The sequence below is a fragment of the Haemorhous mexicanus genome, chromosome 6 (assembly GCF_027477595.1).
Source record: "Haemorhous mexicanus isolate bHaeMex1 chromosome 6, bHaeMex1.pri, whole genome shotgun sequence".
Classification (NCBI taxonomy): domain Eukaryota; kingdom Metazoa; phylum Chordata; class Aves; order Passeriformes; family Fringillidae; genus Haemorhous; species Haemorhous mexicanus.
The window spans coordinates 18,757,930-19,330,798 of record NC_082346.1 but is presented as its reverse complement, the minus strand read 5'-3'; the positions used below and the strand labels follow the sequence as shown (position 1 = coordinate 19,330,798).

General features: G+C 41.3%; 4 protein-coding genes and 1 long non-coding RNA gene across 23 annotated transcripts; 3 read left to right on the top strand and 2 right to left on the bottom strand.

Annotated features, from left to right (window-relative positions):
* The first annotated feature begins 20,084 nt into the window (after positions 1 to 20,084).
* LOC132328849 (uncharacterized) lies at positions 20,085 to 24,079 on the top strand. The gene is made up of 3 exons (XR_009486880.1): positions 20,085 to 20,262; positions 23,068 to 23,130; positions 24,030 to 24,079. It is a non-coding gene; the product is annotated as an uncharacterized LOC132328849 (long non-coding RNA).
* A 103-nt stretch (positions 24,080 to 24,182) lies between these two features.
* LOC132328387 (mucin-5B-like) lies at positions 24,183 to 61,188 on the top strand. The gene is made up of 39 exons (XM_059848206.1): positions 24,183 to 24,207; positions 24,478 to 24,739; positions 25,150 to 25,264; positions 25,878 to 25,968; positions 26,786 to 26,892; positions 27,108 to 27,324; positions 28,227 to 28,352; positions 28,814 to 28,931; positions 29,770 to 29,908; positions 30,966 to 31,076; positions 32,270 to 32,339; positions 32,776 to 32,913; positions 32,997 to 33,161; positions 33,664 to 33,758; positions 34,525 to 34,651; positions 35,333 to 35,588; positions 37,133 to 37,185; positions 37,535 to 37,635; positions 38,383 to 38,534; positions 38,972 to 39,110; positions 39,195 to 39,308; positions 39,825 to 40,004; positions 41,268 to 41,507; positions 42,162 to 42,318; positions 42,480 to 42,608; positions 42,958 to 43,084; positions 43,758 to 43,801; positions 43,895 to 44,089; positions 45,325 to 53,613; positions 54,142 to 54,282; positions 54,488 to 54,708; positions 55,160 to 55,334; positions 56,504 to 56,547; positions 57,410 to 57,532; positions 57,632 to 57,730; positions 58,100 to 58,222; positions 58,555 to 58,600; positions 59,009 to 59,120; positions 60,787 to 61,188. The coding sequence occupies exons 1-39, from the start codon at positions 24,183 to 24,185 to the stop codon at positions 61,046 to 61,048; spliced, it is 13,428 nt and encodes a 4,475-aa protein (XP_059704189.1). The 3' UTR covers positions 61,049 to 61,188.
* A 3,160-nt stretch (positions 61,189 to 64,348) lies between these two features.
* Positions 64,349 to 89,472, bottom strand: TOLLIP (toll interacting protein). Its single transcript, XM_059849100.1, has 6 exons — positions 89,315 to 89,472; positions 82,536 to 82,685; positions 80,378 to 80,560; positions 79,168 to 79,320; positions 77,206 to 77,296; positions 64,349 to 67,823 (listed from the first exon to the last, which is right to left on the bottom strand). The coding sequence occupies exons 1-6, from the start codon at positions 89,345 to 89,347 to the stop codon at positions 67,609 to 67,611; spliced, it is 825 nt and encodes a 274-aa protein (XP_059705083.1). The 5' UTR covers positions 89,348 to 89,472; the 3' UTR covers positions 64,349 to 67,608.
* A 41,271-nt stretch (positions 89,473 to 130,743) lies between these two features.
* Positions 130,744 to 435,609, top strand: BRSK2 (BR serine/threonine kinase 2). 16 transcript variants are annotated; one of them, XM_059849084.1, is made up of 22 exons: positions 130,744 to 131,192; positions 282,137 to 282,231; positions 330,346 to 330,431; positions 342,037 to 342,177; positions 352,126 to 352,242; positions 362,568 to 362,601; positions 363,484 to 363,552; positions 366,505 to 366,651; positions 373,977 to 374,008; positions 379,395 to 379,559; positions 380,299 to 380,396; positions 385,442 to 385,592; positions 389,389 to 389,454; positions 399,174 to 399,234; positions 403,113 to 403,725; positions 404,857 to 404,905; positions 409,872 to 409,995; positions 411,911 to 412,091; positions 412,727 to 412,816; positions 421,123 to 421,170; positions 432,263 to 432,279; positions 432,976 to 435,609. In XM_059849084.1, exons 1-22 carry the CDS (start codon positions 131,099 to 131,101, stop codon positions 433,426 to 433,428), a joined length of 2,931 nt encoding a protein of 976 aa, XP_059705067.1. In that variant the 5' UTR covers positions 130,744 to 131,098; the 3' UTR covers positions 433,429 to 435,609. The 16 variants fall into 16 exon arrangements, with proteins under 16 accessions (XP_059705067.1, XP_059705065.1, XP_059705070.1 ...); XM_059849082.1 differs by having other exon boundaries at positions 432,215 to 432,279; XM_059849091.1 differs by having other exon boundaries at positions 130,745 to 131,192; positions 403,518 to 403,725; positions 432,215 to 432,279.
* Positions 435,610 to 448,378: 12,769 nt separating this feature from the next.
* Positions 448,379 to 557,257, bottom strand: MOB2 (MOB kinase activator 2). 4 transcript variants are annotated; one of them, XM_059849081.1, is made up of 5 exons: positions 557,060 to 557,257; positions 458,250 to 458,410; positions 456,947 to 457,040; positions 451,012 to 451,136; positions 448,379 to 449,715 (listed from the first exon to the last, which is right to left on the bottom strand). In XM_059849081.1, exons 1-5 carry the CDS (start codon positions 557,074 to 557,076, stop codon positions 449,405 to 449,407), a joined length of 708 nt encoding a protein of 235 aa, XP_059705064.1. In that variant the 5' UTR covers positions 557,077 to 557,257; the 3' UTR covers positions 448,379 to 449,404. The 4 variants fall into 4 exon arrangements, with proteins under 4 accessions (XP_059705064.1, XP_059705063.1, XP_059705062.1 ...); XM_059849080.1 differs by lacking the exon at positions 557,060 to 557,257 and adding an exon at positions 502,468 to 502,520; XM_059849079.1 differs by lacking the exon at positions 557,060 to 557,257 and adding an exon at positions 477,642 to 477,825.
* Positions 557,258 to 572,869: the final 15,612 nt, after the last annotated feature.

Here is a 572,869-nt window from a genome sequence, read left to right as displayed (position 1 = left end):
GGCAGGTTCAAGGTGGGATATGTGGGAGGGGTTCTGGAAGGCTGAACCTTCCTGGTGCCTCAGCCACTGGGGAAAGGGAGAGGGCAACACGCACCGGGAGTTCAGGATAAAGGTGGTGTCCCCTCGGAAACCTGGAGAGGAAATGTCACAGGTGCCTGCCCTGGTGGACTCTCTCCCTTTATTCAAATAAAATTGCAGGACTCCTCGGTCTCCTTTTTGGACATAAGCTTCTCGGATTTGTGGAGTTTTTCTTGCACTACTCAGCTTTAGTAACAGGGTACTTTGAACCGGCCGCCACAGCTCTGACTGTACATTGTATAATGCCAAGCAACATCCTGTCAATAACTGCTCTACGATTTGGAAGGGGAACAGTAAAAAGCTGACGTTTTTTACTAAACTTTTCTCCTACCTTACAGTTTGGATGGCTCAACAGAGGGAGTAACAGGGTGCCCTGCAGCATCTTAGGTTGCTCTCACACCTGATTTTCTTGTGCAGATCAGTAACCACCCTATACTTTCCCCTTCAGAGGCGAGCACTGAGCTTTCCGTGAGAAACACTAACACCACCGTACTTCCTGCTGGCAGAAATCCCGAGCTCCGTCCCAGCTTCCTGTAGACTCATTGCTCTTTTTTTCCATGCCTCGGGCTCTTTTGCTGCCCAGCGAGGCCCCCAGGTGGCACCCTGCTCTGTTCCTCCCTTCCCGGCTAACCCGCCGGGCTTCCCCGGGCAGCACTGCTACCGAATTCCTGACCAGTCCGGTGTGTAACAGAGCTTCTGGCCTTACCAGGCAGGCTGGGAAATGATTATTCTCCTGGTCATTCTGCAGAAGGGAAATAATATCTATAACAGAAAAGTAATTATTATGTGCTTTGTTGGTCCACAGCAGCTCCTTGCCCACCATTAACCTACTGAAATGGCAGATTTCCTGCAAGTTGCTTCAAGACCATTGGTTGTTTTCCCATACAAAGCCTGTATTTCAGCATCCTAGAAGATATCCTGTTTCCTGGAGAGCCCTGTGTGTAATGTCTGCACCACCAGCCATTTCATACACTGAAAGAGAAAAAAATAATACCGTGAGGAAGAAGAGAAGGGGAGACATGTGGCACGTGGAAAGACTGACAGGTGATAATGGCAGGGACAGCAGAGTTTGGTGGCATAAGAAGAAAAACCAGAAATAGAAGCGAGGGCACTGACAGGCTTCAGTCCTGGCATGGGGAGACAGGAAGCAAGGGGAACATAAGCCAAGGTAAATCATGGAGGCACACCAGGGCTGTGGCTGAGGAAGTACTGGAGACCCTGCCTTGGAGAAGGAAGGATTTCTATCACAGATGCAGTCCCAGTGCTGGGAAAGAGCAAATGGGAACCCTCAATTCAAAAGGAGGGCAGGGAGCAGCATGCTTTGGGCATTAAAGACAAAATGAAAGATCTTGAAAAAAGACATGGAGTAAATGTAAACCAGAGCACCACAATGGATGTAGTAAGCAGACTTAACATTCTTCCTAAATTTTCCTTTACACAGGACCTATCTTTGCTCTGAGTTGTTGCTGACACAGATTGGGTAGTAACTCCAAAGTAAACCTTCCTAAAAGCTGGGAAAAATTATACCAGTTATCTTTGTCAGAAACAAATTACCATTTTTTTTAACCATAGATAAAGAATGGAGTCAATAAATGATTGGGTGGGAGAAAGTGATTGGCTCGGCAGGTCTTTCCTGACAGGTCAGAATACCTGCAGGTCACCTGAGCCGTGCTGGTGTAGATGGCTGATGTTTGTTACACCTCTGGCGACACCAGAGGGCTCTGGGCTCACAGCTGACAGACCTGGATGAACAGGTTTGCTGTCAGAAGAGTTTCTTTCTAGGCACTTCATAGTGAGCCACACAACTTTTCCTTACTTTCAGGTCCTGAGGATGAGCTTTGCCCTTAACATACTCCTGAATCTACAAGCATCCATTCCACATAACATAACACGATTTGTTTATACATCACTTAATTTTTTTTTCTCTTATCTGATCGTTGTTGGAACACAAATACGTTGCAGCAGAGAAATCATTCACTTAGAGGTTATTCCAGCTGAAAAAACCCACCAGTATTCAAAGTTTTAGTGTCTAAATTCTGTATTGAATTAATGGGCATTCATACCCTCACTCTCAACTTAGGTCTCTTGTTATGTGGCTCAACTTTTTCATGATCAGCTTACTTTTATTCCTTCTTCACACAACATATTAAACTCTGCAGTGTAAATAGCAAATTAGTAATAATCACTTTTCAATTATTCTTTGTAATTATCAGCAACATATAAACTATAACCTGAAATTATATATCTATTCAGATTCCAGCTTTGAATCCACTTCCAGTAATTCATTTGCCTCTTAAAGCAAGGCAGTGTTTAAACCACATCATTTTCTGAAAACATCTGTTGAAAGACTTAAGGTTGTTTGTGGCACAGCTCAGGAGCTGGGCTGATAACAGAGAACTCAAGAATGGAAGCCTAATACTAAATGCTTCCATAATACTAAAAACCCAACTTAAAGAAGGAAGTTTTTCACCTCTTCAGTAGGTTTTGTTCTAACCATTGCAAAAAAAAAAAAAAAACAAACCACTAAAAAAACCAAAAAAAACCACTCTCTGGCAACAGGCCAGATTAAGACAGAATTTTGTAACAGAAAAGGAGACTAGTTCTGTTCAAACATTATTAATGGAATAATAAAACAATTATAAATGCACAGGAAGTACATTTTTGCAGAGGATGCAGTGGTCATGACTATCCAATTTTCCTTTGCTCCTTACAGCTTCAAAAATTATCTTCCTTCTTGATCCTCTCATTTCTTTTGGCATTCATTATAACCACTATTTATAACTACAATTTGATTATGAGTAACCAGCAAGGGTGTTTTAACCACTATTAAAACAATTGGGTTTGGGTTTTCTTAAATAGACAGAAACTTATTCTGCCTGCCTCTAACTACCCTCCTCTTGTTATGACCATGCATAGAAAAATAAAATCTTTTGCTTCCTTCTGTTTTAAGAAAGCAAAGGCTGTCCAGGCAGTCAAAAATGGAACTCTTAAATAGAGTAATTGTGGATATGTCACACACTTAGTCTCACAAAATGAAAATGTGTGAAGTCTTAGTGGCCAAGGATTCACTGGGATTCACGACTTTAAAAAAAAAAATTAAAAAAAAAAAGGGGGAGGAGATAAATACTTGAGAGGAGCATGATTCCAAGGCAAATTTGAAACTGGCTTTTGTTTCAGAGAATATCAGATGTGAACTCTGCAGCTTTCCCTCACTCAGTGAGAAGTCAGTCAAAAGCTCTCATTCCAGTTTCACTGACCTCTGGAGAGGTGTGAGGCCAAAACTGAGCTGGCTGTCATTCCTCAGTGTCACAGCTACTGAAGCACACGGCTGCCAACTGCAGCACAGCCATAACATGAAAATCTGCAGAAAGGACATGATAAACACCTTCATGAAATGACCTCCTGCCACAACAGAACTGAGTTTCTTATTCACATTAATTGCTGGTTGCTCTGTGTTCTGGAGAATAAGATTATTCTACCTGATGCAGTTTTATCATTTGCTCTGCTATTAATGCTTTTGTGTTTTATGACCTCATTCTAATGGTAATTAAGGTCCATTATTCAGATATCTGCTATTTTACAGGAAATTAGTATTGCAATTGCACTAAATTTGGTCAGCTGAAGATAATGCAAAACATTACCTCACACACTTCATGGTGAGTAGTTTTACAGCATTCATAATAAAGAAGTTGTCACAGTACACTTGATCTAATTTTTACATTTAGCAAGGAAGTTATGGGAACAATGTTATCCATCCCTCAGTAACACGGTGCAGGGTTTTATTGAGCAGTATTTCAATAAAAAGTATTTCAATCCCAGCTGAGGTTCCATCCTAAATAAATTTTCAATCTAAATTGTTTTTAGATTTCCAATATTTTTTGGGTTTTTGCAAAATAAAGTTTGTTAGTCACTGTGTGCTGGATTTGGCTGGGCTAGAATTGATTTTTTTCATAGTAACCAGTATGGGCTATATTCTCCTGTGACACAGCTGCACTATAAAATAGATTTAAATCATCAGTCGCTTATTTGGCATAAGGAAGGCTTCAGCTGATTAAAGGATTGTGTGATCTGCTCTCCTCTGCTACTTCTTGTCTCTCCAGGCTCAGAGTAAACTGCAGAGAAAGGGCAAAGAACAGTTCGAGTCCACTCAACTCCTGCAAGCTTCACAAAGCTCATGAGCTCTTCTGCCTCAGAACCAAAGAAGCACTTTCCAGAACCACAGAGCCACCCCTGAAGCAGAATGTCACGTGAAACAGCCACAAGGCCATCAAGGGCAACCTGCACTCCAAGACACATGGAAAAACTTGTCAGCATTACACTGAGGTAACTGCAGTGGACGTGATTCCAGCAGGATCTCTATTCACCTCACAGGAGAATGCAAATGTGCACAGTGACTCATCTCTGAGACTTTCAGGAAACCACAAAAATGGCTTAGAGACTCCTTTTTACAGTTCGTGCACCCAACTGAAAGGATCCCTGAGCCTCAGTAAGGACAGCTCACTTACCCAACTGAGGAAGCACACCAGAGGAACATACAGTGGCTAAAAATTACCAGAGACACAGAGAATTTACCCTAGCTTGGTTCATTCATTCTGGTAGGATCATGCTGGTGTTATTACATGATTTTTCCAGCACATGGGACAAGATCACCAGGGGTTCCTATGCTGGAAATTGCACACAAAGCATGAGAATTACAATCTTTCTTGCATTTATGATAGTGAAGATGAGGAGGGAGCCATTTTCCTAAAGTCAGGTTTATTTATTTCTCTTAGTTGTCAATTTACTTTAGGCTAATTGAGAATAATTTGACCTGTTGATGTGGCCAAGCTAAGGATTCAGAAATAATATGCTCATAATAAAGTTACCCAGTAGCAAATTGCTTCAATCCTGGCAACTATGATTTTTAAAAGCTTATATCAAAGATATAATTAATGTAATACATTACAAATCATCTCTCATGCATAATTCAGTCACAAATACCATTAAATAATAAAGAATCTAACTACATTGTGCCCCACACAGCTCTTTTAAAGCTTCTTTTACAAGGACTCCGAGTAATCAGTATGGGATGAAACAAATTTGTCTGAATGTGTCACAACCATCCATGTTCATCCATGCTCTAGGAGCTTTTTGGGAGGGAAGAAAGAGAACAACCACTCTTCTGAGAGCTTTTCCATGGCTATGACAAACTGTTGAAGATGTTGCAAAACATTGGCAGTACAGGAGCTGTGAGAGGCCAGGAAGAAGGAGGTTGTGTCCTTCCCAGGGCCAAATCCAAAACTACCCAAGCTCCAGAGGTGGCCTCCCAAGACATGTTGAGAAATAGGTAAGGAGGAGGACCCCTTTCACCAGGAGACCTTCAGGTACAGCCTGTTAACCCCTCAGGGCCCTGCTGGATGTGGGCACCAGTAGCAGGAGAAGCTTTGCTCCTGGCAGAGCCCCTAAGGATGGTGTCCACCCCGATGTGAGGTGTTGTCTGACTCCCAGAGAAAGGGGCTGCCAAGTGTGATTTCTGTCAGTATACCCCCGTGCAGAAGGGGACTGTCACCACCCTGTGTCACACATGCAGGGCACCTATTGCTCCAGGGATGGCGATTCACCAGCATCCCCACTCCTCCAGGGGAAGGACAGCAAGGTGTGCACCTCCAGCCTGGTGCTCCTGCCTCTTTGGGAAACCCATTCTGAGAGGGCTTGGCAGCTCTGCTGCATTTCTGCTACTGGGACAGCAACCAGGATTATGCCTGATTTGATTTTACCTTTCTTTTAATAGATCCTTCCTTCTTTTTTCCAGACAGGAATTTGGATTAGAAAAAGCCCATCCCCTACTGCAAACAGGCACTGCAAGTGAAATCACAAGTATTCCACCTCAAAATAATCTAGTGGAGCACAGGTTAATCCACCTCAGTGAGGTAACCTGTTGAGGTAACCTCCTGCCCAAGATTACATGTAAAGGGTTGAAAAGTGCTGCTGGCAAACTGGTCCCCAACACCCCTGAGGCCCCAGGAGGGCTGGCCTGGCCCTGCTGCAGCCCTGGGGTCAGCCCTTGCAGACCGGGCATGGCAATGCCCTTGTTCCATCCAATATCCCCTGTGGCAAAGCACACTCCAGGCAGTATTTATACAGCTGGCATACACATAGTATTTATACACAGTGAACAAAGCAAACTGCTCCACCATTCTCCATAAAGTCAAGTTTCCAACGTCACTGGGATTTGTACGGATCTATCTTCTTACAAGGTTAAAAGATAAGAAAGAGAAAAATGTATCCGGCTGTTTTTGAAAGTGTGTCCTTTTTCCAGCCCTTTTGTTTTTATCAGCAAGTTTTGCTGCTGTGCCCTGGTTGCCTGGCTGCATTGGTACTGTGTTTTACAGCCCCTTGTGTCCTAGCAGATGTTCTCCTGGTCTCTGCTGGGAGCACATCCCTGCTCTGCTCACAGGATCTTCAGGCAAACCTGAGGATTCTGTTCCTTTAGATGATGGGCTGATCAGGGCAATACAGGGAAGGCTCAAAGCTCTGCATATTCCTCCCCACAGTGCCAAACTGTTCTGGCACTGCTGAGAGTCTGATGTGTCATACCAATGAACTCAGGCATCCTGACTGCAGAAGTAATGATTGTCAGCAGCAAACGTTGCTTACAAGGAAATAACAAAACATACAAGGAGAGCCTGTTCTGCACCTTACTGAAAGAACAATTCTATCCCTGCTTGCTTTCCTTGAGGCTATGTCTGTCTGGTTATTTGTTCTTTGTTTCATTCTTAATGTCCATTGTATTATGTATCTTAATGTGTATTTGTACTTGTGATTATATTGCCTTGCTTCTGTTAAATGATACAGGCTACTAACTTTAATTATGATTATTGACATACAACTTTTTAAAGTTGTGAAATACATATTTTAGACTTTTTTTTTTTAATCAGAGTGTGTGTTTGTATTTTAAATTAAATTAATAGGCTTTCACTTTTCTCAAGACTTTTCATTATTAGTCTCCAGGAAATACAAAGAGCTGCTTTCAGAATTACATAGGAAATTTCATAGCTGTGCATTTGATTCATTGAGCAGTTACATAGAAGATCATCAGTCTATCTTGTCAGCCTAAGCTTCTATAAAACGCAATAGCAAACACAGTGTTTTGCTTGAGGCAAGAAGTTATTTTGTTCCTTTCTCCCAAAAGGTTCTGTGTCATCTAGGATGTGACTCAGATACTTCAGCTGTGTTTGGCAATCTGCATTGATATGTATATAAGCTCTCACACTGAGAGTACTTTCTGCAGTTTGCAGTTTGTGGCCAAGGGTCCCCAAAGGAAAAGGATCTACAGGGGAAGTGCAGATTTGTTGTCTACTGTTGTTTTTATTTCAAACAGGTTTTTTCCTCTTATTATCAGTGGAGCTACTTGTACCCTTACTGCTCTGAAATCTGTCCAGCCCTCCCTCTTCAAATCAAAGCCAGATGTAATACAAGGTTTATAGGCAGTGGCAATGTTTTATTGGCTCAGTGGGCATAATTAGAAAAATTGGTTGAGCTTTTTGGCACAGCAGGCTTCCAGTCATCTCAGAGTTATTTCTTAGGTATGTCTACCTACCTCAGGAAGTGGTGCAATCCAGCCAAATCCTACTCTCCCAGCCCCTTCAGCTAAAGCCAGAAGACTGGATTTGCACAGCCAGGACAAAATTTGGATCACAGTCAGCTCCAAAAAAACCGTTAGCATCGTTGACACTTGAAGAAAAATCCTGCATTATTTTAGAAATATGTTTGAAGTCTGGCTTTCTCCCAGGACTTCTGTTCTGCTATAAACACTCTAGACAATCAGTATTACTACTGTGAGATAGATATGTTGCTATTTTTTTGCTTCCCATAGTGTTACATGTGCATTTAACTACACTGCATATAAGGCTCATGTGCCAGCAGCCAGTTGTGTTAAACTAAACAAGGAGTCAGCAATTCACCTGGGTGAAAGCAGCAGGGGCCTGGGTCTCCAGGGATTGTTCCCAGCAGAAGAGATTAGTCCCTCTGCTGGTACCATGGGTGTGTTAGGGACTGTGATGGTTACTTGTTCTACTGAATCAGGTTTCATGGCAGGAATTTTCAGGGTCCTCCACTTTTATCCAAGCATGTAATGTCATTGGCTCCTGGTAGTGGACAAAGTTCTTCTAACTGGAAAAACTGCTTTGCCCTTGAGTTCTGCAAAGGTTGAGAGTAGTTGTCATTTTATCTCAGATAATAAATCTCCTATTCATTTTGACAAAGGCTTGGGTGTTTAACAACGTCACACAAACTGAATCTATACAGAGCAAACAGTCAGACAGAGACTGCCATTGTGGATGAGTTGTATTACCTTCAGCCTGGTGCCTAAAAATGTCCTTGAAGCATGGTCTTTGCCCCAACACAATGCACATGCTGACAGATCAGAGCCTTGTAAAATAATTGTTGGTAGATAAAGTAAATCCTCGTCAAAAATGTACTCTTAACTGTACTGTATTGATGAAAAGATCAATAGAAGTAATCAAGACAGTCTGTTTGGGAGCCATGTGAAGGCTGTAGAAACAGAACTAGAGTTGGGAGTTTTACCTGAAGTATTTCTGCAAAAATCATGCAGCAGCATAAGTAATGTTTCTTTAGAGGAAGGAATGAGTAAAAAGGAAATGGCAATCCTAGCCTGTTTACTCTCTCCCTCTTTGTTTTTCTTTTTTTCTCCCTCCCTTATCTGGTGGGTGGTTTTTTTGTTTTGTTTTGTTTTGGGTTTTTTTTTTGTTTTGTTTTGTTTTGGGTTTTTTTGCAGTTTTCTGATTGCATTTCATTAAGACCATTTCCATTTCATGGCTGTGGGGTACTGGTTCTTAGGTGTCAACTCAGCAACATTCTTGAGAATTTATAAAACTCTAAACTCATGAATAACTGTGTTGGAACAACTGGGATTACTGATGTCTGTAAAGTCAGATTCTATTTAAAACCCAATTCCATTCCACATACTTGTTCAGAAAGGTAGTTTAACAACATAGGCTTTTCAGAGCAAACTAACTGCATGCTTTGGCATTAGCTTTACCCTAACAGCTAAGACCTCCACTCACATGGACCAGGATTTTCCTGTGCTAGGCACTGTAATATCCTATGCACTGAATCAATTCTTTGAAATAAGCACCTGCATGCATTGCCAAACTAGATTAGAGTTTAATTTTGTTTACATCTCTCTTCATTGTCCTATTTTTTGTTTATTCAGATATTTATAAAGCCATGGTGGTGCTTGTAGAAGAAGAGCATAGAATTACTCTCTGCTGTACTGTACAAACAAGAAACGTGAGAATTCTTAAGAGATAAAAGGTAACATAAAGACACGGAAGAAAGGAGAGAGGGAACAGTAATAAGCATCTAATGTTACCTGTGCTGTTTATGAAGCTTAAAGGAAACAGACAACTGCTTGAAACCAGGATTTTGCTAGTTATTTCTGCAGTGTGTTCCCTGCTCTGCTAGTTTTCAGGAGGTAGTCACGGTTTTCATGGAGTGAGCAGTAGTCGTCAAACAGAGGGAGGGATCAAAGTTGACTAGTGACAGAAATTTTTCTTAACCTCCAGCAAGCAATGTGATCTAAAGGAGACTCTGAGACACAAGGATGTCCGTGCACCACCTGCAAGACAAATAAAATTCAGAAGCATGACGTCCTTTTCATGGCTTGCCCAGAACAGCACAGAAAAGAATTCTTTATATCAAGTTGTTTAACTCTTTTAGTCACAGAGGCCAGCCAGTATCTTTAATCATGTTTGATTTACTTTGTCTCCAGGATCTGGAGGTCCAAAGAGTGATACATCCCATTCGTTTTTTCATTTGCTACCTTTTCGTTTGCTATCTCCGCTTCCTCACTCATCCGCATGTACCCACTTCCCTCTGACACCTTTCACTCATTCATTCCAGCTATTTTCCCTCTATGATTCCAAGGCCCACATTCTTCTTCTCCCCTCTCTCCCAGGCAGTGTTGCACTTTCCACCTCCCCTTTGCTTCTCTAGGAAGAAGCTGGCACACTCATAATCCAGTAACAGCAACAGTAAAGGCCAAAACAAAAAGGTGCAGTGAAAACTCGTGTGCTAGCAACAGCTGAGCTGCCACAGAAAGTTATGAAGAGCATGAAATTGGTCAGTCTTAAGGAACTTCTAAAGCAAGTTAAAGGTCTTTCAAGTTCCATTTTGTTTGCTTCTTCTCTAGTGACTACAGCCATGATCCATGTGCCCTTTATAACAACAAACAAAGCAATAAGAACAACAAAACCAACAACACGAAATCCATAGAGATAGTGGTCTCAAAGGAGTCACATCGAGCTCCCCTGAGCACAGGTTTGTGCAGCACTCAAGGGTATTCATCAGAATTATCACTTTGTGCCTGCTCAGCTCTTTCCTTGATATTCTGTTGGCCATGGCCACAGATGGAGTATTTGGTTTGGATGGACATTTTCTCTCACGTACTTGTGGTCATGCTTATACTAAATAATCAGGGTGGAAGGAGTCCTCATCTGGTTAAAACCAACATCAGCTTACTTACTGTTCTTGTCTTACACTAGTGTTGGGGTAAAAAAACCTTCAAACTTATTAGCAAAGCAAACATGTTTATCAGAAGGGTTTGATTCTGTTTCCCACTGTCTAGTTTACTTTCCTGCTGAATTACAGAAAGGTTAAGAGTTTGATTTGGCATCCATTAAATGCTTTACGCACAATAGAAATACCAGGATCTCTCTGAGCTAAATGTAACACCCTAGGATGGCATCAGCAGTTGTATGAACAACTTGATTTCTGATCAGTTCTAATGGAAAAGTGTTTGGTTTTTCAAGTGCAGTTGACAAGGCATGATTGTCACACAAGCAAGTCCCCACCAAATTCCATGATGAGGCAATATGTTGATTTTTTAAATGATATATCAAGCAATTTATACTCTTTCTACATTCTCACTGAAGTGTTTCCACCTCCTCCCTCATAAAAGACTTGGCGGAAGTGGATCAAAAGTCTATAAAGTGTCAACTGAAGAAATTAAGTTTTTAGAAAAGAAATTTCAAGAAATTAAAATTTTGACAAAGTCATAGCAGTTGGAAAGAGGGCCTTTGCATGGAAAATGTTGTGTAATCTCGTCTGGCAGCGCTGTGAAGTAAAGATATAAGAAACACTCCAGAACAAATGAAAAATGGAGTCAGTTAAGTTCAAGCCAATGTATAACTGCTTGATCAAGATATTAACTCATAGGAGTAGATATGCAGTCATTCAGCTGCTGTGATTATACATTGCATTATGCATTGCCTTGGGATAGGAAGCTCTTTGCCCACTCTGTGAGGCAGCATGGGAAAGGATACAACCATTATCAAAGCATGCATTATTAAAGAATTAATAAAATTTATATGAGCTGCCATAGAAGTCTCATCATTGATTTCAGTGGGAGGTGAATAATGTTCTATGAAATTTAAATTCTTAGCCAGCTCTGAAAAATAGAGGATAGAAGAGAGCTAGGAGGTTAATCACTAAAATACAACTGCAAATTCTTATGTTTTAGCAAATTAGCATTATTTAAGAAAAACATAAATTTGCGTAGAACTTTGTCATGACTTTCATTGTCTGGATTTCTGGACCACTGAAAAAAAATACCCAAAGACAATTCTTCTCCCAAGGCATTCTTCATTAAATCAATTCAGATAATCTTCCTGCCTGTAAGCCCATAGGAGTAACTTTCCCACATTAACTTTCAATGGCCTTTGAATAAAAATAGTCTGAGGAAAATTATTTTTAAAATAAATTTTGATGTAGAACTGGCTAATTCACATGCATAAATATAGTTATGTTCCTTTCACTTTATGAGCAAATATTAGCTATAATAGTGACTAATTAGCGGGTACGCCCAAAAGAACAACATGAGAGTTTCTTGACATTCTATTCAATTCTCCTTGGTTTCAAAATATAACGTGCCAAAGGTTTTGCTCCATTCAGAACTTTCATATGGATTTGATCCACAAATACCCTAGTAAATAATTCTAGAGACAGATGTCTTTTTGGGTACGGCTAATGTCTCTTACGTACAGAATGAGCTCATTCAGTTCTTTCATGACTGGTCAAACTGGAAATTCTCTCCCAAAGTCTTACTTGTCTTTGATCTTGATATGTACAGGATTTTGTTAGGAAATAAGTAGCATTAAATGGAAAAACCCACTGGATTGTCCAGGTGTGTATTCAGCAAGGTCTGTGGTTGGCCACCACTCTCAATTAAGGTGGGTTTATTTTAATCCAACATTATGCTCCGTTACACACAAGAGTCCCAAGAGGTGAAATACTTCTCTTCCATGAGTGAAACAAAAGAGCATTAGTTACTTTGCTCACATTAGGACAACATCAAAGGTACTTTAATTTGCTCCTAGTGTCAAGGTATAATGAAGTCACTGTAGGCAGAAGAGCCCATTCCTACCCTCAGCACACTAGAATATGGGGGAAAGGATTTGCATTTAAAATTATCAGTTTTTAGTAATTAGGTTTTTTGACGCTAGGAGCAACTAGAATTGATTTCTCTCAGAACAGGATATAAATGTAGAATTTGTTAGTTTCTTCTTGAGATACTTAAAATGAAAATATTTAGCCAGGCACAGAGATGGAAATCAGACACAAGAGAAATTTTGCATTCTACATCATGAAGCTGATAGCAAATCCGAGGACTCCTGACTCTCAACAGACTGCCATATCCACTTCTGTGAGAGGCAAAATCCTACCAGATTCCTGCTAGAGATCACAGCATTACTTTGCTTCTGAATTAGAGCAAATTTATTTTGATACTTTTTCTGTTAACATTTCTTGCATTATACATCAAGATTCTTACTTGTAAATTGTATTCTATCCACATCCAGACTCAGACTTTAACAGAAATGCCCAGTTTTTGTTTCCTAAATATTTCAAATGGGTTGCAAGTGGTTTGGAAGAGTTCAACTGCTTTACCTACCCCATCAAGAGATGAGTTGTGGAGGACGACACGTTGCTTAAATCACTTAATCTTAGCACAAGGCACAGGGTATATGAATTAAAATATTATGCTTTACATAGACAATGAGCTACACAATCTCATTGCAGCTGTGGGTGGTATGCAGTATGGGTGTGGGATACCCTAAGAAAAATTAAGGGAAAAGATTTGTGTCCTCCTTTTTCCATTATGATAGAAATTTCAGCACTTCTGTATGCAATGCAGTTTAATAAACTACCTTGATATTACTCATGATTTAGATGCTCAAAAGAATATAATTAACAGTTTTAAATATTTATTTCAGCTACAATAAACTGACTGCCTGAGATCCAGCTCTGAAAAATTGAGGACAGAAGAGAGCTAGGAGGCTTTGACATTCTGCTCTGACTGGCCCCTAAATACCATATGTAGAATGGCAATTCATTTAAACCAAGTGCAAGTGGTTTTGCATGTTCTTTCTGTTTGTAAAGAACAAAACTTAAAATTTCCACTCACCTCAGCAGTAAAATAATACAGCAATCAGTACAGATGTATTGCTTGGGAAACCTCTTGTTGCAACTGAAATTAGTGCAGTGCAAAGAAACGCCAAGATTCTTACTTTGATTTGTGTCCTGTCCATGTTTAAACACAGACATCGGCAGAAATAACCTGATTTTGTTTACTAAGTACTTAAAATGAGTTGTAAGTGGTTTGAAAATCAGTTCAGCTGCTTTATTTACCCCAGCAGCAGCAGGCAGCAGTTTGCTGTCCTGTAATTCTTGCTTGGTCTTAAAATAAAGGGTGATGCCATGATCTATGGAAGCAGCAGCTTGCTTGCCCCTATTCCTGCTTTGCCCCTCTCATTCTGTTTGCTGGCTGCAGAACACCCTCAGAGAGCAGGTGATGTACTCAGCACCAGCTGGGCTCTCTTCCCAACGTCTGGTAGTTACCAGGGTTTGACAGATAAAATAAGGAGAACATTTTAACAGCCACAAGGGTCACAGTCCCTCTCCTTCATTTAAGTGGCAGCTCTTGTGATGTCCTATGTACATGGCAATGCCTAGGGATTTGGAAAATCCTACTTTTAAGAAGCATTTTAGGGAAGATGACTATATGTAAGAAAAGGAATTAAACTAGAACATTGATTCCCTGTTCCTGAGCAGGCGCATTTAACAATCTCATGGTGATTTTTTAACAACTAAAGAGGATCTCTGAAATTTAAATAGGAATGAGTTAGGAAAATAAAGATGAAAACAGAATTAGTAGTAAGAGGCTGGTACTGAAGCATTTAGATGTGTTACAAGATGAGTACTTGTGTGAAGACCTAAAAGCTCCCTCCAAGAAATTTCAAGCCACAAATATGTCATCTGTCAAACTTTTTATTTCAGTTCAGGTACCCAAAAATTTGGAGGAATAATAAATCATAAACCACATGTGATTTTTTTGCAAAACTATAGAAAAATAATTAAACTCACAATGGATAATCTTGCACAAAAGGGCGATGAAATTTTGGAGCCCAGACATCCACTGACAAGGAGAGACAGAACGGCAAGCTTGATGCTTCAGACGGAAAGTTCAGCTGAGCCTCTAAACTCAGTTTTCAGATAAGAATTAAACTTAGAGCCTGAACCTCCCAGATAAGAAGCTTGACATTCCAGATGTCAAACCAGTGGTATCCTAGGCTGTACCAAAAGCAGTGTGACCAGTAGCTCGAGGGAGGGGATTCATCTGGAGCACTGCATCCAGCTCTGGAGCATAAGAAGAGCACGGACCTGTTGAAATGAGTCAAAAGCAGGGCTACAAAGATGATCAGAGAGCTGGGGCACCTCTCCTGTCAGGAAAATCTGAGAGGGTTTTTCTCTGAAAAAGAGAAGGCTCTGGAGAGACATTAGAGAAGCCTTTCAGTCCCTTAAATGGGCCTGCAAGAAAGCTGGAGAGGGACTTTTACTAGGGCAAAAGAGACAGGAGAACGGGGAATGGCTTCAAACTGAAAGAGGGCAGGTTTAGGTTGGATGTTGGGAAGAAATTCTTTACCATGAGGGTGGTGAAACACTGGGCCTGCTTGCTGAGACAATCTGTGGATGTGCCATCCCTGTAAGTGTTCCGAGCAGGTTGGATGGGGCTTTGAGCAACCTGGCCTAGCGGAAGGTGTCCCACAGCAGGGGGGTGGAACTAGACAAGTTTAATATAACCACACACTTAAGATGTCACTCTGTAATTGAGGATCATGGGCTAATACTGCTGAAAAATGAGGCAAGTTACTTCATTATTTCTAACCTTCACTGCTCTTAGCTCTCATCTTTTTTTTTCCCACTTAGACAATCTAATCTCCATAGAAAGTTTTCTTCCACATTCCACAGTACCTTGCATAACCAGTTCTAAAATTACTGTAACAAAGTAAAAAGTGATAACAGTGTATAACACAGAGCTCATCTGCCATGCACTGCTAGAGTTTAACTCTCTCTCCACATGATTTTCAGCCTTGTTGTCTCTGGAGAAACCTCTATGAGATTTCTCAAGTGATGCGACATGTTATACTAAAAAAACCCAGACTGTATAATTTATTCTAAGAACCAGGGAAAGGAGCCCATGGCCAGAGAGCATCCAGCATTTTCTTCCACAGTGGCAGTGCACATATTTATTGTGGGGAAGTTAACAAGTCATTGAAACAAAGGGTGGAGAGGGAATCCCTGAGAAGGGCTGGAAAGTAAAACCTTGGGGAGTAACCTGTAGCCTGATGGAAGGAAAGAATGACTGAGGCTGTCAGAGACAGGTGAGAAAACTACAGCAGGACAAGCTGAGGACAGCAGCTAAACCTCCAGAGTGCTTGGGGAAAGGGTGTGCCGGATCCTCTGCTTAAGTTAATACCAACTTCGTTGACGTTAATTGCAGGCTGTCATTACGTTACGTTAATTTCCACGCCACAATGGGCTCTTCTCTGACCAGTCCAATTCTTTCATTTTGCCAGTTGACATGGCAAGCAATGGCTTCACAGATCTGAGGCACAATGCCTGGGCACAAACCCAAACTGGGCACAAAACCCAGGTCCCATCTGTCTCTGGTTTATCACAGCTGTGAGGAGGGACAAGTTCTTATCTCTACACCAGCTGTAATTTGAACACAGAAGGCTAATGATTTTGGTTTTCACTAAGAGCCTTGCTACTACTACTACCTAAATTCTGAATGCTTACCTTTGCCACCCTCATATTACATTATCTACTTTCAGGTTGTAATTATGGTATTTATAGTATATATGATACTGAAATTTTATCTGGCATTTGCAATTTTAGAGTAAACCAGTACAGTCAATGTCACAAGTTTTGCCCCTACTTCTGTGCAAGAAACCAAGAAAAAAAGGTAAAATTGGAGATAGTATATCCCTCCTCAGAATTATTTGATTGAATGTTACAAGAGGTATTTTTAGTGATCAATCCATTGGTACAGATTTTTGAAACAAGATCAGAATCAGAGAAGAATATTTGTCAGCCATATCCTTGGCTGTTGCAGTTAACTTCCAATGACTTCCAATAACTTTCCGCTAACTGGTGTCTTGTCATCTCTACAGATCTATCCTGATTTATTTGCCATGGGAATTAATACTTAGATGTCAAGACAAGCTTCTGGTTTTTACACACGTTTAAACTGAGAAAAAACAGACAAAAATGCATAAAATAAATAAATAATGCCTTCAACATTTCCCCAAAAATTTCCTCTTGGAAATGAAAGTGCTTTGTTTTAGTGCCAGCCAATCCCCAAAACTGTGGTCCCTTGGCATGTTCTTGATACAAATTAACAGTAAAAACAGCTGCTAAGCTTCTGTTATTACAGCACTTCAGAACTTGCTTCTGGAGTTTCTTTCCCCAGTACAACTGTAGGGGAGAGCTTGCTCCTATGTAAGCTCTTTTCATTGCATTATCTGGGAAACTGAGAAGTCCTTGAATAACTGTTTTTTAATCTACATGAACCACATGAAGCAATTGTGACCAATGAATGTGTTTGCTTAAACCCTTCTAATTTTTGGGATACTTTTATCTACAGATGTGATTCTCCTAACAATCAGTAAAAAACAAAAAAAAACCCTGATAGCTCTCAAACTTTCATAAGCCACCTAACAGAGTGACCTGAATTTGGGTTGGACTCAGTCATGTTGAAGGTCTCTTCCAACCTAGTCACTCTGTGAATTCTGTGAATTTCTTCTGCACCTGGAAATGTTATTAACAATTTCATCCATTCCTTGGGGTGGAGAGGGAGGAAGGAAGAGAGAGGCTGTAAGGTTGAATCAGCTGAATACTGGAACATTTCTGACCATCCCTAGAGATCAGAAATCTCGGTCTGAGCAGTAGGAATCAAAAAAACACCAGAACATGGAAAGGTTTGAGCAAAATTCCTGGAGAATATCTTTTGAAGAACACCTTTGAGTACAACTGGGACAGCCTTCTGAACAACTACTGTGCACTGCTAAATGCTTAGTGGAATAACATATTGAAGTCTGACATGCATTGCTTTGGTCACAAAGAGTTATTAGAGTGAAAATTAAAAACTATCTTAGAAAAAAGAGGAAGTGTTTGATATTAGCACTCTGCCTAGCAACAGAAAATCCCCACAAAAGAGACAGGGCAAAAAAGGAAGCAGCCTTGACCCCAGTGACACTCCTAATCATCCTAGGTATGGACCTCTTCATCACCTTTACCAGATGGGTATGAAAAGCATTGTCTGCACCCTCAGAAAGCTCATCCCTTTATCACTATTCCCTTGCTCTCGTACACCCAGTGGAAATCAAGAAACTCTCTCCGAATGTTTCAAAGCAGCACAAGAAGATCCCGACTTTCTGCTATGCCCCTCGTGCAGAGGTGGGTGTAACTGGGAAGGGAGGCAAGCTCTGCTCCTCCTAACCATCACAAACAGCCCATTGCTAAAGGCATATGCACATTGGTTGCTGAAAGCCAGGTTTGTTGGGTGGCTTGTCTAATTGTATAAGTGAGCTTAGAGTATATTTGTTTAATACAGCTAACTGGTCACGTAAACAAGAAACCATTTGCCTTCTCTATGTACAGATGAATTTATATTCATTATGAGTACTGGCACAGAATAAAACCATGTTCTATGGGCAGGAAATGCAGTATTTTCTTTTATCCTGGTTTGCTGAAGCATAAAGATACAGATTTAGAGTATGTAAATAGCTTACTACTTCTTAGGAAGATGTAACTTTATTAAACATCCTGGACATTTTGACAGAGAACGTTTCATACTATAGCAGGCCAAAATGTTGGTTTAAGTACCCCAACATTGCCATAGCAAGCTTTCACTGATTTCAATCCAGAGATCAAATCCAGATAAAACTCCATAAAGAAACTATTTTGAATTCATTTTATAGCACTAAATAGGTGAGGCTCTGATCTCTTTAGAGCTATACAGAAGTGGAAATAGGGGCTCAACTGGAAAAAAATGGAAAGAAAATTGCATCATTCAATTCAGTAACACCTGAATGGAATATTGTATTATAAGCCCCTATTCTTTTACGGAAATATTTTAAAATGTATGATTGCAGGGTAGGATTTTGGTTAGAACCCAAAGGAGTTAGGTTATGGCTGTGATCCCATTTTACAATTATAACACCTTCCTGAATTTGTGTCCTTCCCCTGCTTCACCAGAAATGATAAACACAAGCAGACACTGCTGAACTGAATCTTACAGACATGTAGAAGGTAAAACTCTTTTACCCAAAGAAATTCCTTTCTGCCTCTCCACACAACCTAGTTTTTGTGGTTTTTTTCTCCTTACCCCTGAGGCTCCCCCCACCCCAAATTATATCTCCCAGATCCCTCTGGCTAAATCCCCCACTGAGCAGGAGCCTTCGTTCCATTCTTTATGATGGAGATTTTTTTAATCCATCAGCTACCTGCACTCTGGAAAACTGTGAGGAGGCTAAAGCTGAGGGTGAATTGAGGGAAAATGGTGTATATACCAAGTGCCAGACTGGAAATTGTTTTTGCCAAACCTAGCAGTTTAAAAGAATTGTTTCAGTAACTTTGAATAGTTTTGTCCATCTTTTACTAATAAAGTAAGATCTATTGACCTAGGAAATAGACAGAAATCTGCCCAGAGCAACTCATCCTACCTCTAATATCAAGCTAAAAAAGATAAAGTGACAAGAAGTAGAAATACTGTCTGAGCTTATTGTAGTATGCATTTGTTCCTGCTTTTGAAATGATTGCCCAGTAAAACTGCAAAAAGCCAATGCTCAGGAAAAAAAGGTCTGTTAAACCTTTACTGGCAAGCCTTATACCCTTGATTCATTGCCTGTTTCACTAATTTCTCATAACTCTATGGATGTGAACCGAATTAAACAAGAATGATTCTGAAACAATGCAATCATGATCACAGACTATAATCAATCTTTTTAGTCCTGGAAAGCTGCTACGAGACTGGCTGGCTGTCTGGCTGGCTCCTGATGTTTTCTATGAGGAGGCAAAACCAGAGAACTGAAAAGTAGATTTTAAGGTTTAAGGCTCTCTCTAACAAATGCAGGATGGGTGTGGGTGAATCTTTCTCAGCTGGATGCCTAATGCCTGTCAGTGCCACACAGAGGGTTTCCATGGCATACACAGAGTGGCCATTTGAGACTGCAACACCCTTCTAGGTTATTATTCTGTCATTTTTACTAGAAGATTAACTGCCCCAATAAGCATGGAGGGACTTCTTGATGCTGGGTCCCCACATACTTCAGAAATCAGTAGGGTTTTTTGCCAAGGAGTTGCCTGGCATCAGTTATAGTACTAAAAAACTTGGAACAGTTACTTGCCATCCATCTGCATAACTGTAAAGCAACACCAAATTAAATTTGTTCCAGGACCTGGTATTTGTGAAGGAGGAGTTGCATTTTATTTGCAATCATTTCATTACTAGATAGAATCCTAAAATGTACATACGTAAATGTATTTACTCCTCCCAAAATGCAAATAACGGCCAGTTTCTAAGGAAGGAAGAGCATCTTCTGTTTACCTGTTCAATAGCTAAAATCCCCCAAACCTCACCTTTCTACACTCTCTGAATCAATCTGGGACTGAAGCCAAAGTCACCTACTATATAAGAGCGATGAAGCACAGATGAACTGCAGTCCTGATCAAGTTTAGACCCAACATCCTTGTGCCAAACTCCACTCGAGATGGGGTTTGGCAGGGGGATATTGCTACCAGAATGGGCTTTCCTGTTAGCAGTTTGCTGTATCCATCAAATAGGTAAGAAATTTTCTTTTTATTGGGAAAAGAAAAAATACTCTGTTTAGACCTAGTAATACATTTTAAACAACTATACTAATTGATTCATATAAGAGGTGGCTGATTTCTTTATATATTTTCATTTTAAATGTCTGTCAATTAACTGGAGCAATTTAATATTGACTAAACTTCTATATACTACTATAACTACATATGGAAAGTAGCCTTGAAGATCAAATCCAAAAAAACTCTTATTCATGTCTTAAAATGTCAGATTTTCACTGTCCCATATGCCTTAAAAAAGAATTTTATTCCTGTTGCATTTTGTATTAGAATTCATTATGATTGTTATGGTTCTTGTGAAATTAAGACCACTACATTTTCCACTTGCTATTTTTTCAATATTTTTCAATATTTTTCAATATTTTGTCATCTATCAGGAGCTAATACCAGATTTCTCAACATTTTTTGCAACTTCTTTTGCAAAAGAAACCAGGAGGGAATATTCGTATGGCAAGGATTTTCAGTAACTAATTGTGCAGTAACTAATTTATAATACCCCATGCAAAATGTTTATATAAATTACAGGTACTGAGTAGGTACATGACAGGGAGATTTATGTGAGACCACAATCCATTATTTTGGAAGGGTTTTTTAACCTGTCAATATTATATGAATCAGGTCTGGTCTTGGCAGTTTTTATTAATATGAATAACCCTGTTAAGCTGATGGAACCAATCAAATTGGAGCTACTTGCAGGAGTACAAGCTTGATAAATCAGTCCTGTTCATGTCCAGTAATTTCTGGCCTGTCAGCTGACATTTTAAAATCTGCAGATTGCCTAGGTAAATTTATCTTGCATATCATTTTCAAAACATTGGAAAGTGCAAATATAATTTAAGACTGCTTTATAGTTTGTGAAATAAACACTAAATCACTGGCCAGTTGGTCTGTATTGTGCTTGAAAACACAACGGTCTCATAGAGTATAAACTTCTGTTTGGAGTTATGCAGTGCTGGTCAGAAGTGTTTGCAGCCATTCATGGAACAAGAAAGTTATTTCTCCTGTGCAGTGCTAATCTGATAAACTGCTTTGACAAATGAGTGGTGATTAGACAGTGCCCAGCAAACACCTCTTCATTTGAAACACACCCTGTGGAAAATATTTTCCGATATCCAGGCTAAAGAATTGTGGTCCCATCCCATGCCATCTCAGCAAACACCGTGTGACTGGCTGTATATTTCGTGTCAAATATTAACTTTTATAAACTGGTGACAACAATAATTGCCAGCTGGATATAGACTTTGCAGGATGCATCCAAATATTCTTAATCATTAGGTTAGTTTCCTAATTATCAAATAGTAAATTTCTTACAATCGAGAGACGCTTATTTTTATAACAGTAAACAACATGGCATTGTGTAATTGCTAAACAAACCACTGCAGGTAGAATTTCCTTGGGAATGATGTATTTGCTTAGTAAATAAAAGCTCCTGCTGTTTCCTTGAGAAAAATTAACAGAACAAAATACATATATAGATCTATTTTGCTCTGTTACAAAGGTTCCCACACTAGAATAAACAAACCTTCTGTGATTCTATGCCTGCTGAGATTCCTATGGATGTGTAATGTGAAAGCAAACTTCAGCCTATTATGTAGACTTAAAGAGGTATTTCTCTTGCCTGATCTTTATCAATTTTTTCACCAATTATGGTTTCATCAAATACAACCAGTATAAATTATAATGATGTGAATACATTTACTTAATGTTATTATCTATGATATTCAAAGATGAGCAGGAAATGGAAAATGCTTAAACTCTGTCCCATGTTGCTTCTTTGCGCATCACTAGCGGTCAAGCACAAAGTTAAATGAGAAAAGAATTAAAAGCTTAGAGCTGAAAGAAACTGCATACACTGCAGCAACTTCTAGCTATGGTGGGATTGCCCAGAACCCTCTGCTCCATAGCAAGTAATCTGTTGGGGTTCTTTGTGAACCCTTCTCACCTATTGTATAAGGAAAAAGGGGGCCTAACTTAGGGCAAACTCCATAGGCAATTCTGGTTTGACTGAGAAATTCTCTAGGCACCTACAGTGCTCATTCACATAATCCAGGTAAGGATTCAGATATCAGTCATTTCATCACTTAAATCCTGTGAGGATTAAGACTTGGCAGATTAAAGGTACCTATTAGTCAATCTGTTACAAGCACAGTTATCACATCCTGACTTCATTCAGTCCTTCACAAAATAAAGTTGTAGCCCTTCAACTTTTACAGGAAATCCCTGATATATTTACTTATAAAATCCAAGACCTTAGAACGTCAAACCAGGAGGTCAGGGTCAGTCTTTTTCTAGGAATCAAAGCATTCCGAAGAATACTTGTCATCTCTCAAAAGTCTTTTCTTCAGGTGTTGTAGCAAGAACCCTTGGTCAAACAGCTTTATAGCATGATGCTTAAGGTTTTCTGCAGAGAAGATGTGAATTTGAACAAGCTTTGAGTAGATGGGTAGAACAGGAAACCAGGTTCATCGAGTTACTTCTGGGTTACTGCTCAGGCAGTAACAAATATATATTTTGTAATATATATATTACAAAATATATATGTTATTTGGATTAGAAAACTTTGAGTATTTGTAATAGAATGTCTCTTTCTATAATTACATTTTAGCTTTTTTGAGGAGCCTGTTTCATTTTCTCTGATAAGATAAAGGAGACCCTCCCCTTTGTTTTACGGAGTTGTATTTGGGTCCTTTGATCCTAGCTAAATGCTTTGCTTTAAAAGTTCAGGATATTATTCTTAATATGCTTTTCACAATTTTTTCACAGGAGGTCAGATTGGAAGCCAAATAGGAAATCAGTTCTCTGGGGACCTTCTACAGAAACGGAATGGTACATTTATTTATACTGTATATTTGTATTTATTTGCTACATCTATACTGAATAATAAAAATGCATTTAAAAAAAAACCTGCTTAGCATATTGCCAGTGGTTCCAGATGAAAAGAAATGTGTATTAACATCTCTCTCTCTCTAAGAAGTGTAACATATTTGCTAGACACCAGTTACTAAGTACACACACACATTACACAGTATGGTTATACTTGTATAATCATAGTTAACTAAGAAAATAGATGTGTTTGCAGAGGCTGTATGCATATCTGCATGAACATGTACATATAAAACCAAAGTGATGTTTGGCTCCTTTTAAAAAGAGGAAGGGAGACCACTTTGGCCTGCTGTGAAATCAGTGGCTGACATTGGGAAACCAAGAAGGCACCCCATCCTCGCTGACTTTTGCCATGTAATGATTTGTGTCTGTCCTGTACAACCAAGGTGTGGCCATTTTGAAGAGTTTTCAGCCCCTTAACATAAAAATATAAAACAGAGAAAAGGTGATAATTAAGATTTTTATTCCCTCCTTAAAAAGAGGAGGTGTAATGAGAAGGCAACTATGCTTTTGTAGCAGTAAGAAGCTAATTTAGTACTTCTTAGCCCTTTGTATTGTTCTATGTCTCTGAAGAATTCCAATATTCTAATGAAGCATAGTTTCATAAAAAGGTCAAAGTTAACATGTAAAAAATGCAGATCATCACAGGTGAAAGCAATTTCTCTTGACTTAAGTATCCTGACTTCAAATTTTTCTATCTACTTTTAACCTGTGTAAAATAAAATAGACTTAATATTGTTTCCTTGGGTCTGACATATTAACACTCTAGTCCTTCCTGGGTCTATCCTACATACAAATTGTTATGCTAGTTTTTGATTACTTTCTTATTTTTTTTTTTCTAGATTCTTTCAGAATTCCAACTAACTTGAACATCTTCCCATCACTGCTGACAAATCTAGCAATAACATGTAAGTAAAGGAAGTAAGTGTTTAGTTTTAGGGGGTATAGACAGAAGACTTTAATATAAATGGGGAAAGGCACTGATAAAGGCAGCCATGGATAATTCAGAAGAGAAACACGGTGATTAGAAATAAACTGTTGTTATAGCTGAAATTAGGTGACTAATTAAGCTGTAGCTGAACATAACTGTAACCATTTGTAGGATATATGAGTAATGGATATGAATGATGAATGAATACACAGCTGTATAGTGCTTAGATAGAAAACAACAAATGGAGCTAAGCAGGCAAAAAACATTCAGTTAGAAAATGAAGCTTTGGACAAGTAGATTTTCCCCATGTGGAGGCTGGGGATTTTAAGTCATTTTTAACAGCCAGTCTTAATTCACAGCTGCTAATCCTGCTCACAATGGCCGTGTGTGCAGCACATGGGGCAACTTCCACTTCAAGACCTTCGACGGGGACATATTCACCTTCCCTGGGCTCTGTAATTACGTTTTTGCCTCCCACTGCAACGCTGCCTATGAGGACTTCAACATCCAGATTAGGCGTGAAGTGGTGGCAAACACTCCAACAATCAGCCACATCACCATGAAACTCGAAGGTGTTGTTGCCGAACTAACAAAAGATGCTGTCATAGTCGATGGCAATGGGTAAGTTCACTCATAACACTTCTTAGGTACCCACAGGCTTTTGTTCCCCAATCTTGCCAAGTACTTTGGTGTCTTTGGGGGGGAAACAATTATGTGTTCTTTAATAGATCTGACAATTTTGCCGACATAAATAATGAATAAAATGCTATTAATTCCTGTCACAGAAAATAAATACTTCCCTTAAGTATTGCCTCAAAAATAAAATTTGGATGAAATGTTCTGAGGAGCTGGATCCAAATTTAGATCCATATTTGATAACATTGAACCATCCTATTTTATAATTGCTTTTCTTTCCCAAAAATACACTATTTTAGAGTTCCTACGGGTGGCAGATACCACTAAGACTTTCCCTTCTTCTTATCAAACATTTGGATCAGAAGCTAACTAGCATTCTTTCTGCCTTTTCCCAGAGTTCAACTGCCCTATAGTCAATCTGGTATTACGATAGAGAAGAGCAGCATTTATGTGAAAGTTGGCAGCAAAGTCGGTGTTGTGTTATTGTGGAATGAAAAGGACAGCATTCTGGTAAGAACTGCTCCTGCACCTGTTTGCCCCTTCAGAGAACAGAGCTAATCTTTGATTAGTCCTGGCTCTACCTGTTTAGGAGGTTGCTACTGCCTTCTTATCTCAACTGTTGAGCAATTCTTTCTTAGTAAAGATAGGTTTGTATCCAGGTAGCCCTAAAGAAAATTACATAGATTTATACCTAGTGGATGGCAAGCATCTGCTTAAAACAGAATGAAAAATCACCTTCATTGTATCATTACATATTGGTATTATTACAGGGCCCAATTACCCCTTCAAAATATTTTTTAGCTCAATTTCACTCTGCTATGCATTCGTTTTTTTCTGTGGATTTGATTTTCTTCCTGAAGAATCAATAGAAAGTGGCTAAGAATAGTATAGATAGTACAGTGAAATTTGAAGTCTGTGTCAATAGTATCAATAGCTTGGACTCTGCAATCAAATCTAACCTGTCTTCATTCTATCCTTCATGTTTGAATTAAATGGCTAAAAGAAATTCCACAGATCCGACAAGAAATACTAAGAGACAGCAGGTGCAACTGTTTTCTCTGGTCTTGAATATATTTTAGAATATTTATACTAACATCTATCAACTTACTGTTCATCATTTTAGCTGGAATTGAATGAGAAATATGCCAACCAGACTTGTGGACTTTGTGGTGACTTCAATGGCTTTCCCATATACAATGAGTTCATTTCAAACAGTAAGTGTTTTAAATAAAAAAAAAAGGTTTATGGGATCTCCAACAGGCTGACATCATCAGCATTCATCTTTCCCATCCTGTCAAATGGTGTACCCATAAGATGTGATTCAATCTCTATTTAAAAATATGCAGTAGAGAGATCAGATTATGTAAGTTAATGCTTTGAGTGTAAATATAGTACTGGTGCTAACAACTGATTGCATATCTCTTGCTTGCTGCTGTTGTAAACCATGCTGGTAAAAGTAACCTGGGAACTCCATAAAAATGAGCAGATTTGCACAAATAAGATAAATAAATATAGAAATATATTCAGTAAAACAAAAGGCAATTCTATTTTCTAGACAGTATATTTCTAGTTTAATTTTTGTCTCAAAATCAGTATATTCCCTGCTGATTTGCATAATCTTTGTAAGATCCTATTTTTTTAAACTGTTCCTAGCTTGAGCATTTTCTTAAACCTTATCTTACAACAATCTCCATTGTCCAAATTCCATTTAGATCTTTCTTTTCCTATGCCCTGAACAGGCTCAATATAATCTGAAAAGGGTTTGTTATTTTTCTGGGAAAAATCTTAGTGTGCATCTAGATGTAATAGGCTGAGAATTGTTTTCCAATGTTTGCCTTTCCAGGGTGCTGTACAAAGTAAATTGAGGTAGTGATGCAGTGCTTCCTTTGGAAGGGGTGATGATCACATTTAAAGGCTTAAGGGAGCTAACTGTCTTGGCCAGCCTTGATGGAAATTCTTGAGAGAAAAAAAAGAAGACAATTGCTTTGAACAAAAACATCTGATCTTCATTATTAAACTGCTTTTCTACAGATATTCAGATGACAGCCTTGCAGTTTGGGAATCTGCAGAAAATGGATGGGCCAACAGAACACTGTGAAGATGCCACTTCTCTCCCGACATATAACTGCTCTGATCTCGTAAGGATCTTTGGACTATCCTTTTATTTTTCTTTCAAATTTATCTGTTCCCTTCTATGACTTCATACAGGTCAATAGGAAAAGCCCTCAGGCAACAGCAACTTGAAGAGAGCTATAAGATTATGTTACATAATAATTACAAAAAATAACAATTCCACCCCCCCACACACACTTCTTTCTATTTACTGAGACTTGTCTATTTTTTTCCTCCAAAGGATGACATATGCGAGAAAACATTGACCAGCTCTGCATTTGCAGACTGTAATGACCTAGTTGATGTTAAAGACTACATTAAGGCTTGCCAAGATGACTTGTGCCGCTCTGAAGAATCTGAAAACAGCTCATGCATCTGTGACACCTTTGCTGAGTACTCCCGGCAGTGTGCTCATGCTGGTGGGCAGCCCCTGGACTGGAGGACTTCAAAACTGTGCCGTGAGTGTCACTGGAGTCAGCCTTACTTCATGCTTGGTACCTAACCAACAACAAGCTCTCAAATAACACTGAGGATGCAGGAGGAGTTACAGCCTGTTCAAGATTGAATCCTTTAGAAAATTCTGATGTATAAGTTCCAGCATGAAGACTTCAGCAAAAAGAGCTAAGGACTTTAATGCAAACTGGATTAAACACTACTAAAACACTAACATGGATACTCTAATGAGAGTCAAAGTGTAATTTAATGAACCAGTACAGTGTAGGAAGCAAATAAAGGAGAAGCAAGAAGGAAGAATGAGGCATACTTGCTTGCTTGCTTGTATTCCTGATTCTTTTCCTCATGATGGCTCTAGCATTCTTGTTCTCAGTTGACTGGTTGGATCTTCACAGGTGTATGGCTGGCTAATCACCTATTTATCTCCTCTTGCTTGATAGTGATGAGTTTGTATTGATTAAACATATACTTGATTATGGGGTAGCTATTGATGCTGTCAGCAGCATTTGCTCTAAAACAAAAGCCCATGAGGTGCTATTTGTCCTTCTGATGGTATCTCAAAATGCAAAAATACTAAAGCTTTAGGAATTTCAGTCTTACATTTCTCTAGCAATACAGGTGTTCACAGGGAAGGGAGCCTTCAGTCAAAACAGACCTTGCTGGCCTTCTGAGGTTATTACCTTGCTGTCCCCAGAAATCCACTCATTGAGCCAGTTCAGCACCAGAGTAATGGAAAGCACATCTCAACTGTAGAATAGGGATTTAGGTGGTTAAACTTGCAAATTTTGAGAGCTAGTGGTCAATTGCAGTTTGGTTAGCTTAAAAACTTAAATGGATACAAATGTACAGAGAACTAGAAATACTTTTGACGGAAAAGAAATTAAAACTCTCTTCCTTTATATTTCAGCCAAGACGTGTCCTTACAACATGCAGTACCAGGAGTGCAACTCCCCCTGTACTGATACCTGCACGAATCCTGAACGATCTCTGTTTTGTGAAGAACACTGTATTGATGGCTGTTTCTGCCCCCCAGGCAAGTCCTTAAGTACTCACATCTCTGAACTAAAAGAACAAGAGCTTACCATGGGGTTTAAGCCTCATATAGTTGTATTTTTCACAGCTGCCAGTGACAAGCATTTGTCATGTGTCAGCTGAGAAAAGATATCCGGATTAATTGCCAATACATGTGCAATATTCAGAAAGCAGGAAAAAAGAACAGCAAAGAGATCAAGACTAATCATTCAACCAGCCACCTATGCTACAACAAGTCCCTCTTTCAGAGCAGGTAGAATTTAAGAACACAAAGGTTGAATCCTTCCCTCAGCAAACTGACATAGTCCTGCTGTCCTCGGCATTGCTGTGTCCACTCACAACTGCAGGTCTCTTGCTAAGAAAATATTTAGGATTTGTAGCAAATAAAATGGTGTATAGGAAATGCCTCTTTAATTAATCAAGGTTTTTTTTCTTTTTTTCCTTTTCTTTTTTTTAATCTAGGGACTGTATTTGATGACATCAACAATTCTGGCTGCATTCCCCAGCAGGAGTGCTCCTGTATTTACAACAGCAGAACCTATGCTACAGGAGCTTCTTTTTCAGAACCATGCCAGACCTGGTAACCTTTGTTTCTTTTCTATCTCACTATTTCCTCTCATATATTTAATAGGTTTAATTGTTTATTATATGCAATTGCATAATTGGTAATTGATATGTGTATTTAACTGAACTCTACATTTCCAAAGCACCCTTAAAGAATATTATTTGTTTTATTTAGCAGCAGCCACAACTGGCTTTGCACTCTATCTATCTCATGGCGATCAAAGCAAGGATTTACAATGTTTAGATTTCCCCCAGTCAATTAAAATGCTTCCTCTTTGTCTATTTTGTTCAAACATTTGAAATTCTCTGAGGGGAATGAAGTTGTAGTCATTAATGAATTTGCAAATATTTATTTTCTCTGGAGAAAGCAAGGGATGACAAAATACAAGCTCAGTTTCTCAATTATTAATCCTGTACCTGTGCTCTACCACATCAGCTTTGAAAACAGACACAGTCTGTAAAAGGAGCAGATGTGGAGTTACTTTTTCTTATTTATTAGTTTATTATACATTTGTATTAAAAAAAAAAAAAAAAACCAAAACCACCCAGGAGATATTTTAACTTGCTTTATGTTACCTGAAAAAAATCTACACAATTATTTATCCAAAACCTGTTTTGGAGAGTTCACCCATCCAAAGAAGGAAAACAATGAGATAAGCAAGGAGAATGTTTACCAGAGAAATTGATTTTAATACATTGCATCACCAGTTCGCCGCATTTTTTAAACTCATAAACCTGTGTGTCAAACCACAGCTTGAAGGGAAAGCAATAGCAAAGCAGCTGCACCTAGCAGCACCGTGTGTCCTCTTGTTCTGGACCACTGTTACTGATTCCACCTAACTCTCTTCTTCCAGTACCTGTAATGGAGGCCAGTGGAGCTGCCAAGACAAGTCATGCCCAGGAACATGCTCTGTAGTGGGAGGTTCCCACATTTCCACCTATGATAAGAAACAGTATGATCACCATGGAGACTGCACCTACGTCCTCTCTAAGGTGGGACTCTGAGGATACTTCTAGATACTTCTAGCCTTATAGATTTATAGAAAGAAAACCTGGTCTCTATCAACACTTATGAAACTTAGCACTTCTGACATACAGACGTTAAATTCCCGGCCACTTAGCCAGATGTTTGCTACGCTGCTGCCATTTCACTGACCATCATCAGTTAATTATTAGGATGTCATCCAACCGTCTGTGGTGCTCACTGGAAAATTTCCAGTTCTGTGAGAGAGTAATTGAAGAGCACTGTCTTTTTAAGAATTAGCTGAGTGTGCAACCTTCAGTGCAACTCATCCAGCTCCCTTACTGGATTGCATAATTTTTGCCATGTTACTCTATCATATGGTATTTGGCCAAATGGTGCAACTCTAAAAATTACAGCAAGCGTTCTTAAAAATAAAGATTATAAAACAGCCTTTTTTTCCTTTTCATGGAGTTTAAATACAGAAAAACACTTCAGGTTAATTGATGCATTTTACTTAGCTTTTAAATGTTTTTAAACATTTAAAAATAACTCAAAAGAAATAGAAAATTTGGAAATTAATTGTAATTAAAATATTTAATTACAGACATGTGTAGGTGAAATGTTTTGATCTTTTAGGGGCTTTTTCTGTTTGTTGTTTACTTTCCTTTTTCCCCATCTGCACCATCCAGTAAATGGAAATAAAATGTTCTATGTTACTGTTCACCTAAAACATATTTTATCAGAAATTTTTTTGTCTAGCATTGATACCAGCTACAGAAAGATGAAAGTTACAATGGAATTGAATAAAACATTAGAATCTGTCACAAATAAAACTACCAAATATGAATATGGATCTCCATCTAGACATCCGTATGGATGCAATCAATGAAATCCAGATTCTACATTTCTTGTTCCTAATAATTCAAGCAGGGAAAAATTGAATCTTTAGCCAAAGAAGCTCTGGAATTTGCTACAGTCTGTATCTTCTCCAGAAAAAGAAATACCTTTTCAGAATCTAGAGAAAAATTTTATTGGGAAAACTTCTGTAATTAGCCCTGTGTGAAATAACTTGACCTTTTTTTTCAGGACTGTAAAGATGAAAAATTTACCATCCTGGCAGAACTACGCAAGTGTGGCCTGACCGACACTGAGACCTGCCTGAAGTCAGTGACACTCAACATGAATAAAGGACAAACTGTAAGAATGCAAAATAAGCACCATAAAGATACGGGAGAAAAGAAACTAGGGCTTAATCAGTCAGGGAGCTGCATTTCTTTGTCAGGTTTTCAGCAAATGTATGATGAGTAGAGGATATTTTTAATGAAGGGAAAAGAAGTGGATTTTGTTATGGAAATCAGATCAGCCATAAATTTGGCTTTGTGGAATTTCATTAAGAAACACATTGTACTCACAGAGCAGAAAAAAGCTATTTTCTCTGCCAATTAGATGGGAAAAGACCATGAGCTTCAAGGTTAATAGTTATGATTACTACAGTTAGTGATGTAATTAATCACTAAGATGTGTTCAAAGAAAACAAGGTGATGTTATCCCCTAAAAAAGCCAAGAAAGTCCCTTTAAAAGTAATTATTTTCTGTCAGGGAAAATTAGTAAAGTGTACAAAGTAGAAATAAGGGGGAGGTGAAATCACAAAGATCTATGTTTTAATTGAATACTAGTAAATTAATATCACTGGGGTCCTCCTCATTATTTCTCTTTGGACTATAGTTGTTTTTCACACGTGGTTGGCAGCCCAGAAGGCCAGCCTGGGCTACATCCAAAGCAGTGTGGCCAGCAGGGTGAGGGAGGAGATCCTTCCTCTCCACCTTTCCCTGGGAAGACCCCTCTGGAGTTCTGCATCCAGCTCTGGGCTCCCCAGCATAAGAAGAACATGGACCTGAGGGAACAGGTCCCGAGGAGGCCACAGATGAACATATAGGAGCACCTCTCCTATCAGGAAAGATTTGAGAGAGTTGGGGTTCTCCAGTCTGGACAAGGGAAAGCTCTGCAGAGACTTTAGTCCCTAAAATGAGAGCCTTTTTGTCCCTAAAATGGACCTACAAGAAAGCTGGAGAGGGACTTTTTCCTAGGGCACAAGATCATATGACAAGGGGGAATGGCTTCAAACTGAAAGAGGGCAGGTTTAGATTAGATATTGGGAAGAAATTCTTTACCACGAGGGTGGTGAAACGCTGGGACTGGTTGCTGAGAGAATCTGTGGATGTGCCATCCCTGTAAGTGTTCCGAGCAGGTTGGATGGGGCTTTGAGCAACCTGGCCTAGTGGAAGGTGTCCCACAGCAGGGGGTTGGAACTGGATGACCTCTAAAAGTCCCTCCCAAGCCAAAACATTCTAAGATTCACAGAATTGCCTTTTGTTCCTCTTCCTTATCAGATCGTGGAGGTCAAACCTGATGGCGGTGTGTTTGTGAACTCCATCTATACCCAGCTGCCCATGTCAGCAGGTAGTGTTTTTTCTCTAACAGTGAATGACACAAGTGCTTTTGAAGTAAAGTGGGATGTTTGGTGTCATAGAGAATTGCAGGACAAGCACAGGCAAGGGTTTAAACAGTAGCAAGCAGAATTTACAGTCTCCTGATTTGATTGCTCTCAGATTTACTTCCTTCTCACTGCACGAAAGTGAAGGCAGAAGACATCTCTTTACCTCTTTTACCTCTTTTTTTGTTACTACCCCTCTGCTCACACTTGCTTAGAAAGCAATTTTATTTTTGTTTCAGTAACGAAGGATTCCATGTGGTATCTCTGACCTCCAGATCTTTATTTCACTTCTGAATTTGCAAAAAAAAAAAAAAAAAAGCAATAGAAATTTAAAAAGAACAGTATTGTGTTTTCAGCATTTGGCCTTGCTCAGAAAGCGACTGTTTTGTTTCTCATGTGTAGCTAATGTCACCATGTTCAGACCTTCCTCATTCTTCATGATCATGGACACAAGCTTTGGCGTGCAGGTTGAAGTGCAGTTCACACCCGTGATGCAAGTGTTTGTGCGTCTGGATGCTTCTTTCAAAAACCAGACTTGTGGTGAGTGAATGAAATAAAGGACACCTTGACCAATGTCTTTTTCGTAGTCAGAGCAGTATAAACTTTTCACTGCTCTTCAACAGGTCTCTGTGGAAATTTCAATAACATCCAAACTGATGACTTCGAGGTCATAAGTGGAATAATTGAAGGAACAGCATCAGCATTTGCTAATACATGGAAAACTCAGGCTTCATGCCCTAATATCCAGCAGAGTTTTGAGAATCCTTGTGCACTCAGCATTGATAATGGTGAGTGCTGCTTAGAATTTCTTCTGGTTTGTTTTTTTCTTTTTGCTCATCTCTAAGGAAAACACATCTGTTGGAAAGCAAAGATAAAAAAATAAAGACTTAAATATTTGATAAAAAGTTACATCTGAAATCAGAAACAGATATTCAGAATGAATGCACTGAAGATAACTAACAATGTAAAAAAAGAGTGACAGAAGCATAAGTGAAGCAAACTGCAAGGTCACCGAAAATAGAGTAGATGTCCAAGCTGACAGCTTGGTGTCAGAGAAGTGGATTACAGGAGCATCTTTGGAAACCTTTAATTCATCTCCTTCAGCAAGTCCCCTTCTTTGGTTTTAGGAGCCATGACCCACAAGCTGAGTGAACAGAGAAAAAAAAAGACAGGAGAAGAAGAGATTTAATGGAATGTCAGAACTGTCTGCACAGGCCAGGGCAAGCATGGGTTTGTGACTAATGAAGTACAAAGAGTAATGTGCGTTTTTATTGTTTCTTCATTTCACAGAAAAATACGCCCAGCATTGGTGTGGACTGCTCACTAACAGCACAGGACCTTTTGCTGCTTGTCACTATGCAGTGAATCCCGCTGTTTACCACACGGTACTTTATCCCACTGCCTTTCCCTTTGGAAACAATAGAAATAGGAGCTGTTCCAGACATGTCTTAGGCAATGCCTGTCTCCCCATTGCTGTGCTGCAGTACTTCCTTCTTTCAACCTGTGTTTCTCTTTGTGTTGTAACATTACTTTATTTCGGTTGTCAGTCTTGGCTTCAAGATCCTGACTTGTTTGCCGATGAAAAGGCAGATATTTACTCCCGGATGGTTTTGCACATAAGCCAGATAGTGTATTTAAAGGCATGTCAAATGCTTGTTTGAGTATCAGTCAATTGTTACCTTATCAGCCTGGCATCTCATTAATAACTGCTTGGAACAGAAAGACCATTACCTAATTACCATCACTCTGCTATCAACGTGTTGCAAACCACTCTTCTCACCAGGTGTTGACCCTGGTGAAATGAGGTGTCTGGACTGCCCATTGTGAAGAGAGCTTTGGATGCTATTGTGCAGCATATCCACTAAAAAGGCTCAGAGGACCAAGAAGCTGCAAAATGTATAACAGAATTTAAGACCACTATTTCCTAATTATAATTGCAGTAATTGACTGAATTTTCATTACCTGCATTTTCCCCTGCCAGGAACCTTAGACAAAGACTAGAAAGTGATAAAGCTGTGTTACTGTTGTCTATAAGTGAGCATATCTGAAGAAGGATTAAGGAATAAGACTGGAAAGATAATGTTCAATAATTTTTTTTTAAGACTGACAATATTACCAGTGCTGAGACCTTATTTTTCACTCCATTCTTAGAACTGCATGTTTGACACGTGTAACTGTGAAAATAGTGAGGACTGTCTGTGTGCAGCTCTGTCTGCCTATGTGAGAGCTTGTGCTGCAAAAGGAATCCAGCTGCAGGGATGGAGGACTGATGTCTGCAGTAAGTACTCTCCACATTTCCTAAGAACACACATCAATAAAAATTGCTGATCAGAGATAATTTTCTATTCATTTCTAGACAAATCAGTAAGTGATGAGGAAGGGGTTTTGTTAAGTGCACTCCTGGAAGTAATTCTCTGCTGTCCCCTTAGAATCAATCCATTCCTGGCAAGAGTGAATATGAATAGAAGGGAGATGTGGTTTGATTTTGAAAGGGACTGTTTTTATGGGAGCGCCTCCATCTGTTTCTTGCAGAGATAATGTGTTGTATTAGGATAACAGTACTATGAATACTGACCAGAACACTTGCAAATTCATGTCTTTGAAGCTGCATGCTGGGTTCTGCTGACCCAGTTTGTCTGTTTTCAGCATGCCAGATGACATTCAGGAAGATATCTTGTCTCATTCCTCCAGAAGTTTAGGCATCTTGGCAATGAATGGCAGCACCAAATGGAGGTTTCCTTCTGAACTTCCATTTGAAAAAATCTTTTCTTCTTTGCACACATCATTTACTCCACATGTACAACAGCTTTTCAGATCAAACTCTCAAATTATTCAGAATATTGCAACATAAGCAAAGGTATATTGTTTACATGTTATTTCTACTGCCTATGATTTTTCTTTTTTCACATGAGAGTTTACTGTCTGGAATTAACAATCTATTTTATTTTCCTCTCTCAAGCAAAATACACCACCTCATGTCCCAAATCCCTGAGCTACAGCTATACCATCTCTTCCTGCCAACCCACCTGCCGCTCTCTGAGTGAGCCTGATGTCACATGCAACATTAAGTTCATCCCAGTTGACGGCTGCACCTGCGTAAATGGAACTTACATGGATGACAGTGGCAAATGTGTGCCTGCTAATGAATGCCCCTGCTACTACAAAGGATCTCCTATACAATTTGGAGAAGTGGTCCATGAAAATGGGCGTGTATGGTAAGTAATCTTTTTTAAAACATTCAAATGACGTGTATTTTCTCATTAAAGTCTGGAGTATGTAGGATGGTTTCACCCTGAATTTCAAAAGAATGCTCTCTCTACAATTTCTTCAACTTTAAGTTCTTTTGACTTTATTCCCCTGGTACATATTCCCCAGAGCTGCAGGGTGGGGAGAGAGAGAGCAGAATGGAGCCACCACAGTGAAAAGTGATGTGGTTAATGACTTGTTACACCATTTACACACATATGGGGCCAGATGGGGTCCACCCAAGGGCACTGAGGGAGCTGGTGGAAATGTTCACAGAGGCACTTTAAATCATTTGTCAGCAGTCTGGTTAACCTTGTAGGTCATGGTTGACTGGAGGTCAGCAAATGCCCATTTACAATGTGGGCCAGAAGAAGGATCTGGTGAGCTACAGCCCTGTCAGCCTGACCTTGGTGCCAGGGAAGGACACAGAGCAGATTGTCTTGAGTGGCACGTACAGGGCAAACAGGGGATCAGGCCCAGCCAGCATGGGTTTGGGAAAGGCAGCTTCTACTTGACCAACCTGATCTTCTTCTATGACAAGGTGACCTGCTTAGTGGATGAGGGAAAGGCTGTGGATGTTGTCTGCCTGGACTTTTGTAAGCCTTTGACATTAGGGAAGTGATTGTGCCCCTTTATTTGGTCCTGGTGAGGCTGCACCTCGACTCCTGTGTTCGGTTTTGAGTCTCTCACAACAAGGAAGGCATTTTGATGCTGGAGTGTGTTCAGAGAAGGGCAGCAGGGCTGGTCTGGAGCACAAGTATTATGAAGAACACCTGAGGGACCTGAGGTGGTTTAACCTGGAGAAAAGGAGTCTCAGTGAAGATACACACTCACACTCTCTAAAACTGCCTGAAAGGAGGTTGTGGTGAGGTGTGGGTCAGCGTCTTCTCCCAAGTACCAAATGACAGGATGGAAAGAAATGGCCTCAAGTTGCACCAGGGGATGTTTTGATTGGATGTTAATAAAAATTTCTGTACTGAAATGGTTGTCAAGCTCTGGAACAGGTTGCCCAGGGAAGTGGTTGAGTCACTATCCCGGCAATTATTTAAAAGCCATGGAGATATGGCACTTAGGGACATGGTTTAGTGGTGGACTTGGCAGTGGTGGGTTAATGGTTGGACTTGAGGATCTTAAGAGTCTTTTCCATCCTAAAGGTTTCTATGACTCTGTAATATTTCTAGATTGATAGGGCAATTGTACTTCTGTGCATTTTTTATTTAATCCCATAATCTTTCAAAATTACAACAATAGCAACAAGAGGAGATCTTATGAGAATGTAAGTAATGAGCAATGACATATATGCATCAAAACCTATGAATTTTCCTGCTAAGCAACAATGGATATCATATGAAAGCCGCACATGTAGTGATATTGAGAGAAATTCTTTCCTGAGACTGCAAAACAGGTTTTTGGAATTCCTTTGAAAATTCTGAAACTTGTCAAGGGATAAGTAGCTGTGAATATTTGGTTTGAGAGGAGATCATAAAATAGATTGTTTTTCCCTCTCTCACAGCACTTGTGTCGAGGGAAGACTGAATTGCATTGGAGCATCAAATCCAACTTCAGGTAAAAATAATCTTCAACTTACTTTTTTCTCTTTACCAGGTCTTGCACAAAATAGTTCATAGAATTGATTCTTCTCAATGGATTTTTTATAGAAGCATTTCTCACTTAGTTATAGTTCTACAGTTATAAAAGGCAAGAGTGAACTAGATTAATCATAAAACCTCTTTTTACAGAAAGACCTTCTATTCTGATATATTTTCTGGGATTTTTTTGGGAATCCAGTGAATCTAATCAGCAGGTTGAATAGGGACAACAATGTCTGTGAACTGAAAAAAGAAAACAACTTATAAATGGTTTAAATGGCTACAGCTGTGGAATAAACCCTGTGCCACTTCTTTCCTTCCTCTAGTCTGTGAATCTCCCATGGTCTACTTTGACTGTGAAAACAACACGGCAGGAACACCTGGAGCAGAATGCCAAAAAAGTTGCCAGACTCTGGATATGCAGTGTGTAAGTATGTCATGGCTCAGTGAAATGGTGCTTCCAGGTTTTGTCTGTGCTCTTGCTGCTAAAGTAATTATTTTTGGATCTGCTCCAAATCTACAACACAGATACATTATTCTTGTAGCAAAAGCCCTAAAATGATGTTATAAAGAATTAACAATGGAACCCTTGGATCAAAATATAATAAGTAATATCCAAATTAATTTTTAAGATTAGTGTCTACCTTTCTTCAGCTACTGCAGGTAACAGTAACTAGTAGTGAGAAATCTAGGGCTCTACTGCTTATTTGCCATCTGAAGGAAAGGCTAAAAATTGGCTAGGAGAAATGATTCTTTCTCATACCATGCTGCATCTAATCATGTTACTCCACTTAAGTTCTTGGTAGCCACATGCCATTTCATGAGTCAGTACCATATAAGACAAGTAGATTTCTATGTAACTCAGCCAAACTGAAAAAAATATTACTTGTATTTCTTTTAAAAGTCCATTCAGTCGCAAATCACCCACTACAAAGTGCAAAAGCTAGTGTGTTTTAAATTTCACAGGTTCCAGCAGAACAATCAGGATTGGTATACATAGAACATTTTTCTTTGACAGATTTATATTTTATTAAATCTATGGCTAATAACTTTTTTGTTCTATTACCCTTTAAGCAATAAGACCATATAAGGCACCTTTAATGAGAATTTAATCTTCCTTTTTCTAATTTGATCATTTCACTCTAAAATTATGTTTTTATTTTATCTTTTCCAGTATAGCTCACAATGTACTTCTGGCTGCATATGCCCAGATGGGCTTGTGTTAGATGGGAATGGTGGTTGTATTCCTGAAGAGGAATGTCCATGTATTCACAATGAAGCCATGTATCAGCCTGGGGAAAAGATCAGCTTCGACTGTAACACCTGGTAAGTATATCTGCAGAAGTAGCATTCCTGGTTCCATCATTTGCCTTTCTAAAGACCTTTTATAGTAAAAGAGCAAAGAAAGATTTGGATTGCAAATCTAATCAGTTGATGGATTTTAGATCTTTTCATTGTGGATTACACAGTATGAGAAGGTTGCCTTCTGATATCTGTCAGGTGGCCAAAGCACAGAATTGGAGGAAACCTTTAGGACTACAGGGTTCATTAAGTATCTAGTTTTGCAGCTAAGATATTCAGGTAGTAGAACAGAAATTTCTTTAATTCTTTACATGAAAAGTGTAAGAGAGTGTTTTATTTCCAGAAAAAATACAGCATTTGGCAGGGATGGGTTGCCTAACAAACACTGATCATTCAGATATATCTATACAAAAGAGTAAGTTGTTTTATTGTTAAAATATTTAATTCTTTTTTTATCCTAGTGTATGCAAGAATAGGAAGTGGGAATGTACCAAAGATCAATGTCTGGGCACTTGTGCTGTTTATGGAGATGGTCATTATAATACCTTTGATGACAAAAGTTTCAGCTTCAATGGAAACTGTGAATACACACTAGTCCAGGTACTGATAGCTGGCAGTAGCAAATGGTTAATCTTGATCGTATCTATAAAAATAATATACTTTTAAATGTTATTCTCTACCCAGGACCACTGTGGGAAAAGTGGCACAGTCAATGGGACCTTCAGTGTTGCCACTGAAAATGTTCCCTGTGGCAACACTGGGACAACTTGCTCAAAGTCCATCAAAGTTTTCTTAGAGGTAAGAAGGTTTTGCATATAGAGCAGATTTGGTTTGTACCTGCTAAGGCTTAGGAGAAGCTTAGATTTCTATTGCTTCAAAGAATTTGGAAAATATTTTAAAAAGCAATTCAACTATTAAATTAGGTTTACATCAGATTCAAGTGAACTATTTGGTAGATCTTTCTACCTTTCTAGGTTTTTCTACTTCCCACACTATCTTAAATCATCCTTGGGAAAAGTAAGGGTCTAAAGGCAGAAATTTAGCCTATTGTGTCAGTAGATTCTTTTATTGTATGCAATGTAGTTCCTCCATGACAGTCAGATGACACTTTTTTAACCTATGCTATTTAAAATATCTGTTACCACACTTCCAGGAACCTGAGATTTGAATTAGATTGCTTTGATTTATTGCATTTTGATTCTTTGTTTTCATGATATAAATATTCACAGTACCCTTAAAAGCAGAAAAAGCATGTTTGAGGGCACAGCTGCAGCTACTGAGCTCATTTCTCCTTACCTTTTCCTCCTGCTTCAGAGCTATGAACTGATCCTTAGTGAAGAGCGTGTCAGTGTCATAAAGAGAGGACAGGATGATGAGGTGCCATACACAGTCCGCTCTATGGGGATGTACCTGGTAATTGAGACCAAAAGTGGACTGATCCTCATGTGGGACAAGAAAACCAGCATCTTCATCAAACTCAGCCCTGGTTTCAAGGTGCGGAACTAGCAGTTCAATGGCAATTTACTGTCCGGGTTTGACTGGGTGTGAATCTTGTCGAGACCCTGCCAGGATCCCAAATAGTGATGGTCTCTAGCATTCCTGCCGTTCGTCCCACATTGCTTTCCATTCCTCTGGTACCTCAGGATGCCACGTCAGCATCCTGCTGCTGTTCCGAGCTTGGAAGGCAGCTTCTGCTGTCTATTTGGCCTGACAGAACTTGAGTTGGCAAAACACTATTTTGAACTTGACCTTGTTGAAATTACAAACTGAACCTTGACTTTGTTGAAATTACAAACTGAACCTTGTTACAGGTTATCAGACTTCTTAAAATTACATAACTACCTGTGTATAAATCAGCTGCATGGCCTTGATCTTGAAAATAATCCATTGTTTCCAGTTCTCAGTGACACACAAATTATCACACTTCAAGAACAAGGAAGTGTATAATGAGTGAAAGCCTCTTTTATGCCACCAAGTATTTGGCAAGCATATAGCTACACAGATGATAAGGAAAATTAATTCAAATTTTCATACTTCTCTTAGCTTATAATATATAAGCACTAAAAACTGTAGTAAATACAGAAATTTCTATCTTACTGCATACCACAATGACATTTAAGTTAGGTATTTAAACTAAGCATGACTTAGAACAAACTCCTTTCCGTACCATAGGTTCTTTCCCTGCATCACTCGCTGGCATTTTTTAAAAATAGTGGTAATATGGGAAGTGTGCTTAGATTAGAGAAAAAACATGTATTGTAGCCTCTCACAATTGTACAGATCCATACATTGGGAATGAGGGATATTTCTGGATGCACAAGGAAAATGTAATTTCTTTATATACCTGTGAGCAGACTTAATGGTGGAGACTCAATTATTAGATTAGGTGGCTGTACTGGTAATACTTAATAGTTAGAAGGTTGGTTTTATATGTATAGCTATTGTATAAAACAAGGCTTAAATGAAAAGCTTAAATCAGCTCTGAGTCCTCACTTCCTTGTTAAAAATATACCTCAAAGACAGAAGGTTATGGCGACAAAGATGATTTTATTGTTCATATTTAAAAGAAAAACGCTGAGAACAGTATCCTTCTAGCCCTAGTGCTCATATTCTGTTTCTCTATTCCAGAGTATGAAGATGGACTGATAGAATGGAATGCCACTATTCTATGAGATGGATTTCAAGTATTCTTTCAGTCTCAGATTTTGTTTCAAGTTTTCTCACATCCATTACTCTTTCATTTACATCCTTTTGCAGGGCCAGGTCTGTGGTCTCTGTGGAAATTATGATGGCAACAGCGTCAATGACTTTACTACGAGGAGTCAATCTGTAGTAGAGAATGTCCTAGAGTTTGGAAACAGCTGGAAGGTATCCTCTACATGCCCTGATGCTGCCAGTGTCAAGGACCCGTGTTCTACCAACCCTTATCGGAAGTCCTGGTCAGAGAAGCAGTGTAGCATCATCAACAGCAATGTCTTTGCTGCCTGTCACTCTCAGGTATTACCAGGGCAGACATTTACTGTGGGAAAACTAAGTCTGTGGGTTGTTGAAGGTGCTGTTCTCATAGGTTTTAACATGCATGCCTTGTTTATTAATATGTTTCACTTCAAATTGTGCCAGGAAAACTCCAGCCTGAATCGCCCTCAATGGGACAGATTTATAGTTCCTACTTGTAAGAAAAAGACATTTAAAAAAGAAAAATAACTACAAAATAATAATAATTTCATAATTATTATGAATTTCCTTGCAGCCTGACTTGAATAAAAATTCTCATATACCAGGTAGAGAAGGCAAGCTCAATGAAATAATAACACAGGAATGAAGTATCAGCATAGCCTTTACCTGACACCTGACACCAAGTACATAACCAATGTTGTCAGGTAACTGTGCAGTTGCCTAATATTTTTTTTTTAATTAATCTAATCTTACACCAGGATACAAGTCTAGGTTTCTAAAAATATGGCAATACATGATTTGGATGTATCATTTGGCATCACCTCAGGTGTCTTACAGTGTCTAACAAAAGAAGAAGAAATTACCAATGTAGGCCTTTCCTCTGGGATACTATAATTGTAAGAAAATTACTCTAGCAAAGGTAAGAAATCACTCAGAAGGCAGGATGCATAGTATTATATTTCTGTTTAATAACAGGTTGAACCAGCAAAATATTACCAAGCATGTGTGACAGATGCTTGTGCCTGTGACACTGGAGGAGACTGTGATTGCTTCTGTACAGCTGTAGCTGCCTATGCTCAAGCATGTAGTGAAGTTGGTGTCTGCATAGCCTGGAGAAGCCCAACAATTTGTCGTAAGTCTTATGTCATAAACACTTATGAAAGTGTAGCTAAGTGTACAGTATCTTACATATGTGCATTAATATCTCACTGTGTCAATTTTTCATGCTTAAGCTATTTGCTCTTTTTTTTTTTTCTTTCCCCTGAATATGTTCAACTTTCTGTTTCTCCTCAGCACTGTTCTGTGATTACTACAATCAGCAAGGAGAATGTGAATGGCACTATAAGCCTTGTGGTGCTTCCTGTATGAAGACCTGTAAGAACCCAAGTGGAAAATGCCTCAATGACCTGTCAGGTTTAGAAGGTAAAAATAGCTGCAAGTACCTCCTAGTGGGTACATACTGCTATATTTTAAATTGTCTTTGATGAAGTATATTTCCTCCATCAGCTGCATTTGTACAATTGAATTTGCTCTAGTATCATTACATCTGCATGAATGGAGGCAGAGTATGGAAACTGGAGTAAGGTCAGCTCTAGGACCAAGTTCTTATGGATGGGTGCTGCTGATGCTAGTAACTCTGCATTTCTTCCTAGAGCTATTCCAAAACATAAAGTAAAAACATGATGACTATTAAAAACAAGACCTGAAAATGCATTTGGTGCAAATAAAACCTTTGCTGACTGTATCTCATTCTTCCCTTTTCCACTTTCAGGCTGCTACCCTAACTGCCCACCAGACAAGCCATATTTTAATGAGGATCAGATGAAGTGTGTTAGTCTCTGTGACTGTTATGATGACGAAGATGGAAAGATATATAAGCGAGATGAATGTAATATATGGTAAGACTTAACATACCAACCTCATCATATACAAGGAAAAAAAAATCAAAACTCCAGGGGGAAGTTGTATGTTCCTGTTACGTGCAAGATCAGTTCATGCTACCTGTGATGAAATAATGCCTTACAATCTAATGCCAGTTTTCCTACTATATTAATAAGAAGGTTTTATGTTATTTTATGTTTTAATGAATTTATTTCTGATTATATCGTAAATCCTCAGCATTAAGATACATCAAGAACAAGAAGTCCTTTATGACTAGGCTATCTTTATTTCCCATTCCTGTGGCAGGAAAAATAGTGTGCCGTGTGTAAAGATATTTATTAGTGGCCTGCTTCCAAGGATTTTGTAACATACTTGCATCATTTGAGCATACAGACTCATCCTTTTAGCCTTCTATTTTAGTACAAAAATATTGCAAATGCAAGGAAAGTGATACGAAGGAAAAAAAGAAAGTCTTCCTCAAGACTTCTACCTACAACTTTGCATAATATTTAACTTCCCTTCTGTTTATATGTTTGGGTTTAATATAAAGAAAGATTTTGGAAAATAAGGCCAAAAAGGAGCCAAAACACAAAGTGCCTTGCCTTTTGATGCCAGTATCTGTCAGAAAGATGACTAATAAAATTACATCACAATCACAAAATATAGAGGTTTTTATCCTTTCTGTTTCAGTGAGTGCACATCAGAAGGTTTACACTGCAAGTTCGATGATAAAGGTAAGAAAGCTAAGAAAAATTATTTGGAAAAAGAACTATTGGATACCATCTTTTCATAGATGCCTGAACTGACAATAAACTTCTGAATTACAGCCTGCAACTGCATTTATGAAGGGAATAGCTATAAATATGGTGAACTCATCTACAACACCACAGATGGAACTGGATGGTGTATCAGTGCAACATGCGATGTCAATGGAACAATAAGCAGAAGCATCTTTAAATGCGGCATTTTTACAACAACCCCATTTACATTTTCCACAAGTCAGCCCACAACTACTGCTTCAGGTATGCATGAATAATCTTTAAAATAACTCAAAAATCTCTGTAAGTGACTAAAAATTACCTGAAAGGCAAATAATTCAGTTAACAGTATATAATTTTACTTGAAACTATTGACTTCCCTTGGAGCCACCAATTCACCTGGCAGCTTTAGTGGCAAAAGAATACTTAAGGATGTAGAAATAAGTACAGCATTTCTTACAAACTCAGTCTCCTCTGTTTTACCATGGCGATCCTGGGGAAAATTAATAGAGTTTATTAATCACTGCATCCTGGAGAATCTTCTAATTTCCTTGCAAAAAAACCCCTGCAGTTCAAGACCAACTTCTAAAAACATGAAAGACAGATGCTGCCATTTCTTAAATCAGTGAGCACATAAGAAATTTAGTTTGAGGGAGTGTTTAAACTATTTATAACCATTCTTTGGAACCTTTCCTAATTGTGTTTAATACCAAAATCAACAGTTTCCTTCTACTCCTGGATTACACTGCTATATTATTCTTGCTGTTAATTAATTACAATGACCAAATTTTGAGGTAGAAACATATCCACAAAATTATACTATAGCAAGAACTAAATGTTCAAATTGAAGTCTTCTATTAAGTAACATTGATATTGAGAAAGTAATATCTATTCCACATAGTTATCTTCATAATGCCAGGAAGTCTTATTAAAATACATAGAAAATACCAATTAGATTATATATTTCATATATAGTATATGTGAATTCTCTATTATAATGTACTACATGTAAAATACACATATGTATATATTTTATATTTATAAATATGTTACATGTGGTAATATTGAACTATGTAGAAAAGTCATTAACTGGTCAAAATATTTTAAAGTCTGCATGGATATGCAGTTAAGTGTAAATAAATACAGAGATAATACCAAGGAGAATAAAACCTCCTCTACTTATACCAAAGCAATTGTGAGATCTCTTATCAAAGCAGTGACATACTGTGCAAAGGATATCAGATTACCTATATTTAGCTACAAACCTTTAATAGATGTCCAAGAAACTACCTCTACAATAATTAGACAGGCAAAAAGTAAAAACCTACTTTAGAAATTAAATTTGAGACTGCCAAAGCATGTTCATTAAAATTAAAACACTACATAATAGTAAAAACTTATTTACAACAAAAAAAAAGGTATGGAAGATGAATAATTTCTTCCTGGAACTGTCTTCAATAAGAACAGACAAGACTTATGTTCCCTCCTTTAAATTACAGAAATGACAACGGCAACACCAGTGACAACTGTATGTGTGAAAAATGTCTGTGTGTGGTCAGAATGGTATGATTCCACTCAGCCTGAAAACAAAGAGGACAGTGGAGATTATGAAACATATCAAAATCTCAAGGATAAAGGATACAGTGTGTGTACAAACCCAAGCGATGTTCAATGCAGAGCCAAAGAATACCCATATACTGAAATTACCAACCTTAACCAAACAATAGAGTGTAGTCAAAGCAGAGGATTAATATGCAATAACAAGGACCAAGAATCCAAGCAGTGCTATAATTATGAAATCAGAATGTCATGCTGCAGATACATACCGTGTTCAGAAGCACAAACTACAACACCCACAACTACAACAGAATTCACAACTACTGCTCTAGAATCAACACCATTTACAGTACAGACAACAAAAATACCAACAACACAAAACCAAGAAAGAACAACTCAGAGCAAAACATCAGTAACAGCAACATCACAAGTTTCAACAACAGGTTACCAATTCATAACTAGTACAGCAGGAACCTCCACTGTGGTAACCCAAGCTCCATCATCACCCAATACCATCTCCACTCTCCCGGAATCAACACTACAAACAACATCTGGCACCACCATAATATCTAGTACTACTGCCCTGCCAACGCAAGGCACGACTGTCACTACACCCGGACCAAGAGTGACAACCCAAGGTACCACCAGCACTGCCAGCACCTCCACAACCACCAGGGAAATCAGCACTACATCTACAGAAGGAACTCTTCCAACTGCACTATCCACTGTTGCTATTCAAACAACATCAACAATTACGGCCTCCACAGCTGAAACAATAAAAACCACCAGTGGCACCACATCTGGCCCCAGCACCACGGGCTCAGCTGGACAGGAAACAACCACCATCGCTACCACCACCAGCACCTCTCCCACGCAGACTGAAGGCACAACCACCACCACCCCACCCACAACAACAGTGCCCACGACAGCCGCCACCACTATCCGCATCTCCAATAGCACAGACAACTGCGTGGTGGAGAGCTGTGCCTGGACAGTCTGGTTCAATGTGGACTCCCCTAGTGCAGGCAGCGAAAATGGAGATTTAGAGACATTTGAAAACATCAGAGCTGCTGGGTATGAATTCTGTGAGAAGCCACAAGACATCAAGTGCCGAGCTAAAGACTACCCTGACACGGTTGTGGAAACAATGGAACAGAAATTTGACTGCAGCCTTGACAGGGGGCTTGTGTGCAGAAATAAGGATCAGACTCTCAAGTACCCCATGTGCTTTGACTACGAGGTCTCAGTGCTGTGCTGTGACCGAAAACAGTGCCAGACAACAGTACCAACCCCAGCAACCACTGTAAGCACCTCCACAATACACTTCCCAGCAGAAACTACCACAGTAGCAAAACAACCTGCAGCAACACCAACTGCTGTCCCCACACTTCCACAGCGAGAAACAACCACCACCGTAGGAACAACAAGTACCCTCTCAACACAAGGCACCACCATCATCAGCCCAAGATACACAGAGCCTGTGAAAATAACAACCACCATAGGCACCACGGCTGTCCCCAGCACCACAGCTTCAGTCAGAGAAAGCACAACCATCATCTCTAGCACCACCAGTACCTCTCCCCCTCAGACTGAAGGTACAACCACCATCATCCCAACAACAACAACAAGAGTGCCTACTTCTGCCACCAGCACTGCCAGCACCTCCAGGACAACTGCAGCAAGCACCACAACAACCTCTGCTCCAGGAGAAACCTCCACTGTGGCAACCCAGGCTCCAACATCTCCCACAACACCCTCTGAAATTAAAATAACAACCACAACAGGCACCACAGCTCGCCCCAGCACGATGGGCTCAACCAGAGGGGAAACAACCATCATCACTACCACCACCAGCACCTCACCCCCTCAGACTGAAGGCACAACCACCATCATCCCAGCAACAACAACAAGAGTGCCTACTTCTGCCACCAGCACTGCCAGCACCTCACGCACTACCGAGAGAAGTACCACAAGAACCTCTGCCACCTCTGCTCCAGGAGAAACCTCCACTGTGGCAACCCAGGCTCCAACATCTCCCACAACACCCTCTGAAATTAAAATAACAACCACAACAGGTACCACATCTGGCCCCAGCACCACGGGCTCAGCTGGACAGGAAACAACCATCATCGCTACCACCACCAGCACCTCTCCCCCTCAGACTGAAGGCACAACCACCACCACCCCACCCACAACAACAGAGCCCACGACAGCCGCCACCACTATCCGCATCTCCAATAGCACAGACAACTGCGTGGTGGAGAGCTGTGCCTGGACAGTCTGGTTCAATGTGGACTCCCCTAGTGCAGGCAGCGAAAATGGAGATTTAGAGACATTTGAAAACATCAGAGCTGCTGGGTATGAATTCTGTGAGAAGCCACAAGACATCAAGTGCCGAGCTAAAGACTACCCTGACACGGTTGTGGAAACAATGGAACAGAAATTTGACTGCAGCCTTGACAGGGGGCTTGTGTGCAGAAATAAGGATCAGACTCTCAAGTACCCCATGTGCTTTGACTACGAGGTCTCAGTGCTGTGCTGTGACCGAAAACAGTGCCAGACAACAGTACCAACCCCAGCAACCACTGTAAGCACCTCCACAATACACTTCCCAGCAGAAACTAGAACAGTAGCAACACAACCTGCAGCAACACCAACTGCTGTCCCCACACTTCCACAGCGAGCAACAACCACCACCGTAGGAACAACAAGTACCCTCTCAACGCAAGGCACCACCATCGTCAGCCCAAGATACACAGAGCCTGTGAAAATAAAAACCACCATAGCCACCACGGCTGTCCCCAGCACCACAGCTTCAGTCAGAGAAAGCACAACCATCATCTCTAGCACCACCAGTACCTCTCCCCCTCAGACTGAAGGTACAACCACCATCATCCCAACAACAACAACAAGAGTGCCTACTTCTGCCACCAGCACCGCCAGCACCTCAAGCACTACCAAGAGAAGTACCACAAGAACCTCTGCCACCTCTGCTCCAGGAGAAACCTCCACTGTGGCAACCCAGGCTCCAACATCTCCCACAACACCCTCTGAAATTAAAATAACAACCACAACAGGCACCACAGCTCGCCCCAGCACGATGGGCTCAACCAGAGGGGAAACAACCATCATCGCAACCACCACCAGCACCTCTCCCCCTCAGACTGAAGGCACAACCACCATCATCCCAACAACAAGAGTGCCTACTTCTGCCACCAGCACTGCCAGCACCTCACGCACTACCGAGAGAAGTACCACAAGAACCTCTGCCACCTCTGCTCCAGGAGAAACCTCCACTGTGGCAACCCAGACTCCAACATCTCCCACAACACCCTCTGAAATTAAAATAACAACCACAACAGGTACCACATCTGGCCCCAGCACCACGGGCTCAGCTGGACAGGAAACAACCATCACCGCTACCACCACCAGCACCTCACCCCCTCAGACTGAAGGCACAACCACCACCACCCCACCCACAACAACAGTGCCCACGACAGCCGCCACCACTATCCGCATCTCCAATAGCACAGACAACTGCGTGGTGGAGAGCTGTGCCTGGACAGTCTGGTTCAATGTGGACTCCCCTAGTGCAGGCAGCGAAAATGGAGATTTAGAGACATTTGAAAACATCAGAGCTGCTGGGTATGAATTCTGTGAGAAGCCACAAGACATCAAGTGCCGAGCTAAAGACTACCCTGACACGGTTGTGGAAACAATGGAACAGAAATTTGACTGCAGCCTTGACAGGGGGCTTGTGTGCAGAAATAAGGATCAGACTCTCAAGTACCCCATGTGCTTTGACTACGAGGTCTCAGTGCTGTGCTGTGACCGAAAACAGTGCCAGACAACAGTACCAACCCCAGCAACCACTGTAAGCACCTCCACAATACACTTCCCAGCAGAAACTAGAACAGTAGCAACACAACCTGCAGCAACACCAACTGCTGAGCCCACACTTCCACAGCGAGCAACAACCACCACCGTAGGAACAACAAGTACCCTCTCAACACAAGGCACCACCATCGTCAGCCCAAGATACACAGAGCCTGTGAAAATAACAACCACCATAGGCACCACGGCTGTCCCCAGCACCACAGCTTCAGTCAGAGAAAGCACAACCATCATCTCTACCTCCACCAGCACCTCTCCCCCTAAGACTGAAGGTACAACCACCATCATCCCAACAACAACAACAAGAGTGCCTACTGCTGCCACCAGCACTGCCAGCACCTCCAGGACTACCGAGAGAAGTACCACAAGAACCTCTGCCACCTCTGCTCCAGGAGAAACCTCCACTGTGGCAACCCAGGCTCCAACATCTCCCACAACACCCTCTGAAATTAAAATAACAACCACAACAGGCACCACAGCTCGCCCCAGCACGATGGGCTCAACTAGAGGGGAAACAACCATCATTGCTACCACCACCAGCACCTCTCCCCCTCAGACTGAAGGCACAACCACCACAACCCCACCCACAACAACAGTGCCTACTTCTGCCACCAGCACTGCCAGCACCTCAAGGACAACTGCAGCAAGCACCACAACAACCTCTGCTCCAGGAGAAACCTCCACTGTGGCAACCCAGGCTCCAACATCTCCCACAACACCCTCTGAAATTAAAATAACAACCACAACAGGCACCACAGCTCGCCCCAGCACGATGGGCTCAACCAGAGGGGAAACAACCATCATCACTACCACCACCAGCACCTCACCCCCTCAGACTGAAGGCACAACCACCATCATCCCAACAACAAGAGTGCCTACTTCTGCCACCAGCACTGCCAGCACCTCACGCACTACCGAGAGAAGTACCACAAGAACCTCTGCCACCTCTGCTCCAGGAGAAACCTCCACTGTGGCAACCCAGGCTCCAACATCTCCCACAACACCCTCTGAAATTAAAATAACAACCACAACAGGCACCACAGCTCGCCCCAGCACGATGGGCTCAACCAGAGGGGAAACAACCATCATCACTACCACCACCAGCACCTCACCCCCTCAGACTGAAGGCACAACCACCATCATCCCAACAACAAGAGTGCCTACTTCTGCCACCAGCACTGCCAGCACCTCACGCACTACCGAGAGAAGTACCACAAGAACCTCTGCCACCTCTGCTCCAGGAGAAACCTCCACTGTGGCAACCCAGACTCCAACATCTCCCACAACACCCTCTGAAATTAAAATAACAACCACAACAGGTACCACATCTGGCCCCAGCACCACGGGCTCAGCTGGACAGGAAACAACCACCATCGCTACCACCACCAGCACCTCTCCCCCTCAGACTGAAGGCACAACCACCACCACCCCACCCACAACAACAGTGCCCACGACAGCCGCCACCACTATCCGCATCTCCAATAGCACAGACAACTGCGTGGTGGAGAGCTGTGCCTGGACAGTCTGGTTCAATGTGGACTCCCCTAGTGCAGGCAGCGAAAATGGAGATTTAGAGACATTTGAAAACATCAGAGCTGCTGGGTATGAATTCTGTGAGAAGCCACAAGACATCAAGTGCCGAGCTAAAGACTACCCTGACACGGTTGTGGAAACAATGGAACAGAAATTTGACTGCAGCCTTGACAGGGGGCTTGTGTGCAGAAATAAGGATCAGATTCTCAGGTACCCCATGTGCTTTGACTACGAGGTCTCAGTGCTGTGCTGTGACCGAAAACAGTGCCAGACAACAGTACCAACCCCAGCAACCACTGTAAGCACCTCCACAATACACTTCCCAGCAGAAACTAGAACAGTAGCAACACAACCTGCAGCAACACCAACTGCTGTCCCCACACTTCCACAGCGAGCAACAACCACCACCGTAGGAACAACAAGTACCCTCTCAACGCAAGGCACCACCATCGTCAGCCCAAGATACACAGAGCCTGTGAAAATAACAACCACCATAGGCACCACGGCTGTCCCCAGCACCACAGCTTCAGTCAGAGAAAGCACAACCATCATCTCTAGCACCACCAGTACCTCTCCCCCTCAGACTGAAGGTACAACCACCATCATCCCAACAACAACAAGAGTGCCTACCCCAACCACCAGCACTGCCAGCACCTCCAGGACTACCGAGAGAAGTACCACAAGAACCTCTGCCACCTCTGCTCCAGGAGAAATCTCCACTGTGGCAACCCAGGCTCCAACATCTCCCACAACACCCTCTGAAATTAAAATAACAACCACAACAGGTACCACAGCTCGCCCCAGCACAATGGGCTCAACCAGAGGGGAAACAACCATCATTGCTACCACCACCAGCACCTCTCCCCCTCAGACTGAAGGCACAACCACCACAACCCCACCCACAACAACAGTGCCTACTTCTGCCACCAGCACTGCCAGCACCTCAAGGACAACTGCAGCAAGCACCACAACAACCTCTGCTCCAGGAGAAACCTCCACTGTGGCAACCCAGGCTCCAACATCTCCCACAACACCCTCTGAAATTAAAATAACAACCACAACAGGCACCACAGCTCGCCCCAGCACGATGGGCTCAACCAGAGGGGAAACAACCATCATCACTACCACCACCAGCACCTCACCCCCTCAGACTGAAGGCACAACCACCATCATCCCAGCAACAACAACAAGAGTGCCTACTTCTGCCACCAGCACTGCCAGCACCTCACGCACTACCGAGAGAAGTACCACAAGAACCTCTGCCACCTCTGCTCCAGGAGAAACCTCCACTGTGGCAACCCAGGCTCCAACATCTCCCACAACACCCTCTGAAATTAAAATAACAACCACAACAGGTACCACATCTGGCCCCAGCACCACGGGCTCAGCTGGACAGGAAACAACCATCATCGCTACCACCACCAGCACCTCACCCCCTCAGACTGAAGGCACAACCACCACCACCCCACCCACAACAACAGTGCCCACGACAGCCGCCACCACTATCCGCATCTCCAATAGCACAGACAACTGCGTGGTGGAGAGCTGTGCCTGGACAGTCTGGTTCAATGTGGACTCCCCTAGTGCAGGCAGCGAAAATGGAGATTTAGAGACATTTGAAAACATCAGAGCTGCTGGGTATGAATTCTGTGAGAAGCCACAAGACATCAAGTGCCGAGCTAAAGACTACCCTGACACGGTTGTGGAAACAATGGAACAGAAATTTGACTGCAGCCTTGACAGGGGGCTTGTGTGCAGAAATAAGGATCAGATTCTCAAGTACCCCATGTGCTTTGACTACGAGGTCTCAGTGCTGTGCTGTGACCGAAAACAGTGCCAGACAACAGTACCAACCCCAGCAACCACTGTAAGCACCTCCACAATACACTTCCCAGCAGAAACTAGAACAGTAGCAACACAACCTGCAGCAACACCAACTGCTGTCCCCACACTTCCACAGCGAGCAACAACCACCACCGTAGGAACAACAAGTACCCTCTCAACACAAGGCACCACCATCATCAGCCCAAGATACACAGAGCCTGTGAAAATAACAACCACCATTGGCACCACGGCTGTCCCCAGCACCACAGCTTCAGTCAGAGAAAGCACAACCATCATCTCTAGCACCACCAGCACGTCTCCTTCTCAGACTGAAGGTACAACCACCATCATCCCAACAACAACAACAAGAGTGCCTACCCCAGCCACCGGCACTGCCAGCACCTCCACAACCACGAGGGAAATCAGCACTATATCTACAGAAAAAACTCTTCCAACTGTATTACCCAGTGTTGTTATTCAGACAACATCAACTATTACTGCCTCCACGGATAAAATAAAATTAGGAACCACTGCCGGCACCACCTTTGGCCCCAGCACGATGGGCTCAACCAGAGGGGAAACAACCATCATCACTACCACCGCCAGCACCTCTCCCCCTCAGACTGAAGGTACAACCACCATCATCCTACCCACAACAACAGTGCCTACTTCTGCCACCAGCACTGCCAGCACCTCCAGGACAACTGCAGCAAGCACCACAACAACCTCTGCTCCAGGAGAGACCTCCACTGTGGCAACCCAGGCTCCAACATCTCCCACAACACCCTCTGAAGTTAAAATAACAACCACAACAGGCACCACAGCTCACCCCAGCACCACAGGCTCAGCCGGACAGGAAACAACCATCATCACTACCACCATCAGCCCTGCCTCCACTTCACCTGAAATAACATTAATAACCACTTCTGGCCCCTCAGCTGTGCTCACTACCACTCTTCCTCAGTCTGGAAGTACCACAGGTAAATTCTTATAACATTATTTTCTCCTACTGTAGAAAATACTGCTATAACAGCTCTCAGCCCAGGTATGTCATTGTCTACTTTTTAAAATTCTACAGCCATTATTTTCTTTAGACCAACATTCATATCTTTGTGGTCTGTGGCTTCTTTCTCTAAACCAGTCTGTGATTATATGAACCTAAGACCATTTATATTCTTTAAAACACATAAACCAATTTTTAATCTATCTCCTCCTTTGTTACTAGTATTTATGTTTGCCAGCTTGGTTAACTTCATAGTATTAATTCTTATTTAAATGAAGAAAGTTGAAACTTTTAAAAACATTAGAGATAAATCTCATCGGATTTGCCAAAGGCTAGATGTTATTCAATGTGCAATGAAAAAATTTCCACAATCTCCACTTATGAATAGCTCAAATATCTGAATGCAAGAAACATGTTCACTTGGTTTGCCAGAATGTTGAAGATGTGAAAATGATTAGATCAAAATCCTGTACCCACAAACTAAATGATTACTTGTACTCAACAGTAGCTTCAACTGGTACATCACAATCAAGTCATGTTACAACAAGCACTCCTGCAACCTTCAGTTCTTCTACCAGCACATCTGTTACATCCAGCAAAATACCTCCATGCTTTTGTCATGTGTTTGAAACTTTATTTTCTCCTGGTAAGTATCTTATTTTATGATTATAAAAGATTTCATAAGTAATATAAACCCTTACGACTCTATTCAATTAAAGATAACCACTCAAAATCATCTAAACATAGAACGTTTTATACATGAATACACTTAATATTTTCACAATATTTTCTTGTTTTATCTCCCTATGTATTTTCATTCCTGTAATTTCTCTTCCAATTTTCATCTGCAGGGGAAGTGGTATACAACAGAACAGATAGAGCTGGCTGTAATTTTTATGCACTTTGCAGCAAGGAATGTGAGATTGAGCCCTTCCACGGGCCATGTCCTGTGACAACCCCTGCTCCTTCAGTCGCCTCCTCAACTACATCACAAGCTGCCTCACCAACCACAGCAACAACCACCACAACTTCAGTAGAAAGAAACTGCACTGATGTCAATCCTGCACGAAAGGTGGTTCCCCTCCCTACTTTTTAATACACCACTGTTGCAAAACCAGACCGATTTCTGTCCTTTAACAGCCAATTCAAATCAACCTCTATGCATCTCAATAACAAAGTTGGTCATGTAACAAATGACCTGACAGCACACAATTATTTAACCTGGCATTACCAACCAGACTTTTAAGTAATCTCTTGGTGGAAAAGCTCACCATGACAGAGACTTTTGGTTTTAATAAAATTCATTTAAATTTCATAGACGTAAGTAGACTAGCTGTGAAATGTAAAATACCATTCTTTTTATGCAGAACAAAATTTTGTGGTTATTCTTAGCATACCTGTTCTTAAATGATGTGCTAAAACAACTCCAACCTGAATTTCCTATAAATTTTTAGAGTATAAAGTTAAAACTGAACAACTAGGATGAAGGAGCATTTAAGAATAAATAATTTACATATTTTCAGCCTGGAGAAGAGTGGGTGGATGAATGCCAGAAATGTGTCTGTGACTCCCTCACTGCTACTGTGCAATGCCAGCCACTCCCATGCCAAACAGCTCAGCAAACAACTTGTGACCTGGGATTTGTTTCCATGGCTGTACTGCCACAAAAAGACCCATGTTGTCCTGCATTTAAATGTCGTAAGTATTAAAAGTACATGTATAAATACCGCTCCAGTAAATTACATTTGCACTTCCGTTAATACCTAAGGAAGTTCTTAATGGATCACAATAACCGCAAAATATTTCTTAAATTTTTCTGTCTCAGTGAACACACAACTATTTTTGGCTAAATATGCATTGAAGCCTTGTTTTAAAAAAATAATGTTATTTTCATTTAACTTTGATGAGAGAATGGGTGGGAGAGCAGAATAATATTTTGAACATTCACTGGTCTATGTAGCTTATGTATCTTTGTACCTGTAATTATAAATGTTATCCATGCATCTTTTTCATCTTATTAATGGAACATTGGAGCACATTAACACTAGCCTAAATGCAACTAAACTAAGATGTATAAACACAAGAATAAGCCACTATAAAGCTTAACAGTTAACTACAAGACCAAGTAATAGGAAGCAAAAGTACAAAGTGAATTGTAATCAGTAACTGAATTGACAGTGTATGAAAAGTAATAATTATACTTACTCTTGCCAGATGCTCATAAAACAATCCTACAGTAATATTAGTTTATTTATAAACATACACTTTTATATACATATATTTTATGTATGTATATTTGTGCAAAAGACTAAGAAGAAAAAAGTACTCATAAATTAAGCCTGAAAAAGGAAAGTCAGGACAAAGGAACAGGCAAATTTAAAGCCATTCTGTGAAAGACATAGATGGGCTCTGCCATGTTGTCAGATTTACATTATGTAGGAATACCTTTAGTAGGAACACCTTAGCAAGAATACCTTTTTCCACAGGGTCAATCTTCCATACAAGCCATGTTCTGGAAAGGTCATAAAGAATGAATAACTGAAGCATCTTTGTTTATCACTGGAGGCTGGGGGTTCCCAGAGGAAACAACTAATTTAATTTGAATTGAACCAGATATTGAAAGGGCAAAAAAGGGATTTTTCAGGCATAGCTCAAGTTTGAAGCCATTTCTCTCCCCCTCTTCCGGCTGATTTTAATAACGAAACTTTACTTAAACATTCAGGTACACTAACTATGAAGTCTAAGCACATAGAGGGATTGAATTCAAGTTTTCCATACTCTCTGCATTACTAACTAACATCCTGACTTCTCAGGAAGACTCACAATTTGAGTTACTCTGGAATTAATTTTTTTGTTTTGTGTTTTAGAACCAATACCTGATGTCTGTGTGATTAATGAAACGTTGTACACGGTAAGAATAATATAGCAGTATATTGCTGGAAATGAAAAGTACATCCTTTCTACCAAAATAAGTCTTTGAGAAAGTTCTTTTCCCAGTACATGTTTTGGGGGTTTTTCTCTCTAGCCCTTAATTGGAAGTTGTTTGGTTATTTAGAGTCAAAATCAAATTTGTCACAGAAGTCTTCCTCATCGAGTAGTATAAAAGAAGAGCGTTCCATTTTTAGTGATGTACTTTCTTTTTAAGCTTCCTTTTACTGTAACGAATGACTTTGCCAGACAATCTGATAGATAGACCAAACTCAATTGCTCTTTGAAATAAGCCCAGAAAACCTTAAAAACCAAAGCTAACATTTTTGATTTGATACCTAAACCCTTTTGCTAAAATTGGTACTTAAGTCATTAACTCGTAATTTAAATATTAGCACTGGAGTCTTTGGGGATGCATTTCAGAAAGACTAAAATCTGCATGTAAATTTAGATCTCTGCTTAGGTATCTGCATATATAAAGGCCCATTTTAGTTCCTGCTTTTAAATTATAATTGTTTTATAATCACTGAACATAACTTATAGAGGAAAAATATTCTTAAATGGAGCTTTGAAAATCTGGTAAAATTATTAAATTAAATTAAATCTTAATTTAATTAATTTACTGCTCCCTTTTACATTACTTCATTTAGTTTCCTCTTAATATGAGCTTTCCTGCAAGGCACAAAGCCAAAAAAAACTCTACATTCAAAGAGAATTTGAGAACTGTCATACTGTGTTTGAGCAACCTTGATGGTTCTCAGCAATGCTTTGAACTCTGTCTTTATATTATATAGAAACTGTTGGCATTTGAATGTTTTTTGGGCTTTTTTTTTTCTGTCTTGCAGGTTGGAAAGTCAGTAGTAATCAATTCATGTAAGAAGTGTACCTGCAGTTCTGAGAAGGATCCAGAGACTAATGCAAACATTATGCATTGTGAAACAGTTGAGTGTGAGACATCTTGCCCACTGGTGAGTTCAGGTTCTCTAGGCTGCCCAGTCAGCTACAGCAAGACTAGAATTCTCCATCACCAATTCAACATACCTTCTCCTTCATCTCTTTCCGAGTAGGGTTACCAATACATGACTGCGGAAGGAGAGTGCTGTGGGAAGTGTATTGAAGTAGCTTGCAAAGTCAAACTTAGTAACGGCACTATTCATGTCCTCTATGTAAGTATTCCTTTCATTTCAGATCTATCTGTTAGCCCATACAAGTTAGAGCAGCTAAGAGTCAACTCATGTCCCTTACTGGTAAAAATAAAATACTGAAATTACTCCGAAAAATAATGTATCAGCTTTCTGAGTTGAACATTATTTGGTATCAAATTCTTGATTTTTCTGCCTAATGGACCAATGGTTTCTAATTTATGGTCCAGGATTTAAACTTTCAAGCTAGCTACAGTTTGTAGAATTTAATTTCTGCCACTTGAAAGAAGTTCAGACGCATCTGAGAATCTTTGAGGATTGAGAACTTAATTAGCTCAGACATATTGATCACAATGAAAAGAAACAACTTTTGCTTTTCTCATAAAATCTTAGGTTAATGAGATCCTGCCACTCGATCAGTGCAGCCACTACAAATGTGAAAAAGTTGAAGATCAGTTTGTTGCAGTCCAAACTAAAAGAGTATGCCCAGAGCACGACCCTGAAGAGTGCGATCCTGTAAGTTTTTATCAGTTTTTCATTGACTCAATTCAGTTTAAATGAACAAGGAGGGACAAGGAAGAATACAACAAATCACTTCCACTGAAGTGGCAGGAATATCTTAAGGATGAAACAAGGCTTGCTCTATGATTAATAATAGGAAAAGCATAGTATTTTCTTATGAGACTACAAGTATTGAAGACTCCTATGGTGAGGACAGTAAGTCATCCATTATTTCATTTAGGGTTCATCCCAGAGAAGCCTTCTGCCCAGTATCAGTAGTGCTAACTAATATTCTTACTCATGATTGTCATCCTTGTACTAATACAAATCCTCCTTCTTTTACAAAGGACGAAACAGAGTTTACATCTGATGGCTGCTGCAAAATATGTAAACGTAAGTAATGCTGTGTTTAGGTGTTCTGCCTGAAGAGCACTCTATTTAACCTGTAACTATATTTGAGTGGATGGAAGGATTCTTCACTCACCCTGTTTTCACATGGTCTATTTAAGTCCTGTGTTCCACTGTTTATTCAAAAGAAAAATGCAATTTTTTTTCCTGATACTGAATACCACAAGTCAAACCAGCAATACTCAAGCCTCTGCATTATTTTCCAAAGGCACTTTACAGCCAAAATCAAAGAATAATCTGACAACTCCATATACATTACACAGTACCCATCCCATCACATACTGCAGATTCTCAGTAATCAGACGTCAAGCACTTTGAAACTGGTTTACAATTCCTTTAGTTCAGAACTAGAGAAATGAAGTATATTTTCTCTCCTCCCCTTTTTTTATGAAGCTAAAAGCTGCAAGGTTCACACGAAGGAAACTGTGATCCGCCATGCTGACTGTGAGTCTTCTGAATCTGTTGAGCTCTCGTATTGTGATGGAACTTGTCCTGGCTCCTCAATGTAAGTTCTAAAAATTCATTTAACATCTCTATGGCTTCCTTTATCTGGTCTATCAAGTTATCACCCAATGGTACTAAGGGAACTGGAGAAAGTGCTCACAAAGCCACTCTCAAAATTTGTCAGTCTGGTTAACCATGGAGGTCCCACTTGACTGCAGGTCAGCACATGAGATGCTCATCTACAATAAAGTTTGGAGAAAGGATCCAGGGAAGTACAGGCCTGTCAGCATGACCTTGGTGCCAAGGAAGGACATGGAGCAGATTATCTTGAGTGTGATCATGGGGTACATACAGGGTAAAAAGGGGATCAGGCCCAGCCAGGATGGGTTTGGGAAAAGCAGCTGCTGCTTGACCAACCTGATCTTCTTCTAGGACAGGGTGACCCACTTAGGGGGGGAGGAAAAGGCTGTGGATATTGTCTACCCAGACTTTATAAAGTTTTGGACAGCATTTCCCACAGCATTCCACCTGGAGAAACTGGGAGCTCATAGCTTGGACAGGCGAACTGTTCACTGCATAAAAAACTGTTCATGGCCTGGATGGCCAGGCCCAGAGGGTGGTGTTGAGTGGAGTTACCTCCAGCTGGGGGATGGTCATCAGTGGTGTTTCCTGGGGCTCAGTGTTGCAGCCAGCCCTGTTTCATATCTTTATCAATAATTGTGTGAGGTTCAATAAGGCTTAGTGCTGCGTCCTGCCTTTGGGTCACAACAAGCCCAGACAGTGCTACAGGTTGGGACAGAGGGGCTGGGAAGCTAACCAGTGGAAAAGGACCTGGGGATGTTGGTGACAGCAGCTGGTGACATGAGCCAGTGTGTGTGCCCAGGTGGCCAAGATGACCAAGAACATCCCAGCCTCGATCAGCAATAGCGTGGCCAGCAGGACCAGGACAATGTACTTGGCCATAGTGAGGCCACACCTTGAGTCCTGTGTCCAGTTTTGGGCCTCTCCCTGAAAGAAAGACATGGAGGTACTGAAGCATGTCCAGAGAAGGGCAAAAGAACAGGGTTAGGGTCTGGAGCACAAGTCTGGAAGAGAGCTGAGGGAGTTGGAAGTGTTTAACCTGGAGAAAAGGAGGCTCAGGGGAAATGTTCACACTCTCTACAACTGCCTGAAAGGAGGGTGTAGTGAGGTGGGGGTTGATCTCTTCTCCCAGGTAACAAGTGAAAGGATGAGAGGAAATGGCTTCAAGTTGCACCAGGAAGGGTTTAGATTGGATATTAGGAAATATTTCTTCACTGAAATGGTTGTCATGCACTTGAACAGGTTGCCCCGGGAAGCAGTTCTGTCACCCTCCCTTAAAGTATTTAAAAGACATGCAGGTGTGGCACTTAGAGACTCAGTTTAGTGGTGGACTGGGTAGTGCTGAGTTAATGCTTAGACTCGATGATCTGAGAGGTCTGTTCAAACCTACACGATTCTATGATTGCAGAACAATAACAAAGCTAATGTGTTTATATGATTCTGCTGAATTGAATTGGATTCAATGGAAGCAAGAACAGTTTCACTATTGAAGACAAGGAAAATCATAAGTGTATGTGACAAGGAGGAAAAGAGGATGTTAATAAAAAAAACCCAAAACCAAGCCAAACACTCTCAAAACAAAAATCACTGAGGGGGTTTTCTGTGTGTTTTTAACAAGATGCATTTTTTCCCCTGGTGGAACACAGGTACTCTTTTGAAGCAAACCAGATGGAACACAATTGTGGTTGCTGCCAGGAACTTGGCACCCAAACAAGAGAGGTGACCCTGACTTGTCAAAATGGAACCAGCATAAATTATACCTATCTCTACGTGGAAACCTGCCAGTGTGTGAATGCTTGCTCTTCAGAAACCACTGCAGCACCTGACTCCCAATTCCAACAATCTAGAAAATATGGCTCCCAAATGCAACAGGCTGTATCACTTGGTTCCCAATGGCAACTCAGCTGAGAATATGATCACTGGAAAAAGAAAGCAGAGACCCTAGAGAAGCTGGAATCATGTCTTCCCCAAAATAACTTGTGCTCCTTCTTTAACACTCTTTTTTCATGACTTACTTGTAAAAAAAATTAAAAAAGAGGTCAATTAAATTTCAGTGTTTGGGGTTTTTTTTTTAATGTTACAGTATTGAAGAGTAAAACCAGATGACTGCAAAATACCTCATGTAACTTACAGAAATATGCAAGCACATGCTTTATCATAAAACCTATATTTGAGGTCAAAAAGAATTAAGGAGTCTCTAAAAAATAAAGCAAGAAAACATAGCAGCTACATTGCATTTCTTGATCCTAGTGAGAGCACTATTGCATATCCTTTTTATAGACATAATAGTCCTAACACATTTCAAAAACAGGGACAAAGCTGTGTTACGTGATCAATAAAACTTTCAGTACTTTTCAGTCATGGTGACTGTTCAATACCCATCTTTACCTAAATGACAGTGAGTCCAATGAATAGCATCAGGAAGTTTTCTGACTCAGAGGGGTATATTCTCTAGCAGCCTTTGGGAATGCAGCCCTCTTCCTGAATTAGGTAAAATTCCTTCACCAATGTCCAAATAGCTCTTCCCATTGGCATAAAAGGTACAAAGATGAAAAAACTCTTATTTGCTCACTTCCACCTCCTTTAGTTTGTTCCTCGTGCTGCATGTACTGTGAATTTGCTCCAGCAAACTCACGCATCATGGAGCAGTGTGGAGGATCTTGCTACCACTCCATTGGTCCAACACTGCTGTGTGGCCACCAGGCTTATGTCCAGCAAGCCTGGGTTTAGTCCTTTTCCCCTTCAATCCACTTTAATGCTCTTTCAACGAGCACTGCACCCTCCTGCAAAGATGCTTCTGTCTGAGACAGGTGTACCCAGCTGTTGCCACCAAGTATCGATCTGCTGGTTCTTGTTTCTTCCCTCACTATTCCCTGCAACTGGAAGGATAAAGAAGAACACTACTCATGCTCCTGATCCCATAGTAACCAGGTGTCCCAAGGCCCCAAAACCTCTTCTGTTTGTCCTTGGTCTTCATATTGCAAACTTCATAATTGCCTACATGAGAAAGCAATAGTGGGTAATAATCCAAGAGCTGTACCAGAGCTAAAAGTTTCCTCATCTCATCTGTAACCCAGCCCCCAGGGAAGATGACTTCCCTATGAAGTGGGGCTTGTCAGGAAATTGGACCCTCTGTTCCCCTCACTGGAGGGTCTCCTGTGCCAATACCTCATCTTTCTTTCTGGAACCCGTTTCAGCACACTGCTTAGAGGAACTTCACCTTAGTCAGTCTTCCTACAGAGATGAACCACTGTCCTCATCATTCGGTTTCCACTTGCAGAACCTTGTACCTATTAAACAAGGGCAGCTGGGAAGGTGGGGTAGTCACAGAGGAGCATCCTGGCCATACCAGGCAGGAATTTGCAACCATTACCCCCATTACATAACTTTTATAACTACTAAAAGAACAATTTAAAAAAAAGCTTTAAGCATTTTAAATCAACTTAATACTCCACATTAAACTGATGACTATTGCAGAGGTAGCAAATTTAAACCAGAAAAACATTGTCTTGTGAGTGTTAAGTGCCTGGTAATCCACAGAGAAAACCATGGACCGCAGAGACATGGAAAGTATAATTCACTGGAGTTATTTCATAATTGGAGAAAATTTTAAAATAAATTTAATTATCCTTCATTCTTTTTCAATGGTAAATACATTAAACTTATAAGAATTGTCCATTTTTCATACACTGAAATGTTTTAAAAACCTGTTCTAAGTGAACTCTTTGAATACTTCAAACAGTAGTACTTTTATAATTCTCTCATCCATGGAAACACATATGTAGCTCAGATAATTTTCAATCTACTTGCTTTCCATAAATTCACTTTTCTCATCTATATGCAAATTTTCCTTCAAAAGTTATACCATAACCTAAGTATATCTTATAAAATTAATTATGCTTTTCGGCAAGATGGTAAAGAAAATGCTTCTAAAATACACTGCTGTATGAAAATAGATTAACTTGTGTTTCTGACTAAGCTTCCTGAGCTTTCTCTTCTAGATCCTCAAGTCTTCAGTAGGCCACAACTCAAAACTGCAGAGAAGATTGCTAATATGGGTTTTCATTTTTCCTTCTTATTCTAGGAAAACACATATTTGCATTTCTCCTAGAGGCCTTGCTCACACTGATGTTCTGAAATGTTTTAATAATTCAAAATATACTGATTTCTCTTTTTTTACCCACACACATCATCACTGATTAACACTGAAATGAAAAAGCTAATAAAAATACAAAATGCTAAATAGATGCTTCAGCAGCCACAAGAACACCAACATTTGTTTAAAGTAAACTAATTTTCACTCTTCCTATCTCTCACAGCAAAATGGAGAAATGTGAAAACAAACTGTAAACTTTGAAGATAAATTGGGATAGAAAGTGATACTCAAGGGCTAGAAAAAAAAAAGCACAATTTTAACATAGTTTTATTTCATAGCAGGTACTCAATACTTTAAGGAAATAAAGAAAAAACAGCTGTGAAAAATTCCTCTAAACTATCATTTGTTAAAAAACCAAAACTCTTGATTTGGTTTTTTAACAACTCTTGAAAAAGCACACTATGAATGGACAGTAAATCCCAAAATGTTAGCTTGATAATACAGTAATACTTCAGGCTAGCAGTTGGTTAGTAATCACCATTATCACTGTGCATGGTGATGCTGTTAAGTGAGAGAGGGCCCCAGCTACATTTGCCATCACAGTACTAGAAAGAGATGCTATGCAAACCAAATCTTTCAAATTAATTTATCATATACTAGCAGATAAAGCCAGCTGTTTTTGTAGCTGGAATAGCACACATGGTCCATTTCTTAACTCTTCATTTGGACACCACTACCATCCAGAGTCCTCAGTCCTTCACACTGCAGCATTCCCTCCATACCCAAGTGTTGTTCTTCCCTCCTCCCCTGCTCTCCAATGCTGTCCTTCAAACAATGCAGGATCACTACTACCTTCTTCTGTCCTCCAGACCTGCAACAGCATATTTCCTTGAGAAAGCAGCCCCTAGAAGAATCAGAAAGAGGCACCTACCTGTAGAGGAATTCTCAAAGTACTTTTGAGCTTTTACTGTTCCCACCAGATGGTCACATAAAGAAGCAGTATAGTTTGCCAACCAATGTTCAACACTGAATAGAAGACAGTAACCAATACCTGAATTTTAGACCAGTCAAAGACTCACACTATGGTGCTCTCCAACAGAGACATAATACACTTTCATTCAGATGGTACATTTATTAAATTAGAATGAAAAAGTTAATGTACTTTAGAGTGCAAGAAACATATTTGGACACTGGACCTCAATACAGAGAAACAATGTCTTCAGATTAATTACAGCAACACAACATCCTCTGTAGGGTATTACATATCAACCAAACAAGCAATAACGTTTATAAGGGGGGGAATAAACCCATTCAGTACCATCAGCAGATGCAAAGAGCAGTAGAGAAGTTGCGAGGATCTAGCTAGACAAAAAGTGTTCCTACCTTTAGCAAGTTGAAGCTCTTGGCAGGACTCAAACTATATTGAGAGCACTAACTTTTAGCAGATGCCTGTCTTACACAGCTGGCTTTAGCTCCAAGCTGCTGGAAGCTGTTGAGCAGAGGAACAGCATCAAACACAGTATTTTCCCACTAGCATTTTCTCAAAAGCTACAACCATGACTGACAACTTGTTTGTATTAAATAGAAAACCAGACTTTCAGTTCCAATACCTTAATTTCACAGGCCCTAAAATAAGTAAACACTTCCTGCATTTTTTCATCTCTCTCCAATTCAAACCTAACAACAAACAGCTTAACTGGAAGGATATGTATGCTGTAAAGCTGAGTAGGCTGATCACTTTGTTCTTTTTAACAAGAGAAAGTAGCACATATTGATGTAAGAGTTTCATCTCTAATGCTTAATTAAAAAAACAAAAAAGTCCACAAAGCAATATTTAAGTTTAGTGTAAGATAATGAAATCCATCTACTGGCCATACTGCTCCTACATGTCCTATTTTCAACTCATATTTGTACCCTGTTTTGCATAACATTTGCCTAGGAAAAAAAATACACACTAAAAATATACCTAAGAACAGGAGTCTCCCTCAGAGGGCCAGTCAGTTTATTAATAAACCTGGCTAGTTTAACTTTTGCACTTATCCCTCCTGGCAGTTAGGACTGAAAGGTGGTTTTGTTCGCATTTGAAATGGAGCTGTAATAGGATGCAGTACAATTTACCAGCCATTAAGTTGAACCATGACCACTTGCTTTTATGAAAAGCTGTATTATGAATCCCACCATTTTAATATAAAAATTTAAATATGTACATTTTCCCTGAATTGTTCCGTCCTTAGCAATTCATGCTATCTATGTAAAAGTTAAGAGCACAGGACTCTTCCTAGAGGTATCTAAGCATTAAATCCTTACCAACATTCATCCTTTTGGGTCATGATGTCACAAAACACTCTGCTTTTATAAGGACCAAATGCCTCTACACCTAATCAATCACAAAATTTACCATGATTGTAGGGAAGGGGCAAGAATAGTTTTTTGAAGAATACCCATTTAACTTTAGAAAACAAAAGCATGGCAATTCTAAAACTACAGCACACAGAACTATAGCCTTGAATTTCACTATTCAAAATCCAGTTGGAGGATGTTCAAAGACACTTATGCTTTCAATGGGAAATTTAAGATGTTAAGAGATTCATAACAAAACGTAAAACTGTACATTATGAAAAGACAGCTTTAAAAAGTCAGAAACTGGGATGATTTTTGGTGCTGTATTTTAAAAGTTTCAGTATGACTTTTAATGATTAAAAAAATAAATATTCATGCTCTACTGCCAGTGCTATCTAAAGGCTACTTGAATGTAGGTTGCAGGGGGATAAAATTAGCTTTCCATCAGATAATAAAGAAAATATTTTAAGCATAGGACATAAAATAAAGTATGGGGAAGAAGAGAATATGGGTCGTCATTCCCTATTCCAAACTGCGTTTTAATGTTCCCATGAATCACTCAAGAGCCTAGATTTCAAGTGTACATTCATTTCAACTCTTGAAAATATAAAGGTCTATGGCTATTGTAGAAAGTATTTGAAATCAAACATTAAAGAGACAAAACAGCAACATTGCACATCACTGGAAAAATAAATTGGTGCAGACTATTTAAAGTGCATTAATTTACAAAAACAGTCACCACAGAAATTCATTCGACAGGTGTAACTGGTGCATAACTGTATGATTCTGCAGCTCCAAAATCAACTCTTACTTGAAAAAATTACACTAACAATAAATACAAACACCTCCTCTGAGATTCAGACTGTAACTCAGATATGTAAATTGTCTCTATCAAAGAATTTTATTTCCATCTGCATCAAATAATAATAAACTGACTACAGCAGCTGCAGTCTAACAAGTCACTGAGCAATTCATAATGCCATTCTAAGACCCTGAAGCTACTTTTCATGCTTATTTCTTATTACAGGAAAAATACAATCATTTTCCCAGTAATGTAAAGCAATAACTTTGCTGAAACATAGGTATAAAGAAAGAAACTTTATAACCAGATCATAGATACCTGCTTTTTTAATGTAAGACAACATCTTAAATAATTCTTTACGGCTTCAATAATTTTCCAGGTATAAGTATCTTTACTTCTGCACTTAACCTTTGAAGTAGCCATGGGAATGCAGAAGTAGTAGTTAGAGTGCAATTAACTGTAGGAGTACATTAGGGCTTAGTCCTGTTCTTTGCTACAGCAATACATACTGTATGAGTTAAAAGTTACCTCCTAAGATTTTACAGATACATAACAATACTATGTGGGAGGACAAAGCCCCAAATGCACACCAGATAATATATTGCTTTGGTGCCCAATGACTAGATTGAATAGAAGATGCCCATTACAAATAACAACAGTACAACCTAAGAAATTTAGCTTATTAAATTAAAAATCTTCCATCTAAAAGGTGTGAATATATCACAGTTATAACTAAACACCACAGGATAAGAAAGGGTCTCTCCTTTAATTTCTGGCAAAAATAGGCTGCTTGTAGAAACCTAAATACTTTTAACAAATCAGTTGTATTTAAACAGCAAACCTTCAATGGAAAATTTTTTTTTCCCAATCTAACAAATACCAGTAAATCTTGTACTGCATAGAGTTACTTTTTAAGAGCAAGTTTATGAAAAGGGGGAGAGAAAGAAACAAAGCAGCATTATTCCCAATCCCATCAGAATATGGCCACACAGGGCACAGCTGATAGTAAAGATGCTTCACTGCTCTATGGTAGGACATAAGCTAAACTGAATATGTACAGACTGAGAAAGAAAAAGAAGATCCAACTGTCCAAGGAAAAGAGGGGTACAATCTGTCACACACGATGCACTAACAGAAAGCTGTTGGGAAATTCTTCCTCTAGCTAAATCCCTGGCTTGGCAAGTAAAAATAAGTGGCATCGAGGACAGGGACTATACAGGAAGTGGGCATCTATGATTCTTCAGCCATCTGAAGTAAGGAGTTGATAGCTGCATCCTTGTTCCCCCTCTGAGCTTCTAGCACTGAGCGGATTACTTCCCTGTCCATGTTGGGAAACATGTCCTGGATAGATTTCAGGTCCTCTTCATTACACAGGTGCTGAGGGTTGACTGCAGGAGGCGGTATTGCCACCGGGACCATGCCTGGATTACAGACTGCAGGCATCCCTACAGGTTAAAAACAGAAGAAAGAAAGCCACAAAACATACATGAGTAGGGAAAAAAAAATTAATTAACAGACCCACAACAAAAAACCCCAGTGATTTTGAAGACAAAAGCAGCTTATGACTTGTCCCAACCTACCAACTTCAGCATTTATTTATTTTAACATGCACTCCAGGGGAGGAAGAAGATTGCAGAGATTATACCTACACTGTTGCAACTGGAAAATATTTTTCTACAACAGATTCTCATGCAAAGGTTATATTCCAGAAGTTATAAACTACAGTATGGCAACAGGTACTGTTCAAAATTAGGTACAACTTGCATTAAACAGGTTTACACATAATTCACTAAACAAACACTAAGCTCATCACAGAAAGGTGTAGTTGGTTTTCCCCATCTCATATTTTCGTTTCCAGTATATTTATGTTGTGATGAAAACATGGTTTTACATCAGCAATATACACAGCTGATATTTAGAAAGAAAATGAATGCAATTTCCAGCACATTCAAAGGAAAGCAAAGTACTTTGGTCCACTAGAAGACTAGACCACACAAATAAGCAATTTTTAGCAATGTTTTTCCTGGCTAAAGTTCCACCCAGCCTTCAAAGTCACTATGTGGCAAAAGAGCAACACCTCTAGGGGCACACACTGCTTTGTTCGTCTCTCTTCCAAAGGACAAAATTCATCTGACCTGTCATTTTTCATTAACTTCTTGTACATCCATGAAAAATAAAGCACTGGCAGTTTACAAAAAGAAATACTCCTAATCCTGTTAAAAGAAATTACTAGACAAAATCCCTTTTTCATCACATAAGAACTTCTACCACTAAGCATAGAATCATTGCTGAAAACACTACCTTTTGTTTAGTATAAAACTGAAAACAGATAATAGTACATATCTACATTTTTTTCTTATCACTTCTGAACATTGAGTATTTCACTTCTTCTCTATGTAGTTTCAGATCCTTGATTATCTTAGTCCCACTCCTTCATGTGTTAGCTTCTGCAGTTCTCCTGTGGAATTTCTAAGGTAGGGCAAGGAAAAGTACCTGCAGCTAGATAGAACCAAGTTCTGGTATTGGTTCTCTATTTTCAAGCATTTTATGCACTATTTCAAAGACTATTCACCTGATATTTTTATAAAGTAGTCTTCAATAATTCAAAGACCTTCCTGTACAGTAATGACCAAACTGAGACATTGTCACCAAATAAGTATTAGTTAGGATTAGTTAAGATTATCCTTTACACATACTTCAACACCAGATTTAATAAATAATTTGATTTCCCTTTTATTACAATGAGATGCTTCTGCAACCTGTTGCAGTCAGAGAGGCTTAGAAAACTGCTAAGGGTTCTTGTTTTGACAGATTGTCTTAGTCCCCTCACATACATTTTTAAGAAATCTGATGCACCTCACCAAAGGAGGTGCATCAGATTCAACTCCTTTCATTAGAAAAATAATCAACTACTTTTATTTGTTCATCAGCTTTTTAAAATAGGTATTAAACCACAAGATTACCTTTGTTGTATCAGAATATTGTATGATAGAAAGAATACTTAGGAAATAGCATTTTACAAATGCAGCTGAGAAGGTAATATACACAGTCCACACCATTCTTTCCTATGTCTTCAAATGCCTATGAATTTTAACATACCGGCTTTTCCTACACAACCACGTCACTTCCTCCTGAAGTTTACCTAATTACATGTTTGCTTTAAAGCAGTTCATTCTAGTCTTCCTGGTGTTTAATCATGCTATACAATAGTGAAAATGGCTACTTCAAAAATTTTAATTTAATTTTTATTTGAAACTTCACTTTGCTATCCTCCAGTCCTCAGAAAGCAAAACTTCCTTCACCTCTTAGGGTCTCACATTCCAACTACGTGTTCAAGAACTACCTTATGAACTTATATCTTTATTATTATTTAATTACATAAATGATTCCAGATTTTCTACTTCTTTAAAAGAAATAATTTCTGCTACTTTTACACATTTGATCTTCAAAAGCCTTGTTACACAACCTTATAACCAGTTTAGATTTAACATATAATTTAACACTTTCACATCCGCGTATTTGGGAGATCTACCAATTTTTGTCAGAAACATACCTGACTGCTTTACTTCACACTTCTTTAGATTCTCTGAGTGTTGGTTTTGGATTTTTTTAATTTGGCACACATTTTCTTTGAACAATTAACTTCTTTTACACAGTTTTTAGTTCGCCTGTTTGCTTTCTACATATGACCTTAATTACTTCTCTGTAAGTTAAACAAAGGATGAACTATTCGCATCATCACCATTATACATCTTCAAAACAAGGTGTCTTTGAGAACCAGCTTTCATATATTACTCAGATCAGAAGCTGCTTCTCTTCTACTGAATTCCAACTAACTGCTCAAAAATTCTAACAACAAAGCATTTGCATAACCAAGATAATTTTCAAGAGTGCCTCTCTGCAGCCTCATCTCTCTGAACATGACTGAAGTACCTATGTGATTGAAAATATTGCAAATTGTACCATACTACTTCTACTCAGACCTAACATCTAAAAAAAGAGCAAAGAGCAGTTTCAATACTTACCTTGTCTCTTCAAGATTTTCTTCACTCTAGCTATTTAGTCAGAAATGTCTATACTCACTTTCATGTGTAAAAATGTCTTAGCATCCCAGTGACTTGCTTCTTCTGTCAGCACAAAAATACTATATTATAACTCACATTCAAGGTTGGATGAGCTAAGTATCAGCTCTGGCTGACCAGATACTCCAAATGAATATAATTTGACTGCAAGCACTACACACAGGATTTCACCTGATAGATCTTTTCTATTTCTTTCCTCAACTTGGACTCCTGTTCTATCTAAAGGGATTCATTACTGATTTGTACACACCTACCTATGTATCTATGTTCTCCAGTTTTGATTTTAAAATTCCCTTTTTAATCATCTCAAATTTTATTAGAAGAAAAAAAAATTGGAACGTAGAGGCTTTAAGTCTAACACACAGGCTGCATCTACTCAAAAAGGTTCATCCTGAGTCATAGTCTCATAAATTTGTTACCTGCACACTGGAACCATATTTCTGCCCAGCCATCTGCATCACACCTCTACCACAGGTATCTGTCACCTTTTTTGCACCACCCGAAACCCTGGGTCCACAGCTTTTCCTGGCCTTTGGACCATGGTCCCTGGAATTCTGTCTGGCACTATGTGTTTGAACACACAGCCCACCAGACACCCTGGAGGCAAACCACTGTTCAGTCCTCACCAGCACAGCAAATACACTTCATCCAATTATTCAGCAGCATTTTGCACTGCCTCTTCTAGAGCTTCAACAAATCTCAACTCATTCCTCACACTGCCTACAAACAATGTCGGCATTTAAAAGGGGCATAAGACGTGTGGTCTCAAAAAAAAAAAGTTGCGAAGCCCCTGAAAGAATTGAGCAATAGAAGTTATGTTTTACTTCTAACATAAACTTCTCGATATTTTTTACTAAGACATCAACACCCTAATAATATCCAACAATCAGCCTAAACAGTGTATGAACTATTAATACAGGAGGTCAGTTTGAAGTATTAATCCAAACTAAACATGAGGCTCTTTTCTCAAGTACCATAGCATCCTACAGCTTACCAATACTGTTTCAGTGCATTATCAGTGCCAAAATAAAATCAAGACTAGAACACAGTTCTCTTACTGCTTTCATCAAAAATAGATAATTATGAAGCCAGACATCTGGACAGGCAGTACTCAAGAAGCATTTTGAATACAAATAATCAATTTAAGACACAAGAAATTTCTTGTCCGTATTGTTTCTTACCAAGGATTTTCAAAATCCATTTTCTCAGCTCTTATAATTTTAGCTTATGCTGTCTACAACTAGACTGCACACAAATGGAGTTAGTATCACAGATTTTTAATAAATACCTCCATGATAAATGCTTACTTTTCATGAAACTCAACATTCAAGCTATACAACACCAATTCAAGAGTACTTTGGGTTTTTCCGCACTCAGGCTAAAAGCATCCATAATTTCTGATTTACAAAATAGAAAGTAAGACTTAAGCATAAACTTAAAGAACTGTGCACTGAAATTTAGCAAACAGACACATATAAGCAGTCATTACAGAAAGTTATAATAAGTTTCCAAATTATCAGTGTTCAGTAAAAAGCTGCTCTGAGGTAAAAAAACCTCATATCACGTACAGGTGACAACTGGAACTAAACAATGTAAGAATTCCACTATCAGTGGAATTCTGAACTCCTGTGTTACTCTCAGATATTAGGTACATGTTATAAATCAGAAGAATGGAGCATTGTTTTCCAATTCAGTGAAATGGCAATGGCAAACATGCTGGCACAAGCAGTGACATTCCAATACATGAAACAATAGCAAGTCAGTTGCTACAAGCAGCAATGAAAGCATCAAAGCAGAATTAACAGGGTAAACCTTTTCCAACTGCATACAAGGCATTACACACTTGTAATTTTATTTTCTTTTTCAGTCAAGTGCCCTATGTTTAATTTCTTAACTCATTATCATTCTGTCCCATCCACAGACTCTTTCAGAGTAAACTCAGGAACCTTCACAGCATGAATTCTTTCATTTAAATGAAAAAATTGGCAACTCTTTTCCAAAAAATAAAATAGGTCTTAATGGTATTTGCTCCAGGAAAAATCTCACTACTAAAATATGCATATCATCTCATTTTTTTAAAAGTTGCATCTTTGCAAGCTACTAGAAAAATTAAGTGCACGAAAGAAGAGAAAAATGCTAAAATTTCACTGCTCTGAATAAACCAAATATGTTGTGACAATCACAACAGTTTTATCTACAGCATCTTTCTGAAATTCAGGGCATCAAGAAATGATATCATATCTCACAAGAAGTCATTCTAAAATTTTCTGAATGTATTTGATTAAAGACCAATGCTTTTATCAGGGATAGCAGTATCATAGCAACTTTGCACAATTCAGAATCAAGTGTCACAGTAAAGGAAGTCTAAAATGAAGGAAAATTGATTTCCTGTAACATGATTTGCCTTTAGAGTTCTAGTCAGGTACTTAACTTGACATGGATTTAAAAGAGAAGTACATGAAAAATATGCATTGATGAATAAAGTGTCACTTTTTAAAAAGAAAGCTTATTTGAAGATTAATTAATGAAATTAAGACTAAGGCAATTAGCAGGTTGTCTTCTCAGTCTCATTGCAAAACTCAGTTTTTTCTTTTCAAGTTTACCGAAGTCGTGACATTACCTGCTTCTCCACTAATGTTGCAGTAGCCAAACAACAGCAAGAACAATGTTTCTCTTCTACAAAACCAATACCATCACCTCGTGAATGTCAGCTCACTGACATTCAGCAGCTTCAGAAGAATATTGTAATATCACACCACATCCATCAACATCGTCATCAGCAATCAGTTTAATCATTGTAGCTCAAAGCTGAGCAAATGCCTTTCCAACAGGTTAGAGAGGCTTTAATAATTTGCAGAAGATGCATTAAATTGTTCTACTGTGACAACCAAGTGGCAATACCTTGTTGTACAGTCTGCTGTAACAAATAAAGCTGTTTAGATGAGTTCATGCAAAGACTCTTGAGTCAATGAGGATGGGAGTGAGAAAAGAGCTTGGAAACTTACCCAGAGCAAAGTACTCAAGCCCTAAAGACAGGTGAAAATGAAGGGACAAGGGGAAAGGAATAAGACATGGGAAAGAAATATTAATCTATTTTTAAAAGGATATTAACTATTTACCTTCCAAAGGTGAAAGTTGGATAAAATGAGGCAGTTGGGTAAAACCTAAGCTACCTAACACTAAAAAACTAAATGCTGCTAGAATCCAGTGTCTCAGATAATTTGCTTCAGCACCCTGAACAAATTTCCTAATTGTGATGTTTATGCAGAAGTAACAATCAGGGGAAATGCTACTGAAATAAGTGAGCCACCAGGTGTTTGCAGCAAGGATTATATTTTACAGCCCACAAAGGACAACATACATCCATGGTTCTCTGAACAAATACCAGTAACATCACAAGCTAACCCGTGATACTCCCCAAGAACACCTAAAGGAACAATGTACATACACACACAACCTTGCTAAAAAGTGATATTCCTGACTCTGACAGGACTCAGAAACACAGAGGTTTTTAATATATTTTTAACATGGGAGTTTATAAAATAAGTAAAAAGCAAGTTTCCTATTTATCCCATTAATATTTAGCTAATAAGAAATACAGCTTGCTTACAGAACTAACGTTTTTTAGCTCACTGTCTCTGGTATTCTTCTCTACAAGAAGATTCTGCAAGCACCAGTATATCAAAATAATCTACAGTTTAAATTAAGTAATCTTTATAAAAAGAAACAGGAAGAAGTGGTAGATAAACTCAACTTCTCTAACAACAACAGGGTTCACAAGTTCAAATTTTTGCATACCCAATCCACAGATACATCACTGCCATAGATAAATCACATGGCAGCTACAGCTTCTAAGCAACAGCTTGTGTTGTTGTCAGAAGTTTTCAATTTTACAAATTTTGCAAATAATTACCATGGTGCAAGAATATACTATGGCCAGTTCTATTCTTACTGCAGCTCCATCTACCACCAGATGTGAGGAAATGGGCATTACTTGTGGTCATCTGCTTACCACAGTGACTACCTGCCTGTTTCTACTGTTTACCTCAGCTTGTATGACAGTGTGAGAGTAATTAGCTGCTTCAGCATTAATTAGTAGGCTAGTTAATTAGAAAGTTAGTTTTGAACAAATGTTTTCTGTTACAGAAAAACAGCTTGGCCTTTGTGACACATCTAAATTTGACTTAATCATCTCACTTAAAAGCAGTTATTCTGGACAGTTAACAAGTAACTGTTAAAACTGTCTGGAAAAGCATTTTAGTCCACCCACTCCATTCCCATCATAGATAATGCTTTGATTCTGACAGTATTCTACAGCAAAATCCCCTTCATTTCAATTATAATAAACTATTCAATTATGCTCTTCCACTCTTCAGAAGGAAAAGCAGAACTTGTTTGCTGACTACATTAATTTAGCTGCTCAGGTAAAAAACCTGAACTACAAATATGTAAAGCAGGAGCATAATGATGTCCATCACCCTTCCTGAAGGGGTCTCAAAAGGAAGAGCGCAAACACTGTACAGTGTTACAAAGGAAATGTACAAACAGAGTGGGCCCAGAAGACACAAACAGTTCAGTTGTGCAAGGAAGGCCAGCATCTTTCATGCACCTTTCTGAAAGAGTTTACAGAATTCAGAAGGAGCATCTAGTTCAATATACAGAAAGTATTTCAAAAAACTCCAAGATGTCTTCTAAGATGTACTATTGTTTCCTTTTATAATTTGAAATTACTTTTATTAAGCCATTAAATGTATGAAACAGCAAAAGTATTCTGCAGCCAAGTCACTTTCCAACTCCAAACCTAATCATCCATCTAATTATTATGAGTGGGTCATTGATTAGTGAGTAAGTCAAAGCTTTAGAACTCACAGTGCTTTGGGAAATTTTGACGGTGTCCACAGAAATTCTAGAACAGCAAACACAAAGCACAGTAGTCTTTAAAGAGAGTAAAAAATACCAAATGTACATCAGAGGTGGCTTGTAAAAAGTCTGGCATTTATGAAGTCAAGCTTTCCCAGAACAACAGAAGAGTTCAAATCCAGGGGTGGAAGTTGCCAATGCTTTAAAAATACATGTCACAGATGCAGGAAAAATATTGAACACAGAATAATTATTATAGCAGCAACTAAAACAAACCTACTGGATCTTGGTAGTAGGGCAACGCTCCACCATAGAGACCCCAAATTCTTAGCTGCTAAAAGACTTACTATCACTTGCAAATGTTTAGTTATTTCTTAACTTGTCCAAATAGAAAATATTCTCAAGATAATTTACAGAATATCATGATTTGAACATCCAGTACTTGAATAGGAAGTTTGAAGTTCTTCTTTAAGTTTTACCTGTTCAGTTCTGTGTCTAATTTCAATTATACAGGAAACTAGTCTCTGCTTCATGTCTTCAGTATATACTCTGGCACAGAAATTTTGTAATATGAATATTCTCATTTTGATCTATTCATGAAATTTGTTAGCACTTTCTATAAGATCTTTAAACAAGATGACTGTGTTTGAAGTTCATTACAGGTCTGGTTTACCACAACAGAATCACGCTTCAGAAGTGCACTACGGTTCAAAGCACTTCACTGGCAAGACTTAAAATCTGACAATCAAGCTACAGAGATTAAAAACCACCTAAAATGAAGCAAACTGCAAGTTTTCATCAAGGAAAAAAGCATGCAGCCCAACTTTTTTCCCTATTTTGCTCTAACTTAACTCTGTAAAAATTAAAGAAGAGGTACGATTCCTAACTTACACAGTCTTTGTTGATGAGGTTTTTACAGTTAATGGAATTTTAAATTCAATAATCTCCTAGTAATTTTAAATTCAATCATCTCCTAGTCTTATAGAAGAAAAATAAAATACTGTGTCATCCCTTAGCACTTTAACTATGTCCCACAGACACTATCATAAGTTAAAGTCAAAAATACACGAATTTCTCTCTTACCTTCCCTGAAAAGTACACATACTACTGAATAGATAGTCATAGAATAAACTGGGGGTTTTAAGAGCCGTAAGCGAAACACAAACTCAACTGAACTAATCAGCTCCCTAAGCAGGACAAATTCAAACTTATTTACACACTTTAAACTTTTCATCTTTGACAGAAAAATTACAAAACATAAGTTAACACATCTCCACAAATCCAGAACTCCCTTTGGATCAACCAAAAGCACTGACCATACCTGCTGCAGTTATGTAAATACATAAAAAAGGGCTATCTCAGACCTCCCTATAATTTTTCATTCACTGAGCAGTGAATACTTCACATGCTGCGTAGCAAGTTCCTTTCCAAGAAAGCATCTTCAAAGACCACAGAAAAATTAATCCTGTTGTGGGCTACAGAAGCTGCAGCTCTGACAGCACAATTTATTTGAGGCACTTTCTTAAAGGCAGCTTTAGACGTGGCTTGCTACCATTTAAGTAAGCACAACTTGAAGTGCAGCCTGCTAGAGACCTGATCGGAGTATAAAATAAATACTCAAAAAGAGAAGCCTTCACAACTTGATAGACATTTTAATCCATTTACTCAAACTCATGCAGCTCTATTAAACAGGGTAGAATACTGAAGGCAGACCTGTACTTAATTTGTTCCCTCTTCTCATAAATATTTATAATAGGAAAAGTGGTTAAGGAAAAATCGTTAATAGCTTCCTTTACATTCTGAAAAAAACAGGAGTAATTTGGTATTTATTTCTGCAACACCCTTCATCTGGAAGGTTCATAGTCTTCAAGTAGAGAAAACATACCTGCTATAGGCACATAGCCAACTCCTTGCTGATATACAGTGGGCATCAGGACCACTGGCTGGGGTTGCATCATCATGGCAGCTGGCAAAGACTTGACAAATAAGGCACAGATTAGAACAACTCAGGAAATAGCCAGAAAATGCAAGCAATTAAAATTGTTTGCAAACAAGTAATCCCATTGCAAATCCATATTCAACAGTACTGTGCTGAGTGCTAATCCATATTAAGCAAATCTCTGGCAAACTAACCGAACTACCATCTTTCAATTAATGACAATTAATTTGCCCATGAATCAATAAACACACATCATGTCAAACTTGCCTTTCGCAAGAGTAATGAAAAGTTGTCATCAAAATGGATTATTTTAAAATACAGGTGTAATCAGGTTTCATGCCTTAGTCTTGTGAAACAAATATACAACATATTAATCATAAATATTAGACAAAATCTGATTTTTATTCTTATTTTTTATTTTTAAAAGCAGTACACTGCCCCTTGAAGCAAATTTTAGTTTAAATCAATTATTTTTGAGGTAAAACAGTGCTTTAAAAAAATATCAAATTAACTCAATTCCCTCTTACTACCACAATAACCACAGTTATATTTCAGTTCAGCTTAATTCTTGAAAATATTGAATATTATGAACAGTACATTCACAGGTAGACAGTTTTCAAGGTTAATTATAAATTCTTTTCTTCCCAGGGTAATAAAACAACTGTTCAGATCTGGGGCATAATGTGAATTTCAAACAGCAGGGAATATCTGTTCCCAGCTGTGCAGAGAACAGCAGCTTGGAACTTCTGATGATATACAAGTGCAGTAGGAAGCATTCAGGGCTGCACATGCTACAGATTATCCAACAGGTACTTGAAACAAAGGTGACAGGTGAGAACACTCTGGGAGCTGCTAAACAAACCAGTGGAGGTCTGCAGTTCATGACCAGTAGCACCAAATGAACAAGAAAGGAAGTGAAAAACAATGTCATCTCAAAGAGCATTCAAACTACCCAAGAAACACCTAAGACAGAAAAGAGCTTCCCTTATTCTGCTTTTAAACTGACATGAATTTTTAAAGATTTAGGGGAGAAAGTTATTGTCAGATTCCACAAAGTTATTAAAAATTGTTATTAATTTAGAAATGACAATGGACCATTTAGCTGAGGATTTCTTTTTTATAAGTACAGTAGCACAGTGCTAGGGAAACTTTCCTGTCTGACCACCCAGGAGCCACTCTGGCACCCGCTCCAGGCTAACTCCTGAGACCAAGGCCTCTTTGCATTGGGTGTCTCCAGTGACCCCAGGGGTGCCCCTCTTGGCTCCCTGCACACCTCACACTCACAGTCAGACAGGGTTTCCTTACCAGCTCAGCCCTGGGTTTCCCACTGCAGTGTCTCAGACATCTGGATCCTTAAAATACTTTAATCATGGTGCAGTAATGCAGAAACAGCTGGAGCTGGTGCCTCTGGGGAGGGACCCCCAACAAAGGAATCCCTGGGTTTTACAACCTCACAGTCTGTGCACCCAGACAGTCTGGGTGACTCCCCAGCTCCTGCTGTGTCCCAGTGTCCAGTCCCCTGGCCGGTGCCACAGCTCCCTGTGCCCTTTGTGGTGCAAAGGGTCAGCACCAGGTCATGGTCCCTTTCCTGGGGCTCCCACCATGTCCCAGGGTACAACCTCTCACTGCAGCTGCACCCCCAGCTACCTGCTCTCAGTGTACTCCTCAACAACAGGAATAAGCTGGGTAATTGCAAAACAAGATAAATACCCATTTGCCACCTCACCACAAAGTATTTATTGTCTTTACAAATATTTTTGACTGCTATTCCCAGAGTTAGGTATAATTATTTTAAATGCCAACAGATACAAACACTCAATATGGTACAACAGAGCTACTTCAGTCTAAAATATCTCCCTCCCACTACCTAAGAAACTTTTCTCCCTTCCCACCCCAAACTCGGCTTACCGTGTATGACATAACCAGATTAATCATTCCTTCCTTGTCATCACCTTGCCTTCCACTCAAGCTATACCATTCATCCTCCACATTTCCTTGTTTCAGAGACTCAGGAATTGTAATGTGTGTCCAAGCAATGCGGTCATCCATTGAAAAGGCTCTCTGAAATATAATTAGAAAAATATTACCAAATTAATTGTCCTGAAAGAAACCCCAAACTTAAAATTATCCTTGATAACACTTCAGTTTTATGCTATTAACTTGGTTAATTTTATTTCCTTTGAAATTACTGAAGTGTCAATAAATATTTTGGCCATCTCCTTTCCAACAAGGATGAAGGACACTTTTAAGTGGGTTAACAGATTGATTGCAGATATTTAATAGCAAGAAACTGAAAACCTGAAGCAGAACACTCTAGAAATACAGCATCCTAGTATCATCATAGGCTGTGTAAATCTCATGACATCACCTCAGAGGCCATTACATTAACATCTTCAGTTTACTATGGTAGCCTGTGAACTCCAGCAGATAGAAGTACTGATCTGCCCCCCTGCTGCAGCAATGAGACACTTGAACCAATCAGCTAAGCCCTCAAAGCAGCATCCAAAATCCTCACTTGTGTAATGACCACACGGCTGCTACACTGTCATGCTTTACTACACACAGCGAGAGAGGCAGCAAAAAAACAGGAAAACCATTACTTTAGCCTTAGATGTAGCCTCTTAGTTTCTCCTAATAAATCCTAGTGACTACACACAGTCTGTAGTTGACAGTTTTAGTCTCAGGAATTACAAGCTTGGGAAAGCTTCCAAGCTCTTCCTAGGTTAGAACAACACCGAAGAATTTTCAACTAAAACAGCATTGTACAATAGGCTATTTTTAATAGGGACAGTGAAGGACATAAAGCTGCAGGGCATTTTGATAGCCAAAAGGAGCTTAAATAGCACTCTGACATCTTCTGCTTCTCTTCCTTTGCAGGCAAGCCTGCTAATGCCCCTTTATCAGCCACCAAAGAAAGGCAACAGTTCTGACATTCTTGGGGAAGAGCAAAGACTTGTAAATTGCTGCTTTTGGAATTCTGAAAAATTTTTATTATCTTTCAGAGAACATGGCTAAGGAACTGTCTGTGCTAACTCATTCCTTTTTTGCTAGGTTTCAACCAAACCTCAGTCCAAACCGGAGATGGGGAGGGGTAGAAAAAATATATAGCAGTTCTGACCTCATCAAATATCTCTAGATAAAAGGAGTCCACACCCGGGGGAACAGTGCACTGAATAACTTTGTTCCAGCGGGGGTTCTTGGCTCCATTATGTGCTGTTGGAGTTTCATACACAGCGTATCCCAGCCGTATTCGGCAATATGGATCCATGCGCGTCATTCCGTAGTTCTTTGCCAGTTTGGCCTGAAAAGAAAAGAAACCCAGGAAGTGTATAATACTGACATTAACTTGAGAAGTTAATTGCTATTAGTTCACAGTAAGAACCAAATATTGAACAAAGGACTAGATTAAAGTCTGTGACAGAGAGAAAAGAGTTTAAAAAAATAAAGAAAGACAAACAGCATTCAGATTAAAACATAAACCAGTAAAACCATTAAGTGTCTGGGAGACCTTGAAAAGGGAACATCTTTTTAGCCTGTTTATTGTAGAAAATACACATCTTCACTGCAGTTAAAATAAATAACTTCATACCAATCCACAAAACACATGATTCCAAGGACATTGTAACAAGTTCAACTTTTCTCTGGGTATCCATCTCCAATATACAATCACAAGTGTAACGTAGTAGGTAGCCTGTCCTCTTTCACTTAAGTTCTTTTAAGCAATGAATTACAGAAATCCAGTATCTTCAAGAATATTACACAATCCAAAAGCACAACCTACAAAAGCAGTTTAATTGAGGTAAACTAGTCATAGTAGATCATACATTTCAAAGTGATTACACACTTACTTCAGCATGTGCATTTAAGAGTAGTTAATTCAATGGACAACTTAAGGCCTAACTTCACTATAAAAACAGATGCTGTATAGAATCAGAAGAGATCCAACATTCTTTTGCTGTAACATCATAAGACCAGAACAAAACAAGATGATGACAGTCCTGAACACAACACTGAGTACTGCTGCACAGCTGTGCTCAAGCAGAAGTCGGGCTTTTTGTATGTGCTGTTTCTCTGACCTATACTAAGCAGCCCATGGCTCTTTTATAGTAAGACAAGTGACAAAACACGGTGCCCCAGGGCATCTCCAACCTAGAAGATGTTTACAGAACTCACAACAGTTGAGGCTGTGCACTGCATAACATTTATCACAAAGTCTGCACTTCAGGCTTGGAAAGCCCTTTTCTCCTTCAGGAAACATGCTGCTTCATCAATTCATACATCAGACCTGGTGAGAAAGATCTCAAACTGGTTTTTGTAAATGTGGACTTAAAAAATAAAAAAAGAAAGCTGGCATCCAAACTAAGCACTATCTATAATCTCAAATTGTGGGACTAGACAGTTTATCAAACCTTCATCAAAAAAAAGGCAATAATCAGCTCTGCTTAAGACAAATTCACCACCACCCCTAAATATCTGCAAGGAAAAAAAAGCAGCAAATCATCCCCCCAGAAACTTTTTCTGATCTTCCATCAGTTTATTAGAAACAGAATTACAGCTGCTGTTTGATATACTTTATCAACACACTTAAATACAGTACACTTCAACCAGATTTTCATCTTCTACAGATTAACTATATCACAGCAGGTCTTGTATCCAGAATGCAACGTCTCAATACGCAGCCAAGATTCCATAGCATTCCTGCATAAATTCCTAGACAAATAGAGAAGAGTATCTCTTGTCTGTTGTACTGCCATTCAGAAGGACCTTGACAAGCTAAGAGAAGTGTACAGACAGGAAGCTAAAAGCTCAAAAAAGGAAAAACAATATACATGACAATAAGACTTTGGACTAACAAGCTGGAGAACAGTTTTGAGAAGGATGTGGAACAATACATAAGGGAACTGCAATTGCCTATAATATCCTCAAAATTACTAATGTCTTCCAATATTAAGTACAGGAACTACATGAAGCCTATGAACAGAAGTTTTTAGAGAAATCTGTTCACTGCAAAAATCATCATGAGTTTTTTTGATTCTGTGCTATAATAGCAAGGCTTACAGGAAATCGCTGCATCAAAGGCAGCGATGAAACATGAAACTGGACAAAATGCTGATGTACAGAAAAATGAAGGTACAAAATCTTTAAGAATTACTACCTATTTACATGTAACTTAGTAACTCAAACTCCAACACAAAATCTTTTCAAGACCACCAACTTAAGAAATTGCATTAATAATTTAAAATTACTTAATTGTACAAAGATGGCATAATTTTTACCTGTACTACAGTAATACTGAGTCTTCCTACGGTACCCATTGCTCCTCCATACTGTAGCTGCTGAGCAGCCTGGGCATCCAGCTGGATTTGCTGTTGCTGCTGGGTTGGGGTAATGCGAAGAAAATCTTGAGGAAGCTCACCAACAAATACCTTAAAAAAGAAAGAGAGGGAAAAAAAGAAGACTTTAAACTTTTATAATAGGAAAGAGATGAATATAAGTCAAAGTGTAACAAATTCAGGAGAATTTAGTCTTGACAGCATGAACAAAGAACTAATTAAATGACAAAACTGCCAACTCATGTTGCAAATGTTCTCCTTTTCAGAAACAATAATTTCCAACATAAGCCTCTGAAAAAAAGTAGGAGAGTCAAAGCTGCCCTGCAACTAAACATTTAAGCAGTTCATACAAAAGTCAGAACCTCTAAGTTTTACAACACATTCATATATGATATCTGATGGCATCCAGTTCTTTTAATTATTTATCACCCACATTGTGTCCAATTGTTCCTGTTCCAAGACATAGCACAATGCTTTCATCTGAGAGGTCACTTTCACAGTCACCTTCAAGACAGACTGTAAAACAGGATTTCCTATGGACCAAATCCTGCAACGCAATAAAGATGTCCTAACACTTTTCCAGTGTTAAACACAGCCAGCCTGCAACTAACCTTAGTGACAAAATTCCACCACATTCAAAACAACAATGTGGGAATTAGAAATCTAGTCTATCATGAAAATGAGTCAGGGACAAAAAGTAGTAGTAGGGAACTTTTGTTACATGAGTCAGTATGAATCAGCACTCCCTACGGATTTTCTGTTAGCTTTACAGTATAAAGGGAAAGTTTCTACCCATCACTTGTCAATTCAACAACTCGAGTTGTTTCTAGGTTTTAAACACTCAGTGAACATTATCAATTCAAATTCATGTAGAAATATTATAATTTTAAAATAACAAATATCAATAATAAAAAATTTAAAAGGCAAGAAAGTGTCATAGAAAATTTATAATTATGCTATTCATTTCTGCTATCTATGGAGTGGATGACATATTTAATACAGAACAGTCTACCTGATAAAAGACAACACAATTTCTCATGTTGCAATCCCAAACAAGATTACTCAATCATGTATCTGGCAGATGCATGCCTACAGAACATAATTTAAGAAGCGAACAGGCCTTGAGGACATAGCTTTTCAAGATTACACAGCATTTGCATGTCAACATTGCATCTTGGAGACAGAAATCACCGCTCTTGCCAAATCACACGTATGACTATTTTGTATGATTATCTGAGAGCCTCGGGATCCTGGCAACAGTAGATGACACATGCCAGAAAGGAAGTTTATCTGAAAAGTTCAGGAGGAAGCACTGAATGCCTGCTGCTGGGCTATTGGGAAGCAGAGTAAAAAGGGAATCAGTTTTGCTTACAAGTACCGTAAAATTTTATAATTAAAAACCTAAGCAGGTGAAGTTTTAAGAAGTGGAAAGAAAAAATGAGCTAGAAGTTAATAATAAAAGAAAGTTTATTTAAGTTTGGCTGGCAATGAGACATGGTGTTATAACAGCCTTCTCACTGGAATACATATCACTTTAAAAGAAAACATAATTATTTAGGCAAGATCTGAAATGGCCCCAGAATTAGCGAGGAAATGGAATTTACAACACAGCAGGTCCCCCTCCAGCCCTGGTCCTTAGGAATTTTCCAAACTGGTACTATCAGCACCTCTAGGAAGAGACATCATAAACATTTCCCACAGTTAGAAGTGATGGCTGCATCCCTGAAATCCCATTTCCATATTATGCAAGCTCCCTCTGTCAAACTCCCAGAAAACAGGATAGCCTCTTTTGTCTCCATCTTCACCTGGATATTGGAAAGCTGAAGTCATTCACAACAGAAGCTTTCACTTTTGAAATTGTATTTCATAAAAGTTAACCAATATCTGTTCCAACATAAAATATACAAACTGGTCTCTGTACTGAAGTCCAAAGGGGAAAAAGTCCATGAAGGAGACCAAAGTTTTCTTACAGCAGCTAAACTGATTCTAGGTCATTCAGTTACCTCACACAAAGCCACGCTCTTATCCTAGAACTGCAGAGCTGACATACATAGAAACTAAAACCATCTAGTGATAACTAAGTTAGCAAAAGATCTGAGTGGTAAACCCCTTCAAAAGGGAAGAGTGGCGAACAGGAGATGCACACACTTATATATTCAATTCTGACTAAGATTTGGTTCACAGATGCTTACTGAGGGAAATATATTACTCAGTATACTAATCATCAGCTGATACCATATTGGCGGAGACAAATCAGTATCATGCAATCTTTTTATCTGTAAAGAAAACAGGTCAATTTACACCTTCCTCAAAGCATTTAAAAGCAGGCACATAATTGCCACCTCCCAACCTGAATTAAACATACAAAGTTATGTAACCAGAATTCAACCACAGTTTTTATTTTAAAAGCAAGGAAAACATATATGACAAATTTGTGCCACTGATCCTACTCCACAACCACTTTGAAACAAAAGCACTTCCCTCTAATGGCACTTCAGAAAGAATGTGAAATTCAAGCATGTTCTGTCACTAGCTGCAGAACAAAAAATAATTCCATTTAGCAACAGGACAGGGATGGGACTACAATTCAGAAGACAAATTAAAAATAAGTCTGCCTTATAATCACTTTCTAATAAACTTTACTGACAGCATTGCATCTTAAAAATATGGATTATCTAGAAATAGAATAACATTGCCCCTCCCACCTGCTACAATCACTTAAGAAGCAGTTTTGTAGATCTTCACAGTAGAATGCTGCAGGTATAAAAACTGCATCTCAACTTCTTCAAACTGAACATGGTGTGATATTCTACAGCTATTTGACGTAACTGAGCATGGGGCTGCCTTAGTTTCACCTTCCTACTTCTTATGCAACATGAAATGGTGCCAGAGAGTTGTAAATTGGGCCGGTGTAAAAGCCTGATCAGAAGAAACAAGGGTTGGAGGTAAAGGCAATGGGAACTAAGTTGTCAGAACCTTCAACTCACTGATTGTGCAAGTACTGGCACCTGCATAAGGGAGGGAAAGGGACACACGGCCAAACACTGTCACCAAAGTCCCGTGCTACAGAAACATTTCCCAGACACAATACACTCAGGGAACCATAATTAAGGTTTCCACACTAGCAAATACCAAGGAAGTATAACATGAAACTTCTTCAAAACATCAAAGAGTTTTAAACACCTAACTATTCAAAAATTTCTGACCATTCTCCTTTAAATGGTTTTACTGTTTTTAAGAAAGAAAAAGTGAATGACAGAATTTTGAACTATTATTCTATGCTTTGCACACTGAAGAAAAAATTGGAACGAGATAGGAAGCATCCAAACGTCCTGAAAGAGCTGATATTTGTTCAAGGCTGCTCTTTAACATCTTTGAAAGGCCATGGAGATTAGAGGAACTCCCCTATATCAGGAAAAAGACAAATCTCATACCCAGCATTCTAAAGGGCAAGAAGGATGAACTGAGGAAGCACAGGCAGATCAGCCTCACCTCAGTCACTGAGAAATTCATGGAGCAAGTGCTTCTGGAAGACATTCCTTGACACATGAAGAGAAAAAAGCCAAACATGGATGAGGAAAAGCCTTGGTAAAGGCTGGCTATAAAAGAATAAAAAGCTGATGAGCCATCTGTCTTCTCCAAAACAAGAATATATGACTAAGCAATGCGCAGAAGGTATCAAAGCAGGATCATTACAATCTGAATGGATGGATGAAAAGCTGACTGGAGCACTGAGCTCAGAAGCTGAAGTTCAGTGGTTAATGACACTGGAGGTTGGTTAGAAGTGAAGCAGTTCAGAGGTCTGTAAAGAAACAACTTATGTGTCTAATATTTTCCCTCAGCAACAAAATGTGAAGACAAAAGGCAGCCTTATCAGTTTTGAGGATGACACTGAATTTTGGGAGAAATGACTGGTATACTTGAGGACAGGACCAACAAGAGAGATGGAAGAATTCACTGGCAAAAAAATCCATGGCACCAGTACAGACTGGAGAACAACTGTCACGACTGCCTGTACCTCTACAGAGGTGGAGAGCAAGCAAAACATGGATGAGCAGAGGACACTTGCAGCAATGAATCCTAAAAGAAAACTACAGTGGATCAACAAGAACTCAGCCAGCCAGCTGAGGAAAGGAAACAATTGCTGGACCACACCTGGAACACCGTGACCATTTGGAGCCCAGCAGAACATGAAAAAGAATGAATTTCAGGGAGACCAGCAAAGATCCACCAAGAGGCAGATGAAAAGGGCTGGAGCACTTGTGAGGCCAGGCTGAGGATTTGTTTAGAATAGAAGAAAGTTAGAATGCACCTTGTAGCAGCTTTCTGGTATTTGCGAAGAGGTCATTGAGAGAACAGACCCAGGATGTCTTCTGAGATGCAATACAAAGAGAAAGGAGATCTCAATCATTAAACCAAAATAGGGCAGATTTCACATGGAAAAAAGGAGGTGGTAAAAAATACCTCTAAAGTAGGGCAGGAACTATGGTATACAAGCATGAGTTAAAAATAAACGACAGAATGAGTGTCCATATGACATCTGTGTCTATGCCTGGAGAAGTGAAGGCTCCACTGGGGAGACCACAGAGCACCTTCCAGTCCCTGCAGGAGCCTACAAGAAAGCTGGAAAGGGACTTTTGACAAGGGCCTGTAAAAGTTTTGAAGAGTCTCAAGAAAAAAACTCATCAGTGTCACCTGTCATCTGAGTAGTGACCATTAGGGAAATTAGGAGCAGAGATCTATGCAGTCCCAGGTTGGTACTGAATCTAAGTTGGAAGGACCTGACGTATTTGGCAGAATGGTGGATAATCATGTAGAGTAACCATGAAGAGTAATTTTGGATATGACTGGCTAGATAAGGAATCACAAATATAAAGTTTTGGTAGCTCAGTCTTAATCTAAAGCCTGGTCAAATTGTTTATTAATACTCCTACTTGTAAAAGGTATCACTTAGCAGTCCTTACATATTCAGCTAAAGTTTAGATTTAAAAAGCTGTTTTGTTCATACAAGATTACAGAAGTGAAAATACGCTAATTCCATAACATCCTGAAAAGGGTCAGAGATATCTATATTCTAGCAGAGTATTTGAAGTAACAGACAAGATGAATTCTGTTTCATCTAAAAAACTAAACAGCAATAAGAAATTTTAATTACGCACCAAGCAAGCACCATCACAAATTAGAAAGTGCAGGAATAAGATTGGCAACAGCCCACTTTAGTTTCTTACCCACATGAAACAACCTCAAATATTTTCTTGCTTGTTCAAATAGAAAGAGTGAACTGTTGTCTCCAGCACTAAAGAAAAAAGTGGTTCCCAATCCTTTAGCACCATTTAGTGGCTATTCATTTGTAATGCAGTTGCGTATATAGAAAACAGCAGAATTTTATCTTCCTCTCTAAAAAGAATTAAGAAAGGCTGGAATGTACCATATCAACACCCCCAGCTGTGAATGCCTGCTTAATATTGCATAATTTATTCATTCATTTAAAAACATTCAAATCTCTAAAGTGGGTAAGGAAGAAAAGCACATACAATATTGTCAGCAACACATTAAAAGAAAAAAACCAAAACCTGAAGTCCAGAAAGTCAAAGCTGCATGAGATAAATTATCATATGCCTTTTGTCAGGCTTCAGTCAAGTTTAGGAAACAAAAGATTCCCAATAGATCATACAGGAGTACCTGGGAAATTCTAGAACAAGACATCTAGAAGAGTAACATTCAAGGGAGACCCCGCAGCTATGATAAATAAAACAAATAATGCACTCTAAAGAATGAAATTGATGACCATATCATATTACTGTCATAGGAGAAGTGACAGCAGTGCAGTTTTTCAAGATTAGCAGTAATTCACCTCACTGTTCTTTCTACAAGGCTGCATAATTTTTTTTTTAAGTAGCTGTTTCTACATAATAAAATACAGCAGTGTAAAGTTACTGCTTTTTAAAAACCCCTCATTTCACCATAAGCAATATCATACTGTCAATGACTACCAGATCCTTTCAGACAGGAGGAACAGACAGAACCAGCACATCTGTCGAAAGCTCATGTTTTAACACCTTATATGTAGAACATCCCGGTGTGAGGTATGATTATCCCTGGGCAAAACCAGACAGTAACATATTCCCAATAAACTGTAGGCAGCACCTCCCAGAAGGCTGGTAAATTGCTTTTACGACGGCTCAGCTCCCGTCCAACACGCACGCCTACACGCTACACTGGATGCGCCGTTCCAGCTTTCAGGCGGCAGCTCCAGGGACAGCGGCGCGACCGTGCCCCGCCGAGCTGCGAGCACAGCGAGCTGCGCTCTGCTTCCAAGAGAAAGCCATTTAGCTGTGGTTCAGTGTAAGCATTTCCCTCCTCGGAAAGGCCTTTGGACAAAGAACGGGCAGGAGAGCCGCCTCAAGGACTCCGCGCAGTTAGGAGGGACTTCCCCTCCCCTTTCCCAAAGCCTCTTCGCAGGCGGGGAACCGGGAGACAAGGCAGACTTCCCTCCCCCGCATCCCAGCAGACTGGAGACGATAAGAGGGCTTTTCCTCTACCCGCTCTGGCGCGGCCGGAGCTGGGGCAGGGTGAGAGACACGGAGCCTCCCTCCCACAGCGGCGCTGGCAGAGGCCGGGCGGGCCCATCGGGGTCTCCAAGCCGGGCCTCGCCCGCCCAGCGCGGCGAGCGGGAACAGGAGATATCCCTGAGCGGGCCCCGCCGCGCCCGCAGCACTCACCGGGCCCCGCTGGGTGGTGACGGTGGTCGCCATGGCGCCTCGCCGGGGCCGCGGCCGAGACCCTTCTTCCTCCTCCTCCTCCCGCCCCGCCAGGCCGCCGATGCCTCTCGCAGCCCCGATCCCGGTCCCGCCGCCCGTCACTCAGCGCGAGCCCCGCGTCACCTGACACGCCCGGCTCCGCCTCCGGGGCAGCGCAGCGGCGCCTTCTTGCGCACGCGCCTCCGCACGCACCGGGAGGGGCGGGGAGCCGTCCTGCGCGTGCGCTGTCCCGCGCTGCGGCCGCCGCAGCGGAGCGCTGCGCTGCGGGGCCGCCGCGGCCGGTAGGGGGCGCCGCGGCGCTGCGGCGGAGGCGGGGCGGGCGCGGCGCCTCAGGCCGCCATCTTGTGCCAGAGGCGCCGCTGCCGCACGGCTGGGGCGCCCCCCGGGCAGCGCGGGGTGTGCGGGGCGCTCCACGGCCCTCTCTGCCAGCTGTGGCGGCCGTGTGGGACAGGGAACGACTCACTGCCTGGCCTGGCCCCAGTGGCTTCCCAGAGCTTGCTGATCAAGGGCAGCCCTTTCTGGGAGAACAAAAGCAGCTTTAATATTCATCCAAGTGCTGCTTCGGGAGATAAAATCTGATTATTTCAAAGCCAATTTAAATAACATAACTGTTTCCCGTTGTTAGGGCTGTTTCCTGTTGTCAGGATCTGCTGCACAATTTTAGCCCTTAATTAAAATTCTAGCGCGGATTTTGGCAGCTGGAAATAGAACAGTGCAATTAGGAGCGCTCCAAATATAGCACCAGCTCTTTTTTTTTTTTTTTTTTTTTTTGCCTCCACTCTCCACTAACATTTTCTTGCAGTGGGAACAGCCTCATCGTTTTTATTTCATAGAATCATAAAATGTTGTGGGGTAGAAATAAGACTAGATCATCCAGTTCCAACCCTCCTGGCATAGCAGGAACACCTCCCACTATCCCAGGCTGCTCAGAGCTCCATCCAACCTGGCCTTGAGCACTGCCAGGGATGGGACATCCACAGCTCTGGGCAACCTCTTCCAGTGCCTCACCATGCCTATGGTAAAGAATTTCTTACCGATATCTAGGGTAAATTTCTACTCTTCCAATTTGTACCCATTACTCCTTGTCCTGTCACTATAGCTCCTTACAAGGAGTCTCTCTCCAGCTTCCCTGTAGGCCCCCTTCAGATACCAGAATATTGCTATTAGGTCTCCTCACAACATCTTCTTCCCAGGCTGAACAGCCTCCACTTTCCCAACTTGTCTTTGTAGGGCAGGTGCTTCAGTCCCCTTATAATTTCATGACCCTTCTTTTGACTTGCTCCAATAATTCCATGTCCTGCTGGGGACACCAGAGATGTGTGCAGCACACCAGGTGGGGTCTCACAAGGGTGGAGTAAAGGGTGAGAATCAATTCCTCACCCTCCTGGACCACTCCTTTTGATGTGGCCCAGGACACGGTTGGCTTTGCACACACTGCTGGCTCACGTTCAGTTTGTCTTCAGCCATCACCCCAAGTCTTCCTCTGTGGGTACAAAATCTTGACATTATTATGACATTACAGTCTTTACATCATGAGGGCAGGATGGAAGGAAAAGAGTGTAAACAAGCTTCTTTGGTATTCTTACACCTATAACCACACAAGCTATGAAATTAGTTTCGGGTGAGTCATGAGCAGTTACAGTTTTACTCACCATGGATTTCATTCCAAGACCTCATCTAGTTGCAATAATTTCAGAGATCAGACAGAAGACATTATTGCCTCTATGAAATTTGTATCAACAGAAAAAAATAGTAATATTAACTCAGAAATTCTTGAGATTTGGTTTCCCCATACAGAGATGAGCAGTGACTAAAGCGCCATTGTCCCTTCCTGACGGTGCTGCCACTTTCTAACTTTCTTTTTTATTTTCCCGTTCTATTATTGTTCTCAGGAAACCCATACAATAACTAATACCATCTAATAACTAATACCATCAACCCGCATAGAATAACTAATACCATAACTTACCTTTTTGCACCATTTTAAGCCATTCTAAGCATTTTTGAAGGGCTTATTAAACAAGCTTCCCCCGGCCCTTGAACCGGTGCCGGCAGGTGGCCGGGACGCGGCGCGGCAGGGTCGGCACCGCCACCTGGCGCACGGCTCCGGTAGGACAGGCGGCCTCCGCAGCGCCCGGGGGCGAGCGGGGCGCCTTCCCCGGCCGCCACCGCCCGCAGGCAGGCAAACACAGGCGGCAGCGCGTCTGGTGTCAGCCTGGTCATTACAGCGGGAATGTAAGCCGTGGGAAAGGTGAGAGAACAAAAGTCATAAAAGGCTCTTATTTGCAACATATGGGCATCGTTAAGAAAAGGTTGAAAGGTAATCAAAGAAGCTGTAATGACAATAAATTGCGTTTATCTTGTAATAAACATTAAGACATCAGTTTCTCCTGTATCATTCTTTCATTCTCATTTCGAGTCTCTTCTCTGTTGTTCCCAGTTCTTCATCTACCCTTCAGATTTGTGATAGGCCCATTTGCCTCTTTTTATGAATTTTTAATAGCTTAGTATCTCTGAAGACATTAGGTAAAAATTGATTAAAACCAGACAGCTGGTTGTAGATGTATGGAAGCAAACAAATACGCATCCACATAGTGGGATTGCTTGATAGTTATCAAATAGACATTTCTCCCTAGGCTGGCTCCAGAATGTGAAAGTGTAGATAGCACCCAAGCTTTTCTTCATAAAATCAGAAACCACTGTCTCAAGGTGGCAGAGGAGAAGAACAATGCACATGATGCTGCCCTCACTGAGGAGCAGTTACAGCAGAATTCCTGCCACATTAATTCTGAGCTTGTTCAGAAACCCAGAAAGGACACTTCAAAGGCTGAGGAGAGTGATGCTGTGGTGAAAGTGAGGGAACACAAAGCTCAGGTGGATAATTTCCAACTTTCATTATGTGTTTATTTAGCACTCAGCGTTGGGGTCTGACTCTGAAACCTGTCAGATGGCACTTCAAACATGTAAATGGCAGCAATTACTGTGGTGAGAGAGCTACAGTTGTACCTCTGTGAAAATAGTGCGCTATTAGAAGGTCAGGCCTCCCAGTGTTTTGGGTAAGGTACCTATTGGAATCCTTCAGTTAGGAAGTAAACTTCAAACTCCTTGTTACTTCCTCTCTTCCCCAGGGAAAGCTCACGAGTGAGTTGAGTGGTTACATTTTATGCCATTTTGATGATCTTGCTTGATACTGGGGGAGTTACCACAGTCATTTAAGCCCATTGGCTTATTGTGGCTTACAAACACAGGGAAGTCACAAGAAGGTTTTAAAATATACTCTTAGCTGTGCAAAAGCTGGTGCATAAAAGCAGAGTAATAAATTAGAGTTGGGATTTGTCTGTTTCAGAGATATTCACCTGGCCTTGCATAGGATCTCACAGTGAACTGGTAAGGCAGGTTTTGGGTTAAGTTTTGTAGGTATTGTGAACATACAAGAGTACTGTGGGATGGTCTGCATCACTTCCACTACTGGCTTGGATCTCGGGCAGTATCAACCCTTTTTTGCCATGTGGGACTTCAGATGCCACACAAAGGGACACTTCTGTTGCATAGGAAAAAACATTTTTTGTGAAATGCAGAGCCCAATTCCACCATCATTTCATACACAGTCTTGCCAAGCTGACTTGAAGTTAATTGTGGGCAGGGATGACAGTGGAGAAGGTCAAAGGGATCCACTGCTTTGTGGATCCAACCCAGACCAGACTGCAAGTGCAGAAAAAGGAAAGGGATGTCTCAGGTTTACGGCTATAAAAAAAGTCCCTTGGAGTCGTGGTGTGCTGAACACAGCTTTTTGGGGTGTATGTAGACTTACATGGGGGCTGGACACAGCACCAAACACAGAACTAGAGATTGCAATGCTAATCTTTTGTTCGTGGTGCCAGATCAAGCTTGGTAATGCACAACTGAGCTGAAACAGGAACATGGAAATCCCAGATGGTGTTTGGACTGGCTGTAACAAACAATAATTTCCACTTCAATGGTATTCAAGGTACTCACAGTGCATTGCAAACTTTAATTAATCCTCACAGTCCAGTTGGGATGCAGAAGAATTACATCCCCCCATCATGGAGGAAAGATAGCTCCAGCATGAAACACGGCAACACTGGAGCAACACACAACAACATTAGCCAGGAATTTCAGTCAGGATAGTGCAGGACCTATCCTGCACTGAGACTAGAAGAGAATAAATTGAAGAGAGAAACAAATACAAACTGAAGATCAAAATCAGCAGTGCCTCCCTCCTGACAGCATGCCATGAAGCAGAGCTGTTAAACAGCAGGCAGCTTACCACCCTCACAAGCACTGCAGAATTTCATACTCCAGTGTTAGAGCTGCTGATTGAGCCAGACGAGTATTGGCAAAAGCCTTGTTGGAGCAATTGTGGGGGATTCTAGCAGCAAAGCTGAGAGCACTGCCGGGCAGCTAATAAGTGGCTATTCTTCAGTCACGCTGCACTCAAAATAGCTTTCCAGCCGAGGAAAAGCAAATTCTATTGGCTTCAACACCTGGTTGAGCAACTTAATAAGGACAAAATTGAAAGTTAGAGCTGAATCATTTTTTACTTTATAACTACATCTTCATCATACAGTTCATTCCAAAACAGGAGTTATTTCATTTCAAATCAGGTCCGTGCAAGGTTTTTCCGTAGGTTCATTCAGCACAGAGGTGAGGAGAAGGTTCTTTGAAAACAATTTCAGACACCAGCTGCTTCAGAGGAAGAGAGAAATATACAATTATAAGAAGACTTTCTCATTTTTTCTCCAGTTCTGCCATAATTTTCTCAAATTGTATTTTTTAAATATACTTTTAATGTACCAGGGAAATTGTAGCAGTGCAAAACTCTATTTAGTGTTATTTTGGTAACACGTCCATTTCCAGACAGCACTTCAAAAGATATGAGCAAACAGTTAAAAGAGCAAAATATTGCTGTCCTTTGCACAGCAGACACAAAAAAACCACTTGTTCCTGTTATTGAAATCACCTTTTATATATTTGAAAGTTGTTATTGTTTTACCTCTTAGATTTCTTCTCTCTGAAGTTCAGCTATTCAGAGGAATGTCAGAGGAATGTCAGATTAAACCTATCCTAATTCCTTCAGTCTTTTTAAACAAGTATGCTTGATAATTATTGTTGTATTCCTCTGTTTTTTTCCCAGTAGGACTATACCTTCCACTAAGTGTCCAAAATTGGCTGTGTCTCATCCCAGCTCAGATGTCCAGCTCTCTACAGACTGCTTCAAGGAGAGCTGAAGAATTGCTAAATGTTTTGTAGATGATAACATGGACTATAAATTGCAATAAGAGTTTGCCTTTTTTACAGCACAATAACATTGTAAACATCCAAATCTCTTTCTGACATGCAATTATTTAACTTGTTCCTCCTCATCTTAGGTTTCTTCAGTTCATAATTCTTGTCTAGGTGTGATGACCTGTTTGTTTTTATTGAGTTGCATCCTCTCAACTGCTCTTGTTGTTATACAAGGTATACCTGTTATGTTTGATTGGCAAAAATACCTACCCACAGTAACTGTGAATGAATCAATGTGTTTGTTGGTTTATTTAAAAACAAGCTGCTCTCTAATCCAGACATAAGTCTAACAAATGAAATTTTCACATCTTTTTTATTTAATCAAATTATCCTTTTTAAATCTAGATTATTTTTCAAACAGGAGGGTTCCCTGCTGCCTCATTTTAAAAAATACAGATGTTAGAAGTCATTATTGGAAAAAAATACTAAAGCAACATAGATTTTCTCATTCTAGTCTCACTGTAGGAGGACTTGCAGCATTCCCAGTTATGATATCCCTATTTGTACCCAGTACCATGCCAGGCTGTGAATAGATGTCATAGGTATCCTGTTCATGTGCGGTACACATTTCCATGTATTTATTTCACTTATTTTGTTCTCATCTGAGAAAATAAAATAAAATAAATGCATAGAAAAATGAAGGGATTGGTTTTGTCTGCTCACCAAATTTCTCCTGACCAAAATATAAATTAAGACACAGAAGGGAAGAAACAATGAAAAATAAAAGGAAATGACGGAAGGAGAAGTGACAACTTCCTTCAAATGTTAAGGATGTTGTTTTAGAGCAATTCTAACAAGCCAGATTTTTTTTTAGATACCTTTCAAATCATATTGAATTTGTTAATATATTTCCCATTTGATCTAATATTTTGTATAGGCACAAGTAGTACAAATTTCTTTATTCTTAAGTAGTGAATTTCTGGGCAGGAATTCTTTAATTCCCACTCCATGTCCAGGCAAGCAAACATTGTTTTTCTGCTGGAAATATGAGTAAAGATTTTCTTTAATATAGAAACTTGGAAATATTATTATAGAAATCTTTACTCATATTTCCAGCAAAGCATAGTTTTTCTCCTTTGTAATTTAGTTGCTTTGTTGATTCTCCGTGATCACATCATATACATGCAGATCAATGTGCTTTCTCCTCTTTCCAACTGATATTTTTTACAGAAGAGGCACCAATTTTCTGTGTGTAAAAGGATTATTGCATGTTAAATGGCATACTTTCTCCTAGTGGGTATTTCAGTTTTATAGATACTAGTTTTTATAATTACCAGTGAATATTATGAGGACTCTACAATAACAGTGGTTTTTAGTAGTGATATTTAGTAGGTTCTTTCCCTGCTTGACTCTTCCCCTATGTCTTTATATTTGGTGCCTAACTGCCTGCAAGGAAATAATTTTGTTAGATGTTTAATCACAAACCTTGCAAGGAAATCTGCTGTTTTCCAAACAATGCAGAACTAACTTCGTTACCACATTGACATGATAGAAACATTTCCCAGCCCTAAAGTCCCATCTTCTTAAAAGTCTGTAGCCTGTATTCCCTTTGGAAAAGACCAGTTTCAAATAATTCAATAGTCTAATTAACTATTTCCATCTTTCCTTCAGAGTATTTTTTGCTGAATGTGACAGGTTGTGGGGGACAGGGCAAGTTGCACAGAAATACTCTCAGTGCTTGCAGTGAGATTTTTATATGCACTGGCTCTGGTTTCTATGTGGTCAGATCCTCAGTCTCCTCTGAAGTCAGCACAGATGTACAAAGAGGGTCTGGAAAAACAGCAGTTTTTCTTCTCTGCAGAGCTGCCTTAGCCCAGGCTCAGGGAAGTCAATAGGAGCTGCAGGAGTGCAGCACCTCTGAAAATGCAGCACATTCAGCAGCTTTTTACCTTGTTTCTTTCCAACAACTTCAAAGTTGCTATGGTACTAGAGACAGTGCTGAGGTAAAACAATTAGATACTGAGTCAGCTTAAGCATTCTTAAACATCACCACTGGACAAGTCGACATCTGTAGCTAAATATTTCAAGCATTTCCTAACTCCTTCTTCTGTTCACTGATTATTAGATGTCACCATATAAAGTGTCACCTTAGTGTTCAGTCATATAAGTATGTGACTGAAGAGGAAATTAATTTTCCCCTGCAAGGGAGACTTCTAATGAGGTATTTGTCTTTTTGTTTAAAGCTAATTGCTTTAAACACAAGAGAAATAGGCATCTTCTTAGACTTACTGAAGAGCTTAGATCTTCAGCTCTTTCTATAGGCTCTATGATCTCAGTAAATGGTTTGATCTTTGCATGCTACCTTTCCCCTCCCAAACAAGGCAACACTAGTGCACCTGTTGAGTTCTACTATTCTGCATGCTCAAGGACAATGTTCTTTTGGTCAAGGTCTTCAGCACTTACTGCAACATGTAGTATGCATACTGTATATGCAATGAATTGCTGCTCTGTGTGGCTGTAACCAAAGTTCTAATAAACTGTAAAGAAGGCAAAAGTTTGTAAGACACACAGATATAACAGATCGGTGTTACACATATGGTCATGTACCTGTTTCAAGTCACTTTTTGCTTGGCTTCCCTTCTGCTGCTTATAGCATCATGTAGCACTTCCTGGCACATATTGGTTCCTTCAACACGAAGGTGGTGTCACCTGACTGTAATTATAGACATTTTCTCTGTAGGAATCCAGCCCTACAGCTATATTCAGAACACAAAAAATGTGTGAAATAAAAATACAACTTTACTTTTTTATGTGATAACCAAGCACATAATTTCCTTTCCTTTAGTTTTTTTCCTAAAATAAAGATAGGGAAGACAGAAACATCATAGGATTATCTGAGCCTTTATACATCATTCATAAAGACTGCTGATTGTAGAAAGAACGGCATATGTAGAAAGTGCTGCATATGTAATTTTTCTTCATCCTTGTTCTTTATTCATGGTTTATCAGAAAAAAAACCCCTTATTTTACTATAACTTATAAGTACTGCTATTGAAATAGTTTATCAAAATCAGAGAAAGATTTGTTTTCTCTCTCTGCAGAATTCACCAAACATTTACACATTATGTGAAGCCCTAATACTTCTCTTGGCTTCTACAGAAGCCTCTGAAGTTTTATGTAAGCCACCCTCAGGTTTCATGTCTATTATGGATACTGGACAGCAGATGAAGCTAGATGGAAAGATCTGTTGAAAAATGAGGGTGACAAAGCTATCTACCCCACTGCAGAGTAATCTTCTGTGACTCTTCTCAGGTCGTATTTCTGGAACCCCTTCTTTGTGACCATTTGTCCTTCTTAACTTTGACCCTACTGAACCTTTGTTTTTCTGGTAGCTTTCCCTGTGACACCAGGCAACAAGAATTAGGCACCATGAGTCTGGTGTTGCACAGGTGCAATTGTCATTGAGTACCTGGTAGTACAGTTCAGACCTTGGCACAAATGCCTCTGTACAGGTAATTCACATCTCAGTATTCCTATTATCTGATAACAATGGTACTTAAAGTCTCTATTTAGATTGGGTTCTAATTGTACCAGGCAATTTCTCTGATTGAACCATTTTTATGTGTACATAAACTGTTCTGACTGATGTTGTTGATCCGGAGTTAGAGATTCCTACCCTCAGCCTTGGTCACAACTCCTTTTTGCCCCCTCCACTTTGTTCTTTCAACATTTACCTTATCATTCCCTCCTTCAGTTCTGTAATATTTTACAATTTTAACACAAACAAACAAACAAATGCTCTCAACTATGAAAATAAACACACCATTTAATTTTGCTGCCTCATTATTCAGTTGGGGAACCAAGATATGGGGAGATAAGTGACTTGCCAGAGGAAAAGGAGGAAGGATGCAGAAAGAAAATTTAGCTCCTCTGAGTCACAGTTCAGCATCTTAAATTCTTTGTTCTGACTTGATCTTCCCTCTGAGTCTTGCCCAATCTCTTTATGCTCAAACTTCCCTCATCTAAACAGTGTCTCTTCTGATTTCAAAGGGTGGCTTGTCACACAGGACAGGCCCCTTAAGAGATTAAGGGGTTGTTCTAGGCTTTTTATCTCCAGAATTTTTCTGCACTGCCACTGCTACAAGCTACAGTGAAAATGATGCACTGGAATCACAAATTTCCCTTCACCACCATCTCAGATTTTTTTCCCTCTATCATATTTGTTCTGTGCACTGTTTGTTTGCCAGTTTCTGCCTGGCAAGCATTGTATACCTGCTATTTGCACAAATGTCAGGAATAACTCAAAGGTTCAGCATGATTATCAGTTGACCAGCTCCTACATTGGTCTTTAGGATTTAACTTTTCATCCACAGAAATGACATGTATTTTTTATTTGTATTTAAAAAGTTCTACTGGCTGTTGTCTCTAGATGCCCAAACAAAGAAAGCTTTTAGCCAAATGCACTGCCTGAATTAATGTCCAAGAATGAAAGCCCTTCTTGACCAGCCTAAACTAACATACCCTCATACATCTTTAAGTTCCTCCATGCTCTTTCTCAAAGTCTGGAAAAAATATATACTCTGCAATCTGCAGTGTGATCTGTAAGTGAAAAAATGTAGAAGCTGACAATCTAGTAGGGAAGTGGATTCCAGGATTTTGGATGAAGCATTGATGAACATTGCCCACTTTCAGTCAGATTAGCACAAACTGCATTTTTTTTTTCCTCCTTTGCCTGAAGCAGTGAGTTTTCTTTTGGATTTTTACTACATGCAGCTATCTACTATAAAATATATTCACACTTAACAATCTAATTGAAAAAAACTCCAAACCTATGCTCAGAACCTAAAGTTAACTTGATTTTCAAAACCAGCCTACAACTCATGTATTAATGCACAGAAGGGATGGTGTAGTTTCACCCTGGTAGGCAGCTGAGCAACACACAGCTGCTTGTTCTTTTCTGCCCTAGTAAGAGTAGAATCAGAAGGGTAGAAGTAGGAAAACTTGTGCCTTGAGATAAAGGGCATTTAATTTTTTTTAAGAGGATGGGGGGAAGAAGCACAGACAACAAAGAGAGGGGACAAAAAAACCCACAACAAACAAAATGGAGTAAGAAAAGTGATGCAGAAGAAAACACTTGCTCATTCCCAACTGATGCCCAGCCTGGAGAAATGGCAGCTCATGCCAGCCTCCATCCCTCACTCCCGGTTTTATTGCTGAGCATGGCCTCATGAGGTGTGAGATATCCCTTGTATCAGTTATGGTCAGCTATCCAGCTGTGCCCCTTCCCAGTTTCTTGTTCACCCCCAGCCTTGTTACTGGTGAGGAAGTGTGAGAGGCAGAAAAGGCCTTGACCCTGAGTAAGCACTGCTCAGTGATAATGAAAACACCCCTTTTTTAATTGAACATCTAAAATGTAACATCACACAAATTTAAAAAATTTAACTCTATCATAGTCAGAACCTGTGCAAGGGAAAATTACTAAATGAGGACAGCTCTGCAGAGACTTTATTGCTAAAACGGTAATAGCTGATTTTTAAAGCTGAAGTATGGGTAAGGATTTGCACCAGTATATCAAATATATTGCCACTAAACATAGTGGAATATTGTTACTGATAAAATAGTCACAGGAAAGTCCAAAGTAAACTGTTACTATCAGCAAAACCTTTGAGATATTCCAAATGAACAACGGGGGGGTAGGACGGTCGGGACGGACGGAGATGAGAGATCTCTGAAGCCAGGTTGTGGAACTTGCAGTTTATTGCAAAGGGCGTGGGTGCAGGGACCCTGCTTGGAGCTGCCAGCCACAGCTCGGAGCAGGCCTGAGAGATGTAAAGAGAGTGGTAAAGAGGGAGAAGGCAAGAGCATGGTAAAGAGGATGAGAGAGCGAGGAAGAGTAAAGAGGATAAGAGAGTAAAAGAGGACAAAGTTCCCGTTACCATACCATAAATCTTCTTCTGTGTTGAATATTCTTATTCTCACTAACCAATCTAATACAAGATACAAATCCTATAGCATTTACATACAGCCTATGAGAATCATTGCATTACCGTACTGTGTTACATTTTAAACCCTAAAAACTACTCTTTGGACCCCTTCTGCTAAGCTAGTAGGGTCTGCTCTGACCCTTGGACCTGTCTGCAAGAAGAGGGTATTGTTTCATCAAAAGGAGATTACCTTCAGCCAGCCATACCATTGTTTTCCAGTTGTTTAGTAACTAAGGTATCTCAAAGCTTGCTTTCATTTCAATCTTTCTTATAGTTTCCATATTCTCAAAATCTTTTCCCAGGGAATCATATTTATAAGGCTTTCCTGTTTCATCTTCCCCAACAGGGAAGACACTTTGTATTTTAACCAAAGAGAGAGTCTTCAGAAGCTTGGCTTCAGCATGCTTATGCAATAAGGGGACAAATGCCCAGGATCTGTTCTTATCACTACTGCCAAAACTGCATCTATCTCAGCTAATTCTTATAGTTGTCCTTTCACTTGCAGAATCCAATTCCTCTGAACTTCCCGAGCTTGTAAATTTCTTCTAATATGTGCCTTAACTGGTGGGCTCTGAGTTTTTCTTGCTCATACACTTTCTCTTTCAATCCCAGTGTGATTTGCAAGTATTCCAAATGTCTCAAATTTTCAAACCTATTTATTGCTTCTAATATATTGATCTTTTGCTACATTTTATTATCTCAGTATGGAAAAATATGGCAGGAGATTTCCATGATCTCTGCCTTCAGCTGTTCATTGATTTAATCCAAATTTTTACTCTGCAATTCTAATAGTTTAATTTGTTTTCCTTGTTTTTCAATGTGTCCCTGGCATCATCCACTTCTCTGTGTAGATCTTCTACTGATGTCCTCAAACAGTTTGCACTGGCCTGCAGTCACCAAAACTCATCCTTCAAATCTTCACTTTCTATTGAGTTCCAATATCCAGCTCTGCTACTATTTCTCCAAGGTGCCATCTTTTATTTTGTAAATTTTTGATTTTGAAAGACAATTCATTAACCAGAGAGATTTTTATGTTAGGGGAAGAAAGCATGGTCAAGGGGGCAGAACACTGTTGTGCTCTGATAGCCTCCACACTGTCCAAGTGTGACATAGTATGGATGCCACTATTCCATGGTTGCAAGCTGCCTGCTCCTACTGGGTGGCTGTTGCTTGCAAGATGTTGTGGAAAAAATTATCAGAAGGTGTTTTAAGAAAATTAAGAGTTATGGGGTAAAATTACTTCATTAGAAATCATTTGAGAGTTAAACAGTGCACAGAAGTATAGCATTTTTCAAAACAGGAAAGTGTTTAATGGAGCGGTGAAAGGCACCAGGTAGGACTGATGTTTTTTGTATGTTTATTGAATGAATATTTGGAAAGCTGTTACCAACAGTGAAGTGACCCCATTTTTAGATGCCATAGCATTCTGCATGTTAGAGCAATTCCAGCTGAATTGTACATGAGATTCTTAGATAACAGTAGCCATTTAGGAGACAAACGTGAAAATCGTGGTGCATAGATCGATAAAACAGCAATCCCCATAACATTAGCAGCAGCAAGGAGAATTCATATTGCATTTAAAAAAATGGGAGAGTGAACAAAGACCTAGTGGGGTGTCATTGCAGCAGAGCTCCTCTAGTGCTCTCTCCTTGGCTCTCCCATCCATCTCCTGCTGCTATCCATGGCAATTATTTTCTTTGGTTTTTCTCCAGCCTGAGCCTGTGGTTGAGTACCCTAGGTTGGCAGTGTATTTTTTCCAAGGCTCTACTGTGGGTATTTTCAAGGTAAGAAGCAGCCTAGAATCCTATCATGGTGCCTTTCATCACTCTGTGTTAAATACTTACCTCTTTTGAAAGTGATATATTTTTTGTGTGCTGTTTAACTCTCAGCTAATTTCCAATGAAGTAATGTAACACTCATGTATAATAGCTGTATACAGCACTGTCATTGCTATTCTCACACTAGTCCCATCATCACATACTACAATACCAAGACAAGCAGAGCGGGCTGTGTAGGGCTGCCTACCCTATTCTCCAGTAGAGCTCTGTGGCACCTTTAGAGCATCCATGTGTTGGAACAATTAATGAGGTTTCCAAGTCCAGCCCATAAATCTTCAAAGTTTCTTCAGTGTGTCTGTCAGCAATTCGTTTGCTTTGCTAATCAGTGTCCTTTCTGCAGCAGAGAATGGTCCATTAGACCGTCACACTGCCACACCAAATCCCCACTGTGGTGTGTCATGACTCTCCCAGCACTCAAATTCCTGCTTCAGTTTGGTGTGACTTGTAACAGGCTGAACACATCCTACACCAAATATCTCACTCCCCATTCTCAATATCTGGAGTACATACCTTGTCCATAGAAGCAAAGGCAGACATTCATTAAATGGAGCCTGGGTAGTAGAGTAGGATTTTATTCAGTTGCAATATGTACCTTTTTGTCTGAATGAATGTAGGTGAGCTGTATTAATACAAAACTTTTTCCCCCCCTCTCTTTTCTTCCAATTTTGGCAGTGTGTCTCCCCATCGGTTGAAACCAGTTAGCAGGGGGATGGCACTGCAGAACCAGCAACTTTCCAAAGGATCTTCCCTGACTCCACTGATTCTCCTTCACTACTGTTACATAATCCTCTCCTTCTGGATGAGTTATTCTTCCATTTTCTGCTGTTCTAGCATGAAATTACAAAGCCCCATACTGCAAATTAGATTTCAGTAGGGATATCAAGTGTATCAAGAATGGCAATTCCAAATGGCCTCAAAAAATACCTTTTTAAAACGTTTCTTGAATGGAAGCATCCACTAATATTGTAGGAAAAAAAGGGAGAAAAGGCAACAGGAGCAAGAAAGGTTGTGATATATTTTGCATTGTAAAGCTGGGCTTGTTAGCATCATTTTCAGTGTGCAAAGTCCTTATTGTTTCAATAAGACTGGGACATCCTGCAGCTCTGCACGTGGAGTGACTCACTTCTAGTGAAATATCTCTGAACAATATCTCTGAAATATCTCTTTAAACCGCACTTCTCTAAGAAGCAAAAATTATGGAGGAAGAAGGAAGGAGACTCGGAAATGTCCCATGAATTTCTAGAGAAGGGAAACCTTGTTAGGAGACATCAGATTATGTTCCAGCTTTTAACCCATCCAGGGTTCGTTTATCATAGCTGACCTTCACTGCAGCAGCACTCCACCAGCTACACAAAACCCAAGAGAGACTAAGGAGAGTGATAATCACTGGAAAACTCTGCTGATGGATTTCCACCCTCAGTGGCTTCAGGCTGCCACTTGAAGACTCCATGTGGCAGTTTCAGAAGTGCAGCCTCCCTCCCTGTGAGGCTGTATATTGATGCAGGAGAGAAAGACAAACTACTGCAGACAATAATGGAGAAATATTACAATGTGAGGAGGAAAAGTTCAGCCTTCAAAACTGGAAGAAGGTGCTCGTTGGACCACTGTGGTTTGTCATAAAACTGGAGAAGAAACATATATATTCAACATCATTTAATCTATTGGTATTTCTAGAAAATAAGTACACAATTCTAATTTTGTATTTGAAACGAATTTGGAAAGCCTGAGAGTTATATCACAGCTAAGCTGGACCTGCTGTAGTTAAGGAAGTATTCAGGAGGTTTGGAGAGGGGATAAGTAAAAGGCAGCAAAGAAAAATGCCATTTGAATAACATGGAAATACTCTATTACAGCAGAAATCAAAAAGTTATCATGTATTTTAAACTCATTTCTTACTCAACAGAATGATTGTTTATGTCAAAAGGAAGTTGTCAAAGGAAGGAAATGAAAATTTGGCCTCAACTTAATTTCATGCTCCCCTTGCTTTGGACTGATAAGCACCAAATTAACTTTGTGCTAATCAAGAGGTTACAAAACATTCTAGAGATGGATGATTTCTGCTGATTATGATAAAAAAAATATTTTGTCTGCACATTTAGACAATACAGTAATGCATTTCCCCTAAAATTACTTTTACGGTATTTAAAACTTTTCACGCACAAAAGTGGAGAGCCTTGAGAAGCCTTTTTTTTCTCTACTCTCTTCAGACCCCTGTCTTCTCTATCCCCCTTTTCAGTGCTTCTCCACTTCCATTCACAAAACAGCAGGAGAGAGAATCAAACCAAAAATCATGTTGTTCTGCTTTCCCTTTTATCATATTCCATACTTGACCCAAGAAATTGGGAAGCAGCTAAAAGCTTCTGTTTCAACTGCCCACTCTGCTCAAACTCTTCCTCTCATTTTGTTTGCCTGAAACTTTGCTTTTTAAACAGCTTGCCATTGTGATTGAATGTGTGTGTGTACTTACAGACATTTCTGTGCCCTTGTTCTTTCAGTCAAGTGATATTACAAAATGTCTTTTCATTTCTAATAGGGTTCAATCATTTCTATAATAAACATGTCCTTCAACAAAATTCTCAACCTTAATGCTTCTCAAATGTCTCTAACGATTTCTAATTTACTGACATTTTCCCCAAGCCCCTCATCAATTTAACTATTCAAATTGCTAACACTGTTAACAATTCCTCAGTCTCCAGCAGACCCACTGCAGACCTTGAAATCCCTCTGCTGCCTCTGCAGACAAGAACACATCTGGATGTGCATCCATACCATGCCGGATCAGAGTATTTATTAGCCTGGCAGCAGGGTCTCATCACCACAGTATAATGATTAACAGCTTCATTCTCACCAAAGCTATCCAGAGGAACCTCTCATGGGGTCATTTCCTGCCCTTGCTTCTGTCTTACAGTGGGGTAATTTCACTTACTTCAGCACACGTGGAGCAGCAGAAGCACAAGGGTCTGTACTGCTGATGGTTTGTGGGGAGGATTTTGAGAAACATTTGGAGCTGCATGCCAAATTGCCTTCCAATTTTCTTTGAAAAAGTCCAGATGTCTGTACTTTGGGAAATATTTGAAGGGGAAGCAGATGCAGACTGACCTGTCTTCAGACAAGAGCCCAAATTTTCAGAATGGCCCAATATATGCTGCACTGAGACATTTGGGCTGAAGATACTGAGATAAGCTACTGCATGACCTTACACCAGCTGAACTGCTCTTACCCTGTGCTATATAAAAGCATTTAGAAATGGCTCATCTGTAGGAGGCAGTTCAGGCCTTGGAGTGGTTTGACTTCCAACTTTCTAGACAAAGCTCCCATGCAGTGGCAGCCTGTTAAGTGGCTCACCTCAAAATTTCCTGGACAGAAAATCTGTGGTGGTACACATGCAGCTAGCAAAGTCACGTGTGACAGTTCCCTAAAAGAGACCTTCCTGCTTGCACATGCAGAACAAAGAGATGAACTACCTCTGTTGACACTGCCACAGTCAATGAAAATAACCAAATTTGGGCAGGAGACAAATAGTCTGCAGCAGATAGCCAGGAGAGCGGCTGTAAAGCAACAGTGCTTCAAGGGGGAATCCCTGCAGAAGCACAGCCCACTAATTAGAACATGGTAATTAGAGCATAAATCTTTACCTGGTAAAGATTTTTAGAGCCAATGTCTTTAACCACAAATTTCTCGGTAACCAAGCTACTTAAACCTTCTGGATCTTGGTTTTCTTGTTTGTGAATTTACAGTTGAGATAATCATCCTTGGGCAATGTAATTAGCTCGTGTTTACAAAATGTTTCGTGGTACTGTGAGGGATGTCACTGGCTGCATGCAGGGAGTGATTTTTCCATGGGATAGCATATGTGTGTTTTTCAGCCTGTCTTGACAACTGTGTGTTCCATGACACTGGGGTATTAAAAATTTCTGAGCAGCTTGAGTGATGGTCTCAATGACTTTGGAATTGTGGATAACTGTGAAAAGTTGTTCACTGAAAATTCAAGTCTGCCTCTCTGAATTGCATTTGCTTCTTGAAAAACAATTTTGCTTCCATGAAAAACAAGGTTAGAAATGAATCTAGGAAAATAATGGCAGAATGAAGTGTCAGTTCTCCACTCAAGTAGCATCTTGAGGAAAATAAAAAATATTATTTTGTAGCAATGATGACTTCCTATGAGGACTACAAAGTTCATAGAATCATAGAATATGCTGATTGGAAGGGATTCATCAGGATCATTGAGTTCAACTCCTGGCCCTGCTCAGGACACCCCAAGAGTCACACCACATGCCTGAGAGCATTGTCCAAACTGTTCCTTAGCTCAGTCAGGTGAGTGCTGTAACTGCTTCCCTGGGGAGCCTATTCTAGTGCCCAAACACCCTCTGGGTGAAAAACAGTGTAGGGAAACAGTCAATGTAAGAGATGACCTTGCATTAGAAAACATAAGGTCAGGGTTTAAAGCTCTTGATATTGCCATTGCATTAACATAAAATCTTTATTTGTAACCCTCACTCTGCCAATAGAAAGGGGAAAAGAAAGTCACATTCCCTCAACTCCATGTTGACCACAATCCGATTGTTTCTCAAAGACACGAAGGAACAAAATCATAGAATCATTCGGGTTGGAGAAGACACTTGAAATCATCAAGTTCACATGTAATCTAGGATTACATGAAATCCTAGATTACATCTAGGATTACACTGTCAATTCACCACTAAACTGTGTCCCTACACTCCACATATACACATCTTTTACATACCTCCAGGGATGGTGACTCCACCATTTCGCTGGGCAGCCTGTTCCAATGCCTGATTACCCTGTCAGTAAAGAAATTTCTCCTGACGTCCAATCTGAACCTTCCCTGGCACAACCTGAGGACAGTTTCTCTTGTCCTATCATTTGCTACTTGTTGCTTCCTATCACTTTGGGCCAACCTCACAACAATCCCCTTTCAGGCAGTTGTAGAGAGCAATAAGGTCCTCCCTGAGCTTCCTTTTCTCCAGGTTAAACAGCCTCAGCTCCCTCAGCCTGTCCTCATAGGACTTGTGCTCCAGACCCTGTTTCCTTGTGCTGTGTTGTCCTTCTCCAGACATGCTCCAGTGCCTCAATGATTTCTTGAAGTGAAGAGCCCAGCATTGGACACAGGTTCTGAGCTGCCGCTTCAGCAGTGCCCAGTACAGGGGGATAATCTCTGACCTTTCCTGGCTGACAGGCCTGTAGCTCTGTAGATCCTTCTTCTGGCCTCTTTTGTAGATGGGCATCACATTTGCTAAGCTTTAGTCAACTGGGACCTCCCCAGTTAGCCAGGACGGCTGACAAATGATTGAAAGTGGATTGGTGAGCACTTCTACCAGCTCCCTCAGTACAACAGATTTGTGTGTGTCTAAGTGGTGTAGCAAGTCAATGATCATTTCCACTTCGATTATTGGGTCTTCATTTTGTTCCCTGTCTTCCAGCTTAGGGTGCTAGATACTCCAAGAACAATGGGTCTTATTATTAAAAACTGAAGCAAAGGTGGCATTAAGTACTTAGGCCTTTTCTTTATCCTTTGTCAATGTGTTTCCCCCTGCATTCAATAAAGGATGGAGATTCTTCTTAGCCGCCCTTTTGTTGTTAATGTATTTATAGAAACATTTTTGTTGTCATTTACTGTGCTTGTCGAATTAAGCTCTAGTTGGGCTCTGAGCCTTCTAATTTTTTCCCTGTATAATCTCACAGTTTCCTTGTAGTCCTCCTGAGTTGCCCACCCCTTCTTACAAAGTTGATACACCTTTTTTTTCCTGTGTTCCAGCCCAACTCATCTTTGAGCACATGGGGACAGCCTGCTCCTGTGTCTTTAGAATTTTCTTCTTGAAGAACGTTCAGTCTTCCTCACTCCTTTGCCCTTCAGTCTCCAAAGGGACTCTCAAGTAGGCTCCTAAAGAGGCCAAAGTCTGCTCTTCAGAAGTCCAAAGTTGCAGTTCTGCTGGTGCCACCTCTTACTTCTCTGGCAATCACAAATTCCCTCATTTTGTGATCACTGTGCCCAACACAGGCCCAAACAATCACACCATGCGCCAGCCCTTTTCTGTTCATGAGCAGTATGGGGCACTATAGTATGTAAGCTACCCCATGAAAGGGGCAGAGCAGCTTACTTCTCTAAGAAACAAAGAGGAGAATGTCTGGTGCTCAGAAATTGGCCATGATGCATAAAGGCATTTAGATGATTGAGTTGAGTGGGTTGCCCAAATGAATCTAGTGCATGTATGTATGTATGTAGATAGATAGATGATAGATAGATAGATAGATAGATAGATAGATAGATAGATAGATAGATAGATACATACATACATACATACATACATACATACATACACATGCATAACTGGGGTAGGTGAGTTTTTTAGAATTAGGAAGAGAAGGAAAGAGGAGATCTTATGACTACATGCAACCCTATTCTGAAACCAAGGGACAAACTACCCTGTCAAATGGTAGTAAAAGGAAATGGGGACATTAGGTTACTGACTCCCAGCCACTCAAGGTGTATTGGAAAGATTGGACCTCTGCCTTCATTTTTCTGACAGCTATTCCTTGCAAATGCAGGGGAAGTATTCATTAATCTTCCTCTGTTTGATTTCTGTATTTCTGAAGAATTTTAAACAGACAAGTGGGGCCAGTTCACTTTCCCTTGCAAGTATTTTCTCAATTGCTTTTTACCTTTGAGACCTTGTGCACTCAAGGTCTTTGCAACTACTGCTTTAGAGCTCAAATCCTGACTCAGGAGCCCACATTTAAGCACAGTCCTCAATATTATGACTGGAAGCAGGAATTACCTATGACTTTTTAATTCTGTCTCTGGTCTATGCATGAAGCAGTTTCTTGTTCTCATTCTCTTCATATTCCTTAAAATAACCTTGTTTTTTCTGGCTGTAAAAGAAGAACTACTAAGAACAACTTTAAAAAGTAGACTCTGCTTTGACATTAATAATTAGAAGGGTCCTTGTAATGATTAAGCATCCTGAGCTATAAACATGCTATCTGCATGTGCCATAAAAATAACTATAAAATACAGTATAAGATTCTGTAGAATCCCTCTCCCTGAGAAACCACTTCAATGGTGTGAAACATTCTTGTGTAAACTGCAATGGAAAAAGAAAGAGAGCACCAGTTCTGTTGCATATGACAGAAGTGACAATGGCGACTTCAAGTTTAACAAGCCCAGTCTACACAGGAAACTGAAGTATTTCTAGATTAACATAACTAATTAGCAGCCTGAGATAACTTAATTGCTATGCAGAACTTCCCAGTTTTAGTTAGCATTCTATATTAACTACTATGTAATTATTAAGGCACCATACTCAGCACCAGCAACTTAATTATCATTAGTATTGCTCCAGTCTCAAGCATGAATGCCGATGATTAATAAAACACAATTATTTACATTGTAATTGTGGTATTTTAATTAAACTGAAAATGCACTCCATTTGCTTTTTGTCAGAGTGTTAATTTTTTAAATTAAGGTCAGATCTTTTTGTCAAGCTTTTTTTTTTAATCCCTAATTGCAAGTTAGATAGACTGATTTCTTGCCATCTTAAGAAAACATTGTGACTGTTGATAACAAATGAGTCTGAGTAATAAAACAGCCTCAGTGCTCTGGAGTTAGGTAATCCCAGTGCTAATAAACAATACCTTGATATGTGCTTTCCGTGGTTCTTAAGTAACTTCAGTGTATTTAAGTCCCACCTAATTTTCTTGTAGAATTAGTCTTTGTAAGGGTCATTTTGATACATTATGACAATATTTTGAAGGTCCTGTAAAGACCAAAGAATTTACAGCCGTACAAGACCAAGGGTGAGAGAGGAAGTGTTGGCTCACAAAAGTGAAATGATCTGCTCATTGTCACCTAATATGTTACTGTCAGAGCCCGGAATAGAGTCAAGGCTTCCCAACTCTTATTTCTGTGCTTTGATGCTAGATCACATTGTTCCTCCTTTTAGCAAGTTTTGGAATGTCAATTTTGAGGAGAGGAAGAGGCTTAGTCCGTACTTTCATAACAGTGAAATAATAATAATTATGGCCTTAATAATAATTAAAGATATTTTAGTGTATTTTTGTAACTCTTCTGATTTATTTCTGATTTACATTAGTGTTAGATGGGTCAGGCCCAGAATTAATAGCTTTCCTCAGTATATCTAAACACATAAGATTTGCTTTTACAGAGGAAGAGTGATTTCCCTGCCATTACCCAGAGAAATTTACTTTTTATTGCAGCAAGTTCTGCCCCAGTTTTTGCCCTCTGAGAGACTCTCAGCATTAGCCATTAGAAACTTTATAGGTAAGCTTCAGTTTCTTTTTATATAGCCAGAATTTAACTTAACTCAAAATGTCAATGTGTTTGCCTTGGGGGAGAATAGGAAGGAGAATTACCCAGTCTATTTCAGAGATTAGTCTTACTTGTGCTTGCTTTATTGCTATATCTTCCAAGTTACAGGACTGCAAGCCCAGAGGTGAAATGGCTGAACATTGGATCAAAAGCCAGGGTTTGGGAGCAGAGTGAGAGAGGATTTGTCAGGCAGACTGACTGAAAGCCATGATGGACAGAAAATGAAGACTGGAAAAGATCCAGAGGGGAAAAAAATACCTGTCCATTTAGAAAAGAAACAGGTTATGGAAAGGAGGGTGCTTTTAGCTGGGTTGCTTAAAACAGAAGCAAGAAAATAGCAGACTTTGGAAGCTGAAGACTGTATGGGAAGCAAACCTGGAAGGTGAGAAGGGGAAGAGAAGGAAAGTTATAATTGCAGTGCCACTTAAATGTGATCTAATCTCTGGCCTGGGCAAATCCTGGGCAAACCTGTTCAGCCCAGCACAGTAATGAAATGAGTGACTGCCAAGAAAGGGGAAACCAATTGTCTGTCTATAGTGATAATGCAGATATCTCTGGAGCTGTGCATTAAGCACTTGATGAAACTTACACAGGTAAAGATACTCTCAGTCTATAGGGAAGAAAAGTCCATGTCTGCCATGCAGATTTATAAATATGTGCCCACAATTTCTAGTTTTTAGAAACATCTAGTAAAAAGCCCCACCACAAAAATCTTTTCCCCTTATGGGATAAGAATAGGTAACTAAGGCGTAAAAAAGCAAAACCACACAAAAAGTGGTGTAGAAGCAGATCAACAGCTAACATGAAGAAGCCTTTTGTGAGAAAACTCATGCAAGCCTTCCCATCCACTTCAAATTTCCCTTTTACATTGGAAAATCCTCATTTTTAAAGATGTAATTAGCAATAATTGTAGGGCTTTGTGCTCTTGTCATTTGATTCTTCTGCTGCCGTAGCTTCTGTGAAGCTGCTGTGGTCTTGTATAAGCAAAAGAAGATACAAAGCCCCTACTCTAGGGATCACTTGCTTATTGTTTTTGCTGCAGATCTCTTAATATCTGGAGATTATTTTTCAGTTACTTAAGCAATTCTGTCTGAATTTCAAGACATTGTAATAATGAACAGGGTGAGGACAGGGGAATTCTAGGCATTAAGAGGAATATTTTCATTTTGTCCTGAAGCAGACATATAAAGTTAGGGATGGCAGCTTGATTGCTGGAGCTATTGGAGGCTTTGGGAATGACAGTACTTGCCAATTTAGTGAGGAGATAACTGAGCTGATTTACTACAGCTAAAGGCTGGGCTCCATTCTCTAGTGCTGTACAGCCATCCCAGAAGTGTCCACTATGATGGCCTCATTAGCTTGGAAAGATCTCAGCTGAATTCTGCTGCTTAGATAAAACAGAAGGGTGCTAAAGCTTTGCTCAGTCAGATTTATTATCAACATTCTCATCTGGATCTGGTGAGGAGAGTGACTTCTCTTCCAGAGGTAATCCTTGCCAGCGTAATCCCTACTCCTATCACTTCAAGATTACTTGGCTGCATTGCCCTTTATCTCAGTGCCCCTGGGAAACTCAAGCTGAGGAACAATTCTATGACCAATTTTCAAAGCAGCATCATGACAAAATTATTATTACACCAATATTTCTGAGTCTGTAGCAGGTGCTACTAGGTTTCTAAATAGAGTTTAAAATGCTAGGATCAACCTGTAAATCCCTAAATTTATGGGATATAGTTACCACAGGGACTGCCTCTTGACTCCTTTTTGAAACTGTCCTGGCTGAGATTTCTGGAAACATTTCAGTGGGAATTCTCTGACTACAAATCAAAAGGGTCACAGTCAAAATGCCTTTCACGGGGATGGGTTAAGGGCAGGAGGTGCTTGGGATGAAATATGTATTTGGTAAAAGTGAAAGAAATAGGTTTGTGCAATTTTACTATGAATTTCATGTATTTGCAGTTCAGAGAGTAGGAGTGAAAAGTAGGATATGAGTCCCCTTTGCACAGGGACTTTTATGAACTTATATCCATTTAATTACTCCTCTATACTTAGTGCTTTTGGGGCTAGAGACTGAGTAATGATCTGATGCAAAGCACTGTCACCTGAAAAATTTCTATTTAGATTCAGTGGCTCTAGAGACCTATTAAAAAGAACAGCCATAGCAAAAGCACTTGCAAGAAATCCAGGCTAGTTAAATGTTAACTTCTGTATAGAATAATAATATTTTCATAAAGCAAAGTCACAAAACTCTGATCTCTGTGCAACAAATTAGAAAAATCTTGAATGCTTTGCATGATTTTTAATATATTCTATTAAGTTCATTTAAAGAGCCCTTTGTTATGACTATTTGCACCTCCAAATGTTGTCTTTCATATTATGTTTGCCACGTAATATACTTCTGATTTTTAAAAATGAAAGCAAAAACATTACTGAAAGTCAGAAGTAGATTGTCCCATTATGTGATTGAACATATTCACCTGACACTTCAAGAAGCTTTGTCAGAAGACGGAGCACTGCAAAGATCTCAAGATCTGTATTTCATTAAACAAGTAAATACAAAAAAAGTCATATTAAAAATGCATGGAAAAGTAAGACACATCCCACTTGAACATAAACAACATTTGATTTTGATGTAAACCATGACCATTCAGAGAAGTATACACAGTTCCATGTTTTTTATGCCCGGTTGCTTTTGCCACAGTTCCTTTCTTCATTCGTTTTGTTTCTTCATGTCTTCAAATTTGTTTTTCTTGGTGACTTCACAGGGAAGGTAGAAAACAAGCACTGCCCACCCCTCCACTGTTACAGTATTTGCTTGTGGATTTTTTTTAAGTTAGGTTAAGTTTATGTTTATTTTAGTTGGATCTTTCCTAGATAGACCTAGATAGATTTTATTTTAGATAGTATATGAAGTGATTGGGGACTTAAGGAGTCTGTCTGTTTTTAAAATTTTAATAAGTAATCCCTCTGGGCCTTTTACAGCTAACCACCAATTTTCCCATTCTCTTTGTATATGCCAGTTTGAATTTCACGTCTGTTTCTTAGTTCCACATGATGTTCCCCCCCTCATTGCCAAGGCTGATAGGTGAGTAGCAAAGGGAGCTGTGGAAGTTCAGAGCAGGACAGGATGGGCTCATGCTAAGGTAATCATTGATACCCTGGGAAACTATATTTGTTCCTTGCCACTGTGGCAGTCTTCAGAAAACATGCTGCAAGAGAAGAAGCCACATATTTCACATGCATTCATTAATTGCTTCCTACGCCTTAAGTGTCTGATCAGACGAGCTAAGAATTCGCAGCTAAAATTATCATCAGTGAGAACTATTTCATTTATAATGCCCAACACAAAGTGAAGAAACAATTTTCACTCAATCACTCTGTCTCAATTTCCATCTGGAAAATGTGAACAAAAATAATTAAATTAACAAGACTGTTGTGGGGAAAAAAAGTGTGAAGTACTAGCATACAACAGTGATGACTGCCATGGGAAAACCCACAGGGAAATTAAAAATCATCTCTTTTTAAGGATTTGATCCATATTTAGCAAATAAGGAAGATCTGCTAAGTAAAGAGCAATGATACTGAAATTATTTTTATTCCTGGCTAATATTCATCCCTTTTTCACTGAAAGCAGTGTGGTCACCTGAGAAAAAAAATCCTGGCATGAGATTGTATTGCATTACAATAGCTTGAACTCAGAAACATCTCAACTTTAAAGCTGTCTGGCCTTTTAACTTTAGTGATGAAGCTAGTGCTATTCATATGATAAACAGCAAACCCATGGCTGAATACAATTCCAAAAAATTGATTCTGAAATAAACAAATTAAGGACGCAGCTTCCATGTAGTATGTAAACGCTCCATGGATCATCCCCAAACTCACAGCATATAAGCTGTGAGTGAATTTTCTGATAACTTACAAGTAAATCCATTAAGTAGATTAAGTTAAATTAATTAAAACCAGTGTCCTACCAGAGATCTGTCATCTGTGACACATTTGATTTTGACATGAATGACCTTCCTGACGACATAGATACAGCCAACTTTTCAGATAGTAAAAAACTACCATAAATCCCCTCTTTGAAGACATTCAAAAGGTTAGCAATTGTTATAATTATTTAGGTTAGCGACAAGCTTGAGTCAAGTTAGCATGTGTCAGCATTTGTGGAGATCAAGCAGAGAAAAATTAAATAGGGGTCTGAATGTCTTAGTCTGATCAGGGAAAAGCAACTCTAAAACTGTTAGCTGGCATGAAGACTCAGGAGAGTAATGAACTGGCAGTTTAAATGATGATTAAGCTGAATAGTGTCTGCCAGGAGGACACAAAAGCTCAGTCACTAGGGAAAAAAACCAAAACCACAGCCTAAGAGACTGACAGCTCCTCATCCCAATATCCTCATATTCCTTTTTCTATATCCCCAGAAGATTTGGGAGGAATGCAGGCTTCCTCAGAGCACAGCGAAGCGGGAAAAACCTAACTTACACACTGTGTCTGAATTGAATGTCCCAAGAGTGACATCTAAATAGTGTTCGTGTCTGGAAATTGCTCTAGGTAAGCACGCTGACTACTTAATCCTAAGCTTACACTTACATGTGTGACTGAACTTGTGCCTGTGATTCCCTGGATCCTGAGCTCTTTCTCATCAATGAAAAATTTTGTCTAATTTTCCCCTTCTTGGCGGTTGTTCCTTAAGGTGCCTTTAGACAAAAACACAGTGAAGATGACATTCTTTCTAGAAAGACCAAGGGGCTCTAGTTTGATTTATATATTCTCTTCTTTGTCTTCTCTCTGTCCATGGTGCTTCCTGTAAATCTTTGGAAAGCTTGTGCTCTTGTGCCTAAGCTGCTGTGTGGAGCAGATAGATGGACAGTGCCTCAGTGGCCACTGCAGGGAGACACCAGCCCATTGCCAAATCTCACATGCTGTAGAAAAAGTGTTTTGTTCACATGCTGGGGACCCAAAATAATGCTTTTCATTATTTGGGGTTTTGGAGAGGTTTTATGCATAGCGTCAACTCATGGATAACCATATATTGACATATATAGTTATGGTACATTTAATAATATAACACATTATTGACAGCTTGTTGTGGTTTAACCCCAGCCAGCAACCAAGCCTCAAGCAGTCATTTACTCACTCTCTCAGGGACTGGGGACCGAATTGGAAGGGTAAAAGCTGCAAAGTTTGTGGGTTGAGATAAAGGCAGTGTGATAGTGAAAGAAAAAGCAGCATGCACAAGCAAAGTAAAGCAAGGAATTAATTCACTGCTACCCACGCTCAGCAGGTGTTCAGCCATCTCCAGGAGAGCCGTCATGTGTAGCCATTACTTGGGAAGGCAAACACCTCAACTCCAAAAGTCCCCCCTTCTTCCTTTTCCACCCCTTCATATGCTGAGCATGATATCATATGGTGTGGAGTATTCCTTTTATCAGCTGGGGTGAGCTATCCTGGCTGCATCTCCTGCCAAACTTCCCATGCACCCCCAGCTCCCTTGCCAGTGTGGTAGTATAAGAAGCAGAAAAGGCCTTGGCTCTGTGCAGCTCTGCTCAGCAACAACAAAAACTTCTCTCTATTATCCACATGGTTTTCAGCACAAAGTCAAAACACAGCCCCGTATCAGCCACTCTGAAGAAAATTAACTTGACCCCAGCCAAAAGCAGTACAGCTGCAGGTTAGTGGGGCTATTCCTTCAGTCATCATTGATTTCTTGGCAACAGGTCTGTCCACAAGGAATGGTGGAATATGAGAGCTTTGCTACAGGAGCTACATTGAAGAGAATTACAACGTCCCTGCGTGTCCATCAGTTTGACTCTCCATAAGGAAGTCACTTTGGTACCAGTTTACAGACTGGAGCTGAAAGTATCATTTTTTTCATGCAGGAAAAACAGAGGCCTGGGGGAAATCAATAGGAAGACAGAGGTAGAACTCAGAACAAGTTACAAATGAAGTGAGACAGATGTTTTTACAGAAAAGTTCTAATCCACAATATAAGTTAAAATTCCTGTAAATGGGAACAGTGGATGCATTGGTTGATAGAGGTGTACAGATTATTTCCCTGATTTGTATACAAACACTAAATCAATGGGATTCCTGTGTATGCAAAACTTAATCAAGTGGATTATTTCTATTGGGTGTTAGAATCTGCCTGCAAGACAAATTGCACCAACGTTTACTGAAACCAAAACCAAGGCTGCTGTGAAATGCACTTTGAAATCTAATACAACACATACTTGAAGAATGAGTTTACATAAAAAAAAAAAAGGCAAAATGACAAAACCAGTTTTCAGTAACCACTGTATTGATAAAGATAACCTCTCCCATTATTTGTCTGTTCCTAAATTATGGCAAAATGTAAGTCTTCTGTGCTTATTCGTATTTCTAAAAAGTGTTGTGTGAGCAACTGAGGATGAAGGAAAGTTGACTAATATCAGGCAACTGAAGGCAACTGATTTGCTAGCTACCCCAATTAACCTCTACTCGTGTCCTTTCAAGTAGTCCATCCTCACTGAACTTAAACTCCCATAAAGCAACACCACCACCTACAGCTCAAACATCAAACTCTTCACCATATGCTAATTGCACCTCTCTCTGTCCTGAGCTAAAAGCTTTATCAGATCTAAGAGTAGCAGATTACTTCTTCTGTAATGCAGTATCACTTTAATTTTTATTATTCAAAATACAGTTTGGTTTGGAAAAAAGCAGCAAAAAAAACAAACACCTCAATGCAACTCCACAATGCATCTTGTTTAAGAAAAAAATCCTTCTCTATGTCTTCATCCTGCATTTTGACTTCTGCATTCCAGGAATCACCATAAAATGTCTTTCTGCCTTGTAAGCAGAACATTCTCATTCCAGAGCATCCCAAGTTCCTCAGAAAATGGTGCTTCTATATTTCTGTGAAAAAAAAGCCTTTGTCAACAATGGGAACTCATGAGGTGTATGCTACAGAGACTTCTTTTTCTACTACTAAAAATGGATACCTCAGTATAAAAATAATTTTCTTCCAATAATTTTTCAGTAATTATTTATTACTTTGGTTCTTTTTCTTGTGCTGCCAAACATGTCTTGGACAGGCTGAAAGGGACACTTCCCCCTCAGTTTCACAAAGGTGGGTGCAAGGCTGCATTGTACAGTTGAGAGAACCATGATCTCCGTGGTGACAGTGACAGAGAAAGCTAAAGTCTTGGTACTTGCAGATAATAGAAGTTGAAGGGAAGTAAGAGAGCCCACAGATAATATTCTGTCTCATGGTCTTTATCCATTCCTCCCCAAAGCAGTAAAGCCAATTTGTAAGTGGCTTTTGACTCCTCGTCTGCCCTAGAAAGCTGTGTTAGTGGTTTTGTACTAGCATAGTCTGGATCTTAGAGAGAACCACAAAGGCTTCAACACAGAAAAGGACAGTGATTACCTGAATTTATTTTGTGTAACCCTGCTTGTGCCTGTTTATGCACCATGTTTTCTACTGCCACCAGATGTACAATTATGCAGAAGAATGCATACAAATTGTTCTTAAGATGCAATCCTAAGCCACTCACGTAGCTGTTTATAGCTTTCAGCACCAAGATATTGGTTTATAGCTTTGGCATTAGTCCAGTCAAGAAAGCTCTATTCAAGTCTTTTGTACTATGTTTTCACATGATTAACCAATTCATGTTCAAAGGAGGCTTAAATGTGTTGTTTAAGTATTTCAGGGAACTGTGGGTATCAGTCATCAGAATTAAAAAGTTAATAAATGAGAGTGTGTCAATTTACTGGCAGCTTTATTTAAATAGAAAGCCAAAAGTTCATTGCAGAAGGGAATTTCTTTGAGGGAAAAGGCACAGAAAGCTTAATAAGATTTCACTTCAAATTTCCCAATCCATGAGGTCCACAGTACTGATAGTAATTTACACTAGTTGAAGTTCTCAGCTCCTCTTTTTCTATTTCCAGACCCTTACAGTATTCATGACATGCTATATATTATATTAGTACTTACAGGAGTTAGACCTGATAGTAGAAAATGACTGCTGCCTATGCTGAAAATGATTGACAGTGATTTATCGTTACCTACTTCCATAGGGATCTGCCGTGCAAACACCTAAGAGGCCAACAGAGAAGACCAAGAAGAATTTTGAAAATGCCATTCTCAGGTGCTCCATTCTCTGAATGGCCACAGATGTAAACAAAGTGCATCATCTGTGGCCTGGTTTAGCATTAGAGCTATTATTACCTGTAACTCCATCATTCCCAACCCACCCCTGCCTGTCAGGGGAACCCACATGAGTGTAATGGATCTGTTCCTATGCCTACAGGATTCCATTCTGTCAGGAAAATGCATTTTTGGATCGGATCTCGGCAGTACTAGCTGTGACACCTGTCTGCCGCCTGAGGTGAGGTTGCCCTGCCCCGGGGGTTTCTCAGCGCAGGGACTTTTACCTTCGCCGCGTTGCCCACGAGAGGGCACTGACGCACACCTGCACTCGGTGCCTTGGGCGTGGGAGGCTGGAAAAGGTTCGTGCCGCAGGAAGGGAATCTCCTGTCCGGGAAGGAGGTGACAGACCTCGCCAGTGGAAGTGCGTTGTGCCCTCCATACAGCTGTCACTGTACAGACAATCATTCACTCCTGTGGAGAGGTCACATCAAGGATTATTGGCCAGCTAGGAGAGCCACCTATGAAATCCCATGTTTGAAATCAGCCATGTGCATATTTGTTTTGCCTTGGACCACAGAGAACACAAAGGTAACATGCTACATTATCTGCCACAGTCGTCTGGCTTCTGGGAATAGCTTAAATGCATTGTAGTGTCACTAATGCTGGCAGAACTACCAGCATGACTTCTGACAGGGCAAGACAGTTTTGACTTGTAATTATCCAAATCATAACAGGTGAGCTTGAAATTTTTTAGAGTGATCTCGGTACTCAAACATCTGGCTCAGGCTGACACAGAGCTGACTTGCTGTGAAAAAAACTAGCCAGAAGTCTGCCACTCATAAATAAGTATATTTTGCAGAAGGACCTCCCAAACAGTAGGATTCAGTACAATTTGTCCATAAACCTAAATCTTCTCCTGTCTTTATATATCTTATTCTCATCTATCTTACTCTGCATGTCCCTGTTGCTGTTATTCCACCTTGAGCTCTACCCAGGGCACCCAGGAGTATCAAGCATCTTCAACTTGTGTCACTGATAGCACAATTTTTGCTATAGCAGGAAGTATCTTGACCCTTTTGGTTTTCTACACTTCATGATTCTGTTTTTCAAGCAAAACTCTTTCTGCTTGTCTCCTTTGAGATAGCTTGATTTCATGTCATCAATAATCACATGGATGTCATGACATATATTAAGCAGCTAAACTTTAGAATAAAGTATTTAGGCTGAGGGTTTGGAGTTTTTTTACTTTTGAGTGTCCAAAGATTCCATGGCTTTTGGCAAGAAATAGAGACAAAAAATGCTGTATAGTGGCTGCTGAATTGGGATTCCAAAATCTGTTTGTGTTAACTGTTTTTAATCCTGTTTAATTGTAGACCTCTCAAATAATGCCAAGTAAATTATTTTATCTCTCAGACCACATGTCTGTCTTGGTAAGCTGGGGAAGATTCATCACTGGCAGAGCAATTGTCATATTCTTATGTATGACAAGCACTTTGTAAGAGACAGGTTTTACCCAGGTTTGGACTGCTACATGAAATTGTAACATGAAATCTAATAATTTGTAAATGCTGCCATGAACAACATATGTGCAGCATCTTCCCCGTCTAAAAAATGTGTTCTCTCTTGTTAAATTGTTTACCAGAATTAGCATTACCAGAAACAGCATTAAGGCTAGGTTTTGATTTCACTACCACTCATGTTTGTTTACTTGGTACATTTTCTAAAATTCTACTTATACTTGCTCAGGGTCTGTTCTTTGGACTTTTGAGAGAAACATGTCACTGTTCCCATCTAAATTCATTGCATGTATTTTGCCTACTTCTGCTATTTCATGTCAGGCCTGTTCACAAGTATTTTTTCCATGTGAGTTGTGTGTTCTTCATTTTGGGTATATTTTGTTTTTCTTAATAGCAATCTCAATCAAATGAAAACAAAATGAAGTATCTCTTCTATGGCTTCTCTTATCCTGTGCCTCGCAAGTTGTGGGATTGCTAATGTCAGTTTCTGTGATTTATCTCTTGGGGTGAAGTTGTTCTGACCTGCAGTAACAAAGTACATCACTGTTGGCTTGCATGTTATAAAAATGATGCACAATACTCACATCTAAAAGTCAGAATAAACCTTTAACACAGCTCTTTGTCAGTTCTACAAACGGTTGTAGTTAATCGATGCCATAAAACTTTCCTTCAGGCACTGGTATTCAGCATTCACACTGGGAAATGCAGTTTGAGTCTGACATTTTAAATACTGGTGGTATTTTCTAATGAAATAACTCAAGGTTTGAAAATTCACATCAGTAAAAAAGCACAAAACTACTGCTGAGCATTCAAAAATATCTTTTGGAGCATTGGGGGAAAAGACATTGTACAGACACTATTGTTTTGCTACTCTTTTCCTGCAGACTTTTAACTTTTAACACTTTTTTAACACCTTTAATTTGGCCAGAGGTCTACTGGCCCATCAGTTCATCCATGTAATCATCATCAACATTAATGGGATCCATGTGCATAAGCCCACGAGGGCATACATTGAAGTCAGAATTCTTTTTTCCTTTATCAACACATGTCATGCAAGTCCTGTCATGAGAGAAGCCCTCTACCTTGCTATAACAAACATTGTAGATCCAGCAAGCAAGATTTCAGGATTTCTCCACAATGTAAGTTTGCATTTTGAATTTTACTGATTTGCCAGTTCAAGGAAAAAAAAATAAAAGTTGCCCAGATGATGACAAACTGTGGAAATTCCATTTGCTTTTATCTGATATTTTAATAATGAATCACTAGATCAACATTTTCTTACACTTGGGTGTATAAAGAGTAAAGATGGCATTTGAAATTTTTCTCTTGTACAGCCCTCAATGAAACAATGTGATATCTACTGAGGCAATTTTCTTAGGATTTCCTCAAACTCTGGGCACTCAAAAAAAGGATGACATAGAGGAAAGATGTAAAAATATCATGGTGTTAGAGGCAGAGGAAAAAAGAAAATCCTTCTGTGACTCTCCTCTTATAGAGGGTGCTGTACTGTACTCAGGCAACCACATGCCTAGAGGCCACAATCTCTCCTTAAGTGTGTGTGACCTACTAACCACAGCAAAAAACAAGAGCAGGTGATCTGATTCACTGCTTTTCTCTGGGAATAACTTTTGCCTTGGTAGGGGAAAATTCAAGGAGTTACTCATGCTAACCTGTGCTGCTCCCATGGGGTTCACAGACCATTCCTCAGAGCAGTTGTGTCCTAGCTTTTCAGTGTAACTGGTGAAAAGGTCAGTGCAAACATTCATTCACACATCCAAAAAAAAGACAATCCTTCAGTCCTGCTGTTGGAGTATTTGTTTTCCTCATTTCCAGGCAGGTGGAAAAAACAGTAATGTTCAAAGAATACATTTCTGATACAATATTTTAAAGAATCTCAGACGTTTCAAGAATCCTCCTCAAGGATCACCAAGTGTATCATAAAGAGCAGATGAGGTGGAAATATTTTCTAAAGAGAACTGAAAGAAAAGGAAGCTCAGGGCAATAATGGGATCTTAGACATGTCAACTTTGGACTGCCTGTTTTTAGCTAATCTTAATAAGACCTATGTTTAGGAGGGTGAGAATTTGCCCTTTTTTGTGACTGGAACTCTGCCAGTGGTGTGGCAAATACCTGTGACACATAAACTCTGGTATCAGCTGGTTTGGCAGCTCTCAGAGTGATTTCCCCAGTCCATGCCGTAAATCAAAAGCAAAACCCAAATAGCAGGACAGCACCCTATTTTCCAAAGTTTGTTTATTCAACCAGTTTGTAACACTTTCTCCCTGTTCCAGCTGAATAATTTCATCATTACAATGCTGGAATTTGTTTCAGCTTTTTCCATTGCCAGCAGGAGGGGATTTAAAAAGCACTTTGCAGCTCACCTTTCGGCCATCCTTGTAACTTTCATCTGCATATTGTTTTATTTTGCTAGAGGCTTCCCCAACAGACAGGCATTTTCTCTGAAAAACTGCATCACCTATGGAGCTAGGAACTGTGACCTTCTGGTGCTTGAATGGTTCTATGGAAACTTCAGAATAGCCTTTACTTTTTCTTTAAAAGGGAGAGTCATTAAAATAGAGGTTTCAGAGAGTCTGAAATACGCTCCTACAATTCTCTGCTCTTTGGGGAGGCAGGGAAAGTGCTTCCCTGCCTCTATATTCTGGACTGCCCTGTTAAATACCTCATGGACTATGGAGCTGGTTTATTCAGTTTTGATGACTAGGAATTGCTCTTTTATCTTAGCAGCATTAGGACAGCTCAATTGTCTAAATATTGTTCTAGTATCTAGGAACATTTTCCAATATCTAATAACTGTTGCATACAGTGCCCAGTCCTCCCAGTCTGAATGTGTTTTGGCCCATGTGAAAGGCTCTGAAGAAAATCAGGGATGTATTACTATTTCAGTGTATGGCTTTTGTTACTTTTGTTGGGGGTTCTTTTGTTGGTTTTGGTGTTGCTTTTTGGTGTGGGTTTGTTGTTTTTTTTTTTTTTTTTTGTTGGTTGGTTTGTTTCTTGGGCTTTTTTTTTTGTTTTGTTTTGGGGGGATTTTTTTTGAATGAACAAATTATTGGTGCAGTTAAGAAATACATTTTAAGGGAAATTATATTGATTTTTCTTTGTGACATAAAATCAGTATTTTGCCCAGAATAAGCAACCATTTTCAGCAGTTCTGAGAACTCAGCATGTAAATCTTCAGAATGGCCTCTGCCTTCTTGCCTGTGCAACTGGCAGAGGAAAAATCTTGTCGTTCCTTTTCTTTTGATGAACAATATCCTTTGACCTCTTAAATTGTTCTTCACTTCTTCACTTTCTTTCATCAGATAAAACCCTTCCTAGTGCTTTATCCTTGGTTCTGCTGTCAGGAATGTTGGCTGTTGCTAACCTGCACCTGCCTTGCAGCCTTCATTCCAGCTCCTGTCCTAAGTTAGCAACAACCTCATGTGATCTATCTTCCTTAAAAGCTTATCTTTTGCACTTGCCACTGTTATATGTAGCAATGTGATGAATGGATCAGTTCTGTTCACTGGTGCATAGTGGCCTCAGGTTCTTCTTTGTTCTATTTGCCTACTGCTTATCTTGGCACTCTTTTTGATTGTTTTCAAGCAATGCCTTTTGTTTTCTGTGAGACTGATGTGAATGCAAAGAACAAAGCTCTACTTTTTCACCTCATCAATCTCTTTGCTCATCTTTTACCAAATAAGCTGGGATAGAGTAATTTTATGGAGCAAGGGATCTTTTACCATTTTGCCATTGCCATCATTACTAGCCTATCTTTAACTTTTCCTTCCAGCATTTTGTGAGAACTTAGGGCAGGATGTCCTCTTCTTAAATTCCCAGTGGGGGCTAAATAACTACAAATCTGTGAACTTTAATATTTCCCACTGTGTGTCAAATGCCAGGTATGCCTTATCTTCCAAGGGACACAGCACAACTCCAGATGACCATTCCTCTCTGATGGTCATGTCTATAACTCTCCCTGCAGAAGGGATGGCAGGCTATTGCAACCAAGAAACCAAGTGTATCGTGTAGTTAGGAGCCAAGTTATCCAACAGCATAACAGATAAAATATCATGTGACAAAATCCCATGAAGGAGATCAGAGAGGCACTAAGAGGAGTGAGGTGCCTGAATAAGACCCTGCTGCCCAATCCCCATCAGCACATCTGGATGAGCACAAGGGCACAAGGGCTAGCAGGAACACACAAAAAAGCACTCTCCAGTCAGCTTTCAGACTTAGGGGCTCACTGCTGAGGAGTGGGACACATTATGGGATGTAAGGGAAAAGCAGTTCCAGATTGAACAGGGCTAATTATGGGATGCTTATGGGTGGAGCAAAATGTGGGGAAAGGGGGTAGGTTGGGTGACTTGAGGAAGGACACGAGTGAGAAAACAGAGGGGTAAGCAAATAATAAGGTGAGTTGCCACACTTGGCTAGTCAAAATACCTGTCTGGTTATGCTCGGTGCCTGATCAGTGCAGTCTGACCTGTGTTCTTATTAAACTGTTTTCTAATTCTTTGCTGGGTGAGGGGTGCCTGTGCAGCCATGTGCATGGGGGTGTGAACCCAGAGCTGGAGGCAGGCCACGGGCTGGGGGGCCTGTGTGTCTGCAGTGCAGTGGCTGATCAAGTGGGTGGGTGGGTGGGTGTGATCCCTTGCACAGATCAAGGCAAACCAGATGGTGAGCAGGGAAGTGATCTGGGAGCCAGTGGGGTGAGGGAGTCTCTGGGGGCCAGCCCCAGGTGGGAGAGCACCCCTGAATCTCTACCAACAAGAGCACAGGGGAGGTCAGACTCACTGGCTTGTGAGAGCAGGTGCCAGCAACTGTGAGATTTGGGACCTGGCTTCCAGCTACTGGGCAGACTGACTCTGTGGTCTAGACGATTAATATTTTTCCTTGTTCATCCTGATCAATACTTTTTAACCTACTTGAAACCACAGCAGAGAAATATAGGAATATTCTAGGATGTTGACTGAGTATTTCACTAAACCACCTGTGGTGAAATCTACAGAATTTGCTTTGTTCAGTGCATTTGACATCATACAACTTTAGTGCATGTTGTTGAAGTGCCCATAAAACATCCATGACAGCTGCTAATATGTACTTTACAGTCACTTCTGTATGAGATCATCATAAAGATCATCAGTCACTGATCAGGGTGCACATGCATTTTGTGGCAAAAACTGAATGGATGGAATTGTTCCAACACCAGAAGAAACACAGGCAGAAATAGTGTTTCTGTTTTCACATACCTGTTTTCTACATCTTAAACAGCAACTGCTCTGAACTCTCAGCTCTACTGTTTCTGGGCTTCCTGAGCAGCTGGAATTGCTCCATACAGCTGCAGGATTTCAAGAATTGTGCCTCACACATAATTTTCTTTCTTTCCTTTTTGGGGTTCTTGAGCATTGATCAATGGATGTTACTTGTCTCAAGGATTCACCCTCTTCTGAGAAGCATGCACATAATCTGAAGAGATATCTGGCCATCTGTCACGGTGTCAAGATTTTAAGGGAAGACAAAAACAAGCCCGGGGGGGAAAAAAATCTGTTGAGGCACACACAGAAAAAACATCTGGCTCAGAAAGTCCCTGAGCTGAAAACAATGGGATCCTGAGAGAGTACTGCAGGCAAGAATCACATACACTTGCCTTGGACTTTTTCTTCCTTACATCTATACTTACACCTCTGGAGATACAGTATTAGGGTAGGTGGAGACTTGCTCTGACAACTAACACAGACATTCTTTTGGTCTCTTGTACCTCAAAGACAGGTCAGTTACCACAGACCCTTCCTCATGCTAAAGCATCTGATTGCTTTCAAGTTTGATTTCTGTCAAGACCCTGTCACAGCTCCACTTAGTGAACCAAGTGAATGTGCCTGCATATTCATATTATTAGGAAACACAAAGCTCAGTGTAAGAACAAAAAATCTTCATACAGAGTTTTTCACATTGCTATATTAAGCTGGCAATAGCTTTTTGGTTCTTAATAGTTTAAAAATTCTGTGAGGCACAGGTAATGACAGCAGCAGGCTTGAGAAAATGACAGTAATATTTCCAAAGGAATAAAGAAAGTCCATGGTCCAGAGGAAATGATACTGTAAGAGCAGTTATCTATTTTGTTATTAAACATTTTACAAGCCTTTACCTTAATTCAGCTTGAAACACTGCTGATATGTAGAGAATAAGCTAACAGTTCATTTTTTCTGGGTAAGTATAAAAACGATGTACTAGAATATGCAGAACACCAAGAATCCAAATAATACTGGCTACATTCTTATTAACAATAGCAATAATGGCAACAACAGCAAGGTCTCCAGAGTCTGCCTAACTACTGTCATGGTACAGCTTTGCTGAGCAATATAGACCAGATTTGAGGAGCTGCCACAGTGGGAGTCTGTGTGGAAGCACTGCCTTCCATTAGTTAACTAATGTTAACTAAGTTCCTCAACACTTGCTAGTGTAAGAAAAGTGTCTGAACTCTGTGTTCTAAGAATTCGAAACACCAACCTCTTACTGAAATCCAATCCTTTCATTTCTTGCAGCCTTCCTTGGCTTCTTACAAAGACAGTCGATACCTAATGCAAAGGAGAAAAATTCTCAATTTTAGACTGTTAACATCTCTTTGGAAATGTTGCAAATTGATATAATTATCCTAAATAAACATATTATCAGTTTGTCAACAGTATTGATGACTAAATGTCCTCCAAACACCTGGGAGAGTTTCTCATGAAGTATCTATACGAGGTTAATTCTCAAAATATCTAAATCCCTTCAGCGCTTATCAAAGAGGTGCCATGTGTCCATACATATGTGGATGGAACACACAATTCAGGGTGTGGCAATGGATCCTGACCTTGCAAATGCTGAATATTTTTGTCCTCTTTATTATGTCCTTATCATAATCATTAGCTACTAGGTTATTCTAATTGGAGACAAAGTCTTAGCTTAAATTCTTCTTACTACAAGAAGGCTATTGATTTATCATTCTATGCTAATTACACAACTTTACTGGTGAGTTTTCTTGGAAGCATTACACTTCCTTTTTTTCAGTACTAACTTCAAACATATATTCAACTGAACAAGTGAAAAACATTAAAACAAACCTTCCTCACAGACTTTTTTCCTGTAGCTTTTTTCATCATCTCATGATCCATCTTGACCCTTAAGATTTTTATGGGAATAAGAGGAAAGGCAATGACAAGTATCTAAGAAAACAAATGATAATAAAGACTTTCATTAGACACAAGGTAGTGTCAATGGGAGTGGGTAAAAAATGCAAAAAAAAAAAAACAAAACAACCCAATCCTTTGCTCTTTGTTTTCAGAAGTATGATAAAACAGCAAAATTTTAAATAATTTCTTTTTTGTTCACTCCATACTCCAGCAAAATTTTTGCTGGGATCAGTGTTGAACCCTTCCTGAGAGAAATTTAGTCCTTAAATGAGTATAACAAAAGAAAAACAATGGAGAAAAGAGTAGAAGAACCTAAGATTATGCCAATATGCTAACTATACATTTAAGTTTACACTTCTTGTTCATTTAAGCACAAGATTATACAGAATAAGGTCAGGGGAAATCATCCCATATGCATCCCCAAAGATATCTGATATATCCAATGACAGCAGAGTCCTGTTTATTCAAAATACTTTTGGAACATCAAAACATTTGGATAAACAGGGCTTCAAATAATTGAGGGAGTTATTGTATAAGTAATTCACACCAGGGGGACATAACCTAGATTCAAAGGACTGAGTTTCAGATCAAAGGGGTACAGATAAATGGGATTTGGCTCCATATGAACAAATACATAAAATTAAAAAAAAAAAAACAAAAAAAAAAAACATTTGGTTATTCAGTAATCAAGAAATGTCCAAGCATTTTTTTCAAAAAGAGTTTAGGACAAAAGGTTGAAATTGTCGCAATGGGCTCTACAGAAGGACATTCCAAAGGAATCAAAATAACATAACTAAACAAGACCAAAAATATATGGGAGTTTTTTCTGGGGGGTGGGGGGGAGGAGGGAGAAGATGGGGGGGGGTTGTGCACACATGTTTGTTTGTGTTATCTTCCAGTCAGGATCATATGAACTTCACTAAGTTTCTTTATTCCAGCCATGAAACTGACACATGTTTTGTGTCAGAAGGTGGGTATTTGTAACATCCATGTCTCTTAACCCACTTTCCTCAATGCCCAATAGAAACAAATGTGAAATACACAAGTTTGGACTCAGATGGACAACATTGTCTGATTTCTCGTCTGTCTATTAATAACATGACCCACACATGGTTCATCTACACACAGACATCATCATCTAGTATTAAATACCTTTTAAGATACAAATCTTGGAATTAAAAAAGATTTTGATCTATGCTGATACCTCACCCCCTGCATTATTAATATAGTGGATACCTAATTTATACAAATAAACAATATTTTCCTTTTTCTGCAAGCTATGCACACATTGCCACAATTCAGCATTGTCACTTACTGTCTGATGGGACTTTTTGACAGTGTGGGAGGGCAGATATTTAGAGAGGAGTAAGACATCAGAAACCATGGCATATTTCAATTGCCCCCAGCATCTGATTTCTGCAGGCAAGAGCCCATCAGGGAGAGTGCTTCTCCCACCATGGTGCCTCACCTGGAACGGTCCCATCATGGCTTGTAAGCCAGAGGGAAAGGAGATCTGAGGGATGCTGGAGAGCAAGGAGAGGTCTGGGGAGCTTGGAGAAATGGCAATTTGGAGTTGAGTTGAGTATTAAGGGCAAAGTAAACACCTGGAGGGTTGGAGGGAGCAGAGGATGCCACTGGAAAGCCAGAGAAGCAGTGCTTGGCAGGGAGGGAGGCTTGGTGTGTGGTCACACAGGGTGCCTGTGGAGGGGGAAGCTGAGGAATGGGGATGGTGTTTTGGAGTTTGTTTACACTGCTGCACTGACACACTCTGGAAATGAGTAAAGGTGAACAATAAAGGGCAGGGTTGTTTTTTTTCCAAAGCAAGTGTTAGGGTTTTGTTTCCTGAAGAAATCTGGGAATTGTTTAAGCCCGCTTTCCTCCCTCCTCCTCCCATCTTACTAACTCTTCTGCAACCTGGTGGATAGTCATGTCTGTGGTACAGGTAGACAGCCAATTTCCAGTTTTATTCCAATTTACAAGAACATCTGTTGTTTCTGGATAGAGATATTTTTAAAAGGGAAAATTTCCCTCTTCAAAAAACCCAAACAAACAAACAAACAAACCTGAAGCAGTCTTCTTTCAATGAGCAACAGATAATGATAGGACTTGTAAAAGTTTTGCCCTCTCTTTACTCTCTTTATGGGCTTGTCGAGGCTGCCTTCCCTAGCTCGAGGATTCTTGCTCTGTCTGTGTCTCAGCTGGAATTTGAATAGCAATATCTTGACCAGTTTTCTGTCCAAAGTAGGGAAGAGAAGGTAAAAATGGAACCTGTGTGTGGGAACAGCTTCAGGTTGCTATCCCTGGAGACTGGCTGAAACTGTTCTATGGTCTTGCATCCAGAAAGTACACAGGCTTCTGCTGAACTTGAAGTATCTGCAGAATCCCTTCTTTTGTCCAGCTCCCTAATCTCTGAAGGTTAAACGCAGCCATACTTGGACAAAAACAGTGAAAGTTTTCTTACACTGCTAGTACAGTGCCTGTGGATCAGGCAGTCTGCTCCAATTAGCATCTAATCCCTGGATTTTCGGTTGCAATTTTAATTAAGGGAGTGGCCATTCAGTTTTTGATCCGTTCATCTAAGGACCCGAAGTTTTTTTGTTCCCATCTAATTCAAAAGCAGGTCTGTCACTGAGTTCAGTGGTTACAGGATTGTCCCTGTTATTTTTCTCTTTTCCTCCACAACCCCCCTCTTTCCCCAAGGTTTTCTTTAAATGGTAAAACCCCCAGGGGACAGAGGTCCACCAGAATCAATAGAATCAAATAGAATCAAATCATTTCCCAGGCTCATTTTCAGAAGTAGCTTTTCCCCCCTTTCCTATTTCCTACCACAATCTTGCCTTTTCTTTAATAATCTGGAACTGCAGCTGCCTAGTGGAATAGAATTCAGAGGTTAAAAAAAAGAAAAAAAAAACAAACAACAAGTGCATGTTTGGGTCTTAAATTAATATACACATTAAATTATATTTAATTGTGCCTTATCAATAGGCTGATGAACTCAGGTGTTTGCTGCTGCCATTGGTCATGATGCTCTGTAGCAGGCAGAGGCAGCAACTGCTGCTGATGGAAAAGAAAAGGTAGTGAAGGAGGAGGGGAGAAGAAGGTGGGGGGCGAGAGGATTGGCTGCTTTTGGTGTCATTCACAGCTGCGGCCCCGGCTCTTCCGCTGCTCCCGCTCTGGCTCTCCCTTGAACAGCTCCTAGAGAGAACAAGGCGTGCGGAGCTCGGATCACCAGCATCATGCTCCTCGGGCTTGGATCGTAGATCCCCCTCTTTGAACACTGAAACAACTCCTTCGTCTTTCAGCGTCCCGAGCAGACCCAGCGAGAAAATAAGCACGTGAGAGAGAGAGGAAAGAAAGAGGAGGAAGACGAAAATCTGCAACCAAGGGGACTGAAGCAAATAAAAAGAGTGCTTTGCTTGCACAGCTGCGAAGTGGGAATTTAAAGAGCTGCAGAGAGAGAAATTCCAGCTCATCAGCACATACACATTGCAGAATTACAGATCCAGGTAGAAATGACATCAACAGGGAAAGAAGGCAGCGGAGCTCAACATGCACAATATGTTGGACCCTATCGTTTGGAGAAAACCCTAGGAAAAGGACAGACAGGTTGGTTCTTTTGCAGCAACACCGGTGCTAGAGGGAAGGTGCTGTAGCAGCCGGTGAGGTGTTGGGGATGGGGTGTTCCAGGGTTCAGCTTTTCCCGTTTGCTGTTTCAGTGAAGATAATATCTGTAAGGGGTTTTGGCCTTTATTTATTTTTAGTTTTCATTTTAATTCCTTCTTTTCTTCGTTTTTTTTTCTTTTATCTTTTTTTCATAAAAAGAAAAGAAAAAGGAAAAAAAAAAAAGCCCAGGATGCTTTATGTTCATTACTCCTGCTAATGGGTGTTGTTCTGATGACAGCCAGAGTGCATGCAGAAGAAAAAAATAGATGATTTGCTGGTAGTGAATTTTCACATCCGTTTCTCCACTGCCCTACTTAGGAGCATTTTTCTTTTTAATCAAATTATATTGAAATTAAAGGTTCACAGCCTGTAGTACCGAGGAGGTGGTGGTGGTGGTAGTGGGGGAGTCACCAGCAGTATTTCATGACATCATGATTGAAAAGGGTGTAGTCCTTAAGGTGCAGTTGGGGGGGGGCTGGTGGAAATATGTACAGTATGTCTCTGGCACTGACTGCTGTGGGTATTTAGCAAATATGGATGGATGGGCTGGTGGTTTTTGTGGGTAGGGTCTGAAATGAAAGAAAAATAGAGGATCGGTAGCAGAATTCATTCTGGTTATGCTGTGTTTTTGTAGGAGGGGTTGGGAGGGGGGAAGGGAGGTTATTTAATTATTTTTCTTAAGGCTTGTTTATGAAACTTGCCCCCAGCAGATTTTCCTGAATGGAACAATGGTAAGAAATATTAAAAAGAGGAAAGCGAGTGGAGGGAATTAGCAGAGAGCAGGTGCTTCTGCCCTACATGACATAATTAGATCCCCTAAATGCGTTCAAGATCTGGACTTACTGTTGCTTGCTTGGATAGCATATTCACTTCAAGGGCAGGGGAGTGTTAATTGGAAGAAAAACCCTTAAAAAGAAGCCCAAACGTCTTCCTTCTTAAAATATTTTATTTTTAGTAACAGGTGCAATAAGCAATGGCATCTGGCAAATTCATTGGGTTGGGATCCCCCCCAAAAGTGGATTGAGACTTGAGGTTATAATTTAGGGAAGGGGTAAGATCAGCCATAGGGGGGCTTCTTTGGGCATGTGGGTGTTAAGTGTTGTTCATTATGGTGGGACAATAAAACATGATGCATTGTGGTGTATTTTTTTTTTATAACCCAGCCGAGCTTTGCCCATCTGTTGTCTAAAGGATTTAATAGGCGTTTCCATCCCCAGCTGCTGCCTCTGCTCTGCCTGCTTCCTCACTGCCCTGCGTGGCAGCAGCTCTGCAGTCCGCAATTTTCTTAGGGACACAGTCAAAATCCAGATCTTTCTCTGTAAGAAGCAATGCTCTTCTGAGATGATTGATTATAACCTCCCCCCCATCCTTCCCCTCCTCTTCACAACCCCATAGCAACCGCTCAGAGACATGGATGAAGATGACATTGTCTTCTAGTGGAAGTGACTTTTATTTATATTTCTTTTTTTTTTTTTTTTTCCCAAATCTCTTTAGTATATCAGCTGCTATAGGTAGTTCTCTGTCACTGTTTTGGTTACCACCTTTATCCTTTGCATAGCTCAGTGGGTCTTCTGCAGCTGTGTTCTTACTAAAATCTCTTCTGATGATGGTAATGAAAATATACTACAAGAAAAATTATGGTATAATGTTAATAAAACTGCCCTATTTCTGATGATAATCCTTTCCTGAATACTCCAGGTGATCAAAGAGCCAGCTGTAGATGACAAATTCATTTTTGTCTTCATCACCATTTCCTTTTTCCTCCCTCTCTCACCTTCTCAGTACCCCTCCCTCCCCTTTAAATGCAATTGTGCCTGAGATTCCTGAAAATACAGCTGCATTAACCTTTTGCTCCGTGTTCTTATAGCCTGACGTTGTGGTCCTAAAGGGTTATCTGCAGCTTTGGTTATGTTTTTTTCCTCTCTGCTAATCTTCCTATCTTCCTCCTAAGTGATTAGAGACGTGGGGGTGGAGAGAGAAGAACAGGATGTATTTAGAGGCTTGCTGCTGTTGGCCTCTGCAGTTATTGAACCAGCTGGACAAGGGTGAAAGTTTCCTTTTGCAGTTTTACTGTATAACTGATCTTTGTAGATAAGTCTCTGCTGTTTGCACACATGAATGCACATGAAATGCACAATACATGGTGTCATAGATGCTGGAGGTGGGGGAAGGAGGAAGAGAGATCTTGAAAGTAGCTGATGTCAGTCTGTGTCTCTTTTTTTATACCCGCCCTTGATTAATGGAATAATGCACTGAGGTGAAATCTAACTCAGTATTAAACATACATGGCTAAATATGGAAAGATGCCTTCTGGTCTTCTCGCATTTTCTGTGCTAATCGCATTTGGGAGCATGCAGAATGGTATAACCAGTGTGTGGCATGTAGCTCATCCTCATCCTGCTTGTTTTGGTGGGTAAGCAGGCAACCTGCAGCATTTTAGGGGGAGGACAAGCAGTGCAGTAAGAGGGCCTGATTCACCATAGTATATTGGGTATCTTGGCATTTGGGTTGCAGTGGCTTACAGATGAAGGAAGTTGTGATTGTAATAATTCATTTAGAGCTTGCCTTTGAAGCTTGGAAGATTAGGAGGTAATGTTTTGGAATTTTTTTTTTCCAAGGTGATGAGGAAGAGTGAGAAGAAAAATCTGGCAAAATGAAATGATGAATAGAAAGAAGTGTAGGTTTTGTTACAAAGTCCTGTCCATTTTGCAGTGATCTTCATATCCATCACTTTTGTTTTGAATAAAAAATTATTGACTCTATAAAGTTATTTTATATGGGCAGGTCAAGCTTTGCTCCCGGATACACAGGCTTTATACAAACGTATTAATCACTCTTACCTGCTTTTACTGACATCAGAAGAAGGGGTTTTGGGGAGGAGTGAGGGTTCATTCATAGTTCAGAGCAGACTTAGGATGCCATGGAGAGAGAACTTAATGGTAGGTAAAACTCTCTTTGGTTTTCACTCTGTGAAGTTCATGCTGATTGCTACCTTAAAAGCTGAAAAAAGTGTTTACCAGCAGCCAGCAACCTACTGGTCCCTGCAGAGACTTCTGGTTGTGGTATCTGGGACGTTAGTGGGACCTGCTGACATCTGGCTGTGGGTGGGCAAAACTGACAGGGAAAAGCCCTCTGTTCAGATTGGTGGGTAACAACTGGAAGTGTTGATTGATCAGATATGCAAACCTTGTCCTGAGCAGCCTTCTGGGCTGGTGCGTCACGCTTGCCGCGGGTGACCGATGCCACAAAGAGGGGATTAGGGCCTCTCAGGCAGAGAAGTTGGGAGGGGGCTACATGGGCCAGTGCTGAAAAATGGTTGGGCTTAGGTCTTTGCTGCTGGTGGGAATGATAGAGGGACAAAAATTATTTGTAATAATCAACATACAAATTTAACGTATCATTTGGGTACCGTAGCAAGATGGTTTGCTTTTGTAATAGGTTGAATTTAGAGCACCTCTTCCTGACGTCATCTGCCAGAATAGCTTATGGGATCTCTATGCAAATGATCTTGCAAGCATATGAGAGGCATCAGAATCTCGATTGTTGTACTCAAAAAATTATTTTACAGAACTGCTAGAGTAAAAAAAAAATCACTGCTGTGTGTATATATGGGTGTGTGGGGAAAGGTTGGTTTATCTCAGTTCTGTTGGTACGTTCTTTTACGGTTAATTATAGGAGGTTTTCATTGTAATTAACAGTGGTGAGCAAAGATTGCGTGTCCTCTTACAGTAACATACATGGAAACAGTGTGCCTTGAGAAGCCCCAGTCATACCTGATCATGAAGCAGTGTTTTAGCTTTAGGTACATGTTTCCTTCATTTGCCACTAATGTTACATGAAACCAGCTTCCTGTGTACTCCTTGCTCTAATTTTTTTTTTAATTCCAGAGTTATCTCTGTTCTTGTATTTCTTTGGCCTCATTAACACCTGTTTCACCCTTGAAACTCTCAACAGTAATTCAAACTGACTGCAGTGAATATTTATTGAGTGCAAAGATGAGGAACTGAAGTATTTCTTGTGAAGGTCTTTAGCATTTTGGAGTGTTTTCTTGTATTTTCATTTGACAGTCACTGTATAGGCTTCGGCACCATCGTTTGCTGTAGCACCAATTCAATGCCTAGTAGAAATTTCTAAAATGCTCATTTTTCTACCAGCAATAAGGCAATGGTTCTAAGTGGGAGTTACTCTGTTCACATTGAGATAAACTTCATGGGAAGTTTAATGTTTCTTGTTAATTTCGTTATGTTTCTTTTATTCTGTTTTAAGCCCAGTACAAAGAGTCGTGGTGGAAGCTCACGGGACTTTGACCTTCACAAAAAGTGTAGGGGTTCCCTTTTCTGCATTGCATCCCATATAGTTTACAGCTATTTTGGTGTATAACATGTTCATTATATATGAGCCATGAGCAAGGTGTTCAACAGTGTGCTGTTGGGTTACATAAGAACAGCAATAATTAAATTTGGGTCTTAGAGAATTTAATTCAGTGAGAGCTAACAGGTCATTTCTTTACAGCCTTACACATCTGTTTCCATGGCACACTGGCAGAAATTGAAATTTGTTCATTTTTTATTTGTCTCTGTCAAATTTGGTTGAAAACTTCAGCTCTGTTCAAGGAATGTTGGGTAGTCAATGTGGTCTCAGAAGCCTGGTTTTCTTAGGTAAGTAGGCTAAACAAAGTATGTCCTCTTCATTCATACTGCTTTATTTTTTTTTCTAACACAGCATATTTCATCTAGTGATAATCTAAGGAGTACAGCTTTCTTCCATTTAGCTGTCTAGATGAATATATCATTGTAAGAGGTGTAAATCATTGCAGTTTTCCTCATGGCCTTTTTAAACACACAAGCAAACAGAAAACCAGTGTATATCCTAATAATATTTTCATACATCTACTTTTCTTTCCTTATGAAAATTTCTTTCAAAGCAGTATGAACCCATACTCTTCCTTGTGATAGCCTGTGAAGACTTAAATGTTGAATTTGTAATCACAGAAATAAATACTCTAAGCAGTACTGCAGGTAGTAGGGGTCTCAATAATGAAATTTTCCCAAGAAAGGTTATGTCATAGTGACTCACGTGTAATGGATTATCAAGCAATGGTTATGAGTTTTGAGAGATTTGGTCTTTCTTAACTTTATATAGCTTTCACTTTTCAAAAGTACAGTTTGCCTGCTTTACTGACTGAAGTAAACTAGTATTACCCTGCTACTTGTCTGAACTGGAAAGTTCAGATATCCTGTTTATGACTTTCATTCTTTTTAGTTGTTTTGTTTTGTTTATTGTTTGAATTAGCAAATTCCTGTTTGCTAAATGCAGTGAAAATGAATTTTGACTTCTGTCCTTCTGAAAACTTTGTAGGGGCATGCCATTAGTCTTTTACTTCATTATCAGGAGCACAATTATTATGAACTTGTGGAAACAGCAGCAGGCTCTGAATTAATACTTTTCTTTGTAAAGCACAGTAAGCTTTCTCACCCAAGAGCTGTTAAAATTTGGATACTGTCAAGTGAGTAGGACTCTATGACTGCATGCTTACATTCCAGGTTCCAGCAGGAACTATGGAAGCACTGAGTTCACAAATAGGGTTCGTGCACTGTTCAAGCACTTTTCTACTTTTTGTCATTGTTCTAATATCTAATTTTGTTCTGCCACAGCAAGAAGGACTGCATTAGGGTGAGGAGAGAGGCTGAAGAAAGGAAAAAAAATCTTCTTGTTAAAATTTACCTCTTGAGAGGAATTCTTTTGATCTCTAGAAAATCTGTGAATCTGTGAGAAGAACCAGAGTAGTGTTTTAGGTAGGTTCTTACAATGCCTTTTGTAAACTGAGTGGAGCAGCCAGTGTATGCTTTGGACTCTCCAGCATTGCAATGTTTTTCAGTATATCATAAGTTTTCTCCATACATTACATTTTTGGAAGTCTTTAATATTGTGTGCTTTAAAGAGTTAAACCATAATTGCGATGGCAATAATAAATGTGATATACACCTAAAAATTAGCAGGTGGTTAATATGGAACAAATGCAGGTGGTGGACGATTCCAGCTTTCAGAAAAAAAATGAAAGGAAATGAGAAGTTTGGAAGTTATATCTTCTGAAGTAAAAGACATTGCATGAGGACTGTGCTATGCACATAGGAGAACAGTCACAATAAGACAAGGTGGAAGCCTGGGTGTAGATTTCCATGAAGGTGCAGTAAAGACAGAGACATAAATGAATACTCAAGTAGTGGTCCTCTTCGAATGCTAAGATACTGTAATTTGCCCTTGTGAAGTCAGTCCATATTTGAAGTTGAGCTGAATTCAGTAGAAGGGTCATCAAGTCTGGGATTAATAGATGAGGGTGGATTTTTTTGTTTGTTTGTTTGTTGTGGATGGTCCTATTAAGAAATATCCCAAAGAAATTTTCTGTTTTTTTTTTTTTTTTAAACAAGCCCAAGATGTTTAGCAATCCTAGTCAATAATCTGTTCATTCTGCTTATGGAATATGAGGAGATTGTTCCATTTCCAGTTCATGCATAAACATTATGTTTTTCTACAAAACAGCCATAATGATCTGTAGAATAACATGAATAATTTGTTGTAAATAGTCTTCTTAATGAACTTGAACCATCTTCATCTGCAGTGTCTGTAAATGCAGCATGATTTCCTTTAAATCCTTATTTGTTTCAGATTTTCTGGCAAACAGCTATTTTTAATCTCCTTTCCCCAAATGTCTTTACCTCACTCTGGATTCTTTGCACTTATGCAGTATTCAAAGATTTGAATTCTACTCTTGAATGTAGTCTGTTGTGTATATTGCATAAGAGAATTGCATTCTGCTTGGATCGTTGTGCAAGCACTTCCAATGCAGATGGTTGCAAGTTCAAACCAAAAATTCAATTTTTCTGGACAATTTGGACACGATTCCTGTGGGCATCCAGGCTTGGTAGATGTAAGTTTTCCAGAAAGTCTTTTTAAAAGGCACAGGAATGTGATCAGAATAAACTTGATATAAAATGACTACCTTTAGAGCATATTAATATTGTTCATCCAGTTTCATTTTACTTATTCTACATTTAATTTTGAATAGGAATATAAAATTTTTATGAATTAATTATATTTACAGACTAGGAACATTACTAATAAAAATATGTTAAAAACCACACTAAAAAAGTCACCCAGATTTTTTTCCAGTGCTTTCATAGCTTTTGAAAGTTGTGTTTGAGTGGAGTTTAGGTAGAACAGCAGAATTTGTTTTGGTTCCTTTCATAGAAGTGCATCACTGGCTATGGATGTAGCTGCATCCAAGCATTTTGTTCTTGGATGTGTCATTTGTGGCAGAGATGTGGCCTTTGAGGGTGCAGTTGTCCCGTGGACTGTATAAACAGGATTGCACTCTTCCTTTTGCAATGACCTTGGGATAAACTTTTTAAAGGCTGTTCAATGCAAGTGTGTCCTGAGACTTAAGGACAGAAAGCAATGTGGGCAAAGAAGGTAAATGATGGTGTGTGCTTAAGCAAATCCAGGTACATTCCCTTGCAAGTGGTACTGCTGCCTTCCTAGAGGGCAGAGTAACCTTCAGGCTGGTGCAGGTGGCTGATGGATGCTCAGTGCTGGAGGTGGTAGAGGAGGATGCTTTCCTTGAATTGTTAGTGCTCTTGGTTTTAGTTTGAGGAAATGATTTTATTATTTCCTCAAGGCCACAGAGACATATCAGGCCAGCTGATATAAAGTAGCCCTAAAGCTGCCCTAATTAACTCTTTCATGGAGTTCTAATGGCCAGGCTTGCTGTTCTGCACTCCATGGCTATGCTAAGCAGTTTCTGGCTTTTAGACTTCTGTTGTACCTACTTTGGGGAATACTTGTTAAATTTTTGGTTTTTTCACATAAAAATCTTTAATTTGGGATGGGGTAAGGTTAGACTGGAAGGGACTGTTCTTTGTGTAGCTCCCCACAGAAACAGGCTGCTTTTCAGTTTTTTATCTAATAATCCATCCATTGATAATCAGTGATTTTATAATTAAGGAGTTTGGAAGAAAGTGGATAACTTGCCAGCCACTGACAAAAGGGCATTATTGCTGGTGAAAACTTGGCAGTGAGATCTGTGAATCAGCTGACAGCAAATGGGTTAATGCAGGGTGCAGGGGGATACTGAGGAGAGAAATGGTCAGGTAGCTTAAGGTGGGGTGCAAGTACTATCTGTTTTTCCTTCTCATTTTTATGTTCCAACACTATGTGGAAATTATAGACATGATAATATTTTCAGTGAAGTAGTTACCTTTAATTTTTCTAAAAAGGAAAACTGTTTTCAGGCATCCATTTAGTAAGTGCTCTTCTGGCTCTCTGCTTCTACTTACAAAACAAACCTGCTGTCTTTATATCCTGAGGCTTTAGCAATTTTGATTTGCTGTCTTTTGCACTATATGCTTAATGTGGGATAAAATAAATCAGTGTGGTAATGTATATATTTTTAAATAATGTCTACAGTACCTGTGTATTAACACACTCTGTTTTTGCAGTGTCATTGCTCTGTGTGTTCAGCTTTAAATGCCATAAACTGACTCCCCTTGTATTTTACCTATTAAAAGCACTATTGACTGCAACAGCAGTAATGGAGGAGCTGGTTTCTGGAAGAAGCAAACTGGACTGGACAAAAAATATGTTAATTTTTTACTGTTTGTCTAAAGCCTACTCTTAGAACTATTAAGTGTCAGTCTATCAAAGTGGAACAGCAGCTGCAAATGAGAATGTGCCAGGTCTTCATGCTGATCCAGCAGGGAATGATGATGAAATTGCTTAGCTCTTTATCTTCTTTAATTCTTTTTCTTAATTATTTTTAGAATTTTTTAATTCATTTATTTTAAATAATATCTTAAATATTATTAAATTATTTTATGTGTGGCTAGCAGTGCAGACCCTAGATTTTTACACAGCTACTCCTATTGGAAAAGTGATTGTTTTGTTGCTTTGGTCCAGGATGAGGCACACCAAAGCCCAGGTTCATAGTGTTGGCTCGTCTGCCTTACAGGAATATAATTTATGAAGAAGAGGGACCTTCAAGAACATATTTGCAGTTAAACATGAGCTGGAGATGTACAATTTCATTTTTAAAAATTCTATTAAAAAAATAAAATAAATGTCCCGCTCTGATGAAGTCTGTGCTCATCTAGTGTAAGACTTTGAAAAACTAATGTTTTGTTGCATTTGCATTAAAGCAGAAGTTTAAGTGGGAAAATAAGACTTCATATCCCAAATCTTTGTGGTGTTAAATGTACTGTGTGGGATGCTAAAAGTTTTCTGATGTCTTTTGCTGATTGCTTGCCAGCGGAGGGTTGGGTTACTTATCATGCCAGCCATTTGTCCTGGGTGAGTTTCGTTTAGTGATTGTGTGAATGCCTTGTAATAAATGTGACCTGTCCCTAAGATTAAGGAATGGATTTGACTGTTTAAGATTTTTCCCACACTGGAATCCCTTAATCTCTCCCAATATTCTATTACAAAGCTCTCATCATATTTTCAGATTCTGAATGATGGGTAGCTTGGCTATCATGCTGAGAAAACCTGCTGGCAGCAGGTACAGGTTTGGTCTAGGACTTTCTTTCTGAAGTCCTCATCATCTATTTTTTTTTTTGGTGTGAATTTTTGTGGGGTTTTTTGGTTGGTTGGTTTTTCTTTTGGTTGCTTTTGGGGTCTTGTTTGTTTGTCTTTGTTTTAAAGTTTGGTGTTACCTTGCCTCTTCAAAATGGAAACTGATCCAAAGATTGTCATCCTCATCTAGAGGCTACTAGACAGATATTTGGTTCTTTCTACAGCTGTAATCTCTTAGAGAAAATTAATTAAGATGCTAGGAAGGTATCTTCAGAAAATTTCTGGGGATGTTACAGTTCCCAGGCTGAGACCCTCAATTGTTCCGGCCCTATTTAAATAGGTTCATGTTTACTGCTTGAAGAGCTGGTAGAAATACTCAAGGACATAGCCCATATCTAAATAACCATATGTTAGTGTCAGATTTTTTTTTAATTAACTCTATGGGCATGGTAGACTGAAAAATAAGGTACTTTTATGGTTGTCTCCTACTTATGCAAGATGCTTTGTCTTTGGGAAATAATTACTGATGCACTGTCTGTCCTTGGAGAATTATTTTCTCTTAGGTGTATTTTTTTTCTTCCACATTTCATGTGTCTTGCCCAGCTTGTGAACTGAGGGGAAGGATAATTTGTGTTACATTATCTGCATGTAATCCCTTTCAGGCTAAGGCACTAATCCTAGTCAGGCCTTTGTGCGTGGATAGGAAGTTCCATTTAAATATAGGAAGAAGCTCCTTCACTGTGAGAGTGGGTTGCACCTGGCACTGGTTGCCAGGAGATGATGGGAAGTCTCCTTCCTTGCATCTATTCAAATCCAGACTAGACAAAGCCTTGAGCTGCCACTCTGGTTGGCTGTGCTTTACCAAGGGTGTTGATCCAGGTGATCTCCAGAGATCACTTCCAGCCTCAACTCTTCTGCTGTTCTGTGTTATCCTGTGCAGCTAAACCACAATTTGCTCAGTGAACTGTAAAACTAAGGAACTCGGTATTCTGCGGTTTTGTACCCTGTATTTCCCTGCTGCTCCTGCTCTTTCTCTGTCCCTTGTCTCTTGGACTAGGTGAGGACAATGTTTGTGACTCATTTAGAGCTGTCTCTGCTGCTTGTCCATCTCTTTTCTTTCCCTTGGAATACGTTAAGGATAAATCACAAGTGAGCTTTCTGTAGTGGGAGTGATAGTTTCAATCTCTTAGTTTTTTTCCCACAGACCTTCAGCACTCTCCATAAAATTTGTAGGCTCTGAGAGACTTCTCTTGCTCTTTCAGACTTGGTTGGAACTTGATAATGGGTTCTGATGTTAGGGGGGAACTGCAGGTGGACAACCTGAACACTTAAATTTTATTTCCTTTAAAAAATGAGGTTAACAGAAAGCTGTCCTAAACAGCACAGCTTCTGTAATCTTCACTTGGCTTTGAGGGCCATGAGATGCTGCTGTGGCAGATGGAGATTGCTGCAGTACAGCTGCTCTTCAGATACTGCCCTCACCTTGGCTAAGATTCTTATACCAAAGTGAGAAGGACGAGGTGGTAATGACAGCCACTATGATTCCCGAATGCTGGGGAAATCCCCATACAGCTTGGCAGGCTGGATTGCTGCCTGCTCGCTGCTGCTGGAGCAGTGCAAGGCAAGGCCAGGGGAGACTTGAACTTGGTCATTTCTGTTTGCAGAAAGCTGAGCTCAGTGCTCGGGGAGTGTGGGAAGAAGGGAGCTCTCTCTGCATTTCCTCCATGTATCCATTTTGGTACAGTGGCAGTATTTGAAGTAGTCCTTTCCTGCAGAAAGCTGAGAGGAAGACTGAGAGCCGTTTGTGTGTTTGCAATGCCTGTCTGTACGGAATGGTCACCAAAGACAAAGCCAAGTATTCTTTGAGCACTTGGCAGTGGCGCAGGCACTATCGCCTCATTAAACGCCAGCATTTGGTTTTTTGTGAAGGCACGGCTATGAGTGGCACAGCTTTTAAGATTCCTTACACTTTGTGAGCTCCAGCCTTCAAGTTTGTCATTAGCCTTTGAAGCTAATTAAATCTACCCTTTTTCCCCCAAACTTCCCACTCCTGTAAATCAGTAAAGCTTGATTAAAATCAGTAGTCATCGTCAATAAAGAATGAGCTGTCCTAGAGTTTCTGGGTTTTGTCCCATGCTGCTTTTCTTCTGGGTTTGTGGTTTATTTCATTGCTCATATTTATGAAATTACATCTCTTTTACTTCTGGTTGTTTCCTGATTGCAGTGAAGACATTACTTAGGCACACTCCCCGCTCAGTTACATCTGTGCAGTCTCAGTGACTTGGAGGCCTTCCTCGCGTTTGTCTGAGAGGGGAGTTTGACTCATGAGCAAGCCTCTCATTGATGGCAGCAGAGGCAGACCTCTGGCAGTGTTCTAGTTAAGAGCAGCCTAGGAATACATCTCTGCAGTGAATATTCAAGCAAATTAGAGCACTAAGTGGAATGATACTGTAAGCAAATTCAATTCAAACTGAAAATACAGGCCCAGCATTTTACAAATTACTATATTTCATCATTAAAGCAGAAGCCTGTCTGCTCAGCTAGCACACAAATTAAGGCAAGCACATGTTTTAATACTTTTAGTAGTAATTCTTCTCTGGTATTCCATACATACCTGTACTGAAATTACCCACCCAGTGTGCATTAAGTCTCAGGATGGAGAAGATGTCCATACATTTATCATTACTTCATCTTTGCTAGGAAAAGGAGCAACCAGACTACTAGCATGATTGGCACAGTTGCCATCTTTCTTACCAGGTGCCTTGTCCTGCTCAGACAAAATGCTGCAAAAATAGGCAGTGTTTCTTTATCTGTGTCCTTAATGCTGTCATCCCCATTTCTCTTATAACCACTGAATTAGATGAGTTATGGCTGCAAAGCCTCCCTAGCTCCCCCAATTCTTATTTATCCTCAGTGCTTCTGTGCCTCTGGCTCTGTGGAACCAGGTGGGCTGCAGACTGCTTCACAAGAATTCATGGCAACCTTGATTAGAATAGCAAAATTAACATCATATTTGCTGTCCAAGTGTGTGCTCTACTGCAAATTTCTGAAGAGTTCATCAGAGGGGAGAAACTCATCTGCTCTCGGTCTTTTTCTTCTCAGTGAAATGGTGGGGATTGAACAAGGCCAAGGATCTGGATCAAAGGCTGTGTGTAACTTGCAGTCTCAGGTGGAATGCTAGCCCTGGAGGGCAGTGCTGTTCCCTTCTGGCACAGAGCAGTGAGCAGAGGGCAGTGAAGGCTGGAGAAGTGAACCAGAGTGCCAAAGAACGTTGCCCTGCCTAGAAGTCCTGTCTTCCCCATCCTTTACCTTATAACTTACTGGTAGCAGTGGTGCCTTTGTTTTGGTCTGTGATAAACTCTGCATCAGCTACAGATCAATTTGATGTGTCAGATGTGGATAAGCTGAGGGTTTTTATACATAATGCATTGTACACTCTGTGTATGGGAGACTTCATTTCAGGGTTGGTTTGGGTTGGTTTTTTTTTTGGTGTGTGTCTACACAAAATGCCAAACTTCTGCTTGGTCCTGTAGGGTTCTAATTCTCTGGTGCAAAATTATTCTGTACTCTCAAGGCTCCTTAGATTAAAGGTACTGAACTGCTCAAAGGGTTGGGTCACTATTTGTACTCTTGTGAGCTCTAAAATGCTACAGAGTCTTAGCAGGGACATTTCTTGGCTTCAAGAGTAGTAGAGATGTGTACAATACAGGGTCTGTTTGTGTCATTGTGCAGTTGTAAGGCAGATTATTCAGAGACAATAACTATGTAGTCTTCACTGGCCTTAACAGGCTTAGTCACTGGCTTGGGGTGGAGCCTTTGACTAGTAAAAAATTATATATTTTTTGTGATGCCCTGGTGTAAAACTAAGATAATCCTTGATTTTCCTTTTGGGACTGAGAGGGTTAGCCAGCTGGCATAGATAACTTTATCACAAATAAAAAGCATAATGAAAAGGCCTGTGATAACCCTACTATTTAGGTCTAGTGATTTTTTTTTTTTTTTTTTTTTAACCTCCTGAGGATGGACTGGACCATACAGCCTGGTCTGCCAGGTGATGATATCTGTTTATGCTGTATTTATCTTCCATAGCTTGTCCTTTTGATTATTGAAATACTGATACATAAAGGCTGAAATTTCTGTGGCTGCATTTAAAAAGTTGTTCTAACTATCTAATAAAATGGAGAAATTGCTTTGATATTCCCATTTTGACAATATATGGCTATGCTGACTTTTGTTGCTTCTTTCCTTAGGGGCATTTGTCCCTGATCTCTCAAACAAAATGTCACTGAGTAAAACTGTGTATGATGCTGTGTGTTCTAGTTACAAAAGATTTATAACTTGGTCACTTTTATTTATGCCTCCATGGAGCTGGTGGAATTCTACTGCAGTGTTAAAATGCAGCAGTTTCATTTTCCTGCAGGAGCAGCCCTCTGGTGGTGTGCGCTTTTTTTCTTTCTTTCTTTTTTTTTTTTTCTTCCCTTTTAAGTCAATTTTGGAGATTCAGATAGATTGATAGAGAAGCCTTTAAAAGTGCCTCAAATTAAGCTGCCACATAGTCCCATATCTCCTCTCTTTTCCTTTCTAGTCCTCACCTCATCACCACCCCCACCTAAATTTGCAAGTGGGATGTAGAAGACAAAGAAAGGTTGCAAAATTAACCCCGTGGATAATATCAGCAGTCTTATTTGGCAGGCTGATATTTACAAAACACTATCTCTGTAAGTTTCAGCTCCCAGAACTACTGCCTGGAAAGGGTAGAGGTCGGTGTGAAGTGGGTGGCTCATCTCCCGGGTTATTCTGAAGACTAGACTGTCAGGAATGCAGGCATTTCTGAGGAGGCTGCTGATGAACTTGGAAATTGAAATATCAAAGAATTTTTTTAAGGGATGACCTTAGGAGTCTGTTACATGGGTGTTAAAGACAGTCATATTGGAAGCTACTGTCTGGAAAAAATATTTTGGCTAATGGGTAGGGAGAGTCTTCTCATCAGTGCCCTAGGAGTGAAATTTACCCTTTTGCTAGTATGAGATTTAGCTAAAACTTGAGTCCTGCTTGAGACCTATTTTGAAGTACTAAGTTATGTTCTGGGAAGTAAAAATGGGAGTTCAGAAAACAGATAAAAAATAAAATATTGCTCCTTACGGTTTTTGAGATAATAAGCCAGAGTTTTGTGCAAATGGATTTTGAAATTTTTAAAGCTGTGCCAGGGATGCATTTGGCTTGTTTCCTTTCCAGGACTACAGTAAATGTCAAAACCATGCTGGATCTGTGACTGTGCTGCTGCATAAACACTCTGTAGGAAAACGTGCAGCTTCGTTAACAATTGAATGCTGAAGGGTTTAGGGCAAATAATTCCAGTTAAGAGTTGTTTTAAAATGTATTGATTTTTGACTGTGATGTTTGAAACCTACTGAGTGTCTGTAAAGCGAAACCAAAGTTACTGCTTAGGTTTCTGTGTTGTTTTGGGTTGGTTTTGGGGTTTTTTTGGCTCATTTTACAGAAGAATGGGTCGTTAAATAAAAAACATTAATATAGAGAATAACTTCTGCTATTTTTAGTGGTGGAGAGTGGTTGTGGCTTATGAGCCCTTGGCAGTATTTGGTTGAACTTGATACTGTGGACAGCAGATAATACAAATTTGAAGCCTTACTTGGTAATACTTTAGGTCACTTGTGGTATAACTGCTGAAAATTATTAAGAGACTTTTGTGCCTGCTAAGATATATGATGCAAAAGTGTTATTTCACCCATGATGCTCCTGGGTGTGTAAGTCTTGGCTCTTTTGGCTGGGTTTATTCCTCCTCAGTCAGGAAGCAAGGGTCCAGCCTAGTGCTCAGTTTGGGGATAGAGTCTGGCCTTGCAAAGAACTCTCAGGCACACAGCTTATATATTAGAGGGGCAGTGACCATTTAATGACCTTTAATGCCTGCAGTTAGCATGGGGGAAAGGCATCACTCCTTGCCTAACCCACAATCTCCAGAACATAATTTCATTTTTTGCTGATTTCGGTTCCTGTTTGTGATTTAAAATGCAGAGCTGTAACACATGCTGCAGTAGGTTATTGGTCATTTTTTGGAGGCAGAATAAAAATTGGTTATTGCCTAATCAGGCATGTTTAAAAAAAAGTAAAGAAAAAAGACCTTGAGCCCTTCATTTTTTTTCTTCAGCATGCTTGTCAATTTGCCAGTGAGAGGACTAAAGTGGACAGCTTTCTGCCATGCAGTGGAGAGGGATACAAGTTTTTAAACTAAATCCACCAAAGAGTAACAATGCAAAAGCTTCAGTAAGGAAATGAACTTTTTTAAAAACCTGAATTTTCCCTGTTATGCCACAGCTTTATGGTAGCTCAAAGGTTTAAAATAATTTAAAAAATCATAAATTGAATTACTAGGCTGTGGATGAGGCAAAAGTGCATCATATTTCAATTCAAAAAGCTAACTTGTCCTTCTCCACTGATGCCTGAAGAGGCTACGTAGAAAAAGGTAAAACTTAAGGCATCACCACTCCCATTGATTATTGTAAATCCTTTTTTTCTAATGAAAATCTCAAAATGTGTTTGCTTCCAGTCTAAAAATGAATTCAAGTGGTTTATGGCCGTTGCTGCAGGTAGGGTGATGACCTTGATAAGACTTGGGTGTTGGTCCTAACACAGGTGTACATGCATCCTAGGAGAAATTAAATCACCAAGACTTTATTCCCCAACCTTCACAGAAAAGCAGGTGTTGTTATAGTGTTGGTAGCCTGGCTCTAATGTGCACTTTCTTTGGTTGCCTGTTGTCTCTTAACTTGTAAAAATACTGAGATTTGAAAGGAAATGGTTTAGAACTCATTTGCCTTCTTGCTGGTTCTGGTTTTGTGACTGGGTACACCTGGTACTGTGACGTTTGCAATGCAGTTCTTGGCATTCAATGTTTTCTTGCTGTGATCTTGCATAGATTTGCTGTTTCTCCACATTTTGGAAATTATGTAAGGCAAGGCAATTCATATGCAAAATAATATTTAAATATCAACTTAAACCAGCACTGTCCTGTAGTTTTGTGATTCTGGTTATAATGGGCTGTTTTACATTAGAGTCTAAAATTCTCCCTGGTCATCAGATTTGTACCATTTGTGTTTTGTTCAGGGATTGTGTTTGACATGAAAACTCTCACATAATGATGGGTCAGATTTATGTTCTTGCTACACTTTTTTTTTTTTGTTTGTTTCTTGTTGCAACTCTGGTGCTTCATTGACATGTCTTTGGATTTACACCAACTTGACACAGCAGAGCAGTACAATATCCTACCATGGCCCTTGTTGTCTTCCATGTGTCCTTACAGGGGTTACCATACTGAAGTCAGCAAATGGGTGCTGCTGGAAAGCTGTTTCAAGTGAGAATATTTTGGAGTTGCTCTCCTGAAACAACTTCAGCAAAGACTTGGCCATAAGCAGTAAAAGGTATAGATAGAAATATTAGTCAAATATGATTTTATAAGCTATACCAGGGAAAAAAACACCCCATGATGCTTTCTCCTGTCAGCTGTGAAGCTTATTTAAAATTATATATACTGCTGAAGAGAAGCATTTAGTAATTGAAATGTAAGTGGGTGATAAAGAAACAATACATATGCAGCAGCTTTTTTTTTTCCCTCCAGTTTTGTGTTTCCATCTCTGTCATAGTGTTGGAACTATTGACAGTATTGGAAGTAACTTTTTTGGCTTTCTCATTTCTCTGTATGTTAAACCTTTATTCTTTGGCATTCAGCAAGTCAGTGGTATAGGATCATCTTAGTGCTCACCCTTTGATTTTTCACTCTTCCCCTGTGGCAACTTTCCCTGCTGGACACATGTGGATTTAGCTTGATTCCCAGCCTTGCCAGCAGCATTGTAAAATCGAACTGTAGCATTTGAAAATACTGCTCTATTGAAAAACAAGCTGGAGCAATCCAGACTTGGATTTCAAAGGGAGTGGAAAGATCTTGATCCATGCTGCTTTGCAAGCTCAGCACCACAGAGTGTGATTGACTGTAAGCTCACTCATATTATGAAACACAGAAGGGTATTAAGTGTAATAACAGGCTGGAAAAGTGGGATATGTGAGATCATGAAGAAGCCCAGAGTCTGTCTCTCTCCACAGGCAAATTGGTGCTTTGCTTATACTGTTGTTAAAATGGCTTGATAGCTCTGAGGCTATTGAGTCTTACTTTGGATTTCCAATATGTCACAGGAAACAGAGTTTAACCATGGCTTACTCCAGGAACAGCCTGGGTTTGTATCCCATAATCTTAGTTGGAGTTGATTTATTTTGTAAGCGTAACTGAAAGGTCAGATTTGGTGGCTGTGGGCTGGATCCTCAACTGGTGCTATTTGCTTAAGAGCCTTGGATTCCGTGCTGCTGGACTGGCTCTAGGATGGATTTGACCTTCTATGTAAGGACAGAGACTAAAATTTTTAAATTTGGGAAAGGGTCTAGATGTTGGATTTTCTTGTTTCAAACATTGTTACTTGAGAAAAGTATAAAACCACATGCAGTATGAAATGTTTTGGTGTCTGAAGTTTTGGACATTGCACCCTTTCTGCAAGGAGATGCGTATTTGTTTCAGTCTTTCAAAAGATCTTTCTGTAACCTTGACTGTTTTTTTTTTTTTAACTTTGTGTCAGTGATCTCTGAATTTATAGCAACTGTGTTTCTATGTTGATACAATAGCCACAGCTTGGATATTGCTCTGTTCTGAGCTATCCACAAGTGCCTACAATTCTCTTAGACAATTGACCTTTGAGCCTAGAATTCTTACACTTAGCCTCTGGTCCAGAAATTGCTTATTTTTGTCTCAAGAGATCTCAATAAAAATCTGTATGATGAGGTTTATTTTGTCTGATTGTTGGCAGCAGGAGGTGGTAAGGAAGGGCAAGTCAGTAGTTCAATTCCTTGATGGAATTAAATCCTTGAGAAAATAAGGACAGTTCTTTATTTGAGGTTTACTTGGTACCTTCCCATACTTACCTTGCTCCACATCAGACTTCATAATTTTTGTACTTCATTTTCGTTAGAAGGCCTATCAGAGTTATCAAAATTGTTAATTTTGCATTAATACCCATTGATAAGGGGTCATGTGGTGAAGCACACACAAAGGTACTTTTGGCTACAGGTAAGATTTTAAGTCTGGGGCTTAACTATTTTTGAATTTCAGGAGAGTGAATATAGGAAAAGTGGTTTTTTTGTTCCAGAACTGTACATAACCACATACTTATTACTTCTCTGAGCTGGGTGCAAAACTGTAAAAGGGCCTGTCTTTTAGATTTGTCTTGGACATTGTCCAAAATCTCATGCCATTTCACACCCTCAGCCTAGTTCTACTTGAGTTTGTCTGTGCTGCAGTTTCTAACCAGGCAAGAAAGCTCCAGACTGCTGTGGTGGGTCACGATGATACCTGGACTTACTAATTTAAAAGGGTCTTGGTTATCTGTGTTCTGCACTGCTGTCAGTTTTAGACAGTCTAGTTCTCAATGAGCACAACAAGGAAGTTGTAATAAAACAAGTTTTTTTGTGTCAGACCAGTGTTCTCTCCTGTTACAGGATGGTGTACTGGAGTTTTTCAGTGGTCAGTTTTAGAAACACTGCAGCAGCTGCGTTCTGAATCACCAGCAGTAGGATCTTTATTTCTTCTTTTTTTTTTTCCTCTGGCTTTTTTTTTTTTTTTTCCCTTGGTATCTTGGTTAGTAATTGCCTTCTATCTGAATGTGTCAAAGATTACCAGTTGGTTTTTATTCTAACATAGGGATAGGAGTCTATTCCCAATAACTGTCTGAACTTTGGATGGGTGTTATTTTATGTTGCCCTAAATGAATGAAAAGAAGCATCAGAATCCTTTGCTCCTTTTCCTTTTTTCTTTGTTTAAAACTTTATTCCCTTTGATTTAGTAGAGCTAACACATGTCCTGGTATTAAGGGGGTTTTATTATTGTATCATCTCTATCTCTCATCATCCTGTGTTTGTCTAACATTGTCTAGTATGTCCCTTTTTAGTCTGATCATCAAAATTGGCAATCTGGATCTTCTCATTATATCCTGGTATGATCCTCATGCACTCAGTGTTTTTGCTGCTGTTCTCTTAGTGTTACCTATTTCTACTGTGCATATTTGAGGTCAGTATTCCAGCTGGTGATGTAGCATTGATTTATACTTTGGCATTATCTCATTCTCAAGTACAATTTTAGATTTGATTGTTCAACATTTTGTTGTCAGTTTTGATTACCTCTGCATATTGAGTTGATATTTTTATTATGCTTTCTGAAGTAATGGTACCTCTTTTCTTGAGTGACTCCAGCTAACTTGGCAGTCAGAAATGTATATTACTACTTCACATTAGTCTTTCTATTATGCATTTATTGGCACTGAATTTCATCTACAGTTAGCTACTCTTTCCACCAGGTTTTGATATTTCATTATTTTAAGTGCTTAAGTGAGACTTAAGTGTTGGTCTAGTGCTATCCTACTGTGCAAGGGTAAATTTCACCCTTTATGAACTGATGCATCCTGTCACATTAATCAGGGATGTGCTGTGGATTTCCTAGGGCAAGATAAAGGATCAAATTTCCCAATTAACCCCTTCAGAACCGAATTAAATGTTGATGCCAGGCCTGGAATGTGTACCACAAACTTGCTGTATCATGATCTGTAGTACTGGTGATGTATTTTAGTGTGTCCATAGGGGAAAACATCAGCAGTAGCAATCTGCTGGGCACTTTAAATCTCCCAAGGTTGAAAGGTTACAACTGGTGCATCCAGGTGTTGAGAGATTTGTAGCATTTTCTTCTGTTGTTCCTCTATTTATAAAATAGGTTTTGGTCCAAGCAGGTCCATAAAGGTTCCCTCAAGCTAAAACATTAAGTTTGATGGGACTCACGCTCATCTATTTTTTTCCTTTTATTGAAAGGAAGATCCAGTTCTTCTTTGCTGTTTCATAGAAGGGTTTCTAAGTAGGTGAGAAAATGGCTGGACATGAGCAGGTTTGATTTCTTTAGTTATCTCTGATTTTGAGAGTAATTTCTTGACACTTCTGTTTTGTCATCTGTAATATTGATAATGGGCCTTACACAGACTACTTTGAAAGTTGAAGACTCAATGTACTACAGAAGCAAAGGATCTGTTTTTTAAGTATAGTGGTTCATAATGTATAACAAGATCTGCTGATGTCTGATTTGGTTTTCTGTTGTTCACTGAAAATACCAAGAAACTGATAGATAAAATAAAGCATTTCTCCTCCATATCCCTTAAATGAGGGAGGAAACACTCTGAAGATGAGTCTTCTTCCTGCTTCCCCAAAGAACCCAAACAAAGTAAAACTGCAGTATAAAGGCCATCAAAATCTGAATAAATGGAAGAATTTTTTTCATCCCTTCAAGCTTATTATTATCATTATTGTTTTGGTGCTTCTGGTTTGGGAAGAGAACTTGTTGTGTTCCGTGAGCACTCATTGCTGTGAAATTGGCAAACTGTCCAGCTGTTCAGTGGATGCTTGTCTGATCATGGAAATCCTGCTTATGAAGGAGAGCAGGGGGAAAAGGAGTGAAACATGCTGGTATCTTAGTGGATTCAGTTTTACACAGTAGCATCTGCTAAACATGCAGTGACTCTTTTACTTAGCAATTTAGACTAAACCTCATAATTATTTAATGAGCAATGTCCCTCTTTCTCTCCCATTTGTTTTGATCCCTAACCCCCAGAAGTGCTGGCTTCAGGGTCTGTGTGAGGCATGGCTTAGGCTGTGTGCCTGCTGCCCACCCTGGGTATAGTGTATGATGTTTTGACTTATTTATTAGCCTTTATTTTTTTAATCTGTGAATTTTTTGTAGGCAAGGAGGGAAGAAACAGGACCTTTAAATGACAGCCCACAGCTCCTCTTAAGTAGTGACAGATGCCTTCTGATGTGACATTTTAGGGACTTTGAGACTCCTGATAATAATATTTGTGGTTCAGGAATGACCTTGCATATCAGAAGGTCTTTGTCTATCCTGCATGTCATAATGAGTTAAACATTGTGGTGAAGCAGCACAAAACCAAAGTGCTGTGTCTGAGCCTCCTGCAGCCTCCTTATCCCCTTGTTACCTTCGGGAAGAAAATGAAAATGGATGCATCTTTCTAGAGAATAAGGAAAAAATGTTGCTGAAAAGAAATAGCTGTTTGTGTGTGCTGCTTGTAACAGCCCACAGGATATACTGGCTGTCCACAGGCAAGAAAGCTGATAGGAAGCTGTTCAAAACCTTGCAAAACAACTTCTGGATACAGTAAATCACTTGTGTCTTAAGCTATTCTAATCAAAATAAATTTCTCTTAGTTGTAATTAGCTTTTTTATTAACTTTTATTTACCGTACTAGATAGAAGGCCAAGTGGAAGTTGGATTTTGGTTTCTAGAAGCAAACTTACTTAAAACAGGTCATGCTTGTTTGTGTCAACATTGCAATCAGTTGCTCAGGGAGAATAGTTACATCCTCAGAACTGAGAATCAGGATTTATATTCAGCAGTAGAGAAGAGCAGCATCTGGATTACATGCTGCTGCTCAGGAATGCTGTTTTTAAACTAGAGATTTTAAGGTTGTAAAAATAAGATCTAACTGGCCTGGTGTTTGAATTGATGCATTGGCTTATAATGAGATTCCAGTACAACTTATAGGAGTTATTTCCCAGTGTTGCAGTGTGAAGCTTTGTCCTGATCATGCTTCAGCTTTGAAATGAGTTCCCACCAGTGGCAGCTCCTTATCAGAGGTGTGAGGCCAGTCTCTTGTAGTCCCCACATTGGCTGAAATTTCCAGGGAAACACAAGGCCAGTGGAAGGGTTACATACAGCAAATGAGCTCAGGAAAAGAAACAGGAAGGGAACACCCAAAGTTTATTTTATTAATATATTTTTATTTTCATCTTATCTGAAGTGTACCCATTATTAATGAAACCTTTTCTGCATATCATGTTGGACCTACAGGTCCTGCCCCTGGGACTTGCTGAAGCTGTAAATCAGGAAGACCCTCAGAGTTTTGCCACTTCCTTTTCTTCCTTAGTAAGGAAAAGTGAGGCATCTAGAGCATCCTTCTCTGCTGGTTTGGTGTGAAGGAATCTGTTTTCAGTTATTTTTGATCAACAGGAAAATTCCCTGTGGTAGTGAGAAGCCTCTGGTTCCAGGAGTGATGCCTCACCAGTGGAGGTGGCTCCTGAGCAGGCCTTGCTATTTGCCTTGGCCTGGTATTCCATGCTGTAGAATAAAAAGTGTGTTTGCAGCCGAGCTCTACCGTGCCCGTCATTCCCAGTGCAGGGCCCCCGAGAGACTCAGTGACACCCGAGAGAACAATTCCTTCTCTGGGCTGCATTATCCCAGACAAGGTGCTGTAGCTGACTCTTCCCCATGGCTCGTTTTCCTCTCTGAGCAGAGGTAGAGAAATTGACCTTCAAAACAGACACTTGTGTAGTTTCAGTGATGATGATGATGATCTGTTTTTCCAAGAAACCTTTGCCGACTCCTTGTCTAATATGGAAAGTTGGCTGAATCATTCATTTCATTCAAGAATTGTTTTCTCTTGAAAACAATTTTTTTATGATGATGCAAAATGGGAAATACTTTTTTTCTAGAACCTTCCCTTCTCTTCTGTACTGAGTCATGTGTTGGGAAATTGTTCTCTTCCACCCTCCTGAAGTCAGAAGCAAAGTAAGGATTTCGTTTCACAAAAAGGTCTAACTCGTAGGGAAGCCCTGAGCCATAGATTTATCTGATGTAAATGCAGTGTATCTCTGTCGAACTTAGGGTTGACTTCTGTCACTACAAGATTCACTTAGTGCTGTATTAACTCTGCTCCTTTCACAGAGCTGAGTTAATACAGAAAGAACTTCCTGAGAAAGATGGTTTTGCTCTCCAATTTCATTCCTCTAGTTTTTAAAGTTTTATAGCTTCTAAATAACTTTGGGGTCTTTAGTTGCATTTGAATATCTTTTTCTTGATGTTTTATAATACAGTAGGGACTTTATGTACTCTTTCTAGTAAATTCTCTTTTTATTGCATAAATACTACTCAGATTCCTGTAGTCTTCCTTCTTACTTAATGGAATTGTGAGTCTGATGGAGCCATCAGAATGCCCCTTCCAATCTGACACTTAAGTCTCTGTGAGAATTGGTTGGCCTTCTTTCTTTAGAAATAGTGCAGGACAAAGCATGAGGCTTGTTCCTCACGTTGGCTGCGGTTTCTGAACTGCATTGGGGCAACTGCTAAACTTGTAATTACATCTAGTTCTTGAGTTAAGGCCCTCATCACTTCCTTCAGTGGTAGCTTTTATTTGTTATCATGGCTTGACTATTGTGGTTGAGTTTCTTTTTTGCTTCAGTTTAAGTGATGAAGGAAGTCTGTGAAGACTCCTAAAAATTGAGTCATGCTCCCATCCAGTTTTGGGTAGTCATGGGAGAGATGCTGCTGTTCACCATACATCATGGAGCAGGAGCAATAGAGCAATTGAAAACAAAGAAAATAGGTGGAAGGAAATTATGAGGCCAGTAAGTCCTGCTTTATGTGGTGGGTGGGAACTTATATTTTTGCCATTCTGGAGAACTTCATCATTGCACCTCTTTAGACAGGAGCAAGTCATGTTGAAATGATAAGAGTGAAGTGTATTGCAGCCCTGGGGCCCATACTGTTCACTGAATTCATGCAGGCCTTTCTGAAGTGGGAGTTATTTGGTGTTCTGGAAATATCAGAAGTGAAACAATTGGACATCTGTTTTTAACATGGCTACAACACAGCAATGTAAGGTGATTATAATAAAATTCCTATCAACTTTAGGCAACCTGTAGAAAGATCATAGCAAGTCATACTGTAACATGGGTACTTGTTTTTGTGGTAAAGAATGGTCTCTGCCACAGGCTGATAGTTTAAGTCATTACTTCTTCATTCATCATTCTTGAACATTTCTTATTTTCTCAACTATTCAAGCAGCAGAGATCTAGAATCATTTCATTAAGCTGAGATAAACATCTGATGATTATTGTTACTGTTTTCATATTATATAAATACCTTGGGAGCCATCCTCTTAGGGAGCTTCATGCTGGCTGAGCAGTTGCTACCCAGAGAAATCCACATTCTGAATATTAAACTTCATGGATATTAAGTACTGCCAGAAGCAAAAGCAAAAGAAGAAAAAAAGTAATTTAGAAAGAAATGTATTTTTTTCCTTGAAAAACATGTATTTATTAAAAAACTAACACCCTTGCAAACTGATGCCCTCTTCTGCTAAGTATTTCCATAACACAACTGGGAAGTTTAAACAAACTTTCTTCACTGTCTCAACTCACATGTTTTGAAACAGGGGTGTCAGTACTCTGAGAAATGTCCAAAGTTCCATCTGTATGCTAAATCCTTTTTTGTGCCTTTGTCAATGTACAGATATCATCATAAGGCTTTTATTGCAAGGCATTATTCAGTAGTAATTGTTTTTGAATGGCACTGGCTATTCTGAGTGCCCAGCAGACCACAAAAGTTGTTCACCATTTGTCACAGGTGCATCCTTCTCTTTGTTGGTCCCTGTTGAATCCATGGAGGGCATTAATACCAGTTGTGTACTCATGTTTGTTTAAAACAGATCTAAAGGTGCACTGTACAATTGTATGGGTGACACTGTACATAAAATTTATGATTCTTAACGTGGTGATAGGTTGCACTGCATGTTCCCACTCCCAGTTTTCTGGTGATTTTCTTGATCTTGAGGAATTTACCCACCTATGTAATTTTTTGCTGCAAGAAACCTGTTTCACAAAGGCAAGCAATTGTTTCTGTCAAACAGAAGGAACTGTCCAGCATTTTCCAAGCTGAATGTTTTAAAACACTGGTAAACTTGAAGTGACTTTGGATGTTGTCTTTCCATGCTTCAAAAGCCTCTCATCTCTGCATTTAATTTTTTTTTTTTTTTTTTTTGGTGCATAGGATACGAGTGGTTATGCATCTGCATATCTCTCTGACTTGAGAGAGCTGTGGCTAATCACAAAGACAAGTACTGTTTGTAGCCTGATTGTAGCCCTTTCTGTTCAAAAGTGGTGCAAGTTTTAACTACTAAATTTCTTTACAAAACCTCCACAAACTTCTGAATTTGTGAAATAGAAATTGAACAAAATTGGTTTTAACAGCAGTGGTAAACTATGATGCATTTAAGTATTCAGACCAAATGATAAAGAACTGTGTCTAAATTATGACACAGCTGAGAATATCAATAGAGATGAAAACAAAGGAGAAGCAGGGCATAATACTCCGATTATTGATTTGCTTGGTATTAAAAACATCTTAAAAATTTCAAAATTAATGAGACATAAAATCTCCCTCCTTTGCAGCTGATTCTCATCAGTTAGTTATACAAGAGCTATCACAGGAGAATGGATCATACCATTAGCTGTTAGCTCAGAATGACTCTGCAAAATTGTCCTTAAAGCTCTACTGACTTCTTTCTGACAGTCTCCTAAAGGTCTCAGACCTGCCCCTGCTGCAGTGTATTGGGCTGTCCTCAAACCGGGGTCTGAGTTGTGGGGTAGAAATGTCTCACCCTGCAATTTGCTTTAAAGCAGCAGTGTCTGAATAATGTGTCTTGGGCAGATAGGCCTCCTCAGGGGTCAGCTGGCTTTGTGTTGACTTGTGTAGCAGTGAGGGTGATGAGTTTATCACAAAGTCATGGGTACTGCCAACAGCCTTTATGATTTCATCTCTACGTTTAATGTCATTTTGTTTGCTAAAAATGGATACAGATGTCCCCACTGTGGAACAATACTTTCTGGCAAATCTACTTTGTGGCTTTGGGTATGCAGGCAGTAATGTAGGATATTGCTCTTGGAAAACTTGTTATTACTTGAAAATATCTCTCAGCAGTATCTAACTTTTAGTGTCCCAAACTGCCCCACTGTCTTCCAGTATGCAGATATTAATCACTGTGATATCTAATTTTTCATTACTGTCATTTTTAAATGTCTGTAGTTGCTGTAGAGAATAAGGGATGAAAGAAAGAGGATTAAAAAGACTGGGAGTCGTATTGCAGTGAAGTTAGGTATTGTAATTATTTCGTGCACCATGCAAATTGTGTTCACTTGCATTAAGTTACAGCTGGGTGAGAATAAAGTCTTTTGAGTGCTCAACAGCATGTGATGAGTTGTCATCTTGAATGCTTTAAAACACTTTTGGAAACGAATCTTCTCCCCCTTCCCACTTACCTTGTCTGAGCCAGGTGTCATGCAGCCAGCTGGAAAAGCAGTTTCCATTAGTGCTTTGCCAAATGCACCACATTCTCTGCAGCACAACGAGCCCAATTTTTTTGTGTCTCATATTTTTAGGACTGACATGTAGCTTGGTTTACACATTTGGATTCTTGATGTGTTTTGAGAACAGCCTTCCAGTCATTCTGAGTTACATTTGCTGCTTTGGTAATAAGTTTCCATTATAAAAGTTCCATTGGAAAGAAATGTGTTTTCTACCCTCTGCAGTAAAATTACAGCACCATGGAATGGTTTGAGTTGGAGGGACCTTAAAGGTCATCTAGTTCCAACCCCCTGCCATGGGCAGTAGTGATACCTTTCACTGGTCCAGGTTGCTCAAAGCCCTATCCGACCTGGCCTTGAACACTGACAGGGATGGGGAATCCACAACTCCTCTGGGAAGACTCTTCCAGTACCTCATCACCTCACAGTACAGAATTACATATTTAATCTAAACCTGCCCTGTTTCAGCTTAAAGCTGTTCTTCCTTGTCCTGTCACCACATGTCCTTGTCAAAAGCCCCTCCCCAGCTTTCTTACAGGCCCCTTTCAGGTGCTGTAAGGCTCCAGCCAATCCACTCAAGTTCTCCATATGCTGGGGCCACCAATGGATGCAGTACTGCAGCTGGGATCTCACCAGACTGGAGCAGAATCACTTCCCTCACCCTGCTGGCCACACCTCGTGGTGCAGCCCAGAGTACCTCTGGCTTCTGGGGCAGCAGGGACACGTTGGTGGGTCATACTGAGTTTCTTGTCTGCCCCCAGGACTTTGTCTCCAGTGCTGCTCTCAATCCATTCCCTGCCCATCCTGTATTTGTGCCTGGGATTGCCCCAGCCCTTGTCCAGGACATTGTATTTGGCCTTGTTGAGCTTCAGGAGGTTCCTGTGGGCCTGTCTCCTGCCTCTCAAGGCCCCTCTGGATGGCACTGGCACCCTTCAGCACGTTTGATGGCAGCACACAGCTTGGTGTCATCCCCAGACACGCTGAGGGTGCCCTCGGTCCCACGGTCCGTGTCGCTGATGAGAGTGCTGAGGGGCACTGGGGTCAGCACAGACCCCCAGGGAACACCAGTCATCACTGGTCTCCTGGTGAGCACTGAGCCAAGTCTTTATTCACCGAATGGTCCACGTCTTTCTAAATTAGAGTTGAGGATGTTGTGTGGGACAGTGTGAAATACTTTGCACAAGTCCAGGTAGATAATGTCAATCACTCTTCCCATATCCACCGCAATGTAACTCGCTCATAGAAAGCCACCAGATTTGTAAGGCATGATTTCTCTTTAGTTCAGCCATGTTGGCTTTCTCCAATCACCTCCTTATTTTCCATGTGCCTTAGCATAGTATCTTGGAAGAACTGCTCCTTGATCTTTTTGGGCCCAGAGGCAAGACTGACCAGCATGTAGTTTCCCAAGTCTACCATTTGCTCCTGTTCCAAATGGGGTTTGTAACAAGAGATATTTATTTACACCAAAGCAGTCTGTGAGGCACATTGGCTGCTTATTATAGGAAAAATAAGACTCCTCAGTGAACTTAATGATAGTTGGGAACCTCAATACCATGAGTAGTGTGAATAAAGTCAGCGAGGAAAGCCAGCTGCATTACTGCTGCCACCCACAAATGAGCCCAGTAGCCAGAATGACTGAGGGGTTTTTATTCTGTGCTGCCCTTTGCTACTGCTGATAGAGTGGGGAATCACCGAAGGCAGAGGGCAGTGCTACCCACCTGTATAATTTTGGGTTGCAACAGTTTTTGATAGTTATCACAGAATGTTTCCTTAGTAAGTGACAAGAGGCAGGGGGAGGGAGAGAGAAAAAGGTGACTGGAACGGTGGTGACATTTGAAACGGGAAGAGCCTTGTCAGAGCCTTGACTTCGTACAGATAAGAAATATATTTTCTGATTTTATGGAAGGTTGGGAGAAGCTGCTGCAGTGGGCAGATAAGAAGTGGGGTTACATGCTGGTTTATCTGTAAGGAGTTGTAGTGTTCCTCTCAGACTTGTGGCGTTTTTAATTTAGATCAGAAAGTCCTGGGGGATTTACAGCTAATCATAAACCAGCATAGATTAAGAAAAACCCTCTGAAAAATATTAGCGAGATAAAATGTGTTGCTTATAAATGGATGCATGCAAGTATACATAAACATATATTTTATGTGAATTAAAGGTCATTCTGCTATACTAGTGAAGGGCATTGTAGGTGTTTATTGTAGGAAATCAAAAGTAGGTGTGCTAGAGAATTTGATGAATATGGAGCAGGGCATGCCCTGTGGCTGTAGAGCTGGCCCCTGCATGGACAGCATGTTTGATGGCAGGACTTCTTTCAGTGCCAGGCTGCTCTGTGCTAGGAACTCGCCAGAACTCTGGGTTGCTCTAAATTGCACCAGACCTCAGGCAGCCCTGGGCAGTATTTGGAGTTCAGAAGATAAATATTTTTGCTCTACATGTTGTTTGTTGTACTTGGTGAACGAAATGATAACGGTTGATAGGGTTTTTAAATGTTCATGTTTTAACTCACAGTGGTTGTGACAGTTGTTCAGTGAATTCACCTGTGTTCTAAAACAGGTACCAGATGGGCAGTAGCAGTGATTGCTTTGTCTGCTTTCCTTCTACTATATTGAAGCAATCTGAAAAAAAACCCAAACAAAAACCCTCCCAAAACCATCTTTAAACTTGTTTCCCTACCTGGAGTCTCCATGGCCTTTCCATCCTGCTAATTTTAGGGCTTTTTCTGCAAGGTACAGTACACCTGCCGTGCCATAGGAGCTGTGGCTGCAGTCTGGAGGCATCCTTACACTGACTTTCATCTGACTAGGTCAACAGCCTATGGATTGAAGCAATGTCCTGAGACACCTAGGCTGAATAAACTTGCCCAAAACTGCAAATACTGGGATCAGAAACCAAATACTTGGATCAAAAACCATCCAGCCAGTGCTGAGGCCTGTGCTGTTCTGGTGATTGTGCTCAGGTAGGCAGATATTGACCACAACAGGGATGCAAAGTGCAAGTTTCATGGTGTAACTTGCTAAAAGTAGAACTTTGACCACGTTTTGAGCCCTGAAAGATGACAAAGAGCTACTTGTGATGAAAGCTTTGCTTGGGTAGATATAGATGTGAGAGACAAAGGGCCCAAATGGTACTGCCTCTTTGGAGGGAGACCCCTTATGCCATCCAGCTGCTGTTCTGGCAAAGCTTCATGCTGTTTTTCTCTCTGTGTGCTACATGGGGAAAAGCTGTTTGTTTTATGTGAATATAATTTGAAATGATATTTTGTTTTATTTCACTATTTGCGTATGTTTTGTGATATAATACTTTTCACATACTCACACATAAAGGTTTTGCTATATAGCTGTTTCCAGCCTAATGAACCTGGTTGTGTGGAACTGTTGGAGCACAAGATGCACTCCTGATTGAATAAAACATCACAAGGTGAATAATTTTAGTAGTGTCGTGGGAGAATGGCAACTTTGTTTACATAAAATCTGAATTTTGAAAAGTATCTGGTTCAGAAACAGACTTTAGAAAGCTTTCATAGCATTGTTCCAAGTGAGTTATAGCAAAACAAAGCAGTTTTTCAAACTTACTACTAAGGCACTAAACCACCACAGCACTGATGTGAGTTTTTAGATGTGTAATACTAAGTTATGCCTTCTTCCCAGCCCAGGTATAAAGATACATTTTGTGCTTCCTTGCTGCAGTACTCGTGGGTTCTGAACCCTCTGAAGAACCATCAGGGAGAGATTCAGATGTTGAGGGTTTCACTTACTCCATTTTGGCAGGACAGGGTGTGCAAGCTGGTCATTTTGCTGAGGCTTTGGTGCAGCTATATTCCATAATGCTGCTGACTGGTTCAGAGTCTGCTGCCTCCACTGTGTTTCAGGCACACAGGGTGATGAACCAACTTTGGTTTTTTGTGCTTGTAAAAAAAGCAACATTTTAATTTTATCCTTGGCATACTTCATAGACTTGTAATGCTGTTCTAGCCTGGAAATAATATTAACCATTTGCCTTTTTAAGAAATTTTTAAGCTGTCACCACAATTCATATTTTTTTCTGGGGCTTTTTTTAATCTCTTCCCCACCTGTTCTACCAATTAGTACAAACTCTGAGCTATCTTTTAAAATACTCTATCTTTGTAAGATAAATTCTCCTGGATTAAGGGTTTAAATATTTGCCTTTGGCTTTTGTGGGAGCTTGATTTTTATATTTTGTTTTTAAAGAGGTAAAAGGTTGAGGAATAAGCAGGACAGGATGTTCTTATGATGGTGATGAAAGCAGAAAATGTGTCTTGGAAGTTAAGTCACTATGTAAATGTATTAATTTGCTGAGTTGCAGAATAGCTTGGGGTGGCTGGCAGGATCCCCATCCCATGAGCAAAGGTAGAAGGATTGTGCCTTCCCATTGCATTTCACAAACACCCTTTCACTTTCTAATGATGTGGGTTGCTTTTTGGTTTAAGGAGGAGAGAAAAGGGCATCCTGATTCCCTGCAATCTGCACTGTTGCTTGTTCCTTGGGACCCCACTAGTCAAAACAACGGGATTCATATGTTGACGGCAGCTGAGAGACCAGAGTATGACCAGATGGCAAGGGGGAGCTGAGCTGTCTGTTTCTGCAAGCGATAGGCACATTATGGTTATTCTCTTCTGGGGACAAGGGGGTGGGAAGGAGGGGGAGGGGGAGAGAGAAAGAGGGAGATATTAGATAAACAGACTGTAGCCTGAATACATATGACATGTGGGAGGAAGGCTTTGTTAAGCAAGGACTGAAAGCCTCTCGCAGAGCATTAAGCAGCACCGCCTGTGCGTTGAACTGAGCCAAATCGGAGGAAACAGGAGCACAAACCTGCAACTGCTGTAAGGCCAGTGAGGTTCACCAGGCTCCTGCACAGCTGCTTGAAACAGTGAAGGACTGGAAGGTTTTGATGCTCCCTTAGCTCAGCTCACCTTTTTTAGAGGGAAGGAGGGGTCATTTAGCAGCGTATTTGCCGGAGGTGTGTTTTCCTTTCATTCTGCTAAACTTTTTCATCAGCTTCATGTATCAGGGATGGCTTTACTGGGTTCTGCTTGTCTGCTCTGTGCACCAAAGTCACTGCAGGTTCAGTCTAGCCAGTGATTTGCTGGAGTAGTTAAGGAACACATCCTTGATTACATCACCCTGAGCCTTATCTGGAGGCTGCTGAATTCTGTAAAACATTTCCCACTGAACTATATTAGGGTGGGGATTTGTCTTAGCAATGGAACTGGAATATGCTTCTATCAGTTATTGATAACAGAGCTATCACATCTTTCCCTGCTGCCCTCTCTGGTTCAGCAGTGTAAGTTGCAATGTTTGCAATGTTTGTGCCATTTTCTTCTTCAGTTTTTCTTACTGTTGTTCTCGCGGCACATCAGTAAATGAGTAACTAGAACAATTGATACTTGTACTGCACAAAAAGGAAGAGGGAATTTTCATTATTTTGCTTGTAAGAGTTTTTTAGACCATGTCTGACTGTCTAAAAAACTGATAAGAGCCTTAGCAATTATTTGAGAAGGGTTTGATGCTCTTTCCCATATGCCAGTAACTTTAGGGTTGTTTTTTCCCCTCTCTGTTTTGTTTTGGCTTTTGCCTATGTGATTTGCTAACCTTCGCTGGGTAGTTCTTTTTGAATCAAGGTGATACAAAAGCAGCCTCATCCTGTGAGCCACTCTGAAGCACTCTGGTGTGTGTAGAGGGGAGCATAACAGATTTGTTGGACTGCAGCACCTAAGAGCACAGCTCAATAACCTATTGGAGTGTTTGAACACGGTCACCAGCTTGGCTTCCCTGCTGCTCCCTAGATAGCTGCTTGTGACATTGATCTGTGGGGGGTGGAGGCAGAAAGCTGATTTATAGATGTAGCCTATTGCCTGCAGGAGTGGGTTAGCTGAGACTGCATTCTGCCTGGCTTTGGTCACAACAATACAAAGACTTTAGGGGGGTCTTCGCTACGCAGAAAGTGCAGCTAGAAAATTCAGAATGTTGGTACTCGTACATATGTAATGAAAGCTTTAAAAGAATGTAAAAGCTAAGCAACCCAAACCCTCTGCAGAAACAAACAGAAACATGCTCCCCTCAAAAACCCCAACAAATAATTTAACAAAACCCTCACCAAAAACCCCACCAAGCAAACAATATAAAAACTAAAGAACGATCAAAACAAAGAAAACTACCAAAAACGTTTAAACTCTCTCTGGAAAGATGCTGAGTGTGGTAATGCCATTTTTCTATTCACTGCTTGGAAAACCTTTTGCAGTTCCATATGGGACACCATCTTTTAGAGCTGTTATTTTAATTAGTGAACCAAAAAAAGCATTTTGCTAATTACTGTTGCTTCTCTGGCTTTGCAGAAGGTGCTTCTACTGTTTGATAGTAGTAGAACACCCATAACTGCAATGTATTGAGGACTGACTTTTTGATTTTTATGGTGATTACAGTGGCTGAATCAGAAATGCAAGTAAGTTTTGTGGTCAGCTTCTCAGATCAGATAATTTGTGACTCTGTCTTTCTACAGAAATTCTATCCCATTGTCGGGGCTCATAAAAACTTGGGGAGAACTCCATTTTGATTAGATGAAGATTTTCAATTTGTGACCTTAAAAGTTACTTCCAAATAAAGGGAAAAAATAAAATATTAAATTGTTTCAAGTTTTCTTCTAACATTACTGCAGTGGCATTGGGAATTTTTAAAAGTTGTAAGTATGAAGACCATGTAAAAAACTACTGTTTCATTTCTAATTTAAATGCTCTAGTTATTACAAAACAGATTCAATGAGGTGTGAGGTTCAGTGGTAGCTGTATAATAAATGCCATTAGGATGGAGTTATAGCATGTTTACATAGTATAAAGGGACAGAGATACCAGGGAGAGGGCTGGAGATTTCCATGTATCTGTAATAACAGTAGCTATGTCTTCGACTTTGTGTAGCATCTTGGGCTCTCAAATCCATATTTAGCCATGAAAATTGAAACAGAAGCCTATTTATCAAAATATTCTAATTGTCAACGTGAACCTGTCACTTCTAGGATCTGGCATTGCCAGGTCATTTTGCAAGTCTGATGGGTTTGCTTGTTTTAAAACAAAGGATCTGTGTCTAAGAGGTATTAAAATATACAGTTTGGGAACTGGAAGAAGAGAAACTGGTTTTAAGCCAGGAAAGGTTAGCCAAAATTATCTAAACCAATATGGTGAACATAAATTGTGTCATTATTTGGTAATTTTCTGTTCTTCTGGAATTAACGGGCATCTTTTGTTGCTGGCTTTGATAAGAGCAGAACTGTGTCCATTCTTCCATTCTAATTTTTCTCTTTTGGGGGATCTGCTACTAGTTTGGTATTTCATTGTGATCTGCTCTGATTCAGCTGGTGGGGAGGAACCATAATACAAAGCTGCATTTTGCCACTTACATTTGTTGTCTGTTTAGCCATTCCAGTGTTCACAATCAGCTTGGTACTTCAGCCTCCAAGTCAAGGAAAACAACTGGAATAAAGATTCAGAAAGTTAAACTCAGGGTTTTCTTCTTCTCTCCGCTCTTAAGTTACTTTAATGTTCTAAAAACTTCAGGCACAGGAAGTTGTATCATATCCCATTAACATTCAATTTGATTGTCTTTGGAGTACTTGTACGCAGAATTAAATAAAAGAAAATAATAGACCTTGAAAACTGTGCCTGATGTGTTTCAGTATCAATTTTCCATATGTATGAGAAAATTGTACTCATCTACTTTACCCATATGTTGGATTGCTAAACTGGGAATTGGAAAATGCTCTGCAATCATCAGAGCAGAGGTGCCCAGTACTTATAAAAATGGCAGAATACACTTTGAATCTTGTCTTTGTTTTTCCTCTTTGCTTCTCTTGCTCTTTGAGTTTGCTGCCAAATACATTTGAATGTCACTGTATCCATGCTGTTATAATCTGAGACTTTTCATCCTGTGAATAAACTGGCAGCTATTAGTGGCAATGGAGAGATGTTTTTATTTTCAGCTCTTGAGCACAGCACAAGGAGTTCTGAGCACTGACAACTGCATCCTTGGGTTCATCCATGTACTGAGTAACCCTGTTTTACAGTGATCAATCTTCTGTAGAGAAATGTCAACCGTAATTGGAACTTAAAACAGTTCTTAGTGATGACCACTTTGATTAAAAAGCAAAGGAGTGAGATGTAGTCAGGAAGTATCTAGCAGGGCTTTTTTGAGCAAAAGGGAGGTTATTAGAACTTTATTGTTCTGCATGTAACCTAAGTACAGTAGTTTACTGGATTGAGTTTACTGCTTCAGACTCACAGTTTCATGTAGCACTTAATGGTAGATGGATCACGTATATCCTACATGAAGACAAATCTATGTGAGATTAATTTCTTTCTGTATTGTTCCTGAGTTCAGATAAGGATTTCCTGCTTTGTGCATGAATACTTAGTCATTACATTTTCAGTTTGTTAATCAAAATTAATAATACACCAGGTATGTTTCTGCAGCAGGGATCTTAAAGCACTTTAGGAATGTTACTTACATAATACCACTCAGATAAAGTGCATATGATTATTCATATTTTGCAAGTGAGAAAACTGAATTGGACATATTGAGTTCCTGAAAGACATACAGAAATTGTTGATGGAATTAAGGCCATTATTTGGAGATATGATGTAAAACCTATTGAAAGTGTTTGGATTGTGTCACTGATTACTGGTTCTTTTGCAGTGTTGTAGCCACAAAACTGAGCGTCCTTCAGTGATCAGGCCACCTTGAATAAAAATTCAGCTTTCCCATAAGGTTTCTGTTTTACCCAATCTTTCAACTACCTACAGGGTTTTTGAAACAGTTGTGTTTCATGGTTACAGCTTTTTATGTTTCAAAAGTCACTTGATGTGGAGAATATCCTCATGGGAAGGGAAAGAGGACAGGTAATCATCTGAACATTTCTTGTATTTGTTCCAGCTGTGCAGACAAACCAAGCCCATTCTCAGATTGCTTCTCAGAAAGCAGCTGCATTGCTTAAGGCTGGGGTGCCCTTTGTGCAATCTCATCGATTGAGATCTCACTTACACTCGTACAGGAAGTGGTAGGAAATGGAGGCATCTTGTTGCTTTTTTTTCTTCCCCTAATGCACTTATTTCTCTCCACCATTTTATTTGAACTTTATTTGCAATTAAAGCTATCTTGAACATTGCACTTAAGAAGATTATAGTTCTGTCTGAACTGCAGTCACTCAGCTTTGCAGAAGCAGAGATAGACTGGGACAGGAAAAAAGTTTTCAATCCCCATTCATGAAGGACTGAATTCTCCATTTTCTGAACTGATAGGGATTTAGGTTTTGTTCTCCTTACTTGTTCCCTGCATCTCCCAAGAACTGCCTGATAAGCTAAAAGTAACCATACGGAACAAAATAAGTCTTTTAACTTTTTAGCTGAATGCAGTATCAATGGCAACCAAAGAAATCATTTCTTTCGAGTGTGCAGGTGGTATCTGTGGCCTGTCTGACAAAAAGTTTCTTGCTTTTTCAAAATTCTTTCTCCTACCCACTGCAAAATGATGTGGGAAAGACAGCATTTCTTTTGATTCTCTCAGGAGATCTGCAGTCAGATTTCCACAGGCTGGGTTTGCCTGGGCTTGTCCATCATTCTGTGTGTCTTAGCTTCCACTCTAAAATGAAAGTAAATGAAGCTGCCTTTCTCTTCCTTTTCTGTTTTCTTAGTGACTAGAGGAAAGAAAATTTATCTTGACTGAAGGTTTTATAGTGTAAGAGAAATAATAATGGAATGGATGGAGGAAAATTAATCTTTTCTGGCTTTTAGTTTGCACCTTGCTCTAGTCATGATGCAAGTCACACCTTTGACTGAGCAGTGCCCTCCTGCCTTTGTCTGCTGGAAGAAAGCAGGTGGTTTTTTTTAATTTTGGGTCCTTCAGAAGATTTCTCTATGTGTAAAAAGCTTCTTTCCTTTATTACTGAAGATGTAAGGTTACTGAGATCCAGAGAAATAGAGGGCAGAATTCTGCAATTAATTTTATGGCAGTTATTGCAGATGTTAGTCCAGAGTTCCCAGAGCAGCACAACCATAGGTGTTTTTATTTTAGCTGCTACCAGAGTGTATGGAGATAAGTAAAAAAACCAAGAACACAGGACGCCAAACCCAACCCCCATCTATTTTTAGGTCTATAGGTATCTGGAGAAACAGAAGGCAACAGGATGATACTTGAATATTTGGCAGGGTGTGGAGAACTTGAGTTAACCCTTAGTAGCTGCCTATCCATTGAATGTCAAATGGGGCCAGGCTGTGTTTTACAGAGCCATTGCTTTCTTAGATATTTAAAAAATCAGGGCTGTTAGCCAGTTTCATGTATTTACAGAGCAGGAAGGTTTCTTTAAATTGTCATTAACAAATGGAACAAGTTGGTATTGGAAAGAAGCAATCCAGGAATACTTTCAGTGTTAGTGCACTTGAGCTTTGCTTAATTACACAGCCCACTTAGTACTGCTCTGTTGATAGCACAGTGTTCAATTTATGTTGTTTACTCCATGCACTGGCATTTGAGAGGCTCTATCTGTCAATGGAACATTTTGGCATGTCAGTGCTGAAGATTTGCCCCTCACTGTAAGGGCATGGCTGTTACTTGCTGTTGAATGCAGTGGCTGCATATTATTGCTGTCACCTTAGCATGGGCTGTGTTACAGTGTGGGATCAAATTAATCTCTTGGGCTGCTGAAACAAGGTGAGTGTGTCTCTAATAAAAATTTAGTTGTTGTCTCCTAGTGGCATGTAAGCAAAAACTTGTAGTGATAGTGACACCTGGGAAACGTGTATTGCTACCCAGTATAAGTCTCACTTCAGCTGCTTTTTCCTGGTAAAATTTTGTGGGGTGCTGAATTTCCCTTCCTGTCATCTTGCTCCTGTCATTTGCAATCTGTTTGTCACCTAGTGTAGTTGTAGCACTTGGTTCAGGATCAATACCTGGTCCAGAATGTCTATGACATCTGTGAAATACTTTCCTGTGGTTCAGTATAAGAAATACAGATTTCTGCTTGCCTCTGAGTTATAAACATGTTGGCTACTTGCACAAAGGACAGAAAGGTAGTAGTGTCAAAAATACTGAATTTCTACAAGCTTGTTGAAAACAGACTCTTGGTCAGAGGAAAGAAACCAGGTTAGTGCTCCATTTTCCACATCTAAGGAAAATACTGTAGTGGCAGCTCAGCTTTTTCTGGGTATCAGAGAATCAATACAAGAGAGATGCTTCATTTGAATGAACTACAGAAAAGTCTGAGGTGAGCTTTCCCCTTTCAGAGTCCAAAGAATCTGGTGTGAGCTGAGTACTTGTGGGAGAACAGGTTTATTTAGTTGTGCTGCCCATGTAACTGCAGGAAGACACTGCTGGTTTGATGTGATCCAGCATAACTTCTGATCCACCTCAGCAAACATTCAGGCAGGGTTTTCTAAGGTAGTAACTGAACAGCTTATCTGATTGCATCAGGTTGAATCTATGAAGAAAGAGGTCCTTAAAACAGATGTTGGGATTATTTGGCAATGTCCACTGTTTGTAGCACAGGAAGAAATGGCTCCATTCTGCTTATTGAAGTTTGGGAGTTATGCCTGTTGGACAGTATCCAAATATAATTCATGATTTTTGATGAAGGAAGGGCAGCAGTTGTTCTTGGCTATGACACTTACTGTGTTCAAACACGTCATTAACCTCTGGACACTCCCAAGGAACTACAGGGATAGCTTACCTTTTTGGAGATGAGTGTGGTGAGTTTGCAAAAATTGTCTCCCCGTGTATTTCTGACTTATCCTTTGAGGATCAGTGGTTCCATTTTCTGTTCTTGGCTGGCTGTAGGAAAAAAAATATTTAAAAAACCCCCACTCTAACTCCCTAATTAATTAAGAAAAAGGAATTATCCATTAAGATCTTCTAGATATCAATTTTTACTACTGTAACTGGGGGCTGTAGGGGTGTCACACTGATGATGGGTTTTGGTGGGCAGGTTTGCCAGTGTCTACAAGAACTGCAGGAAGGAGCTTGGCTTCCTATTGAGTTTTTATGTGGGAAGTAGCAATCAAACTTTGAAGGGCCAAAGAAAACAGATCTTTGCAGTTCCAAGTCAGCTGTGGAAGGCATAGTATGCAAATATACTTTGGCAGGAAATATATGGAATATGAAATCTATTTCCTGGCATCTTCACTGCAAATGCTCCCTGTGGTGATTTGGCTTGTTCATCTTAAAAAAACCCAACCCAACAAAACAACAAACCAAAGCTGAAGAAAAAAAAAGAAGAAAAAAAGCTGAACAAAATGAAAAAGCCCTCCCAAACCAGTCACCACTTCCCTTAGTACAGAATACTGACAACACAGAGCAGTATGGCCAAGGGATGTTTGTGATCACAAGGGTGGAAGTTTGCACTGGAGTCAGGCAAAGCAGTCAGCTTCTGTGACATTTGTGATGGTGGGGTGGGGATTTGCCTTCAAGCTGAAAGCTTGCTTTTCACCCAAGAAATGTCCTCATTTGTTAGAAGCTTCTTGTCTCTCAGTCTCAGGAGTTTCTGCTGTGTTTGAGGAGAGTAAATTTTATTTAAATTCTTGCTGACAAGAAGTAGTGTTGTCTCTCCCCCCCCACATAGGCTGCAGAGATGTGTTCCAGTGCTTCATTGGGGTTACAAGATCTTTACCTTGCCCCAGTAATGAACAGGTCTCTGTTGCTCTGTCACAGGGTAAGGTTTACAGAGCAGCCTGTATCTATTCTCTGGCAAATTGCAATGGCCAAAAGGCAGGATGAAATACTAAAGACATTTTTTCAACTGTGTATATGGCTGTGTACAGATTCATAGAGGAGATTACACAGATCTGATGTTACAATTCTTAGGAAGTTTTACAAAAGCTCTGTACTTTGATAAAACTACTGTCACAATGTTCACATTACCACTTAACACTCTGTCCTCCTTAGTGGAATACTCACATACCCCTTTCATATGTTGCATCCTTGGAATCTCCAAGAGGTTTATGTTGCTAGCATGTACAGAAGAGATGGAATGTGCTCAAATGCAGAAATGGTGGCTGACAGGACAAAGACAAATACAGGAGGGTTGAGAAGAGTACAGTGGATACTTGTTTCTAGCTCCTTGTTCTGGTTGGTAGGCTGACTGTTGTCAGACTGTACCACTGGTTCAATTTAGTGAGGCAATTATCATGTCTCCAAAGAAGTCACCTAGGTGCTGCATGCTTTCTGCAGCCATAAAGTTATTTTACTCTGTACTCCCTTCAGCTGCATCTTAAAACAACTGCAGGAAAAAATCAGCACTATTTGTATGAGTAGCCCACCAAACCTCTGTCCCTTTGCTCCTCATTTGCAGAATAAACCTGTGAAATTTCTTCAATTTGCCCATGACTGCTCTGTGAAATTGGGCATCACTTTCATCAGTTTGTTGAAAGCCCACAGTTATAAAATCAGCTCCTGGAATTTTAAACTTTACCTGGCATGGACATTTTGTTTGGGAGTGATTTGTTTGGATCTATGTGTATGCAGAGGATGCAAAAGCTTTTTCATACTGGAGCTTTCTCTGAAGTAGAAAGCCAACCAACCTTTTGATGTAATTCTTAGGTATAAATGGTCTGAACGCATGCATGTTGATTTTTCCTGAGGGTGTGCATGTTTTAAAAGTCATGATCTTACTGCAAATGTTCACATTTCTTCCTACCCACCACTTAACCACAACTAGAAAGTAGAACAATATCAAATGTAACCATGCAAGTGCAACTGCAGGACTGATTAGTGCTTTTCATTCGGTTACCTCAAGATTCTCAGGCATAAATGAGGCATTACTTAGGACCATTTTGCAACTCTTAATAGGGTCTTAGAGGTCTGAACCAGCCTCTGATCCTGTAGAGAGCTGCAAACCATTTCTGAATTGGTGAATCAGTTGGTTTTGAGTACTCACCAACCAATAATGAAATAAAATGCTTTAATCATCTGTATAGTGTGGACATCAGGGGCTTGACATTAACTACTTCAATCTGGTGATCTATTCCTGTTGCACCAGTTTACCTGCAAATGTAAGTCTAGCTCAACCTGACCCACATCACACAGAGTAACTGTAGGAATAAAACCTCCAGTGCCTGAATCTGTGTCCTGTTCTCATCTGTGCATTCCTTCAGGAAAATGTGAATATTTGGAGTCCTGACCGTGTCTTCATGTTCATATGCTAAGAAAAATTTCAGTCACACAGACTTCAGTGACTAAATTGAAAACTGATGCATTTATCCAGTACAACTCGATTCATGTGAGTTTCTGGTAATTGCATTTCACACAAATAAAACTGATTTTTCTGTGACCAGGTGCTGCTCTGGAGAATTTGGCTGTGGTTTCCTCTTTTGTCCAGGTTTTTATTTTTCTTCAGTGAAGCCTTGCCATCAAAATTGAATGTGCAGGAGTTAGATATTCTCAGTAACATACCTTCATTACTAGAATAATTCCCAGAAGGCTGGGATTGGAAAGTGTAATATAATCTGCAGTGTCATGTTTAGGAGATTGCAGGAGGATTATTTAGATGTCTTATTTATATAGAGATTTTTTTTTTTTAATTTCATGAAAATGGAAAAAAACTTTTGATTTTTCTAGAGAAGGATTTAGAAGTTGCAGCCCTAGGTGTAAAAGCTTGCCTACAGCAGTTACAGGTGGCTGTGGAAAGCCTTTGAGACTGATACCTGTAATGTATGCCATAGGGATTTTGATGTCTTACTAGGAGAAATGAGATTTACCAGTATTTATTAAATTATTCCCAATAATTTAAATACTGAGTTCTTTAAAAGCAATCTCTGAAACAATACTTGAGAATAACCACAGAAGTTGTATTTCCCTCTCTTTAAAATATCCCTATTTTTAAATTCTAAGTATTCAAAACAAATACAGACTATTAAAATCATTGTTTTGAAAAGTATCCCTAGAGCTGTTTATCCAAATAGCAGAGAAGTATTTATGGTATTTAAGCAAGAATAATCTGCTGTATTATTTCAGATAACTCTTGCTGTATGTAATTTTAGGAATATTTTAATCCTCCTAAAAATTCTTTATCCTGTTGTGGTATATGTCACCACCATAACTGTAATCTATCAAAGGTACATTATCTAAACTGTCTGTTAGATATCTCAGTGTCTACATGAAGCATCCATTTATTTCAGATGTGGCTTCTTTCCTCTCTCCTTCAGAAAGGAATGGTACTGCAGTGTTGCTGGAAAGCAGGTCAGCTGTTGGAACATGCTGGTTTTCTCTAAAATGAGTTAAGGTAGCATATCAGATTTGAATATTTCCCAATTTTCAAAGGTGGTATGTGATGGGTTGATTCTGTCTGGATGCCAGGTGCCCACCAAAGCTGCTCTCTCTGCCTTTCCTTGGCTGGTCAGTGGAGAGAAAATATAATGAAAGGCTTATGGGTCGAGATAATGACAGGGAGAGATCACTCACCCATTACTGTCACGGGCAAAACAGACTTGACTTGGGGAAAATTAATTTATTGCCAATCAAATCAGAGTAGGGTAACTATAAGATAAAAACAGATCTTAAGAACACCTTTCCCCCACCCCTCCTTTTTCCCTAGTCTTGACTTTAGAATTCTCCTCTTCCTCCCCTCCAGCAGCTCAGCAGGACAGGGAATGGGGGCTGTGATCAGTTCATCATCACAGGTTATTTCTGTCGCTCCTTCCTCCTCGCTGGGAGCTCTCCTCACTCTCCCCCCCTGCTCCAGCAGGGTCCCTCTCATGGCCAACAGTCCTGCACAAACTTGCACAACCTGAGCCCTTCCCGTGGGCTGCAGACCTTCACAGACTGCTCCAAGGTAGGTGGGAGTTAGCAGCGAGCAGCTCCCGGCGCCGCGCACGGGATCAGCCTTGGCCAGCACTGGATCCGCCCTGGAGCCACCTGGCACTGGGGACATGGGGACGTTGAGGGAGCTTCTGGAAGGTTCTCACAGAATCCACCCCTGCTGTCCCCTCACTACCCGAGCCTGGCTGCACAAGCCCAGTGCAGTGGAGTAAGAACACACCAGCCCTCCCAAAAGGAGAGGGGCCAAAGGCATAAGCTGCAGGTGACCTGCAGAAATACACACAAGGGCAGCCACAAGCTAGAAATTGTTCAGGAAATGCTATAAAGGTGAGAGGGTTGGCTCAATTAAAAATTATTCTGAATGGGTTTGTGGGTTGATGGTGGCTGGTGTGGAAGCTGTAGGAAGTAAATATCACGTAATTAAGGATGATACGAGGTTCTGTACCTTACTTGCCCCAAGATATTTTGAACTGAGGATCTTACTGGATAATGTGAGGAGCTGCAAACTGCAGTTGGGGCAATTTTTTGGGATTGTTCTAATGGGGTTTTTTTGCTGCATTCCTGGTTTTTGTCAGTAAGATCTCGGAGTAGTTGGGGGGGGTTTGTGCCTCAACATCCCTTCTCCTGCCCCCCCAATATCTCATCCCTCGATAAACACTGATAACTTTAATTTAGCCATGTATAGTAGCACTATGGGTTTTTTTCCTATTTTAATTTTTTTTTCCTAAGTAAAGAAGATAGTAGGTAATAAGGGAACATGCTTTGAATGAAAATACATTGTATCTAATCTTTCAATGCCTAGTGATGGAAAACAAAGGAATTTTTTATGTATGAAATTTCGGAATATGTAAAGACACAAAGGCTTTGAAATCTGATGTTGTCTTGTTGTCTTGCTATGTTAGTGAATCGATTTTAAATTTTCACACCTTTCACAGATGGCTTAACACCCTGCATTATTCAGTCTTTGAAAGGCCTGGTAAATACTTTCTATTATAGAGGGCTTTCAGCAAAGTTTTTTATATTATTAATGCTATATTTATAGTGTTTTGGGTTGCTTTTTACTGTATTTAAGAGGAAAACAAAGATTGAGAGATAAAATATTTGAAACATTTGCAAAAAAGGCAGAATTAAAGTGAACAGAAGTTAATAAGTTGGTGCAGATATTGGAATGTGATGAATTACAGGCCAAGAAGTGCAGAAGCAAAAATTTTGATCCCGGATCTGCCCTTTTTGGTAGCCTTGGAGGCTACATCAAGCAGGAGTAATCTTGCTTCAGGAATGAGATCATCCTTTGTAGTGCTGTTCTGCAGCACTGCATGAAGGCTGTTTGACAAGGGAGCAGTTTCCTGATGGATGCAAACCTGTAGGACATGATTTCTTTTTGTCCTGACCCATGTTGACCTGTTCATGGTTCTGGCAGAGCACCAAAAATACTCAGTCTGATTGTAGCTATCTTTTTTCCTGTACCATTGATCAAGTCCTTCTTCTCTTTGCTTTCCTATTATTGGTAATAATAACTGATAATCAATAGTGGTAGCAATTGGAGAGAGACTATTTACAAGTGCATTTAGTCCGAGGACAAAGGGGAATGGCTTTGAATTCAAAGGGACAGGTTTAGATTAGATATTAGAAGAAATTCTTCACTGTCAGGGTGGTGAGGCACTGGCACAGGTTGTCTGGAGAGGCTGTGGATGCCCCATCCCTGGCAGTGTTCAAGGCCAGGTTGGATGGGGCTCTGAGCAACCTGGTCTAGTGGAAGGTGTCCCTGCCTGTGGCAGGGGGTTGGAACTGGATGATCTTTAAGGTTCCTTCTAACCCGGGCCACTCTATGATTCTACTGGGATAATGCTGTGAAAGGAGTTGCTTCACTTTACCTTGTAGTGGAGAGAAAGGATAGAAGTGTAGGGATAAGTCTTTGTGTGCAGGTAATCTCTGTTCTGCTCCTACTGATCCAATCAATGGATGGCTTGGATCCATCCAAGCTATGGATGGTTGTATGTCTGTTGAATTTGTGGATTTTTTCTGAGAAGGCAAACATGGTAATTTGTGCTGGAATTATTACAGAAAATAGAAGAGCTTGTGATAGCCATCTTCAGGCTGAGTGGCAGTCTTATTGGCTCTTTTGGGAAGCCTTCTGTTTATAAGTTTGTATATTAACAGGATATTCAGATTGGTTCTTCAGGCTCAGAAGCTGTGCAGACTTGTTCAGTGAATTGCATTCAAGTCAGGGCAAACAATTTATTTCTCCCCCAGATCTGTCATCCTTAGAGGTAAAAAGATCCATGTGTCCATTGGGTTACTCTGTGCAGTTTCTATTTTCTGCAGTCCTGCTTGCTTCTGAAATGCTGGAGCAGTATGTTATTAAAACAATACTTGCTGTTGGTTCCATTAAGTGTTGGCAGGGGAGATGCCCAATCTGCATCTTTTTGCCTGTGATGTTTTTGTTTATTAAGTGCTTTGTGTCTGTCACAACAGGGAGATCTGAGGCTACTTGTACATTCTTCTGGCACAAACTGAGTTGCATTTTGGTTCTGCTGTTGCCAGCAGGTTCTGCTGTTGGCAGTTGTGCTCCATGTTGGAACTGTTGCTTCACCTCCCACCACCCAACTCAGTGCAGGGTCAGGATGTTTCCTCTCAGCTTGGAAATGCGGAATAATTTAGGGAAGCCTGAAGGGCATCTCTCTGGTCTTGCCAATTGATCATTCTTCTTTCCACCAGTCCTATATTTTGTTCACTTTGCTCTGAGAGGAATTACAAGTAGCTTTGTACAGCATTTTGGGCGGGGGGTAAAAAGCAGAGTTGTCCTCGGTTTGTAAATTGATGGAGCCACGTGCATGGAAGACTGTGACCTTCCTCTAGGCTTATTATTTGCAGGCCATTATCTCCAAGCACTCCTACTATGTAAAATAAAGCTCCAGGCTGCTTTATGGGTATGCACAAATGTTTTTTGGATTGGTGACAAAACCACTTAAAAACCAGAATCTTCTGTAAGGTGAAGATTTTGAAAGAAGGCACTGTGTGGAGGGTTGGAATGCTTTTGAACATTGTGTCCATAGGCAGTAGGTAAGTTGGGACCCAGATTCCAGGGATGAAGATTACAGTTAAGAGAAGTAAGTATCTGCACCTGGTTTTGAATGTTTTGGTTACCATTGCTTGGAATTCTAATTGCATCTCTATTTAAGATTTAATTTATTAACTATTTTAGACAATGACAAATTATAATCCCTTGGGGTTCACTTAACCTACTTCAAACTGTTGGTTTCCTTTCATCAGTAGAGATGTAGCTTTCCCAGAAGGGAGCCTTGCATTGATGCAAGAAAATGAAAATGGTCTTATCAATTGCTCTCTGTCTCTTTTGTTTAACTACTTCTGTTTAGGTTTTCTGACCCTGAAAATAAGACACTATGATATAGGGACACTCAAAATCATGGTACATGCAGCTTTAAGGCACTTTCTGGGCTTTTAAAAGACTTCTTTTTGTGAAATACAGCATTTCCTTATTCCAAAAGGATCATGCAGCAGTGTATGTCATTATTTGTGGCATTTTTCAAGGGTTTTCATTTGTTCTATGTATACCTTCTTAATCTTGGCTTATGGAGGTATCTGGTTTTTTATCTATGCTTCCTTCTTTCCCTGTGTTTGTGTTGGTGTTTATAATGGAGATGTCTGTAATTTGAAGCTGGAATCATCTTCTGAGAGTTTCTGTTGGTTTTGAGTGTTATTCTTGGCTGTGAGTCTGTATGTGAATTCAGTCTAGCTGCCTAAGGGACCCCAGAGCCACCACACCTCACACCAACGATGGAGAAACCAATGGAAGACTGATTTTATTTTGTTGGGGTTTTTGTTTGGTTTTGTTTTGTTTGGGGTTTTTCTGGGTTGTTTTTTTGGTTGGTTGGTTGTTTTTTTTTCATGAAGGAGCTACTAGTTCTGGATAATTTGCTTCCCCATGTGCTATACATTTTGTTGTCCTTTTGAATTCTTTTCCTAACAGATTATTTTAAAGTGGCAGGGGTTTGGAAGGTTCAGAGGTTACTGATGGATGTGTGTCTATTGTTGACAATACCTATATTTTTAATTAATTTTTTTTAATTATTGGAGTGCACTATGTTAATTGATTGCAATTGAAAACTTGAGCACAGAGATGAGGGGAGATATTGCTGACATAAAAAATTTCTTAAACTTGCCTGTACTTGACAACATTTATAAAAAGAACCATGGAGAGCTACTGCTGATTCAAGAGGCTTGTAAAGGAGGGCTGTTAATACCAGTAAAAACAAGTTCTAAGAAGAAGGTAATCCCATGTTTTGGACACTGCATGACATAATAGGGTCACATGCTCTTTGGAATGTGTGTCAGAGTGCCTGTGAAGGTCATAAACCAGGTACTAAAAGTTGAAATGCTGGCAGTTGGTGTTTAAGAAATACTGGGTTTGTAAGTTTTGTCATTGCTTTGAAATTTTCCTATGGAGTTCTGTGACCTGATGTTACTAAAAAAAGTGAAGTGAAAAGTGGGAGCATCTGTGTAGTGTGCTGCCTGCTGGTGAAGTTGTTCTGGTCAAGTGAAACAGATAAGACCTTTAGGGTTTAGTTCTTCACTTGTAGATTCCCTTCATCCCCATAAATTCTTTCAGTACTGAAGAGCTCTTTGAAATTTACAGACTGAAGTACTGGGAATTAGGGTGGAAATGCCTGTCTGGTGGAAGAGAGACCCACTCCAGAATCCTAATTTGCTAGGAAAACATCCCTTGAGTTATAACTCATGCACAAAGGCAGGTTCAGTCTTTAAATTTTAGTGATTCTTGTCTTAGCTAAGCCTGTGAGATTAGGTTAAATTCCAGAAGCCTTTTCCAGATATTATTAAATTCAGTGGAGGGAATGGAGAACCAAAATTGTTTGGATTAAACCTCTCCCATGACTAGAAAAGCTGAATAATATGTATTGTTCAAGAGAGGAGGTTTCTTTATTTATTCCTCAGCAAAGAACTTGAATTTGGAGTTGTGGATAGCTGACAGTAAAGAGAACTCTAACAGGATTATGGATTTGTTTAGTAGTAAAGTATCTTTGCTTCTATTTAAATATATTCTTTAAAATTTCCCACTTCTGTTCCCACTCAGTCCTGCGCCTTTACAATATTATTTAATAATGGCATCAACAATGTCATTCCTACTCTTAGCAAAACTTGAAAAGAGAGCCCAGAGTCTCAGTGAGGGCAAGTCTTTGAAAGTTATGGGTGTGGGGAATGTGAGTAAGGCTTTATCACACGGGCTTGCTAAAGCAGATGAATAACCTTGTTCCTCTGTGAGTCCCCCCTTCTTCCCCCTCATCCAGATAACAATGCTTAAACTTTACATAAATAGCTGGAATACTGTGCAGGACCTGATAAGCGGATTTCTTCATCCGTGCTGAGTCTCCCTTGTATCATATATCCCTTCCATTATCTTGTGGAAATGCTTATTGCAATTTCTTCCATTTAGCCCCCTGTATATATTATCTATAATGCATAATGGAGTGTGTGTATGAATGGAGGACAATATCCCATAAAGCAAGAAAATTACTTGTAAGTTGCAAGCAGTGGAGCCTTAATGGTATGATCTCATTATATTAGAAAACAAATTTCTTAGCATCACCCTTTATACTACAGAGATTGATTTAGTTTTCTTTCTTTTTTAATCTTACAGATATTTAATCAAGCTATGCTACAAAAGAAATAATGATGTTGGACTAAGTTATTGGGTATATACCATGAATTCTCTCTGTAAATTCCTATTTAAAGGAACATTATGAATTTCCAGTGTGTTTCTGATGTGAGAAGCATCAAATTAGGAACTTTAAAGTAGTATGATAATGGTAAGAATACATTTTCCCTCTTCAAGAGTTGTATTCTAAACTTTGAAACATGCAGCATATGTGTATTTGAATTTCTGAGCGCTCCAGTTTACTGTATGTAGGTATTTTAAGTTCTGAGGTTATTCAACAGCATTATTTTAAGAGGGATTAACCTAAGGTCTTAGCAAATACTAGTGATCAGTTGCATTTGTGTAGTCTGCAATGCGCTTATTTTCAATCAAATTGTAATCAGCAAATAGGTGTCAGACCAGCTGCCTTGGGTTATCCAGACAGCCCTCTGTCATTGGAGGGTTCTTACATTCTGCACAGAATGGAGACATTTCTTCTCATCATTTAAACATTTTATTTGCCTACACTTGCTTTGAAGAATTTTGAATATTGGAACTTCGTTCTTGTCCTCTGGAGACTGTTTTGCAGTTTCTGTTTCTTTCATAGATGTTATAGTTGTCTGCATTGCCACATTTTTCTCTTTTTCTCTTCTTCCTTTTCCTTTTCCTTTTCCTTTCTTCCTAAATTCCTTTCAGCAATTGGTGCATGTGTTTTTTTGTATTTCTAATTTCTTTGTTCTTCAGTCTTCATTTATTCTTCTTTCTTTCTTCGTTCGCTATTAGGCAAGCTGTGAATATCCAGTATTTTTGGTTTTGTTTAATTTTAAATATCCACAGAACAGTCCTTCCAGGCAGATAATATTTTCCATAATTAGAAACCTTTCAGTTGTACCAATATCTCTTTTAGGAATGGAACGAGTGGAATCAAATGGAAGACTCAAGGCAGAATCAAATGCAGGTCTAGCTGTGTTGTCAGTCTCCTTGTGGGACTCCCAGCCCCAGGATGTGGCTCTGTAGGCAGCAGCAGGACCATGGCTGTGCTCCCCCCATCACAGCCTGGCTCTGGCCTGCGGGAGCAGCTCGGGGAGTGACCAGGCAGGGACACCAGCTGGGCCAGCAGCTGCAGAGGCGGCACAGCCCAGGCTGGGGCTTCGCCGGGAGCAGCCTGTCCTGCTGCCCTGCCCTGCCCTGCCCTGGTTGCTGATGTGCTCAAAGCTCAGCTCAGTTTCTCCTCCTTGGTCCTCCTTCACGTCACCTTCATCCAGGCTCCTCCTTGCCCTCAGTTTTGTGCTTAGGTGTCCTCTTTGAAGTAAACACAGCACACCCACCCCTGCCCCGTGTCCAGATGATTGCCACGCTCCTTGTGCGCATCTTCAGCCTTTTCCTTGTCGTGCTTACTGTCTTCTGTCGACTTGGGAGTGATCCAGCTATGTTTCAGTACTTGCACATGCCTAGCACTATAAGCAGATACTGTATCTATTTTTTAGTTGGCCTTTAGGAACTGGAAGCATAAATAAAGTTGTTACTGCTCCTGTTAGTAACATTGGTGACCAGTGTCTTTGGCTGGCTCCTATAGATTCAGCAGTTTGGCACATAAATGTCTCCCTTAGGTGAGTATTGGAGTTTCCAATATCTCCTCAATACCTATCTGCTCTTCCTTTCTATATTCCTTCTTCTAAGTTTTTTTCTTATTTGGCAGGTTTTGATGTATTGTTTCATCTTGACAACCCTTTTTATGAGTGTCAGTGGACAAAAGGCTTCAATGGATTTTTTTACTTAAAACCCTTAGTTTTGTTTTTGTAGTTATGACCGAATATCTGTCAAATCTGTCCTTAAACTAACAAAGCAAAATACATTGTTGTATCGTGTCAAATGTTATTAAATAGCTGTCAGGTACTGCTTCATATGCAACAACATTTCTGTCCTGGGTGGCAATCAAAATGCTTATTGCATATGCAGCATTGAATTTTTAAAGAGCTTTTATATACTTGGTGAAGTGATAGCTATTTTTGATTTCTACTGGAATATAAGTGCCTTCTACTGTGCCAAGCAGCATTGAAGGGGTATTATATTTTGAATCATTGCAAGGTTCTATTCTATAGTCTTTCTTTCTAAGGTTTCTTTACTTCTTAAAATAGCTGTAGTAAATTTAATGTTTCCAAGGAGTTATTATTAGCTTATTGAACCTGGAACATAAGCTTCTGGAGACATGGGAATTATAAAATCTTTTTGTAAATCATTAATGGCACTGCAGTAAATGCCCTTGTGTAAAGGAAAGCTAAGTTTTGTGGTGTGTATTTTCAGTCATCTCCCCCCCACGCCTCCTACTTTGATGTATGCAACTTCTCCTAAAATTAGTCTGAATTACGTGGTCCTCTTTGATTGTGGGAGGACCCTGTTGCGTCCAGAGCCCCATTCAGGTTACTGGATTTCTGTGTTCTTATAAGACCACGGCAAGAAATTCACTGCAGGGCTTGCCTTCAGTGGAATTGTGATGCCTACATTGCTTTAAATGCTATGTTTGCTGGCTGAAATATTCAGAAATAATTCTGGAGATCTGCAGCAATGGCTGATTGGGATTGCATATTTTTACCTCTCTGTATACTATCTTTGCATACAAAAAAGATCTCTTTCCATGCTGTGGTTGCTTCTTTTGAAACACCTGAGACTGTAATTAGGTGAAAAAAGGAAGTTGCTACCTACATGTATCCTCCTGTGCCTCATTCTGGGATCCTTGGTGGGTATGGTGTCTGAGCATGAGTTCTTCAAGATTTTGTGTGTAAGGAATAGTGAACATGAATAAAATTTGTAGGAGTTGCTCCTCACAGGTGCTCTGGGAACTCTAAAATAAAATACAAAAATTAGAGGGATCTGTAATATTGTGCAGCAGTGACTCTCCTGTTTTTCTACATCAGTGTAACTGCAATACTGTGTACGTTGACATTGCCTGACATCTTAGTGCCTGCAGAAATGTTTGAGTGACTGCATGAGTTAAAATGAATATATTTGTAAGCATTGAAACAGAGAGATTCTGGGAAGTGGATGTGGCATAGTTTGGAAGGAGGTTAGGAGTTTTGAGGTTAAGCCAGCCAGCATCTATGGAACAGAATTAGTGCTGCATGCTTGGAGTGAGAAATACAACTCATTTTCCTCCATTCGCCTTCTTAGCCACTGTTTTCCTGCTGTTTGTGTCCCTTTGCATTTGTGGTATCATGATGCAGACCACTAGAAGGACAAGCCAACAGCATTGCATCTGCTTTTCTGGACATATTCCCTTATGCATCATCCCTCCTTCTTTTTGGTACAAAAATAGAAGGAGCAAGGTGGCAGCAAGGGAGCTAAAACCGTTCCTGGAAGTGAAATCTTTCCTGTTAACTAGAGTTTGCCATAAGATTTGTTCAAGTACTTAGGCTGCTAACAGTAATAAAAAGATTATAATGTGGCTGCCCATTTTGCTGAATAATTGCTTGGTTGAGAGAAAGGGGGAAGAAATGGATGTTCCTGTTCTTCCCTGTACCTGTGTCATTTCTGGCCAGGAATGTTTTCTTAATTTCTTTCCCTGCCTGCATGGGCTGTCAAACTCTCAGCTCCATTCTGTTCTCCTTCATCATCCCCACTTCCATTGCAGTTATCTTACCCTGTTTGGGTGTGCACTTCATGAGCACAGAGGAAGGAGAAAGCCACAGCCAGTGGCTGGTGTCAGTGTAAGCTGCTGTGGGAAGAAGAAAGTCTACTTTTGCTCCACAGTAGTCAATTGCCTCCCCACCCGAACTTAGAAAACAGCCTCGGGGTTTTAGGGAGTCACTTGACAAGCCAATGTGACAACTCTGTGTGGAGGGAATTGGGGGTTTTCCTGTGAGAATAAACCCACTTCAAGGGACTTAATCTACTGAGAGCCAAGTGAAGTGTGAAGCTTCCTAGAAGGTAATAATTACTTTTGTGTAAAACAAAGTATGAAAATAAACATCATTACAAAAACTTAGAGCAGATAAATTATAAAATGTCACCCCTCTGGCTGCGTACAGCCCGTGAGAAGTTTTTGAAGTGGGAAGCAGAGACTGATGGTGATACATGTTCTTATGGAAGCATGAAGGGTAGGAAGTAGTCATGGTTGTCCTCAGCCATGAAAGTGTAACAATGTACCCTCATATTTGGCTAGAAGGGGGCTTTTGTGCTTTGCTGTGTGATTAAAATGGGTCATTAGTTGAAAATGAATTCAAAGATGTGTTTTAAGACACATTACATAAAGCACCAGATTTTTGACTGCAAAGCTCACACAAATATGGGGGTTCTCTCTTGCTGTTTTGGTGCTGTGTTGTGATGGGGTCAAAAACCACCACAGCGTGACTCCAGCTGAGCCATTGAATGAGCAGAACCAGGGAAGGCCCCTTGGATTTTTATTCCAAAGCAGAATCCTTTAGTCAGACTGACCTGCCGTGGTCACCTTACAAAAAAAAATGAAGGATAAGAATCCCTCAGAGGTTACTGGGGATTTTTGTATCACCTCCAACAAGAAGTGAAAGCTTTTTTTGGCTTGGGAACTTGGGAGAAAATGGATTCCTTCTGGTCACAGCTGTTTATGCATGTGCTTTGTTATTCAGGCATCAACTTTACACTGATATACATCCCAGCCGTTTTTTAGAAGATCAGTTTTCATTGCATTTGGACCTGGTGCCAGAAATGTGCAAGAAGGAAATAGGAAGTCTTTATCCATGTGCCTCCTTCCCCATTTCTCTCTCTTTTGTGTAGATGAGAGCAGAAGTATATGTGTACATATTTGTACATCTAAATGCACACACATACACAAAATCCAGGTATGTAATTAAACACATTCACCTAACTTAAGAAGCTGAAAAATTTTTGTTTGTTTATTAATGGGGAGCAAATTTGAAGCTCCTGAAAAGGAAGAACTACTCTACTTAAACGAAACTGAACTGTGGAAAATAGCAATAGGCAAGTGCAATACCTTGTTTTTCTTATTTTCTAAAGTTGTCTTCTGTTCCTAAGTGGTTTTAATTAAACACTGTTTTGAGGCATATGACTTACAAACAGTATTCAAAATATGAGCAAAAACCAAAAGTAATTTGCTGTATTTACAGACTTTCAATTTATTTTGTAAATAGCATTAAAGTAATAAAAAAGTGTGCTGTTTTGTTCACAGAAAGTTATTAATGAGCAGCACATTTAAGAATACTAAATCTGTATAGAGAGCTCTTTCAAAGCCACTATGTAATTAAAGTTTCTCTTCATGGGTTTGGAGTACCTGCTTTCTTAATTGCATATAGGAATGACACTTTTGTGTTGTTAGTAAGCAGGGAAGTACTGCTGTGTCTTACAATTAGGTGCTGGAGGAAAAAGGCAAATGATCCATTTTCCTGTCCTTCGAGAGTATTAAAGTAAATATGGTTCTGTTGAGAAAAGTAGAGAATGAATAATGCCATATTCAGGAGCAAGCATTGGCAGAGCAGACACTCAGGAAGTGTTTTGAGGGCAAACTAAATCATCATAATGTGCTCTTCTTACTGGGGAGATGAGAATTGTGAGAATGGGACTAATGGCACCTGCTGGTTTCCTTCTTGGAGAGCAGAGTTCCTGAATGAGTTGTGAGTATGTGTGGCTCAGATCCTGGGAGATCTTCACAGGGATAACACTCTCTGTGAGTTTCTCTAAACTTCTTTTGTCAGTACACTGTATGTCATTTCCCCTCTTTAAGTGACAGAAACCAGGTCATCTTCCTGGGTGTACTAGTGAATCCTCTGGAATCTCGCCCTGAATCGAAAGAATCAGTGGGTTTTGTTCTTTATCTTTAAATATCCTTATCCAAGTTTCGAGCCATGTTTCTGTGACGTAAAACTAATTCAGAAGCTTGTGCTTTGTGAGGAGTTGTGCCCAAATGTCAGGATCTTGCTGAGAAATTGGAACTATTCCATTGTTGTTTTCACAGTAGAAGGGAACTATTGTGTCAAATGTGTGCTATAATACCTGTAATGCAAGTTTATACCCTGCTCTCTGTTTTTACAAGTACATGTTGTATCTACTGTCTGCACTTGGTTTAAACCCTGACACTGAATTACAGAAGAAATTTAATGCACTGTATTAGAAACTCATATGACTGCTCTAGTCTCAAAAAAGGTTGCTCCCTTGACATGGTGAGCTTCAGAAATTGATTCAGGTGCACTGAGAATTGATTTGAGGAGTCTCTCTGGCCTTATGGGACTAGAGTGTAAAGAAAGCTCAATAAAAGGATGTTGTAAAAGCAGTTGGAGTACGAGGCAGTTTCCAAGATCAAGGAAACTGGAATAGATGAACATTCAAGGGCCACTCTCACTTTGAATTTGTGTTTTACCTGATTAGGAAAACAACAGGAGAGTAAAGGACCATTTAACAGTACAACTTAAATTATTTATTTATTTGTTCTTGACTCTTCAAATTTTCTTCTCTTTTAAGCTAGGTCTTTTAGAAGAATACATAAGCCACAATACTGAGGCAATTCTCAGGCCTACTCTTTCTTCTTTATTTCTTGCTTAAAAGTCTTGTCTGTATGTTATGCAGTAGTATTTTTCACAAAATGATTTTTTGATTACTGGGAAAGGACACACTGCCAAATGGAAGGGTGTAGTTTGCTACACATAAAAGAAGTTGCTAACTGTGCCAAATGAACTGGAGAAGGCAGGAAAATGAATTTTAAAATCACAAACAAAAAGATAAATCTTTTCTACTCTTCTCCTAGTCAATAATCTTATAATTACAGGAATAGGGGTGCTGCTACTTAAAAATTGATGCTGTTGTTTTTAATATCTTGGATTGCATGCTGGAGGTCAGTAGAAGCTTATTCTGCAGTAGATTTTAGATAACATCTTGAGACAGATCTTGGGCTAGAATAGTAGACTTCAACACGGGGAAACACTGTAAAAAAACCTATATTTTCAAATGACAGAGAAATCCTTTTGATTAAATTAGTAAATTAGTAGATTTGGTAGCTGGAAATTCCTGTTGTACAGGACAATGAACAAATTAAATGCCTATGGCTCTTTGGAGGTAAGAAGTTATCTAAGGTTTCAGAATAATGGATAGAAACATTGGCCTGTCAGGTTCACTATATTGATGATGAGTTCTTATAGCTATCTCCTTGTCCTCTGGATATATCATTCAGTTTTGTCCCTCTCCTTAGACACCTTTTTTGGTTTTTAGTTCTCTCCTGGGATTGTTTTATGAAGTGATTTTCTCTACTGAGCATGCAAGCACACTTGTTAGGATTTGATATATGTAAGCCACATGTTTTATTATGGTGGATGTGTTCTTATAGGATTCTTATTGATTTTCTTGTGTTCTGGTCGATGCTGAAGTGAAGCGATAATAAAGCAGGGATGTGCTGGGTTTGTTTTCTTTACCTCGGCTGGGCCTTAGACAGCACCTGGTAATTTTTTAGAAATGCCAAGTGCAGCGGAGAATTAATCTTTCTCTGAAATCAAACAGTGTAGGACTACAGCAGTAACTGCTGATAGCTGCTGCATTTATCCTTTCCAACCAGCTCTGTTTTTGCTGAGAACCCTCTTCACTTCAGTTTTACCTTTTAGACCATACAAAGGTTGTTTTGGATCTTTGTTCACTTATTCCCATTTCCAGCAAAGCTGGTGCAAGAATCTGTGTTGGTCAAAGGGAAGGTCAGACACAACCACATAAAATAAATGCAGTTTGAGCATGAAATGATGTCAGAACACATTTGCTTTTACACGTGTGACAAAATGTTTACCTACTAACTGATATTTCTGAAAGAGTCTTGTCATTGTGCTGCTAAGATGATAGTGCCTTCACAATAATTTGCTTGGCTTTGGAAATTTGTATACCTGGGGTCATTGATCCTTCATTTCCTGCTCTTCTGATGACTGGGTGTTTCCAAATAAATTCCCTGCTTTGCTGGAACACATCACTTTAAAATATCCTTACAAATAGCAAATAATGTTGGAAATTTACGTGTTCTGTCAGTTAAAAGTAAATCTTAGAGGGACTGGTGAAGTTTCACAGGGTGAATGGGGATATAGACAGGCTGGAGGTGTAACAGCTACTGTCACCAAAGACCACAAAGAGAAGTGGAGAGGAGGGGAAAATCAGGTGATTAATTAGTATTTATTTGCAGACTCTGAGAGGATGCCTTACCTAGTATTAATTGAAACATTTCTGCTGATTACTTAAAAATATTTTTGGTCTATCAAATAAAACCAAAACTGCCTAAATCTGCAAAAAGAAAAGTTTAATTTAACCAATGGAAGCTCATATATTGCCAAGAACACATGAGGAAAAAGCAAGAAGGCTGGTTGTCTGTTATTGTTCTCTTGGGGTTTGGGTCAGTGTCCTGAAATACTGGCAGTGCAGCTGTGCATCACATGCATCAGAGCTAGGTCCATCAAGCAACTTTATAGAATGTTCTCCTCTAGTTGGTCAAAGCTGGACTTTTCACTTTCTGCCTTTCTTGAACCTATCTCCTTTTTCTTTTTTTTTTTTTTCCTTTTTCTTCTCTTTTACTTCTTTGTTTCGTCTCTGAAACTTGAAAAAAATAAAAAATGAACAAGACTTTATTTCCTAGTGAATAGAGATTGCATCTCTCCTCCCAGGGCTTGCTCAGGGTCAGTGACAACTTCTGCAAGAATGATTTATTGACTTTTCTGCTCTGACCAGAATTAAAACTGTCACCAAAGGGCCTGTAGTCCCCAGACACCAGCCTGGCCTTCTCAGTCAATCTGCCAGAAAGAGAGCTTTAGTTACATAGCAATTAAAAGACTTATTTCATGGTGAGTAACTAAAGGGAAGTGGAGGTCAGAGAGAGAAAGGTTAACATGCTGAGGCAGAAATAGTGCAAAGCACTAATTCTGTACTTCTATATTGAAGTCTTTCCCATCATCTCTCACTGTTCGTTTTCCACTTGTACTTTGAAAAATTTCTGTTTATTTCTTGAACCAGCTTGGAGAACTTTGGAAGCTTTTTGAGAAGCTTTAAGATTACTGGGCTTTAGGTGCTACTTCATGATGTCCTGTTAGATTCATGAGGAATTAAGGTTTATGTGAGCATGAACAATTTTACCAAGCTTGTCTGTCTTCCGTCTTTTTCCATTCCAGCTGTGGGTCTGTTGGCCAGTTTAATCCAAGTTTGACCAGAAAGGTAACAGCCTCCACAGTGCATGAGAGGGGGTTCATAAGCACTCTGCTGAGAAAAGAGCACCGCAGGTATAACTTTTACTAGGTACCAGAGCTACAAGTGAAAAGGCTCTGTTGTGACAGTTGTAGCCTAAAGAAGATTTTAAATTCAAGTTTGCACCTCACTGGAAACCAAGTGTCACACAAACCCATAGGAAAACTGACTTCATCATTTCCTTTTCTTCAGGTCCTGCTTGTTTTGCCATCAGTCTAGTGTTTAACATCCCTGGAAAAGAGTTGTCCCTGTAGAATTTAGTGCAATGTCCTTGTAATATCAAGGGCATTTGATTAATACAACTCTTGTCATTGGAACAAGCTCACACATGATCAAAGTAGGAGGATTCTCTTTGTTTTGCCTTTGTGGCAGTTTTGGAGACCTGGTGTCTTCTCAGGTACTGTGATATGCCAGGGAGGAAACAAAGCTTTTGGGATGGCTGGTTGAAACGATGTGCTTCTCTTACTGCTGTTGGTTTGTGGCTCTGTCACTTGGTGCCTGGTGTATCCCATGACAGACCTGGAGCCCTTGGATCTTACAGAGCTGCCATTCTAGCTGCACTTGGTGGTGACTTACACCAGGCCTGTGGAGTTGGCACTGGGAATTTTACCTTGTCAGTGGGATTTTATCAGGAAAATGTTCAGCAGGGCTGAGTATATCCCTTTCTTACTGATAGGGCAGGCAGTTTTTAACTGGTTTTGTAGAAGGACACTTGCAGGTGTATTGTTTAACCACAGCTCCCTTTGCCAGCTGGCTTCCCATGGTGAGGAATTGGTGTCAGAACTCAATACTGGCACTGTTGGGATTAAAATGTGATTTGAACCCTATTTTGCTAGATTCAGTAAATGCATAATGGATATTATAAAGAAAATAAACTTCATTGAATATGTTGATCACAAAGGAATTCAATATCATCTCAAACTTGCTGAGGAATTCTGTGAGAAAGCTGTGACATGAAATTCTTATTTTTGCATCTCAGTGCAGTGTTTTAATTACCAGATCCTGCAACTATTTCACCAGGAAAAAGTTCAATACTAGAACATCTGTATTGCAGACTGGCTTTAGTATTATGGATTAGAAAGTATATTTTGGTTTTTTTTTGTTTTGTTTTTTTGTTTTTTTTTTTACTAAACCCTCTTTATCAAATAAAATATAGCTGGAACTTAATTCCCAGAAGTATTTTTGAGATTTATAGCAAATAGTGAACTCAGTATGAGTTCCTCCTAACCTTAGTCTACCAATGCATCTTAGTGTGTTCATTGCTGAAGCAAATAGGTCTCATGTCAGTGTTGAAGACTATTTTACCTGTCTGAAAGAATTTCATGTGAGGTGAGCAAAGACCCTTAGAGCCAATTGAAGAGAACCTATTTAATTCAATGTGTGTACTAATAAATATGTGACATATCTCCCATAAGGTTTTTTTTGGTTAGTTGATATTTTTAAGTGCACAACTTGAGACAACCACAGAGTTCTTGGAGGAATGTCCATTTATTTCCCTTGATCAGATCACAGAAAGCAAAGTATAAAAAAAGTTAATGGCAAAGTAGAAAGTTAGTGGCATTGTAAATTAAAAGCCCTAGATAAAAATGTTTTAAAATTTTGACTTTCTATGTTGTCATTAAAACCAATTTGAAAAAAAATCTTTCAGTTCTTCATTTTCAGGACTAAATTCTTGGTAGCTAACCTTGCTGAGGATGAGGCAGAAGTGGTGTTGTCAGAGCAGGCTGTGGGATGATGCAGACAGTAGTTCTTATTCCAATTGACAAACAGCTGGATTTGCTGGGATAATACAGAAGACAGTAATGGGCCCCAAATTAAGCAGATTGTGGTTTTTGTTAATGCTTATTTATTCATTTTCACAAAAGGTGGGCATGGGCCCTCAAACGTGGATCTTCTCGAGGTCTTCATTTACAGACAGACAAGAAAAGAAAGGACTGGGGGGGAAGGATTAGGAGGGAATTAGAAAGATTGATTCAGATCAAACCAGACCTAAAACCAAAGCCAGAAGAGCTCTGCTCTGAACCTGTGAAAAGTACTGTTTCCCTTGTTAGCACGTTTCTAGTTTCTATAAACATAAATCTACCCAGCTTGTGCTTGCCTTGTAGCTGCTGTCATTGCAGCTTCATCCTCAGGTAAGATGCAAGGTAAAGTCTCTCAAAGGGACCATACAATTTACTGGTAAAGCTGGTCATACCATAAAGTTACTTTTAAAATAAAGACCTTTCAAATTAGTCTTTGAAGTGGGTTATGAGCTTCTTAAGTGATCTCTTAATGAAATATGTTTCCCATTATAGTTTTAGGGTTTCATCCATACTCATCAGATTTTAATTCATTGGAAATACAGTTTTGACTTCTTTGGACAGTGGATGTGACCTTTAGTGAATTTTATGCTTTTATGAAACTCATAGCTCTCTGAATTAATGATGACATAAGAAAGCCAGGTCTTTAATTTGTTATAAATTTTACTCTGAAATGATGTCTGTCAGTGATAATCCCACAATGCAAAGGAATGTTGGCAGCAAACGATAAGAAATGTCAAGGAAAGGGCAGAAATGAGGAAGGGATTTTTACATACTGGTATCATGCTATGTCCTCTTTTTGATAAGCTGTCATGACAGTGGCTGTCAAAGCTGTCAGGGTACTGAAGGGCCCTTCTTGAGACATATCTCTCCTTTATCAACAGGCAGGGGAAAATGTCTGCATGCACCTATACACATGTGTGTCTCATTCCTTTTATTCTGGATCAGAAGAAAAGATTAAATGCTAAGTGATATTCTGATTCTCATTTGTAATTAATGTATTTCCATCAAGTCTTTGGTGCTGTGTGCATAGTAATTTCTCCTGCAGCTGTGGTGTAATATTAGGGAGCTCATGTAATTATTGATAACTTAATGGATATCTGTTTTGTATATATTATGCAACTAGATATCTGGTTTAACCTATATACCTGGGATGTACAAGAATCATTCATTTAGGTTGGAAAACCTCTTAAGATCATCAAGTCCAACTCAGTACTGCCAAGTCCACCATTAAACCATGTCCCTAAGTGACACATCTAGACATCTTTTAAATGTCTCCAGGGATGGTGGTCAGCCTGCTCCAGGGCTTGACATTTTTCCTAGTATCCAACCTAGACTCCCCTGGCACGATTTGAGGCCATTTTCCCTGTCCAATTGCTTCTATTATTCCAAGGAATTTTAGTGAACTCTAAGGCTTTCTGAGAAAAGGATGAAAAGAACCTTGAAAAGACATTGCTTTCAATGTCTTTCCAGAGCTGCTGCTGTAGAGTGTTCCAAATGCAGATGCTCTGAGTTTTCTAATGACATCTAGGAGTGTTAGATGTTTTAGCACAGAAACATGCTCAAAGGACCCTGTCTTCATATTAGGTCCCAGCTTCATGAGGCACTCATTAATTATTCAAGATATTGAAATACAAGCAAATGCTCACAATGGGATTGTTTTTGGGAAGAGGCTTTTAGGCAAAATGAGATAAATGAGGAATAGAATTGTTGTCAAAATCTTGAATTCTTTGATAGGGTGGATTTGGCAGTTGCCTAGGATATCCATGCCCTGCCTTTTAGTGGGTCTGTGTCCTTTGCTCTTTTGTTTTGAGAATAATACTGAAATGTTCCCTGCTGACATAACTCCTTAAGTCCTTTATTTTTCAGTGATATCAGTGAAATGATGTTACTAATCTGGAACTTAAACTTGCAGTCACCATATAAGTTTAACTTCCAGAGCAAGCAGTAAAGTTAGGAGCACCTAAGCAGCACATGAGTAGAGATTTTGGAATGTGAGATGAAAGTGTCCAGCCTGTGGGGAGAAATACCCCTTAATTTTAAAAGCACCTTTAAGAAAAGAAGCAAATGGAACACAAAGCCATATTTTCCCATTCTGGTGACTTCAGTGGTGTTCAGTTTTTGGGGTTTTTCAATGTTTCATCAGAAACCATCATATCACCTGATATGATGGATTATCCACTCTTCCTGCAGGTTGGGAAATATATACAGATGGAAAAGAGCAGGTTGGCAGCATTAGCATTCAGGTTCACTGGTACAAACCCCTCTGAAGCATTCTGCTTTGATGGCTGATTAATCATTTAATTTCCAGCACCTTGTATGATTAGGTTCAGGGTTTTTTTTCAGTGACTGCTGTGGCCTTTCCATTGCATGCTGGAGCCCTAGCCAGAAAACTGCTGTGAAGGAAACATAGGAGTGAAAGTGTAACATCAATACTGCTGGTCTGGGTTGCAAAAGTAGCATCTCAAGCTCTTAAATTACCAAATAGTTCTTAGAGAAGCTGGGAATGTTGACTAATGTTTTGGAAATATATCCCCTAAATCAGCACTCTATTAATTTTGCTGTTTGATGGATAGTGTATTTTTAATGAGTGTATTTTTGAGTGTATTTATGAGTGTATTTTTAATGGGAATTTTTCTGTCTGCTTCCCTGCCCTCACTCCTATTTTTTTCCCCAATGCTGTAACATACCAGTTTTGATGAAGAGCCTTTGGGACTGGATGGCAAGACTTTCAGACTAGAATGTGGGAGAGAGTATGATGTAGCTAAAACTTGTGTGATCAAACATACTTCTTGTGTTTATGGTGGTGGTTTGCCATATCCTCTGAGATATACAGCTGCTATTTTAGCATCAAAGAATGCCTTCAACTCTTCTAATCCAGAGGAAATACGAATGCTGGGAATCATGATAAGGCCGTTAGTGTGACTTAAGAGTTAAAGTTACACTGGTTAATCTACCATTTATTTCATTATTAGAAACAGGATTTCATTCTGTGATGATTTCCCCAAACATTTCTTTCTCTTTTGAACTGTCAATTGGTCAGCTGCCCTCCAGGGTAGAATCACTCAGTGCTGAGTGCAATCTTCAGCTGCAGTAACCTCGAGGGCACAGGGAATGAAGAGAGTTCCTCCTCATCTGCTTTTCTGTAAGGTAAGGCTGTACTGGCAAAGCAAGGGCTCCTGCTGCTTGTTCTGTAGCCTAGCCAGCCATCTTCTGCCTGCTGAAACACAAACAGATGCTGTACATCCAGGGTTCTCATTCTCCTGCTGCTGCTTAACAATACAGCATGCTGTCCAAAAGCTTGGAGAAGCCTTCAGGGCCCCTTCACTGAGCCCTCCTTCCTGCCCTTACATGACCTGCATATGCAGAGGTGGAGATCCCTACATTAGATGAGCAAAGGTTTGGAGCCTTGCTAGCCATTAGGAGTGTGAGGTGTGTTTAGGGACATGGATGTTGCTTTGCTGCTTAGTTCAGTGTGTTGTTACATCCCAAATTTGCAGTCCAGGGACTTGGCTGGATTTCCATTTTATGCAGCAGTTCATATCTGATGAAACTGAATAGTACAAGTATTTCTTGGCACTGCAGAGACTGGTGCAGCTTTGTCTGTGGGTTCTGGCCTTGCTTCTGCCAGTGATGTAGTGCTGTAAAAAGGAACAGGTGCCTCGAGTCCTGAAAGCACTGAGGTCTAGAAGGAGCTGTTAGAAACAAAGCCCTAAAACAATGCTGACAGAAGTACCTAATTTCAGAGGGAGTAACTAAAGTGGGTTTAGCAAGAAACTGCTGTTAAAGCTGAAGGCATCAGATGAAAAAGGTGTTTGGTGAGCTAAGGACATGTACTGGAGAGGATGAGTCAAAAGGGATCCCCTGTCATTTGGAGTGCAATTTGTGAGTCCTAGAGATGATCTTTTTATTGAAATGTAACTTAATGAACAGTGAGTCCTGTCTCTCTTGAGACGTCATTCAAACATCTTTGATTTGGTTCTGGAATTTTGGCTTAGGTTTGAGGGGATGTTGGACATCTGACTGATTACAAATTTACTACCGTAACACAGCTTTGGAGAGGCAATATCAAAAGTGGAAGATTCAGAAGGCTAAGGGAACAGCTTTTAACTATGAACTTTTGTGTCCCTTGCTGCCAGAAGCCTTCAGTTGGTATTATTCCTGTGGTGTGTGGCAACTGTGCTGAGACCTAAAGATTTAATCCTTAGACCTGTGAAGTCACTGGCCCAGCTCTCAGGGGCATCAGTGATGTAGGATGAGAGCCTGAAATGGCAATTCCATGCCCTACTGGGGGTGTCATCATGGCAGCCTCTGCTAGAGGGCAAAACTGGGTATCTTCAACTTAGGTCATAGTTGCTGGATAAAAAAAAGCAGGGCACTCTTTCTGTCTTGCATTAGATTTGTATTTTTTGAAATTGCCATTTCACTCTTGTATTTTGGAAAAGTAACACATCAGTTCCTTTTAATAATGGAAAACATCTGTCTGAATCCATCGTTTAGATTTCATTTAACAAACAATTCCTTCTTCCTCCACCTTTTTTCCTTGTTTTGTTGTCACGCAGGATACCGGGCTAAGGATGAAGAAGAAATGGTGAGCTATTGCACAGTCAGCCTGGGGCAGGTTAATGAATTAAAATGAGTGTGGATAAAAAGAAGTTACACCAACACTTTCAACATTATTAAAATAACAGGTTTTATTAGGCTGAAAATGTCTCCACTGGTATTTGTATAAGTAACTGTGCTCGAGAGAGATCAGTGGCTGCTTCTGTGTTCCCATATTCTGTTCATTAACTCATTATAGCATAACGAGGCGTTTGTTACAATGCTGGGTGCAGTATTTTCATAAAGCCTAGGAGTGAAAATGGACAAGCCCAAACACTCAGAGAAAGTCTCCTTAACACTCAGCAAATGCAGCCATAGCAGGATGAGAAAGGAGGGTGTTTCCAGCCTCTTTTGTAGTTTATGACATAATTTGTTAAAGCAACAAGATTTTATTGCTCTCTGTCTGATGGATAGGCCAGATAAATGAGAGAGATAATAGCTCATTGTTTCCTGCTCTTTGAATGGCATTTCTCTATTGTCTTAAAGCCTCAGTGGAGTGAACTTCACATAGTGGGCTTTGTTGAAACAAAAGCACTTGTGCCCCATGTCACCGAGAGAGCTACAGTGGAAATGCTAATTTGATAGAACTGAAAAGTGTTCGAGGTGGAGCCAATAGGCTAAATATGAGATCCTCACCATCAGCTATTTACAGTCTTTGGTTTTCTGTCCTGGGTGCACAGCCTGTTTCACAGGAACATCAATTTTTGTGCCTTGTCATTTCACCAACTGCATCATGCAGTCAGATTTCAAATGCCTTAAGAGTAACCATAGTAACTGCAGGCCATTTAAATGAGCTGAAAGAAAAGGAATTCCCTCCCTCATGAAACCTTTCAGTCAAAGGTCCAGCAAGATTCAGATTCTCCTCTGCTGCACACTGGCACCGCTCCGCTGGATTTTGTGGTTCGGTGGATTTGCACAGGTTGATCTGGTTCTAAAAGTATCTGCAGAGCAAATCACCATGAGTGGGTGTAGCTTCTGGAGGAAGAGACAAGGACAGATTTGTGTCTTTGTGTGTGTGCCTGCCTGTCTGCTCAGGCGAGCGCGGGTGCGTCCGCTCATTCCCTTCCCCGCCCCTGAAAAATGTCACATCTGTGGCTGACACAGAGCCACTCTTGCTCTCGTGCTCTTCTTACTCATGGAGTGATGTCAGAGCCTCCGGTTTTAGCTTGACAGTGTTTCTGTAGTCAGTGTAGGATGGGCTATAAAGCTAATCTTTAATGTTCTGAATCAGAATGCTAATGCAGCTGGGTAGGGCCCAATTCCAAGTGCAACGTGCTGCACTTGGCAGTAGCACGGTGTCATCCATGCAAGAACACAAGGAGCACACCAGGTTTGAGTGTCTTTTTGTTGTGACAATGGGAAAAATCCAAATTTCCCTTTTACTCCTAGCCTGAATTTATGCTTAGCTATAGCTCTTACCTTTTGCCTGTTCCTTTTGTTTCCTAAACTGAAAACCAGGGTGCTCTATTGTTAGGGAGACCCTGAATGTGTTATTGAGAAGATTTATCCATCCGCTCACTGGGTCATGGAATAATTCCCCCAGATTCATGCTTATATTGATTTCAGTGATAGATGGTGCTGGTGATTCTAAATGTCACTGCTTCCTACATCTCAGGATCTCTTAATTTTTCCTCCAAGTTTATAATGCAAGAGGATAAATACATCTAATTTAGATTAATCTTTAACTGTTATGTTTTCTGAAAAAAAGAAGGACTAAGTTAGGTAAGTAATTCAAGTAAGCAATTGTTCCTAACTCCTAAGCTGAATGTGCTAATGAAGCAGTTATGAACTGACTGGAGATTTTGGTGTCTGAGCTGCTTATTAAGAAAACTGTTCTATCTGCAAAAACACTTTAATTGTCTTGTTGGGGATATCAGTGAGAATTAGAAACTAGGCTAAATTTTGAGTCTATTTATAGATTTAATAGCAAAGAATATCTTCCAACATCTTCCATTCAGGGCTAGTATTTAAAATCTTGGTGATTTTAAGTTATTAGACTTCCAAAAACCAATTTGCTATTAAGGAGTGATTAAGAAACTGATTTCAGTACTGGCTATTAGAAGCTTATCATTTGGCCTTAAAACATTAGCATTCTCTGTTCTTTGAAGACAGTCAGGCAATTTTTGAGGGCCTCATGCTTAATGCTTGTTACAGCAGCCATACTGAAATGCAGGCATTCTCATCCTTGTTGGGCTCACCTGGGAGACAAGTTGGATGTTGACTGAATTGTTTTTAGTCTCTTTCATTTGAATTTGGTCACTACCAAAACAACATATTTGATTTCATCATTCTTTCTCAAAATTCTCCTAGGGAATGATTCTTGAAACCCCTTACATAATCACAGTTACTTTCAGATATTTTTCGTGCCTAGATTCCTCTAGTTGGGCAGACTTCTCCAACTAAGTTTCCTAGGGGGCTGTCATTGACTGGGGTACAACTGCAGAGATCAATAGTCTCTGTGGCAGCGTGCTGAACAGGCAAGATTCACAGTCATCCCAGGAAGAAAGGTGTAAAGCTCCCTGACCTTGTGGGGACAGAGAGGGAAGTGAAGGTGACATTTATACCTCTTGGCAAGGAAGTGAGGATAAAAAGGAAATCTAATATATCATTGAGACATCACCAGTTATAGAAACTCTGAGTTTGTGTGTCATTTTTCTTGTGTTAAATAATGTTGTCATCTTTCTAGCTGAGCAGAAGTAGTGTTTTCCCTCCCCTTTCCACTTTAAAAGTTTGTTCAGTTTGTGATCAAGTTCTTTTTTTTTAGGTTTACTGTTGTTCCATACATTAGAATTTCATCAACTTCTGGTCCATAACCCACTTGGAAAGAAATTATTTCTTCAGTTTCAAACTTTCAGTTGTTAAATATTACCAGCAGCACCTATTGAAACCGATCATTTTCCGTTTTTTCTCTGTTTTATAACAACATAAAGATTAAATAATTCATCCTTTAATAGGGTACTTAAGCTTAATTATTGAGTGCTGCCACCTCTGCTCCCCCCCACTCCCAAATTAACATCAATATTATCTAAAATGCCTCAGATTCAATGGCTGGATTTAATCTAGAGAAAAAACCCAAAAATGTACCAGATGAGAGCTTGGGTAAACTTCCTGGAGGCTGCAGATCCTGATCCACAGCTGCTGCTCTCCACAGATAGCATTTTATTGACTTCAGTGATCTTTGGAGGGGGCAGAGATAAGGTAGCAGCAAAGTGCAGTGCAGTTTGGTGGTGGTGGGAGTCTGGAGTTAGTCATAGCCCAGACTCTTGTATAAGCAGTGCAGAGTTTAGGGGTTAAGAGGGGATTTAACTGTTTTGAGAAGTAGAGAGAAAGTAACATTTCCTCTGCTGTATTTCATATATATCTGGTAGGATCATGACAGTTTGAGAGCTGAGGTGATCTGAAGTATTTCATTCAACATTTAGAGAATCTGTATCCATCTCCAGTCTCTTCTTTCTGAAGTGTGGCTTTTATTTCTGGCTGATGTCTGCAAGTAGGTACTGCTTCCCTGGGCTACTGGAGGCTGGCCAGCTGTTAAGCCAGAACATAACATGTAGAGCTTCTCAAAGAAGAAAATATTTGTACAACGGGCAGCAATGTAGATACACCATGCACATTTTGACAGAGAAATAAACCCACACATTTACACTTCCAGTCTGATTTTTTTTTAAGGTGGTGATTTACAGCCCTATTACCACTTGGCAATCCAAGGTCTGGAGAATAATATCAAGCCATCTGCTTGTGCCCCTGTAGGGCAGCTTGTAGCCGTGATGCTGCGTTGCAAATACATCATTGCAACTCACATGCTGAAAATCTTGTTGCGTGTCTTGGATCCTTTTTTTTTTGTTTGCCTGCAGGATGGTGGCAGATGTGCCAGACACACATGTGGGTTTTGTGTGATTGACTGTGCTGTAAATAGTTGAAATTATGATCTGTGATAATTTTTGCTTTTTGCTTGTTACATAGCCAAGAAAAATGGGGAAGGGGTCTTTGAGGAAAGGCTGGCATGCAATAGAGACAAGATGAAATCATTTTTAGAGAAGAGAAATGCTATTTCTCACAAATAGTGTTTGAGCTAATTGCCTTGCTAATTCTTCTCTTGATATCATGTTCCTCTCTTACTGGCATTGTACTTGGATACGACACAAACTAATTGAGGACTTACCTTACTTTGGTTTGATTTCTTTACTATGGATACTCTACATACTACTCCACAGCAAATCTAAGTTCAGATATGCCCTACCACTGAAAGTCTCTCCCCTTTGGTTTTTTCCCTCCTCTCTTTCCTGGCAAATCTGTGACGACTGATGCTGTTCTTCAGAGAAGAAGACAGATTGCCTTGAATGTTGGTGGCGTGCAGGGTTGCTAATCAAGTTTCTGTTCCTACCACATTTCCACAAACTGGTGAGATCTGTTATCTCTGGGACTAGGTTTTGCCACGCTTGCTCTGTGCCAAGGAGCATGCTATTGTGAAGAATCTGAGAAACAGCCTTTTCAAAGCCTGTGTGGTGATTGAGGTAGGTGCAGTTACAAGTGGTATTGCTGCAGTTCCCACCTGGAGAGCACTGATGGAATTGCTGCTGACTTCTGTTTTAAGCCATGTGTCATTAGTCCTCTTGGCTCCAGGCTGTAGAGAGTAGGTTCAGTGGGAATAACACTCAGGAGGTGACTGGGGTCAGCAGTGCTCTAGGTAATAAAAGTGAGAAGTGGGCAGATTATATAGATGCCTGTTTTCTGGTCATTAATGTGATATACCATGTAATCTAGCTGCTTTTAATTATTCATTAAGTTGGAAGGGTTTACAGTAACAGACAAAAAGACAGCATCTTGGAGCATAGATTTAGAAGCCATTCTGAACTGCAGACTGTGCAGGAATTAGCTCTTCATTTTGCCTCCTTGTGTTTCTCCACGTAATGAAGATTTGGTTCATAGTGTCCCAAAAGTGTCTTGTGTTACTGTCATCACTCATTCATAACCAACTCTATAAATGAATACCTGGTGAGGAGAATATTCCTTGAAGGGCTGTGGACAAAAGCAGAGAATTTCTTTGGGGTGTTTCTTGTTATGCTTTATTTATGCCTAAAATCACTTCAAAAATATTCTGTTGAAAGTGGAGAGAGAGTTGCAGTAGCACTAACTACTACTAAATCTATTCAAGGTTGATGTGTGGATCACTTTTTGAAAAGTCATTTTAGTTGTAAGGGCAGTTTCCGATACATATATCTACTGTACTATTTAAACAGTATATGACTTACTGTTTATACTTCTAAAACTGGAATGTGCTTTTCCTGTTTGTCATCATATGTACAATCTTATGTACAAAGGGTAACTTGATTCCCATATTTGTGTTATTTTTTACTTGAGAGGTTTGAATTCAGATGACTTCAGTTTCAGATGTGGATGCTGTGCTTATGTCAGAGATGTGGTATATTTGGCAGGGTTATGGCAGCAGATTTTCATTTATATTTGGGTCATGAAGAAACTCTGGATGTTGATGAGGCTTACCCTGCTTTTGTGCAAAATTTGCCAGGCTAAACTGTTCTGTTTTGGATACTGATCTCAGTGGGTCTTGTTCTTAGTCAGAAAACTACTCTGATCTTGTTGTCTTTTTCTGTAAATGTGTCAGTAAAGATATGGACATAGTCTTGTTGAATAAATAAGGGAGGAATGGCTTCCGTGGAGTCCATGTGTTTTCAGGTATGCAGATGCTGGATAGGAAAATAGGGATAATGATGAAGTGAGGCCCAGCAGAGACTTGGAACAGACCCTCCCGAGGCCATGCAACAAGGACAGCCCAGCTTCCCAAACTTGCTTCTGTAAAGAGATTGAATGTAGAAACCATGCAGGATTTCAGCTGCCTGTGTGGAATCAATGCCAAAGGGATGGCTATTCCTGCAGAGAGGCAGTGTCTTCCTGCAGGCCTGCTCCACAGCCCTATGGGGCGTGTTGTTCCAGTGGTGAGTTGAACAGAGGCAAGCAGTTGGATGCAGCTCAGGATCGTTTCCCACATCTGTGTGCTTGCCTTGGCACACACAGCCACATGCTGACCATAATCCTGTATTAGTGGTATTGCCAGCCATTCCCCACAGCAGCAGACACTGATGTCACAACTGGGAGATTATGTCCTCTTAGCAGATCTGGCAGCAGAGGGAAGGCCAGATTAATGGAGCAGGTAGATGAGGAGAGGAGAAATTATTTATTAAAGCCTAATCCTTTATCTAAGTCACACTGGCTCTTTCACAGAAGAGTTCCAAAAATCTCAGACAAGATGCTCATAAAAAACGGTTTTTCATTTATTTTTGCAAGTTTGGTCATGGGATTTAGCTATATATGTCTACTGATTTTGCTTTCCCCTCCTCCCCAGAGAGACTTGTTCTTCTGGACTTTTCTTCCATGGATTAAAGGGCTTCCTTGTTTTGTTTATTCCAGGTAGATACAAATGCTCTGTTGGAGGGCCAGGTTAGGAGGAACGTGTAGGAATCGCAGCAGTCCACATTTGGGTGGGCTGGAGGAGCAAGCTGCAAGATTTCTTTCATATAAACTGTGCATTCCAAGTTGACATCAGAACAGCTGCATTGAGGTGCACTGCTATTTTTTGGAGAAATGCTGTCCATTGATATAGAATAGTATTGTAACTATAAAGATTATTATTTTTCAGATAGCTTTGTATTTATTTTTATATGTGTACTTGTGTATCCCCCTTCAAAATCCTGTCTTATTTCCAGTGCAGTAGTTTAGTCTGATCAATATGTCCTCAAATGTTGCAGGTCAGGAAAGATCCATTGTACATGTTACTCTCCAGAAGTTAAATCTGAGCTCATGGCCTTTCTGCCATATCTGCAAAACCCCTCTGGATAACTCTGCTTCTTCACCAGTGTAATTGAGAAAAGGATTTGACTACGTGCAGGATTTTTTAGGTACCTGAGGGAGTAAGGTATCTGTTCTTTTTGAAGGGCAATGGCCATAGAGTGCCTAATTTTCTTAAACTGATTTGAAAAATCCTGATCCAGTGTGAATACTAACATTTGAGCAGGAATAAGGGTGAATTTGTAATCCTCATAAAGATATTTGACTCAAAACTTACCAAAAGATAGGAAAAAAAAAAAAGAGACAACATGAGCCAATTACCAATTAGTAAATTTTGTGACCTTTGTTGAAGCTGTAAAGGTTTATACCATCAGTCATTTGGTGTAGTAAGTTTAGTTTTAAAATTAAAGGATATCCCCCATGGAGGCTCTTCAGAAATTAAGATCAAGGAGAGGGGAAGTATAAAGGGAGAAGGAGGCAAAAAAGGAAGGATATAATGGTATTTTTCAGACATTAGAATTAACTCCCATGGTCTGGGCTGGGAAAAAAAATAAAAAGGAAAACACAACAAAGCTTTGAAATTTTTTTCTGTATATTGATGTCCAAAAACTGATCTCCAGTCTGTGTGTCTTTTTAATTTTAGAAAAAGCACTGGTCTGGTCTTGTAGGTGTAATGCAGAAGTACAATTATTTTACTGCACACCCATATCCCACCTCTGATGTTTCTGGCTCTGATGTTTCTGCTCATCCCTCAGTGTGATGTTGTGCTGCTGATCTTCTGTTAAAAGGATTGGTGTTGCTTGGGCTTGCCACATGGTTTTGTTTCTGTTGCTGATTTTTATTTTTTGTTGCTATATATTGGCAGAGTGCAAGTTTGGGATTTTTATCTGGAACGTAAATTGTTCAGCTAGGCTTCTTGAATGTCATTGTGTTTTGAGATGGGTCAAAGCCTGCTCCTTAATCTCAGATAGTTATCCATCACCCCTGGGCCAGCTCTGCTTCCAGATCAGTTGCATGGGAGTAGCCAGCCAGCTATGGCTGTGTAGAGTGATCATTAGGAGAGATATGCTACTTAATTATACAAGTATTAACTTACATGCCTTAATCAGCAACTTGTTAGTCAGTTTGACTGTGTGATTTTAATACCTAGATTTCTTCTTTTTTTGCTGACATGTGTTTTAGTTCCTTCTTGACTAATTTCAAATTACTGATGTTTCCACAAATGTTTATTATAATTTCTTCTTGCTTTTTAATGTTTCTTTTTGCATGTGCTTTACAAATTCACTTCAATACACTTTGTGGACAGAGCAAAGACAAATTCATGTTCACCAACAGCTCTTAGTAGAATCACGTTCACAAAATTTATTCCCCTGCACATGGGAAGGAAAAAAAGATTCCTTGTGTCTGAGTCACTCGTGCCTGACAAAGCAAAATAGATCCCATCCTAGATTTAGAATGTCAAATCCCAGGAAACAAAAGTAATGAGAAAAACACTGAGTAGGCAATGAGCTTGTAGAAATGCAGACAAGAAGTGTGAACTTGGTGCAAGGTCTTAGCTGCTGCGCGTTGTTCCGTGGGGTCTGCTTGCGAGCGGCGAGTGTCGCGTGCCGGGTGGATTAGGGGGCTTAAGAGGCTCCAGTCTCTCTGGAGGTCTCTTATCTCACCAAGGCAGCTCTCAGTCTGCTTTGTGTACCTGCTGGAAACTCATCTGCTCTAATGGTGTGACCACGGTGAAAAGGGTGCCAGTGGAGCAGGAGGCTACACAGCTGAAAGGGGGAAATGGAAAACAAACCAGAAGATGGGAATTGAGACCGAGCACACTAGAAGTGTTAGGTGTGTCCTGTTTGTGGTTTGTCTGCATAGCCTTTGAAGCCATGGGGAGCTATATTGCTTTGCATATCCCCTTGTTACACTGCATCTGCAGAGCTGTAGGGGCAGCAGTGGGAAACCCTGCATCGCTCCTGACCTGTGAGGAAATCGTGCCTTTGAACCGTTAGCGTTTTTGACCTATTTTTTGGATATTTATTTCCTTGAAACCATTAAATGACTCTGAAATAAAACCATTTTGACTTCTGCAAGCTGTGAGCGCTGAACAGGTTAAAAAGGGAAACAAGCTAAAAGCTCTGTTTCCTTTGCCTGAAAATCCACTGATGCAGGATGAAATTAAAGGCTATAAATAGCTCCTGTCCCTTCAGCTTCATCATGCAAGCTTCGGCTGTGCGCAAGGATTAGAAGAAGACAGAATGGATTTCTGTGTGGCGTCAACAAGAGTCAAGGATTATGCCCACTGTGCACATTGTATTGTTCATTTCTCGTGGGCCCTTGCAGGGAAATTAAATCCCTTCTGATGCTCAAGGTGCAGGAAGCAGAGTTGGCTTTGAGCAGGAGGCGTGCATTGCAAAGCAGTTTTACACAGTAGCACTTCGCTTCGTGTGGGTCTGCTGCGTCAAGCCCTGCCTTCATTTCCTACTGTCAGACAGCCCAGCACAGACCATAGCAGCAGGGGCTGGGGCTTCCCAGGCTTTGGGCTGAAGCTGCTGTCAGTGAGGTTTATTGCCACTGAACACATTTTGAAAATACGGTTGTATGTTTGTTTGTCTCGTTGCCCCTTTTTCACTCTGTCGCCTTCTCTTGTGCAAATCCTGCGTTGCTGAGCATTGCTCTGTAGTGCCAGAAGGCTTTCACAGAGTTAGCTGCAAATAGACCCTTGTGATAGGTATAAGCTCTTGAATGCCAGATCTTTCCTTAGAGGAGCACTCAAGGTTGCCATGACCTTAGCAGTGTGAAGAGTTATTTTATCTCTTCTCTCCTCTCTGCTTGTCTTTCCCACCCATGCGTTGTGTGTGTCATTAGAAAGCATTGCTTCGAGGAGGAGTATTATAGTAAATTCCTGTTTATTATTTATGAAAAATAGAAGCATAAAACAACAGTATTTGTCCAAAAGGTAAAGAAGTAAGCAAACAAACAAACAGCTTCTTTTTGGAGCAGTTTATAAAACTTCTGCTTTTTCATATTCCTGTTCCACGACTTGCAGAAGCCTGCTTGCTTGCAACTCCTGTATGTTTAGATGAGGTTTGATAGAGCAAAGTAACTTTCAGAGTTCGATCCTCAGCTTTATACATATTTAGAGCTGTATAAGGACTAGTACTTTTAATATCTCTGCTCTATATATGGTAATTTCATTGGGAGAAGGGCAAGGGAGGAGTAACTTCAGACTGGTGTTTTTATTGCTTTATAGCTGATGCCTGAACATTTAAATAAGAAAATAGTGGTAGTATTTGTTATTAGCTGATAAAAGGATTTTATGTACGAGCTGGGTTTTTCACATCCTGAAGATATCTTGGGACTGCAAGGATTGTGGCTTTGTTGTGGCAGTGATGTAATTCTTTCACTAAAATCTCCATGAGTCAGCATTATGGCAGTGTGAGAGCTTGCTCCAGTACTCAAACCTCCCCCAACAACCTCCCTCAGGAGAAAAATGGTTGAGGATGTAGAACTTGCAGTAGTCATGGACAGTAGGCAGAACTTATTTTTAGATTGAATAAAGCAGTTTTGTTGTTAATTCTTAGGGGTACATCTAGTATTGGAGTGTGCATTTTAATTTCCTGCTTCTAACAAGAAGTAAGGTCCTTTTTCCTGACATTGGAGTCCTGTTGACTCCATCTACTGATTGATGGAAACTGTATTTCATTCTCCTCCTCTAGTATTGAGAAGAACATCCATCCTCTGGGAATTCAGTAGATATAAGGAAAATGCTCTCCTTCCCCATACTCTGAAGCCTAAGCTGATGTGTACTAACCAGTGGACTGTGAGCCTACCACTTCTGCAAAAATGTGATATTTGTTTTCCAGTGGAAAAAACTAGCTCACTGTGATGTTGGGACTTTCTTCAGGGAGACAGTGGATGTCTGATTAGGACAGGACTCACTGGCAGGTACATATCAAGGTTGTGCAGTCAAATCCCAAAGGCTGCTTCTTTTTTCTTTAGGCACATTCTTTGTAAATGTCCAGTTTTAAGTGTGTATCAATAATAGCTTTTAGAAGGTTAAGAACAAGAACAAATAGGGAAACAAAGAATGCAGAGTTACGTCCTAGAAAAGCTGAAAAAGCCACTCATATCTGCTTTGAATTAGGAATTACAAAACTTAGAAACTTCTTGCTACTTTGTTCATTTGTTTGCTTGTAATGTCACTGGAGTCCACTAAAACAAAAAAAAACTTGATTTGGGCTCCCTAGTTGCTGTGAAGGTGGAAAGGCTGCTGGATGCAGCTATTCCTTATAGTCAGGCTGTGTTCTCTCTCCCCCCTGGAAAACTGGGAGCTTACTAGGGTCCTGCTGACCTGTTCTCCCTCAGAAACCTTCTCATTGCGGTGCAGAGTAACCAAAATAGCATTTTGGCTTGATGGCTCCAGCACTTTGAGAAAGAGGCACTTCCCCACGGAGGCAGTGGCTCCAGTGGAGCAGATTCAAGTCTCATCTGGCTCTGTCCAGCATGGCCACTATTAAAGAGCTCTTTGCCAGCAATGTAAAAGCCTTTACTGGTGCAAACTTCCCTGCACTTTGTACTTCAGATGTTCTAGTGACTGGACACCTTTGTGAATATTTTTGTTGTAATCTATATATTGATTCCTCTTCCCCATGGGTGAACATTTTATCTCTGTGCTCCATGGCAAAGGGAAGTTTATTTCTCCTCTCCAAAAGTTACTGCAAATGTCCTAAGGGTGACATACAATGTACTGGCTGCAGCAGAAAAACAAGAGCTGTGTTTTCAGGTGTAGACAGGAGGAAAGGTAGGAGGATGATTTTATGAGGCAGAATGATTTATTCCATTACTTCCGAATTCTACCTGATTCATCTTTCCAAATAATGTAATGCTGTAAACTGTGAGTCCTAATGGAATAAAGCAGTAAGTGCTGTAGCCAGAGGCACATAAGAATATCAATTAAACATACACTTGAAAACATCCATTGGGAAAGTAAGATTTAGTAGCTGTCATTGCAGCATGTTAACCTCCTTTACCCCTCCTTGCCCGCACCTCTCTTCCAGGCTTCTCTTTCAAATTCCAGGTCCTCACTTCATGAACTATATTAGAATGGCAGTTCTCCAAAAATGCCCCTCAAGGATGTGCTGTTTGAGGCCTAATTCTGCATCAGTCTAGAAGTCAGCTAGCCCATACTGCAGCTGGTGCAGATGACTGCCACCACGTTGACTTCAGTGAACGGGAGCAGCCTGCAATCCTTTGAAAGGTTTTTCTCCCCGAAGATAAGGGGGTGGCTGCAGGCGTGACCGCTCCTCGTGGGCTGGGTGCGCTCTGGTGAGGGCACCGTGGGCCTCAGAGCTCATTGTGTGCCAGCCCATTCTGTGTGTCTCTGATGGCAGGATGTGTTCCTGAACAGACAGATGGTGTCACCCACCAGGGGATTATCAGGCCCTCCCCTGTCGAAGCAAAAATCTACACTCAGCACTTTCTGAGGAGAGGGAGAAAGCACTACAGCCAAACTCCTGAAGGGACCAGCCAGCTGCTGCCTTGCCATTTTTGACCCTAACCTTGACATAACTCTTGGTGAAACAAATGGTGAAAGATGGCATCACTTCTCCCCACTGAAGCCTTAGAATATGTAGGATGTGGGCAAGGGAGTCAGAGCCATTACTGTTCCTAGACACCCGTCCAGTCAGACGAGCAGATGGAGAAGCACAAACCGTTCTCGGAGAGAGTAAGAAATATGGACCGGTGCCTATAGTGCAATTTCTATGCCAAAACCAGTGTGAAATCAGCAAGAGTAGGGGTCCCAGAAGGCAAAACAACTAAATTATGCTCAGTAGAACATCTAATAGGGGAAAAGACCTAAAATACATTGACTTACAATATAGTTATATAAAGTTTGTCATCTGAAAAATCTCCCTTTCTTCTTGAAAAGTAAGAAAGTCTTAATCTGATGGCTGTAAAATACTGATCTGTGCCCAGTTTGTAGAGTCTGTAATCAGGACACTCTTGTGACCAGAACGAGTTGACAAATCCTGCAGTGCACCAGACTGTACATCTTGCGTGTTTGTGAATTGAAAATGAGTGTAAGAGACCAGTCCTGTTACTTGTGTGTGATGTTATTAGCTGAGTAAAGAGATGGGAGATTTAATGTGAGGAGATGACAGACTAAAGACGACTTGAGGCAGCAAACATGCACAAGCAACCTCAGTCCTTGCAGTTACTGGAGTTAGAAGTCTTTGCTGCTCTGCTTATGTTTTGAGATGCTTGTTAAGAGAACAGAGAAGGGGCAAGAACCAAGCGTGTGATAACAAGCTGTACTGTTAGCAAGCTGTGCTGCACAAGATGTAATGGAAGAAAAAGGAGTGAGGAAAGGAGATAAAGGATGTAGAATATAAGTGGAGGTTGAATGTGAGGCCATGGACTGACTATTGCAGACATCAGGCATTTGTGAAGCAGCATGGCTTGAATGAGTTGTAATTAAAAAGAATAATCAATCTAGGTGGCTGAAGATACAGCTGGAGGAAAAAAAGGAAAGCAAGTATTGATGATAACTCAAATTACTGCTTCCTTACAGTGCTGGTCACTGTCTTTGCAAGGCTCTCCAGTGAGTCTGCAGTGCCTGAGGAGATTGGAAGTTCTTGCTCCAGATGAACCATGCAAATACAAAAATTCATCTTTGAGCCACATTGTGCCAGGTGTATGGTGCTGCATGAGCATTGCCTCAGTGGAGTCAATTAGCAGGGCCAGGAGAACATACAGTGTGAGAAGGAAGTGGGAAGAGTTCACTGAGGGCTGTGAAATAACTTTTACCACAGCATTATTTTCTAGACACTGCATAATCCAAAACACTGTCCACTTCCTCATACCAGACTGGAGTATCTGAATCTGTATCTGGCAGGTAGTCCCATGGGAAGCAAAGAGAAAGGCAAGGCAGTGTCAGAGAGGAGCATGTTAGATCATGTAATGTGGCTCTTAGTGAGACCATTGACAGAAATGTGGAACTATTTCATGGAAAGGAGGGAAAAAAAAACCCATCACGTTCTCCTGAATGTGTCAAACTAATTAAAAAACCCCACAAACCCAAACTTGGGCAGATGATGTCAAAGGTGCCTATTAGAGCTGACATACAGAAAATTCTTCATAACTAAAGCTTGACTGTAGGGTTAAAAAAGAAATCAGTAGACTTGTTTACCAGCAAACAAGTAAGCAAAAGCAGTCAGAATATTTACATGTCAACCTGACACAAACTGATCATAACATGACATAATTTGATCATAACCTGTAAGTGCCTGAACTGAGCATTGCCAAAGCTACATCACAAACTATATTTTGGAGTAGGGAAAGGCTAGGATAATTCCTTCAGGCAATGGCATATGCTGGCTAGCACTGAGCATTGCAGCCTAGAAAGCTGACCTCTAAATGAGTAGCTTTCTTCTTTCAACTCAGTCATTCTTTCAAGAATCATTTAAAAATACTTGGCAAGAGTTAAAACTTGATAATTTCTCTTGCATAATATCAAATCAAAGCCTTTTCCAGGCTGTTTTAAAAAACGTATTAGTATGTTTACTCAATATTTATGATTGTTTTACAAGCTTTGAAGTGGGGAACAGGGGAAATGTTAATAGGTACTGAGGAAGGTTACCAAGTGATTATGTTGTAGAGGATGTCCTCTGCTGTGACTCCTTAAATCAGTCATTCATAATGTATACATGTACTTCTGAGAGCAGCAGTGCCCCACCATGAGACTGTGTTTTCCCTCTCTGTGACAGAAGGAAGATGTTAGGCAGGAATTCAAAGTCTCATAGCTCCCATTGGAGCTGTGCTCTATTTTTTAGGCTTATGTTTGAAGGAGCTACACCTTTTCATCTTGGAACAGAAGCTGGTCAGCACTCACAGGAGAGCAAGACCAAAGTTTTTTGCAAATCCAGAGAACCCCTGTGCACATCTCCTTTATTCATACAACAGATCTAGATTCTCTCATGGAATTGCCGTTAGGTTAAATTCTTCTAGACAATGTCCAAAGGGAATAATTTATACCTCTCTCTTCCTTCCTTTGTACATGACATGTGAGGTAAAGCCACCCTGAGGGTAGATTTCATGGGAATCCTTCTTTCATGACTTGTTCTTCGGAAAAAGATACATACAACACAAGATTCCAGAGAGGTCTTTGAACTTACTTTTCATTTCCTTAGTGGTCATACTTTTGCTCCTAGGATCTATGGCTGGAGAGAAGATGCAGTGTGTACTTAATTCTCAGGCTGCACTGAGTGCTAGAAAGCAGGTGAGACCTGTGCCCCAGTGGATGGGATGTGCACTCCCTGGTGTCCAGCAGATTAATTTTGTGATTTTTTTTTCCCCATTTTTTCTCGTATTCACAAAATCTGACACCTTGAAAGACATTTAAGTGTCTGTGGACCATGAGAAACAGTGAGATTCAGCTGGCCAAAATACCTAATTCCTCACCTGTGAAAGAGTGATTAAATACTATTTCAGGTTTATTATGAGCATAATTGCACTAAAGACAGTAAGGCAGTCTGTGTACCCTACAATTGCAGAGAGGAGTCCATATTTAGTAGAAGAACAGTATAAGATCAGTAGCCTCGTCTCTTGTACTGATTCAGCCAACTATTGCCTCAGTTCATAAGGGACTGGAACAAAGGACTGTCACAGGAGAGTTAATGGATCATTGACCTGCTATATGGTGACTTTTTACATTATTAAAAACATTATGTCTCCTGTATTTTGTGGGCTTTGCTATTTGGATGCAGCATTCAGGTGACCTTTTGGGAATAGAGCTTTTCTGTATGTGTATTAAGGACATTTTTAGAAGCAGCCTAATGTATTCTTATGTTTTCTTCTGCTTCTTCAGACAATGCCTGTCTACTCTATGTACAGTGCCCATTGTGTTCCCTCTGTTTCCTTTTGTTGTTTTGTTTTTTTTCAATAACACATTTACCACTGAGTTTTTGCGTACGTGGAAATGTACAGAACTCCCGCTTGGAGGTTTCAAAGAGCCCATCAGGTCATTTAATGAAAGAAGAGATTTTTAGACCCAGTTTTCTGGGCAGAATTCCAGATTGGGAAATCACATTTTTCTCTCTGTCTTAAGCAGTTTTGTGCTATTGCCTCACTTTAGTAAAAAGCTATCACATTTCACCGTGAAAGATCCTACATTTCAATACTCACCTTTTGAAAAGTGCTTTGGGATTTGCTCAGATACTTCCTGTATATGTTTTTTCTCTGTAGTGGTTTGCTTCACCACATCTCCTTCAAATTAGAAAACTTGTCTTGTTTCCAAAAAAAAGTGCCAGGTATGACTTCAGGCTTACACATCCTACTGGATTTGAGATCTTTGTTCACTGACTAAGAATATATGTATGTAGCTTTTAAGTATTGCTGTGGCTGTGCTCTGGGATTATAGATATTTCTGTTGAGGAGTTGCAGTGGGCAACCAGAGAGAATTCAATATGAATTTGCTTGTTGTGTTTCCATGTTTAGAATTATTGCTTTGTCTGTGGATTGTAAGCACTTTAGTGCAAGTATTCAGTATTCAAAATCTAATCAGGTTGTGGGATTTTACTTTGATTCTTAAATCACCTTATTCATTCTAGAGTGGGTTTTGTTGTGCCTAACTGAGCATTTTAGTGGAAGTCTGTTTTAAGCCACTTGTGTGGCTGCCATGAATAAAGAGAAACATGGGAAGAACACACACTAGCAGGAGGACTTACAGGACTCACTAACAGTGAAGGGAAACTTAAAAAAAATTGTTTTCTTTCACCCTCACATTTGTCTTGTGTGTTTTGGTTGTAGGAGGCTGGAGTATTACTTCAAGAAATACTGGGTAAGATATTTTTAAACAGCATTGAGATTTTTAATGGGATTATGTTCCTTTAAAAAGATTTCTTTCCCTTCGCTCACCTCCTTTAGATTTCTGCAAAAAAAAATCATTACTATACTCTTTCTGGTGACTGAACACAAAAGGATAAGGAACATGGAAGGGCAGAAATCAATTTCTTTCATTTGTGTGAATGTAAAGGCCATAGCTCCATTTAGGTGTACAGCTGAAGACGTGTTTTCTTTACAAATAAACTGTGCACCTTGATGTCATTTTATCTTCCCACTTTGCCTGTAATTGTTTTGATTAAAGGGTGGATGCAGCCATGGAGAGCTGGAGAAAGCAACCTCCAGGTAGGGATGTCCAGACAATGGATGGGTGTTGTTTCCCCTACCATGGTGGATGACCAGAGGATAACATACTGCTGTAGCAGGTCTGGTTTCTGTGCTGCACATCTGCAGATGTCTGAAATGCCTAAATCTTAATAGTTCAAGGCTTTCCTTTCAGCTTCCTGTCTTCCTAATCCATTCTGATTTTATAGCTGGGGCAGAGACAGCAGCGCTCCTGTGTTAAACTTACTTAGGAAGGAGCATTTAGCTGTGGCTGTCCCCTCTAGACTGATTAATTCAGGTGAATAGCAAGCAGAGGGAGAAGGTGGCTTTGCCTGGGTTGCCATGCTGCAATCTTTCTGTGCTGTGGAGCCTGAACGAGGGAACAAGGGAAAGAGGCAGCTGTGTTAGCCTGTTGTCACTGCCATCGCTAATAGAACACGATGATTTCCATCTTTTCCCATCTGCCCATGGGGGAGCGACGCCGATAAGGCCCTGGGATTGGTTACAATCTCCTGAAATCGCCTGGCAGATGGATATTGAGCAGATCAGCGCTAATCTGTCCTGGGAGAGGATTAATCGGGTGAAAGATGGCAATCTACGTGTGCGCGGGAGGGCGGGGGTGAGAGTGGTGGGCAGCTGGTGCTGCTGTCATCTCTTCTGGCCCTGCTTTTGTCCTGTGGCTGTGCCATGGTGGCAAATAAGTCTGTTTCCTACAGACTTATTTTCACCAAACTTTAGCTTCAAAAGCTGGGGAGAATGTCTTAAGATTTTTAAGCAAGCTTGGTCTTTCTTTGATTGTCCACTTTTACTCTGTACTTGTAGCCAGCCTACTGTTTCTTTGTAGCTTGTGGGCATGGTCTTTCCCCAAGACCATTCGATGGTTGCTTGACATTTGATTTAAATTATTTTTCTGGCATCTACGGGGTTTTATCTGAGAATCTCTAAACATTTTACAGGCATTAGTTAATTAATCCCCACAACATCTCAGAGAGGTTAGGTAAGAACTAAAGACTTGTGTTTTCTTAATTTGCTTGTTTGTTTTCCCCCAGAGCATTTGAATACCTGTAGCACGTGTTGCCTGAATTTAGAGTAACAGTGCTAAGCCTTTCTGAAATTCAGACCTTACATCCATTATTGGTGAATATGCTGTGACACAGGGCAGTGGGATCAAAACTGGAGAGAAAAGTGTAGCAATGACAAAGATGGGAATAAATGTATGAATCCAGCCTTTTCCTCTTCAATCTTTTTTTCTGACCACAAAAAACAGTGCTTTTCTGATGCAGCACGTTGATTGGTAGTCTCTGGCATCTCTCTGACTACAGCTGTTTCTTTTTTTCCCTCCCAGTTGTGGTTCCCATGGTCCCTTTTTCTTTTCTCTGTGTCTCCTAATTTGCTTTTCAGTGCAGAAGAATATGCAGTGATGCCAGTGTCCTCTCACAGCTATCTTCTGATGTGCCTGTTCTTTTCATTGGCTTTGTTGCCAGCATCTGTGAAAGATCTGGCAGCCTTGTATAAAGTTGGAAGGTTATAAAACTACCAGGGTTATGTGGAGTGCAGAAGGGCAAATTCAGTCCTGCTCTTCTGCCCTGGGGTTAGCTCTTAGTGTCTACTCTTACTTTACCAGTGAGTGGTTGAACAGTTACATAGGTTATGTGTGAGAGATCTAATTGCCTGCCATGGGCAGATTTTCTGAGGGGCCCTAACTCAGTGTCTTATTTTTATGTGCTCAGAACACTTATTTCCATGTGTAAATAAGCTTGATCAGAAAGGCATATAGAAAGAGCCTTTTGCAGATTTAAAACTCAACCAGTCTATTTCTATAGGAGTAGGATGGCAAATTAGCTTCAGTAAATTGGGTGGGTAATTAGGGGCTTCATCCATCTGTCACACCTGCTCAGTGAAGATTCCTGCTGGAACTGGGGGTCTCTATAAACAGTGAGCCTGGAGCAGACCAAAGAGTGGGCAGTGTCTTTGACACCTGGGTTGGGTCTTGGGTTTTCCTCCTTCCTCCCTTGAAGCTGAATATTCAAAGCTGAATATTTTTCAAAGCGCTGTGCAGAGATTTTACTGTCACAAGCTTGAGAAGAATGGCTGTTGTTTCTGTCTCTGTGGCTAGGTGAGTGCTGAGGTCTCATTTAGTATTAATCACCTATATTTAGAGGCATTAGTGTGAAAGTTTTCATTTTGCCACATTTTAGTAATAAACCTGTTGCTGTGGCTAGGACAGGCATGTTTGTTATTTTTGCTCCAGCTTACTGGGGAAATTGCCAAAGGCATGAGAACAGAGTCAGTCAGACAATCATGAACTAGGAATAACATGCAGTTTTTATTTCTTTTTACAGTTACATTATCAGTGGTACAAATTGATGGGAGTTTCCTTCTTGTAAATGAAAACTGGATGTATTTTAAATTATGTAACCTGTAGTCTTGACGACAGTTTGCAGGTCTGTATAGTGGGACAAGATAGTTGCAATGGTACTTTCTGGCCTCAGATCCCTTGCCTGAATAGCAGAAGATCAGGGGTCTACAGGAAATGCTGTTTTGAATCACCTGCTGATCTTTTTTCCACATGTTGGGGTGAGGAATGCATTCTTCTATCCATATTCTTCCTGTAATTTTTAATCCTTGACTGAGTTTCTAAAAGATGTTTTCTCCACCTTACGCTGTGCTTTGAATGTCCTGATGTTGTTTTACAAGTTTCCTGTGGTCAGACTGTTTGCCAGAGCTTCACACATGGGGTAGAAAAAGGAAAACCTTTCCAGACATCCAGTTATTAAAGACAAGGAGACACACTGGGAAGATAAATTGCCACCATCATGAACTGAAGTAGAAATATTTGTTAACTTGCTGTCAGACACAGATTTTTTTCTATCCTGAGAAAAATTACAGACTCTTTAATTTTTCTTCCATACCTGTTTTTTTCTTTATGTCTTTACTTCCCTTACTGTTTGGTTCTGCACCCTTTCAGACAACTTCAGAAAGAGCTTTCTCCATCTCTTTATTATAATTTCCTTGGTTTGGAGTGCTTAAATATTTGGGGGCTTTTTTTTTGTAAAAGCCTATGTTTCTGATAGGTAATAGGACAGAACAATATTGGATTCTATAAACAAATATTTGATATGTAATGTTCATCAAAGACACCTCATTAAGAGCTGGATCTATCAGTGCACTGGTCAAAGAAGAGAATTCTGTTTATTCCTCTGGCTTAGGTGTAAAAGCAAAAGTGTGCTCTACTAATATTCCTTTTAAATATTTCTCCACCCTTTTTTCAGGCCCAAAGTCAGGGCTTTTTTCTTTCATCAAGGCAAGACTTGGCATACTCTGGTTCACATACCAGAGGGGGAAAAAAATCAAATTTCAATGTATTTTCTTTTGTAATTTGTTCAACGAGCTTGACAGACACACAAAATTTTCGTTCTAGGTGAGAATGCAGGAGTATATTCAGTGGTCTCAAATAAAATTTAAAACTTCCTTCACGTTGTTCTAATGACAATCACAACAGAGTCAAAGCAAGAAAAAATAGACCCAAACCAGAAAATATGCATTTGCTTCCCCTGCTCTCCATCCTTTTTTCTAGCAAAATCCAACTGTGAATGCTTCTGTTCATCACTTCCTTCCACTGCAGAGCAGCTGACTGGTGGTAATAGAGGTACCAGCCATATCACCTCTCATGGTGTTTGCAATTCCCTTCCCACAGTGGAATTTACTCTTAAATACCAGGCAGGTAAAAATGAAGTAGATGGAGGGAAGGGGTTGTATATTATTGTGTTAATGTAGATTAAATCAGGGCTCTTGGATTTGATAATCTGCAATGTACCAGACTAGAGGTAGAAGGCTTCTTACACAGATGTTTCCATGACTTTATAAAAGCAGACAAACTTATGAAATAAGTTAGTACTTCCCACTGTGTTTTGAGAGGTATATGTTGTATACATATATGAGTACACTATGAGTAGTTAGGCACCATGGGTATGGCATTAAAGTTTTCTATGTAAAAATAGATGTTTCAATTCATCTCATTTGAGAAAATTGAAGCCTTTTTGGCTGTGCTGGGATCAGTCAAGAAACTGAAATATAGATTCTCTCCCTACTTGCATGAAATGTTTGAATTACTTAACTCAGAGAGATGATCACGCTGGGAAATACTTAATATGATGTGCCAAATCCTTAGCAAATATAAATTGACATAGCTCCATTGAATTCTCCAGCCAAGGATTAGAGCTGATTGAAAAACAGGAAATGGCAATGAAAAAAATCAATCAGCTGAAAATACTTACTTTAGTTTAATTCCATTCCTTGCCAAAGTTTTTGTTTCATTTTTGTTTTACTTTTGCCATTTTTTCTTTTGCTCTGTGGCAGACCTGTCAGGTTTTTTTTCTCTCTTGAGGTTTGCGTTTGTATTTTTGATGATATAAAAGAGAATATGAAGGAACAGAGAATATCTGTGACCAAAAAGATGAGAAGAACTCAACTTGGAATTTTCCTTTCTGTGAAAGTGTCACATTCTTTTTGTTCCAGTTGTTGGGGTTTTTTTCAGTATGAATTCATTTTTTCTTGCGAACTTGCGAGTAAATCTGTTGACTGAGAATGTTGCTGAAGTATCTTAAACAAGTGCCTTTATCCCTTGCACTGCTTTACACTCATTTTTCTGGCCCTTCAGGTGGTGAGGCACTGGTTGGTTCACTCTTCAGTCCTGTTCTGTGTTAGCAGAATGGTTTCAATAAGAGTGCAGCAGAAGCTACAGCTGAGGAGTACACTGAGAGCAGGTAGCTGGGGGTGCAGCTGCAGTGAGAGGTTGTACCCTGGGACATGGTGGGAGCCCCAGGAAAGGGACCATGACTTGGTGCTGACCCTTTGCACCACAAAGGGCACAGGGAGCTGTGGCACCGGCCAGGGGACTGGACACTGGGACACAGCAGGAGCTGGGGAGTCACCCAGACTGTCTGGGTGCACAGACTGTGAGGGTGTAAAACCCAGGGATTCCTTTGTTGGGGGTCCCTCCCCAGAGGCACCAGCTCCAGCTGTTTCTGCATTACTGCACCATGATGGAATTGCTTTAAGGATCCAGACATTTGGGACTCTGTTGTGGGAAACCCAGGGCTGAGCCAGTGAGAAAATCTTATCTGACTGTGTGAGTGTGGGGTGTGCAGGGAGCCAAGAGGGACACCCCTGGGGTCACTGGAGCCACCCACCCTGAAGGGACCTCAGCCCCAGCTGTTACAGCCTGGAGTGGTGGGAGTGTGACTGCCAGAGTGGATGGACAGATAGGAAACTTTCCATAACATTTGAAACACGGCCACTCTTAGGCCTAGGAGTCCTCTTTTTCCCTGAGAAGGATGCAAAACTCTAACTTAATGAGGTTTTACTTGCAGCCAGATAGTTTCAGGCTGCTTTTCTTCTTCCCCCTTAATTTCCTAACGTAATTGTTTCTGGTTTTCTGCCTTCTCACTGTTAGAAATGTCATGTTGTTCAGTTATCAGCATGCTCATTTGGAGAAGTTTATTAAAGGTGACATAGACTTTCTGACATCCCAGTGGCAGAAAAGTAAAATGAATTTCATGGCTCGTTTGGTAAAATGCTCCTTTTTGAATTGCTAGATTTAATGTGACTATTATCTGTTGAAGAAATTTTTTGTCCAAGAAACAGTGTTTTCTGTGGAAGTAGTAATTAATGACGGAGCAGGAGAGATGATTCAACTGAGTAATGTTGCGTGAAGTGATTTAAAGCAAATGAAAGGTTTAGTGTGTTAATGGAACCACGTTGCACTTTGATTTGTATTTTGCATAGCTGAACAGCATTCAGGTGTGGGGTCCATCTTTTGTTTTAGTTTAGTCATACCTTAAACAGTGGGAAGGGACAAACTTCCTACATAAATGACTTCTGCTCTGTCCCTGTTCTGTATTTCCCACGTGCAGTGAGAGATGCAAGTACACCCTGAAATGCATTACTTAAGTCTGCTCTCTGTCAGTGCTCTCTGGGATGTTCATCTCAGACAAGCAGGAAATCAGCCAGCTTTTCTTTCAAACTAGAAATTCTCAGTTCAAAAGTTAGTCCTTTATTGCTTTATGCAAGTGAAAAATTGAGGTTGAGACTAAATTTATTTGCTTGAGAGCATCTATTAAAACATATTGTGGCGAGGAGGATGGGGGATGAGGACTAAATACATAATGGATTAAAAAAAATTAAGAATTGGAGAGATCTTTTCAAAAAATGTTCTTCTGGAGACCTACCTGTTTTCTAGTATTTGCTATAAACCATGTTTTAATGAAAGAAGTTCAGACTTGAAGGTGCAGGAGAGAGTTTTGGTGTTGCCTGGTAAAATTTCACAGAGCATGATGTTTCTCAAGCAAAAGTTTCTCATCTTTATCAGAAGCTCTTTACCAAGTAATGTAAAACAGTAGTTATTAAATTCCCTTAGCTTTATCCAGGGTTTTAGGAGAAAGTAAATACCATGAGAGACATTTGAAAGATGCTTTGAATTTCCCATGCTGATGTTAGCCCATTGTGTTTAAGAGAAGCACAGGAGCTGCTGTGGCTGACTCTGTAGCTGCTGCTGGGGGCTGCCCTGTACACAAGGGCTCACACTTGGCTAAGGAGCAGCTTGTAACACCTTTGCATTTTTCCCCTCCTGAAATAAATGACAAAAATATAGCAAAATGCTTTGATATTTTTCTGGCACTCTTTTATTGTTCAGTGTGAAGTTTTCTTTTCTTAGACTTGATGCAGTCCCAAATGTCTTGGCCCTTGTTAGGATTGGGAGAACAGTCCATGATGGTTTGAGAGGTGCCTTTCAGTTCATACCTCATATTTTTGAACTTGTTCAGGGTTTGTAAAAGTAGAAATAATAATCAAGGGGGGAAGAGTTTGAAACAACATTATATGAGTATTTTAGAAATGTGTTTCTTTTAAATAAATGCTGAAGGATAAATTAAAGTGAATACTTTCCTTCAATATTTTGTGTTTTGAAGACAGTTGCTATTTTTTTGTATCCAAACTTGGAAAGTGATAAATAATCATGGTTTTCTGTAAGTAATATCCACAATACCCCTGGTTTTAGAATTTTCTTTTAAGCTGAGACTGAAAGGAGATGTAGTGGCAGAGCAGACAAGTACAGATGGAAACAAAAAAACTTGCAAATTTCTGATCTCTATTGGTTTGCATGAGGAGTGGTGAGAACACAGTTTTATGTACAGAATGTGAATCATCATTTAACACCCATTCTACTGTACAAGAAGTCTTTTGCATTTATAATTGACTGGTTTGGCTTAAAAGTTACTTTTTATCTTAAAAGAAATAATAATTTCTAATGCGCATAGTTCCAAGGAAATAAATGCTGCACATCTATACTGCTTTATCAGCTCTTTCTTTCCTCAAGTTACACAACTTTTTCTGCGACTGTTCACTGTTTTTTTAAGAGACAGGGCCAGCAAAACTAATTTTCTTGGAAGTGAAGTCAGCTCCAGTGGAATCAAGCTGAAGGGGAACACTCATCTGTGTCACAGTCACCTGGTATTACAGCTGTAGAAAATGCTGAGTATCAGGGTTTGTTGTGGAGTTCAGATAATTGTGCTTTGTTTATTCTTGTCTGTGGGACAACGTACTTTAAATATTGTTTTGCTTTTGGGTGGAAAAGTTGGGAAGTGATCTGAGGAAAGTACAGGTGCAAAAGATGAGTGTCTTCCTGAAGTCACCTAGAAATGTAATGGCAGAATCACAAGAAGATTACAGATCCCTTTAGACCCAGTCTGTGATTAGTATAAATCATTTTCTTTGCTCAGAGTACACTCAAAGAGTGACTAGAGGAGGAAATTCACTCTCTCATTTAGTCGTAGTTTCATAGCATGCCACATATAGCAGTGGCTGCCAGTATTTAATGTTTGATCCATTTCTTGTATGTATGTGGCCTTTCAAATATTTCAGGATGGAAATAGATTTGGACTTGGTCTGCATTTCATCTTCACCAAAACAAGTCTGAAGAATTTCAGCCTGCATCTTGCCTTTCCCACAAGACTCTTTCTGGGATTTGGAGAGATGTTTGCAGAAGAAACTGTGAGAAATGCAAAGTATGTTGGTGGAAGTTGTGACAGACATTGCATACCCAGGGCAGAGTTTCTGAAAAAGTCATTCAGCAATTTCTATGCTCTTAAACATAACAAAAATGACAATAGTTGGTGGTGTCAATGGCATCTGATGGAGTTTGAATCATTAGATCATACCCTGGCCACCCTGTAACATGGGAAGCAGTTAATCTGCATTACACAAAGAAGAAGCTCAAAGGTGTAATAAATTAAGCAAGTTGTTCACTGTGTGACTTTGAATTATTAACTGAAGAGGGCTTGAACTCAGGTGTCCTGAATCCTAAACCCCATGTCTCATTTAGTAAGCCATCCTTCATAGCAGTTCATTGGCTCCTGTCATAGAGGGGTTTGCCCTGAGGGGGCAGCCAGCCTTTTTGTAACAAAGCTATTCAAGTAAAAAGATTGGGGGTTTTGGGTGAATCTGCTCTTTCTGTAATTAACTTCTCCTTCTGGACATATGAAAGATTTTTAAGTTAGATTGATGCCTATATGCAGGAGGAGTGTGAGGGGAATGCATGAACACATGGAAACATCAGCCCAGAGGAAATGCAGAAGTGCTCCATACCTTGCTGCTGTAATTTAAAACAACATTGTCCTCACTATAATTCATCTCATTGTTCCCGTGAAGCAGACTAGCAAGGGGTCAGATTAATGATTTAGACAATCCTACCCCTCAGCTTTCTTCCTCTTCAACAGAAGGGTTAGGATTTAGCAGAACACCTTTGTTGCAGCTATTGAAGACTTTAATTGGTGTTTCAAAGGGTGTAACTGTGGGCACACAGTTTGTGGGAATTGGGGTGGGGCTGCAACTGAGCCTCATCCCTAATGGGCTACAGCTGTGAGAAGCAGGTGAGCAGCATTGGAAGCAATGAGACCTGGAGTGCCCAGGTGCACTGACCAATCACCAAAGGGAACAGAGGGCACACAGGTGCAATGCATCAACATGAGGGGTATAAAAGGCTGGGCTAAAGAACAAGAAGGGCAGATGCTTGCAGCCTTCTGAAGTGATGTGGTGCTCCTCTGTATGGACAGATGCCTGGAGCCTCCTGATGTGGTAAGGTGTTACTGCTCTGATTGGGTAAGTAACATCTTACTTGATCTTGTGTGATGATGCTCTGTCTGTTGTGGCCATCTCAACTATGACATATAACCTTATTCACTCACAGAGCATTTTTCATTTTTTTTTTCTTTTCCTCATAAGTTGATACAGTCTAAGTTTGCTTGTTTTTCAGGATTTTTCCTCCCCCCCAAAATATTTGTAAGTAGTTTAATGTACAAAGGAACTAGAACAAACCTGTGCTGTCGTCTCCTCTATTGTTCATTCAGGTCCAAAGCTAGGTGAAGTAACTTAGAGCATTCCTTTAGTTTTATGTAGAACTGAATTTCCCAACACTTAAAGAAGCAGTGGTTGAAGACACATAACCTAGTCTTTGATTCAGTCTTTTCTAGCACCTCTGTTTCACTCCTGCTTGTCACATTTCTGTGGTTTTATTGCAATATCTGAATGGAACCTTTGCTATTTGTCCTATTCCAAGCATTTCTTGGGCAGAGAAAAAGAAGAGTGTACAATATTGTGATAAAAGTATTTTGAAATCACTTTGTGGTAATGGACAAAATATAGACGAACAAAGATCAAGACTGACTTGAAAACAGAACACCAGATTCAGTTGTGTGAGTTAATATGTTTTCATGGATTTCAGACTTTTAATCAGTGGTTTTACATCATTAACAATCTTTCACTTTAATATAAAATTACTTTTGCAAGGTAGACTATCCTTACAGCACCCAGGAATTTATTATCCTATTAAAACTCAGTATGCTACTGGATGTCTGTTTTGTGATGTTTGCCATGTAAAGCAACAGGTTACATACTCTGACCACCATAGTCCTGCTCCACAAATCTAACCCTAGTCTTGAGTTTATTGAAAAAACTTTTGATGTCTAAAAACCGAGGCTTAAAAGTGTTAATTAATTTACACTAGTCCTCACTTTATTGGGGAAACATAACAACAACATATATGAGTTTGGGGAAATTTTCATCCCTTTCCTTCTTGGTATCATAACCTATTCCTAGTTTTAACAATCAGTATAATCTAGGTACCAAGTAGTGCTCCAGTATTCAAAATGTGATGTATCTTCTAAATTGAAAGAACAATTCCAGCTCTTGTACTCTGCTGTACTGAACCTTAATGGTATAAGCTAGGTAATAGCTGACTATCCAAAATTAATGATCAAATGTAAAAAATACCTTAAGACACCTGTCTTCATCTTTTTTCTGAAAATCTTAGTTCTCAGAGTTCAATAAAAACTTGCATGTTACAGTACCCAGTTTCAAACCTTAATTGTAAATTTTTTAGCATAAACCCAAATTGCTATAACTGACCCAAATTTATTATTGAAATCTGCTGATAGCAGCTCTCCATGTATGATTTTACTTCATGTAAAGGGAAAGGATCACTTCAGCTTTGTAGTTCTTTCTTTCCAAAATCCTAGTGCTAACCCTAGGATTTATTATAACATCAGTAGTTGTTGCTCCTTGAAAATCAGTAACAAAGCATTCAGAATCAAAATACCCACTTCTGTTTTCTCTCTGCTTTCTCTTGGGTAGTTGAGCAGTAATGCCACGTGAGCATCCCCTGTGGTCTGGAGTCCCAACCCAGAGCAGCTGCTGCAATCTCCCTATGCTGGTATTTGGTTTTCTGTCACAACCTGGAACAGTGTGTCAGTTTTCTCTACCATCCTAAGCACTAAGAGTTTGCAGTCCTGCCAGTTTTCAGCTGTCAAAACTGATGGATTTGTACCATACCTTTCTGGATTAGGAAACAGTTTGCTGTGGTTGTACATGAGGCTGAATTTTTTTTATATTCTTTCTATAGAATATTTATGCAAATTACTGGATCAGGACGCAGCGGTCAGTATAACCCAATAAGCACTAATCTTGGGTTTGTTCTAAAAGAAATCATTTAAATTATAGAAATGTGATTAGTGCTTGTAGATTGCTTACCCAGGTAGGGTTAGTAATGAACCCCTGGGAAGCAGCCTTGGATGTTCAGTAGTTGGATGTGAAAGGTGAGGAAATCTGGAGCAGTAACGTTAGCTCTGTTCTTCCTCTGCTTGCTGGCTCAGTTCTTGCCATGCTCTCTCTGCCTTATTCATTGATGTCTCATTGTCTGACAATTTCTTTCTCCCCCACACACCAGTTTAGCGTTTTTCTCCTTGGCTTTCATCAGATTCCACTGTTGTCTCTATTCTACTCACTTTCTGTCCTTACTTTTAACCTTTTCTCTGCTTAACCACCCCACCAACTCCCTCCCTGTCCTTCCAAGGAGCTGGACAGGAAGGGAGTGAGTTCTTCCAATAGCTGCTGCTGCCAGAGATTTGAACTTTGAGGAAGTGAATGCCTTCTGATGGGGCTTAGGAGCAGGGGTGCAAGGACAGGGGAACGAGTTGAAGAGAGCTCTCTGCCTAGTGTGGAAAGGTAGGAGAGGTCAAAGTTTATGGTAGAGGTGAAACCAAGCTTACAGTCTGTCCTGTGCACCATGGTAGTGTTGGTTATGTATAAGAAAAGGGACCCTGCTTTCACTATTAGCCATGGTTCACTTGTATGAAGCTTTTTGAACAGTACAGGAGTCCTCCCTTTGCTGGCAGTGGTCCTTGAATGATGTCTGTGGCAGGATGGCTTTGGATTCTGGTGGTGTCACAATGTTTAAAATTTTGGGGTCATTTTTAAGAGAGCAGACAGCCTCAGATTTTAAAATTTGTGTATTAAATGAGGTTGGTTGAGGGTAGCAGTGGCTTAGAATATCCATCATCGAAGTAAACTCTACTTTGGGACTGAGGCCACTGCTTCAGAAGGCAGCACTTCACACAGATTCAGTGTGACAATCTGATACAGGAGGCACAGAACTTTAAATGACAGGTTGAGCTGAGGCTCTGTCTATTCATGGGCATCAAAAGGTAGTGTAACTTTACTGTTGAGTTGCTAACTTCAGTGTCCAGAGAGAGCCCTCAGTGTCCTGGTGTCGGAGCCTTTGTTGCCAGTTTTTAAGTGACTGTGTTGTGGCACAGTAAAAGAGCTGCCATGCTTCATCCCAGTGATGGGAATGCTTGTTGTCTGGGGAATTGTATGTGTAGTGGTTGATAAACTAGTATGTTAATCCTGTTAATGCTGGTGTGAATCCACTAATTCTGACAGTGTTGCACTGGGACACAGTAACAGGATTGTATGGGTGATGCAGGTCCATAGATTGAACTGTCATATCTTCAAAACGTTGTTGCTATGATTAACAGTTCCTTAACCATTTCCCTAGGAATTGTAGAATAATTGTGATTCTCCTTAGGTTGCAGATACTGTGTCACATGTTTTCTGCAAAAATAGCTAGAGTTGAAAGCCCAAGCACAGAGTCTAAAATGGAGTCAAGAACAGGATCAGTTTTGGTAGCAGCTCAACAGAGAAGCTTACAGCATCCTCAATAATAGCAGCAATAATAATTCTTCATAGTTACATTAGCATTTTTATCTGTAGTTTTTGAAGAGTTTTATCAAGATAATACATTCTCCGTTTTACAAATGCAAGACTAGAAAGCTAAATTCCTGAAGGTAAGAGTGACTCAACTAGAGAGATTTGAGTGGAAAAAGTATTATTCAAAAAATTGCCTTCTGTCACTTTGTGTTTTCTCTCATTCTATAAAAGATGCTTTTAGTCTTCTTCACTCTAATTATGCAGTCTCTCCACACCCAGGTGTGTCACAGGTGGTCTAATTTTTCTGAAGTTGGTTGTTTTGCCTCTAGCACTTATCTCTTGTCTATGTTTTTCAGTAAACTTTCCTCAAGGTAATTTCCATTCCATTTTTGTGTTTCTTTTGGCACCATTTTTGTGCTTCCTCTCTGCTAGTACTGTTTGAACAGCTTGGAAGGATGGATTTTGTTTAGGTTCAAGAATCCCCTCAATATTTGTTGTAGAGGAAGGGAACCTGTGGGCGTGCTGCCTTTGAATTGGTCCTTGCAGCCATCTCACCAGGAGCACGTGCCCTGTATCCCTTTTCTTCCCTCTGCAAGCTCCAAGAGAAAGGATCCCATTTGTTTTCCCCTCTCATGTCTGTGTGCTGTGTTCCTGGTGCAAATGCAGAGGGTTGATTAGTTAGTACTGCCAGACTTTGCAAAGACTTCTTGGGATTTCACATGGCTTTAAATGCTAATAAAAGATTTGTTGTTTCATTTCTGAGTCTTGTAAGTAAACATTTCCACTGTGGATGCACTCAGAGGAGGAAGCTGCTAATTATGTCTTGTGCCCCTCTCTCCCTGCTGGTACCTGTTTCTCCCTCATGGGTAGAGGCTGTTGACACAGCCTCACCAGTCCTTTATCCTGCTTGGGGATGGATTCATACAGCTCTGGTTAGGTGGTGGAGACAGAAGCACAGAAACAGGAAAGATTATTTTCTCTCAGTAATGAAAATAGAACATTGTCACAGAAGTGTTCTCTTTTTATGCCAGGCCTTGCTAGCTTATTGCCATTTTAAACAGTTGCTTTAGCGTAGTCCAGAATTCAGAATATTTTAGTAGCATTCTTAGCTATTCTTACTGCTTAATCTTTTCATCAAGCTATGACAACCAGTAGTGAAGAATGAAATAAGAACCTGTGCCTTCTGTGTCTCCCTGTAGTCTTTGATCTGGAAAGAGGTTACACAACAAAACCTTAATTCTTTAATTGCCAGTTCTCAGATAGATGGAATTTAATTTGCCTCCTATTGTCTCTCTGCCACCTTATCTTGACACGTCTTGTAGTAAGTTGTTAGGCTGGCCAGAGTTTCATGCTGGCATGTTGCCAATCACATGAATAGCCTTGGTATCTTTAAAACCAAGAGGGTTCAGAGAAAAAAAGGTAAATAGTCCGAGGCTGTTTGATATATGGACAAGCTATGAAACACTGTAGCAACAGAAACATCTACTGAGTTCATTAAAGCTGTTCCAGTGAGAGAAGGGGTCTTCTGATATCCTGCTGACATTAGAAATGTGCTTCAGCACTTCACACAGAGAGTTCCTAAATATAGTTGGAACAATGACTTTAATCGTAGTGCTTTTATGTAGCAGCTGTAAAAGGCAGATCTCAAAGCATTCAATATGTAAAGTAAATAGTGTTAATTCCATTCTTAGGCAGGAGAACTGATTTGGGCTGGGAAGGTGAAGTGAATTGCAAACATGATGCAGCAGGCCATGGACACAAGCATGAAAAAAGCTTAGTCTCAAGTCTAGAGTCCTGTGCCTAGTGACATTACCACGTTGCTGTTATAAAGTACATTTTACTGTAGCTTGGATGTTTGTTTTTAATCCATCCCAATCACAGCAAGCCAGGTCAGTTGTCCAGCCCCTTCTGCTGCTTTCAGTTTGGAATTGGGCTGGGTATCTCACAGCATTGCTCATGAAGCTCTTGTGTACCAAGGCTCTGTCCCAGATTTCAGGATGCAGGCACATGACTCCACAGAGATCAGCAGCCAGTGTACCTCAGCCTAAAAATTCTCTGCATTTGGCCCATCCTCTTTAGTAGCAGAGCAGTGCTGCTGCTTGCTGTGTCAGCTGAGAGTATCTGTGCAGCATGTGAGGAATGGCAGTCTTGCAGTGCTTCAGCAAGGCTGGGCAATGTGCTGTTAAGCTGAGTGTATCAAACAGGAGGAGGAGCACAGTCCGTAAAGGGTGGAGTGCAGACAAGTTATAAAGTGATCTGTTTATATCAGAGAGCCACACCTGGAACAATACAGTGATTCTGCAGGCTACCAGTCATGGCTGCTCTGCAATTAAAGGCATGTGACAGAAATGGTTTCTGCTGTAATAATTTCCTCTAGTCACTTAATGAAAATTCTGTCCCATGCATCTTTCTTTTGGTATGTTTTAAAGGGTCGTGGTTGAGTACTGCCTCCTGGACCTGCAGAATACCTCCTGGTTATCCCATCTGCCACAGAGCCTTTCAGCTCTGTGGCAATAATGAGTACTCACACTGAGGTAAACAGTGCTTCTATGGGAAAGAAATGCCTATATTTCTATGATATCCATATCTGTGTTTACATCTATATCCCCAAGGGGGAATTGGAGTAGATGACCTTTAAAAGTCTCTTCCAAGCTAAATCATCTATGATTTGACCACACCTTCCAGTCTTTAAGGTCAGATGAAACTGAATTGTTTTCCATGGCAAATTTGAAACCAAGGTTTCTGTAACAAAAGATGGAAAACATTTAGTTTTCAGATATTTCAGGGGTTCTGCTTTTGTTATCACCAAGTTGTATTGATGTAGGCAGTGCGTGGTGTGTTTGCAGTGCTGGTACACTCAGCGTACCTGCTGGGGCTTTGGGGTAGCTTGGTGTGTGATGACCTGTTCTGTTTTCTCCTCTAAGCAGTTAGAGCCTTATACAAATGTGCCTGTTGTAGCCAAATAGATCTTGATGGCCCTACAGAAGAGAATCAGATGAAACAGGTTGCTCATGGCAAAGGAGTCCAGAAGGCTTCAATTCTTTCAGAAGATTACATGAGACTGGCTAATGAAGGACAGCCGAGCAGAGTTAGCCTTGTTGGGTCCTTTCATGCAGTAGTGTGTTTATAATGATGTTCTTTGCAATGCAAGAAGCCTGATAGTGTTGGAATAAATCTCTCTGCTTGACCAGTCCTCAAAGATTGCTTGTTTCTTGTAATGAATAGGGTGGACTAAAGTAACTAATCATCTAACTCCAAGCTCAGTCTGATACCAGTGCTTTAAATTAAATACAGTTTTGGTGGCGTCGTTGGACCTCTTTCCATGCTTTTGTGTGTAAGGTGCTGCCTGCTCAAATAAAGTGGCAATTTCAGAAAAAGAAACCAGTACTCAGGTGCTTGCCCAGGGAGTAGTATGGAGCCCTGAAAGAGCCAAAGCAAGAGGCTTCACTGTGAAAGAACATTTCAGACTCTGTCACAATGTGTGTAGTGGCTGCAGAGATGCCTGGTGGGAGAATCTGGTCTACTTAAAGGCAGGGGTGGTTGGAACTAAATGATCTTTGAGGTCCCTTCCAAGCCAAACCATTCAGGGATTCTATGACTCTCTTCTATGCTGTGTGTTATGGTAGGGTAGAAAGGAGTTTATGCAATTCCCTTCGGGAAGGGGGAATAGGTCAGCACTAGAAAGATCTTCTGGTGAATTAATGAGAGGATGGGGCAGAGTGGGAGAGAGGCAAATGGCTTGGAATGAAAAATGCAAATCAGATTGGAAAACAAAATTAAAAAAGAAGGAATAAAAACAAGGCGAAGGCCATTGGGGAATTGTGTGCTGCATTTTGTGTATGTGTTGGAGTATGAAACATCTTCAGGCCGCACTAATGATGTTGATAACAAGCCCAGTCTTTTGATGTTTCTGAAAACATCAAAGTGAAGGTCCTAGAAGGCTTCAGTTCATCAAAATACCAGACAAAAAGAACTTTTTTTTTTTGCTTCTGTTTAATAGGTATTGATATTTTATTACTCTTAATTTTATGTTTCCAGGGGCTTTGGGAAAAGAAAGGAAGAGATAGAAGAAAAATAAGCAAGAGTTTTGAAGTAGACATGAATGGAGCTGAAATGCAATTCAGAATAACACTTCAGAGAACAGTAAAATCCTTCAAACCACTTTTTGTCTGTTCTGATTTGTGTAGAGAGGGCAGAAACCATCTTCCATGGCTCTGTGTTTTAGTGAGGAGAGCTTTGTCAATTAGGAACATCAGTAGATCCCTGCGGCCTCTAAAAAAGGAATTCTTTTTGCAGTTGCTTTGTGACATCTGCCACCCTTTTCCATTACTAAGAACAAGGAAGACCCTCAAGCAGTTTTAGACTCTGGCTCCTGTAGTCCTCCTGGAAGGACTACTTCCAAAGTAAATGCAGGTGTCCAGCACTCATACTGTAACCTGCTCCTGTGTCAGGGCTGCAAAGCAGTTATATAGATTGCTAAAAATATATAAAGGGTAGTTGGGATATTTTTTAAGGGTTCCCTTAATTTTGGAAGCCATTGCTTCTAATGATGTGAAACACAGGCAAGACATCCCCAAAACTTGTATTTCAAATACTTTTAGAACACTGGGGAATTATATTAAACTCAGATTTAGAAGGCCTCTGCTGTAAGTGAAATTGCTGACATGTATTAAAAGGAAGAGCTTTTCAGAGAACTTCAAGTAGAACAGATTCACTTTTGGATGCATGAGGGACAGTAAGAGATAAGTATTTTTAACTGCTCTGTCAGAAGGTTAAGCCCAAGTTTTGTACCTCTTGACATTGATGGTTCTTGTGTGACACCTCTCAGTTTTGAGTCAGGTATACATCTGTTTGATCACAAGCACTCACTTGGGCTGCAGTTTTCTGGCAGTAGGCATGAGAAAAGAGTTAAATTCTTCATGTGATTAGAGTTTGCTGCATAGCAAAACGGTGCTGAATAACCTCTTCAGATGTCATTGCTCCTATGCTCTGCAAAAATGGCTCTTGGTATTTTGGATTTGGGAGTTGTCGTGCAAATCAGGCATTGTTTCAGGGAAAATAGAATTTAGCTAGGCCAAGTCCTGCTCATGGAAGGCTGCAGTGGGTTTTTGGGGCTGCTGTAGTAGCTCAGGGTGAAATGCCAGCAGTCTGTCCCAATAATGTGCTGGTTTAGAGGACTTCCTGTCAGGTTCAGTCTTTTCATGATGGCCTGCATTGCCATGAGAATCCACCAGCTCTGTTAAGGACAACATGGTGGAGGGAAAAAATGATAATCACTGCTGATACTGCAAGGGAAGCTGACAGTTCAGTAAAATGTTCATTTCCTTGCATTTGGAAGCTGAGGGGCACTTTTTACTTTTAGTGCTACAATAATGGATGGTATTTTCTTTTCCTGTTTAATTTCACAGATTTAGATGGACTTGTGATGGACTGCCCTGCTCCAACAGCCCTTTCTGCAAAGGGATTTCTTCTGGTGCTGTGGAGTCCTTACATTGTAGACTGTAGACACAGGGTGCAAGTCACCAAAAGCAGACCAAGAACAGTGTCTGTTCACTCCCAAGAACCACAAGGGCAGTGGATTTAGGGCCCCATTCTTGAATGGTGCAGTGTACATCTTTATAACCCTGTGTGGAGAGCATGAGACCCAGCTTCTTCTCACTCTTTGAGCAGAATAGGAGGGAACTGTGGTTCTCACCCATACTCTGTCTGTGAATGTTACAGCAGAAGAACTGTACAGCCAAGTTAACAGAATTTAGTTGTTAATCTTTAGGGTAGGAAGTAGATGGGAGTCTAGGATTGCTGTACAGGATAGGAAGATACAAATCAGACATTTTGCCATTGACTCTCCTTTCTGCCCTTCTTATTGCAAACTTTCTACCCCTCTATATGTGTGGTTGGTGGCAGTAAGCTCTCCTACATGGAGATGTAAATAATCACATTGCAAAGTTCTGCTCTTAACTCTCTCTTTTTTTTTTTTTTAAGTATGAATATCAAAGACTAGTCTCCTCTATTCCTCTGTCAAAATTAGTAACTTTTTTTTTCTTCACCAGTTAAGAGCTGGTGCATTGCTCCAGGTTTATTCTTGACTTTGCTGTGTTGCCACATCTATTCTGTTGCTGTTAAACAAGAATGTTTATTACAATCCAATTTATTCAGTCATGTCCTCTAGCCTCTTTCCTTCTGCCACTGCCCTCTTCTCAAAATGCAGGCAGGCTTAACTAAGCTCATTTAATCCATCTAGTTTGACTGTTGGGAGCAGTGAAGTCACACTGACCACACTGCTGTGCTATAGCTGTGTTCTCCTGTCTGACAGCAATGTGGACTGGGCTGTCTGAGTCTGGTCATCATCCCCCAGTTGCTTTGAGCAGCCTGCTGCTTCCCACAGCATGAGGAACCAACTTCTTTTCTCCATCAGATAATGCTTAAAACTCAGGACTGTGAAAAACCTCCTGTTGTGGCTCTGCAGCCTGAAGCTGATAATTTCATGCTGAGTCTCTAATTTTCTTTTCTGTAGAAGAGGGTATGGACTTTGTCTTCCTGTGAATGTGTCTGTACAAAGCCAGGTGAGAACAGTGATAATGAAAAGTTCTCATGATGGGAATGGAAGCACTGTTGGCTGATCACTGTCCAGTAATTTGCATTTGCAAATTGAGAAGTGCAAGAATATGTTCACAGGCTCTAAATCCCTGTGGCTGTACAGGTGAGCTGGCTGCTTCATTGCTGGAATCCCTCTCCATATGTGTTGATATTTTTTTGCTATTTTGTTTAAATGCCATCCCATCAGCAGTGTTAAAGGAGACTGAACAAGCACTCAGCACTGAAGATCCATGGTCATGGTTGGATACATAGATGATTGTGAGCATGGCATTCAGAGATGAGTTTCAGAAAGAAGAAAAAGAAGGTTTTAAAAACAAATAAGAGATGCTATCCAGCAGTTCCAGACAAGACACTTAAAATCACTGAGCTGTTAACAGCAGGTTTGCCTCACTTCATCAAATGCATCAAGCACAGTGCTTCTGAGAGAGAAAAGATCAAAATTCATACTGATCACCCTCTCGGAGTTTCTTTCTCTTTCTGAGTGTTTTGCTGCTTTGCTTTCAGGAGTTGGAGGGGGAGAAGGGGTGGTGTCTCTGTTGAAGGAGGTTTTAATTTAGTGATTGACAAACTCTCTCAAGTGAGAATCATTTAGCCAAATTAACAGATTAAGGAGTAACAAAGTCAGGAGGCAGAGGTTTGCATTCCAGAAATCTTAGCATAAGGGAAATTCTTCCAGTGGGTACAACCAAATGACTCAAAAGCTGTTCCATGCCTTTAGAAATACTGGAGTTTTTTCCCCTCAGAAATCTTAACAACATCTGATGAGGTAGATGTTGTGTGTTTTAAAATAAAGAAGCAATAAAGGTGCCATAAGAACAGGAGAGGCAGTCAGAAATAGACCACTCTGGATATCCTCTTGTAATAATCTCTCTTGAGATTATTGAGAGATTATCCCTCTTAGGTCTGTCTGAGGTGTCTGTGGCACCTGCCTATTCTTGTAAAATTCAGCATTACAGTTCCTGTGATTTTTGCACACTTACTGGGTCAGGCACTAATAGAACTGTTTTCTTGGCAAATTCATATACCAGGAGAGAAACCAATGTTTGTCTGCTGGTTCTAGCTGTTGTTCATGTTCTGTCACATAAAACCAAGAAGGGATTTATGTAGTTGAAAGATCACAGGCTTGAGTAAAAGTCATTTAGTTTCTCTCATCACCTTTTTGTATGACTATTTGAAACAGTTCCTCACATATAACTTTGTTGATTGAGTTTTGCAGATTTTTGTATGAAGAAAGTAGGCAAATGCCATGTCCCTGAAGTAGATAACTCTCTCATAATCTGCCTACCAGCAATTTTAGCTTTAAAGTTTTGCCTTTCTTAAGGCTTCCTAAGATGGTGAGGAAATCCTGACACAGAGAACTTCTTTAAAATGCCCAGTGTTTGTCATTGAAGACCATAATTAGGCAGATCCAGATAGCTAAACTCTGAGGAATAGCTTCTTTCAGCCCCAAACTTAACTCTGAGTATCTGCCTGCACTGGCAAAATCATAGGTCTGTTATCTTCCTTACCTCTTCATAGTCACAGAAGTCTTTTCCTCGCTGGTCTCTCTAAACACCTCTGTCACCTCAAATTTGGTCAATTTGCTCTAAAATATTCTTCATTGCTTGTAACTCTGATCATGTCAGTCTCTTTGATTCTTCCAGTTACTGTTTTACCATACCAAATTCAAGCTTCTGGTTATCCCCATCAAAGCCCATTGTCTTGTCTTGTTTTGTGTTCTCACTCCCTCTCCCCCTTCTCTCCAGCCATCACTGTATTTATCTCTGTCTTCCCTGCCTGTGGCACTGTGTCCTTTATGCACCTGACATCATCTCCCCTCCTCTAAGACATCCTTAGGAGTGACTCCTGTTCGGTGTCTGGAAGCAATCAGATTGCTAATGATGGCCAGGTTTAGCAGCAGACTAGGGATTGCTAATGGTGTTTATTTATTCATGCTCCTTGTGGAAGATAAAGCATCCAGTTGATTGTGATTAGCTGATTCAGATAACCTCATCCTTATTTTCATCTTTCCCCCCAGTCTCTATCCAAGTCTTTTAATTTGTTCTGTGATTCAGTTCTGAAGTTTTAAAGTCAGTGGTTTGTCCTTTACAGCTGCACCTTGCATTGGCAGGGCCTCTTCCCTGTTAGGAAGCTTGAACTTAATGATATAAATGACAGCTACTGCTACTACTGCACAGTTTTTCCCTGGCATTTTCAAGAATCCTCAGGAATGTAGATATGAATATGATCTTTTGGAATCCTGAATAAACTGTAGCCGTAGTTGTTACATATAGTGGGAATTTTCTTTGGAATTTTTCCAGTCTGTCAAGAGGTTACTTGTGGGGTGTGAAAACAGTGTCATTTGGGGTGCTTGGTGGAGAATAAAGTCAGTCCTTGCAGTAGAGGTGAGGCTGTAAGGCAGCAGTGGCAGTGCATGCTCTGCTCCAAGAAGTTCCATGGCTCAGCACTTCCCGTAGGTCATGGAAACCAAAGCTTGATTCCCTGGTCTGTGTGCTGTGGTCATTGCTCATCAGCTACTTTGGATTCCATTGGTGACAATTTTACTGCTCCATTTGAATCAGAATGAAATCAGTTACATTGTAAACATCTTAAACTTCAGAGCATGAGAAAGAGGTCTTGAAAGTGCAAATTGAGGTCAAGGATGTCGTATTTGGTCACTGCTCAGAAATTCCAACCCACACCATTTTACTGCTTTCCATCATAGACCTTGCACAGGCCAGCTGCTAGAGGGTTCTTGAGAGGAGCCTCAAGAGAGACCTGTTGCATCCTTTATCCACACCACCCCTGGCGTGTTCTGAAAGACCTCCCAAATGTGGAGATTCTGTCACCTTTGCAGTACTTACCTGATCTCACCATTTGAAAAGGTTTCCTGGACTGTGATTTTCCTGTTACAATTTAGAATCATAGAAGCAGCTTAAAAGTTGGGGTTTTTTAATATTCCTGTGAATTCACTCAAATGAATTAACCTACAACCTTTTTGAAGTCTGGTCTGTGATGGTGTTGAGCCCTTGGCAATGGAGAATATATGGGCAAGAGTGTTGCTTCAAGGGTGTGGGTACAGGTGATTCTGGAATGCTGTCTGCTGGGATCCAGTGATCAATGACTGCTGGGCTGGACACAGCAGAGTCCTCAGCAGCCACATCTGCTTCTGGAATAGAATTTAGGCTTTCCTGAAAGAGTGAAAATCATCCCATGATGTGAAATATTTTTATGATACAGCTAAAGTTGCTGTTAGCTGCTGTGGACCCTCTAAAGGTGTATATGCCATGAAGCAAATGTGAGCTCATTTTCCATGCTGACTGTGTGGAAATCCCACTGGAATTCAGCGATCGACTCTCAGCTGTGACTCACAGGTGCTGTATGAGCAATGCTGATGTCATAAATCAGCACCAGTTCAGCTGAAATAGTTTCTTTGAGAATGAAATAGGTGGGCACTTCATTCTTCCCTCTGTCTGTGTCTGTTTTAAATATAACTCCACTGGTCCTGGGGCTCAGGGTGCTGTTGCTCTGTAGTCTCATTGTGAAAAACATGTGGAGAAGTAAAGGATGCTTTGGATTACTCACCTGCTGATGTTTTGTTTTGTTTATGGATATGTGTGCATGAGCTGCAGGTAACTGGCAGAAGCAAAAAATCTTTTTCCCAGTATGCATTTGGTTATGAAGCATCTCTTTATCCTTCAGGTGTCTTAAGTGTTTGGGGTAGTCCAAGTGGCAGAGCAGAAGATTGCTACAGATTTTAGCAACTCAAGCAAGGGAAAAAAATACAGTAGGAAGCATTCAAAGATTTAGCCTTAAGGCATGAAAAACAACTTCTTGAAACATTTATATATATTTTTTGGAAATATAAAAGCACCAATTGTGACTGTATTTTATCTTAGTCAAGACATCAAAAGTGCCATCTGTGGAATTTTCTGCAGAAGGTTAATGGACCAGTTCTTTCCTTAAGAGTAGTTTCAAGAGTGGGAGAGAAAAAGCTCTTCATTTTGCATGATGGGAGATTTAAGCTGTAGGTTCAGAAATTTTTTGAGCACTTCTCTTAATATTTTGTTTATAAAGCCCTTTATGTTCAGGATAGGACAAAAAGGCAAAAAATTGTTTAACACTTGCATGCTTACTGGTTTTTAACCTTTAAATGCTAATAAGATTTAATTTTGAACTTACTTCAGTTGACCCTCTCTGGTTTTGCTCTGCTTGAATTATACATTGAAAACAAAACCATCCCTCTTCTTTTTTAACCACTTTCAAGAAATTTGCTGCTTTTCTATGTTCTTATCTATACCAGAAATTGCAATGTGTAAATGCTTGTGTATTCTTACCAGTCCTTCCATTATTCTGCCATTTAAGAAATTAATGTTGTACAACTTCACACCCTTTTTTCTGAATGAAGATGATCTGTATTATATATCAAAATACTTCTTTGTCATGGCAGGGTTTAAAACGTATCTTCTCAGCAAACTTGCCTTTTTTGGTTTTTTTTTAATAATTTGTGCTTTTATTGCATGATGATCATGCACAACTGATGTGTCATAGAAATACCTTAAAAGCTGAATTCTCAAGAGAAAATCCTGAGGTGGGGTCCCAAGGACCCTGTTACAGGCAAGCTGCTTCTTATTGTACATGAGTGCAAATGTGCATGAACTTGTGCAGTACATGAAGAAAGGCATTCTCTCCTAAAGTGGTCACAGCTGGACTCTAGCAAGTAATGCAGTAAAGAGAAGAGTGATGTTCAGCCTAGGTGAAAATAAGACTGGAGAAGACATGCTTAAGAAAATTTTTCATGTGAAACCAGGCTTTCAGATTGCTAAGAAACAACAAAAGGTTTCATCAACAGTAAAAATAATGAGAAAGTACCTTTGTCACCAAGAAAGGCCAAAGAAGGGAGATACACATGTTCTGGACCAAATTTCCTATGCCATTTAAATATGTTTGTTTGTATTTGGACAAGACATTTTGTTCTGTGACGCTGACCTTTCTGCAATGTCATTTGCACCTGTGGTCCCAGGAGGGCACTGAGCTCACATGCTGGAGTTAGTCTTGCAGGATTAGGCCCTTGGTAGTGGGAGAAAGATGGAGTGCAGGGAGGGGAGCTGGTAGAGCAGGGCAGGTGCTGACAATTAATTCACAAATTGGAAGGGGAGACTCATAAGGTCATTGTGTCCCCCACTGAGTTGTTCATATGCTTATAGAAAATCTTGCCCATCTCCCCCTGCTGATGCGAGGTGAAGGGAGGTAGAGAGCTGACAGGATGAATGATGAAGGCTTCCCCCATCCCATTGCCTCACTGTGATGGAGTGACATATTTAACCTCCCCTGATGCTGCTGCTGCAGGTGAAATGAATTATGCGACCCCCTGAATCCCTTATCGGTGCCGGGCTGTCTCAAGGGCTGGATGCAGCTGCTATAATTTTGGAGTTCTTCCCTGCTTTAATGCCACGTACAAATCATGCACATTTCTCTGCTTGAAGACCCCAGGCTGCTTTGAATATGGAACTGGTCTCCCTAGGGGATGTGCAGGGGGAGGGGAGAGCAGTGATAGGAGACAGAAAACCTGCACAGAATCTCTAATCAGGCTCTGTCCTGTGTCTTTGCTGGCTGCAGATGGCTCCTTGCTGTGTTGTGAGCCTTGCAAACCCAAACACCTTCATTGTCAGACTTGCAGAAAGTGCTTTAAGTGTCTGCTGCAAAGGGTAGGTGGAGAATGGATGGCTCCATTTTTTGAGATTGCTGGGGAAACCTAATTAAGCTGGTGATTTTCTTGTTTGGGAAGTAGTCACAGGTAGCCTTGAAGGAAATGAAATATGTTAGTCTGAACCACTTTCCAACCCTCTGGAGCCATGGATTTTTCTTGTCAAATGGGCCATTGCCAGTTTTACTCTGGAGAGTCAGAACTGCAAATCTCTCTTAGCTTGATTCCCTGTTCCACAGAGGCATTGTTTGCTCATGTCTCTTATTTCCTTTCACAAGGAACTGTGAGCTCTCCTCTAACCTGCATGTCTGGCTGGAGAGGGAGATTATCCTTAAAAAAAAAAAAAGCAAACAAAAAAACACTATACCCAAAACCTTACCACAAAATGAACTTCACCACACTGAAGAAATAAGTACTGTAGCACTGCAGGACATTTTATGCTTTAAAGCACTGAGAACAAATACCTCAAAATCCAAGTTCTGTGATATTGGATGATTGAAGGACCTGTGGGTGGGGATGCAGTGAAGGTGCTAATAGCATTCTCAGCATTTAATTATTAATACAGCCTATAAATTGCAATAGTCCATTTATTCTCCTACTCCTTTGGCTTCTCTTCCTGTTGAGATGAAGCCCTTGAGCAGTAGGGAGCTTTCTTGTATGGTGCCAGGGGCTGTGGGCTCAGTCTCCTCTGCTACACATACTCTGTGGGATGGAACTTAGTGGAAATTACAGAATAAAAACAAAAAACAGGAGTAAAATGGAGAGCAGGGAGGTGCTCACAAATACTCTTGTGCACAAGCAGCAATTTGTTAGTATGTGTAGGACCTTTTGTCAGTTATGAGTAAATTGTGTCAGATATTCTACTGATTATTGAATCATTTTCACTGTCTTCTGATAATACATAGTGTAAAATCTGTATTCTGAATAAATTCAAGCATTGTTTTTTATAGAAAACATGTTGTTTTACTTTATGATTAGAGATAATTCAGAAAAAAGAACCAGAAACATACCTTAGTTGATTTTCAAGGAGTTGTATAGGTCTAGGCCTTTCTTAATTTCTTTCAGGCTGTTTGTAAACAGTTTTATAAGCTTGCTGGTTGTCACACTGCCTGAAAACTTCTGCAAGCCCTGACATAGACAGATCTTTCCTGCATTCAGCAATGGGTACTGGCTTCATTGGAGAAACAGTCAGCAATAAACAATTAATAACTATAGAAATCCTAACCAAAGCAAGTAATGGAGGAATTTGTTTCCCAAAGTTTTAATTATGAGCACAGGTTTTCTCTGAAATGTAAGATAGCTCTTTGCTCAACAGCATCAGAAAATGCCATCAGAGATCATGCAACACTTCTGAAGTATGTTACTTTATTTTTCATGATTCAGGAGGCTTCTTTGTTCTTGTTTATCTCCCTGCATACTGTTGCATCCAATTTCAGGTACAGTGAATTTACACAAAACACCTTTTAAAAAAATTAGCTTATTTTCGTTGTTTGGTTTCAGTTTGTGATGGAAGTTTATTTTAGCATTCTATTGGGTTATGTGTATACACTGCTCATGGTTACTTCCCTCAGCTGCTTGGCACAGAGTTTTAAGTGTTGAAATGTTTTCTTGCATGTCATGGAAAATAGAAGGGGAGAATACATCCTTTTGTGAGGGAAGCTGGATTGTTGCTTTTGTTCCCTTACATTTCTGGTATTTCATCTTGCTTCATAACATTTGTTATGGGCTGCATGTTGTTGCTTGTGCTAGATGATGGTTGGAGAGAAGACACAAAGGTGTCAGTTCTGGTTTTTCTTCCCAGAGAAGCCAGAGGCTCATGTTTGTGTTAAATAGGAATAAAGTACTTCGAAGGATTGCTGCCAAATACATCAGTTTTTTGTGTTTTAGTTCTCATGCCTTTCATCACAGGAGGAATTGTGCAAATGTAGAGAATCCAGTGGGTAAGAAAGAATAAATAGGTGCCAGTTTCAGCTTTGCAAGTCTATCTCCCTCCTATGAACTGTGTATAGGAAGGGCATTTTTCTCTTGTCATATTTGGGGTATTTGCTAGCTTAGTCTAGTCGGCATTTCCTTATGTTCCTTGATGAACACTGAAGTTACTAGATTACTCTTAGACATCCTTACTTGTGCAGTCTGTTTCCTGGGTCTGGCTGAGTGATACAAGTAGGTCTGGATGTATCTCCTCTTCTCCTCCATGTTTGGTCCTAGCTTTCAATAGTCCTAGGTTTTGAGACTGCGTTAAGAGCACGTCTTGTTCCAAAGCTGGCTGGAGGGTGAGCAAGCAAAAGTGAGGCAGACAGCAGCAGTTTTGAAGGCATCCATATACAAACTTCTCAAAGAGCTGCTCTCAGTATCAAGTGCTGGAACCTGAATTTTAGTTTCCAAGTATATCAGCAATTGCAAACTGCTGTTCTGCCTTGTCTGTGCTGCATGCCTTGCTTTGGCTGCAAAGCAGACTGGCAAACCTGGACCAAGGCCTTGCTTGGAAGCTGGGGCTGTTTAGCAGAAGGGACCAAGAGAAGATGAATGGCTTCACACAAAGTGTTTGGGATCAGTGGCTGTTTGTCAGTCCCCAGCTGTGTGTCTGTGCACAGTGCTGGTGCCTGCCAGGTGGCCCTGCCAAGCTCGGATTCCCCGTGCTCTGTGTGCTGGGTGATGAAGGCAGCTGCTGCCCTGTCAGGGCTGGGCAGCACTTCCCTTTTCCCTGGAGCTGGAGCCTTCCCTGCTGCTCCTGCTGGTATGTTCTGTGATGCTAACACAGTGCACTCCTTAGCTGCACAGCCCTTAACTCCCATAACTCCTTAAATGCAGCAGCAGCACAGCTGGGAGATGTCAGAGCTGAGTCATCTCTCTTTGCTGTGCCTTCCCTCCATGGCTTTTTAAAATCTTGTCACCCATCAGGAGCTCTGCATTTTCTTTGTTTCCCAACGTGCTGCATATCCTGAATAGCACATGTTGGAGGACCACTGCAGAATTGTAACCCCCAAGTAAGTATATAAAAAGTAGTGAGTCAAGATATAGTATAGCAGCATCCTTTCATCATCTCCAAAAACTGAGTTGAGTTTTGGGGCCCGCACTTTGAAAGGGACATTGAGGTGCTGGAGCATGTTCAGTGAAAGGCAGCAAGGCTTGTGAAATGTTTAGAGAACATGTTTTATGAGGAAGTGCTGAGGGAGCTGGGTTTTAGTCTGGAGAAGAGGAGGCTCAGGGGGAACCCATCATTCTACAGCTACCTGGAAATGAGGTGTAGTGGGGTGGGGACTGGTCTCTTCTGCTGTGCCTGCAGTGAGAGGACCAGAGGAAATGGCCTTAAGCTGAGACAAGGGAGGTTCAGATTAGCTGTTAGAAAAAAAATAATTCATGGTTAGGATGGTCAGGCAGTGGAATAGGTAGGTCAGGAAGGTGGTGGTCATCATCCCTGGAGGTGTTGAAGAGGCACCTTGGTCTCACACTGGGTGATGGTTCAGTGGTTTAGGAATTCCAGTGGTAGTGTTGGGTTGATGGTTGGACTTGATGATCTTCAAGTTCTCTTCCAACCTCAATGATTCTGTGATTTTATGAGTGCTTGGTTTTGTTTATTCCTATTTAGATTTCCTTCAGATCTCTCTCTCCTTGCTTTTAATGTTGCATTTGAAGTTGCACTGTGATCCGTGCCCTGTACAGCTTTCTAATTTTCATTACCAGTTTTTAATTGTCTGGGGTTTTTTCCCTCACATTGTTAGAAAAAAGAGAATCTTTGAGTAGGGTGTATCATGCTTTTATTTCACTGTGCAGAGTGGAGGGATGTGTTGAGATTATGTATCGTAAATGATGGACCAGAAGCAACTTCCAGCATTCTGGGGCACAGGTCAAATAAATTATCCAGATCCTTTTGAATATGTATGGATGCCTCAAGCTTCCCATGAAAGCCTTCTCCTGGGTAGTGTCTAAGGCTTTTTCTGTTTCATTAAGTGGTGATTCCTTGTCTGTGCTGCTGCACTGAAGCACTGTGTCTTTCCTGGCAACCAGATGGATTTGTCACTTTGAGCAGACACCAATGACTTTCAGGATTTATTGTTGCACTGAGTGTGTGGAAAGTCTCTCATTGGAGTCTCTGGACATTGTAGGATCAGATCTTTACTGACACATTCTTCATTTAGCCTTCTCCATTACATGATTTTCAACAACTGTATATAAAGAGCAACTTTGTGCATATTCTTTAACATTTTGCAGTTTTAAGCTGAGCAAAAAATCGATGAACATTTTTGGGAGATCAGAGCTGCATTCCCAGTATGGCAGTCTGGGACTGGAGACAGGCTAAATGATTATGACTGGTTCTGCTGTAGCACCTGTTCCTATGTCAGGTTTGTTTTGGGTCAGACAGCTGTGGGGTGACTTGGCATCTCAGTACCTTATATTGTCAAAGAACATGGTAATAGGAGATACCAAACTAATAAGGTAAAGTGGGACTAGAAACATCAGAGAGAGTAAGTTCTGGTTAAGAGTTGCTAATATCATTGTTTCCCCTAGAATTTCTCTGTATGCAAGAAGAGGGCAGCAGGATTCCATGATCTGTGCAAACCTTCTGCTGAGGTCAAGACTGTGATCATCTGTATCAGCTGGACATAGCTCAGCTGATGCAGTGAACTGTGGCCACCACTACTTTTACTCACACCTCTGTTGCCCCTGGAGTCTAGTATCGTGATTAAATCTGCCAAACACTGCCTTTGTAGTATTAGTCAAGATGTCAGCTCCTGCAGCCACAACCAGCCTATGTGTCTAGGTTTTGTGCCTATTCATATATCTTAGCAAGTTTACTTTAATTAAACTATAAGGGAAAACAAGATGGCTTTCTGTCCATGGGGTGTTGCAGTTGGAGACAGGGGTTTTGTTGCACTGGTGTTACAAGCCTCAGGGCTTCTAACAAAGAAAATTAAATTAAAAAAAAAAAAAAAAGCCCTAAACTCTAACTTTAGAACAACAGTTCATTTGAAAGATAATAAGTATAAAAGAGCTGCATCAGGAACCTCACTGACTATAAAGAGCAGGAGGAGTCTTTTCTGCCTTAATTTTATACTTTCCCATTCCACACACTTGAATGAGCACAGTTTGATTTCATTTTCTTTTAATGGAAAACAAAGAAGTAATGGTCTGTACCTTTCCAGCAACTGACTTCCTTGGGTTCAATGCAGTAGACAATTGCAGGTTTACAAAGTGATGCTGGTAAGTCAGTGAAAATAAAAGAAAGCCTTTGATTGAGTAAATAATTTCTGTAACTGCAAGAGCAACTTCTTGATTGCAAACAACAGTTGCTATTACTTCATTAGCTGAGCTGAGGTCCTTGCTGCAGTGAAGGTCCCTCAATACCTTGCAGAGGGGGGGAAAGGTAAGAGTTGGTAATGTTCAGACTGAAGATTTTGTGATACCTTTGTATCTTCATGTAAGAAAGCAAGTTCACTCATACTAGCGATTGCCACTTGATTAATTACATTTCCTTAGATTTGGCAAGCAGCAGGATAAAATATTACTTACTACCATTAATTTTCTGTTTGAATTTTTCTTCTCTTTGAAGGGTATAGTGGTAATACTCTGCTGAAAAACATAAAATTTGCTAGTCAAGACAGTCTTTTCAGTTACTAGAAACCACTTGGCTAACTTTTGTTTTATGCAACTGAAAACAAAATTTAAACAATCCAGCCAACCAAACTCCATAATCCTGTTCTTGATAAGTTATTTGGGTCCAGATAAAATACACTGCATGAAGTGGATGTGAGTATTTCAAACAGGTTGTTTGGATGCCTTATTAATTAAGGGTCAGCTGTTATTACATTTAGTATCATCCACATCGTAGGTTTAGTTAATCTGTGAAGTATATGTACTGAAATTGGGGGGAAAAGGAACGTTCAGTTTGCTCAGACAGGGGAGTTCATTCCATCAAAGGGATGAGTCCTGTTCTCCTTTTTCTTTTACAAGTACTTTCAGCAGAGCATCTTGCAGAGCAATGTGTTTTTCAGGTTGCCTGGATGGATAAATGAGGGATGGAGGGAAGCTGCTCAGGATCAAAGCCTAAGAGAATGTATCCTCCTTCTTTCTGCCCCATGTTGCTTAAAACATTTCAGCTTTTAACCTTATTTCTTCCACCACGGAAGGGCCTCCTTTCCTATTATATCCTGTCTGTCTGCAGAAGAATGATTAACAGTGGTTTTAATAGTCCTCAGAGCATCACATCTTAGTACAAGCTCGGGTGGATTTTTCACAATCCCTCTTGCTCTCATCTCCTGTTAATGAGGATTTGAGTTTGAATCTTTTACCTCAGTCAGTTATTGTGAAGTTGTGATGTCCAAAATTAAGGTTCCAGTTTTGACCTTTTACTTCCCAGTTTTGGAAGCTGGACTTTACAGTCACTAGCTAAGAGGACTGATAGACTGGCAATTTTCTTTCTCTGTAGCTTCCAGTTCTCTTTCTTTTCCAGTGGGAAACACAAGAAAAAATTATTTTTCCATAGTCAAGCAAAATACATGTTAAAACAACAGTGCTTGCTGTCTTGGCCCTTGTTGCCCATGGAAGACAGATGTATGTTTTAAAAAAGTTCAAGAAAAAAGTCATAAAGTAGTACTGAACCCCAGCTTTGCCTTTTATTTCTAAGGGCCCAGTGACTTGGATTTTGTTAATTATTTTGGCATCAAACAATTGCATTTGCAAATGAGTTTGTAACCAGCAGCCTTCATATAAAGTTTCTCTTCACACTGGTTCGAAGCCCGGGGATGACTGGTGATCAATCCCTGAGCCAGCACTGTGCTCTCACATGGTGCTGACCACTGTCTTTCCTCTGTGCTTGGAGCTGAGAGGATCAGCAATCTCTTACCTCTTTTGGTTGGGTTTTCTTTGTGTCTGTCTCTCTTAAAACCTTTATTCTGATATTAGTTATGGATGCTCTAGAATTTTTCTGGCAGGCATCTTTTTTTCACTGACTGAAATTAATGTGTGTCTTGTCCTTCACACTAAAGAATGCAGACCCAACCTGTTTAAAGCTCTAAGCAGCTGAGCAGGTAGGTGGATAATACACAAAGATGTCTGTCTTGGTGGCTTTCAGCAGAAATCTGGAAAATTCCTGTCTTGGATGAATGTCAGCATCTGGAGAGAATTAAACCTGGGTTCTGGTTGTGCCAAAAATTCCTCTGGAATTCTTGCAGTAGAGCCCTTGCAGAGCGAGGACAGAATTATGTTTTCAACTTTATTCTCTTTACAGGACTCTGTAGTCATTACAGTGTCATAGCTTAAAACAAGACATTGGAAGGACTTTTCTTCAAGCAGCAATGCCAGCTAATCTTTTTCCAAAAACTTCTCAAGCTTGAGCTAGACAGTTGTTTGCCTATTTGTTTTGTTGACCACAACAGTGTTATTGGAAAACTAATCTAAAATCTTAGAAACTCTTTCCTTACATGATTTTGAACATCATCTTTACTATTCACTCTTATTTCTTTATTGCTCATTTTTAATACTAATCTATTAAAATTTGAACATATGCTAAATCATTTCAAGGGAAACTTGTACCTTAAGTATCCTAAAAATAGAGAGATCATGATGTCCTTAATTAAATATTCTGCAGTATCTTCACAGGAAATTTTTTTTCTGCTGCTTTGCTTGAGCTGAAGTGTCTTGGTTTCTTCTTTTCAATAGTGATGCAATCTAGAAGTTGTATGTTTGTTTCAGGTCCTTTTCCTCTGATGTGAAGGCTAGAGGGGCACTAAAATGTTACCTGTAGTGAAGGGACTCTCTCCCTGTTTTTAAAGCATCCTGTTCTGGTCAGGAAAGCCACTGGGAAAAGCCTCTGGAAAACAATTAGTACACAGAAGAAGGTTATTCAGATCCAGGAAAAAGCAGGGAAGACACCATGGCTCCTCTCACCAAGAGCTCAAAAGAAAACCAGCATTACCACGGGGTACAGCTGTGTCAGTGGGCACCCACATGGAAACAGCATCCAGAAAATGCCATTGGTAACCTCCCCTTACCCCAGCACCCACATGGAAACAGCATCCAGAAAATGCCATTGGTAACCTCCCCTTACCCCAGCACCCACATGGAAACAGCATCCAGAAAATGCCATTGGTAACCTCACCCCAGTTCTCTGGGGCCTCTGGACTGGTGACAGGACAGCAAGCATGCTTGAAATAGTCCTATGTGACTGTGAAATAATTAAAAACCTTCTGTTAAGCCCTTCTTCAGTTGAGTACAAAGCAGTTTCAAGTTCCTCTGAGTCAGAAGAAAAAAGCAATAAAAGCATTTGCAGTTCAGTAGGACTGTGCTGCTGTTGATGTGAGCCTGCACTTTGCTTCGTGCCACAGTCCCTGGGTTCCTCTGCAATTCCCTTCTCCTCCCAACATCTCAGAGCAGGTTGACCCACCACAGTCCATTTGACTTTTCCCTGCTCCCCGTGGTCTGCAAGCACACTATTGTTTCAATTGGAGTTTTTTTTTGTAAATAATCAGGAGTGTTTATACAGCAAAAGGCTTGCAGTGATGGGGGTTCCTGAGGGCTCAGCTGCAATGCAAGTCAGGAGTCCTGGCTGCAGGAGGGCAGATTGGAGGAGTGAGAGTGTTTGCTAAAGCAGAATTGCAGGAGGGCTCTGACACTGCACACTCTCTTCTTTCACTTACAGAACTGTACAAATACTGTCAAGAAGTGTATTTTGGGTCCTTTTTCAAGTGAGGAAAATCTTTTTAAAGCTGTCTGGAAGTGACATCTTTGACAACAGAAACCTGTATTAGCAGCAAGCACTACTTCGTTATTATGTTGTTTCTTATTTCCATTAAATTCTCTTTGCTACTTTCCAGCATCAACTGTTATTCTTAATTTCATAGGAACAAACAAACCTAACATAAATCCCAAAAAAAATTATGAAGAAAAAAATTCCAAATGAATAAAAGTGCAATAAGACACAGATCCAAAGCACTAGGAATTGAAATCTTTTCATATGAGCAAGGAAGACTTAAAAAACCCAAACTTAGAATTGTGTCACACAGCTCTATGGTGAGCAAAGGCAGCTTTACTTTGGAGAAAGGAACAATTCTTTATTAGTGCATGTAGCATGTCTAATAGTGCTAATGACAGTGTCTATATCCTGCTGGGTTTTACCATATTAATATTGGCATGCCAACAGTTCTGGATCCAAAATAGTGAGTGTTGTTAATGTGCTACATCCAGCCTGTGAGTAAATAGTGAATCTCCATGGTGCCTGCTCTCTCAAACATGCCATATGAGCACTTGATCTCATTCTCTTTAAATATAATCTGGAGGTCACTTTAGATACTTGCAGTATTGACATTTCCCTTTTGGAATTTATGTGGGGATAAAGTTCTCTCATGTGGGGAAATAATGCTTGTGGTGTTTTTTCAAATCATTGAATAGCAAAGAAATGACAGGTTATGTATGTCAGTTCTACCTGACTCAATCTGCTTTCTCTCCCCAGTCTGCAGCCACATTATCATTTCATTACAGTCATGCTGTACCAATGTGTTTAAGGTGAAAATGGCATTTTCATTGGCAAATTTGTGTTCTCTTTTGTTTAAAACTTTCTCAGAATGATACCTTTCATGCTAAAATCTCCATATTTGCTTTCTGCTGAGAAGTCTGAATGGGTAACAAACTATTTTTTCTTTATGACAGCAATGGTGTTTTTCTTTGCTGTGAAAGGGTTTGACTGACACAGAAAATGTCATAATTGTCATTCTAACAGGAACGTGATTGTAATTCTGAAAGAAGATGGGCATCGTTCCTTTCTGCAAATATGTGTAAAAATTGTTCACAATTGGATCTTCCCTGGTGCTGCCCAGCCTTAAACACATAGAGCAATGAGTAAGGAGTTCCACTGCACTGCCTCTGGTCCAGCATTTTGTGTTGAGGTTTTTCATGTGTGTGGAAGTTGCTTCAACTGCTGAGCCCCAAGAGAATAGGGGTAAGAGTGCATAGGAAGCCCTGTCCCCCTGTGTGCTTGCCACCTTCACCTTTGGGATGGAGCAATTTCTCAGACTGGGGGATAGATGTGAAAGATCTGTTCTAGTTCTCTGTTGGTTATTTTCTGTAGCATTTGAGGCCTTCAGTGAAAAGGACAACTCAGTACAGGCTATAGGTCTGTGTCTGTATCAAAGTGTTTTGCTGAATGAGGTCTTAGTACCCACTAAAGCCTGGCAAAATATTTCCTTTTGCAGTAAGTTTCTTACTGAGTGAATCAAAAGAGGCAAGGAGCTGATGGAGAAGGGTAGAATAGTTTGACCTAACAGAATTTCAGATCAAAGAACTTTGTGCAGCCTGATTACAGACTTACAGATCTGCTTTGTCTTACTACTTAAAAGCGCTGTGGCTGCTCTTTAGAGGTTGGGCTCTACCTCTCATTTGTTGTCTGATGGATGTCAGTGCTTGAGAGGTGTGGGCTGCATCAAGTGAAAGGGAAGAGCAAAGGAGTGTGACAGAATGAGATTGTGGTTTGAGCATCTCTGGCTTCTGGTAGTTACAAAAAAAAGCACTGTTTGGTCCAGACAGTACTTGAGTAAGAAATCTGTAAGGTTTAAAAGGAGTCTGTTTGTATATGTAGCTTTTGTTCCTGATCTCTTGTTTGCAGATCTCAGAGAGATCTCTTGCCAGGAAAAAAAAAAGCCCATTTTTCTTAGTTCAATAGGTCCCTTTGCTGCTTTTCGATTCATGAGTCATGGTTCAATTTCTTGCTGGAATAGATTCTTTACAAAGGAGAATAATCCTTCATTTGATTTTATTTTCTTGGTTACCTTTCAGGATTTTTCGCTGTCCAAATCACCCTTTACCATTTTTATCTTTTCTGGATTGAACAAATCTAATTATTACAGGTTTTCATTGCGGTTACGCTTGAGTTGGCATTGTAATTCAGAATGTATCATTTCTGTGGCTTCAGCCAGTCCTGCACAAACACTTTGATGTCCTAGAATTGTATTACTCTTCTCAACAAAAAGGTGAGATAGTATTTCCTATTTCTATTTATTTTTCAGAAGCTGTAAAACTGTTTTCTCTTCAGTGAAATTAAAATTCCTAATTTTAGCTTATAAATGCTAATCTACCATAGGATAGCTGTTTTATTCTGCAATGACAATAATTTTAAAAAATCAGCAATCTCATAGATGTCACAAGTACAGCTTTATTCTCCCTCAATTTTATACATCAGCTTTCAAGCTTGGAAGGTACAGAAAATTAAGGCAGAATAAAAAAGTATAGAAAAGTCTTCTTTTAATTAAAATCCTGATATTTGCAGTATTAGTTTGACATTGGGACCTTGACAGGACAGCTACAGAGTCTGGTAATGTGAGAGAAAGACAAGTGGTGTTTAAGTTGACACCTGTTTGCTTTAGGATTTTGTGAGAGTTTGTTTCCCCTATAGATTTTAGGGAAATAAAGTTACAGAATACATTTTATGAAGAATTGTTCTGCAAGAATTTTTGGAGCACTGTCAGACTTATACTAGAAAAGGTGTTCAGACATTTACAATACACAGACTCCGGAGGCAGCCAGTCAGGACTATTTAATGTAAAATGAGAGGGAAGGTGAGAAAATAAACACGACTCTCCTTTGTAAATGGCACTGCAAAATCATCACCTACTTGGCTGTATTGTCATAGAAAGTAAACAAAGATCTTCGAAGCCCTATTCCATCAGGCTTTCTATTGTGCAATTAAATGTAAGATTGGATTTGCCTTTCGTAGTCAATATTTAAATAAATCTGCAGAGTAGCCTTGAATGTATTTTTTCATGCATGTAGAAATGGGTGCTGATTATTCACAGTTGGAAAGATTTGAAAGATTTTAGTCTGTCTCTGTAAAACTGGGAACACAAAATAATGCTAAAATTTAGTGTGATATAAACATGACTGTGTCTGCATGCTTTCTTTGTCTAAATTGAGGGGAAAATGATAAATAATCAACTAGCAGCAAGTAAATGCTAAAGCATAGTTTAATCTTGATAGTTTTTCCATTTTGGTAATGTAATGTGATGGCTGTAGCAGAAAGCAATTTTAAAAATACAGGCTTCATATCATGACAGTTTTATGGCTAAATTGTTTTGTGGCTTGGAAATGTGCAATAAAAATATTGCATTACATACAAAACCCTAATGTCGCCAGTGAGTCTCAGCCCATCAGGTGTCATAGCAGCAAAAGAGTTTGGTATCTTACTCTCATCTGTAGTACACATTTAGAGCTGGTACTAACCTCCAAAAGAGACTTGTAGCATTGGAGCAGCTTAGCTACCAATCAAAGAAGTCATTTTGAAAAAAAAAAAAAAAAAAAAAAAAAAAATATATATGAAATTAATCTGTTTATGCCAGTGTTTAAAAGAAATTGGTTCATTTTTGGCCAAATGATAATAGATTATGGGGGGGGGGGGGGGGGGGGAAGGAAAGAAAATGGATAGCTAAATCTTCTAGTTCAAAAGAGGATGTTAAACCAGTACAAAATGTTGATGTTAGGCTTTGTTGTTTGTTTTGGGTTTTTTTCTTAATCAGGGAAACTGAAACGCTGCAAGTTCACCATGTGCAGGTTCTGAAAGTAAGGTGCAATTAGTATTTTTATGCTAAGATTTGAACTGCTAGTACAGTCTACCAAATCTTTTACATTATGACTGAGGCATCTCCAAATTCTCATCCCTACTCAAACTGGCCATTGTACCAGCATGAAAAAACCCAACCCACGTGTGTTTAAAATACTGATTTATAAATAAGTTTTCTGAAGTCCATTTCTATTGCAGGTGCTGTTGCTTCATCTGTCCTTCCTCATGCAAAACTTAGCAGTGAATTTTGCCTGCTGGTGATGTTAAATACTGATTTGGGAGTGTTCTACCAGCTGATAACTGGTGCTAGACTGTGGCTGCACAACGGGCAGTGGTTTAAATCAGGAATGGGGGTGTGGATAGATGAGCTGTTGTGAATGCTGGCTGTTGAGTGACCTGTTGTACAATTAACTGTGAGAATTGGGAGGGACCAGATCACAGGCCAGGCTGTGACTTGGAAGCATGCCTTGAGATTTCAGGGGCCACTTCACTGTGGCCTCATTGTTGCCTAGAGCTTTGTGAAATGCTTGTGGTGGTATGAGGTTTAAAAAGGCAGCAAAGCAGCAGCACTTTCTTGCCTGTCCCCAAGCCAAGAAGGTGATTCAGAGGAGCAGAAGGGATTGTGTTCAGAGAGTGGGGTGAGAGAGAGGGTGGTTTATTCCTGCAGTGCCAGCTGTGTATGGTGTAACCTGACTACAAATGCTTCTGAGAATGTGATGTATGGCCCTCCCTGCAGGCATTTCCAGAAGCTGGCTGCAGGCCTGCCTTTTTTCCCTTCACCAGCAGTTAGGAAAACACCTAACTGCACCTCTGGACAAATCTTAATGCTATTTCTGTGCCATCATTACAGCATGAAGTTACTTAAGGTTCATTACTGGGCTGAGTGAAGCTGTGGCTGCTTCCCTAGACCCAGCTCATGCCATAGGATAAATCTAGCAACATTAAAACATCAAACAGTTTGGTGTTCTGTGAGCTATTTGCTGAAGTAAAAGGCTTAGGAAAAAAAAAAAAAGTTTCAATACTGTGTAGTAATTTTCATGCTCCTTACTTTAGTTCCCAGAGGATGTGAAGTGATGTCTGAGGCACTGCAGCAGTGAGCAGAGATCTCCCCAAGTCTGTGGTGTCAGTTTTCTGTGCTTACCCTAAAGACAAATAAAGAGAAAGTGTAGGAATGTGAATCAACTAGATTAAGGGATTTGTTGTAATGCTTTGTGAGGCACCAATCATGCAAAACTTGGTAGCCCACGTTTTATTTCCACTAGAACTGTAGAAAGTGGCCGTGAGGAATGACAAACTTAAATAAACTGCTTGTAAACACATCTTGAATTGACACTTACCTGTCCCTCTTGCTGCAAAGCAATTCAGTAAGTAAAAGGCATGGCTGTTAACAACACAAAATAATCTGGCATGTTACAGAGATAAGAGGAAAAACTTCAGCATAAATTAGCTTCTTCTGCTGATGTCCTGTGGACCTGTATTTCAGCTGTATTTCAGCAGCATCTCTCCCCCTTTTCTGGAGGTGTTAATTCTTGAATCAAGACCAGCTTCACAATTTTATCAGCTAAGTTGGCTTCATTCCTGTACATATTGATGCCTTTTTCGTGAAAAGTACTGTTAGAGCATCTCCAAGAAAATCTCATTGACTTCTAGACTGACCATTTAAGACAGAAGAAGACAGAAGGCAGTCTCATAGGAAAGGAGGACTCTGAAGGTAAGAGCTGGGACTCCAGGGGTCCAGATTCTGTTCTTGCCTTGAGCATTGACTCCCCTGGGCGAGCTGCTTTGGCCAAGTCAGCATATTTCTGTGTGTCTTCATTTCTCAGCTTCTGTAATGGTGAAAGTCACAAATCCCTTCTGACGGGAAGAATGCGAGGATTTATTGATTGTGAGTACTGTAAGGAAGTGAAATAGCAGGCTCCTGAGTGCAATAAAAACACAGATAGAAATAAATTAGATGTGCCCCTAACTACACATGAATCTTTGTTGCTAGCTTTAGAGTATGGGCTTGGGCAAATCATCTAATCTCTGTGAGCCTGAGTCTTCTCAGCTGTGAAATGAAGGAGAAAATTCATGTGGCTATTCTGGAATTAGTTAAAATCTGTTGAAGAATTTAAATAGTTTTGCATGCAAAGTGAAATATTATTTTGCTCTGATAGACTACTGCAATGTATTCTTCATTTTAGATGTGGTTTTACTTGTAATGACATTCTTGGAGTTTGAAAAGATGTTTTTAGTATACTCTTTCCTTCATTGAATTGGAAAACAAAAATGGCATCTACAGCAAATAACTGCTAAATCATTTGATAATGATAGCAACTTGAGAAATCACTTTTTTTTTTTTTTTTTTTTTTTTTTTTTTTTAATGTATATGCACAGTAAGTTTTTCATGCTATAAGCTGCTTATACACAAGAGCCCCAGTTCAGGAGAGCTCAACAGAAAGTTTGTCTCTATTTGGTGCAGAAGTTAGAAACAAGCTTGAGATGAATATGTAAGTAAACATCTGCAATTTCAGTAAATTTGGTTCAGATCCTTACATCCATTCTTGGCCTGGGCAGTTTCTCAGGTTGATTCCTAAAATGCAGGAAGAGCAAAATAAAAATGCAGTTTCTTCCTAGGGTTCAAGGAGTGTTGGTTTGCTGATGCTTGGGCTGTGACTGTTTGGTTTTCATTTGACTGAGGTGGTGTAGAATGTGTTCCCACAAGAGTTTTAGCTTCAGGTTGTGAATTGCTCTGAAGGGACAGGAACGGTAGCTGTTCTAGGTCATTTTCTCAGGTGATTCCCTGTGTTATATGCTCCACTGCCATCATCTGTCCTGTTTCAAAAGGAAGTGAGAAAGATGCCACCTTTTCTGCAGAGAGGTTGTTTTTTTGGTCGATAGATTCTGCTGTTAGGAAATGGTTCCTGCTACTTAACCTACATTTTCTTTTGGCAATTCTGTTACATTAAGCTGAGTTATTACTCCAGGCCAGACCAAATAATTATATTTCTTTGCCCCCACTTTGAGCTGTTATATTTGAATTTGATTTACAGATTATTTTGAATACAAATAACTGTAAAATGATAAAGTTATTAAACAACTAGGCATCCAGGAGGAGAAAATAATGAAAGCAGAAACATTTCTAAAGCCTTCTGTGTTATTAGGTGCAATGGCACAGGGAGATTGTAATAGGAAACCAAGCTGGAGCCTTCTAATACACCTCAACAGTTTAAAATAAAGATCTTTGAAGCAGAAGGGGGTTAATATAACTGGAAATTATTGGCCTTCCTCATTTTCCTTTCTTTCCTTGAGTAATGCCTATCATACATCTCCATTCCTTGTGATTTTTTCCTCCTTCTCACACCTGTTCAAAAGCTAAGCTGTTGAGCTAGGAAGAATTTACTGCCAAGTGCAAAATATTTTCTTGTCTGCCCTAGTATTTTATGCATTTGTGGTTTGTCCTCTCATCTCTGCAGTATAAATAATAAGACTGCTGCTGCCAGTGATGTTTTGTGGACAGCTTTTTTCTCTATAAACAGGATATTGGACAGTTTATCTGCACTAATAGATAGGAGTCAAGGCAGGCTTTCACTGTTCCTACTTCAGGTGGCTCCCTCATGTCCCACTAGGACAACTGTAGCAGGAAACCTCAGATGGCATGAAAACCTTTCCTTGTTGTGTTTGCTAAAGACTATATTTTAATCCTCTCTGCACTATACTTTGGGTGCTTATAATAAGCCCAGGATGGAAAAACCCCACTAATTCAAACTTCATTATAGTTAGTTCTAGAAGGTAAACAAAAGATAAATATAATGATGAGAAATAATATTTCCTTTGGAAACTTTCTTGTCTGTCTCTGGCTTTCTTGTATTTCTGTCTGACAGCTGAGGGTGTTGACATTTTTGCTGCAAGCAGCATGTTGCCATTTCAAGTGGAAAGCCATAGCATCAGGTTTTTCCCCCATTTTGAATGAAATGGAGTTAAGTATCCATCACTAATAGACACAGGGAGGGAGCCTGCTTTATTTCTGGCTGTCACAGGTTATCTGCCCTCTATGACTGAGTGAAATGGTGACAGTGGATTTCAGCCTCACCTCTAAAGGGCAGAGATCTCAAAGCATCCATTTGAGTCTCCGTGCTGGCCTTCCAAAAGTAGCATGTGCTTCCACTGTTGGAAACATGGTGTGTGGAGTGTGTGAGGCTCCTGTCAGAAGTACAGCTGCTGTTTCCATGTCCAAACACTCTGGCCAGGGCCTGGAGAAGTGCAAGAGAGCTCAGGGTATGAACCTTTTCCCACTCCACCCAAAGAAAAAAACCTTTAGTAGAAACTGGAGTTTCTGAGACATGGTCTCTACTCTCTGTACATGATTTTTTAATCACTGTAACCCTTGTTTCTGTTTTGGTTTTTTGTTCACAATGATGATCTGCCCTGTGAGGAAGTGTCACCCGAATGACCTATTTCATTCTCCATCTAACAGCTATATGATTTCAGCATTGGCTGGAACAGCACTGAAATGTGAGGTCCTCTGGAAAATGTTCATTAATCAGGATTTTATTTAAACTGTACATGGCTAATTATAGCATGACAACTGATGTACTTATTGCAGGATTCCTATTACTGTTTCTAGCTGACTGCTAGAATAGTTTTTTATAGCATGGCAACGTCTCAGTGTTCATGAGGGGAAAGTGGGGCTGTGCTATGTCAGGTGCTCTGTGTGTATTTAATCTCCCCAGTCCTGCCTACCCTGAAGTTCTGCAGCACTTTACCTGCCCTTTTCTTCAGCCAGGGTAGGACTCTCCCAGAGAAAGGTAGATGAAAGCTGTGCTGGACTGATGATGGCTCCAGGGGTCCTTGGTGAATGAGCAGATAGCTTTGGGATTCACACTTCAGTGCCTATCTGGATTTGCTTGTAAATGTTTTGCTTCTCTAAACAGTGTTTATTTTGCTAAAGTGTTGGGATTTTGGTGTTGATTCTGTTTGGTTTAAAGCATGATTGAAATGAGTTCAGCTTGACTCTGGGTATGAAAGTTGTCACAATGCGTCAGTCCCTGTGACACTGGCAGAGGGGAGCAGCACAGAGATACTTGCTCAATGACTGGCACATCATATTTGCATGGCTAACCTGTCAAAACTAGTTTCTGCTACCCTCAGCCCTGAAGCACCAATCTGGCTCCTGGGAGCTGGGCTTCTGTCTTTCTGCCTTGTATTCCATTGCCAAATAGCCTAAGGACAAGCAAAAAATAATTTGGGATTGCAAATCATAATTGCTGATCAGGAGATAGGAACCCAAGATTTCAGATACCATTTTGAGACATTGTTGTGTCCTATAGGAATTCCAGGAACTGGACAGAGAGCTCCCATTTTCTGAGGTGTCCTTATGTGTGAAATGTCCTTATGTCCTAATGTGGGAAAATTTAAGTTAGGATACTGGCTTAATATGGGAAGGTCTGCCCTTAGGTCCAGTGCAATCCAGATGGGGTTGATCCAGCAATGCCTTTTAGAAAGTTGCTCTCATGAAAGTAGAGCTCACCTTTTTGCAAGGTAGGAGGCCCGTAGAAAAAAGAGCTTTTCTGACAGTAGGGGGTTCTCTTAGGGTGGTGTAGAAAATGTTTTGTAGCAGAAATAATGTAGATTAACTAAGCTGCTGCTACTTTTCTCTCTTCCCCTTCCCCCCCTAGGAAAACTAGTCCCTTTGCCTTTCTGAGATTTATCTGAACCTCCTCTTCCTCCAAGAATCCCTCTGACTTTGAAGAAGTGAGCCCTGATGATCTGTAGAGAATTCCTTTCATTGAAACCAAAGCCATCCCAGAGTGCACATACAAATGCCATTCCTTTGTCTATTCAGCATAAGAAATGCAAGAGAGTTTGTTAAATCACATGCAAGATAGTCAGTTAAATCAAATCAGAAATTGTATCTTGCACTCATACGCTCACCCCTGATCATCCCAGCTGATGTGACACTGTTGCATTCTACTGACTTCAGAAGGATTTGAGGGGTCAGAGCCAATTGCTCACTTGAATTGTTTGTGGCCACAGACCTGCACATGTTCCTGCATAAACATGTCTAAATGTTTTGCTGGATCAGGATCTGAATGCTTTCTGCCTTTGCTGGGTCCAGGATCACAGATTTTCAAGTGCCTCTCACTCATGAACTTTAAAATTTGCATTAGAGATGCTTAGCAAAGGGACTCCCCAGCCCTTTTTATCCCTATGTCCAGCTGTGTATCCTGGCATCATTTATTTGGCACAGTTTTAGTGACTTATGTGACTTTATATATAAACTTACATATAAGTCTGAAATAAATTATTTACTGTGAAAGTAAATTTTTCAAAGTATAATATAATAAAATGAAATGTAATATAATAATAAAATTATTTTTATAGTAATTCAAGTCCTGCAGCAGGAAAACTGTGCCATGCTCGGGCTGTGTTGGAAGAGTTGTGTGTAAGGAGCGGGCAGAAGAAGTCCCACTGCATTCTTCAAAGAGTTCTTCCTCTGGTTTGTGAATATCTTTTAGAAGAGGAAAAAAGAACAACGCTGCTACCATAAATGTAAATTCTCACAGTGATAACAGAGGTCATTAAGCCTCCAGTGTATTCATTACTGTAAAGAAAAAGCAAAAGGTGCATTTATTTTATTTTTTAATTAAATTTAGGAAAGGAAACAAAAATTGTATTTTTAAGGGTTCCTTTGAATGTTCTGGACAGATGTGTGTTCATGACCTCATCATATATTTATAAAAGCTTTTTGGGGTTAATCTAGGAAGCCTGAATCTGTCCTGTGATGCACAAGACAAATAGAGCAATTATGTACATTGTTGTTTATTTTATATGTATGCAATTTATTCATGTGTAAGAAAGCAAGGAACAGTGATGAGAAACACACAGTTTGAAACTATGTTTAATTTTGCACCTGGCAGATTCTCCTTGTTTTAAGTGCCTGGAGGTCTTAGGCTCTGTCCATACAGACATGGACATTATGGTCTGTGAGCCACCCAGGAGCTTACAGGGAAACAGTCCCTGTCCCCAGAGACACCCATCCTCAGAGCAGTGTCCCTGGCTAGGACTGGGAATCCTGCAGGAGAGATGGCTTCCATCAGGTGGCCCAGGCCTGTTCTGTCCATCCTTATGGACAGAAAATGCTGGCCACGTTGGATTTGACACGTGTACTGCTCCTAAGGGAATCGAGGGGGCAAACTGGGGGATTTATTGGCCTTGCTGGCTGAAGCAGAATTCAAAAGCAGATGGGAATGCATCCTGTGATAGCTCAGGCTGATTGCAACAGCGGATGAGCGGCGCCTAACGTTGGCAGGGTAGGATTCCCTGTGCTCCTTGAGCATATGGCAGAGAAGTGGAGTGTGTTTGGATAACAAAGTTGGGCTGAATAAAAGTCAGTATTCAGAGGTTTCAGGAATTTTCTATGGGAAATATTAGAAAGTGCTGCATCTACTCAGGAAACACATCTGTTTATCTTCAGTTAAATGATTTCTTGGCCTTTAAATTACTATGGGCAAATTTAGGAGCTTTGATTTCACTCGTTCCTCTTTCTTTTTTGTTATCATGAATGAAATGTGTGTGGAACTGCAGAATATTGACTTAACGTGCTCCTGTGTTTGCTCAGAATTATTTACTGAGTGATATGCTTGCTGTGGGACAGGGAATAGTGAGATGATCAGCTTTTCCAAACCTGGCACAGGTAATTAATTGTGCTAGAGAGCAGCATGAGCAAGAGTGCTGTGTCTGCCCAATTAATTACTTGGTGTCTCTGGTTGTAATGATGACAGAAAATAACAAACCAATAAATTCTAATAGTAATCTACGTGGCAAAGCTGTGCACAGTGTAGTGCTTGGATTGAAGCTTCCTGGGAGACTGGCACAGAGGGAATTTAATGGGCACATCAGTGATACAAAAATACATTTGCAATTGCCCAGGTATGCCAAGTGACTTTGACTGCAAGTTGCAAGAGGGAAACCAGATCTGTATTCTTTTTTGGTTGGCAGTATCTTACAGCTTGGTAATTTTTAAGTTCGTGTCTTGGGAGAGGCATGTGTGACTGAAACAAAAAAAACAACAAACAAAAAACCACCAAAAAAGGTAGTAGTTTTAAATGCCTAACATGACATTTTTTCCTACTTCACAACGTTGTAGATTTCTGTGAGAGGTCCAAAGGCCCTGACTTTTCCTTCAGACCTTCTAAATTTGAAACCTGTGCTCAGCTGATAGGGAAAGTGAGGTATTCTTTTATAGGGGATCAACTGAGGTGGTCTAACTCTTAAGATAAACACAGCTAACCAAGATCTGTGGTTTGTGTATTCAGTATGATTTTTATTAATTGTGGACTGATTAAATCTCTCAGAAATAATCCATAATAATCTGATGCTGATGTCTTTGGTACTGTTTGCTTACCATCATCCATTAAGAGATGTCACCAGGAATCCACTGGGGCTCTCAGTGAGGTGAAAAATTCATTCACTGTAAGACTGGCAGCTTAGCTTTTTAGGAATAACTAAATAAACAACAAATTGGAGGGAACCACAATCTCCTCTGAAATGCTGTGACATTCTGTGACGTGGTAGGGAGGCTGAATTTCTGAAGTTATTCATATAGGTGAATGACTCTGACCCAGTGACTACATGGTGATACCTTTAGTTTCTGGGTCAAGTAGTCATATAGATGCAGGGTGAGAAGGCAGGATCTGTCTGCATATTTTTTTCTTGTGTGTGAATATATTTGTTTACAATCTGTCTCTCTAATGAATTTATATCCTTGGAAGAACTGCATCCAAATTGGATGAGACAGGATTATGTGACCTAGATGTTTTCCAGTACTATGCTGTGAGGTGGTCAAGGATTGGAGGGCTTGTTTTGGAGTCAAATTTCAGTTAGCTGGCCCTGTAACCTAGAATAAAGGTACATCTTCCTAGGGAGAATGTTAATCCTATTGTATGTTGTAGGGTAAAAAAAAGAAAAAGCCTTCTATCTGAATTGGTTTTATTTTATCAGACACTGTACTAGCAACCTAGGTTATTTTTTTTCCCTTTGCATCTATTATTCTTTAGGCTTGTCAAGCAGAGGAGAGAGCCAAAATAATGGAAAAGTAGTAAAATTAGACACTTTAAATCATGCTTGTGAAATGTCAGTGGTACTGATAAGCATGTTCTGGGCAAAAATAAATGTAAAAATAGATTTCAGAAAGGACAAGTTTTTCAATTTGTTGTTTTAAATAATGTTCTAAACTGTTGGCAGAAAGATGTGAATTTGAAAGTATCTTATTGTTACCAAATCTGCAGACTGGATTGTGAAAAATAATCTCGACTGAAATGTGTTGTCCATCATTAGCTAGAGAGCTCCTTCTTTGTTCTGATTTTAGAAAAGCAAAGCTATCAATTTACAGCACTGCTTATCTCCAAGTGCCATAGGTTGAAATTTGGTTAAATGTATTGCTGAGTTAAGCTCACATTTATTCATTGGTGGGTAGGAGTCCTCCAGCCATTTTTCTTAACATCAGGTCAGAACAGGGAATAGACAGAATGCTGATCTGCCATTATCCATCACCTCTGCTTCACACAAGGGTTTCCAGGCACCAAGTCCAGAAAGGGAATTTTTAATCTAACGTTAGATTCAAGTATATGATGTGGTGATTTGACCCCCTAGTTCCTCGATTTTGCATCTCCACCTGCGAAACTCAAGTCCTTGTAGGCACTTTCTGGTACTGCAGTTTCCATTCATCTCTCTTTGTCAGCATATTTGGAAGGAGGCTGGGAGGCAATAGAAGAAGAACATCCTCTTTTTAGACAAAAATAACTTTTATTCATAAGAGATTTTAAGATATCTCTTTGAACAGCTACTGCTGAGTTCTTGGGTTTTTTTCCTTTTTTTTTTTTCTTTCTTTTTTTCCTTTTTTACCTTCAGCCCTTGGAACTGCTTTTTTTTAGTTTAGAAAGTAAAATCCTGGAAAGTGGCTCAGTTGGCCATTCACCTGTCTGGAAAACTGAACTGTTTCTTTCTGGTTCTTATCCTGCTTATTAGTTGGGTTTCAGGCTGGATTTGCACTGTTATATGGCAGGCAGTAGATAACCTGCCCACTTGCCAGACACAGATCCTTATTTTTCTACCTTGACTTGTAGAAATCTGAGTTTGAGGCGATGGATTCTGATTTCCTCGTTTCATCAGAGTGTGTAGCACCACTTCTGTTCATTGGTGGGACTTAGAATTTTAAATTATATCACTTTTCTTTTGAGGGGACCTTTAATCAGCTATGAAAGCATCCAGAGTATAACTTGGGCAAGGCAGTTGTGTCAGAGCATAGTAGGGAAGCCTGGAACTGTTAGAGGTTTGCATTTGCAGAGGCTGGAAGGAAGATGTTTAGGGATGGGAGATAGGAAAATCCAGTCTCTTCAAAGGAAGCACAGATGTGCAGCCCCCAGGTAAGAACAAGGGAAAAGGAAGTTTGTGACTCCTGGACCATTTTTGATGCTTTTCACTGTGAAAACTGTTTTCATAGCTGCTTCTGCTGCCTATTCACTGGCTTTATTATTCAGGCACTTTTATACAGAAAACATTGAGCTTGGTAGACTGGCCAAAAGATGTTGAGTGCTACTGAAGCCTTTTAGCTGGGTTTGCCTGAAGGGGAGATTTCCTGCCAGTGTGATTTCCATGGACTGGACATAGATTTAGTGATGCTTCTATGTGCAGATCAAATGGAGCACTCTTAAGTTACTTTAATATCTGGCAGTCTTTCCTGGTGCTTGGCAAGTAGGAGGACATTGCCAGAAATGTAGGTATTTTTTTTTCTTTCAGGGTTTTGCTGCTGTTGTTGACAGGTTTTGTTGTTTGTTTTTTTTTTAGTGTAGACATTTTGTTAAACTCTGCTGAAATTAGAGAATTAGTGGAGAATTAGATGGTATCTATAGTAGTGAAATGCTAGAAGCTTAATGTTGGTTTTGATGGTAACCTCCACCAGCAGATTTTCTTAGAAATGGAAAATTCAGCTCAAGATTATTGGTTTGGTTTTGTTTTAAAGATGCTCTCATGTAATGCTTCCTGACAAATGCTGTTCATTGAGTAGGACTCGATGTTTATTTATTTTTTTCAGCAAATGCACATGGATCTGAACTGAATTCTGAATTTGAGACAGAGAACCTCCTCTACCTTCTGTAGCAATTCGTAATGTCTGGTACTTTGCTCAGTGGTGTTATCTTACCTTATGGGCCTTAGGTTCATCTAACTTGCATTCAATGTGTTGTTTGTGCCCAGCTCTAATAAAATTCTCAGGAGTCCTGTCCAATTTTGACAGATTTGAGACAGAGCTACTGGGCTGAAACACTTCACAGCAGGGACCTGATTCCTTCCATGAAGCCAGATGCTGTTGAAGTCAGTGGAGAAGGCTTCTAATACATAAAGGACTTTGAATATGACAGCTCATTGCTAAAGAAGTGGTTTAATAAAGGGAATCCCTGCATAAAACTGGTACAAAACTATGAGCTTAGTCATATGCCTTGGGGCCCATTAAGAAACCACTTTATGAACAGCTGCAGCTACTTTCATTAGGACCATGTCATTAAAACTTCGTGGTACCTCTGTCTTGAGACAGGTGGCCTGGACAGTTCAGAGTTTTGCACTCTCAGCCACACATGAAACAGGTCTGTCTACTTTAAAGAGACCTAGGGTTGGAGGGACAGGTGACTTGAAGGCTCAAAAGCCAGAGAATCTTCCCCAACCCTTTCCCTGAAAGGAGAATCACTGATAATGATACGAGGAGACCACAAGCACGCTGTATAATTTTGATACAAAAATCAATGTGAGGAAATAGGGAAACCCATGGCACTGTAGGCAGTCCTTGAGAAGGTTCAGTGCTGTTCTTCTCCAAACCTGGAGTTACTCTTGCTTTGGACTGGTGTAATGGATAGCATACCATGGTCCTTACTGCCTCATGTTTGGTTGCAGCTCTGGTGAAAATCATGCTGTGGTAAACAGCCTTTAGAGCTGTGTTTGTGAGTTGGTTGAGATGGGATGTGTGTGTAGCTGTAGGATCTCCTTCAACAGCTCAAAAATCGTGAATATTTTTTTTTTTTTCAGATTTGGTGAAAATTGGGCTTCCTGTGGTGTGTGACTGTTATAAAGACTAACATGAACTTGTGTGTAGTAGAGTAATTTTTGTTTGCATAATGTGATGGGGTTTTGATTTGCATAATCTTTTGTCTGTGTGTATGCACTCCATATCCTTCAGAGGAGGCTTAGAGCTTGACTGTCTCCAGTAAAGGGATCCTAGTCATTAACTGGGGATGCTTTTCTGTGCTGTAGACTGAAATGTATTTCCTTAGGATTTTTTAAAATTCAAAATAAGCTTTAAATTAATCTGTAGACTGAGCAATAGTGAAGCAGAGGTCTAAAAGTGGATTTCCCATTCTGTAAGTGAATGAAAAATATGCACTCTTTAGGCCCTTGGCTTTCTCAGCTGGTTGAAATCTTTGACATAGTTACCTTCCACTCAGAAGATGAGCTATCAGCTTGTCAGGTGGGAGATTGTGTTCTCAATTGCTTGCAAAGGGTGATTGTAGTCATCCCTTGTTAGTACTGATATAACCCATAAGTAGTTCCACTAATTTCAATTAGTCTTCTCCTTGTTCACATGCTTTTAACTGAGATCAAATTATCTATTTTTTCACTTGCATCTATTTTGTTTATTGACTTGAACTCACTTGTTTTACTGCTGTTGGTATCTCCAACATAAATGCATAGGTTGCAAAGGCTGATACATCCTTCAGTACATAGCTATAAATTCTGCTGTGCTGTTTGGAAAGGAAATTGCTGATTTCCTGGTATGATGGAGAAGGACTTCTGGTACAGACAATAGGAATAAATGGTAAAGGGCAAATGACAAGAACATTTGCTGTCATAATAACTTGCACAACGTGGTTGTGGTTTATGTAACTGGGCATCTCAGAGCTGGGTCTGAAGGACAAAGGAATGTTTCTGTCTGTCTCACTGTGGCATGTACTCAGAGACACTGACCACCACAGACTAACTGCTGTTTTGTGAAATACACATTTATTTTCAAGAGGCAGCTTTGAAAGGAAACCACTGAACTATGTAATCCATCAATTTAAGCAATTAAAAATGGCACACATAGGATTAGACTGGACTCAGCCGTGTGCAGTCTGCCTGTTACCTGAGCTGGAAAGGAGAGGAACTTGCTGAAGTGAAGGTACACCTTTTTCCAAAAAGGGTCACGTCTGCTTACTCCACTTGCTGACCCATTCTAGTATTAAAGGGCATAATACTTTCTGAGGGATGTGTTATGTAAAGATTGAATTATGAACTTGGGGTGGAGGTGTTACAAGTGTGGAGCTGTCCCTGGGAATTGATGGGCTCTCCTCATCTTTGGCTGAACGAGACGTAGAAATAGCAAGGTCAGCAAATTATCTCTGCTGCACAGTTCTAAGGAGAAGGAAAAGGAGCTTTTATAGAAACACCTTCGAAGTACTTCTGACATCTCACCAACCCCAGTACATTAATCCTTAGTATTTCTGTGTGGCAGATTTATATTACCAGTGGAAAAAACAAAGATGTAGGAAGATTGAGGCCCAAATTCAGAAAGACTTTGGGGTAATTAGGTCCATGTTGACTGATGCACTTGAATGAGTGTTCCCACAGGACATTTTCTGTGAGTTTAAATTGTATGTAGAACTACAACACATGACCCTGTCCAGAGATTAAAGCTGCTGAGTTATTTTTCTCTGCTTTATTAACTGTCTTACATACTGAACTACCCATCCTTCACATACACAGGCACTTGATATCAGTAATATTCACTGACATTTTCACTGGTGCTGAGGATCACCCAGCTAATCAGGCTGTGAGACAGCAAGGATGCATGGAGAAATTTTAGTTTTCTGCCTATACCCATCACCATTTGGCATGTTCTGAAGGTACACACTACCTCCTTCCAGTCCCTAAGTGATAATTTACAGAGAACTCAGTGGTGGAAAAATCTCTTTAAATTTGAAGAACTAACCATTTTAAAATGATTCCCTGAAACTTAGTAGTTTCACAAACAAACAAATTAACCTCTTATAAACACCTACAGGAGAAACACTCAAACTCCTTAATTACAAAAGATGCCTCTATGCATTCAAAATCTGTTCTTTGTTTTCCTGTCAGGCCTCATTTCCACAAGGGACCCCTTTTCTAAGGCCAGCAGGACTGCTGTGATACAGGAGATAAATATATATGACAATGGATGTGAAGTGGCAGAGCCCTGTCTTGGCATTGACACAGATAATTGCATTATTGGGGAGTTAGTGTTCAGGTTGACTGTTTCTTGGGAGAGATGTCATATGGCATTTTTGTGGTGGGAATAATAAGTATCCCCTAGCAACATTTACATTTGCCATTTTAACCCTTTCAATTAATGTTTCTAATTCCTTTTGGCACTATTTTCAGAAGCTCCAGGATAGATGTTTAAGGACAGAGATTCTATGTATGTTGCAGTGTCTGTCTCCTGGTCACCTTGGTAGAGATCATTGGCAGGTGGGGTCCTTCAATTCATTGCTGTTTGTAGCAAGAAAACCAGTTCTGTTCACAGATGTTTGTGAAGAGTGCCAAAATTTAACCTTCTCTCTAGACTCTCTTCAGAATACTTAGACAGTTAAACCAGTGGTGTAAATGGAAATCTGGTATTCCTATATGAGAGAAAAAAAAAAAATTTTTTTAGCTATGAGACTTGCATTCTTTGCATCTAATATGCACAAAAGTGTAGATATAAATGTTTGATGTTGTGAGTAGTGGCATTAGTTAAGGCACAGTGTTGTACACCAGTAATTACAGATGTTAATTATAAAGGAGAACTGGATTATGACTTTGGCTGCCCTCATTAGGAGGGGACAGTGTGTAAGTAGTCCTGGGAGGCTTTGTTAATTGGAGAAAACTTGTTTCATAGCATCTTCCTTGCCTTTTCCATCAGGAGGTAGTAATTTACTACTGCTAATACAAATACCTAATGAAACACTGCTGCTGTAGGTCAGCATTGCTATTCGGTGAGAGGAGAAGAGCATGTGACTCAGCTTTGTTGGTTTTCTCCAGCCTTTCCCTACCTTTTGCTTTATTCTGCTTCACTTCTGCTTTCCTGGATTTGGTTTGGGAAGTCCATGTGGAGGTGAGGGTGTGCATCCCGGGATGCTTCATCAGAGACTCCCTTGCAGGACCTAATGCTCACAGGGGGCTGCTCCTCAAGGATGAAGTATACCTCTGGCCACTTTCCATGTTCCTTGGGAACACAGCCAGAGATGCACCCACAGGCACCTGTGATTCTGGACAGATACACTGGCTGCAGTTACCTTGCAACCCAGGAGGCCTTTGCACTTCAGAAAACTTACAATGCTCTTCTGTTTCTGAAAGGAAAGTAACCACAGGCTCTCTGGAACTCTCTACGTTGCCTCTGCATGCAGCTAATTATTTTGAGAGTGAAACAGCACCTTTGAGGCATGTCCATGAAATAATAATTAAAGTGTCTTGTGTTTGATCGTACCACTGGACAGCTAATTGAAAATCACGTTCTGTCTCCATAATGAGTCAAATAATAAATGCATTTGTGTGCTGATGGGATGACCCATCCCAAAGTCTTTTCCCCCCTTTAATTGCTATGATGCCAACTGGCAGGAGAGGACCACGTGCTGGGCTGTCCTTGATCAGCAAACCCAGCAGACACAGACCTACTGTCGGGGAATCCCGTGAGCTCAGATGAATGAGGCTCTGAAGGATGGGACTGCTGCTTCCAGCAATTAATGTACAGATGTGTAAGTCAGGCAGAATATGTTGGGTTTCCTGCTGTCTAGGAAGTCAGTGGTTAGCACAGCACTTGCCTGGGTTTAAGAAATGGGCAGAGCATATATGTATTTATGGTGAGGAATGAGATGGATGTTGTGGGCTGAGTCTGCCCATAGGATCATGCCATTCAAGACCCTCTGTGATGCCCAGTTGGCTCTGATACAGCAGAGGCTCCCTGCAGAGCAGCTGCTCTTTCAGGAGGGGAAGATCTGGGGCTTACCCAAGTCCAGGTAGCATCTCGAACTCTTGCAAGCAGTGAATTGTCCTCAGCTGGTCTCCTGGGAATCTCAACAAGTATTAATGGCAAGGAGTACATCCCTCTTAGTCACATCCCTTGTGTGTTTTTCTAATCTTTGAGTATCTATCCTGCTCTCTGTGGTAGGGGAAGTGCTGTGCTATGTTTTATAACATATTTCTTAAAAGGTAGGAACACAGGAAGAATTCCTTTGCCCTCCTCTCCACCATATGTTGTACATTTGTGAAAGATGGACATACCCTGATTGTTAAAATAACAGGTTTGCTTTTCTTTCTTCCTATGGTTTATAGATACAGGGAAAGACAAGATTTAGTGTATTATGGCATACAATTATTTGTGGGATCTAAGGTTGCTAGAGAAGAAAATCAATTTAATAAACATAAATGAGGAGAATTCCAGGCTGGTCCTACGCTGTGAAATGCACTGATGGCAATAGCCACAGAAGGGATGACTCTGGGATGTCACTTCTAAGAAGATTCAGGGCTGGACCAGTGCTCAGCTACCGTGCTTCTTATGGTCTTATTTTTACAATGATGACTTGCATAATCTCCTCATCACAGCAAGAACAGCCTTTCAGCTTACAGGGTCATTCATTTGGCAGTAGAACTGCCTGGGAAGAACTAGTTATTTCAGGTTAGCATTTACACATATGTATGTTCATGATTATGCCCTTTCTGTGAAATAAATTAAATAATTTTTCCCAGCCTACAGTCATGTAACCAATCATAGCTTTCCTCTGTAGCTCTTGTACTTTCTGACATCTCAAAAAATGTCACGGTGCATTAGTGCTAGGGAGACAAAGACAAGTAAGGAAGTCTGCTGATGCTGCTTTTTACATTTAAAATCATGCAACATATCCAGGGGTTTAGGATGCATTTTCTCAGGAGGTTCATATGACCCGAGTTCCCTGCTGTTTGTATTTTGCAGTCACGGTCCTCCAATTACATTGCCACAGTTTTGGGAAAGGTTATAGTTGCTTCAAACCTTGCACTGCAAAATTATATTCTGCTGCTGCTAGTGCTTGAGAAAGGCCTGGCTTCCAAACAAAGGCAAGAGAAAAGAATAAAGCAGCAGACCCTGCAAGAGATAGAATATTGTCTTTGTGATTAAAGCTCTTTTAGGGTATGGTCTGTAATGGGAAAGAAAACGCATGGTCTCCACTGATCTGCATTTTAAACAATGTTGAGGATTAGCAGAGGGGCAGCAGATGCACCTATTGAGCTGCAGAGGAAGGGATTCAGAGCTGTATCATGCAGATGGAGATTATTGTCCTGTCGCTCCCCAGCCCGGCAGCGCTCCTTGTCCCGGCAGCGGGAGCCTGCTCCGTGCCGGGGGACACAAACTGAGCCCTGGCAGCCCTGCTCCTGCTGCTGGGGACATCATGGGTGTTTGTGACACCCCAACACAGCCAGCTTAACCCTTCCCACTTGAACAGCTTGGTCTGTCAGTGCTGCCTATGGTTCTGCGACAGATCTGTCCTTTTCCTACAGCAGGGCCAGTAAAATGCTTGCACAGAGGAAATAGATTTCCCTTCATGGTTTTTTTCTGTTCTTTCCTTTCTTCCAGGAATCAGCATCCTTTCTCCCATCTAAAACACAGCGTTGTGAGTTTGTTATTGCTGTTTTCATTAAATGGATCATAAATTTGAAAGCTTTCTCACCAAATTTACATATCCACATGTAACATAGAAAACACCCCGTTTTTGCTTTCAGATTTTTTTTCTCTAAGTCAGGAACAGACCTCATGGCACAAATGGAATTATTATCCTTTTATACTCTTGCAGCAGGAGGTAGGGATGAGGTTTGTCTGGAATTTTATTAAAATGACAGTTTACTGGCCAATTTTTTATGTTCTAGCACGTAGTTTGCATGTGAAAATGCATTCATGATGGATTCGTAGCTTTTTTGCAGCCTTCTCCCACCAACTTAAGATGTGACTGTGGCCTGTGCTTGGTTTCCAACACTGCCACAGGGTTTCTGTGTGACCTTCAGCAAATTTCCCTGTTCCTTAATGCCTGAAGTCTTTATCATCAAACAGAGAAAGAGCAGGTAATTAGGTGTACTCTGTGACTGCCTTATCTGTTTGGATCATAACCATCCACCCCAAGGCAGGGCTGAGCACCTGTTCCATGGTGTATGCATTATGTTTATTACAGTAGAGTCCTGCTCTTGAGTGGAGTCTTCCAATATAAACAGCAGTAACAATTCCATCAGGCTCTTGTTCACCTATTCCTGTGTTATTTTGCATATTTTCTCTTTAAAAATAATTTTCTCTATAGTCCTGAAATGTTCATGAGGCCTGAGAAAAAATACTGGAGAAAACTGTTTTCTGCTACATCCTATACTTATTTGTGTCATAAAGATGGACTTTTCCAAAAGCAGCCAGGATATTTCCTCATGCTTTGTCTCTTCTATGTGGGCAGGAGAGAGGGGCAAATTTCTCTATATATGCAAACATGACTATCTTTTTGCTTCTTGTTTAGTATGGATTCTACCTTGTTTGCTTCAGTAGCTCCAGCACTTCATGCAGTTCCTCTGGCTTTGTCCTTAAGCTGGAGCCCATCTCAAGTACTGATGTAAATCCTCATGTTCCCACACTCAACAGCAGATTAGGAAGAGTGAATCTCAACCACAGAGCAAGGCTCTAGACACCAGTTAAGGGCAGAAGTGGTGAGGACCGTGCTGAGGGGGCAGGGCTCGTGTTAAGCTCTGACGTGGGGCTTAGCTCACAGCTGTGAGGAGAAATATTACCTGACAAACAGATTTGATTAATTTATGTAATTTATATTTAAATCAAGGCAATTTAAATTGTGGATTTTTATTATGGTTTGAATCAGCAAGGGCAAAATCTTGATTTCATTTCTTGATTCCGTCCTTATTTTTTCATTTTTACATTTTAGATATTTTCCAAAGAAAGGTTCATTTTCAAGTTGGTGGCCATCCAGTTATGATGATTTGCAAAATAAATGTAGCATTTCTCTTCTGTGGTTAGGAAGACATTCTTTTCTGCTGCCCATTCATTGAAGTAATAATGTAGTTAATGTACATTTACTTACATCCTTTCTTGAATTTTTTTTCCTACATTATAGATTGATGACTGGCCTTTTTTTTAGTCACTGTAGATGGACATATATTCTTTACAGGCCATTTGCATCAACCTCTGTTTGAAAATTGAAATTTAATTTATTAAAAAATGAAAAAATCATTATTTATTATCCAGATGTGCTGATTCCATTTAAAAATAAACATGAAATGTTTTAAAAGATTTTGTTTTGACCAGGTAGGACAGCATGTGAGGGGCCCCTAGGTAGACATTTTGCAGAGCTCTTTCTTCTTCCCAGACTGCTTACCTGACAATTTCTGGGCTCTGGAAAACAGACTCTGTTGTGCTGGGATCCTCACTTGGAACGAGAATGAGAGGAACCAGACCTGAAAGGCAGGTCTGTGGAGGAGAAAGTCTCAGCTTTGGTTGTGTGGATTGTTGCTCTTCTTCCACAGTGTCTCTTCCCTGCTGTGTGGGAAGAATTAGAGAGCAGTTTGTATGGATGGCCTTCTTTAGGGGGTATGTAAGCTGAAGGAAGCAGCAGTAAGGTTGGGGTGAGAAGTCTTCTTTCACACATCCAGACAAGAAAAGCAAGAACTCACCATGAGTGGCCCATCCACAGCATTGTCTGTAGTCAGAGAAGAAGCATGTGAAGTTGCCCTTCAGTTATAACTTACCCAATGCTTAAAGGTGTGGTGTTGTGAGATCCCCAGGACGAGGTAAGAGATGAGAATTTGACTCCGTGTTCTCAGAAGGCTGATTTATTATTTTATGATATGATATTATATTAAAAGAAATTATATACTAAAACTATACTAAACTATAGAGAAAGGATACATCAGAAGGCTAGAAAGGAATGAATAATAAAAACCAGTGACTGACTCAGTCTGACACAGCTGGCTGTGATTGGCCCTTAATTAAAAACAATTCACATGTTTGGATAAACAATCTCCAGACCACATTCCAGAGCAGCAAAACATGGAGAAGCTGAGGCTTCTCATCTTCCTAGGAGGAGAAATCCTGGTGAAAGGGTTTTTCAGAAAATATCACAGTGACATATAGGACTCCTGAGAACGAGCTGTGGTATGGCTGAAGAAAAACAACCAGCTCGTTCACATCTTCCCTTACGTTTTCTCACTCTGCTTTTGTTGTACAGGTTCTGGTTTCGTTTTCTTTGGGTTGTCTTGCACTAACTAGAAAATGTTAGGGGACAGTTTCTCTTTTAGAATAAAACATGTAGAAAACACAAAGAATTACTTGAAGTAATTTAGATAATATTTTTAAAAATTGCTGCAAAGAAGCATTGCTTTTTCATTAAATATCCTTAAAACGCTCTGAAAGTGTTCTTTGCTCACTAATATCTACAGAGACTCAATGGAAGAAAGCCACTGAATGAACCCAGTTCGATACACTGTATTTTTGAGACCAAAACCAGTAGGAATAAAGAGGGATCTGACTCTTCTCCGTAGTGGCCACTGATAGGACGAGAGACAATGGGCACAAATTAGAACAGGATTTATCTAACACAATAAACACTTTATTTACTGTGAGGGTGGTTAAACAACGGAACAGGAACCCACAGAGGTTATGGAGTCTTTATCTGTGGAGATACCCTAAATCCAACTTTGTCTTGGACAACATGCTCTAGCTGTCCCTGCTTGGAAAGGGCTTTGACTTGATCATCTCTAGAGCTCCCTCACAGCATAATTCTGTGATACTGTAACTAACAGCAAATTCTAGATTTTTTTTTTTTTTTTCCCCTCCTCAGCAGTGAATTATGGACTGCTAGCACAAATCAGAGCAGCATGCTTAGAGAAGGCCTCTTTTGTTTCTTTAACTCTGTTGCTAAATACCTGGACATCTGGTGCCCTGATTTTCTTTATGCTGTTTCCAGTGAGCTGCCCCCAGTGCAGTCTGGATGTTCCTGCTCTGGTATTCACTCACCTGGTTGCCTCTGTAGTTTCAGAAGGCACCTTCTCTGCCATTTCAGCATTATCTACTGTTCACAGCAACACTCTCATGCACCTGAAGAGGAGGAATTTCAGAAGAGTACACTGCAAAGAGAGACAAAGATTTTTAAAATAACTTTTGTTTAGGATTCTTCATGTAGTTATTAGCAGGATTTACAGTTGATGCTCTGGGATGAGGGATTCTCCATTGTATTTAACAACTTGTAATCACACAAAAGCCACAGATTTTCCTTAATTCCCTTTAATGTGATCTGAGGGGAGCACCTCTGCTCTTTCTCAGAAGAGAGGTTAGCTTCTCTCTCTAGGAAGTAAGCTTTTCTTTCTGTGTTTCTCTATCTCCTGGAGCTGGCAGAGGCTTGTATCCCTGTAAAATGGAAGGGAAGAGTTAAAGTCTTGTATGTGCAAGTAAAAATGGTCCTTCAGGTGGTTCTGCAGCTGAAACCTGTGGGGCTGTATCTGCTGCACCCTCTGCTGTTGGTCGAGCTCACAGTACCCACATGCCTTCCTGCACTCCTCTTTCTAGTGGGTGTAGCCAGGCTGCTTGTGCAGGAAGCCTCCCTGGCCTGGCTGGAGCTCAGGAAGCAGATTCTGTGCATATGGCAGGGCTGTTCCACCATTTTGTGACATTTCACAGGTCACTGCAGCTCACAGCATTTCCCAAACTGGGTTTGTTTGTCCATCTGACCAAACCAGGCTCACTGGTTTGTGTACTGAGGTACCAGAATTAGGCTATCCAAGTCTGAAAACTGAGGCTTTTGTATATTCAGCCTTTGGGAGTTCCTGATTCTCTTCTAAAAGTGTTTTTCCATTCTGGCTGAGAGGTTTTTTTTTTTATTATCAACCCTAGTAAAATCTGGAGTGCAACCTCTAACTCTTGGTTTTAAGCATAAAGGGTCGCAGTCAGATAGTGTTGCTGTGGATACCTGTCCTGCCAGGTCTGTAGGCTATTTCAGCTGCTGATTTTTGTGTTCAGGGAGAAACCCTTCATACCCAGCTCTGTGCAGCTTGGCCATGGCCTGAGCATGCAGGTGGCCTGACCCTGCAGAGCAAGTAAAGAATATCATAGCAGTTTCCAGTTGCTTAGGAGCTCATAATACAAAACCAAAGAACTAAAGTGCATGTAATGCTCATAAGGACAAAAGAATACTTTCTGTGCTCTGTACAGGCAGTATCCCTTAAGGCCAGAGGCTTTTCAGGAGTGATACATGATTTGTCTAATGCCATTATTGCTGGGTAGTATTGTATTATTTTAGCCCATTTATCCCCTGTGTATGTTGGGACACTGAACAGGCACAGCAGTCTCAATTATTTCTGAGCTGCCTTCTCTTCTGAGCGTGAGTGACTGTGAGTCAACACTGAGCTCCTCTGTGGCCACTGTTTGTAGCCTGTGCTGTGTTGTGTCACCTCCTTGGAGGGGCTGGCGGGGCTGCCGTGGCTGTTCTCGGTCACAGGGAACTGGGAATAATTCCAAGGAAGCCAGTGGGGTCACAGTAAGGTACAGGTGGGGAAAACTGGGTCCTCACGTGGGAGTGTTGCTTTTGAGGGATGATATTTTAAGTTTTGCTCAGGTTTGTAGCCTGTAGGGACAAGCTGCTTATTGGTTGTTTGCTTATTTCTACATACTTGTCCAGGCTTAAAACTCGTTCTTTTTCTTAAAGTGAATCTTTTGACTGAGCCTCCTTAAGTCTTCTGATGCTTCTTGGTAAATGTGTGGGGCCAGGAAATAAAATCATTAATAGAATAGAAAGCAATCAGAGAAAAAAAGCACAGGGTGTGAGACTCTAGACTTCTAGAAAGTTCATCTACGCTTTTCTTTATTATGGCTCTGGCCTTGAAGTAGTGTTTGTGGGAAGCCTAATTTAAATATTTTATTCTGATACTGAGAAAATACCAGTCTGATTAAAAGCAGAACCCTTTCCTGTGTAGGGAAGTGGTGCAGTAAAAGATTATGAAGATTAAAGAATAACTGCACCAGCAGATTTGTCCTACCTGAGTGATAGTTAACACATACAGGGAGTTGTACAGGTTGGTAACCCTTGAGAGCAGCTGGTTCTGGAATAAGGTCTTCTACAGCCAAATCTGTAGCACTTCAGTGTCATTGTCTGCAGCAACATCTATTAGAACAAGCCAGGTTTTTACAGCTCTAAGCTGCTGCTGGAGAAACTGATCTGCAATTTCCTGAAACAGATGAGCCTTTGCATTGACTTCAAAGGCTTTAGATCAGACCCATGGAATCATTCCAGAAGAGAAAAATTCACTGTGAGATCTTCCAGAAGCCAAGGCTGGAGTTGTTGCATAGAAATCCTGGAGCAGAAGTATGACACAAAGAGGTGTTTTGACAGCACAGGTCTCATCCTTTTATAATCACTGGTTCCTGCCTGAGTTTGAAATTGATGTCATATTTCAGGACATACTTAGCCTCAGACACTGTGGTATGAATTCCATGTGATGAAACTGGGTATCAAAAGGTGGGCTGTAATGTTCCAGTTTATCTAACCACCTTCCTTTTGCAAGGCAATTAAATTCATTTTATTTTCTTTCTTTTTATTGTGGAGGCACAGCTGACCGTGCTCTGTAGGTGCTGCATTGTTTCTCGTACCTAAAATTAATGAGGTGCTTGGGCCTCTTTATGTTTGGAATTTGATGCCCTGCTTTTCTCTCTTTGTAGGGAACATAGTGAACCAGCTGTAGTGTACTTAGTACTACTTGAGCAGACAGCTCCTGTTCTTCTTGGTGTAGGAGTCAATAAATCCTTTCAGCTCCATGCTGTGACCTCTAGCCATTATTCTCAAATTAAAGGAAATACTTTTTAAAGTTTGATCAGTTTGGGTTTTTTTAACATGCCTGTTTCTGTTCATTAAAATTATAGTAGTCTCATTTTTCTTACCTTTTATTCTGTTACTCATTTGCTGTGATTTTTCTTGTTTGTAAATCAGAATTCAGTTTGCAGATGGTCTTTCTTCCCATTGTCCCAAACCAGAGACTTGGAGTTTCTCACACTCAGTATAATTAAGAAAATGTGCTATTTCCTACACTTTTTAAAATGACCATGTGCTCACAGATCTGGACTGGCCATGGCACATGTTGGCTTTTACACAGGAGAAAGGAGATAATAATGTACACAGAAGGGAACTGTGCAGCTGGCAGGTGAGCTGCAGGACAAACAGGTAAAACTATGGAGGGCATGACTGCAGGAGGCATTGGAACTAGAGTCAGTGGGAAGGAATTGCAGGTGGAAGGACACTGGAGGAGAGTGGAAGTAGTATGTCCTTAGATCTGGTGAGTTGGGACTGGAGGAGGATCCAGAGTTTTGTGGTGGACAATGAAATTAAATTCAGGGTGTGGATCTGCAAGTGGTCAGCCTCTGTTAGCTCTACTGGATACAGAGCAATTTGTCCTTGGAACAATACCAGTATCTGTCCAGTGCATTTCTCCTCTGCCTGTGTATGGGCCATAGCCCTTGCCATCAGGAAGCCCTCTGGAATTCCTGGGAGCTGCCTGAGCTAGTGGATTGCTGTTTGGCCCCTTGTCCAAGGCATGGGTGCAAGTGGGGTTAATCCAATCACTTCTTGAGCCCTTACTGAAGGGCAGCATATCAGCACTCAGTGAAAATCCTGTTAGGAATCTGTCAGGGGGTGATGAAGAGATGTCAGGGGCCACAGTAAACTGTATCAGCACGGAGCTGGGTGGATGAAGTGTTCTGTGGTGAGCCTAATCTTGTGAAGAGCATGACCTCTCTCTGCTCTGTAAAGGTTTTCCATGGTAACTCCCCTTTTAAATTAGGTTTTAATATACATATAACCTAGCTGAAACAATCTTGGCTGATGGGAGGGTCAAAAGGGTGTGAGGACTTCTTGATGGAGTGTGGAAAGGTGTGGTAAAGAAGGGGAGATGTAAGAAATTAGCATAAAAAATGGGATTAAAAGTACATGTGAAGAGCAGTTTATCTGCTGTTTCCCCTCCTCCTTCCTCACCCTCTTTCTCTGCTGCTCACTGTTCCCTCCTTATTAGTACATCAGTGCTTCTCAATAGATCACTGGACCAAGTGGGGATGTTGTGGCTCATTACCCAGATGTTACCTAATTACAGCAGCATGTTTTCCAGAAGATACCATAGGCAGGATAGACAGACTTCTGCTGGCTTCCTGCTATACCTGAAAATGGCTCTCTTTGGTCATCTCCTGACAAAGGATTAATGAAGTCTGAAGGGGAACATGGCTCTCATGATTCCTCAAGAGGAGCTTTACAAGGATATGTGCAGCTCTTGGAAAGAGGGGGGGAAAAAAGGCTTCTTACTAGGAAAGTTGTGAGTGAAAGCAGAGTTTTCCCAATACCCATCCAGAGATGTAAAAAGAGTTGGGCTTTTTCTCCAGGTGCATCAGTAGAAAGATCTGTTGTATTTGAATTTCTTTCGAATTTGAAACCAGTGAAACCACTCTTCTCTTTCCCTGTGTGCAGGGGTGGGGGTGCTGCCCTGACACTTTCAGATGGCCACACTGGAAGCTGAAGTCTGCACTTGTAGCAAAGCTTAGTCTCCCAAGTGTTCTTATCCAGGAACAAAGACTTGAACTGAAATAGGAACTCAGCCCATAGACATCACAAGCTGCTGATAGATCCCAGAGGACTTCAAGAGTTTGTTAGAGTTTGGCTGATGAAATAGTGGTATTTTGCAAAAGAAGCATCAATGTGCCAATGAAGGTTCATGTCCTGGTTCCCTGAGGGGGCCTCTTTAGATATGTGGGTGTGTCTGGTGAGATGGGAAAGAGAGCACATCAAAAGGGCTCAACACTCACATTCTTTGCTGTATTCAGGGGCCATAAAGGTTTTCTGAGAAGTATTGATTTATGAAATATTGCAAGAAAGAGACCAAGATAGAAATCAATAGAGGTGATGTTGGTTCTGTGTGTTTTGATCCTGCTGAGCTTGGAGGATGATCCTACCATAATCTCCAAGGCATACAGTGTAAAACCTGCTTCTGCTGAGCTGCTGTGTGTATCTATATATATATATATAAATCTGTATGTGTTTGTGCCTCTTGTTCCCTAATATCAGGCATGTGGATCCAGTCACATCTGAGCTGATGCATTGTTCTCCCCAATCTCTGAGCTTAGGAGTGTGTCCCTCTGGCTGGCCGGGCCAGCAGACGTTTGACAGTGCTCGTAGCTCAGGACAATAAATCTGGGCTGTGGCAATTTAGTGTGCAGCTCTCCTATGCTCTGAGCTGAGGCATGTGGATCTCAGCACTGAGGAACCTCTCCTTCCATGCTCCTGCTGAGCATTTGAACTCTGGCTTTAGTCCTACCACAATTAGAGTTTATGCAGTTTAAAAACAATTAATGCGTGAGCTCTCAGAACAGCCTTTTAGCACTAGGCTATCTCTGTAGAAGAGTCCACAGTCAAAATATTTCATTACCAACCTGGGTAGCTCCATCCTCATCCTTTTAGATTTCTGGATTTCTCCTATATCTCCTTTTCCCATTGTGCAATTATAAATTGATACCATGTAATTTGCGTGACGCTTGATATAAGTCCCTGTTTATTTTAAATGCAATAATTAGAGATAACCATTGCTATAGAAAAATAAACATCTCTTCAATGAGAAGACTGAGTAATTAAGGGCAATTATTGGTTTCTGTAAGTAGGATGCTCAGTAACGAAGTTCTTTCCAGTGCAGCTAAGAGTAGTATGAGATGTGCCTCATTGGAGACCAGAAATCTGTGCTCTAAAAGAACTGGGATGTGAAATGGAAGCTAATAATAAGAAATTATCTAGAGGTTTTTTTCCAGATTGTATTTAGAATGCAGTTTTCCTGGTTGTAATATGTAAAACTTGGGTAGGATTTATATCCCTTTCCAACATTCTTTGTAAGGATTAATCAGTTAATCCTTCTACAGCCCTTGCAAGGTGAGTGAGTGTTATTATCCTTATTTTACGCTATGGAAATCATGTTGCTGTGGGCCAAATTTTAATCCATTTTCCACTGTTGCAGATCTAAGGCAACTTCACTGCAGTCAGCAGAGTTAGACACTGTAACTGAACTGATTTAACCCTAATTGAAACTGCAGTGTTTGTGAAGATAACTGTGGAGAATAGAGAGGAGGGATATTACATTTTAAGATTGTCCTCCACCCCGCTTGAGATGTATTAATGCTTTTGTTTGCTCTAAGGGTTGATTTTCTGGACTGGCACCCTTGAGGTTTTGCAGGTCTTGCAAATGTTAGTGCATGTAGTTTTCAGGAATGAACATCCATAAATTCTTCTAAGATTTACAACAGCAACCTCCAATTTCTGGGGATAAATTGAATTATTTATATATAAAGAGCCTATGTGTAAAGTTCATGTGCAGCAATACTATATATACATCAAGCTTTTTCAAAAACAGTGTACTGGAGTTTGTCAGCCTAGAACTTTTGTTCCTTTTCTAATCCAGATAGTTTGTTGCCAGTACTTGAGCCCTGAAGTAAACCACAAATGTTTGTGTTTTGCAGTGCCTAGATTAACATTTGCAGAGTGTTCATTGACTTGAATTAATTGGCAATTAGCTAACTCAAGTTAAAAGAGGAGTGATATTTCTCTCTAGACATCCCTTTAATTGCTCATCCAGCCAAAACAGACACTTCTGGCCAGACCAGGGCTTTCTGCTTGGATTTTTTAAGGTTTTTGACAATGTGCTCTGAAGTGTAGAGCAAGCAACATGTGTGTGCAGTGTTCTTCTGAAATCAGTGTCTAGTTTTCCTACTACAGAAATGTATTTTAGGTTGGTTTTGTTTTAAAAGAAAGCAACAGACTTCCATCTACCAATGGGAAAAATCATATGTGTTAAATATAGCAAATGTACCTTTATTTCTTTGAGTAGTTATTTGCCTTGTGGTTAAAAATCAGAGTAACAAGTTACTTGTGTTTAGCCTTTCGGAAAGACTGGGAACATCCCTGACAATGAATATGCCCTAAGTGCTGTATTTAAACAACTGTGGTGTTTCATTATTTATTACTCTCTCTTTCTGGCTCAAAATGATGATTTGTTTCAGATTGGTGTCTTTGGCAGACTTCAGGTTTGGAGAGTACTGAAGACATTCTTTCTTGTTCCTAGAATGTTTATTTCTCTAACGAAGAGTTGTAATAACAGGATCATTAGAAAGATGCTACTATTTACTCAGCTGTAAAGTGCATATCAAATAGCACTAGGTCCAAACTCTTAATGCTTTATTCTCTGCTAGAGAAAATTGCTACATAAAATGCAAGGCAAAAGTAAATGAGTCTCTTCTGAAATCCTGTCCTTGGCTGAAAAGTCCTGAAGGTGATTGCCAGTTACAAGGTTGGCCACTCACTGTGGCCATGGATTCACAGTGAATAATTGTCTCAGCTCAAGGGAAGTTTTTGTTTCTCCATCCCCACAGAACATTCTTAGGTAAAAGAAGAATCTTCTCTCTGTACTGCTTCAGGATGGGCTGTCCACCTTCCCAGCTGATCTAAATCTGTCCCTTGCTCATCACATAAGCTCCTGTCCTTTACAAAAACTATTTGTATATCTGTAAGCATCCACACAGTGGGAGTTTGCCAGCAAAAAAAATGCTCAGGCATGATTATTAGCAGGTCACTGCTGCACTGGGCTGTGTCAGACCTACACGCTTCCCTTTGTTCTTCTTCCTTCAGTGGCATCTTTGTGTCATCTGGAGTTTCTCATGCTCACTGGTTTCCAGATTGTGGCTTTTAATTATGATGAGAAGACAGTGTTAACTTACACATCCCCTTGCTTTCCAGTGTGTTCATGTTTTCTCCTTTACTCCCCAGCCTGCAGTTACAGGGTTGGTTCTGATGCAGTTCAGTGGCTAAGATCAAAAGCAGCCAGATGTTTGCAGTTCATTGGATGCAACAACTGATTTTAAAGCCCCAGGATGTCAGTGTCCAGAGTCCCCAGGAATGACCCATAGATGGAGATCTGAGGTGTGCCTGAAGCAGTGAGTGTGTGACAGCTGTGTGGGTGGTTGAGGGAAACTTCAAGCAGGTGATTCCCACAGCATCTTAGATTTTCTGTCAGGACAGAGCAGATTTAACTTTAGCAGTCACAAAGGTTGCTTGCCTGCATTTGAGGGGTTAATTACTGATGAAGCAGACAAGTTCAAGATCTATTTGTTGCCTGGCAGACTTGCTGTAAGCCAAGCCAGTGCAAAATATCCTCGCAGCAGCAGCCGTGTTTGTTTCCCTTTGCAGAAGGCACATGTACCTGTGCTGGCCTGACTGTCTAGATAAGCTTTACAAATAAGTACCTAACTTACTGACACATCTGTACTGGAGGAGGATTTATATCTTTTTGAAGTGCTCATTAATAGCTGCATATACAGAAGAGGAAAAAATGGAAGATGCACCACCCCTTCCACAGCTCTGTGAGCACACCTTGGGCACTTGATTCCAAGCAGGCATTTCTGCCACTTCCATTATTTCAGTTGCTGCCTAGCAATTTATTCACATAGTTGCTTTTCTCTAAGCTCTGTTATTATGTAGATAAATAATACATCTTGAATGGTTTGTGTTCTCTGTGTCAGTGAAAGGGCTCCTTAAGAATCAGAAGCCCACAGGATCTCAATTCCACTTTTAAGTCATCTCAATTGTGTAGTTCCACAATTGACTGAAATTACAGGACAGAAACAGAAGTCCTGAGGACAAACCCTTCCTGCCTCAGCTCAATTAGGCTTTCTTCGTCGTAGCAGGAAAGAAGAGTGTTATCCTATGGATGGACTTACCAAGTGGGATTTTTTTTTTTTTAATTTTTTTTTCCCTGCTTAGGCTGGCATGCAAATGTCAAAAGGAAGTGGCCAGGAGAGAAGGGAGGAAGCGAGGCATAGCAACATGTTTTGGTTTTTATCCTAAAATTCCATTCAGTGAATTTAGTGCAGTGAAAAGTGCTGTCTCGGGCTCTTCAGAGGGCTGTCTAAAATTTCTATCTCCACAAAACAGACAGCAATGACAGTGCATTTCTTCTCTTGATTTTTAAAATGCAAATCAGGAGAAGAGGAAAGATGCATTAAATCTCACATATGTTTTCTCGTTTTGTCCTTTGTTACCATAGCATAAATCAAGAATGACTTCTTGAGGTCAATGAAATTAATTCAATATAAAGTCAGTGTAATTCAGAGCCAGTTTTATTTTTGCTAAGTGTTTGGTGTCTTCTAACAGTTGGTTAACTTTTAATTGGAGTAAACAGAATAGTTTAATCTTAGTTTTTGAGTTTCTGTGGTAGGTTAATAGTTACAAGGACAGAGGACACTGTGAAGATACCCTGTGCAGCATGCCACTGTCCCAGAAGTTTGTGGTTAAACCCTTCTCAGGCTCAATGACAGGGTGCTTCAGGGAGGACAAAAGAAAAATAGTTTACAAATCAGCCACATTCAGTCAGACAGATGTCTTGATTTGGGAGCAATAAGATTTGAAATCAACCCCTGAAGCATGAGACATAAGAAGTCTGGTATATTATTAGTGAAGAACCAGTTAGAGAGCAGTTGTTTCTCACCCTAATTGACCTCTGAAAATAACTGGTCCATGCCACGTTACAGTACAACACGGTGCCACAGATCCTGGGAGTCTAGATATAAAGGACTGATTTAGAAGTTCTGCTGAGATTTGAAAGTGTAACTAAGAGCAATGTAAAAAGTGGTGTCATTGTGCTGCAAGAGTGATGTAAGGCTGTGGTTTGTCCTAGAAGCAGGAAGGAAGCAATTGGCACAGGTTGAAACAGTGCACATTTTGAACAGGGAGGTGCTAAATAGCCTCTACCCAAACACACAACAAAGCCAAAGGGAAGAAGCATAAGTAAGGCTGCAGGTGCTCTGAACAGTGAGCATAGTGCCAGAAGTGCTTTGGTTAATATTAAAAATTGAATAGAAAAAAATGAGACAGAAGAGTGAGTGTGGTTGGACATCACATCTTGCCCCAGCTCTGGTTCCCGGTTGCTTCAGGCAGAGGACACGCTATTGCTGTACACAGTTTCAAATGGATTTGTCAGTGCACTGCATTCTTAACTTCTGTGACTTGTTTATGTCCTGGCTGAAAGTGAGGATGTCAGCTTTTAACCAGATGAGACTGAGAAATTATGTGACCAGAAATATCCAGAACACTCGAGCATGCCATGAAAGAGATGGGACTGGAAGCAAGTTGGGAGTTTATTTCTCCACATCCAGTGATTAATAATTCCAAATTTTTGGTTAACTGCATAGCAAAAGGATGGACAGGTACATGCAGAAGATTGCTGAAGTCCCTGATGAAACTCTAGTTCACTTAACTGGGCCCAGTTTGTGGTGAGGCAAGAATCTATTTGTCCCTCAGTAAGGCGTGTGAAGTCCTGTGTTCAGTGTTTCACTAGACTGAAAATCTGTTGTGATCAAATTTGATATAAAGCAACATGTTTGGCTTCGTGCTTTGCATTAGGGGATGGGGTTGGCTTCCTAAACTGCAATCTAGCCTAGGAGCTGGGAACTAGTTAGTCTTTTTTCTACTGTTTGATGTCATTGTTCATAAATGCCCTGCAAAACGCAGCAGGTCTTAGTGACACCAGAGAGGTGCCATTTCTTTTTTAGTTCAGTTATGACTGAATTAACCTAAATGGCAATTTGGCATGTAGTGTGTGGAGTGGGATGGTGTCCAGCCCATCAGGTGGTGTGCTGTATGTGCGTGTTAGACAAGAGTAAAACCTGAAGCAAACAAGATGTCACTTGAATAACCTATGAAGTACAGCTTTTCCAGCTACAAATTTTCTTAATGGCAGTAGAGTTGAGAGCTTGAGGGACCATCTTAAACTCACTTGAGGAAGGTACCTCAGTGTACCTTCATGTAAGTCACCAGATTTAGATGAAAATTTTGTGGAAGATAATGGCTTGTGTATGTTACTTAACTCTTTCTTTTAAGTCTTGGTGTTCCATATTTTGATGATAGTTCAGACATCCCAATACCGTCAGGGATAGCAACATCCTTTTGCCAATTTAATCAGTTAACAGCATTCTGTCTTTTTTGAGGACAAGAGTATAGTAAGTAATGACAAACAAGAATTGTAGCAGCATGTGCTGATGTTCCTCCACGCCACAATGGCATTCATCACAGTATTAACTTTATCCAGCAGGGTAAATTAAAACAGTAAGAGAAGCCATAATTAGGCATCATTTTATTGTGATTATGAAAACTTTGGAGGGAGCTAGGGAAATGTAGAAGCAAACATTTGACCATCTAGTTTTTCTGATTTCCAAGCTTTTGTTGATATCAGGTGTCAGGAAAAGGCCTTAGTCAAGTGTGGTTCAATTGCCAGAACTTCTTACTGGGAGATCATACTTTGAGTGGTGAGAGCTGGGCTACAATGCTTCAACAAAAGCACAGTTTTAGTGGCAGAAACTGCAGGAGCATCAATGATGTTGGTGATTTCACTGCCAAATGGTCACAATGTGGGCTGAAGGGTTTCCTTTACTCACAAGACCTTTTCTGGCTTGAGGAGGTACTAATGAGAATTTGTTTGCATATAAGCTGCCAATATCTGGATGGTGTTCTAAAGGGAAAACCCTTGACAACTAACCTCAACCTCTAACCAATTCTTCCTTTGTATTTTGCTTTGTTTCTCCTGCAGGGCTTGTGAAGTTGGGGGTTCACTGTGTCACGTGTCAGAAGGTCGCGATAAAAATTGTCAACAGAGAGAAGCTCAGTGAGTCGGTGCTAATGAAGGTAATTTTCTAATGGAAGATTTAAAAAAAAGATTAAGTTCCTGGCTCTGTGTCTTCTGTTCCATGCAAAATTAATATCTTTAATTATGTATAACAAACATCCCTGTCAGTACTAGGATTATGCGGAGCATAATAACAATAATTTAGTTATGGGGGAGGTGAGGGCAGCTGAAATGAAATGGGAGAATGCCTGTGCTTTGTGCAAAAAATAAACAGTCAGCTGCAGAGTTGGTGCTTCTCTGCTGGGGCCAGTGTATGTTGGGCACCTGACTTTCAGCACGACAGCAGTGTCATTGTGGTACATTGCAGGCTGAGGTGTACAAATGTCAGTGTGAAGAGACCTAACAGAGGCTGGTGGATCTGTTACTTGAATAGTCCTACTGATTGCTCTGCTGCATGGGTTCTCTGTGATGACTGATGTTCCAAAGTCCACAATTGCTTAAAGCTGTTGTAATTCAGTTTACAATCCACAGAGCTGTGCCGTTGGAAACCCTCAGAGTGTTTGTCCCGATGGTCCCAATGGCTGTTAGTGTTCAGAAGAGCTTAGTTTGTTTTTTACCTAGCCTTGTGATTCTCCTCACATGAATGTCATTGATTGATCTTGGAAAACTAAAAATAAAATAAATGTATGCATAGCAGTTTATTCATGTGATTTGGTGACTAGAGAGGCTAAATTCAGCTTGATGGGAAGGAACACAACTGCACCGCAATCAACAGAATTCCGTCACGCTGTCACCTGCAAATTACACTAACATGTTTGCATGTGGTGTTGAGCACTTTATTGAGGTGACTTCCCTATATAAGCTCATCTTTACACTCCTGTTTCCCATATGGACTTCTGTGTCAGCTGTTTCCCAGCACAAGTAAGCAGAGCAACCTTACTCAGAGCAGAAATAAAATGGAGTGTCAGCTAATTTTCCATCAGTGAACGTTACACAAAAAACTGTAAGTTTATGGGGTTTTTTGGACAAGGATTCTGAAAGTTTATACTCAATTGTAACATGTTCAGACTTCACCTTTTTGGAATTTCATTGATGCATTCACTCTCCTGCAGTACTGTGGATTCAAGCAGACTTATAATGTAGACCAAAAGTTAGAATGTGAAATAGATAAGAGAACTGTGTATAAATAGTAAAATCTGAATGGGACACTAAGCACTGAATATATTCCAGAGCAAAATGATAGAAATATTTTTGAAAAACTTGAGCATTTTGTTTGGTGAGAGAAACTGTCTGGTATTTATATAAAACACTTTATTTACCTCGCTGATTTTCAGAGTAGGAGGCAGATCACTTAGCATAGCAAAGCAATCTCTCTGCTTTAGCTGTGTTGCATTACCTCGGTTGTAGTATGAAATCTGAGTAGTGAAACGCTGTGTTAGGCCCTTGTTTACACAGCCACACGCTGGAGCGTGCCACGTTTTCTGTAAGATTGTACAGCATCTTTCTCAGGAGGAAATTACACGTTGCATCGTGGCTCTCATTTTCAGACCCCCTTCTATGTGAGATTTTCTCTTTCAAGGATTCTGTTCTCTGTGCTCAGGAGGTTGGAATAACAGATGGGATTGAAGTGGTTTGTCCAGTTCTTACATAAATTCAGTAACCAGATGTCTTTTCAGGAATGCCCTGTGCCTGGTGGTCACAGACAGGCCCTGAGACTTCCAAGTGAATTTAGAATACTGATAGCCAGTTTAATCCAGTCTGGCTGGAGGGGAAAAGTGCTGCAGCTTTTGGCAATCCCAGGGTGACCATTGCAAAGCATCCAACTTGCTGTGTGGAGCCAGCAGCCACAGGGAGACAGCCAAAAGTGTGGCCAAGTCATCGTGGTGTGGTGGCATTCCTACTTGCAAGTCTTCCCACCAGCTTATCAGTTCCAGTGGCTTTCTTTGCCAGTGGGCTGTGCAGAGCAGCCCCCGGAGCCAAATGATTCAAGACCACAGCTACTCTTCCAAGCCAGGCCCAGATTGATGTATTTTGCTTTAATGTCTCCTTGGACAGAAAAGCTGGATCTGACAAACATGCACACCTGCCACATGAAGCTGTAACAGTGCAGTGCTATGGCCATTTATCCTAGAGCATAAGGAAAAAGTCTGCTCACGGTGCTTTCAACATCTAAAGTGACAGGCAGAAGCATATACAGCAGGCTGCTTTCTTTGTCATCATTATTCTGTTTTGACTTGCTTCTTGTAGCCTTCATTTCTCCAGTGTTTTTGCAGTGTTTTATTCTGTAAATTCAGGGAACTGTCCCTTCTCTCTGCAGCTGCTCTTCATCTGAGCTGTGCAGAATTGAGAGGCATTTGGTAAAGTGCTTTCTAATCATAACGTTGTAGTATCGATATTTCTGGAGAGAAGAATTTGGAATTGTAGCAGCTGGTCTCAATTAGCAGAACTGCTGCTATGGAGATGATACACAGGCAGGCACAATGCAGCACAGGCTGCAGTAAATGTATCATCCAAGTGCTCACTGCCCTGTCAAGGGATGGGGCTGCTCAGTGCACACACAGCCTTTTGCTTTGTCATGTCCTGGCTGCTAAATGCAGGCTGGGGAGCAGTGTTCCTTTTCCAGCTCCAGCTTGGGCCTGTCTGGGATCCTGGCTTTGGGGCAAAGCCACATATGTAATTTCACAGTTGAGGGAAAAGTGTTGGTTCTTGTCTCGCTCCTGCCTTCCCTCAACTTGTAGAAGCTTCACAGGGTTTGTTCAGCAGAAGCCCTGCTGATGTGGGGACCTGTGTCCCACAGTACTTCTGGCTTGCTCTAGCACAAATTGGCAGGAAAGATTTCAGAAAGCAGTGTGCTACCCGGAGCATCCTGAGATTGAAATATGGTTCATTAATTTCCTTGAATTACATCTGGACCACTGATAGGGAAATTAGGCCCAGAATTCCAGAGTTGTCTATAAAGCAGTAAGGTTTCCTGAGCAGCCAGGTTCACTGCTGAAGGTTGCATTTTCATACCAGTACAAGCATTTGGAGTTTATGACTTCTGAATATAAAGGTTATATATATAATATAATGTATTTTCTATATATATAATATAAAGCAAATCTTTCCTCCGATATGGCAAAAGCTCATTTGGAAACACTGAGGTTTCTCCTGGGATATACTCAGAAGAGTCCTTTCTCCTCTTGACTGTCTCACCAGCTCTCTTCCACTCCCACCCTCCAAAGAATAAACAACAACAAAAAAACATACTCATTGGTGATCCATCAGACAAATCATTGGACAGACACTGATCCATAGACAATCATTGGACAGTGGTCGTAGAAGCAATGGGAACATAAAGGGTGAAGAATGAGAAGGGGACAGCTGGCCTTGGTCTAATTACTTGAACATGCAGGCATCCTCAGAAAGCCACAGATGTCCCAGGCCTGATGACTGGCGCCCAGAGCTCCATATGTGTGCTTTGTGTCAGCGTGCCTTTTGTTTCTTCTAGTCCTCCAGTGCTGGCCTTGAAGCAAGGCAGGTATTTCCAGGGTAGGGGATGGGGAAAAAAGCAGTCCCACTGCTGTGGAGCTCGGTTGTATCACAGGTGGTGGGTTTTGGGGAGGCTAATGAGCTCTGCTTCCAAAAAATTCTGGGTGCAATTCTCTATATTCTTAACCCCAGAAGGTCTTGCAGCAATCGCTGTTGGAGATCCCTGATTGCCTGAAATAAATGAGTGGAAGGATAGGTAGGAGAATCAAGTGTCACTTCCTCTTGGAACTGACAGGATAACTTTTGGAAGTGTACTTGTAAATAACTACTGCATGCATGGTCTATTCATCATCTCTTCCTTCTTCCTGAGCTTCTACTTCAGTGTTTATCTCTCTGCTACTTCATCCTACTTTAGAGTCTTTCCTTCCCTCTCCATTTTCTTTCAGTTGTCTCTTTTTAAGCCATTCATTCTTCATTCCCTTCCATTCTGTGACTTCTTCCTTTTTTTCTGCTTCCCCTCTTTTGCTACAGAAAGTCATGTAATAGTTGTCATTGTTTGTTGCAAAAACTGCTGAAATGCAGCATGTCTGGTTAAGATGCCTGTTCTTCAAGGAAAAAAGTTTAGGAATTGGGCACAATTTAGTATCTGAGAGAGTAAGAGAACAATCAGAGGTCGTGCTTTATAAGACTCAGAGGACTTAGTTTATTAAAGAGAAAGCTAAGACATAGCTTAACTGTAGTCTGTAAATACTGATAAAGAGGATAGGCATGTGATAACAGAGGATATTACAGTCTTGGGTATAAAAAGCTGATTGGAAATGAATAGCTGTAAGCTGTAGGTAGATTACATGTAGAAATACTAGGCCTGTTTGACCACTGTTACTATGTTAGGTTATGAAGTTACTAATTGGAACAAGCCACCCAAAGCTCTAGTGAGTTTTTCTCCTGAAAGACAATTAAACTTCACTTTGCACTGCAGTGGTTTTTTTCTAAAAACCAAGATCCTAGTTCTACTTCAGATGCTGGACTTGAGGCAGGAAGGAGTTGGTTTCCTGATCCATGCTATGCATTAGCTCTGATTAGATCAATGCAGCCTCTCTGGCCCGAAAATCCATAGAGCTGGGAATTTCAATCACACACTTGAAATCTGTGAGAAGTTCCACATCTCTGTCTGGAGCATCAAGAGAGGCACTTGTGCAAGTTGTCTGTAGAGGCAGAAATTTAGGATCCCCCAAGTGAATTAAAAGAAGGCAACACTTAGAACAGCAGCTTCTACTTGGAATACCTTATTTTCAGACTTTTAAAAGAACAGACACATTTTGGGTGACCTAGCTGTCCTCAGCTGCTGACTGTAGGGTGGTCTACAGAAATCATTACCAGAATATCAGAACAGCATCAGGGAGAAGTTAACTCTGAGGCAGAAGTGGACTGAAGTTGGTTCAAGTTCAGCTTTGATGACAACAAGGGCAGTTTCCTTGACACTAACAAAGCCAAACTCACCAACACCAAACCTCAATTCCACCAAATCAATACTTTTTCTGATGTATTCAATAGTGGCCTAATGGTTTCCCGGCTGCAGTATTTAGGAGTTTTGCTATTGATTGCAGTGGAAATGGTGTTAAGCTGTTGCTGAATCCCACTGAGGACCTCTGGCATTGTGCACAAATGAACAAAGAGACAAGGCCATGGGATATCCTCAGTGAAATACATTTAAAATACTCTAGGATATTGGCATACGAGATTTTGGACGTGGTTATATTAAAAATAGCAAATGGGAGGGAAATTATTTCCATTTATTAAAAGAAGTACCAAGAAAAAGATTTTAAAGAATTCATCAAACTTTCCAGGACCTCTTGATTAAGGAGCACTGTGCTAACTTGCTGACACTCATCTATTATTCCTCTAATTGGCTGGCATATTGCTGTGAGAAGAAAATAACCCAGAGGACCTTGTACTTGTGGCAAAAAAATAAAATAAAAAAAAAAAGATGAAAGGATAAAGGAAATTAAATCTCTCCAAAGCATGTACATGCTCATATTTTCATTTGCTGTTGAACATGTAGGTTTCAATGTATAAATGGGTATATTCATGCTTACACACTCTCATCCTCATTGTGGTTTATCTTTAACCTGGAGCATTACCACATGCTTGCCAGCTTTTAGCCCTGGAAGAGAGCAGATTAGAAGTGTGTGCCATGCACAGGCACTGAACAAACTGCAGGAATGACTGGCAGCCATCAAAGACCAGGAGCACACAAACACAGGCTTAGCCCGTGTCTGTGACCCTTGTTCATATTCTAGTAGCAGCCCAGTTAGCACAGCACAGCATCCTGTCTGCAAGTCTCTCTTCTGAGTTCAACAAGATAAAAAAAGCACCTTGCAATATGAAAAATACAGGCAAAATGAAAGGGACTTTTTTTTTCCCCCCTGGCTCCCTCCTGCTAGAGGGAGTTTGGGATTAGGAATCTGTTGCTGAATGTGTAATGCAGAGTGTTTTGTTTTAAACTGGAGCTGCTGGGGAGTATTGAAAGCCGTTTCCCTTGTCATCTGTTTGAGCATTTAAAGAAGTTGGGTAATTGTGTTTTCCTTCAGAGAATGACTCTCCGCCTCCACTTTCCACCACTCGTACAAGGAACACAGCTAGAGGCATTCTTAAAGAAGGAAATCAAACAGGAATCACGAGCACATGATGTACCTGTCAGAGGAACAAACCTGTCAAGCGTGCATAGTGCCTTTTGCTTTCTAAAGTTAGTATGATCAATTGAGGCATTTGGGCAAGCTATTAAAATAATTGGCCTCTTTCTTCCACCCCACTTTTGATTTGTATTACAGCAGTCTGGCTCAAACCTCTGTTGTACCCAACACGTTCTACCCACGGCCTTGTGTGTGCAAACAAGTACACACAGGCAGTCTACCACCCTGGTGCACTGGCTTGGTCGTGCAGCAGTAAGTGTCCCTCACGAGCCCAGACCAGAGCTAGCTGAACTCAAGGAGTGCTTTTTGCATTCATTTCACTTGCTCATAACCATAATGCCTCGATGGGAAGTAACTGCTCCTGGAGATGAGACACGTAAATGTGCACAGCATTCCAGTCCTCGTCCACCTGTGAAGCTTCTGTCAATAATTAGCCATAAAATCCCTTTCTGTTCAGCTTTGACTGTTTCCACTGTAATTGAACTGCCCTTGCACGTGGAGTGAGACTGACCATAGTTTAACTTCACATTGCTTTCCCTACTAAAGCTTCTGTGAATTCTCCTCTTCCACGGCCAAAGCTTTGTTTTACCAAAAGACATTGATTGGCTGAAGTGTTTTCTCTGAAATAAGTTTGTCTCAATAAACTCCTGATATATCAAAGTCTAGCTTTCTTTTGAACTGTCTCTGTATTTGTAGCAGGCTGTTGAGGAGTTCTCTGTGCTTTTTCCCCAGCAGAGACCCTGAAAGTCCTGCTTGTTCAGGACTCCCACTGCCTCTGAGCCCGATGTTATCATGCCAAGATAGTGGAAGCCTTGAGACAGGCTCCAAGAGTCCTAAGCTTTGGGCAGACCCACCAACCCCAGCTATAAAGATGTGTCCCTACACCACATGTGGGAGTGGTAAAGACTCTGGGATCTTCAGCTGTTGTCAGGCTTGAGGCTCATTTTTTTGGGGAAGGACAAGCTGTAGAGTTACCCTGAAAGGCAAGGGGAACCCCGGGTTAAAAGACTCCTCACTCCATTTTATACTGGTTTGCATTTCACATTCCAGAATCTTGTCTGGAAGGCTTTTAAATCTTTTTTTCTTTCATCTTTGAAAGAGAACAGTGGCATTAGAATAGCTCTAGCAGTAATGGGACATAATTCCTTGAGTAGATTGACTGACACTACAGTTGGTTCAGGTATTTAACCCTGCATCATGATGTAGAAAAAACACCATAAATATCAGTAGCCTGATCCATGCCAATTAAGGGCTGTAGTCCATTCCTGTATGTAGCAGGCAAACCATTTGAGTAAAGACTTTGTTCAAAGATCATCTTAAATTTTTTGCTGAAACAACTGGATGGTGCCCAGTAAACCAGCACTACCTTTCTGTAAGAAGCATTTCTTAGCACTGTTTAGTGTATGAGTTTCCCAGCTCAAAATAAATGTTAATGCATGTTTAAGTGGCACAGCTGAAAGCCAAGAAATGCCATAGCCCTGTCATTTATGGGATACAGGCTCTTCCTGTTTGTTTAGCATGCTTCTGTCCAACATGAGCATTTTGCTGATCATTTGTTAAGTATAAACCAGGCCTTACTCAGTCTATTCCCTGCAGTTTGTGCTATTAAGTAGTTGGCAGAAATTTAGGAAAAATCTGGGAAGGCCCAATCCCAGTGCAATTAACTGTTAGTTCCAGAGCTGTCAGATGGAGCTCGGTGCACTGTGCTGTGGATTTGCTCTGCTGCTGTTAGGGCATGTTGATCTCTGTAGTGGTGAGGGTTTAGGTATTTGAGCATTTTCTCTTTTACCAGGTGCTATTTTTGAACTTGCTGCCTTGCCTTCTGGCATCCTGAGATGCTTTATCCACAGCTGGCACGGACTTAACACGCTGGTCTGTTCATGAAGAGGTCTCCTGTAGCAATAAACCACTGCTTGCCTTCCCCTGCTGTGGATGCACACACCACACAGAGGAGACTCCCGAGTTTTAGTTCAAAATGGTGTTTCACATCCAGCTCCAGGAGCATTTTCCAGGTGTGCCAATCCTGAGAGAGCCCAAGCACAGCTACCACACAGTGACAAAAATTGCAGTCATAGCATGGTTGATCTTTCTCCAGTGTGGGAGCAGAACTCGCTGCTCTGTCAGAACACCTGGTATTCCTGAATCCTGTGCTGTAATGGAACATGTTGTGCTCAGCTGCATGGGGAGGCAGCAGCAAAGGCTCTGTGTTGTCTGAGGGATAGGGGAGATGTTACCTTAATTCTCTACAAACCATAGGGAAGGTGAGATTGAGTTAAATCTTGAACTTGTGCATCTCTGGCAGTCTCTCAGCAGGCAGCAATTGCTCAGTAATATCTCTTTTATAACATCATGCTTGTCCCTAATGGAAATAGCAACTTTTAAAAGGAGCAAGAAATTCTGGGGTGCAGGCAGGCTTTTTCAAGAACCCTTGGTGAAAACTCAATCAGGCAACCAAAATCGTTACTCTTTTGGGAAATTTGGCACTGGTGCTCCAGATTATGCTAAAATGAACACATTCAAAGTCTGGTTTTAGAACATTTTGGTAAGGCAGGGGTGAATAGCTGTCAACACTCAAGAAGGAGAATCTGGCCTACAAAACAGGATCGCTTGTTCCTGTTCCTGGCATATATACCACAGACACAAATATTTTTATATTGCAGCTCTCCCAAGTACCTCCTCTTCTGTACATTGAGTAGGAAAATTGTTAGGAAATGTCACTGGTGCAAGGTGTAACACAACAGAGCAGCTCTGTAGTTTTTTTCTGCTTTTGGGTTTCCTGTTGGTCCAGGAGACAAACATTCTTTATCATGTGTAAGTTTCAAATGCAGGCATAGCTACAGGAAATAAATAACAGCATTATGTAGAAACCATGTTTCATCTCAAGTCTTTTCAAAAGGAATTGGGCTGTGAATTTTAGCTTATTCCTTCACTTCCTAATAGCTTTTTGCACCCTTCTGCACAGCTCTATATATCAACTGTAATCAAGACTAGAAGATCTAAAATGAAGAGGCATCACCAGAATATGCAAAAACCATTATAACAAATGTATCAGGAGATGGGGATCGTGTTACTAGTTGTCTTCATTGTACCTGAAACAGATTTTCAACAGCCATTATACAAAAATATAGTTGTCTTATAAGAATTCCTGATAGATTACATTTTGCAGTGTTCTGGAAGTCTGGTTACACTGTCAGAAATGTCACCATGGATCCTTGTAATAGACTGGAATTTGCTGTTGCTCAGTGGTCAAAAATCTGGTGTGCATTTCTACATCTGTGTGTGTAGATGGTCCAGCAGAAAGAACTCGCTGTCAATAGAGGGAAATTTCCTCCATCTGTAAAATACTTTAGAATGAAGTTCTTTTTTAGTGATCTTTCTTCTTATATTTCCTTCCTAATACACTGAAATAAATCCCCTCAGTCTAATGTTATCTCTTTTCTTTGATGAATTTCCTCTCTTCACTCCTGCTCCCTCAGCTGCCCCTGAATTTCCTCCCTAAATCCCTTCTGTCCTTTGCTGACCTCCTGTTGTCCCTCACCATCCACTGCAGCACTTCCAAAGGAAAGACACACACAGAGAGTACATATTATCCTCTAGGTATTACGGGTTCATTCTATCCTCATTTCCACCTCTTAAATCAATCCCTGATTTATCAAATCCAGAATATAAAAACATTGACTTAAGAACAAATGGCTAAGGTTGTTGGACAGAGGGCAGTGTGGCACACAGCTGTTCTCACACTCATTTGGGGTTGTGTCTTCACTTCCTTTCCCTCTAGGAGTGTAAGCTGTGAGTTTAGCAGCCACGGAGGAACTTGGATTAGAAAGTAGTCCTATGGAGATACCTCAGAGTACCAGCCCCCTTCTGGGCAGCAGTGCAGTCAAACTGGAGATTTGGTTGCTCTGTAGTACCAGAATATCCCCAGTATAGCAGACAAGGTACCTGGGCCCTGCTCAGTAGACTAAATTTATCTAGTTATCAAAATAAAAAGATGTATTTCAGAGGGACTGACATGGGAATTCAGCAACTGGTAGAAAGAGATCTAAATACTGCCTATAACAGTAAAAAAACCCTCAGATATCTGTTAACATCAAATCCTTCATTTTTGAGGACAAATGGTGTCCTAGCCTTCCTGCATGGCTGTGCAAGGCAGATAGTGGTGAGAACACTTTTAGGAAAAAGCAGCAGTTAGCAGTGCCCAAGGACAAGGTACCTGCTTGGTGCTGGGCAACAGCCACTTGCTGCTGGTGCCCTGGAAGGGTGTGCATTTCATTTTGCCCTGCTGCTGACTGACCTGGGGTTTTGGCAGGCACCAGTGATTTAGTGTTTCTCTGCGTTTGTTTGGCTGTGGATGCAGCTCAATACAGATTGAGCCAGGGTTCAGGCTCTCAAATGTCAGGTCTGGGGCTGATGACATACTGTCTCAGGAAGAGAGGAGATATTAAGGATGGAGAAATCTGAGATTCTTAGAGTGTGCAGGAGTGAAATATTGGACAAATGTGCAGAATCATAGAAACAAGGGTTGAAGGGACCTCTGAGGGTTTGTGTAGTCCATCCTCCCACTCAAACAAGGACTGCTGTTGCCATGGGTCAGCTGCAGCTTTGTCTATCTTGGTTTTGAAAACCTCAAGGGACTGAAATTCATCAGCTTCCCTGGACAGCCTGTTTCAGTGCTGCATTGCACTCCTAGTGGTTTAATTAATCCCTAATATCTAACCTGAACCCCAGTGCAGATGTGAGAAGAGAGATTGACCAGGTATTGTGGCTGTTGCTTCCAGCAATAAATAAGCTTATGTCAGTCACCAAATAAAGATTTTGAGCAATTTTTAAAAAAATCTATAGGAGCTGAAAGAAGGAACACTTTGGAGCTGTGGAGACAGCCCTGTATGTTGCAGCCTCCTGGCAGAAACAACTGATCAGTGAAGTCAGGAGTCATGCCACAAAAATTTAGTATGATAAGAAGGGTCAGCAAAATCAAAATTGATGTATAAAACTGAGAATAAACAGGCCAGCCTACAAAGAATGGGCGTCCCAACAGCTGAAAGTAAACATAGCAAGAAGTGGGTTTAGGACTGGTTCAAAGGCTGCTTTACTGAGGGGATGCTGAGGCTGAAGCAGCCTAAAGAAACTCATGGTAAGGATCACATTTCATTTTTGGTTTGAGTACCAACAAGAGAGCAACCACATTAGCAGACAATGGAGGAATACTGTCTTAGAGACCTGGGAGGTGAGATCTGTGAGAGGTAACACTGGAAGTAAGATCACAAGTGCACTGCACTGGAATAAAGGACATGACAACTGAATTTCTGTGATTTAAGTGTTAGATACAAATCAAATTCTAGATATAGACAAGTTCTGTCTTAGTTTGAGGAACAGCTAGCAGACGATAGATGAAATAATTAACATATTGACATACCTTCACTGCACTTCTAAAGAGGTCTTAACTATTTCTGACTCTTTCATTTCTCACTCTCTCAAGTTGCTGGTTCTCACAGAGACTTGACCTCCATCATCTATCATCCCTCCAGCTGTCCCTTTCATTACAGTTTCTATTTATCTTCCACTTGTTTTCCAGGTGCAGATCATTAGAAATGCTTGGTTTCTCTCCCTTTATTTTTTTCACATTTTTTGTACAGCAGTACCATTCGTACAATTCCTAATTTCTTCCTTATTGCTGTAACTGTCTGCTACTCCTGGAAGTACGATTTTCTTCTCCTGTTTTGATTCTGAGTTCTCTATGTACCACTCCTTAGATTACCCCACAGCCATCCTTCTTTTCAGCTGTAATCCCCTCTGGTAGTTCTGTATCCTCAAACCTTTAACTATGAGATACTAATACTCTATATATGCCTTAGAAACTTTCATTCATCTTTTCTTCAAAAGCTTTTTAAACTTAAAGAAAGCTAGGGGTTGTGTGCAGCATCCTTAACCTGAAATAAGATGCCACAATCCTGTCATCATTGTCTAATAATCTGATACCTGCTCTCTGGCCTTCAGTGGGGCAGAATTTAACACAGCCTGATTTAAATAAAGTGCTGTAAATAGCCAGTCAGAATCACCAGGTCCTTTATTTGCATATGCAGATATGGTTTTTCAAAGTTACAGTGTCTCAGCCAGGGTATATCAGCATTTCAGGCATTATTTCTATGGCCAGGAGTACAAATGCCTAGACCTGCAGCACACAATGTAATGGGAGATTTGGGGCAGCCAAGCAGAATTAAAGAATTCAGGGCACAGCAAAAAGGTTGTCTTGATAGATTGAATGCATATATTGATGTTTAGATAACCTAAGCTTAGAGCCTCTACTTAATCTATATAGAAATTAAGAATGTGTTTCAGGGTTTTATAGGCCAGGCATGTTCCTGAGAATATTTTTCAATGAATTAGTTTTCATTATGAGATTCAGGAAGCTAATGATGTAGTAGTTGAAAGATGAGGATTGCTCCTGGATGCATCAGAATGTATTGGTGGGAATTTTGAAATGGATTTAGTAGACAATAGATGACAGGTATTTATCACCCAGTGAATAAATAGCATATGATGTAATTCTGCTACTCATCATGGAAATAACTTTCATTGATTTTCAATCAACACTTTTGTGGCTCAAAATGCATATAAAACATGCTAGTCTAATCTCAGAGTTATCATAAGAGGATTCTACTCCTGTTGGATTCAGCAGAACTGCAGCTCATTTCAGCAGGAGTTTTTTTTGTGCTGTGTCATCCCTGAGATGAAGCTCAGAGGCTCCCTGATCCTCTCGCTGTGATAAATAATTTTTACTCACCCACGGGCATTTTCACTCCACCCATTTTATGCATTTTCCAAGCCATAACCTCCTTCTTCTCAAACAGATGATTTGATTTTCGTTCATTCTATTTTTAAGTGATTTCCTGGGAATGGGACGGATTTCTATGCATGCAGAATGGCTGTTAAACTGAATCCTCATTATAGTAACATCAAATGGCTGGTTTAAACTGCTGACCACCCATCTGAGTCATTATGCTAAATGTTCTTTGCTCCTGGGCACCTCCCTCTCTGTGCATGCCACAGTGATGTGAGAAGGAACACAGAGGTTCCTGTGGGATCTTGACGTATCACCCAAAGCACCAAAGGGCATGGACTGCATGGCTTTGTAAATTAATCTCTTCCCACAGACTTGAATTCACCCCATGGGCCTGCTGCTGCAGTGCAGTCACAAAAATACATAGATGAGAAAACTGGAGTAGGTCTGGTACAAGATGCAATCAGTTGCCTTTAAATGTGTACGTATAGTTTAGAAATTGCACCTTTGAAACAGCAGTGTGCACGTAGCATGGACCATAAATGGCTTCCCAAAATATACTGCAGCCTAGAACACACCCAGTGTATTATACCTGCTGGTACCTATATGGCTTCAGTTCCCATGGAGGATGTGTGGCTGCTTCATGCAAAGCCAGCCTTGGAGGCAGCAAAGATCCCAATATTGTGTCAGAGGTGCTGTTGTCCTTCAGCCATTCACAGCTTCAAAAGCTAAGGTGGCACGTTTTTCCCCGTTTGTGGAGTAATTTGCCTTCCATTCCTCTTTGCTGTTGCACACACCCTGGTAAGTCTGGCACTTGCTCTGGGATGTGTGCTGGCCATCTGCTAGGAGGTGTGTGTAAATATGTGCATACCATGCTTTCAGCAGGGCTGCCTTCTTTCGGGTCTTGTCAAGTACAGACTCTGAAAGGACTCTGCACAGGTACAGAGCCACCAGGCAGCTCCTCACCATGTCAGGCTGCAGTCTTAGTGGATTCCCAGCACTTTCAGGGAATTAGCTCCACAGAATGGCTTAGCTGGAAAGTATATTTAGCCTAAAAGCTAAGTAGGAAACCCAAGGGAAAACAGACTTTGTGGCAGCTGTTTTCCTCTCCTGGACTGCTCTGTTTTCACTTTGTACTGTAACTCTCTCTTGCCCTCAATTAACCAGTTCTTGATACCTGCCCAACTTTGCAAAATCAGCCACTTAATCACAGACAAAGGCTGAACTTTTGTCTTCCTGGAACAGTTCAGCCTCTGAGTCTTTGATTCTGTGTGTCTTCACCTGCTTCTGCATTTCCCCAGCTCTGCAATCAAACTTGTTTAAAATATCAGCAAGCTTAGTGCATTTTTGTTCTAAATTATTCCCTATAATGATGAATTAGCAGGAGTGGAAAATGGGGCCAGTTTTCTGTTTTCATGGAAGGAGTCCTAGGCTGCAAGATTATAAATGGTTACTGTAGAAAACCTGGAGCTGCTGGTGAGGAGAGGCCATGCAGGTTTCAGCTTTGAAGTAGGCTGAGACTACTTTTTTGCCTTGCTTTGTTACAGTATTCATATATCCATAAGAAATAGGGAAAGTTCTGCTCCCTGTCTCACCTGTGCTCTAGTTCTAGTCTGATAACATATCTGCAGCTCATTTCCACTATTTTCCTTTTCATTCACCTTCCACTACAAGTTGAACAAATGATACACTTAACTGACAGACTGTTTCATCCTTTTCTGCTAGCCTCACTCTTTTTTTTGGTGCAAATCAGACTTTCCAAGTAGTTCTTCATGTCACAACAGTGTCAGAAATATGGTGAGTGACTAAGTGGACTACCAGAAGCCCTTTTTTCCTGTTTGGGCTTCATGTGGTAATCCCATCTCAGCTAAGACTTCCAGTGTTGTGAAAAACCATTCTCTTGCAAGGTTTCATAACCATTCATTTTCCTGTAGTGAATTATCTTTAATTTGTGCCTTTCCCTCCTCATTTACTAACCAGTGACCAGTTCTTTCTTCCATTCTCTTGTATCCCAGGGCTCTGTTTCAAGTGTTAAGCACCTTGGGAAGTCTCTGCTGGGGATGTTTTCTGTCAAAGCCAGTCGACAGCTGAGTAACTGCAGGTTGCATAACTCGCAGTCTGGCCCGATGTGTCTCTTCATGGGAAAACAAGACAAAGCAGCTGCCAGAAACAGGTCGTTGTTTTATGATCTGCAGAGCTTCCTGCTGTCTGCAGCCATGCTTTATGTTACTGTAGGACAGTGCTCTCTGTTTCAGAGAGTCCTGAGCGTGAGCTGGAGGAGAGGTGTGCTGGGAGCTCTGAACTTTGGGAGATCTCAAAGCAGTTACTTCCCAGGTACCTTCTGCCTTTTTATCTGTTCTGGTTCTGAGATGGGACTTCAGGGGTTTCAACCAGAATTGTGTGGATACATGGGCAGTATCCACAGTGTTGAGAACTCTTCTCCACATGTTCTTCTGTTATTCTGGTAAAGCTCTTGCAGTATGGAGCCAGCAAGAGTAGCTTGGTGGAAGCAAACTATAACTAGTGCTGCCTTTTCCTCCTTTTCTGTACTGATGTGGTCTTATAACCATGCTTTCCTATCACTTTGTTGTTTTGGGGTCTTCAAAGCTGGACTGAACATAGTTTACCAAATAAGAAGAGTAGGCTTGGTGCTGATGTGTAGCAATTCCTCAAAGCAGAGCAGTGACCAGCTTTCCCATTTCAACTCTCCTGTTGCATATGAATTTTAGAGACAGGGCTCAATAAAGCTCTTATTTATGTTCAATGTTTATAGTTTGCTACTTGATTTAGGGATCTCCCAGTCATCTCATCTGCAATACAAGGCTCTGCTTTGCAGAGTCTATCACTATAGTCAGAAGGCAGCTTCTCTCCAAAAAAAGCTTGCCTGTGACCTTGAGTGTTCTTGCGGTTGTTAGATGCTTGTGTAAGTTTCCTGAGGAGCTGGAAGAGCCAATTTTGCAGTATGATTCTGCTTCTAAATGTGTCTGTAAAAACCAATGGTATTTTAGGTTTGTTTGTTGTTGGGTTTTTTCCTCCATGCTTTGTAGCTCAAATTTGTCCAAGCTTGCAAGTGAGAAAAAGGATTTTCCATTTGCTTGTTTCAGAAACTCACGTACTCGGTAGAGGTACCTGGAGGTAAAGCTTCCATACCTGCAGGTTAGTTGTTTAGGAACCAAAGCAGGTGTTGCTCCTGTCATGGCCGTGCTTACTCTGCAAGGATGAAAGGAGTGTTTAAACCTCGTTTGTGTCATTTGGCTATGCAGAATTGTCTACGAATGCTCAACGGGGAGCAAGAGGAGGTTCTTTTAAAGCTGTGCCAGCCACACTGTGAAAATGCTTACGCAATACCAGCTCAGCACTGCTGTTGGGAATAGAGCCCTGCTCGTTCCTCTCACCCTGCGCCAGGCAGGCTGAACCAGTGAAAATTGTGTTTTCGTGCTGTCACTGCATCCACGGTGGGGACTTCTGTGGCTGCGGCTTTTTTTAGTTCCGTGTTGTCATGCCACTGTCTGAATATAGTCATGTTGGCAGTCCCCTGAAGTGCAGCCACTTTTCTGGCTGTAAGGATGCTTTTAAGCTAACCTATTATGGAAAGGCATTACCTACCCCCTCGGAGCAGGAGACAGATCTTTCCTGATTTTCCTCAGACTACCAGAATCATTTAATTTGAGAAAAGGATAATCAAAATAAGACACTGCATGATAATCAGAAAATGTGGTCCTGCAATGCAGCATTATGAAATGAAAAAAAAAAAAAAAAAAGGCAAGAGAGAAAGAGGAAACAGCAGTTTATCTCCCTGCACCATACTGGGGAATTCAGAGCAAGAGAACTGTGTATTTGGGTCAACTGAGTCCTAAAGGAGAATTGGAGAATTCTCATGCAGTATTTTCAACCCATTTTCATTTAGGGTTGTTGAAGATGCCAGACCTTAAAGGGGCAAATATTAATAAGAAATAATCCTATAGCTGTGAACTGCCTGTTCTGTTACTGCTGCTATAAAGCAACAAAGGAGCTAGGGTATGTCTGCATGATGCAATAGAGAGTCATGCAGAGACACCTGAGTTAGCTCTACATGTGCCCATGTGGGGACAGAAACATAAGAGTCATATCAGGGCAGCACTCAGCTTGGGCTCATTAGACAGCTTGTTTGGAGCTAGCTGAGACATCTCTCCCCAGCATGGAAATTCCTTAGTTCTCCTCTGAATGAGCTTAGGCTTTACGTAGGCCTGCCACAGCTCACTAAAATTCTGAGGAAGTCTTGCCACTGATCTTGGTGGATTTTGGAACAGACCTGGACATAATTTCAGAAGGGTGTTCCTCAGCAGGGTTATGCTTGTGTTTGTCATGCTGGGTACTTCTTCTGCATGGGGTTCTGCCAGGTCAGGAGAAGAACTCACAGGGGACAGTGGGAATGGTCAATACAGAAAAGCATCACACTGTAACACACTGTAAAACATAACTCTAGTGAGAGAGTGTTTAGCATGAACTAATCTTCTGGGAGATTCTGTGTGAAATAAGAGCAAAGTCAAATATTCCTTCCTCCAAACATCTTCATCCAGCTCCTTTTACTTTGGTTTCACTGCAGTAACTTCTGCTTTGATGCTTTTGCTTATCTTTGTCCCAGGCATTTTACACTTGTCCAGGATGCCCACCACTCTACCACTGCCAGGATCAGTTTAGCTTGGAAAAATCTTTTCCAGATCCAAGTTTTTACTCAAAACTAAGAGCTTCAGAGAGAACAAAGGCTTGCCCACATCTGCATTTGGTAATGACAACTTTTTATAGCAAGCCATACCCAGACCCCCTTGCCCCCCAGACCCTTCTTCAAGAATATGAGCATTTAAAAGAAACAAACAAATATTTTTACAGGAGTAATCAAAACTTTATTTTACTGTGTGAGGATACTGAAGAACAAATTGACAGCTGAATTTAGACTGAATTTTCTAAAACTTGTGTGTGGTACATCAATTAAGCACTCTAGCCTCTGTGTGTGTTTAAGGAAAGGTGACTTGGTTTCTTCCTTCTTTTAAGATTCAGGGATAGGAAAGGATGTTTGAGAAGATCTCTCTGATGTCCATATCACTAGGTTTTAAACCAGGCAGACTTTTTAAGAGATGTAAAAGGTCTTACAGTGTTTTAATGTGCCAGCTTCAGATTGGCCCAGAAAATTTTCATTTGTTTACAGAAAATCCATTGTAGTGGTACAACAAGAATATTTGTGCTTTTCTACTCAGAAATTACTGGAGTCAGTTTGAGCTTTTGATGTAGGCTGTAGTTCTCCCTCTTCCTGAGGGTCTCCCATGATTGCTATTGCAGATATGTTCAATCACCTGCGTTTAAAACAGGCTCTGTCATGTCCTTTGCCAGGTGATTTATTACCCATCTTTGTTTTCACAGTGTCTGAGGGCAACACTGTGCTTTGTCTGCTTTTCCAAGTGTCCTAACATGAAGTGAACATGAAGCAGCTGTGAACTGGTGCTGTACACTGTGGCAGTGGAGTTAGGAGTAACGAATGTGTGTGAACTGCTTGTGATTAATATCAAGTGTGTCTTTTTTTAGCACGAAGCTGTCATCTTCAAAGTTCCCCCCCCCAATTCATCTTCCTCATTAATTTTAATTTTTTTTCAATCTTCCTGTTAAAAATGAATACTTAATGAGTGCTTCTGCTATTTAAAATGCCTCAAATTCCCTCCATAATGATGGCTCTCCATCAAACTGAAAACACATTCTTTGTAAACAAAAAACAAGACCTTGTGGCATGCAATTTGCATACCTTCTGTGGCATCTTTTAATTTATAGTATTGAAATTTATTTTTAATTTCTTTCTATCTGTTTCATTCTGGCTGCGCTGCATGAACACATAATGTTGATGGTTAGTTGTCATTTATTTTTTTACTTGGCCTCTCTTAAAAAGCTGTTCCTATAAAAGCAGCATTTGTAGTCTGTCTGATTCAGGAGTTTGAATGAAGTTTGACTTCTTATCAGCAAATGATGCTTCCCTAGCACCTGTGTTTTGCTATCATGTTGAGCTATGGAAAGATATTTCAATAACTGCTTTTGGTATTTTTAAAATCTGTTCCTGTTCTTGGGCAGAAGTTCTAATCCCATTGACATGGGCAGGAATAAATTAATGAGCCAGTAAATTCAGGCCAGATTGATATCAGAACAGGTTTTGTAGTACTCAGCTTTTTATATGAGTTCATACAAAAGAAAATTAGTCTCTTTGTAGTAAATTTCCTGTGTCTTTGGATTAGCCATGATAGCCAGGAGCTGTGGCATGGAAGCAGAAGGCAAAGCTTGGGAGGAAAATCCAGCAGTGTATGGGTACTTTTCAATGCAAGTGGACTTTATAGTGAGTGCAAAGGTGCACTGTCAATTCTCTGTGCATGTGTTATGTGGCAGAGGCCCATGTGGTGGTGGCCAGCTCTGTGCAACAGTGTTGAGAGCAAAAAGAAATAAATACACTGAAGGCAGAGGCACCTTCTATAGAGCCCTGCACTCCCTCTCTTCCTATCTTGAGGTCAGCCTCGGAAGCCTGACACCTCTACAGAAGCTGTCAAGTGTGTTGGTTCAGTCACACAGCCTAAAAAATACCTTCTTGGTCTCAGATTGGGGGTCCAAATACAGCAGCTCTTTGTAAAAATGCTCTGCTCCAGCACTGAATCACAGCGTTGCCTCCTTAAATGGGTCATTTGTCCTCAAATCTTCAAGGGCAGCTAAAATCTTGTGAGACACCAACATATTGCATAGCAAAGACCTTTAAATAGGTGGTGTTAAAAATTACCTGTCAGTTGAATGAGTGTGCTCCAAACTTCTGAGCTGCTCTCCTCGCAGCCTTTGCCTCACAGCTTGCAGACTGTCCACAAAAATTTTACCTGTCCTAATTTCAAGGAGCCTTAGGAACTCAAACCAGTTTATCTGAAAATTGCTGCTTTGAGCTCTTCAGCTAGATGCTTTGCAGGGGAAGGAGCAAATTTTCAAATAGTTTTGTTTCTGTTGTAGCCGTGTCTTTTACTCCATTTTATTATTGTTAACTGTCTTTTCTTGACTTTATAACCAGCTGCTTCTTGATGCCGAGGGTGTAAACCAAGACCATTAGGGGAGAGAGGAACTGTCCATGTTATAAAAGAAGGGACATTGTTTGTGCATCAACAAAACTGTGACAGAAATTGCGAGGCTTCCTAATGGAAGCCAAACAATTATTCATGCAGCAGAGGATGTAATTTCCAATCTGAAGCACTTTAGGGGCCTCCATCTACCTTTTGCTGTGTGCTGGCTAGCATCTCATTTCCAGGAGTTATTCTGCCTCTATCAGCACAACTGTGATCTGCACCCACTGCTGTGCTGGCCTGTAAATCACTGCAGCCAGTTACATGCTCCAAGTTATTGTGCACAGTCTGAATGCACTCCCAAGGTCCCTTCCTGCCAGCACTCAGCTTCCAGGAAAGGCATTTCTGTTTTCCATTGCTAAGGCATTAATTTCTGGTTTCCATCTTAATTTCAGACATCTGCAGCCTGGTATAGAGAGCTCTGTACAACCCAATTTCCTCCTTGCTTGGCAATCAGTGAGATACAAACAATATACTGCTTTTGTTACAATAAAACCTCTGCAGTATTTAGTTAGATATACCCAAGTCTTTAAGTTATGCTGGTGATAAAAAAACTGTGAAATAGGAAATGCCTTTTGTCTTTCTTGCTGACCTAAATGCAAAGTTCCCTGGAGCCTATTCCTCAGAAAATTTGGTTATTATATTAATTTCAAAGGAATTTAGGAGTGGTTTCTGCTTCCAGGTTCACAATCAGGATGCTAGTTTGTGAACTTACTGAAGCTTCCATGAATCTGTTTGTCAGCATTACAGGGATGCATTTGGGACTCAGCAATTTTTCAGAAACATGTTATTAGCAAAGCCATTCATATTAGTTGCTGGTTTATATTCACTGTTTCTAGTTTGTGTTCCTTGTTACCTTGGTCATATGGGTTACCCCCTCCTTAGCTGACTAGGTTTTTTAAGCAGGAGAGAGAGAGAAGAGGTAAATAAGGAACAGTGTTTGTCCCTCTTTTCACATAAATAGTGGATATGCACAGAAAATAATGCAATCCCTCAGACAATGAGAAAATATCTTGCCTGGTGGTCCTTAGAAAGACCAGACAGAAAGGGGCACAGACTTAGTGAACAAAGTGATCAGTAGGTTCGGCACTGTCTTGCTTCTTTTTCATTGTTTCTCTTATTTTGAATTGTTAGCAGCCAACACTGAGTGAAAGAATAACCAAACATGCAGAAATAGCCTTTTAGTGTGAAGGACGAGGGTGGCAATCAGAAGGAGGGGCTGGAAGCTCTCCCTCACAGCTCATGGACTATGCAGCTCAGAAGGAATGAAGATCTCTTGCTTTTTGGTGCCATTTGGCTTTGGCATGCTGCTCCTCAGCTCTTCCCTTTTTCTCATGGATCCATAAGGTGGTAAATCAGTTTTTGGTTTTTTAGGGATATTCTGCCCAAAACAGGGCGGCTGAATGTTTTTTACCAATAATCCAGGTTACTAAAAGGAGTCAAAGCCTGCTCTTCATTGTCCCACCAAGTGGGACTGGGGGCTCTGGTCTCCTGCAGTGGTTTAGGATGTTAACATCCTCTTACTGCTCCTTACTGTTCCCATCTCAGAGCTGCCAGAAGAGAAGGTCCATCAGGCACATTAGCTTTTAAATTAGCACTTTAAATTGATATGGACAGTGAATGGGAGAGGCTGACGTGCAGGCACAGGGTTCAGTTGTATTGATTCTGCTGAAGGACTAAAAGAAGGAATAAAGAGGGTATGTGGATGCAAGAACAGCTGACAGACATGGGGAGGTGAGAGGGAGTTGTTAGTAGCCCAGCATTGTTAGGGCTCAATAGTGGCTGGTTTGGGGAAGTTTTGGGGGGGTTTCTCTGTCCTTTCTGAAGGTCAAAAAAGAAACTTATCCAGAGTCTTGGCTCTGAGGTCTATATTTTAATCACTGTTGTTCACAATGGCAAGCAAGAATAGTGTTTCTCTTGTATCTTGTTTGAAATTTTGTGAGGTTGCCTACAGGACTTGTGTAGATAAGGAAACTGTCTGGAATAGCTGTTCAAACAGAAGCTTCTTACAGCACCTCAGAACTGGACATCTCCTTCTGGACAAGATATTTTTTTTTTCCCTTTTGTCATAGAATGTAATACCCTTTCAATTTTGTGCTGAACAGGGAAAGTTTTTAGTACACTTCCTGTGCAGAGCAATTTGAGCATGCTTCTTTTTTCTAAAATTTGCTTTTTTGTGTAAAGAGGTAGCTAGACACATAGGTGTGAGGAGAATGTGCTTTATCCTGTAATTTCTAGAGAAGAAATAAAATTGCTTTACAAAACTAAATCCAGCCCCAATAAGAAATCATAGGCAAATTCAAAGGTACAGAAGTGTAAACTCTACCAATTACAAGTGAGTGGCCTTTTATGGTAAGTTTGAGAGCCTGATCTTGTCACGTTCCCAGCTCATAATAAATGCAGCCCTGTGATTGCAGTACATCATGTGCCTGGGAGCACAGAAGGCACACTGGGAGGTGCTGATCAGGTGAGGCTAAGTGTTGGGACTGCAGTTGCAATTACAATCCCTAGTAAATCTACTCCTGGTCTTGGGCCACAAGGTTATTTATCCTCAGGAGAGAATAGGCTGTTTTCTCTAATGTGTCGTGGGACTGGGGAATAAGGTGGGAGGGAGTGCTTCTTGGAGCAGAGTAGGTTTGGCTTTAGTTTGTGTGCCACCCTTCCTTCTATTTATTTGACAAATTTTGTTTGATGTATTTTAAATAAATGGAGGGCTGTATTTAGCTGAACTTCTCCCAAAAAGCACAAGTTTCTGAGTACAATCTGTGAAGTTTTCTCTTCCAATATCTCTGCTGCTAATAAAACCCATAACTGCAGCATGATGCAGTTTCCACCTCCCTCTCTTTTCTGTGGGAGCTACTTTTCGTGTGAACTGAGGTAACCCATTTGCAGAGTCCCCATCAGAGTCTAAACCTGTTTTCCCACTGAGGCTTTCTGGTTTTGGGGGGCTGTGGAAGGCACATCTTTAGCAAGCTCCATGCATCTGCCTGTCCAAAGCTTTGCCACACGCTTAAGTGTCGTTCTTACCAAAGCTGATCAGTTCCAGGCTCTGTTTGTCAGCAAGAGCAGCTGTTTGTTTCCTAAAGGAGAATCCCCACACCTGCATCAGCTCCATCCCCACCACACTGCCTCTTGCTCTTTTCCTTCCCTTCCAGCACCTCTTCTAGCTGGAGGCCAAAGCCAGAGGTTCCTGTGCCCTGTAGGTGTTGTGTGCTCGGAGGGAAGCCTCGTGGTCCGGTGGCTGATGGAAACGTCCCCAGGCCTGGCAGCACCCGGGTGCAGGGATGGCTGAGCAGCTGACTGCTGGCCTTGGGCAAGACACTTGACCTCAGCATGCCTCAGTTAACCCAGCTGGAAAATTGGGTAAAAAGCAGAAACCTTAATGCTGTCTCGGAGCAGAGTTCTCCTGGGGAAAGATATAAATGGCAGAAAGGTGGGTGTCTACTGCTTAAGGCTTATGAATTATGTGAAGTATTTGGATGACTGGAAGTGCCAACTGGTGTAAATAGCTAGTGCCCAGGTGCACGTAGAGAATGGTGACAGAAAATGGTGGCCCTGCTCCCTCGGGAGAAGCACACTTGGATTTCAGCTCAGGCCAGGAACATGCCATGTTTGCGTGGGAGGTAGTGACCAGCTGTGACTGGAGTTTACTGAATAGCTGCTGAGTTCAAAATGCTTTTTTTTCCTGGTGTATTCTTTAAAGATCTGGTATTCCCTATCTGTGGCATCCCAGATTTGGCTGGATTTGAATACGAAATATAATGGGCAGTACTCAGTAGAAAATTCTCTGTGATTTTCCTGTAACTGTGGAGTAAAAACAGGAAAAAAGGAAAGAAGGGGAAGGGATTAGATACTACAACTGTAGTTGAGCAAAAGCAAGTATCAGGAAGAAAAGCAAATTAAAAGGAATTTCCAGACCCAGTGGTTGCTATTTCCTTTGAAATATTCTGGCAGATGTGATTATCTTGTGATTTAGCAAAAGCTAAGGACATAGTAGTCTGGACATTCACAAATTAGCTTCAAAGAGCTTCTCCTATGGCCTTGAATCAGGCTCTGGGTCAGGAACCTCTCTCTAAGTTCAGTCTGTAACTCCAGGCTGTCATGTACCACCTAGCATGGTCCTTCCCACCACTCTCATTGAGGTCCTGAATGTCCCAACAACTCACACCACACAAATTTTTCTAGTAAACTAATATTAGGGCTCTTTGTGTCTCGAAAATAGCTTTGCAGATGTATCTTAACCTGTCAGGAAGAATAATAGGTAAGAAAAGATCTGTCATATTTGAGCAGTTACTCTCTCCTCCCACGTTTTCCTCTACTTTCTTTGAGCCTCATGACCGACTCGAATGTGCCATTTGTTTGTACAGTAGGGAGGTGTGATACCTGGTCCTGAGAGAAAGTTGCACAGCATGAAATTCAGGCCATAAACAAAATTATTTAAATGGCAGTAAAAATTCATCCCCCACCTCCCAGGCTCCCCAATGCAGCCCGAGTGGCATTTTTCCCAGTTACAGTCCAGAGGGATTCATATTAAGAGCAAATGTGAATATGCTCGAAAGTAACATTAATCATCAGCCAAGGTCAGCAGGACAGAGCCTGCAGTAGTGAAATGTGTTTAGTATGTGTCTTCCTTGTCATCTTTTTTCTGCCTGCCCAATTTGGTTCACCTGCATGTGTGCACCAGCTTGTGCCACCCCCACTGTCCTTCCCTCCTCGTGACATTGCTGAATTTGGAGGCAGGCACTTTGTCTTGGTGGCTGGCTGCCAGTTCATCTAACCCAGGGCTGATGCATTTGACTTCAGGCTGTGCTGTCACTTGCCCCTGAGCTGTGCACCTGTCTGAGGTGTTCTGCCCATCCTGTTTGGACTCACACTCACTCCTTTGCCAAGGCTTCTTGCAGTTTGTCTGCTATGGATAAAGCAAGAGCTGGCCAATGGTAGGAAGAGATTGCATAGAGGGAAAAGAAGGAAGAAGAGCAAGGAATGGTTATAAATTACTAACAGTCACCACTGTGTGCCATCTGCAGAAATCCCCATGATAATAAAGACACTGGGGATATTGCTTGTAAGCAGTGCTGTTAACACCTTCTGCAAAGGAAAAGCTTTGTGAACACCCACTGATCCTAGAGAAGGCACCCACTGGAAGCCAAGTTTGCAGCAGGCATTAATAATCCCATAGAACAATATGTGCCAGTTAGAAATAGCTGAGCTATTTATCTCCAGAGCTCTCCTTGGGCAGCTGCAGAGGGGCAGGCTTTCTGTATTTCTGACTGACATTTTACTAATCTAGTATTTTTTCTGCCTTAAACATATTAACAGAATTACACAGGGTAGAAATAGTCTTGGAAATTATTATTTATTATTTTGCATAGACTTGGCTGAAGCGTGAAAGGGGTATTGTACAAACAGATAAAAATAGGAAATCCTTACTCCAAAACTTAATCATCTCAATAGTCAGTGAAAGGATAGATCAAGTGAAGTGATGTACCTGGCATCACATGAAAGCTAGATGACAGAGGTGCAGAAAGGCACCAGGTCTTGCCCCTGGTGTAATACCTTTCCTCTGTACCACCCTGAGTGAGTGCTGTTTTCACTAAAGAGTTTCACAGTCTTTGCAAGAAATCATGAATGAATCTCCACCAGAAACCCATGAAGAATTTGTGAATGAAACTGTATCACAGTCCTGCAAATTAAGCATTAACATTTCTGGTTTGTAGGGGCCACAGGTGCCTAACCCAGAGGTGACAAGCAAGCAAAACCCCAAGGCTTGCATATCATATCTTTTTTAGGTATTGCTTAAAATATTATTAGGTGATGCTAGACATCATTCCTCTTTTTCATGTGAAAGAAATCAGTCATCAATAGGCTGCCATTATTCACATTTAATGCATTCTTCCTTGCATGGATAATTACCTTATCACAAGATAGTACATGGCCCAATGACTAGGCCACATAGGCTTGATGTGGCCAGTGTATGTCAAATAAAATTTTATCCATCCACTGAAATCTTCCCTAAGATTGAAACTGATATTGCTTTTGCTCACCCTCCCTCTTGTTTCTGCCTCAGAAACCCCAAACTCTTGTGGTTTGAAACTGCACACAAGGGCCCAAAAGCTTTTGGGGTATTTTGACTGATGAAATGTCACAGAGCCCTGAATCTGAGCTCGTCAGGTCAGCTTGGCCTCGGTGTCTGCTGTTAGTGGATGAAGGCAAACCACCAGCTGTCCCTGAGGAACATGCAGGGATGACTCCTGCTTGGGGAAATAAGGGATACATCCTCTCTCAGAGAGCATTCCTCATATATAAATGGTGGCCAAGCTTTCCCAAATAATGCAGCTAGCAGGTGGAAGAGAACAGGGCTGGTGTCTCCATTTGCATCAGTGAATGTTTATCCAAATGGACTGACTTTCCAGGGAAAATGCATGCTATATAAAACACCTGACATCTGCTGAGTTCCAGGTGCCTGCCAAATTCTGCTGTGTCCCAGGTGTGCTTATTCCCTATGAAGTTTGCTGCTGCCAGCACAGTGACAGTGTGTCAGAAGGGAAGATAGTGATGATCAGTCCCCACGATAGCCGTTTTGGCTGAGTCAAATTGTGTTGCCATGCACTCAATCCCCTGCTTATCACAGGATGCAGCTGTGTGCTACTGGAACCAGCTCTAATTGTGCTTGTGGCTGTCTCCTGGAGGATTTTAATAAGCTCTGCAGAGTATGTAGGAATTAGACAGTGTCTCTTTAAGCAATTTGTAAACCCCCGGGAGCACTGTTGGTTTTTCTTGCAGAAGCCAGCAGAACCAACCTGCATAGTGCTTCATGCAGGTAGTAAGGCTTTGCTTGTTTAGCAGAGACTTGAATTTTGAATGGAACAGTGGCCATGTGACTTCTTCATATTCCTGACATTGTATGAAGAACAAATACACCATCCCCTGGTGAGGAGTCTAGTCTGAAGAGATCTGTCTGTGGAGCAGGGATGTGCAGTTCCTCGAATGCACTGCTGCTGTTCAGCCGGTGGTCACCCTTGATGCTGGCACCGTGGGCACCCCCTGCTGCAGCCCTCTGGGGGCTCAGCAGAGAACTGACCTTTGTCCAGTGGAGCACCCATTAAGAACTGTTCTCATTTATCTCAATTAAAGTAAAAGAGCAAATTTTCATATCATAAAGAACAGGTTTATTCCTAAAAGCAAACATAAGCAGCAAGTAGTAAAAATAACTAATTCTTTATTGCCGAGCATCTGAAGTAATAAATATTTACCAGCTTAATTCACTGATATAAATATGAACTCATCTGAGACTTTTTTCCACCAGGCTTCTTCCTCCATCAAGACATGACATTTATCTGTTACCTATCTGTTCGGTCCTTTTGTAATCTGCCAGTGATTACAGATTTTTCTTTTTTTTTTTTCCAATGGTTACGTCTCTAGAAAAGCACTAGCGAAGAGAGCTAGCACATTATCATGTAGGAATTTCTTATTAATGAATAGGAAAAGAGTTCTTTGTCTTTACAGAGACAAAAAGAAAGACAAACATATACAAACATTTATTGTGTAGTTTTTCTGAACAGAACAGAAAACACTGCTGCTTTTAGTGAGTGGAATTCTTGAAGAGAGCTAGTTCCTGGGAGGGAAAATAGATTGAAAATGGTACTGGAAGGTAGCCTTCATTTCTTTTCCCAAATACTCTGAAATCTGAGTCCTTGTCCTGGCTACCATTGACCATAGGCCTATCATGAGAACATTTAAGAAGTGAGACATCTGCCAGAATGACTGGGAAGTAATTATGGGATTGTTTTAGTGGGGGGTAAAATTAACAAAAAGCACATAGTGAAACTACAGAATAATGGGAAGCCTAAAGCATGTGTAGGTTCAAGAGTTAGAGAGCTTTTGGACAGACATTCCAGGTCAAGTGATCCTCACTGATTGCCAGAAGGTGAGAGGGGTAGATGCACTAAGGAAGACTCACTCCCTCCTTAGTTGCTCTGTTTACTAGTGTGTTTCCATAAGCAATAGCTGCCAGCATCGTTTGGGAAACCTCTGGACTAGCCAGACCCCTGTTCTAAGCTCCATTCCTAACTGCCTTCCCAGTCTTAGTAAGGCTGGAACTGTCTGGTTTGTACTTACAGGTATCAGAGCAAAGGCATGATGTTAAGTGGGGTCTTAACAGAATATGAACAATGAAATAATAATTGATAAATGTAAAAAAAAAAAAAAAATTTACCAGCACAAAAAATTGAATTATAAGACCAAACTCATCTGAGTGAATAAATCCTACTTTCAGTATAACATTTGCAAATATGGGGCCAACTTCACACATCCAGGCTGCACATGGCATTTTTTGGCCATGACTTGAGTCCTGTTGTGCCTGTTTAGAGGCCTCAGAGAGATGGCCTGGGATATCCCCGTGAGCCAAGTAGTTCCAGTTGTGAGGGTGGAGAAGGAGCCATGCATCAAGGAAGATGAATTTCTCTGTTTTTCCCTGGCTTGGCAGAACAATACAGACCCTCACCTGGAGTGGACCAAGTATTGGTCACCATTAGGAAAATGCCCTTTGGAGCATTTAAAGAGCTCCTTAGTTTCATAAAATGTGTTTGGCATCTCGTTGAATGGAAAATGAATTAATTGCAGATTAGCTTCCATTTGTAGCTTTTTTTTTAAAGCTGTCAGTGTATGGGAGCTGGACTTTGTGTCCAAGCCCCATTCTCTGTGAGAGCTCATTGGAAAAACTAACGATGTAATTTCCCATATGTGTTGTCATTATGAGAGTTTGGGAATTGTATCATCTTCCTCCATTGCAGCTTTGTCTGGGCATTTTGGTTTTGCCGTGATTTCCCAAGCCAGAATACCTACAGGGAATCACAGATTTAGTTGATGTCATCCTTCCCATCACCTCTACTGATCTCCCTTTTCCCATTGCACTGTCTGATCACCTGATTCTTGCTTGGAATGCTGTATCTCTGGTGATGAGACTGAACTCTCTGTGTGCCTGGACACAGACTCACACAGCTAATGCTGCTTCAGGCTGGGGCTGCACAGAGACCTGTACCTGCAGGAGGCAGAATGCAAACACATGAGGAGATCACCAAAGCCCTTTCTCCTGTTTTCCATATTTTCCAGGTTTCTTCCTGTCATTTGCATTGGGCAAACCCCAGAACAAACAACTTGGCAATCAGTTACAGAGAGAATTATTTTGATTCCCACCCAATGATGATGTGCAGTGTTTGAAGAGCAGAGAAGGTGGCTCTGTGAAGGGAAAGGGAAGACCTCAGTTCCCATCTCACAGTGCTCAGCTGATGGATGCCCCAGCTGCACACGCACTCCCTGGCTCCCTCTCCGATAAACTGTTACGTTATTAGCCCTGTTCAGGAGAGCAGGAGCATTTAGGATTGGGCAAAGATGCCTTTAGGATGGGTGTTTATTTGCACACAGAACAGGAGGCATACACAGACTGAAAAGTGAGGGAATGGGAATTGGGTCAGACAGAAGCTTCCAAAAAGCTCAGCTTATTTGGAGAGTAGAAGAAGCAGCCAGAATAACAAACCATAGGACAGTGAAATTGATTCCCTGTTCCCTCTTCATCATACCCTCCTCCGGGTAAACCTGTTTTGGTTGATAGTGAATATTTCATGCAGTGCTGAGCGTTTTCCGAACTGTGGTGTCCTAGTTTTTCCACCTCCAGCCCCAAAGGAATGTTTTTACATCATGGAGCTTTATTTTTGGGAAGGGGAGGAGGGAGCGGAGGCTGCAGGCTTGCGAAGAGATGGCAACAAAGGGTGTTTCAGAGAACAGCTTGGCTCTGATGTCTCGGCTAAGAATCTCACCTCTGCTCCTTCACTCCCTCCAGAAAACTCCATGAAAAGGGTCATGTCCCAAGGGACTGGAGTACAGTTCCAATCACAATAAACGAACCCTAAAAGTGGCACCTTGGGTCTTCTCTCAGCAGATTGCCATGGTAGCTGACATGGTGTTAGCTGACAACAACGAGCTGTTGTCACTGTCAGCACCGCAGGTCCATGGAGCTACCAAGGAGAAGAGCTGTGTCTGCCTCATGCAGCAGCACCCAGAGGACTGTCTCTCTGCTGCTGTGCACGTACAGCCTCTTCAGGAAAGGGCAGGCACTGAGTCTCATCCCTCTTTACTACCCCTTCACCTCCTCTCCACATAGAAGACCGGGTAAGAGTTGCAGGTGTGGCAGTGCCAGTCCAAGAGCCTCACAGGCTCTGATCCAGTGCTCTCTGAAAACAACATGGAAGAATAAACTGCTCCATTGATGTGCCAAACAGTTCAAAGTCTTTCATTAGACACCATCCCAGAAAACTCCAAAGGAGGCTGGTATTCCAGATCCTGCTGTGCATTTGCGTTTCACAAGTGCATCTTCCTTTTAGGATGGACAGAGCAGCTCTGAAGCCTGGAAAAGTCCCAGAGCCTCAATATGCTTGCTCATATTAGTCTCCTAAAAGCACACTCTACCTGACCAGCTGAATTAGCATCTACTGTAACTAAGATAGCAGCACAGCAATTCAGAATCTGACTCACCCCTATGCCAGACTGCGAAGCCCAGCACTTGCACGATTCCCTGGATAGCCTGCACTCTCCTGCCTAGTCACACTTGCCCTCTATGCTCACTGCCCATTATTGAGGGGGACACAGTGGCAGAGCTTGTTCTTCAGACCACTGAGCTGCAGCTCTGGATCCTCTGGTGCCCCGACATTAGTCCCCAATGTGGAATGTTGCTGTGAGCCTTGTTAGTCTGCAGAGCAAGCTGTGTTCACACACCTTGAAGGACGTGGGGCAAGAGCAAAGCAGGAAACTGCTTAGTTAATGCTTTAGATTTGCAAGGTTTTAGTGGGTGGGGAAAAGGCCCCAGGAAGGTGACAGTACACCCTTCTTTCTTGGTTACTCTTGTCCCCTTATGGGAAAGGAAGGGTGAAGGGAGGAGAGAAGAAAAATGGTTCTTTTGTGTGTGGTGGAGGCAAGAGGAGAGCGGTGGAATATCCCCAAAGCGTGCTCTACCCCCACTGCATTACAAAACAGCAGTTCAGCGGGGGACACAGAAGCACTTAGGGAAACTGCAGCTGAAACGAAGTGAACCTTTCAGTCTACTTATCACAGCATTTTCAGTCTCTGCTTCAAGGAGAAACCATAATAAATAAAAAAAAAAATCTTGTAAAAGGATCTAGTATTCATCTAGAGAATTGGATGAAATAAAAAGTGACAAACAAAATCACCAGCTCCTGTTTTAGAAACTGTTGTTAAAAATAAACCATCATTCACTGCTGCAGTGCTGCCAGCATACTTCCTGTCTTTACATTCCCTGCGCATGTTGTGTAGTTTAACTGCTCTCTCTGTTGTCATGACAAAGATTCCCTGCTTTTCAGCATGAAGCTTGCTCTGTTATTTCTAGTGCACCTGTAATGCTGTCTGCCCTCCCTCCCTGCTTTCGAGGCACTGTATTTTCCTGTGCTTGGAGGGTGTGCAGTGCCTCTGCTTCCTCCTGACTTACGCGAGCACATCTGAATTACCTGCTGACTCCTGATGCCGTGCATGGAGCCAGGGCAGTAGAGAAGAGCCCCAGCACCAACCACAATCAGGTGCTCAGCCGTGGCAGCATGCTTTGAAGTTGTATTTTGCTCCATGTGACATATTGCAGACTTTACCCCCCACTGCTTTGTTCTCTGCAGGCTCTAAGTTGAGTTAGTGGTGGCATTTGAAATGTCATTTCTTCATTTGTCAGAGGGTGTGTCTTAGCACGTGTCCTGGCATACCAGACACCAGAGCTGTTTAAAGACAGAACAAGGGACCACCTCTGACCTGAAGCATTTATATCTAAACAGGCAGTGCATGTAAAAAGGCAGGAAAATGTGGGTAAAATCCAATATCTGAGTGTCTGCCTTCTCTGGATACTGAACTATGACACAGATAGATTAAGTAGCCCATGCAGGGCAGAAGAAGCTATTAAGAAAATCAGAAAGTGAAGCTGGAGTCTGAATCACAAATCAGCACCTCAGCCTCAGAGCCTCCCTTCTAAATCCTGTCAGAGCAAGCCAGTATTGATGATGGCATTTGCCAGAGTCTTAGCAACCCAGTGAATCCAGACTAAGTTAGGAGACCCTTAGACAGCTTTATGGCTTCCTTTGGATATCACTTCAGATAATCATTCCAACTTTAACCCCACCCCATGAAACTTCCAGGGCTTAGGTGGTTATGATTTTGTTTGGAGGTATGCCAAAGGTGGGTTTGGATGCACACATCATTTAAATTTAAGTTTGGAACCATGTGTATTTGTGCAATAGAAAGTATTGCACTTTTTTTTTTCATTTTCGTGTTCTCTCTGCTTTAGATGTATATTTATGCCAAAGAGTATTGATGTGTCCTGTATTTGGAGTTCTTTTCTTGAGGAATGTGTAGAAAATATTTGCTTTAATGAGACCAACTACTCCTACCTTTAGTGGAACCCTGCAGCAGCCTTTTATCACCTCCAAAATTTAGACATAGGCATAGACTTTTCAGAGAGGCTCAGCTTCCATTCTTAGACCAGATTTTCATTACAGTGTTTTCCACTACAAAGTCTAAAAAACTTGGAAATCTAATTTTTATATTGTCCCTCATTGGAAAGGGGATTCTTCTTAATAGCTTAACTGCAGGTAGTTCAACAGCTGAAAATCTGTCCCCAGGGAGAGACTGCAGAGAACCTCAACTCTCAGTGCAGAGAGCCCAACATTACTGAGCCTTTTGAAACTGTGGGCATTACTTGCTGCTGCCTCCTGCAGGAGAGCAGCCACAGGGGAAACATCCTTCCTCAGGGGCATTCTTGATGGGGGAAGTTGTCAGCATCCTGGTGAAGCTTCCACTGACAGCATGTGAATTCCCAGCAGGAAGCAAATACAACTGTAAGAAGTATTACAGAAAGCTTCTTAGTGTTTCTCAATGGTGATTAAAAAAAAAAAGATAATGGTTGCTTTTTGGGGGGAAAAACAAAAGTTCCTTTAAGAAGAGACTGAAGGTTCCTTAATTGTCATGTAAGGAAATCCCTGTGCTCCAGTTTGAAGACTATTTTTCTTGGGAATGAAAAGGGTGCTCCCATGTATCAGGGGCCTGATCCACGTTACCTTAGCACCGGGAGGTGGCTTTACAGTGACTGGCAGCAGTCCCTGGTGGGGAAGATGTGCCAGTGAGGTGTTCAGTGCTGATGCTTCCTAACACAGCCTGCTGCTCACATGTGTCCTGCAGGTCCTGGGGCTGCTGTCCATGTGATAGTGACAGTGCTCTGAAGTGACGGCTTGTTCCAGGGTCCCAAAGATCATTTGCTTGGAAAGGACAAAGGAACAAAATGCAAAAAGGATGGTGATCATTCCTGAATAGACTACCTGGCACCTGGCCACTCCCAGAGCTGTTGAGGGCTGGGAGGGGTGTTACTGAAGGGAAAGAAAAGTGGAAATCACCATCAAAGAAATATTAAATCCTCTCTCACTGGGTTTAAGTGGAACTGTTGTCCTAGCCAAGTCCTGTGTGAAGGTAGAAGTGCCCCGAGGGCATCAAAGCTGCCCTGGGGGTCTGTAGAAAGCAGTTCTTTTTATTAATTTCTCTCTGGACTCCAGCTCTTTGTCCTGCAGGACAAAATAACCACATTGTAAAGGGTTGTCTGTGACAGTGAAGGGCTTGTTGTTTGTGCTCAGCCAGTGCTGCAGAGGGAGCAGAAGCTCTGACATCGCTGCATCTGCTTTGCCCCAGCACATCAGGTCTTGTGCAGCTCCCTCGTTTTTCTGTTGGTAAATTGAAAAATGGGATTGTACCTTACATTTTGGAAATGCTTGGCAGTCCTGTTCTGGCTGGTGGCTGATCTCTGGTTTGGAAAAGCTATTACTGTAAGAGGACTTTCCCTTCAGAATTGCACGGTGTGTTTTGCCAAGCAGTTACATTTGTCAGTCACTTGAAGGGCACAGCCAGCTCTCTCAAGTCTCTCTGCTGCACTAAAGGCAGTAAAGTCACCTGTCTCTAAGGGAAAGATGGAGGAGCCTCACAAATGCTCTGACTTTTGTTTTGATTACCGTGATTTTACTCTCCAGGGACTGAAGGGGAATAGCAAAAAGTTGTGCTTCATCCAACAGCTGGTACTTGCATGTGTCCCTGACATACCTGGGTAGGAAACTGCTATGGAGTCTTTAGTCCACATCTGCAGGAATTTCAGTGGCCTTTGGTGTGGGAGGTTTCTTGCAGGCAGATGTTTCCATGCTGTGACTCTGCAGGAAGGTCAGTATACCCGAGAGCCAGCCACAGCCACTGTGTTTCTCCTTGAAAGCAGCTGGGGAAGGGAGAACAGCCCTGTGTGACAAGGAGGAGACACCATCCTCACTCTTTAGGTGTCTGCAGTGTGGCAGAAGCTGTCACGTCCCAGATGATTAATGAGCAGGCAGGCTGGATGTGAGGAGCAGAGCTCAGGGACCCTTGCAGAGCTGGCTGTGGGGATCCCCCAGGGAGAGGTGGGCTGCTCCAGTATGGCACAGAGAGGACTGGGGGTGGCTCACAGAGCTGACTGCACAGAAGGCAGCTGCTCCTCGTGGTGCTGATGTTTTAATCACTGGTGGCTTCGACAAGGACTTATCTCACACCCCCATACTGTTTAGGTGAACAAAGGACTTGAGACACATAGCTTGACCCCTTGACATTAGGTGGGTTTGGGGCTGGGGAAAGAAACTCTATTTCAAGAGGTGTCATAAGGTGAAGGGAAAAAGGAAAGAAGGAAATTCTCCAGCCAGAGTTAAAAATAAAATACAATTCCTATTTTGACCCCTTGAAAGATTAGTTTTTATGGTTCAGGATCATTCCTGTAAAATGCAGGTGGCATTTCAAGCAAAATGAAGGTATTTCTAGAAGGGCACCCTGTTTTGTTGTAGCAGAGCAGCAGTACATGCCCTCCTTAGCTGCACAAGAAACTGTTTGGCAGTGCTTGAGGCATAAAGTGATTGTTCAACTCTGTAGTTTGTGCATCTGCTGGATCCCTGGTGTGCTGGGGAAAGGGAAGTGCACACAGGATTTGGAGACTGCCAGAAGGCCAAGAAAAGCAGCACGTGGCAGGAGCAACAGAACCAAAATGCCTACAATAATAGCCATTCTGCCAAATAGGACTTCTGGTAAAATGCACACTCACCCATGAAGGCAATCCCCTCAGGTCATCTGAAAATCCTTTTGGTTGAATAAACAGTACGAGGGAGAAAAAATTAGGCTGGGCGGGCTGCTTCTGGCCTACATTTGAAATTCAAACTCTTTCATGTAAACCCTCTGCAGAGTCTTGCAGTCCTGTGTCACCTCTGAGGTCCTGGGTTCTCTTGTAACATCAAGAGAAGGAAGGAAAGTTTCCCAGAAGGAAACTTGCTGCAAACTGGGTGTCCAGGTGGATCCTCAGGTCTGAAGGAGATGACTCCTAAAGGAGTGATCCCATTAAAGAGCTGCCTTCCATTTGGAGTCCTGGAGAATATCCACACCTGTCATGGAAGAGCATGAGGAGGAAGGGCCATTACAGTTAAGACCAAAGAGAGGACACCGCTATGTACTGCACATTTTCTTTCTCTCTCCAATGAACATTGCATTATTTGAGAATATTCAGAACACTTTTAAGGGAGGGCTGTTTAATGTTTTTGATCTTTTGCTTATTTCAGATATAAAGAACTGCTTCATATTTCCCTAATAAGAGTGTATCCGAGCTTCCTGTATATTTTCTGTAAGTGAAGCTTTGCTCATTTGTTTGAAGGTAGAACTGACAAACTCAGGCCTTCAGTAGGTAGGCAGCAGCCTCCTCTCTTGTGGGCTTTATGTGACTGATCCTTTGCATATCACAAGCAAGATAAGGGATCAGAGAGACACAAGAGAGCTCCAGGGATCTTGGCAAGCCTGGAGAGTGCTAAATTATACCCTGTGGAGACATCTCAGGTTTCTCAAACAGGTCACTGTTCCCGTAGAAGGAAGAGGAATGACAGTAAATGAAGACATGTCCAAAGGAATCTCATCAAAAAAGTAGCCTTGCAAAATGCATGCTTAATGGGTCAGAAGTGAAGACTATCCCAACTTACTGGTTGGCCACCAAAAACATTTGCATTGGCCTCCATTTCCAACTAAATGTGTTACTCTCCAATAGGTTTGCTAGATCTTGCAAGGTGATTTTTTTTCTCACTTTCTTTCATCACTTCTCTGTCTTTTATTGCTATAGAGTCATGGTGTGGACCAAGCATGCACTTCAAACATTTCTTGAAATGGAAGTAAAATATTTTCTACAAGTTCCAAGTCCCCAGCCATCCTGAAGGGAACATGGAAAATGTGTGGAAAATTGCCAGGAAAATCACTCTTGCCTTAGGAAAAAAGTGGTTAACAATGTGGAAACAATTTGGAAACGTTAGCAAGAATAAGAATGCAAAACCAGAGGAGGAATAGTCAAAAAAAGGGTTCTCACAGTCTCTAGGATTTCACAGAATGTGGTTGTTTTTATGTGGCTTCTGTGGTAGCATAAGGAACACAATCTAAAATAAAGAACAGGCTCCCAGTTTGGATGTGTAACATTGTCCTACTCTAAATACAGGAATATGTGGGCAGCAGAATAATACCAAAGGATAGGAAAAAACTGTGGATAACCCTCAAGTTGTCCACTTGGCATGGAGTAAGACTCTTACCAAGGAAGGGAAAAACTGTTTAACAGTTATGTAGATCTCTGCAGGGAAGAGGGATGGCCTCCTAAAATCACCACAATTCCACTGCTGATGCTCTGAGTTCTGTATGGTGCAAGGAGAGCATCTCTGTGTGCTACTTTGCTCACAAATACGTTTGCATCAGCCAGGATTCAACACGTGAACCTCACAGAACAGGCACTGTTTCCTCATATCTGAGGTTACTGCTGGGTTTCCTCAGCATGGCATCCGCCTCAGCAAGATTTTGGTTGCTTTTTTGGCTGTCCTGTGTTTGTGTGGGAGGCAGTATAAGCTTGGGGAAAAGGCATTCTCCATTGGAAATAAGGGAGCTAATTATGTTCCCTATAAAGAGAGGTAATTGGCTTTCCTTTCTGTAGAGGGAGGATGACAGGAACAGCATCCTTTGCCTTTTCATTCCAAAACTCTGTTGTGACCCTAAGGGTGAGTACTGGAAAACTCCCCCATTCACAGGTTGTTTTTCATATATTCTAGACATCTGGGAACAAGGTTCAGCTGACTGATGAACATGATCTCTTGAAGAAAACACTGAAAAGTTGGGGTGGGAGGGGGTTACATCTAGCCCAGCTGTCCATTTCAAATATTGCTGGTTTCAAATTTAGCCTGCTGTCTTCTCAGCAAAATGTTTGTGAGCACTTTTCAATCTTCACATATATATATTTTTGTTTGGCAAGTGCAAGGGAGTTTGAATTAGATTGTGAAAGCAGGATTCCTGTATATGTGCCAAAGCATCCCAAGGTGTACAGGCCTAAGGTGGGATGGTTTCAAATTCTCATCTTTTTTTTAGAATGCATTCTTTGCCACTTTCAGGAATAAGTAGAATAAGCATGCCCATCCAAGTCCATTGTCCTCAGAGAATTAAGCTAATTTGCTAAACGTTGGAACTTTCCCGTTGCTTTAGCTATGTAATTTTTGAGTCATTAGCACTTTCTTTAGCAAGGTGTTGTCACCTGACTCACCAAAGTGTTGCATCCTATCTTTGCTCTTCATCAAAAGCCAAATAGCTGTGAATTCTGTGTAAGATGTGATACATAGGACAGATATAAAGGAATGGGAAGAGACTCAGATAATGGCACCTAAGTTGACTATTTTGAAGATACATAACCACAACTTCTTCAGAAATAATAAAAATACCACCGTAAATTCTCAAATTCAAAATGCCTTGATTTCATTGCTCTCCCTGATCTCTATGCAACAATGCTGTGTTGTTGGGTGCATCTGCACTGCAGTACAACACTTGTCATAACAATATAGCTTGTTTTGGAGTGACACAGGTAATTCAAGACCACACTGCAGAAGTGATTGTGACTATGTGGAAAAGAGGACCTGTTTTAGGGTAGGGAAAATATTTGACTGTGTCTTAGTATGGTGAAGCTGAAGAATTCACCATTAGAACTCAAAACAGCTCTGAAATACTGCAGGATCTGAGAAGTAATGTCTGAGGTGCAGATTCATAAATAGAAAGGCCTCATATTACAAGACCCATCTCTAGGGACCTAGAACTTAAAGATGGAATTTGCCAATCATTACTGGCTGGCTCTGGTCTCTATTAGTAGTAAGAGTCCCACAGACTTTGAGATAAGGAGATAGGCCAATGCCAAGTACTTCTGAAAGTCTGACCTGACTGAATAATGTATTGGAAAACATAATGAAGATGTGACAAATTATTATATTCACTCCAGAGCATATGCTGGATATGGCCAGAGGTGTCTTAAGTCCTTGTTTCCTAAGTAGGTTCAGACAATGAGGAGAAGGAATAACTGAACTTATCCCCATCACTTGTTTTGAGATGCTCGAGAAACTATCTTTACAATGTTGTTTGTAAACCTTGCCTGCCAAGAGGCTTCTTGATCCTGATATTGATGTTGATAGTCTGCAAGATGTCATCAGCACCTCCAGCAATAAGGGACTGGTGTGTGATGAGAAGGATATGAGAAGAGCAGAGATAAAAAAACTGAGAAACAAAATGTTCTTTCGTTGCTGTCTTTGATCTCTTAACTCCCAGCTGTGAGAGATCCTGGTTGCTGATGGCAGCAATGGACTAATTTTCTGCAGCTTCTGTTGCTTGTACAAAACAGAGGAAGATGTTGTCTTCACTGAGGGGAGTACAAGTCTTGCTGTAATGTCTTCTGTTGCAAGCTGAACCTGAGGAGAGGCAGGGAGTGAGCACAGGCAGCCTCAAGACTGAGGCAAAACAGGCAAATTTATTTCCTCTTCTCCTTTCTCTCTGCCTCTTGCTTTGTACTTCAATTCCTGCCTTATTAGTCATTCTCTTGAAGATTAAAGCCCAGTGGAAAACTCCCAGACAGCGCTGCTGTCTTTGCTGTATCCCTGATGTGATGGAAGAAGTGAGAGGCACCACGGACAAAGCTGTTGTGTCAGGGTTAGCATCATCATGAAAGCTTGTGCCTTTCCTCCAAACTGAGGTGCAGTAGGTGAGGGAGGGGAAAGTTTTATGACAGCCACTTCACTGTCCACCAGGAGTTTAGTCCTGACCTGGAGCTGAGGCCACTAATTTTGTTGTGAGTCATCAGAGCTGAGAGAACCGGCTTTGAGCTCTTCTGCTGCTGGCTACATCCAAATAGGTAGCCCAAAGATAAAGATATTAAGAGGTTACTGCTGATTTCCCATGCTGTTCAGCCTAGTTTTGCAAGATATGAAAACACATGCTTGTAGTTGAGGTGGGTCTCCATGAAAAAGTTAAAATCACACATCCAGATCAGTGGGCAGGGAGGGCTGGAACTGAAGCGCTGGTTTGTGTCATGACAGAGATACACCAGATATGGCCATGGCACTAGAGAGACACACTGGGGGCAGAATTATGGACAAAGCAGACTGATTTCTTATCACAGATAAAAATAAGTAGTTTTTGGGATCAGTGTCCCTAAGATGGAATGGACATGGAAGTACTAATGTAGAGCTGGTGCACGTGAGGTGGGAGCTGCTATTTATGCTGCAGGGTGGTAGAAACCATTGGCATTCTTCTGCTGGGGCAGAAGAACTGGGCTGGAGGATTGCTTGGCCTCCCTGAGTATCCAGCCACTGGCTCCACACTTTGGCAGGAAGTCAGCTGTTGGTGCCTCTGCCTGCAGCTGCCAGGCCTCCCCTCAAAGCTCCCTCTTAATTGCAAAGCAAAGTGCAAACATGAACTCTGTGAATATGTGTTGCCCTTGGCCTCTTCATGGATGAGGTCCATGCTGCTGTTTGGGATCGTGTCCCTCTGGGAGGTGCAACTGTGCTTCAATACCATATTTTGGAAACAAGGGGGTAAGCTGTGGGTTGGTTCAGACTCTGCTTCTGTCACTGCCAGCTGTGAGAGACTACTGGGCTGCAGGATCCCTTCTAGACATCAGCTGTTAGTATCTCACTAGGTTTATTAATTCAGCTAAAACAAGATCCTAATAGACAAATACGTACAAGTATCTGTCTGAAGAGTTAAGGGCCAACCAAAAGTGAATGACAGGAGAATATAGCAGAATAACAAAAATCATATTATCTGTTTTCCATTCCTTGAAATCAATGATGTTGTTAAGCTTGTTGTGGAGAAGGGCAAGGCAGGGATGGAGTCTGGCATTCTGCCTTCAATCTCTGCAGAGCTCCAGCTGTTCTGCCCTCTCCTGGAGCATTTGTTGCCTGCTTTATTTCTTCTGAGGGAACCAGAGATGGCCATTAAGGAAAGATGTAGAGAAGGAAATAGCAGCCATCCCATTGATTGCTTCTGGAAAAGTATTACAGAAAATGTAAAGGACATTAGTGTAAGACAATGCCAAAGAGCTACATAAGACCAGTGTGACTAATGGAGAAAAAGAGTAAGAGGGAGAAAGAGGCTGGTTGAGACACGTTGGAAATGGTAGAGAAATCATCCTTTGAAGCTTTTCCAAAACTGTGCTTTTAAATTTCTCTTCCTATTGATGGTGGACTCCCTCAAGGATCCAGTCCATGGTACAGTCAGCATCACTTCACTGTCTCAGTTCCCATTCCTGTGTGCTCCTGGGAACCCCTCTGCCTTATCATATCCTCAACCAATGCTCTCAGAAGCTCTGCACTATATTTTTGGCAGAACATTTTGCTGTGCTGTGCTATACTGACTCCTTTGTGCTTGCCCATATTTCCTTAATGGGATTCAGCATCTTCTATATTTTCCACACACTCTTTGGCTCCAGCATTCCAATGCTGTGTTTTGTATTGCCCATATTAAATCTGTGATGTCTCAAATAATGCAAGAAGTTCTGCACCTGTATTATTTGAAGATGAACTCTGTGCAGCCCTTAATTTTACAACTTACTTCTCTGTGGGGAGTGACTGTTTTTCTGTAGCTTAGCACAGCAGCCCACAAGGCATTAATGTTTAGGGCTCCACCTTCTCTCTTCAGAAGTAACTTCTGCTGGGGGAAAATTACTCATTAATTGCACTCCTTTCCTGCACAGGGCCATATACACCCCTGAAACGAGCCCAGCATACATTTGTATTCAGGCTGCTCAGGGAAGTGGTCTCAGCACCAAGCCTGACAGAGTTCAAGAAGCATTTGGACAGTAGTCTCAGGGACATGGTGTGACTCTTGGGATGTCCTGTGGAGTTGGACTTTTTGACCCTTGGGGGTGCATTCCAACTCAGGTTATTTTGTGATTCTTTGATTCTGTGCTCTGCTTGAGGAGACCAGACTTACAGCTGTACATTTGGAGTGAGCACTGTAGATGTGGCGTGGCAAGGAGGGCTGCACACACAACAGGGACTGACTGTGCTGCTTTGGAGCAGTCCCAGTGTCCACACAGACTTGGCTGTGCCTGCTGCATGGGGGTGGCAGGTTTCTCATAAATGCCAGGCTGGGTGCACATGAGTTATAGAAAGCACAGTGTACATTAACATTAAAAACCAGGATAAGGAGGGAAAAAGAAAGGCAAGTCAAAGATCCGGTTATTTCTCTTGTAGAGTGGCTGCAGGTTTGTGTCCTGTGTCCTGCACTACTCGGTGATGGCAGCCAGGATGTGGCACTCACTGAAGGTGACAGGAGGTACAGGGAGGCTCTTTGCCTTCCAGGGAAAGGGACCTATTCTGCTGACTGCTGGCAGAGAGTTGTGTGTCAGTCACTCGTTAGCTGTGTACCACCGGGCAGCGGATAATCTCAAGTGCTGAATGAATAAATCCACTCCTTGTCAGCTCCCATCAGTGTCTCTTGCATGAAGCCCTGATGCTCCTTAAAGCAGCATACGCTGCAGATAAGTCAAAGTGCCACATTTACTCGGGAGCTGATGGCAGAGCCCTGAGGAGCACGGCAGGTGTTAACTACAGAGTTAAACCGTGACGTTCCTGGGTAGGATTTTCCATGGCTGGATAACCTGTAGGATCTGTCCCTTCATGACCTTGGAATCTAATTGTCAGGCCAGGCCAGGAATCCTGTTGTGGAGGTGCACTGGCAACAGCAGAAAGGATTTCCAAGAAAATTAACACAGTATCTGTCCAGTGAACTTCATACTCTCAGACTTTATGCTGAATTTTGAAATTCAGTGGAGCTTTAAGAGCTGCAGTTTTGAAGGGACTATGGAAAAAGACAAGCAGAAACTGACATTTTGGTATAATACTAGTTTGTGGAAAGTAAATTTCCCTCCTAAAGCTTCAAAGTATGGAAGTCTGCACATGCAAATGTTAAAATCAAGTATGCATCTCACTTGCTTCTCACACATACCTATTTTCATTTATGAGGAAGCACTCATGCAAACAAAAATTGTGGTGGGATGAGCTCATAATAGAGCCCTCAGTAAAATGAGGAATTGCTCAGCTTTCCAGTAATTTTGTCTGTTTGTTGCACGTATTTTGTAAAGCATTGTCTAGCTGTCTGATTCCATGGAGGTCTAAGTCTAGTTTTCCCCCTCATTTATCTACTTTTTGTAAAATCTTCTTGTAATTACTAGTACTTAACAGAAAACCTAAATTCATGTTAAAGCATTTAATTAGTCAAAATTGTGTAATAGAAGATTTCTTCCAGATACCACTTAATGATCATTAGAAGGTCTGATTCAAATCCCACTCAAGTCAATTGATGTCTTTTGTTGACTTCAATACATTTTGAATCTGGCTCAGTATATTCAGAAATGTGAGGTTAATGGCTACTATAGCAGCAAGAAATACTCCCCACAGATGCACAACTTTCATGGTCCTCCATTTGCATTCATAATGGACTACTGAATAAGTTTTGGATAAAGGTAATGAAAGGCCATTTTAAACAAAAAATCAGCCAAATTCAGAGCTGCAGAAGATGATACTTTAATCATTTAAACCTTGATATTTTTTCCACTTCAACTCTATTTATGCTTCCATAGAAATTGTGGATGCAACTGATATAATGCATTAGATGTTTTGGTATTGCTTAGATCTGGTAATGGCTTCATCTGTTTGGAGGAATGATGTCCCATCACAGCAGCGATGACCCTACAGGGCATAATGGGCCTGCAGTTACTTGTTGTATAAAGCCATTTATGCTTTAATGCTGCTCTCTTCCGATTTCAGGAGTAGCCTATTTCTGTCATTACGGGCAAGAATGAACAGGTGACCTAGACAGTCTTCACCAAAACCAGGCATTTTCAACATTTTTAACTTTCAGTCCCACATAACATGAAAGCATAAGTACCAAATTAATAAAAACCCAGGTATTTTGCTGTGATATTTCTGCTGTGGCAGGAACACAGACTTTTCAGAGAACCTAATATTAGTTTCTTCCTATGAGATGCCTTTGGTTTTGCCACTTCAACTCAGTGAAATACCAGAGTGATTTACTCTGCTTTCTGCACCCTCATCATGGAAATGCAAATTATTGCACAGCAGGCCAGACATTAGAGAAAGTAGGTGCTCTGGTACAAGGCTTCCAACCTGAGTTCTAGCCTGAGGAGTTGGATAAGCAGCCAGATCTCTGCATCCTTTGAAGTTCATTCTGAGTGTAGAGAATTCTGAATTCAGAAAAGGTCATGTCCTGGATGAGTTTCTCATAACTGAGGGACAGCCATGAGTTCTGAAAAGTATTTCATTAGTTACCTCAAAGTAGGGTCAACATTAGAGAGCTTGATTTTCACAAGAAAACCTACCACACCTTCCCTCCCTGCACCATTTTGCTCTGTGAGTAGGAAAAACAGCATAACATGTTTGCATCCCGCAGGGCTTTGCTGCCCTTCACCATTTCTGCAGCTCTGGAATTCCTTCTCAAGCCAGGGTTTTGAGCCATATGGGAGCTACTGATGCTAGTGGAGAAAGAGAGGCCTTTCTGGTGTGCTGCTGGTGAGCTTCAAAGCTTCCAAGGAGAAATTTCATCTGCTGTCCTCCAGCTTTTTGCATGTAGGGGTACTTTGAGAAACTGCTAGTAACAGTTGTAGCATAGTGCTTGCACAGATTTGGTAGATGAAATACAGCCTGGTAAAATGAAACAGCTGTGAGCTTCATTTTCCAAGGAGCAGATGGGTCATGAGTGACCCAATAGTTACTGAGCTAATGAAAGCAAGAGAAAAGGAAACTTTCCTTCTTCACTGAGAAAAACTGTCAGGCTCCCTTGACCTGCCCTCCTTGCCTTCTTAGCGAATTAACACCCTGTGTGCCTGACTCAAAAGGCAAGACAGCAGAGCACTTGTTGCCAGTGCAAGTTTGCTGACAAGATGGGCTTAAACCAGAGAGATGTGATTTCCTCTGTGGGAGAATGACAGTGAAGTAGAGATGGAGGAGAGAGATGCAAAGTATTGCATGATTCCTCTAAGGGTCACGTTGCCCCCGTGTTGCACTTTGTCATTAGCTGAATCACTGGAGCATCCTGTCAAATCAACCTCCTGCACAGATTTCTAGAACCTCTAATTGGCACCTGCATGGCACCTGCCCAGCTACACATTACCAGTGCATCTCCTTTTGCCCTGCACAGCCTTTCACAGCTCTTTCTCCCAGTTTCAAGGCACAGTCAATAGCCCACCATGGCATGAGGCAACCCTGGCTTTAGTTGGGATCCTGTGATGTGACCCAGTGTTCATGTAAGAGAAAAGGTTTGCTTTATTCCTTTCTCTGTTAAGCATTAGGCAAATGTTTCTCCATGTTTCCTGTTTATCACAGGCTCTGAGCCTCCCTAGACAGGCTATTCTGAGCTTGCCCTGCTTTCTGATAATTGCATGTGCATTAAAGCAAACACCCCTGCAGGGTTTCTCCTCTCCCCTGTCCTTGCCAGCTCAGAGCTGGACAGCATTCCATGGCTTGCAAACACAGGGCTGCGCAAAAAAGGCATGCCAGGGGCTGGCAAAGCTCTGGGGAAGAGGACAAAGCTGCATGCTATTTCAGGCCTCCCTTATTTTGCCAATGAGTTCAGATACCTCTCCGCTCCTAGTGACATGATGGCTCCTAGGTCCTCCTGAGCTGTGACATTGCTATTGAGATCTACAGTCTGTGTCCAGCCCATATCAATTACTGCCTTCTTTGCAGGCATATAAAAAATTAACAGGATCCAGGGGAGTCACCCATCAGTACTGACTGCAGCAGTAATTCTGAGAAGGTGGTCTGTTGCATATTTCTCTGAACTCTCGTTTTGCTTTAAAAGGAAGAAGAGGCAGGACACTGCTGTAGGATTTTCTGAGGATGAGCTTTATCAGACTGCTGTTTAGAGAACCTGGAATCTCTAGATCCTAAAGTAAAACAACCATTAGTGTCTCGTGCCTCTACATGGGGCAAAGTCCTGGATTACAAGAAGTACAGTGATGACATTTTTCCTTCATAAAATGTCTCACTTGAGATAAGTGGATCAGGTTTGTCCTTGGTTTACAGATAGAAGAGGTAGCAGACTGTGGAAAGCTGACTGGTGCAGACAAAACACCACCGAACTGAACACACTGCAGTCAAATGCTGCCAGGCACATCAAGACAGATGCTCTCGACATACCTGGCTTGAAATTGAGACCTCCAAAACTGTATTTCCTCTTAGGATTTAGTTCCCAGGAATTAATATGCATCGAGCCTTTTACACTCACACACTTGTGATTGAATTAACTTGGGTTAATTCTTTTCAGTTGGTTCCTAGAGTAAATCTGTAGGTCATAAGTAGATACTGCCTTTCTATTCTGATTGTCTGTTACCAAACGTAGGCCACACGGTGCTGTAGCTGAATTCCCTCCTCCAAGTGGTAGCCATAAGTCACTGCCTCTTCTCATGCTTTAGGACAGTAACCAAGCAGGACCCTGGCTGGTTGCTGCCATCCATCACTCACTTGATCTGAGCTTACATTGCCACTGAACCAACCAAGAGGTTTCTCTGAAGTGAATCACCAATGCAGTTACACAGCCCATCTGCAGGGAGTTTTATTTTTCATAGGAATACTGGGGCTGGATTATCCTTGTCATAGCTAGTGCACTGGTCACATTCCCCATGAAATAAATACCTTACTGCCTCTTCCAAAAGGAACTTCTCTGGAGTTCCAGTTTCTGAGCAGCTGAAGTGCATGCTGCTGATGGTGAATCTCAGTACTGTTGGGAGAGTGTTGTGAGAGTGGGCGCTTCTTCTGTTTTGTTTTTCCTCATTTTTGAAGCAAATCCAACTTTTATCATTTATAGGGTTGAACAAGCCCTCTGCAAGTATCAGTGCATATCTTGTAAGAAAGAAGAGTAACAGGTCTTTTTGAAGAGGAGGCAAAAATGGAATAAGCTAGCTACCCCCTGGGTCTGGGGTGAAATAGCTGAACAGTTGAAATCTACCCAGCTTTTGTTTCCTGTTTGTTTAAGTAGCTTTCATCACAGTGCTGGTCATGAGTAAGTTAACACCCACAGACCTGTCACCATCAAGCACTGTGTATCACTGAATTCCTAGCAGTTCTGGCAGTGCTGAACTGTGTACATACATGTTTAACTGCATTCCCCACTTCTCTGAAGGAGCTATTTTCAGAGATCCCAAGTGTGGAAGTGGAATCTCTGAGATGACTTTTGACTCTGCAGAGAGAAATAAGTGTCTTTGAAAGACTGAGATTGGCACATGTACAAATATACTTTTTTCTATCCTGGTATGTGAGGAAGGCTAAGGATGATGCAGTGCAAAAGTTGCTTTTGCTGTTTTTATGTAGTGCTGTAGAGGAAGAGAGATCTGGGGTGATAACCAACATGCTGGGAAATCCTCCTCTGCACGGTGCTGCAAACTACCACTTTCTAATTTCCTGCAGAGGATCTTACTGGCATTCAGGTAAAGTTGTCTGTGTTCAGGCTTAGCAGAGGATGTTCTCTCAGGAAGTTAAAGGACATCAAGAACTAAGGGTGTACTGGGGCAAGTTCCTAATTACTCATCTGATCTCTGCAGGGGAGACATTAAGGGATGGTTTCGTAGTTTGTTCATGGTTTGTTTGTCAGCATAGCAGCTCTGGGACAATCAGTTATTCAAAGGACTGGAAAAAATCCCACCTGGTTGTCCTTGTTTGCTTCTTTAGGTCTTTTTCCTGCCTTTCTGGATTCCTTGAAATTTGGCACGCCCGACTGTGCAATGCTTTCACTGCATCTTGTTGCAGAGTTTATTTCACATACCCACAGTCTCCACAGGGCTACATTAACTCCCTTCAACTTAGCCTAGGTCAAATCAGAGCAGTTACAAGTGGTCTCGAGCAGCAGAGCAATTTTGCTAACAGCTGAGGAATTGCACTGACTCCATCTCTAATGAATACCCTTAGTGGTCATGATAGGAATTTTGGGTGAGAGCAGGGCTTGCACTAATTACAGGGCCTTAGTCACAACTTGTTAACTCAGCACTGAAAACTGCTCTTGGAAGTAGCCACACTTGGGCAGCCTGGGAATTGAGGGGAAGCGCAGTCTTGCGCTTAAGGCTCTGAACACTGCATCTCCAGTAATCTGGGTTAATTTCTTGTTCTGCCTTGTACTTCTTATGTCACTTCTTATATTTCTTCCCCTTTCTGCACCTCAGTTCTGGAGCTATAAAATCACAGTGCTGTATATCTTCTGTATATCTTCTCCCCCACATGCATGGCAAGTTCTTCTGGATGGGGATTTTCTAGCATTAATTGAGAATGCAGTCCGTCAGCACCCAGACCTGTGGCTGTGGGAGGTCAGGAGAGCCCTACATGACATCTTAGAGTTTCTGTACTTTGAGAATATGTCACTGGCTTTGGATTGTGAGACAGGAGCAGCCTTGAATGCTCATGTAACTCCCACAGCTAATTTTCTTTGGTAGATTTGGGACTTTTCTTTCAACCTTGAAATTTTGCTGGTTTTCAGTTCTGCAGGGCAGGGAGTGCTGAGGCCGAATAAATTGAATTTTTCTTAAATTATGTAAGTGCTAAATAAGATACATTGTTACAATTTTCCATCCCCTCTGCATATGAGGAGGAGTGGAAAATGGATAAATGGGAAGAAAATGTGTGACAATACCTAATGTATTCTAAGACCAAGCTTCTAATCTTCTCTGTTTCTTTTTGTTTCTTCCAGGTGGAGCGGGAAATAGCCATCCTGAAGTTGATAGAACATCCCCATGTTTTAAAGCTGCATGATGTTTACGAAAATAAAAAATATTTGTAGGTATTACTCTGGCTTTTGCCAGAGGAAGGGGAAGGGAAGGAGGACGAAAGGGAGGGAGGGAAGAAGGGAGGGAGGGAGATCAGGGTTTTGGAACTTGGTACGTTTCTGAAAGAATGGAACCAGGTGTGTTTTCACCCTCTGCTGGTGTCTGTGCAATATTTGGTATTTGGATGAGGAATGAACACTCATTATTTTCCTGGCTTTTCTCATGTTCTTTTCTGTACTTTCACAGAATCATAGAATCATTAAGGAAATTTTATCATTGTCCGACCATTAACCTACTGCTGCCATATTCACCACTAAATCATGCCCCCAAGTGCCACATCCACATGTTTTTTTGAACACTTCCAGGAATGAAGATTCCAGTACTTCCCTGGACAGCCTGTTTCAATGCCTGACCACCCTTTCAGTGAAGAAATTGTTCCTAATATCCAATCCAAACCTTCCCTGGTGTGATTTAAGGCCATTTCCTCTCATCCTGTCACTTTTTAACTGGGACAGGAGACTGACCCCCACCTGGCTACAGCCTCCATTCAGCAAGTTGTGGAGAGGGGTAAGATCCCCCCTGAGCCTGCTTTTCTCCAGGCCAAACATATTGACTCCTTCAGCCACTCCTCACAGGACTTGTGCCCTAGACCCTTCATTGTCCTTCCCTGCACGTTCTCCAGCACATCTATAATTTTTCCTAGAGCGAGCCTTTACTTATAAGAAACTTATATGCTGTTTCTTTTCTTACTTAATATGGAAGAAAAAGGACACCACCAGTCTTTTCTCTAAAATAGCAAGAGAGAAGGAAGGCTTGTACCTGTAAGATCTGGAACCATTTTGAATCAAAGCTGTAACAGACTTAAGAGTGGATAATTTGGATAACCTCCTTTGTTAACAGTTTTCACTGAAACCCTCAACTCTCACTAAAGGTGTTTTAAATTTGTCCCATCAGCAACAGATTTTGGTTTTAAGGGCCACTGTAATCTTCTGATGGTTCTGCAGTGGCAGTTATGTAGCAAAACTTTTTTTTTGTATGATTTTTTTTTCTCCAGATCATTACCAGTACCAGACAGGGATGTTGTCCACAGACAATCACTTTAGCTTGATTTAGGGCACTATATACGTTGTATCTGTTGTCGAACAAGCAGGCCACATTAATCATGGCACAACAGGAAAAAATCAATGTTCTCCAAATAGAAAAGGGTGACCCAGTAGGGAACTCTGCTATTTTCAGCTTTTTAACAGGTTATTACAGGTAGAAGAGAGTAGTTAAAAAAGATAAAACAGTTTTTAAAAGCCATCATCCACTGGTGACCTCTTTTTAGTGTCTCAACACAAGAAGGGAATGACTGTTTATCCAAAGAAAGTGTGCTGAATGGAGGTAACAGTCCCTTATGGACTACTCATCCAGTCTTGATACTGGAGCAATGAATTCCTATTCTGAGAAGCGAGGCCTCTCTGCCTAAGGGTTAGCTTAGTAGAGCAGGCAGTAATTTCCTTTGGCTTCCCCGTCCTCCTTTGGGGCAGAGCCTGCCATCCGTGGTGGAATGCAGTTGCCAGAAAGAGCTCGTGCAGGCACTGGGTGGAGGCTGGCTCAGATGTTTTCAGAGCTGCATGCTGAATGCTGTGTCCTCAGTGGCACAAATGGTCATGGCTCCATGAAGCCCTGTTTGCCACAGATGAGACAGAGGCCCAGATCTGCTCTGTGTGCAGACAGGCAGCAAAGGGAAATCAGACTTTACAGGGAGTACATTTTCCTTTAATCCTGAAAAGAGAGGCAGAGGATATTTTCTCTGTATTCAGGTGAAAGGGGGGAGGAGACCCCTTTTTTGCTTAAAAGAGAGGGAATGTTCTTCTTTGTGATGTTGGTTTCTGTGTTGTGTAACCCTAGGTACACACACACAAGTACTCATTCCTCCTGAAAAGAGCAAACAGCTGATGGTGGCAGTGGTGACAATGTAAGAGTACACGCAGAAGAAAGGCCACAAGGGGATGGGCTGTAGAGGTGCTGAAGCTTTCTTCTTGCTCTGAATGCCTCTAAAGCCAAAACCTGAGCTTTCCTTCTTCACCCCATAAGACTTGGTGGCTATTTTGCTCCTTGTGAAAAATATCTGGTGCTCAAAGCAGTGGGAATGGTATTACACTATTATTAAAAAAAAATACTGCATTTATTGGCAGGACAACATCTTCATGATGAAAATCACCTTGAAAAGGAAAGCATCCCATATCTTTAAGCTATGTCTGGATATCCTGGCTTCTAAAAAACGTTGGGCTCCAAAGCATGCTTTGCCAATGACCATTTAGCCTTGAACAATCACTAAGTCTGCTTTGTGCTGTAGCTCCTCTGCCTATAAGATTAAGCTGTCTGCATCCCCCTGCAAAGGCACCAAATCCCTCTGCTGAAAGACACTGACTCTGAAAGAACAAATGACTGTTAATTAAGTTTCATTTTTTATTAGTCGCTATTTTAAAGAAAGGGCACAATGCAGAGCTTCTGCCAAGCCTCCGTGTTCCAAATTAGAAACAGCTGTGGCCTTTGATAAATCTGAGAGGTGGAAGAGAGTGCCTGCGGAGGGGTGAGGTGTTACAAGTGCGTGGGGGCTGAGAATGTGTATGCATGGACCTTCCCAAATAATAAGACACAGTGACCTCTGGTTCTCACCAGCATCAGGAAAGGGATTGCTCTGGGGTTGTGGCAGCACCTTTCCATCATGCATGCCAGCCCAGCACTAGCAGCAGTGGCATGGTTTCAGAGAAGCTCATGAATTATGGGTGATATTTCAGAAGCCAGAGACTAATCACAGTGCAGCACTGGGGAGCATTTCCTCGGTAACTGTTAATTTCACAAATCATGTTTGACTTTTAGTTTATGATTTAATTTGTGACAAGGGGCTTTGGTTGAGTAGATTCCTAATGCAACCGTGAATCAAATGCTTTTTCCACAGTTTATTTAACACAGAGAATGATTTTTTAAAAATAATAATAAAAATCTGTTAGCATACATGTATTAGCCAAGCAGTCTTTTTCTGTTTATTTTGGTGGGGTTCTTTTTGCCAAGATAGTTGGAGATGTGGGGATAGCTATGAAATCTATTATTCCATCTCTTTATCCATCATTTTGAGTTGTCTTATGTAGTAAGACTGTGGACTACACATCTAGGTGTGGGGGGGAAAACAGAGGGCACTGTGCCTCTCTGCAAGTGACATACAGCCTCAGATATATATTGTGTTGGCTAAATGAGCAATATTACTGACAGTTGAATTATTTCATATTTGTTGTATGATCACACTGATGGCCTTCAAGCAAGATTGGGAGTCCACAGTAATAGATAATTTAGAAATAGCTACAGACAATCAATGCCTCCATCTCTCCCATCATCTAATGTCAATAGACAAAACAGCCAGGATGGGGGTTCATCCTCCCTTTTTTAAAGATCAAAATTAATCAAAGTAGCCTGGTATGGGGAGTGATCAGTGGGCTACCAAAACTTGTGTGTGCACCAGTCAGTTTGACTAAGGAAGTGCAGACAGTCAGAAATTTTAGGGAAATACAAATCATAGAATCATCACGGAATGGATTGGGTTGGAAGGGATCTTAAACATCATCCAGTTCCACCCCTCCCCTGCCATGGCAGGGAACCCTTTGATTAGACCAAGTTGCTCAGAGCCTCACCCAAGCTGATGTTGAACACTTCCAGGATGGGCCATGTACTAAGAGAAGGAGCAAGGCAGTAACAGATAATAACAAATTTTTGGTGTGTTCTGTAATACACACTGGAGGGACACACTCTGGGTGATTTCTGCATTGCCAATGAGCTTTGTGAACCTGGGGGATGATCCTCTTTTCTCTGTGCCCTGTATAGAAAAGGTCTTTCCTGAGCTGACCCTACGCAGAGTTTTATTTACTGTGTTTTATGCAGTACATTCAGTTTCTCTTTGGATCATGGAAAAGCAGTTGTCCCCTGTTGGAGGAGCTGTTAGCATGGCCAGCTAAGGGCCATCAGACAGTCCACAGGAGATGGAACTTCCCTCTCCAGAGACGATTGAGCTGACTGATACAGTTCTGTTGCAGAACACCCAACAGGGGTGGCATTATCTGTTTTGATCTCATTTGATTAACTATTTATTTTCAGCTGTCAGGGGCTTGGTGGGGAGTGGAAATAAAATAGAAAAAAAATATATACTACAACCCTCCATGCACGTTTCTTTCAGATGGTAATACTGGTACTTCTTGATTCCTTTTCCATTGATGTCTGTGTATATAAATCTGTAAATTTCTATGTCAAGATGCATACAGATATTTGTGTATATATGTGTGGATTCATGTTGAATGTTTTTCAAATTTTCACATTTAAGATTTCAAATTTTGTGGCAGCATTTATTTTACGTCTCTGTGTCATCCAGTTTGATCAGCATTTTAAGCGACAGTCTGTTTTGAGAGGAGTGGTCACCAGACAATTGTTCTCTGAAGTGTGCCATGCATTCCTCAGCACCTTTTTCAAATATAAGTGCTTTTCTCATCTTTCATCAGTACAATGCTATCACTGGGCAAGTGCCCAAATCTCATTTCAATGTACGCAACACACCACCTCCTGATTTCAGAGACACAGATGCATCACAATGAACCAGATAAGAAAATTAAATTGTCCTCCTAGCTGTGCACAACTCACATTTCTGGCTCATACAAAATCAGGTGGCAGCAGTAGTAAAGAACTTATAGCTCTGGTGGTGTCTGCAGAGGCCTTTGTGCTGCCTGTCCTCTCCTGCAGGGTTTTCCTGTAATTCTGTTTATTTTTGTTGAAAACTAATTGTGAGATGCCAGAAAATGCAGAAAAGAGGAAAAAAAGGTTCTGTTAGTGGTAGGCCAAGACTTTGCTATTCAATCCATCTGCAAGGAAATCTGTCTAAAGTAGAGGGAGAGTTCAGAAAGTCAGAGTGGTTCTAAAAGCTCAGCACTGAAAATTAATTTTGTGGTAGGTGTGCACCATGGGAATAAGGCTGTGGGATGTCAGGTCCTGTGAATATGGGGAAAGAAAATAAAACAGAATTGGAAGGCAGAATAGCATTCTACCTGAGTCTTGATTAGAACTAAGGAAAATATTTGTAACAAGCTACTTTGACCCCCTTTTTTTCTGCTGTTGACTTGTTTTAGGACTGTCTGGAATGACAAGCCTGTGTAGCCAGGAGAAAGCCAGTCAGTGGTAGGAGTGGAGGGAGTCACCACTCACAAGAGGGACACCAGCCTGGCACAAAGCAGGGCCTGCAGAGCTGCTGGTGGGAATTAATGCTACACCCTGTGCAACAGAGTCTTAATAAGCTCTGCCCAAAAGCCTGACTGTATCCTCTGCTCACTGCCTGACACGTGTGCTTGGATACCATCCAGGCCATGATGCTGGGCTTGGGGAAAAGCAAGCCCATAGTGGAGCAATTCTGTGACATGAGCAATTCTGTGAGATGTTGCTTCAGAGCCACAGTACATTCTCATGGCTGACTTCTCTTTTAGACTTTGGTAGGCAGTGTTGTTTGTGTCTGGGCCCTGGTTGTTACAGCAAAGGCCACTTAGCTCTGAAGAAGAAAGCCCTGAAGTATAGAGTCACTAACAGAATTGCAGCAGTGACCTGATGGGTGTTGTCTCAGCTCTGCCCATCCTGTGCTGAGGATCCCTCTGGCTAAATCCATTCCATATCATGTGCCCATATAGGATGGATGCTGCAGTGCCTTGACATCTACGACTATACACCATGAGGGCACTGCTCAAAACACCTTTCATCCCAAATTAATCAAAGATACAGAGCACAACAGCATAATCTCTTACTACCTCTTTTCCCCAAAGCCCCAATCTGTTCATCCCCAAATGTAACCAGCAATCAAATACAATATCCATTCAAACATGCAAACTTGAGTTAAAATTGTCTTTTAGAAAACAGAAATCTAACATGTGCACATTTTCTTGCAGGCAAGGGGGAGAAGAAAAAATACAGAGCTCCTGGCCGAGTGCCAAATAAGGGTTTAAAAATTCATGCCCGCCATAAGAATTTATATAACTTCTGAATAATTTATAGGCTGTGCCAATAACAAGGGGCTTCATATCTGATAGAGATTATTTAATCAATAGAAAACAGTGCAGAGAAAAAGCTGTCAGAGAACTAAAGAGCATGTCAGCCTGGGCAACTTTTAACCTCTTCCCTGCCATATATAGGTTCAACCATACATAAGTATGGAAGGACATTTTGCAAGTAGGGTGGTAGCCTGGAAGGAGAATCACCAGGTTTTTTTCTTCTAGAGGCTTTTCTTTGTTGGCGTTCTCTGTGCCAGTTAGTCTTTCTTTAACAGCATTTTTCCTGCCATTGCTCAGAGCCAGCCTGTTTCTTTAGTTACAGTCCTGATTTGGAGGTAGCATGTAGGTGCCTTGCTAGTGAGGGCTCTCTGAGTTATTCCTCAAAGCTCCCTAGGCATGGGCAAAGGCACCTCTTAAGAAGTTGTGGCATAGTCCACCAGATGAAAAGGAGAAATAATCATGAGAAGTGTCTTTTTTTTTTTTGCTGTTTTAAGTGATAGGAGTGCAGTACAACTTGCTGTGCTGGCACTGGATGAGAATGGGACAGTACCAGTTTACCATCCCACACACAAAGCAACTGTTGGGAATGGGAAGTCCAAGCTGCTGTCAAGAATCACAGCAAAAACCAGCCTTCAGATAGGAGCTGATGAAAACTGATGATGTACTATTTTGGTTCCTGAAAGAATAAATAAAATTACCAAAAATGAAGAAAAAAGCCTTGAATTATTCTAAGCTTGCATCTCTGATGATATGCAATGGGTCATTTGAGGTTAGGAACTCAGAATCTTTTATTGAGAAGGTGGTGATGATGGGATGCAGATGGAAAGATGGTAAAAGGGATGGGATGCTGCTGGATGCAATCTCTCTGCATATCTCCAATCAACACAATTATTCTTGTATTTAGTATTTAGCTTCTTTGCTTTTAAAGAGCAAAGTCTTGTCTCCTTCAAGCACTGAAACTCAACTAGAGATTTTTAGTTTCATATCTTGGCTTGTAGCAGGGACATGAGAAAATAATGCAAGATGTGGACTTTAATGTGTATGAAAGTGAGCTGTAGCCTGTGAGAATATGTGCAACCTCCTAGAGAATATATCCAGTGAGGAAAAAGTAATTGAGAGTTTATTTTTAACATACACTTGGCTTCCTATTGAGTTGCAGAGCCCTGCTGTTTTCTGGCTTTTTCAGTGTCCTAGCAGGCAAAGGGGAAATTGATGGTGGGAACAGTGTGGAGTAGAAGGTACTAATCCCAGCTCTGATACTGGGTGACTGTAACCCTGGACAAGTCACTTGGCTTCACAGTTCCCAATCAGTAAAGAACAGGAGGTTAATGCTTGTCAAAACTTGTTTCTCTCATATGGAATGCAAGGATTGGAAGTGTCGGGGTGTGTCCAGAGCATCCAACATGTGAGAGCTAGGTGCTCTTATAGAGTCTTTTGTCCTAACATAGCTCCTGTCTGTATCATCACATAGTGTGCACACTGCCTGCCATACAGTGGGTCTCTCCTTTCCCTGAACCTCCTTGCAATGGCTATTGCAGAACAGGTTTTCTTACATTTTTACCATGGGAAGAAAAACTGATGCTGTCAATCTTACATAGGATAAAAAATCCCCAAAACTTCATTCACCAATAAGTTGCTTTTCATCTCTAAATGTAATAGGTAGAGAAGTTCTGGTTACTGTTCTGGGATTTTCAGAACTTGCTTGCTTGCTTAGAATAAATTGGAAAAGTAGTACTATAATGAAGTGAAAACCTGTCATATCTGGGAAAGATAAAAGGGAAGGCAGACTCATGAAAATACTTCTTAGTGTTTTTCTCCCCTACAGGCTGTGTGTTATTTACCTTCTCCCAGATCCTCCAAGAGCTGGCATTAGCATACATCCAATCCTGTAGCACTTTGCCAAAGTAAAGGATTTTAGATGCTGATGTGAACACAGAAGATTTGGATGCTTTTCTGTGCCATGGATTCAGGAAAGATGTAGTGTCTGTATGCCTTATTTTCCAGCCCAGGGAATAATGTTCTTCCTTTCCTTTGCTTTTTCTGTTTGGCTTTTCAAAGTGTTTATTCTCTTCTTCTGTGGAGTCATAGGCACGCTCTCACATACACAGATGGGTAGATATAGATATGCAGCACTTAGTGGGGTTTGTGTAGCTATCCAGTGATGCTTAGAACCAGTGCACCACTTGGAAATGTTTAAACCACTCTTGTCGGCCTGTTTGGAAAGAACAAGTGTACTACTACTGTGCCAGTCACGTGCCAGCAAATGTTGGCTTGCACAGAGATAGGGGCAGGTGCTGAATTATGCCCTTGTTTAACAGAAAATCTCCTAGCTGGGGGCTCTTCTAAAAAACCCCACAAGGTACTGGAGGGAATAGGGCTGGCAGATAACAACCTGAGCTCACAAATCCTAGCTGCAGGTTAGCCACGAAGTGCTTGTAGAATGATCCCTGCAGCATTTCTTTCTTGCACTCAAGAACTGAGGAATGTGTTTGTCGTCCTTCTCACTCATGTCACGTTGGGGGCTTTGTCAGATCAGAATACATCGTCTCTCGTGCTTCTCTGCGTTCCTTGACTTGTCATAGGCACAAATCTTTTTCAAATGCTCTCCCTTGTTCATTTCCATTATTATATCTAGTGCTTCTAGGTGGCAAGCAAAAAATGAATAACCTTGTAAATGTTCCCTGTCTTTCAATTTGTTTTATTTTTCATACAACGTGTCAGTGCATTTTTGTTGAGTGTTTTTAATAAGATGAAGTTGATGAAAATAAATTGCTTCACAGTTCCTGCTGTGGGTGACAGAAATGCTGGGTCTGTATTTTTCAAAAACTGTTTGTTTGAAGCCAGAGTGGAGGGTGTTCTGTATCTGTAACTGCAATCATCTTTGTAAGATACCTCCCAGAAAAGAAAACAGCCAGCAATTTGAATTTTGGGGGCAAGATGCACTGCTGTATCCACCTTCTTCTGGGCACAGTGAGACAGCATGCTGTCAAGAAGAATTTCAGGATTGATTCTGTGCCAGAATTGGGTCTGCCATACTGGATAGTTAGCCAGATCTGTCTCCAGTATGAGAGGGAGAATGAATTCTACAGCAAACCTTCTTACCAGAATGTCTGTTAGCCAAGGCTTAGGAACCAAGGATTGGGACTTGACTTTGTGGACACCCCAGTGCCCATGGCTGCTGCATATCAGCTTTCTTCTGTGTTTGAATGACTTGCTCAAAAGATGTGTATTATATGTAATCTATAAACAGTGATCTCCAAATTACCAGGGTGTACCCAGCAGACAGTTGGGTAACTACCCATCTGTTTGGAAAGAAGATAACCCACATATTCCAAATGGGATTTTCAAGTTAAGATTTTTCTCTTTTTAAACTGATTTTAATTTTAAAAAGTCAGTATTACTATATTTCTTGTAACTGTTTTGACTTTGATCAAAAAATGCAAAAGTACAATTTTAATTCCCCCCAGTTTATTATTTTATGCTTTTCTCCATTTTTTGTGTCCCTTTAGTACTTATTTAGCTGGCAAGACAGTACCAATGTCTGTCTTTCTGTTAGGTGGGGAAGTGCTTTTTTCTTCTGCTAGCTGGGAGGTGACACATGGAAGTTACACAGAAGATTATGGTGGACCAGGAGCTCAGGTCCCATTTTTGCAACTTGAAGGCTAATGCCATTATCAATGAGCATGCTTTACTTTCCTCACAACTGCTTTTAGTTCTTCTATTGTCCTAGCTTTTTGGAAACATTGAAAACAGGACTTATTAAGACCCCAAATTTATATTAATCTTCCCCACTATTCATTTCAAATTCAGAAATTTCCTTGGAAATTATGCTGCTTGAGGTACAGAAAAGACAGTATCCTGGATTAAGTATTCTTCATTGTCCACTCCAATTTGAGGAGTTGGATTAATTCTGGTAGTAAAAGTATTCTGCTGTAAAGCAGAGGGTTGAGGGATCATGCTGCACATACAGTTCAGTATGGTCTGCTGCACTGTTGGGAGGCAGGGACTGAGAAGTACACTCAAACTTGTTTGTTTATAAAGGATTCTGTTGATGGTGTTCCTGCCGCTTCCCTGGGAAAACTGTCACTCCCACTACTAGGCAACATTTCCAGAGATTTATACAGTTTTCCTTTGCTTGGCTGCCTTTCATTATCCCTATTTAAAACAGCAAGGTGGTCCATCCATGGCAAGTCCTTTCCTTCCAGAAGGTTTCACTCTTTACTCTATGACTGCCAGGAGTGCTGTATGAGGTCAGGAGTTTCCTCTCCTGCTCCTAGGCCCCCTTTGTGCCACATGTATTCACTCAGTGCCACATTTTTCACCTGTGAGTTGCAAGGCCAAGCAGCTGCTCCAGCCAATCACTGCTGTTCAGCAGCAAAAGCTAAGCTTTTATATAGGCTGCACACACATGTAGTTGTTTGTTTGTTTGTTTCTAATAATGTACATTGTTCACATTTTCTTAATTAATTCTGTTTGGTTGAGATCTGTCTGCTTCTGTCTGACTGCAGCTTTGCCACAGCTGTTTTATAAAAGAATTGTCAGCTTTGTTAAAGGACCTGAGGCTTCTTGGTGCAGAGTCTTACTCCACTGTAGCTTTGAGATCTGCTGTGGAAGCTTATACTTGATTATTCTCTGCTTCCCATCGTGGTCTTTGGAGTAATTTTTAACTTCCTGATTAGGTCTTGCTATGCCATTGGACACTAAATCCAACAATGGCAGGTCTGAAGTTTGCAGATATGGGGTTCGGCTGTTTGTCTCTGCTCCTACACACGCTTAGGATGGTTCTTGCACGCTGGGCTTCAAAAGATGAGTCTGGACGCTAGGTTTTTTCGGTCTTCAGAATTGTTTATTATTTCTTATCTAAAAAGTCCCTTCTCTGCCCGAAGGATCTGACTAGCACGGCAGCCAAAGGCACTCTGCCCACCCCCAAGGTGGTCGCATCTTTTTTAACAAAAACTACGTATATCATATTTACCTTTTGTCCCCAATACTTATCATCCTCGTCACCAACAACACCCTCACCCTAGACCAATCCCCAAATGCCAACACCACTGCAGAAGATGGAAGACAGGAAGAAGAAAGAAGAGCCTGGTGGCCCACCCTGATTCCTCCATCTTGTCTCTACAACCCCCCTGTACCAAAACCCCAAAATCTGTGATTTACCCTATAATGATATCTTCTCTTCACCATTCACACCCGAGTGATTCTCACAGGTTCCATCTCCTCATACATCGGGAGCACATCTCTAGATGGGTCAAAATCAAGCCACTAAGTGCTTTTGGCAACATTCCAAGACTCCCGAGCCCCCCCAAGGGTTCTTTCGGTAGCTCTGGACATCAGGAGTGATGTGCTGAGCTCCCACATGCAGAACCACTGTTAAACATATTAATCACTCCTGATTTTAAAATTCCATTTCTCTTCCACTGTTATTTCTGGAAGTGTTCCCCTTGACTACATATAAACTGAAGTGTTTGTCTATAACTGTGTGAGTGTGGGGTGAGTGAGGGGGTTGGTGTGATCACATACTTAAAAAATCCTGGCTTTGTGTTTTTCTAGGTATTTGGTGCTAGAACATGTGTCAGGTGGGGAGCTCTTCGACTATCTCGTAAAAAAGGGAAGATTGACACCAAAAGAAGCCAGGAAGTTCTTCCGACAAATCATCTCTGCTTTAGACTTCTGCCATAGTCATTCAATATGGTGAGTACAGCCATTTCCAGTGGGAATGCCCTGCTACATAATAAAGGGATCTTACCTTGATACTTTTAATTTTAAGTAACTGATGTTGTAAAGCTCTAAAAGCATTGGGTAAAGTGCTGATGTATTTTTTAATTCTCGTCCATGTGTGAGACAGCACACCAGTTACAGACAGACTTCTCATGGAAAAGATTGTCTGTCATTTTTCACTGGAGAAGAATTAATTCACAGGGAAGGCTTTAAACAGGAAAACCAAAACCACCGAGGAAAAAGAATTTCATTTCCATAATTTTTGTGGCACTTACTAATAACTAAGAACTCCATACACTGTATCTAAATGAATCCCTGAAGAAACCTGGAACAACTGCAAATACAGCAAAGTCATTTTATGGTTCCCTTCAGTTTTTGGAAACCTGCTGGCTTTTGGCAACCTTTACTGAGTCCCCTCTGGGCATTTGAGTCACTGTTGCCTTTAATTTCCTTTCCAGTAGGGAAGAATTTTCTTCCTGACTCCATCATATTATTTAACCATGGAGTGTGGTTTAACCTGTGCTTTCAGGTACCATTTTATATTGGCCCAGTTTCTCTTTAATCTTCAGCAAGTTGAGATAATTTAAATTATACTGAAATCAAGTTGTTGCAATCAGTCTGAGCACAAGAGTTTCTGTACAGCTACTGACCCATAACTGCCTGCTCATTTCTCACAAATGCAGCTCCTTGCACTTGGATTGGCTAGGGGAGAACATTTACATTATGTGTGCATGGCTGCTTCTCCAAAGCCACAGCCAGCCACAGATCCCCCACTCCAGGAGGCCAAGGGCCACTCAGAGGTACTGCAGTAGCTGGATTTGCATAATCATTGTGTGGTTACTTCTCAGTAGCCATGCAGGGATTTTCTGTACCCCCAGTTCTGTGCTGAAAACTCACAAACCAGATGGCCACAGCTAAAATGGATGTTTAAATATTTAACTTGCTCTTCTAGCCCCCTCCCCCTACATCTCTGTGTCATTTCAGCAGGAAACAGTGATCTGTAGGAGAACATATTTCTAATGAATGGAGAGGGAAAGAAGAGCCTTTCTTGAGAATATATTAAGAAGAGTATACTGTGTAAGAAGAGTATAACGGCATACTCTTAGCAGAAGAGGCAGTTCAGAGGTGGTGGATCTGGGTGAGAAGGTCCTGAGGACAATGCCTACCTGACACAGGAAGGGTTACAACAGTCAGAGAAATTCCCAGAGAAGCCAAGAGCAGGTTGCATGCCCTAACTAGAGGATCAAAGTTTTCTCTGTTGGCAGTGACCTCTGACCAGTTTTATTCTGTGAATTCCACAGTTTTTCCTCCTTGCTATTCAACTACACTGAGTGATCATGACCTCCTTAGAAGCAGCATGATCCTTGGCAGGTTGTAGACCTGTTATGTTTTACATACACTGGGCCATGTAACCACTGGTGGATTGCATACATACCTGTTTCTGTTCCCTACTTGGCTTAATACTTAAGGGATCCAATCCAACAACACTCAAAAATGTTTAAGTACAGCTGAAGAGAAATTATTTACGCTTCCAAATGAATATTCCAGAGGAATCAGAATCTCCATTGAGATAGAAGTTCCTACTAAAGCATGCATGTATGCACATACATGCTAGTCCTTTGGACTTGTTATGGATATCTCTGGATCTGGGAGACTTTAATAAACTAAGTGAGGATCATGGTGAGGCTGTCAGACACTGACTAGCACCTCTGTAGGTTTAACACTGTGTGATATTTTCTAGGCAGATGCATGTCTATCTTGAGGAATTAATTTTCCTGTGTTAAACATACTGGATTGTGGGCAGTAGTCTCGTTGGACAGTAAATCCCATTCCTTGCTAACTCCCACCTGACGAGCATCTAGTGCTGGCTGTTAGCAGTAAATCATAAGCTCTGCCTCCAGGTCACTCTGTGTGGTCTGTGTTCTATTGTGCTGTATTCTGGACAGTTATCAGAAAATCAGAGCATGCATAAATATATATGTGAGTGTAAAACTTAATGTGCTTTCCTAAGCAATGAAGCCTGACCTTGTCCTGTCATGGGGCAGTAAAATGACAAATCATCTCATCAGGCAGGTTATCCAGTTATGACCACATTGAAAAATGAAGGCTTCTGCTTTGGTTAATGACTAGATGTGGGTGCCTCCAGCCTACTGGCAGAATAGATTGATAACCTGGTGTCCCCAGACTCATATAATAGTCCCATCTTCTTCCTGTACATCCCAAAACACTGGGAAATACCTATAGCTTACTTTAACAGCAGCATGTAACCACATTCAGCATTCACTGCTCAAAATGCATTGATATACCAGCATTCCTGAATCAGAGATTCGGAAAGGAGTCCCCAGTGCCCCTTCCATCAGTAAAAAGCTTCTGCTGCTACTGTGTGGAGAGATCACCTCTGTCTGAGAAGTATTTTCAAACAAGCAGCTGAGAAAAGGAAGCAGAATAGGTATGGAGCTTGTGTCTGTGTTCTTACTTTATTTACTGGAAGCAGTGGGGGAATATTTGGTGTCCTTCACTCTGTGGTGCGGTCACTTACAGGGATTCGTGATGCAGGTTGGCCATGGGGGAACGCTTATGGTCAAGGCACTGTCGGGTGCTCTGAGGGCTTTTGTGTGGATATGGCACGGTGCCACACCAGGGACCCAGGGACACGAGTGGTACCACGCAGGAATATCACGTGGGATCTGTGCTGCCTCGCTGCCTTCCCCGAGCTGGCAAGCGCTTGGCTCCGTGATGCAGCATTCCTGCTTCTCCTCCCGTGCGCTCCCGTGCGCTCCCAGGGCTCCGCACCGTGCGGCAGTGCCTGGAGCGGCCGCGCCGAGCAGGGAATGGCACAGGCCATGAGCTTCCCTGGACATCCATGTGAGGCCATCCCAGCCTGGGAAGTTTTCTTTGGACATAACCGATGGATTTTGCCTAAGCTGCCATTCACCTCGTACTGGCTCTTTCCTACATTCTGGGCCTTTCGGGTACCTCCGCTGGGTGCCCCGAACCAACAGCCCCTTTTGAATGCGGGGCATTCAGCCCCTCTCTGCTGCTTGAGTGCCCGGCTGTGTTCTCTGCGGGAATCCGTGTGTGAGCGCCCCCGGGGCCGGGTGCCAGGCTCTCGCTCGGTCTCCTGGGGAAGAGCCCGTTCCCTGTGTCATTCTGTGGGGAATGCTGCAGCGCCGGGCGGGGCGGGCTGCCGCCCGCCTCATTGGCTGCCCGTGACATCACCGGCGCGAGCCGCCATTGGCGCCGCGCGGCCCCTGCCCCGCCGCGCGCCCGCGGCCTGGCCCGGCTCCGCTCCGCCGTCTGCGGCTCGCGAGCTGACAAATAAAAATATGATTACAGAAAATGCCCCGTGGCAAACCTTATTATGGCTTCAGAGATAACAGATAATGCCAATTACTGCGCGGGGCAGTGGTGACATTGAGAGGAAATCCCCTGCGGTAATGAGCAGGGAGGTGATTATTTCATTTTATTTTTTATTTTGGTTGCGTTTCATTCTGCGTTTCTATTTTTTATTTTTCTTTTCCCCTGAGCGCGTACAAGAGGGGTTAAGGCAGGTTCTTTATGAATATTGATAAATGACAATTATGAGGGCCCCTTCTCCTTTCCTTGCCCGGGGCTGTGCTTGTTTGAGGGGAGCCGGGGAAGGCTCTGGCTGTGTGGAGTGTCTGTGTGTGCCTGCGTGGGCACGGGCATGTGTCACTTGGAGGGCTGGGCGAGCAATGACAGCTTGCTTTGGCTCGGCCTCGTGTTCTTCCCTCCGTGCCGGGAGGGAAAGGCTCCCCACAAAACAGCGCCGCAAGATTTCGCAGCGCTACTGCCAAAATCTCTGGTGTATTCCTGCAGGCAGGAGCTGCAGAGGACTGTCAGTAAGGGAAGCAGGCTCTTAGGGAAAAATCTGGGGTGTCTCTGAGAAACGGAGAGAGCTGAAGAATGCCAGCTGCCATGTTCTGCCATGTAGTGCCACCCTCCTCAGCACTCCTGTTCTGCCCTGCTTCGTTTATAAGGAGCGTGCTGGGGTGTTCTGCAGGGAGGGTCTGTCAAATGCTGAAGACCGCAGCAGATGGGCACTTTGAAATCATGACACAAGGCCTCCAGATATGAAACTGGTCTAGAAATGGTGGAATTTAATAAGATTGTTTGCTGGTTTGTTGTGTTGTTTTGTTTTTCTGGTACTTGAGTGTTCAAGCTTTCTTTCAGACCATCAGAAGTAAGAAAGGTGCGTTTTTACCCTATTAAAAGCTCACCATTCATTACCTGAATCCAGGAGTTTCAGTTCTGTGCTCAAGACTCACTGTAAAATGGTGAGGAATTTTCAGATATCCCTTGTACAGAGAAACAGAGAAAAGCCATCAAATGCAGCAGCTGCAATGCCAAAGGCAAAGTTACCCGCTCAGCTAAAGTCAGGGAACCTGTATTTTTGTAAGTTTTCTTCTTTATGTAAGCCACTGGAAACTCAAAAACGGCATAGTCTTACTGTAAGCATAACCAGGTAACATTTTCTGGGAAGTGCAGCAGTGGTGATCAGACCTGACAGGCTGTTCTGGCTTTGAAATACGTGAATATATGCTTTGAGGAGAGGTTGGCAGGGAGAAACAATATATTTTAGTGGATCAATGGAAATAATTGTTTAAAAGCAAGCAACGTTTTATGCATACAAACCTTTCCCCAGGCGTCCTGATATGTTTATAGATGTTGTCCTTTTTCCGAGCTATAATTATGTTTACTTGTTCTGCAGAATTCTGTGAAAACTTACTAAATTTGAGCATAGCAACCATGGCTATAAACCAAGAATCTTCTGTAGGTAGATGCAACTTACATGTTTGGATATTATTTGCAGAAGCAAGAGAAAATAAGATCAAAGGCTTTTTTTGCTCATGAAATTTAAAATAATGCCTCTCATGCTATTAATTGTTACTGATAAGTTATTTGCATCATATCAGGTACTTTAGGAGGCATACTGCAGAACAATTATTCAGTGGCCTGGCTCTTCTGGGAGTTTGAGGTCAGTAAGAAAAGCATTTGCAAAGTAGCCAACAATCTGATTAGTACAAATGACCTGCAACTACTCCAATTAAGAGGTTTCTTGGGTTAGAAATCTGTGACCTACAATGAGTTGTCATAGAAACTGATACGAACGTTTCAGCTCAAACATCACTTTAAAATAATGGCTTCGTTTGTCATCTCATGCCAGGTGACAGCTCCTTTGAATCCAAGATCTAGAGTCTGTCCCTACACCAGAATTCTTCTGGCAGCCCTGGGTGACAGGCAGAGCGTGTTTCTGCTGCAGTTGCTGCAGTACAGGTACAGGGACATTCTCAGAGCAGGAGGATGGACTGGAAAAGCACTGGAGCGAACTAAAGGAGCTGTCTGAACAGCATCTTGGGCTGTGACTAGCAAGCAAGCGTGGCCAGTGTAGAAGTGGGAAGCTGGAACATGCCTATCTGTGCCTTTCATTTTCCATGCACCATCTCCAAGAATGGTGCCCATTTCCATGGAAGCATTGTTTCAGAGCTCTCTCAGCATCCATCTTAATGCTGCAAGGAAATTGTAAAGCCTTTGTTGTAACCTGTGAAAGAGAGATGTTGCAGAGAGTCTGACAATGTGTGCTTGCCCTGCCACGGCTTGCTCCGTGGCTCCCTTTCACTCACATGCTCTCCCTTCGAAAGCCCACTGGATGCTCCAGAGACTGACTTCTTGTGCTGTTGTCTTGGCTGAGGAGCACTGGGGCTCAGTGTAACCCTGACCCATGGCCACTATGGGTCAGGGTTACACTGACTTCTTCTGCAGTCCTGTATTTCTGTTTCTCATTCCTTCTCAGCTTTTGCAGGGCTCAATTGGAGGGTTTGCTGTGTTTGTCAGAAAAGAAGCTGCTTTCTTCTCTTCTGGTTTTCCAGCCATGTGATAAAGCCCCTACAGCTTTAGAGCCTTTAGAACAAGGAAAGGGTAACGAGTCCTCTGTTCACCTGCAGAGAGAGGAGTTGATGCAGTCATGTAAGACATGGAGAGCCAGAGAGATCAGCTGGAATGGAACCAGATTAAATGCGTTTACTCTGCACTGTTCTATTAATGCCAAGTAATTTTCACATACAGTGGGATTTTTGTTTTGTTTTGTTTTGTTTCATTTTGGCACAAGAGAATTCTTTTCAAATGAGAGTGCATTAGACAATCCAGTCTTCTGGGCTCTTAGGTAAATTATAACAAGCCTTCCCTATTCCCATATGTTTCTCTCCCTTCCCCCTGGCATTTGAAAAGCTGGCAATACAAAGATGGGAAATGCAAATGCAGAGAGGAAGTCTCTTTCCCAGTGGCAGCGATGCTGGTTCTGCCTCTCTGGTGCAAACTCTTGGCCTGACTCCTATCCCCAGGATGCTGCCTTGGCCAATTCAAAGTGGCCCAAAGATGGGTATCAGAGAAATGCTCCAGCTAGAGGAAAATTTTCACTGGGACATATAATTCTCTTGTGGGTGAATGTGCAAGTACTGCCTGATCCCACTGGCACCCTGATCTCTGAAAGCAGTGCTGCCAAAATACAAAATTTGTGCTCAGGCTTCCATGAAATTTCTAGGCTAACCATCCATACTGGGCACTTAGAGACTATCTTGAAAAAGGGATGGAAAAGGGTCAGAGAGACTCAAAAGTGCTGTATCAAAACTATTCTTTTATTTTGAGAGCCAAGCAGCCATAAATGTAACAATTCTCCTCTCTGCTTAGTGAAGTGATAATTTCTATTGTGAAGAGCTGATAAGTTTTCTTGGTTTTATTTTGATGGGTATCTGTAGGAAAAGAAAAGAAACCTATTAAGGTCTGTTGCTATTTCAGTTTTACTTTCACACATACTATCCCAGTCCCGCAAATCCCCAGATCCCAACTTAAGGCTTTCAAAGTGCTCACTGGGAGCTAGGTCAGCACCTCTGCCTAAAGACCTCCATCAGACTGATCATTCATGGAAAAACATTGCACAGCACAGTGAGGTGAAGCTTACCTCCATGTTTGGAATGTGGATGGTGGTATCCCCTTTTTCCTCTCTTTCTTGCTGTGACTCTCCAAGAAATCCATACTATGCCAACTTTAGAAACCTCATTTCCCCACTTGATTCTCCCTAAAAGCCCAGGCCTAAAGCTGTGTTGTGGATCCCAGCTGATTGGAAGACAGGATGACACAGGGAGAAGGAGAGAAGGGGAAAAGGAGAAGGGAGGGTGAAGGAGACAAGAAGGGAGAAGGAGACTCCACGATTTAATATTGTCCCAATTTTCAAACGTGTTGTCCCTTCCCTTTCACTGCCTCTTAGTGGTCGGGAAGTGGGGCTTGTTCAAGATTCACATACATTGTGCTCCAGCTGGGGCCTGTGGCAGATCTGCCAAGGCTGGAAGCTTTCAGCCATGGAAAGGGAACATTTTTGCATTTCCTTTAGCTGCACCATGTTCCTGAAATAAGATATTTTGTTGTGAGTGTACATCTAGGCTTGTGGACATCCTGTGCTTAGATTGTGCTCCGTCTTGGTTGTTCCTGCTCTCTAAATGAGCCACACAATTTGAGGATAAGCAAAGGATTCAATTTTTAGGCACAAAAGTCACATGTCAGCAGTATGTCTGCTCTAGGCTGTATATATGAATCATACCATATCATGCAGTGCACAAGCAGTGGAGCAGGCACTGGCAGCAGCACCCTCAACTTCTATACCGTGTATGTGTTCAGCAGTCAGCCAGGAGCAGCTGCCAAGACTGAAAGACAACTATAGCTGCTGAAAAACTCTGCACAGCAGGACACACACTCAGCTTGAGCTGTGGGAAGGTTTCTTGTTTCATAGCATCAAACAAGCAGCACTCACTTTACAGGGGCTGTTACCTGCCCCTGAGCACTGGTCCTCAGAGAGGGGAACTGCAGAGCACCTCCCCAGCTGGATAAGGTCTTACATTAATTAAAGCAGTTGTAAGGTGAGGACCATCCTGAATGTCTGCTGGAGGAAGGATGAAATCACACACTACTGTCTCATTAGCATCCAGCTTTCCTCACTTGCCTTGGAACCCTGGGCTCTTCACTCCATTTCACTGCTGGAGTAGTTAAACCTTGGCAGGTGTTGATGATCTTGCCTTTGTCTGGTGCTGTCCTTGATGATGACATTCAGGGGTTCTTTTCCTGGCCATTAACTGGTCATTCACTGCCTTCTGGAACCTTTCCTTGTCACTCATCTCCTGCAGTTTTCTGTCAAATAGTTATGACAGTCTTGATGGTTATTTTAGAGCTAATAAGTCTTCTGTCTCTGTTATCTCAAACCTTGAATTTCTGTGTTTTCTCATTGTTAACAAGGCCATTGTAACACACAGGGTTCATCATATTTATGCAAGATTGGAGACTAAATTTTAAAAAGAAAGAGAGAGCAAATCACAGGTCTCAGTGGGGTGAGTGACCAGTAACTGCGATGAATGTGTGCTGTTTTGTTGGGAGTCTCCTTTGGAAATAATTGTTACAGTCCCCAGGTATCCTATTACCGTGTGCTCTGGTTTTACATAGAATTTACCTGCATTATTTACAAGTTGTCTCTAACTGATCATTCCTCTTCTCTTCAGATCAGAGGATCTAATTTCCGAGACATTGACATGCTGCTCATGTTGCTCTGAGAGGGAAGAGACTGTCCACCTTTACATTTTTGTAAGGGCAGAATTACACTTGCATGCATGAGGAGTGTTAGAGGAATGTTTTAAAAAGTGAAGAGAAAATGGCACAAAGATAAGCCTGCCTTCCTTGATTGGTGTCACTTGACTATTCTGACCTGGTTCTTTTGCTGAATTCAGTTTCTGGTCAGAGGAACTGCTTTTAGTTGTAAGTTTTAGCAAGTGGGTGTTGTTTGCCTGACAGTGTTGTTGGATGCCCATTTCCCACAAGTTTGTGTTCTGCCTATCCACGGAAGCTGGCAGTCCTGCCTGTTTGGGTGCTGCTATTTAGACCTTTTATTATCAGAGTAATTTTGTCTACTCATAAGCAAAACCAAGAAAAGAGCTTTTATGTTTGGTCTGCCTGAAGTGCTTGTCTCATCTCTGTGACTTTCCAAGAGCTGCAAATAAAAAGCGAAAAAAACCCTGGCACATTCATCACAAATTTTCTGCAAGATTTTTGTCTTTGGGTATAAAATCAAGTGAATGTTATAGTTGTACAGAATCTCCTGAGTACTTAGATGCAGGCATGAGTACACAGTGCTTTTGGCTGTGAGCAGTGGAAATTAATAAATTTGTCAATATATGATTTGGAGTAGGAGTTGCCATCATGAAGGTTGTGGCTGCCTGGCTCTTGCCATGTTGACAGATAATAGGAGAATCAAGCTTTGATGGAAAGGATGGAACCCTCTCTCTCCTTCTCACTGCTGACACCCTCAGTTAAAACACTGCTGAGTTGAAGGGATTTCTCCATCAGAGCTAATTACCCAAAATTATTTCAAAGTCTTATGCCTGTGCAAACAACTCCTAATGGGAGCTTTTTGCAGTAGCATTTACATCAAGGTTTCTCTTTTATATCACTCATTTTGTTTCCTGTTCTTGACAGAATATATTGGTGGTGTTGCCTCCTACCTTAAGGAGCTGTCATATGATAGAGTATACCAGCCCTAAATCCAGGCTGAAATTCTCCTCCTTCTATTTCCCTCAGTTTCTCCCTCATGTTATGTTGGTTTCACTGGAAGTTGAAGATGTTCCTTTCCTGTCAGGACACTGCAGGCCTTGCATTCATCAGGAGAGGGCACCTGGGATGATATGGTCTAGAATACTGCAAGGATTGGATCTTGGATATGTGTGTTCTCCTGCCTGGGACAGGAAAACAAATTAAATTAATTACAGTAAAACAGGTTGGATGCTATTTTGGATAAAAAACAAGTCATGGAGTGGGAAAGCTGTTATGCATAATTTAATTTACATTTTGACCCTTTCTTTACAGCCACAGGGACTTAAAACCCGAAAACCTACTGCTGGATGAAAAGAACAACATCCGGATAGCAGACTTCGGGATGGCATCGCTGCAGGTTGGGGACAGCTTGTTAGAAACCAGTTGTGGGTGAGTGTCTCAAAGCATATTACAAAACTGAGGGACACATTCCAGACATAGAAGTTGTCTATAGAAAGGGTTTCAGTCTGAGGAAGAAGAGAGACCTGCAGTCCTGAAGAAGAAAGACTTGCAGTCCTACACACAGCACTGGTGTTTCCTAGCAAGACAATAAATTTATATGACACACATAGTGTAGAAGAAAGCTACCCCAGAAAGAGTGGGGGATTTAGTGCTTTACAGTGAAAAGCAGGTCACTGCAGGTGTCACATACAGATATAAAAATCAAGGCTTTCAGGTTAGCTTCATCTGTGTATGCTGGTGTGTTTGCATTTACTGGCCATATAATTTTTGGGAAGTGAAAGCAGTGGTTGACTGGCTTTGAAAAAAGTATTAAGGGGTAGAAAAATGTTCTTAAATGGAATTTGTATGTCCTGTGTAGGCTGTCTGCTTGCATGCAGCTGTTTGTATTCATGCTCAACACTGCTTCTGTCAGCTCCCATGCAGGAGTGACAAGGAGGAAGCAGGGTCCTTTGCACTGACAGGCCGGGCATGAATGCAGGTACAAAGAAGCCTGCCTGGAGGAATATTGCAGGGGCAGTCTAAAGACAGTTCCATGCAAATACCATTGCCTTCAGGCACCACTGGACCATGCTTCCGATTCCCAGTGCCAAGGTGACTGTGCAGGGGCTGTGGCACTGAGCTGTAGCCAGGACAGCAGCTGCATTGAGCTGCTGCAGCCTGGCACCACTACACCAGCTTTTAGCTGTATTAATTTGTTTTAACAGCAAGCACAGAAACCAGACAGTACCAGCAGATTTCCACTTCCTCCCATGCAGACTGACTTCTCTTGGCCATTGGTAGTGTGATTCTGATGACTTCAGCCCACACCCATCCTCAGCTGGTTACAGTTCATGGGTTTTTTGGTGTCTTCTCTGGACCAAGGCAGTTCAAGGTAGACATGGAGCCATCATGTTTCCCTCTAAAGCCCAGCCACTGCCTCTCAGTCCTAGCTTTTGCCTTCCAAGTCATGAATAATGGATAGCAAAAGTATTTGAAGTTCATGATATGGTAGAATGCTGGTTGGTGAGTAAACCGAGACCCACTGGTTCTCTCCTGTCTGTGTCAAGATCTGAGTTCTCAGCAGAACAGGTGAAAAGCAAGGAGCTGTGATGCCAAGGTCAGCTACAAGGCCCTGCACTTGGGTAGGGAGATACTCAGTATCATCACTGCAGGCTGAGGGATTAAAGGAGCAGTGCTGCTGAGAAGGGCTTGGGGGGTACTGGTGGATGAAAGGCTGGATGTGACCCAGCAAGGTGCACTTGCAGCCCAGAAAGCCAAATGTGTCCTGGGCTGCATCCAAAGCAGTGTGGCCAGCAGGGAGAGGGAGGGGATGTTGCTGCTCTGTTCTGCTCTGCTCTGTTCTTTGGGGGATCTATGGCATAAGAAGGATATGAACCTGTCTGAGTGGGCCCACAGGAGGCCATGAAGGTGGCTGGGGGCTGTAACATCTTCCCTGTGAGGACAGACTGATAGAGTTGGGATTATTCAGTCTGGAGAGAAAAGGCTCCAAAAGACCTTTTGGCAAATTTTCAGTACTGAAAGGGGGACTATTAAAAAGGTGAGGATAGACTTCATGGCAGGACCTGTAGTGATAGTACAAGGGATAACTGTTTTAAGCTTCCTTGTATCTAATCCACATTGACCCTTACTAAAAAGGGTCAATGTGGATTAGATACAAGGAAGAAGTTTTTTACATTGAGGGTAGTGAAACACTGAACAGGTTTCCCCAAGAGATGGTAGATTCCCCATCCCTGGAAACATTCAAGGTCTAGTTGTTTGAGACTCTAAGAAACTTGATCTAGTTGAATATATCTCTGCTCATTGCAGGGGCATTGGATTAGTTAAGTTTTAAAGATCACTTCCAATCCCAACCATTCTATGATTATGCACATAAGTTGCTTGCAGCTTCTTTCAAACTTTCCCTCTAGATCAGGAAATGCAGCTCTCCCTGCAGTTGCCACAAAGCCTGTATACTCTCTAGAGAAAATTGTTCTCCTTCCTTCCATGAGAAAAAAAAAAAAAAGAGGAAGTATAAAAACCATCCCAGCCTCAATTGCCTTGCAGGATTTTTCATACTCCTCAGGAACCTCTCAGTAGGGTTCCTGTTCTTGTTAGCACCGAGCTCTGTTATCCGTATCTGGAGTCTCAAAGGGAGACTTCCTTCCCATAAGCTGTGCTGGAATTCAAACCTGCATGCTTCAAGCAGATCCAGCCCCCACATTGTGGCCTTAAAATGCACTAATAAAGAAATCAATGGAACGGAAGAGATGTGCCTGTAATAAACAGAACACAGCAGCAACGCTATGATCTCCTGCCTCGCAGATGTGTTTTAAGTGTGTTGCCAATCACTAGACCTCCATGTGAGCTATTACACCACTTCATTAATTCTCCTGGCATGCAGCCCAGCATGGCTGATACTGGTGTCTTGTGATCTCTTTGGTTTGGGGGGTGAAGGAAGGAAGGAATATATAGCAATATGCTGCACTGTTCACAGAGAAAGGTAATCCAGTTATGACTCCCTTTCCCTTGGAGCACATGCGGTAACTATCAGAGCTTTTCAAGGCAACAGTTTTACCTACCCGTGTAGTTGGTACTTTCAGCCAGCATGAAAAGGAACAAAACAGAGTGAATCATGGCTGAGATATTGAGCTTTAATGAGATGCTCCTCCGTGCACCCATAAGTTAATTTCGAGAATGGCTTTTCCGTACTGTGAACACTGATAATGAGATGAAACTGTAACATTTCCATTGACAGTCATGCAGGGAGTCTCCAGGTATTTCTGTCAGTCAGAGTGGGAGGCTCAGATGGGGTTGAGCTGTGTGATACAGCTAACTTTGTCAGTTCAGCGAAGCAGGGAGACTGCAGTCAAAAATTCTTTGCTATCACAAGTGAACTGCTAAGTTTAGTCCAAAGTTTGGGTAGTCTTCAGGCCGCCGCAGAGTCTTGACTGGCATCATGAAGAGTAGCCTTGTGTAGCCTGAGGTGTGATGTAATTGCATATCTCAGAGTCACTTGTTTTCTGGGAGGTACTCCTTAGGCCTGCATGGTTTTCTGTAGCACTGATAGCACTGACAAGACTACCTGGAGGATGCAATAAAAGTTCTATCCAGATGTGTTTGTGTAGGAAGAGGCAAGGATGGACTTGCTGTTTCACTGACATAATTTGCCACTGACAGACTGCATGTTCAGCCTTGATTGTAATGAGTCCCCATTATAGAAATGAGTATTGTGTGAAACCTGCATATACACAGTGCAGAGGAATATGCTGTAGATCTTTTTAGTGTTTTTAGACCTTTACGGGGAAGAGGAGCTGTGTGTAAGCTCTGCAGGACTAATTCTGCTTATGGCAGAAATTGCTCTGCAAGGCAGTCTTATGGAGAGATGGTCCTTGAAATGCCAGAATAACACAGTGAGTGCATTCCTTCAGAAGCAGGGAGGGTCTGTCAGCTAACAGCAGACAAGGAAGGAAGAGAAAGGTGTGATAGGCTGCTGCTTCTACTATTTTAGATCCCTTCAGCTCTTCTTCCTCTTTACCCATCCAGGCAGTGGCATGCAGAGACACTCCCCATCTCTTTCTCAGTTATTCTTCCGGGCATGCTGCCTTGCAGTGTTTCAGAATGGGAGAGGTTGTCCAATCCATCCTGGGTTGTCACTAGGCAAGAAGACTGAGTGCCTTTTGGTTAAACCTCAGGACTGAGACCCAGGTTATCTGAGCTTGATTTCTGTCTCTGCTGAAGGCGTTCACGGTGGTCTAGGATGAGATGCATTGCCCTTCTCTGCTTCAGTTCTCCATCTTGGCAAGTCATTGGTGTATCAGCAGACCTGTGGTGAGCAGATAATTCAGAGGGCAGATATACCTCAGTGTATCAGAAAGCACCCTTTCTGATTTTAATTACAAGGTGTGATGCTGCACATATTCTTTCCCCCTTATAATAAACATGTACATATATCTAAAACTTATGCAGTCATTGTTAGGGTTGCACATTTAAGCTCTTCAATTTGGAAATGCCAAAATTAGTACTTTTTACTCCATCTCATAGAGAGCTTCCATTTCCAGCACTCGATTCCTATCTCCTTCCTGATTTGTACCACAGTCTAGCTGACTTGTCCCATTCATTTCTGCTCCATATTTGGCCCAAATCCCAGCTCGTTTTCTCTTTTTTACTAGGTTCCAGCTCTAGTTTCCATTACCTGGTTGTGTTGTGAGTCAGTTGCTACCAGTCCTTGATCTACTTCATTAGTTTTGCACTCCGTTTGTTTTTAATTTTGTCATCATGTGATAACCCCACCCAGAGCAGCTCAGAGTTTCAGATAAAAAAAATTACTCTGTGAAGTGTTGCCACTGCAGGTAGGATTTTGATCCTAATGCTCTCGAGAGTTTCTGCTGGTAAATGCAAATTGCAGTTTTTTAGTGAAATGCAATAATTCTATGATGTAATCTCTAGAGAATGCAAATAAATACTCGGGTTTTCCCTTTGCAGGGGAGGATACTGGAAATTTTTATCTTTTTTTTATGGAAAAGCATTTACTTAAAATTAGACTTAGATAGTGGAAGTGCTTCAGCCCAATCACAGCATGCATGCATACAAACACATGAAACCAGTCTGAGACAGAAAAAAAACAAGGAAAATTGTTGTTAAATTGAAAGTTACAAGGAACTTAAAATGAGGATTATAAAGGGAAATACCAGACAACCTTATTAATGGCCATTGGTACCAGCATCACCTATAATGCATCACAAGGTATGTTAAAAGAGCTTGGATTCTGCAAAATCAATCCCTGAGAATTTGAGATGTGCTTTTCTTCAGCTTGACAGTATAGCATTTACTCAGCCTGTGCACATTAGGATATGCCCATTAAGTACGAGCTTGTACAGGTTTTTTTCAACAAATCTTTGCCTCATTTGATGATTGGATGGTGTGTTTTTGTGAGTAAACAGCTATTTAATGTTTGGGTTTTCCTCATCATTTATTTTATGGATCCATTTATAACTTCTGCTCACTGCATTCAAGCCTTGCTATGAATGCTAGGTAGGATTTCATCACTGTGTCTTAGGTTTCCAAGTATTAATTATCCTGTTTTCATATTATGTTTGCCACATTGATCTGGCTATCTCCATTTTTATGAGGACACAGGATTCTACAAAATGAGACTCAAAATTGTCAACCAGTTTTGAGTGTACACTTTGATGCTCTTGGGGCCTAATACCTCAGGCTACTTGGTGCTCTCCTTTACTGGGAGAGCACAGTTCCTACCAACTGCTCCTGCTGCTCCACATGCTTATAAATTAAACTTGGATGTGTAGTACTGTGATTCTGAAAACTGGGGAACATGCAACTCATAATTACCTGTGAATTTCTCAGTTTAAGGCACCTGTTCATTTTTTTTCACAGAAGGATTCTCTGGCAGGGACAGAGTTTGATTCTCCCATGTGTTAATCAGCTGCATGCTTGTAAGCTTGTCCTTGTTGACACTAAAGTTCCCTCACATTGCTACTTCCCAACTTCAGTCACAAGTAGAAAAGAGGCATTGGCTACACATCCAACTGGCTTACCTGCAAAGCACAGTGTAACATTTTCAATCTTTTTTCTTTTTTGCCAGTTCTTAACTTTTGGGTACCTAATTTGATAATCTTTATGACCTTTTAATACAAGGGTCTGGTTAATTCTTAAAATTAAAACCTCTTAAAGGTTCCATGATTTAAAAAATTGAACTGATGATTAATGAATTGATTTGTAGATTCCCCAAAAATGTAATTGCACCCAAGGAATAAACAGCTGTAAGATGGCTGAGGGCTAGATGCTGAATTTTCTCATCCAAAGGTAAATGACTGAGTTGAAGCTTTAATGGCAATCTAGCACTCAGCCTTAACTACACCTACTACCTTAATTACAGCCTTACCTGCAGCTCCTGCCTTCACTGCAGCCTTGACTACCCACTGCTGCTGGAACCTTTCGTTAGTGTCTCCCTGCCTTTCTTTTCTCTGTGATCTGCGGCTGTCGCTTTCTCTACTCGAAATGCCAGTGTCCTTCTCCTGAATTCCCTTTATCTATTTTGCTACTCCTCTGATCTTCCCCTTCATCTCATCCCTCTGCTACCCAGCATGTGGGGAAAGCAGAGGCAGCCTTTTGCTCTAGTGGGTAACTCCTGCTTCTGAAAGCCAGCTTGGAGACAGTGATTAAGAGAGGGGAAAGAAGGACTCTAGAATCAAGCAACAGCAAAAACAGCCAGATGTGTCAGGATTTCTCTGCAGCTGTACAACATCCTATATCAAGGTAACTTCATGCCTTGAAGAATAAATATAAAAATAATAATATAAAATAATAATAAAAACAGAGGAAAGAAAACTTCTTGTTTCTCTGCAGAAAATCTGCATCTGTCTGTGTGGCCTAAAGGATGGCCCTCAAAGCAGCTTTTCTTCTTCCCCAAATAATACCATCTGAAGGCATGGGACCAAAGGACTGAGGCATGGACACTCATCTTTCCTGGGACTTGGGAGTGTAACACATTATTTGTCTCACTGTGGAGTAGAATCACACAGCTTTTCCTGTCCTTCTTGATCAACCAACCACTTCTCTGGCAAAACAGTTATTGTGTGTTCCCAGATAAACCATAAGTGCCCAATGGATTTGTGTGTGTGCAGTGCAGGTCTCTCTAACCCATGTAAAAAAACTAACTCATGGGCACATCACATCTGCACTGAATATATGGCCCTGGTTGTCTCAGATCTACTGCAGCTGCACAGTATCTTGATGTGCACAGATCAAGAACTACTTTTCTAGGTCCTCAGATGAAATTCAGAAAAGATACATCAAGGATATATACATTTCTTTCTGCATGCCTGACTTAACTATCCAGAGCTGTCCTGGGTTTCACCATTGCTCTCTTTTTTAAATTTCCTCTGGTTTAAATCCCATGTAAATGCTCTAAGGTCCTCCAAGATCCTTAAGATTATTGTGTCCTAGAGTCACAGCTGTGAATAACCATTCAGAGAGCCCTTCCTGCCCCGGGCAGAATAGCCTTGGAAAATCCCCATCACCCTGGAAATAAACACTGCCAACATTGCTGCTTTTTTGCAGCGGTACCCGAAGGCAGCAACTGTTTCTTGATCTTGCTGAGCGATATATTTATTTGTTATCAAGGGCAGACTGGGGCTTTTGCTGCACAGAGATGTAGCAGAATGATGAGGAGGTGGCCTAAGGGAAGAGACAGGGAATGTTGCTCTTGACACATCTATATTGAATAATTAGTGATAAGAGCCAAAGAAATATTCATGACTCTGTAGAAAGATAAATAGATTTTTGATTAAATTTGAGTTTTGTCTTAACAGCAGTTGAAGGTGCTGTGTGATTGGTAGCATGGAAATGAGGTTTTTATGGATTCTGGCTGACTGGAGGATCCCTTTTAAAGCTGTTAGCCAAGATAATGCTGCAGATATCTAGCTAGTGTGTGCTGGCAAGAATACAGAATGGCAGTGCCAGAAACCTGTGCTCTCTGGGCAGTTGCAATGCAGCTGTTGAATGATCGAATCAGTCCAACTTATTTAAAGGATTTATTATAACATTTTCTCCACCCAGACTCTTAGACTTCTGCAGAATTTCAGTGGTGCCTTTTAAGATCTATGGCACATTCCTCTGCAGTTCAGTAGACCTCAGGAAGAAAAACGCTTCAAGGGCATTTGCTAGTGGGACACATAAATACCTATGTACCTATCTTGCGTTCTTCACAACACTTACATTCTTCTTTTCAAGGATGTTAGCACAGGAAACTTTCAGGGTGGTTGCACTGCTCAGGACCCACAATTAAGAGTTCTGAAATCCTTGTTGGAGTCATAATATACAAATAAAAATTCAGGAACACTCTGCAAATTGAGATACTAACTCTTCCAGGGCACTTCAGTGCCATTACCATCCAAAAAGGATTTTGTTGAAGGATATTGCTGAACTGTACAGGATGCCATGCAGGATTTGAGAAGTCTGGCTAGGTCAGCCACAGGCATCACCTGTAGCAGCCATTTAATGTACTCTGTGTGTGCATGACTCACACAGAGAAGCAGCTGTACCTCGCAGAACCTAAAATACATGCGAGAGTAAGAAATTCAAACATGCTAAGTAGTGGGAGCTTGGCAGTTACCTGGAATGTGTCTGCACTCCTTTTAGCCCCCATATATTTTCCAAACCTAGTGTGATGTACAGAACTTGTTAGAACTGGCCTTTCTCTTCTGAGGTGACTAAGCTGGGCAAATATCCTTGATCTGTGCAAGTCCTGTACTCTTTTTGCTACCATGCAGTTTTTTTCCAAATTCCAGTTGCATTACTATGTTCCCTACAGTTCCCACACTGCCCTCCTTCAATGTTCTGTGTAAGCAGTCCAGCACTAGTGAGAGTTGTACTTGTCAGGCCTGGGCTGCAGTCCCAGTTATGGTGCTGCTCCTTACTGGTGCTTTGTGTGTGCCTTAGGGATGGCCTGTACACTCTGCAGCACTGTTAGATACGAGAAAAAGACGACATCACTAGTCAAGCATTCTCCCTAGAATCATTTGTGTTCTAAATGCTTGCAAAATCTTGTCTTAGTCCAGTATTGTGACTTCTTGTGGTTTAGGCTTTGGGGTTTTGGAAAGAATAGGTGTAGTGCAGGTCTTGGTTTGCTGTGAAGAGGCAAATTCACTGGAAACAATATATTTTTGAAATCTGGGAACTTGTACATAACATTAAGCAATTCAGTTTCTCACTCTGGCCTCACTTTCTCTCTTGTAATGTGAAAGCTGCAGTGGCATTGCTCTTGCTTTAGTCAGAAGAATAGACTCATGGTGAAGTTCTGGTCACCTTTTTCAAACAGCTGCAGCTTTTTAAAATGTTAAGTAACCTTGTGCATGTTTCCATGGCTGTCAGTGACAGAGCTACACAGAGAGCCTGGGTAGTCTGTCCTACCCACTAGATACAAGACTGTTCCTTCTGGTCTTCCAGTGAGCAGCTCTAGCCAGCTTTCTGAGGGAGGCTCTGGCTTTCATTAGCTGTTTTGACTGCTGAACCAAGGTTTTTAAAATGTAGTCTAAAGTAAGGCACTACTGAGCAGACAGCCTGGTTAGAATACCTGTGAGTAGCCCATCTCTTAAATGGGCCCAGGATTGGTGTTGTATTAAATATTGGATAAAGCTGCTGAATTCCACTTTTCCTGAAATTTGTGAGGGATCAACTGCATTTCTCTCTCCTCATGGAAGCTTTGCTGTCAAGGTAGCTGCACTCCCAATGCACCCTAAGTTTATTGTCATGCTCTGCCAAAAGCTGTGATACCAAATCAGGGCATTCCATGCCCATGGGATGATATTTTGCCACAAGATAAGTGTTGTGTGTATGGTAATTCAATTAATGGGCTGTCTCACTGGGCATTAATATAGCATCCTAGCACAAAGCTAACTCTCTGTGCTTCTGGTTTGCTCATTACTTTGTGAGACAGGTATTGCCCAGCCATGATTGCATTTGTCACAAGAAACACATGCACAAATGAAGACAGGCTCAGGGACTGCTGGGAGGTGTCAGTATAAACAATAGCATAATTTGCACATGGGTTTCAGACAGTTTGCATCCCTTTTACTTGTCAAGTTACTTTAATGAAGGCTATAAAATAAATAGCCATGGCTATAATCTTTAGGAATTAAAATTATTACCTGGCAAGTTGAAGTAATTAACCCTTCTCAGCCAGGAATCAAACAAGAGATATATGGGTAGAAGGATGTGAAAAGAATATATTAACTCACCAGGCAATAATGCTACTGTCCATCCTTTTTTGTTTTTTTAAAGAAAAAAAAAAGGCATGTTGCAATCTTGTATTGGCAGCTTTTGTGACCACTGGTGTAAATGGGAGTCATCTTAGCAGAAGAGATACCAGACGTGATTTAGGGATGCATCTGTCTTTTTTTCTGTAAAAGGCATTGCAGTGTGGGCCCTCCTTTTAGTTCAATACAAGGCCAAGATAAAGGGTGGGGTTAGAGAGCTGGAATTTTTTACTCACAGAATACGCCTCATCTTCCCTTCTTTCCTTGCTTTGAAGAAATTCATAGCAGGGCCATAGAGTTTTAAATTATGCTAGTTCTTGACCATTTTCTGAGCTTGTTAGAAATATGTTCTTGTTGAGGTAAGGAAAAATGTGCTGGTTTGCACTCTTGTATTCTGTATAAGCAAATCTGTCATCATTCTGCTAAACAAAATGGAAATGCACATAACCATAAATACCAGGCTATTACATGCTCATTTGACTGTATTTTGTCTTTCAGATCACCACATTATGCTTGTCCTGAAGTCATCCGGGTAAGTTGGTTAATATTAGTTTACATAAATACCTATTTTGAAGTGTCCCTCATTGCAAGTACACAGATAGAACCTTTGTACAAGGAATTTGCCCAAGGCAGAGAGAAAGAAAAGGACATAAGAAACCTAAATAGAGTTTTGTTTGTTTGGCTCAGCCCTGAATCAAGCCACATTGGGAGATAATTGTATGTTATTCTCACAGTGCCTTTGCACTGTGTGATCAGACCAAAGTACAGGAGCCTGGCTTAATTTGATCCTTTGACCCAAAGGACATAGTCCCCTCAGCTTTCCTATCTCTGATGTAGCTGTCATCTGAGTAGAAGAGCTGAAGTTGACTGTCAGTGATGTTGGTTTCCACTAAACAATATTCTTCCCCCCTGCTTTCCCTTTGTCCTCTGAAAATAAGTATCCAAGATTTCAGTGCCCAAGGTTGCACTTCCAAAGCATGTCTCTACTGTAAAGTCAAACAGGAAGCACACAGGAGAGACTGTCCAGACAACACTGGGAGTTTGCAAATATCGTGGCTGGTGACAAGCTCCCTGAAGAACCAGGGCAGAGAAACACACCTTCTTGATGTCCTTAATGCACCTGTTACTCTGTTTAATTACCAGATCTGATAATTTGTGAGTTGTCAACCATTCCTGCCCTGCTCCCACTTCTGAGCCTTTCCTCACAGTTCTCAGATAAGACTGCAAGCTGATGTTCACAAAAATTCAATTAGCCAGCTGTGTAGTGGCTTCCTCCTAGTTGGGAAGGCCAACTTGGGAAGCAGGTAGCTGAACTAAATATGGGGCTTCCCATTCCCCCTCTTTCATTCCTCAAGGATAATTAGTTCATTTACTAGTGATTGGTCTTTTGAACCACTGTGTCATTGCTGCGCAGGGAGAAAAATATGATGGAAGGAAAGCAGACGTCTGGAGCTGCGGAGTCATTTTGTTTGCATTGCTAGTGGTGAGTCATCTTCCTTGCTGTAGCCTTTAAAAAGAAAAGAAGAATCTGAAAGTGCTGCTGTATTTAATGGCAATTCTATTGACATCATGTACGGATGGTTTTTTTTTAGTCCTCTATTTTTGTATCTCTCAGTGGCATCCTTTCCTCTTATTTCTACATCAGCCCCAAAGGAAAAGCGTGAGGAATATTTCACTGCTTCTTTGAAACACTGTTGCCCTGCAAAGGAGAGCATAGACAGCCATCAAAAACTTGTCTCTGTAAATGCTCTTTGTTGTTTTGTGATGTTGCACCACATTTCTTGATGGGTAAGGATGTGTAGGGTTTCAACTCTAGGATTCAGAGAGCGTCAAACAAGTCGTCCTTCACGGGATCAAGATATGGCTGGGTTTGGGATGTATTCACTCTTTTCTGCTGTATGTATATATGTGCTTAAGCAGGTATATGCATACATTAACTGCAGTATTTTTTCAAGGAAGGACTTGAGAACCTCATCTTTGTTTCATGCGAGCACTAAGCTACATTTTAATTTGGTACACATGGGAATATAAAACTGAGCCAGTAGTACAAAGTTTAAATTAGTTTCCATCTGGCTCGGTAATACTTTAAGTGTTCAAAATGTGCCATCGTCTAACTTATCCTTCTTTTGATCAGAGTTTCAATTCTCTGTGGAATTTATTCTGAAATGAAGTTCTATTATAACACTCCTAAACATCCAACAAACGGGTGTCCAGCTGAAGGCAGACAGGCTTGGCATTTGTTATCAATTTCCATTGTATAATGTAGGAAAATATAGTTTATGTTAATACAAGCATATACCACATGCAGGTAAAGTACTCTATATGAATACTCCAAAATACTCAACATTAACATAAAACTCTATAGGTTTTATGTGCATGTTAAGTGCTTTATATCTGTAATAGTTCATCTGATCATCTATATAATCTATATAATCTTTATAATCTATAAAAATAGCAAGCCTGAAGTAAAATTTTGATATATTTGTACATTTATCAGTAAACCTAATTGCTTCACTTAAATGTTTTATTTTGGAAAAAGCACTTGTACAGTGTAAAATAAGGTAAATTCTGGATATTATTTTTGTTTAAATACTTTTAAATTTTAGAGGTTTTTTGTATCAAAGGATATGCTGATTCTTTTTTAACGGCTCAAATCAGAATACCTTGAAGTAATCTCAGTTATGATGCTTTAATTCCCCTTAACCAATCTTACTTCTTTTTTCTTTTTAGTCATTACAATTCACTGAAATTTTAATTTTTTTATCTTGATGTTGCATTGGAAGAATTTTAACTGTCACACTAGGTAGCACCTGATCATCTCTTACTGAGCAGTTACTTTCATAGCTGATAAAACAGAAGTGTATAATGAGCTCTTCATATAACTTCTTGAATTTGGAAGAACAGAAGAGAGAATGTGTCAAGATGGTTAGGATTTGTTGAGCAGGCTTTTCATTTTCAGGGGGATTCTCTGTCAATCTTGGGTGTCTGTTGCTGCATCTTCATCTGTTCCTACATACACACAAAAAATTATTGAAATAAGTCTATTAGTGATGGAAAGTGCAGAGCTTGCCAGTTAATTATGTCAGGACAAACTCTGCAAAAATTATCAAGATATGATAGCATATGGTAGTAATAAAAGAGGTGTAGTTGTTACCTTCAGGAAATGCCACACAGAGTCCTTTCTGACTTCATCAGGCCTTAAATTGCATTAGCCAAAGTACTGAACTATCAGAATTGATTTTCCTTTAAGTCTGGAATGAGTAGGAAAAATGCAGGTAACTCCAGAGGTTGGTTACAGAAGGCAGGGAGAGGCTCTGCCTTCAAGGCCACTTTAATGAACAAACACCAGTAAGCAGTGCCCAGTCGTGGCTGCCATCAGGTGGCTTCCTGAGGCTGCTGTAAATGGAGCTGTTGTTCTCCCTAAACCATAGACACAGGGTTGCTTATACAGATGCACTACTCACTGTAGTAAGAGCAGTGCCAGAGCTGACAACTTAAAACTTCATTATCACAGCAGCTGACAGCTTGCAGCTTCCCACAAACCATCCTGGAAATCAAGGAAGCTCGGCACCTACTAGAATTAGGCAGTGAAAGAAGGAAGTGAGAATATCTAGGAAGGTGCAGACTTGCTATAAAAGGGTATCAGCTTCAGTCAGTAGAGTTACCCTAAAGATTTCAACTTCTCTTTTTCCTTTTTGTCCTAGCAGCAAGGATAGGTCTTTTACTGCTTTTTGTGGCAAGCTGATGATCTATTCAAAATGTAGTTTCAGCTAAAAAAACTTCAAGCCATTCATGTAAGTGAGCTACAGTAGGGAAGCAATAGGAACTGATGACCTGACCACAGCATGGGAACTGGATGGAGTATATTAAACAGGTGGAATGTCTGCTGCTTCCAAAGGCTAATGTTGGTTGGGGTTTCTTTCAGCTGTGTCATTTTAATGCTCCGTCAGAAAGAGCATGTTCTTTACTGAAAGTCTCTGAAAAGCTGTTCACCTCCTTTTCAATGTCTGCAATAAATGTGTCTCAGGAAGATTAAAAATAAGGAGACAGTAAACATTGCTGCTGTGAAAGTATGCCCAGGAGGAATACCAGCAGATCAAAAGCTCGAGCTGAATTTAAGTGAATCCACGCATCTTTGGTAAATTTGCCTGGGAAGGCAATTTCATATTTTGCATTTTACTTTATACTGGTAGTCATTTTCTAATTAAAGGTCTAATAAAAAAAAACAGTGTCCTCAGTTTTGTCTTCTATGTTAGAAGAAATACAGCAGCGCTAAGAAATTGTGTCTTTTCAATGGATAAAAAGTTTTTTCACTCATAATAATATATTATGAGCTGACTTTCTCTTTCCCATTCTCTCACCGTGTTTATCCTGGCTTTTCTCCTTTGGCCGTCTCCAGTTCTCTCCCATTGACTGCTCTGTCCCATCCCTGCAGGGTGCCCTGCCCTTCGATGACGACAACTTGCGGCAACTGCTGGAGAAGGTGAAGCGTGGAGTGTTCCACATGCCCCATTTTATCCCCCCCGACTGTCAGAACCTTTTGCGGGGGATGATTGAAGTGGATGCCTCGAAACGTCTCACGGTAAGGAGGCTTCACGAGCAAGGCTTCATTTCTCGCCTTGTTGCAGGAATGGTTGAGCAGCTAAGGTAACTTGGTGATTTGGTGGCATTCCTATGTGTTTCCTCCTGAGCAAAGAAGGAGTGGAGTTGGTGGGGTCTTTGGGAAGAAGTTAATTACCGTCTCTTTTGAGTCATGGGGACAAATTGCTTTTGTGTTTTTTCTGTAGCCTCATGATTCCCTTTCATATGTAACACTGAGCATTTAGGAGAAATCCCTCATAGCTCATCACAGAGCTGCTGGCCCATTCACACATTTTGGAGCCCACCTGAGCTGTCTGATACAGCAGTTTGCTGGGGGTGTGATGTAGGTGTTTGAAGGTCTCAGGTGTTAGGACTGGTATTTGAAGCTTTGCCATTAAACAGAGCGTGATTTTCTTACATTACTGACAGAAGTGTTGGCTTCTCACTTCAGGCCACATAAGCTGCATTATATTCTATCTTGCATTTGCTCTGCATTATCCTCTAGCAGCCTTCAGAGTGTCTGCCAGTCTGCTCTTTCATCCTGTGCCCTGTGGTCTTGAGCACTGTTAGTCCCACAGTGAGCTCCTGGCATTCAGCGCTGAGTCTGCATCTAGGATACATCCCATCACTACAACAGAGACCCTGCAAGAGTGAGGACTGTGTAGTGATTGTATCCTTTACTAATGTTGTGTTAATGTTTTAGGGAATTAAAAAACATTGGCAATTAAAATAATTTTGGAAAATAAGATTGCCTGCTTGTCAGTGGGGGCGTGTGCCTTTATGGGTACATTGCCCCTGTAAATCCTATTGTCAGGCCTTGGTGATGATTTTATACAGATTTACTAAGCTCACAGATTCTGAGTGGGAGTATGTATAAAGAAATGTAAATTTAAAACTCCTCCTGGTTCTTCAGTCTGCTAAAATATTTATAAATAAATTCTCAGATCACTGGTTGGCCTCTCTGCTGAGATTGGTAACAACAGCATCAGTCTGTGCCAGCTGTGACGGTGCTTTTGGGATGCAGACACCTCTCTGCTAAGAAGTTAACTGAAAGTCCCTTCACATTCCCTTCAATATTACCTGACATCTGGGTTTTTCTTTCATTCATTACCAGTCCAGGTCATTGCTCTATTTGGTGGCATAGGGGAAAAGTTAATGTTATTTCTAGTATTTTGCAAACCTAGTAGTCATCACATTTTGCAGTACATAAATAGCACTGATTGAAAAAAAATAAATTAGGCACCTTAAAAGACTTTTTAAAACAGATTTTTAAAGAAGGGAATAACATTTTCACAAGTATATTCACGGAAAGAACACTGCAGAGGTTAGAGCAATATCCCAAGAGATGAGACAGCTGCTCTTCACAGCCAAGAAAATCACAAAGTCCCTCTCAAGCTTAGCTTCCTTTCCATGATGTAATCATATCAGTTTCTCTCTTGTTTAGTTGGGGTTTTTTCTCAAAAAAGTGCCAATGGTCTAAGATCATCAAGTGCTAGATCCTTCTTCAGATTGTTCTGAATTTTTCCACAGGCCAGAGACAGACCCTAAACAATTTTAGTTGCCCAATACAGCTGGGAATGTACATGCATAGGAGAGAAAGCAGTTGAGGGTAATTCAAGGTTTCAGAGTGACACTCATCCCCCTCCCTTTCTTGATCAAAATTAACCTCTTGCTTCCTTAGGGAGGGAAAAAACCCCAGATCGGGTAGTTATTGGCACACACTAACCATTGAATTATGAATAAGAATTTGAAATAATACATATTAAAGAGCTGAGAGCTGGGAGGAAGACAGGTTGGCTCTTTGTTATTAGCTGCAGTCTTTTTTTCATTATTTGAGGGTCTCTGGGTTTGCTGTCCCTGCTGCTGTCACACTCCTGTGCTGTTAGTGAGCTGCTTGCTTTGACTGCCAGGCGGAAGGGAGCTCTTTGTTTACTGCCCAGGAGCTGGGAATATAGAGTTCATTCTGAGGAGAGAGCTGAATTCTATTTTAGCTGTGTCGTATGAAAAAGGGTATAAACATGGGTTTATTTGGAAGCCTCTATTCCTAGAAAATATCTCACTTGAATCAATTTGATATTTATGCAAAGATGTGAGCAAAATTGTGGCTTGGGTACAGTAAGTACAGATGTAGCTGTTACCATTACTGATCATTTGCTCAATACCTCACTAGTGAATTCAGCAGAAAAATATAGTGAAATGTAGGATGACTAGAATTTTTTTCTTTCATTTTTCACTTCCCCTCTCTGCTTTGTTCCTCTTTTTTTGATTTGTATCTCTTTTTCTTTTCGTCCAACTGCATTTCCCTCCCTGCAGTAATTGCCATTTCACAGCACACCCACACCTTCCCCAGTCCATCTGTTAAAATGATCAACAAAAACAAAACCAGCATTCACATTTAACTGTCATCATTTGCTTCAGTGTTGGAGCTTGAGAAGATTAATGGAGGGGAGGATACTCAGAATTATTGTTGCTGGCCCTTTCCAGCCTTAAGAAGCAGGCATTACCTTTTTTTGTATATGATTCATTTGTGGGAATAAGACTTTATTATTTCTTAGTGGAATATTGTTCACACTCACCATGTGTTAAGTAGCCTCAAATATGGCTAATGGGACATCCTTGACCACTCTCATTTACTGGTCCTGTTTTACTAAACATGCTGTAAAATTAAAGAATTTGTGTTTTTCTTTCATTAAACATAAATTTTTCATTAAAAGTTGATCCTAGCTCCTGGTGATGGTGTTTCTGACCACCCATATTTATGAAAGGCAAGTCAAACAAAGAATGAGTACTATGATGATCAGCATTTGAAAGAGCCTGTCTGAATAGTATGGCCTAAAAGAGCTCCAGTTAATGTACACAGATAATGTCTAAGAAAGGTTTCACTGGTCATCTGCATATTCATTAGAGGTAATTACTAGGGAGAGAAGGATTACTTAAGCTAAAGGAAGATACTGGCACAAAACCAAAGATATGTCAAATGGCCTTAAAGGAAAGTGGGCTAGAAGCAAGAAGAATTTTAGTCATATCTGTGGAGTTCTGGGACAACCTTCTAGTAGGGATAGTGTCAGGAGGAAAAAGTGAAGTAGTAATAAAGTTTGAGAAGGCTTATGGCAGGTGTGCTCTGGTTGCCTAAAGTACTGCAGGATGAGGTTTCTTTTAGTTATGTGCTCTTCAAATGATTCAGTGTTGCTACAGCAGAGAATTACAGCTCCTGTAGTAGAAACCAGTTGCACTCTCAGCCAATATTTTCTTCTCCAGAAAGACAAAGGGCAGAGGCAGTTTTCTTTTAAAGATGGATTAGCACTATTGAAAATTTGTTTCTAGAGCAAGGTGGATCAGAGCAGATATTGCAGAATAAGCTATTCCAATAAAGCTGTTACTGTTCTAGCATTGACATCTTATATTAGAGTAGAATGACTTGTTTTCTATGTTGGGTGTACACACAGGTGGAAATACCTATCCCTCTATATTACCTAAAAATTCCTTGAATTGCACGTACTTTCAGAATCTCCTCTCTGCCTTCTGATTTTGTTTTTTTCTTGGATCTGATCCTAATGATGCTATGCAGAATCTAAAGAATATTAAGAAATTAAGAAGGGAAAACTCACCTAATCCATTTCTGTAGAAGGTCTTATGGTAAGGTGCCTATTCCATAATTTAAATTTTCTCACTGTACAACCTGTAGAATGGAGGTAATTGTCCAGATGATGTGTTTAGGCTGCTGAGGGCCTGTTCATGCCCTGTGCAGGTAGGACAGTGATACTTGCCCTTGTCAAGGTCCCTGGAGGCTGCTTTAGTACAGCTGCTACTGCTGAAATGGATAATGGTTTTACCAGTGCTGTTTGCACTGCCAGCCTGAACCCTGTGGCCAAGAAAAGCCACGGGGATTTTGTGTCTTGACATTACACAGTAGGTTTAAAGCTCAGACTACAGGATCTTCTAGGTGAAGAAGATTCATTTGAGGTGTGGGTGCACAGATGTGTTTGAGGCTGATCCCCTTCTGGACAGGGAAGTCTGAAATTTGACATGAGTTCAAGATCAGAAGCCCTCATCTATATACACAGACTTTGAGAAAGTTTTTCTTCAGGGCAGAACTTTTTAGCTTGGCAACTGCTCTGCTGAGATCAGTGCCGAGGATGTAGACAGTGCTGTCTTGTTTTCCATCTGCCTGTCTGTCTCCATCTGTTGTTCCCTGCCTTGGAATTCAGACGTAAGCTCTTTGTGGGAGGAGACCTCTTTTTCTGAGGAGCTTGTGCAGCTCTGTATCACAGTGGCTCTCTCATCTGTGAGAGAGGCTCCTTAGTGCTTCTTCAGTGTACAAGTTGAGTATTTGGAAGTATTTTTACATAAAATCTTGATAAAGGAATTCTCCCTCTCCTTCCATAACAACATCTTAGCCTGCAGAAATCTCTCTGACTGTGCATGTGCAGTGGATCTGAGCATGTTTTGTTATTTCAGAGATGATGTCATGAGACAGTTGCCTGCAGTGACTAGGAGACATTAGGAAGCAGCATTTTTGCAACTTCCATTATATGGTATTAAACTTGGCAAACTCATGTGAAAACAGCAAGAAAAACCCTCTGGGAAGGATTGTTAAATGCCTTCGTCACTTAAATGCATTTAAACATTGTGTTTAAATGAAGGCAGGAGTGAGATTAGCTCCCACTGTGTATTGCCCTCCCCTGCACTCCACAGTAGAAAGCGTACAGACTTCTCCTTGTCAAAACCAATCGCCCTCCCATAATCCTCCTGTCACTTTAATGCAGACAAAAAGCAACAAAGCATTAATTAATTACCTTTAAAACAGTGGTGAGGATGTTGGCAGCAGCACGCACACTTCTAATAACATTTCAATGCAATTATGTTTGAATCAGCATAGGTAATGGCTTTGTAGAATACTTTTCATATCTGGGATGTCCCAGCATATTTCACAGCAAAGGTTTTGATGTGGATTGAATGGCAGATGTGTAGATAAACAGCAGCCATGAGAGCTGTCACACACCTTCAAATGTGTATCAAGGTGCAATGGGGCATCTCTTTCAGAAAAATGCTGTGTGTTTGTTAGTTTGAAGGAGGTTGATCAGCAGAGGTGGACAGGAGTCATTTGACATCTTCTCTGAAGGAGCCCAGAGGCTCTGTGACTAAGACATGGACTGGTGACTCTCTTTCCTTTCCCCTCTCTAGCTCAGAAATTGAAGTGCTGTTGTCTGCTTTGCCATGGCATTTCTGCATATCACAGGCACACAAGAGCACAGTGTCCCATGGAGACAAAAATTCAGCAGGAGAAGCAAGCATGAAAGAGATTTGGACATTGCGTAGCTGTATCATCTGCATCTTGTCTGAAATCATTAATCTCTCTAACCCTCCATGTGGTGTATGGGAAGTAATCAGTAGATATGGTTTTACCAGCCCAGGAGGCACAGTCCACCCCTTAGCAGATCCTCACAGAACTATACATCTGTTAAAGAACAATTCTAAAATCCTGCCCCACAGAAGCTGTACAAAATAGGCTCTCCTTTTGTTCTGTGGTTGAACCTCAGCTTGCATGGAACCAGAAGGAAGAGGGCTGTGTCTCCAGGCTGCTGGGGGAACTCCCAAATCATATCTCCATCTCAACAGGAGATGGAGCTGTGTCAGGAATACTCCATCTTGCTCTTAAGAGTGCAGGGGTTAGAGGGCTGCCTAAGGCAGGAAGATTGTGATGAAGAGGAGTTACTGTGGTGGGCTGAAGTCGTGGCTGGAAACTGTGCCAGTCTGCCTGGGCTGTTGGATGTGTGTGCTGGGGACGTTAGTGCTGCTTAGAAGACAGATATGTGAGTGCCAGCTGCACCCCTGGTTGCAATGTTGATGCAAGCTGGGGTTTAAAGGAGGCTGTTTGTTTCCCACACTGTTCCCTTCAGCCTCCTGTCATGCTTTCCTAAGCTGCATTCCTTTGTTTCTTTGTTTTCAGGAAAAGCCCTGGCTCACTTAAAAAAATTATCTCATATATAGCCAAACTCATGTCTTACTGGTTTCCCAGACACGGAGCTGTTGTTCCACAGCACAAAGGTCTCTGATTCCTTGCTCTCTGTGGCAAACACTTTGTATCTCTGAGATTTTATTGTTTGCCTGTTCGTATCCTTTTCTTTTCTTTTTGTTTCTTTTTCTCTCTGATTCTAATTATTGTGGAAGTGGAAAGTAATAAAAGCAGGACAGCTGTCACCATTCTTCCTGACCATTGTAATGGGTCTGTGATTTCCTCTCATAAGAGTTTTCTTCCAGCTCTCTCCTGTCTTTCCCCTGAAAGTTGCAGAAATGTGAGCCCATATGCAGTGAGTGTGCATTTTGTTCTGCACCTACAAAGGTGCTGCATAGTGATGAATATAAAAAAACATTGCCCACGTAACAAATAATCCCTGGACATCTAAGAAAAGTTATTTTCTGCTGCGATGATTAAAATGAAACATATATGGAAGGTTCTGCTGGAAGTATGTCATATGAACCTTCTGTTCTCTCTGCTGTTAAGGGTTTCTCTTGGAAAAATCATATTGCGTTCTTCTGTGCTTGTGGGAAAAGATATCATTGTAATGTTGGTGGAATCTACCTTCCATAGGTGGTCATGGCTACTTACAGCTTTAATCAGTCCTTCATTGCATAGTGAAATTCTCATGTGTGGAACGGGAAAGAGGGAAGTAAAACAAATTTGTGGTCTCATGTTCAGGTGCAGAATTAGTAAATTGCATAGACCCTTATTCTGCTTGATCCTTAGACTTCGAAGATAAATGTGAAGCTAATCTAGAATGCGTCCTGTATCCAGGGAGGTCACGCCACAGATGCACAAATTATTTTGTTAATTATCTGTTTGAACCTATTTCCTTATTTCTTCCTCTCTCTTTTCCTCCAAAACAAAACTAGAAATGCAATTTAAGTATAAAGGATCAACTGTTGCGCACATACAAAAAGGAGCAGTTAGATTACAGAGGGAAGGACTTGGGAAGGGAAAAGCTTGAATTTCCAAAAGAGTTACCTGTGAAACCTTGCACTTAGCATTTTCCTGGAATTTGTTCCTGACCGATGCATTATGTCTGGAATTAATGCATCAGTCAGGATGCATTAATTCCAGACATAATGCATTAATTCATCCTACTGGAATTACCCATTTCCAGTGGGATGGGTATTTATTCCAGTAGGATGAGTGGCTCTTGATGCAGCATAAAGTTCCTGTTGTATGCTTATGTCCATCTCTGAAATGTTGGATTTACTTGAATAAGCCTTGAATAAGGATGACTTGTAGAGTTACCTTTTCTATTTTACAGCACTAATTCCTTGTTTTCTTTTCCTTTACAGCTAGAACATATTCAGAAACACATATGGTATATGTAAGTAACTTTTTAAAAATTTTTTTGCATACATTCATTGTTGATTCTGGTATTCTAGTGTTCTGTGAGGAGACCACTAGAAGAGTGAGACTGGAGTTTGAAAGCAGGTTTTACATATGTGAGAAAAGAGGCAGAGAACAGAAAAACATCTAATTTTTTATTTTTCTGCCCTTTGCTACTCATATAATTGCATTTATATGTACCAACTCAGGAATGGTTTTTGTACAATGGCTAACAACTGTTTGAAAATAAGACATTCAGTCCAGCAACTTGCTGTGCTAAAGAGATACCTGCAGGTGATCAGCAAAAAAATACCCACCTAGCAACCATATTTAGTTTGCTATCCAAGTGCTACAGACAATCCCTTGTAATACCTTCTTGACAAGAAAGCTTTCATTTGTTCCTTCTTGGCATCTTGGCTTTTCTCTGAAGTAGAAACAAAAATGATGATATTGATAAGTGAGCACCTGTGAGCAAGAGCTTCTCTGTCTCATAATCCCTACTCCTTTTTCATAGCAAGCTATGAGGCTGTTTCTGACCTTGTAACCTGTTGATGTGAGAGTACTTCTGTGACTTGATTAAAAACAGCAGTCCTGACAGTGAAACAGGAGGTCTGTGAGAAAAGTACATACTTGTCTGTGGTTTGAATGTAAGAAAGATTGATGGCTTTTAAAAGTGACCTTGCTCTTTGTGTAGCCTTAGTAGTATTTCAAGAAGCCTAAGTAAATAAACTTTATTTATACTATGATATCCCTATCAAATTAAGTAGAATACTTCACATAATAAACAAGGACATTACACTTGGATACATTTCCCAGGGTCAGCATTTCACAGGTGAATGATAACGAAAGTCCTACCTTCATAATCCTGTCATTACTCTTGAGAAGTACTCGAGGATGATGTGAACTGATATATAAACCTGTCACCATGAAAAAACCCCACTTTTTCTTTATTTGTTTTGTTTTCTCTAATTCTATCCTATGGGCCATATTCACCTCTGGACTTATATGACTTCAGTAGGACCTGAGGGGGTTCAACATTTTGTTGAATAGCTAAGAAAAAAATTGGAACTAAGAAAAAAAAAAAAAAAACAACTTAGTTTACCTGAAATAGTGGCTGCACTCTGCCCATGGCTTTTCCATGCTCTCTTCAGTTACCAGACATGGCACCTTTTTAAACCAAAGAAGTACTGGAGATTTCCGACACTTTTTTCCTATACTTTTTTTTTTTTTTTAACTCTCATGGTAAATGTAGAAAAAATGGATTGGGGAAATCTCTAATTGTAATCTCTAAAATCCCTACAATAAGGTCTTGCTAGCAATTGCAGAAGTAAATGCTGTTTACATCAGATTGGATAGATAATTCCCCTCTGTTTCTTGGTGGAGTGAAGTCAGCTGACACTCTTTAGGCTTTTATCAGAACTGGATAGGAAATAAAAGGAAAAGTCATTGATCATGTATATTGTTATTTTTATCCTCCTCAAGATTTTTGCCTGGAACTTTTCACTTGTTGAAGGACTGTTGTCTCACATATGCAATTGTGCAGGTGTGCATTACTTTAGTCTATATTTAGAATTTGAAGATTTTTTTCCTTTGGAGACATAAACATTTGAACACTTTCATGTCCTTCTCAATGGAGGTCAGACTCTCTGATAATTGACACAGTAAACTCCATCTGAGGCTGTTTTCAGAAGTAGAAACTGAGTTTTGCAAAAGCAAGTCTCCTCTGGACTCCCAGGGTAGTCAGTGCAGAAAGGCTCTTCCAGCTGTCTCTTCAGATTGCCTAAAAAGAAGTTTCTGCTCAAAATAGCATTTTTAATGAGTCTCTTCTCATTTTCTCTGTACTGGCCGTGGGTTGACCTCGGGAGGTTAACATCCTGTGGCTAATTTTAGTCAGTGAATAACCTTGCCGCCTCCAAAACTCAACTGCTTTCATCTGGTAATGTTTCACAACCTCTTTGCATTTATTTTGCCTGGAAATACTTGTGCTGACAGAGAATGGGTTGTAGTGTTTTATCCTATGGCTGTTTTGCTCACCTCTTAATTTTTTTTCTTTATTTTATCTACTATTCTATGTAAAATCTTCATCCTTTGTCATCTATAGGTTACTGACTTGAAAGTTGTACTCAGAACATCGAAGCAGTTTCACTTAATTCTTCAAATAAATATTGAGGCTACTATAAAACTGAAGAAAATATTTAATTGCAGATTTAGGCAGGCAGAGAAAGAGGTCTTGAAAGTTGAAATCATGATTCACAAGCCTAAAAATGGAAGAAAGAAACCTAAGTGAAACCTTTCGTCAGCAACCTCCAGTCCTTGCTCTCCCACCCAAATTAATTCAGTGAGGTTTCTCAAGCCTTTTTAACTGAAATCATTTATTTTTACCTCAAATGCAGGTTATCATAAGCCAGAAAATAAACAGCAGTTATTTTCACATTTTTAATAAAGTAAGAGGGCAAATCGAATTACCTATTACGGTAAATACCCACTCCTGTAACATTGAGTTATTGCCTTAATTGTGAAGGTACCAACTTGCTAAATCAAGAAAAAGAATAAATGTACTGGTTCTGCTTTGCTTTGCACTGATGCAAATGGGCATCTTGGTGAGATTCATGAGAGAATTTCATGGAGAGACTGAAAAAGTCCACCCTGATCAGGAATCACAGCCATTGTATCCACCAATCCTCACAAAAGAGGGTGGGTTTTAAAGCAGCAATTACATTCATGTGGGCCTTTAAAAAAAAAATGTGATTTTCAGTAGTCACTGTGTGACATTGTTTGATGTCTGTGTGGGCTGCAATGCAACAAATTTGTCACTCTGCTAGACTGAGAATGGAACAGGCACTGCAGTCATGCCAATCACAGCCCAGACCCGGTGATTTTCGTTTCCTGAAGCTCTGAATTGCACTGCCAAATGACAAGACACCTCTTTGCAGATTTTACTTGTACCTGATGAAGAGGTGTGAAAATTCCTGACTGTGTCTGAGGCTGACCAGGTGCAGGGCATAAGGAAATGCCACCCTGGAGTGTAGGGAGGGTGGCAAGCTGTGCTCTCTAGAAATGGCTCCTGTGCTGATTGATACTAAAGAAAATTGTAGACTCTATTCACACAAGGGCAGCTAGTGGGAAACCCAGGTTTCCTGGAAATTTTCAAAGACAATAATTCTTTTTAATCTCTTTTAATTACCTTAAGGACATCTGCTTGTAACATGAATGATTAATTAAGTCAATACTTTTCAGAAGTGAACTGTAGATCATTAAAAAGCAAAAACACTCAGCTGCTGTTCAAAGGTCTATCCTGCAAGAATTTATCTTAATGACAAGGTCATCACTGGGTTTAATAGTGCAAGGTTATGAACTAATCATTGCTTATTACCTTCTGAGAGCTAGATCTTGATTCTAAGATGTAGCAGTAGGAATAAGATGTTTCTTTAGTTGAACAAGGATTTTTAAGTTTAGCCCTTAGATTCAGGACCATGGTGGCATTGCAGAAGATACAGATGCTTCTGCGAGACTCAAAGAGAGCATCAGAAGCTGTGTTTTAGTGGTTTGACGCACAAGAACAAATCCCAAGGAGCAGATTCTATGTCCTCTGTGTTTACTTACAGTGCCCTAAATTGAGTAAAACTGCACAGGATGTGTATTAGTGCTCCTTGTAAGAGAAGTGGGATCTGACCCATGTTGTTATGACCCATGTAATGAACACCAGAGTCTGACTCCATGACATCCATGACATTTTCACTGCTTCAGAAGAAGATAAAATGAACATTTCTGAGGAGTTTTTTTTGCAAGTGATGTCCCATAAACAGCAGATGCCTGCCTCACAACTGCATTTCAACTTGCTTAAAAATGAATTGCAGGTAGTGCTCAGCAATCTCCTGTGATTATCCCAGCATGTGACTGTCCTGTTCTGGATACATTGTCTTAGTATTGCCTTCTTACCTTGGAGGAGATAATCTGCATTGGCTCTTTTTAAGGTGCATTGTCTCTCTTTTTGGTACACTGTCTGAGACCTTGGGCTCATGTATATGAACCTACCAGAGCTGATTTCTAACTTACACAAGGAAAAACTAAGGACATTTGGATTGGAACTCCTTTTTCTGTGTAGATACTTGGATAGCTTACATTGAGTCAGGAACATTTTAAACTGTGCGAGAAAATTCACAAGTTGTGGCCACCTTATTTCTTCCAGCATCAAAAAGAAGGATCTCTAGTCCAAACACAGCCTCTGTAAACAGCAAATGGTGACAGTTGCAATATTCCTGATTCCTGTTGCCCGTGCTGGGAGCCTGGACCCAACAGTCACACATTTGCACGACATAAAGGAAAGGGAAGATCCCACTCACGGAGCAGGGAAACTTCAGCATTGCATGAAGCAGCCATTGAGAAATAGCAGAGGTTCAGAGTAGACAATTTCTCCAACCAAAGCACTGACACCACCACCAAATCCACCTCTTCTCGTGAATAGAGTTTGCATTAATTGCTCACTGCCTTCCAAAATAAAATCAAAGGATATTTAGGATGTCTGCAATACATATCATTAGTCAGATATATCCTGACACCTTGACCTGTTTCTTGCAGTCATGGCCTTTAATTGCAATGAATAATCAATATTTCCTGAGCCTAGTGAATGGGATGAGATAATTGTGCAGAAAGCCTGTGTTAACTACATTTGAAAGAGTAATATGTTCTACTGCTAATGGTGTGTTCTGAGGTCTACCACTGACCTCAGGCATTGCACTTGAGCCAAAATTTTCAAATTTGCATGTCTTAAGAGAAGCAGAGATTGTCATGTTTGGGTGTGTAATTAAGCAGCATGGTCTTCCCCCAAAGCCCTTTAAAGTGTGTTGAGTGGGAGCCTGAGCACTGAGGTCTCTTGATCACATTGGAAGTGTTAAAGAAAGAAACTGCTGCAGTGCCAGTCTTAATCAGAATTGGTGAAAAAGAGTGATGGTTTATTCAGAGCTCCTTCTTCGAAAGGGAATCATTCAGCTTGTACTTTTCAGCCTCATAGTCTGAGGTCTGGCCAGCTGATGAGACAACATCTCTGAAAACATGTAGTGTTTTATAAATTAGGATGCTGAACAGCTGCTTCTGTTACAAGGGCACTGGTAAGTGAAGTTTCTATTGCCTTGCTGGCTGAACACAGACATTTCTCATTAAAGACCCAGATCCACAACCTGCTGGTCAGTCTTAGCCTTCATGACAGTTTCTTATGAGAATAATATCTGTCTGGTTGGAAGCTCTGGTCTCTCAGTGGGAATTTAGCAAGCTGTTTCCATCTGTTGCTGCAGGCTGTGTTTCAGAGTATGGGTTCATTTGTGACTCATGTTTCTTTTCTCTCCTTTCCCTCCCCCTTTCTCTCTCTCATCTTCTTTCCTCTGCAGAGGGGGTAAGAATGAGCCAGAACCAGAGCAACCAATCCCTCGAAAGGTGCAGATTCGTTCTCTGCCTTCCTTGGAGGATATTGATCCAGACGTGTTAGATAGCATGCACTCGTTAGGCTGCTTCCGTGACCGAAATAAACTCTTACAGGACTTGTTGTCGGAAGAGTAAGCACTTGCTCAGTCTTCATATCAATTGGGTGTCCAGGGGCTGGGATGCTTATGAACCTGGGGAGAGGTAGAGTGCTTTAAGTGATGTCTCTCTCTCTGAGTGACTGGTAAGAACTTCTCACCCTCTGGCTGTTCATTTGCTGGTGAGGTGTTGGGAGCAAGCACTGAGCCTTTCTTGCTCCACGGGTCAGAAGCTCACAGCCTGACCAGCAATGGAGCCACTGTGCTATTTCTTCCCTAGCTGCCAGGCCAGGTCACTTCATGAACACGTGGGCTGTGCAGCCCACATGGGGAGATATCATTGCTGATGTTTGTGTTGGATATGACTTTGTTGCTGAATTTTTATTTATTTCAAATCTATGCCTAAGAGCTGGTGTATCTCCTGAGGTGTTAAGAGGGACAGGTGGTAGAAAGAGCATTTAGAGGCTCAGGAGACCTGCCTGGCTGCCTGTCTTGGTTTGGACTTTCTGGGGACACATAACCTTGAATGTCTGTACCTCTGTTCTGTGTGTGGAACATGGGGGTCTTACTTCCTTTCCTCACTAGGTGCTTGTTGGAGACAGCAAGGGTCTGAAAAGCTTTGTGAGTTGTGTATCTAGCTGTCATGTACATGACACTTCCAACTAATTTAAAATAACCATGACTGTTTATTTGATGAGAAAGTTTTGTGTACATGTTCACCTTTTTTTCTTTTCAAATGCAAATGTGGGGTTTTTTTATTTCTTTTTTTTTTCAGAGAAAACCAAGAAAAAATGATTTATTTTCTTCTGCTTGACCGGAAGGAGAGGTATCCTAGTCATGAAGATGAGGATCTTCCCCCTAGAAATGAAATAGGTACTGCAGATATGACCTCAGTCACCATGAACCTGTCTGAGCTAGTTCCTCTTCACTTTTTTTTTTTTTTTTTTTTTTTTTTTTTTTTTTTGTTCTGATTTTATTTTAATTTAAAATTAAACCCTACCATCACTGTTACCTTCCCAGTGAAATGGTGTACACAGCACTGGTGAGAATCCTCAGCCTGGGCCAGGCAGGTCTGTTCTGTGGTTAAACTAGAAGGCTTCATCTTTCAAGGCATGCCTGTCTCACAGTGCAGAAACATCCAAGTAGGTCTTGAATGGGATCTTAAAAAATGTGCTGTGAGCCCACAGGCTGGCTCTCTGCAGGCAGATGAGGTTTAGCAGTATAATCTAGTGGCAGAATTTTCTAATTATAAGTCTCCTTGCAGTGTTGCAGAAAAGCTGCTCATGGACTTCAGTTAGTAAGAAGTTGTGTAGCTGCATCCCTCTGCAGTTATGTATGTGCACATTCTCTTCTGTGTAACTGAATACATGCACTGCTGAAAGTATGAATCATAGCCTAGCTGGTTTAGAGTACATAAATCAAACTCCCATGTTTTTAGACTTAGAAAGATTTTAAAAAGCTTAATTCACAGTAAGATTATATATCTTACAAAGCTCTTGTGATACCACTTTATTCCTATTTATTCATTGATTTTTTAGGGTGCTGCTGATCACCACTAATCCAGACACCAGGAAAACTGCTCTCCAAGGAGCTAACTGTATAAGTGACTCTTAACATGCAGACAAGTTTAATAAAGGATTAGTCACTTCTATAAATGATCTGAAACAGAATTTTGCATAGAAGTGTGGAGATTTTCAGGTATTGTACTTAAGCACTTTGAAGACTAGAAACACTGGAATCTCACAAGCTTTCAGGGCAGTCCTATATTGCACTACATTTGTTAATGCTTCATTGAATTATTAACCTATCCAAGTTCCATGCTCCAGGCCCTATAGTTTTGCAGGCAAATCTCTTCTACAGGAGATAACTCTTCTTAGTTAACCCAGCAATTTTTAAACTCCTACCTGGATGGCACTACAGAGAGCATGTTAGCAGGGATCCTGATGAAGATGGGTAGCTGTGCCAGCTGCAGGTCCTGTGGTCAAAAGCCCCTTGCTCAGTGCAGTTTGTCATCTAACACTCTGCTAATCAGCTTTTGACTCAAACAGATTATCCTGCCATGTAAGGACAGCATCATCTTGTTTTAGAAATGCTTTTGTCATAAGAAAAGAAACAAGGTGACTCTAGAATCTTCAAACCCAGCATGTAAGTGAATATGTCGCTATGCCCTGAATGCATTGCATACCTCTTCCACATGCTAAAGTATTTTCATTGTTTGAACTGAAATATTATGGTGCACTCTTGTATTTTTTTGTGCAAGGAGTGAAAATGTTTCCTAACAGGGATCACTGACTGTATCTATGTGCCTCACCCACACATTTGAGCATTATTCTTTGAGTGTTTGTATGTTGTATTTCCTCTTCCACAGGGGGTTTCCACGTCCTCTGTTCCCAGCGGTATCTCTGAGAACATGGGGCAAGGTTTAATTAGGAGCAGTCATGTGTCTGATGAATATCTCATCATTAGCCATTAGCAATGGCCTTGCACAAACAAAGAAAAGCAGACAACAAGTAACAGTTTAGTAATAGCAGCTTGAAGAAACCATGTCCATGAGAGTTGTGCATTGTCTGAACTCTTGCCAAAAAAAAAAAAAAAAAACCATCAGAGATTATTTTGCTTTTTCCTCTTTGTTGTCGTATTAAGTCTCAGAAAGGATGGATACAGGTAAAAATATGGCCAGCTACAGGCTGCCCTTTCTTCTGGTGTCCCTTTGTCTGTTTCAGCTGCATGAAGTTTCTTCCAAGAGCCAAGAAGGGCCACTTCCACATTTTTCACATGCAGCTCTTTTTTCTTTACTTGAAAGCATGGGAATGAGAAACTTCTCAGTAAAAAGAATGAATGTCAACTAATGTCTCCATGAGAAAAAGGATTTTGTGGGGTGAAGTTTCTTAATAAACCAGAGAACCAAAGATTGGGCCAGAATAGATGTAGAAGATAGAGATGCCTCATCTAAACTCAGAAGGTGAACCTTTATTTCCCACCTTCTATGAGAAGGCAGATTTATAATTGGATCATTTCCTGTATAATTCTATCTTCATATGTAAAAATCCTTAGGAATGGCTTTGCTTTTCTGATATGAAATAAAAGGAAAATGCATCCTTAGTACTGTCACTGGGCTATGGCTTGATTTTTTTTCACCATGTCCAGAGAGTCAAAGAAGAGAAGGGCAAATACTGGAGAATTTCCTATTTTTAATTCCTGGGCTTATGCAAAATCTTCTACAGCTTTTGTATGACACCACTTAAGTCATTTTGGCAGGATGGGTGTGTATCTAACTAATTCTTTAGTATCTTTAGACTTGACAATGATGGTGCCCTGTCATTTCTTAATCAGACCTTTCTAAGCAGTATGTACAATACTTGCTACTCTCAGCCATGTGTACTGTAGGATTGTAGCCAATTTTAAATAGGCATCAAATACCCTTATTAGAAGCTCAACCAAATTAATGCAAGCTTTGGATGTATTTTCCATCCAACTTTTGGGAATTATTGTTCCTGAATTTATAGGTGTGTTTCACCACCTGCTCTTTTTGCTTATTCTCTGTCTTTGATAACTTAAAATATAGATTAGAAATAATTTCTTCCAGCATCTTAAGCAGCAAGGGCTGATGCAAAAGAATCATTTAGCTTGTTAGCGATATCCTTCTCCTCCTCAATTTTCTGTTGATTCCCTCATGGCCCCTCTGACTAATGTCCTTCCCTCAGGTTTTCTCTTTCTGATGGCTGTACAAAAGACTGTCATTCAATTTTTTAGATAATTCCTCTTTGTTTTTCTTCTTTGCTGTGTTTTAAAGTCCAGCTTTTAATAAAATGGCATGTCACTTTTGTAAATGTCACTAGACTGAGTTTCCATTTCTGTTTTGAACGTTCGTGGATCAAATTGACTTTTAAAATATCTGTTCATAAAATATTTTTCTTGGCTTTTTCTCTTTATTGTTTAACTTCTCTTGTTTGAGCTTATTCATCACCATTCTTTTGACATTCGATGCGTTCTTCATCTTCCTTCTTCCTTTGCTATTTTACTTTCCTTTTTTATGTCTGATATCCTGCTACAAAACTTGTATCCATTTTGTGTTACATATACACTCTGAACATTGTTATGTGTGTTATTATGCTGTAGGTACACTCCTGAACCACCAGTTGTTCTGTAGCATGAATTCTTTCTCATGTTTTGAACTTGCTTGAAGAAGCAGGAGTTTGAAATATCTAAACCTTGTCCCAACTTACTTTTGACCACTTACACATATGCAGCTGAAGTCACACAGTATGAATGCTTTATTTGGTTTATCTCCCTTTGTCTTTCTGTCAGCTTTATGCACTCTTTTTTTTTTTTTTTTTCTTATCTGGAGGTCATTGCCTATACCATTTTCTACTATCTTTTTATTGCTGGATAGAGTTTGAAATGGGGTGAGATACAACTGCACTTTTTATCTAATTAATTTTTAAGAGGAATATTATTACTGCTAGCACAAGGAATACTTGGGTTTTACTGTAATGGGGTCAGTTGTTATCACTAATCCATTTGCATTGAACCATCTTAGCTTATGCTCATTGTTTTGAGGATAAGCTCTGCCTCAAAGAGATCTTGTTCTAAAAAACATGATGTTAGAAAGAGAGAAGGAACAAGTACATGGTGGGTGTGAGGAGGGCAGGATAATAAGGAGCAGGCAGTAGAGGTAGAATTGTCAAGTGTGGTATTTCTGGTTTTGCACAGGAATCCTGGCAGAAGAAGAAGCCTTAAGGACTGGGCACTGTGAGCTTCTTTGTAACAGCAGGGGTGAAGGATGTCTTCTTTTACAAGTGGTCGCTCTCCACTAAAATTAAAAGTGTGTCTATAAATAGAGGCAGGGAACTGAAATAGCCCAACTAAAGAAAAGAAAATCCTCCTGTATTTTTTTCTGCCTTTCTCCTTTATACTGTTTTGATGCCATGTGTGGTGTTAGCTATCAAACATCTCAGCAGGTCTGTATTTGGTTCCCTGCTTCACCATGAAGGTGTGGATGATGTGGCAAGTCACCTTCTGCAATGCATTTTGATATCTAAAGACTCTTCTCAGAGCGATTTAAAGGCTCCTCAGAACCTCAGTAAATGTTTGCTGACATCTGTAGGAATGAATTGCCTTTAAATATCTCCTGTACCTCTTTTATATATCTTTATATATCTTTTATATATTTTAAATATCTTTTATACCTTAGTTTTTACTCTGCAAAGATAAAGTAGCACTCTGATACCTCATAGAATTGTTACACAATAAAATGTGTATAGCATTTCATTTACTATAGTAGTAAAAGCTGTATGGTGTGGCTCTCATTGAAAGATATGTCTCAGGTAGACAAGCATGTTTAATTTGTAATGCTTCTGAAGGAGGAAAAATATAAATCAGCAGGAAGAAACTGAAATCTAATCTTAAAGATGAAAAAAAAAAGGGTATTCTTTCAGAGCAGAATGCAATTCTGGATGTACTCCTGTCCCTGTGTCACATTGAATCTGGCTGGCAGGGATGTGGAAGGCCAGCTCTAGCAGCCTGGGTACATACACAGGATCCTTCGATGGCTCATGCTCTGCCTAACAGCTTGTGCTATAGCCCATGCTGTCACCTTGTATCATCCTGTTATTACTGTTATCAGCTTTGTAAGCTAATTTCTGCAAGCTGTGGTATAGTTGTACCTCTATTTTGCAGTGCTCATAATACCTTCAGGGCAGTGGCAGGGCTCCTTCTCTCTGCAGGTAGATTGAAAGTTACGTCTTAATGCTTGCAAATTTGGAACAAGGGAGTAACGACAAATGTTCACCTCCATCATGAAGAGATCTGTCTTTGTAGGGGAGGTGTGAGAGTGAAACTGTTGAGAGAGGATTTAACCCACCTGTGTGAGGTAAGTCCCAGCTGAACTGAGCTGACAGCGTTTTCTTTCCGGACAGATCCCCCCAGGAAGCGCGTGGACTCCCCAATGCTGAACAGGCACGGGAAGCGGCGGCCGGAGAGGAAGTCCATGGAGGTTCTCAGCGTGACAGATGGTGGCTCCCCAGTTCCTGCTCGCAGAGCTATTGAAATGGCACAGCATGGGCAGAGGTGGGTCTGTGCTTCACCCAGGAGCCCTGCCTGCCTGGGTCTGCTCCCCCCTTTGTGTTACACATGCAAAGGAGCTGTGGGGCTTTTCTGTTTGCACCAGCACTCATTACACCTTCCAGTCACATCTGCAATATGATCTGGCAGCCAGCAGTGCTTGTGCAGAAGTCCTGCTGGGGCCTTAAGGGTTCTGTTTGTTTGCAGCTATTCCTCAGGAAGCCACCATGTCCTCTGGGCAAGACCCATCTCACCTCTTTTTAATTGTTGAGGACATGGGCATGCAGTCTAAGCTTACAATAGAGGCTGACTGGGCAATGAGGGCTTTGGGAGGTCTCAGACACGTGTCCTGTCAAACAGGATAAATTACCTTCTGCTTGTTCTTCTCTGTCTCCAGAGCCTACAACAGGAATCTAGGTGACTATCTGGGATTAGGTTCCTAGCTTTTGGGCACCAAAAGTTAAATGAACACCATGCTCCATGCCATCAAAACAACTTGAATCTGAAAAGCCCTGTCCAGGCATCTTGTAGATGCCTCCAAAATGTGCTGTCAGAGCCAGAATGCATCTGAAATGGCACATAAATCACCACATGCTTGTAAAGTGATGGAATAGGTATAATTTTCCTCTTTTCTATCAAAGAAAGTGTCAGTCTTGTGGAGAAACAGCAGAGGAAAATGGTGTCTCCTCAAGGCAAGTTTTGGGAGAGTAAGTGAACTGTGGAAATTCACTTATGTGAACCATGGAAGTTGCTTCCTCAGTCCCTATGACTAGCCTAAGGGAAGCACATACATTTGGTTTCACACTTGCATTAATCAATTAATATAAAAGAAGACTTCCCATATATGAATGATGATGATGATGCTGTAACTTCTGTTTCAGTTTTGACATCATTTTTTATTTGTTCAGCTCTTAAGATCTGTTAAAAAAAAAAAAAAAAAAAAAAGCCTGCTGTGCCCAGAAGCTCCCTTTGCTGGCTGAGAACTGGGAGAAGAACATGAAATAATTTCATAGATATTCCAGAAACCCCTAGAATTACTGGAAACTTTTCCTGGCAATTGTTACAGTTCTATCTGCAGTGAAGAAAGAGTGGTGATTTCCAGAATCTGCTAGGACATATTTCAGACTAGATATCTGACCCTGAGACTGCCGTAAAGACTTCTTGACATGTTGTAGATTGGAAACCTGTCTCAAATATGTGATTTGGTGTGAGGTGTGGGTGAAGGAAGTGTTCAGGACAGGGTGTGCTCAGTGTTCCTAACAGGCTTCAAAGGAGTAAGGATGAGCGCAGCACTGACTCCTTGTTCCACCTGCAGTGTTTACTGTGCTGCTGGGAGATGTGTGGGACATGAGGCTTCCAGAGCCAGGCAGAGGCATATCACTTCTCCCCACCCCAAGGCTCCTTCACAGGGAGTGTCCAACTGAATGGGAACAATCAGGAGGCATTAAATTGACCAGAGCGTTTTCTGAGAGCTGAAACCTTTTCTTCCAGCTCTGAACTTTGAATTTGGGTTCAGAAGCCCGAAGAGGCAAAGCTGTGTCTTGCTATCCAGAGTATTTCTTTTGCTTTTGAATGTCTCACTCGATTCTGCACACAAGGAAACAATTGAAGTCAAAAGGTCCAGGATAAGTGCAGAGCAGAGATATATCCAGGCTACATATCAGTAAAGAAGGTCTGTGGCTTAAGGAAGAAGCAAAACCTGCAGGCACAAAAGAGATATGGGGCAATGCATACCACAGGTCAGGAATGGACATAGAAGTGTGATTAAGGGTGGAGAAAGGGATGTAATAACACCATGATTGATGATGATGGGCATGGTAGTGCTTGTTTTCGAAGGGGTTAAAGGGAAGATGTTATTTTACTCCAGGTGTGAGCTTCCATAATTCATCCCATTCACATGCAGAGATGACAACGGCACATTCCATGTTGCTGGCAGCACAGTCGTTTATAACATGAACTGGCTTCATTACTAAACCCCATTGCACTGGGAGTGTCTGGGGACCATGCATTGCTGATGGGGCACCATCTGTCAGAACACTCAGTAACAAACTGACAAGTGCCTTCCACCTAGAATGGGGATTTTTAATGGCTAGTTGCATATTATATTCCATGAAATGACCCACTGAGAGTGGATTTTACAGCAGTAGGGTTTAGATCCCCAAGGGGGATGCTTTTTTAAGATTACCTTTTTTTTTGATATCAAGAGACAACTATTCAGTGCTTTTATCCTACAATACTAGGAAGATTGACCATGGAATCAGGTCTCCTGTTTAGACACAGATGACTTGTGTAAACATCTGGAGACACAGTGCCATTACTTCTTCCTTGAGCTGGCAAAGGAACACTTCTAACCAGTGGGCAAAACACACCCAAGTGTCTTGTGTTTTAGTCCTACTGTGCTCTTTCCCAGTAGTAAACAGATGTTTGTTTGCATAAAGAGGATTTCTATTACATCCTCGGGTTTACATGTCTGTATCATGATTTGTGCTTTTGGTAACCATGTGGGGACCCTACAAGTGTCTGGTCTTGGCTTGTTTAGGGCATATCTTTCCACTGAAATTTAAAACTTGGCAGCCTCCAGGCTGAGAATGTATTAAGTGAAAAACATAATCTTTCAGTGACTTGGTTTTGAATAATGGACGAGGAAAACTCACACAAAAGCTGCTTGTGGAGCTTACAGGCTCCTTGAAATGCTTGAGCCAGCCTCTCCACGTGTTCTCCAATGGATCCTTGTGAATGGCAAAGTTGGTATGGACAAACTCTAGCCCTTCTAAAACTGGTGACTAAGTTTTGTTAATTCTAGCAGGTTTCCCTGCTAGTTGTCAACTAAACCAGGTTCATAATTATATCTTAATTACTTCTGCTGTTCTGGTATCCCCACCTCTCAGACTAGCTGATATTTCATTGAAATGTCAAAAGAGAAGAAGTAGGTTCTGAGCTTAGTTTAACATCAGCTAATTTGTCCCTTGTGCTAAAATCACACAGACTAGGAAGAATTCCATGGGAGCAAGAATCCTGCAGGGATGTGGCAGAAATTTTCAGCAGCTTTGCTCTGAGTCCAAAAACCATTCTAAAATGGGCTTCATTAACTATTCATTTTCTTCTGGTTTTTGAAGTGGAGAGCTTGCATGAGAGATCAGCTAACATTAGGAAGCAGTGTTCTGTGAAACACTGCTATATTTCACTATATTACCAGTGAAATATATTACAGAGAGCTGCCCTTTTAGCAAAGCACAGGGAATTTCACTTCTAAGCTGCAGGGATTCAGACCCAAGATGAGAAAGAAGGGCATTTCTCTATACACTGAGTATAGGGAAGAGAGTTGGGAGTTAAGTGGTAATGGATCCTACACATTAGAATACCAAATGGATTACTGTTCCTCTAAGAGGCTCTATGGTCTGATTTTAACCTTTTCTGAGAGAATGCTTAGTGTTGAGGTCTTCTGGAAAAGTCGTGAGTAATGAATGCTTTGCAATTAATGCTTCAGGTGTGTTCTATTTTCCCTGGACACTGTGACAAAGTAGATGGTACCTGGGTTTTAAATTGAATAAAGGAGAGCAGGGTTTACAAGTATGCATGGGGGAAGTCATCTTAGACCTCAGAAGTCAGGGGAAGATAATGAACTTGAGCACTGTGTAGGCTTGAACCCTGACTGTAAAGTAAAAGAAAGGTTTTTCAGAGCATTGCTTAAAAAGGGGAGGATGGGTTGGGGGACTGGGTGTCCAGCATTGCTACAGGTGACTCTCTTTTATAAAAATGTCCACACTAGTAACTGTGTTTTCTCGCTTTGTTCCTGCCATAGTAAAACAATGTTCAGTAAAAGCCTGGATATCTCTGAAGCCAATCCCAAATTCAACAAAGAAGAAAGGTATAAACACTGACAATATGTTCCTCTCCTCTACCTCACTGCTGAGACCTTAAAGATGCAGTACTTACCTTCTCTGTGTGGGGACAGAGCTGTTCTCTCTTTCCTCTTTAGAGAGAAGCAAAGAGGGTGGGATATTTACAGCTCCACACTATATATGTTTTTGTACAGTACCATTCATTTGAGGCTATCCCCAATGCAGCCTTGGACTGTACCAATGATTTCCCCACTCAAATTTCATCCTACTGCTATTTTTGGTTCAGTTCTGCCATGAGTAGAAGTTCTGCCCAGGGTAGAAGATGTATTTGCTTAAGACTTCTTCGGAAAGGATTGGACTATAAAACACTAGGAAAGCCCAGAATGTTCCACTCTGAGCATTAGAAACAGCAGCACAACTGAGTGAGTGACAGCAGTGGTAGGAAACTTTGGAAATTCAGTCTGATAGACAAAATATGAAGGACCTCTGGTAAGAGACAAACTCTTTAAGACTACCCAGCGGATACAGGAGGAAAACATGGCTGAAAACAGGGGTTTTGGAGGATGATTCCCATCTAGCAGTTCAAGTGACAGATGCTGAAGAACAGAAAGGGTAACTCCCAACTGTCAACAGAGGCACAATGGAAGACAGGTAGGCCACCACATTTACAGAGTTTAAGTGGACTTATGTGGGTCCATGAACACAAAAAAAAGTTCATACTTTTGTGAAGGTTTTTAGTGTACATGCTGTTTCTAAACTTTTGGTCTCAGAGAAAGAGAATTTTTCTCTGTGTTGAAAACTGGCATCCCAAAGGATAACTCTTCATCAAAATGTAATCCTTATACATTTTGGACAAACACTAAGTTTACCCAAAGGTTACAAGTGTGGCATATGATTCAAAAAGGGAGAAGCAATGGCTTCCTTAAAGGAACCAATGGACTTCGCAAACCATTCTTATTTCCATTTTCCCCTGGTCATAGAAATATTTCTATATAGAGATAAAGGTGGCCTTTAAGCCTCAGGAGATTTGCAGGATGTGTGAGGGACTGTTTTGGCTTTTTGCAGTCCGAGACAGTCTTTTGTGGTCAGTGTTTCAAGTCCTGAACCTGCCATAGTGAGAAACATCATGCATCTGCAGGAGAGATTGTGCCTCATGTGGTGTGTAAAGCACCCTCTCTAAGATGCCAGAATACCAACAAGCATTGGATTGGACCTGAGTTGTTAGCAACCTTGTAGTTCCACAGCCATGAAGAAGTAGTGGTTATACAGCCTTTAGTGGCTGGGCTTTCTTGGACTGTTAGCATAGACATGGAAATTCCCGTTCCTTTCTCTGATACTCCCTATGTGTAAGTTCTGCTCTTGAACATGTGGCACTTCTTTCATTAAAAGTTAGTCTAAGGTTACTCCAAAGAGGAGCTTTTTCATAGTAATTAGATCCAGTAAAAGAGGTGCAGAAATTTTATCTGTGACAGGAGAGGAGTCTTTCAGTGGATGTTCTGAGCACTACCCTTGTCCCTCTGTCCTTCTCTGGCAGCTGCCTCAGCTGTGTTAGGAGCAGAAGAAATGACACTTCTGTATCTTCTGTGGGAATTTCTTAAATCCACATAGGTGTTTTGTGTTCCCTCTCAAAGGTGGTATTTTTCAGACAACAGGAGGAGAAGGTTAGGGCATTGCACGAGGATTACCCACAGTCCTGCTCATTTAAGGACCAGGCTGAATTTCTGAGGACCACATTCACTATGATCTTACCTCCCTCCCATGTCTAAGAGTTCAAGTGGGGGACCTCAGTGGTGGGAATGTGAGAGAACCTGGATTCTACATCTGTGCACCACCACATGAAAGGAAGGGGTAGGCAGCAAAGAGGACCCCTGCAAAATGGGGTCACATAAATCAGGGCGGCCATTAAATTTTTGTTCAGTGTTTAATTGTCCAATTTTATGATACCTTTTTTAAAGGAATACTGCATCTTTAAGGGTCCCTTCCCTCTAGATGCACATGGTTGTCTTAGTAGCTGAGGCCACTGTCCCTTTCTTTTTCTTTTTCTTTCTGACTTTCTTTCACCCCCTCTTTCAGTGCTTCTCTTCTTCTGTATCTGGGTTGCTGCAGCTCCGTAGTTCACTTGCTTCAGTATTATAGGGAATGCACATGTCTGCGCTTCTGGGTCTATTGTGTCCTGGGATTGTTCATTTTATTTTAAACCTCATTCCCCCTTTCCTTTACCCTATTGTCAATTTGCTTTCCATTCTCTTTGTTAACCTCTTCAGTGCCTTCCCTGTTGGGAAAATGACTTGAAAGAAACATTATTGAACCTTCTTGCACCCATTCTATTTACATTTGACTATTCTGCATGTGTGAATATGGGTGTATTTTCTGTATAAATATACACGCAGGTTCCAGTATATGCAATGGGTGTCAATTTGCTCTTCTCAGTTACATCACTGTAGATAGATTGGTACAGGTATAATTGAGGACAGCATTTGTTCCTAAATATATACATATATTTGTATATATATATATGAATTAGATTTTACCCAAATTTGCACTCCACAGGCTGAAATATAAATGGAGTGTCACTCAAACACATGAAAAAGAACTTACTGTAATGCTTCTTTCCACTTCTCTATCAATGCATAGCACAACAGCTTTTTTGTCCTATTCTGACTGCATTTTCATTTTGACTGTTCTCAAAACTGCCTTGGTGGCTCAGCCCAGCACTTGCAATGTTGATGTAACTGGAGGCATGGCTAGTTGCACTGAGCAGTAAACTGTGAAATCTACTGGGCATATATTAAATTTGGCGTTTCTGTCTTGTGGCGAATGGATTTTCCTCACCCAGCCAGAGGTAGCTCTGGCAGCTTGGGAGCCTCTTATTGAAAATGGAGAGAATGAGAAAGTGACAGAGAGGAAAAAAAGCATTGCATCCAACTTGAAAATAATTTGGCTTAATAACATCAAACTGCTTTTTTATTTCTAATCTAATCTTTGTTAATGTGAAAAAGTGGTGAAATTTTCCTGAGTTTGCTTACCTGCACCCCTGAAAACTTAATAACCTGACAATTCTATTTCCATTTTGAATGCTTTGGTTAGTAGATAAAAATTAAGAATACTGATGTTTTCAATTGTCACTAGCCTTCAAAGTCAACGTGCCAGAGATCCAGTCTGCTTTTAGAACTGCTTTTTCAGACTCTTTTCAGCACAGCATTGATTTATTCTCCATTCACATTTGAAAGATTTCTTTTGCAACCTACAAGACCCAGAGACTGAATTTATTTTAAATGAAAAATGAGATCCTGGAGCACAAGATGGCATCCACAGAGATAAGTGCTGGGTTGCTGAGCTGGTACGTTCTAGCTGATCTGAATTCCTGACTATAAGACCATCATGACTAATAAGGCAGTATCAAAGCAGATTCACAGCTTGAGCTACAATCTTGTACCCTGGGCTCCCAAGCTGGCTCAGAAATGCATGCTTTAATAACCAATACATTTCACAGTTCATTCGTGGCAAAAAAATAAGTACTTCTTACCAGGCCAGCTTGGGGGACAGAGGGACACTGCACTGAACAAACTGGGGACAAAAAGAACAATTTCCTGGATAACAGTGTGATATAACTGTGCCTTATGTAAGAAGCAGAGAAGAAATGCGGCATGAAGTGTGAACCCCATTGCTCTGCTGACTGCTTTAATTGGGATTTGGCTGGGAATTTTTTTTTTTTTTTGCAGCCTTAGTATGTGCCTCTCCATATTCCCCAGTGCCAAAGTTGGATGTGTCTGCAATATGTGAGTGGGACAAAAGTTGTTTTCTGGTCAATGAAACTGTCCCCCTAGTGTTCCTGGTCTCTGGAAAGACTTAGGCACCGGTGGCAATGATTATGACCGTTCAGTTCTCCGAACAGTATTTCACTCTGCTTTTCCTACTCTTCTCTCCACCTGCCTCCACACCCCTCTCTCTTTCTTTCTCTCTCTCCCTCTCATTTTCCCTTTCCGAGGATGGCGAGTGCTGATCCATTGGGGTAAGCTCTAGTTTTGGATTATTCCTGTTGGGGGACCTGTTGTAATTTTGTAGAGGAACTTTTCACTTGCAATTTCCAAACACAGTACAGGTTCATGAGCTTCAGTGACTGAGGCTTTACAGCAGGGAGAGAGAGAGAGAGACGTGGGAAGAAGCATTTTTGGTGCTTTTGTGTGTGTTTGTGTGCTTTTATGTTGGAGTCACACTCCATATAATTTACTTTTGGGTTCTTTTTTTGTTCTCTTATTTGTCCCTCTACTTCAGTGTCTGTGGGCACAGAAACTATCCTCAGACACTGTGCAGATACCAGACACCTTCTGAGAAAGAAACCTACTCTCTGTTTAGCACTTTTGTATCTGTTTGGTATTTTCCAGTTAATTTGAATCCTAATTTATCCAGTTTTCTTCTTTTTTTTTTTTTTTTAATGAAATTGAATCCCATCCATGTTATTAAAAAAATGCTGGGTATTCCCTCTCTTTTTAGAATATGTTTTCTTAAGAGGTGAACAGATGGCCCTAGAGACAGATATATCTTCAAAGCTCTGTATTTTCAATAAAGGCAGTATAGGTACAGCTAAGAATGCAATCATGCTTCAAATTAAAGTTCCATTTATAAATACTGAAGAGAAGGAGAATATTATATTAATAAATGATTTAATAAAACCATTGTAATAGATCATTATAGACTACAGTAAAAACTTCTTGTGAGGGTACACATTGAGAAAGGTAATTAGCACCAGTAACATTTACTTCTCATGTTTGCAGCATGCTGCATTATCTGTTAATTCTTTCTAAACCATTTATAGATGGAACTTTAGTATAATTGGCCAATTAAGGAGGGTGGTGCTGTTCAACATCACCATCTGTATGGGCTGAAAAGAAGAAGAGGTGTTTTACCAGCACCTGCACTTCTTCCTCTGCACTCTCTGTAAGGCTTCACCTTACAAGTGGTTGTTACCATGAGCAGACCTTCTGACTCAAGCATGAGTTTTCCCAGTAAGAGCTGTCACGGTGTTATTTGCATGGTTGGGACCGTAAGACAGTGGAACATCCAAGGTATTCTATACATATTCCCTGAATCAGGGGGTGAGGAAGAACAGTTTGTACCTTTCAGACATCCAAAAGTAAGAGTGATGAAATTTAACACAGCCTAACTGCTCACCTCTTCCGTGTTGATTCAGGTCATTGTCAGGGGTCTCGTACCCTGAAGTTTCAGTTTAGAGTTTTTTGGCTTTGAGTGAGCAAGGAAAGAGGAGTATCAAATTCCACCCAATTCATACTTGAAGTAAATAAGAGGTTGGCTGGGTATTTTCTGGAATGACTTCCAAAACCAAACATGAAATCAAACCAATTCAAAATTTCTAAGGCATTTCACCCAGGGACACAAGTCTGATGCATCACTGCACGCTGCATGCATGCTGCAGGCTCCCCTTCTTGGAAGCATGGCTCCAGCTTGACCAGCTAAGAGGCTGTATTCAGCATCCTGGTAAAACTGTGCTATGAAAGCAAGTTCTGCTGGGACTGCAATGGGGTACCAAACCTGCCTTGGATTACAAGAAAAAGTTCTAGGAGGTGGTAATTCAAAGAAGAAAAAAATGCCAAATCTGACCTAAATGTTAAATTCATGCTGTGAAACCTTTATGTTCTACTGGTGTGTCCTAGCAGGGGCACTGCTTAATGCATTTGGGAACAGATCTGAGAGAAGGGTGATGGAGAGATGCTCTGTACATGTGCTACCTGTGCAGGGCAGTTACCAGGCCAGCTGCACTCTCCTGTCTCCTGTTTCTCTCTGTCTGTACCTCAGCAGTGTCAGGCTTCAGCCCTGCACCTCTCAGGAAATTCTGCATTTTCTGAAACCAGCTGGAAAATGGATTCAAGGCCCTCAGTTTCAGAACACTGGTCTGACATGAACTGGGCCTTACAGTTCCAGTCATGGCTTCCTCTTGACAGCAGCTGGCTAAAATGAGTACAAAATTTCTTTAAAATGAAGGACCTTTCAACTTTGTTACTTTGAATTATCAAATAGATTGAATAAGGTTTAAAATCATCACAGCTACAAACTCCAGCCCACACACGCAGATTTCGTTTCAGTCCTTTGCCTCTCTTTCATAGCTCAGCTGTCTCCAGGTTATTGTCAGTCTATGGAATGGGAGGAACAGCCTGCAATGATCTCAGTGTCCACCTTATGTTTAGAGTGCCCTCTGCATCTTCCCCCCCCAAACCTTGGCTCTGCCTCCCTTATGTTTTGGGGTTTTTGAATTCCTCCCTCCAGGCTTGTCTAAACAACTGTGTCACTAAAGAGTCTCTTCTTGGGTCTCTAAATCTGGCAGTTGTGTTTGAGGGAATGCTCTTTATCTGAGCAACTGCACTGTCTTTCCAGCTTGTATTTTCAACAACCTTTTGATGACTTCCGTTGAGTTAATGCACAAGCACACGGGAATGCAAAACACAGAGCAAAATGAGTCACACACAGTGTTCCCAGTTTCCTGGATTGTTGCATTTAGTTTTAAGTTATTGGAATAATTACAGATTTAATACTTCCAGTAACATTTGATGCCTGTAAAGACTCTTAGGAGGTTACTCACTAATAAATGCTTCTCACTAAATAAATGTATTTCATAGCCATGGAGATGATGTCGTACCTCTTTCCACACATAAGACCTAAGAGTCTACCATATTAATGCTGCCTGTAGGGCCTCAAACTTTAATTTTCTGGTGAGAAGGCTTAAAGTTTAAATTCCTGTTCTTTCATTACAGCATCTCAGCATAATGCAACATTTTCATTCCTTTCTTTTGGCCCTATCCCAGTTCTGTCCACCTGACTCTGAGATACAGGAGCAGTGCATGTGATTGGGTTTTTTTAGAAACTGAATTACAGCTGAAATGATCATAAAAATCTGTCATTTTTGCTTGTTAGCACTTTTTGTTATGGAGTACAGAACCACGTAGTAGGGCACACTACTGAGAATCATATCCCATTTGTAAAGGTAAATTATGGGAGATTTGTTTAATTGAGGAAGATGCAAGGAAAATCTCCTCAGTTTTGTGTCGTATCCTATACTACCACTTTCTGGTAAAGGAGGAAGTCTTCTGAAAATGTGTAGTTCTCTTTTCACCCTGACGCTTAAACTGAGCACAGGCTTTTTAAAATTCTTTCCACTGCTCCTATATACAATTTCCAGTGTGGACAAACTGAAGCTTGCTATAGGGCCTACTTTACTTCTTACATATTTTGCATGTAAATCAGCAGCAGAAATAAATCTTGCTCAATAGCAATCATGTGGATACTGAATGCATTTCCAGGAGGATTTCATACTAACTCTCTCTTATGTCCCCTGCCTCAGGCTCCTAGGCTGGATGAAAGCACAGTACACAACAACTATTTTTCAAATATTGCTTCCAATAAAGAATTGGGATTTGGGAGGTGGGGACTGCCATATTCTGCCCTACATGTGTGTGATCATTTTTGTAAAAAAATAAGAGGCAATGGGGTTGGGAAGTGAGGATTCAGGACTGTTGGAAACACCTGATTGCAAAAAGGAAATAGCAGAGTGGAACTCTTAAGCAAGTGTCCTGGAATTCAGGTGAGTGTCAGAGAGGACGTTCCCACCACAATTAAGAGCTGGTGGGAACATCTCCTTTAAGTTGGTGTATAACTGCATCTCTGGGCACCTGAATGCCTTCCACATTTGTCCAAAACAATCTATGGATTCCTCTTGTAGTTCATGGTTTGGAGGAAGCTTTTCCTGATGATTCATGCAAGGAACATTTTGACTAAATGGACTTCCCATCTGCACGACACATCTGTGGTGCAGTCAGCTACTTCACTTATAGGAAAGGCACATACAGTAGTCTTTCAAAAGTGGAACAGACAGTTCTCCCCTTAAAATTATTTTGCATAAACCTTTATGATCTGGTTGTACAGATCTTGATGGTACAAATTTAGGCTTAATCTAGTGCGAAAGAATGCCAAGAGTGAGCCTCTAGTTTTTTACTGCTGCACTATGATGTGCAGATTACATCAGGGTTTTTTTTTACAAGAAAAAAACCTATGTGGGAATTTTCTGCATAGAATGAGTGCCCCAGATTTTCACAGTGCCAGCTGAGATTTAATCTGGCCAAAAAAACATGCTGTGAGTGAGCTTCTGGTTTTCACCTACTTAGTGTGATGGACAAACCATCAGGACAGGGGATACAAGTAGAGAAAACAGAACCTGCCATTGTGTTCAGTTGTAGCTTATTCTTTCCTTGGAAATACTTCCTCTTTTGCAGTGCACTTATTTTTAAAGAATTCTGCCACTAGAACTTATTAAATAATAAATGTCTGGGAGACCATTTTAGAGACCATTTTTTCTGTTTTGTTCTACAACAGCTGAAGAGAGTAAACTGATACTGTTTATGGTCTAAATTTGTTTTATATTCTTATGTATGAGCTGACATCAAATATCTGACCTATATAAATTTTTAATGTATATGTGTATGACCACAGACAGACACATATTAAAACATGTACACCCATACACTCAGTTTTCTACAGGAATTTCACCCTTTCATGTTTGTTACCTGAAGGCAAGTAATTGCTTTCATGGCTCCTGTTTATAGGTAGGTTATTATAGGTAGGAAACATTGGTAGTTTTGCTATATTGACATATTGCTGCATAGTGGTTGTTGAATGAATAGGTCCTTAGCCAAATTCTCTCCTGTAAGATGTTTCAGTCTTCAGGACAACTTTCTTTCTATTTAAAAAGGATAGAAAGCAGCTGCCTCTGGGGCTCACTCATGGACAGTCACACATAAAGTGTGGGGTTTTTTTCTGCAGGGCAGCCCTCCTCCTAGGAACTTCCTCTGCTGAAATGTTTGTGCAGTCTGGCCTGTCTGCTCTTCCACCATGTTTAGCATAGCATGTTTGCACATTTTATTGTCAGCAGCTGACATTTTCCATAGGTGGCCTTTGCTGGAGAGCATAAGACCATTAACAGTATAGATGACCTTGTCAGCAGATAGGACAGTTCACTCTCCCTTGACTGGCCTCTTTCTGAGGGCACCTGAGCTGTAATTTTGGTATTAGTAAAGTCATCAATAAAAGCAGAACTTGTTATCCACAGAGAAGACCTGGCTTGCTTAGTGCAGCAGCAAGAATTCTCACTGTAGAGCAAAGTTGTGAAATCCATCAGTGAGAAGCTGGAAAGGGCTAAGCCCATGCAATCTTTGATTTCAGTGGGAAGTCATCACATAAGAAATGGTTGTGTGCTTGAGTCAAGGGGACTTGGGGTTTTATTATCTGGAAGAACTCCCTACCTTTGTGCCTTGTACACATGGTGCTTTTCCATGTTGCTTGTGACAGAGAAAGTCTCATTTTGTAACTGCCAGCACTGTGCAAAACAGAATTCTTAGCAGAAGTTTGAATGTCTTCACCATCTTTTTGAATAGAGCTGTTCAGTTTGCGCAGAGCAGACCTAGTTGCTTCTATGTGCCTGATGACCAAAAAGAAAGTAGCAACTGCCTTAATTGAAAGGGATTATAGTATTCTCCTTGAGCAACAGCATTTCTTTGATTTGGGATGGGGGAACAACTTAAAAATGTGACAATAGTGAAAGAAAAGGAAAGAATTATGTCCATTTCCAGTGGCAGCCTCCCTCCTCCTCCTCACTTCATGCCTGTGCCTGTGGCTGGTGTTCAGGATTGTTACTTGTCCAAGTTTTCTGAGGGATGTTTTCCTTGTTGTGTCCATTCAGGTCTCGGTCAATCAGCGGAGCATCGTCTGGGCTCTCCACCAGTCCTCTCAGCAGTCCAAGGGTAAGTGGTGCTGCTTCAAGATCTGTTGGTCCAATCCACTCACACATGCTTGATGCTTTTTGACATCTGTTGCGCCAGAGCTGTGGCTCTTAGCTGGGATGTTTTGCTTTTCCTTGGCAGCTTGTAAATTTCCATGGGTGGTGAGGGAAATGTTACGTACAAATGCAGGTGGAGAATTTCTCTTACATGCTCCCTGCACCGTTAGCAGGGATCTCACTGTAGCTCTGCCCCTTTTCAGTCTCGTGAGCACACAGAATAGCATTGCTAAACTAAATACTCCATATCCAGCTGAGGTCTGCATATAACCTGGTTTCAGACCAAATGATCAGCAGCCATTTCACAGCTGCCTTCAATTAGGTCACAGTAAAGCACCAAAGCACACTGGTTATCTTCTGTTTGCCTCAGAATAGCTCATATTAGGAAGTCAGAGAAAATAAATTACACAAATTTGTGGGCTAGAAGATTTAAAAGGAAAGTAAGCAGCTGACTGACTAGGATGAGTAAAGAACATTCAAATCCCTTTAAACAAGGTACTTTCAAATGCACTTTTTAAGCATACAGTCAGCTAAATACTGATACTCAAATAATACTGATACTCAGCCAGTACAACACATGCTTGATAGTACATTTGTTGTGAAGTTATAACAGTTTCTAAATGCAATGACAGAGGTCTGCCTCTTCTTGTTAACTTATTTAGGGATTAAAGTGAGTATTCCTAGTGCTAGAAAAGGTCAGCTAAGTCGCTTTAAGACTGCAGTGCCTAACAAGAGTCTAGACCACATGAAAATGTCTGTTGGGCTGTCACAGTGCTTGTTACCTGAATGTTTGGCCCAGAGTCTCTTGAGGATTTCTACATACATACATGAAGTCCCATGACTTCATGAGAAGATGCTATCCCCCTCTAGAAATTGATATAGTCCATGTCTTAGGCTATGGATACATCCATGGATCTACTCTCAGTTATATGAAGATAACGTCAGTATTCCAAGTATTTGAAATTGCTGTTCCACCCTAAGATTCTGTAATTCTTGTGAATAAAGACACACTGTCAGCTCTGAGTTTATAGTCTAGTAAAGCTTCCAGCACTTTACTTGATTGAATTACTTTCTGAAACCTATTTTGGGCTCCTGCCAATTGTTATCCTGATTTGAAACCAGCATAAGTGTTCTTGTGGTCTCCTCTATGTCTTTAAAGTCCTAGGGACCAGTGAAAATCCATTTCCTTCTTTCTGCACTGGTACTCTTGGTTGCCAGTGAAATGGAGCAGAGATCTGAGAACTCTTATGCCACTGTGAAATGTACTGAAAAAGAGTATGGAAGCAGTTTTGTGCACAAAATAAGCATCCAGTGAAGGAAACCTAAATCTTGATTTCATTAATTGATCTCTTGGGATCAATTTCTGACATCTCAGTAGGACAACATCAAAGAATTGGTTTGACAAGATCCCATAGTCACTGTATCTTACCATTATTACTTAATGGGCAGTTGGTTAAATAGTCTTCAAAGGGATTTAGCAATCAGGTGGCATTTTCAGCAGATCATAATGATACTAATGCTGGTCACATTTGAGGCTTAAAAGGAATGTTGGAATAAAAATCATATTTTTTTAAACGTCCTTATCTATGCTTCTAATAGCACCTTAGATTATTGAAAGAGAACATACTTTAAAAAACAAATACAACTTTCATTTTTTGCACTGCTTGGGTTCAGCTCTATGAGGAATTGAATTCAGCAGCAAATAAAAGTTGTCAAATTTCACAAGATCTTGCTAATGGTGTTCCACACTGCACCAGCTGAAATCAAGAGCTAATCTTGTTCTTCGTTTCATTATTAAATATGTGGTAATTAAGGATGCCTCTTCAGATTCTTAATGGCTTAAGAGGGAGTTGAATCATACTGTATTTCTTTCAAATCTTCTCAAGCCATCATACATGTAAGATAGGAAAATTGCAAGGAAACATTTGCAATTAACAGTCATTGAGTTTTATCCATCGGTGTCATTTGCAAATAGTTAGTAGTCAGATGCTGATAGTGACTTCCACAAATTAAACACTTTCGTCATCTTTTCCCCTTCCTTGCTCATTGACAATGAGAATTTAGCAACATGACAGACTTAAGTTTAACTTTGCAATCCTAATAATAGTACAAATATTTTGATGTACTGATTTTCCTTTAATTTTGGTGGCCTAACCCTAAGTTCTTTGAAGTAGTTACAAAACTTTGATGCAAACAACTTAGAGACAAAAGTTTTTAAATATGGCAATATTGTGCTAATCCATCACATCCAAGAAGGAACTCCCTAGTGAGTGTGTTCACCTGGGACTGAGGTTTGAGGGAAGGTTACATGTACATGGTATGTCTGGTTAATTCTTTATTGAGGCTTTTAGGTGTCAAGTATGGAAAATAATAATGGTGATGGTGTAATTTTTCATAGGTAATACTTCATAGAAGTCAAAGGGTAGACCAAAGCTGAATATCTTTAGTAGTGATTTCTATTTTTACAATTATTCCAGTACTTGTAATCTGAGGTGGTAATAGCAATGATTTCCCAGGACTTTTTTTTTTGTTTTAAATGTGATTTTTAGCTTGCTAATGTCCCTTAAAAGGCTTCTACCCTTCCAAGTCTGTCTATTGCTGTTTGCTGTCAAAGTATGAGTGGTTTCCCAAAATGCCTCTTAACACATGTAAATGTCACTGTTTGGGAAAAAAATCATAATCCCATTTTGATACCTCAGTGATGGATTATGAACTTTGCTTGTCTTTTTTCTTTTTAAACTGTGTCTTACAAAACAATGGCTCCCCCCACTCTCTTCTTAGACGTGGGACGTAATGGCAAATATTGCTGAGACTTTATGACAGAAATTCCAATTATCCCTTCAATGCAATGAGGGATGTTGGAGGAGAAGCATAAAGCCTGATGGAAAGTATCATCTCTTCCCAGATAAATAAATTTACCAGACCTTACCGAAGTTTTTGCTGTAACAGTTTAAAAATCAAACACCAGTCTGAGTTCCTATATTTCTCATGGTGTTGTGTGCTCTGAAGCTTTCAAGTGAAGGCTGAGCAATTTAACCGTCCAGATCAGGGGAGGAGAGTGGGTGCCCAGGTGGCATCACTCTCCCTTTTCCCCCTTTTTCTGCAATGGGTGGCTGCAACTGGTGCATTACCCAGCCAGGGGTAAAGAGGAAGGAAAGAGGTTCTGACTGGTGTGTGCAGTAACTGTGTGTATCCCTTGCCACTCTGTATGTATCACACACCTGTTCTGAGTCTCATCTCTCTACTGGGTTTGCATATGGGCACATGGAGCTGAAAGAGGTGGTCCCTTTCTTGGCACATCTCAATTTGTCTGTGGCTTGAGTGGTTCTTCCTTCCTTTCCTCACCTCCCTACAGCATCGTGCTTCTCTCACTGCAGGGCAATCAGAACAATCCCAGGGAGATGGCATTTCTCTCTTCTTTTTTTTTTCTTGGTTACTTTCCTTTTTTCTTTTTTTTTTTTTTTTCTTTTTTTTCTTTGTTCCTTTGTTGTACTTTTCTTTCTGTTGTTTTCCTTTGCTGACACGTGGTTGGTTAATATGATGAAGCCTGTTATGACACTGTTGTTCTTGCTGCTGCCGCTGCTGCTGCTGTTGTTGAATATGCTGTGTTCCCAGCTAACTGCATGTCTTTTTTTTGTTTTTTGTTTGTTTGTTTGTTTTCGTTTCTTTGCAAAATCCCTCCCCCCCACTACCCCTTCACCTCCATCTCCTGTGTCTCCCTGTGACATGGTGCATCTTTGTGACTCGGATGGATTTTATTCTGACTTTCCTTTCTCTGCTCGCCCGCTCTTTGCGTATTTCACTGTTTTTGATGTGCATGGACACTCTGCGTCTGTCTCGTAGCCTATCAGAAAGTTCTTCATCCCCCCTCAGACCTCCGACCTCCCTTTCTCTCCCCGACCCCAAGTCTCCTTGGACCCTGATGCTTGTAGGAACGCCTCCAGGCCTGGACATGTACTCCAACCAAAGCCAGCACTTCAGCCCAACCCAAAGACGCAGACTTTGCCATCCAAGAGCAAATTGGCTGAAAAACCACTCCAGTCTACTAAATCCAACCCACTCCCCGCCAGCAATACCAGCGCCCCCTCTTCCCAGAACAACCCTGTGCAGAACGCTCAGGGCCGCTCGCCTGCTGCCGGCTTTAACCCACAGCTGGCTGTTCCTAAAGTGCAGACCAACCCTATGTCTCCTGTTAGATTGCTCCCTTCTAGTACTGACCCAAGCACCAAATCTATCCCCATCATACAGGTCACCCCTCACCCCTCTCCAAGGGGAAGTCCCCTCCCTACCCCCAAGGGGACACCTGTTCATACGCCAAAGGAGAGCCCAGCAGGCACACCCAACCCAACACCACCATCCAGCCCCAGCATTGGAGGAATGCCTTGGAGGACACGGCTCAACTCCATCAAGAATAGTTTCCTGGGGTCTCCTCGCTTCCATCGTCGGAAATTACAAGGTGAGTACTCGCCCAAACATACGGGGTGCTTCTGATTTGGGCAGACATTCAGCAGGAATTTCATACCTCTCTGTGGCTCCGTAAATCCTCTGTACCAAGGACTGAATATTGGTGGAAAATGAGAGTGATAGCGTCAGCCACACCCTAACCCACATGTGAGCAGGCTCTGTCGTGCCACTGCCCCTGCTCCAACAGCATCTCCTGAGCCCTCTTCATACTCCAGCCATGCAACTCTTACTATCCCTGTTGTGGCTCTTAGACTGCAAAAAAATCTGTCTTCAGTTTCTTCACTTGCTTTGCAAGTGAACCTTGGGCTCAGCCATTTCCCCTGTGGCTGTGCTCCACTGCCTCTCCACAGCCACAGGCTGAGCCTTATGCTGAAAAAGAAAAAGACAGCCAGAGGCAATAGGCTGAAGCTGTCCTTCTGAAGCACAGCTTTTTTGATCTTGGTTAATGCTTTTTTTTGCCTCCTTTGGTAATTGGTGCAAAAATCTCCTTAATACAATCAGTGGTTTCATATCTGCTGGCCTACTTCAGTGTTCTAAGTCTCTGGAGTGTTGAGATGTGCAAAATTTTCTTCCTCGGGCTCCAGGTGGCTTTTTTGTGTGCTAGCAAAGGGCAGCCAAAGTCACATGCCTTATCCTTGGACGTCAGCAGCAGCTATCCCAACACCCTGTGGTTTTCCGGGGTGCTGGGATGTGACCCCATGGGAAAGGAGGATTACAGCCATGGTATAGTGAGATTCTGGGCTGTGATGGTCAGTGCCATTGTCACTGAGAACTGCAGAGAGTTGCAGCAGTGACTGAGCTGCGCCCAGCTGGGCTGTGAGGCAATGGCAACAGAGTAGCATTGGCACAGTGTGTTTGGGTCCAGACCAGAAACCACTGCAGCCAGTGCAAGATTACCTTATGACCTAAGGGTAGAGTGAGCCTTGAGATGCAGCACTTGTTTAGATGCTGAGATCTAGAGACATATGACCAGCATTTAAATGTCAGAATTAGCCTGCAGAGAAAATGGGCAAATGCAAGCAAGTGCAGAATTGTTTCATTGGTGTACAAGCTGAAAATGGAAGGTGTACTGAACCATATTTATTTTCTCCCTCCCTCTCTTTGGCTGTCCGTGCATGAGCAGTACCTACACCAGAAGAGATGTCTAATTTAACCCCAGAATCATCCCCAGAGTAAGTACTTTGCCTTTTTTCCCATCAAATACCAGTGTCGTTTCCTGGCCTGAATGTCATAAGCTGACATATTTCTGTTGTGGATCAGTATCTGCTTGTAACCTGTTGTCCTGTGGGTGGGATGGAGATGTGAAATGATTCTTTTGATTAGGACCCTGCATAAAATCTATACCTCAGTAATGGTAGGGGGGTCAACAGATGATGAAACAGTCTCCCAGCAACCACCTCATTTTCTCACAGCTTGCTGAATTTGCTGGGTTTGTAACATATTTCTTCTCTCTTCATTCATTTGGTTGTCAAGTAGATCACTCTTTGGGACTGGAGAGGCTAATCAGTGGCTTATACTGGCACTAACTGTGCACCAAAAAGTCTTCCTTTTCATACAGGAGAGTTTGCATCCTCAGGATGGCATGCAGGAGGCTCTGCTAAGATGATTCAGAGGGATCTTTGGCTGCCAGAGTAAACGCAGTGTTAATTCTAGGCAGCAGTACTGGGACATGGAGAAGCTGTTTCATATTCACCAGGCTCATTCCTAAAAGTCAGTGTACATTTCAACCATTCCACTGCACAAATGTGCATCACTGCATGGCAGGTTTGGAAGTCCCTGCCAGAGTGCTGCTCCAAACACTTCCTAATATGCAACAGATGCCAAATTATTCCTTTTTATTTTCACAGCTTGTGTTTGTGCACCCAATGCCCATAGACTTAGCCTGCCAACCAAGGCAATTTGGCCTCTTGTTAAGAGACTTGTATGAAATATTCATGAGTCTTGGATGGGAATTTTGAGCTGAAAGTTTTGTAAATGGTGACAAAGGTATTGTCTTCACAACTTGCCCCAGACCTGGCTTTTGTCTGGTGTGAGATGGACATTCTATGTGTATAGCTGCAGAATGAGGGATAAAGAGGGATAAAGACTTCAGGAGAGGGGGAAGTAGAGATTAGTAAAGGTATTCAGGAAGAAAAATGGAATATGCTGTGTTTTCAACACTTTCAAGCATTTACTAATAGAGAGGCATGAGAGAATTCCATAAAATTGGCACATCATTATCACAGAAGTATACAGTACTCTGATCTCACATGTTCTTAAAGCCATTAAAACAGAAAACCTTTAGAATTAAATTTCTTCTCTTCCTTGCATCTATGTTGGTGGAAGTTTTGCTGTTAATTTATTGCCTTCCCTGCTTCCCACTCACTCTTTAAAAGCTGGTGGAGAGAAGTAGTGCCTGTCATTTGAGGCAGTTTGGATGCAAGTCAAAGCCTAAGGCCCTCTTTTCTTTTTCTGTATAATTGCCAAATTAATGAGTTCAATTGGGCTGCACCCTGCAGTAAACATAATAAAAGTCATAAAAAATAATGAACTAGATTATATTTTAATGATAGATGTCTGTTGCTCAGTGCCCAGTTCCACATATCTTATTTTTTCCCATATTTTCTTCTTTTCTGTAAGAAATAAGATATCCTTGTCAAGAGCTGTATTGACTTCATGGGTTGAGTGATAAACACATGTCTTAGCTCTGTCTGGTGCAGCAATGTCTGCCATTCATTTAACAAACCTGATGATTAGGTAATACACTTTGACATGTCTGGGTAATGCTGTTCTTTCTCATGTGAAAAAGCCCTAGAAAATGTGTTAGGGATGACATTTAAAGAGACTTAGCTCCAGCTGCTTTAAACCTGCATGTCGCCCTGATTTTTTAAGATTTTCTAAGCCTTCTGGTGTTGACATTTTTGTAGCGAACTTTCTCACACACTTTCTATAAATAACTCATTGTTTTGCATTCTTATATGGAAGAGAAATTTGATAGACTGGTGGTTTGTCCAGTGTCATTGGAGAGGTGGCACTGTCACCCTCCAATCCACTGTCACTTTTGGAAAACTATAAATGTTAGAGTCAGAAAATAAACTTCCCATTTTCTCTTCACCTTGAGAACAGCAGTGTGCTCTTGTGTTCTTTTGTGTCCTGTAGTGACATCTGCAAAGCTCCATTTGCTTGAGTAGAAATGCTACTATTTATGCTAGGCAGGTAAACCTCTGGAGGTTACTGATCCATGTGCTCAGAGACAGAGAGGGAACACAGAAGACTTTGTGGTCAGACACTCCAAAAGTAGGAAAAGGAACAACGTTATAGGAGTGAGAAATTTGGTGTGAAGTAATAAAGTACCAGTATTCATGCTACTTTCTTTGCTTTTTCATCAAATGAACATCTGATTGGATTCCTTATTGTAATCCACATACCCAGCCTCCCCCACATGTCTCCTATCTCACTCCCCCTTTAAGAAGTTTGCCTTGGTAAGAGAAGATTCTTAATTTTACGTACATTTTGTTCTGCTTACAGCCTGATCTGGAGAGATGCTGGAGCATGTCATTTGGGATGCTGAGGATTCATATACATTTTAACCCAATTTAGTAGCACTTAATGCCCTCTAAGAGGAGAAAAGGCTTTATTGTGTAATTTTACTCCAAAACTGTCCCCTCTTCCTAGTGGAGTTAGTCCCTAGCTGTATGAGTACAGCTAGTTCTGCCAGTTTTGGGGAGGAAAGCCAGTGCATGTGTGCTGTGTCTTGATTCTGCTCATTACAGAAACAGGAGAGGCCACTGGCATCTATTCTGTCTTATGTGACACCAGCAAAATTATTTTAGTGAATTCAAATGATTTACAAGCTGGAGCATAGCCCAGGCTAGCAGTGAATCTTCCAGACTTGCTATTACTGGTGATAACCTCACCAAGGAAAAGAGCCCAGATGGATTCTGGAGGCTCCAGACCATGTTGAGCAGGAAAAAAAACTCCCAATGTTCTGGGCCCTTGTTACCTGTGCTTGTTAAGAGACCTATAAATGAAGGGCCAGCAAAACCATTAATGAAAATACAAAAATGAAAAGCCATATTTTAAGATGGCAGACCTGCAATTAAATAAGCACACTTTTCCAGGCCCGTGCTTCCCCTTGGCCTCTGGAGTCCATCCAGCAGCCCTGGTTCAGATGATGAGACATCCAAGCCTAGGACAAGCAGCAGTTTTAGATGGATAACCAGGTGCTAATTTACTAATGAGCTCAGACCCCTTACATGCAGGGAGCTCTTGTCCCAGCTCTCCAGGGGCTTGCAGAGTTGTTGTGGTGTGTGAGAGACACATGAGCTAATTAGTATGTAATTTTCTTCCTCACTCTAACCCTGGCTCCTTAACGACCATTTAAATGAGAGGCCCTTTCTCTTTACTGCTCCCTGTGCTAATCTCTGGCTCACTGGCTTATTTACAGCTGCCTATGAATATTTTAGGGAGTGACAGTTTTCCAGCCTACTTTAATTGAGTGGGGGGCACTGTTTTAACCAAATTGCAAGTGAATCTTTCTCTACTCTTATTTTTGGTTGCCTGCAGTAAATGAAGCAAATCATTATTTGCCCAGCTGAGCAGTCTTCCAGTTGTGGTCTTTCTGCTGTGTGCATTAAATGGGCAGTGGGCCCACAGCTGAACAATTCATGGAGCACTCTGGGGTGGGGAATGAGTGCATATTTCTGGACACTGCTGAGGTCAAGCTTTGTTCTTTATCCTGAAGGCCTAGACTTCAAATTAGTTTCTTAGTTTGCTCCTCTCTCTCTCTTAGCCTCTCTTCTTCCTCTGCCTCACTTTGCCTCAGAAAGTGAGGCTGCTAGCAGCCTGCTCTAGCTGTTTATTGCTCTGCTGGAAACTGGTGTGTGGTTTTAGAGCCATCTGCAAAAGTGTAGCCTTTTGCAGATGGCTCTCCTTGTCTGGGGAGATTGTCTTCTTCCACTGAGTGATGGATGTCCACCCTGTTGCTTGCCATATTACAAACTGAATTTGGTGTTATAAAGAATGCTGTAGAGGGGTAAAAAGGCAGTCTCTTGGTGGCAGGTTTTTTAATTTCTGACATTTTCATGCTGAATTCTTTCCTTCTAGAATATGGCTGATTCAAGTGTGGTTTTCCCTGGGTTTAGTTTGGTCCAGCAAGTCTTTGGCTGTGTCTCACAGCTGAGAGCCTCTTTTCTCCTCTCAAAACCACACCTGTCAGAGATGCTGCATTCAGGTCTGGGTAGTATCTCTCATTAAGATTCATGTCCTAGCATTCTTCCTTTAGCCTGTTAAACTTAAAAGCCAGTGTCATTGAAATGGTTAAACAATAAGCAAAACCAAACATTTGCTGATCACTGTGAAAAAACAGCAATTTCATTTTGTGATGAAACCACCATTTGATGCTGGAACAAACTGAGGAGCTGGACTGCTGTCAGTGGAAAGCCTGAACTGTGTCTTGCTTGGTGTTGTTATCCCCTTTCTTAATACTGAAAATTCGTCCCTTTATAGGCTGGCCAGAGTTCACATACTTTATAGACACCCTGAATGGGACTAATGAACAGGACAGTCTTTGTCCTGGCCTTGTGTAATTGTGCATTTCACTCACTGGTAGGTCGGAGCTCCAGTGAAATCTACAGCTTGGTTCAAGAAGCAAGGTCTTGTACAGGACACCTTCAGAGAAGCATCTTTCCAAAGGAGTTGCACTTGGGTGGGAAGGAACCAGAGGAGTTGAAATTGGGTGGGAAGGAACTTAAATCTTGATATTGCCAGGATCTGCATGTTGTCACAAGAAATTGAGACATCCCTGGAGACAAACCAGAAATGTGTCCCCTGATTTATATGTACGTTATATATGCAGTACTCGCTGGTATGTTGGCTCATTCAGAAGAGTTACCATTGCTCCTGATTTTTCATTGTTGGTGACACATGCTGCCAGACCTAGGCTGAGTGGTCTGTCATTTCATGGGTTTTCACCAAGTGAAATGTCATTCTGGGTATTCTCTGATACTATTTCCCACTTATTGGTAGTAACACCATCACATTTGGAGTGTCATCCAAACTTTTTCATGTAGTTTTAATATTTTTTTCTAGCTAGGGGCATGTATGAAATAAGAAATCACGTTCCATATTCTAAACATCTCTTTCTTTTCATCACATCAGGCTTGCCAAAAAATCCTGGTTCGGTAACTTCATCAACTTGGAGAAAGAAGAACAGATTTTTGTGGTCATTAAGGACAAACCATTAAGCTCCATTAAGGCTGATATAGTCCACGCTTTCCTCTCGGTGAGTCACCCCAGCTGCCTCTTGGAGGCATCCCTCACTGGTCATTCCAGGACTCCCTGTGCCAAATGTTACTGGACAGGGGCTCTGCTCCTTCAAAAGCATCCTCTGTGGGTTTAATTTGCATGGCCTTCCCTGGACTGTGAGGGAATTACTAACTGTAGAGAATGCTCTCTAAGGTGAGAAAAGATTTCAGCCTTCTTGGCAAGGCCTCCAGGTTGCCTGAGTTTGGAATGCCACAGCAGTGGAGCACACTGCTGGCACAGTATCAAGACAGTGATTTGCTGCTTTGTCAAATCAGCCTTACAGTCTCTGGCTGGGCAGCAGATTGGGTTTCCCTTTCATGGGTATGCCCTCCACCACTTCAGCCAGACAAAAGGCCTGTCTTACATCTGCACTTGTTACTTTAAATCCCACTTCAGTGCTGTAGAAAGAAGGATCATTTCTTCTGGTGCCCAGAGTTTCGGTTGTTGCAGATGTGAAGAAAGCAGAGAGAAATTGTGGGTTTTTTTCCTATAGAAAGTCCGTGTTCTCATTATCTAGAGGTACCAGTGATGAAAAAGTCCACACAGCAAAGGTAATTTAAGAGGTTTTTCAATTCAAGGTAGCCAACAACATAATTAGACTTTTTCCAATAGAATTTAAAGAAGGAAACTTGATTTCTTATATAGTTTGTTATATTGATTTTTTTTCCACAAAATACTGAACTCCAGTTTTAGTCTTTGTGATTCTGCAACGAACTTCTTCAAAAAAAAAAAAAAAATAGCCAAAACCCTTGTTACTGTACAAGCACACAAGCAGTAAGTGCATTCCAGTAGTGGGCATCAGACACTGGTGTCCATCCCAGGCTGGTTGTAAGCAGCCATGTTGCTGTATCAATTTCATGCATTTGGCTGTGCTCTGGGTTTGTATTGTTGTGCAGTGTGTTCTGCTGTCTCTACTGGTGATCCTGTGTGTACCCCACGTGTGGTTTGGCTGTGATGTAGGGACTTGTGTGCAAAACCAGTGAATTGTCTCTTACAGCAACATCCAAACTTAAATGCATTGTCATAGCCTGCTAATTAACCCCTTAAAGTCAGCTTCTCAAAGAACTCATCTTTATTTGTCCTCCTTGAGATTAGAGACCAGATTTACAAGTAATTTGTTTGGGATTTTTTAAATCTTGTCCTTTATGAAGCAATAAATAGAATATGAGTATGTTGTTCAATTTTGGAGGAAAGCATGAAAGGTAACTGCTTGAAAATTAGGAAGTTATGAAATTCCACAGTGGATCTGAATATACAGATGTTGCATGATGTCACAAATCTCTGAGTTCTTTTACATATTGATAGAAGTTTGGGTGAGTTATTTGCAGGTGTGCTTTCCCTGTGGATGTCCCAAGCACTTTGAGTGTCCTGATGTCTGTCTGACATCACAGAATCACCAAGCAACTGAAGTTGGAAAGGTCTTCAGAAGCTCTCCTGCTCAAAACAGGATCAGCTGTGAGATCAGACTAGGCTACTTCAGTGTTTTTTATAATCAGTTTTGTATCCCACTGACTTTTCTGCCCTCTGCCTTAATATCACCTTTTGCTCAGCAAAAGGCATTTCTCAAAACTGGTGGATGAGTAGGGAAAAAAAGACTGACTGTATGAAGTTGAGCAACATGTGTCAATTCATAAGTGCATTGAGTATTCCACCAATATTCAACCTTTAAATTTAGGTCAGTCCTGTAAGCAGCAGTGCATTCTTCTGTGGTGCCCAGCAACCTATGCTGTTACTGGTTTCACAAGAACACTGTACATTAAAAATTCAAGACCAGAAGCAAACCTAGCAAATGGTGTTCATTCTGGAAATGTGTGTTGTTATAAACAGAATTTTGCAGATTTTTTTCCCCTTTAGCACTGGTTCTACTATCTGCTTCTACCAACCTCTTTCAGATCCCAAGTCTCAGTCACAGTGTCATCTCACAGACAAGTTTCCGTGCTGAATATAAGTCCACAGGAGGTCCTGCTGTCTTCCAGAAGCCAGTGAAGTTCCAGGTGGACATAACATACACAGAAGGGGGAGAGGCGCAAAAGGAGAACGGGATCTACTCTGTCACTTTCACACTCTTATCAGGTAACCATGGCAAAGCTCTAAAATGGGTGCCAGCTGGCTTGCTGATAATAGAGGCCTGCAAATTGCTCTGCCAGAGGAAAAAATACAACTGGCTTAACCTCAGGAAAATTCAGTCAGGGGCAAGGAGGGCATCAGGAACAAAAATGGTATTGGTAGTGATGGAAATGCAGGGAGGGAAGGAGATTCCCAAAGAGGTGAAGTTGGCACTGCCATGATTAGTGCAAAAATGGCTGTTCTGTGCAGCAGTTTTGGTGTAACTCATGGTACTGGCTCCCTGATTCATTCCAAAGTCCCAGAGTCTCAGCTGGGCACTGTGAGGCCATAGTGTCTTCCTTCTGACTGAAACATGCACTCACTCTTTTCTTCTGGGTGGCCACATGCCCCCCACAGGGGTTGCCACAAGGAAACAGACCCCCTCACCTTTTCTGTCTTTACGAAAGGAGCCCCAAAGCCATTCCTCTTCCTGTTGAGCCCAGCACACCATAGTCCCCTTGGCTGAAGGACAGACACACAGTCAGGACACTTCTGGGGACAAGACTGAAGGGAAGATGTTTGCGATCCTTCCCCTGCAGCCTTGTGTGTGCGCTTGGCTCCAGTTGCCCTCACAGCCACTTGTGCCTCTTCTCTCCTCGCAGGTCCAAGCCGTCGCTTTAAGAGGGTAGTAGAAACCATTCAGGCACAGTTGTTAAGCACACATGACCAGCCTTCAGTGCAGCAGTTATCAGGTAAGTGGCTTCTACTGTCCAGCACCTTCAGCAGGGACAGGAAGGTGAAATGCCTCTCGTAGCAGGAGGCTGAGGGAGGCCATCCCTCTGATTACAGCAAAAACGAGCTCCATTCAGACAGAGCAGTAACTCCCTGCTCCCACCCTCCTCCTCCGTTTCTCATTCCCTCTCCAGTGCTCCCGGCGCATTCCCCAGTTGAACAGCTTCTGCCCTCTGCCCGCCCAAAGAGCCATTTGCCCACTTCTCCATCAAAAGCTTCATCATCAACAGATCTTCCAGATTTTCTCCAGTTCCAGAATCTCCCAGAGCAGGGACATGCTCTAGAGGATACTTGATTTTCAAACCCTTCAGGCGTACTTTAGAAACCTCCAACTTCAGTGGGTCCCCGAACAAACTTGAGAGCTGCTTTTAACTTAGCCATTAACATGTGGTCAGAAGGTGGCTTATAGTTTCCAGCAGTGTGATCCAATACTCAGTACTGTGGTAGCACAAATTATATACTAAGGTTCTGCAGAAGCTATATTTTATCTATTTGAAAAGTAAATTTCAATTCCTCATGGTGGTAGAGAAAGCCTTACATGTGTGACCCTGTGCAATGACATCAATCTGGATGTGCAGGCAGCCTGAATTGATAATACTGAAACTGGCCTCATCCCATCATTATGTAGCAGGTGTTCACTCTGAACACTGAAGTGGTTGTACACACACACACACAAAATCTCTGTGGTAACTCTTCTATCCTCTAAAAGGACAGAACAAAGAAGAAGGTGAAAATTGAAAACTTAAGGCAGATAAACTATTGGGAATACATCAAGGAAGGAAAAGTAGGGAAAAGCAGAAAGAATGTACAGATACTGGAGATAAATAGGAGCAAAGTGGAGAGCAGAGGCTGCAGCAGAAGACAGTGAGGCAGAAGGAGTGGGAGATGAAAAGGAAGTAAATAAATCCTATGTTGTAGAGCCAAATTCTGTTATTGACCCTTGTGTGAACAAGCCAAGACAAAAGTGGGGGAGTTAAGTTGGCATAGCATCCTCCAATTAAGTCCCAGATGTCCTTGGCTCGATGCACATATGGGTTACATCCTTCTGGTCTAACTGTGGCTTTAGCATCCAAAGATAAATTAACTGCATCTAGAAGTGTGTATGCCTAGTACCTGACAGAGAAATATGCTCAGTTCAGTGTCCTCTTTGCTTTTGGCCTCCAGCACTGCCTGATCCTTCTGTGTGCTGGAATACAATGGAGCCCAGCACATGGGTTATTCTGTTCAGAAGCAGGGAAAACAAGGAAACTATAACTATGGTTGATTCAGGTTTTTGCAGTCTGGACTTTTGAAATTAAATCAAACTCAGGGAAGCAGCTAGAGTTTTCTGCTAGCCCTTCCTTCTGGGAAATGCTAGGGCTGAGTGGGAGTGAGAGGATTGAGATGGGAAAGCATCCTTTAAATGTATTTCATATTACTCCTGATGCATGGACAACATTCAAGTATTCCTTTTTTCTTCAGGAATGAGGTGTACCCTTACTTTCCTGTGAGGAAAAAATGGTTTATAAAGTAAATAACTTGATGATCTCTCTTAACTTCTTCACCCTAATATGTGCTAGCCACTGAGGCCCTATAGAAAAACTTGAACCCTCTTGCACACTTGTATGTGAAGCAGGATATCTCCCTAAGAAAGCCATATTATAGGAGGAATAAAAACCATTCATCTGACCAAGACTCAGGGAAATGTTATGGGCATTCTCTGCTATGAGAAATATATCTGGCTTACAGTTTTGCACTGGTTCTGGAATGGAAAAATAATATTATTTCTACTGCCTGAAGCTACATGAGAGCATATTGTTCTAGCAGGGAAAACCCAGCCTAACCTCTAATGCCAGACTGGAACAGATAACTTCACATGGATCAAAACCAAAATTAATGGTCTCTTGAAATTTAAAAATTATAATTGCCTTAGCTGGGGAGTTACCCAGGCAAGGCAGCTCACAAGACAGGGTGCCAAACTGTTCTGTATCATACCACCTAACCTGATCAGGAATATGCAAGTCTCTTGAAAATGAGAGAAGTCAACCTTAAAATTTGAGGTTTGAGCAGCATACCAGAAAGAGAGAAAAGGAGGAGAAGGGAAATAAAGGGATCGTTACCAAAAAAGAGACAACCTTTGCATCAAAGTAGGGTGACCCAGTAGTTTACATCCCCAGCCAAGTGAGAGTAAGGGGAAGTAAAAGGATAAAGGACAGAAAAGTTCACATTCAGCACCTTGCTTAGCTGGGTGTCTGGTTGGAAATGTGTGCAAAGTCTTCCCAGAAACTGCTGTGGAATTAATCAGCATTTCTCACTAGAAACAAAGCAAAGTCTCTGTTTCTCTTCTCCACCCATACTGCCAGCTCTGAACACCACATAGGGATTGTGGTGGTTGGGCTCTGTTCAGGTTCATGGTTTGAGGATCCTCTGTAGGCAGTCTACTGCTGCAACAGATTGAACTCACCTTCACTTAGACTCTCTTCCTCCATGGCTCTGAGCATGGGACTGTCCCCTGACCAGCAGCACTGGTTCAGCACTGGAGCTTTTCCTAGCTCCTTGTGCACAGACACATCCTATGTGTCTTGTCTCTCCTGCCTTACAGAGTTCTGATGCTGTTGCAGGTGGGATGATGAAAACAATCTGCAAAAGGTGCATGGATGTAAAGGGGGAGCTGCAGAAGGGGAAGATTTAATGATTTCAGTATAAAGCAGAACAGCAAGGCCTAACGAACATGTGGCAGTGAGAGTCATTCTCTCTGCTGCCCCTCTGATCTGCTGTGCAGCATCCCAGCCCCCTGAGCCGGCCTGCCTGGGTTTCAGAATGCATTTTCCTCTTTTTCATTCCTCCAGCTGACAACAGTGTTTGTAGATGTCATGTTGCCCATGCATCTCTGTGTGTATGTGAGCCTGTTATGTACCTGATTTAGGCAGATGTGTTTCTGTGTCACACTTGAGCACCTTATAATATCCCTTTGTCCATATATCCCCCTCATTCACTTCCATTTTTTCTTTCTAAGACTGGCTGTGTGTATTTCTTCTGGCATACTCTGAAGCAGGAAAATAGATCCCCTCCCTTCCTTGAAAGAAAGTGTAAATAAATTAAATCCATTCCATAAGTTAATGTAATGTTTCTAAAATCCACTGTCTCGATGGACAAATTTAGCGCAACATACCAGCTTTGTATCCTAAAGTTTCAGGAGCTCTGGGCCATAACTGCTGAGACAGTACCAGGTCTGTGACTCATGACTTGCATAGAACAAGTAAATAGGGATTGATTGTTCATTTTTTCTTCCTGATGAAAGAAGCTTGAGGCCGGCATAAGACAGTGGAAGCCAAGTACCAAGAAAGCCATTGGAAAATGTGTCTTTGTGTAATCTAGAACTGGTGGAACTCCTCACTGAAACAGGTTCTGAATGTGAGGGGCTTACAGATGCTCATCTTCCCCAGAGTACTTCTTACTCACAGGGAGGTTGGATAACTCCCTGCAGAGAAATCTTTATGGGATTGCTAAACAGAGAAACTACAGCAGGTTCAGGAAATCTCCAACCTGACAGTGGTGAGTGAGGCAGCGACAGGAGAAGTGTTCTGTATGCTTGGCCTGCTCTTGCACTCCTGGGTGTCTGTGGAGCTGCTGAGGGAGACAGAGCACCAGATCACAGATCCCAGAATAACCTGAGCTGAAAGGGACCCACAAGGATTGGCAAGTCTGACTCTTGAACGGTTTTGGCCTTTGATCTGAGCCAGAATAGTTGTCCATGTGTGCTTGTTACTGCTATCACAAAAGCCATTACGCTCAGTGAGACCATGAAAGAGCCCCTTTGGGATGGAGAGAGAGTCTCACTGTCAGTGAGAGCAGTCAGCCTTGTCTCTTGTCCATGAATGGCTCCATCCAGGGCCCTTATACTCAGAATCTCTGCTTAGGTAATCCCTGGGCAGACTGCCCTTTGCTGGGATAAAAAGTTGTCTCTCCATGGAGCACGATATCTGAGATTTGTTCTTTTGTCTCAGCCCAGCACTTTCCATTAAATCATGATCTGTTTTTCTCTGATGCCTTTGAATGAAAGAGTAATAGTAGCAGCTGATGAACAGGGGCATGCAAAAGCCATCTGTGATCATTCATAGGGTAGCAGTTTTTATTTCCCTAATATTTTCTTGCTTCTCTGAGCTTTGGTTTTAAGTGTGGGATGCTACATATTCGAATTTTTTCCCATTTTCCCATATACTGGGCCATCAGCAATACTGAAATAACCTTTGAAACTTCTTTGTGAAAGGTTTTCTGTTTCCTTATTATCTTTATTGGTTTCATATCGGATTTTAACTATTGACATCTCCAAGTTTAGAGCATCTCATTGTTACTGCTGGAAGTGCCTTTCATCAGCATAAACAAGTGTTTAGAGACAATATCCATCTTCAAAACAGGGCAGTGCAAATTATTGCTAGAGCACTGTTCTGTGAGTTCCAGGTATTTTATGGCTCACAAGAGCTGCAGGCTGGCAAATTGCCACCAAAAAAAACAAAAGTAAGAAACCTACAGTTTCCAAATGTGTAAAGGATTTTATCAAGATGGAAAAGGGAGTAAGAAGCAAATGAAGTGCTTTGCAGGGTAAACTTCCGGCTGCACACTCAAAAAAAAGGTCTCTGTAAATGCCAGTTTGGAATTGGATTGTGTGTTAGCTTTTCCCGGGGTTCAGGTCCCAAGTTTCCTGCAATCTTCTGTGACCTTTTATGTCTTACATTCTTGTAGTGTCTAGGGTAATTACTTCATCTTGCTATCATAGTTCCACCTACAAAAAGTGCCCTGTAATGCCTGGTTGGATTGGCAGAACACTGTGTTTTTGCTAAACAGCTTTAGTATTATTACTGAACAACCTTCATTAAAATTAACTGAAATAGTTACTGGTAGTCCAGAAATAAAGCATGTAGAAAAAAGTCCAAGCTCTCCAGAGTTTTGATAGGAAACCAGCATTTCAAATAAGCACAAAACCACTGGGGAAATTCAATCTGCATGATAACTGCCTTGGACCAGAGGAGCTGGTGGCTCCCTTGACATCATCTCCCTCAGTGGAAGTGTTTACTGGGGACTGTGAGCATCTGGCAGGAGCTGCTCAGTGCTTTCTGGGATCCAGCCCTGGGTTTGGAGATCTCAGAGGAGCAGCTGTTTGGGTGAGATTTCCTGGGCTGGGATGGGTCTCAGAGGTATCAGAGGCATCACAAACCAGGCAGCTTCCTTGTGACATCTATGCAGGATAGAAATTAAAGAATAAAGAAAATTGGGAAAGAAAAATGAGCAGAGCACTAGTAGTTTTTAATGGATTCAGAAGCTGTTTGGCCTTTTGAAGGGAAGCCTTATTTCAACTGAACTGGGTGTCACTTATGAAAGAGTCTTGATCAAATCCAAAGGGTGAGTGACTTCCAGCAATTCCTATAAAATAAGGAATTGCCTTATCATCAGAAGGATTGAGAGCTGACACTGCCACTATGTTTTAATTAAAAAATAAACAGGACACATTAAAAATGCAGTTACATGACCCATCAGTGCTTCTCAGACAGTTAAAAGCCTTTGGACCCTGGCTTTACTCACTTCTCATAACACCTGGATCCCACAGTCACTGGATTATGGATTACTATCCATGAGGAGAGGCTGACTGGCTAGAATCTTAAGACTTCCAATTAGAATAAAAATTCTGCTTTAAAAGGATGGAATACTTTATCACATAGAGTATTTACTAAAGCAGATGTTACAATAGGATGGAAATTAAAGAAATATTAAAGTAATTATTCTAAAAGATAAGCTGAAGACACATTAACACTATGTCTTCCAAGTGATGCAGTATGAGCTCTGGCTCTGCCTTAGGAATTGGGGAAAAACAGTCTGATCAGGTGTTGGAAAGACACTACAAATAAAAATAAATTCCTGTGCTGTTCCTGGGGCTAGCCCTGACAATATGGAGAATTCAAAGCATAGTTGTGCATAAGTTTTGAGAAAGACAAGTTAGAAGTTTTATTAGTGTTAGGATGATTTTTTTCCATGGTCTCATATTTCAGAACATTTTTCTTACCCATCAAAACTAATTCTATAACATGCAAAAATAATTTTTTTTGGAACCAAATGGGGTCCAGAGCCCAAGATATTCAGCTGTCAAAAAGCCTCTGTTACAATCTCCTTTTTGTGTGTAGGTCTGTCAGCTTGTATTCTAATCACACAACTAATGTGTGTAGACCTCTGACACAACTGGCTTTAAGTACCAAAGAGAGCTGTGCTGACTGCAAATGACTTGGGGAAAAAAGGCAGTGTTAACTTAAGGAGACATGATTACTTTTTTATTTGTTAAAATGCAGAATGAAACAGAAATAGCAATTTCAGGAGGATCTTAGTAACCAGACACAATGTTTACCTGCTCTGACATTATCCAAATACGACTTTTTTGTTTCCAGATTTCTGGTTACTGTGTGGCCAGTCAGTCTGGATACACTTGAGGTGAAATTTCCAGGTGTTGGAGGTGGGAGTCAGAAACAGTCTTCTGGTCATATTTGAGGTTTTCTTTGTTCTTATGTGTTCTTTCAAAGCTAAGTTCTGCTAACACTTGTGTGAATGCTCTGGGGTCTACTACTGTAGATCTGCATCACTCTGCATTACAGCAAAGGGCAGGTGACTCTGAGAGGGCTGGACAGGACCCCCTAAAAGGCACGAGACAACAAAAGTTCTCCAAGTTAGTAAAAAAAAAAAAAGGATACAGACCCATGAGTGTTAGTTCTAGTCTTTGCCTTAATCAGCAGCTGTAGGCGCTTCTCAAACCTGCTAGGCATCTTCAGGGAGAAATGTCTTGAAATTGTATTGTATATGAAATTCTTTGCCTGCCAGACCAAGGAAAGAATTTCAAAGGCAGGTAAACTCCTGGCTTGTCTGACACCTCTGTTGTTCTATATCTTGAATGTTCTCTTCTCCTTCACCTCCATCCTTCTGCCCCTTTCTCTCAATCTTGTGCCTTTCTGAGAGAGCTTCCATGGGTATCATCTCCCACTGACCCCTGGCAGCCCACCTTTAGCCATGGGGATGGAGAGCATGTGACCCCTGCTTAGATGCTTTGACCAGTGTCACTGGACCAAGCAGCTGCTCTCTCTACTCCCTGCTTTCCCAGATGACCTATGCAGCACAAGCCTGGCTGCATCAGAAGAGATGCATATCCATGCTTATCAAGCATGAGTTCAGCTCACCCAAGCATATTCCTCCTCTAATGAAATTACTTTTCTCAATATTTAAGGGGAGGAATGCTGAAAAATTATCTTCCCCTCTGTCCTGCAGACTTTATAGCAGATAGGGAGTAGTTAGAGCTTCCTGGCAATTAGGGATTTTCAGCGTTTTTCCAAGAAGCCTATTTCTTGAATACACAAGTGTTCATCAAGAGCCCAGGCAAGGGAAGATCTGAGTGCTTTAACTGGTATCCACCTGCTCAGCAGTGAGTACTCCACCTTGCCCAGGAACACATTGATTTAGATCCCAAATGCAAGGGAATCCTGGCTGAGAGCAGCAGATCTGGCTTGCCAGCAGGTTCCACATGGAAGAGTCCAGCTGGGCTGGGCCTTTCTGTTTTAAAGCTGACATGTGGAGCTCCTTCTGCTTGTTGCACCTGAGTAAGAAGCACCCAGAGTCTGTGGCAATGGGAGCTATACACAAAGTGGACAGTAATGTCTTAGGGCCAGATTCTGCCATCCTTTCCAGAGGTGCTTCTATTGCCTGTGAATACTGACCTTGAAAGCAAGAGCAGTAAGAGATTACACTTGAATGAGACAGTTAGATTGAAACTTTGACATTATCCTTTGGGGTTTAAAATATGATTTTGAGCTGTACAAGTAGCCTCACTCCATGTCCAACAGGATAGGGCTAGATTTCTTCCCCCTCTCCAGGTTTTTGATGTAGCTGGCTGAGCGTTTCCTGGCTGTTGCAGGCTAATTTGCAAAACTAGCCAGGTCAAATGCTGTATTCAAGGCTTATAGTTTGCCAGTGTGGTGGCAGAGTATTTCCCACATCTCATAAATACCTCCAGCTACGATAAAGGGGTGAGTGGAGGCAGCAATACTGAAGCAGCTCCACTCTCAGTCACAGGGCCAGGTTTGCACTGGCATAGAGTTGGTGGCAGAATTTGGCCTGGGTTGTGTAAACACCAAGATGTGTATATGTTTCCTGCTTCAGGTAATAATGTGCTAAGTTACTACTTTATGCACAGAGGTATGGAAACCTTTTTTTGTGTTTTTCCCTCCCTCCCTCCTCTTTCCGTTCTATGATCCAGACACCACTAACTGTATGGAGTTGATGACTGGCAGACTTTCCAAATGTGGTAAGAACTTCCTTCCCTTCTGCCTTTTCACCTTCCCCAGCCCCTGCTGAGCAGCATAACAATGCGCCGTCCTGTCCTGTTGCACCTCCTGCCCTTCCCTGTCCCTGCTCCCCACGCTCTTTTCGAGACTCCCCACCCTGTAACAACCCTCTATGTCTTTCACTCACCTGGAGGACACAAGCACATATCCCTTTTTCTGTTCCTCCCCATCCATGCACAGATGCACAGGCCCCACCACAGCTTTCCCCTTCATGGCACAAATGTGTGGTGTTACACTTGAGATGCCCTCTCTCACTGTAACCCAGGCCAGTGATTTTCTTTTTCTTTCCTGACTTTTGTTTCCTCTTTTCTTTACTTGCTGCTGTTGATTCATGATTCTTGAGTCCCTTTTCTGCAGTGAAGCTGAATGCTGCCCTGCTAGCTGCTGTCTCCCTTGGTTTCCTGCTATTTGTTGAGACAGGAATGCTGTGCTTTTTAACTCCATTTTGCATCCACCCCTTTCTTCCCCAGATGTCCATGGGGTGTGACACTTTTAAATTCTCCATAAGACCATAAGGCACACACCAAATTATGTCAGACACTTGGCTAGAGTAAACTGTCATAGTTCCACTCTGGACGTGGGGAAGGATGTTGTGTCTCTAACTGAAGGAGTAGTGAACCTACTGAAGATTTGGAATTTTGCTAGAAATAAGAAAAAAGTTTCCTGCAAAACTTCCAGCTCAGCTTGCTTGGGCTTATGTGAATTTTGGTTAAGTTGTCCCTAGCCTTCCCTCCCCTCCGTGCACACAGGGACTGTATTCTTTCTTTCATTACTTGTGCCTCTACTCACTGGTCCAAATACAACAGTGGAAATGCCCAAATACTAAAAGAGATGTTTTTGTCTTACTATTTATGTCTTGTACAGAAAGATTCTGTATGAGAGAACTCTGTTCTCTTAGGATTTCCATCCTGAACTCAACTCATCTAGGTTGAGTTCAGATATCTCTGTGAAACGGAGGACAAGATGTTAGGGAAGTGTTCACTGAGCTGGTGCTGCTCTCCAGCTGGACCTGCAGCTGCCACACTATCTCTTCATCAACTGAAGAAAGTTGTTCTGGAGTCTGTAACCATAAAGGGAAGTTGTCATGGTGGAGATAATATTAGGTTTATGCATGTATGACTGAGGCAGAATTTGGCCTATGTTTCAGGCAATCTCTTTCCCTTAAGTTGCAGCTTTGCTGGTGGGAGTTTTTCTTTTTGCTCTGATAGGAGTTCATTTGATTTCTTAGGTGACTTTTCTGATCTTACGAAGACTCATTTCAGACCCTCAGCTTCTTGAAGTCATCTTCAAGAATTCCTCTTCTTCCTCAAGACTTCTTTTCTTGCCTGGAATCTGGCATTCACATCATACAAAAATACTGAAATCCTGATTCTGCTGATTGCTTGCGAGTTAATTGAGCTATAGAGATAAGCAGGCAGCACCCTGCATTCTCTTGATAGAGAGATCATTGCTCACTCACAGTTCATGCAGGCCCTCCAGCTGTCACTGTGTCAGCAGCAATCCAGCAAGGGACACAGAGGACAAGGTGAAGGCCAGCAGGGAGAATGTTTTGTGGCAGCTACAGCACAGAGAGAGAGAGAGAGGAGACAGGATGGCCTATAGGAGTTTAATGGAGCTGCTTCCTTTAAATCACATTCCTGTTGGTGAGCTCACAAACAGTGTAAGCAGTGGTGACTGCACCATGCTGAATTCCACTCTCCTGTATGAGTGAAGAGCTGGAGCTTTGTTCTTCTGGAGCTCACCCATGGTTTAGACAGCGGACTGAAAGGCAATGATGTGAGCATTTAGCTTATTTTTGGCAAACCATTCTCCGTGGTTCTGAAGATGAGAACCCCCCGCCATGATGTTGAGACAATGTTCATCTAGTAATAACAAATAGTGTAGAAAAACTGTATTCTCTGAGGGTTTTGACCTCCTTGTGTTCCCTGTTCTAACACCCAGCATAGGAGGTCATTCTTGCCAAAAGAGTTAGCACTGTTGCAAGAGGAGCTAATCAGGTTCTTCAGCCTGGCTCAGCCATGTGAAAGCTCTGGTGGGAATGAAGAACATGTTTTCACCCCCTATAAACCACTGAATGCTGTAATTAACAGCAAGGCAAGTTTGTTTAGTCCCTTAAATGTTATCTCATCTTCTGCTAGCAGTGGTCATCAGTCTGAGAAGTGATTTTGTATACAGTCACTGGCATTGAGAAACAAGTTAACATTGAAGAGCCGAGGTTTGTCATAGGAGCTGCCAATATACGAATGACACAACTGCTGCTGTATCAACCCTACCTGTGCAAACTGCAAAACTGCTGCCAACTTGTAGTATTTCACAACAGAAGAAAAGAATGTGGCTCATAATAAATTGAAATGCATGCTGGGGTGAAATATTTTATTCTATGTTTCCACCCGTCTTAGCAGGGAAATGGGCATTGCTGTTGTCAGAAAGACTAAATTGGTTTCCATGAAGTCTGTTCATAAGATTAAATTGACCTTGTAAAAATTAAAATATTTACATATAAAATGCAGCTGTAACCTGAAAAACATCTACAGGAATGATACTTTAGCTGATCTATTCCTGTGTGTATTCTCAGCCAAATCAGTTTAGTGACAAATAAGCTTTACCACTTTATGTGCTGTTGTTAAGCCTTATAAAATCAGCACAGCTGTAAAAGGACAAGCTGGATTCTGTTTCTTTGGAAGCAGGATTGAGAGAACTGTTTATTACCATCTAATCTGGTATTTATGTCTATCTCACTGAAGAATAGGTTGTATAATTAAGGTTCTAATAGGTTCTGCAGAGCCTTTACATTAAAAATGAAAATCAAGATAATACACAAATTGAAAAGCCCTCCAGCTTCAATAACAAAGCTGGGAATTAGAAAGCAAGTATCATTCATTGTATACTGAACACATTGGATTGGAGCCATTGATTGGATCTGGAGACATTGATGCACACCACACAGAAGCCCATGGTGCCATTTCAATAGTCCTTGGTCAGGAAAGAGTCTCTCTTCACAAACTTTAGTGACTTCAAGTCTTTCGTGTAGTGAGCTGAGAATTTCTTTGGGTGATTGGTTTCATGGTAGGGCTGGTATGTAGCCTTTGATAGCTCCCCTTCCCAGCCATTCCCAGTTTTTTGGAGTCCTTGGTAAGTATGTTTTGCCAAGGTGCTGGCTGCTGACAGGAAGCTCTGAAAAGCCTGCCTTACCCTCCAATTTGCTTCTGAGATTAACCCAGGAAGACTGTAAACTTCCCAGTCTTCACACTGCCACTATCTGAGGATGAATTTTACTTGTAAGTAAGGCAATCTTTGCTTGTTATTCTCCCTCTCTGATGATTCTCAGTGAAGTCCTCAGTTACATCAGTGGCACTTTCATGGAAGGAGGGTGATGATAAGAGGAGGAGATGGTTAGTTTGGATAACTGGTGCAGCTCCAGTCAGATCATGCTGTCATGTTAGGCACTGCACAACTCCTCCAAAATCTTGGACCATAACCCTGTGCAGGCTGGAAAGAAGGCCTTGTATTTACTTTTAAACATTTAACTTGTATTGCTGCTTACAATTGAAAACCTGGATTCCTGGCACCAGAGTTAAACAAGAAACTCTTTGGTTCCTTTTGGGTACCAGTGGCTATCACCAAAATGATCTGATCAAACCAGAAGCACAGCACATCCACTTGCCTTTCATATCTCACCAATGCATCTCTCTCAGATCTTTTGCTTCCAGTGTTTAGGACTTGACATTTTTCCTATTCAGAGCTGCCTGATCTTGCTGGCCATGGCTAGGTGTCCTCTGCACACAGAGAACCACACTGCAGTATAGGCTTCTCTTTGTAGCTCCCACCAATCACAGTTTGATTCATACAGACACAAGCCCATGCCAGTAGTATTCCAATCTGCTTGAGAAGTTAGGAAACATTTTGTAGTTTCAAAGTGGTTACATCACCTTTGGGTTGCAATTGCAGCTGGTATCTTTGTGAGTGCTCATTTAGAGTCTGTTTTTGTGTTAGTAACAGCAGCAAATACCTGGACTTGGTGTTCTTGGAAGTGATCCTGACCCATATTGGCATTAATTAGAGCAATCCCACTTCTAAAAGTAGCTGTTTGATGGAAGAGGAGGTTGGTGATTTGCAGCCAAAAAGTTGCAACCGTTGGCAGAAATATTGGTGTCAAAACCTGCAGAAAAAAGCACACACTACCCGCCCAGCTGAAAGGCTCTGTTAGCACTGCCACAACGTGAGGTGGTCAGAACAAGGGGGTTTTATTAACATTCCTGAAAAATATGCTGGCTCCTGGTTTTTCTGAGCATGGCTGACTCTCCAGTTCAAATTGTGACCCAGCTGAGAGACCAAAGGAAGAAGACCCACCTGAGAGATAACATATTCATTCAAAATGGGTGGTTCACAGCAAGTAAGATAAGTCAGTGGTTCTAAAGAGTTCAAGCCAGGTTTACCAGTTATCTCTGCCCATTCTGCCAGTATCCTTTGCTGTCCAAAGGAATGGCTGACATTCTGTAGTTGTATGTCTTCAGTCCAGTGCCGTGTCGGGGAGAGATTTATTTTCCAATTCATGCCTCATGTTTTTGCACTGTAGAAGAAGGTAGCCACAAAAAAGGCAACTTGGCACTAAAAGTTTATCCAGATGTATTTAACCATTTGATTCATGTCAGATCCTATTTTGACAGCTATGGTTAGATTTTTACTATGCAGTACAAGATCTTTTTCTCTGTAATAATATCTAATACTGAAAACACAGATATCTCACTCTTAGTTAAGACCACAGTGCTTTATTAGTTCCAGGAAGCTACATGGAAATGCTTGCTAGACTAAGCTAAGTTTGAGATGGCCTTCCCAGAAGATTAAATCATCTTTTGAAGTGATTTATTCAGTGGACATGAGGAAGCAACATTTCACCAGCATGCATAGGTCATCTATCTCCTTAGGAACAGGTTGAAGAATTTGAAACGCAGAACATAATATGTGAGCATCCATCTGGCAGGAAAGATCAAAATTGTATTATCAAGTGCCAATACATTTCTGACATTTTAATAGGCAGAAAAGATAGGAATAAAGCTGCAGAAATCTCTAAGAGAATGGGTAGCAACAATACTGTCATTTGCTGTGGCTTTATCGGCGTGGGTCATCAGTTTCCCCTCTCAGCACACACTTGTGCAGGCAGATCTGTGTAAAAGGACAGGCAGATACAAAAAATTTGTGGGCTTAGACCTTTACCAGCCAATTTGCCAGAAGAGCATGGCTCCATTATAGAATCTGGCATCTCTTCATCCCACCACTATCCTTGCCTGCTCTTTCACTGCCACCAGCTGTCCAAATGAATGTATGATTCCCTCCTCTCCATCATCATGTCTCCTTTTTTGACTGTTACATGGTGGTGCTGGATTGGCCAGAGCTTTTTATCAGTAACAGACAGTTTGGTTTCTGATTCCTTACTCATGCCTTAGCTCTGCAGGAGGCAGCAGCAAGGAAATGGGCCTCATCCTTTTGGGCTTTGCTGCCTGTGTTCACCATTGCCTAATTCATTATTCCAGAGTTACCTGTCTCAGTAATACTGTGAGGAGAGGCTGAAGTGGATCTCAGCTTCTCTGTGAGTTTATGAGAGTGTGAGAAAAAATGTGCAAGAGAGAGAATGACCATCTGGTTGCTAGACACAAATATCGGGCCACCCTCCTACGGAGGAGAATGGGATGTTTTAGGGGAGTAAGAACAAGAATGGGTTATAGAGCTTTTAAATGTCATGTTGGTTATTCAGGTCTGCCCAGAGGAGTAGCAATTGGAAGTTCCAGCCTGCTGGTGGCATGGATACCTGTGCTAGTGCTGTGTGATAACTTGAGTAGTTCCTCAGTTCTGCAGTAGTTCTGCAGTTTGTTCCTGCAGACACCATTTTCAGTTGGCATTTTTACTGGCAGAGTCTAAGGATTCTGGAAAGTAAATCACCTTTCCCAGCTGCGGTTCAGGTTTTCTGCCAATAAACTGGAGTTGTTCCCTGGACTTTCTGTTAGTAGTTAGTGAGCTGAGTGAGGTATCTGCCTGATTTGGATTGGTACAGGCCGGGGCCTTTTCAGTCTGGGAGAGACTCCTACATGGTACTACAACTAAACAAAGAAGAATGGGCCACTTTATTATTCTCTCATCCCTTCACTGCATATACTCTTGGAGTGAGTTCTATATTTTAAGTCATTTGTTTCTGAAGGCAGAAGGTACTCTGCCAGCAGAAACCAAGCAAACAGACCAAAAAAATGCCTTGTCTTAACGAAAAAGGCATGAACTATATAAAAGTAAGAAAATGGATTTGAAAGGAAATGGATTATCACCCATTAAGGAGTGTTTTAATGCTTTACGTGAAAGAAGTTGGATTTTTGGTACATGGTTCACTGAAACCACAGCTGCTATCAAAACAGAACCTAGGGATGAAAAAGACAAGGGCCAAAGAGTAAGGAATAAGTATAAGAGGAAAAACTCAGTAGCAGAGGCAGGCAAAAGGCAGTCAGGAAGGCTGCAAAAGCAACAGGGAAAGAAGTAAGATAAGTCAGGTTGAGAAAGGGTGTCTCTTCCCACTGAAGACCTATGTTTTCCCATTCATTTTCTCCCAAAGCCCAAGATATACATGCAGAAACCCAAAACATCTCAGGCTAGACAGAAAGAAAAAATAGATTATAATCCCACAGATAGCATATTTGTTTTGTGCAACTTTTGTGTTCAGCACCACAAGGATTAGTGCATTAACAGTACATAGACTTCAGAGACATGGTTTCACAGGAGAAGGAAGTGCCTCAGGGTTTGCTTCTGTGAAGTCAATGGCAATGTTGCTATTTACTGCAGTGAAAAGAGGGCCAAGTCCTTATCTGACTGTCTTAAAAATGTTACAAAAGAGCAGACTTTAATCAGTATCTGAAGCCTCCAGGCTTGTCCTGAAGCTGCTTGTTCACCCCCTCCTGTTATGTTCTGTGGAGGGCTGTGAGGTCTTTACAAGGTGAGAGCAGGGATTTTGCAAGGTGCATCCTTTCCTGGTGTCACTTGTGGTGTCTGTAGTGATTTCTCATATTTTCTTCTTCCTCTCTTACCTGGTGTAAGTAAAATGGGTGCTCCATTTTCACTTGGCTTCTCAAAGTGGAGATACCACTGGGCCTAGGTCAGCTTCAGACAGGCTTCCTAAGAACAGCGGATGAAATATTGAGGACTGTGAGGGTTGGTGCAAACTGCCTGCCCAGCTTCCTTTTATGTTTTTGTGTCTATCTCTAGCCCTGTTTCTTCCTTTTAGCGCTTGTATTCAAATCCATTCACAGTTTTGACTTCTTTCATGATATTTGGCTGTGACAGTGCTGCACACAGGTGCCCCAAACCAGTCCCTTCTCCTTCAACACATGACCCTTTCATAAGCTTCAGTGCTTGTTTTCAAACCCATTCCCTTTCCCCGTCTTGCAGCAAACAGCTCCTTGGTCTAACTCAGAACTGCACATATCCATCTCCTCCTAACAGACATAAACCTAATGCTCTGAGCCCCCCTCCTGCCTCTGATCCTTCTCTCGGTTTCTCACCCTTTCTACCCTTTACACTTTCTTTGCTCTGTGCTGATGAACATTTGCTCTCAAGGGGAAAGAAGACCTTAGTCTGTGCATGAAACACCAGGGATGTTCTGAAGAATCACTGAGCCAAACCTTCATCCCTGTCCAGAGGAAATGGGATGTCATCTCACTTTCTGAAATGAGAAAGGCAGCCTTTTTGAGGCACCCTGACGGACTTACAGGTGTAAGAGCCTATGACACATCTTGCACTGAACTCTAGGCATGGAAGATTGCTGGAAAACCTATTCTAATCCATCATCGCCTGCATTTTCAAGTCTTGTTTTACTGGATTTATAACCTCAAAGGGAACTGAGAACTACTACTAACAGGAACAGCACCCTGCACCATTTTCATGCTTCCAGCACAGCTGACCCATTCTTGGGTATCTGCAGAGTAAAAGTGTGAGGACTCCTTATCTATCCAAAGAGCAGTGTGAACACCAGCCCAGCATCAGTTTTTCCTTGACTGCCAGGACAGGAGGGCATTATTATCTACTATTTAATTACAAGTACAAAAGGCAAAGGAAGGAAAGGGTTAGTGGAATGGCCTATTTTAGTTTTCAGTAGCTCTCTAAACATCCCTAAGGATTTTCTTACCTCCCATTAAAATTTTAACTAAAAAATGATGATTGTAAGGAATCCAGCAGTGATACAGGCAAAGAAAAGTAGACTGTTAAATACTTTTGCTGCAATAAATCTCCAGGCACTTGAAAGCCGGTAGGGCATGGGGAGGAGAAAGGGTGGATGAAACATGGGCTGCATATTTTAGTAGGATGACTAAAAAGTCCTGTATCAGGACTCAGCAAATACAAGATGTATAATTTCTACAGTGTTTTATGGCTCCATTCTTGCAAGTTGTACTTTTGTCACTGTTCCTGTCTATATGAAAACAAAAAACTTTCCCAGTTCCTGCAGAGCCCTGCTTACTCTGCCCTCATATTTCCCTCTAAGCTTGTTAAATAAACGGCTCAGCTGAATAACTAGAGATATTCCCCTACTCTTTTCTCCCAATCCAGCAGTCTTTTCCTCTCCAGCATTTTTTTCAGTGCTCTTTTTCATTCTCTCTGCTGACTCCATTTGCTTATGAAGATGAGAGGTCCAAAGCCACCTGAGAACCAGATCTGCCCACATTCCTGCATTCAAGGCTGAGTGTTTGCTTTCTTTTTTCTCTTTTCATTGAAAAACAGTATCCACTTGAAAGAAGTATAAATGAGTCTGAGTAGATAAAAAACGAGTCTGCGCAATGTGTGTGCCCACAAAGCTAAAACAGTTTTAGGGAAGCTTAGGGAAATCTCTGATGTAGAAGTCATAGATGTGGAAGAAATACCCCCTTTCCCAAGCATTTTCATGCATGTGGAAGGGAGTAGGTGGAGCTCAGGGAGGCCCGAGCTCGAAGTGACTGAGTTTAGTGAAAGCCTTTATCTTTGTAGTTGGAAATTGAGTTATGTGCTTTGCCTGGTTGGTTGTTTGTGCCCATCACTAAGGCTTCAGTCAGCTGGGTGAATGATACCCTTCCAAAAACTCACTGCCTGTTGATTTTAGCTTTAGTGTAATTGAGTGACAGAACCAGGGCAAGCAGAACATTAACCACAAAGCATTATGCACAGGAAGTCAAGGAATGAATTATATTAATAAGATACCTCACTGTATTTACCAGGCATTTTATTTTTCTCAATGCCCATTAACAAGCAGGGGAATCACCTGGTTAGCATAGGGCAGGCAAAAAAGAGTAACACATTCAGTTTTGCAAAGCACAAATACTGTGTATTTCCTCTTTCTCTGTGCAAGACAATGATGTCTGTCTCACATTTTCCATTAGAGAATAAGAAAGTACTCAACAAGCTCTTCAGTCAAATTGCTGTGCACAGAAAGTACTTGCCTGCTGAAGTTACTGGGTTGATATGTTTGGAATTAAAGTGAAGTACATGATGACCAAGCCACCAGTGTGCACCAGTCTCTGCTATGAGGAAGCCCTTTGGTCCTGACAGAATGTTCCCATCTTGGGGATGAAAGGTTCCACTCTTCACAGCATTCTACCTTATTGGAAGGCAGATAAAAGGGGCCCATTTCCTTCCAGAAGCTGGAGATAGAAATTATTTGAATTTGATAGAATGGTAGAGCCAACAGTAACAATATTGAGAAAACCATAATGGGGTTTTAATGATCATGAACAGGCATCACCTCCATTGTGTACATCAGATAAAAAACACCTTCAATATCCATATTCAAAGAGTGACCCCTCCTGTGTTTGATAAAGATTAATCCCCCAATCCAAGAAAATGAAAGGGGACTAGAAATTCCCCAGAAAAGGCTACCTTTCCAGACGTAGCTGGTCCTTTTCCCTCAGTAGCCCCCCAGAGCCTTTCCTCAAGTATGACCTTCTACACACCCTCTAACACAGAAGCAGAATAAGAGTTATAACCATGCTTCCTGAAGGCCCACATGGCACAGAAGGCTGTACTCATGTGCCCAGTGCCCAGTCCTTGTTAACTGCAGCCTGATGTAGGGGCTGGCTGAAGGAGATTCCAGTAGCACACAGCTCTACCTCCCTCTCTGGCTCCTAACTGCACTGGAATGCACGCCAGTGCCATGGAGGTTGTGCTGTGGAGAGAGCATAAATTCAGGACAGTGAGGTAGTAGGTCTTCACCCTGCCAGAAACGGGCAGATGTGTAACACCCTGCTTCCACATTCAGCATCTTCATTTCCAGGTACCTGTTTAAGGAGGATCTGAAGGTGCTCAGAAGCCTGTGAGTGCAAACTGCAGACCGCACACGCAGATGGCAACACTCATCTCAGCCATAGCTCATTTTCCAAATGATGCTTCCTTGGCACCATGCAGGTGTTTCAGGCTTAGTTGTGACAGGCCGGCAAGGAGAAACTCAGAACTAAATAAAATGCAAGCAAGGAAAGCCTGATGTCAGGTGTAGACAGAGAGCTTAGCAAGGCTGCAAAGTAAAGCATCAATGGGCAGCCACATGGAAATAGCCTGTGTTTGTAACAGCAGGAGTAGGATGGGATTTGCCTGTGTCCAGCATTACAGTCACTGACATTTCCATGTGGAATGGCCGAGTGAATCCTAGTAATGGACTGACTTATTTCACGTGGTACTGTGTCCTCCTGCCAGGTGAGACAGCAATGCTTCCCCACTCAGGAAAAAACTAGGAGCTTCCCCCTAGGTGCTTTATGCTCCCAGGTTCTTTATTTCTGTAGGTGTCCCATCCTAAACACTCTTCCTCTTCCTGCTCATTGTCTTCATCCCCCACACACCCCCACGCACGTGGCTCTGGATCTCCTCATCATGTTCTTCTCGTTAAAAACCCCATTGTTCATTTGTTTGTTTGTTCTCTCTCTCTTCTCTTTTTCTCTCTCTTTCCCTCTCGTTTTTTTTTTTCCTTCTTTCTTTCTTTCTTTTTTTGTCTCCTCTGTTTTGTGTACCCAGGCAGCCCATTGAGTAACTTCTTTGACGTAATTAAACAACTTTTTTCAGACGAGAAGAACGGGCAGGTGAGCCATCCCCCCGGCACGCCAACCAAGCATAGCGCAAACAGCAAGCGGAGCGATTCCGGTTCTAATGACTATGGGTCTAGAGGAGACAATAAGTACCCTGCTGGCAAAGACAAGGCAAAGATGGTCTCATCAGTCGGCCTACAAGACCAACCTTAAATAAACACATAAAAAATTAAATAACTTAGAGAAAAAAAAAAAAAAAAGGAAACAGAACAAAACAAAAAGAAAAAAAGCAAGAAAGAATGAAAGAATATTCCTTAGCAAGCTAGCCTCTAAACTAGAAGGATGTATATACCTTGCCACAACAGTACAAAACTGTCTATAGACAAATTTTGTATGAAGGAATGACTGTATATATATACATATATATATTTATATATGATATATAATATATATCTCAGAAACAAACACAAAAACAAACGAATGAAAGAATGAAAAGAAAAGAAAGAAAAGAAAAGGTAGCACAGATGACAAACCCAGTTCACCAGATCTTGGGTTGTGTTTTTTTTCAATTGTTTTTTTTTCCTCCCTTTTTTTGAATGTTTTGCTTTTTTTCTCCTTCCTGATTTTTTGGTTTTTTCTTTTTTGATTTTTTTTTTTGGGTTTCTTTTGTTTTCTTTTGTTTTGTTTCTTGTTCTGTTCATGCTCTCTCTGTGTTTCTGACGACACCACTTGTTTCCGCTCTGCTACCAGGAATTATCCCGAAAAGTTAACATGTCAGCCACGGCTTCACCTTCTGTGCTCTGCGGACACTTGTTGACGGAAGGCAACCGATGTAGACTGTCCAAGGACCAGTCCTGTTTGAGGTTCCCAGCCTCCCCTCTCCCTTCTGGAAGTGGGCTTCTCCCCCACTTCTCCCCAGTCACCTCCCCAGTGCACGCCTGGTTTTTTTTCTCCCCTCTCTTTTTCTTTTTTGGTGCTCCACAAGAGAGATCTGCTCAGTTATGGGATTACAGAGTCTGGGCTCAAAGGAGGTTGCAGATTGTTGGAGTGAATTATTTACCCTTGGCAACTTCTGTCCGCGCAGGTGATCGCAGCCCGGAGAGGGAGGGTGTGGGGAAGGAGACGGGTGTAGCGGGAGCGAGGTGTTCCATGAATCCAGAGCACGTTCTCATCAGAAACCAGCCAGGAGCAACTCAAAACTAAGCGTTGAACCAAGACAATATTGGGGAGCTTCATCACGGGATTTTTTTATCTTTTTTTTTTTTTTCTCCCCACCACCTTTTCCTTTTCTTTTGCCCCCTTTTTTTATATATACATGTATATATGTGTGTATATTTATGTATAAATATACATACATACATACATATATATATATATATATATACACACACACAAACTAATAGTTTTTTTTTATACTGTATCATTTTGCTTTTTAACCTGCTGGAAGGGGAAAGGAGTAAACTTAGGAGGGAGAGGGGGTTCAATGAATAAACACATACAAACAAAACATTAAAACTTAGGGAAAAGGCAACTTCTGGTAGCAAAGAAGAGGGACAAGACTCTGCCAAGGACTGTCTCTCCCATCACCAGGCACAGTTGCCACTGCTGCTACTGCTGCTCCTCCTTCGACACCTTCCTCCCCACCTGTCAACTCCCTGCCACTGTGCCACCGCGCTGGGACCTTCTTCAACCAGCTGGATCCTCCACCACACCCTGCATTTAGAGGCAATTGTTGTGTTGCTAGTGCTGCATTGATATCAGTATTATTATTTCTTTAAGTTACCAGTTTCATTTGTTGGCTTGGATGGTTTTTTTCTTAAAAAAAAAGGAAAAAAGAAAAAAAAAAGAAAAAAAAAGAAGATGAAGAGGAGGAAGAAAAGAGACTTATATTGGGTTTTATTTCCTCTGTGTGTATGTGTGTGTGTGTGTGCAAAATCACTGGCACTTGGTTCATCAGAGCAAGACAAGGTGGAGTCAGGGCAATGGGAGACTTAATCACGAAGCTACTGTAAACTTTAAAATTTACTGCAAGATATTTTTATAAAGTTTTTGTTTTGGTTTTGTTTTTCTTTTTTTTCCTTTTGAAAGGGAGGAGGGTGGGATTGGGTGGATGGGGACCTTTTTTTTGTGTTTCAGTTATTAGGTCTTGGTTATTTATATATACATATATATATATTTAAAAAATAAGCTGTTAGATATATCTTCTGTTTAATAACTGTGTAGAGGCAACATTGATTCTTATTTATTTTGCAGAGGAGGGGGAAAAAAGACACAGAAACCTTGTAAGTGTTCATTTTGTGACTTTGAGAAAGAAGAATTGCCACCTTTTTTCCTCCTCCTCAAGAGTTATGTGACCAAGTGTAACTTATTCTGGCCCAAGCTCAAAGGTTAAACAAACAAAAAAAATGTGGTTTTACATGTGGAAGACAAAACACAGTGAGAAGTATTTCTTGACTGAGATTTTAAGAATGTAGGCTTAGCATTAGTGTTCAGCTCTTTTATGACCTTCGATTGCTGCTCGTTGGGTTCCTATGGGTGTATGTTGTATCGCAAGATTTTTTTTTTTTAATGATAATGTTGGATGAGTTCTTTTTTGTTGTTGTTGTCGTTGTTGGTTTTTTTAATCATTTTTCCCCTTCTTGGACCAGTTTTACTTGTACATAGGTTTGAAGATTAAAAAGAATTTTTAAAGACACAACTGGGGCAAAGACGTTTGACTTCTGCCCTGTTTCCCCATTCCCCCAAATGGGAGGGATTTATTTTAATTTTTTTGCTTTATTTATTTATTTATTTATTTTCCCTATTCTTAAACTTTTCTCTCTCGTATTGCTGTGTGCATGTCAGACACCAGGGGGTGATGGCTGGGGAGGGGGGGAGGCAAGGGTGCAGGAGAGGGGGGCAGTTTTAATTGCATGACATTGCTGTAAATTAGTCTCTTTTGCTTTCGTTGTCTTTCCTGCCTCTGCCCTCTCTCTACTTCTCCTCCGAGCTCCCCTCCCATCACCCCCGTCCTTCTTTTCCCTCTTTTCTCTTCCCTTGTGTATAGATTTTGATGCTTCTGTTACATTGTACCTCTACAAAAGGCTGGGATTTCAATACAAAATAATAATAATAATTTAAAAATACCTATATCAGCAAAACCCATGTGGTACAAGCAGGAAGGGGATTACTTACACAAGATATAAGAATAAATGAAAGCAATACCTCTTGTTATCCTTCCTATTTTGTACTTTGATGACACACACTCGCGCACACACACATATACAGACACAAACTGACATTATTTAATGGTTTGAAATGGACAAAAAAAATCTGATGTATCCCTTGTTAAATAACTGTGAGCAACTTTAGTTCAAAAACCAATAAATTCATTCAGTAAAGATACCAGCTGTTGAGTGTCCTGTTTATATCCGTGAAAACAAACTCCTGGCCGGTGCCAGAGCCGGTGAGTACCGTGGCATGGCCTCTGCCCTGCAGGAGCTGAAGATGGCAGCTGAAGGAAGGGAGCGTCCTCCTGGCCGTGGAACTAACACCAGGGCCCGAGGAGCAAGGACAGCTCAACCCTCTAGGCCTGCCTTTCCACAGTAGCGCCTTCCAAGAGCTTAATCCAAATTTCAGAGCAATCGCACCCCCACCGAGGCCTGCTCTGGATGGAAACCGCTGTACCAAAAGCTGCGGCTGCTTGTGATTGTTCTCCTCTCTAACCTGGGCTTCTGGCGTTGCTTCCAGGTTTAGCTGTAGGAAGGATTGCTGCACCTCCCTGCCTGAAACACTCAGTCACACACATTTGAAAAATCTCCTCAGGTACGTCCCTGGCACGTGTGGGTGCGGGGTTTGTTGGTGGTTGCTTGGGCAGCCTGTGTGGCTGCTGGCTTGTCACAGCTCTCTCTCCGTGCCTTTTCTCTGGGTTGTCGCTGCCCCCAGCAGTTCCCCTCCTGGCTTCTGCCCCAGGCTGGTGCTTCCCACAGGGCTGGGGAGCGTGGCAGGCCCGGCCTCACAGCAGGGGGGGGCCTGCCTGGCTGGCCCTGGGCACGCCTGGCCCGGTGCTCACCACAGCCCCGCCAGCTCCAGACGTGTCCCCCTCGTGTCCCCTCTCCTGTGCCCTCTCCAGAGCTGCCCTGCTCAGGCCAGCCAGGGTTTCCCACCACGATCCCGTGAGGGGCAAGCACAGCCCGCCATGGAGGGAAAGCAGGGGGAGACCTTCTGGAAGGTTCCGTGGTGCTGCCTCGGCCTCAGGGATGCTCTGGTGAGGTGAGGGTGGCTGGGGAGCCTCTGCCCTGCCTGGCAGCATCCAAGCAGCATCCATACAAAATATAGTCTCATCTAGGAAAAAGCCAGAGTGTTTATAGGGTCTTTGGGGGTTTCACTGGTCTGCTAAAACTGGAGGAGAGTGAAGGAGCTGACAAAGGTGGAAAGATGAGGAGAATCACAAGTGCTGCAGGATTTGGTCTCTGTAGCGCTGGAAACCCAGAACTGGGAAGCAGCTGTACATCATTTGCATCTCAGTAAGTACCAGGATGTGCTGGGCTGCAGTGTAAGGGGAAATGGGATTTAGGTGCACTGTGGCAGCAGGTGTATGCTGCTTCTTTTTCTGTTTCGCTCTCTCTACTCTTTTCAGCGGTGTTCATGAACTTCTATGATCTGTTCATGTCTCCAGTATTATGCCCAATTAGCATCCCCAGTACTGCAAATTATGGTCTTCAAAAGCTTTGAGAAGAAAAGAACAATTTTGCAAAGTGGAGGACCTCATGCTTTGGCCTGCCCACACTTATTCTGCCGTTCTGTTTGGCCATGTTCTAACACAGTCACTTGCTACGTGGTGTCATATTTGTAGTGCATAGGAGGGGCTGTGCTTCTGTCCAAACTGAGTTTCTATTTAAACTATTGTTCACAAAACACCATTCTTATTTTATACCTTAAATCTGAAATCAAGTAGTAAATGTAGCTGGGGATTTTGGTCTGCCTCTGTGACTGAGGTAGTTGGATTGCCTCTGCTGCCAGGTGGGGGCTACTGTCCTCATCCAAACCCCATTCTAGGTGATGGCTGATGAGATGCTGGGAGCTGTGCCACCTGCACTTCATTGGCTGAGGTTCTGAGCTCTGTAGCTCTTTGGTTCTCTTGGAGAGCTTACCTCTTTGGACTCAGTAGCTAAAAAACTTCCTGCGTTTGAAGTTCATCTGTCTGATTTCCTCTGGGTGAAGCAATGCAGTGTAGGACCTTCCAGGAGTAAACTGAAGACAAGACAAGTGTGTAATACTCCAGCTGGCATTCTCTATTTGTCTATTTTGCAAGTTGATGTTAGTTTAGACACGTGTACCTGAAAAATGTGTTTGTGCTTAAGGTGAACAGTTTCTAATTGAGTCAGTATCTGACACATGCTATATAAAGCAATAATGGTGTCTATGCATCAAATTAGCAACTGAGCCCATAGTCAGGAGGGTAAATCTCATTGCCACGTGTCAGCCTGGGGGCTGAGAAAGAGGTTGGTTGTGTTGGAGAGCCCTAATGCAAATTGTCCAGGCTTTGCAAACAATTCGTGACAAATTTCCCAGTAGTCAGGCTGGCTTTAATGGAAATGATGGGACATGATGGGACGCAAATGACTGAGCTTTAATGGCTCTCACTGGGCATAGGCAAAAACAGCGTTTGTAAAGACAATGAAACTGTGTGAGGCTTCCAGGTAGTGCTAACTCTGTGTCCTCTGTTACAAGGTACGCCTTCCTTCCTGCTGATTCAGACTGCGTTTAACCCGTCAGGCTCGGACATTTTCTGAAAATCAGCAGCAGAATACCCGCAGGGATTGTGTTCTGTAGGGAAGTCTGCAGGGCTGGTCCCCATACCTTTGCTTCATTTCAGCTGAATACAACCCATCGTATGTGAACTCCTCTTGGAAGGGCAGAGTGTTTTGGTGAGGAAGAGATTTAGCTCTGAGTTTCTTACTATAGAAAACAACAGGGAGGCAAGAGAGAGACTTGTCTAAAAACTGGAAAGTATCTTAGTTCTTTGTTGTACCCTTTAATCTTATTTTATTTAAAACCACTTCAACAGCTGCAACTCCTGCTTAATTTGGAGAACAAAACCGTAGTAGTTCAACTGTCTGGGGATACTTGAGGCCACAAGTGGAAGGGAAACCCACACTGAGGGCAAGTCCTTTCTTCTTCTAAATGCACGATTTATTGTGGGGTTTATTTTTAGTGCTGTAATCTCACTGAGTGCTGCTGAGAGAAACTGTGCCAGGCAGGCTTTGAAGGGCTTGAGAAATGGGATTTCCTGTTCCACCGGCTCAGCGCTGACTCCTGCCATTGTCGGGAGCTATTATCGCCTTCTGGCAGCCAAAGGAGATAACACAGCTTCAAGGTCAGGGAAGACACGAGCTTTCATCAACGGCATTAGAAGAAGGAAGAGTTTGCTTGCAGCCAGGGTGGGTGTTTCGGGTGTAACCAGCGACCTCTGCCCGGGCAGAGGGGTCCGCCCGCCCGTGGATCACAAAGGGACCCCGCAAGTGAGGCTGGAAGGGACGTGCTGAGAACAGGCTGCTCACTGCTGGGCCCCTCTGGGCTCTCCGTGCCCCCAAGGTGGGCACTGCCCAGCATCTCTGGGCAGCGTGTTCCAGAAACAGCTGCCTGGGAGACGAATGTATTTCTCCGCTCCACAGCTTCTCGTGTACCTGCTCTTTGTTGAACACTTCTGCAAAGTGTTCTCTCTTCTAGGGCCATTCCTGGGTCTGGAAGGCAGTACTGGCCCAGCCCTGGGAATGGGACACATTTCTCCTGGCATTGTCTAGAAGAGAAGGAAAACAGGTTGGTCTAGGGAAGTAGCAAGTCTGGGTATAGGAAGCACTTCTAGGTTCTAGAAGAACTGTCAGAAAAAGCAGCTGTGTTTACTGTAAGGCCTCATAGGCTCTTGAAAGGCATTCACATTGAGGCAGCAGCTTCAAATGGCAGTGTCTGTTCTGGATAGTTCCTCTGTGGGACATCCTTGTTCTCAAAGGAAAATCAGATTTCAGAGTGGATGAAACAAGCTTAACACAAGGCAGTCCTGACTCACACTGGAGTTACCTGGAATTAGATTTCAGGGTTGTGTTTGTAGCAATTGCCTTGGTCAAGTCTTGTTATTTATGAGATGCACAGTTGGGGTACTGATTTCTCTTCTATCTGGAGCAAATTACTTCAATACTTCTGGTCTGGTTTATCAAATTGTGCTGCTCAAAATTAGGTGCAAGGATGTATCAGGAACTGTACTGGAGGCACATTCATTAGGGACGCTTTGGTGATAGGTGAAAAGCCACATTTATACAAAAAGCACAACAAAAAGTCCTATTTGTAGGACTAGGTAACAGCTGTAACCCTGGCTGAGACCTCTCTTCACTTTGTGGGAATGCTCATGAGCTCCAGTTCACAGAGGGTTCTGGTCTAAACTCGTGTGCATAAGTGCAGTGTAGGAAGTTGTTATCTCTGCCCAAGAGCCTTCAGTTTTAGCACCAAGTTGAACAATAAGGACAAAAATGGATATGGAGTAGGTACAGCTTTGTGTTTACAGAAGAGCTTAAAAAAATGGCCTTGGGACTAAACTCTGGTCCTGGCTACGTGCAGTTTTGATTGAGTTTGATGCACTAACTCTTATCTGTTGCTAGCCTGTGGGGCTTGTTTTTGGTTAGTGACCCAAACAAGGGCCAGCTGCAGCCATTTACTTTAAAAAAATATCATTCTGAAAGCTGTTCTGCCAGATATGTTTGGAAGTGTGTGGCCAGTGGGTTCATACAGAGGTGTGAAAGCAGATACAACCCTGATGTTCAGTTTCAGTGGAGTTGCACTGCAAATTTGCTTTAGCAAAAGGCTTGAAAGAGAAGAACCTGGCAGAATCTTAGGTAGAATGAGGAGAACTGCTGCCAAAGGATCTCATTTGGGAAAGGGAAACAAAGAGCTTTTGTCACCTTAACGTGCATTGCCCTGTAATGGGAAGGGCTCACCCCTTGCTGAGCCACGTCTGCAGCTGAGCTTGGTCTCTGGTTCATTGTCCCCAGACTGTGTTAGTGTGCAGTTCCTGCTTGCATTTTCCTGCTCCATCTCTCAGGGGGAGGGACAGTCAGCCAGAACACAGAGCAGCACTGGCCAGTCCAACCCAAAAGCTTTACCACAGCCCTCGAGGTGTGAGTGGCAATGGGAAGAACCAAGTGCTGTGGCATCACTTGGAAGCACGAACTGTTTTGCTTTGATTTTGCACGACCATAAACTTCCTAGTCTGCCTGTTCTGCTGCTGCTGCTCTGCTTTCCACAGGAGAGAGGTGGAGAAACATTTTGTAGTGTGCAAAAATCCTGTAGAAAGACAGAATATGGTGTCACCCACTACATGCTGTGTGAGGTGATGAGGCAGTTGTGCTACAGAGCTTTGGTGCTGGGCCTTGTACAATGCCCTGCTGATTATCTGGCATGGAGAACAATGTCTAGAGCACAGGCCCTTCCTCAGAGAGGACAGGGCAGCAAAGACACTGGCTTTTTGTCTTTGCTTCTCAAGACTTACAAGCTGTATTATGTGCCAGCTGTCAGAGACAGGAGAGGAGGAGAGAGAGGGGTGGATATGCCTCTCTCCAGCCTGTGTAGCTTCTATGTAGCTTTGCAGAGACATGACAGCATTCATGTGGTGTGACAGGGCCACAGCTAAAGCTCCAAGTCTGCAGGAGGGGAAGGACCAGACACTGCCCTGTCCTGCTCAAGGGAAAGGTCAAGGAGAGCCCACTGCCACAGCAGCCTGGACAGATAATGCTGTGGCACATTACTGAGGTGGGTTTCAACAGCACACAAAAACCAAGAGTGTGCTCTGGTACCTGCAGCGAGGGACAAGCTTTCCCCATGTAGGTGTGACAGACAAGGAGAAGGAAAAGAGGTACCTGTTGTCCATGTCATACAGCTTTAGGAACTGAGGTGAAGAGCACTTCAGTGATTCTCTCAAAGGAACTCAGTAGCTTGGGCTGAAATTCTAATCCAGATCTTAACCTGGCAACAGCACATTCCAGTGACGAAGTCTGCAAACCTCCTCAGGGGCCTGTCCCCAAAGACAGGATCTTTCATTTCTCAGCACATCACTTGAGCTCTTTTCAGATACAAAAGCTACATTTCTATCTTTGTTAATGAAAGGAAAGGTTAATGAAAGGAGATGTTTGAGCATTTCTTGTCTTTCTTGTGGGATAGCACCAAGATCCAGTGTATTATCTGCCAGTTGACAGACTGCAGAGGAACTCTGGGTCATGCAGGCTGTCCCAGCTCCGCAAGCAGCAAAACAAGTGCCCACCTTTAGGAAACCAGAGTGACACAATTTGTGATTTGTGGGTGATTCTGAGCTCTCTGTCCCTTTGCCTGTGGGGACTTTAATGAGCATCTGTTCTTATGAGGGTTCTTTGACATCAAGTAACATGGGAGCATAGGCTGCAATTCTTTCCTTACTTGGGAACTTAGGGGTTCATTTACAGGCTCTTTCTTCCCTTCCAATAGTTGCTTGTTCCTGCAAAACTTGTGAAAACTTTCTGATTGAATCAAAACTCCTACCTGTCTTCCTGGCTGCCCCTCAAAAATTTGGGGTAGGCAAGAAAAAGGGACAGGCAGATGGAGTCTTGCTTAAGCTTAGTTTATTTTTTGACCCCTGGCTTTAAAAAGAACCCATGTTTTCAGTTCTTGGGCCAGAAAAGTTTCACTGTAAAATAAAGCAGCACTGTTATGTAGCACCTGAGCTCTTTATCTGAGAAGCACCTGGATCAGAAATGAATGTTAATCCAGTAATAGCAGATAATTAAACAGTTCTAATGGGGGCTTTAATCTCTCTTCACCAGATGTAGTTTTGCTTTTGGCCTTCATCAGGGAGATTATGATGGAACACAGAGGGCTTCTAATCCAATCAAAATTCCTTGATGGATTGGAGTATTTGTTGTGCTTTCACATTTCAGCAGCGGTTACACCACAAGATTAACTTCATTCACAGGCTTGGTATCTTGTTACTAAATTCAGTGTACTGCTTTGATGCAGGCAGAAGAAAGGTGGGAAGGCGGGATACAAACGTGTCCTGGATGTCTGTGCTGCACAGAATTGCTTGGGACCAGGCTTTGGGATTCAGGTGGCACCTTGCAGTCTTCTGGTGCCTCAGTGCTGACTTTGTGAGCTTGAATTGATCTGCCTTAAGCCTTGAACTCCAGTAGTGGCTTTGTAGTTGAAAATCTCCTGTGGAAGGAGCTTTACCTGTCCAGCTGGGAACGGTGTGTCTGCTTTCATTTGCCCTACAGATTGTGTGGAGATTCTTCCCAAGTCTCTTGGCTTCAAATTGAAATTTCTGCTCGGCAGCAGGACGCTGACAAATGCTGGCTTGTAGTGCCTGACTACCTTCCTGCTATCCACTTCCTAATGTCATCCTCTGGGAGTGAAATGAGGGGGGAAAAAAACCTTTTTGATCTTCTGCAGACCATATCACTGGTATAACAATGAATCACCAGTGGTGTTATTGAGGTCTTGATGCACATCTTGTTTTAATATTGCTCAGAACTGCCCATCCTCACATGCTGAGTGTGTGATGCTCTGATCACATCACAACACCTGCTCTGTAGATTTCACTCAAACCAGCTTAAATAAATTTTAAACTGGTAAGATTATTCAAATATGTGTATTATTATTTGTGCTCTCTCAAAAATGTTCCTAAAATAGCTGAAGTTTTCACAGTTCTGCTGTAATGGGTATAGCTGGTCTTCAGCCACAATTTGTCTTCTACTTCTTGTATTTGCTCCTGCTAAGACAGGTTTTATAGACACAAGGATTCAAATTAACCTTCCTAAATTACTGAGTGTCAGTAAACCTGGTTGAAAAGGACAGAATTCTTTCTGTGACATGTTTCACATAGATTTCAGGTAAATATATTGGGTTATCCAATGTCACTTTCCTGTTCTGGATTATCTTTTTAAATAGAGCCAAGCACACGGTTGTCCTTATGAATAAAAGTAAATTGTTTAGTGGGATTAATTCTGTATTAAGACCTATTTCATTGTCTACCAGATTTGACATGAGAGAGGTAGCTCTTCTACCTAAGTTTTGATGCTAAGGAACAGAAAGAATATTCCTTGAAATGATTTCGAGAATTAATCCTATGGAAATCAGGTTTTTGTGTTTGATACTTTGTCAAGTGCAATTAGAAGGGCAGAAACAAGTTATTTAGGAAATTTCATCTACTTGGAATTAGGGCTGTCAAGTAAAGGCCTTTCCTAAAGGAATTCAGCACACACAAAGGATCAGAACAGGACTCTGTAACCACTGTGTGTCCGGGCAGGCTTGGATGAGTCCGTGGTGCTGGAGAGCCGTGCAGCCTTTCTTTTCTTTCCCAGACTGGGGATCACCTCCAACTCCTGCACTGGTATTAAAGCCCTTCAGGGGGAACCCGGGAGTACTCCATTGGTTCACAGTGGGAGATAAATTAGTGGCTGGTGCCCAGGACCTGTTTGTTTCCACTGTTTAGGTTTCCTTTCCAAGTCCTTGAGGGCAGTACTTGCTTCAGGGCAGGTGTCTTCTAAGCCTTACTGATGTCAGGTTGAAGCAGTGGTTTCACAGAAGCTGAAATCCTCTGTGAGGTGCCTTTTGCCCTTTCTGTATCCGAGCTGATGTTGCAGAGGGCTGCTCTCCACTGAGCACAAAGCCTGTCTAGCCCAGGCTCTTTCTACTCTTTCTTTTGAATTATCCCAGAGACCATTAAAAGGAGAAGGAAGGAGGTGGTTTATGTGAAGGACCCTGCACCACCTTGTGAGAGAATGTGAACTACCTGCACTGGTGGTGTGTGAGAAAGTGCCAGAGCATTTTAATGCCTCCTTTTTAGAAAAAATGAAAATAATTAGCAGATGACAACATAAAAACAAGTTTAGCTAGTGCTGCTTCTTTTTTTCTTTTCTTTTCTTTCTTTTTTTTTTTTTTTTTTTGTTTTTGGCTAGACAAAGCTCTCTTGAGTGTTCTCTCATCTGAGTGCTTGGCCACAACAATTTCTGTTTTATCCAAATCACATGCTAACCTAGCTTTGAAAAGTCTTATTGTTCATGTCAGCTGTCACAATCAGAACAGTTCTGTCCATGAAAAGAACAGAGACCCCATTAGGACACTGAGGGTTTTCTGCCAGCTGTTTGGTGTTTTTCTCATGTTTTATCATCAGTTTGTTTGGAAAGATTTTGCTGTACTGCATGCAGTTTATCATGTTAAGATACCAGATCTTGAAATCCTTCAGGTACTGGGTTCATTCAGGCACTGGTGCTGGCACAGCAGCATAGCTAACTCAGCCACACTGAACCCTGTGCTGTGACTACTGACAGCCACTGGGCAACAGAACTACATTTAAACTGCCTGGTGTTGCCATTTGTGCTACAGGCACAAACATTGCCTTTATTTGTTTAGTAGGTTTGAATAGAACAAAACAACAACCTCCCCCTTTAGATAATGGAAGAGTATTTCTGGATTTGAGTTCTTTCTGTTAACAGCTGAAATGGTGAGCTAAGGATTGGCTGGGACAAGCTCCACAATGGATGTGAGCAAAGGCTTGTTGAGTGAAGTGTGGCTTTGATGAGATCAGCGTGCTTAGCAGGCTTCATAAAGCTGGCTTGTTCTTTTATGGGATGGCTTGTTTCTGTGGCAGTCCTGCAGTCTCCTGGTGATGTGCAGGAGCTTACTGTTACCTGGCAGCATGCATCTTTAGCCCCTGATCACTTCCAGGAGCATCCTGGCATGCAGGTCTGGCCAGAACTGGTGGTACCTCAGAGCCATCTCTCCCCTTCCTCAGATCATCTCAGAAACAAGGTGTTCTTTTCTGGTTGAGTTTCTTAATGCTTTTGGTTAAGAGGTTGTTACTCACATGTAAAGTGAGTGTGCTCTGTGGGATCTGACACTTGCAACTTTCTGCAATTCACAGGCAGGGAAGAAGGGCATAGCTCTGATTTTGCTGGGTTGAAGTAGAAGATGCCTGACTCAAATCCCATTGGACCTTTCTTGGTGCTGGGGTGAAGCTGCCCCTCTGATCTCTACATAGCTCCATTCCCTTGAGGCTAAAGCTGCACGTGGCTGTTTGTGCAAAAGATGTGGTGGCACTGTTCCTGTGTCCCTTCCCTGAATGGCCAGAGGTAGCATTTGTGACACATAAGCTGCTGACTTTGCTCCTTGCCTAGCTTGCTTACCTGCTGGTGTTCACTCCAGAAATTATTTTCCTCCTGTTTTTATTTATAGGCATTGAGGCTTGGATTTCCTATGCATACTGCCACCTCAAAACCTCAGGGATAATGACAAAATAGGGGAAAGTTTCAGCTTGATACCCTGAAAAATTCACCCTATAAATTTATATATGCTATAAACTTATGCAACCTCAGCTCTTCTGCACATCACTTGTGTTTGCAGAGCACCAAATGTCAAGAACAGGTTGCCCCAAAATGCACACAGGACAGTTGCTGGGTTTAAGTGAAAGACTTCAGCCCTGTGTCACCTTTTGCTTTGCTGTGGTTTTAGGCCTGGAATTGGTCAGGGATTTTGAAGTGGCAGGTGCAAAGCCAAGTTTGATAAGGTAAGGCCTGCCAATGTATGGCAGGATTAGGATGTGTGTGCCTAGATGGTTCAAGAAAGTGTTTTTCTAGTAGTGGTTGACTGCTTTTCTGTGGTATTTATTTACCAACCGTGGTTGGTCAAACCATGGTCTGTCATGATCTTTAGGGATAGGGTGGCACAGGATGTAGGGTAATTAAGTTGTCTCTGTTGTTCTGACAGCACTTTAAACAATCTACAGAGCACATTTAAAGTAACAATATGATAATTTCATCGGTGTTAGAAGGCCTAAGCCTGTTAGCCCCAGGTGAATTCAGGCCCAGTGCTCATAGTGTGGGCATTGGTGACATGTTCCAAGCATGGGAGGAAGTCACTGACAAGCTCTGAAAGCTTAGTGGCATTCCTGTATCTGAAGTTTCTACAGTGTAATTCAGTAACCACTGAAATACCCTGGGATGCCTTCAGGCTGAGCTTTACAATAACATTTAGTCCTGACAAGAAGAACATTGGTGTTGGCGCCATTTCAGTGTTTTCCTTATTCCCACTGCTAAACCCAACAAGATAGGCCACACTACAACAGGATTCATTATTTGTGTTCTTGTTAACTGCTTGTAAAATATAAAGCGATTACCCCGGCAGATGAAGCGCCCATGCTTTCAGGAACAGCAAATGCCTGCAGAGCAAAGCTGGGACAGCTGCCATGAGCAGCAGCAGGCTCCTCCAGAGGTACCGTGGGACTGCACTGCTCTCCTGGCAGCTGGATTGCTGTGTGGGACTGCACTGCTCTCCTGGCAGCTGGATTGCTGTGTGGGACTGCACTGCTCTCCTGGCAGCTGGATTGCTGTGTGGGACTGCACTGCTCTCCTGGCAGCTGGATTGCTGTGTGGGACTGCACTGCTCTCCTGGCAGCTGGATGGTTGTGTGGGACTGCACTGCTCTCCTGGCAGCTGGATTGCTGTGTGGGACTGCACTGCTCTCCTGGCAGCTGGATTGCTGTGTGGGACTGCACTGCTCTCCTGGCAGCTGGATTGCTGTGTGGGACTGCACTGCTCTCCTGGCAGCTGGATGGTTGTGTGGGACTGCACTGCTCTCCTGGCAGCTGGATTGCTGTGTGGGACTGCACTGCTCTCCTGGCAGCTGAATGGTCTGCTGCTTGGAGCCAACACGTGCATTCCCAGACTTGCTACGAGGTTCTGCCAGTTCTCCAATGGGAAGCTAAGGCACAGTCCCCCTTTTGTTCAGCATGGACATCAACGTGTTGTGATTGGATACTCAAGAGCTGGAGCCAGGTCAGTCTTTCCAGGGTTGAACTGCCTCTTGTTCAAGTCAAACCTTTCTCAAATGCTTCAGCTGTAAATGATTATTTAGCAAACACAACTGCAAGTGCATTTATACAGGAAGATTGTGAATTATCAGAAGTCACTTGGGTTTGAGTGATTGTTTCTTGTTCTCAGTTTCTTGAATTTTACTTTATTCTCAGGGCAAGCAGCAGAGGGGCCTTACCAGTGGCACTGCTCCTTCTGCTGACCCCTGCTTTTCCCTCCAGACTTTAGGGCAGGGAACTGAATGGGAATATTTGTCTGGACATGGAGGCTGCAGCAGGAGGACAGGGTAGGGAAGGAATGCTCCTGACTACTATACTAACAGCAACTCACCTGAGCAGGTCAGTGAGAGGTATCCACAATCCAGAAACAAACAATACAGGACAAGTCTGGCATCACAAGTTTTGAGGTTGTTTTCAATCCCTCCACCCAGCCCTCACTCCTGCTCTTCCCTTCTCCTGTGCTCATGCCTTTTTGCTCTTCTTTATGTCACTTTTATGATTTAGTCTTTTTCTCACTTGCACACTTGTCATTATCTGTTGTTGCTATTGCACTCTTCTTTGCAAGCTTTTTTCTTGGTTTTTTTTTTTTTTTTTTGGTCCTTTCTTGCTCATGCTTTGTTCTTTGGTTTATGTTTTTCTTTTTTTTTAATTTCACCCCTTGGTTGTGCTTTTCCTTTGTTTTTTTCTTTGCACTTGTTCTACCTTCTTCTTCTCTACTGCCTTTTACTACAGGTACAGACTTCATTCTGGAAAACCTTCTCAGATTTATGCCAGGTCAGTTATTAATCATTCATAGGCCTAAGGTAATGACCAAAACCAGTAGCAAACAATTGTCACAGCTTTGACAGAAGAACAAATACAAGCAAAATCCGGCATTTCCCCAAGTGGAAATAATGACTGCAAGAATTCAGTGGAAATTTGAAGGAAAGAAAAGAATATCACTGTCCAGATACAGCACTGGTACATTACTGTATCCAGAGATGCTGTGGTATACTATTTGCTTCAAGTTATCCAGGAACCCACTGCATTTGCAGAATGGATGTGTGCACAAAGAGGAAACCTGCCCCTCTCCAAGAGGTGCTTATCTTCCGTATTTCCTGGGGAGGCTGTTCCTAGGGCTACAGGGAAAAGCAAGGAATTCCTTATAAATGTAAGGTCACAGGGTAGAAAACAACCCATTCTTTAAAAAGCTGGCTGCCAGCAGGGCCAGAAGCATTCAGTAGGGGAAAGGAGGCTCTAGGGGTGGGGGTCTGGTGACTTCTGACGCTGCACACATGAAAACAAAGCCTGTGGCTGATAGATTTGTTTTTATTATTATAGAACAGATGAACTAAAATAAGCCAACAATATAATTTTATGCCAACAGCCATCTTTCTAGCACAGGCGGTGACTGACTCAGTATACCCTTCTCCCCCCTTCCCCGGGCCTCTGTTCAAGGGAAAGCAAATGGTGGTGACTCTTGCACATGGCTTTGGACTGTGGTAATCCTACTCCTGTTACCTGTGCAGGTGTGCCTGGGAAAAGAAGAGGCAGGGGAGCAGAGAAAAGAGTACATATGTTGTAGGAGCAATAAGCAGAAAGGTTTGTGGATCCTCTTGCACGTTCACACCTTGTGACCAAGTAGATGGGACAACTGGAGAATCTTGCCCACTTTCAACATGTAGCAAGCCCCTAGTTGCTACTCTAGTCAAGCCACGAGTTTCTTCCCATTCCAAGCTAACAAAGGGCAAGATGCACTCAATGGGGGAGCTTTTGGCAGGGTAAGGGGCAGTCTATGTAAAACCAAACCAAAAAACCACCCCCCCCCCCCCCCCCAAAAAAAACCCCAAACAAACCTGCATTTTAAGCCACTTCAAAGTAAAAGTTACTTCTTATAATATAATAGATACTTTTTAAATGGCAGGACCACCATCCTAGAAAGACCAAAGGGCTTGCACTCAAGACCAAAGAAAGAAAAATAGAAATCCAACCAACCAAACAAAAGGAGAAAAAAAACCAAACCAAAACAAAACAAAAAACAAAGAGTGGCCCCACTCTCAAGCTTGGCTCTTCTCTAAAAACAGCACTCATCATCCATCTGAATAGGTAAAAGGAGGAGTGGACAGAAAATAAAATAAAATTGGTGCAACTTCTCGCCGGCTGGCGCATGAACCCAAAGCTCCGTACAGCCCCGTACGACTGCGCGTCCTGCGTGGCAGCATCTCTGCGGTCAGCTTGCATCACTGTATATGCTGGTATGTATATCTGAACATATACATACACATACACACAATAGATTATACTGTTCAGAATGTTAGTTGGGTCCAGGAGGAAGGCTCATCTCTCTTTCACGTGGTTCTGTGCTCCTGTGCTGTTGCTGCTCCCGTTGCCGCTCCCGTTACTGCTGCTCCCGCTGCTGCTGCAGAGGACCTCTGTGAGGTCATCCATGATGGTGGTCTCTTTAGGGTCCACGAGGTTGAACTCCCTGATGAATAGGATAAAGTGTGTGTAGAGTGTGTTTAAATGTCCGTGCAGCTCCAGTGCCAAAGTCTCCTTAAAGTGTGAGGAGTAGATATGGGCCAGCACATGGAACAGGTACTTGCAGATCTTCTTCACTAGGGACTCAAATGAGTTTGGGAATTCCTTGCCTGAAAGGAAGATGCAGGAACACCATGATAGCACCAGCTGCTCACTGTCAGCCCCGCAGCAGCATCTGGGTAAGAGCAACCAGCCCAACATATACAGCAAACAACCTGAGGACCCTGTGTCATATCACCCTCTTTTGACAGGAATTTGGGGGATAAGGCTAAGGCAGTATTACGCATTTTCATTTCAAGTTAAATTTTAAACCCTAAGGGTTCAAAAATCAGGCAGCAAGTGTAGTTCTCTAAAGCCACTACCTTTTTAGTTACTGGCTGTAAAAATGAGAGGTTCTTCTCTGTCCTTATCTAGTTTGTCCAGGAGTGGGCTTTCCCCTGGAACACCAGTTCAGAGATCCTAAAATGGAAGCCAAGGTACATGGGCCTTGGTGGTACATGGCAGTTTGTTCATACTTTATATAACGTGTTCCCTTGAACACGCTGAAATTCTATCAAAGGGGAAAGAAACTACCTCCTTTCAGATCAAGCTGCTTGTAAGCAAAGGCTGCTAGCCTAATGTTTTCTATATTGTAATGTCCTAGTTTCCCAATTACCTCTTGAAGTGGCTTATGAAGCCCGCTGCTTTTAGTTCTGATTAAGCCTACCTACAATAGCTTCAAGTTTCTATTTTCTTCCCCTAAACCAAAGGCATTGCATGTAGCAATCTTGTTAGGATACAAATTTGAGTTAAAATTACTTTGCTATTGCTTTTCAGCTCTAAAAATCACATTCTTATTTAATCTTTGTATAGGAAAGGAGACTGCAAATACTCTGAGAGACAATGCAGAGCCTTGGGAAAAGAAAGCAAGCCACATTGCTGCAATCCAATTTATTACCCACATTTCTTAATGCATTGAGCCTCTAATGGAAATGGTAAAGCCACACAAAGGTTGAAGTTTGCTATCAACAGACTGTATTGAACACACAAATGCTGACTGTTTTCAGAATTTTATCCTCTATAAATCCAGGCTAGATCATCTCAAAATGCCTGAAGAAAATGGGGTACTGATGATGAGATATAGGCCAAGGGGTCAAGTTTGTGAGACTTTCACCCTAGTTAACACATCTAAGAGGGTAAGTCTTCTTTTACTGCAATAATCAACCAAAGTTATAACCTTCATTAAAAAAAACCTCAAACAACCAAAACTACAAAAGAAACATGCAAAGAAGGAAAACTAACCATTAAAAAAAAACAAACTAAAACCCATCAGACAAAAGTGAGAAAGCTGTCTGGTATTCACACACATGAATGCCACCTTCCACCCGACTGACAGCAGCCCAAAGAGCCCCAGGAAGCAGCCATACCGTATTTTGTTGGAAAGACGTCCTCATCTGTCACTAGTTTCTGCACCGAACTCATGACGAAGTCAACGTACTGAGGAGCAGTGCACTTGATCTTCTTTCCCCGCTCATCATACCAGTAGTACTGTCTGTGGAGAGAAGGGACAGGGTCACCACATCACACTCTGCTCCTCAGCTACTCCTCCAAGGGGCTGTGTCCAAGCAATCCAAAACAACAGCTGCTACAGAAGAGATTCACTTCTTTCTGCATCGAAGAACTTGAACTTGTGTTGGCCGATTTTGTCTCTCCCTATCAGTCTAGGCCAGAGTGCAGGTGGCAGCACCAAGCACACAAAGTCCTGCTGACAAGACTGCAAGGGGAGGAGTTCTGTTGAGGGAGTGATAATGCCCTATCCATGACAGGTTTACATACAGTCTGTGAAAGTGTACAGGAAAGCATTACTGAACTATATTTAAGGGGCAACAACATTGCACAGCGACGAACTGATGAATTTCAGATGCTTAACATGGGAGAGCATAAATTAGTTCTGTAGTGCAATACTGTGAAACAGTCAGAGGGTGGCTCCAGAACACCACCTTTTCCAGCCTGGGGCTCTCCAGCACTTGCAGTGATTTCAGGTGTTCCAAATCCTGTTCCAAAACGCAGCCCCAGGGGAAGTTTTCAGGCCCCTTCTGCACATCCATAGCAGTGTGTGTCTGAATTCTGCTCCTTATGTTACAGTTACAGACTCCCCCAAACACCTGAATTTACACGTGATTCTGCCACCAGTGAATATTCCTGCTGGATCTTAAGAGGAGATACCAGCCCTTCAAAAGCAACATAATTCAATCAGTTAGCCAGAATAATTTTGATTAAATGAAGCCATCCCTCAGCTGACAGACAATCTGAAGGCTACAAAACAACTAAATGTTTGTTCCTTTGTAAAAAAAAAAAAGTCATGGTTAATTAAAGCATCTCTAAATGCTACTGAGAGCAGCTACCCATTTGATTAGGCAGACAGTGAGAAATGTTTTACAGATAAAGAATTCAGGAAAACACTTTTTAAGTTTTTATTCCTATGTCACATTAGACAAGCCTTGAGTTCCAGTTTATGAACTTTCTTCAGAAAGTCTAAGCTCAAGGCACAGTCCTATATCATGATAGGGCTGGTAAGAAATCCATTTTACTGGTCTTCCCCAATGACACTGTTCACAGTTCATGCCCAGGCCATATGAAAACAAGAGGAAGCTGCAGAAAGAAGTAGAGGAGTTCAAGTTAGGAGAGGAAAGGCAACTACAAAGTAGTTCTGAAAACATTAAGGTTTTAGAATTTTTCTTTCACCTCCTTTTCACTATGTAGTATTTGGTCACTCTGTCCTTTACTAGAGAGACAAGGATTGACTGCAAAATTGCATAAAAAGGTGAGTGGGTGAAAACAGCAGGAGTCAAAAGTTCTTTTCAGAGCTATGTCAGGCACCAAACCCAGCACCTGGGCCCTCAGGCACAGACTGTGCTCTTCACCACTGCTCACTTCCTTTGAACAATCCACCTCTAAGGAATTACACAATGTAGTGCACCAACACAACCTTGTTTGCCTACTCCTGCAGTGAGAGACAGACCCAGGCAATTCAGCCTTATTCTGGGTCTTAAGACAGTGCTTTTCACCAGGAGCAGAGGCAGGCTGCACTGTTTTACCCCAGCAGTTCTCTCGTGCTGCAGGAATCCTCAACTGCAAGACAGAAAGCACAGTTTAGAGCTGCCCTTAGAGGTGCAAAACTGAGTGTTGATAATTGGATTTTAGTCAAAAGAAACAATTTGGCAACTGTACAAGTTCACTTATATTCTCATGTAAGTGAATAAATCTGCTCTAGCATCCCACTGCCTAGCCTTTCTGCCCTTCCTTGAAAATTAGGAAATTGATATGCAAAACTGGAATTAAACAGAAGAATCATTAACAGTAAGGGGATAACTACAAGGACTGTCCTGTTGATTAGAGTCATGTGTTTTCCTCATGTTTCAGGTGCTGTTGAACAGATTTCCCAGCTCTCAGGGGAAGAGAGGAGCGAGCCCCTGACGTGCCATGAACATCTCGCACCTGGTACATGGCTTCCACCCACGCTGGAGTTATCTCCATGAACAGGATAGGAGCAGTCTGGGGCCATGCAAGGGCTCACTTGGGCACAGAAGCCTAATTGCATTCCACCACTGGCACTGTGACAGCACAGTCCCATATTAGGGAATGGATGGGAAGCAGAAAGGACTTCAGGGCACTTTTCAAAAACTGCAGATTTAAATCTCCCCAGTATGGAGAGTATGAGGAATCTGCAGCTCTGCTCTAAATCCCAGGGAGAAATGACTATGGGTTTACCAGAGAAAAGCCTGTGATGCAAATAATGAAGCATAACACATGTGAAATTACAAATGAAATCACAATACTGCATCTTAATATATCTATGTACTTTAATATATCTATGTACTTTATCCCAATATACAAGAAAGGCTTTTGGAAGGAGGGAAAAGCATATACAGTGGAAATTATTTTGCCTGGAAAGGAAGGAGAGACAGAGTCGTGGTAGAAATACTAAAAAACAGGCAACATGAAGAAAGCAGGATAAAAAGCCAGAGACAGGAGAATAGTGCTTGTGAGCAGCTGGAACAGCTTTGATGGTTTCACAGGGGCTAAGCAGTGTTTGGATGGCAGAAAAGAGAAAGGAGGCATAATGTAAAATCGTATAGCTGGGGGAATTTAAATGTAAAAAAATTTAAAACTTACAAATTTGAATTAAGCACTCTAGGAGGAAATCCCTTCCCTATGCAGAGATACTAAGGGCAAGATAAACATGAGAAAGGAGACTAAGATTAGGAAATAAAGAGTGATAAGCATTACCATTTAAGGGATTTCACTGGACAAAAACATTTTGAAAGGTGAGCTTTCTGAAAGTTTGCATCTATCCTTCATTTCTGCCTCAGGAGTTTTTTAGACTTATCCTTTTATGTACAGCACTTACATAGGTTCTTATTTATTACACTCACTGCAGCACTTTGAGGAGTTTTACCCAAATGTCAGCTAGAAAACCAGCTTATAGCTCAGGGTGCTTTAAAGCTGGTTTGTGTAATAATAAGCTATAAAGCATACTAAATTTTATGTGCTAAAATATAGTACCTGCTTTACAACAAGTGATAAACACATTAATGAGCAAAATTAAGTAATTCTTGAAGTTGTATTCATTCACCCTCATTAAAAGTTTAAGGATAACTGGCCGCTATGGTATTTCTCTTGGCATTATCCCACCTTGCCAGCAAATGCTTCCATCTGTTCTACACTGAGACTAAGTTTTGGTCAGATGTCTCCTAGTGACCGTAAGCAGAAATTCTCCTCCTTGCTGAGCACAGATGGCTGTGCTATCTCATGTATCTGACAGAGGGCTGAAAGCTGCATCTGTCTGCAGTTTGTCACTTGGCTGCAGCTTCTCTCAGATGTTAAAACCTTACCTCAAATATTTAACTTCAACCAGTGCTTATCGTGCCAGCAAATACTTTAAATTTAGGACTGGGTACTTGCAGTGCAATTTGAATGTCAAGTAACTTGACAAGCAACCAGTTCTCAGTAGTTACTTGAACATCTCAACCATAAATAAAAAAAGCCTTTCTTAGGCATGACCAGGATGGTGTGATCCAAAATGTATCATAAAGAACTCAGCAAGGAAAATATAAAAGTGGAACAGAAAGCAGACTTTCATATGGAACTACCCAAGAAATCAACATGGGAAAAAATGGCAAACTGCACCTTAATTCCAAGGTACTGTAATTCTTTGGCAATCTTATATAGCCAGATGAACAAACAGATCATGGCCACAGAAGGCTAAGCCTGCAGTGGCCATCAGGTTAATCAGCAACTGACACCAGTGTTCAGGTGTCCCTCTTTAAACACTGGAGACAGGTCCAAGGCACAATAAGCCACAGCAACTGGTGCTTCTCCAACACAAGTACATCCTCAACTTACCAGAGGTAGGAAAGGCAGAACAAAAAGATTGGGATTTGGAGAACACATTTCTGAAAGGGGCCCACAAAGCTGAACTGAGCTGAGGTGTGTAGGCAGCTGATCTCACCTTGGTGGCTTTTTCACAGACCCACACACTTGCTAGAAGCAAGCAGCCTCCAGTTTGCAGATGTGAATCAGCCACCTGCCTCGGTACAGGAAGGTCCTGAGGTTGTTATGATTTAGCTACACACAAGCCATTTCAAGGGCTTCACCCAAGTGTAGACATGCTTCCTGTTATTCCCAAACAGCACAATTTTTCAGTTTTCCAAAACAAAGGATAGGAACATTCTGCTATCAGTCCCTACCACTAAAAATACAGGCTACAGCTGCAGTTGCCTACAGGCACTTCCTCTCTTTATTCTGCAGCACAAGGTGCTTACAGAGAACTCTTGTTAAAGGCTCACTAGAGCAGAATGGAGCAACACTAATGCAGGTTCCCAATCACCACCTCCTTTTAGCTACTATTTCCCACCAGCCAAGTGAATAAACAGTTGAACTCTGTGCTTGGGACTGCCAGTGCTACATCAGGAATTTAAACATGAGCATGCTTGGGAACAAGAATCAACAAAATACTCATCTTACTGCTCACCACTTCTTATTTAGAGACATGCTGTCTCCTTTTGATAAAATCTGGGTCCAGCAGAGATTTATTACCTTCTCTTCCAGCTTGATTTCAAAGTCTCTAGCATAGCCTTTAACTCTCTGACAGTTATCATTCCACCTTCTACATGCAAAAATACCCTCCATATACTTTGCATGCTTCCAAGTGCTCTCAAAGAAAGCCCCTGATATTAATTTCAAGTCTACAAGATAGACCAGTGCATTAAGCAAGGATTTCCTTCTACGAATTATGTAATGACTGTCAGTGATACAATATAGAGGCTCTGTTGCATACAGAACTAACTGCTAGTCAATGTTAAAGTCTTCTATGTTCTAGAGGTGGAAAAATGCCAAACTAAAACGATTTCCTTACTCTTGCAAAGCTGCCACTTTGTGTCCTCTGTGCCCAGGGGCTCAGGCAGAGAGCCTGTGGCTCACATCAGGCTAGAGGTTATCCACCAGCAGCCTGGAGCTGTGTCAGCATTCTGGCTCTCATAAGCACCCTCTGAGGTTTTCACGACTCACCTCTCCTGCCCTGCCTTCGCTGGAACCCCAGCACTGTAACCAGTACGGACAGTCCTGCCCTGCCCTTGCTCAGGAGTACACTCCGTGCAGGTACAGCTGCACTGCAGGCTCAGGGCTGAGCTCTGCGTGGCAGGGGCACAACAAAGGACATGGGGACCTGTGACCCAGCCAGGTGACACTTGGAGACATGGCAGGAGCTGACAACCCCAAGTCTCACTCAGGCTTTTTCAACTATAAAAGCCCAGAATTCCCTTTGTTTGGGGCCCCTCCCTGGAGGCACTGGACTGAGCTGTTATGAGGTTATTTAGTTACTGTACCAAGTTAATTTTAAGGATCTGGATACCCGAGACTCTGCTATGGAAAACCCAGGTCAAGCCAGTAAGAAAAGCTGGTCTGAGTGAGTGTGGGGTGTGTAGCTGTGAAGGGCCTTGGTCCCAGCTCACGACTGACTGCCATAGTGGCTCCTGGATGGTCAGACAAGGAAGTGTCTTTAACACCCTCCTTTCCCTCTCAGCCAAGCACACACATGGTCATTTGCCTCTCTGACCTGACCTTATAAAGCCAGCTTAGAGCACTCAGAAATTCTCATCCTTCTAGTCCTCCACAAAAACAGATTTCCACCACACTTCCCTGCTGAAGGGACAGAAGACGACGCACAGCTGACACATTCTCAACAAGTAGAGACCTGCTGTAAAACACTTGTCCGGTGCCATCCAATACCAATATCCTCCCCCAGGAGACCCTGAAGACATGGAAACCTTGCACATGTAATAAATTAAAATATTGACTTACGTATTGCACACTGCCATGGTCTGACATGACTCTCCTGTACAGAATTCTGAGATTGTACTATACTGTAAGTTGATGTGATGAAAGAAAGTTGTTGCTGAAAAATAAACGAAGGAAAAGAAATTCAGAAGTAAAATACTTTCAAACACTGGTTATCCTCCAGACAATTATTTAAATACAGCAAGTGAAACAACCTCAGTCTTGAGCTTGCATACAAATTTAAACATGATTTAGCTAAATGAGCCTAATGATGAACTGCAAAACAAAGAGGTACACAGAATGAAAGCTCTTGTTTTGATTTAAGATGAAAGCACCGGGATGCATTAGCTCTCATTACTCACAAAGCAGCAAGACTGGAAAGTGTCTCTGTCATCAGCCTCACCTTTACAGCAGAATACTCTGCTATAAGCTGAAGGCAAACAATTTGCTACATTCTTTTGAAGTCAGACCTAAAATCTACAGTGGCTAGAAAACAGCACTATTAGTTTTCAAAACACGTCTCCTTGTAAAAACAACCAGCATGAAATTTAGTACACTTCTACTTTTTAAAAATCTCCTGAGATAATTAAAACTCTTAATACTTCTCACAGGGCACCTCACTTTTTCTTAATGAGTCTCTATAAACTTTCCTAGTGTGCAGTCTAAAGTAGTTTCTTGCTACTTCCACACACTGTTGAAAACATAAACAAGAGTGGGCCAGAGATGCAGGTGAGGACAGGCAGGAGTAGCCCAGGAAAGTACAGCAAATCAGGACTGAAGTGCACAGGTACAGCATTGTCACAGTAGCTGGCCACATCTCTGAATTTCAGCCTGTCTACTGTTGAAATCCACAGTAATTCCACCAAAACTTGGAAGGAGTAAGGAGGAAAAAATCTGACCAAAAGACTTCACAACTTTTGGCTTTAGGCATAAATTGCTTTACATACAAGTCTTTAGAAACTCCATTTTTACAATGCTTCTGGAAGATCAGTAGCTGGAGTCAGAAACATGCAGAACCAGCCAGTTTAGCAAGCAGTCAACAGGGATCTTGATGGTTCTGCAAAGAGCATCCAAAACTGCAGTGCCCTCAGTGCCACAGGGAGGGGGCTGGAAGGAGGAAATGCATCAAGGCTTTCATGCTGCTGAGCACAGCTGGGCTGTGCGTGAGACAGCTTAATTACCACTCAAGGTATAATGACATGCATTACACAGTAAGCATAAATAGTCACTGAGTGTTTCTCTAAGCACTGAAAACAGCAAAAAGAGTGAATGAATGGCCTCTTGAGGATGGACAGCAAGCTCAGAGTTGTATGAACATAATACTCACTGTTGCTGGCAAGCCACTCGTTGAGGTCTATTTCCCGTGGTAACATCACTAGTTCCTTAAATTCGAAGTCGGTAATTCTGGATTTTGTGTATTCTGGCTCTAGGTAAAGTTTCTTCTCTTCTGGTGCTGGCTTCTTACCATTTGGCTTTCCCTTGGACTTCCTGCAAAAGATTAAAAAAGAGAGAAGTGGGATTAGTTCTACTGTTGAACAGCTACAGAAACCTGAAAGCAGCTGGTTCACCCAAACTCCTGTATTTGCCTCTACACTACTTCTCCTGCACTCCCTTCCCCAGCAGCTTCATTTTGCTGCTCCATCTCCCCTGCCCTTTGGCCAGATGAGATTGCAAACTCCTGGGTGAGCACTGTTCTCTCCTCAGCCTTGTGAACAGTGGTGACAAGCTCTGTGCTTGAAGGAGCCCATGTGAGGACCAACAACCTGCTCCGTCACACAGTTCCTGCTCACCTGCAGAACAGGAGTCTGAGAAAGAGCAAATCTGGCTGCTGCAAGAAGACAGCTGGAAAAGCTGGTGCTGCTCGTTCAAAGCCTACAGCATTCCTTGCTCTCCAGCCCTATCAAAAGCCTTCTTAAGTGAACATCTGTGACTCCAGCTAAAAGAAGTGATAACCACAAAAATACCTGTTTTCTCAATTCTAGGGTTACCTGGGACAGAAAGAGCTGAGTTCATGTTTTTCTGAAAACCCTTGGAAATCTAATGCATTTATGAAATAACCTTCCATTTGGACTTATAAAAGCACAGAAACCACATGCCATAAAAGACATTTATCTCCATGGCATATTGTGACTTTTCATCTCCCATCTGTAAAGTTTTACTGTAATGACTAGAGTGTTCCTCTCAGTTGTTTTTTAAATAGACTCTCAACCCAACCCTGGACCAGCGACTCAGTAGGAAGGACAGTGGGTCAAGCACTTTGGTCTTTTAGTCTATGTGGTCAAACATCCATGTGTTCCTACAGTTAAAAAAATCCACCTAAGCAGAGATGGAAGAGCTATTTAATGGTGAAGCACAATCATAGGACAATACTTGCTGTCCATTATAACGTAAAAATAAGGAAGAAATGCCAGTTCTTTTTTAATGTCAGGCTGTCTTCATTGAAGTGATTTTTAAGGATCTGTAAAGTCAAGACAAGCCCACCTTTGCAGATGACTGCATTAAGTTTGCTGTCAAAACTCACTGAGATCTCATCCAAAGGAAACAGACCTCACATTTTGGCTCTTAATGCACTTAAATAATCTTCTAACTCTGTTCCTGTCTGAGATACATGCAGACTTAATTTTTGCTGTGAGGATGTGATACACATCTTTCCTGGAATGGTGTTTGAAGTCTCAGTGCTCTTCCTAAAAGAAATATGATCATTCAGTTTTCTCTCTTGATGGGCTCTTTATTAAACCCATCTTCAGAAAGATTCATCATCCACATAATCCCCTCTGGAGCAGGCAGAGACCAAGATGTGCCTTCCGCAGGAAAGCAGTGCTTTAACTTGGGTCATCAGCACTGCCAGTGCTCACTGTCTTAAACCTGAGTCTTGTGACACCTCTCTCTAAACTGTAAACTAAGACTAGAGGGATGTCAGAAAGGCCACCATGAAGGAAAATCAAGGAAAACTCGGTGACAGCAGCACAAAATACCCTTACAGCCTCATGATGCATATACAGAGATGTGCAGAAAGCACGGCAGGTGTCTGGCAGGGAACAGATGGTCACACCTTCATTCCAATGTTAATGAGAAAGGTGGGCTTCATGGTTTAAGAAGGGATTCCTGTGACATCTTTTTAAATAATCCAGCACAGAACATCTTTCTAAAGAATACAAACACAGAATGAAAATAAATTAAAGGACTAATCTCATAGCTGCTCCACAAGGGGATGTTGTAGGACACAAGAATCAGTTGTTCCTTGGTGCAAGGCTCTTAATACAGAGGGGTTACTCAGATAACAGGTCCTGGTTGTCAGACTATTTCTGTCTTCAAACCCTTGCATTTGCTACATTTAGTGGTTTCTGGACTTAGTTTGGCTGGGGAGGGAGGGGGGCAGTCTAGCATTCAAGGATAAGTTGATTTTTTTTTTTTAAGTTAAATTAAAGTTCTAGTAACAGTCATGCAGAAAATACCTTCAGTTTTTGAGACTGGTTTGACAAACCACGTTATCCACACTCGGGGAAAAGGGTTATCAGTGAGAAGTAGTTTGGATAGAGTTTCTGTCTTTGCTGTAGTTCACAATAATTAAAGCAAGGGCCCCAGGTTAGGGCTGTGCCACATCAGCTAAGAGCAGTCTTCTGTGAGGAGGAGGAGGGAAGGGAGAGACAAAGAGGTCAAAGACTGTCAGAGTCAGGCTGTGGAGGGAAACCACTGAAGGAAGCAAGACACACGAGACTGAGGCAAGCCTTCCACCACATGGGAATGGGTGGGGTGTACCTCATCTTTACTGCAGCATCTCTTCCCCATTTCAAGAGAATAAACAAAAATTCAACACTAAATATATTTCACAAGTTTGCTACTGCAAACAACACTACATTGTCCTTTTGCAGAATCCAAAGCCTCTCATTTTCACACAAATGTCAATTCTCTGTTAAATCAGTACAGGCAGCCTCTTGGAGTCTTTTAAATAGATTGTGTAAGTCTTTCCACAACTGCCTTGTGCTGGAACTGAAGCACTTCAAACAAAAGCTTCTTGAAGAATCCCATGCTCTGCCCCTATCCAAAGCTTTGGCTCGATTTATAAAAAACCTCTTGGGTATCACCACAGAACCTGCAAAATACCCAGAATCACCACTATCAAAGGATTTATTCAGACCACTGAAACCTGAATGTCAAATTGCCCTGTGCAGCACAAACATCTTGTTAACCTTTTGCAGCTTCTGAGACCAGAGCAAGACTACAGCAATTGTTTACACCAGCACATTTCCATGACCTGCTTGCAGTGCAGCTGGGACACTACATGGCCCCAGTACTGTAAGTACAAACTAACAACAACAACAAAAAAAATCCAGCCTTAAAAATGCCATTTTGAACTGGGCCATGTATCCCTCTCCAATAAGGCAGAACTTAGGTTCTAGTGACTTCTCAAATTAATTGAGTTATGCTCAGTCTAGGCTGTACAACTGTATCTTTAGTTTGGGAGCTATCAATACCAGCCCATATAAAGCATTTTCTTTTTAAACTTACAAAGCTGGAGCATACAGAAGTATGAAAAAAACCCTGCTTTAGAAAAACAATTACATATGATTAAGAATCCACCATGAATACATCTATATTCCACATAAACCAAACCTCGTTCACAATCACCAGGATTACCAAATAGTGCAAAGTTTATTCCTAAACTTCCTTCCCTCTGCTCAGGCTTACATCCAAGCTCACTGCTGTTTCAAAAACCTGTTAAAAAAAACCCAGCTGGACTCAACTCCAAAGGCACAAAGTGAAACATCCATTACCTCCTTTTTGTGAGCTCTTATCATTCAAGATGCCTTCCCTAATTTTTCATTTTATGTTTAAAGTACACAAATACAAAAAAAAAAAAGTCAAGAACAGTAGTTTTACTGTTCTATTTAGGAAACACCAAAATTCATCACCTGCAAATGACTGTTTACTGGAAAACATAATTGTCATCTAAGACCACAAAAAGAGCAGAATTTTCAAAACACAGCTACAGGCACCTCAAGTCCTGATTCAAGTTTACATGAGTCTTCCTTCAAAAATTAGAGAATTCTGCCAAATTTGTCTTAACATGTCAGTGCCACATCAACTGTATCACCCATGCAGCTGCAGAAGTAGCTGTTATGCAGCAGTTTGGTGGTCTGTCCACAGCTTAGACAAGTCCTGTCTATCAGTACTTAAACACTAATTAAGAAAAGAAACATCTTTAGGGAATCCAAAGAGACAGCACTCCACAGTTTTTACTGACAGGCAAACCAGAGTACAAACTAATTCCTCAGACAATTCCCAGGCTAGGACTGCCTCTGGTTTTAGGCACTCAATTGAACGTGATGCCACAGGCCAAGTCACACCCAAAAATAAATTTCAGAGAGGGAAAAGTGACGGGAAATGGCAGAAGAGAGGTGGCTTGCCTGAAGTCTTAGAAGAAGGTTCAGCAAACTGGCGCCAGGCCAAGACTGTACAACACTAATGCTCCTAGCAGGGCTGCCATTCTCAGCCTTGTGTCCAGCTAGAACACACACCAGCTGCACGTTTGCCTGGATTGCACTGGAGTAAGAGGGGTAGAAGATACTCCACCAAGTGACACCCCCAGTGATGATTTTTTCCCTAGTCTAACTGCTTTGTTAAGATCGAAGAAAATTGCCAATTTCCCAGCTTGCTTTCTTATCCCATGTCAGTCAATAATGATCCTCCTCTTATCTTCCTCTGTCATTTCCTTCTTGATCAGATGCTCAGTAATTTCTTTGTTCAAAAAAACCCCTGCACTTTAGAGCATCTTCAAAGCACCATCAAGGTTTAGTTTTAATACCATTTTGAGGAAGTGTTATTCCCACTTCAGAGCAGACTCTGGCTGTAAGGTTCAAAGCTGATTTATGGTACAAATGCTAAAGATGTGCTTCAGTGTAAACCAACGTGGTTTGTTTGGAAAGAAGCACACATGAAGCAATCTGATTTAGCTGATGAAGGACCAGAGACGCAGCATCTTCACATCCCAAGGTGGATGTGCTTCATAACCTGACGTAGTTCACAACACTTTGGAATTGTACCAGGCATCACGGCTCTGGTCATGCACGTGATTTATTCTGACACTGATCACACAGAGGGAAGACTAATGATTATTAAATGCCAAACTTCCCTAAACTGACCATGCTATTTTAGATGATCTCTACCAGTTCAGGATTCCTTTTTTTTTTTTTTTTTTTCAAAAGAAACCAGCACAGCTAAAATAATTTCTTGCTGTCCCCAGGAAGTTCTGCAGCTTCTGACATGGGTATCTGAAACTGAAATCTCTTCAAGGACAACTGATGATACTTTGATCCCCCTTCTCCATCCTCCACACCAAACTAACTGTTCTTGGGATGAATGGCTGTTTATTTTTCCTTTCGGAAGTACATGTTATCAGTGGGTTTTCTCATTTTAGTCTGGCATATTAAAATGGAAGTAAGAGTAACTTTAGAAAGTTAAAGAAGTTATTTTAAAAGCCTATAGTGGTGATGACCAGAGCTGCAGGCAAAACTCCCATCACTCCCTCTGGATCATGCACCAGTTTCAGGTTCCAACCAAATCTCAAACACTCCAATTTCCATTGGAAAATTTACAGAACATTGACAGGCCTCACATGGCAAATGTGTCTTTGTTTGCAAAATTCAAAACTCACAAGCCAACTCAAGAAGTCTGTGAGGATGAAAGTCACCATGGATCATGAACCTTACAGGCCAAAGACAGATATTTTGTGATTAACGTGGTGGGATTTTGTGGGCTTTTTTTAGCAACTGACCCTATGCCTTACACAAGGTTAACTGCTATAATCCTAGCAATCCCCACAAATTCAGAAGAGATCAAGTTTCCACTGCTGCCAATCCAGCTGTGACATATTCCATTAGCGTTGGTGAGAGCACAGCCTCGCAGTCCACAGCAATGCACACAAAAAATGACACAAAAAAAAAAAGCTGTTTTAAGGAACATCAAAACCAAAGATGGCCACAGAAATATTACAAAATGATATTAAAAATGACACTCAAGGGTTTGGGTGTTATTTTCTAGTAACTTGACTTGCACTTCACAATTTGTACAGTTCACCATCTGGAAAAGTTTGGGGTTTAAATGGTGCACTCCCAACTAGAACTTTTTACAGAGATTACTGTCTGTAACAGTAACACCATATTCCAAGTATGCCTCTACACACTGAACTAGCTGATATCTCAAACTATCTGGGCCTTTGATTTTTTTATCCTGTAATTTTTTTATTTCTTTTTGAAGTGGTGTGTTTCAAAACACGCACTACTATATGAAGTGCTATACAGTGAAGCAATCTGACCAAAACCTACTTTTTTGGCTCTCTAGGGATGGGGGTTAGCTTCTTAAAAGACAAAATTAGAGAGGCAGTAAGGCAACATTGTAGCAGTGTCCTTAGGGCCAAACTTTATGAACACTGTTTTTATTCTTCCAGTGAATAAGGGCTTAGAATTCAGAATTAAAGGTGTACTGGATGTTTGCATTTTAGCTTCTCTCCTCCTACCGTCTTTGGCTAGGGAGTCAAAGGGGATGTGAGTGGAACAGAAGAGGGAGTAAAACACATTAAGGCAAAAAAATTCCAATATGCAAGGTCTCTCCCTGTAATGTACTCCCTTTGCAGAAAGGAAAAACACAGTGATTTCAGCCATGCACAGAAGGCTACAGCGTTGTAAGGTAAACCAGGTCAGCTGCTCACAGACATACTTTTTACCTTTATAGGCTTTTTATGTGGCCCTTTACTGGAAAGAAATTATCAGTTAATTTCTGGTTACAAACATTCTGCGTAAGCATGGGAGTCCTGAACCCATTCATAGCAGGAAGGAAACAGTTTTATGAGCTGAAATTTACGAGTCCAAGTGACAAGAACAATGAAGAAGCAGGTTACGCCAGTTCTTACGGATCAGGAACAAACTCTTGAAGGCTGTCCAGTTTCCTACCCAGCAGCCCATTGCCTTTTCTCCTCAGTTAAGAGCAAGAACTGGAAACTTAGAAGGGCTTCGGAGCTTAAATCCGTTCTTGCTAATTCAGTGTCTTTGTTTACTCGTACAGCATGCACAAAAAGGGGAATAACAGCTTCCTTCAAACATCAGTCGAGCTGCCCTTCCTTTAGGAACACTGCTAGAGATGATGTCTGTATTTGCCCTCTTTCTTTAAAAGCACACAAGATTAGCACCTCTGGAGGTTCTTCTGCAATCCCATGTCCTGTTTTAACCCAGATCACTGCTTAGTCTTCAGCTGGAAATGCCATGTGACAGCACACCCAGAACACAAATCCTGGATGTACATATCCATGTTCAGCATTGGGAAAGAAAAGAACACCAGCATGGGAAAGGAAGCTGTGCAAGGTATTGGAAAGCAAGCCCAAATCCCAGTGCAGCATTCAGTGCAATTGTTCACAAACTGCTGTGGACAGTGCTTTTCTCCAGGGCTGCAGAAGGGAAGGAGATTAAGCTTTTTAAGGCAGTCTCCATTCCAATCTCCTTCTGCCACAGGTCTTTGACAGACCCCTCTGACCTAAGCTTCATTCTTCCCCTTTCCTGCCTGGGGTCAGCTCCAGGGCTTGGTTGCTGCACAGGTCTAAGGGGGCTGTGCAGCATAAAGCGTCTTTGGCAGCATTTCTGGCCCCGCTTCTTCATTTTTGTTCTGTTTTTAAAAGTTACTAATAGTTTATTTAAGAGGAGGAGGAAAGAAGAATGTACCCTACATGCCAGGGAAACTTTTTCTTTGGGATTCTCATAGTGGCTCTTTGCCTTAAAAGGGAATCTTTGCTTGGCCTCCGGATGCTCTGCTGTAAACAGTCGGTGCCAAGGCATGGCAGGCATGTTAAGGATGACAAGTGCCATAACATTATTTCATAATGCTGCTTCTCAACAGAAAGCCCAAAACATTCTGTAGGGCCAGACTGAGCTCCAGCTGGTGCTGCTGGAAAAGCAAGGAGAACGTGGGGCACCTGCAGCATGCCATGTCTGGTACATCAGGCCTTTCTGTGCCCTTTTGTAGGACTGCCCACCCACCTACTGGTGAAGGGGCTGGAGCACAAGTCTTCCAGGGAACAGCTGACTGAGCTGGGGTTGTGTGGCCAAGAGAAAAGGAGCCTCAGGCTACCTTGCCACTCTCTGCAACTACCTGAAAGGAGGCTGCAGCAAGAAAAGGTCTCTTTTCCCAGTTAACAATGGACAGGATAAAAGGAAATGGCCTCAAGGTATAGACTGTGTATTAGGAAAAGTTTCTTCCCCAAAGAGTTATCAGGCACTGGAGCTGGCTGCCCAGGGAACTGGTGGAGTACCAGTCCCTGGAACTATTTATGATGTGTGGATATGGTTTAATGGCAGACTCAATGACCTCAAGGGTCTTTTCCATCCCAGACAGCTGTGATTCTTCTTACCTCCCTGGCACATCACCTCACAGCACAAGCTGGGTGTTTGCCCACAGTGGTGTCTCAGAGGCATTAACTCCCCTCCTGAGACTCCCAGGGTCCCCAATCTTGTCTCCAATGCAGCTCTGGGAAGAATGGCTGCAGAGGCAGGGCCAGGCACGCCACAGCTCAGCTAATGCTACAAAAATGTGCAGAGTGCATTCTTGTGGTGGAACATGCTGCACTGGAGTTCCCTTTCTTCCCTGGGCCTACCTGCCAGAACTCCTCCTCCCAGACTGAATGGAGGTTTCCAGCTTCCTGACTGCATAGTCCTTGTCCTCTCCAGGTTCCCCTCCAGACAACACAACTGGGACACCAGGGAAGCCATGTCCAATGGGAAACAAACAGGTTATTTTTTTCTAGGAGCCAGTGATGTAATTTAAATGAAACAATTCACCAGAAGAAACAAAATTATCCAAGCAATATGCAGTTGTTCTTCATTTTGAAATGTCCTCTTCTACCTCGGTGGCAAAAAGCCTTCACATATCTCAATCAGGAGGTGCCAGCACGAAGGCTCAGCAAGATTCTTTTCTTAAGCAATTTACTACAATCCAGATTTCTGGTAATTTGTGGAAGAGGAAATAAAAAGGACTAATTTTTCCTACTTTCAACATCTCTACATGGAGCCAAATAAGGTCTGTGGTAACAGAGATTCAGTAGGTCATAGACTAAGTCTTGTAACAATTAATTTACTCAATGCTTAGAACAAACCACACAGCAGAGCACTGAGTCAGAGGTGCTCAAGTCCTGAGCCTGGGAATGACATGGAGGAGTGGCTTTTGTTTTTGTTCTTTTTAAAGTCTCCTTTTTAAGTTGGAAAACTGTCTGAAAGGAAGCCAAAACTGAGCAGAAAGAGAGCAAACCCCAAATCCCCGCTGGAGAAGGTGTCTCATAGTACATTCTCCGTGCTGGCAATTCCTCCTCCCCTGGAATGGCACTCAGAGCAGACCCTGGTGTGGGGACAGGAGAGGCCACCCCATGCTGACTCTTTAGGACATCTCTGCCCAGCCATTCATCAGCTGAAAAGGCAGGCTGGAGTTCAGATCTGGGCTTTGTCTTGTTAACACACAGCTCATTTCAGTCCCCAGGCAAACACTCCAAACCCATCAGGCCCATACACAATACCGAGATAAGGATGCTCCAGTATCCTTACCTCTCTTAGAGGAAAAATCCATTAGTATTCAAGCAACACAAATGCTTCCTCCATAGCCTCAGCTGGTAAATATACTCCCATACTGCAGCCACACAGCAGGGCCAGGATTCATTTCAGCACAGATATCTGCACGTGTGAATGTTTACATCTCAGCTAGTTCTCCAAGGACCTTTAGAAACCAGCAGAGATAAATAGTTTCTTCTCTAAAAGAAAAAATACTGCAGTCCAAGGCAGAGATCTACAACACACCTTAATGTTTCTCTAATTAAAACACACAGAGAAAGGAGAAAGTTTGCTCTCAACTGAAAGCAGACAACTGCAGAGCCTGGTTACATGTTCTCCATTGGAAAGGTCATCCACAGAGCCTTGGGAACAAGTGATCTGCACCAAGATTTGAAATCAAGTTTTGGAGTGGCTTTTAACACCTTTTTCACTCTTGAGGAAGACTAATATAGATCTGTCAGGTTTATATTATAATTAATTATATTCAGAGCAGTATTTTTTTCAATTTGACAATTTGAAACTCTGGAGGCCAGAAATACTACCTGCAGAGAAAAAAGAAAAACAATGTAATGGAAAAAAAAAAAGTTTCATCTCTCTTTTAAAGTTTTTTAACTCTCCAAATTCAAAGAAAAATGTAATGTACTGTAGCAAAGCCACAAAAAAAATCTCAATTAACAAATCAATTCCCTGGGTCTTTTCTGATATGTCTATTAATTTAATCAGTGATTTATTATCCTCTAATCTCCTATTGGAACACAGAGTTATTTTGACTTTTACGTCATTATTAAATTCAGGTTTTGGCAGCAACTGCTCCTCCTGGCTACTCTGATACAGCCTCGTTATCTCTAGATGAGCACATCCAGTACCCTGCGGTGCACCTTTGTGGGGAGGGAGTTCACCACCAGAGCACATAAATCACTGAAGGCACTGTTATGTCCCAATCCTGATGAAGTCTGTAGAGCTGGAACACTGCAAAGCTACCTTTTTATTTCTAAACCAAGCAAATTTGATTTGGAAACCTCATGGCCTTGTAAGTGCGGGATTTCACAACATGGCTTGCACAGAGTTGCTTTTCAGGATGGAACTGTGCTTTAATTGCTGGGAATTATTTCACCATGGCAACCTGGCTTCAGCAATCAGACTTCTTGCTGTATAGCCCAAGATACACAAATGCAGACAGCTCGTTCTGTTCAGAGAGTACCAGGGTGCAGACAAGTTTGTCTTTGTAAAAAATGGTTTTGTTTCCTCACTGCCATCTTGCCTTGCAAGCTCTCCTTGTATGATGACAATCAAAAATTATCTGACAATACAGACTAGATTCATGCACCACTGTAGCCTAAAGAAAACCTGCAACTGCAAAACCACGTTAGATATGGAGGTCAAGCTTATCCACATACATTACACCCTTCCACCCATTGGAAGATGGGTGCACATAGTATCTCATACTTGCAATGTGAAACTACAACTATTTAGGCACAAAAGGTCTCCTGCATCAGAAGACAAGTTAGTTATTTCTGTAGGGAAGAGACTGAAAATAAGTCCAGCACCTGCCTTCCTGCTACAGATCCACCTTGGAAAACAACACCTATATCACACAGTGGGCAGGACTTCAACAGCTGAAACCTTCACATAAACTTTGTCTGCTTTCCATCTAAAAAAAAGGGGTTTAGTGAGACAGAAATGTGCTAGGGCACATCACAACTGAGAGTGCACACTGAAACACAGGTACCAACACAGCTACTTCAAACATCTCAGCTTTCTTTGGAGGAGCTTCACTACACAGTAAAAACTCAGATACACAGCATGAGGGAAAAAAAAAGCCTAACTTGTTTTCACTATTCATAAGCACTTTTGCATGCCTGCACCTGTTGCCTCACTGTTAAAACATGTGTGTTAGCACAAACATGTGCATCTTGCTGCATTGAGACACAGCTGGGGGGAATTCAATCACCTATCAGTCATCAGTTATTGAGCAGGCTGGGCAAAGAAATATCCATGTACAAAACCAGCCCCACCTAAAATTTTCATCCTCTGTATCAAGCTCCACAAACTCATCTCTTACACTTTAAATTAACCACAGCATTTTAATAAGGAAGGAAATTTATTCACTAGAAAATATTATGGGTGAAGGTCACTTCTCAATGGCAGAGATTAAAAAAAAAAATAAATCACCCTTTTGTTAATATTTTGGCTTTAATTTAAACCCAAGTCAGTTCAGTTAAGTCCCATCTCTCCTGCCAAGTTTTAGACCAGATCCTGAGGGCAGAAGCAGGGCCTTTCAGCTTTGTGTGAACTATCTTGTTAAACTTAAAAACTGAAGTCCATAGAAGACATAAATTCTGACTCTGTGTCTCCTCACAGGGTCAGAAAGTCAGTGGGAAAAGGAAACAAAGCATTATCAACAAATGACACGTACAAACTTTCACTAGTGAAACCATGCAGTTAATTTTTAAAGATTTTTGACAGAATGATGCAATGCTCTGTTCAGTTTTGTCAACAACAGCACACAGCTGTTTCAGAATTTCTTAGGAAACATCACATTGTAGTTTTTCTGTACAACAGAGGAAGGAAAAAATCTACTTAAAACACAAACTATGGATTCATAGGCCAAAGTAAAAAAACATTTGAACGACTGATTGAAAAAAATACTATGGTGGGTAATAGTTTAATTACTGGTACAGTTAGATCCCTGTTAATTAGCTAATGGGACAGCAGTGATTCCCAACCTAATTTATTACTTTTCCAAATACAGCACAGCAGACTGAAAAGCAAGTAGAAACAAACCTTTACAAACATACTGATTCACTAGCAACCAGGAAAACACCCACAGCTATACCCAAACTTGGAGTGTTATCTCCAACAACCTGTTAAAATACAAATTCAGTCTTTTAATTAAATGCTGAAAGCACAACCAAGAAATTGGTTAAGGAAAACTAGTAGTTTTCAAAAACAAATACTAAAATTAGATGCACAGCTGTGTACTAAAGTTGTTTCATTCCCTTGGCTGCATGAGCAATGACAAAAACTATTCATGTGAGATTTGCAACTGATCAGTTGATAGAAGTGAGACCAACACCTGAGACATTCCTCAAAATCCCATGGGAAGCCATGCTTCTGCCCCAGCTTTTTCAACTCAAGAGTCACTCCTCAAAGCAAGGGACAGTTAGGTGTGGATTTAAAAATGTAATGATTTGAATTATATACCTAGGCAAGAAAAAAACCTTTCTATGCTGCAAAGCAACAGAAAAATAAGTATTTCAGTTTCAGCTTCCCCTCTGTCCCACACAGAATGTGGCCTCAAGACCTAAGCTTTATCTTTACCCTGCACAATTCTGAAGAAATTTATCAATCACATCAAAACTGGGGACTCTGTAAAAGAAGGAATCAGCAAAGCCTCTTTATCAGAATTTTCCTTTTCCCTGCTGTGCTAAATGCATCCTGCTGACAATCAGCACCTTCCCTGTAAGGCTTTGGTGCTCTGAGCTTGGGATGTGTGGACACACTGGACTGAAGAGCAGATCTGGCTGGCTGGGTGTGAGTGGAGCCAGCAAGGTGCACCTCATGTCATCCCAGCTCTGTGTGAAGTTACATAAACCAACAATGAAGAGACCCAAACCTTCCTTCTTCAGTAACTCCATGTACTTTGGATGGTGTGCCAGGACTACTTTTTCCAGATAGTAAGATAAGAATTTTAATATTGTGCCACTACCTGCCCTTCTGAGGACAGCTGCACTCACTGCTGATTTTTCTTTTTTTAAAAATAAAAGGAATCAGACAGACATCCACAGTGTTCCTTTCACCTGGGGAGCATCTGCTACCACGTGTTCCTGCTGTCTGAGCAAAAGCAACCTCTAAACTTATTTCTGCACCAGACAGAAAAGAACTTGAAAAATTAACAGAGCAGAATTTTCGGACAAACTCAAGCAACCTGGCTTCAGTGCTAATGGGCTTCTTTCACTCAAAGAAACAGGCTTGTTCTTCAGAAAGCTGGAAGAAAGGGTTAATTCATATATCCAATCCCTCCTTCCAGAGACTAGGTGCTGGCAGCTCTTTAAAGAAATGCAACATCTCTTCTCTGACAGCAATTTGCTGATGTTTTAGTTAAGATTCTGTTGAACCCCACAGCAGCAGGGATTAAGAAAAGAATTTAAAAATTCCCCTCAACAAAATAATGCTTTAACAAACTCAATTTTGGCGTAGTCACAGAAAGATGTACAACAGAGGAACAGATAGATTTTTCCTTAGCCAAACCTTTGCCTCTTTGCCTCCATCTTAGAGACAGGACAACTGATAGGAGATCACATTCCTAACACCACACCTCTTCAAAAAAAATCAAGAGAAGAGCTCTCCTACAGAGGACTTTTTCTTCCTCCTAAAAACTTGGTAAAGGTCTTGGAGTGCACAGACATTAGAGATCCCAGAGAACAGCAGACAGAAATTGTGTGAAATAGATAACTTTGCCATAAAGAGCAGCACCAGAAACATGGGCTATTGCAACATAGGAAAAAGAGAGACAAACCAGGAACTGCAGTCAACTCCCAGGAGGATGAATGTTGCACACTCATGCTTTGCTCCTATATAAATGAAATAATCTTCCAGACTGAAAGAAGCAGCTAAAATCTGAAGAAATCCTATATGCATACAAAGAAAACAAGATAAAAGAAGGGTGAATAAGTTCACAAGTCTGAGGATATAGTCAAATCTATTCTTTGTGAAGTGTGCAGGAGGCACCTTCAGTAAAAAAAGAAGCAAGCATACTTTTACCTCTGAACAAGAGGAAAATGCTATTAAACCTTGGCCAGGAGCCCTTTCTATAAGAGCTCGAGACACCTTAGAGGGTTGTTTCAACACAGAGAATTTTAGCAGTGCTCTCCCTCTGGCTATGGCTTCACAGGATGTGGAACACATAACCCAAATACAACTCCATGCTGTAAATACCTCTGAAGAAAAACACCAAGTTCTTCATTAAGGTAGTACACTGCACGTGGTTCAGCGATGCTCACAAAGGCTTCACAGAGGATTATCCCAAAGAACCAGAGGAGTGCCTGGCATGCTGGACCCACCTGTGAGACACAGCATCTTTGCAGAGCACAGCTCCAAGTCCTGAGCTCCAGCAAGAGCCCCAGCCACGGCATGGCTTTGCCAGAGGTATCCAACAGCTTGCTGGGGGGATGAACGTCAAGCAGAACACTACAGGTTTTGTGTCTACAGCCAGAAGAGACTTTGCTACCTGTGTGTGCTGGGAACACTCTCCAGGAGGCACATCCCAGCCAGATGAGCCCATCAGGCTGGCAATGCAACCCAGGCCTCCCTCCTGTCACCAGCTCTGTCCCAAGGACAGAACACTCATGTCAAAGAGCAATCTCCACAAGCACATCCATGCTCCCATTCACACAAAAGAGCCACCAGAGTCCCTCCTGCGTGGTCACCCCTTGCCAAAGCACAAGATGTTACTGCCCAGAGTGTTACCAGTCCTTTCTGAGCAGCTGAGAGTCCCAAAAGGCCATCATTGTATGAGGAATCAGCTCCTGTTACAGAAATATTCAGCAGGACACAGCATGACAACTAGTGATGTCAGTTGCCCTGAACCAAACATTTTGAACTATTTCGGTACAATGGAAAATTGTGGGAGGGAGAAAGAAAAAAAACAGGATAAAAATAGCCAACGTGGCTCTGAAGAGCATTTTGCCTGTAAGCCCCTTTCCCTGCATACTGTCCTCCCTCCCTTCTCCTCTGTCCCAGGCTTTTGCATTAATCAGATTAGCTAGTGTTAAACAAGGCTCTTCTAATTACTTTCTAATACTGTGAACCAGACTAAATTATTAAAAAATTAGAATAAAACAGGATTGATTTTTTAAATATTTGCTTTAGTCCTGGTGATACACACAAGTGTCACAGACAACAGCTGTCTTCAGCCATGGGAGTCCAGGCAGCAGAGGAGAAGCTTCTCTGCTCCTACCATTTATGTCCTGGTTCATGAACACAAGACAACCTTTCACGATCACCTAAAAACCAGAATACAATATCAAACTGGTTTCTTCTTCATCTTGCTATGATTTGAGAAATAGAGAAGGAATTAAATTTTTCAAAAATTTTTGAGTGCTGGCTATAAAAATACATAGCAGCATCCAGAATGCCAACTCAAACTTGCTAATTTATCCAAATGAAACAATCATTATCACCCTATCACTGAAGACAAGCAACTACACACTTGAAAAGCGCTTACCCAAAAAAGAGTGGGGTTGGTTGTTTTATTTTTAGTTGGTATCCAAATCAATGCCTGTACAATGCTGTAAAAGGGAGGCTCAGATGAGAAAGGGGAGGTTTAACTTATCTATTTCCACAGTAATCCAGGACAGTGTGTACATATAAACCATACTGTAATTTACCAAAAGACGTTACACAGTGACATCACAACTCTGTAGCCTGCATCATTCCTCTTTCCTACCACTGTATCCCTGATTAAAAGTCAACTCTCTCAGAGGGACTCAGTTCCACTGGAGACTTAAAAGGAAGCTGCACGGGGAACAGCCTCTGAAACTTGCCAGCACAGGACCCAGTGTCACAGCACTGCAAGCACACTGAGCATCTGCACCAGGACTCAGGCACTGGCACAGGCAGTGAACATTTTGTCCTGAACTCAGCAGTATGTGGCTCTGAAAAATGCTTATGGCTGGCTCTGTTACCCACTGGGACCAAAAATAGGAGAGATCCCAGGAACCTGAGTCTTCCTTCCACTTGTGCTGCTTGAGGCCAGTAAAACACAGACCTCTGCAAGGAAGCTGACAGGAATCCATGGTGCCACAAGAAACTCGGACAATTAATGAAAAAATGCTAAAAAACAGAATAGTATTCCAAGTTTTGACATTATACTCTTTCCCCTTTCTCCTTCCATGTCTCTCAAGAACCACTAACTCAAAGAAATCAAAATAACAAAAAACAGCACCCATTTTAGGTTTTTCTTCCTCTCTAACTATGGGCTAAATAATAGCAGAATTTGTTACAGAAAAGGGAAAAAAATACATTAACATATTTTAAAAACCATATGAAGTGAAATGAAATTAAACACCACGTTAAGGGACTTCTCAGCTATGCTGTGACTAATTTAAAGGGGAGCTGACACTTTTCTACTGGTGTCTCAATATTTTTAATCATCACAAGTGCGCAGCCTTGATCCCATCCCTGAGTGTTAAACACAGTTTACTAACCAATATGATGAAAGATACAAGCATCTCCAGAGTTCTTCATAGCTGAATCACTAATAATTTAAAAGAGCAATAAACCTAACCGTGGCTTTCATAAAACATTAATTAGAAAGACTGAGAACACATCTGTTGCTTTTGTTACATTTTCTCCCCCTTTCTGGTTCAGCTGTCTTTCCCCCAAGCTCTTTTAAACTCTTCTCAGGTTCTCAGGACTGCTTTTCTCATGAAGTCTTGCTGCTTCCTCACACCTCCCTCCTCGTTTCCTGGGTGTATTGATTCCTCCTCTGGCAGCTGTTACTGCTAGTATGGCACACACAGCACCCAGCAGGCAGGAGGAGCTGGACCTACTGAGAGTAACTACTCACACTCAGCATAAATAACACAACAAATCTGCTATGCAGGAAATCAAACCGATTAACTGCTGCACAAGAACACCTGAGCTTTATAATTCACAAGCAGCAGAGAGACAGCAGTGGAGGCAGTTTAGAGTGAACACAGGCATCCTATCCCTTGTCCTGTGTGAATTTCTGCAATTCCTTGGCAGGCTGTGGAAGACTGGGAGGAAATTGTGATCATGACAGTTCCCTTTTAGGTCAGAGAAAAGGGCCTAAAATGCAGTGGGGGCTGCTCATAACACCAGGCTGTGCACAGGCAAGATATCCTTTGACCTCATCACCAAGCCACTGGCAATGGCCCGATCAACAGAAGAAAAATTACTCTGTATCATACAGAGTTTAGCATTATATAGACCGCAAAAAACTCCATCAGCAGTTCCAGGTGGCCAAGCTTAGAAGCGGTATTTGACACGTTTCCTCTGAAGGAGATGGCAAGATATTACAGTAACTTGGGATACATCTCATTTAACTTCTTATGACTACAACTTAAGTATTACCACGTGAGGTGGTCACTCTGTCATTGCAGGCACTGCACCTCTGCATTCAGACAAAGGACATTTAAGGTCCCTGCTCTTTTCTACCAACAATAAGATGGACAAAGCTCAGCTGTGGGTGCCCCTGTTCAGAGAAATTCCACCCTGAAGCACTAATACCCCATTTCTGCAGTAAGGGAACTTTGACTGGATGTAGTATTTACCTGGCTCCTCACCAGTGCCCGAGCTCTTTACAGAACAGGATGAGTTTATGTTTTACAGAACAAAGCAAGATAACGTAAAACACGTAAAGTGAGATAAGGCATCTGAAGCAGATTCAAGAGAAGAAATAAGAAAACCCGTATGGCATCTAAAAAAGTTTTTGTGATTTCCCATTTCTCTCTAACCACGAGTAAAAGGAGATAACCCAGAAAAAAAAAAAAGACACAATTAAAAGAACATTTAACTACAAAACAATAATCACTCCCATCTAGCTCAACAAAATAAAGTTGTGCTATTAATTCATGAGTCCAAAACATATCATAATGTGTGACAACAATATTTTCTGCTTAATAAAACTGCTTTCACAACAGTTTTATAGTACACATCGAAAATCAATCTCAGAAGAAAAGCAAAACTATGCACAATTTCTGCACACACACCAGTAGGAGGAGAAAGGCTGAGGTTAATGTTCCAATTTTTTAAAAAGCGTGCACTGAACAAATTAAAAATATATGTTTCACTTCTAAGTCACAGGAACTTACCTATAGTTTAAAATAAACAGCCATGGATGCTTAACAAAAGGTTTGGCAATTCTTCCCTACAGAGGCACCCATCTATTTACATCTGGGAGTGCTGCCAATAGAACAGCTACCAAAAACTTCAAAAGGTTCACATCATGAATAGCAAGTCGCTGGCCAAAGGATTTTATGATATGACCAGCTGTGTAACACCGTATTGAATTATAGACACGCTGTCCCCCAAAAATGCAAAGAAGGGACGTTAAACTAATTAAAAAGCTGAAAGAGAAACATCGATTCTTTAAACTAATGTTTTCTAGGGGAAAGTATTTTTAACAGGGAAAAAAAACCCAACTGCACTACGGGACTTCTTTAAGAGAAAATCTAAGCAGCTGTTCCCACCAAGGTTGCTGCTTCAAGCTCAGCGAACTCCTCTAGCTGAAGTTCCAGCCATGGCTCAGCCGCTTTGTGATCAGAACATTCTGCTTTAATAAATGGCTCCCTTAAACTCGCTTGGGGAGAGACATGAGTCAACAGAGGAAGAGAGGGATAATGTTTCTGTTGACAAACATTTAACAATTGGCAACAGACAGTAGGAAACGGGGACGAACGAAAGCTTGCCAAATAAAGTTATGCTGGAGGAACAAGGCTCCTTTTTGGAGCAGCACTGCAGCTCTCCACAGATTCCAGAAAAAATATCTGAATACAACCAAACTAAAAAAGCTGCAGTTGTTGAAGAACGAGGCTCCTAATCCTAATATTTGTGGTGACGTTTTTCCCTACCAGCCAGAACGGGTCAGAACTCCTTCGAATCAAATTACTGCATATCCTTTGCCAAACAGTCTGGTTTTGGTCTCAGTAGTCATCCACGTCTCAGTGTTCACACAAGCCCTTCTGAGCTGCATGAGCAATTTTTCCCCCTCATCTTACAACATTTCTGTAGAAGACTTGCCAAAGCATATGCAGCATCTTGGTCAGACTCCTTATTCAGGCAAGCCAGGACCTTCACTGTCTGATTACGTCCTGGAAACTCAGTTCTCATGAAAGCGCAAACAAAACCCGACTGCCGTATTAAGGGTGAACAAACATTCCTCTCCCAGCGCTTACTGCTGTTCCAACTTCCAGCCTCTCCGATCGCTACTCAAGATCCAGAGGGAGCCAAAGGCAGCCTCCCTCCTTCCTCCAGAGAGGAGCGGGGCTCAGGAGCGCCCGTCGCCCCGGCCGGAGTTTTCACTCCAGCTCCCTCCTCTGCCGGGATGCCCCGTGGGCAGCCGCCCTGCCCTGCCCTGCCGGCGCCACGGCCACCGCTGGACCCGTCCTTACCGCAGCACTTTGCCCACCGCCTGCAGGACCATCTTGCAGCTTAATCCGGGCTTGGGACTCTGGGCGAGCACGGGCCGTTCACCGGGGAGGCTGCAGTGATCCCCCACCATGGTACGGCGGTGCGGAGCGGCGATCGCGGCTTGCTCGGCCCGGGCTCCCCGCCGCCGTCCCGGCCGCCCGCCCCCGCCGGGCCGGCCCCGCCAATGGCGCTGGGGGCGGGCGGTGCCGCGGCTCCTTCGCCCGCCCCGCCCGGCCCCGAACCGGCCCGAGCAGGGCCCGGCGCCGCCCCCGCGCCCCTCGGCGCTGCGGCCGCACGGGCAGCGCGGCCCGGCCGCGTTACTCAACCCCGGGCAGGGCCGGCGCGGGAGAGCGCGGCTGCCCAGCACCAGGACCAGCACCGACAGTGCAGTCCTCCGCCCCGTTTTTTGGCAGCCCGAGAATAAGCAAGGCCTGACGGAGCAGGACACGGGGCAAACGTTCCGCTTCGCTGTCTGCACTACGGGCCCCGTCCGCAAAGGGGCCAGGCTGGACTCCCGGTCTGAAACGGGAATAGTGATGCCTTTTGTGAGCAAGGGTCTGCACTGCTCTCGGTACTCTGTGTGGCACGCTAGGGCATGGGCTACCAGAGCTACAGACAGTCTTATATAGTGCATGGCAACCCAACCGAGGAAGGCTGAAGAAGACGGCTAGAAACAGCAAGAGATGACTTGCCATTGTGACCAGAGTTAAGAGCGAAGCACTTGGGTGATGGTCCGCAGAGGATGAGTGATTAAGCAGTGTCCCCAAACACAAGGTCCATTGTGACCCACCTTCACTTTTGCCAAACCACTTGGCCATGTGTTTTCCTAACAGACCTAGGAAAGGCACTGCATGTCCAACTCCTTTGCCATGCCGTGTGAACACCAGTCCACACCCCTTTTGGACAGGCAGCTGTGCCCACTGGTTGCAGATAGAGCACTTAGAGCCAGATCACAACAAAAAATGTGACAGGTGTAGCATAATGTGACTAGAACTGCAAGTCTTGAGGATATTACTTATTCTGACACACTGAAGTCTGGCCCAGGACACCTCAGGAAAACAGTGGGTTTGCCATTTGACGTGCACCTGCAAGACTGGCTGTAATCAGAAGGGGCAATTCCCCATTCAGGGTATAGCCAAGTGTTCCAGTTTGCCTACTGAACAGGCCTTTTCCCCTGTAAAGAGAAGGTAAACAGCTTGTTGAATTCAGCTTAGCACAAACTGTGACGTTGCTGCTGCCACCAACCTGGCATCACCTGCTCAAAGCAGGCCAGAACGTGGCTGCTGTTTGCACAAAACCCAGAAACCGCAGCCCCGTGATGCAACCTGAAGGAAGAATGTGCTGCTGCTCAGTCCCAAAGCATCTACCCAGGCAGGGGTGTTTGTCAGCTAAGCACTTGTAGTTCCATGTCCAAGTTAGGCCTCCTCACCCCTGTGAAGCAGGAGGTATTTTGATTCCCACTGTACAATCCACTTAAGATGGAGTTTTAATGACTTCACTGATAGCACACAGGAAGCCTGCAGCTGAACACAGCTCAGTTTTCCACACTGAATCCTGGTGCTTCATCCAGGAGATCATCCAACTGTGAAAAATCTGATGCCCTGTCAACCTTTTCCCCAAGCAAGAGCAACTTGTGACAGTAACATTATGAACATTATGAAGCAAGAGTCCTGGCAAATGGAGGATGGGCACCTGCCAAAAGGGCAGCTGCCCTTGCTTTGTCCACTAGTGAAATGTGCAGAGAGAATTTAGTTTTTTAAAGAACCACCTTAAAAACAACAAGCCTGTGATATAAAGCAGCTTAAGTTTTAATAAAAGTCTGTCTATCCAAAGTAAATTAAAGAAAAATCCAGGGGTAAAACCAAAATAAATACAGCTCTGTGGTACTACAGTTGTATTAGGAAAGTTAGCCTCTCCGTGACTCTGACTCCAAAACAGTGGCTCTTCAGAGATGGAGGTTCAGTGATCTCATGCAGGTTAGGAACTGATCCTCTTCTGGTAAAACCAAAATATTGACTGAAACACAACTTTCAAACCTGATCACTTTTTGCTTTGGTGCAAATAAATGGCTTATTTCTCTCTTCTGCTAGCTTCCACATCAACTCAGCATTTTTCTTTCCCTTTCCTCAACCACATGTCTCTGTGGCACCTATCAGTTTTCCTCTATTCAAGCAGTATCCTCTGTTTTGATAAACTACCTGCTACAGTTTACCTGTAATACAGATTTTATGCAAGTTGAGGGAAAACCCAGCATGTCTAAGTCAATTTTAAATGCTTCAAAACAATAAAAATCACATTATTATAGGAAGTACAACTTAGGCATGCACACTTTATTTATATGGCACCAACACAAATAATTTAAACCACATGTGCAGTACAGATTCTTACAACTTTTCACAAGATTTAGAACACAGAAATGGGTTTATTTGAGAGCTCCTTCACCCAGAAAGAAGAGTACTCCATCTACAAGGAGTGTTTATTTGAACACAGCTGCTGGTCTAATCTCCACCTCTGCATATTTGGAAGGATGCATATCTACACTTCCTTAAGGGTGTGTCTGCAGCCATCTGAAATCCTGCCTATTTACATTCATCAGAAGCCTCTTTTTCACTTACTTCCTCAACATCCTTTTCATGTAACAAGTGTTGCACCTTAGTACAAGTGTGCTTCAGCACTGGAGAACTGCTTCTAGCAAGTGCCTTACCCACCAGACAGGGAGCGTTGTGTATTGAAATCATGACTTAACGTTAAGAGGAATAGCTGTGAATGGACCTACAAAGAGCTTCACCGCTTGCACTGCATCTACAGACACATCAGCAAAACAGTGACATCACCAGAGGCACAGAGGAAGGGCACAGCAGGGCCTTGGGAAGAGGAGAACCCCATTTCTCCTCACTTACACATGACTACATGTGCTAGCAACACACTGATGGAAAGCTTTCTAGACTGATCCCAACTACCAAGCCAAGGAATGATATTTATAAATTTTATGAATAATGCTTTGTGTTTATAATGTTGTTATAAGCAGCAGTTAACCATTATATACTTATTTGCCCCTTTTACCATTCCATAAAAAGTACATGTAATGCAGCCACCACAGGGATGTATTCTGGTACTTGGACATTGGCAAAGAAAGGGAGTTGTATTCAGCCCAGACAAACAAACAACGTCAAGGGAGGAAAAAAAAAAAGGTACAATTCGGCATTTATATGCATAGAAATGAAGCTTTGTAGCATCAGACTGCAAAGTCCTGTTTTAAATTAAGCTGAATTTTATTGTGTGTCCCTGTCTGACATATAACATTTCAATTTTGCAAGCTCATTAGCCCTTTTGTTTGACTTTAGTGTGCTCTGATACCACCTAGCCAAGTACCCTTTCCAGTTACCTCACAGAGCACTCCCAGGTGTCTGGAATGACTGAAAATCAGCAATGAGAACATTTTATCCTTTAGCTTGCCTCTAAGCTGTATTTATACAAGATTACATTTGCTCTCCATTTTGTCATCCTCACACAGCAGCAGATGGCACGAGCAGCTCTGCTCAGTATCAGCACTACAGGCGTGGATTTGGGACAGAAGACAGCCTGAAGACAAGTTGTCTCAGTATCAGAAAGCAGTTTGGAGTGGTCAGAGTGAAGGGGAAAATAGATTTTAAAGGTATGTGTTCAGCTCCACTCTTGAGATAATAGCAGGAGCAATAAGTCTTCCTGGCCACACACAGTGCAGAAAGTTTGTGCATAAAAGACGGAGCTTTAAGAGCAGCACATTTTTAAGTGACAAGGTGCCTACATTTGCTGTTTTATTAAAAACTCTGAAAATAATGACAACTCAGTGTCTATCCTGCAATCATCTTTGGCTTTTTCAATACTGTGGGGTGTTTTTTCTAAAGCGGGCAGAGAGAAAAAAAAGGGTACACAGTATTCTCACCTCATCCATAACATGAGAAACAATCCTTTGCAGCAGCAAGAAAAGCAAATCAGCTCAAAATATCAGTAAAGCTTCAGTGGGAACTCAAAAAAAAAAAAAAAAACTAAGGCTTTTTGGAAGGGATGCACAAAGTGAGAAGAAGCAAGGGTTCATCAAATACCACTTAACTTAGTTTAAAAAAAAAAAAAAAAAAAAAAAAAGCAAAGGAAAAGGAAAGAGTGCTGCTGTATGTACCGAACAGAGAAATCATGATCTCAAAGGTATTGTATTTCTGACAAGTGTGTAGGTGCATCTACTGTTCTAAAATCCCAAATGTCAAGTTAAGCCAGGTTCAGCAAGTGTGTATGGATGAGAGATGAAGAACATGAATGTGTTGAAGGAAGCAGCTCCACAAGAGACACTCAACTCTACCAGCACTGAACTAATACCTGAGCACTATAAATAAAGGGTGGGATGATCACACTCAGACTCTACATGAAGAGGTAATCTGAAACAGAGCAAAGAGTTCATTTTTATCACCTGCATTTCAGCCAGTCCTCTTGAGTCAGCCCACCTAAAATGACAGAAGGCCTCTGAAAGCACACACTGAAAGGACACTTGTTTCCTGTGCAGCTGTTCATGCAAGTTTGAGGCAAGCAGATTCTGAGTCCAAGAATTGCCATGGAGTTGGAGTGAAACATCAGTTTGCAGAAACCCTGAAACTTACCACTATATATAAAAATAATTTATTTTATTAAAAGTTATTCTGAGTCCTAGGCAAGTTCTAGTATTACTTCATTCTGCTTAGAGCTTCCCCTGCTTTCAGCCACAAAGGTTCTTTGCTGTATGTACTAAGTTGTTGTACACCATCCTACAGCAGCCTGTTTCAGTGAGGATGAAGCAGTCCCTATACAGTACCTTTCCTACAGAGTTAATTCCAGTGGAGTAAAACACCACCACGGCACAGCCTCAGGAGGCAGAGCATTTTCCTCATCCCAGTTTGCAAAACAGTACATTCACCACTGCTATATACAGGAACAATAAACTGGAAAATATTTGCAATTATAGAGCTCAAATCCTTCACCCTCATTAACTGTCTTCCACAGAGATAAAGTGTGCTTAGCAAACACCTAGTAATAGCTGCAGGTGACACTGGGGCTGGAATGACACACAACATCTGTGTCAGCAAGGGTGAAATCCCTTTTGTTCTTTCAGAAACAGGGGAAAAGGGTGAGAAGAAAACACAAATGACTGAAGGTGTGACAGTGAAGCTAATGCATTTATCCTTTTGAATGCCCAAAAATGTCTTTCAACACAAGCATCTCACCAAGCAAGTCAAAAGAAGAAACCTTATTAAGCAGAGTACCTGCTGATGGGCTGCACAGGTTCTTACAGCACACTGTAAGAACTGAGATGCTGAATTTCTACCATTGCAGCTGCTGTTAGTTCCTTCCCAGAGATAATACAAGTGACAACTTCATCTCACATATTACCATTCCTTTTTTTTTTTTTCTTGCCCCAATTTTAAAGTTTAGCTAGGCTTCACTCCAGGGAAGCGTTTATGCAGTATGCATTTGATACAGAAAAGCTAAAATGAAAGACTTCTGTTCTTTCTTTTCCTCCCCCAAATACACTGAACCTCAAGCTCCATATAAAGAGGTAAAACTTCTAAAACTTGGCTAAAAAGTCTCCCCCGGGGATTGTTTAATATATTCAGAACTACTTGTTACATATATACAGAACTCTCCCTGTAAGTTTTACAACACAACTACTGTTTCTACAGACTTGGGTAAATATGGCATGGAAAATTAAATCCTAATTGCAAATTGGCACAAAACTCTGGACTAAGGAGTCAAAGGTGTAATCAGCACAGGAAAGGAGGGTATCTGTGGCAGCAGTGTTATTGGTCAGGACTATCTATGCTTGGGTGGGAAAGCCACAGAAGGAAAAAAGGGAGATGCTGGGAGTGAACTTGCAGAGTTTTCCCAGACAGATGGAGAGACACAAAGGAAATAAAAGTTTCCCTCCTTTTTGGTGCTAAGAATGGCTTCATTTCAGTACAGTAAATGATTTTATCTGGTAATGCCACATTTAGATGACAGCACAAGGAAAAAAACAATTCACGAATTAAGCATGAAATTTATTCTATGAGATTTTTCCCCAGGCATACATTACAAAATATAACACACAGAGCTTACATTATGTAATGAGAAACTATTTGTTGTAATTCCTGGCATTTACAGAATAACTCCTTAGCTACTACTTCTGAAAAGCAGGACCACAAAATCCAGACGTCACAAAATTAACTTTCTTCACGCTCAGACCGGTACAAATTTGCATTCCACACTCAACACAGAGATGCTTCATCCAAGCTAATGTGATTTCTTAATACTGCTCAGGCCCACAGCACAGATTTAGCCATGTAAACAATGTCATAAAGTTCCTAAGCTACAACCTGAAATAGTTCAGATTTATGATCCTGGTGAAGACGTTTCCAGCCGGCGCTCAGCAAAGGCGTGAGTCCCAGCAGTGTTTGCGCTGGGCAGCTCAGCCCGGAGGAGGGGCCACTTCCCAGTAAAACCTGTTCAGTCAGGGTGCCAGCCAAGGACCCATGGACACTGGGATGCACACACACACACATGCACACACACCAAGGCTTTGGCACAGCTCACGTTTCACTGCTGCTGTTTCAAAACAGTTGTGGAAGCAAAAGCGTGAAGATCTTGCCTTTGAGGAATCCTCAAACCTCAAACATTGCTAAGTGTTTCAAGCCACTTGAAAATATTAACAATTCTTATTCAGCATGTTAAATGAGAGATGTGCAAATTTACTGGGGAAAAAACCCTGAAGTTTTATAGGACAATTCCTGACACTTGGCTATAGTAAAAATCTTGTACACAAGAACCCACAACACCCTCACAGCAGTCTTGGCTGCGCCTGCAAGAGAGCAAGTGGGACATAAATACTTATTAGTGATGGCCACACAAAACTGCATAGCATCAGTAGCCTGCTTAGTGTTTTCCTAAAACTTCTTACACAAATACTGCCTCAAGTTTTAATGCTCTTATTTTCTGAAGAAGAAAATGGCTTCAGAGCTATTCACTTACCCATTTGATTGGAATACTTTGATGATGTAGAACTTCTAGTGTTTTACAAAACCCAGCATGATCATATATGGTCTTGAGACCAACCCCCTCCTACAAATTCTGGACAGATTTGGACAAAGAGTGGCAGAATAATACAATATAAGGCTAAGGCTACCATACATGCTTTTTCAGGCTCTGCACTAATATATTCTGGAAGTGCACTGGCCTAGTTTAATGAGGAGCTGGTAGAATAAAAAGAGCTTGTGTACACACAGGATTGTTAGGTTGTATATGTTCATTGTTTCTAACGTTTCTCCAAAAGCAAGCTAAGCCACTGAGCAAAATCATGGCAGTAGTGAAAAACCAAAAAAAACCAAACCAAACCAAAAAAAAAAACCAAACAAACGAAAAAACCCACCCAAAAGGAGAAAATTTATGGAAAACATCACTTTGTTATACAAAGATAATACAAAACAGAAGTACTTAAATTATCTCAAACCATCACATCACCATTTTAGGCTCAGAATATTTGAGAGCTGTTTTTTAAAATGAACCTCCTGGAAGCTTACAGAGGTCATGAAAGGGTCTACTTATAACAGAATTGCCTTCCAAACTTCAGCTAGATTATCAGTTTACACGACACAAGTATTCTTGTTACTGTGACAGGCTTGCACTGCTGAGACACCATAAAATAAAGGAAATTAACCCAACTCTCATCTGATCAAGGAAGAAGTTTGAATATACAGTGAAATAGCCCTGAGTTTCAGCCAATCATGGAGAGACACGGGTTTAAATTAACATCATTAAGCACACATCTGTCATTGAGCAATACTGGTGTATAGGATGCTTTTCTGATGCTGTCTTGCTTTAAATTTCCATTTTGCCTAGAATTTGTTCTGTGGCTACATTTTCATCTTTCCCCCCAAAGTCCATTAGAACACTTGAATGAATGTTTATTTACTAGGAAGCAAAAGCACTGGCTGACAGAAAAGCTTTGCTGTTCTGGTTAGACAAGATTGCCATTTGTCATGTTTTAGTAATGCAGTAAGAGAATTAGCCTTGCCTGCCCTCAGACAAAAGAAAAGTCACACTTAAGGTACTGGACAGAAACTGAGGAAAGGATACTACTGTTTCTACCAAGACTATTCTGTATGAGCTTTGCCAAATAAGTCTCTTCCCCAGTTCCACAGCCAAACCCAAAGAAATTACTATAATTTACATTTTGCATTTCTTCCTTTGCATACTCTTCCTAAACTACTTGCTTTCAGGACTTTGTCAATATCAATATGTACTGAGACTACAGGGATCAATGGGTAATTATGTCAAACTACTGTAATTCCTACTTAGCTACTGAGAAATATCATGACTGTGAACATAGGAAAGACATCTTTTGCAAATGCCTGATGAAAATTGCTTCATGACTAGGAAGGGGGATGGAAGCTACACTGTTACTACAACGATGTACAGGCAGGTAAGGGATATATATATATATATATATATATATATATATATATATATATATATATATATATATATATATATAAAAATTATATCTAAATTCAGTGATAACACAGTACTTAAAGTATTTTCACATTTTTCTAGGCTTCTCACTGGGGAGGGGAAAGTGAACACTAGGAGATGTCTTCCCCCTGCATCTTGAGCTACTTCTACACTTTGAAGGAACACTATGTGCATCAAGGAAATGTGCTCCAACACACAGTAAGTGAACCTTTCCCTTTCAACGTTCTGCTCTAAAAATTGTTTGAAACTGGGGAAAATACACAGTGTTCTACTATGCAAATAGCAACTTCCCTGTATAATTATAGTGCATTTTGCAGAGAATTGCATCATGACTAGAATACTACCAAGAGGGCAAACATGTAGCCACTATTCTTAGTTTGTTAGAAAATTTTTCCCACATTACATAAACACGTACACACCCAGACTTGGGCAGCACCATCAGTCTTTTCATTGTCTTTAGTAAAGGAACAGCTATTTTTCATTACAGTAGCTTTATTTTTACTAATGTTATGAAACAGATATTAAATTTTCTCCTTCAGCTTTCTTCACTGTTATTTTCCCCTTGTCTTTACCACAGTTGCCTAAACTTTCTGTACTGGCATGCTGATTTTAAAAATAAACCTTAAAACTTCAGTAAAAGAATTCACTTCTAAATGTGTATTGAACAGAAGAAAAGTGTCAAGGATTCTCCTGATGTTTTATTGAAATGAATGTGTGCACAGCTGACAAAAGCATAAATAGGATTTATTAATAGGATCACACACACTAACCAGAAGCAGCAAAACCAAAACACAGCAGATTATTGAAAATATCATCAAAACTTTGCAAGCTCTTCCAGTGTTGACCAGAAGTATGAACCATGCAAAATTCCCCTGAACAGATGCAGCCTTATATAATTATAATTCTAGACATATCTCTGACAAAGAGTCAGCCAGTTCAGGGTAACCACACCTGAGTAGATCATGTTAAAAGAAGAGGCACAACAGCTAAGAAATAAGCAGGTCAAAAGCTAACATTGGTACACTGAGTCCATACTTAAGCATCTGACTGATTATATGTTAGAATTCAGTTTTTCATTTCTTGGCCTGAAGGGTGCTAAAATACAGAATATATTCTGCTCCCAAATGTTCCCCTACAGGCTTGGTGTTAAAACAAAAAGGGCATGGTATTCTAACTAACTCTACAAGATTATAAATAAATTCCTTATTTTCTTCCCAATACATGTTCCATTTTTATCCAAAGAACAAATGGTCAACTAAATGAAAAATTTTTAAATAATTCTTTTATCATAAAACAATATACTTGTTGCTTTTAATGACACAACATTCAGAACACTGCTACTGCTGTTTCTGAATGTAGTAAAATATTTTATTCCACAAATTAGGCTTTGCTTTGTTTGCATGTGCAAGGTGTTAATGCACATTTGGAACCTAACTAGAGCTGTAGTGCTTGTATGGTGATTCTTGTGTGAGGGATGTTGTTTCTTGTCTTTTCCTATCAACAAATTCATAAAGAAAATGAAAAAAACCCACCTAGCTGAAGTCAGTATTCATACCCATCACAATGTGGGTGCATATCAAAACACAGAACAGACAGAACTAATACCACTGAGAAGTCACATCCTGCTACCAATCCAGGCAACCCCACTGCCTTGTAACCCCAGGCCTCTCCACAGCCCATCAGATCCTTTTTGTGTGCCTGATGGAAGAGGGACACACAAAAGAGGGAAGAGGGAAGGTCGACTGTTAAAGGAAGATGTTCACTTCCCACTCCAAAGAAAAGGGATGAGTAACTGTGCTTCACTGTCCAAGGATTTGCAGAGTCCTTTGGAAAACAAACCTCCTCAGACAAAAGTTTCTCTCTTAAACAGCCATTTGGAGAAGGAATGATGTAGCATGGATTCAGCTGTTAGTAACAAGCAGGTAACGCACAACTCCTCTGATCTTTCACCTCATGTGGTTATTGCTTTGTCTTCACCAATAATGGTTTGTTGGGGGACAGCAGTTTTCAAGACAAAATGTGCAAGACTTAGCTTAAAATTCATATAGAGACAAGATCTGTCAGGTATAGTTAGCATTGCATGCCCCTTCTTGTGGTTGAGTTGATCTGTTTTAACCTTGTAGATAAAAATCAAAAGTTGTGTCCCCACTATGGTTTTTACAGCTTACATATTCTAATTATTTCACAATGAAAACACACACTTTTTTGATCGAAGAAGGTATTTTGCCTACATCAATACAGCAAGGTAGCAAAGAGCTGCTACTGCAGACACAGCACTTCTGAGGAAACCTGTGCTCTGCACACACGTTTTAGAGTCACCTCTCACCCATGCCTCTGAGCTGTCCAAGTAAAACAAGCTATACTGGTAAAATAAACACATTTTGCCAATAAGTACACTTGACTTTGTTCCAGTGCAGGTGTACTCTCAAAAACCTTCTTCATACCCCAACCAACAACGCCAGAAGACATTTGGAGCGGTGACAAGACCTACATGGGTAACGCCCAACTTTTCCACCCAGTGATTCACACGTTTCCTCCAGTGGCATGCCAGGCTCCTACACCACAGAACCTACCCAGTGCTTCCCTGAAAAGCCTGATTTACTGGGATTGCACAAATCAAAGGTACTGCACGTGCAGGGGATGGTGCAGCCACCTACCTACCTGCTGCTCAGGAGCCCGCAGAAGACGGCAGCCAAGGCAGGGTGGCTGCCCCATGTCCAGAGGTTCTTTCCAGGAGCCCTTGGGCAATCAGGTCCAGGCCACAGACTGAGCTCCCACACCTGGGGATGCTCAGGTACACTTTATGCCAGCACACCACAGCAACCAGAGCGGTTCTGGGGTCAGAACCAGCCTTCAGTTCTTGTCTGCCTTCCATCTAGTTACCCCTGTAGTGAACCCAAAGCTCTATTATTAGCCTAAAGCACACCTCCCAAAAAGGCATCTGGCTTCAACTTTTCTGACAGGGAAGAAAAACCAGTGATTTTTGCAGTAGTTTGTTTCAATGGCTGATCACATCCATTGTTAAGCCGCACATCCTTTGAGTATTTGAAACCTCCTTATTTTAACATCCATATTTCCAACTATGATTGCCACTCTTTCTCTGTTACAGCTTTCTTCTTCTCCCTTTCTTTAAACTTCATTAGTTAGATATTATATTCACCTCTTGATCTTCTGACTAATTTTTTTTTAAATCTCCTTGTGCCTCATTATTAGAAAGCTTTTTTCCCAGTCTTTAAATACTGCAGGTCTTTTTCACCTTTCTAATTTAGAAGGTATTGAAGTGCCTACTCAAAAGACTGAAAGCATAAATGCTCAAAAGATCTGGAGCTCTCCTAAAATCTTAATAGGGATGAACAAGCACACAAAATTTCATCTGGATCTCCATTCCCCCAAAAATTAAATAACCTGTTGCAAGTTTTAAATGTTTTAAGTTTCTAACATTTAGAAGTTCAGAGAATATTTGCATCCCAAGTCAACAGAAATGCTACCTCTCATTATTTCATTAAGGAAAGAAAAAGCTATTAAATCATCAATTTATTTATATTATCCAGAGAGAAGAGCTATAAATATAACTCTTGTTTTATAAATATTTAATCAGCTTAGTAACAATTAGAATAATTTCATTGCACATGGGTTATGCTTTGATTAAAAACCTCAAGGAGAAAATATTGTTTTTCTTCTTATCTCTTTTTTTTTTCCCTTTCTCACCCACAACCATTGGGATGGAAGCCACAGCATGGTCATCCGAAATTAGGTTGTAAGAAATAAATGGAAGCACACGGCAAAAATGTTATATCCTCCTTCCATATAAAATTATCACTGTGCTGCTTCCACTGCAACCCTTGAGCAAAGAGCATTATTGATTTGAGCCAAATTATCTGACCCAAGGGACCGTGTAGAAGGAGCAGAGAACATGATACAGCCTAAAACTTGAATGAGTTGTGTCCTATCATCTGCTAACGTGACCATTAGCGTGGAAAGCCACTCAGCTCCACTTTACTGCCCGCTGTCTCCACCACCTTCCATATTCTCCCTTTCTTATACTCAGAAAGGGAAAATGCCTTCTCCCATCCCTTACAAGGAACATATTCAGAGTGCAGCAGTGAGAGAGCCCAAAGTAAGTCATGTCTCCTGATTACTTCAATACTGTTCATTGTCTCATTTTAAAAAATGGTACTTTAACCTGCAGAACTCAGGAAAGATAACCAACCATACTGAACTTGCTGAAAAACATGACCCACCCTCACTCTCCCTATAAACACACTCCATATACTCAATATCACTGAGGTACTTGATGGATGAGAAACCCAAGGCTTATGCAAGTCAGAACTTGCAGACATTTCCAAACTTCAACATGTTACACCTCTACTAAAAGTGAAAGCTGCAGTTCACCCTCTCCAGGGCTTCATTTACTGCCTCATTTCTAATTCCACACAATCAGTTTCCAGCAAAACTTGAAAGCCCATGCTCTCTCACCATGCAACAAAGGAAGCCAGATTTTCCTCCTGTACTGTAGACATGTGCTTTTGTACAACAGCTTCTATTAGCAGATTGTTGCTTAAGAGAAACAGACTGGCAGTGAGAAACAGCTCAGCAGCTTGGCATTTGTTCTACTTGTGCAACCCTTCACAAACAGCCTTGCATTTCCATGAAGGCAACAAACATCTGCTCTGTACACATACAAATATTAAATAATCCAGAAGCTGCAATGCTGTTCAAAAATTGGCTGAATGGATACAGAGAAAAAAAACCTGATTCATATTCTCATGCTTTAAGACCTAGGAGCGAAATTGAGTGAAATCCTTGCCAAGAATTGGCAAAGAAGTAGTGCTCAGCGTGGGCAACTACATCAGTTCCCATAAATGAGTGATAAGACCATAGACAGAGCAGAAGCACACACAGCTACTTGTCCCATTGTCCCAAGGTGCCAGGACATGGTGTTAAGTACTGCTGTTGGAGGAAGTCAGAAGTGCTCCAGAACACAGGAAAACACTTGGAGAAATAGAAGGCTGGGACTTGAGAATGGAGATGTGCAATCCAAGCAGAGCTGTTCAGTGCACACTCATGTATCAGAGCACTGTGAGAAACATAGTGGTTGTGGCTCACCATGGTTGAAGATTACCAAAAAACAATAATCTCCTCACAGTCTTGCAGTTTTCTGATTGCCCTTTGAAGGATCACTCTAAGCAGTAAAAACAAAGAAAATCAAGCCTGAGCATTAAGTCTGAAACTTGAAATGTGTAGAAATCTGAAGAATATATTTGGGACAACTAGGGAATTACATTCCTATGTATGAGATGAAGCACGGTCTGAAACACTTTGTAAGTATTTTTTTAATCCTCAGAGAGCTGTCTATTTTGAAATTGCATTGCCATATCCCAGTAGGTACTTTCAGGGGAGCAGACAAAATACAATTAGTTTTCAAGAACATGACAACAAAAATATTTAACCTGTATTGCAACATAGTTTGTAACACAAACTGCCTCATCATTATACTTATTCATGCTGTAGAACAGATTTACTATTTATATTTATCAGATTTACTATGATGTTTACTACTGATAAACTATTCTGTGCATAGAGAAGTGGAAATTCATGCTTTTTATTTCCTATTGAGAGTGCTATGGTAGTAAAGTTGAAAACTTATTATTCTATCCAGATTTTCAATACATGTAGAATATAAAAAGCTCAGTTTATTTATTCAGTCCACTGAATTTCTCCAAATCACTAAGAGACATTCTCCCTCCCACCAAAAGTTCTTCAGAACTCCTACAGTCAGTGTAAGTGCTGATGGCCCGAGCAAACTTACACACAACGTAACTCCTTTCCAGAGCAAAACAGAAAAATGGGAACTGATGATTCCAAAACTACATTCTGAAAAACCCAAACCCTTACTTTTCTTGAACCATTTTTAGGAGAGCTTCTCTCACACACAGTGACACACTACTATTTGCCCCATATCTGACCATTGTGACTCCATCTGTTGGTCACATACTGCATCATTGACTGCATAATTCACCACCAGAAAGAAAATTATGGGGTTTTTTTTACTTAAAAGGAGAGCATCAAGAAGAGATGTGAACCCTAACTTGGTTGAAATCGCCTCCATGAAAGTAAAATTCATTTTTGTAAATAAAATCCACCATAGCAGTGGATTTGACTTTAAAACACAGCAGCCTCAATTTGTACTATTTTGAATTGGAATGCTGAAATAGGAATAATGTTCAAAATTTAAGGTGGGAAAGGCTGAAGCTACTCTTGTTCACAGAATATGGGACAGAATTGGCATAGGTGTTAAAATCTAAACTAATTGACTTGGTTTTGGAGAAACACGACTGCCACACCTACAGATATCCTTCCAAGAAGAATCATTCTGTTGCTATCCTGTACATTTTTACTGTCCTTACAAATCTATAAGGATTGCAGTCAGAGAGGGCTACAGTTACTTTCTATGTAGCTTAAGCACATGTTCCTGCTCTGCCACTGTTCCTTGTAAAACTTACTCTCAAGCTTAATAGCCTGTGACAAAAACTAACCCATAAAACTGAAAAGAAGGGATTTGGGAAAAGAGCCTGGAAGAAAGCAGGGAAAATAATGACAACTTTTCTACGTTTCAAAACCTGGGTCGAAGTGGCCTAATAAAAACCACACATCCAGCTTTTCTGACACCTCTTGGCTGGTTTCTGTCTGATGCAACTGTGCAAGTAGATGCTGATGGGATGGGCAGTGGAAGAAGGGGCTGCTTCCCCAGGGCCCAGCCAAGGGGCTCTGGGGATGCTGCAGCTGCCCACAGGCTGCCAGCTGCAGTGGGCACGCACTCACTGCCTGGCTTTTGTTTTTCAGAACAGGGAGAAAACACACTTTTCTCCTCCCTTGTCTGGGAAACAGGAAACACATTCTTATAAAGACTCTCCCACATACAGACTGGGCAGGAAAAAGGTGGAGTTTGGCAACATCAAGATTTGTTCTTCAAATGCAGACCAGTAATTATTGTAAGGTAAGCGACAGGATGGCTGGGCTTACTAATGTTTACTCACCCTGGTGCTGCTGTTTTCAAATGTATTTATATTTCATGCAGACTTACCCATAAATGTAAAAATCAGTTATTTTTACCTGAGTTTTCAGGTGGAGAGACCCTTGCACAGACTTTATTTACCTTTACATAAATGTAAATAAATGTCTTTTTCAATAACTGTACAAGTTAATTCGTTCTTATGAGCCCTATAAAGTGGCTAGACATTTTTATCCTTGTTTTACAAAGTATGCTGTTTAAAGTGGAGAATACAGGTCTCCAGAGCACAGGAAAGTTCTACACCTCCACTTCAGAAACCATAAATCAGTAGTAATATTGTCTTTAGTTCAGGGGAGAAAAAAATCATTAGGACAGAAATATGTGTGGGTTTTCTAGGAAGGTCACTCACTTGTTAAAAAATCTGTGTGTTTGAAAGGACAGATCTTGTTGATCAAATGTGCATCAGGAACACATTAAAAATAAGTAACAGAAAAAGAATTAGTATGAACAGAAAGAAAGTTCTCTACTGGGAAAAAAACAGCAAGATGTTGGTTTGACCCTATTTGTTATGAGTTACCCAAGAAAAAAAGTCTTAAAATAGCTTGATTGCATCACATACTAAGTTTGAGATGTTACTCACCTTCCCAGGAAGCACATCCAGACTGCTGAGTATTACAGTGCTAATCTGTATGGGAATCCACCTCTCATCTTGCAAAAGTCATATTCCAGCCATTAAGAAATTGATATTTTTTTAGTGAAAAAATTAAATGAACCTGCAAAAACTGTTTTCTTTCAGTTCCTACACATGTACCTAAACGTGTGCTTGTCAAGGTCAGACTCAACAGCCTTTTAGAGCTTACAAAAAATATTTTTTTTTAGTAACCCTAAGTGCAGTGTCTTCAGCATATTACAAAACACAGCACTTAACCCCATAAAAATATTTAAATATGTAGTCAGTGTAATACCTCTTCAGTGTTCTGTGAGCCATCATTCATTATAAAAATCCTCTCACAAGCTCCATGAAATCAAATTATAATGAAAAAATGATTAAATGCCCCAGAGAAAATGTCTTGTTACTGTATCTTGAATACATCCATAATTAAAACTGACTAGAAAGGCAAACACTTGTCTTGAAAAATAATGTGTTCAACACCTTTGAGTAATGTAGCTGCATGACTGCTGTGAAATAAAGCACCCAAAACAATAAACCCAACAGGCACAGAGTTAGCAGCAGTGGTGCTGCTGCTCCCTCCTTGCCAAGGCTTGAGGTTCCTAATCCTTAGCACCCCATGGCATCACTGTTGTTCTCTCCCACATAGATTAAGTGAAAGAACTCCTATTTTCTTTTAGCTAAGCTGGCAGCACTAAGCAAAGTGATGGTGTATGCTGCATTGTTGGCAGGACACAGCCCTGGGAACTGGAGACTTTAAAAAATCATTAACAGGTTTTGGTTTTGCTTTTTCTTCCTTAGTTTAAAAGGGGGCCATATTTAAGAGTCCCCTCAAGACAGCTACAAGGAAAGAAACTTCAATTTACATCATCATTATTATAGGTATGGTTTGACAGTGGGCATGGGAAGAAAGCATGCTCCCATTCTCTTTTTATGGAAAGCCTGAATTCACTGAAAAATGCTTTTTAAATGGCTACATTTAATACAGTTATTCAGTATCCTTTCACAGCAACAACCCATTAAAAACCTCTAGTCCTCAGAGCATCTTAGAGGGAAGGAGCAGAAATAAACTGTCCAGTGCATATCAAGCCTCTGTATCTGCAATTCACAGTGACTGTATAAAAGCTGACAGTTAATTTATTGCCTCTAGTTATTACTAATGAGCTATAAATTTGGCTGTTAATAGTTCTGGTGTAAAACAGATAAATTATATGGCTAGTTTTAGTGGGCACTTCTTACCCTGCATACATACAACTTTCATTACAAGCCCTAACCACACTACATACTCCAGAAAGAAGTTTACTTGTAGGGACAGAGGGAGGTGGCAGAGAAGTTGCAAAAAAAATGTTAAGTGAGCCATCTGAAGTGTTGAGTTGTTCCCTGTTGTGGCCCCAGATTGTTAATGGAATGTCTTTGTAATACTCAAATCCTAAGATGAGCACTTCCTACCACCTGAGGTTCTGTATAAGAGCAAGGATGACAGCCTTGTTTCATATCAAGAGGTGAGACATTCCCATTAAGTAAATACATACACTATGGGGGATTAAAAAAAAAAAGAAAGAAAAAATAGAGGGAGAGAAGAATACACACACACAAGACTTGCAACAGTACATTCTGGAGTTCTGAATGAAATCTTTGCTTCTGGTACAGACTAATAAAATATCCATTAAGCTGCTGTTAGCTGCATGTAGATAAGCTGTGAGAATGAACATATATTCCTATAAGTTGTTCTTTGATTTAAATATTTCCAAAAGTTGGGAGACAAACTGATCAGGCCAGTTTTAAGAATACGTATCAAAATGAGCATACTTCTGCACCACAACCTGAGTCTTAATCACTTTTTCATATTAAAAAAACAAAACAAAAACTTTTCTAATATTATACTAACTGGCAGAGAGTACTGCAGTTTCAGAATTACATTATAAAATTATTTTACACTATATACCCCAGTGATCTATAGAAAGGGCTGACAAAGAGGTTACTCCCCCCAAAAAATTTGATATTTAATGTAAATACTTATTTTCTGTAAATCATCTGCAGCATTCACCATGAAGAAGGTCCAGTTCCAAATCCATATTTGGGAATAACACTATTAATATAACACCAATGACTCACAGTGCAAGTTCTAATGAAATCTTTTATTTAGAAGCATTACATTTATAATACTTTCCCCATATAAGGCTTGCAGTTTAAGCCTTTACATGAACATTGTTAGCAAATAGAAAAATGCTTAAACTACTTTTGAATGCTCACGCATGCAAAAAAAACTCCAAAGAAAACACATGTGAGATCATAAATCTTGTGTTGTAGGACAAATCCTACGTGCACAGCTAGGCTGAATATAAAGGGCAATGGAATCACAGAATGGTTTGGGTTGGAAGGGACCTTAAAGGTCATCCAGTTCCAACCCCACTGCAATGGGCAGGGAACCTTCCACTAGACCAGGTTCCTGAGAGCCCCATCCAGTCTGACCTTGAATACTGCCAGGGATGGGGCATCCACAACCTCCCCATAATCTGTTCCAGTGCCTCACCACCCTCACAGTAGAGAATTTCCCCTCTTTCAGTTTGAACCCTTACTCTTTGTCCTGTCACTACAGTTCCTGATGAAGCAGCATCCCTCTCCTGCTTCCCTGTAGGCTCCCTTCACATACCAGAAAGCTGCTGTCAGTTCTCCACTCAACCTTCTCTTCTCCAGGCTGAACAACCCCCAGCTTTCTACAATTTTCTCAAACTGAATAGTTTAAATGAGAAAAAAAAACCTCTCAACCCTCTATAAAACCAACACCATTCCTGAAGGTGAAGATTTACTTAAAGATCCAGAATTACAATTCTAGAAGTGGTTTGGTATTTTGCACTGTATTTCAAACTTAGCAAACACAGAGTAAGGTGGACAGTAGCAGGAGTGCCCAGGATGCATAAATAATGCCAAAATGTCATGGAAATGCTGCAAATGGTAAGCTATAGTCACCACAAGGTGACAGGGAGACTACCATCAGTCCTGCTGTTTGCTTTCAAGACCCTTGCATTCATCATGACTCTCCTTCTCCAGCTTTTGATGGCTCCATAACCTCTCCATACTGCTCCTGCAGTAGAGCCAACAGGAGAACAAATGGGGCCTCCCTCAGGCAGAGCACAGGAGCCAGACCCTGCAGGAATGAACCTTCCCAGCATGCAGGGCAGCAGTGGTCAGGAACAGTCAGAAACCCTTCCTGTGTGTGGGACATGGTATGAGGCTGGAATCCTGTCCCCATCCTTTGGCTGTGTCACTGTGCAGTTATGGAATGGCAGACATGGGATGCAGGGGAGTGGAGTGGGAGACTTGAGCAAAGTGTTTTGTAAAGGAAACTTCTGCTGTTTATAGCATGAGTATTTGCCACATTTTGCTTGTCCTCAGGGGCTGTTCTCCCTCTGTACACACCCAGCAGTCAGAGCTGCCTTAGATGTCTACATCCAAACACTATCCCTGCATACACTGCAGCAACCCTCCTTCTCCAAAAAACAGCAAAAAAGGGCATTCTGCGACATATAAGAAGCCATCTGGCTTTGTAACTGAGGCACATGAATGAATATCACTGTCAGCTTCAGAAAGTGTAGGAGAAAAGCTGTAACTAAGTTACAAATGAAGAGAGGGCTACAGCTGACCAAGAAAGTACTAAGACACCAGGCAGAGCTCAGCCAGGAGTGCTGGCATTTTGTACCTTGGCTTGCATTTTCTGACACCAAAAAGCATTCTAAAAACTACTTTCCAAAAATGGATTCCCAATTTAAAAAAACACCAAAACCCTGAAGTGGATAATCTATGTTTTTGGCCCTAATCTGATACATTTGTGCTGTGCTTTCCAAGGATAACAGTCTGTACTGCTAACCTCAGATTTCCCCTCTTTTCATGACAGAAAATGTGGCAATTTGGGAGGACTGTAAAGAAGTTCAAACAGCTGCTTCTCCTCAGATAAGATATTTGGGTGTTCATACTACCTCAGTCTGCCAGACGAGCTATTTCAACGCGCTTTCATGAGCTGTTTGTCACATCCTTCAAAGATATTTTTCCTGCAGTTGCAATGAGACTTAATAAAAAGGCCTTCTGAAGCAGGCTTACTATGTTCTTTCCCATTTCTACTTTTTTAGGCAAAACAAACATAAGATACTACTTTCTCTCCTTGGCTTGCTTTACGTCAGTACAAGACGGAAGCACACAAGAAAAACATTCTTTTTCAATTTCAGTACTTGGCTCAAAATCAAAAGTCGTTAGTTTAAAGCAGTGGCTTGGAAAAGAGGAAACATCTTGGGGCCAACAATATTTTTTATCAGTCAGTGAGCATCCATTAATCATTAAGATATTCCAAAGTATTTTGTCCCCATCCAACTTGAATTTGTTTCAAGGCAATGGTTAGTTCTGACTATGATAATATACGATCACCTTCATGTACACACAGACCTGAGACAAATGCAGAAAAAAATTAAAAAAAAAAAAATCCCTTCCATGTGGAGTGGGACTCGAGGAACATTTTTCACAAGGGCCCAGGGCAGTGCTGAGCAGAGGGGAGGTACCCAACTATTTGAATTCTCAGGTGAAACACTCATGCAACAAGCTCTCAAGGTAAACACAAACTTTTTGAGAAAATTGAGCAAGTGCTGCTCAGCAGCCCAGGCACTGAGGTGCTAAACTACAAATACTGCATTTTCAAAGCTTTCACCCCCACCAGGTTTCTGAATGCATGATCTAGCTATATGTTCTTTTGGCACTTAACATCCCAGGAAAACATGCCAGACAGCAGTTATTCAGCAGTGGAGAGTGAGGTAGGGCAATGATGAGAAGATAAAAATTATTTATTTAACATCTAAACATTTTAAAAGGTGCTACACATTTGTTTCAGCAAATGGTCTCTGGCACATGCTGTTCAGTTCCATCACCATAGGTTTGGGATGGCCACTGTGCAGGAGTTGCAGAGATTATTGCTCAGATTTAATAGCCATCAGTTGACAAGCTTCTGAACCTGAACTTTCAGACCAAATGTGATTCACTTGGCCGTGACAAAATTACCATGACAAGCAGAAGAGAATCATCACATGGCTCTCTGGCCATCAAAGCATCAGAAAGCCCAGTGTGGGTGCAATTTTTCCCTTGTAGGCTGTTGGTCACTATTCCCTATGCTGTTGGAAGGGAAGTCAGCAAGCAGCCAGCTGCCCAACAGAGGTGTTCACTTGTACAGCTGGACAATCTACTTAGCACGGCAGCAAAGCCTTCCTGCAGAGGGCATGGCCTTTGTGCAGGGACAGCAGGAGGACACTGCTCTGTCTGCACCACTGTGAAGGTTACAGGAATGCACAGGCCTGTACATTATGATCTAAAAGACACAGGAAGTTTGACCTGTGACCAAAGTTCAAGCTGTGTTGAGGTCATATCTTATGAAATGCATGCTTGGATTTATACCCTTCCTTAAACTCAAGTCATTAGGAGAAAAAGGGGGAAAGAAATGTATAGTAAACAATATTTGTTATTTGACACCCTAACAGCCTGCAAATACATACAGAGTATCACTAATTCCAAATGATAAAGGGTCAAGAGAAGACAAAAGAAGAAATAGCCATTGCAAAGAGAAAAAAAATTGATGCTGCAATGATTACAGTGCCAGTGCATTTTTCAGTGTCACTGTGTCACAACACAGCACCAGGCAAATAAATTAATATCTCCCAAGCTAAGATGACCTTCAAAAGAGATTGTTTATCCAAAGAAACTTTGCAATGCAAAGAAATACAATCAGCACACGGCAGGATAGCACACAACAGCAAAGCTGACTTAACAACATGGTCAAAGAGATGCTGGCAGGTAAGATTTCTACCCCAGTCTCAGCAAGATAAAGTGGGTCTTCTAACTCAGTGTCCTCTGATGAATCTCAGCACCAGATCCCTCTGTCTGCACAAGCCTAACAATTACCCACTTCAACAAGCAGGAGCAAACATGCCCATGTCCAGTGAGACCTGCTCAAAGCACACCTATAAATCACTGTTTCTAAGTGAAACTCTGGATTTTAGTTGTGTTTCCCATTTATGTTTGTACAGGGTCACATGAGGAGCGATGGAACAGCAGAAAAGTGAGGCAGGGGAGGCTTTTTGCTGGTATTAGGTTGGAAAATATCCTCAAGTATCTTAGCTCCCCTTGCAATCTCTCTCCCCCTTCATGAGTTTACAACTGCCATCAGAGCCTGAGCAAATCATATCCAATGGAAAAAAACTTATTATCATGATGACTTTTGCTACAACGTCCTTGTTTACACCTTCCTTTTTTCTTGTTTAGTTTTGGGACATTTTGGGGTTTTTTTGTTTGTTTGTTTGTTTGGGGGGTTTTTGTTTGTTTTGTCGTTTTTGTTGTTTTGTTTTGGGGGGGTTTTGTATGTGTTTTTTATTCTTTTGTTTGTTTGTTTGTTTTATAATAAAGTTTCATGCATGGCACTGTAAAAAGCACTCCCACAGTAACTATCTGCCCTACAACACTCCACCCCAATGAGTTCCCTTCTCCTCAAGTGACCTGCACAACAGGGTGCCTCTCCACCTGACAAGTGGAACATGCTGTCCCAAACAAAAACCCTTCAAGATCAAAACAAGCTTTTCTGCTGACATGGCAAAAGTTTAGGCTAAACAGGAAAACATACTTCAAGCTCTTTTTCCATTACCTTGCATTATTAAGCCATCTAGGCAAGAGATAAACATAAAAGGAATTTCTTTAATTAGATAAATCAACTCCTCAGCATCTGTTGTTTAATAAAGTAAAGCAGATCAGCATGTTAGAATCAGATAATATTGAAGTCTCCCACAAACTCACAGCTGAAGCTTCTTTTTCATGCAAGCATTTGGGTGCCTCTGGTTTTACTCACTGTAATACAACACTTCAGTTAAATGCTCACTGTAAAATGTAATGCCAGGTACACACTGGGCCACAACAAGTGAAATTCCTTAAACAGATTATGCATCATCTTGCAAGTTACAGCAAGGCAGAAGAGATGCATAGGGTGATCTTGCACAATACATTTCCCTGAAGTTCTATACCATGCATTCATTTTTAATAAAACTTAAATCAATGAAAGATTGTACTTCTTGTAACTAAAGTCTAAAAAATTCATTTAACATAAGCAATAAAAAAACATAAACCTTTTGCTTTTCACCATCATTTCTTAATTGACTCTCTAAGATAATCTCTCAAAAGTCACAATCCTCTGCAAAAAAGCCAAGTTAATTAGAATATATTCTTAGCCTCTCTCTACTACAAACCCAATCCCACTGAGGGACAAGTTTATCAACTTAAAGCCAAGCACTGTAAGACAGTAATTTTCAATTATGTTTGATCTTGTATGCAGTTGGATAATGACATTTTTATTACAGTCATAAAAAAATGTTAAGGATGTGTCACGAAGATGTTAACACCCATCTACTCTGACATTAAGAAAACCTAATTCAAATCAAATTTTGGATTTTTAAAAAATCAAATGTAAACATATTTTGTCAAAGCAAAAGATCCTTCTAAGCTGCATTGGGCAAACCAGTGCAGGCAAAACCAGTGCAGTCCAGATGACCAACATTGCCAAAGTATTCCCTATCCATCCGGGCTGGGATCTGCCCCTCCTGTGCAGAGATTGCCACTGGGCTGCAGCACGGACAGTGAGTCTGAGGCACTGTGGGGTTTGTCTGCACACCTGTACTCTGAGGCACATCCAAAACACATCTGGGCTTTTCAGGAGCTGCACCATGCAGCACTTATCTCAGCACCTACTCACTACAGAGGGCTAAAGGCAGCTAAGTAAAGTGACACTCCAAGACTAACAACTTTCTTCATCTGTCAAGTCACCTGCCAGCTGCAAGCAGTCACCACTGCACAGTGGAAGTACAAGTCCTCTTCAGACCAGCTAAGCTGTGCTCAGAAATAAAACTTACATCCTATGAAGAATCTGCTTTAGTAAAAATCAAACACAATTATTTTAAAAACCCCATTCACCTGAAAATTCTCTCTTTTCAATTTTTATAAAATTTCTTGAACAAGGAATATTTAGTTTATAATCACCTTTGCAGTTATGGTGTATTCTCTGTTACTGAGAAGATGTAACAGCAATCAGAGAGAAATAAAATCAGTATTTTTAAAACCACAAGGTAGTAAAGTAGCTCAGAGCAATAGTTCCAAGTAGCAAAAACTTAAACTAATTTTTCAGACTGGTGAAATTTAAAGTCATTTGTATTCCATGCCGGGGAGCATCACATTTAATGAGTTTAGATCTTTTTTGTACCAAAAGCTGGAAAATACTTAAAATAATTACAACAGGCACTTCTTCAAGAATCACAGAGTTCCTAATTCATGGCTTTACTGAGCAGATCCACCTTATTTTAACATATGGACAACTCTGACCTGCCCCCACCAAGAGCACGCACTGTAAAAGCAAACCTAACAAGATGCAGAAGAAAACAAAGCTAAATAAGCTGCACATTTCCTACTCTGTGATCCTCTGTTCTTTTTGAGACAAAAGACATGGCCATTATTTCATGTACCCCATCACTAGAGAGGAAAATCAAGTTTTCACATGGTTTTAATGATGAAGTTTCAAAAGAGGATGCAGGCTGTTTCTTACCCGTTCAGCGTGTATGACCCATTCCTCCTGAGTCTCATACTTGCAGATAAGAATCTTAGGAAAAAGTCCAGAATGAGGTGGTTTGTCCTCTGCAACACCAGAATACAGGCACCTGTTTGGTGGTTGTGCTTTTTGTTCACCAGGGGATCTCTTTCCTGTTTCTCTGAGTCATCAGTGGGGAACAATGCGAAACCAGCAGCAGAGCCACTGAGCAGGAAGCCCAGAGGAAACTGCCTGCAGCCAAACAGGAGTCTGGAGGTGTAAAATCTCCCCAGCACACCTCTCACAAAACCTTGGAGCCCGCTAAGGAAAAGCAGCAAAAACTGAGAGGAGTTTTTTATTAAGTACCTAAAGCTCTCCCTGCACGTGCAAGAATAAATTTTGTAGAAAGTTGTAGTTGATCATTGAGCTGTTCTTCTTCTGAATAGCCTGAAAGCAGCTTCAGTCAGATCTGTTCCCTCCTGCTCACCAGCCCTGCTGCAACTATTACTCAAGCAGTACCCTCAGAGCACAAGGCAACTAAACAAGAAGCCCTAGATAACAAATACTCAGCATTTTTGTTTTGGGCTTTTTTTTTCTCCCCCCAGTATCAAGCTAGAAATTACACATGTGCAAAGGGACATATGATGAGTGGTTAAAAGGTTTATTTTCCTTGCAGTAGGTTAAAAGTCACGCTCAAATGCTGCAGGGAAAAATATCCTCTAGCAGTCCAGTGTGGGGCAAGCTGCCCTGCATAAATCACAGTATTGCAGTGTCTCTGATGAGGCTGCTTTCCTCCCCTTTCTGCTCACCCTGACAGCTGTGAACCACGCAGCTGCACAGCTCAATGTCTGCTGAGTCTACCACACAAAGCAAAAATCACTCCAGGTAGCTGTTGATCATTTACTGCTGGTGAGCAGATCAACAGCAACTTGAGTAATAAATCACACAAAAAATGTTTTTATCAATGGATGTTGAAAGGACCATCACTTGTGGCCCAGGTGAAACTGCTTTAGGATAATGGGAAAAGTGCACACTAGACAAATATAAAGATTAAATATTCACTACCTAAAAAGCAGAAGCAATCAATCCCACAGAACTCTGGCCCAAGTAAAACGTTATTCTTATTTGAAGGGCTCAAATGTCTAAAGACAGTATGCTTGTCAAGCTGCATTTTTTTAAAGTAGTTTAATAGTTATAGAAAACCAGCCTAAAAAAAAGGAGAATTACTTTAATTCTTTATAGGTGCCTCAGATTATACAGTTAGGTGTAATCAAGAATAATATAAAGGGACTATAGATCACAAATGTTGAGAGAAAAAGAGTTACACTGAATAATAAGCTGAAGAAATCAATGTGGTCCTGCTGAAAAAAGGCAATGAGACTGAGCTGTACAAACATGCTGCATCTACAGGACAGAAGTTCTCAGCATCTGGCCTAATCTGGAGCACTGTGCTCATGGCACCCTCGTTGAAGGCAGATGTAGAATTAGCTGGAGTCCAGAGAGCATCAAGAAGATTATCTGTCTTACAGATGTGAAAACTGAGGGAGAAAAACAAGACAACACCTTCTAAGAAGGTAAAGAGAAAGAAAACAAAATGTTCTTCCTGCTCTGTCCATCACAAAGGCATTTGAACTAAGCAATAAACAGAGCAGGTGAGGATTATTTTGCTTGGTGTGTGTATTTGGTTTTAAGTACAGGAACAGATTACAGAGTCTGCATTATTGCAGGCCTTTGAGATGATCTTGCTCCAGAGCTGGGGACTGACTGGTGACTTCTGCAGGTGGCTCTCATATCTACCTTTCTGTGATTTACTCCCAGTTCTAGCTGGTAGGAAAAAATTAAAATTGTCTTGTAAAACCATGACACAAACTAGCTCAAGTCAAACCAGACTAGAGCATGCTTTAGAATTTTTTCCTCAAAATAAGGCAGAGTGGCCAGGACTCCAAACAGGTCCAACCCATTATGAGCACAGTGGTGGCAGCGCTCTGTTTTTATCATATACATTCTTGGAGAGAATGATACATCATGTTCTTCTCAGCTTTACAAAGATCCTTCCTATGTACTGGCTGGCAGCAGGGGATAATTATTCCAGTTGCTATGGTCAGGCCCCACTGTCCCTCAGGACCTGGCCAAGATTCCCTTTGGCCACAGAACAGCTCAAAGTCAGGTCCCTGCAGGCAGCTACTTACCCACCAGTGCTGAGTAAAGCACAGACACATTCTTGGAAGCTTATCATAGTAAACTAGGATGATTTATTTTGCTAATAATTTAGAAAATAAAAAAATAAAGCTGAAGTTAATAAATAAAAATGCTACATAAAGATAATTTCTAAATGCTCTGCAAACCCATCTCAGATGAAAACTTGTACTCAATTTTCTTCTTGGAATATGAGATTTTAGAGAGGTCACTTTAAATCCAGGCTCAGAGTAAAATCCAGGCTCTGGTATGTTTACAGCTTTACTGGAAAGATACATCTGACAGTATAATTGAATTATATATGATACTGGGCTTTCTTTGGGTATCTACTAATTTGCATTGCAGGTGCACCAGCAATATGGAACATGGGAGCTGTCATGAGGTAGTGTCTGATAACTATTACTTAACAGCAATTGACTATTCTAAACTGGAGAATAATATTTTTTGTAATAGTAATAATAAAAAGTGACCATTCCACAGCTTTTTTTTAAGCGCCTTTCTGTAGACAAAATTTAAGTGATTTATCCATGAATTTTCTGAGCATTTTGCTTTCACTGGCTACCTAATTTTTTAAAAATTAATTTTAGAATTCTGCTGCTGAAAGTAGATGCTGGCTTTTTTGTAAATCTGCTTCTGCAGAAGGACATCAATTCCTTTTTTTTCTTTTTCACTCCCCTATATTCTTTCAGAATTACAGCAGCACAAGGGTATGTGTTCTTTAACATCTCCATCTGAAAACTATTATGGGAAACCAGCAACTAAATATAAACTGTCCAATCAGTGCCAGAGTCAGCCACATCGATGCTGGGATCCCAAAATGCTATCATGGACAAAAGAACTTACCACAGGAACACAGCTAAGCCTACTTGCCAACACAACCACTTCAGAAACAATGAATTCCTGCTTCAGAGAGGTCTTCTGGAGAAATGTGCTTTCTTCACAGAGATTAAAAACCTCTTATTTTCAGTCAACATAAAGATGATAAACTCGCTGAATAGGCAACTCCATGGTGAGGCAATGTGCTATAGACATTATCTCCTACAGTATTTTCAATTAGCTGCACCTAAAGAAATCCTCTTCCCTCTCCCTACACGTAGGCATTCCAGAGACCATACACAAGCTGAATCATCCTCACTGTGGTGAAGGCACATGGGAGAAGGCAAAACATCTTTATGTCTCCTTAAGATCCCTTCTGACAAATAAAGTGTTTGTACAGCCCACTTCTCTTTCATTCCCTTTCCCAAGCAGAATCCATAAACTTTAGCATGGATTTTTTTGTTCACAGGCTAAACATTCATCCAATTACTGCTCTGCTTCCAAGGGGAATTTCAACAGCACCATTTGGCCTAGTTATTCTGGACATTAGCTCAAAGAGCAGTTCCTTAGATAACATAAATTAGCATGGATGATTTACCATTTTCAACCATGTCCCAGCTACTCTGAGCTTCGAAAACATCATTAAAAGATCTATTTCAATTCCTATTAAATAAATTCCCATTTAATAAGGAAATGTACATGTTAAGTAAAAGGCTGAGTACAGAAGAGAAAAGCCAGTCCTCCACTACTTGGACAGACTTACAATACACTCAGAGCTTAATTATTCATCCGGGGGAGCTTTGCATATGAATGAAACATCTTTCTACATCTAAAAAGAAATATTCACTAGCAACCTCAGTTCTCTGCATCTGGTCAGGAAAGAGAGGAGACAGAGTGCCCATATGTACCCTATTTGCCAGAGCCAAGGTTTTCACAAGTGTTAAAAAGTAGCTTGTACAGTATATTTATTATTACTTTATAGGTGTATTGTTTGTCCTCTTTTGAAAAATCTATTTGAACTCGTCTATTTGACAACTGAAGAAACAATTTACTCTCCTTCTCCTGGAAAATACCCACTAACTGCTTAGCCTTGTTTTCTACTGTCTTGCATCATAATTGTATTTAAGGACTGTCCAAGTTAATTCCCAAGATAATCAATGAAGTACTGAACTGTTACAATAAACAAATTTAAGGCTGCTTTTCTGGGCTGATTATACACTTCCAGCACTGCACCAAACAGTGGGTCAGCTAGATTCACTTTTCTTCTACCGACTTACATAATTCAGACTTTATTTACACTGATATAAGAGAAACAGAGATCTTACATATCACTATCAATTGTTGCCTGATAGGGAATGAAAAAGTAAAAGAGGAGAAGGAGAACAGGAAATCTGACTCTAAGACATAGCTAGATGTAAATGTTATCCCCAAATTCTTCTGATTCATTTGGCATGTGAAGATAGTGCTGCCTCAGCTTCAGAGCTGAAGAGATTTCTTTGACAAACTTGTAAAGAAATCCCATTACACTGGAGATTTTGGCTTAGTATTGAAAAGAAAGAAAATAACCATGTGTGGGGACACTACAATGGTCGATATACAAATGAAAGCCATAATAAATTTCCTATAACCAAAGAGAAAGCCATAACAGGGGAGAAGTCCTTAATCTGCTTCTTAGGAGAAGATTTTTGGTTTGCTTTGGTTTTTATAATGAATACAATAGGCAGTCCTGCTTTAAAGCAAAAATGGCAGCAGCACTGAAAGGGTTATTGCAAGCTGTTTATAATAAGCAAAGGAGGACAGTGCTGGAGAAAGTTACAGAACTGTAATAACAGAACAGCAATCCGCCTGGAAACGGAAAAGGGTGGGGGAGTGGTTTCTACCGGACCAGGGCAAAAGCCAGGGTTTATAAATTTAGAAAAAAATACACACCCACACAAAATGTCTCAAGTAAGAGGACAGGGGACAAGGGGAAAAAAAGAAAGGAAAACACACACACCATTTTACAAGGCCTTTATATAAATTTTGCCTAATCATTCTTAGTGGACAACTGCCCATGGCTTAATACAGGAAAGACCAAGCTTTCAGTGTGTGCCAAACTGTCTGAAACACAAACCTCTGGTACACTGCCTGCTTTGATTCCCCACTTGGGGCAGTTTCTGGGAGATGGGCTTGGAGCAAAGGAACACAGACATCACTCTTTGGAAGGGCCAGCCAAAAGAGTTAATGTAATGGGAAGTTTGCTACTGGACTTCACGGTACTCAACGATTACTTTAAATGATTTTTAGGTTTTAAAACCAGAAGCAGCTGGGCAGAATTCAATAATTAGTTTTGGTGTTAGAGAGAGGTCCTTACACAGGGTTAACAAAACTGCTGTGGCAAAAGAAATGCTTTAGTGGGAGGTGAAGGCTGCCCTGATTCACGCAGATGGGCACAGGGACAACAGGTATTTATAGAACTCTGGCAAAGGGCTGTAGAGCATGAAGACCCCCATTCAGATCAGCCCCCAAAACTCTGTCCATCTCAAAGGCAGGCTCATAAAGTAACATAAAAAATAGTAAGAGAAGATTGATGTTCTTGGCAAGAGCAGAGAGCAGGTAATTTAGAGCAGGCACTGCCCCTTCAGCCCAAGAACAGGAAAGAACTGTGTGAGTTACCAACATGCTCCACCCAACAAGTCCCAGTCGGTATAAAAGTCTCTGCTGCAAAATTTAGCTAATGATACAATCCAGGAGAAGTGTGGAAGTACCACAGAGGGAGAACAGGAGAGACATTTCTGAGAAAGAGACTTCAGCTAAAATTAAACACGATCAGGCACATAGAAATCCCTGAAGCCTACAAAACAAGCAGAAAGAAAAATAGTCAGGTTTTCTATGGCACAGCTGGCTTCTTTCCTTTTATCCTTTCCTTTTTTTTTTAATTTAGCCAACTGGTCTTACACTAAGGTGCTAAAAGCTACAAGCAATTTTTCAACTAAAAGAGTTTAAAGCTAGATTGGTTTTGTTAATAATGAAACAGTACCCAGATTCCAATATAAAAACCTCATATCCAACAAGCAAAACTTTTTTTTATAGAGAACCCTTAAGAAAGTAAAGAAAGGAAAAGTCTTTAAATACTAAAAAAAGGCTGAAATTTTGGTCAAACACAGAACAAATCATTAAATACAAGAGGTATCAGGAAATACAACTGGCTAACACACATGTAAGTTTTATAAAACAGATCACATGCCATATATAGGTGAGTACAACAGGTATACAATATGTGCTCAGTCACTATAATATTTTAAACTCGAAACAAATGAAAAGTACCAGGCCCTCACTCTGAATCTCCTTTTAAACTTGATCATGAGCTTGGTCTTGCACATCCTCCCCAGTATCCTGAGAGAGTCATTCATCTCTTCCATTACCACCCTTGCTACTGCACAGACACACTGAAGGGACTCTGGAATGCCCCTCTCACTCAAGGGTAAGGAAATTTACTTCAATCCCAAATTCAGACTGCTGATACAGATGCTTACTGCCAAGTATTGTAAATTATTTATTCAAGGAATTTAACATTTACAGCTGTAAATGAGGACAAATCTGGCAGTCAGTAAGTTGTTCTTTTGCAGTGCCTAATTCAGAAGGGCCTGTGCAAAAGTGAGCACAAATGCTTTGTGGTAAGGCACACACTGATGAGCTCTCTGCACTTCAGTATGCAGGACAAATCTCAACAAAGGAACACTTCTGCACCCATGGAATACAGCTGGCTTTGACCTAAGGAATTATGTGTGGGAACTGGGGGTGGGACACACACAATTAGCAACAAGAACGCATAAAACTAACACATACATTACAGGAAAACATCTACAGTCAGAAGCTTAAGCTAATCTATCAGTTGCTGACTGGTATAGAAAGAGGACAAAAGTGGAAACTTGAGTATATCAGGAATAAATTCTGATCATAAAAAATATCATCCTTCATTTGTAGAGTCACTTATCAGACATCCTTTATGCTTTACCTTCAGTGAGAAGCAAATGGACTGTCTCAAAAGAAATAAATACAATATTATTTTTGCAGATTATTCTGTACTTCAAATTAATGGACACAATGAAACAGCTTCTCTGAAGTGCTAGGTGAAAAATACTTTGTGTGTCAGGCAAAGGCAGCAACATAAATCATTTGAACACTGGCTTTTTTAGGTGATCCTAACAAAGCCCTTACCAAATTTGACTTTGGCTGCTGTTATTCACATTTGTGCTAGATCCTAAATGTTCAACAAAAAGTCTTTGTAGACAAATCCCAGGCATAAGCCCAGTCATCCATCCTTCAAAGAAAGGCAGGAACACTTCACCCCAGTCAGAATCTGGACCTCATATTTGAGAGCATCAGAACATTAACTAACATTTACATAGCACTTTTGGAAATTTTAACAGCACTCTGGAAAAAAGCCCTCAATCCCTGCAACCTGTGTCAGTGACTGTTAGAGTCATTACGGTGGAAAAACCCAGGAGGAAATGGCTATAAAGTGAAGCAGATAAAAGGAAACTACTTGGAAACAGAATCAGAAAGTCAGTGCTGTATCTGTCCTCCCCATTACTGAGGATAAGACAACACAGGGCACCATCCACATGCTGCCTTTTCATTGTGTTTGCTCAGGAACAGCAGTGAACGTGAAGTAAAACTCTACTGGACTGTCAGGATCAGAGAGCTGCTGGCTATAAAATACTCCCTGATACTTAAACAATTTAAGGTCAGGAATGAAAAATTTGCTACATCTGCCAGTTGGCATCTTCCACTTCGGTATCTCTGTTCCCAAAGTGTAAAGCAGCAATAACAACACTTAGGGAAACACTTGGGAAGTCAAAATACAGAGTCTAGGATTTAGTGGGATGAAGTGACTAATGCAAAGCCAAACATCAAATGAAAGAGTAACATAATTCAGAAATCTTCAGCTCTCTATTCAAACCTCAGTGCCTAGGCCTCCTGCCTTTCAAAATGCCTCTCACATGAGAGAAGCTGCATTGGAGCTCCCAGGAACTGCCCTTCATTGTCATCTGTGGGCACACACAGACTTTCTCAAAACATTCTTCCTGAGCATGGAACTCAGCTCTCAAGGCAATACGGTAGACAAAGTCTCAAAGATTCTTACTTTATATGCTACCATTCTCAAACAGAAAAAAAAATACAATAAAAAATTGTACACCCACCACTAAATTTCATCCAAACTTAGCACAACTGCTGCCTGGCCACGCTTCTGCCTTCACTGACTGCCAGTGACATGCAGTCCCTTGAGTTTACCATGGGAAAACCTACAATGCAAGGCAATCCCCAACTCCTCACCTACATTATGTATCCCTTCCCAGTATGCAGTGTCATATCATAACAACATTTAGCCTAGAAAGCTGGTCTTAAATGCCTTCAGAGACATGGCAATATACTTCTTCAGTAGCAAGAGATGATCAGGGAGAACAAAGCAAACAGTCCTATCTTGGGAATGAAACATCTTCCTCCTGGCAAGAGAGGGAGTAATTTAACATTAAAAGTGGGATTTCTTAGCTGCCAGTGGAATTCTCGCCCTTTTACTGTGCCATTTTACCTACATGAAGGACGACTTAAGGGGAGTAAGTAATATTGAAGACCCAGGTTAGATCAGAACCAGTTTTGGCTGAAAACCAAGGAATGACTCAGTTTTAATTTTAAAAACTAAATGGCAAATTAATGAAGTAAAAAAACTTCATATGACAGGTTAGAGTTGCCTGAAAGCATTTCAGTTTTTAACATCCTTTCATATGAAAGGTTCCTGGAAGATTTTAACCATCATCAGTTTAGGCCCACATGCAAATATAATGATCAAATTCCTTTTTTCCCTTCAAGCATGACTAAGGATACACATCTCATAGCCCACTCTTTCCCCACAAAAAATCTCTTCCACCTACGTATCTTAATTAAGACTGCACTCATTACACTTCCCTTCTTTACGGATTCCATTTTTACTTCTTCCAAGATTTAAAAGGAATTCTTAGAGTAGAGTCATCTGCTTTAACATTTCGAGTTGTAGCTACCCATCTGTTTCCATCAGAACACAGCTTCATTAACAGCAGAGGGTGAAACACAGACATGACAGTCATGGAGGTTGGGACCTTATTTTCAAGAGGAGGGTTGGGTACCTGCTCGAGCCATTTCTTCTATACTCATAAAATAAAATTCTAATTACAGAATTTCAATTTACACACTGGGGATTTTAGATAAATCTTGAGTGCTTAAAGCTTGCTATTTGGGGTCACAATCACAAAGTTGTTAGTTTACATTCATGATCCAGGAGAAATGATGTCGAAGTGAACCATTAAACCCACTCCAATTTTTTATTCCCATCAAATGGGTAAAAGAGAGCCTGTACAGCAGATTGAGAAGGGTGATTCTCCTAACATGCTATTCTGTAATACCCACCATTTATCTAATGTCCTATTAGTGTTGCTGTTATTCACTTCCTTATTTTGCTTGGATTTTTAGTGCAAGTTCACCTAATTTTGCTTAAAGTCACTAAGCTACAGTAATCCAAGCAGTCTTGCCTGCAGTGCTGCGAACAGGACAAGCAACAACTACGCTAATTAGCATGCAATTTTCAAAGGTCAATTACCACATCATTAGCCAGGCCATTTACATCTCTGCAATGTGGAGCATTCTCCAGCTTTAGACAGCGGAATGGGACAAAAACGGATTAAATTGCTTAGGGTCAAATAGTACAGTGAGTTGATGAGTGAGAGTTTAAACTCCAGTAGCTTGAGTAGCTCATAATGGGCCATTTTCACACTATGCCCTCCTCCTGCCGACACCATCTTCTGTCAGATGCTTAAAGAGACAGAGCAAGCCTATCTACCAGGAAATGTTAACATCCGCTTACACTGAGTAAATCTCGTTTCTTTACTTTAACAAAACAAAAAACAAAGGACCGATTAGCAAAAAAATGCCTGGCTGTATGTCCACAGTTACATAATTTACTGAAAGTAAAAACAAAGCTTAATCAGCACCTATAACCATCATGTTTAGAAGCAAAATTAAAAAAACAAACAATCCCCCCCCAAAAAAAACCCCAAAAGAAAAAAAAAACACAAAAAAACCCACAGTACAGGTTGTCCTAAACTTGCTTCTAGATCAATAAGCAAAACTCTGAAAAGTATATAGTCAGAGCACTGTTTTAAGGGATATGACTAGAGTAATAAATAAGGATTTTTTTTTGTCCCCTGGGTTTTAGATATGTACTGCACGGTCCATACCCAAAAAGATGTACATTAAGGTGATTTAGAGCATGCAATGTCAACTAAGCTAAGTTTGAAAACCCAGCAGCCCAAGGCTGCAGGCCTGCTGCACACCCAGATTGTACAGGACACACAGGCACCTTCACAATGGCATTTGCTCTGCTAGCCCAGACAAGCAGCCAGGCAAAGACTGCTGGGTTCATCTCCAGGTGAGGAGAGAAGGAAACCTCTAATAACTGGAATTCTTTCTGCCTCCAGCAGAGCTGGCATTTCTTCCCCTACCTATCCAGCTTTCTCCTTACCTATAATTTGCAGCCATACTCACTCCATGATTGTATTTAACCTTTATATGAAACTCTCTTTCACATCAAACACCAGCAAAAGATCCTTCAGGTTTTCACGTGCTCTTGTGACAACTGAAAGGGCCTATAAAGAAATGCTACAAAGCAAACTTGCATGGCTTCTCCAGCTTGGATCTGCCTTTCACTCCAACCCTCATCTCTTTTCTCCAGATACTCCAAATATTAAGACAAATCATCGTACTTTAACTCCACACATCACCATTACAAGTCAACTTGCACACAACCACCCTTTCTTATTTAAAAATGTGGATAGAACATAATTCACAAACACACTCCTATTTTTTCCTTCTGACAGCTAATTCAATGAAAAGTTACAGTCCATTGATATACATCGCCAGACTCTCCACATCCTAGAACAATAATGGATTATCTGCTTGTTTTAGAAACAAAAAACCCTCACTACATTGATAAAAAATAAGATAAAGCTCAGCTTGGAGCAGGGAAAGTTAGAAAGGGATATTATAATACTTCTGCTGTTAACCTTTAAAAATGCACCCATTTGAAGTTTAAGTGAAGAAAAGCTTTATTCTTCATAAGTGGTTAAAAACCCGAGGCTCTTCAGTTTTCTATGAAGCATTACCAGTTTTGGTCCTATAACAGACGTAACAGTTCTTACAAAGCTCTGCTGCAAGTTGTCAGCATTTTATTTCATTTTGCTTTTTTTATTAACAGCATTTCGTTTTCCTCATACACTACAGTTCTGTAATATATACATGAGATAATTAGGATCATAATGGGAGATGTCTTATCTCTACCTTGGAAGATAAAAGTGCCGAATCAATTATTATTGAGGTACCTGCAAAACACACTAAATCCAGAACCCTTTTATTCTTTCTGTCCCTTCCAGTTCCCCCATCTCCTAAAGAGCAGTTGATATACTGGACTCACGACCTGGCTTAGGAAACAGCACTAAAACACTTGATTATTTGCTAACACAGGTCACCCTTTTTATTAACTTACTGACCAAAATAATTTCAAGTCCACATACTACAAGGTTTTTCCATTTACACACATTAGAATAAGACTTGCTGTCAAGGCCATCTTTTCATTCCTTTCCAGTCCCAGTTCACATATTTTGGTGCAATCATAGAAATCCCAGTTAGTTCCCTTCTGTGGGACCAGCAACTCTGCTACTGCACACTCCATAACAACATAGAGACAATTCATACTATAGGTCAGGCAGAAAGTAATAACTTGCTATAGAGAAAGCATGCAGATTGTGTGCTTGCATGAATATTTTATATAAAATTTCACCTTTTACCTGCAGGATTTTTTTTTTTTTTTAATTCCATCATTGTGCTCCCCAAAAACTCCTATGACAAATTTGACAAACCCCACAAAAGCAGAACAGCAAGGGCTTGCAGAGGAAAAGTGATTGTAGTAAGTCTTGACTGAGCATATTAGAAACAATTATGTGTCAATCTTTATGCTGTCTTTTGTCCTTCTCTATAGACAGTGTCAATTTAAAAGGTCTTTTCTTAATTTTTCCTTGTTAAACAAAGGTTTAAAAAGACTGCCAACCGGCTTCTTGAGAAGACAGGAATTTTTTTTTGTTGATTTGTTTTGCCTGACTCAAAATTACACTAAATCACTTAGGTGATCTTTCCTCATACCCAAAGAAAGAGCTGCCCTATCCAGGTTGTCAGACTGCACTATGCTACAATTACACGTCTACCACAACTCCAGGAAGGTTATAACATGTCTAAAATTGCTACAAAAGTGTCCAGCAGCAACCTAAAAATAACAGGATTTACAAGATGAGATATGCATAACAGCAAAGAATCAGTAAAGAGTCATATAAACACGGACAATCTACTGAAATTCCTTTTCTGGCAAGCTGCTGCTCAAAGGAAGGACTAATGACATTTGGGAAAAAGTTTGCAAATGAAAAGAACATGCCACACAGCTCTCAGCAAAGAATCCAGTTTACCCCTATTCAATACTAAGACATTTGGGAATTCAGGATTTTTTTTCCTCCTCCAAACAATCATATGAAAATGAGCTGGCACCCAGATCCTGCTATCCACTATTCTTTTCTTTTTTTTTGTTTTTAAATCAAGAACAAGATGGATTTAAACCTATAAATTGGTATTTCACTTTGCAACACTATGCAGCTCTACTCTGTGCTATGGAGTTGGAAATGCATCCTGCAGCTGGAGAACAACATAACCCTAAGCACAGAAAGCTTGCACTCCCCCTAATTACAGATTCCAACGGCGGCTGTGTGTGGAGCCTCTGGAATAATTACAGTCCTTACTGGTACACTCTAAGGGATGATATATCAAGTGATTTAGAGGGAAACAAAAATAGGATAAACCTTCTAGCAGTAAAGATATTGCTGTGGAAGGATCTACTTTTTCCATTACAATAAGTTTATAATATTCATCTGGTTTTCAAATGCCGAGGTATTAATCAACATTTAAATTAGAATTTCTAGAATAAAATAAGGTTTGTCTAACAGGTTTTTATTTGCTGAACAAGTACTGTGAGGAACCTGAAAATTACTGTTACTGCACTGACATGATCCACATTCCAAACCCGCATCTCCTACTCTTAGGTCTCATACTGTAATTGGCCCATTAATCTTCAATCAAATCATAAACTACCTGTGCTGATCTCACAAAGAAGGCTGCCAGCACATGTAGCTGATTAAACAGTTGCTCTGGAAACTTCCTCTCTTACCCAGAAAAGACTTTCAGTTACAGCTCAGTTCTAGCAGGCCGGCGAGTGCTGACATTTGATGCACACTCCACTGCTGAAGTCAGTAATAAGAAATGTACCACCACCTTCACATGGGATATACAGTAAATATTTGACCATACACTCATTTTCAGCTTCATTTTTCAGAAGTATTACATGAAGGAAAATTGCTCAGTTAAGCACAGAGTGTAACTTTCTCTAGCATCAGTGCCTGGACCTCCTAAGAGCAAACTCTAGAGGATAATGGCCCTGAAATCTCATGAAGAGATGCTTATTGTGTGCATTGAAAAGCTCAGTAATAGGAAGGAGCTGCTTCCACAACCACATTCTTTGAAACATCTTGAGAAATGAAAACTTACGTCATTTCCACTTAATACTCAGAGGCCAGCACACAAACCAAAAAGCATTCACAGTTACCTGGCTGGTTACCCTTAAAAACTGCAAAGCAGGTGATGCAAAGAATTCTCACTCTAAGGTTTCTCTGGAGGTTTAAGCAGCTCTTATAGGAAGAAAATATGTGTGATATGATTAGCTGACATTTCCATTCTGAGAAGAATACAAAGGCTGTGCCACCTTCATAACTCAGAAAGGAGTAACATTATTCTCCAGCATTATAACACTTATTAAAGCACACTAAAGGAATAAAATATCATAGCCCACTGACTTTCCTACATGAGAAAAATAATTCAGGAGAACATCGTTCACTCACAACATCATCTAACAGGACTGCAACAGACCCCACCAAAAACCACGCTGAAGCAACACAGAGCTTCATGACAACATCAAGATGAAATTTCAGAGCAGCTGACACCACTTTATCTTTCTATAAACCTGTCTGATTTCAGAGTCCCTAATATGCCAAGGGCTACAAATTTAAGTGAAGTGACTCTTTGTACAAGGGAAAGAGATCCAAATCACTCAGATGAGCCCCTGCAACAAACAAGTAAGATGCCCTCAAGTATATAAAGCAGTAAATGGAGGGATGTTCATGGCTTGAAGGAAAGGCTGTGCACCCTCTAATGCAGCACAGCAGCTCTCCTTATCTGCCCCTCACCCTTACCAGTACCATGACCCCCAGAGCAGCTCCCCTCCTCCAACCCTCCTAGTCTCAGACACTTCCTGTCTCCAGTGGCATTTATTTTCAGCCCTCAAGATTCCTTTCTATACGTTCCAGGAACCCTCTAGCCATCCTCTGTCCAGATGGCAGACTACAGATGAAGGGAACAGGGTCTTGGAGAGTCTTTTCTTGGCCTGCTTCTCGGCAGCCTGCTGGAACTCGGAGGCAGGCTGAGTCTTGCACAGACAAGGCTCTGTTGCGCTGCAAAAGCCCTTCAATCCCTCTCCACAGTTTTCCTCAATGCCCTCTTTGTCTTCAAACAAATTTGTCTTAAACCTTTTAACGGCCTCTGCTTTCCAGGGGCATACTTTACACAATCTACTCCCTCCAAAGCTGCAGAAAGCCAATAAAAGGGCAAAGGAAAGGGGTCTGAGCAGACAACCAGAGCCTCAGTTTTTACTACAAAGCAGATGCTACTTTGACAAGCAGATGCAGAAGCAAAAGGTAGATGATAGGTCCGAGTCTGTTGATCCTTGTCATCTGCAGGAGATTTTCTGAGAGGTGACAGAAACACAAGTTTATTACTCACTTTCATTACGGATCATCACCCTACAATGAACTGTTTTCAAACTCTGACTCTCCCAGATTACTAGTCCTTATCTCTGAGACAACAGAACCACATTATTCTGTAATCACAAAGACCAACAGAGTGTCTCTCTCACCAACATGATACATTCATGTACAAGCTTCAGAGAATGACATCCCTTGAGAAACTAAAAACTATACCAAAATAAATTTTAAAAATTTTTAGCTTTTTTCTTTCCAACTGAAGCTTCACTGAAAAACAGTTTCATAATCTTTAGAACATCTATTCACGACTGCTTTGACTCTATCCATATCAAAGGTTATGACATTACTTGATTTATTATATATATACAGTGAAACACTATTTCCAAGAGCCAAGAGGGTTTAAATCTGAAATAAAGCTGGATGCTTCATAGTAGAATACATTAAGGCATAAACTATTCTAAAATCAAATGCAGTAAGCAAAGCCAGTTCCTCATTTAAAGACTGGAGCTGTCAGAAAGGCTCTAATATAGCTCTTGGCTAGAAAGATTACTTTAGGAAATGAACTGCAAGAGAAAGAACCAATTGTAGAACTTCAGTAAAGCCCAACAGGGATAGCAAAGGAGAAGTTACAGGTGAACTTCCATGGCACAAAAAATTTCCCAGTTTCAGATAGGACCTTAAAAATCCATCACCTAAAAGGAAAAGAACAGAACAGTGAAGTGGTGGCGAAACTTGTCTTTGTCTTTTGAAGATCAATACAAAAATGTATCTTCCTTGTGGGGGAAAAGCAACACAGTCTAGAGGCACTGCAGTGCCCCCATCACACTGGAAATAGCACTTTTCAGTCTAAGTCTTGTTCTTTACCACTGATTTTGGAAGCCAGTTGACTATGCCCTTCTATTGCTTTCATCATTTGCCTGTCATAATACTGCCTTATGATATGTTTCTTTACTCTCATTTTGACCAGAAAATAAAAAGTCCATACAAAAACTATCTTGAAGAAAATTTACCACTCCTTTATAGGACACTTTGAAAACAAAAACCTATAAATTAGCTGTATGAGTTACCCTGGCTAGATGTTTATCACATGTACTATGTATTTATTCTTCTTAGCATTTGTACATTATTAGAAAACAATCTTTTTCAGAGACATGCATAAAAAATTTTAAGTAATCTCAAAATAGTTCAAATCCTTTTCAGATAGCTCCTTTCATTTAAGGGGTGTGATCTATTTGCTTGTTAGGATAATATACTAACTGCATGATATCCACAGCTCCTCCCACAAACACTTAGCATTGTCTCATTGAGATTTATCTGCTGTTATGAAATATCCACTGAGTGATTTACAGTCATCTACTGTGTAATAGGTGTAGCTGATGGACTGGTTTTAAGTTCCTGTTTTATCTCTTCCCTTCTTAAGTTCCTCAAGAGATTAAAAAAGGTGCAGCTTCATCAGAATTATTTGATTCAATATATACATCCACAATCAATGGTTGGCTACCACCTAATTACATCAGCTTAAAATCTGACCAAGAAATTATGATTTTTAAAATTGACATCAGTTACCAACCACCCACAAACCTTACCTAATATGAGCAACATAAACCACAGGTGGAATGGACCATAAAATCGTAGAAAATTTAGTCCATGAGATGTAGAGTCAATGGAACATAAGAGGACACAGCAAAACACTCCCATCATGATCCAGTGATCATGGAGCCATCCAAGTGGCTCTCATCCTCTTGCTGGGAAGATGGATTCTCTTTATTCAAGTCTCTTTATTTAAGTTCATAAACCAGACACCGGGATGAAAGCTGCACTTGTGAGGGTGGTTCACAGAGTGGAACAAAATCCAGCAAGTGCAGTGTCACTTTTGGCCTCTGATCTGAAGCCATGTCATCTGATGACACCTTTGGCATGAGCTTTCATACCAGCCTTTCCCTAGCTGACTCTCTAGCCACCATGTGTCTAGAAAACTTTACAGGAGAGTGTGGAATGGGGGAAAAAAAAAAATCCTGCTAAAACCCATACAACTGGTAATGCTTTAAAGAAAACCTAGAAAAAAACATACAAAATTTAAATATCCAGAGAAGGCCAAGGGAGCTAAGTGACTGAGGGAAAGCAGAGAAGCCAGTGACTGCCTGGACACCTGGACAGACAGTCATCCACCAGGATACACCCACAGAGCAAATGAACAAATACAAATGAACACACTGTGATTAATGGGGATGACAACTACTTTAGCTGTTAAATTCTACATGTTGTGGCTTTTAAAGTAGGATGAGAAGTTCAAATGCCTGGTCCAGCAGCAACAGCTAAGCTAACAGCCCTAGGGGCAAGTAAATGGACAAATAATTTTTTGCACTATTAGGAAATAAGAAGTTACTGCCTTGGAAGTTAAGCATTACTTCCACATCCCTGTTTTCAGTTCTGTTTTTCAAGTTAAGATCAGTCTAGCATTTCACTTGCAATGACCATTCTCCTTGCATCTCAGCATCATGGATCTCAGCAGAAAAAACTCCAATAGACTGCAAGAAGAGCAGGAACAAAAGGCTAAAGTTCATATTGCTGATCTCTAAGTTTTATGAGCATCTAGGTCTACCTGTGTCATGAAAATAATGCAAGATAATCATACAGAAGATGTGACACAAACCCTATGGACTAGTAAACTTGAAAAAAGGAGATGCTGAAGCCACAGGCAATTTTATTATAGCATCTATCTTCCCAGTAATGATATTTTCCACTATCACCCTTCTCTCTTTGTAAGCTGCAGAGGGATTTCTCACCCTGATTATAAGCTAAATAAATGGCTACACAGCATTTCTTCCACGTTCTATACTGAAAATTGGACTTACACTGAAAATGGACTATAAGGGAATCCAGCTAAATAGCCACCTATGCCATTCTCCAAGGGTTAAGCTACATTTAGACCCTTTTCCACATGTATTCTCTGCCTTAGGTTGCTATTTCAATAGCTTTATACCAAAGTTTTTTGAAATAAAGCAACTATGATCTTTTGGCTAATAAGTGCTAAGAAAATCTTTGCTCTGAGACAACTGCATCCTGTTACCAACACAGGAATGCCTCTGAACTGTCAGCTTGGGTTGGTTTTGTCAATAGAGCATTGGCCTGTGTAATATAGAAAAAATTAAGTATTTACCCCTAGTAAATATACTCTCAATATCCTTGGCTTTATTAACTCAATTTACCCTGGCACTCCCTGTCAAAATCACCATTTCTTTGAACGGGAAATGAGTAATCCTTTATCCAGCTCCATAGACAGCCCTTGGTGTTTAGAATTGACTGCTATGGGATCACTCATTGTTAGAAAACTATGGATTATGCAAAATCTACAGTATTTGCATACACACTCCAGTATTTTAAGTGATTGATACTGCTATGGACTTCAGAAAAGAAAGGTATTTTCTGCTATTGCTGATAAAGAGAATGGGTGAAGTGCTCAAAATCCTTGGAAACCAGACAAACTACACTGGCAGCAGGAGAGAACAGCAAGAATTCCTGCCCATACAACATGTCAAGTAACATCTGGGGGGAAAAAAATCTCTATGATTTCAAGCTCACTCCGCCACCCTACTCATATTCAATTTTTTGCAAGCCAGATGTCTGAGGTTGTGGCTCAGAAATCTAACCTAAGATTATATTGCAAAGAAGAGCTCTTCCAACTGCCAAAACAGTCCCCACATCTTCCCTACCAGCAGCTATTTCTACTCAGCAGGTGTCAAACCAATACTTGAATAAAATAAATGAAAAGGATACCTGGGGGAGAAAAAAAGTGGAGCCCAGAGAAAAATTTTAGACAGTTTTCAGTATGTCAAGATGTGATAGCATCTGAGGAAAACTGAAGCCTAAAAATTTGGCTCTGCCACAGATCCAGCAAGATGCAGAAGCATTATAGGCTGGCTCTGCCACCAGTCTACATGAAGTCTAGAAATCAGGTGCACTCAGTCTGTCCAGAGAGGCTCTTAACTCATTTGGCATAAAGCACACTTGCTTTTAAGTGCATTTGCCATATGCTATTTTCTGTGCCTAAAACTGTAGAGATGGGGCTGTAGTAATGTTAGAGAGAGAGAGAGAGAGAAAGTGAATTCCTGATATGCTGTCTCTGTACAAAGTTCTTACCAGTCCTACATCCTAACCTAAAAAACAGATTAAAAAACCATAGCAAATCTCTCATTTTCTCAATTTCTTTGCAGACACGACTTGCAAAGCATGAAATAAACAACACAATTTAAATTGAAAAAAAATGTTTCAAAACTTCAGCTGCAACTCAAGTCAAGCACAGAGTGATAAGACAGACTCTGCAGAAAGTACTAAATAAGTCTCTTGGTCCAAACACATTGAGGGCAATATAGGAGTTTACTGAAGAAAGGTTAGAGGAAAACAGCACTTGTAATGAGAGCTCAGTAAACTTCTCCTATCCTCAAGTTTTGTTTCATGCAAAGAGATGAGGCAAAAATAGATTGCTAACATCTGTTATCATCAGGAAAGGCTAGCTTGAAGTAAAAAGCCTGACAGGAAAGAAACTTGCGATTTTTATTTTCTCCCTCTCTGCTGCTATCCCCTCCCTCCAGTCCTCCTTTCCCTTCTTCAGCTAAAGTCCTTCCCAGCCTCTGTATGCACAGTACAGCTCATGTCCACACATGCCTGTGCTAGTTAATGTACAAAATTGCCTTACCAGCAGCAGCGCAGCGAGCAGATGATGAATTCCATTCCAACAAAATCAGCAGCAGGGGATTTCCGACGAGATGGCAGCAGAGTAAAACACAGTTCAGATACTCAAAGAAACATGGGAAACCCAAGATAACTGATTGCTGAAACACAGCCTGAAATACCAGTAGCACTTTGCCAGAATTCAGCAAGATGCAACTTCTGGCAGGCAGAGTGAAAAACAGAAAAAGGTGCTCTTCTAGAGAACAGGCATACATAGTTCATTCTTGAAGAGACAGCTGTACAAAAGAAAGAAATAGGCTTTCTGCCTTTCTTTAATCTATCAGAATAACTGTTATCTATAGGTTCCTCCTTTTATGGTAGAACTGTTTAAAATTAAAAAAAGCCTCTTTCCAACAAATGAAGAGTTAGCAATTATTTTGATAATGCTTTTCTCTATCTAGTTCTGCCTACCTTTCAAGTCAGTTTGGAAGCAAAGAAACAGTAATACCAAAACAATAAATAAGTAATGAGAACTATTTTTTCCAATCCTTCCTTTTCTCTTTCACAACATTAATTTCAGTGACTCAGACATATTACAGTCCAAAATGCCTGTTGAGTCTGTTGCTTTTTCTAAAACTTAACTTTCTTTCTTGAAAACTGTTGAAACAGTTGGTTTACACCTATTTTGTAAGATTTCATAAACTCTATTCATCGTTCTGCTTATTAGACAAGAGGGAAAAATTCCCAGACACAGAGCCTTAAAGCTCCACCTTGTGGAAGATGCCTAGAATATTCCAGTAGGCTTCAGGAAAAAAGGGACTTCAAACCAAGCTTACAGTTAATGTGATGTGCTTGACATTGGCATTTTTCATCAATCACACAGTAAGGAAACCTCTTAAATGGGTTCTGCACCAGCAGAAAAACAAGCAGTGGGGACCACCAATAAAACAAAAATAAATGGCTGTGACTTGAGTCCTCTGTCCAAGGGCCCTCACTGCAAGAAAGACACTGAGGTGCTGGAGCATGTCCAGAGAGGGCAACAGAGCTGGGGATGGGTCTGGAGCACAAGTCAGATGAAGAGCAGTGCAGGGAGCTGGGGTGGTTTAGCCTGCAGAAAAGGAGGCTCAGGGGTGACCTTACTGCTCTCTACAAGGACCTGAACAGATATTGTAACCAGGTAGGGGGTTGGTCTGTTTGCCCAGGAAACAAGTGATAGGGCAAGTGCAAACAGCCTCAGGCTGTGCCAGGAGACGTTCAGGAGACGTTCAGGAAGAAATTCTTCACTGAAAGGGTGGTTGAGCATTGAAATGGATTGCCCAGGCAAAAAGTGGAGTCACTACATCCCTGGTAGGGCTGTTCAGGAAATGACTGGACATGGCACTTAGTGCTGTGCTTTAGTTGGTATGGCGGTGTTCAGTCTAAGAATGGATTCAATATCTTGGATTCTTTTCCAACTGGAATGATTCTGTGAAAAGCTGGTTTTATTTTGTGGCAATGCAATAGTCATCCTCCACTGAACCAGCTGATAGCACCAGAAACCGTCCAGAACACATCTTGCTATCACCTTGTTTGCTGGTTCCTGTGCATTGGACTTACTCTCTCTGCAAGTAGGAAACCAGGGAATCACAGATAGGTTCACCTGGATAAGGAGCTGACAACCAAAGAACACAGCAACCTTGCCAGCAGGAATGGATAAGTGGCTAACAGAACTTACCCTGCAATACTGCATTTACTGTAATTTTACACAGGTGTTCCAAAATCTATTCACAGTCCCCTTCCAGCCACCTATTACAAACTCACTCAGCTGAAAGCTTGTGCTGAGAGCAGCTTTGTGCATCCACAGCTTAGTGCTGCTTGTGATTGTGCAGTCTGGGGACATTAAAGCACACAGAGCCGGTACTGCCCTCTGCTGAAAGAGCCTGCTTGGGAAAACTGTAGCAACTTTTAGCCAATTTTTCCTGCGTCATAGATGTACCTTGTTTTTCCTCCTTCTGCAAGCTTTACAATATCCAGGGTTCTGTTTTATTGTGGGTTCTGTTTTATTGTGAGTTTTTTCTTGCTCCTTCTTCCCCAGGAGGGCTACAAAGACATCCAAGAGGTTTCCAAGTTTATGTACTGTGATACCAGCACTCAGAGGCTCAGAGATCAGAGCTGCTGCACAAAAGCACTGCAGCCACAGCTCATGTCTTTAGCAATGTAAGCGCAAACAGATAAAAACATTAAAAAGAACAAAAAGTGAGGCATTCAAAAACAGCCCTATAAAAAAATTAAATTTTTCCTTTGTCATCTGCAGTACAGCAGTCATACAATAATGTCATGAGATGTTCTTTCGTGTAATAAACCCAAGATACTTAAAAAACATATACACATATCCATTTAATACTTGGAATTCGTAAAATTACCATAACCAGTAACTAGCTACTAACAGTAATCGCATTCCTTTCTCTGATGCAAACTTTGCAACGTTACTATTTTTGCTCAGATGTTCCACTTGGAGATTTAAACATTCAGAACAATCTGAAAATCTGAATACCTTATGGACGGAAATACTGTAGCAAAACTGAAAGTGCAGTGCTTTTAGCAACAGCATAACATCTGGCTGAACTATACCTTTGCTTGAAACACAAAGGAGCACGAACTGCTTGACTGCAGGGTCGCTGAACACATGGAGAAAATTTAACCGTGCCACTCCAAACAGAGGGAAGCAGCGCATCCCTGGAGCAGGGTCGCTGAACACATGGAGAAAATTTAACCGTGCCACTCCAAACAGAGGGAAGCAGCGCATCCCTGGAGCTCAGCAGAGCCCGGAGCTGCTCCCGGGGCGGCAGAGGGAGCCCGCTGCCCGCAGGTCCCAGCTCCGGAAAGGCGGGGACCGCGCTGTCACTCACCGCAGCCCACAGCCGGGGCTCGCTCTCCTTTCTCACCAGTGATCGTATCGCAAAAAAATAACGAGCGATTACTCAGCAGCCAAGGAGGAGAGGGTCGGACGTGCTGCAGCACCGTACCCTTTGAATCGGTATATTGGAAGAGGTGCTTGTTTTAAATTACGCTCCATATTTTATTCTTCCTGTTCTCGGAGCTATACAAACTCCAACTCCGAATGACCTTTCACTTCTCACAGCACTTCTGTGGAGGACATCCTTGGTTGTTCAGCTAACATCCTGCTTGGCCCCTTACTTAAAAAAAAACCCAAACCCCAAACAAAAAAAACCAAAACCCTTTTACTGCAAGAAAAATGTTTGCAGCCTCCATAAAGTTCTTATAATTTTCACTGTTGACGGCTGTTACCAAAAAAGAGCCCAGATACAGCAGAACAAAGCCTTAAGTTTATTAACAGATTTTAAAACCAACAGAAGAGATTAAATATACCCCAGCACATAACCAGAAATTAATGTACTTCACCTTTGCCCGCTGTAGTCCTTTGGATGAAACTATCAAGTCTTTATTAAAAAAAAAGAGAAAAAAACCCTCACTTAATACAGTTTTTCTTCCAAAATACAGAAGTGTATTTAAATTTTGTATAGTTCATGGAAGAGGACCAAAATCACTGAATTAAAAAATCATTACGTATGGATGGGAGGCCAAAAGCCCACTTGTGTATTAACAATAACAAAGGTTTTAAAAAATTTATTCCACAACAAAGGTATCAATAGTACCTGTCATCACTGGCATATGAAAGCCCCTTGTTTAAATTTAGCTTTGATTATTAGTCTTCATGAAATTAGAGCTAAAAATGTCTAAAAATGACACTCAATACATAGAAGTTTCAAAGCCACTGTCCTCACTCTGAACCCCATATGAGCCTCTCAAAAAGGAAATTCATGTTGAACCACAACTTTCTTACCCAATAATCTCCTTTTGCCCCCCTACCTTGCTTCAGCTACACTTGTGTGCACAATTGGGTGCAGTGGTTTGGATTAGTTTACTCAGAGCACTAATCACTGCACTCAAGAGGAGACAGACCCAGTTTAACTTATGTAACCTCATTACCAGCTGACTGAAGGAACACAGTGACTGAGAAAAGAATTGCCTTTTGTAAATTGGTGGCAGGTTTGGGTTTTTTGAAGAAAGATGATATACACACCTTAAAAAAGAGATGCAACCAAATTGTTCCTCTAACAACAGAAGCAGTAACACATCTAGCCTAGTCCAAGTCAGTCTTGTTGAGATAAAACTGTATCCTGTTTCTAGCAATTTCTTCCTTAGAAATCAAGAGCATTACAGCTAGATTATCTCTTGGAAAGCCCCAAGTGCTGCCACATGCTTTGTCACTACAGCACTCTCTATCTGGCTGCTTGGCAGCCTCACCATACATTATCACTCACTCAGCTCAGCTGCCATAGGCTCAGTTGTGTGGTGGGGAGTTACTGTGCCTGCTGAACCACTTAGTCTGCAAGCATACAAAGAGCATCCATAGCATCAAAGGGCCTGCAGGAACTGACTTTTTTTTTTTTAATCCACAACTTCAATTAGATTTATCAGCCTACAGACTAAAAATTCATTAAATTCCAAAGATCCCTTCAATAAACCACAGGAGAGACCTGTTTGCCCATGGAAACACACCTTCTCCATCATTAATAATTAAAACAGCAAAACTTCATAAAGGTAAGGCTGGACTCAGGCTGTCCAGCTATACTGAGAACTACATGCAAAAGGTATAATTACAGGAAGATTGTTCCAGGCAAAGTACAAGAACTGGGCAGAAAACTCAGAACCATGAGAAATTGATGCCTGTTTCATCTTACAATAATAAGATGAGACAAGTTTATTCATCTCCACCTTTCACAGAAATTACAACCCACAGAGACCGAGGACACGGAACAAAATGCATCAATTTGCCATAATAATGCACTCTGACAGCAATACACACACCGTGACCTTTAATCCATGTAGGCCTCTTCTGCACATTTAAAACAGAAGTTAGAAGCATGGACTGCAATGACAGATTACATGAGCATCATTGACAAGTCTATGTGTTGCCTTATTTTCATCTATTTAATAACCAAAGATATCAAATAATTCTGTTGCCTTGATCCTGACTGAGATTTCATGCAAAGTGCACTTATGGTATCCACAGTTCTCAACTATAATAAAGGAGGAAATTCCAGCAAAGGAGGTGATTATGCAGTTAAAAAATACAAATCCTTATTTGTAATACTGTGACAAAATTTGAACACTACAATTTAAAATAACCAATCAGAGCGAACTTCCTAAATAAAAGGATCTGGATAAAATACTTATTTCATTAGAAACTAATATCCATGCAATACATAGAAATTGAAATAAAAGTAATGGAAAGTATTTCTGAATTTATTGATATATGAATGTACAGAAAGAAAACATTTTTCTCCTTAATTAGAATGCTCCATCTAGCTGACCTTTGAGATGTTTTTTAGGAAGCCTGAGAAGACCAACATATTCTGGAATGTTGTCCTTGCCCAGTGCTAGAGGAGATTTGTAACACAGGCAGTTAACAGGCAGGCAAGTCCATGGTTTGTCCTTTCACATCTACATAGGTAAAATAACTGAAGGCAGCTGAAGAAGATCTGACAGCACACTCAGTTTCCTCTTAAGAACAGGAAATCCATGTTTTGGTTCTCCTGAGTCAAACTGTTCAGAAAGACGTCAACACACACAAAAAGGTAAACATGTGGCCTGCAATGATATGCAAAATTTAATATTTAGCCTTTTTATGCACTTGAAAAAATTAGGTATTCTTCTGAATGTACATTTGTATTTAGTTATTTCCTGCATTATCTACAGCATTGCACGTAGGGAAGTAGCTGGACTCTGGAAATTGAGCTTCTCTCTGCTTCTTTTCATCCTAATGTTACATAATGGACCAGCTTTTATAGTGTGACTGCCATCCTTGTCTTCAGTGTCCTCTTTACAGAGTTCTCTGGTTTTTCTACAGTAACTTACACCACAAGATCTGTATCTCATCATAAAATCTTCTGTGTCTAGCTAACGGGCAATGTCAGCATTATATCCTTAACAGAAATGACCTAATCCATCTTATTCTGCATTGAAAGTAGAGGACTCCTCAATTCTCTTCAAATATGTGACTTTAAACATACCACAGTTATCAAAGGCAAACACACACCCCTTGGGTTGCTGGGAAACAGGACTTTTCTAGTTTGCCTGGTTTAATACAGGATATACACACCTGCAGTACAGCACAATGACAGGAAAATCAAGCTGATTTTCTCAAAGTATTATTTTCTCTGATAAAAAATTCCCAGATGCACCAAGCTATTTTCACCTATGGTTCCTTCCACCCCCCATGAATACAATATATGACCATTCAAAAAAAAAAAAAAACAAACCCAAACAAACCATACAAACAAAACAAAAAACTAAAACAAACTCAAAAAACACTATCAGCCACCAAGGCTGAGCTAATTAAATCTGGCATGTGTTAGCTTCTGAGAAGCTGTCTCACTGACCAGCACACTAATACTTCTCATCCACAGACACGAAAACAGCACCTTCCAAAATGTGCACTTTCCAAAGCACTTCCCCTGCTATGTAGAGGGTACATAACCAAACCTCCACAAAGGCAGAAGAGAACTAGGCCTCACTTCTCCTTACACCTTAAATAAATGTCTTACATACTGGTCTCAAAATCACCCTTCAACCCTACAGAAAAGTTCATCAAGGTCCCCGTCCTTAAAAAAAGAAACCACACAAGCAAACTTGAAAGCTGAAAAAGAAAGTAACATTGTACATGGAATAAATGGGAAAAAACCTCACTAAAGCCACTGTAAAGATATTACAAAACAAAATATTGATAAGCATGATTAACATTTTAATAGTCATCACCAAAAGACAATAAATAGAATACATTCAGTAACATTTCATCAACTTGCTTTATAAATCCATAGTGCAGGAGTCAAATCTAGAAATTAGGTAAAAGTAGTTTGGATGCTTCAGAAAGGAATTTAAGAAACTGTCTTCCCTCCAGCACACCATGTATATCGTGAGCTTTTTTCCAAATAAAATGAATCATTTCCACATTTAGAATGTCTCCCTTTCTTGCTTAGAGACCTGTAAGAGGGATATCACAAGATTAAAGGTCTGCCATTACGTTTTCTTTTCCTCCCAGCTTGCACAGACCCTTTACTTACATGATAAGTAATTAGTTTACTGTGGAAATTTTTCCCAAAGGGGTGAACTGCATTTTAAGAACATACTCTAGCACCAACACATTTTGTGGGAAAGCAATTGACTTGAAGTAAAATACAGAGACAAACAGCATACTCAGTGATTACTGCTGCTGTTCTGACTTCCAGGTTAATAAGAATTTAACCACTGTGCATGTAGCACGAAGAGGAGGTGTCTTGGTTCACATCTCAGGAGACTTAGCCCAGCCTAATGTAACTTTTATCAGTTGTGCAACACAGCTGCAATTCAGACAGCCCCTTCACACAGCCACAAAAACTAATGCAGGAAGTCCTCCACTTCCTCTCATTATCATTACACTTCCAGAATTATACTTGCAATAGAAGCAGCAGCATCCTTCCTATGAGCATGTATCTTCTCAATTTGCTTGAGGCTGCACAATGTCCCTTTGGAAATGTGTCAGAGACCCAAAGCACACCTTCCATCTTCTCTGCATGTGCCTGGGACACAAAATATTCACCTCCCAAGGTCATTATGAGGAACACCATTTATAACTTGCTAAGCTTAAGAAGCTGCACAGTTCTGCATAGCTGTCAGTTTAGGGCAGCTGCTTAAACCCAGGGCAGCAGTGAGGGCAGAGCTTCCCCTTAGAAAGGTCTTGGTTCACTCACAGAAATCTCACAGCCTAATGAGAAACACCTCGTACATCAGGTGACATTCCTACTAGACAGCAGAAACACGACTTGAAATTAAAAAACTGAAGGGCAATTAATCTATTGGTCAGGAAGAGATGAATGCATATTTCAGATCCTTAATACTAGTGGTGGCCTTCCTCTTAAAGAAACTCCTTAGTTGGAAATCACTTCTTTAGGTAATGGAATCTTTCAAATTACTTCCTTCTCAGGGACTGCAAAAACTGTTTGTAAAAATGCAGTAGTCCACAACAGAGGGAAATCACCCTTGAAAATGCTTAGTCATGAATAATACATTTAAAACATGTATTACCTAACAGGCAAATGCATTACAGATTTAAAAGCCAATAAGTGAAATTGGAAGAGGTTTTTTTAAATGAAAATCAGGGCACTGTGTTTTCTGGTGATGACTGAACACAAGTGAGAAACTAGTTTTAAATATGAAGTTTGCTGTTGTAGAGCTCTTCACAGACAAGCATGTCCCAGACCTCCGCAGAAAAAAAGTGAAAAATGTGTCCATAGTTATCATGTTACCACAGTAAAGAAACAATAAGAAACTCAAAGCCTGAGCAACAAGGTAGATGGAAATCTAAGCTGAAGCCACAGGACACAAGAGTGTCACATTTCCTTCCCTCTGACTCAGGCCTGGATATACTAGGCAAAATAAACCCATGCAGCATGGTCAAGCATGCCTCACTGACAAACCTGCAGCATCACTGTTGTTTTCAGAGGCTTCCTTCAAAATGTGATGTAAGGAAGATCTATGTGCCCTAAAAAGCAAAGTACTCAAAACACTGTTTAGAGCTTTCTATTGTAAATGCTGCCAGAACTCATTCAACTTATTGTAAAGTCAGATGTATCTTAAATTCCTGGTAGTGTTTTACAGATAACTTAGAAACCAAATGCAACAGTAGCTCAATTGCCAACTCTTGCTTACTTTTTAAAAATGTATAAACAAGCCAATCTGAATTAAAATCATTGTGTTTCAAAACATCATCCTCACTCCACTATCAGTTATTTCATGAGCTACCACAAGTGTTATTTCTTATTATCCAGTCAGTCAAAAGATAAGCATTTTTGACAGTGTGGCTTAGTAAAAACATGATTTTCGTATTTCAGGGAAAATATTCCATTTATGAAGTATAATTTTTCAGAAACCCACATAAAAATATCTGAATGCTACAGAAATTAAGGTTGTTTCTTTAAATGGTTTGCTAATTTTTCCTTTTAGCAGGAACCGAGAGTGCTTGAATTCTTCACTACTATGCACAATACTCATTCTGCAGGTTAGGCTATTGCCCAAGCAAAAATTTCCCTGTGAGACTGAGAAGTATGAAATCTACACAGAATATCCATTTTAAAACATTTTAAATGTGATTTGCAAGACTCTTTCTAGCAGCTGAAAACTTTTAAGTCATTTTTCTGACTCCTGCTCCTGCTTTAGCAGTGCTACTGCAGCAGTGGATGTAGGTTATCAGCCATGCCTGAGGTGCTGTGCTAGCAACCACTGCAGAACCCACACCCACAAAGTTTCTCCAAAATCAACAAGTGAGAGCAAAGCTCACAGAGATAACTTTATCCATACTGCCTAATGGAAAACAAACTGCAACCTATGCACCCCAGTCTTACACTAGGAAGAGAGGTCACACTGAAATTCAACCACAACCTGGAGTTACTGGTGGCAAGCCATTCCCTATATTCAAGGTGTGCTGCATTTTCTGCTACCAGGGTCTGTGTGCATAAAAAAAGTCATCCAGAGGAAAGAACTAAACAAAAAAAAGTTCATTTGTCCCTTAGCCTATCTCCATATTTATCATGTTTACCAATGCTTTAATCCTATCAACAGCTTAACAAGATGCAGACTAAGTATCTCAAGGATATCACTATATGTGAGTCTTTAAAATATCAGCAGTTCGCAATAACCTGCCTGAAAGTTCCCATTTTAGAAATGGGAAGTGAAAGACAAAAGGGAGCCAGAGAGATGTGTCTGAAGTCACCTGGCATGCTAATGGCCAAATTCAAAATAAAAATCCAGCTCTACTGGAGTCCTAAACAGCTCTCTGTAGAGACAGGAAGAAAATCTGAAGTCCAGTTAGTCACATCAAGAGCAGCTCCACTTGTTAAGCAAATAATTTTATTCCATGTTCACCAGCATTTCTTAGTAAATTCTCCTAGCAAATGTTTATAACAATATGGACACATGAGAATTCTCTCCCTTGCCCCCTCTGGAAATATAGGAAGACTTAACTGCTAAGAGCAAGCTTAGAGGTATTTTATCATCCTCACCAGAAATGGTTCTTCAAGGACTCAGAGAGGGTGGAGAGGTAGATAACTTTTTACAGTCTTGTCTCTGTGATAGGCCTATAGCACATGTTCATCACAACCAAATCCAGACTTTGGAAGGCTTTGGTGGAATAGGTGCACAGATGTTCCTCCCAGCAACTCAGGCAAGAAATACTGATTCATCATCAACAAGAAACTGTAAGCTAAATAGAACCTAACATTCAGGAGTTAATCACAGCACCACCATTATAAACCCTGCTGCAGGACACTGGCTAATGAAGAAACAGCAATATTCAACACGATACATGGTGTATTTCAGGTTTCTCTCTTGAGCATGATCAAGCAGGCCAAGGGATGCTGAGAACAGTGGGAAAAGCTACGTGGCCTGTTAAAACAGGGATAGCTGTCCTTTTTAACTGGCTAATGTAATCCTTTCCCTCCAATTTTAGTTAGCAAGAAGGCGATATTTAAATAAGCAGCTCCAGGCAGTACATTTCTCTTAGAATTATCATCCGGCATTGATTTGTTTTTGGTAATTGCCTTTGGACATTCTAGAACAACAGATATCATGAAATATACACTGATGAAAAAAATGAAGAGTTATTCAGACAGCCACGTACACACTTATCTGGTACTGCAAGTAATTTGTCCTCTTGTTTGTATCTGAAAGCAACGTTAAGCTGAGGGAAAAACATTTCAGAGTAAATGGGAGGCCTGGCATAATCATAGCCATTAGCATGAAACCTGCACCATTAAACCATATTTATGGGGAAGTGAAGAAACTGTCCAACAGTTTTGTAAAACATTATCAGTAGGAATTTAAGAGCTGCAGGTTTGAATTATAAACATTGGAAAACAAACACACCAAATCTTACAATGTCCTGTGATTCTGGAGCTTTTTCATTTTCAGTGTGAAAATCATGCAGAAGTAACTACCATGCACTCACCTGCACAGAAAAATGCTCTGGTGCAGCACAAAGTTTTTGAAAAAGTTTATGTTGTGAATCTGAAACTCGGCTCAAACTCCAGTAGGGCAACAAAAGACACTCATCCAACAGCTGCTGGCTGTTTTCATCACAAGGAAATACCTCCAGTTTGCAGTTGTGTTCTTTCACAGCTGCTCAATCCCCATAAACCCATACAGCAGGTCACAGCACAAACCTGCAAGGTCACAAATATTAGTTTCACCTCTCCCCCTGCACTCTTGCACCGGGAGCATGCAGATGGTAGGTGCCTGCACACTGGGTGCTTCCCTGCTTCACAAAGCTTTGGATGGCTCTTGACTTAGCACTGGCTTTAAACACCCATTGGCCTCAAGTGAGACAATCTGGTTTGTGCTTTGTTATTCTAATATATGGATTTGCATAGCATTCTTGAAATATTTTGCTGGAAATTGACTACTTGGACTTAAGTTTTCTAAATAGCATTGTCCTCCCAGTCATTAAACACCTGGTGGAAATCATACTCCAGCTTTTGTATTTCCATCACTTGTGAGGAACAATTTCTTATCAACCATCAGGAAGCACTGAATTACCAGCCTGCATTCCACAGTGTAAAGACTGCATTGTAGAATTGGGTGAAGTAGTTTTCCATGTTTTTCCTAAAATTATTTCATCCCACAAACATGAACTATTCCATCTCCAGATTTGAAAACAACATGTAACACTAATCACAGATTTTCCCTACTAGAAAGCTACAAAGCATCATTATCACATCCTTCAATTAAGGACAGGGTGTTCTACTTCCCTATTAGCGTCAGATTTTGCCCGATAAATAACTACAAAGCATGATTACTGCATCCTTTAGTTAAGGTTACAGGGGTTTGCTTCCTTAATGGTGACTAACCAAAGAGTACGTAAGCGACAGGAAAAGAACACCATTCCTCTCTCCTGCTACCTGCAGATTTGATTAATGCTAAGAAGCTGTTATGGTGATCAGTGCTACAGACAGCAAACTGCAAGACAAGACCAGATGAATGCCTGGTCTAGCAAGAACCAGCACATTTCTTTGCAGCCAGTCTTAATACATAAAATACTCAGATCCTAGTTTAGAATTTGGGAGTGCAAGTTTCTGCAAGAGTGCTACAAAGCTTTTTCACTTTAATTTTATCAGGAGGCAATACTGACCACCAGAGCTCTACACACATACATGTATATAAACCAGCAGTCCCAAATGCTCCTGAGCAATAGCATTGGTATTCACCATACCAGAAGCCACCATCCTTGAAAGCAGAAAACCAATATTTTGCCAACAACCAGAAGATGAGACTACAGAAAAATTGCTCTCTTCAGGTGATGCCTGTGCTCTGTTCAGATGGATACTGAGCTTTTTTACTGATAGGCAAGATACCCAAAAAAGAGATTATCCTTAAAATGAAGATCCCACTAATGTTTGTCTGACGGAAGAATTCAACTTCTCCTTAGCAAAACGGTGTTTAGTTTTTGGAAGTACATAAAAACAGTTCTAATTGATGATGCACTGCTTTTTAAAGTTAGCTTCAGTTCCAATTAAATCACAAGTGACATGGCTGAGAGCACAGTATTTTCTGCTCTGCTGGGGTGGCCGGGGTCCAGGCCATCTGCGTGGAATGCAAGGCAGGACATTCCACCCTTCCGCCAGCATGTCCAGCGGTGCCAGCCGCTCCTGCAACCCGCCAAGGGGACAGGGAGGGATCTTCTTTTGTTTTCCTTATTTGTTTATTTGCTTTACTCTGGCAGCAGGCAAAGAGCTCTTCTCTTGCCAAGTTCATTACTATTGTAAAGTGTTCCCAATTACACTGAGTAAAGCACTACAGTGAGGAGGGAAAAAAACAACTTTAAAGTTTACAATTAAACTGCAGAACTTTTTAAGGCTTGATTTCAGGAAACAGGTGGGAGCTGGATTTAGCATATCTCTCCCAAGTGCCCAAATCCACACACATCACTCATTCAAAATATTTCTTTCAACTTTTTCAATAAAGTTTTTTGTTAAATTAAAGAAGCATGCAAGTTCTATCAGCATCTTCATTTGCTGGTCTTCTGCAACCCCCTTCCAAAACTTCTAAGTTTTATGGTTAGACCTGCGACTTACCCAGCCACAGGTGATACAATAACTACTATTTTCCAAAATTACAATCACTTTGTTATTATCAACATGAAAAGGCATGCCTGTATCGTTTTGGCCCCCGTTAACTTTTCTCCCTCATCCCTCAAAATTCTCGTCCCCCACTCCCTGAGTACAGACACAAATTGTTGGTGGAGCATCTGAGAGTCCCCTAAAGATGACAGACTAATCAAGCAGCAGTATTCTACTACTGGCATAACAGATTCAGGAAGATTACATCATCGTTTTTCTCAGTGGCACCACAGCCTAAATCAGCCTTTTTCGTATGACTCTACTCTGGAGGAGTGAAAAGTGCTACTCAGAAGCTTAGAGGACAAGATTACTACCTCCAGTTTTAACATTCTGGACATCAAGTTGACTGCCACAGCCATACAGAGCATATGCACAGAATAAGTTCTTTCTCATGTACAGCTCAGTTGTTCTGTGTCTACTCTGCAATTAAAACATCATGTTTGCCTTTGAAGATATTTTATTTACTGACTTGTCTCTTATGTCTAATTTCTAGTCCCAAAATTTATCTATCAATCATTCTCCCACTTCTCAGATCAGTCAGTACTATATCAGCCAGGACTAAGCTGCAAAAGACAGAGCACCTTCCTCTGCAAGAAAGAGGAATCCAGTCCCACGTAGTAACTAGTTCTCCAAGCACAGCAAGACACAGTACAGAACTGCACTCTGACATGCAGGAGCAAGGCTGTCCTTTCCAAGACAAAGATAATCAAACAAAATACAGCACTTGTTTGAAAGGCATTAGTCACAAGTCCCTTCTGCATAGCGGAAGAGCAAAGCATTTGCTTCATATATTAAAAACAGGTAGAAGACCTGAACACAGCAATAACTTATACTACAAGAGTGCTGAACATCCCACAAAATCCCTGTTTCTCCAAATACATGAAGTTCCAGCAGCCAAGAATTAAATCCAGAAATCTTCCATTGTTCTTTCACTGTGAAAAGAATTCACAGTTACACTTTAATACACAAAAGGAAGCAGTAAGATCAGTAAATCCTTACTGTCAATGCTTAATCGATACCCGCTTAGGAAAAAGGATGAGAGAAGCAGGAGAACAGGAGTAGCATTAAAAGCAAACACACATCCACCACTTCCTGAAGTTAAACAAAAGGCACCAGAACTAACCAGGCTGCTGCCAGCCCTGTGCCCAGCTCATACCTGCCACGCAGCTCCTGCCCACAAAACACGCCAGACATGAGCATTTCAAAGACTGAACGTTAGCCTTTCGTGAGATGTCCCCACGTTTCTTAGAAGGAAAGCAACAAGAAAATGGACTGCTGTCTAAATCTGTTTACCTAAAATAAGCCATCCTTACTTCAACACTCCCTCCCTACCCCGAGGGATTTAAGAAGCATGCACTGCCATGATCTGACAAGATCCAATAAACCGGACAGCCTCCCTCTCCCTTGCACAAGGACACAGCTGCTCTGATGTCTCATGTAGGCCTTGTGTGTCCAAATGTCGCCTGTACCAGCCCAGCCAGATCTTTATTTCAGTAGCAAGTGTTACACATTCCTCTAATGAAGGCTGCAGTTAGACCCACAGGCAGATAACCAAATCCCAAAGGCTTCTTCTCACACAAAAAGATCACTGTCCCTTTCCAGCTCCTCTCTCTCTTAGAGTAGCTCTGCTAAAACTTGATGCACTTCCCAAGCAAAACTGCCACCAGCTAATCTCTAAAAGCCACCAGCACTCTCCCCCTCCCCCCAAATGGATCCATCCACAGAACAAAACCAGCTGCTCCTGATAAACATACATGGCTGCATTTCACAATACACTGGAGACCTCTAAAGCACTGTGCCTGAGCACAGCATGCTTGGTCAACAAGTGTATTAAGACACTGCCTCTTGCATGCTGGAAGCACAAATATCATTGGGAAAATGTGCACAAAATCAGAAATTTTAAGCATGAACTGAGTCACAAGCAATGTACTCTGAATGGCAGCTAGGTAAATTCAGGGTGAACAGAATTAGTCATCTTCAGTGAGTCACACAAAACAGTACAATTTGCAAAGAAAGCAAATTAAGAACATTCTGTTGTAATTGATTTTAGTAAAGAACTTGATGTAATTTCATAGTAAGTGCATATATTTTGTAAGTTCCATGCTAGATTTTTACATACCAAAACATCTGGTTGAGCATGTGGCAATAGACAGTATGTGATGCACACCCTACTTCCTAACCTCCCTCTGGTGCTCTGGCCAGCATGAGTTTGCCATCCGTGGCACTAAGAGAGGGAGCACATTAATCACTATTCTTGTATAATCACATCTTCAATAAACAGGATTTCAGACCTAACAGCTGCCCCCAGCAATGGGCAATGTGTTATATCTAAGTCAGTCCTTTACCAAAAGATTACATGTGCCTCTCCACAAAGGGAAACCATCTCTGTCCCCAGGATACACAGCATCCCAGAGTACCAAGTGTTATGTCAGCAGAGGGGAAAAAAAAAAAGGCAAAAGATAGGCATAATTTGGAGTTGAGATTTTTGCTGTTACCATAGAGGGTGACAGAACACAAAGAAATTACACAGAATGACTCCAATTTGCATTCACTTTGCCATGGTAAAGCAACTTGTATATAAAAGACAGCCAGTCTAATTTTAGCAGAAAATACACTGATGTACAAACTATTCTTCAAATAATGATAATCAAGTTAGAAAGGCTAAGTCTCAATCAGAAACTACATCTATGGAAAGTGTGCTAGAGCATCTCTTGAAGCATATGAACCACATTAGCATTCCCCACCACCCCATAAAAGTCACACATGTACATACAAACCATCACCACAAACTCTCATGAAATCTGCAGCAATTAAACAGCATAACCAGCAAGCTGACATGCAGCTTGTTTCTGCAACTGCCCTGGCCCCTCTAATCTTCTGCTTACCAGCCTTGCCATCCTGACTGATTACACTTTGGTACCAGACTTGAAGTTATTTTTCTCCCACCAAACAGAAGCATGTTCTGTCAGTGACATTTCTGGCTCCACAGTTGTAGCAAATGTGAAGAACAACTGCACAGACATTGGAACAATTATTTCTCAGAGGATATATTACTTAACTGAAAATGGATTATTTTAACCTGTTTTATAGAAAAAAGGTTTCATCTTGTCTAGCACTTAACAAGTTTCCATAGCACCTAATGACACAGTTCCACTAATACATCAAGCCAGCAAACTGTCACTACCACCATTACAATTGATCACACTCCCCCTTCTATCACTCCAGTCTTCCCTCTATGCCTCTCCCATGCAGAGGTACTTGTGCAGCTGTACAGTGAATTGGATCAGGAATTGATCCCAACTGAAATAAAATGCTGTTTTCTTTCCATTAGTTTTAAGCTGCATCACTGGTAGCAGGATCCAATTCCCAAGCACTCAAGCACTTGAGCTGGCAAAAAGAAGAATAAACAGCTCCAACAGAGAGAAGGGCACTTCTCTCAGCAGTCTCAAAGTGCTCAGGGAACTATGGCATAAATTGCAGTGTCTTTGTGTGATAGCAAGAATTTTGTTATAGGATACTCTGGTGCTTTTTATTAAGACCTACTCCTCCTTGTAAAACTATACCTAAAGTTCAGTTCCACAGAAAATCTTCAAGGTTGCCTTTACAGATTCTTCACTTGTTACTTCAGCTTCAGTTGTTTCAGTTGCTTTCTCTCTTCTGGAGTGAAAGTAAAGCATTTGTATTAGAAAATTATATAATGCGTAGTGAGCAGAAGAAACCAAATGAGGTATTTGTGCCAAATCTGAAAAATTTAGGGAGTTCAACAGCTCTTTTCACCTCTCTTCTCACCTTTTCCAGAAGAGAAGGTTTTAAAAACAGGGGAAGGATCACAGTAGAAACGACTGGGCACAACTCCTGGTGTCACCAGAGCTCCTGGGCTGAGGCTCTTCCACGCCATGGCTGTGACTATGACAGGCATGGTGGTACCTGCATTTATGCTGGATGGCCCATTATTGCAACTGACAAAACAAATAAATGCCCGGTGAGGAAAATTCTCCTTCTCCTCCAAATGATCCACCCTGTTTCCCAATTCTCAATATTATAAAAGCAATTTAATGTTCTCCATGTTGTGAATTCCACTTTTACCTCTTCCAGTCTCAGTCATGAAGAGTAGCAACACATTTGTTATCTGGTGCTTTTTCTGCCCAGCTGCATGGATATTAAGAGAGGGAAAAGCCATGTACATGAGACAGACTTTTATTGATGTTGATTTTATGCTATAATTTTATACTTTTCATACTTCAGTGTGCTAATGTTTTGTTCAAAATAAATCTCAATGATCCAAAATAATGAACTAAACCTAGCATTTAATTTTCCAAATAGTACTTGCACATTTTGCATTTTGATACATATGCTAATACCTACTAATTAGAATCATAACAAAGACTTTAAAGATAGGAATTAGGGAGAGGAACTTTCCAAACCAAAATTGATTCGTTATATGACAAAACAAACATTAGAACCACTTCTTCTGTATAATGATGCAAAATATTCTCACAATAGGAGAATTGGAGGAGAATTCTAATAGAAAAAAAAAATTTTAAACCTACACGCTATAAATTTGCCTTTTCATTATGTTCAGCCTCAAACACTGCTAAAATTAAAAAATATAATATATATTTTGTCATAGCTCAAAAAAACAAGAGATAGCACAGTTTCTGTGTGATACAGTACCAAGTCCCAAAATTTATATGTGTATCATATTTCTAATACCATATTATCTATGCGGTATTAGAAATGGGTGACATACACCATGTAAGGACTTACTGATAAAACCAATACTGCAGTATTATGGTTACATTCTCTGTAGCAAAAATTAGTCTCATTGTTTTAGAGCACTTAAAGGACCAAGGAAGCTTCTGCACTCGTGCTTTTTTACAAAGACAAAGGCATATTTTCCTTTTTTTCAGCACTGCAACTACATTAGCTTAAGAGGCTGTTTCACATAAGCCTACAAAAGATGAAGCAATATGATTTCATTGTATGGGAAGATCCTAATCAGTACCTCATATTAGCAATTTAATACCAAAGACCACTGAGACAGACCTTGAGGTTAAAATCCATCATCTTTCCAGGAAAAATCCTTTGATACATTCTAAAAGCTCCTGCCTTCGTAATAAAAATAAAATTCTGTCAATCATTCTGCTTTTAGATTAAACTCATAAGCAAAATTATGCTCACTAGAAATATATTAATATATGTTGAAATCCTGAGAAGTATTTCAGCACGGCAGGAAAAGGGTGTCACACTATTAGAATTGCAAACTATGTCACCTTTTAGCAAGTGACCAGCAGCAGGCCACCAGAAGTGCTTGGCAATGGAAGAAGGCTTGTTTTCACAGTAGTTAACGCTTACTTTAGGGCTAATCCATCTCAACTTTGTAGACTTGCTTACCTCAGCAATCTGCACCTCTGAAATGAGTAATGGGAGAAGTTGATATTCCTGTTCCAGACGGCTGCTTTCAGTGTTTGTGCGAGTTCATCTGCGGGTACACTGCTCCACAATGACAGCGTGAGTATTCAAACTGCTACCAGACTGACCACCTGGTTCTTACTATGAGCCCTGACAACAACAAACAAACAAACAAACATACCCCCCTATCCCCAACAAATTCAAATCCTGAACTGGAATTTAGACTACTTAGATATCTGTAGTATACAAAATGCTACTCAAAAAACAAGCCCATCCATCAGCTAACACCACCTTGCTCATCTCTTACACCATGTGTTGTGCACTTCTCTCCTTAGCAGTCCCCACCTTGGTCACACACAGAAGATATCCCTGGAGCCATATTGTCATTCACACTGAAGGAAATAACACTATTTGAAAACAGGATGTACACAAGAGTTTTTTTTCTTTTTTCTTTTTGGTATGCACATTCCCAACTTACATCTTCAAGGAATATTTGGGCAAGGGGAGAATGAAGTCAAGCCGAGAGCTTTACATAACCATCAAACAAACAGCAACAAGAGGATGAAACAAGATTATGCTCTGAATACTCTTGTCTAACTGGAAGGCAAAGCCAAGAAGCCCAGCAGAAAATACAAGCTCGAAGCAAACTGTCTTATTTCCCATTGCTTCTGTGTTTAAAAACATCCCCAGTATGCATAAATCAAGATGTCACTGGCAGTGAATACAGAAGCCCAGCTTAACTCCATAGCTACAAGGCTCCATTAATCCCTCTCTAACATTCTCACTAGGGTCCCCAGCTTTCTTTTGTTCTCATAATATCAAGCTATGACAAAAAAAAAAAAAAAAACACAAAAAAAACTGTAGCAATGACACATACGGAAGAAATTTGTATTCACTTGTCAGATACTGGGTAAAAATATCTCCCTCATAGTCACAGCAGTGAAAATTAAAGCAAGCAGGGGCCACTGGGGCATATGGACAATCATTCCAATTTTTTTTAACACAAATTTATTTACAAAAGCACTCGAAATACTGAGAACAGTCACAACTGTAGTCCAACATGGATCAACATCAACCAGCAACATCATTACTTGGGGGCATTTTTAAGATAATCAGTCTTCAGAAACATTCCTAGTTCGTGCTTGTGTCAGCTCCATTTATTATTATTGCAAGGGAAGAGAAATGCTGTCCTCAGTAAACTTACTGGAATGAGAAACTGGAGCAATAGAAAGCAACAGTTCTCCCCTGGAGAAAGGGAACCTCCTGCTTTGGCACAGCCATGCTAAAAATCCAGACAGCTTTTCTTGGGACAAGGTGTAACCCACTGAAATCTGTCAGGGATGGTACAGATGTTGCTGTCACAGTGCATCTGAGGAAGCATGCACTGCATGTTCAACTTTTTTTTGCTTTCCTTCCACTTCCAGATGTGAACTATTTCCATAATTATCCAAAGAATTTATCAGCAACTTCTTCACTGGTTTGCGTTGGTAAAAGCTATACCTTCTAAAGAAAAGAGGACAAAAGAGACAGCACTTAAAAAATCTGGACACCTTTTCATATTAAAGGCTCATAAGAGCTGCTACAGCCTTGTCTGCTCCACTGGCATAGGACAAGGTCATTCTTGAGATGATTCAGGACTTAATCTTCTCCAAGATATTCTGGAGAATGTAATACCCAAATGAGTCAAGTTCTACTGCATTTTAAAGGAAGCTGAATCTCACCAGGAAGTACAGAGGTACAAGACTCAAATGTTGGACACTGCAATACATACTTTAGTTACCTTTTGAACAGTTTGCTAAACCAATGCAAATCCTTGAGAAACCTATATGCACAATAACCTGCACACAATATTTTCATAACAATTTGGTTTAAAACCTACTAAAGAAGGAAGCCAAGGAAGAGCAGTAGGTTTTCATAAGCCTAAAGTGCAAAAAGTTCCAAGGAATGTAAAAAGGTCATTTCAGTCACTACACAAACACGATTTATTCTCAGCATGATACCAAAAAATCACAGGTAGTATTCAACTGATCAGCTGCTTGACCTGGCTTGGTTATATAGTAGTCCTTGCTATACCCAGCAGAATTCTATCTTCTTCTTCTACATACTTAGTGTTTATATGTCGCCTGATCAAGACTTTCTCCTCTGTTTATACTACATAAATAAAGGTAGGCTTATTCAGCTAGTGCCATAGAAATAATAGAACTGAGAAATGCAAAGTGTATTTAGAACACATACTGAGATCTCCTTGTGCACACACACCAACAAAATCCCATCAACATTCTTTTAATGAGAAAAAAACCCCAGTCATTATTCTTTTTATCATAGATCCTCACCCTAAGCATTCTGTCTGAAGAAATTTGAGTTTGGCATTTACATAATTTTAAATGGCAATTACATTTAGGGAAAGCACCTTCAACCTATGATCTTTTAATTTCCTATTTCTAGATGCTAAAATAATTCCTACTCAAGGATTATAATTAGCAAACTGGCTAAGACTTTAATACTGTAGTCCATTATTTTGTTTTAATCACAAAAAATTACCAGCCTGAAAACAATTCTTCAGATTGTGACAGAAGTTTATATAAATTTAAGAAGCTTAAACTCAGAATAACCAAGAGGAACAAGGAAGTTTCAGATATTTAAACTGTTCAGGAAGCACTGCAGATTCAGGACCACCAAGGCCAATGTACCATCTGGCTTCTCTGAAAACACAAGTAGATACTTGCCTTTGAAAAAGACCTATCATAAGAAAAATAAGCAAGTACACATTAGAGAAACAACAGGAGATCAATAACACAACTCACATACCAACCAAGTGGTCTCATTTCCAAATTTACATTCTATTCTTAATAGTGTTTAAACAGATTCTACCTTAATTCTTGCCTCCTTCTGGGGAGGAACGAGAAAAAGTGGCAAATTTTCACCTCAAGAAAACTAGAAATAAAAGCAAGAACACCACCATGATTCAGTATTAATATCCTGGAATACTTTAAAGTCCATAGAATTTCAAATCTTCTCCCCTAATAACCATTTCCATCTTCTTCTCTCATTATCATCGCATTATCAAGATCATTAAAAGTTACTGGAAAGATTAACATTTGTCAAATGATAGTCAGAGTCCCAAAGGTGACATTTCAACGATGAACAGCAAATACCAGGAGAAGAGTGACTTATGTCATCCTTCAGAACCACATACCATAATTCAGAGCCCCTAAACAAATGCAAGAATGAAATATGCTAACAAGACAGCTGACTTCGTGAATAATAAATCTGAAAGATTTGACCATAGTCAAAAAGGTGTTAAAGTAACGAAAAAGAGGTATCCATTTCTTAATCTTTCTGTCAGACATCTTGGAGGTGAAAATGTGCTTAAAATGACTTAAAAATCATGAGGCAAGGCATTCCATGAGTACTTTAAGTTTTCCAAACACAAACACCTGCTTTTTTTCCAAATTTAAACACCAGTACATTTAGTACTTTTGTAAGAAGAAACAGATTTTGGAAATGAGTGTTACCAGAGGTATTTTAGAAGGGAGTTACATTCTTGTCCTTCTGTAGTAATCAGATTTTTGTGAAGCATTTCAACTTCCTGTACATGAAAAGGGGAGGTATTTGCAAACAAAAGATTAGGCTTTACTGTGCTGTTAAGCAAATTTGTTCTGAATATCTACCTCTGCATCTCAGAACTACCATAATGCAAAACAACAGTCTACCAAGACCAGAACTCCATTCTGATAATAGCCAGCACTATTTATGGAGTCAGAAGACTCCATAAACCTCTGGAAATGCAGCTAATTGCCCAACACCATTTCCCAAGAGAAATTTCTTCCCAACTGACTGCTCAGCTTAGATGCATGGACTGAAAACCAGCATTATCCCTGCTAGCACTCTTGCTACTGTCGTCAATCTTTACAGAACTGTATTATTTACCTTAGCGGATCATAGAATTTAAATTCTCAGCTCAGCTATGGGCTGTATACAAAAAATTCTTCCTATTTATTATTATTCCAACCTTCTCGTGTCATGCAATACACCAAAATTGTTCTTTATTTTCAAAGTATGCTGGCAAGTCAATTGTCTTTAAATCCACTTTTGCCTTATTTTCCCCCTCATTTTTGAACTTGCTATTGCTTTTCCATATGATGAAGCAGAAACAGTATTTAGTGAAACCCAGCTAACTGAAGCTCTTCTTGGTTTGATTTTGTAACAAGAGCATATTGGAGAACTCATCGTTTCTTTGAAGGTCTGAGCGCCTGCTGTGAAACTCACATTGTCATTTTACTACTAAACCTCAAAATTTTGTGCAAAAAAAAGCAAATCCAAAATGAGATTAAAAAGTAACAGTTTCATGTTAGTAGCTGGCTGTCACTCTAGAATAATATTTGTTTTAGGAACCAGGAGTTAATGAATAGCCCATGGCTATACGATAACCATTGTCTCCCTTGGAGATTAGACTCCTTTTTAGACAGGTTTATCACACAGGATTTTTACTTCATGTCCTGTGCACTCCACCCACACCACTATTCTCCAGGGATCTTAGGGAAACAAGTCATGAGGAGAGTTCCTGTAAGCAGGAACTTCATTACTTTCACTGGGAACATGGATCCAATTTGCATTAGTTATTCCCACAGCTGTTGAGTCCTGCCTTTTTTTTTTTTTTTTCACATGTAACAAGTCCATATACTGTGGCATATACCAGCAAAAGGATAAGGGGACAGTTGATTTTACTTAGGCTCTTTGAGAAACATCAGATTTGCAATACCCTTTGGTAACAATGCATTATTTTTCATCCAAAAACATACCAAAGCTAGGAAGTATTATCCCTGTAATTTATGAATACTGACCAATCTACTCCATTGTTTGGTCAGCAGTACCACACAGTTTTAATCAGCTTTCTCTCTGTAGAGCTACTAGAACTTTGTGCCATTTCAAAAAAGCTCAAGATAAATGTTAGTGAATTGGAGAATTAAGATGAATGGCGGGGGGGAAGTACATATTCCTATTTCACTTGGCTAGGGGCAAAAAGCTCTGGGTGGATTTGGTTTGCACTTGCAGTTTGGCTCCCCACCACAACATTTGACCTTCTCCACTGTTCCATAGCTTGACTATGTCCAGATTGACTTCTACAGTAGTTGATGGACACAGTAAGAGCAGGAAACATGGAACAGTTACTGAACTGTAGTTTCAAAGGTAACAGCAGAGGACAAAATTTTGCACAAAGTTGCACATTTCAGCCTAATCACCTTTCATTTTCCATCACACTATCAAACTCCAGAAAGCAGGAGGTTCTTTCCCACTCAGGTTCTGGGCCGTCCACAAAGGGTGCACTGACCTGGTAGATGGTGCCCTCAGGGTCAAACCTCACATCATCACCAGTGCTTCCCTCCCTTAGCCCTTGAGGCTGGTCAGCACCATCTTCTGGCCTAACTTGTGATACCATCAAAGTGCATACACTGATTTTTGGCATAACTGGGTCCAGACCCTTTGTCTGCAAAGTCACAGACCCAAACAAACCTCATACACACCCTTAGATCCAGAAGGAGAAGAAAATATTATATACAAACCATAAGACAAGAACTATTGGCCAGGGATTGGAGGGCAGGCCATAATTTTTGCAGCCACAGGCAAGCAAAAAGTCTCCACAGAACAGAACACAGTGTCCTGTGATACCTGGTAGCCTGCTGCAGGCCTCTGCTTGCTAAATGGGAACATGTGACAAAGCAGGCCACAGACATTTATCTGGATGAACCATAAATCACTCTTTTAGGTCAAGCATGGACTGGAATTCCCCGGATCCAAGTTCTTCAGGCATTTGTTTTGACAGCTACGGGTCAATTACCAACAGTGATTGTACATAAGATACTACTGTGTGCAGCATTTTAAAAAATATCAAGCTCTTAGTAATAATGGAAAATAATTATCATTCCTTTATTAAACCCAGACAGGAAATGATGATGTCTGCTAATGAAGTTTTATTACATGTATAAACACCATCCTTATTCCTGTATTTGCTTCCTCTTTGCTCAAAATCTGCTTACTCAGACAGCAAGGCTGTTTTTAGCACTGGGGGCTATCAGCCTGGGGATATCTCATGCACTCTTGGGTTGGTTTTCCAAATTGTCACTTTTTTCCTACTGTTTGTCACTGAAAGAGTGCTTTGGCACTTAAGAAGTCAAAGGAATGAACTTGAATTGCATCTTTTAAAGCACATCAAGACATTCATTGAAGTTGTCCTACAGAAATTAAGCAACCTCCATGTCAGCTTAAATCGTTATTGCTACAGAAATATTTAACACCCTTTTATTTTACATTTTCAGCTTGGCTCAGAAACACTGTGGATAGATGACACACCTAAACAGGTATAACCAATGCGTTTAAATTTGTCTGTCTTTATTATAAAGTTACTTCCTTCTCATGAAGTTCTTGCCAACTTTTTTATTTTATAATAACACCCCCCCATGTTTCAGAATAAAATGTTTAAACATGGGAATTCATAAATCTACTAGGTAAGACTATTTCTTTTTTAATTATAGAATGGATTACAACTAAACAAACAAACAAACAAAAAAGCCCCAGCAAGTGATCTTGTCCTGCAAGAGAGTGGATTACATTGCATGTTTCATGAACTGCAGAAAGTATTTCTTCATTAACAAGATGCCTCCTTGTCAGTATTCCCACGGAGACAAACAGTGAGAGCTGCTAAGTCTTCACTCTACCTAAAACCAAGAGGAACTTGATGTAAACAGAAACATTGATTCTATTAACAATAATGAGAAAATACAAGTCTGTGAACATGTAAATAATACCCTGCCCACTTAAAAAGTTACACCGCATATAGCAATAACTGCCTACATTTTAGTGGATGACTGTGCACATCCCGTCTGAAACAAGCCTGGAAAAATAAACAATAAAAAAAAACACATCCAAAAAACCAAAAACTACCAGCTTGTTACAGTACTGTGTGAAAACAGAAAGGTCCCCTTTAAAAGGCAAACCGACAACATTACCTACAAACTTGCAGTTAAATACCTAAATTCTTGTACATTACAAGCACAAAGGCACAATCTTCCCTTTCTTAGATGAGTTTTCATAGCACTTTACTCCACTTGCTCAAGCCTCAACAAGCTCAAGTGACTCAGGCCAGTACCTTCATATTCATCAGGGTGGGGCAAGGGAGAAAATCTCAGTACAGACAATTTGGGGTTATAAGAATGCAAATCACCCAATTCAGCATTTTGAATAGCACCCATAACTGAAAGCTAAAACCTGTGCTACACCAGACCACATGGCAAAAGCCTATCATATGCCTAATAAGAAACATTCATAAATACATCAAAAATGTACACCTGAAATTTCAGGTTAGCCCTCAAAAATTGCTCATCACCAATGGCACCACAATAATCAAGTGAAGAAAGGACTAAGTAAGAAAAACTATTGTTAGATGTTCATCCAGGAATACTGTGTCAAAGAAAACAATACTTTTTAATGCCCAGCAAGTCAAGCAGCAGAGGGGTGTCCAACAGATCCACTGTCTTGCAAGATTAAGGCTAGAATTGAACAAAAAATCAGCTACAGTCATTAGGCTGAAACACTCCTTTCACTATTTCTTTTGTTCACCTCTTAGCTGTCAGATTACTCCCAAATGTCAAAACTCAGCTAATAAAATAAAAATAAAAATAATAAAAAAAAGGCACTATCTGGCTACAACAAAAAGGAGACACAGACAAGACCATAAGAACATCAGAACTGCAGGTTAGCTCAGGCATCCCAACCAGAAATTACAAGGGAACCAAGAAAGGTTGGATGACAGAACAAAGTAAGACATTGGAAAAAATTAGGGCCATCTGAGGATTCGTACACCTCAGACCAGAACGTGCAAATACTTCCATTGCTAACCTTTTCCCCTTCCTAGAAGTCATGCAGATAACCTTACATAGCAAGACCAGTGCCCAAATATGGCTTTTTGAAGGTAGGCTGGTCAGCTTCTTAAAAAGGAACCAGTCCCTGGCTAAATCAGCAGGTGAGATTTCCCCAGCTGACGGAACTGTACTATCAACATGGTTTTGTTCAAAACAGTCTACTAACATAAACAAGAGATACAAGCATGGCCAGAAGCTTTTTATTTCTTTCCCAAGTACATTTGCTGGTCTGATAAAAGTTATTAGCTCTCACTACAAACTTGGTTCCTTCTATATCTGATGGAAAAACAGCCACACACTAACACTATAGTAAATATTACAATCATGAAGGTTTCATAGATTGGAGTTCCAGCAACACCTGGAGATCATCAGACAGAAGACTGACTGAAAAAAAAAGAAAAAAGCTATTTATCATTTACCTGACACAAATGTGAAACCACAGAGTTAATTGTGTAACCTGAGCCCATTCGCAAAGTAGACACCTCCTCATAAAAAAACATCTCCATCCAGTTTTGCATAACGTGTTAAGAAGGAACAAAGCCTCTCCTGAGCAACTCCATGCTGGTTTATGAAGAACCATGTAAAAGAAAAACTCTATAAATGAGGAAATTCTAGACTGAAGTTTATTAACTGAAGCAGTGAGAAAAAAAGAGCCAAGATAACCTCTATGCAACCGGTTTCACACAACTTCTGTTCATTATGTGTAAATACCAGGAGAGTTCTCAGGTAGAAGTCCCAAGGATTTAGAAATTTCAGTGAAGAAGAGGGACAACAGTGATCCAGTCACTGAACACTGATGATAAAAATATTCAGGGATCACCTTGATAACCTAAGCAGAGCAGAAAGGCAGGGGAAAAGAAATTAAAAAGCATGCAGATATATTCTGAAGAGCTCAAATTGCCAGACCTGGATAATTTAAAGATACAGTTTTCTGCATGCTTATGTTCTTGCTTAATGGTTTTCCTCTTTCAGTTTTCAGAGTAAAAAGGAATTTGATCTATGACAGTTATCCCTGTCTGATTCCAGTTTAATTTGTGCCACTCCTCAGAAATTTATCCAAATTCTGGTTTGGGGATTATTTATTGTGTGCATGTACGTGTGTGTTCAATGCTCTTGTTCCACAATCAGGAACAGAGGTTTGCTGATTGTATGAAAATTTGCACCTTGACTAGTTTCTCTTGGCTGACAGAATTAAAGGAAACTAACTTTTGAGAAAACTGCCATATTTCCCCCTCCAAATGCTAAAATTATTGCACTGCTCTTTAGGTATTTATAGTTACATTCATCATTCTAGCTGCAAAATTAAATGATTTAAAATTACTGCACACAGTCTCAGGAACAGGGAAGCTCCTAGACTACAACTGTTTAAGTGTCACAACAAGGCCATGAAGCAAAAATTCTTCCTCAAGTAGTCTCAGTTCATTAACACTTCCCAGTACTACTCTAAACAACACAATGGCAAAAGTAAATTTAAATAATCAGATTTATTCATTTCATGTACAGTTAAGGACACAGCTAATTTTTTTTGTAGTTGCAGAGTAAGAGGAGTGAAAAAATTGCTAAGAAGGACTTAAAAAAAAAAAAAAGAACCTAGCAAGCAAGCTTCACAACCTTATCACCAACTATAAAAGGCTAAACATGAGTAAAAAACAATGGACAAGATCACTTCCACTAGCAGAAACACACAAAGTTCTTTGATAAGTCATCAGTGATGGCAGAATACGCAAATCTGACAATACTGAGTTCAAACTTGTATAAACAGCTATCTAAAAATGGCAGTCTCTTATTAATTTTACTCTTTCAAGCATGCTTTCCCTGGGCCCACATCCAGCAGATGTAACAGATGGAAACTGCCAGTGAAATATGGCAAAGTCAGGCAGGCCATCATGCATGAACCGAGCTTCCTGAACACACTCTTGAATCAGACTGCTGGGCTCAGCCAGGCACCCAGAATCCCACCTAGCTTCACATCCACACCACAACACAGCCAGCACTTCCCTCAGGTAGATGAAACATGACTTACAGCCAGTTGTAAAGCCTGAGTTATTCATCTATATCCAGTTCATGATGACTATATTTATAGTTTACCCATAAACTGAAGGTAACACTGTGACAGTGCTCTGATGCCATTGCCTGTGCCAGGGTACCAGCCTAGTCATGGCATCTCCTATTTTCAGACATTCTGCAGTTCTTCCCAACATTCAAGCAGAAGGATACATCACCAGAAGATACATCACTAATTATTTTTAGAGTAAATGCCACTAATAGTTACATTACTACATGATTCCATTCAGCTGATTAAAGTCCTTGCTACCACCAAAGTGTTACCTAAGCTTTCTGTTCTCACAAGCACCATCATGCTGTCAACATTATTCATGTAGCCACACAAAAAGGCTGCAGGAACTCATTTAGCTGAAAACTAACCTGAGTAGAGGAAACAAGGCAGGAAAAAAAAAAAAAAGAAAGAAGATTTGTTTTCATTCAGATGAGCATCTTAAGCTACCAGTCTTCCTGAATCCTGATGCTGCTGCAAAGGAGGAGAGGGTAACATGCAGAGACATGCAAGGAACGAGTATTGCTACACTTTAAGAGTATTCAACTCTTTTTCTAAATAAAGTAATAGATCCTTTTACCTTAGGTACCTTGAAAATTATCTACTCTTCTTGCCCCTCAGCATATTGGAAAAAGAACACTCTAAAAAGATAAAACGAGTATTCATGTGCACTGTACTCACTAAAGCAACTTACTGATAAATTCTGTGGTTTGCCAAAGTAACAAAGGTTTTAAAATGCAGGATTTATTTGGCATTTTCTCCAAGAAATCAATAATTAACTATACCAGGACTCTTCAGGGAGCAAGGCTCTGCAGTTTTTTGCAACCTGTTCTGCACTACAAAAGAAGAACCTTGGCAGTGACCAGCTCAGTAATATAACCAAGCACTTTCAGAACCAGGGAGACATAAGGGAACAACACACCTGGAAAATTTAAATTGCTCTCTCACAGTCATGACTCCTTTTCTACAAATCTTAATAGCCCTTGAAATTCACATTTCAAAGTAACAGCACATTTCCACTACCATACTAATGAATATTACAAGTTAATATTTAATGGAGATCTAATTTTACCTGCAGACAGCATTATGTAGTTGTTTCACAGTTTAGCTCTGGTTTAGCAAAGGCACTGCTCATGTCTGCTAAGGTTTTGAAGTAATATTGAAGTCTCATCAGTAAGCAGTGAATGAAGTGCCAGTGGCTCACAGACAGACCTAGATTTATATGGGGACAGCAACCTGGGACCCCACAGGTAATGTTACACCTATCAATAGAAGCAAAAAAGGAGCATGTGAATATTTCCTGCCCAATGGGACCGTACATGTCTGGTTTACCCATTCTGAGTTATTTTCAGCTCCCTTAAAGTAGGAAAAATGGCATGTGAAGCCAAGAATCTGCAGGGAATGGAATGCAAGGGAAACACCTGTTGTGAGGTCAGTTAAAAAACGGAACAAAGACACACACCATGCAAGCTATGAAAGGTGAGAGGTTGCAGCAGTTTCTAGAGGGAAGACTGCCTTATAAAGGCAGAAGAGTTTCTTCACTGGAGATGACTAAAGGGAAGAAAGAGGAAAGCATTCCCTACAGCTACAGCAGCTGAAGAATGTTCAGTGTTATTCCTTTCTTCCTTTTAATAGAAATATTTTCTATAATTAGAAGTTTTGAACAGTACCCAGAATAAAAATCATTACCTACTTTTTCTATAAAGGTCTGCTAGAGAAAGACAGGTTCAACTGTATGATGCACCAGCCAAACTGACAGCTAAACTTGCTGGATGATTTCTCACTGCTCCCACCACAAGATGCACTCCTTACAATTAATGGACTTGATAATCCTTATGGCTCCCTTCCAACTTGAGATCTCCTACAACAGTGCATCTCATTCAAAAGCAACAAAGGTTTAGTCTAACAGGTGACAAACAGCATATTGGCTTTTACTGACTCAGAACTGGAACACTGGTGTGCTTTTTTTCTCATGTAGTCCTCAGCTGTTCTGGCTCAAGGTTAGGACTTCTCTGCATGACAGCATTCCTATTTCACCAGAGCTCATCTTGAACTGGACAGTGTCTTAAGGCCTTGTGAGGGCATTTCTTAAAGACCCCTCCACAAATGCAGAATGGAAGACAACAAAACAACAAAAGTATGTGTTACTTTTCTTCTAGCCTTTTAAATTACCACAGGGGTAATGTGGCAAAATCCTATATCAGGAACAAGTGAAAAAACTGCCAGCTTAAATTTAAGTCCCTGACAGTTATAGCTGAATAAAATAAATGCATGATATACAAGACTCCTCTGTGAAACAAATCTAGCAGTGGGCTGACCTTGAGAAGTTCTCTTACACTGTTTTTTAAAAATCACTAGTATATCATACACTCAAAAAGACTGAATTTGCATAATTACTGTGTTATTTCACTACAACATACTTTCCAACGACCTAGCCTGATGAGATGAAGACTATGTAGGGCAGCATATATAGGTGGTGTTTATAATGGATTAACTGACATTACAAAGTAAAACCTGCAAGTGTGAGGGCTGTTAGTTTCTGTTAGACATTATTCAGTTTACTGCTATAGCCACTTGCTCTGTCTTGCAGACCCCAGGTCACCTGAGTGGACAGAAATAGTGTGTGCTGTCTTCAGGCACAAATGTCCTGACCAGAAGTTTGCTTCTTCTGCCATTTGTATTTTCCTTACCTTTCCAGGCCATTGCTTTTCTCTAACTGTCCTCAAAGCTGAAGATGTGCAATATGAGAAAAGGATGGTCTTCAACCATTTTTAGGCCCTTCTGTTCAAGTCACTAGGTCAACATATGAAAGCGCAACTAACTGAGCAGGGGATGGTACAACTGTATGGATAACAAGATCTAAAATTTAAATGGAGAAGAAATCCCTCTTGCAGACAGCCTCTCTCTTTTTATTACACTTAGACTCTAATAAATGCTGGGAGAATGAGCTGTGAATCTTTATCAAATCAGTGTAAGCATCTCTCTCAGCTTCAATCAGTATAGTCTATTAACCTACTAAACTATAGAGTTTATAGTACAGATGGAGCTCAAATTATGATTGTGTCTAACAGGTAATTGTTTGTAAAATACTTTGTTTCCCTCTCCCTTATTACATAACAGGTCACCAAAACCACTACAGTACCCAATACTCCTCTCCTATGAAAAAATGCATTACAGCATCAGACAGCACTGCTGAAGATGAAACCATGTCAGGTTTATTAGCACCACTTATACGTTTTACTCCGAGCCAATTAGGATATTTTAAAACAAGGTAAAAAGTAAGTTTCATAAGTGAAGGAACAATGCCCGCCTTTGTTGCTAATTTGAACTTCAAGAGCAGATCAATGCTATTTGTAACACAAAAGTTTGGAATCTCTTCCAAAGTGGGTAAAATGGACCTCTGGTAAATGTTGTTGAGCAAAGCAATTAAGCAACACTGATCTCTAGTCAAAATTGGACTTAAAATATATCCTCTGTAAAATAAATAAGCACAAAATGGTCTTTTTTTAATGGAGAGAATGCACAGAAGAAACCATAGAGTTTCACCAACATCAGTATTAATGCTGCAGTCAGTGGAAGGGCCAAATACACTAATCAACCACAGAAAGGACTCTGCCTTTACTTAGGAGCTAAACTAAGCATTGTACCATGCCAGCAGCTCATTCTTTTCAGCTTTCTTCCTTAGGACTTGACTGGATTTTGAAGCACTTGACTGAACAGCAGGCAGCACCCAGAGAAGTTTTGCTGTGTGACCAAGTAAGTCTGTAGCAGTTTGTTAATCCCTAATAAATTCACTATTGTTTGTAAGCCTCAGCTTCCGTTTTTTTGTATATTAAGTACTCTGAGGCGATCAGAGACACTGGGGCTGCTGCTCTTGTGGTATGATTAGCACTTACCCTTCCCCCCTGTCCAAGGGACCACAAGAGACAGGGAGGACCAGGAAGGAATAAAGCAGATCTCACTCTAAACTCACGTTTATCAGATAAACGCCACACCAGCTCGAAGGGTCGAGATCTAGAAGAGGAGCAACTGTTACTGTTGCCTGGTTTAACATACTTGCACTCCAAGGATCATTTCTCGGCAATACAGAGTCAAAACACAGAGGGTATTTCTCACATCAAAAAGTTAAGAAAGCACAGCCAGTCAGGAGACATACAAGACCTTTCACAGGGGTACAAAAAGCGCATGGAAAGCTGAAACTGCAAACCACCACCTTCCCAAAGCAGTTAGGAATAAGGAAGATCACAATGGTTTCAGTAGTGGACACTGGGGAAAAAGAGACACCACCAAGAAGCAGACCAATACATTTTTCTTGTCAGAGGCATCAACACCAACTAATGTGTTACTGGGACAGACCTGTTTTCCTATTATTCTGCAGGTTTTTCTTCAGCCCTGTCCTCCTCACATCCAAGACCCAAACACCTGAAGCTCCCACTGAAAGAAAAGCTGAGCAAGTGGCATTACCCCAACTTCTGCCTGGGCAGACAAATGTCCTCAGTTTCTTTGTCAAGCAGCAGGATGTTTCCATTTACAAACACAGTTGCTAACAGCAGGCATAACTTGGCCGGGAATAAGAATGGGTCCCCCAGGACTTCTAGCCTTTCCCATTTCAAAATATCAATGCTCCCCCTTCCTGCCATAATCACACACAACCATCCCCCCCAAATGTGCACAAATAGAACAGCGTTTTAAGGGAGAAAACTTTAAGAGCATCAGAGGGACAATACTGGGTTTGGTCGGGAGTGAAACATATCAGGAAATAGCTGAGAACAAGCGAGTAACACACAAATGACTCAGGATCCATTCCCATTACAATGGGGAAAACAGGCAAGTCTTTTCCACACATGGACGGATCCACCCACCCTGCCTGGGTAGAAAAGTACAGAACAAATGCCAATATTTTGTAGTGACTTCAAGAAGCCCAAAATAATTTTCATAAGAAAACCATCATCCTAATATACTGAGAGCATGGCTACAATAAACCTTGATTCTTTTTTGATTTTCAATGTAATCTGCACAGAAAAAGTACAACTGTTGTAGCGGGGCATGCAGTATTTTGAGTCATACAAGTAACTTGCATAAATCCTGGGATTGACCTTTTTTTGTAATTACAGTAACAATCTTTGACACTCCAGCTTTTACTTTTACAAAGTCAATGTAACAGACCACCTGCGCTTTGCGGTTGTTACAAAACACATCAAAACAAGCTCGTCATTTCTATTTTCATTGACACCGTGTAACAGCAGAGCGCAGCCCTGTGACTACAAGACACAAGGCTTGCAGTACGTGGCACCCAGGCCCCTTCACATGCAACAAATACTGCCCTTCCACTGCTCAGCCTGCTGGAGGAAAAGCCAGCCATCCACAGAGATTCTTCATTCCCTCCAACTGAGCGAGTGAGGGGTCAGACTCACAGTAAACTTTGTATTGACGGCTGGCTCCAGAGTTGGATGGGACCCGTTTGAAGGCGAGTAACAAGTGCCCTCTCAGCACCAAACAGATCAGCTGCAGACAAAAGGCAGCACGCACGCCAATGACCCTTCTAAACACACCACATGCACCAGCTGCGACAAAATAGTTTACCTTCTGTTCTAGGCACATCGGTGTTAGAAAAGGAGGCAACCTAGATGGCAAAGACCACATTCAGGAACGGCTGTGAAGAACAAACTAAGGGCAGGAGGTTATCACTGCAGAGCTAGTTTTGCTGGAGCATAAACCAAGTGCTCATGCGATTTTGAAGCATAATTATTCACAGTTCACCTGAGTGCAGGTCCCCAGCGCAATTCATGCAAGAAGTAACCGAGAATATCTCGTTTCGGATACTGGTAGCATATCAGGTCACTCCCATCAACTGCATCACCCTCTCCTGCACTGAGGTTTCCAGACCTAAAACCCGCAGCAAACAGCTCTCTACCTTCTGTCTCTGTGTAATTAGCACTATTAATCCCAGGCTATCCAAGCCCCCTGGCGTGGCTCTGATTTGGCGTTAATCTCTGCCGAAGTCTCTTCTTCCTCCCTACAGAAAGCCATTTAAACCTTGGCAGCCTTTCGGTTTAGAGCGATGTTCTGTCGCAGGGGGATTAGCCGCACACTGTACGAGTGGGAAGCACAGAGAGCTGCCACACCTGGCCTGCCTACACCGCAAAAAGGGAAGGAAAAGTTACTTTTTCAGAGAGCCACCGCTCGGGACGAGGCAAGGGCTCCCGTGCAGCCGTGTTCCCCGCGGGCGCAGGCGGCTGCACCCAGGGACCGAGCCCGGGGCTGAGCCGCAGCCGCCCTCCCGCTCCCGCCGGCAGGAACTGATTAGTCATTAGCGCCGCACGCGGGGCTCGGGCTGCCCGGCGGCGGGGCCGCCTCGGCCGGGCGGGAGAGCTCCGGGGGGAGGGACGCGGAGGGGGCCCCACTCACCCCATGAGCCAGTCCATGGCTGGGTCCCGCCGCGCCGGGAAGCTCCCGCGGCCGCCGACTCGCCGCTCACCGCCCGCTCATGGGGGCCGGGGCCGCTGCGCGCTCGGGGCTCCTCCCTCGGCCGCTGTGTCCGTCGGTCCGTGCCCCGGTCGGTCGGTCGGTCCCTCCCCGGCCGCGGGCGGGGCGGCCGCCGGGTGCCCCCCCCGGGCTGACACTCGCGCACTGGCGCGGCCGGAAGTAAACACACGGCGCTGGCCAACCCGGAAGCGGCCCCGCACCGCCCGCCGCCCCGCCGCGCGGGGCACGCCGGGAGGTGTAGTCCGGGCGCGCACCCCCGGGGCTGCTCGGGCCGGGCACCTCCGCGTCAGTCGGGCCCGTGTGCGGGAGCCTCGCACCGCGCCCCGTGTCGGGGCCTCTGAGGCAGCACTGGCAAGGCAAATTAATGTGTTAATTAGAGACGGTGATGAGAACCTGGAATTCCCACGGGGTCGCCAGGGACTGACCCAAGACTATCCTGCAAAAATGACCGAACAGCTGCTGAAGGGACGATGCCTGTCCCCAGACAGCCCAACACTACACCCTTTGAGATTTACACAACCCTAACTTTTGAATGTAAATCCTTTCCATGCGGTTCGCTGATGCACAGCATTCCCAGAGGCTCCGTGAAAGTGATGTCCTCTTGAGTTCCCTGATGGGTCGGCACCTGCTCGGGTGGGCACGATGGCAGGGCAGAGCTGCTGGACACCATCCCATGCTTTGGACACGTGCATTAGCTAAACCCTGCCTTAGGGGAGAGTGATGGGTATTTCACCCGCCAGTTTTCCAAGGGAAGGACCTTCTTTCAGAGGCTGCTTGAGCTGTCAGCCTCCTTCCGTGCCCTGCTTTCCCCCGTGCAGCCCGGGGGCTCCGAGGGCCCTCCCAGCCCCACGGTGCTCTGAGAGCGAGGGTCCCCAGGGCCCCTCATCCCACAGGCCCCCCCTGGAACCCCACTTCTCGGGGTGCACGAGTCAGCCCCAGCCACCTCACGGGCTCCAAAGACAGCTCCATCTAAGCAGCGTTATCCTGGGGCTGGTTCTGCATTGCAAGGGGATGTCGGGGTGACTTCATAAGAATGTTTCTCGGTCATAGTTGTTTTGTACCTCTCTGTCTTAGGAGAGTAGAGTTATTTTGTATTAAAAAGCATATTGTGGTGTAGTTTTGGGAATGGACCTTCCCTTTGAAATCTGCTTTGCACTACACGACTGCTTTATTTTGCCATTCTCCTATAACAAAACTTCAGCCTGAGAATTATCTGGGAATATGGCAATGTAACATAAGAAATGGAAGGCCAGAACTTAAAAATTTATGTTGTCTGTGTTCCAATGAAGGGTTTGTCTTTAATACATTTTATCTTCTAAATGGTTTTAGTTTTACTTATCCTTGCATTCAGGAAATGTAGCAGAGGATAGGAAAAAGATCTTACAGCAAAACCCCTATACTTTCCTGAGTGGTTGGGGCAAGGATTTTTTACAGTGTTTAAAATACCAGATCAAACCATCTGCAGAAAATAATTATCCTTTATGCAGACACTCGATCCAGTCATTATCTGCAAACATTTGAGACCAGATGTCCCTCATTTGAATTATGTTTTCTTGTTGCCCTTTGTTATGGGTATTTTTAGCAGGGCATTTGAGGATGAGCTCCATCCAAATTTACTGTGGGATGCATTGTACCAGCAGTAGGGTGTTTAGTCATATGACACATGTTTTAAGATGACTTTTGATACAATGAGTTTGTCATGTCAGATTGGCTGTTTTCCTCCTGATTGTATCAAGGAAAATATACGGCAACTGGCACTAGGAGAATTACTGGTGCAAAAAAAAACCAAAACCAGACAAGGAACATCTATTTAATTTATCTTTTGTATCCTACCTTCCAAGGGCACAAGGCCTTTATCTACATCTCACCTAAGGTGATTATTTTACAATGTTTTTTTTTCTCCTTGGCATTACGTAGACTTCCATTGACATTACTGTTTTCTTTAGGGTTTTTTGGTCTGTTTTTTTTTTTTTTCTTCTTCCTTCAGCCGCTGGAAACTGCAGAGGTCCCTCCGGCAGGCTGAGCAATTCCCGTTCATCCCAGTTCAGTCAGGCCCCTCCGTGAGCAGCCCTGAAGAGCAGAGGATGTGCCAAGCCCAGAGCAGTGCCCGGTGGCTGTCCTGCAGCTCCCCTTCCAAGCCCTCTATAAAATGCATCACAGCAATTATTTATTTGGCAGCGGCGAGCCTGGGAGGCTGCAGGGCTCCTTTGTGCTAAGCCCTCTGCACATGGACAAAGAAAGGGCACTCCCTGCTCAGAGCTTTTGAGAGCAGGCCCTGTAGGACATGAAGATAAGGTGCTTAACAAGTGCTGGTCGCCGGCATACAGATGTGGTGGGGAGCGCGAAGGATCTGGAGGTTTATAAAGCTTGACGTTGCAGGGGTTTGCATCGACTCTTCCCTGGATTACTGTTCCACAGCTTACTCGTGTCTAACAGGATTTAAAATGTGAGATTATTGACAGGCAGTCTGGGCAGAACGTGTGCCCCGTGGGCTTGTGGGACCTGCACTGTAGGGCTTTTGGCCTGTGGCACACAGCAAGAAATACTGCATTCACTCGCTGCTCTCCTCCTTGTTCTGCCACTCACATCCCCTGGCCTGGCCTGGCTGGCGTAACGGGAATCCAAAACAGTGCATTCCCTGCTCCTCCTGACCTCCAGGCATAGCGTGGTTTTGTTTCCAGGTGTTCATCAGCAGCACCAGTGCTTTTCAGAAACTGATGGGAGGCTGGAGGGGATCCCATGCAGCCCAGAGCACGGGAGTTGGGGCAGATGAACATCTCACGTGAGGATTTGGCAGTTGTGTGAAGCTCTGCAGGTACAGATAGCATGGACTTGAGGGCTGTCCCTGTCTGTTAGAAGGCTCTGTTATGTCCCATAACCCCTGAAGAAAGACACGGCAGTCCCAAAAGTGACTCAGTGCTGGCTGAGAGCTGCCTTGAAATAGCAAGTGTGAACATTTACTTCCTTTATTTTGTCCCACAGTTCTCATGACTAGATGTGTGTGAAACAGGAGATTTTATAGCCATCCAGACAACAGCTGTCTTATCTACCTGATTTTCATGTTCCCTTTTAGTTGGCTTGCTCTGCCTGTCTGATAATAAAGTGGTACCGCAGAGGGCGAGTGGCTATGAGGAAGTAATCAAGGCACCAGTCTCTTTGCAACTGTCCCTTTACTGCCTCTGATTTAATTGTCACTACCTCCTGCAGTGGGAAAAGTGCAGCGTGCAGGTGGGCAAACACCACCTTGCACAGCCAGCACTAAGGAGTGGGAGTGAACTTTGCTCCTTTATTGGCTTATTGCACCAGGAACACCTGTCCCTCCTTCACCACCCCCTCTTGATTTGGGGCCGAGCAGCCTCAGACCTGACATCTCCACATCAGCCTCGCATGTTCCCTCTTCTCTCCTTGCTCTGTAGGAACGGAGCAATGTTTAGGGCTCTACAAGTTTTCCTTCCTTGATCTGAAGCTGTGTCATTCCCATGGAGCTCATCTTACCCTGGACAGCTGAGAGGCCTCAACAGGCAGAGATGTGAACCCATTTGCCGAGCTGAGGCATTTCCAGTGGGTGGCAGGGAAGCAGAGCAGGTGATGGCTGCCCTGACACAAAGGGGGTGTGACATTTTTCAGCGAGCTGCAAATCTGCAGCTCCAATCTGGGTCTTCAGCAGCAGAGGAGATATACCCAATGCAGTGTATCTCCAGGAGATGTGGCAGGCTGATGGTCTTGGGTTCAAAATGGTTCTATTTGTGAAGCCCTGAATGCGGCACTGGCTCTTTAAGTCAAAAACATCCACACACTCCTTCCCTGAGACAAAACCTCTTTGTCCCTGAGCGTGAAACATATTACGGTTCAAATTCCTACAGAGCCATTAGAAAAAGAAAAGTGCATGAGTCTGACAGCGTGGGCCTGCCTGCAACTCTGAATATGATTATTAATCATGCTAGATATTAATAAAAGCATCTCTTCTTGGTTGGAACGTTTGATTTTTTTTAATAAAAAAACACTGTGAGTGGTTATAAATATTGATTGCTGCCAGTAATAGTAAGACCTTTTACATATAGTCTTGCAACAAGACATCAATCTGGCTGAGGACCAGATTGGAAACAATAAATGGCATTTTGGGTCCTAAACTGTCTGGGAAATATGGCTTTTATTCTGATGTCTGAGAGAAGGTGAAACTTTATGGAGAGGGCTGCAAAATCTGTCCTTGAGAGTCTGCATTTCTAAGGATGTTGACCCAGGTTCAGTTTCTCCAAGTTACAGAAGAAAAGAATTATTAGGTATTTCCTCTTTCAGACAACTTATGAGTGGTTGTCAAAACAGGAGACTGGTGGTGACTGGCTTTTAATTTTCCCCCCACTAATTTGGCATTACTGTGCAGCGTTTGCCTCTTGCCTCAGCTTGCATATCTGGAAAATGAAGAAAAATCCCACTTCCCTCTGCATCAAGTCTTGTGAGAGATGATGTCCAAATGCTCAGAAACCTCCAGTGCTTAGGAGTGCTAAAAATTAGGTGGATGTCTCTGTTCCTTCAAGTGTGGAATACGAGAATTACGCTAAAATGAACTGAATTCATTTTAAAGAAGAGGGAGTTTTTGTTTCAGCTGGGAAGCTTGGGAAATGCCACTCATGGGGTCAGCATGCCTGGGTTGGTCTGCATGTGTCAGAGAGCTCTGTAAGGGGATGAGCGTGGGTTTCCTTTTGTCCCAGTGCTGGCAATTCTGCGTCATTGTGGACAGGCTGTAACCAAAGTGACGCTCCCAGCATGCCTGACCAATACCAGCTCATTGGAACAGCCCCTTGGAAAGGGGAAGCAGAAGACACACACCAGCTCTGTGGTGCTGTTCCTCCTTACTGATAAGCTCTTCCCTGAATATGTCTTAATCTACTGGAGGAAAGGGTGCAGGGTGAGAAGTGGGACATATATTTTGAAGTTTGGAAAGGGATGTTCACTGTGGGGTTGGGATGTAGGCTACCCATAAGCAAAAGATGTTGCATGTAACTGGAAGCCAGGGCTTGTCCATCCCCACTGGTTTTGCAGGAAGATGGAGACAGTGCCGGAAATTGTTTGCATTATTTTCCTAAAGCTGCATCTCTCTCACAGATGGCAAAACTCCCTCTAGGCCTCCTCCTTGAAAAAACCCAGCAGGCTGCAAAAAGCCTGGAAGGCTGTTTTTTCTAGAGTCCTGGCTGCTTTTAACCATTCCTTGACATTATTTACAAAGGCAAGGAACAACTGTCTGGCACGTCTTGTCCTCTGGTACAACTGCATGGAAAGCAGTTCACCAAATAACCTTGGAAGCACCTCGGAGCCTGCATCACACGTCCTGCAGACCAAGGAGATGGGCAGCTCACCTGTGCGCACACAGGGCTCATCTCACGCAGGGCAGGGTGTGCCCCCCGCAGCCAAATGCCCAGATGGGAGCAGCTGGATTTGTAAGCCACGGGAGGATGGTCAGACTGTGCCACACAGCCAGGGGTTTGCTTTGTGGGTCCTGCGTGCCCGGCTCGGAGCGAGCAGTGAGCGCTCAGAAGGAGGTGGGTGCGGACGAGCAGCGCCTGGGCGCAGCCCGCTGCCCTCTGCCCGTGCTGCCGGGGCTCGGAGCCCCGCGGGCAGCGTCCAGCCTGCCGCGGGGCTGGTGCCTGCAGTGCAAATGAGGCCTCCAAATGATGGCTGCATTAAAGTGTTCCCAGCCCCCACCGATTACAAAGGGTGCCTGGCAGAACAGGAGTCTGTTTGTCTGCGGCGCTCTGCACAAACAGTCGCTTCTGTAAGTACATCTCACATGAGCAATTAGCCCCGACAATAAAGAGGTCCCATCTCTGCTGAGCTCTTCGGGAAAGCTGCTCTTCACCGGGCACAGAAGAAGGCTCAAACAGCAACCCCCACCTGCTGCCTTCCCTGGGAGACCACGGCTCTGGGTCTACGAGGCATCCCCTCTGCTCTGCTCCAGCCCTCTTGGCTGGGTCTCAGTGCCTTGGCATGACACCGGCGATGTGACTGCTCTCAAAACAGCCCCTGGGTGATAACTGAGCACCCAGTGGCCTGGGACTGCACAGGGAGGGGACACACATTGCTCTCCAGCTCCTCTGACACCCTGGGGGCAGGGAGAAGTTATTTTAAGGGTACAGGAAATATTATGCTGTGAAATTGAAGCTGGCTCCCACTGTGCTTGGAAACCACCCAGCCCAGCTCAGCAGCCATTCTTATCACTGACTAAATGCACTTGTAATGATTTCTCCTTTCCCTCCTTCCTCACTTTACTAGCATTTTTCTCCTCTTTCATCTTGCACAATTAAATATGAAAACCAACCCAGGAAAAGCACTAATCAGTTGTTATTCATGCATACTTGCAATGCCAGGTAGAGGCCTCAGCTGGACAGCAGGGCTCTCCGTGCCAGGCTCTGGTCATTGCAAAATCCACAGAGAATTATAAGCACCAAAGCCCTGAAAGTCCTGGCCCCACATGCGGAGGCGAGATGTCAGATGTGATGAGCATATTGTGGGCAACGTGCCTTAGTGCCTCTTCTTTTTACAGCACATTCTGTGCTTAAAAAAAAAAAAAAAAAAAAAAAAAAAAAGGTAGAGGGAAGAGGCAGGGAGAGGTAGAAATGAGAGAGTCACCCCCAGGCATCGGGCAGCCTCCTGCCTGCTGTCTTAACTTTCCAAGGAGGGCGAGTCCTGTGTTCCATATATCGCTGTTGTGGAGGGGAAAGGGGCTTTTGCTTGTGCTGCTCCCTCTTTAATTTCTAGCCTTGCTGCCTGAAAGCAGTTCATCCTCTCTAAATCTTTTCAGAAGCGAACACACATCTTTTTCGTGGAGCAGAAATTGAAGTGCTCCTATACTGCTATGCTTGCTCCTACACTGCTATCACTGGAGTCCAGCTCCAAGAAGATAGCCAGTCTTGCAAAACTTGTGCAAAACAAGCAACCAGACAAAACAGTGACACATATCCTTGTTAATTTATTTGAGTACATCAGAATATTTCTGCATCACTACTTGCAACTGAGGAATACAGTGCTATTCCCTGCCTTTGAGGGGGAGCAAGAAGCCGGTGTGATCCCTGGTGGCAGCCTGCTGTCCTCGGGCTCCACATCCCAGGAAGACTCAATGGCACCATCTGATGGTTGAGAGGAAATATTCATATTCGTGAATACTCCCTCGTTCAAAGTCATTCCCAGTCAGTAACAAGGTTTCTAGCTAGGTGCAGGTGGGTCAGTGGTCTTTCAAGGAGGCTTTGGGAGCGATCCAGGAGTGTTGAGAGGTGGGGGAGTTTGGCCTGCATGGGGGGAACGCTACCCTCTTCCTCACTTGGCTCCTTCAGTGCTGACACAGGGGAAGCAGCAGCACCTCTGGAGTAGATTTGTGAAAAATGGGTGACAGCGAGCTTGTAGGGCACAATCACAAAAATGTAGGATGCTGCTGAGGCTCCCCAAAATCAGCACAGAGCAGAGTGCACTGTGCTAGACTGGTGTGCTAGTAGAAACAAAGAAAAAACCCTGCCACAGCAGCCCGGACAAGGGAAAGCTGAGCTGGAGCTGCTGGAGAGGATTTGATGTGCATAGATGGCCATGTAAGGCTCTGTTGATGCAGGTGGTTCAGACCAGTGGGGATTTGTTTGGTAAGTGCCCTCCATTGATTTTTCTATGTATAGGAAGTGTTGATTTCTCCAGCAAAGGCTGTAAAGGAAGGTCGGGTTTATTCCATGTCTGCTTTGCAGCATTAGCAGTGGAAGGTGACCTGTCCTCCTTGACTCTGATGACTGCTAGGGCAGTAAATGCAAGGAGTCAGCTAAATTTTGCCCTCTGCTCACAGAAATCTGCTACTACATGAAATCCAGGAGGATAGGGTGACAGGTAAGGAAGCTTTGCCCAGGGCAACTTCCTCAGATTTGTTGGGGTACAATGCTGCCATGAATGAGTCATCACTTAAAACAGATACCACCATTTGCTTCCTCAGCGTGATTTGTGTATGTGGAACCAGCTGAAACGAATCCCTGGAGTTTATCTTTGTGGGAGTATGGAAGTACATCCATTGGTCTTTTCATGGGATCAGGCCTGTGTGTCTCATGTGCAAACTTGAGCCACATGAGCAGCTTTTAAAGGAAGACATGAAAACTCCTGTGCTGGGCACGCTGGGGATCTGGCTGAGTCTGGAGGTTTCCTCACAGCATTCACAGGCTCTGTTGTCCACAAACTTACCCAAAAATTAATGACTTCTCTCTGCTAGTCCTAACCCATCTGCAGGGAAAAAGATGGCCACTACCAAATCCCTCCCAGGTCTGCAGTGGGGGCTGTAGCAAGATGTGAGTTTTCCTCCATCTGCAAAGGGTCACTCCTTCCCACACACTGCCTGCCTGGGCCTGCCTGGTCCAGCACAGGGCAGTTGTTGTCTGCCTGTTGCTTCATCTGGTTGATGTCAAAGGGAAGTCTGCTTCCTGGGTGGAGCTGATGGATGCAAGGGAAGGCTTGATCTCAATCTGCTTCTGGCAGCCAGCACCAGTGCTAATGCTTTAGATGGCTCATTAGTCATTTCTAGAGTGCACCAAGGCACCTGAGAGTCTTCCTGGGGATGTGGGGAGAGTGAGGCAACACGTTTTATAAGGGGCTGGGCAGCAAGTTGCTTGTGTCATACCTAGGAAATCAGCCCAGAGCAGATATGTGGTTTCTGGCTGTAGCTCCACCAGGTTTTTTTTGATGCCCCAGCTGCCCAGCATGGTCCCTCACCCTACCACCTGATTGCTTGGGCAAGGTGAGCCTGAAGGGATAGGAGAAGCAGCCCAAGGGGTGTAGCATTGTCCTTCAGGAGTAGCAGGATGCCACTGAGCTGATCATTACCATAAGTAATTTCCCCAGCAGACTCCCAGACCTATCTGCTTGTGCCATCAGTGTGAGTCTGCACAGAGATGCAGTCACCTGTTAACCAGCTGATGTAAGTCATGCTGGCAGCCCTGAAATGTGGAGAGGGTGGAGGGGGCACTTCCATGGACACAGCCCCTTCAGGAAGTCCGTGCCACGGATGAGCAGAGACCATGGAGGCTGCGTTCCCATGAAAGGCACCAAGCTTTCCCTCGCCTGATCTGCAACCCTAACCTAGGGGAAAATGTCCTCCCCTTCCTCCACTGAGGAAGATGGAGATGGTTAATAAAGCCACACACAGCCAACCAAAGCAAACAGGCTAAATCCCTGGCCCTCTCACTGCCGTTCTGTTACTTTTCCCTTAACTCTCAGCTTCAAGGTCCCTCAGAAAAGCATTGCTGGAGGTTGCAGAGAAGAAACAAGGAGAGGACAGGCAAAGAGGTTTCCTGAAACCAAAGGCCTGAGGGGGACATGTAAGAGGCATGGATCAATAGCTGCACTTCTGAGAGCCTCCAGGCTCCCTGGATCAGCAATAATAGCGGGCTGAGCTCATTGCTAATGGCTTTGGTGGGTGAGAGAGCCAAGGGCAGCCTGTCTACCTTAGAGAGATGCAGTCTCTGTGCCTCTGTCAGCAGCACTGCCTGGTGCAGGAGGAAGCAGGAGGATCCTTTTTCATTACTTCTCTGTACATGGATCCTGTTTTTTGATGAGGAGAGGTATCAAGACTTGGTCTTTGACTGGGTGCTATCAAAAGAAGAGTAGAACTGGCAAAACCACAGAGGTTATCTGAACTGGATTACTCCCTGCTGTGATCTGAGTTATCTTGCTGCTTGTATTCTCTTTAATCCACCCTGATATAAAAATACCCCAAGGAAGATGATTGCCCTGCACAGGGAAGTTATTCCTCTTCCTAAGAGATCTCCATACTTCCAGTGCTGCTCTGCCAGGCACCAGATTGCCTGGCTTTGAAGGAGTACAAGGTGCACACTTGTGGAACTGGGGTGAAACCAATTACCATCAGGAGTCCAGGGCCTGGTGCAGAAGGCACCTAAGCTTCATAATTCCTGTTTACTGCCTGCTCCTGCTTTGCCTGGCAGGATTTATCTCCCCTGTGCCAGCCTTGCACCCAGGCTGCAGCATGGAGAACCAGGGTAAATGTGGGTGATAGGATTTTCAGAGGAATTTTCAGAATTTTCCTTTTTTTTTTTTCTTAGGTTTCCACAGCCAAACAAACTCCTCAGGGATAAAAGCCCTTTGGGAGCCCTGAGTGACCCTGAGGACTAATTATGGGGCCAAGGGGGAAGAGGAGAGGGCAGAAAGTTCAGTCATCAGAATGCCATCCTGCTGTGCTGTCTCAGTGACATTACAGCCTCAGCTACAGCCCTCACAGGCACCACCTTGCCAACCAGTGCCTTCACCCTGATGGAAACAGCTCTTCTTCCATCTCCAGCTTCTCCATACCCTCTGTGCCCTGCCCTCAGCATGGTGCCCAAGGCTGAACCCACAGCTGTCTGCAGCAGGGGTAAGCCCCACGAAGCCCTGAGTGCCTGGGTGTTTTCTCAGGGGCTGCACAACAAAAATATCCTGGTCACCTGTGCCAGTCTGTCCCAGAGGTTTGTAGCAAGTGAGAGGCAAGCATGCCAGGTGCCTGTGGGGAGCATCTTCTGCACATCCTGGCTGCTGCTCCCTAATGGATGGTCTGGTCAGCAATTAACAGGGAAAGCAGAGCAGGGAGAGGCAGCCCTGGCAGTGCTCTGACTTCGTGATGTACTTTTGCAAGTACAAGCAAGGGCTGAGGAATGTCTCTGGTGGGGGAAGGTTAATGCTGCCTGGCTGGAGACAAGGCAGTCTGGCCCTTGCTCGGGCACCACCAAGTCTGCTGGACAGGGGCTGTGGGGGGGTTCCCAAATGCAGACAATTCGTCACAGCACTGGGCTCAGGGGATGTCAGGGCAGAGCCAAAGCCAAGCCTTGAGACAGGCTGAAGGCAGCCTGCAGCATTCCTGCCCATCCCAGAATGATGTGCAGAGCCAGAGAGGATTGCTGCCGGGCATTTCTCACCTCCTGCAGTTGGAGGGGACTGCACACAGGTGTCACAGCTGGCACGTGGAATCTATAAGGCAGTGGTCACTTGTCACTGACCTCTCTAATGAAGGAGAGAGGGTGGGATGTCAGTAAAGAAAGAGGTTTTGGGGTGCAGAGCAGGGTCTCCTAGAAGTGAACTGTAGCATCTTTTACAGCCTTCTGTCCACAGCCCAACAGTTGGTGCCTTGAATTTATCAGTGCTACAACTCAAATCTGGTTCTCAGTGGGTTCAGAGATGGAAAAGACTTGAACCACATGGTTCAAGTGAGTGGAGCAGCACGCGGGTGGCTCTTAGGAGCACATGGAGCCCTTCCTTTCTCCAGTACCTAATGTAGCCTGGAGATGAGATGGGAGCTGGATACTGCAAACATTAGGGTTGACATGTTTTTCCCAGCCTTGCTGATGAAGGACAGGTTGCTTGCAGGGGCACTGAACCTCCACAGCCTTGCTCTTAATGCTCTTAGTTTGCACCTGTAGGGTGCAAGAGATTTCAAAGCTGGAGTGCAGAGTGGCACTGGCCCTTCCTCAAGTCACAGCCAGGCTGGGGGCTCCTGGCCCATCGAGGGCTGTGGCCTTGCAGACCTCTTCACTCTCCAGACTTCTGTCCTGCATCGCTCCAACAGGATGTGTGAACAGCGGTTTGCCTTCGTCCCTCTTCCCTCTCCTCCTCCTCCTCTTTGTACCAACACCTGCAGCAGTCCTTCAGCACCCTTGCTCAAAGGGGTTTGTCTGGCACCGAGTGTCACCCCGAGCTCTCCTGAAGGACACCAAACGAGGGTTAACTTCTCTCCCGGTGTTGCAGAGACAGATCTGCGGTGGTGTCAAGGCTCCCAGTAGAGGCCAGTAGAGGCTGCTCGCTCACCTCGCTGCAGGGCCGGTGCCTGCGATGGTACAGCCCAAGGACTGCCCTCCCCTCCTGAGCACGGCTCAGGTGCCAGGGAAAGGTGTCCCACAAAGCTTGCTTTCAACTTGCCCCCGTTGCCTCCTCTGACACGGCCTGGCTTTGCTGTGGCCTCAGCTCCCGCGGGTGGAAGCAGCCCTCGGCAGTGTGATGGATGCTGTGGATGCTGTGGGGTCTGTAAGAAAGGACCAAACTGGGCAGGGTGGTCCTGTTCTCCTACAACACCATGCCCCCAGATGGCCCCAGGGGTTGTTATCGAGGGGAGGTCACTGGGATGAAGGGAGCACACAAATACGTGTTTGCCAGCAGGACATGCCGGACCCCATTTCCAGCCCATGGTGGGTGTTCAGGCTCCTGCTTCCTTCTGTCCTGCATCCCTGGCTGCTGCCAGCCTTGACTGAGATGGAGACACCATGTCCTCTGAGGAACAAGCCCCCATCTCTCCTGAGCTGGGCTTTGGGGAGAGGCACTGGGAGTCCACTCATCCTGGATAGATGGATGGAAAGGTCCCTTGGGGTTAGCAATCCAGGATCAGAATGTGTTGTGTGGAGACCCAGGGCACAGTGGTGACAAGTGCCACAGCCCCAATCCAGACCAGCTGCCCACTTCCATGCAAGGTGGATCTATTTACACCCAACACGCATCTCTCCGAGACACACACCACACCTGGCCTGGGATACTCAGGTGTGCCTCTCATGGAGGTTGTGCCTGCTCTCAGGAAGCCCTCTAGGTGCTGTTGAGGCTTCATGAAGCATCTTGGAGCAGAGTGCTAGGATCCCTGATGACTGTAGGGTTGAAGAGTGATGCCATGAAAGAGCAGGATTGGAAAAACTGGAAGAAAAACTTGAAGAAGGGCAAAAAAAGGAAACTGTGGGGCTGAAGCAGCCGGAAGAGAACAAAATGCCATTCCTACAAACCTCCTCCAATTCCTTTGCCCATGCCATGCTTTCCTTAGCCCAAGCAACTGTCCCTGTGTCCTCCCCTGGCAGTGCTGTTGAGGCAGTGCCTTGCAGACACAGATGTGCACTGGTCAGGATGCAGCTCTGCTCCCAACACGACTGGCTGTGACTCAGAGGATGCCTCAGGGGAGCAAACCAGATGAGGAAGATGCTGCCTTTTTGTTGTTTGGAAATGAAGCCTCTTTTTTTAAAAATTGAGGCCTTTTTAAATTTGCTGAGGTGCTTTGCCCACTGGGCAGAGACACACTCAGTGGAGAGGAAGGAGGATTGCAATTAGTGTGGGCTGTGGGCAAGATGGGAGCAGCTGGGTCATGCCATGGGCATCTGAGAGGCCAGCTGGATTTGGGCACAGTCAGATCCACACCGGTATTCAACACAGATGGTTCCTGCAGGAGAGGGTTTTTGTTTCCATTGTTACCCTGCTGCCACAAAATGCAATTTTGGGAGGCATTATCATTTGCCCTGTTCCTGCCGGCACAGCTCCTTCCTGGCAAGGCAGTGAGAAGGAGCAATGCTGGGCTGCCAGTGTGATCTATAGGGGTTGCAGCATTTTGGGTCAGGGCACACATATTTAGAGGTAAATCTACAGCAGGAAAACTACCTCTGCTTGTGCATGGTGGCTTTATTAAATAGAAATAAATAAAGTATCTCTAAAGAAGAGGTGACCAAGAGACACAAACCCCATCCTTGGGGCAATGCAGACAGATGAGTAATGGGGCCCTTTGAGTAAGTGCCTGCCTGGCCAGCTCTGAGTCACTGAGCAAACAGCAGCAGCCTGGAGCCAGAGGCAGGGCTATTCTTAGCTCACTTGTCAGGAGATGCTGCTGAGGGAGAGGAGGCAGGTTAAGGGGTGTCAGAGGGGGAAGGTACTTGATTTCCATCTAGAAAGCCCCCAAAAGCCAGCCCCAGGCTCAGTTGCAGTAACCCAGACTAGAGATGACAAGTGTGAGGATGAGGAGGGTGACCACTGTCATGCTGGGGAGTGCAGGACAAATTTCTCAGGGAGTTGAAGGGAGGTAAAAGGACACCTGGAGGGACAAGTGCTCCTCTGCTGTGTGCATTGCCCAGAGGGAGCTGGAGATTCCTCTGCCTGGGGAGCATCTGTTACACAGACTAAGCATCACCCTCACCTGTCCCTACAGCATCTCCCTTTCCCACCTGCCTGGCAAGGTCCCATTTTGAGGTTCCAAGAACCACCTCTTCTCAGGCATCCTGATGTCCCTGCTGCTGATGGGATTGCATCAGCAGGGAAGGGAGGTGGCAGAGGGGTGCTGCAAAGACCTGGACTCAGTTGCACTTGGGCTCCTTCTAAATAAAGAATCTCCAGTCATACTGGCTCGAGCTGCTGGCTCAGCCCAGAAGCCTGGAAAACTAAATGACATCATCTGGGTACTGCCGACAGACAATATTTCCACTCAGACACTGAGTGCCTGAGTTTCAGCTGAGGAGTGTGGCCAGGGAGCATTGATGGCTTTATGGAACCCCCTAAAACTGCCTTTCCTCTCTGCAAAAAATCCAGGGAAGCAGCTCATTTTGGTCTACACTTGCCTGAGGCATCCTAATGCAGACCCTCTGTGCCCCTGGAGGGACCCCAGCAGCCTCTCAGCTCTCCAAGCCAGCCTTGTTCCAATGCCACATGGCTGGGACAAGCCCAGTGACCATCCCATCAGCTCCTTTCCCCCCCTGGGGTGCTCTGGCCAGCTATGGAGGCCACACAGTGGCTGAGGGCTGGTGGGATCTACCACACACGGCAGCAGGTCTGGGGCTGTTATTCCAGAAGGGGAGGTCACGTGTGGAATGTTGTGACTTGCTGCAGTCGTGCTCCAAGCCAATATGCTCATGAGCCTTGTCAGCACCTACTGTCATGGAGAGCAGGGTATCTCTCTAATCAGCTTGTGAAGGGACATTGTGGACAGGAAGGTAAGCAGTAATAGAGAGCATCTGTACATCCTGTGGGTATCCTGCAGGTGAGGACCTGAAGGGACCAGGATTACCCTAATTACCCTGTCAGTTGTGGAATTATAGTCTGGTGTTTAGGAGAAGAACTGGGAGCAAGGATTCTCAATCCTCCCCTTCACTCCACAGAGGCTCCAACTCTGCCTTCCTGGGTGGCCTTTGGCAAATAACCTGCCCCATCCTGGCTCCACATTTCCTAATTGTACAAGCTGGGATGAGGGGGATATTTCTCTGATTTCCAGAGCTCTCTGGACGAGGTAGAGTTGATCCCCATCTGCAGGGGTACATGGAAAAGGAAAAATTAAGTCCAATAACAATAATTACTTTTCTCCTTCCCATGGGTGTTGTAAGAATTAGCTCATGTTTAGCAAAACCCTCTGTAAGTGCTAAACATTATTAATGTTCTTGGATTGCTCCAGGAGCGAATGTGGCTTTCCAGGGAGTGACGGGGTTTTTCCCTTGGCTGGCACGCAGCTGCAGTGAATTCCTCACAGCCCAAGGAAAGCAGCATCCTATTCCTGTTAGGCTCAGGGTGTAGAAGAGTGTCTACAGCACAGAGCAGTACCCACCTTGTTTTCCATCAGTCTTTGAGAGGCAAAGCCCATCCCTTCTTGCATCAATGCACAACCAGCAGTACTCTGGAGGAACATGCATCCCACAGAGCCTCTCTGAGTGTGGGGCCCTAATAAGGGCTCATCTCACCAGTGTGGCAAAGGGCATCTCCCAGGCTGCTCCCAGACACACCACGAAGTGGGATAGCCCCGGGAGGGGACATGGTTGCAGCACTGCCTGAAGACCACCCAGCAGCTGAGGCCAGAGACCAGGTCAGAGCCACAGCACAGCTTATGAGTTTGAGTGTCCTGGCTCAAGTAGGTGTGCAAGGGTGGGGGTAAATTCATGCCCCTGGCTGTCCTAAGTGTCCTAACACACAGCAGCTCTGTGCACCAGGAGTAGTTATGCTCCTGCTAAGTGT

Coding starts and splice junctions, on each gene's coding strand:
- LOC132328387 (XM_059848206.1), top strand. CDS start 24,183: ATGGATAATTCAGAAGAGAAACACG. Junction 25,969..26,785: donor CAATGAGTTCATTTCAAACA/GTAAGTGTTTTA, acceptor GCTTTTCTACAG/ATATTCAGATGACAGCCTTG. Junction 37,636..38,382: donor AGACTCTGGATATGCAGTGT/GTAAGTATGTCA, acceptor TATCTTTTCCAG/TATAGCTCACAATGTACTTC.
- TOLLIP (XM_059849100.1), bottom strand. CDS start 89,347: ATGGCGACCACCGTCACCACCCAGCGGGGCCCG. Junction 82,686..89,314: donor TCACCACCCAGCGGGGCCCG/GTGAGTGCTGCG, acceptor TTCTTTTTTAAG/GTATTTGTTGGTGAGCTTCC. Junction 77,297..79,167: donor ATCTGGTTATGTCATACACG/GTAAGCCGAGTT, acceptor TTATTTGTCAAG/TCTTTGCCAGCTGCCATGAT.
- BRSK2 (XM_059849082.1), top strand. CDS start 131,099: ATGACATCAACAGGGAAAGAAGGCAGCGGAGCTCAACATGCACAATAT. Junction 352,243..362,567: donor TTGTTAGAAACCAGTTGTGG/GTGAGTGTCTCA, acceptor TTTGTCTTTCAG/ATCACCACATTATGCTTGTC. Junction 363,553..366,504: donor TTTTGTTTGCATTGCTAGTG/GTGAGTCATCTT, acceptor CCATCCCTGCAG/GGTGCCCTGCCCTTCGATGA.
- MOB2 (XM_059849078.1), bottom strand. CDS start 472,789: ATGGGCTCATCTGGCTGGGATGTGCCTCCTGGAGAGTGTTCCCAGCAC. Junction 458,411..472,568: donor AAAGATGCTGTGTCTCACAG/GTGGGTCCAGCA, acceptor AATCTTTTGCAG/GAAGTCCAAGGGAAAGCCAA. Junction 449,716..451,011: donor CGTCTTTCCAACAAAATACG/GTATGGCTGCTT, acceptor TCTTCCTTTCAG/GCAAGGAATTCCCAAACTCA.